This window comes from Elephas maximus, chromosome 15 (assembly GCF_024166365.1).
Source record: "Elephas maximus indicus isolate mEleMax1 chromosome 15, mEleMax1 primary haplotype, whole genome shotgun sequence".
In the NCBI taxonomy this organism is placed as follows: Eukaryota; Metazoa; Chordata; class Mammalia; order Proboscidea; family Elephantidae; genus Elephas; species Elephas maximus.
Genome location: NC_064833.1, coordinates 5,212,632 through 5,727,308, shown reverse-complemented (window position 1 = coordinate 5,727,308; position 514,677 = coordinate 5,212,632). Strand labels below are relative to the sequence as shown.

Here is a 514,677-nt window from a genome sequence, read left to right as displayed (position 1 = left end):
GACAGACTGACTTGATTTGTAAACTTTCACTTAAAGCACAATAAAAATCATTAAAAAAAAAAGAATGCCCTCACTGATGGCGTCTCCTGCCTGCGGGGGAGAAGAGAGGGTAGAGGGGGTTAGAAGCTGGCAAAATGGACACGAAAAGAGTGGAGGGAGAGAGCAGGCAGTCTCACTAGGAGGAGAGTAATTGGAAGTATGTAGCAAGGTGTATATAAGTTTTTGTGTGAGAGACTGACTTGATATGTAAACTTTCACTTAAAGCATGATAAAAATTATATATATATAAAAAAAAGAATGCTCTCACTATTCACTTCCCTTTAGTTTTCCTACTTTGTGGGAATTCCATGAAGGTTTCCAAATGCTTGTATTTCCTTTTATCTGTATCTCTCTTCTAAATGTTTTTTTTTTTTTTTTGGTTTGTTTGTTTCCAGGAGAACTAATCTTTCCCTTGACATTCATCTTAATTTTTCCATTAATTTCTTGTTCTTCTGGAAAATTAATATCCTTCCTCCTCTTCTCTCCAGAAATAATATCATGTATTTTGTGTATAATGATAAACTGTCAGAATAAAGGATGTTTTAAGACCTATACTTTGTGATAACTTAAAATCAACAGCAAAATTATAAAACAAAGGACAAAATTACATCTCAAAAGCCCTCACCCATTCTCTGAAGTCTAAAACTACAGACGTTTCAAGAGAATAAACTCAGAGATACTTCCAACAGAAAAAAAAAAAAAGAAAGAAATTGGTATTACCCAACAGATCCGATTGACACTATCAGCATTATATAATCAATATTGTAATCATTAAGTTGCTCTGTTAGTGAAGGGTCTTGCGATGCTGGAGCTAGAAACATGAAGTAATTCCACCTGTCCCAGTAATTATGACCAGTTGTGATCTGTTAAGAACCCCCCCTTTTTCTTTGGGCAGTGTTTTTTTTTAGCATCCAAAGCAGATTCAATGACATTTTTAGCCATGTTCAGTTATTGAAGCCATCTTATTTAAGTTATTAAGGCTTACCAGTTCGTTTTCATACTTCCATTCCATATCCAATTCAAGGTTACCCATCTCCCCACCCTACCACCCCACCACCTGTGCAGGCTAATAGGTCTTTAATTGGTGGCCCCAAGAAACATGGTGTGGAGAGCAGAGAAAGTGGTATTCCCATCTCACCTCCTTCTTCCCTGTCTTAGCTCCTTATTTTGGGAAAACGGTAGAGATAGGGGAGCTCCTTAAGTGGCCACCTGTGGTAAGGTTATTAAGATGAGTTTGAGGATGGCAGGTACCGGCTTCACTATGCCCACTTTGCAAGCCACTCGTTCCCAAGGAGTTCGCATCTGTTTGCTGACCTCCTGAGCCAGCAACATGATGCACCCCGTTCTCTGCTGCAAGCACCTCTTTGCTCCATTGTGGGGTCCTCAGCAAGCCTCAAATCCTCAACCTCACACACCATCATGGCCCCAGACTCTAGGACTTGTACATGGGTAGGGTCTATTTTCATTCCTATTGAGAGCGGAAACTTGAGGAGAATGGTCCTCACTCAGTTTTCTGCCTGAACTGGCTACAAGGCCAGCCTTCCCCAAAGTTCTGTTGCCTGATCCAGGGACATCAGCCACATCAGTAAGCCTAGTAGATGAGGGGCATCCAATTGGGGAACAGCATACTCTCCCCTCTTACAGCACCCCCAGCCTGGACACAGTTTTATGAGCGGCTCTTTGGGGGCCTTTGGTTTGGGTGAAGAGGAAACTACTATAGGGCCTCTGTCCAGTCTCCAACCCTTCTCCACCCCTTCCTAGAGCCAGGCCCTGTGCACTAGGATTTTGCACATCTCCCATCAAGTCCATTTGTCTACCCCTCATCTCCGGGCTGATCTGGCAACTTGTTTTGCCAATTGAATGGGGTAGAAATGGCATGTTTTTCTGAGTCTAGCTGTCAAGAAATCATGTGGGAAAAAAAGACCAGACTTACTGGACTGACAGAGACTAGAGGAACTCCCAAGACTATGACCCCCAGATGCCCTTTTAACTCAGAACTGAAGCCAGTCCCAAAGTTTACCCTTTAGCCAAAGATTAGACAGGTCTATAAAACAGCAACACACATGAGGAACGTGCTTCTTAGTTCACTCATGTATATGAGACCGAAAGGGCAACATCTGTCCAAAAGCAATGACAAGAGGGCAGGAAGGGACAGGAAAAATGGATGGATGGAAACGGGGAATTGGAGTGTGGAAGAGGAGAATGTTGACACATCACGGGGATTACAACCAATGTCACAAAATAATTTGTGTATAAATTGTTGAATGAGAAACTAATTTGCTCTGTAAAAAAAAAAAAGTTTCACCTAAACACCATAAAATAAATAAGAGATCACATGGACACCTATCTGCTTTCTTGGAATTCTCCCCAATACTTATTAACAGTTTGCATTTGTGTTGCTGTCTACAAAATTTCTTTAAAAATCTTTTCCCTACAATATACTGTAAATTTCTGGGAAGCAAGAAGCATGCCTATTTTGTTCTTCATGGTATACTCAGTTCTTAGTGCAATGTTTGGATTCAGTGCCACCCAAAAATATTTGTACTGGAGTAAGGATGAACCAAAGAGAACTTTCTGGAGGGAAGATGCTCATCAAAGATTATATCTTAGAATGAAAGTATCTACTGTGGGTCTTGGACTTGTTGATGACACACTGAGCAACGTGAGCCTTTCTTGTCATGACCACCAACCTCCCCACCCCAGCTCTTCAATAAAGTCAATTACTCTTATAAAGTTTACAGTGTGTCTGAGTTTTGTGCACTCCTTCCTTGAGAAGGCAGATGAAAGGATTGGAGTCCCATCTGAATCAATATGGTGGAAAACCAAAACCGAACACAGGAGGTAGAGCCCAAGCAGAAGGGGGGCCGAAGGAAATGAAACCATTTCCTAAGTTTATAAAAATCTGGGGGAGATTTTTGGACTCCCACAGGCTGTGGAATTTGGAACACCAAGACAACTTCACCTAGAAAGCTACAGGGATGCTCCCCCCAATATCCATTATGCAAAAGTGAATGACACATGGTCCCTGTCTTTGCAGCATTTATACTCTGGTCATCTCTGACCCTTGAGTGCACTCTGGGTTTCCATGGTCAAATATCTCCAAGAGTGAACTTCTCCAAAGGCTGTGTATATCCCTGGGGATGGCACGGGCACAGGGCTCCAAGTCCACTGAGCTCCAAGTCACAGTTCATGAATGACAATCCCAAATCTGGCCCAGGCAAGGGTCCTCATCTCTCTGGGGCTCAGTTCGTGCGAGTGAGTTGAGCAGATACACTGGGAATACCCACTCTGTCTTGGCTAAATGTGATGTCTTGAATGCAGTACAGACAGGATAGAGGGGTGATCTCTACTTTCCCACCTGATGTATTTATTCATTCTCCTCTCAGGGCCATTCAATGATCACCACAGGAAGCAGAATAAATAATCAATGCCGGAAGAGCCCACGTGACAGAGATGAAAGAGGCTCATTCCGAGGGAGATTTGCTAATCAATGATGGCTGCGGTGGAGGGATTTTGCTTCCCTAATTTAAAAAAAAAAAAAATTTTTTTTTTTTTTTTTTTTTTTTTAATGGAAGGTGGAAAGCAGGGTGGGTTGTGGATTTTGGTGACTGGGAAACATTTGGAAAATAAAAAGAAATGAAGAGAAATGTCAATGGTTGCTAGGCAGCCTGAAGACTTTGCAAAATAAATGCATTAAGGTCTGATGGCCAATCTTTCTCACTATTATTTCTTTCCATCCTGGCAGGGATGTGGGCTCCAGGGGATGGCAGGGCAGAGTTATCAGCAGTTATGAACTATGGTCATTTGGAAATTGACCATGAGCAGATTTTTAAATCCTGTGTCAAGATATTCCCCCTTATTAAACCATGTAAAAGCACCCTGACTCATTCCTAGCACACTCATCCAATCTGAGAACAGCTAGTGTTCGCAGACTACTGCATGCCAGGCCTGGGGCTGGACACTTTAACCTGGGTTCTCTTTATTTCGTGCTCACCCAAGCGCTCTGTGGTAGAGACTCACAGGACCCTTTACAGATGCTGCAACCGAGGGACAAGAAACAACAGCAAACCCATCGCCATCAAGTCAATTCCAACTATGGCGCCCCCGTGTGTTACAGAGTAGAACTGCTCCATAGGGTTTTTTTGGTTGTAATCTTTTATGGGGGAGTCCTGGTGGCGCAGTGAGTAAAGACCTCAGCAGCTAACCAAAAGGTCGCAGTCTGAACCCACTAGTGGCTCCGTGGGAGAAAGATGTGGCGGTCCACTTCCGTAAAGAATTACAGCCTTGAAAACCCTATGAGGCAGTTGTTCTTCTCTGTCCTGTAAGGTCACTTTAAGTCGGAACCGACTCAATAGAAGTGGGTTTTGTTTTGTTTTGTTTTGTTTTGGGTGGGGGGTAATCTTTACGGAAGCGGTCATAGTCAAGCACAAACTGTCTGAACCTCGCAGGAACCTCAAATGAGACCAGAGAAACCAATAGTCTTGCCTGAGGGCAGATGGAGTTGGTGCTAGAAGACCGTTTGCCTGAGTCCTTGTTCACTGTCCTGCATTTGTCAGCTATGTTCCTTCCTCTGTTCTTTGACAAACTCCGTGTCCCAAGACACAAGCCAAACAAAATATGCCGTCTTTAATCTTAATAATTATTATGCTCTTTTGGTTTTTACTCTGTGCCAGGCATAGTACTCAGTACTTTGTTGCATTATTTCACTCCGTCCTTGTCAAAACCATATGCAGCAGAGACTACTACAACCTCCTTTACAGGAGGTGAAACTGAGACTCTCAGGAGATGAAGTAAGTTGTACAGGATCACCCAGGGAGTGAGGGCAGAGCCAGGAAGATTTGAGCCCAGCTCTGCCTGACTCCTGCCTGCTCAACCAATTTGCCATAGAACTCCCTCTAGTCCTGAGTTTATACCCTAAGCCCACCTCCCTTTCTAAACCCAGAGTGCTGAGCTGTGTTAAATATTAAAACAGCACAAAAGCCCGTTGTTGTCGAGTCAATTATGATTCATGGCAACCCCACACGTTACAGAGTAGAACTGAGCTCCATAGGATTTTCTTGGCTGTGATCTTTACAGAAGCAGGTCACCCATCCTTTTTTCTCTGGCACTGCTGGGTAGATTCGAACTGCTGACCTTTTAGTTAGCAGCTGAGTGCAAACCAAGTACAAAGATTCCTTAAAAAAAAAAAAAAAAAAACCTTGGCTCTCCTCTGTCATTTACATCACACACAATTTAGCCCTTTCTCTCACTCCCCCATGCCCAATCCATCAACAAGTCCTGTTGGCTCACTGTCTTAGTCACCGAGTGCTGCTATAACAGAAATACCACAAGCGGATGGCTTTAACAAAGAGAAATTTATTCTCTCACAGTCTAGCAGGCTACAAGTCCAAATTCAGGGCGCTGGCCCCGGGAGAAAACTTTCTCTCTGTGTCAGCTCTAGAAGAAAGAAGGTCCTTGTCATCAGTCTTCCCTTGGTCTGGGAGCGTCTCAGCACAGGCACCTCAGGTCCAAAGGACACGCTCTGCTCCTGGCACTGCTTTCTTGGTAGTATGAAGTCCCCTTGTCTCTCTGCTCACTTCTCTCTTTTATGTCTCAAAAGAGATTGGCTTAAGACACTATCTAATCTTGTAGACTCATCAATATAACTGCTGCTAATCCATCTTGTTACATCATAGTGATAGGACTTACGACACATAGTGAAATCACATCGGATGATAAGATAGCAGACAACCATACAAGGGAATCATGACCTAGCCACACTGACAGACATTTTGGGGGGACATAATTCAATCCATGACACCCCCATCAAATTCTGCCAGTTCTTCCCTCATCCACTGTCACCTCCCTGAAATGAGCTAGCTCCTTTCTCAGCTGGGTTAGGACCAGGGCCTCCTGACCACAGCAACCACAGTGACTCCTTCAAAAATCACACCACAACACATCGCTTCCCCTGGTCCCTCACCTGCAAGAGCTTCTCATGTCATTGTAGCCACACCCAGATGCCATCTCATGGCCTCCAGGCCCTGCGTGCACAGGCCGCCTTCGCTGCCCCTCTGCCCTCCTGCTCTCAAACCACATGTGTCCCTGCATTGCTACAGCTGAAACTAACCAGGCGGTTCTCACCCCAGAGTCTCAGCACTGCTTCCTTTCTACTCCCAGAGTGCTCCTCCCTTGAGAGGCACCTGGCCTACATTTTCACTTCATTGGGGGCTCTGCTCATAGAAGTCTTGCTAAATCACTCTACCTAAATGTTAACCCTCATTCTCCTTACCTGCTTTGTTTGACTTTACAGAATATGTCACCACTTAACATCGTATTAAATATTTCTTTGTTTATGTCTTTCTCCGCTGTTAGAACATAAGTTCCACAAGGGCAGGGACTTTAGTTTTCTCACTGTTATATCCCTGTAACCTAAAACAGTGCCTGGCATTACCAGTTAAACCCAGTTGCCAGCAAGATGATTCCGACTCACGGCAACCCTATGTGTGTCAGAGTAGAGCTGTGCTCTATAGCGTTTCCAATGTCTGTTTTTTTGTTTGTTTGTTTTCAGAAGTAGATCACTAGGTCTTTCTTCTGAGGTGTCTCTGGATGGACTCCAACCTCTCACCTTCTGTTAGCTGAGCGTGTTAACCATTTGCGCCACTCAGGGACTCCTATCTAGCCCATTAAAAAAAAAAAAAAAACCATTGCCATCTAGTTGATTCCGACTCATAGCAACCTATAGGACAGAGGAGAACTGCCTCCATAAGGTTTCCAAGGAGTGGCTGGTGGATTCAATCTCCCAAACTTTGGGTTAGGAGCCGAGCACTCAACCAATAAATTTTTGATTAAATGAATAAAAACTAAGATTTATTTCACTTTTATTTTGAGCAATTCTGGAGAGTCATTTTGTCTTTATCACATTATAAGTTTTTCAAGAGCAATGACTCTATTCTTTGTGCTCCAATACCTAAGAGTCTCAAAAAAATTCACTAAGTGGAAGATAAGGAATGCTGATCTAAATAACCTATGTGGATAATAGCTATCTACCACCATCAACAAAACTAAGATTCTGTATCTTGAGAAACACAATAAACCATTCAACTGGCCTACTTTGAAACTAATTAATCAAAATGCTGCCAATATCAAAGAAATAGGTCACTCTCTATAGGATTTATTCTTTTGTGTCTATTTTGTGTCTTTGTGGTTTTGTCTTTTTTATATCTTTATCGTAATATTAGTGGAGCTTCTGGAGGGAACAGAAACAAACTCACATATTCAATCCTCAACAATCTTCACACGTGCAGTTTGGTGACAATAATTACATTCATCGTGATGTACAACCATCAAGCTTATCTGTTCCCAAATTTTTCCATCGCCCTTAACAGAAGCTCAGCATCGCCTAAGCGTTGAGTCCTCCTTTCTCGCCCAAATAAGTTTAAATAAACTCTTACAACTTAGCAACAGACAGATGACCCAATCAAAAATAGGCAAAGGTCTTGAATAGACATTTTACCAAAGAAGAAATGCAGATGGCCAACAAGCACATAAAATGCCCATGTTCTGGCTCAGGACATAGTGTCTGGCTAGAGGGTGACCAAGGGACTTAGTGGCTCAAAGTTTAAGCACTCAGCTGCCAACCAAAAGGATGATGGTTCAAACCCATCAGCAACTCCACTGGGGAAAAGAACTGGTGATCTGCTCCCCTAAAGATTACAGCCTAGGAAACCCTATGGGGCAGTTCGACTGTCATATAGAGTCCCTCTGAGTCCGAATCAACTCAGTGGCATACCATGACAACAGAGGGTGACCATCCCAGGCACCTAGTGAGCCCAACAGAAGTGGGTAGAAGCGACGTGTGCTGCTTGCTCTGCATGTCAGTTTGTAAACTCCTCTGCTCAAAATTCTCCAGTGTTGAATAGGACATTTAAAACAAATTCCAGAGCTTTACTCTGGCCTTTGTGGCCCCTCATAACCTCATCTTGCCTAGTTCCCTGACCTCACCTCCCGCCATCTTTCCAGCCACTCTCACCCCTCAGACATGCCAACCACACAGTTGCCTCAAGTCTTTCTCTCACTGTTCCTGCCGGCTCCAATCTCCCCATGTTCAGCTTTCTGCTCAGCTATTACCTTTTTGAAGTCACTTTCCTTGGCCCATCTTATTAAAATAGCAAGCAGCCTTTGACACACTTTATCCACCACTTGCTTTTTCTTCAGGAGGGCAAACATTTTCTGAAAAAGTCTTGTTTGTTTGTTGTCCCCTCTCCCCCCCGTGTAATGTAAACACTGAGCAGGCGGAGTCATGCTCTGTGTGTTGATCGTATGGTTGGTGCCTAGATCCACGTCTGAGACATTGGAAATACTCATGGGGGGAAGGAAGGGAGGAGGAAGAGAGGAAGGAGGGAGGACAGAAGGCTGGGAATGGTGCCTTTAACCTCTTTAATGTTTCATTTCTTCATTTTCAAAATGCCCTGCCTATAATTATCCCAGAAACATGTGAGATAATAGACATGCTTCATACAACCAAAACGACCACTGACACAGACACGATTCTGAAAGAGTTGCCTGGAGTCGGAGGAACACGGACTTTGAAATCTGCGTTCCCTGGGTTTAAAACCTGAGTCTACACACAGGCACTTCCATGACCTTGGGGAAGTCAGCTAGCCTTCCCTCCTCCATTTCCCAGCTGTAAAACCAACTCACTGCCAGGAGACAATGCAGCAAAGCATCAGGGACCTGGTAGGACCCAGAGAAATAAAAGCCATATATATATTTTTAACATGGAGTCTCAGGGTGTCACTCTTGAAACACGACTGGGCTCCATTTTTTAGTCTGGAGACTTGAACAGATAAAGAGGAGCAGCAGCTCTATTGCAGAAGAACATATATGCATGTGTATATGGGTATGTATATATGTACGAATGTATGTATATAGGTAAAGGAGGCCTGGTGGTGTGGTGGTTAAATGCTGGGCTGCTAACTAAAATTTCAGTGGTTAGAACCCACTGTGAGTCAGAATAGACTCAATGGCAGTGGGCTTGGTTTTTTATGTATATGTGTATATGGCACAGTGGTTAAGAGCTCGTCTGATAACCAAAAAGGTTGGCAGTTCGAACCCACCAGCTGCTCCTTGGAAATCCTATGCGGCAGTTCTAGTCTGTCATATAGGGTTGCTATGAGTTGGAATCAACTTGATGCAATGGGTTTGGTTTGGGTTTATAGGTATGCATCTATGTGTGTGCGGAGCCCTGGTGGCTCAGTGGTTAAGAGCTCCCCTGCTAACCAACAGGTCAGCAGTTCGAATCCACTAGCTGCTCCTTGGAAACCCTATGGGGCAGTTCTACTCTGTCCTATAGAGTTGCTATGAGTCAGAATCGACTCCACGGGAACAGACTTGGTTTTTCTGGTTTTGCATAGGTATATGTATATAATATGCATATATATACACACACATATTTGTCTTCTGGCAGCCCAAGTGATTTAGGCTTCACTTCAGTCAATTGTCAAACAAAAAAAAGTCTTTTCCAGGATTTCAGCTTTTACTTTTTTTTTTTTTCCCTTGGACTAAAATGATTTGTCAAGCTCTAGTTTTATATTTTTATGGGGGGGGGACTTGTAATTTCACATTGGTTTGTTACTGTTTGCTGCCCTCTGACACCTTTCACTGCTGGTTTGGAATTCTGAGTTTGTCATTGAGAGACGAGGTAAGGTGTTTTAGAGATGCTGCCGTTCTCAGCGAGCACAGGGGATGGCTCCAGCCTTAACACTCTGTCTCACCAGCTCTGCAGCCTGCAGCCATATCGAGCTCCAGCAACGTCTCACAGAGGCTTTGCTGTTGCCAACCTCCTCATACGTGCCATCCGCTCTGCCTCAGACACCCTCCCCACCTGTGTATCTTCTCTCACCTTCACCCTTCCTGCATGGCTTGCTTCCTGAATGTCGCTTTACCCAAACTGAGTTGGTCTCTCTTTCCTCAGTGCCAGCACCGGACATGACTTTCTCATCTTTCCTACGTTCATCCACAGACACTCACTGAATGTCTACCCTGTGCCAGATTCATTGCTAAACACTGGGAACACAAAAGGGTCCCTGGGTGGTACAAATTGTTAAGCGATCGACAACTAGCCAAAAGGTTGGTGGTTCAAACCTACCCAGAGGCACCTTGGAAGACAGGCCTGGTGGTCTGCTTCTGAAAGGTCACACAGCCTTGAAAACCCTATGGAGCAGCTCTACTCTGCACACACGGGGTCACCATGAATTGGAATCGACTCAACGGCAACTAACAACAAGGACATAAAAGTCAGTAAAACAGACAAGCACTCCCTCAAGTCGTGGAGCGTATCATGTGGTGGAGAAAACTGATAGATTTTTTTTTTATATAAGTGTGTTAATTGCCACAGAGGAGACAGTGGCCCATAATGGTTTTATCAGTCAGGATGGGTAGGTGGTGATATGGGCAGATGGCAATATGACCACCACTAATCATATATCAGGTTAACACAGCTGCATTAGTTTTCAGCTGCTTTGTAATCTGTCCCCACACACTTAGCAGCTGGAAACAACACACACGTGGCACCACTGTTTCCGTGGGCCAGGAGTCTGCGCATTTCCGCTGGGCCCTCTGCTCAGACTCCCACGCGGCTGGGCTGTGTCCTCACCCGGGGGATTGAGGAGGGAAAGACCCACTTCCGAGCTGCCTCAAGTTGTTGGCAGAATTTGTTTTTCTGCAGCCATATGACTGAGGTCCCCATTTTCTTGCAAGCTGTCAGTCAAGGACCTCTCTCAGCATCTAGAGGCCACTCACGGGTCCTTGACACACAGTACCTCCACAGCATGGCTGTGTGCTCACTCCAGGCCAGCAGGGGAATACCTGTTGCTGTGTGTCCTTTTTAAGGGCCCACCTGATTAGGTCAGGCCCACACAGGGTATGCTCCCTTTTTATTAACTCAAAGTCAACTGATTAGGGACCTTCATCACATCTTCAAAATCCCATTGCAGCATCACTGAGGTCAGTGTTTGAATAACTGGGAGAAGATGTGCCCAAGACAAGGCAGGTATCTCAGAGGCCATCATAGACCTCTGCTGGCCCCAACACAGAAGAGTATTTCTCTCTCATGCTGTAAGTCTGGCTCAGTGTGGGTCAGGGGTGTCCCCTGCACATCATAGTAAGCCAGGGGCCCAGGCTCTGAATACTTCTCCTTTACCAGTGGTTCCATCATTCCACAGTGGTGGGAAGCACAGGCAAACCCCACATGGCTCTGAAAGCTTTAGCCCAGGGGCAACACAGGTTACTTGTACTCACATTTCTTTGGCCAAAGCAAATCATATGGCAGTTTCAAGGCTTTTGGGGAAGTAAACCGGCTAAGAATATAGACTCTGGAATTGGGCTTCTTCACTCATTGTGTGATCTCGGGCAAGTTGCTTCACTTTTTGTGCCTTTGTTTATTCTCCAGCCTCAATAGTAAAAAAGCAGCGCCCAAGTTCTCAACAATCATTAGCACTGTCAGACAATGAAGACAACTCGCTTCTCTGTTGCGATACTTCCTGACTCACTGAGAGCTTCTTAGCCTGCAGAGAACCACTGAATTATGCTCCAGAAACTTTTATAGCTCCTGGAGATAGAGCAGATACAGCAGTAACGTAAACAAGCAAAGTTCTGCCCTCACAGAGCTTACATTCTAGAGCAGGGAAGCCAGGAAGAACATGCTTGCCAGATGCTGATAACAGCTACAGAGAAAAGTAAAGCAGGGTAAAAAGGAGCCTGAGGTCAGGGTGGAGGGCAATTTACATGCAGTTCTCAGAAGAAGCCACAGAGAGGCTGGCATTTGTGCAGAGACCCAAAGAAAGGGAGAGGGCCATCGGCTGTCTGAGAAGAGAGTCCCAGACAGAGAAGGCTGCAAGTGCAAATGCCCTGGGCACAGCTTTCCTTGTGTGTTTACCAAGGGCCGGTTAAAGAGTAAGCATGTATGTACCAGTCTGCATTGAGCAAGGTACGCATGGGCTTAATCATATTTACTTGCTTATCTGTGGTGAGCAATTTCACCTGGGTTTCACCACACCTTTGCTGTGGTGGGAACAGGTGGAATTTTGCATTACAGATTGGTCGGAAGGCATAAATGGGCCCATGTGTGCCTTGCTTATTGGGTAATCTGGCCCTGGTGTTCAGGATCCAGTGAAAAGCCAGTATGAGCCAGGGTTGGGTGGTGGGGCGGGGGGGGGGTAGTAACAGAAAAAGTCAAGGAGGCAGGCAGGAGCAAGGATGGGGTGGAGGTGGAGGATGGGGTAAAGTGGAGGGTGCGTTGTGTAGAAAACATAGAGCTCTATAGGTCATTGTGGCGCCCCAGTGGCACAGTGCTTAAGAGCTTGGCACTAACCAAAAGGTCAACAGTTTGAATCCACCAGCTGCTCTTTGGAAATGCTATGGGCAGTTCTACCCTGTCCTATAGGGTCACCCTGAGTCAGAATCAACTCAATGGCAACAGGCTTGGTTTTTTGGTGTAGGTCACTGTAAGGCATCAGGCTTTTAATTTGAATGAGATGGGAAGCCAGTGGGGGGGCTGGAATGAAGGAATAATATAACTTGATTTATATTTTTAAGAATCTCTTAGATTTCTTTGCAGAATCTAGCCTGCAAGCGTTGGAGCAAGGCGAGGACAGAAGCAAAGAAACCAGTCAGGGGGCTAGTACGCTATTCCAGGAAACAGTGGAGGGTGGTAGCATATAATATAAAACCCCATCAGGGCAGGGACTGTCAATTCCCCACTCACCCCAAATGCAGCTAACGCTCCAGGCAGCACAGGCACTTAGCTGATGATGCTCATTGAAGGCATGCTCAGTAGAGCCTTCTGCCTTAGCTCCCGTTCTTCCTGTCATTGGCTTTGCCCCTGCACTGATCTAAGGCTCTTGCTGCTCAGATCCGGGCATCTCTGAAGGCTGCCGCACAGGGTTCTGGTGTTCTATGAGCTTCTGCCCCTCAAGCTTTCCCCCCACCCTGACCCTGGTTCAGGGGTCCTACCACTGTTTCTAAACCAATAGCTCTGAATGGAAAGGTTGCCCAGAAATGTCTAGGAGCCTGCATGGTGCCATGGTTGAGCACTCACTTGACTGCTAACAGAAAGGTTGGTGGTTCAAACCTACCCAGTGGCTCCATGGGAGAACACCCTGGTGATCTGCTCCATAAAGGTCACAGCCTAAAAAACCATATGGGGAGATTCTACTGTGTCACATGGGGTCACTATGAGTTGAAAATTGACTCGATGGCAATTAACAAAACAACATCCTTTCCTTAAGGTCCCTGGATGACACAGTCTGCACTCACCTTCTAGCCTGAAGATTGGTGGTTTGAAACTAAAACTATTCCTGAAGCCAACTCTTCAGACAAAGATTAGACTGGCTATAAGACATAAAATGATACAGGTGAGGAGTGAGCTTCTTGGCTCAAGTAGACACATGAGACTAGGTAGGCAGGTCCTGTCTGGAGGGGAGATGAGAAGGCAGAGGGGGACAGGAGCTAGTTAAATGGACACGGGAAATACAGGGTAGAGAGGAGGAGTGTGCTGTCGCATTGTAGGGAGAGCAACTAGGGTCACATAACAATGTGTGTGTAAGTTTTTGTATGAGAAACTTACTTGAACTGTAAGCTTTCACTTAAAGCACAAAAAAAAAAAAAAAAAAGATTGTTGGTTTGAACCCACCCAGTGGCACTGCAGAAGAGAAGCCTGGCGATCTGCTCCCATAAAGATTACAGCTAAGAAAACCCTTATGCAGAAGTTCTACTCTGTAACACATGGGGTAACCATGAGTCAGAATCGACTTGACAGCAGTTGTGTGTGTGTGTGTGTGTGTTTTCTCCTCCTCTTTCTCTCCTTCCAATAGAGAATGTCCCCTCGGCTGGACCAAGGACAGCTCCAGGTCAAATTTCTCACCAAGAGATATAAAGACACTTAACCCGTCCCTCACATGGATGTGAAATATCACTTGTTCCTCACAACTGGGGCTAGCGTAGCAGATGATTGCATTTCTGAAGTGAGAGTCATAGGTTATAATGAGCCCTTGGAAAAAAAGAAGAGAATAAAGAAATATTAACCATGATTCATACCACAAATTGAAGGTAGGACAAGTAGTTCTTGAACATCCTGATTAGATTTTAATCTTGTTTTAGTAGCAGCAGCTCAAGTTAGTGTTTGCTCGGTACAATAATGTCACGTGGATTGACATAGGTAATTATGCTATTTATCTTCTTACAAAACTCTTTCAACTGGGGAACTGTGATTACTCGGTACTTGAGAAACCTGGGGACAAAAAGGTCACACTGGCAAGAGAGGAGAGCGAGGAGCTCTTGACTGACAGAGCTGGTGTGAGCCTGCAAGATGTCTGTTTTCAGCGGGTAATGTGGCTTGTTGCTCTGGGTTTGTAAGCCCAGCGCGTTCTTACTCGGCCTCTCCTACTCCCTGGGTGGCTACACCTCTCCACCGCAGTCTTGTCTTCCATCTCATTACTGCCAGCTGGCCTTGTTGCCTTTGAGTTGATGCTGACTCATGGAGACACCATGCGTGTCAGAGCAGAACTGTGCTCCGCAGGGTTTCCAGTAGATGAGCTTTTGGAAGTAGATCATGAGGTCTTTCTTCCATGGTACCTCTGGGTGGGCCCAAACATCCAACCTTTTGCTTTGAAGCATTAACCATTAGCACCCTCTCACTACTAAAGGCCCTCCCAATGGGCTTCTTGTCCCCTTCCCTCCCTTCAGTCTCCAAGTTGCGCTCAGAATGGCTGGCTCACTCTGTTTTTATTCTTGTTCCTCTTTTTCTATCTCTCTCAAAGTTTTCTTCCTTTTATTTTAGTTTATTTACTTTTTTTCTCTTAATCTCTATTCCTCTTATTTACTCTCAAGTTCACTTAGCGAGCATAGTTGTTTTCCTAAACATAGGCCAGATCACATCACTTACTTGCACAAATAACTTTTACTGGAGAAGAGATCCCATCATTGCCAAGGCATGGAGCACACCCATGCTATTCACACACAGATCCTCCATGCTAAAAACCCTCAAAGCATTACTGTAGCTCCATCTCCTTTCGAAACTCCAGATGTTGTTGTTAGGTGCCATTGAGTTGATTCTAACTCAGAGCGACCCTACATGCAGCAGAACAAAACACTCTCTGTTCCTCTGCCATCCTCAGAATTATTGCCATGTTTGAGCCCATTGTTGCATTCACTGTGTCAACCCATCTTGTTAAGGGTCTTCCTCTTTTTTGCTGACCCTCTGCTTTACCAACATGATGTCCTTCTCCAGGGACTGGTCCCTTCTGACGACATGTCAAGAGTATGCGAGATGAAGTCTCTCCGTTCTCCCTTCCAAGGGGCATTCTGGCTGTATTTCTCCCAAAACAGATTTGTTTGTTCTTCTGGAAGTCCATGGTGTATATTCAATATTCTTTGCCAACACCATAACTCAAAAGGCGTCAATTCTTGTTCGATCTTCCTTATTTATCGTCCAGCTTTCATATGCACACAAGGCAACTGAAAATACCATGGCTGGGGTCAGGCACACCTTAGCCATCAAAGTGACATCTTTGCTTTTTAACACTTTAAAGAGGTCTTTTTTTTTTTTTTTTTTTTGCAGCAGATAGGCCCAGTGCAATACGTTGCTTGATTTCTTCACTGCTGCTTCCATGGGCATTGATACATATATCCAACTGGATGTCCTAGCATGCCTATATTAGGATGACTTAAGGTATCACAAAATTAACATTTCTAAAGCAGAACTGTTGATTTCCCCACACAAACACTTCCCAACTTCTCCCACACTCAGGAATTCTTTATTTCAACCAGTGTCTCCATCGTCAGCCCAGTGCTCAGGCCAAACATATAAAAGGGCTCCTCTCTTTCCCCTACAACCTGTATCAGGAAGGACCTGCAGAGGTGCCTACAAAACATACCAAACCAAACCCATGCCATCAGGTTTATTCCAACTCATAGTGACCCTATGGGACAGAGTAGAACTGCCCCATAGCGTTTCCAAGGCTATAATCTTTATGGACATAGACTGCCACATCTTTCTCCCATGGAGTGGCCGATGGGTTCAAACTGCTTGTCTTCAGGTTAGCAGCTGAGCGCTTTAATCATTACACCACCAGGGCTCCTTCCTCCCAAACATACCCCTGATTTATTTCACCTGAGCCTGAGTTTGGCTCAACGTTACCTTGAGTTAAAGTGAGACATGGGACCATCTCCTTGGTGGGCTGAGACTGTTCTCCAATACCACCTCCCCTCTCCCATGCACAATCTGGCAGCTCTTCTCATTGCCTTTCACTCCCCAGCCCCCATCCTCTCTCCCCTCCAGGTTCCCTCTTCTCTTTGCCCTGAAGTAGGGAACCTGTCAGTACCTCACCACTTCACTGTTGGATGCAGGGAGGGCTAAAAGGGAGCTGCGGTTTCAGGCAAAGGGTGGAGTTAGGACCCTGGAGAGAGGTGCCCTTTGCAGGAAACAGCAGGGCACTCAGAGACCCAAGGTCCTTGAATATGGCTAGTGGGGAAGGACCTCAGGAAGATTGCCAGCAAGGCCGAGGCCAGGCGGTAAGGACCCACCATATCCCTCGGAGGAAACCAGATGGAACACAGCATGGAAGTGACTGGAAAGAGGAGCTGGGTGAGCAACAAGCCACCCTGAGGTCCAAATCAGGCATGGGCAATCTCGGAAAATGCTGGACTCCACAGTATATTTGCGGCAGAGGGCTCCTGGTCAGCCCCATCAGGAACACCCTCAGAGGAGGCTGGGACCACCTAGGGAAGGGGGAGAGTCCCATCTCCATTCCTCAGTCCCAAAGTGTGTGGAAGACTGTCACTAACACCATCAACATTCCAGGCACAGAGGCAGCACTGTTCATTACCAGGCCTACGAGGTTTCCTAACCAGAGGCCCTAAGACATGGAAACCAAATAGAGAGGCTTGGAAAAGCATGCGCTCAATCCCACAAAGCAGAGAGCCCTATCTTCACTGGGGTGCAAAGGAACTCTTACCTACTCTGCTAACCGATTAACTTAGGATGAAAACACACACACGCACACACACTAAGTGTGCAGTTGCAGGCTAGGTAAAAATGTGCTACTTATCTGAATACAGTCCAGCAATGAATGGCCTGAAGCCAGGCCAGGCAACTTGTTGTGTGTCCTTGAGTAGAACTGCCCCATAGGGTTTCTAGGCTGTCATCTTTATGGGAGCAGATCTCCAGGGCTTTTCTCCTGTGGAGCCACTGGTGAGCACATAATGGTCATGTCACCAGGGCCCCTCTAGGCCAAGCATGGGGCCCAGAAAACTCAGAGCTTCTCCCTCAGGCTGTGAAGGGCAAGGGTAGCTCTAAGGCTGGAAAGCCCTGTTGCCTGCTTAATCAAGTCCTGGGGCCCCTCTGTCAGGGCCCTGAGAATGAGTCTGGGCCAGGCTCACAACAGCAAGCACAGCCACAGAAGTTGGATGGTGGCTCTTTGAACCACCATCTTCTTTGAATCCAGCTTCTTTGGACCCTGTCACGTTGGACTGGTGTTGGAGGTATAGGTTTGAAGTCATGTTCTTGCTCATTGTCCTCCCAGGAGCTGAGTTCTATTCCTGAACCCTAAACCAGGACTCCCCAGAGGTGACACCGTTTCCCTAGCTTGACCCCAACCACCTGGTGTCCTGAACCCAACTGTGCAGTGCCAGGGCATCCTGGAAGGGCGGCCCACCTCTTCCTGGAGGCCTATCTTCAAGGACTTGGGCTCCCCAGGCAGTGCTCATTCTCCCACTGGAGCCTTGTGACAACTGCCACCTTCTGATGTTCCTCCTCAATTCCTCCCCTGAACTCTTGCTTTAATTATCTGAATTCAGCTATGAGGCCCCAGTACCCTCTTCTCCAGGTGAAGTATCACCAGTTCTTTTTATGTTGCTATCAGATGCCGTTGAGTCAGTTTCGACTCATAGCGACCTGATGTATAACGGAATGAAACACTGCCCAGTCTTCTGCCATCCTCACAATCATTGTTAGGCTTGAACCCATTGTTGCAGCCACTGTGTCAATCCACCTTGTTTAGGGTCTTCCTCTTTTTTGATGACTCTCTACCAAGCATGATGTCCTTCTCCAGGGACTGATCCCTCCTGATAATGTGTCCAAAGTATGTGAGGTGAAGTCTCATCATCCTTGCTTCTAAGGAGCATTCTGGCTGTACTTTTTCCAGGACAGATTTGTTTGTTCTTCTGGCAGTCCATGGTATATTCAATATTCTTCACCAACACCATAATTTAAAGGCATCAATTCTTCTTTAGTCTTCCTTATTGTTTGTCCAGCTTTCACATGCATATAAGGTGATTGAAAACACCATAGCTTGGGTCAGGTGCACCTTAGTCCTTAAAGTGACATCTTTGATTTTTAACACTTTAAAGAGGTCTTTTGCAGCAGATTTGCCCAATGCAATACATTGTTTGATCTCTTGACTGCTGCTTCTGTGGGTGTTGATTGCAGATCCAACTTCTTTGTATGTCATGTTTAAATCCTGATCAAGACTCTCTGCATGTGCCCCTGGGTCTGAACTCCCCCAAAGTGGCCCCTGGACCCTGGCTCTGGTACAATGGCAGGTGTAGAGTGGGGCTGTGCTTCCTGATCCCAGGCAGTTGGATTCCAAATTCCCTCAGTGAGCCTGTGCTGGGAAGAAGGTGATTCCCTATCCTGAAATGACTCATCTCAACAGGTTCCCTCCAAAAACAAGCTGCTCTTGTTCCCTGAAAACATGACTCAGACAAATGGAACCTCAGATCTTCAGTACAGGACCTCACAGGGGGAAAGCCCTCAACATTTGCTGAACAAGTGAGTGGAAATGAAGGGTGACCCAACCACTCAGCTGTGCCCCCATTTACGTTGTCTTAGTATCCTTTTTTTTTGTTTTCCCCTATTGTTTTTCTAGTTGCCGTCAACTGGACTCCAACTCATGGTGACTACGTTATGGCTGCCATAAAAAATACCATAAAGTGGGGGCTTTAAAGAACAGAAATGTATTTTTTCACAGTTCTGGAGGTGAGAAGTATGAGTGGGCAGGGCCATGACTCTTGGGTAAGAGCCTTTCTTCTGTCTTCAGCTTCTGGCAGCCCCAGACGTTGCTTGGCATTCCTTGGCTTGTAGACACATCCTCACTTACTGTTGTCCCCTTGTGTGACTATTTTCCCTGTCTGTCCTTCTCTTTTATAGGATGCCACTCAGAAGGGATTATGACCCACCCTACTCTGGTGTGACTTCATTAACTATTAGCATTTGCAAAGAAAAACCCTATTTCCCCAAACAAGGTCACAGGTGCAGGGATCAGGACTTCAACATGTCTTTAGGGGTAACATAATATCTGATTCCTTAGAATAGCTGGGTAGGAGATGCTGGCATTAGAGAGCCCAGGTTTTCTCTCAGGAGCTAGCTGTGTGACCTGAGACAGTCACTTTACCTCTCTAAGCCTCTGTACTGCCAACAAAAATGAGGCTAAAAATACTTTGGAGTCCTGGTAGAGCAAGTAGTTCGGGCTTGGCTGCTAAGTGAAAGGTCAGTGGTTTGAACTCAACAGCTGCTCCATAGGAGATTACATTTTACCTAAAGATTACAGCCTTGGAGCCTGTCTTGGCCATCTAGTGCTGCTATAACAGAAATACCAGAAGTGCATGGCTTTAACAAAGAGAAATTCATTCTCTCACAGTCTAGTAGGCTACAAGTCCAAATTCAGGACATCACCTCCAGGGGAAGGCTTTCTCTCTCTGTTGGCTCTGGAGGAAGGACTTTATCTTCAATCCACTCCTTGTCTAGGAGCTTCTCCACACAGGAATCCCAGGTCCAATGGACACACTCTGCTCCCAGAACTGCTTTCTTGGTGGTATGAAGTCTCCATGCCTCTCTACTGGCTTCTTTCTTTTATATCTCAAAAGAGATTGGCTTAAAATGAAATCTGTTCTTGTAGTTTGAGTCCTACCTCATTAACATAACTGCTATTAATCCCATCTCATTACCATCATAGAGACGATTTACAACACATGGGAAAATGACATCAGGTGACAAAATTGCAGACAGCCACACAATACTGGGAAAAATGGCCAAGTTGATACATATTTTGGGGGGACACAATTCAATCTGTGACAGAAAACCCTATGGGGCAGTTCTACTCTGTGCTATAGGGTGGCTATGAGTAGGAATTGACTCAATGGGAATGGGATCCCAGGACTGTTGTGAGATGATGTGTGGGAGAATCCAGGCACACAGTGGATACACCCACTGGCAGGTGTTATTATTTTCATTTTTATTCGTTAGAGTCTTCCACAGTATCTATAAATTGTACATTTAATAGCACAAATCAAATTAAATTGTATGGTTTCATTTCATGTGTGTCTGTTTTGCCATCTGTTGCCCAGAAACACTGTTTTGGAGTTAATTATAGGAGCCCTGGTGGCATGGTGGCTAAGAACTTAGCTGCTAACCAAAAGGCCAGCAGTTCAAATTCACCAGCCACTCCTTGGAAAGCCTATGGGGCAGCTCTACCCTGTCCTAATAGAGTTGCTACGAGTCAGGATCAACTCGACAGCAATGGGTTCGTAGGTAGGTAGGTAGGTAATCTCTCTTTCCTCAGAGTCCCTGTGCCTTAGGCTGGGTTCTCTAGAGAAGCCAAAACCAGTAATGTGTAGAAATATATAGAGAAAGGTTTATATTAAGGAAAAAGCTCACGCAATTGTAGGGGTTGGAACATCCCAAGTCCTTGGATCAGGATAGAGTCCTTTCCCAATTCAGAGCCACAGAAGCTAGTGAATCCAAGATGAACAGTTTGGAGAGCCGGGATCCCCCTCACAGGCTGTGACGGTCGAGGAATCCCCAAGGCTGGCAGGCAAGACCTCAAGGTTTCTCCTGAGTCAGCTGCAGGGGCTGGCGAACCCAAGATAGGCAGGTTGGGGAGCAGGACTCTTGCCCAGAGGCTGTGAAGATCGGCAGATTCCAAAATGGACAGGTAAGCTGCTAGCTCAAGTCCCAAGAACCAGAGGCCAGTAAGAGACGGACGCTGGATCCAGAACAAGCCAACCTTTGCAAGGCAAGCAGTAAAAAGGAAGTAGTCAGCAGAAGGCGGAGAGATGAAGGCTGAGGGGGCGGTGAGCCGCCGTAGGACCCACCCCCACTGGTACCACTCAGGAGATTCCATCATGGGGGCGATCACAACATTATCCAACTTCCAAAACACAGAAATCATGGCCCAGCGAAGCTGACACACAATCTTAACCATCACACCCTGGGTGGCACAAACCATTAAGCACTCTACCACTATCTTAAAGGTTGGCAGTTCAAACCCACCCAGAGGTGCCTTAGAAGACAAGCCTGGTGATCTGCTTCCAAATGGTCACAGCCTTGAAAACCCTACGGACCGGTTCTACTCATGGGGTCGTCATGAGTCACAATGGACTCTACAGCAACCACCAACAATCTCTCTCCCCTCTAAACTGAGAGTTTCTTGAGAATGGACCCACGCCCTGTTCTCCTCAGTGCCCCAGCATGGCACCGTGTGGGTCGAACTCACACCCACATCCACCTGAGAGTGAACACTTGCCTTCCAGCCTTGTCTCTGCCATGCCCCACCCCTTTTATCCCCACTGACTCAGACCATTAGGGAATACGGCTGCTCTGAGTGGCACCCACTTGGTCATTCCTGCCAAGTCCTTCACTCTCCTCTGACTTCATGGAACATTCCAGGACGGAACAAAGTGAGACTGGGCCAGAGGACCTCACAAACGTCTCCATGACAATAGCTTGGCGCATCCCACACAAAGGCTCTCGGTTAATTACAGGGCCAAGACGCCCGTTGTCAGGGTGAGCCCTCCACCTAGTGCAGCTCTTAGAACATGGCTGGAATCCCTCGTTTTCACTCCCTCTTTCCCAATCCTCAGGGCTACAGTCAATAACAGGAGGAAGATCATGGTGGAAAGGGGGCAGCAGTGCACTTGAGTTTGTGTCTGGGATTCTTAGTTGGATGTACCTGTTCAGGCCTCAAATGTTTGAGGACACACATACCTTAGCCCATGTCTTTTCCCTTCCCAAATGGAACTCCTAGACAGCCCCACGGTGTTAAATGGCTTTAGTATTTAGACCCATGCACAGTACACCCAGGACCCGGACTTCACGAAATCAGAGGAACCTGAAGGCAGATGCTCACCATGGAGAAGAATAGAAAAGCTAGAGGAAGAAAAGGATTGCCCTGAAATAGCACCTTTCAGCCACAACAAAGATGCAAGTAGAAACACCACCCCCATCTCGTAGTAATTTAACAAATGTCATCTTCCCTACCCACGGGAGTGTTTTAGAAAATGCACATTTGGAGTCTAGCCCTCTGCAGAGAGCCAGAAAGACCCAGTTATTCATGAGAAGCCACCGGTGGGGAACAGACAAAGGCAGTCCAGAACCAAGCTGCCATTGGCGGGCTCAGTGGATGCCTCTGCCAAGCCTCACAGCACAGGGTGATAGGGACATTCTCCAGGAAGCTGAGGGACATGAGCTGTGTACGTGACTTTGGGCAAGTTGGTGGTTCAACCTTCTGACACAGTTTCCTAATTAGTGTCCAGGTGAAGACCCCTGCCCCAGTTCCTCACATGTGTGTTGCAAGGGCTAAATGGTAAAACCAAGGCTTGAACTGTTCCGTCTGCTTTGAACCCCCGCTGAGAATTTGCATTTCCACCCCAGATATACTGAATTCGAATTTACATTTTAACAAGATCCTTATGTATACTAAATTTTGAGAGCCCCTGCTTTACTAGTAGTTCCCAGAATTGGGCCCTAAACAACAGCATTAGCTTCACCTGGGAACTTTCTAGAAATGTAAATTCTCAGGAGAGGCTCAAACCAGAACAAGCCAGTTCAAAGCCCTGGATGAAACCTAAGCGATGATGCTTTGAAAAAGACATAAAACAACAATTGGTTTAAAAGGAAGGGCTTCTCCACTTGGATTAAAATAAACAATTGAGCAAAGCTGACCCAACTGCCCGTTGTTGCTAAGTGCCATTGAGTCAGTTTCAACTCATAGTGACCCTATGCACAAGGGAATGAAACACTGCTCGGTTCTGTGCCCCCCTTACAATCATCGTCATGCTTGAGCTCATTGTTGTAGCTGCTGTGGCAATCCACCTTGCTGAGGGTCTTCCTCTTTTCCACCAACCCTGTACTTTGCAAAGCATTATATCCTTCTCCAGGGACTGATCCCTCCTGAAAACATGTCCAAAGTTACATGTAAGACGCAGTCTCGCCGTCCTTGCTTCTAAGGAGCATTCCAGTTGCTCTTCTTCCATGACAGATTTGTTTGTTTTTTTTTGGCAGTCCGGGGTATATTCCATATTCTTCACCAACACCACAGTTCAAAAGCATCGATTCTTCTTCGGTCTTCCTTATTCACTGTCTAGCTTTCACATGCGTATGACGTGACTGAAAATAACCAACTGCCCATAAGGATAACAAGACAGGCAATCATAAAGGACATTTTGGCTTACCCTTTATATCTCATTGGTTCCTTTTACGAGGGTTAATGACTCTAATCATTAAAATTGAATAACAATTGTTTTAATGTTTTAAATAATTTAATTCTTGCACAAATCCTGTGAAGTAAAAGTCAATTCTCTTTCACAGAGGAGAAAATGAGGTTCAGAGATGCTGACCCCCCAGGTTCACACAGCTGGAGCGTATGAGGCAGCAGGTGGGGCAGTTGGCTGATGGAAGGCTCACCTGAGCGACAGAATGCCCATTAATGTACTAGAACCAGTTGCTGTTGACTCTGACTCATGGGGACCCTATGTGTGTCACAGTAGAACTATGCTCCATTGGGTTGTCAATGACAGGTTTTTCAGAAGTAGATCCACTGGACTCCCTTCTGAGGAGCCCATGGCTAGACTTGAACCTCCAACCTTCAGGTTAGCAGTGAGTTTGTTAACTGTTTGCACCAGTCAGGGACACCTAGTGTCCTAGAGAGGGGCTTATTAGCAAAACTGAACAGGGGCGGCTCAGTCCTTCAACCTCTCTGAAGTCAGTCTGGGGAAGTTCTCGAAAATCCTGGTTCACAGAAGCAGCATGCTGGCTGCTGCTGATCAGGAAGACTCCCATCTGTCCTTCAACAAGAAACCACGGATGTGCCCTGAGCAGGGGACAAAGTGATCCCTGAGCCAGGCCAGTAGGGCAGCATTCCGCTCCTTTGTCATCCAGCTGGAAGAGGAGAGCAGGATCCACGTCACCAACATCACCAGAGGAAGCACCATGCAGAACCAGGTACCCCAGAACACACCTCAGTGGGCTTCAGGAAGCCCTGGTCTTAGCCATTGCTCATTGAGCATCTACTGCTCCAGGCACCAGCCCTCTGCTCCTGGGGCCCAGAATCAACTCCTCAGCAACTTCCCCAGGGCATTTCAGGAACGAACAGAAGGTTGTAGAACTGGGCCTCAGCTGTAGCGATTAGCAGGCTGTGAGCCCGTACTGTCGGCAAAATTTCAGAGACGCAGCAGGTGTGCACCCAGCTCCCCAGGCCAAGGTGTGTTTTATCTATCTACATCTCTCCAAGCAGATGAAGCACCTGCCAGATTCCCGGAATGATCAGAATGAGGTGCCTCTTCTTTGCAGGTCTTGAAATCTGTGGGATGTCTGAGTCTGGCCAAGTTCTGGGTTCGACTGAACACCGAGTTCCTGAGCTAGGGGTGAGGCAGATGTCACTCCAGGACACCAGGAGGTCACCAGGCTGCTCAGCCTGGGGGAAGCAGCAAAGAAGGGGTGTTGGTAGGGCAGAGACTTCCAAAGCCTACAGAACCCGAGATCTCCTGGGGAGAACTTTTATAATACAGATTCCTCAATACCAGCCCCGACACCCTGACTCAGTTGTTCTCAGGCACCACCCTAGTCAGCAGCATTTAAATCAGTTTCCTTTAAGCTCAGTGCCCCCTGAGCCTCTGTTAAGGGTGAAGGGGACATCTGGAAACAGATAATGGTGGTAGTTGTACAACATGATAAGCATAACTAACGTACACAGGAAGAATGCTGAAATGGCAAGTGATTAGTTACACATATATTTACCTCAGAAAAAATATTGATAAGAATTTTTTAGAATGTTTTTTTAAAATTTTCCCTGTAACAAATATTGTATAAGGCCACTATTATAAGGACTGGAGAAATAGTTCAAACAGAGAAGAAAAGATTTTTGATGGTTACGAGAGGGGGGAGGGTGGGAGCGAGGAAGAGGGGTTTTCACTAATTAGATAGTAGATAAGTATTATTTTAGGTGAAGGGAAAGACAACACACAATACAGGAAAGGTCAATACAACTGTACTAAACCAAGAGCAAAGAAGTATCTTGAATAAACTGAATGCTTTGAAGGCCAGTGTAGCAGTGGCGGGGGTTTGGGGACCATGGTTTCAGGGGACATCTAAGTCAATTGGCATAATAAAATCTATTGAGAAAACATTCTGCATGCCACTTTGGAGAGTGGCGTTGGGGTCTTAAACGCTAAAAAGTGGCCATCTAAGATGCATCGGTGGGTCTCAACCCACCTGGAGCAAAAGAGAATGAAGAACACCAAAGACACAAGGGTAATTATGAACCCAAGAGACATGAAGGACCACATAAACCAGAAACTACATCAGCCTGAGACCAGAAGAGCTAGATGGTGCCTGGCTACAACTGATGACTTCCCTAACAGGGAACACAACAGAGAACCCCTGAGGTAGCAGGAGAGCAGTGGGATGCAGACCTCAAATTCTCATATAAAGGCCAGTCTTAATGGTCTGACTGAGACTAGAAGGACCCTGGAGGTCATGGTCCCCAGACCTTCAGTTAGCCCAAGACAGGAACCATTCCCATAGCCAACTCTTCAGACAGGGATTGGACTGGACTATGGAAATGACCTCCTTGCATCAAGTAGACACATAAGACTATGTTGGCTTCTCCTTCCTGGGGGGGAGATGAGAGGGCAGAGGGGGCCAGAAGCTGACTGAATGGACTCGAAAATGGACAGTGGAGGGAAGGAGTGTGCTGTCTCACTGGGGAAAGAGCAATTAGGAGTATATAGCAAAGATATAGCAAGATGTATATAAATTTTTGTATGAGAGACTGACTTGATTTGCAAACTTTCATTTAAAGCACAATAAAAATTAAAAAAAAAATTTTTTCCTTGTAAATTTTGACCATGGTGAACATTGGGGACTCACTGCAGACGTAGGAAGAGCCCCTGTACCTAAATATCAGCCCCATCTTTCATGATCTTGGGAAAATCACCCAATTTTTCTGAGTCTGGTTTTCCCTGTTTTAAAAATCACTGGATTGGAGGATTTGTAAGGTCCCTGAGATTGCCTCTCCAAAAGGAAAAGATACGATAGTTACCCTGTCATGTCTTATAAGGTTCTGAGACTGAAATGGTACACGCAAAAACGGTCTGCAAGGAGGGCTTCTCATTCTGCTCTGGAGGGCACAGCGTCCCTCGGGACCCTGGCACCTGCAGACCCCAAAGTCAACACCAATCGATTGATCAAGAGGAGGCCTGGAACAGTAGTTCTTTTCCCACAAATAACCTTCTAACTATCCTCTTTGGATGTTTGTAATCTTGGTTCCTAATTCAACCATTACCACCTAGTACAAGGGTGATACAAAGGAGATACTTGAATTGGTTGGTCAGTGTTTTATTGGGTGAGTGAGCCAATGAATAAGTCAATCCATCAATCATTCAATCAAGACACAGATGAATGCAGAACAGGAGTAATTTTGCCAGGCTACTGGTAAATCATCTGGAAGCAGTGTTTGGCAGGATGAAACCATAAGCCCTGCTGAAAACAACTTTGCACCTTTCTTCCCTCGCTCTCACACAGACCCTGCATGCTGCTCTTGTTAGTTGCCTTTGAGTCAGCTCCAACTCATGGAGACCTTAAGTATGTGCCATCCTTAGGATCTTTGATATGCTCGCGTCCATTGTTGTGGCTACTGTGTCAATCCATCTGATCAAGGGTTTCTCTCTTTTTCATGACCCTCTGTTTATCAAACAACCCTGCATGAATCTTCCAGGATGCAAAATATAGTGTCATTTCAGGTAGGGTATAAGAATGAATCTCTCCCCCCTGGAACTAACTCAGCCACGCACATTCACTCACTCTTTCATTCATTCAGCATGTGGATGGACATGCGCACTCCATACTGGACCTCACAGCTGGAAAGGACACACCCCTGTGCCTGAGGGATCTACAGCCAGGTGGACACGAGGGATAAAAGAATCGGTAAGAGGAACTGAGGAGAAAGAAACTCAGGTTTATTGAGCACCTGCTGGTGCGGGCATGCCACAAACACACAACACTCCAATGCGGTTTGTTCAGAGATGGGATTCTAGAGGCTTTCCAGCTCCGGATGGTGGTCCGACCAGTTCCCATCCACTGGGAAAGAAGGGGGCGGCCACTGGACACCTTTTTTTTACAATTAACATGACTGAAACTGACAATGAGGAACTTGGAGAGTCCTATCCAGGGCTTAGAAGCCACATCAGTACTCAGGGGCTGCTCTGTCCGTATGGTTTCTCATCTTTGGCCCCGACACAGAGCCCACCAAGCTATTGGCAACCAACAAAGTTTTCCTTCTGCAAGCTTGAGAAATCAAGGGTGCTCAGTGTCCCTAGAGACCGATTTCTGGCTCTTCGTGCGCACTTCCCATCGGCAGGAGGGAATGTTCTTCACGTCTGTGAATTCTCTCCCTGCCCACTGCTTTTCCCTCTCCTGGGAAGCAGCGACATGGGGATAATTTCTCCCTGGTTGACCTCTGGCACAACTAAGAATACAAGCTCACAATGGTTCATTTTCTTAAAGTTTCCTTTGGAGGAAAGAGGCAAATTTGGCAAGTGTCTGATCAGGATTTCATAGCACCAAGAGTTTCCATAAAATTGGCAGCTAGAGTTCAGCTTGGGGCTGTCAGAAAAATGGTGAAAAAAATCCACTACCCTACACATCAAGTTTTCCCGAGTCCAGAGGAGTGAGGAAATATCTCACAAAGCATCAGCATAGGAAATAATAATAATATAATAATTCACAATAATAATATTAATAATAATCTGACCGACCAGCAGCATCTGTTGGCTTTAATAATTTTGAGGTCTCCCACAAAAGTAAAACAAAAACAAACGATAAAAGAAATTGAAAGACAAATGCACATGGCTGAAGTGTTCAAGACCTCTGGCTTCCCATTGGACGCTGAGTTCAAGTTTCAGGAAATCCACCGCAGTCTCCAGGCTCTCTGGAATCTTCTAGGGACCTTTCACATTACCTGGGCGGGCAGCGAGGCTGGCAAAGTAGGCACACTGGGAGGGGTCACACTGGCCAGGGGGGCCAGGCAGGCCTGGGGGACCAGGGTGTCCAGCCGGTCCTGTCTCCCCTTGAGGACCAGGGCTCCCAGGAAGACCATCTTTAGCATAGCCAGGTTCCCCAGGTAGACCTGGTGCAGGGATTGAAAAACAAACAGAAGTTCCACCTGGGACTGTTTTATGAGATTTGTAATTCACAGAATCCACTTCAAGGATTCACGGGGTCCACTACAGTTGTCTTAGTAAGAAGGCATGAAGCTGGCATTTTAGAATGATTTAATAAAACAAATCGTTTTCTGACTCCTCAAACAAGCCTGACTCTTCCCCACCCCCACCCGCCCCCACCCACCCATTCCTGGGTCCCTGTGGCTGATGGTGGGAGGGCTTCTGTGTGGTTCTCATCTCCATGGTAGATGCCCCCTCCCCAGACCAGGCCATTCCTACCTGGGATTCCAGGGGGCCCCATCTCGCCTCGAAGGCCAACTCCAGGTACTCCTGGGTCACCTTTGGCTCCTCGCTCACCTGGTGAGAAAAACGTGCACATCGGATGTGCAGACCCACAATGAGGGCAGACACAGAGATCCCCCAGCAGGAACTGCAGGTCCAACACTGCGCTGCCACAGAGCCCTACTCCGAACCACTCTGGCTCACACATGCTCGTCACATAGCACCCCAGCTGGAGCCACATCACGTGCCTCCTTCCCCAGGGTTGAGATCCTTCCTCTCTTTGTCTTTCACATCTTGCTGCCCGCAGAGAGTCTGCATTCTGACCTGCTTGCCTCTCTGTGGCAAGCTAAGTGGGATGCAGAGACTGCTGTTGTCCAGAGCTACCTGTATCCAGGTAAGCCACTCTAACTGAGAACTGACGTGTGGGCAGCCATTCTTAGCTGCACCTCTAAAGCCATTCTTTCCAATTACAAGGCTGACATGTAGTCTCCATTTTGCTGGAGATTAAATGTCTTATTTCTCGGTTAGTCTCAACTCAGAAGAGGAAGAAGAGGGTGGATTGTACTACCCCTCTGAGACTCTAGAACAGTGGAGAAGGAAAGCAAACACGAAGTAGGAGGCAACTGATTCAGTCTTCCTAGCAGAATTATCATTTGCAAAAATGTCAAGTATGAAAACTTCTTAAACACATGAAAAAATTACAGGAAGCCCAAATTCAGGGTGTTGCCAAGCTGCAGGGAAAAAGAAAAGCATGAATAATGCAGAACAGTGGGAAGCGAGTGCCCTGCTCACGGGTTCCTTCCCATAGTAAGAGAGGCGGATCTCCTCCAGGGGCTTCACTCACCTTTGGGACCGATTGGTCCAGAGGGTCCTTCCAGACCCCCCTGCCCTGGCCGGCCCGGCTCCCCCATGGGACCTGCCTGGCCTGGCAGCCCATCTTTTCCAGGAGGTCCGGGGGGCCCAGGTCTGCCTTGAGATGCCTTCGTGTGCACTGGGAACATCTGAGCCAGGAGGTAGGCAAGTTTGGCTATGGAGCAGGAAAAAAAGAGACATTTTAGGAAGGAGGGATAGAGGAGGAAGGATGAAAGGGCAACCCATGGCAAAGCTCTGAACTCGGGAGACAGTATCAACCACCAAGATAATGGAAACACCACCAGCAGGGCACTGCATGTGTGCCTGCACCTCCCAGCTGGGCCAACCACAAGGGTGCGTCAGCCACAGTGGTGACCATCACTGCCTCTCCCTGGCTGGGATCTCAGGGCAGCCAGGTGGCCTCGGTGTCCTCTTCTACAAAATGTGGATGAGATGATGACTACCTACAGGGTTGGTATGAAGATGGGGTAAATGAGATGCTGCATGTAAAAGAGTGCCTGGCTCATGCAATGTGCTCAGTGGGTGCTGGCTGCTGTGATAGTGCAGGCCTGACAGCAGGAATAATATCGGTGGTGGTGGTAAGAGTAGTACAGTCACCCCTTGGGATCTGCTGGGGTGGGTTCCAGGACCCCTGTGGATACCAAAATCTGCAGATGCTCAAGTCCGTTATACGAAATGGCATCGTATTTGCATACAACCTAGGCGCATCCTCCCATGTACTTTAAATCATCTCTAGGTTACTTACGGTACCTAATACAATGTAAATGCTACGTAAATAGTTGTTATGGAGTACTGTATTGTTTAGGGATAATGACAAGGCAGGAGGCCAACAATGCTCACACAATGAGTGCTAGAGAGAGACTGAGGATCTGTGAGATGACGGAAGGCTACAGCAGGGGACACTCCACATCACTTCATCCTCGGATTCAGTGTAGTGCTCAGCATGCGGCAAATTCAAGTTTGGCTTTCTGGAACTTTCTGTTTATTTTCCTGGATATTTTCAGTCTGCAGTTGGTTGAATCCACAGATGTGGAACTTGCAGATACAGAGGACTAACTGTAGTAGTTGTAGTAATTGTCAGATGGGGAAATTGAAGCTTACACAAAGCTACTTAGTGACTCTTCCTCTCTGAATATCAACTTCCTCTTCTGCGACCTGAAGGGCTGGGTATCCTGGTCATTAAAGATGTTTATAAGGAGCCCCAGTGGTGCAATGGTTAAGTGCTCGGCTGCCAACTGAAAGGTTAGTGGTTTGAACCCACCTAGTGGCTTCTTGGGAGAAAGACCTGGCAGTCTGCTCCCGTAAAGTTTACAGCCTAGGAAATCCTATGGGGCAGTTCTACTCTGTCGCTATGAGTAGGAATAGGCTCAATGGCACCTAACAATAGCAACAAAAACAAAGATCTTTATACATCTACAAGGTTAAGATTACAGAATTGGTTCGAATTCCAGGAGGTCCAGTTGCTAATCCTCCACGTCTTCCTGCAGTGCCACCTTTGTCTCTCATAATCACAGATAAGTAGGGCCACACCCCTTGTATTGTAGGTGGCATGATGGAGCCCAGACAGGCTGCCCAAGGCTTCCCAGCATTTTAGTAGTCAAACCAAGGCAGAGGCAGGGTCTGGTGGCTGTCTGGCTGATGTGTTTCCCCCAGCAGCCCCTTCCTTCCACTCAATGGGGTAGATGGGAGAATGTGTGGTCTCATTCTGGGATGCTCGCTAATTACTTCTCCAAGCCTTGCCTCTCTCATTTTCAATGTGGAGTCGATGCTAGCCCCTCAAAGGATTGTTTGGAAGAACTCAGCCCAGAAGAAGCTCCATCCAAACCAAGTTCACATCGGGTCTTGTCTCCCCACCCTCCGCCAAGGGAGAGGCCATTTTTTCACTGATAAACGCCCAGAAGATGTACTTGGAGATCATCACCCAGGAGACCTCAGGACACACCGTCTCATGGACCCCCCATTCCAGCCTTTGGTTTCCTTCCTTTCTTCACCCTCGCATCCACCCAACCCCAGCTCCTTGCTCCAGGTAATGGTCTTATGCCCCACTGTGTGTGGAGATGGACCAGGGCAAGGATGAGCGCCATCTTGCTCCCCACTTGTCCCATGCCCAGCACAGAGCCTGGTATGTGGCAGGTGCAAAATAACTGTCTGAGGTGTGACCACATGCACAGATGTGCCTACTCCTTTTACACCCGTGTCTGGGAAGCAATTACAGATTCCTCATCTTCCCGACACAGGGTTGGTAATGACTGTCTCCTATAGTTTCCATCACAGAGGGAAGTGAGAATGGCTATCATTCAAGAGAGTGTGGTGGTTAAGAGAGTGGATTCTGAAGCAGGCTGCCCAGGTGCACACCCAGCTCTGACACTTCCCAGCTCTTCAACCATAGGCAAGTTAATTTAGCACTTCCGTTCCTCGGTTCCTGACAACGCTTCTAAAACTGCACGTGCCTCAGGAGGTTGTTGGGAGATGTCCATGAGGTAGCTTGTGTAAGAGCTTAGAACCCACTGGGATATGTGCAGGCCCTACCTGCTGGCGTTATTACCATTACTACCCACCTTTCTCCCTCACTGAGCACCTGCTAAGTACCAGACTCATGATGGACTGCAGGGGTTGAACAATAAATCCAATACGGCAGGGCTAAAAGGACTCTAGTTCCTTGAATGCACTGTGTCTTCTTGCTCCCCTCAGGGTCTTTACACATGCTGTTCCAAAGGTCTGGAGTCTCATGCCATCTTTCCACTTGCAGTTCACATAGCTCTGCCCCCAGGAAGCTTCTCTTCAGTCTGCCCCACCCCCCAACCTATCTTAGGTGCTTTCACCTGTCCTCTTTCAATGCCCTCCATGATAAATCGCATCACAGAGCTTTCTTTATTGGACTGAAATCACCTTGTCTGTTTACTAACCTAAGGAGCTCTGGTGGCACGGTGGTTAAAGTACTTGGCTGCTAACTGAAAGGTCAGCGATTCAAACCCACCAGCTGCTCCATGGGAGAAAGATGCGGCAATCTGCTTCTGTAAGGATTTACAGCCTTGGTAACCCTATGGGGCAGTTTTACTCCATCCTATAGGGTCGCTATGAGTCGGAATCGACTCGACGGTAATGGATTTGGATTTCGGGTTACTTATCTATCTCCTCCCCTGGACTGTGAGCTCTCTGAGGCCCACAGCAGTCCCCACCATCATTACTTGTTGACTGGATAAATGACTGAAAGCACAGAATAAATGAATGATCACAGCATAGCTGATTTTATAGGTGATGAGCTCCCCCTCACTAAAGGTGATCAAGCTCTGAAAAGAGAGTCTACTGTGTCAAATAAGGGCTATACTTGAGCCACCAAGTCACTTCCCAATCCCGAAATTTTACATTTGAGTTGGTCTTAGTATGTTCCCCCGCTTCCCCAACCAGGCTGTAAATGTTCCAAAGGTAAAGTAAAGGAACTGCTCCCTGGAGTTGTCACAAGCCTCCATCTGGGCCCTTATCTGCATGGCTGTAATCAAGTCCAGCTACTCACTTTCCAGCTGCTTCCCGAGCTCTTCTTGAATAAGCCGGCGTAGGGTGTCCATGGATGGAGACTCCCCCTAGGAAGACGGAAGTGAGGTTATTTATCATCACAGCAAATTCTGCCGCCAAAGACCCCTGATGGCTCAGGAAGCGGACAGCAACATGGGCAAGACATACCCTGGGACGCACATTTTCCTAGTCCCGTCCTTTCACACCCTTTTTGCAGAGATACCTGCTGCCATCAAGTCGATTCCGGCTCATGCCAATCTTGTGTGTGTCAGAGTAGAACTGGACTTCATAAGGTTTTCAATGGCTGCTTTTTGAAAGTAGATGGCCAGGCCTTTCTTCTGAGGTACCTCTGAGTGGACTCAAACCTTCAACCTTTTGGTTAGCAGATGAGTACACTAACCGTTTCCGCCACCAGGGACTCCAGAACACAAAGAACGCATATACTGATTTACACCAACAGCACACTGTGGCTTCCATAGAGAATTTAGGGTTTGCAATCAGTCCTTTCACTTTGCCCTCATTAGGGGAGACATTTTTAATGATTACAGGCCAAGGATGAGAGTCCCACACAGCTTTCAGATTGAAGGACAGAGTTTAAAGCTTCTAGCATCCAGGTTCGGCCACCGCCCATTGGTCAGTGGAGGCTTGTGAGTTGCCATGATGCTGAACAGGTTTCAGCGGAACTTCCAGACTGAGATGGACTAGGAAGAAAGGCCTAGAGATCTACTTCCAAAAATCAGCCAATGAAAACCCAGTGGATCACAACAGTCCAAACCCATCATGCGTGGAGTTGCACTGAGCAGGGCCAACTTGAAGGCAGCTAATGACCACACAGTGTCCAGTTCAGGAAAGGGGTCTTTCTGAAATAGCAGTTTTGTAGACTCTCATCTTGGGTTATTAATTTTAAATCATAGTCTTTAAAACCCAATGAGGCTGGCAGAGCAAGATGTTCCTAAGCTGGCTCTCAGTTTTCAAGGTATTCCTGACGCCAAGACAGCCGAGTCTGGAGGACTCCTTCACACTGAGACAGAGGGCAGAAGGCAAGAGGTGCTCTTTTTTGTTATGTTTTGAGCTCCTCCTAAGCTAGGCACCTTCTCTCACTTCAATCATCATAACACAGCTGCTGGGAGGGGAGGTCCTCACCCTCTTGTGCAGACACAGAAGGCCCACTCAGGAAGGGAAGGAGCCAGACCAGGTCCCACTGAATCTGTCACCAGGCTCCTCTGGCTCCCCTCTCGGGCTGTGCACAGCCCCAAGTCCAGGCCACGCCAGCATCCTTACCCTCAGTCCTGGGAATCCTGGCTGGCCCGGAGGCCCTGGGGGTCCCGCCAGTCCATTCTCCCCTGGTGGTCCTTGGGGGCCCATCAGGCCAGTGTGGCCTTTGTGTCCGGGGATCCCAGGGTCCCCAGGCTGGCCCTTCCCGCCAGGAGGCCCTTTGTCCCCTTTGGTTCCAGGATTTCCCTAGAGCAGGAAAGAAGCATGTCAACAGGTGGAGGGCTCAGAGGTGCGCCCACTGCCGACTCACACCTCTGCAGCGCAGGAGGGGCTCCCTGCATCCTCCACTCCTGCAGCCTTGAAAAGGAGACCTGGGCCCTGGCCAGCCATGACTCGGGAGTCCATCCCGTCTGCTGGGCCTGACCACAAGGGTGAGGAGGCAGAGTCGCCTGCCATGTCACACAGGCAGTCTGTGGAGGAGAAGGTGAGAAACCCAACTCCCAAACCCTGACACTGTGTTCCACCCCAATAGAGAAGGCCAGCGCACCCTAGGCCGGTCTTGTTTTCCATCACCTGGAAGGACAGCGGTGCGCTTTATGTACAGGTTCTCATGCTCAGGTCATCTTCTACTCCCTTCTCCTAGCTCTCCCGTATTATCCAGCACCCTCAAAGAAGTCACTGAACGGGACTCTTTTCTCCTCATCTTCATCAAAGTTGGGAGTGCTGGATCCAAGCATTTGGGAACCATGGCAACCACAGGGCAGTTCCATGCTCTCAGCCCAGCAAGCCCCTGTGGTCACTGGGTCTGACAATATGGTGACTCCATTAACGGCCTCAGTGTGTAACATCCTACTCCATCGTTAGGATGCAGGAGAGAGGGGAGGAACGGGGATCGGTGGCAAGGAGAGGAAAAGGAAGAGAAACAAGATGGTAGCTGCAAAGATGACATGGATGTGACAATGACTTAGAGCTCCGGGCAGTAATGAAACCATCTCCAACATGTGTTCAAACTAAAGAGGCAAAACAGTGGCTAAGGCGCAATACTTTCTGAGGAGTTAGATAAAACACACACACACACGTATGTATATATATGTGGGGATGGACTCTAGGAAGGGGATGGGACCTGAGGCAGCAGGTGGATAAGGACATAATTTTTATCACTTTTGTGCTATTTGCGTTGTTTAACTATATTGCTTTTTCAACAACAACAAGAAGCAGTGGAATTTGAAAATAATGAATTTGGCCAGAACCAAAGAAGGTCACTTAAATTTTCCAGACATGATGCCTGTTCCTTAAATCTGAAATCAGGGTCTGTGAAAGTGCCGGTTCTTAGCAGCGTGGATTCACCAGTAAGCACGGTATGTACGCGCTTACAGTAAGCCCAGTAGGCACGGGCTTAGTTGTGCTTGCTCACCAACCTGTAGTGTGCAATTTCACCTGGTTGTAAAACTGTGCACTACAGATTAGTAAGCAAGCACATTTAAGCGCCTGTGCACCTTGCTTATTGGGTAACCCGTCCCTGGTTCTCAGTGCCCCTGAATGTCAAGGCCCTGTTGCATATGTTGAACAGCATTTCCTGTTCATTAAACATCTCAGTATCACTTTGTGGTGAGAGGATCTGTCCCATATTTCAAACATCCCCAGGAGTGTGAGGGAATGAGGGAACAGGTCTAACCGCCACCTGGCACCCCTCCGTGAAACCACTTAGCAGGGAGGAAAGGAGCTTTCTACCTCTTCAGGTATGAGAGAAGGGATTCGTGTTTGTGGTCTGAATTCCCAGGCTCCCAGCCAAAACTCATGTTCATACTGGGCAGGGATAGCTCCCATGCCACCTGACTCTCGCGTGGGGGGACCTCAAAGCCCCCCATCACCCTGGCTCCATCACTCAGGGCCAGCAGCTGAAAGGACAGAGGAGTGGGTGACCCAGGCAGGAGGAGGGATGGAGAACAAGAGGGAAAGAGAAATGAGTGACTTTTTCCCTCTCCTCCAGCCCGCAGGATAAGTCAGCTCCTCACTGTCCAACTTGCAAAGAAAGCCGCAATAAACTCTTCACAGGACCATGGAAAATAAGCTGGGGTGGGGGGACTAGGGGCGCTGACTTCCATGTGGTGAGACACAGTGACGCAGGCTGACCCAGCCAGGGACTGTGGGCAAAGTGGATGCTGGCTGCCCCTCAAAGCTGCAGCATTTGTCAGGGGTGTGAGAACACTCCCTTCCCCTCTAACTTTTCTGCAAAAATGCATCCCCTGCCCCCAGCCCCTGTTGATTTTTGGAGAAATGTAAAGAAAGCCTTTCTGAGTGCAGCGCCAAGACAACTCATTATGGGAAAATCTGTTCTCCTGTCACCTCCAGCAACAAGGCTGCTCTTGGTAAATTGGCACTTGGAGAGCCTGGAGCCATGGCCACATTGTCATGCAAGGGGCTTCCGCTCAGGGAGAGAGAATCTGTCACCATCCTGAACACTTGCCTTTGAATGTGTAATTGCAGTGATTTTATGCCTTAAAATAACAAGCAAAGGAAAAGAGAAGAGGAAAAGCCAGTAACAACAACGATGACAATAATATCGGGGAGAAAATGAACCCCCTCTGCGGACTGGGTGCAAGCCAGCACTCCACTGTGGACTAAGCCCAGCCTGTGTGTCCCTGAGCCACTGTGAGAAGGCCAGGTTCCTTGGGACAGCCCTGCCCCACTTACCCTTTCTCCTTTGGATCCCGGCTCTCCCGGCTTCCCAGCAGCACCCTGCAATGACATCCAAGGGGAGGGCGGTCACTCACCCTGGGCATGTATGTGGGTGTCTGTGCCTTGCTGGTTCTTCTACACTGTCCTGTGGGCTGGGAGCCAAGGACCCTAGAGGAACAGCATCCCCCAAGAGTATCTTAGGTTGTCTAGACACTTCCCTCCATTTCTCCAGCCACTGCCCTCTCCAGACCCCTTGGGCGGTGGCACCAGCCTGCTATCTGGTCCCCTGACCAATGGCCAGCCCCGTCCCGTTCCCCCTCCACCCCACTCACCATAATATCTAAGCTCCTTAACTTACCCAGGAGGCCCTGCCTGAGCAGACCTTGGACCAGCCCTCACCGCCCTGTGCCCTGGCCAACTATGCTACAGCTAAACCTAGTGACAGTGGCTCCCCAATGCTATGACCAGGCAGGGCTGCTGCCACCGTCCCTCTGCCCAACCACTCCCACCTGGCCTCCAGGCCCCCTCCAAGAAGCCCTCCCTGTCCCTCTGCCCAGACAACCAGCTCTCACCTGGTCTCCAGGACCCCTCTAGGAAGCCCTTCCTGACCACCTCATTCCTCTGCCCAGATAACAAGCTCCCACCTGGCCTCCAGGCCCCCTCCAGGAAGCCCTCCCTGACCACCGAGCACTTGGGGACAGGTCCTTTTCAGTGTCCCAGTGGTCCCAGACCCTTCCTGGAGAGCAGTCACTCTGGGGCATGTGGTCTCACTGCTGAGACCCTTCCCTCCCTGCTGATGTTGCTCTGTGGCTCTCTCCACCTGGGGTGTTTCTTTATTCCCTCTTTGTCTTTCTCCTCTGTCCCCTCCTCTCTGGCCAGGATCCATCCTCTTGCTTGGGTCACTTGGCAGTGGCTGACACCTAGCTTTCTTTCTACTTAGAGGTGGTAGCAGGCATGCATTTAGACCATAAGCATTTGCAAAGCAGGGGCTATGTTGAATTCACCTCTAGACTTCAGTCTTCTCACTCAGCCCTGCTCTGCACTTAAGGCGTTCAGAAAACACAGGCTGAAGGGCTTGAAATTTGGGGAGCAAATTCAGCAGCCCATGTCCCATCTTCTGCCCAGTGGAGCCCAAACTGATTCAAAAGAAGACATTCAAAAGAGCAAATACTCTCAAGCTGCTCTGAGCCCAGGCCGAATCCGTCACCGTGGTCCCAGCAACATTTAAAGCATCCTCTTTCATGCAAAGAGCCACAATGAGTCCTGTGATGTGTGCAGAGAAGGCTAAGACGCAGCCCTGGTTCCTAAGGAGTGAGTTCACAGCTTAGCTAAGAAGCAGATGTGGGCATGATGGATTCTCATACAAGATGAACCGAAATGATTTAAGTTGTAGACAGGCAAGTGTCTTAGGGGTCCTAGGAGGAAGAGCTTGAGTCTGTATATTGGGGGCACAGAACTTAGAAGGACAGATACAATCTAACAGGCAGAGAAGGTAAGGAAAGGCATTCAGGGTGGGTAGAAGAGTGAGGCCAAGCCGTGGAGATGGGGAAGATGGGGACACTGCATGCAGGGTAGCCAGGGACAAGAACCCACGTTAGGATGAGGGAGTGGGGCTGGATCAGGGAAGACCTGGATGCCGTCTTAGAGTCTGGACTGTGCCCCAATAGGCAATAGGAAGCCAGAGAGAGGGAGTGCAGGCAACAATCCAACTGCATGTGTTTGGAACCAGCGCACCCAGAAAACCCACTGCTGTCGAGTCTATTACGACTCATAGCAGTCCTATAGAACAGAGCAGAACTGCGCCATAGGATTTCCAAGCCTGTAATCTTTTCGGAAATAGACTGACATCAGAACGGCTGGTGAGTTTGAACCAATGACCTTTCGGTTAGCAGCCTAGCAGTTAATCACTGGATTCCCTTCTCTCCATTTGTTCATTCTTTTATTCATTCATTCACCTGATGTTTCCAAGCCTCCTCTGTACAGAGCTCCTGGGCTATGGCAGAAGAGAGCACAGCTAAGACAGAGCATAATGGGTGCCTGCTTTGTTCTGGGTGGTCAAGGAAGGCCTCTTTGCAAGGGTGACATCTCAGCAAAGACCTCAGGATGAGGAGCAGTGGGAATAGGGGTACAGGAGGAGCAGGGGCAAGGGCTTTCTGAAAAGAAGGCCCAGTGTGTGTGGAAGCAGTTGGGAAAGAATGTGAAAGTTGCAGGAATTGAAAGGCCAGAGTGACTGGAGCCCAGAAAATGAGGGGGAGAGTGGGCAGGGGCCCGAACATCCCAGATTATACTAAGAATGCAAGGGGAGGACAGAGCTGAGTCATGACCTGCCTAGTGACATGAACTCCCAAAGATCTCCCTGGCTCCTGGGTGGAGAAAGACCACAGAAGGCAAGACTAGAAACAAGGAAACCATTTAGAGGTCATAGGACTAGTCCAGGTGAGCATACTGGGGCAGAGGTGGAGAGAAATAGAACCGAAAGGTATTTTGGAGTAAGAGTCGACGGGACTTGCTGATGGGATGGATGTAAAAAGATAGATAAGCACAGGAGATGTACAAGATAGCTCCCCTGGAACAGCTACATAATCTGTAGGACCCTGTGAAAAATGAAAACATGGGTGCTTGTTCAAAAAGGGTGAAGGATTTCAAGATGGTGACAGCAGAGAATTAAAGCAAGTGAGGGGCCTTCTGAGCACAGGGCCCCGTGAAGACTCACAGTTCCCCCACCCACAGCCCATCCTGTGCTCCCCCAGGACTGGGTCAGCAAGGAGGAGAAGAGCCTTGCAATACTTGCCTCTTTGCCTGGAACTCCTTTCTCTCCCGGTTCTCCCTGTGAAATACAACAACAGATCAGCGGGTTGCAGCATCAGCATGTTGCAAATACCACAACGTCTTCAAAACACATTTGCACTCAAGTCATGTTTCTGTAAGACAGCAATCAATGGTCCAACTGACCAAGGGCATCCTAAACAGGGTTCTCTGGTCAGCCTTTCCAGAGCAAAGGGAAAAAACGTGCCCCAAGGTGGGGAGAGGAGCCTCCAGGGCTGGGCTCCTGGTCAATGGGATGGGGGTAACTCCAACAAGAGTGCCTCTGGGATTTCACTTTTATGAATTGTCTGGTTGAGGCAGGGCGGCCTCAGTGAGGTGCAGACTCACATTGGGAAATTAGACACCGGGTACTAGACTTAGACTGCCAGGGTCAAACCTTGGCTCCTCCGCTTACTGGTTTTATGGCTTGGCCAACCTCCTTACAACTCCCTAAAGCACTATGTGCCTCAGTTTCCCCATCTATAAAATGAGAACAGTACTTGTCCCTGCCTTATAGGATTGCCGTGAGCTTTAAATGTGTGGTTGTTGTTAGCTGGTGTTGAGTCGGTCCTTGACTCATGGCGACCCCATGCACAATGGAACAAAATGGTGCCCAGCCCGCACCATCCCCATGATCAATTGCAGTTCATAGGGTTTCCATCGGCTGATTTCTAAAAGCAGATCACCAGGCCTTTCTTCCTACTAAATGTGTTAGTACTTGTAAAGGACGCAGAACAGTGACAAGCCTGTAGTAAGGGTTCAACTAATAACCGCTGTTACTGTGATTGAGGAATTATCATTGCAATGGGTCGGGAAGAGCGGGTACCTGGAAGCTCAATGGCAGCCAGACTGTTATTAATAGAGGGCTGAGACGGAGGCTTTGGCCTTCAATGATGGCACTACTAAATGAACAGCCTCAGGTAAAAATAACTGGACAGAACGAGCAAATATACAGAAACCAAAGATTATCAGGGAGGGGGAAAGGTGAATTTTTTGATTAGGGGGCACTGAGTTTATTTTAATGGTGGGGGAATAATTTGAGACAGGACAGTGATAATGATTTCACGTGAAGAATGTGATCAATGTCACTGCATTGAACATGCAGAAATGGCTGAATTGGTGAATGGTTTGTAGTGTATACTTTCACCACAATTTAAAAAAAAAACAAGTGGACCCAGCCATCTGAGGGTCTGGGCTGCGGTGGTAGGAAAGGGTGAAAGGGGCGTTACCATCTGTCATGGATTGAATTATGTCCCCCCAAAAATGTGTGTATCAGTTTGGCTGGGCCATGCTTCCCAGGGTGTGATTTTCCTGTATGTTGTAAATCCTGCCTCTATGATGTTAACGAGGGAGGATGGGTGGCAGTTGTGTTAATGAGGCAGGACTCAACCTACAAGGTTGGATTGTGTCTTGGGGCAATCTCTTGAGATACAAAGAAGTGAGCAGAGAGACAGGGGACCTCATACCGCCAAGAAAGCAGTGCCCGGGGCAGAGTGCATCCTTTGAACTTGGGGTCCCTGCACAGAGATGTTCCTAGTCTGGGGGAAGATTGACGAGAAGGCCGACGGAGGCAGAAAGCCTTTCCTGGAGCTGACACCCCGAATTTGGACTTTTAACCTACTTTACTGTGAAGAAATAAATTTGTCTTTGCTAAAGCCATCCACTTGTGGTAGTTCTGTTACGGCAGCACTAGATGACTAAGACACCACCCATGTGAGCTGAGCTGGCTGTGGGGTGAGCTTCGCGGGACAGAAGTAAATTGGAGGAGACACAGACAGGAACATGGGGTAAGCCTTCTACCCTTGCATGTTACGTACAGCCCTTGTTTTTCAGTCAGCAGTCCAAGTCATGGATCACAACATGCAAAACACACCAGCGAGCTCAGTCTGGAAATGTTTGAACCCTTCAGCATGTCAGGGTGACCCTGCTACTGGTAGATCTCTGCCCAGAAACCCAGTAAAGACCACCCTGCAGCTCCCCTCTACCACTGAGCTGTGCACCAGCCGGGACACAGGCTTACTGCATGGCCTTGAATAAAGCGCCTATACCTTCTGACCCTGAAGCCCAAACCTGCTCGTCTTTAAAATGACTTCTGAAAGCCCATCAAGCTCCAGGGTCATCATCACGGCCACTATCCCACCACGACCATCACTACAGTGGTTCATTTACTGGGCCCTTGGGATGGGCCAGGCACCACTCCTGGTCCCTTTACATGAATCAGCTCATTTAATCCTCAGAGACAGGCGCTGTTGTCATCCCCACTAGAACAATGAGGGAGTAAGGCACCCAGAGGCCAGGAGACCATCCTAAGGTCCCACCACTAGGGGGTGGAGGGGCTGAGGATCCCACCCCTGGGTAGGACTCTGAGCTCAGGTGATGACCAGTGCACTCCAGATCATGATGCAGCTTTGACCAGATCACTCTGGCTGAGAAGATGACCTGAGTGAAGACACTGGTGGCTCAGTGGTAGAAAGCTCGCCTTCCATGCCGGAGACCCAGGTTCAATTCCCGGCCAACGCACCTCATGCTCGGCCATCACTCATCTGTCAGTGGGGACTTGTGTGTTGCCACAATGCTGAACAGGCTTCAGCAGAGCTCCCAAACTAAGACGGACGAGGAAGAAAGGCCTGGCGATCTCCTTACAATAATCAGCCAACCAAAATCCTATGGATCACAACGGTCTGATCCACAGCTAATCATGAGGATGGTGCAGGACCGGGCATGGAGTCTTGGTGAGCTGGGGCCAACTCAACGGCAGCTAACAACAATAGATGACCTGAGGACACAGGAGGTGTCTGGAGATGTCCTGAACGTGAACTCACAGCTGGAGCCAGGCATCCTAGTCCCACTTGGGATCCCAGCTTACCGGAGGCCCACGGGGACCCTGGAAGCCGGGAAGCCCTGGGCTGGCATTTTCTCCTTTGCTTCCTTTCTGGCCCTGCAGAGAGAAAGCAGGGAATTAACACTTCAAGACGAAGTGCAAACATGAGCCAGTTCAGAATCCTCCCAACCCCACTGCACACCGATAGGCCTGGAAAAAAAAAAAAAAAATTTTTTTTTTTTTTTTTGAGGCCTGAGGCATCGTCAAATAGAAGAAAGGCTTCTTTCCTGAGATGGTGGGGAGTGGCTTGGGAAGAGACACGGAGACTGGGATCCTAACAGAGCTGTCAGAAAGTGGGGAAAGCGCAACGAGACGTGCCCCCAAACACCCAATGGCCCAACCACACAATGAAACAAAACCTAAATGGAACAAATACTTAACAAAACACCCTGACATGTCAGTGGCCCCTCCAAGTAGCCGTCTAGTGAGATGTCACACTTCTTCCAAGGAGGCTACCCAGGCCCATGGTTTGTGGGATCATTCTTTGAGTATGGCCCGAGAGCCTTTGGGAATCTTTCTCCTTCAGCCTTCTGGGAAGCCACCATATGTGGGTTGGCTCTTCTGGGGGCACTCTGCAGGCAGTGGATTCAGCCACAAGTCCCCATCCCACCCCATCTTCTCTGTCTCACCTGGGCAACAAGCCCCACACCATGGCTCCTGAGGCACATCATTATACCTGGTAGGAATTCAGACTCCTTTAGTGCAGCTGTTCCCGGCCCAAAAGATGATGGGGTCTCCACTAGGATGACCAGCTGTCCTGGTTTGCTCAGGACTGGTGGGTGTTCTAAGGCATGGGACTCTCAGTGCTAAAACCAGGAAGTTCTTGGCAAACTGGGATGAGCTGGTCGCCCCCATCTCCATAGCGCCGGCAGTTAGCTGGTTAGGGCTGGTCTGCACCATTGCCCCATGCAATTATATTTTGACCCACCACCTGTGGATAGGCCTTCTATATACGGTTCCCAGTTCAGCAAATAAAAATACAAGAGGGCTGGGCTGGGAGGAGACTAGTGGACAGGCCTTGACTTATCCAACCTTACAGTTCATCCAAGAACCATCGTTCCTACCATGTCTCCCATCTTCTAGGCCTCATCCCCAAACCACAGGATCTTCTACCCAGGGACAGGGCTCTGAAGATTACTCATGTCACTCTCTTTCTTCTACCTACATATTTACTCTTCGTGCTGTCCCCAATCCCGCCTCCAAACCTGCAGGAAGAATGTCCTAAGCCAAGACTATTCTACCTCCATCTCCATGTTGCACACTTACCTGTCCTTTGGGAAGGTGAGCACTGGCCAACCTGACCCTGTCCTTTCATCCTCTAAGAATATCAAATGATGGCCGTGCAGCGTTATTATTTTTGAGTTTGTAAGTTTTGTCTCTTTGGATGCCTACAGTTGTAGATAACAGAGAGCCAAGCATATAATCATGTGGATTTTAAACTTTGAAATGGGCCCCTCCTGTAACCTCTCACCTTCAGCCAGTTTCTACCATCCAAACCCCATACCTCCCCAGTGATGCTTCTAGCGGTAGAAACCAGACAATCTGCAATGTGAACCACATGCCCCTTTCAAAGCTTGCCCCTGACTCCATCATTCAGCAGCAGAAGAGTACTCACTGGGTTTCCTGGAGGACCAGGGTCTCCTGGAGATCCAGGTGATCCATTCTTACCCTGGTGGAAGACAAAGAAGTGGTAATTCTGCCAAGATTCTCTGCAGGGCATCTCAGAGCAGGATGATGGAAGAGAGATTACTGAGCATGGAGGACTTGATTTCATACCTAGACTCTGTTACTTGAGCCAGTGTGGGTCTCAGTAAGTCATTTTATTACCCCGAAAACGTTTTTCAACTTGTACAGTGGGTTCAAACATACCAATGACTGTGAGGATGGCGCAAGACTGGGTAATGTTTTGTTCTGTTCTGCATGGGGTTGCCATGACTTGGAGGCAATCTGATGGCAACTAACAATGACAACAGAAGATCATAATATTTAATTCATCTCATTACTATGAAATTAAAGAATTTTGTGCACATGAAGACACTTAGCCCAGTAACTGGTGCCCAAGACGTGGACACAGTAAATGATCATAACCATATTCGTGCATTCAACCATAAACTCAGGTGCAGTGCTAAGGAACAAATAAACCATCCAACTTAACCCAACTTACAACTAACTGCTCCCATGGCTACAGCACCCCTCAGCTTAGAAAGCACACCACATGCTCATCTCATTTTACTCAGTACTAGGCATCATTACACAGCCATTTAAGAGATGAAGACACTGAGGCCCAGGGAAGAAAAATGGCTTTCACAGAGTCACACAGCTGGCAAAGGGAAGGTGCGTTCACTCCAGATTCAAGGACATGATCCTACTGTTCTCGAAGGTAATGAGTATTTTGTGCACTTTTGTATCTTTGATGCACTTAACCAATAAGATCTTTGGTACAGTAGAAATCAGAGAGCCCAGGAGTGCTCCAGCTTACGTGTTACTGTGATGCTGGAGAGTCACCCACGGTGGACAGATTGCAGCAGAGCTTCTGGACCAAGACAAACTAGGAAGAAAGGCCTGGCAATCTACTTCTGAAAATGAGACAATGAAAATCCTGTGGATCACAACAGAATATTGTCCAGTATAGTACTGGAAGATGAGCCCCCTAGGTTGGAAGACACTCAAAATATACAGCGGCTGCTCAATGGACTCAAAGATATCTACCACCATGAAGATGATGCAGGACTGGGCATTGTTTTGTTCTCTGTAAGGTTGCCATAAATCAGAGCCAACTTGAAGGCAACTAGCAACAACAACCCCCATTCTAGACCTGACAAACTTCTGTGAGCCCTAAAATTCAAGCTCAGCTCCCCCAGGATGAGTCGGCCACTTCCTTTACCACCTCCCTCCATTTCCACCTTGTTTCCTCCCTCTCAGGAACTGCCCACACTGGGGGGCATCATAGCATGGCTCTCCTTCCTATGCCCTGTCTCTCTGTCCCCAGCACCCAGCACGGTGTCAAATGCACAGGAGGCACTGGGCTAAATGAATAACTCAAGATCATCCCATAAAACCAGCAGGCAAACGCTGAGGTCTAAACACAGACCTTTGCCGCCATCGCCAGGATTTGCCAACCAAGCCCCACCTCATCCCTCCCAGCGAAAGCTGCTTGAGGCTGGCTCGTCCCAGCATCCCTCCACCCACCCACCCATCTGTGCCCCTCTAAAAATACGCGCCTTGGCTCATCCCTGCGCTAATTATATCTCTCCTCCTTCTCCCTCTGGTCTTTTCCGTTTGCAGGGAGGAGAGAAGGGCCAAGACACATTAGTGTGTAGGGCCAACACTGGCAGAGGTGGACAGAAGGCAGTGTACAGATGGCAGTGGCTCCGCGGGCCACCTGGTCTCCATGCAGCCACCTAGCCTCTGTGCACTTGATGCCTATTGGGCCTGGACTCCTCATGCCCCACCTGTCCTCGGGAGCCTCCTGGTCTCTGCAGCTCAGGAATGGAAGCTGCAGTAAAAAAAAAAAAACCACCCAAATGCTCTGAATGCCAAACTCCTCTTCTAAGCCCCCTCCCCTCTCCCAGGGTGCTCTTTCTGACAAGGAAATCTACACACAGGAGGTCCAGGTGAGTGCTGAAGCTGCATCTGCTGGTACCAGACTGCCTGGGCACCAAGCCTGGCCCTGCCATTCACTAGCTGTGTGATCTTGGGCAAGTTACTTGATTTCTCTGCGGCTCCAGCTCTCATCTGGAAATGGGGCCAGTAATGGAACCGCCTCGTAGGGCTTGGGGTGGACTCAGAGAGTTAATGTATGCAAATGCTAATGTAGCCCCTGCCTGAGCCCACTGGTGTTTCCTGGTGGCGGGGGCTCCAGTGCTACCTGTAGCAATGAGTCCATGGATATTCCTTCCCATGCCCCAGGAGAGATTTTAAAGAAAGCAAAATGGGAGTTTCCAGCCAGTGCCCACATTCATAGTCACTACAGTTATTAACCAGAGGCCCCCTGTCAATACGTAATCTCTAGTTCAAGGTCCAATGAGCTTCCTGGGGCTGCAACGACCTTCTCTTCCCTCAGGAAAGCATCTAAAGTCCAAGTGAGCAAGAATAAGGTTGTCAGAGGAACACCCTGGAAAAGGAGGGTGAGGGTCGCCGCACCACGCAGAGAATGTAGTCAGTGTCACTGCACTGCACACAGAGAAACTGCTGAGCTGGTGAGCTGGTGCCTGTGACCCTGTGTACATTCTCAACAACAACAAAATAAAATAAATTTAAAAAAAAAAAAAAAAGAGTAAGGTTCTTGGAGAAATAACCCAGGACCTGCTTGGATGTGTTTAAAAAAAAATACAAAGAAAAAGAAAATATTTGGTATGCATTAGCAGTTGATTGTGGTTAACAAAGTCCTTCCGCTGTTCCTCCAACTGATGTGAACGTACTAGAAAACTACAAACTCTGAGAACATGGAATCTTTAAGGTCAAGCCCTACCTCTCCCATAGGGCACAGGAGACAATTCATGGCTCCACCTCCAGGCCAGCGGCCACCTCTGTCTTCCTGCACTCCTGTCCCTGAGCACACACTGTCCACAAAATGTCATCCCATGTTCCCTCTCCGGTGCCTTGAACGCATTTGCTTTTTGTTTGTTCATGCATTCATCCAGGATGTATTGCGTGCTCCCCTTTGCAAGCCACGTTGTGGGAAGACAAAGCTAAAGGCCCACTCTTGCCTCCAGGAGGGGGCCCTTCTGAGCCTGGCTCTGTTTGATCGCTTCACAGGATTAATTTACTGGATTCTTACATTTGCACCCATTTTACAGATGAGAAAGCTGAGGCCCAGGAGAGGTGAAGAAACTCACTCAATTCACATGACGAGCCAGGAATCAAGCCCAGATGGTTTAACTCCCGAGATTGGCTGACCAAGCTAGGAGCGCCCTCAATCAGGTGCTGCTCACACCTCTGGGGGCTCTGAGGCAGTGCCTCTCAATATTTTGTCATTATCACCCCCAGGAGCCTTTCAGACATTTTTTTTCTTCCTAATCCCTCCATGAGATTTTAATTCCACAGATATATCGTATATCTGCTTATGTGTTTATGTGTTGTATGTATATCTGTGCTTGATACATAAAAAGAATAAGGTTTTTTTCCTCCCCGAGAGCCAATGTTTGCCTTATTGGGGGTGATAAGAGCCGTGTCGAGAATGCATGCTCCCAGAGCCTGGGCTTTGAGGACAGAAGAAAGGCCTGGCAATCTACTGTAAGATCACAGCCATTGAAAACCCTGCGGAGGGCAGTTCTACTCTGACACACATGCGGTCACCATGAGTTGGAGTCAACTCAACAGCAATGGTTAAACCCAGAACAAGGCCCCAGGAAAGGTCCTATAACACCACCTGCCATGCCAGGCAGTACCTACGTAGTCTGCAGATTGTGGAGAGAGAACCCAGAAAAGAGCCTAGTGTGTGGGAGGACATGAGGAGGTGCTTAGGGCAGTGGCCGTTTACCAACATTTCTTAACAACACACAGAGCTTCACCCTAATACCAGCCAGGAGAACAAACCCTGGTGAAACACAAAACGAATCAGTCTCAAAGCAAAACTCACCGGAGGGCCCCTCAGTCCTTGGGGACCCTGTGGCCCTGTGGGTCCAGCATCACCCTGGAATAAACAGAGAAGAGTCATGTTATCACAGAATCCCCGCAGGGAAACATGCAGGCCCAGCTTCCAGATGCGCACCAAACTTGGCCAAGTCACCCAAGAGAACCAGCCAACTTGTGTCCAAAAGGTGTGATCATTAATGGCCAATTATTCCAACTGTGGACAAACTCAGTTCACGTATTTTTTTTTTTTTTAAATAGATGAAAATATGCGTGTGTGCTTTCATTTCTCTACTTGTTTAGACATATTCCACCTGGTCCCACAAGAAATTCAGGTGGCTCCATCTTGACTTAAGCTCCCTTGAAATCCCTCAGCTGACTCACAGAGCAGTGGTTGTCTGAAACCACCTCGTCTTGGTCACTACACTAAGAAAAATGCCACCCATGTGTACAGTTCCAAACAGTTTGCAAAGTGGTGGTGGACTCCCAACCATCATCTTGCTTCAGCCACATGAGATGCCTATAGTTCTACCCGTGTTATAGATGGAAAAACAGAAGCTTGGACATGCCCGTGTGCATAGTAAAATGTAAAACACTCTAGGAAATGGATTTTTTTTTTTTTTTTTTTACAGTGTAAAGAGTCACATAACATCATCTGGCATGCTGGGCTCCAGCCCCAAATCCACCCTGACTTATTGGGTGACATCAGCCACGTTCCTGCCTGGGAAGCTCTTTTCCTCCGTTCTCATGGGTGGTACAAATGGTTAACACACTTGGGCTGCTAACTGAAAGGATGGAGGTTTGAGTCCCCCGTCCAGAAGTGCTTTGGAATAGAGTCCTGGTGATCTACTTCCAAAAAATCAGCTACTGAAGACCCTGTGGAACACAGTTCGACTCCGACACACGGGGGGTCGCCAGGAATTTGAATCGACTCAATGGCAACTGATTTGATTTTTTGGTTTTCTATAAATCGGAGTGTTCTGGAATTCCCATTCTTCGCAATATTATCCATAATTTGTTATGTGCCACTTGCCGAAAGTGAAGAGGACTTGAAGCACTTAACTGATGAAGATCAAAGACCACAGCCTTCAGTGTGGATTATACCTCAACATGCAGAAAACAAAAATCCTCACAACTGGAGAAATAAGCAACATCATGATAAACGGGGAAAAGACTGAAGTTGTCAAGGATTTCATTTTACTTGGAGCCACAATCAACACCCATGGAAGCAGCAGCCAAGAAATCAAAGAATGCATTGCACTGGGCAAATCTGCTGCAAAGGACCTCTTTAAAATGTTGAAAAGCAAAGATGTCACCTTCAAGACTCAGGTGTGCCTGACCCAAGCCATGGTATTTTCAATCACATTATATGCATGTGAAACCTAGACAAGGAATAAGGAAGATCGAAGAAGAATTGATGCCTTTGAATTGTGGTGTTGGTGAAGAACACTGAATATACCATGGACTTCCAAAAGGATGAACAAATCTGTCTTAGAAGAAGTACAACCAGAACACTCCTTAGAAGTAAGGATGGTGAGTCTGCGTCTTACGTACTTTGGACGTGCTGTCAAGAATGATCAGTCCCTGGAGAAGGATATCATGTTTGGTAAAGTAGAGGGTCAGCAAAAAAAGAGGAAGATCCTCAGCGAGATGGATTGACACAGTTGCAACAACAATGGCCTCTAGAATAACAACGATTGTGAGCATGGCGCATGACTGGGCAGTGTTTTGTTCTGTGCTACATAGGGTCGTTATGAGTCAGAACCGACTTGACAAAACCTAACAACAACATAAATCAAAGCAAGTGGGGTGAGCTGGACCAGAATTTTCAAACCTTGCCCTTCAGCACCCCCTGTAGGGGTGAGAGAAGCTGGCCCTGACACAATGCAGCTGCTCTGCTTTTAGTGTGTGCCCTGAGGTTGCCCACACCGATTTGTTTTGTAAAACGAGTCTACTGCTAACGAAGAACACATGGGCTAGGTTAGGTTTCCTCCTGCCCCGTCAGCTCAAGATCAGCTGGAAGCTCATGTCCGTTGTTGCTGTATGAGCTGCCAGGAAAGAAGGCAATCACCCATGTTTCAAGGCAAGGCCTGGAGGAGGAGGCAAAGAGATGGGCATGAGGCCACTTTAGGCCCCAGGACCCCGAGTCCACACTCCTGACTGAGCACCTGCTCTCCGAGGCCAAGCTGCATCTGCACCTGCTGACAGCCCTGCACACGGGTGCTCAGGTCAGGATAGGGCACACTATCCTATGGGGATGCAGACCTGGCAGACCCCAGCTCCAGACTGCCCTGCTGCCTGACCATAAGGAACCCCTTGACCTCTCTGGGGCTTGGTTTTTCCATCAGCACAACTTGGTAACGATACTATTTGCCGTGCCCAGCTCCCAAGTGAAAATGAGAGCAGTTTGGCCAGCCTGTAGTGAACACAAGCCAGGCAGGTAGAGGCGAAGGTGGGACTGACGAGCTCATGATCTCTCTGAGACTGCACAATGGTGCAGGTGGAGAAACAGCCTGCAAGGAGGTCTGAAATGCTGCTCAAGTCCATGGAGGAGCACACCCAGCTGGCCTGCTTGGTACCAAGAGGACCCAAATCACAATTGACACAGAGAGCCCCTCTCTGGCCATCCAGGTCCCAGGGCTTCCTAGAGGCCAGGAGGGCTCAGTGGGGCCCGTGGTGTCAGAGGTGAGACACGGACCTCTGGTGCTGCCCCTGCCTTGGCAATACCGTTTCTGGGTTTCTCTTTGGTCCCTCAATGATGCGTATTTCCTTATGGCCCTGCCTCCCATGGGCCCAGCCTGCCCCACAGGACACCCACACTTACGTCTTTTCCTGGAGACCCTTCCCGGCCAGGGGGGCCCATAGCACCGGGCTCTCCCTAGAAGGGGGAAGCAGAAACAAGAAGCCTACTGTTAGGGAGGGAGATGATGCATACCAGCTGCCTCAATTACAGGGGCTTCTGAGGGTCTAGAAGGGCAGATATCCAGAAAGACTCCCTACGAAGGGCACCCTGCTGGTCAGCCTCCCAGGCAGAGTCCTGGCCCAGCTGGGGTCTGACTCGCAGGGGCAGATTAACCAGTAAGCACTGTATGCACTGGCTTACAGGAAGCAAGGTACACACAGGCTTAACTGTGTTCACTTACTAATCTGTAGTACACAATTTCACATGGGTGTCACCACACTTTTGGAGCTCTGGTGGCGATGTGGTTAAAAGCTTGGCTGCTAACCAAAAAGGTCAGCAGTTTGAATCCACCAGCTGCTGCTTGGAAACACTATGGGGCACTTCTACTCTGTCCTATAGGATCACTATGAGTTAGAATCGACTCAATGGCAATAGGTTTGGGTTTTTTTGTTTTGTTTTGTTTTCATCACATCTTTAGTAAGTAAGCACAATCGAGCCTTGCGTACCTTACTTGTTGGCTAGTCCATCCCTGGGTCTGAGTGTGCCTGAGGGCTGGGCTGTGCTGTGCTCTCTGAGCCAGCAGCTGAGGGCCAGTGCTCCTCCTCTCACAACCTACGCGGCCCTTTCTACCCTCTGCTTGTTTTCTTATCAGTTATATAGAGCATGGCCAGGATCTAACTAACCAAGCTCAGAGGATCCTCCCACTTGGGGCATTCAGAAGCGACAGAGGAGGCTAAAGGATAAGAAGCCTGTCTCAGGAGTCTTCCCACTGGGATTAGTTGTGAGTGTCCACATATAAGCTCTGTGGCCTGGGGGAAACCATCCATCACTCTGGGCCTTGGTTTTCTCCTCCATAAAATAAGCTGGTTAACAGTTCTTAGCTCACAGGACTCAGAGTCACTCTGCCTAGCACAGCCAACGGGGACCATGCTTGACTCCGCACAGATTTGACCAAATTGGTTTTACATCAATGTCTGGCATCTAGAAGGTTATTCTAGAAGAACTAGACCAAGAAGGGGAATGATGCTCCAGCAAGCCCACTGTGCTGGAGGCTCACTCTCAGGTAACAAGGTGCTGCACTGGCCTGTCCAGGTAGGTGCTAGCTCAGTGTCACCTGGGGTGACTTCTAAAGTGAGGCATCCACTTACCCGGGGACCAGGTGCGCCAAAATCACCAGCGTGTCCCTTGAAGCCCTGGAAGAAAGAGAATGAAGCTACTCCACCAAAGAACAAGTAGTAAGGCACAATGGGCAGGTGCCAGGGATGATGGCCCAGTTAAGGCCTTACTCTATCTCCAGGGCTCGCCCTGAGTCCCCTCTTTAGCCACCAAGTGGCACCGTACTGAGGCCTCCTCTGTGCCAAGACCAATGCCAGGTGTGTGATGACTGAGTGACTCAGATCCTTCCTCCCAGTTCACTGTGTACTTGCGGGCAGGGCTGTGGGGCTGGACCCACAAGTACCAGAATGCTGGGGCACCGCCCCGGGTGTCTGCTCAGCTCCCTGCTCTTCCTGCTCTCTCTCGTCTCACACTTGCCTGGGAGCCCTTCTGCCTGACTCCTTTGGGGTAGACACCTGGGTTAGGTGGTTCCCTGTGGACAACATTGCCTTCACCTGGAGTGAGGTCTTCAAGCCACCTTCTTGTTCCTGTAGCCATGGCTGGTCCCACCCAGAACCCACAATTCAAGCCAGCTCTGGGAACCACAGTGGGCCACAGTGCTGGACTCTCCCTGCCCAGACAAGCAGTTTGGGGAGTTACTGCCTGAAATGCCACCATGCAGCTCCAAGCCCCTCCAGCATCCCAAAACCAGCCCGCCCAGAAGTAGGGACCCTCTTGTGCTCTGCTTCCATATAAGCATGACAAAAGTGCAAACTGAAGGAGCACACACAATGTGATAGATACCTGGCCTGGAATTTTACATAGTTTACCTCCTCCCTTAATCCTAATAACCACCCTAGAGAAGTGGGAGTGATTTGATCCCCATTTCACAGAAGAAGAAACAGAGGGTCAGAAAGGTGCCCTGTCAGAGGTCACAACATTAAAAAATGACAAATGAAAGCTGAACCCACGTTTGCCTAACTCAAAGCCCATGCTGTTCTTCAAAGTTTTTTCTGACCCACACCAGCCAGACGGAGCTGGGTCTTCTTTTGCTTGCTAGGTGTCTAACCTCAGCCCCTACACTGGGCAGGGCTCCTTATGACTCCCAGAAGAGAGATAGGTCTTGCCTCAAGGTGATTCCAGAAAATGGGGCTCCCTGTCTGAAAGGAGTCCCTCTTCCACCAATGAGTAGGACCCAACTTAAGAGAACTGATGGCTACATAACCCTGTGTTTTGATCCCCCACAGGGGACGGCATTCTCCCTGCTCAGGTTTCTTCTGGTGAAATCACAGGAAAAGCAAGGGGCCTTAGGAAAAAGGAAATTGATTTTTGCGCTTCATTTCCTTCTTATTGAATACTTGCCACATGATTTATTGATTTTTTTTTTTTTTAAAGAAAAACAACATTAAGGAAATAGAATTTGCATTTTGATCTGCTATTTCTTGCCAGATAATTGGATTTGGGATTTTCATTAAAGTCATATTTTTCCCAAAAACCGATTTAAGGAATTGTGTAAACAACTTTGAAATTATGAAGGAGTAATGCATTTAGCAAAAGAAAAAAATAAAACCCTAAAATGGATAGCTTGAGCTCATCTTTATGAGATAAAAAGTATCTGTGTATGTTTTTCTTTTTTGTGTGTATGTTTATAGGTATAGTAGCTACACACTAGATGGAGATTTAGATACACAGATGTGGGAATTTATGTACAGAGAAAAAGATCAGAAAAACTTTACTAGAACGTTAACAAAGCTTTACCTCTGCATTACAGAATTATGTATAACTTGATTTTCTTCTCCAAACTATTACTCTTCTTATCCTTTTTTCTTATTGTCCTTATCACTATTATGCAATGAGAACGGGTTGCTTTTATAATTGGAGAAAAACTCTCACTACGGAAAGAGTCCAAAACTAAAACTGAAACTCATTTTAGGTTCCATCATCCAGAGAAATCCCATTAAAATATAATAAATAGGATTAAAAAAGAAAACTGAGAAAAATAACATGGCAATAATGGTTGCAGTTTGAAAATAAATTCTATAGCCATGGTGTGGGAAATAACCAGATTACTACACAGGAACACCTCTGTCCTGGACAAGAGGGTGCTTCTGGGACCCCACCTATCAGTACTGGCAACACTACCCATCGGGGCATGAGCCACGCAGCTGACGGGTTTTATTCTGCCATCAAGCCCACATACACACACTCACACACACACAACACTCTCACATACATGTGTACACACATGCACACACTCACGTGCATGCACACACAGGTGCAGACACACAGGCACATGCACACACACTCCCTCGCACACACAACCACACACATGCATGCACTCGTGGACATGCACACACACTCCCATGTGTGTGAATACACACAGGCGCACACACACACACACCCCTCAGGCATGCACACTCACATACGTGTACACACACTCTCACACACACAGGCACACACATTCTCTCACACACACGTGTGCACGCACACGCGCACACACTCTTACACACCCCACACATGCATACACTCACACGTATGCACGCACACTGTCACACATGTGCACACACACGGACACATACACATGCATGCACTCACACACGCACACACTCGTGCACACACTGGCACACACACCTCACACATGCACACACTCACACACACGCATGTTCTCACATGCATGCACACACATGGGCACACACACGGGCACATGCACCCATACACGGCCACACGTGCTTGCACTCACATATGCACACACACATGCTTGCACTCACATACATTCATGCACACACATGGACACACATGCTCTCACACCCCACATGCACGCATGCACTGACATACATGCACACACATTTCTACATGTGCACACATGCTCAGACACACACACTCTCTCACACACACACCACACATGCATGCACTCATACACAGGTGCATACACACAGTCATACACACGCTCTCTCACACACCCCACACACGTGACGCACGCACACACACACGCTCATTCAGTGCTTACAGGTAGGCCTCGAGCCCCCTCCGGTCCTGGCAGACCCGGCTCTCCAGCTTTGCCCTGAGGGTAAAGAAGAGAGATTAAGGGCAACATATTTAGAATAGTTGCTGCCTGGGCTTCATATCATTCTATTTCTATAAGCCAGTCTCTGTCCATCCTGCCAACTCTTGCCCCTGGCAATTTGATGGATGTCAGTCCATGCAAATAACCACCATGTACTCAGGGCTTATTGTGTTCCTGGTGTTCTAGGGACAGTCCTAGTCACGTGCGTTTCATCTCTGCAGTAACTATTCGGAGTGTCCCTTTCACCCTCAGAAGGGTCCTGGTCTGGACGAGAAATTATAGGGACATCCTAGCTATAAATGACTTTACACCTGGGCCAAGCTACTTAACCCTTTGTTTTCTCATCTTGTTCAATAATGGTGCCCAAATTGCCGTAAGGTTTTCGTAGGGACAACATTGGGAAAAAAAGGAAGCTCCTGCTGCACATGGAATAGCCATCCCCCAGGGTGGTGATACCTGTCCTTCCCTCCCCCTTTCTGCATTTCCACCTGGCTAACAGCCACTGGAGCCCTGATTGTGCAGTGGTTAAGAGCTCGGCTGCTAACCAAAAGATCAGCAGTTTGAATCCACCAGTAGCTCCTTGGAAACCCTATGGGACAGTTCTGCTCTGTCTACTCTGTCTTGTAGGGTCACTATGAGTTGGAATTGACTGGACTGCAACAGGTTTGGTTGTTTGGTTACAGCCACCTGCCCCCAAGGGCAGATCTGCCTGGTGTGAGCCTTCAGAGCTTCGCAAGATCTTTCACTTTGCTTGGATACTGAAAGCTCTTTCTCTTCCTCTCAGCAGTGAACTTCAGTTCAGGGCTTCCAACTGATTCATTCAGGTTCAAACCCCTCCTGAGAATTTGCATTTCTAACAAGTTCCTAAACCAAAAAACAAAAACCAAACCTGTTGCCTTCAAGTCAATTCTGACTCACAGTGGCTCTATAGGACAGACTAGAGTATGCTAATGCTGCTGGTCGGGGACCTGTTCTGAGAACCACTAACAAGCAGAGCAGTGGCTCTCAAAATTTATTATACGTAAGAATCACCTGGGGATCTTGTTAAACCGTAGATTCTGGTTCAGCGTATCTGGGGTGGAAATGCAAATTCTCAGCAGGGGCTCGAGCCAGAACAAACTAGTTCAAAGCCCTGCTCTTGTGTCAGCTTCCAGCAACCAGTGTAAAATGATAAATACGGGCTACCGGCAAGTTGGATAAGATTCAGAATGAGTCATATTAGTTTATGACCAAACAAATTAAATGGAACATAAACCTCACTGTAGAAACTTTTATGTAATTCCACTGAGTGGTTCTAAAGGATCCGCAGTTCCAACGTCACCAGGAGTGAAAACTGGGGCAGCTGGAAAAAAGAACTCACTACAATAATTAACAGATTTAAAAAAAAAACAAACCATTGCCGTTGAGTCGATTCCGATCAGAGCGACCCTAAAGAACAGAGTAGAACCGCCCCATAGGGTTTCCAAGGAGTGTCTGGTAGATTCAAACTGCAGACATTTTGGTTAGCGGCCATAACTCTTAACCACTACACCAGGGTTTCTACTTAACAGGTTAGCCAGATGTATTTGACCAAATTTTCACCGTGCGTGATACCCTAGCAACTCTGGCAAGTTGGCACTATTATTCCTATTCTATTTAAAAGGGAACCAAGACTTGGAGATGCTTTTTGATGCACCTCAGGTCAATGGGCTTGTAAAGAGTGAAGCCAGCATCCAAGACCACTTTACCACTACTACTATTACAGGGAAACCCGTGAGAGCCAGAACTCGACAGGACTGCCTTGTATTTCTGGGCCTTGTGAGCCTTTGACCAGGGACAGTCTTACCACTTTTCTATCGCTGTGTGTTAAGAACCCTACCTCATAAACACCCAATGAGTTTTCCTTCTCTGGCAGGTTTCCACCTTACACAAGTTCCAGCTTTTGCAGGTTTTACTATATTAATTAGTTTGTATACAATATTTTTTAGTCATATTTTCCATTTAATTTCATAAGTCATGCATGCATGGCTCCAAAAATAAAAAAGATAATAACAAATTAAAATATTGTGGAGCACAAAGTTGCTTTCCTGTCTTTATAAAGCCCTATCTGCTCAAAACCATCCTCCCATGGGCAGTGACTACTTTTTCCTAGTGTTTTGTGGAGTAAATACTAGAAATAAAATATATATGTATGTATGTATGAAAAAAAAGATTTTTTTTTTTTAATGTACATATATGGAGCCCTGGTGGAGCAGTGGTTAAGAGCTCGGCTGCTAACCCAAAGGTCAGCAGTCTGAATCCACCAGCCACTCCTTGGAAACTCTATGGAGCAGTTCTTCTCTGTCCTATGGTTGCTGAGTCGGAACCAACTTGATGACATCTAACAACAACTACATATATATATATTTGTCCCATTTTTATACAAAATAGTGCAAACCCTACACTCTACTTTCACTTTTTTACTTAACAGGTTATCTTGGAGACGTGCCCTGTCAGTACCTGGAGAACATCCTCGGTCCCTGTCAGTACCTGGAGAACATATTCTATTGGGTGGATGGACTATCATTTAACCACGTAGTCTCCTACTGGTGGGCATTTGGAAAACCCAGGTCTCTGAACCTCAGAGACCAGGCTCTATCATCTCCTCGATGCTGTGACTATGAAAGGGATTAGAAAGAAGAAAAAAAAAGTTGCCATTGAGTCAATTCCGTCTCATGGCAACCTCTGTGTGCAGAGTAGAACTGGTCCATGGGAGTTTCAAAGCTGTGACCTTTCAGAAGTAGATCACCAGGCTTGTCTTCCTCTCAGCTAGTAGTTGAGGGCCAAACTGTTTGCACCACCCAGGGACTCTGTGAAAGCAGCTAGTGAAGGGAAAGCACTGCCAGGAACTGAAGAGTCCTTATCATTCCTGTGCCTAATCAAGAGGAACAGACCAACCTAAGTGTGGACAACTGTGAAGCCATAGGCAAGGGTCTGTAGAGACCCTGACACCTCCAACAAACAGCTACCCGGGAAGGCTCTGAGGCCACAGGGACCTCCTCACTGTGTGTCCCTGGGCACCCGACAGTAAAGAACAAAATTAAAAACTCTACGTCAGAGTTAAAAAAAAGGGCAAACTCATAACGCCTAGAGCTAGGAGGTGAAGGACAGGTTCTCAGTGGATACGACAGTCTTCAGGCGTGGTGGCATTGCTGGGTCAGCGGAAGGATTCTTGCCAGAGACCCAGGTTCCGTTGCCAGCTGATGAGCCTCAAGCACAGCCCCCAGCCGTCTGTCAGTGGAGGCTTGCGTGTTGCTGTGATGCTGAACATGTTTAAGCATAGCTTCCAGACCAAGATGGACTAGGAAGAAAGGCCTGGCAAGCTACCTCCAAAAATTAACCAGTGAAAACCCTATGGATCACAACGGTCCAACTGCAAATGATCATGGGGATGATGCAGAACGAGGCAACATTTCATTCCACTGTCCATGAGGCTGCCTGAGTCAGGGGCTGACTCGATGGCAGCTGACAACGATAGTCCTTCCAGATATGAGAGTCCACTCCACGCAGTGCTCATCTGTCTCAGCTTCCCCTCACACATCAATAGTACTGAGGCTGCATGGGACAGTTAAACAGAAAATGCAGAGCGAGAAACAGGAGATCTGGACTCAGGTTCCAACTCTGCCACCAGTCCATCATGTGGCTTTGGGCCCATCATTTCACTTCTTTGAGACTCAGTTTCCTCAGCTGCAAAATGGGGACAGTAATGTTTACCTTACAGGGTCACTGGGGGAAGTAAACAAACCAACAAATAAAAGATGATTTCATGTGCCCAGTTCACAGTACCACTCAACATGATGTTGTTAGGAAATGATTAATTTGATATAAAAATTGATAAGAGTCCCTTACTGGCTCTCCAGCGGGGCCTGGTTTTCCATCTCTGCCCTCTTTGCCTTCTTCTCCCTGTAAAAGAAACTCAACTTAGTTACCAGGTCAAGGATGACGGGAGGGAAGAGAATGGAATGCAGATTCAACATGTCTTTTTTCCTAGAACACTGCTACGCTCACAGTTAGCAGCTAAGAGGGCATTTCGACAGACAGAAGAATTGGTTTGATTTCCTGGTTTCTTCCAACTCCAGGATTCTAGCTGCGGACCTGTGATTATCAGTGCCCCGCACACACTGGGAACAAGATAAACGGCAGTAGCATTATTGTTAAGGCTACTGCTCTGAAGAAGCCCCTACTGGACACTCTCATGAAGCCAAGCTTAGCACAGCGGGGACTCAAGCCTGGGCCTTGTGGATTGAACAGGTGATGAGGAAGGAGCATGCGGGCTCTGATGAAGATGAGGGCATTATATAACATGCAGACCAGTACTTAGTGCAGCTCCTGGAACATGAGCGTGAGTAAGAGCAAGGACTATTCTTGGGCTACGTTGGGTTTACGTTTCCTTCCATGAAATCCAGCTATGACCCCTCTACCTGTTCCCCACCCTCTGCGAGCTGACATGTTGCTCTATAAGGGGACTATAACCCTCATGTGTATCTAAACCAAAAACCAAACCAAACCCATTGTCATTAAGTTGATTCCAACTCATAGCTACCCTATAGGACAGAGGGCTTCCAAGGAGCAGCTGATGGATTCAAACTGCCGACCTTTTGGTTAACAGCCTGAGCCTTAACCACTTTGCCACCAGGGCTCCAGAAAGTCTGAAGTTCCCATCCTGGACCAACCTGGCCTAGCTCTTGGGGAAATGGAGTCCAAGGAGTAAGGTTTGGATCCTGCCTGCCACATACTGGCCATGTGATCTTGGACAAGTTGTTTAACCTCCTGTAGCCTCGCTGCCTCATCTCCTACACAGAGATCATAAGCCTGCCCTGCAGAGTCGCTAGGTGGCTCAGAGTCGATGCTTCTGCTTGCAATGCTGAACAAAACAGACACCAATAAATGGCACCAGGGCTGTGGCTGCCCCGACTGCTGCGGCTGCTGATGAAATGGTGTTAGTGCCTTGTTAGCGCTTTCAACCTCAGTGCCCGGGCACTGGTGGATAAAAAAATAGAGATCTGAATTTATTGACCAGCCAGGATGCTGTCCCCATACTCAATGTGCTCCTGTAACTCTCTATGAATGCTACTCCAGGCATCACCATATGAACCCCCCAAAAAACAGCTGTGCTGTCTGTGAGGTCTGGCTGTATCGATCCTCTTTTCAATTAAAAGTTTAACTCCAGAAACCATTTCCCTGGAACAGGGAGGCAGCAGGGAGGAGGGGCAGGAGAGCCATGCAGAGAAAACAAAGCCCCGTGCAATAGATGAAACATCCAGGAGGAAGACCAGCAAACTCGGGGAGGCGGTGGGCAGGGGACCCTGTGGGGGACTCTGGTGCAGATGTTTGGGTCACCGGAAGGGCAGCGGCACCTTGCTGAGGGGAACTGGACACACGGGGCACCTACCAAATAACCTAAGAAATAGCTTTGAATTTCCGAGAAAGGCTGCCCCTTGCTAACTATATCACAGATCACTCTAACTTCCTGGAGCCTCACCTTTAAGAAACAGGGATGACCACAGCTACATTTCAGGGTGAGGATTTAGCATTGTAACATATAGTGTGCCTAGTTTACCGTAGATGGCCAACATGTTGTTGTTGTTATTAATAAATTAATTTATAATTGATATAAAATAATAAGAAATTTAGAGCCCCTGTGATGGTTAACGTTGTGTGTCAACTTGGCTGGGCCATGATTTTCAACGCTTTGGCAGTTACGATGTAGTTTGGCAGTCACATGATGATGTGGTCACGTCCATAATGAGATTTGATATAATGTGATCACCTTTATGATGGGATCTGCTGTGAGTAGCCAATCAGTTGAAACAGAGTTTCCTTGGGTGCATGGCCTGCATCCAATATAGATGGACTTTCCAGCAAGGCTCTCAGGCTTTTGGTCGATCTGGATCCTGTAGCTGGCTCCTGTTCTTCTGACCTCCAGTTCTTGAGACTTGAGCAGCTTACCTGCCGTCTTGCCTACCAATCTTGAGATCCGTTGGTCTTTGCAGCCTGTGAGCAAGAGCCCTGCTCTCTGACATGCTGATCTTGAGTTTCCCAGCCCCTATGACTTCGTGAATCAGGAGAAGCCTCCAGCCTGACCCACGGACTTGGGACATTCCAGCCTCTACAACTGTGTGAGCCATTTCCTTGATATAAACTTTCTCTGTATATATATTTATACACTAGTCTGGCCTAAGACAGTCCCTTGCTGGCTCTTCTGTTACATATAATGTGCTTTCTATATATCATATGTAACATAAAGGGTCTTCTTTGCATGGTGTCTACCACTGATCTAGCATTCAATAAATGGGAGCTTGATTGTTTTATTTCATGGGAATGAATGGTAGTGATCAACAAATGCTGGTGTACAGTCACTGGGTCTTGTATCCTCCACGGCACCTATCAGCAATGGAAGGAATTCTTATTTCTTATAGCCAGTCAATGTAAGTTAATACATCTTGCTTCCCCCAGTGAGCTCGGGTGCCCCTCTGGTCTGCTCAGGCATTGATCTCCGAGCTCACACAGCTCTTGTGTTTCCATCTATCACAGCATGCAACACACACCACATCAATGGTGTCTTGCTGTTTTGTTTGCCTTCTCCCTAAAACCACAGGCCCCCAAGGGCTGGAACCACAGCTTGGTCCATCTGTCCCTCGAGTGCTGACACAGGTCATAGGTGTGTTGCTCATTCATTTATCACTCATTCATTCGGCCATTCCTTCAGCCCAGATTTGCAAAGCAGCTACTCAGCATTGTGCTGATAAAAATACTATTTCAATAAGTAAATAACAAAAGTATGCATGGAAGAAGATTAAGACTGACTCCACCAAAATTTTAATCATAGTTCGCTTTGGCTGGTAAATAAGTTGGTCATTACTTCACTTCTAATTTCTATAAGACACAAAACTCCCCTATATGACCATGCTTTGCTTCAATAACAAAAAACATATACTCGTTTTTGTCATACAGAAATGAGATTTTAAAACATGCTACCTACTGGGATTCCTGGCAATCCAGATGGGCCCTGGGGGCCAGGAGGACCTTCTTTCCCCTAAAGATTCAAGACATAAAAACACCATTCAATCTTTCTGATTGGCATTTTTTTTTGCATTATCTCTGTGTGTGTGTGTGTGAAAATATACACAGTCATACACCATTTCAATAATCTCTACATGTACAATTCATTGACATTGATTATATTCTTCCAATTGTGCAAACAGTCTCACCATCCTTCTCTGAATTGTTCAAGCACCATTGACTTAGACTCATGCCCTCTAAGCTTCTCATCTAAACTTTCAGGTTGCTGCCGTCAATTTCATTTCACATAGATAATTCTTTAAAAGAGCACAATACTCAAAGTACACATACTTATAGAAGGGACCAGTTGCTGGAGAAGGACAAGATGTTTAGTAAAGTAGAGCATCAGTGAAAAAGAGGAAGACCCTCAACAAGATGGACTGACACAGTGGCTGCAACAATGGGCTCAGGCATAAGAACAACTGCAAGGATGGTGCAGGACCAGGCAGTGTTTTGTTATATTGTACACAGGGTCACTGTGTGTCAGAACTGACTTGATGGCACCCAACAACAATAATTTTTGGCTCAAAGAAGACTTCAGGAGACAGTTTTAAGGTTTAAAGTCTAAAGATTATTTCTGATGGGCTTTTCTGGAAGTAAATGATTGAGCACAGCATTGCCTTTGGTGGCTGGGGAGAGCCAGTCCATGGTTAGAAGGGAGGTACGCCTCTAGGTGTGCCTCTAGCGGCCCTACTGCTTCCCAGCCTTTGCTTCCTCCAGAGCTAGAGGTGCCCTGGGGCAGAGCATAGTTACCCTAGTTCATGGGTAGACCCCATTACATAGACTCAGGGGGAACTAGAGATTGGCAGACGTTGCAGAAAGAAGAGATTGGGGCTTTGGAGTCCAAAAATCGAGATCCAGGCCCAATTCAGTAATTTATCTCCAGGCTTCCTGAGACTGGATTCCCCACCCGCACAGCACAGACAACTGCACCTGGAGGTGTTGTTTGCACAGAAGCCAACGCAAGTGGAGAGCTGACCAGAGGACATGGAAAACAGATGGTTTTATCATTAACATCGACTTGTCCAGAGGTTCCCAAACTTTTTACCACCAATGATTGCTTCTAGTGTCTCTTTCCCCTGTGAAATAGACCCCTATTTTGAAAGACTGCATTAATGAATACTTAATTTCTCATTTTATTCCTCAATCACACACATAACTGTCAACCAAAGCTTTTAAGTCAGCGTGGGGTCATCAGTGTTACTGTTTCTATCACAAAGAGTGCTTCCGTGTTATTATATGTCTCTATTTAGAATTCCTACAACTTTATAATCTGCTAATAGTGTTTGCGTATATGTGTGGTAAAATACTGATGCCAGGTTTTACGTTTTAATCTGAATGCCACACAAAATTAGGTACTCTTGAGGGCTGTGATTGTGGCCTCCTAGAAGAAAACAAAAACAAAATTTGATCTTTATTTCAGGTTGGTATACATTTTATATGTTGTCATATAAAAATGATCTAATTAGGGAGCTAAAATACGACGAACACTCTCTTAACCAACCTTCCCTTAGCCACCCCGTGATAAACCAGCCCCTCCATCCTCTCCTAATGCCTATGCCTAGTAGCCACACTGCAGTACATCTCTGCCCCTCTGCTCCCACCAGGTGAGTTATGGGCTCACAAGGAGTCACTGTGTTTGCTCCTAAACCTATGTGTGCCTGTTATTATTTGCTATGGGTATTATACAATTTGATTATATATTAAAACCAAAAACCAAACCCGTTGCCATTGAATTGAATCTGACTCATAGCGACCCTATAGGAGAGAGTAGGACTTCCCCACGGGGTTTCCAGGGCTATAATCTTTACGGAAGCAAACCACCACATCTCTCTCCTGCAGAATGTGCTGGTGGGTTTGACCCACTGATCTTTTGGTTAACAGCCGAGTGCTTAACCACTGCACAATCAGAGCTCCCCAACAATGTATTAGGTACCCAATAAATTGTAAGTAGAAAACAAAAAAAAGGAATTGTGATTTTATAACAAATTAACTTATGGGTTTGAAAATATTTGATAAAGATGAGTCACTCACTGTCTAAATAGCTATAAGATAGCTATACAAGATGGGGGAAGGATTCCTAAAACTCCTAAGATTCTACATTCAGACTGCTCCGCAGGTACTTTTATATCCTCAAAGCTCTTTTTACAAAAGCCACAAATAGATAGATAGATGTTCTTTTTACAAGAATAATGGCATACGACTCAAAAAGCCAAAAGCCCATTGCCATTGAGTTGATTCCAACTCACAGTGGCCCTAAAGGACAGAGTAGAACTGCCCCATAGGGTTTTCGGGGAGTGCCTGGTGGACCTGAACTGCCAACCTTTTGGTTAGAAGCCATTGCTCTTAAACTCTGCATCACCAGGGTTTCCATGTGACTCAAAGTCAAACTTAAAACCTTCACCTTGAGCCTGTGTCAAAAGACTGGCAAACAGATGTGCATTTGTATGTTTTAATTCAAAATACAATGAAAAACGTTTGTATGTATTTTTTATTAGTATTATTATTCCCCATGTAATTTTTTTTTTTTTTTTTTGACTTACCAATCTTCACTGGGCTAGAAGACATTCACTATGCTTTGGTGTGAGGTTTACGGTGAAGTGTCGGAACCATGGACAGCGTCAAGCACCATCCTAACTTTCCAAGGGGCCCCATGGTGGAATGAAAGTCTTATTTAATATGGTTTAATTCTTAGGAATGTAATGATTTTGCATCTGGGCTCCACATTTATTTTCCTAGAGCTAACAGCCCATTAGTTTTTATCAGGGAAATCTTTCGCTGTCTGAAAATCAATAAAAAGCTGCCTCCAGTATGTTTTAGGTGGGCTACTTCAAAAAAATTGAGTGGGTGATGGTCATAAAAAGAACCACGTAGCTGTAATTTTTCAAGTTCAACATCCTTCGCTCCCCCAACCCCAGCCATCTCACACTGTGGGTCAGAGTGGAACAGCAGAAAGAACTCTAAAACACAAATTTTCAAATTGACTCAACTCCCAATCTGGATTTAATTTCCTGTAAGACCTAGTACTCAACCCCATTTGGCCTTGGCTGCCTTGTTCCAAGAAGAGGAAGTTGTACCAGGCAATCCGAAAATGACCTTGGCTCTGGAGTCCCAGGATGCCAGGACAGGGTGGAGCTTCTTGCTAGCTGGGCTTGGAACATAATGCTGAAATGCCCATAGACCAGGACTTGTGCCTGAACCTGACATGTCCTCACTGTGTGACCCCGAACTCATCATTGCACTTTTCTGGCCCCCACTTTTCTAATTTATAAAATGGGAATAGTACAAATACTAATTAGGTACTTATATGCATATACTCAGTTGCCATTCTTGATTTGGGCATTAGCAAAATGCCTGATGAATCGATGTTCACCTTTTGCTTTATGACATTGAAACCAGGAGCAGTTCTGGCAGCTTCCTGCAATGAAAGGAATTCTGGTTTCTGAGTTAAAAACTGTGGTCCAAATGCCAGCCCCACTATTTGTACTTGTGTGACCTTGGTAAGTGACTTCTCCTTTCTGAACTTCATGCCCCTCTTTTGAGCAGTAAGACTAACAGTGGCCACCTCCTGTCTAGCATGCTACCTGGCACATACCCTAAGCTCATGGTGGGTTGGCCCCAAACCTTTCGGCTCTCCAGTGTCTGCTCAGGATAGAATAGAGAGATGGGACTAAACCCAAAGACCTGTTGGCATTGGTGGTTGTAAGATGAATTCTGGAATACGTATCACCTGGTCATTTCATCCAAACATTTATTTTAGTGGTGAAGTAACCTGAGATTTCTGCCACCATCTCACTGCAAGACTAGCGTCAAATAGAACCTCAGAATGTGTGAGCCACAGGAGGCAGGGAAGGCCAGGGAAGGGCTGGAAAACAGTCAGGGTTCTGAGAAGACCTGAATGCTGAGTGAAGGCAGGTCCTGTGCCTTGAGGTACTTACCGGGGGTCCTTGGATTCCTGGTGGCCCAGCAGCTCCCGCGATTCCACCTGCTCCCTAAGAAGGACAAAGCAGGAAGTTGCTCAGCAGAGGTCATTAGTATCCTCCTCTTTGGCTCAATCGGTTAAGTGCTCAACTGCTAGCCGAAAGGTTGGTGGTTTGAACTCACCCAGAGGTGCCTCAGAAGAAAAGCCTGGCAATCTGCTTCCAAAAGGTGACAGCCTTAGAAACCCTATGGAACAGTTCTACTCTGCACACATGGGGTCACCATGAGTTGGAATCGACTCAAAAACAACTAACAACTTTGTAAATGGGATGATGCACCGATCTGGTCCTCTGCACACACCTCCCAGCTACCTGAACCATAAATCTTTCAAATGCACTTCTGCCTCCCCATCAGGTTGGTCTGTCCTCTCCGGCAGGACAAAGAAGTTGGAGGAATAGCGGCAGCATTTTAGAAAGGGACAAAGCAGCTAGCCAGTCATCCCTACAGCAACATACATGGCCTCACTTCAGAGCGGACGTGTCCAGCTACATACTAGGGGACATTTCTCAGCAGGAGGCAAGAAACTAACCCTTGGATTCATCTTCAGGGGAGATTAGGATAACATTTAAACCAACAGCCTAAGGTTCATGCTTCCCTGTAGGCAGCTACAGGGGAAAATTACATATCTAGTCCATAGCTAACAGGACAAGAGAGCGTCTACTTCAAGTGAGGATCTTCTACATAATTCTGGCAAAAGCTGCTAGCATCCTAGACACCTGGAACTAGCTAAATTGGAATCAAATTTCCTGTTGCAGACTGGGAACAGGGTAAGGGTTTTATCTGGAAAAAGGATGGCGACTGATCACCTGAAAACAAACCCTGGAAGAGATGAGCCCTGCTGGCTTGGTCCCTATGTCCCTGGTACCCTGGCCAGTGCCTAACTTATAATCAGTACTCAAAGAGCAATGCATAAATGACAGGAGGGACAAAGCCACCTACCTGTGGTATTTCTGTTACAGCAGCACTAAGAAACTAAGACGCCTGCCAGCACCACTCAGTCCCAATAGCCTTCTAGTTACACTGTCCACCAAGGCTCCCCAAGACCCTCTGCACTCTCCCCCAGGACCTGTACTTCTAGTTCATCCCTGGGCACTTTTCAGATTCCAGCCCATCTTATAAAATAAGAAGTAGGTCCAGTGTGATGCCATCTCCAATAAGTGTGGAAATGGGCTCAGATGTCAAGGTTAAAGAGGAGGAATTAAAAATCATTACTTACCGGTGGTCCAGGGTCCCCTGGGGGCCCCATAAAACCTGGAACTCCAGGATGACCCTAGGAAAAAGGGAGACAATGCTTGAAAGTGACACATAAAAAGTCTTTGTTGTTGTTATTCAAATACCAAAGTTTGAACAACTAGATTAGAGCAACCCAGAGTCTACCTTCCAGCCATGGACCATCAAGATTTGGTAAAGACACTAAGAACAAAAAGACCCCTTTTTAATATATTGTTGGTGCTTCAGTAGGCTGAGAAAGTACCTGACAGTATCTATAAAAATAAATATATCCAGAAAGTAGATGGATTTGTTTCAAAATAATGTGGGGGGGACTGTGTGGGGAGTATGAGGACGTAGATGAGGATATAGATGAAACAAGAGAGGCTATGATAGGTGATAGCTGTTGTGCAGGGTGAGGGTGCACAGGGTTCATTTTATTATACTCTCTACTTTTTATATATGTTTGAAGAGTTTCATAAGAAAAAGTTACAAACAATTAAATGCACACACACGTGTCCACAGTGGAAATTGCTGGGTTAACCAAATCATGGCATCAGTACTATGACAATATTCTTATTTTAAGAAAGAGAATCCTTTCTGCATGAGAAGGGGAGTCCACTGCATATTACAAAGTGAGCCAAACAAGCTGTAGCGCAAAGTGCATGGCATCTAATGTTTAGTTCTATACAATAATGTAAAAACCAACCAACCACCAAAAAACAAATGATTTCCCTGCCCTCTACCTCCACAACCTGCCACTGGGAAACACAACCTATAACACTCAGTGTAGAGCACATGGCCCTGGACAACACATTTTATTTTCCAAACACAGATGGAATTTTGGCTGAGCATCGTGTTCAGACTTTGAGTATAGCCCTGATCTTGCCGTCTACGGTTGACTTGTCCATGTGCCTCAATTCCCCCACTGAACTGAAAGCTACGTGAGCTTAGGGGCTTGCCCATCACTCATTCTGTGCCTCAGAGCTTGGCACAGTGCCTGGCATAGAGTAAATTTACAATGAGTATGATGGGGAGATGCAGAGGAGACAAAGAAGAAAACAGGGAGGGTGGGCAGGAGACAGAAGGAAAAAGAACTTTATAGTGACAGCAGAGAAGTACAACAGCCAGTTTTAAAGTGGCTGAAATACTGCTACAGGCCAGGGAGTTGAGACTGTGCAGAATCAGCAGGAAGCACCACGTACAAGATAATGGAGAGGCAGTTTTCAGTCCCATAGAAAAAGCAGTTGTCATCACTGGCATTATCCTATGCTGTGGATTAAATTGTGCCCTCCAAAATTATGTGTTGGAATCCTAACCCTTATACTTGTGTATGTAATGTAATGTATGTAATTACCTCACATGTAATATAATGTAATCATCTTCCATAGTGCAATCTAATGTAACCAATTAGTCAGTTGAGGTCATACCAGTGTAGGATGGATCCTAAACCTAATCACTTTTGAGTTATATAAAGAACATAGACACAGACACATATGGGAAGACCGAGGCCATGTAAGAATCATCTACAGCCAAGAAACCAAGGAATGCCTGGGACCGCCTACAAGGAAGGGGCCAATATAGCTTGAGTCCCCAATTTGGACTTTTAGCTTCCAGAACTGTGAGAAAATAAATTTCTGTTCCTTAAAGCCCCCCACCCACTTGTGGTATTTGTGTTACAGCAGCAAGAGGAAACTAAGACACCCTACAATGCATGGGGAGACATGGTCCAGCAGGAGCTGGTTGGACACTGATCAGAAAAGGTGGTATCTGTAAAGCATTTCACCTCGCTTTGTGAGAGTCACATAATAGGCACTCAAGAAATGATGGGAAGGAGGGAGGAAAGAAGGGACCATTTTGTAATGAATCACTGCCATTTCTGCCAACAAGATATACTCAAGGTAAAAGGGTCTAAAATTAAACAAAGAAAAGAAAAGGAAGACTACTCAGATGTAGGAGGATGGGGAAGGGATGACAATGGGTCAGGAGTAACAAAATGGAAACCACGAAAATGTGATCCTTTAAAAATCCCCACTGCAAGCAAAGAAACTACAAGGAATGACATCAGAAATGGCAGGATGAAAGCTACCTATAAGAAAAAAATACCTGTGCTTCTTCGGGGTGAATAGTTTATTATAAAGTAAGTTGTTTTTACCTGATCACCTTTCTGCCCAACTTCACCATCTACACCACACTCTCCTTTAGTTCCCTTGGAAGAAAACACAAAAGAAGAAAGAAAAATTTTACTAAAGTTACATTGCAAATGAAAGAGTTTTCACACATCTTTTACCCATTAATTTGTTCATTCTTCAACATTCTCTTACCAAGTTTCTGCTGTAGGCTAGGCATGGTGATATCAGATAGAAACAGCAAGGCCTGGCTGAGGAATTGCTGGTGGAGTGGCTTACCTGGTTTGTAGGGTGCTGGGGGTGCAACGAGAAATGGTGCTCGGGAGGCAGGCAGAGCCCAGTTGATTGAGCACCTTGTATGACAACTCCTGAATGAGGATTAATTGTAGGCACTGGAAACCATTAAAGGGGTAGCCCTAGGTTTTAGAAGGGCTCCTCTGACTGCAAGATAGATGAGCAAGAAGGCCCAGCCTGGAGAGGGAAGGATCAGTTGGGAGGAGATTGCAGTGTTGGAGGTGTGAGAGGGAAAGCAGTGTCATGAAGCATCCATGGGCCTAGCAGAACAGGTGTGGGGTGAGGAAGAGGAAAAACCTGGGATGTGGATGGACATAGGCAGCACTGTACAGTGAGTGAGGAGGAGACTGCTTCAGCACATGGGCTCCTTGCTCCCTCCCTTACTACCTGTGAGATCTTGGATGAGTCACTTAAACTTCAAGAGCTACTGTTTCTTTATCTATAAAACAGGGAAAATAATGATGTCTACCCCATGAAATGGGAGACTAGAACCAGGTAATACATGGAAAATAGCTAACATAAAGCTCAGCACACAATAAATTATAATTATGATTTATTATTTTGCATTTGAATTCCAGCTTTGCCATGTACTGTGTGTCCTGGAGCAAGATGCTTTGACTCTGTTTCCTAATTTCTAAAATTGGAATAATAGGGATAGTGCCTAAGTCATAGGGTTTTGTGAGGATTAAATGACCTAAAATGTACAAAATGCTTACACTAGTGACAAAAAAAAAGAATTAATCCTTAATAAACATTAGCTACCATCTTCATTATCATGACCATAGTCATCATCACCACCATTTTCATCACCATTATCATCATCATTGGATCAACATCATCATCATTGTCATGTCATCATCATCATTACCAACACCACCACCATCATCATCATCATCACCATCACCATCACCACCGCCACCATCATCATCATCACCACCATCAACATCATTGGATCAACATTACGATCATTGTCATGTCATCACCATCATCATCACCACCACCACCACCATCATCATTATCATCATCATCACCACATTGTCATCACCACCATCATCATCAATGGATCAACACCATCATCACTGTGCTGTCTTCATCATCATCATCATCATCACCATCACCACCACCACGACCACCACCACCATTATCATTATCATCACCACCATCATCATCATTGGATCAACATCATCACTGTCATGTCATCACCATCACGACCACTCCCACCATCATCACCATCACCACCACTACCACCATCATCATCATCATCACCATCATCATTGTCACTGGGTCAACATCGTCATCACCATCACCACCACTCCCACCGTAATTATCAGTCATCATCATCAACATTATGGCCATCATCAAAACACTCAAGATGTTCAATTTACCAAAATTATTTTTTACAGATGAGCCCTGAAAGTACATGCAAAGTTCCAACATCTTAACTGTCACCTATTTTAGTTCTGCATTTACTGTGTCAAAAATGTATTCCAGTAAAATGTTTTTAAACAAAAACATCTCTGCTCCTTCAAAAGAATGCAAAATGCAGTAAAATAAGCTCTTGGCAGTGAGCCAATCTTGGCTGTGGTTTCAGAACTGTCATTTCTTGTCTTTGCATCTTTGAGCAGGTCACGTGCCCCCTCAGCTTTCCGACTGTTAATCCCATAAATGAAGGATGGGGGCCGGTCAGCCTATGAGGGGCCTCCCAGCTCCAGAACCCCATACCTCTGTCACTGAAATGCCACGCCCAGCCCTCTTTAGCTCCGGGTTGTTCTACAGCACCTGCAGCTCAGCAATGACTACATAATCACACTCCCTCCCCACCTCCCTGTGGTACATCCTGAGGCTTTAGGTGAGCTCATACCTGCAAAGTGCCACATACCATTGTTTAGAGGAGAAACAAAAATGGATTCAGAGGAAAAGCATCTGTTCCAATGTTTTTGCGTGTAATTATTTCTACTGTCTCTAAATCTATAATACCAGCATGTTGTCTGCCAGCCGCTTTGTAATCTCTGTGAAAAGAAGTGACAGAATAGCCTGCTGCTTCCCTGACATTAAGGACAATTGCCTTAAAGCTAAATGGTTCCCTTCAAATTCCAGTCCTCAGTCTGGGTGTGGAGTGGTTTCAACCTTCATCTTACAACAATGAAAATGTCAGGAGCTCAAAGACCTCCACCACAGTCCCCTTCCAACTTCCCCACTGCAGCCAAGGATCAAAGCAAATGCAGCCACACCCAAGCCTGACTCACTTCCCTCCAGAGAAGTGGACTGGCATTGACAGATCCCCTACTCTGTGCTGGCACTCTACTGGAGCTTTCCCACATGAGATTCCATTCCATGCATTTCTCTGTCCATCTATATCCTGCCCTGATCCAGAAAGTATTTACTATGTCTATGTTATCTCATTTTAAGACAGGGAGCAAAGTCCCTGAGATCAGAGGGTGCCTGTTTGAGAAATAGTGAAGAGATTTTTGTGGTTAGAGGAGAAACAAGTAAAAGAGAAACAGACTATTCTATCAGGGAGATAATAGGGGGTTGAGTGTGGAACCCAGACACTTAGTAAGACAGAGAACAGAGGGGCCCCAAATCTGCAAACAAAATAACAAGAAATGGGCCAGGGAGCAGAAACAAAGCCATTCCCCCAAACAATGGGGCAGGGTATCTAAAAAGAGCCTGCAAACTTCTTTAAAGTTGCCTTTCAGAAGCAGTTGGAGAAGACCAGGCCCAGGGACATGCACAGAACAACCACCTGTGACCACTGTGTGACCTTCCACCAGGGGCAGTGAGGGTCTGCAGCCCCAGCCAGGGAATCGAACCTGGGAAGTGGGAGACTGCGCAGGTGCAACACCCCATAATAGGTCCTGCTACAAATCCCAGAGGCCCCCAGGACAGGGGCCATCTTGGAAAGCTGATACGTGGGCACCTTATTTAACATATCCTCACCTATGCCTATGAATAAATACAAATCTTTTTTCGCCCAAGAAGTTTTAAAAACTCAGGCCCGTCTTTTGTTCTGTGAGATGAGGGTATGCGTTGCTTTGGCCCTCCTCGTCTCCGCTTGCAAGCCTCTTCGATAAAGGTTTGCTCGTGTGGAAAACTACGTGCCTTACCTGCTCATTCTCGACCAGTGAGGCGAGAACCTTATTCCGGTAACAATTTCACTATCGAGACTACCTTAGAAGGTGGGCATTATTACCACAGTGTAAAGATAAGACTCCCAAAGATCAAAGAGGTTTAGCCACTCACCTGAGGTCACACAGCTAATAAAAATCAAGGTCTGGAATCCAACCCAGATCTGTCAGTCTGATTATCAAGTATCCGGTTATCTCTCCTGACCTAGTTACTTTCCTGGTTATCTTCCTAGACCATGATGCCTTGTCCCACTGGTTTTATAACATCAACGGCACTAGATTTATAGTCAGAAAGCCTGGGTTCATCCATGCGGACCATGTGCCAGGCCATATAACAATTCTACACACCAAGGATATAACAATCCACAAACAGGTCCAGGAGAGCCCACCTTAGTCCCCATTACCTGGTTGGTGAACAAGTGGGCAAGAAGGTGACAAAAGTGTTTTAATTTTCCTGGAATCCAGATTTCTGGTTTCATGGAATTGGGGTGACCCACCCAGGCCATTTGCTCTTAGGTATCCTCTTGAACCTTGAGCCTTTAAGAAACTGGTTCCATAAAGTCACCTTCAAGTCAAACAATAGCCTAGTAAGCAGCTTAGCGGGAACGGTTTACCTTAGGTTTATTGGGTTCTTTTGGAAAGTTATCTATGTGCAGCCAGCTTTGAGAAGCAGGAACTCCAGAGTCTAACTAGAGGCCGTGTTTTAGGATGTGTGATGTGTCCTTGGTGACTGTTTCTGTAACCCACTGGCCCTGTAACCCTGCACTGTGCCTTGTTGCTGTCTCCTGAGAAATCAACCTAACAATGAGCTACATAATCCACCTTCACTGTCCCCTCTTCGGAGTGCTTTCCCAAAACATACAGGCTGATGCTATCCAATTTGAATCCTATCAGCTCTCAATAAATATATTCTGCTACACTAATTTTTGGTGTTTCTCTAAGCGTTTAAGTTTCTGACAAAGGAAATAAAATGCTTTTCATGGGGGTAGGAATCAGCTGCATTTTCAACCTGGGAGAGGCTTTTAAATCTGAGTCTGCAGAATCCCATGCTCCAGGGTGATGGCTCTGATGACCATCTTGCTCCTTCTTCTTCCTCTTTGTGGATCATAATCATAATAGCAGCCACTATCTCCAGACCCTGACTCCTTAAGTCAGTGTTTTGTGCAGTTTGGAAGCCTGGAATGGAGCTCAGTAACTGACTGTGGCATTAACGTTCACACGCCCAGCTGGTCCAGGACAGCAGCTGCACATCTTCCAGATAAAGCTTGGGGAAACTGGTTCCTAGCTGCTCAGTGACATTTGCAAACAAACAAGCAAACCAGGCCTCTCAGCGATGCACAGGACCAATACACTCCCATGTCTTTGGTTTAGAAGTATGCTAGCAGCAATCCGAAGCACTCTGGCTGGAGAGGATTTTCAGTTTACAAATTCATCTTCGTGTCTACAGTTCTAGCAAAGATTCCATTTGAAAAATGTAGCTGAACAGAGATGAAACGGAACAGTTCTCCCCTCTGTGTTTTTGGCAGGGGGCCAAACCAGTTCATTCTGGTTCATACCCCTGCTGAGTGTTTGTATTTCCACCCAGATATACTGAATCTGAATCTAAATTTTAATAAGATCCTCAGATGATTCTTATGTATAATAAATTCTGAGGTCCACTGCTCTACTAGTGGTTCTCAGAACTGGTTCCTAACCAGCAGCATTAGCCTTGCCTGGGAACTTGTTAGAAATGCAAATTCTCAGCAGGGATTTGAACCAGAACGAACCAGTTTGAAGCCCTGCCTTTTGAAGAGTGGCATGGGATGAATGAAGACCACAGAGAGGGGCTTGGGCTTGAAACCAAGAGGCAAGACAGCTGTGTGAGTCCTCAGGTGACGTGTTTAACCTCATTGTGGCTTGTTTTCCCACAAATAAGTGGAGGCAAGGAGAAGCTACAAGGGGGGGGCCTTGCCAGAGACAGTGTACACAAAAGCATTGCTCCCTGTGCTACTAGGAATACAACACAATATTAACTAGAGGGAACCCTGGAGTTGGACTAGTAGGGATCAACCTCGCCTATACAACCTACTAGTTTCAGTGGCAGAATTCTCTCCATCAATGCAAGAGACCTGAATTCAATTCCTAGCTGATGCACCTCAAGCACAGCACGACCACCCATCTGTTAGCGGAGGCTTGCACGGTGCTATGATGCTGAACAGGTTTTCGCAGAGCTTCCAGACTAACACAGGCTAGGAAGAAAAAGGCCTGGCGATCTACTTCCAAAAATCAGCCAGTGAAAACCCTATGCATCACAACAGTCCAATCCCTTTGTGCATGGAGTCTCTATGAGTCAGGGACCTCTCAGTGGCAGCTAACAAGGAGATTTGTAATACTGACATTTAATCTTGCTAAATCTTGTTTTCCTCATCTCGAGGTGGGAAAACAGCTCTGCCTCCTAGGATTAAGCTGAGCTTCAAGCAGATGATACTGCAAAGTGCTTAACCCAGCCCTTGGCACTAGAACATTCAGTACATGAGCCCTGGGGGGCTTATTATGCAGAGTGGACCCTGAACCCCACGACTTCTCAAGGTCACCCAAGTGAAGGCTCCCAAGTGGGAGCCTTCTCTCACACACCATGCTTCCATTTGTTCTTTTTCTAGATGTAAGCTTTCTTCAACCTGCTCAGAATGTGTAAAGGAGCAAAGTCTCCCTTGGAGGGAATTAGAGAGGAACAAAAGCAGACATCTTATCCCAAGACAATCAGCACTTCACACAGGTTGGTCTGATAGAGAAAACAACCTGTGTTTAGTGGAGGAAACTCCTTATCTATTTAATTGATTTGCTTTTGTTTCCCTGAATAAAGGCCACTCCTCGCAGGGGCTAAGCCCAGGCAGCCAGCAAGTTGACAGCCAAGGTCACTTAAGCATCAGCTGAAATCACAGGCCTACAGAATCCACCAGACAAGGAGCTCAGCAACTTCCGATGACCCCAGAGAGGAAGGTTAATATGCAGTAAGTAGCACAGACATTGGGCTGCTGTGCTCAGAGTCGTGCTGCTCCTCCCTGGTGTCTCTCAAGCTAACACTGCTCTGGCAAAATCTCTCTTGTTCCATCTACCTGAGGGCCTGATATGTGTAGTTTCTGCAGCATGAGTCTCAGCTATGTCAAAACCCTAGAACCAGCTGCCGTCAAATTGCTGCAATTCATGGCGGCCCTATGTATGTCAGAGAGAGCTGAGTGAACTGGAACTGCCTACCTTTCGGTTAGCAGCCCAGCTCCTCAACCATCTGCAGGAATGTCTTAACTTGCCAACCAGGGCCTGAAAGACCTGCGTGCTTTCCATCCTGATACACCACAAGTGAGGAGCCCTGACAGCACAGTGGTTGGACACTCAGCTGCTAACCAAAAGGTCAGTGGTTTGAATCCACCACCCACTCCATGGGAGGAAGATACACCAGTCTGCTACTGTAAAGATTTACGGCCTTGGAAACCCGATGGGGCAGTTCTACACTATCCTACAGGGTTGCTGTGAGTCAGAATGACTCCAGGGCACACAATATACCAAAGGTCCTGGGCTTTGTTGTCACACCACGATGCTGTTGTTGGTTTGCTTGCCTGTTTGCTTTTTAATAGAATAATAATAATTTCAACACCATTTACCAGGGTAGAGATTAGGGCGCAGTGAATGAGACACTTGCCTTGGTGGATATTAAAAAAAAAAAAAAAAAACTTATTGCTGTTGAGTTTGTTCCGAATCATGGTGACCCAGTGTGTTACAGGGTAGAACTGGTCCATGGGGTTTCCTTGGTTATAATCTTAACAGAAGCAGATAGCCAGGTCTTTCTTTTGTGGTATGGCTGGGTGGATTTGAACAGCCAAATTTAAAGGGGTTTCAAAAAACTCAGTAACTATGATACATAATATATTTAATGTAATATTTTTTTAAAGTCAAACTATGCAAAAAAAAAAGTCCAAGATGAGCAAAATATCATATTTTGAAAACAAGTTCCAGTAAGTCCCAGATCAGGTTGAGGCGAGGGAGGGGGGTTGTGTAAGTAGGGCTGGGTCCTGCCCTCATTTAAAATTTTGATATCGTTGTTCCTTATGGGTTTATCGTACTTGGCATTAGTTTAAATTATTTTAAAGCATTGCATTAAAATATTACTTATCTTGGTTACTGAGATTTTGGTACCCCCCTTACATTCTGCTGACTCACAGTGACACTATAGGACAGAGTAGAACTGCCCTATAGGGTTTCCAAGCAGTGGCTGGTGGATTCAAACTGCTGACCTTTTGGTTAGCATCCAAGCTCTTTACCACTGTGCCCTATAAGTCAGAATTGACTCGACAGTAACAGGTTTGGTTTTGGGTTACATTTGGCCAGGACCCTCACCCTAATCCTGGCCTTGCCTCTTGTGGCACACCCCCCATCCCCCGCTAGAATTGAAAGAGCAGTAAGAACTAACATTGACTACTGCTTACAACGGACAGGGTGCAGCTGGCAATGCGCTGGATCATCACCTGATGAGCCTGTAAGGTGGCCACATTTGGAGTTCCTGGTTTATGGTTGGGACATGGATGGGCAAACAGGTTAAAAAACTATCCCAAGGTCCTAACTGAGATGGGATTCCAACCCCAAGCTCTAGCTCCAGAGCTCTGGCTCCTAACACCACTTTGAGCTGCCTCTCCTACAGATGAGCCGTGCTATGTCCCCACAGGGCCACAGAAGAATTGGCCCTGAGTTTTGGGGGACAGGGGTGCACAGCTGGCAGCAGCATGGAGGCCCCAGGGGGTCAGGGAGAGCCCAAGGCAACACCAGTGACAGGGAAGGGTGAGAAGGGAGTGAGGGTCTGCCCTCCCCCTCTGGCTGCCCCCACTCCAGCACCCATATGGTCTTCTCCTTAGAGCTAAACACTACCACTACCAACAGCCAAAATGGCCACAGCCCCAGGACACGCCCTCCTTCCCTCCCATGCCCATCTCCCCTGCTCTGTGAAACCACAGAGCTATCTTGCTAAGTTTAGATGGGTGCTTCATCGCTGCAGTGAAAGTGATAATACTGGCATTTGTTTACATCTTCTTAATGATATTTTTTAATTGAGTGGCAAGTTCTTTATATGCATTATATCATTCAATTCTAACACATTCCTGAGCCATTTTTACTCACCATTAGTGGGTGGTAATGTTGAGGCCAGGAGCCCTAATGATGCAGTGATTAAGAGCTCAGTTGCTAACCAAAAGGTCGGCAGTTCGAACCCACCAGCTGCTCTGAGGGAGAAGGATGTGGCAGTCTGCTTCCATAACGATTTACAGCCTTGGAAACCCTATAGGGCAGTTCCACCCTGTCCTATAGGGAGGCTATGAGTAGGAATCGATGACAATAGGAACATTGAAACCCAGAAAAGTCAAGGATTCTGCCCAAGGCCACACAGCTCGGAAGACTAAACTCAGGGCTGGGACTCAGAGTCAAAGCTGTCTGACCCCAAAGCTCATGTCTATCTGTTAAGTGCCACACATTCTAATTTCTTATTTCATACGTCCACCATGCAGGTATTTGCAGGTGAGAGCCTGAAGCTCAACAAGTTTTAGTGACTTGCCCAAGGTCACTGAGTTAGCCAGTGCCACAATTAGACCTAGAACGAGAGTTTTGTGATCTTGAAACTACTGTTCTTTTACACTGGACGTCACCCTTTCTCAAACTACATGAAGCAATGATGAGCAGAAAAGACACATACAGATGTTATGATGTCTCACCTACCTGTGGTCCAGTTATGCCTGGGGGCCCTGGGAGGCCTCTGGGCCCAGCATCCCCCTATAGCAGGGACAGATGAGAAAACCAAGAATAAGTGATTGGAGCCCATCCCCAGAGTTATTACCAAGCTGTCCGCTTTAACATCTATTCACTGACTTCCCACTGGGTTTCCCTGGGGCCCTAGCATGTTGAGCCAAGTGTGTGGGCAAGTGGCAGTACCCAGTGTGGTTGAACATTCATGGGCATAACCCACAACCAATATGGTTAGTTGGTGTGGTAGCCACCCTTCAAGATGGCCCCCAGTGACCCCTGCCTCCCAGTAGTCACACCCTCCTGTGGTGTCCTCCCATCTGTACCAGCGTTGGTCTGTGTGACCCACAGAATATGGCAGAAATGATGGAGTGTCAGGTACAAAAATCTTCCACCTTGGGAACACACTCTCCCTCTCTCAGACCGTCTGAGTTCTGAGGAAAACTAGCTACCATGTCTTGAGCTCACTCAGGCAGCCTTGTGGAGAGGCCCACATGGTGAAGAACTGAGGCCTCCAGCAAACAGCCACATGAGTGAACTTGGAAGGGAATCCTCTGCCAATTAAACTTTGAGATAGCCACAGTCCTGGCCAACAGTTGGTGGGCAACCTCATGAGAGACCCTGAGCCAGAACCACCCAGCTTAACCACTCCTGGGTTCCTACCCCTCAGAAACAGTGAGGTAATAAATGTTTGTTGTTTTAGCTGCTAAGTTTTGGGGCAATTTATAACACAGCGATTGATAAATAATATATCTGAGAAGAGAGGAAAGGGCTGTTGCAATAAGAAATGTGAATTATAGAGTGTTTTTTTTTTTATATATATATTTATACACATGCATATGTATAGGCACACACACACCCTGTACGTGTCCTGCCATTACCTTCATTGATTATAACCCCCTGAGTGTTAGCTATGAGTTGGTATTGACTCCATGGCATTGGGTTTGGTTTGAATGTCAGCACAGTGTTGGGGAGGGGTGGGGGGGCTGCCTGACCCTGAGGAGGAGCTGCCCCAGGTGGGAGAATGGGATTCCCAGCCACCTGCCAGGTCCTGCTAAAAACAATGGAACATTGGGTAGAAAGTCAAATTTAGTGAGTGGTTCTAAACATCAGAATTGTTTGAGCTCTTTTAAAAAATACACGTATTTGAGGATTCTCCCCAGTGATTTAATGTAAAGGGTCTGGGGCAAAGGCTCTTGGAAATGGTTTATCTAAAAATCTCCCTAAGTGACTTGGAGATGGCTCCCTGAGAACCATTCAACAGATGATGTCAACATGTTCTTATAATACTGAGAACTTCTTAGATTAAGCCTCCTGGAATCAAACCCAAAGACGTACCCACCTTAATTAATGAAGAAATCTTTTGACCTGTTCAAAAGCAGGCTAAAGTGGTGGGAGAGGGAGCTAACATGGATATAAAAAGATTCAAACACCCTGTTTACTGTCCCATATATTATGATGCAAGAAATGCAGCAAATCAAATAAATACCTATTTTTGATGACTTTCTCTCCCTGGCTTTCCTGGGAGTCCTTTGTCCCCTCATCAAGAGAATTGGGTTAAGTAGAAGTAGCCTCAGTCAAATCAGTTTTGCAATTGCCCTTTGTCCTCTCCTAAGTATCTGGAGTGCTATGGAGGAGTTGCAGGGATTATGGCCCACTGTGGGGTTGATGTTAAAATCACTTATATATCTGGGTCTATGGAAAGGGAAGGGGACCAGAAGATTAGGAGACCAGAAGAAAGGTCACATTTCAAAACTGCATTTGTCTGTCCTTTACCCACCCCCTCGAACTCCACCACAAGACCATAAACTCCACAAGAACAGAACTATGGTGCCTGACACACAGTATATACCTAATGTGCTGTCTTAGACAGGTGAATGACAAGGGAAATAATGGACAGGTGGATGGGTGGATGGATGGGTGGACAGATGGGTGGATGGGTGGACGGACAGATGGGCGGGTGGACGGACAGATGGGCGGGTGGGCGGGCGGGCGGACGGACGGACGGACGGATGGATGGGAGATGATTCTACAAAGTCTGATTGGCTCTTTTGGTATCCATCACATGATAGATGTTCAAAAGTTGAATGGAAAGAAAAAAGGAAGGAAGGAGTAATGGAGGGAGGGAAAAAAGGAAGGAAGGAAAAATGGCTACATGTTTTAGACAAGTACTGGAATGTCACAGTCAATATTTTCTTAAAATGATGAAGAACCACCAATGCCGTTTTTTACCATTTCCATAGCTGTGTCTCCTTAACCTAGCACTCTTTGGCTATCTTAGGTCCCTCAAAGCCTGAATGCTTTGGGAGGGAGGAGGGGCAGTGTTGGCATCTCTAGCACGACTCATCTCATTGCAATGATAAGGTTACGTGTCCCTCTTTTCCTTACCTTTTTCCCTTCTGTGCCTTCTCTCCCTGGCTTTCCTGGGAGTCCTTTGTCCCCTTTAAAACCTGGTAGACCAGGGAGGCCTGGGGGACCAGGAGGGCAGTCATTGCACACGTCCTGAGAGAGAGAGAGAATGTGCATAAATAATACTTTGGCTTATAAAGCAAAGATGGCCCATAGCTCCTGTCTCCCCATCTCTGGACGATGCCATCCAATGACGACAAAGTACACAGGTGGATCAAGTCATTACTCAGATACTTTTGTGTCAAATTTTGCATTTGCACTATCTTCATAGAAAGTTATATTTCAACCCTGACATATCTGGATTATTACCTCATCTCCCCCTACTTCTGGCCAGCCAGACTACTGGAGGTATAGCCCCCAAAAATGATGTCAAAAATATGTGTGCTGAAGTCTGTGAGCATCTAAAATATTCACGGGGCAGATTTCCTGCAAGCATTTAGTACTGCTAGAAATAGCGTGCTGTGTCCCCTAGGGCTAGTGACAAAACAAAGCTGGGACCTGAGTTCTTGACCCTTGGGTTGCCTAATTAAAGGGTGTTCTGAACAGAGAGGCAGAACAAAGGAAGGCACATGCCCTCAGGACATTCTTGCTGTGGCACACAGTCCAAGATCTGGCCATGCTACTGCTATTCTTTGCCCAGTAAGCATTCAATAAACATTTCCTGGAACTGAGCTCACTCTACTTCTTTCTGGCAGGTAAGTGCTGTCCTTGGAGTGAATTTAAAGTTCCCTCAGTCCAGGGAACAAGCTTTCTAATTTGTCTGTATCATCTCTAGATCTTATCACTCAGAGCACAGTGTACCAAGTAAAACTCACTGACTTGACTATACCCAGTGCTAAAAACCTGTCATTATTAGTTAGTTGCCATTGAGTTGGCTCTGACTTGTGGTGACCCCCATGTATAACAGAACAAAACGTTACCCATTCCTGCACTATCTTTACAATCAATGGTACACTTGAGTCCATCTTTGTAGTCCCTGTAGTTTGAGTGTCTTCCAACCTAAGGGGTTCATCTTCCTGTGCTCTTTTGGACTATAGTCTGTTGTAATCCATAGGGCTCTACTGGCTGATTTTTGGAAGTAGATCATCAAGCCTTTCTTCCTAGTCTGGCTTAGTCTGGAAGCTCTGCTGGAACCTGTTCTCTATAGATGACCCTGCTGGTATTTCAAATACTGTTGGCATAGCTTCCAGCATCATAGCAACCACAAAAAAAAAGAAAAAAAACAAAACACATTGCCATTGAGTCCATTCCAACTCGTAGTGACCCTATAGGACAGAATAGAATGGCCCTATAGGGTTTCCAAGGAATGGCTGGTGGATTCAAACTGCCAACGTTTTGGTTAGCAGCTGAGCTCTTAACCACTGCATCACCAGGGCTCTAAAACCACCACAGTAGGACAAAAAGACAAACAGGCAATGAGAACAAACTCATATACCCACTCTCTGGATTGCTTCCTCCATGCCTTTCTCTCCAATCCTTCCTCCTTCTTCCCCTCCCTCTTGTGATAAGCGTTAAATGGGATAATACGAATAAGGCACTTAGAATAGTGTCAAGATAAATAGATAACACTCAATACACTTACCTATTACTATAAACTCATTCATTCAGCCACTTGCTCACGGAAAGCATACTTGTAACAACCTATTCTTAGACACTGTGCTACACCTTAAGACCACAGTTGAGTATGCAGTTTCCAAAGCTCATGGCCATGTGGCATTGACTGACATAAAATAAACAGATGAACTACCATCTTTTGAGTGCTCCATGGAGAGATCCACAAAGGCAGGTGGAATCTGCACTGGTTCATACAGCAATGAGGTGAAGTTTTGGGTGATTTGGCATTATTCTTGGTCTCTAACTTCAGGATGGAAGAGTTTTTCTATCACAAGAGCAAGCTTCCTTTTACTTGCCCCGCTTTTAATCAGTCTTTGAAGAGTCCTTGTTGTTGTTAGATGCTGTTGAGTCAATTCCAACCCATAGCAACCTTAGGGTACAACAGAACGCAACACTGCCCAGTCCTGTGCCATCCTGACAATCGTTGCTATATTTTAGCCTACTGTTGCAGCCATTGCGTCAATCCATCTCTTTGAAGCTCTTGCTCTTTTTTGCTTCCCTCTACCAAGTATAATGTCCATCTCCAGGGACTTGACCCTCCTGATAATATGTCCAAAGTACGTGAGACGAAGTCTCGCCATCCTCACTTCTAAGGAGTATTCGGACTGTACTTCTTCCAAGACAGATTTGTTTATTCTTCTTGTGGTCTATGTGTATTCATTATTCTTCGCCAACACCATAATTCAAAGGCATCAATTCTTCTTTGGTCTTTCTTGTTCATTGTCCAGCTCTCACATGCATATGAGGTGATCGAAAATACCATGGCTTGGGTCAAGTGCACCTTACTCCTGAAAGTCACATCTTTGCTTTTTAACACTTTAAAGAGGTCTTTTGCAACAGGTTCGCCCAGTGCAATATGTCATTTGATTCTTTGACTGCTGCTTCCAAGGATGTTGATTGTGGACCAAATAAAATGAAATCCTTTACAACTTCAACTTTTTCTCCATTTATCATGATGTGGAAACCCTGGAGGCTTAGTGGTTAAATGCTACAGCTTCTAACCAAAGGGTCAGCAGTTTGAATCTACCAGGTGCTCTTTGGAAACTCTATGGGGCAGTTCTACTCCATCCTATAGGGTCGCTATGAGTCGGAATCGACTCGACGGCACTGGGTTTGGTTTTGGTTTTTGGTATCATGATGTTGCTTATTGGTCCGGTTATAAGGATTTTTATTTTCTTTATGTTAAGGTATAATTCATACTGAAGGCTGTACTCTTGATCTTCATCAGTAAGTGCTTCAAGTCCTCCTCACTCTCAGCAAGCAAGGTTGTGTCATCTGCATATCACAGATTGTTAATGAGTCTTCCTCCAATCCTGATGCCCAGTTCTTCATATAGTCCAGCTTCTCAGATTATTTACTCAGCATACAGACTGAATAAGTATGATGAAAGGACACAACCCTGGTGCACACCTTTCTGTTAGAACAACCACCTCTTGGTCTATGTACAGATTCAGCATGGGCACAATTAAGTTTTCTGGAATTCCCACTCTTCACAATGTTATCCATAAATTTGTTATGATTCACTCAGTTGAATGCCTTTACATAGTCAATAAAACACAGGTAACCATCTTTCTGGTATTCTCTGCTTTTAGCCAGGATCCATCTGACATCAGCAGTGATATCCCTTGTTCCATGTCCTCTTCTGAATCTGGCTTCAATTTCTGGCAGCTCCCTATTGATGCACTATTGCAACTATTTTTTAATTACCTTCAGCATAATTTTACTTGCATGTGATATTAATGATATTGTTTGACAATTTCTACATTCTGTTGGACCTCCTTTCTTTGGAATGGGCACAAATATGGATCTCTTCCAGTCAGTTGACCAGGTAGCTGTCTTCCAAATTTCTTGGCTTAGACAAGCGAGCATTTCCAGCGCTACATCTGTTTGTTGAAACAACTCAACTTGTTCTTCACCGACACCCTCAGTGCAGCTTGGACTTCTTCCTTCAGTACCATTGGTTCTTGATCACATGCTACCTCCTGAAATGGTTGAACATTGACCAGTTGTTTTTGATTCAGTTACTGTGTACCTTCTTTGTGTACCTACAGTGACTCTGTATCTTCTTTCAATACTTCCTGCATCTTCACTGTTTTGTCCATAGAACCCTTCGATGTTACAATTTGAGACAACTTTTTTCATCAGTTATTTCATCTTGAGAAATGCCAAGTGTGTTCTTCCCTTTTGGTTTTCTAACTCCAGGTCTTTGCTCGTATCATTATAATACTTTAGTTTGTCTTCTTGAGCCGCCCCTTGAAGCCTCCTTCTCAGTTTCTCTAGAAGTTTCCTACTCAAGAAGCCTTCCTGACTGCCTCAGACTAGGGATAGGCTCTGTGTTCCCATGGATCCTGGGGTTCCTGCTATTGAAGCACTTATCTCACTGTTAAAGGATCTGTTTATAACTCCATCCCCTTCCCCACCAGGCCCAAAGAAATTACGAATCCTCAGATGACAGAGATGGAGTTGGTTTACTTTTATACGTCCAATTAGTAGCAAATAGCCTAACAGAGAGCACACATTCAATAAATCAATGAACCAGACAACCCATCCAACCACCTGACCTCTGGTGTCTCGTGCCATCTTCTTTTAGTGGGTGGTTTGAGAAGCCGGTTGGATTTTGTGTGTGTGTGTGTGTGTGTGTGTGGGAAGAGGTGTTGGGAAGTGCTAAATGTTGGGGCATATGAAGCAAAACTGAATGAAATAAGCACAGGGATTTTTTATTTTTAATTTTGCTGTTGTTTATTTGGCAGAGTAACAGCTGGGAGGAACTCACCAAAGCCTAGACTTTTTCTTCTAGTTCTTTAAAATGTGATGCAATTGTGAAAAATGGTGACAATGGATGAATGGAAGATAGAGGTAGTCCAGTGGCGGCTGAAATTCTGGCCGCTGGTATGTTGTTTAACTTGGACAGGGTACTGGCACTGGAAATCTTTCTCTGCAGTGGGACCCACAGCACAGAGGGGTTGCATTTGAGTAGTAAACTGACAAAGTGACAGCCAAGTCACCAGTTTGTTATACTGTGGTGGTTTGTGAGAAATAAATGAGACCATGAATGCAAAAGGCAATATGCAGTGCCTGGCACATGGTAAAAGCATGGTGGACTTAAGCTTCTGCATGTACCGATATGGTTTGGGGTATTATTTTCTTCCCTGAATGGGTCGCCTTGCTTTATTTGTAGATCAAATGCCCTTGCCCATCAGTGTTGTTGTTGTTAGGTGCCGTCAAGTTGGCTCCAACTCGTAGTGGCCCCACATATAACAGAAGGAAACACTGCCCAGGCATTGCACCATCCTCACAATAGTAGGTATGGTTGAGCCCATTATTGCGGCAACTTTGTCAATCCATCTCATTGAGGGTCTTCCTCTTTTTCACTGACCCTCTACTTTACCAAGCATGATGTCCTTCTCCAGGCACTGGTCCCTCCTGATAACAAGCCCCAAGTACATGAGATAAAGTTTCACTTTCCTTGCTTCTAAGGAGCATTCTGGCTGTACTTCTGCCAAGACAGATTTGTTCATTCTTCTGGCAGTCCATGGTATATTCAATCTTCTTTGCCAACACCATAATTCAAATGCATCAATCCTTCTTCTGTCTTCCTTATTCATTGTCCAGCTTTCACATGCATATGAGGTGCTTGAAAACAACGTGGATTGGGTCAGATGAACCTTAGTCCTCAAAGTGACATCTTTGCTTTTTCACACTTTAAAAAGCTCTTTTGCAGCAGATTTGTGCAACGCAATACATCATCGTTCATCAATACCAGTTCCTAACTCCCCGGCTTATTTAACCCATTTGTATTTCTAAAAAGCTCCCAGGCTATGCTAATGCTGGTTAAGGACCAATTCTGAGAATCACTAGCAGAGCGCTGTGTTCTCAAATTTTATTATACAGAAGGATCACCTGGGGATCTTGTTACACTGTGGATTGGTGATTCAGTGTATCTGGTTTTGGGGGTGGAAATGCAAATTCTCAGCAGGGGTTCAAACCAGAACGAAGCAGTTTAAATCCCTATCTGTAGACAAGGATCATTCTCCTAACTTAGGGAAGTGCCATGAAGTACAAATGAAATCATGCGTGCAAAGCACCTAGCATGTTGCAGGAGCCCTTGTGTATGATCTGCAAATGTCGATTCCTGTATGGTCTCACCCCCGTCCTTTGGTCTGAGATATTTTCAGCAAACCCAGCTCACTGTGTCATATTCAGTGTGGTGCTTGGTTCCAAATAAGTGTTCAAAAGATGTCCACCACATAGAGGAATGCAGCAGCCTTTGCTACATGGAAGAAAAGCGACTGTTGCCCCTCAGGAGTAGAAACAGCCTCCATGCTGTCTCATCCAGCCCTGCACTATTAATCTGATGTCGTTAGTTGCTGTTGAGGGGATTCTAACTCATGGTGACCCCACAGGATTTTCAAAGCTGTGACTTTTTCGAAGCAGACAGGCAGACCTTTCTTCCATGGTGCCTCTGAGTAGATTCGAACTGCCAAACTTTCGACTAGTAGTTGAGTGCTTAATCTTTTGCACCACCCAGGGACCCCCCTTGCTGCATACTTGAGTCCTCACAACAAGATTCCTGCCCAAGAGGAGTGCAGCCTACATTTCAACACCTCTGGTGACTGGTAGGAACTTACCACCTGCCTGCACTCCCTCAGCAGCTGGCAGGACGTCATCTCATGCAAAATGAGGTCGGCTAGCAGAACGGTTAGGCACAAGGGCTTTGGAGTAGATCACACTGGGCACGTCTTGGCTCCCTCACCATCTAGTTCTGTGACCTTCAACAAGCCACTTAACCACCTGTGCCTGGATGTCCTCTTCTGTAAAGCTCAGACAGCAATAGAACCCACCCCACAGGGCTGTTTGTGAGGGTCCAGTGAAATTGTACTTGTGTACCAGAGTTACCTCCTGGAGACATCCTGAGGATAGCCTTCCTGGGCAAAAATCCAACTACAGGAGTTCATTTTACGGGGACTCCTGGAAGACCAACTTTCTCCTCAGGCAGTTTTCCAACTATCAGAATGAGCTATAGGAAGCTATATAACTCTATGGGGCAGAGGTAAAAGTCCTGTAATAAAACATGCCTTCTCAGCAGAGGAGGCACCTGCTGCCAGTACCTGGGCCTGACCAGCAGCCTTTCACCTGCAATTTCAAGGTGGCTGCAGCTGACTGCACAAAACAGGGACCTAAAGATAGTCCACGGCACACCTGGCCAAACCTACCTCCTCCAGGCTGCTGCCTACAAGGTTTACAGGCAAGGTGCATCTCGGTGGGGCCAGGAGACCTCCAGGGACTCCCCTCCTGAATACAGGCATTTACTTGCCCTCTGAGGTCCCCAGGTATTCGGATGAACACAGCTACATTCTTTAGCACAAAGGGAATATGGATTTAACTAAGTATCTGTCTCAATGCTATAGCCGAGACACCTGACTCTCAACCTTCTCAGCACTCACTATTGTTATTATTGGCAAAAAAAAAATCGGAATGTTTTGAGGTTGAAATCCTTTGGAGGGGGAGGTGATACAAACCCAGCTCCTTCCAGAGCTATGGGACTATGAAAAATGATGGCGGCTAACAAAACCCTGTAATAAATAAGGGATTGAATCAATAGATTTCTTGTCATGTCCTTGACCATGGAAAAATGCTCTCTTCCATCAATAAAAATCAGTAAAGATTGTACCACTACTCATTTTTTAATAAAATGTATAATTTTCCATCAAGGTATCTCAATGTGCAGTGAAATTAAAAGTCCCAGGTTTCTGGGAAAGTTCTCTTTTCTTCCCTGGCTCTCACACATGAGTTCAGCATTTTCTGACATCACTCAAGTGCTATTCTTAACAAACAAGAGCAGAGGGTGTGGTTAGTCCACAAAACCCAGTGTCAAGCTTCACCAACCTTATGACACAGGCTTAAAGTGTTGTTGTTGTGTGTCGTTGAGTCGATGCCGACTCACCGAGACCCCATGTGTGTCAGAGTAGAACTGTGCTTCATAGAGTTTTCAACAGGCTGATTTTTTGGAAGAAGATCACTAGGCCTTTCTTTTGAGGCACCTCTAGGTGGGTTCAAACCGACAACCTTTCAGTTGGCAGCTGAGTATATCGCCAGGGCTCCGTAAGGCTTAAAGCAGAAACAGCAAAAAGGTCTTCCACAATCATTGTGACAAGACTTTTTTTTTATTCTGTAACATACACCTTACCCAGGTCCCTCTCTTGCTCACAGCCTTTCCCAGCTCACCACCCTTTAAGATTCAAGGTCCCCTGCCAGGCGTCTAGGCATCTCCACATTTTAACTTCCAGGTATAATCCAGCCCTGCCCTCCCCTGTCCCAATCAAGGCATATCTAACCTCTCAGAGCCTTGGTCACTCACGGAGAAAGAGAACATGGTTCTGGAAACTAGAAAAGTCCGCACTCACATCCGGGCTCCTCCTAACCAAGGGGCCCAGCAGCTGGCTTGCCTCCTTGAACTTGTGCTCTCTCTGGTCCCTGGCACCACCAGCAGGACTCATGCCCAAGCTCTTGGCCTCTTTCCTGGGTTATGGTTAAAGGCACCTCTGGCATCAGTGAGGTCTGGATTCTAAGTTACCTACCCCTCATGATGCCTCAGTTCCCTTACGTACAAAACAAGAACTGAAACAGTACCAACATCACAGAGCCATTGTGCAAATTAAAGAAGCAATGCACACCAAGCCTCCAGCACAGCACTGCCCAGGAGAACTTGCTACAATGGGGGAAAAGCTCCATATCCACACTGTCCGAAAAGGTAACCACCAGCCATATCTGCCTATTAAGTATTTGAAATGTGGCTAATGTGACCAAGAACCTGAATTTTGAAAAACTAATTTATTTTTTTTGTTGTTGGTGGTGGTGTTAAAAGTATACACAGCAAAATGTACACCAATTCAACAATTTCTACACATACAATTTAGCGACATTAATTACATTCCTTGAGTTGTGTAACCATTCTCACCCTACTTTTCTGAGTTGGTCCACCCCTATTAGCATAAACTCACTGCCTCCTAAGCTTCCTAACTAATCTTTCAGGTTGTTGTTGTCAATTTGATCCCCTACAGTAGTTCTTTAAAAGAGTACAATGCTCAAGGCAGACATTTTTTACTAATTAAACTATTGTTTGGATTAAAGAAGGCCGCAGGGAATATTTTTGGTTTAATGTTTAAAGATGATCTCAGGGCAATAGTTTCAGGGGTTCATCCAGCCTCCATGGCTCCAGAAAGTCTGGATTCCATGAGAATCTGAAATTCTGTTCCTTGTGATTCCCCTCTGATCAGGATTCCTCTATAGAGTCTTTGATCAAAATGTTCAGTAATGGTAGCAAGGCTCCATCTGGTTCTTCTGGTCTTATGGCAAAAGAGGTAATTGTTCATGGATTCCATTTCCTCCAGGACCTGAATTTTGAATTGCATTTAATTTTAATCAGTTTAAATGGACACATGTGGCCAGTGGCTGCCATGCTGGACAGTGTGGATTTAGCCCGTTGCCAGTCACATCGTGAGTTCTCGAGGCCTGCTGCTGCTATTGTTATCATCATTAGAGATTGTTCAGACGAAGCACATTTTATTATTGAGATCTGCAATCCCCCATCACTAGTATCAAAACACATGCAAATTTATATTGTGCTTTTACCTTAACCAAGAGGTTTATGTCCCCTGGAGACAGGAGTGGAGAGGGACCCTGTCAAAGTAAAAATAAATAAATACATACATACATCCAGTATATCCCCAGCATCTTCAGAAAATGGGAGGCCCACAGAGTATAAGCCATAACTTGTAACATCTGTGTTGTGCATGGGATGCAAAAAGCCCCAATGATGTACCAGCCTGAGAGCCACAAAGACTGTGACAAGAGGCCTCAGCTGCACAGACTGCCAGTCCTAGCCGTGCTTGACTGATGTCAGGTCTTTCTGGTCCTCAGTTTTCCTCTACGGGCTCTTTCTCTTCTCCTGGTGGTCTCTTCTCTACCCAGACCCCCAAGATCTACACCTCATAGGGCATATGGGTACTGTACGAGGCAAAAAGGCAGATGTCTGTGATCTGGGCTGTCATGGATTCCTCAGATGGGTAACGGCTGTCGCTATCAGTCATTCACAGCCTAGTATGAATTTAAACCAATGTCTTCAGCTCTCCCAGGTGAAATTGCATTTTAAACCTTATCTGTCATTACAGTTTGAAAGCACTAATTTTGGAAAGGGGATTTCAGAAACCAAGAGTAATTACAAAGCCTCTGACAGTATCAGATGTCTGTAGGTCACTGAATTCACATTCAAGGCCACTATGAGTTGAAGCGTGGCCAGTAAGGATTTCAGACTGTCCACCATCTAAGATGGGCTGGAGGCCGGGATCAAACTGGGCTGCAAAGAACACAAGGCTAAGAAAGAAAATGAAAAGAAAAGGCAGACAGCTAAAGGGAAGATGGGGTCTTAGATATGAACTGGAAATTGGGGTGCCATTTTGGAAACTTGCAAATTTCACCGTGGAAAAGGAGTACCAGAGAGTTTAGAGGGGAAGGTGCTAGATTTTTCTCTAGAATACGGAACGTCTCTGGCCACAATTCAACTTGTCGTGGGTAATTTCATCTGATTGTGTCTGGGTTTATGAATTATGAATCCTTTCTGGTATCTCAAGGAGGCTTAAACCAAGACAATGTTTCCGCTATCCCCCTTTTCCTGGGAACTCTCCCCTTCTGGAAATGTGGTTTCCACCGCCTCCTGTGGCTAGTAAAAGCCACGTGAGTAGATAATGCAAGTTTGCATAGGAGAACCACCATAGAGACGGGGGTGTGTCTGTGTTAATTGCTCTGTTGACAATCTCAAGTATTTGATCAATTCTTTCGGCTACTGCAATTGAGACAGCAGCACAGGAGAGAGGTTGGGATTAGATTAACCCAGATTAGGGGGTGATGAAGAACAACTAGCTCTGCAGTGAGGATTCACTTAGGTTGCAGCTGCTACAGACAAGGCAAAGGCCCACCCTGGGCATTTGAGTCAGACCCTCCAGAGAAAGGCCAACCTTTGTCATACTAATTTATTAAACCTTTCATTTTAAGGGCAATGGTTTTAATCCCGAGGCCTTATATTTTTTCCTCGGGAAGTTACTAATAATAGGGTTTTCATATTGTTTAAACTGGGACATTGTTATACTACTGGCTTTGCGTTACTTGGGATTTTTCTATGCTGCCATTTGAGCTCTTTGTATAATTAGAGTGAGCTCTATCAGACAGCATCACTGGGTATGTTACAAAGGGACAGAAAACAAGGAGTGGATTTTCAGTCTTGGTAGAGCGTGGCCCTGCAGATAATTAGTGTCTTGTTCTGGCCCGTTTCTGTCTACCTTACCCATCTTAAGAAGATACACAAAGAACAGGTCTGTGTGGAGGTTAGTGGCCTCAGGAACATGGGCTTGGGGTGCATGGCAGACGATCATGTCCTCCTGTGAGGAGTTGTTCACACACGACAGATCATGCATTAGGCCCAACACGTTAACAAAACAAATGGTTGGAAGAGTTGGGGTTGTAGAGGACAGTCTGTGCCCTGCCTGGAAACTTGAAGGAGGCTACACCCTCCCCCTGGGGGCAGCCCACGGCCAATGACAGACCAAAATGGCCACGAGAAAGGGCTGTCCCTTCTGCTCCACTCACACTCCTGGCTTCCTGTGGGAGCAGGCCAGGCTACACTTCAGCTGAGTCCACATCTTTGCCTCGCTTTTTCCCTTGCCAGTCCCTGATCTCTCCAATTGCCTGCAGGTTTCACCTGAAAGTACCTGGCACCTGCACACGAATCCTCACCTCAGGCTCTGCTTCTAGGGGACATAACCTGAGATGGGGTGTGGGGGGATTCCTGGGAGAGGGAGTCTACATCCCCAGGTGACTGCAGCATGGGAGAAACTCTTCCTGCCCTTCTCTTTGCTCACTGAGCAACGACCGTGCATTAAAGGATGAACTCAGCAGCCCTGGGTTGTCCAAACCCTGTACATTCCACATCCCTTTCCTGGCCTCTGGGAGGTAATCTCTAAACCCTTGGAATAGCCTACCTCATAAGAGCATCTCTGTTTACCTGGGGGCTTGGGCCAGGCCAGATAGTTTATAACAATGTGATGTAGGGTAGGGGCCTTCAGGCTTTGGGGGTCAGTTTGACCACTGAAGAGGCTGGAGACAGAGTAACTAAGGTTACGGAGTTCTGTGCCTACGTGACTGACTCAGGTGAACTTCCCTGGTTTACAGTACTCCATGCATGTTGTCACACATCATTACTCAGAGAATTACATGCTGTCTGTAAAATCCCCCTGGTGGAGGATATTTGGAAGCCTGTTCCTGGTCTCTCCTGGACCCTGTTCTATGTGTCTTTTCACTGTAATAAACTGAACCATGAGTATAACATCTTTTCTGAGTTCTGTGAGTTGTCCAGTGAATCACTGAACCTCAAGGTAGTCTTGGGAACCCTCAGCACAAAGACTATCTGATTGTTGAGACTAGAAAGACCCCGATAGCCACTGGGACATATTTGGGGGCAATCTGGAAGGGTGTCCAGTGAACTTAAAGGTAGTCAAAAATAGAGTTATTTCATCTCTCTCTCTTTCCCTCAGTTGCACTCTGTTCTGCTGGTAACCAGCTGTACGGCAGCCAGCCATGACTATCCACGTTGTCCACTGAGCTCTACTGACTCAATTCTCTTTATTGGGAAGTATTAAGGTCTAGATTTGGCTGGAGTAATATGAACCCTCATTTGGCCTCTGGCCTGAACCCTGGTCTTCCACCCACCTCACCAGAGCCTTGTACTTTTGGCAATGGAGCTGATTTCTGAGCTCCTTTGGCAGCTATATAAGCTGAACCCATAGAGGAGGGGCAAATAGTCAAGTTGTCCCTGACTACCAGCAAAATTTTCCACTGATCCCACTGGAAAGTCTTCATTGAAGAGTTTCAGGACCCATCTAGACAGACTAGGTTCTCTGCCCAGGTCTCTGCAGTGCCCAGCACATGGGTAGGGGAGGGGTAGCCTCCCAAGCCCACAGGGTCTAAGTGTCTGGGGTCCTTGTCTGAGCTTGTCACAGGCCATGCTTGCAAGGGAGACTGGCAGCCTCTCATATCCATCTTGAGATGCAGCCTCTGCCCAGGTGAGCATCTTGGTTTCTGAAACCAGACTTACGGACTCACTTTTGAGGTCTGTGATTCCCCCGTTTTGATTGCCGCTATCTCTTCCATCTTAGGAACATCTTTAAATGAACTCACATCTCCTGTATTTGCACAGCCTGCCTTCCCACTCACCCAAACATGAAAGCAGATCCACTCATCTTCACTGGTCCTTCCCAGAGGTCCCCCCTCCCCATGGCCTGTTTACCTGGCTGCACCTTTTGGGCTTTCCTGGCATTGGCCTCCCACTCAGAGAATGTGGGCATGGGCAGGGAGCTGGGACCAGACTGGGGCCAAGTACCCAGGACCAAGCAAGCAGGCAGTACATCCCTGCTCATTGTTTCACAGCATCCACTGTGCTCACTGTGAGAGCAGGAAGACTTCAGCCACTGCACAAAGTGGGCAGTTGGGAGGTGTTGACATTACTGAGCAAAGGATCAGGACATGGCAGGTTGGAATTCACAGTGCTGCCATTCTGCATTTGCTCAACCCTCAGCTCCATGGTCTGTCCTTCTCTACTGGCTCCATGCCCAGGACCGTTGGGATGTATAACTGGCTCCTTGCCCACTGGCCTGGGGCTGAGATGGACCAAGGAGAGGCCCTGCTGGGAGATGGGCAGTGGAGCAGACACTGAGGTAGGCTATTGCTTGGCTGCTCCGCCCTGCCCAAGCCCAGATTTCTGGCAGTGGCTTGGAACTCACAATTATGACTGCTACCCAGCAGTTCTTACCCCGTCATTTCAGTTCCCCCTTGGTTCTGAAAATACTCTTTCCCTTGCTCCTTTAGGCCTATGGCAGTATCGGCTGCCCATTAGTCCATATCAAGGTGTCTCAGCCTCCCAGAATAGTTCCCTCTGCCCACACCTCTGCACAAAGCCCCTTCATAAAGTTTTCTGAACCATCTGAGTTGCATTTTATTTCTTGCCAGAGCCCTGTCTATAATCAACATTCATCGAGAAAAATAAGATGACGTACTGGTTTGCCAGGAGGCCCTCTTTCTCCTGGGTTTCCTGGTACACCCTACAAAAAGAAAGAGAATATTAACTTTGCCAGCATTTGATGGCGATCCAATCTACCCAACTTCTGCATCTTTCAGATGTAATTCAGGGGGAAAATCACCCAGCCACAAAGACTGGCACCAATAAAAACTCATGGTTTCCACTCTCAGCTGAATACCCAGGGCTTCCCAGGAAACATTCAACAGTGGCAAAGGGTTAGAAGAGTCATAACCAAAAACAACTCCTGCACATGGAGTGCATATGCACACACACACTCTCTCACACACTCTCACACTCATACTCACACACTCACACACACAACACACTCACATACACACTCACACACACTCACCTACACACACACACACATGCACACATACTCACACACACATTCATGCACACATACTCACACACACATTCATGCACACACACATACACAGCCACACCTGTTTTAAACTTGCACCGTCCTTTTCCAAACACAGTCAGAAGGACTGGCTTTGAAAAGGAGGAGGGTATTTCTATTGGACAGGCTGTAAGGATGTAACTTGAGAGCTGGGCAGATATTAAATGTATCTAGAGACAGGAATAGGAGAATAACTATGTTTTCTGAAATAAAATCCTAGGAGGGATGGGGAAGGTAATTTATCATTGATGCTTATACCAAAACCAAACCAAACCCGCTGCCGTTGAGTCGATTCTGACCCATAGTGACCCTGGAGGACAGAGTAGAACTGTGTTGTATGATTTCCAAGGCTATAAGTCTTCACAGAAGCAGACTGCCACATCTTTCTCCAGTGGAACAGCTGGTGGGTTTGAACCACTGGCCTTTCAGATAGCTGCTGAGTGCCTTAATCACTGCGCTACCACGGCTCCCTGATGCTGCTGATAAGGCACTGAAACGCTAGATGTGGAAAGAGGCATGTCTAAGCAGTGAATGCCACTGTTACTGGTGCCAGACATCTTTGATCTATAAGAACTCACAGTTGTCATTCATCCTTTTGATCAATAAGTATGTACTGAGTCCTTCTGTGCACCTGGCCTGCTGCTAGTCAACAGGGACCTACAGGTGCAAAAGACATGGTCTTCACCTTCTTGGCACTCAGCTCTACCTGAGCAAGGGTCAGATAATGTAGACTGGGGGTGATTAGCATTGCTGCAAAGTAGGAAATGATGCCTCCCCAGGAAGCCTCAGATAAGTTTGTGTAATCCCTTGGAAGGGAGAGAGCCTTCCAGCCAAGGGTCTGCAACAAGGTCATGGAGAAGGTGGTATCTGAAATGCACAGATCTGACTAGCCAGGTATGTAAAGAAATTGACATAAAATAGGAGACATTGTATGGGATACCCAGGAGCTCACGAGCCTCTAAAAGCATGACACGAAAGCCTAAGAAATGAAGCTGGACAATACAAAATTATAGGCCACAATCTACAGAACAGGTAGCCAGATACATACATAAATGAACAAATAGATGTTGACAGGGAAGAGTCAAGGATGAACGGAGCCCAGCAGCTCCTCCTGGGGTTTCCAGAGAGCTCTGGACTGAACTATGAAGCCAGCCACATGTTCAAGGGGTGTCTGGGGGTGGCTGGTCCCATCATGGGGTCGGGGGGAAGGCTCCAGGGGCAACCACAGTACCCCAGCTGAGCCCATGTGCTACTCTTTACTTACATCCCGGCCGGCTGGTCCCTGGGGCCCTGGGAATCCAGGTAAGCCTCGAGATCCCTGGTGAAAAAGAACAGAAGACAACCGCAAGTTTTAAGCAAATAAGGTGGACTTATTGGCTTTTGCTGTGGGAATGCCCTGCTGCTAGGAGGGATCTGATGAAATGGTGCCAAAGGGTGCCCTGCTCTGGTGTCACTCATCTCACTGCACCCTGCTCTGAGCTCACTCATCTCACCGTGCCCTGCACAAACTGACGGAAATGCACACGGAAAACACGCAACAATCCCACACTGCAAGCTCCTGTCTGGCCCTGAGCACAGTGGAAATAGACACCACCCACCCTCACCCGCAGTGAGACCAGCCTGGACTCAGATCCAGCTCACCCCTGCGATGTCCTATGGATAACCAGCCCCTGGGATTACTGAGATGCTCAAAACATTAACTTGTGTAAGGCCCCGGCACAGTGCTCGGCGTCACATACACAGCATTTACTGGGTTTTGTAAGAAAATCATTCCTATTCTGGTGAAAATGACATCAGAAAATGGCACAGGTGTCTTTCATTATGGATTTCCCTCCTGTAAGGCTTTTCCTTAAATAGATCTGCAGGTGAGAATCTGTTCTTTCTCCTGGCAGGTGCCAGAATGGTGCAACCTGGCCTTGTCTAGATCAAGGTGAAGGAAATCTTCCCTACACCCCGCTCCCTCCATTTAGAGTCTGACCTGCTTCAATGTGGCCAATAACTTTCTCTGACATCTCAGGCCTGTCAATCTTAACTGTTCCGAGCCTCAAATTCCCCTACGAGAATGGGTATAAAAATCCCTGTCCTCCTTAGTTCAGTGATCACATGAATGAGCAGAATTTGAAATAAGTACAGGATATGACATAAATGTATCACGATACCTAGTCACACACAGCTCCTCCTCCAATGGGGTGAGTTTATAGGAATCCACATTTTCCTGATAAATACACGCGCACATATCATCATCACTGGGCCTCTCACTGAGAGTGCTCCTGCTGTTTAACCTAACAGTTATTCCATCCACAATGGCCCTGAGTATCGCCATGCCCACTTTACAGGTCAATAGAAATCCCCTCATTTGCTCATGGCCACATACATGACTAGGGGCGAAGAAGTCAGGGATCAAAATAATTTCTTCTGGCAATTGTCTGATCACATTCATTTAACCAGGGCTGTCTTCTGTGATGGAGAGATGCCAAAAAGCAAAGCCAGTCTCAGATTGCCCAACTATAAAATGGGCACATTAAATAGCTGACCCCACTGTCCCCTTCCCACTCTATCATTCCATAAGTCAATTTTATATTTTGGAGAGTCCACAATGTTTCACGTTAGGAATTTTCAGAAACTATTTTTGGCTCCTCCCATTTAAAATCACTTTGATTAGAGCAGAATGCCTCCCCTAGACCCTTTATTTAAGTCATACTATACCGGTGGCCCCTTCTCTCCTGGCGGTCCAGCAGGGCCCTAAGAAAAAAACAAACAAGTAAGCAAAGTAGGAACGAACTGCTCATTTAGATGAGATGCCAGGTTTATGTTCAAGCCAGAACCTCACTTGCCCTGGAAGGAAGAGCTGAATTCCTCCCATCTTTAAGCCACAGTGTCACATCCTCTCTGTTAATGAATGGGCACGCTGTGTTCCAACAAACCTTTACAAACACTGAAGTTTAAATTTCATTTAGTTTTCACATGTTATAAAAGATTATTCTTAAGTTTGATTTTTTTCAGCCATTTAAAAACATGAACATTAGTAGGTGGGTTGCACAGAAATAGGCGTGCGGCCCTGTTTGACCTGTAGGATATAGTTTGCTGACCCTTGGGTTACAACCTCAGTTAAAGAATGGAAAATGAAAGATGTCAAGGAGACTCATCTGTCTTCACCTAGGATTAAAAAAAAAATTTCCATCAAGTCGACTCTGAATCATGGCGACCCCATGTGTGTCAGAGTGGAACCATGCTCCACAGGGTTTGCAATGACTGATTTTTCAGAAGTAGATTGACAGGGCTTTCTTCTGAGACGCCTCTGATACAGCTGCATAATGAAGAAAGGCCTCCTTTGAGAATTCATTCTCCAGGCCCTGTCCTCACATAGCTATTAGGGCTGTTAAATATAAACATAGTTACATATGAGCATAGTTTGAGCTCAAAGCCAAGACGTCCATACACAAATAGATCCCTGGGGCACCCAGCAAAACCAAATGCAGATCACCTCTCAGGGCAGCAGGCTACAGGATTCTCACCGATACATTCCCAAAGGACATGAATAAACAATCTCAAATTACAAAGCTAGTCACCACAAGAGTGTCAGTAGACAAAATAGCAGAATTAGACTTCTCAGGAACTTCAGATGGCAGGGTTGTCAGACACAAGTGATAAAAGAGATCTGTTCAAATGATTAAATGTATAAAAGAAATCAAACACAGTAGAAAAAAGCATGTGTAAAGAAGAAATTCATGAAGCCCCCTCGACTGAAGTAAAAACAACTACACCAGCCCAGGCCTCTGCTGCATTCAGCAGAATTAGATTGGACCTTTTAATATGCCGGAACCTTGGGTTCTTGATCTGGCCAGCAACCACCGGCAGCTAAGGAGATACTTCTCCTGTGGTCAAGTCAGAATGTGGAAGGAACGCATCCCAGGAGGTGAGTCTTGACGCAAATACACTTGTGTAAGATGGCCTCAAGAAACATTCTCTCCATGATAAGGATGTAGAAATGAAGTCTTAGGAAAAAGACTTTGGTGCCAACCCATTATCTGAATCTCCCAGCCGGCTAGAAAGATTTTGCTTTTCTAAGGAAGGGGTCTTGGTGCCAATGTTTATCACAACCCCATTATTATAAATCCTCAAGAAATGTTTTACATCAAGTAAAACATTTTTATGATCTATTCTGGAACGTATGCCTGGTAAGCATCTTGTGACTATGACCATAATCTCTGTGCCCGAATGAACTCTTGCAATTAACCTTTGTAACCAATCTTTGTAGCCCACCTATATATGTATGTATCCACTGGAAGCCTTCTCCCTGCTTCGCTCAACCCTCCCTCCACTGACCTCAGTGAATGTTTAACCAATCAATGATTTTTTACTGTAACTTCCCATTCTAACCCTATAGCCATGCCTGCCTGTCACCGGAACTCACTGGTTTTCACTTCTGTGAGCTGGTGATTCCCCCATTTGAATGGATCTTTAACGCTGAATAAATCCTCTGAATTTTCATTTTAAGGTCTGAGTAGTTTATCATGATGACAGATGACATTATCAAAAATGTCACTGTTGGCAGATACCAAAAAGAGCCAGAGAGAACCTTTAGAAATGAACAATAAAAGCACTGAAATGGAAATTTCAGTAAACAGTTTAAATGAGATTGAAACTAACACGAAATAGGAATTTCCGGGAAGAGCTGTTTTTTTAAGAATCACAGTGAATACTATTTCGTGAGAAGCCTGTGCAGCTGCTGAACTGAAAAAGGAGAGAAACTTAATTCATAGGTCACCTGATAACTCTGAAGATGAAGAGTCCCAAATCAGAGTAAATCTCTGGAATTATTCTTTTTCACCCTTTTTACCAAATGACCTGAAAAACCACCAGGCTATCATAGCACTTCTGTTTCAGTCCATTTCTCTTTCTCTCTCTGAATTAGGTTCCACTCCAGGAATGAACGAAACAGCTCTATAACATGGGCCTAAGGAGGAGGGCTGGCTAGGGAAATTCTCTGATGCACAAACCACAGGTGGTAATAAAGGAAGGGCATTTACAGCTATTGGTCTTTGAGCAGAAGCAGTACTATCTGCTTCACACGTGGAAAATTTCATTTTAATCCCTATGGGAAATCCACAACCTGGGGTTTCCACATCTCTTTGCTACTGATGGAGAAATTGAAGTTAAAAGCCATTAAGTAACTTATCCAAAGTCAGGCAGTTAAAATAACGAACTCAGAATCTCACCTTTGGACTCTTTGACTCAGAAGTTATTGTTTCCTCCACTGTAGCTCTGTCCAACTGTAAGTCAATGGACATGTGCATCTGAATTTTGTTCCTGTCAAAGTAGTATCCTATTGAGGCTGTATACTTATTTTAAAAGAAGGACCTCTCACGAGGAAAAGGCATAGGGATAGTGTATTACTGACATGGGAAATGCTGTCATGTCATTTTAGAGACACCATTTGCTTCCAATTAAATACCGTGATCTACCTCAATCACATAACTTGGTCAGTAGGCTAGGCTCCAAATTCATTTATTATGTCATTTAATAGGGCTGGAAGTTCGAATCAACCGGGCACTCCTTGGAAACTCTAAGGGGCAGTTCTACTCTGCCCCATAGGGTCACTATGAGTCGGAATCGACTCAACGGCACTGGGTTTATAATATAAAATCTGCCTGTGAGGATGGATTTAGTTATTAAAGGTGTTAAAAATATTCAAAACTCAATGAAATTGGAACACAGAGTTTATTCTGCGTAGTTATTCCATATGCATTTGGGTTTTTTTTAATAGGGAGACCATTTTGATTCCAGAAAAAGCAAATGGCTCAGAGAAGCTAGGGCCTCAAGCAGCTTTGCATCAGAATACTGTTTGCTTTGCCTGGCTTCTTCCCCCACAGCTTTGCATTACAATCTTGCTTTCTTTGCTTGGAAGTTATATGTAAACCCCATGATGCCTGGATAAAAAAAAAGTTGCTTCTGTAACTTATATGAGCTCCCTACTTGTAAGCCCCTTAAAAGCAACTTTCCCCCTTGCCCTCAGGGAGCAGTCTTGGCAGCAGCAGCTCTCACTGACTCCTTTCCTTGTGCAACGAAATAAAGGTGCCTTTCCAGCTCCCCCACCTCAGTCTCTCATTTATCGGCCAAATTTGAGTCATACCGGGCAGAGCCTGGGGTTTCCACCAGGTAACAGTACAATAAGGATTATAAAAGGAGAGGAGGGAGAAATACAGAAGATCAGCCATGGGCTAATTAACATTATCAATTGAACCCTGTCCTCCCCCTTTTACTGAGATATTTTTTCACAAGATGGTCTCTGGCCCTCTACTCAGCCTTATCATTTAAAATTCTAATTTAGCAAGCCTGGCTTCAAGTAGGAAAGAAAGGATTTGCAATTTCGGGTGAAAGAAAACCCACTGGTGGATTAATTTTGGTCAGGAATTTCTTTAAAGTGAATATTTGGTTTCATGGGTAGGAAACCCCCAAAATCAAAGTAATGTACCTGCTACCAATTTCTCTTTGACAAAAGCCTTCATTTCCACCTTAGCTTCAGCAGTTATTAGCTGTTTGACCTTGAGCAAGTTACATAGTCTCTTTGAGCTTCAGTTTCCTCAATCGCAACCTGAAGACAGAGGATCACTCTGAATTCTGTTGTGAGAAATAAAAGGAGGCGCTCTAGGTAGAGAACCAAGCCAGCGTCTGGCCCATAAAAGGCATTCTCACAGCTGTTTTGTTACTGCGTGTTTTGAGAAATATGGAAGTATATCAAAAAGGGGGGGTTGTAAAATGACTTCTGAATATCATTCTGTTTTTTTAGCAATTACAACCTTCTTTTCCAAGATGATCCAGTCTGATGTGTTTGTTCAAGAGTCATGTTATCTCAGCACTTGGATTCTGGTCTTCACATGCCAGTTTCCACTAAAAGGAAATGGGACTCCTTGGAGAAATGACTGATCTAAGTTCTGGGCAAGAGATATACATACTGTAACAAATTGTCATCCCAGAGAGCAAGAAAACTATGAATGACTGCTAGGCTTGTGTTAAAAATACTCAGGAGCCAACTAGATTAATGAAAATGGAATAACCGGAATGGAAATAATGAGAATGTTCACAAGTTGTAAAGAATGAAACCAATGTCACTGAACAATTTATGTAGAAATTGTTGAATGGGAACCTAAACTGCTGTGAAAACCTTCAAACTTTCACCAAAAATACAATAAAATATTATTTTTAAAAAAGGCGCTCAGGGACCAACTTCAATAGGCTACTATTGGCCAAAGACGGGATAATTTAAATCTCAAAAGGAAGCATAACTACAAAATATTGAAACATCGAATGTATTTCAACCTATGAGTAAAAAAAAAAATTATTCTTAAAAACAAGAAAAGAATTAATTGGTAATCTTTGCAGGATGCTAAGCAACCTCATCTTTATTTGAAAACAATAGAAAAAAATTGAGCATTTCTATTCTATATTCCATATGAATTGTGCCACTAGGTATCCAAGTAGTAAGTAAGGGAATGTTTCTCTATATAGAAGTATTCCAGCTAATAAGTAAAAAAGAGGGTGAGAGAACCATATCACCGATTTGCAATGCTTGATGTCCTAATTGGTCTAAGCACTGGACATCAAAGGGTGCTAACATCACCAACAGACGACCGGACATCATACGCCTTTTGATGAAACAACATGCCACCTAGGAAGTCGTCATCAAACCTGAATCTGATTAAGACTCTAGGTCCAATTACCAATTTATAGGAAATACAGGGGAGAGAAGAATGTGCTAAGCTATTAAATTAGCCGATTCCAGGCTGATTTAGCCCAGAAAGGAGAGTTCCCAATCAGAAGTGAAAGCAGAAACTAAGTTAAGACCTGTTTTTCCCATCAACAAAAGAATCTTCCCAGCATCCAAAGTTAGGCATCAGTACAAGTGATTCCAGAGACGGAGTGTTGGAGGTGCTCAGGAAAGGGAGAAGTCTTTCCAGGTTGGGAAGCCGAGAAAGATGTCCCAGGAAGAGGACTGTTATGGCATCATAAGGACAGAAGTAGGGTACCAGCGTTATCACCAACGTTCTCACATTGTAATCTGCCAATACACCTGAGGATGCTGCGGAAAATGTTGGCAAACGACCCAGGAGAAACTGATAGTCCAGGATGGAAGGAACAGATACCAGGTCACCCTGCTGTTAGTAGAAAACCTGTCTGTCCAAACCCCAAGCTCCAACTGCCAGTGAGGACTATTAGCACTTTGATCTCCCTCAGAGCCTGGGTGGATCATTTTTAAGCATTTTAAAATCTCACAGGAAGATTAGAGGCAACCTGAAGATTAAAGGGATTTTTTTTTGTTTGTTTTCTAATATCTTGCAGAGGGAAGCCGAAACCCCAAAAGATAGCCTCCTCTCCTTTCTCCTCCCCAGTCGAAGGTGCAGAGCTTGCAGAGAAAGCAGGGGGCTTCTCCTAGGGAGTCAGAGCTGCTCCTCGAACGCTAAGTCACAGGAGGAAGGAAATGGAAAATGACTTGTAATCCATTTAGCCTCAATGTGCCTTCTCTGAGAACTTAATGGAATGAATAAATCCTGCCATCCCAAGGACACCGCAAGCCAGTGATGCAGGAGAAGAGCTGGCTTTGTGGAGCAGGCTGAGAGTGTTTGGGAGCTGACTACCCAGAGAGCAGCCTTAAAACCGTGATGTACAGGAGCTGGTGCATAAATAGCCAGCTCATTGCCCCTTTGGCAGAGCAACTCTGAGACTGCCTACTCAATCTCCCAGAGGTCCTCCTGGAGATTGAGTCCCAGCTGCCATAGAGGTAACCTGCTTCTTTCCTTCCCAGTCTCACTTTGCCGCTCCCTAAGTGGTGCTTTCTTCCATCACCTCCCACATAAACTCCTGGCCCTTGAATCCTGTTCTCAGGGGCTGCTTCTGCAGGGTCTCTGCTGTAGCCAAATGCTAAACCAACTTTGAAAGGTCTAAGTGAGGTGGAGGAAGCGAAATGCTTCTAGACTTCGCAGGACCACAGACCCACTCAACAAATGGCTCTGCTCCTGTGAAGGGGCAGTCGCATGCTTAATGAACTTGACATCCTCTCCCCAGCTGCCCTCTTCTTTACCTCCTGCACACTCCTAGTCTCAGCATATTTCCAAACCCACCATACAGATTCCCAGGCCATCAGCAACCTGGGCTGCTGGCCAAAGGCAGGATTTATGAAAACTCGATAAGGTAACATCTATCACAGAAGCTTTTAATAAGTTGGAGTGGTGGAAAGACACTAAACAGTTATTTACAGCCTCTTGGCTGAAGCCAGCCCATTACTTTTCAGGTGGAATCACTTAGGCAGGACCATATTTCATGGGATGTTCTTGCTGGCTCTTAAGTGGGAGGTGGGGCGAATGGTGGCCACCTCTACTGGCTGGTATTCTAATTAACATCTTGATCCAGTGAATCCTTGGAAAGTTGACTGGAACATGTTAAAGGATGTTAACATGTTCAGTGAAGGAGGGTACCTCACCCAGGCTAAGATCCTACAGTTTCACTTACAGCCAGGCCTCTATTCTAAGGGGTAAGTTCTGCATGATTCAGAACCCTGACTCCAGCAGATTGGGCCCTATTAAAGAAAGATTCCAGAAATAAGAAACTCTGAACTATTGAGTTTCTTTACTGCATCCTGTGTCATACAGTGCCTTCCAGTTAACAACAGACAAAAAATACCCAAGGCCAAAAGGTAAAGGTAATGAAGTGGAGAGTTTTGTTCTGCAGAAATTCTACTTGAGAATTTCTTTTATGAAAAACAGACCAAAGCTAGACACTCCCAAGATGATTCTATGTACTTCCTTCCACAGTATCCAGGGACAACTGGGAAGATACAGAGCAATCTTGGCCTCCTAACACCACGGAAACAGCCCATATTGCCAGTAGGCAGAAGTTGAAGTGAGGCAGCCATTTCTGATGGTTATGCAGTGAGGCAAGCTTGGATGTGGGGGGCAGAGAACAGCTAGAGAGTTTCAGGGAGAGACTGAGACACTCGAGAGCAACTCTGGCTGAAAGAGAACTGCAGAGGGGAGGAAACGGATTTTCATTATAGAAGTGCTGTTGTGCGTTGTAAATTGGCTTTTCTGTCTTATTCTCTGAGACTCACGTGAAGAAAGGTATTGCTTAATTATTTTTGGTGTGGTCGGCTTTTCTTGAATGCAAAGCCAAGTAGAGGCTGAGCCATGTGGTACTTCGGAATATATTCAGGTTACATGCAATAGTGACAAAGTCAGATTGTGCTTCTGGGTTAAAATAATAACAATAACAATAACACAACAACAATGATAAGAATAATACATAGGTAGTTTGGCTATGACAAGTCTTAAAAGACAAGTTGCCATCGAGCTGATTCCAACTGATGGCAGCCCCATGTATGTCAGAGTACAACTGTGCTTCATAGGGTTTTCAATGCCTGATTGTTTTGAAGTAGATCACCAAGCCTTTCTTCCAAAGTGCCTCTGGGTGGACTTGAGTCTCCAACCTTTCTGTTAGTAGCTCAGCAGGTTAACTATTTGGCATTTTAAAAGTATTAGGTATTTGAGCATCTTTTAAATAACAGTAAGACATGGGTGTCAAGAAAAAAGTAAATTCAATTTTAAGATGTTTTAATGAGGTACGGTGTGTGTTATGGATTGAATTGTGTCCCCCCAAAATACGTGTATCAACTTGGCTAGGCCATGATTCCCAGTACTGTGTAATTGTCCACCATTTTGTCATCTGATATGACTTTCCTATGTGTTGTGAATCCTACCTCTATGACGTTAATAAGGTGGGATAGGCAGAAGTTTAACATAACGTATGAGGCAGGACTCAGTCTACAAGATTGGATTGTGCCTTGAGCCAATCTCTTTTGAGAAATAAGAGGGAGAAGTGAGCAGAGAGACACGGGGACCTCATACCACCAAGAAAACAGCACCAGGAGCAGAGCACGTCCTTTGGACCCCAGGTTCCTGTGCGGAGAAGCTCCTAGTCCAGGGGAAGATTGATGACAAGGACCTTCCTCCAGAACCAACAGAGACAGAAAGCCTTCTCCTGGAGCTGAGGCCCTGAATTTGGATTTCTAGCCTACTAGACTGTGAGAAAATAAATTTCTCTTTGTTAAAGCCATCCACTTGTGGTATTTCTGTTATAGCTGCACTAGATGACTAAGACAGTGTATAAAGGAGAAGTTCATGAAGCCTTTTTGACCAGGACTAAATGACTGGATTAAACTCAGTTTTTGGTGAATTGATCTTTTTACATGCCTGCTGGGGACTCTATTTGCCTAGCTGCTCTCAGCTGAGCCAACCCAGACTTTTCACAGGTGCCTGCAATTTGGCTCCTTAATTGCTAGTAGCCATTTTTTTTATGGAAACTGAGGGAGTTTCACTCTGTGGTCAAGCCAGGATGTAAAAGAAATACACTCCAAGGAAGGGAATCTTGATACAGGTGTCTTTTTGTGTAAAGTAGGCCTAAGAAATGTCTCCTTATGACAAGGATGTAATAAAATAAAATAAACAATTGTTAAGGGTCCTTGTGCTAGCCTTATCTAAAGTTTCCCAGACAACTTAAAAGGATTTTGTTTTAACAAACTGTTTCTGAGAAATGAGGTACTGGTACTGAATGGTTACAGCTGCTTAACATCAACCATTGGGTTTTTATGACCGTTCCTGAAGGATATGTGACTGTGATTGAAAACCTCTGTAATTAGTCCCTAAAATCAATCACTATAAGCCTCTGTACCTATTTATCCAGTAGAAGCCCATTCCCCACCTCCTAACCCACTCCTCTTGTGACCTCAACCAAAGACTTGCCATTCAAACAACTGTATTATAATTTCTTTGTTCCTTAGACTATATCCATTCCTGTTAGAGGCTCTCTTGGTGGAGTCATAAGTTCTCACTTATGTTAACTGGTGTCTCTCTGCATTTGAATGTACCTTTTCTTCCTTCCTTTTTTTTTTTTTTTAACTGAATAAATCCTCCTAAGCTTATTTCAAGGATTGAGTGGTTTCTTTCTCTACAACAGTATCTTTAGCAAAGAAAGGCAAGACAAAAGAAGACTGCCTTCAAATTCTGAAGATTATCATTCAGTAAAGGGGAAAGAAAAAAAAAAAAAGATGTGTTCTTTGTGGTACAAAGGGAAAAATTAGAAGAAGTGAGTGAAGAGTCCAGAAGATCATAATCCCATTCTCTATAAAAAGAAATTTCTATTCTCTATTGAGATAAATGTCTAAATTTCAAAGCCAGGCTTACTGGCTTTGAAAGAAGAGTGTCTTCTATTTCTAGAGGTATTCAAGTGGAGTCTGACTGAGGATATTGATAGCAGTCCTCAACTTGGATGAGGGCCTGGGCTTCACTGATCCTTATCATCTCTTATTTAACTCAAAGGTTTTAGGATTCTTCAAATTACCACCTCTAGGGAGTTTGCAAACTCTCACCTAATAGACTGATGTGAATTATTCATTAAAACAAACAGTTTAAGGACCACTTCATGGATTTTATTCTGTGGACTGTATTAAACCCTTTCTCAACTCCATTTATGTTCTCACCTGTACTAACTGGAGGAAGATGGGTAAAGAACTTTTTTTTTTTAGCCTGAAATGCATGAAAGCACATTCTTTCTCCCATATGACACCCCTCCCCAACCATCCCAATGTCACTGGCTATCACTCAGTTTCTGCAAAGTTTGACTGACAAGTCCCTTCCTCTTTCATTTTTAATTTTAGTGAGTTTTACTCTCTCACTACCCTTTGAATCAGACAAGTGAGTTTTGATCTCACAAAAGTCTTGCTCCCATAAGAAGTACACCAAGTTTCAGCATCAATGTCAGCAACTGTAGACAGGCCTGCCACCCAACAGACCCCAGGACCGGAGATCCACTGCCAGATCATCTGGAAAAGCAGAGTCCCCGAGGTGGGGCCATGTTGCATGGCCAAGAGCAAGGACTCACAGGAGAGCCAGCAATGCCAATGCCCGGATCGCCATGATTGCCAGGAGAGCCAGGGATCCCAGGTGCACCTCGGTCTCCCTGGAAAGAGAGAAAAATAATATCGAGAGGTCAATGCCATTAAGGAGAGGGCCAGAGGGCAAAAAGAACTATCCTCCTCCCACTGTCTTGAATGTAATCTCCATATAATACCACTCCCTCAACCTGGACTCCACTGGCCACTCTGAGAGACCACTTAGGGAGCCCAGCACCCCCCTCACCCAAAATTGCAAGGACCATGCCCACCCACAGTGATCATATATCTTTCAAGGTTGACCATGCCCCAACCCTCACCATGGCTCCAAATGTGATTGACCATAGTTCAAATATGATCCCTTCCCCACACATGTGACCACTGTTCCAAATCCCACCAAGCTTTCTCCAAAACTCATTATGCCCCAACCAGACCATAGTCTAGATCTGATCATGCACACATGTTTCAACCTGGATCCCAAATCACCAGTAAATTAATTCACCAAAAATTTACCAAGTACCTATAGTTTGTAACTCACTTTTCTAGGGACCTCGAGTGGCACAAATAGTTTGTGCTGGACTACTAACCTAAACATACCTACTATTGCAAGGATGGCACAGGACCAGACAATGTTTCGTTCTGTTGTACATAGGGTCACCATGAGTCAGAACTGACCCAACAGCACCTAACAATGACAATAACTAACTTAGGCTTTGGGGTTTAAAGACCACTCAGTAGGACCCTGCAAAAAAGACCTGGTGATCTACTCCCATGAAGATTACAGCCAAGAAAACTCTATGGAGCAGCTCTACTGTAACACAGGGGGCGCCATGGGTTGGACTCAGCTTGATGACAACGTGTTTGGTTCTTGGTTTTTCAGAAGAGGAGGACCAACAATCACTGAGACAAGACCCTTGTCTTCAAGCATAGTGGCTAACAGTGTGGACTTGGGTGCCAGATGCCTGGGTTTAAATTCTGGCTTCAACACTTATTAACTGCTCACTAGAGAAAGTGGCCAGCTTCCTGAGCTTCATTTTCTTCATCTGGAAGGAGGTAGGTAATAACAGGAGGTGCCATCTCAGCAGATGCTGTGGTCATTAAATGGGAGCATGCATATAAAGAGCTTAGCATAGTTTCTGGCTCACCACTCAACACTAGTTAGCTGCTGTGGTTGTTGTTATTATCATCCACCTGTCATTCTGGACTTTGATGGGAGAAGAGAAAAGGAGAAAGAAAGAGAAAAAGGGCAGAGGTTCCATTTGCCATGTAGACAGAAAGTGAGGCAGAGCCACACCTTCTTACCCACAATTCCCAAAACCTCAGCCTCTGAAGCCAACCAGTGTTTATCCTAACTCAGTTGACAGCAAAACCTGACTTGTACTGACACAAGGCTATTCACAGTCTTTAGTTATCCCATTTTGCCTGAATGTTCACACATTTTGTTACATACATATTAATGAGTTTGATTAGAGGTGCTGCCCTAGATGTTACTGTAAATGTATACTCTGGACTGTCAGAAGAACAAACAAATCAATCTTAGAGGAAATACAATCAGAATGCTCCTGAGAAGCAAGGATGGCGAGAGTTCAGCTCACTTACTTTGGACGCATCATTGCTAGAAAAGAACATTATGTTTGGTAAAGCAGACGGTTGATGAAAACGAGGGAAACCCTCAACGAGATGGATTGACACAATAGCCGCAACAATGGACTCAGACGTACGAACAATCATGAAGATGGCGCAGGGCCAGGCTTGGCAATATCTTGTTCTGTTTATACATAGGTTGCCTTGAATTGGAGCCGACTCAATGTCAACTAACATCAAAATTCCAAAATAAATCTGATCCTAAACACCCGATGATTTTGTGTCAAGGACTGTATTAGATCAGCTGGTTCACAGCCGAGGTTGAGGAAGAGATGGCAGGTGACCTTGTTCAAGCCACTTAACATGTCTGGGATGAGTTCACTTGTGTGGCAAATGGAAACAGTCTCAGAAAGTTGTTAGAAAATCCAATGATATCCAACTGATTTCAGGTAGTACCCAATATTGCTAGGCAACCCATTGCTTTACTAAGGTTTATGTCTGTAAGCATTAAAAAATTTCATTAGTAACCAGCCTGTCCTCTAACCGTCATGTCAATGAGACAACTCTGCATTCTAGATCTTAAAAAAAAAAAAGATGCTTCTAAGATTATTTGTTTTTCTTCTAATATGACTGTTGCTTAGATGAATATATAAGTTATATATTCATTTGACTAATATTTATTGTTTATTCACTGCAAGCAGGGATCTAAGCTCTAAGGTCGAAAGATGACTCAGCCATGAGTCCTGCCCCATGGGAACTCACATTTACAATAACCAGTTGCAGTTGAGTTGACTCAGACTCACGGTGACCCCATGTGTGTCAGAGTAAAATTCTACTTCATTAGGGTTTTCAACGGCTGATTTTATATTGCCAAGCCTTTTTTCTGAGGTGACTCTAGGTGGACTTGAACCTCCAACCTTTTGGTTAGCAGCCAAGCGTATTAACCATTTGCACCACTCAGAGACTCTATATTTGGTGCTAAGTTCTGAATACAAGTCTAGTTTATGGGCACTGGCAGGATTAGAGCTTGAGACATTCTCACTAAAGAGATGGGCCACAACCCAAGCCTCTCATTTGGTGGAAAGAATGAAAGACAGCTTAACCAGAAGGTACTGAATGAGCAAAGGCATCAGGACACGTGGGTGTGTGTGTTTGTTCTTCTCTGTTTATTCCCAGGTCCATTTTCTGCCCTGCTCTGTGCCCCAAGAACGCTGATTACTACAGACCAGCCTCACAGGTATGCCAAAGGGAAGAGCCAGCACAAGATCAGAGGGTGAAAAAAGAGAGAGGTCAGGAGACACATTCCCTAACTTCCACCTCCTTTAGCACCGTGACCTTGTGTGGGTTCCTCCATTACTTCAGGTTGTGTAGGGTGGCCCTTCTTCCATGGCCCCAGACTTCAACAGACTTGGTAACACCTCTTCCTCCTCTTATCCCTCCAGGGCCATGGATGGCTACGGCTTCCTGCTGTCACTTGTCCTGGGAGCCACAGCGTCCCATTTCTGCATTGTCACATCTGTCAACATTCCCCTCATCAAATTCACTTCAAAATTACCAATTGGCACATTCTGTCCCTTTAGAATAATATGGTATGGCTGGTTCTGGGAAGTACAAGATGCTTGAGATGGTTCGAAAAACCTAACTAGTATGGGAAGGTTGGGGCAGGGAGGAAGTCAAGAAATAAGAAAAATACAGAAAAAAGTGTAATGAACTAAGAATAAATATGTCCAGTGATTTGTCCCTAGCACCCTGTGACAGTGGAAGGGTCGGGTAGGAAGATTCCGAGCTAATAGTCAGGTGACTTCAGGTCTAGTTCCAGGATAACATCAGCTCCGTCCCATGACCTTTGGTAAATTTCACAACCTCTCTGTATCTTAGGACCCTTATCAATAAAAACAGAACATTCTACCAAATGCCCATGTGTCTCATGAAGACTCTCTTAAAAGGTAAAAATGTATTATACTTGCATTATTATAATTTTATCAGCAAAGTTAGAAGGCAGAGTATAAACTAAACATACACAAAAATGTCAGAGAAATCCATATCCTCTTATACCTTGATTTCTTTTTTACAAATTAATGAAGATTTTCCTGTTATTATTACTTTCTGTATTAGTTTGGATCCACCCACCTTCCCAGGGCCACCTTTCACGCACAGGAGCAAACTCTAAGGGCTGCAAGCTAAGCCAAGTCAGCAACCTAATTCATATTCATCCATACTACCTGCTACACCTAGGTTTCTTGGCACGTGCTGTTCCCTTTACCTGGGGTGCTCTTCCCTCCATGTTCAAGTCCCCAAACACCTACCCATCATTTAAGACTCAGCACAATCCTTCCATTCTCATAAAACCACCCCTGCCTGCCTTACTCTTCTGTCCTCTTGCAGATTATTTTATATATCATTACTCTTAATATTTTGTCCTCAATTTGTCCATTTGCCTGTCTGATCTTTTGACTCCTCTGTAAGCAAATTTAAAGTAAAAAATAAAAATAATAACTTTTGACTTCTCTGTAAGCAAATTTAAAGTAGAAGCTGTTTATCCAGACATTCACTCACCCATTCATTAATTCAAAAAATATTCATCAAGTACATAAAATGAGTTAGATCCTCTGTTGGGGATATTCTTGTTATAGATTGAATTGTGTCCCCCCAAAATATGTGTTATAAATATCCCTATACCTCAGGTTATAATTCCATTTGGAAATGAGTTTCCTTTGTTATGTTAATGGGCAATATTAGTGTAAGGTGTTTCTTAAATCAATCTCTTTTGAGATATAAAAGAGCAGATGAAGTAAGCAAGCAATTAGGGGAAGACAGATGCCACGCCACATGGAGATCTCCAAGGAACCCAGAAGCAGAAGCTGAAAAGAGACTAAGACCTTCCTCCAGAGCCGACAGAGCCAGCATCCTGAATTCAGACTTCTAGCCTCCTAAACTGTGAGAAAATAAAATCCTGTTCGTTAAAACCACCCACTTGTGGTATTCCTGTTATAAGAGTACTAGAGAAGTAAGGCAACTATTGATTCACCTCTGCACCCACAGTGCCCACCTAGGACCTGGGACCACTTTAATAGCCCTTTCCTGAATGTGGGAAAGAACAAATCCATCAACCCCTCACACTGTCTCAGGCACTGAATTCTGCCTTTGTCAGAACTGACTTTCCAGTCTCTGGAAGGCCTGCCCCATCCCTGCAGGGAGCTCTGAGTCACAGTTTCCTCCTGCACAGTGGCCAGGCCTGGCTCCATTTGCACATAGATGGCTTTATGGCCCATTGTGATGCTAACATTTTCCCCAGCAAACTACTTCACAGTTTAATGGACTGAAACTTTTAGAAATTGTTCTCAAGAAAAGAGCAAAAGCAAGAAGGCTCCTGGGCAAGACAAAAAGAGGCACTTGAGCAGGAATCTGTGATACAGGCTCCAGCCTCCGTTTAGGCTGCAGAGCGCTCTGGACCATTCGACTGTGACCAGGGAAGATGCATGAGGAAGTGAGGTCGTGGATGGGACTGGCATTTACTGAGCAAAAACAGCACGCCATAAGATCTGTCAAAGAAGAAAATCTTGTACTGTATTAGGAGTGAAAGAAAAGGAGTTTAATTGAGGAATAATACAGCTCGAGCTGGGTAACTAGCACTCCACTGTCTCTCAAGTTACAGGTTTTTATGGATAGAGAACAAAGGAAAGGTAGGGGGTTAATGACTCATTCAGCTTCAGCTTTGGAGCCCTTTGAAATGTAAAGGTTGGCCATTTGGCTAGTGGGGAGTGACTTTACCCCCTAGATGAGTGGTGCCAGCTGACTCTATTACACACATTCTTCCCACGGACAAATTGACTTTTTGCTCCCTGGGAATGCATGTCCATTCCACCACTCCTGCCCTGAGATGAGTGCCTCCATGTTTGGAAATTTCCATCTGCATACTGTTTCTCCTACCAGGAGCCCTTGTGGGGGTAGGTATTTGCTATGGATTGCACTGTGTCCCCCACTCCCCCCAAAAAATATGTGTTGTAAATCCTAACCCCAGTAGTGGTTATGTAAGGAGCCCTGGTGGTGCAGTGGTTAAAGCTCTTGGCTGGTAACCAATCGAAAGGTTGGCAGTTCAAAGCCACCAGCCACTCCACTGGAGAAAGATGTGGCAGTCTGCTTCCATAAAGACTGCAGCCTAGGAAACCCTATGGAGCAGTTCTACTCTGTACTGTAGGGTCACTATGAATCAGAATCCATTGGAGAGCAATGGATTAGGTTTCTTTCTTTCTTTTTTTTGTTTTTTGGTAGTGGTTATAATCCCATTTGGGAATGGGTTTTCTTCATTATGTTAACGAGGCAGTATTAGTGTAGGGTGTGTCTTAAGTCAATCTCTTTGTTTAAAAGATTAAACAAGCAAGCAAGAGAGCAGAGATGGGGGAGAGATAGATGCCACACCAGATGAAGATCACCAAGGGGCCAAGGAATAGAAGCTGAAGAGGCAAGGGTCTTCCCCCAGAGGCGACAGAGGAAGAAAACCTTCCCCTAGAGCCAGAGCCCTGAATTTGGACTTCTAGCCTCGTAAACTGTGAGAAAATAAATTTCTGTTTGTTGGAGCCTGCCACTTGTGGTGTTTCTGTTACAGCAGCATCGAATAACTAGGACAGTATTCTTTACTCCTTTATAGGAACAGGAAGTCTCAGAGAGTAAATCACAGGTTTCAGATCATCCAGCCTGTAGGCAGCTGAGCAGGGATTATAAGCCAGTTGGGTGTGAAGTCAGAGTCTAATCATTTTACTGAAACAACTGCCTCCCAGGACATCTTCAAGAGTCCTCCTGCAGTTCTAAGTAATTAGGAAAAGCTGAGGGGTGCCAATGAAAACCTTCTATAGCTACCTTCCTTAACTCCTTAAAGGGCTTTCAGTCAGCACCAGGGACAGCGCCAGAGCCTGCATACACAGGGTGGCTCCTCTGCTTCCCGTTTCCCCATCTTCCCTCCCTTCCCCCTTCCTCCTCCTGAGCTCCTCTTCAACGAAACACCTCCCTGGATTCCAACTTATCTTCCCAATACCAGTTGACTACAGAAAGCTTTATTTCTAAACCACATTCTAACTTATACATATATACAATATCAACATGGCCTGCCTGCCTAAACGTCTCACATTTCAAATAGGGGAAACCATTTGACCAAAGGGGCTGGCCAACTGGGCCCAAGTTCAAGGTCAAAGTCAAGGCTCTGCATTCCTCACCCACAGGCTCAGCCTGCCTCTTGTTCTCTTTAATGCTGCCTCTACCCACTTCACCTGGGGTTTCTTTCTCCAACAGTACGATGCAGAGATGAATAAGGTCTCCCTAGACCCCCACCTTCTTGCTGCAACCCTAAAGCAGATTTCACAGGGTGATCTAATAATGTTGCTTTAGGTACTGTAGAGTCAGACCCCATGCACAACAGAAGGAACTGTTGTCCAGTCCCGCACCACCACCATGAGCGGCTGCAGATCATACTGTTGTGATCCATAGGGCTTTCCTTGACTGATTTTCAGAAATAGACTGCCAGCCTTTCTTCCTGGTTCACCTTAGCCTGCACACTTCATTGGAACCTGTTCAGCATCATAGCAACATGCCAGCCTCCACTGAGAGATGGGCAGCAGCTGTGCACAACGTGCATTGGCCAAGAATTGGACCCGGGTCTCCTCATGGAAGGCGAGAATCCCACCACTGAACCACCACTGCCTCATGAGCTAATAATTAATTACCAGTTGCCATCAAGTCAGTTCTGACTTATGGTGCTCTCACGTATGGCAGAGTAGAGCTGCGCTTTATAGGGTTTTCAAGGTTGTGATCTTTTGGAAGCAGGTAGCCAGGCCTTTCTTCTGAGGCACCTTGAGTGAGTTCAAACCACAACTTTCTGGTTAGTGGATGAGCGCTTAACCATTTGTACCACCAAGGGACTCCTGATCTAGTAACTCCAAAAAAAAAAAAAAAACCATCACCAATGAGTCAATTCCAACTCATAGCAACTCTGTAGGACAGAGTAGAATTCCCCCACAGGGTTTTCAAGGAGTGGCTGGTGGATTCCAACTGCTAACCTTTTGGTTAGCAGCCGAGCTCTTAGTCACTATACCATCAGCACTCCACAGGAGTTAAAGCTACGGCTGCTACCAAAAGGTTGGCAGTTGGATTCTACCAGGTGCTCCCAGGAAACCCTATGGGGCAGTTCTACTCTGTCCTATGGGGTCTCCATGAGTTGGAATTGACTCGGCAGCAATGTTTCTTTGGAATGTTTATTGAACTTATACATGTGACAAGCACTACGCTAGGCAACTTTTGTATTTGCATTACATCATTTCATTTCCACCCAAGCCCTGCCTGGGAGATAGGTTTTATTAACCTCATAAATAATCATCACAGGGAAAGGACAGATGCCCTGAATCTCCCAAAAGTGCTAAGCCATTTTTTGCTCTACCCAGTGCTCTTGCCTTTCTCTCTTCTAAGGGGCTATCAGTGCCCCCTAGTTCCCAAAGGCCCTGCCTCTAAAGAAGAAAAAGTGAGAGCACATAAATCTAATCCGGATTTCTAGACTAATAGCTATGTTTGTTTGTTTTTTTTGAGAAAAACATGTCTCTCCTCAGACGTGAAACCATATGCCCCGAGGGGCCTTGACCAAGTGAACACCTGCACCCCTCAAAATACATATACTCAGGAAGAGTGCTGTCTGGGTGCTGTTGCCAACAAGATATTTTTGCAAGATAGACAAAGAAAGTACATGCAAGCATCTTGTGACCATGATCTAAGCTGTGAAACTCTCCGCAATCACTAACTACTCTACTAATAATCAGTGACCAGTCAGGATACGGCTATTACAGTATTCACTGATTTTCCTGTAACTGCCCTCCCTATGGTTCGGTTCCTCTTTTTACCCCATAAGAATACTCGTATAATGAAACTGCCCCAAGACTATCTGGTTCCATTTTCAGTGGGTAGTGGCTAAGAGCCTGGCTGCTAACCAAGAGCTCAGCAGTTCAAATCCACTAGCTGCTCCTTGGAGACCCTGTGGGGCAGTTCTACTCTGTGCTATAGGGTCACTAGGAGTTGGAATCGACTCAACAGCTACGTTTTTTTTTTTTTTTTAACGTAGTTCCTCAATTGCAATTGTTTTAAACCCTTAATAAACCTCTGTTTTAACCTGAAACAGCATCGAAGTTTTTCTCAGCAACAGCTCTATCACCCAGAGAACTCTCTCACTTTTTTTTTACTTTGATCAAGAAAAACACAATCACTATCGGGGGAAAGCACATTAGCCTACTGTGACCTCAATTAGTGATAGCTCTGGAGGCCCATGGAGGTCACTCCCTTCAATAGGAAAAAACAATCCTGAAGCAAAGACATTGAATGCAGGTACAGCAATTATTCCTGGGGCCTCGGATTTGATATGCCGCGTGTTAAGGTAAACAAGCCTTTTAACTATAATTTGGAAAGCAGTACAGTCCGTGGTTATGTCGTGGAGCTCACAAAGACAAAAGGAAGAAAGAAAGGTGCTCTCCTGATGTTAGGTGAATGAGTGTATGGGGCCTGGGGCAACACTTTCAATAACAGCATCACGCATGGATTCCAAAGGCCCATCTTAAATACTTCAGCTCTGCCGGATGGTGCTGTGTTTTGGAAAAGTTCTAGTTGACTCAGAAAATGGCTCTAGGGATGACAAAGACAATTAAATTAAAGGTGCATAAGATTTTTTTAAACATGTTTTTACTTAAACGTATGAAAGTGGGTCAAAAGGAATACAAGAGTTAAAAAACACATATGTGATTTTAAACACGTATGTTAAAAATCGAGCCCTGGTGGTGCAGTGGTTAAGCGTTTGGCTGCTAACCAAAAGGTCTCCAGTTCAAATCCACCAGCCGCTCCTTGGAAACTCTATGGGGCAGTTCCACTCTGTCCTACAGGGTCCCTATGAGTTGGAATTGACTCGATGACAATGGGTTTATGGTAAAAATAAAGCAAAAATACTAAGCACTCTTAATGTCAATAATTGCCTATTTCACCCACATTCTTAAAAGCATCTACAGATGAGTTGGTCAAATCATGTTTTACTGGACGTGGGCACATACACACTGCTTGCCCTTCTCTGAACACACTATTTCATGCCTCAGTGTCTTCCCCCACCCCAGCACCCAATCTAGAACTCCTTCCACACCTTCTTTCCCTTGCCAACTGCTAACAAACCCGCTACCATCGAGTGGCTTCTGACTCCTGGGGACCTCACATGTGCAAGAGTAGATCTGCTCCGTAGGGTTTTCATGGATGTGATCTTTTGGAAGGAGGTTGCCAGGCCTTTCTTCCAAGGTGCCTCTGGGTAGATTGGAACCACCAACCTTTCAGTTAGTAGTTAAGCACTTAACGATTTGCACCGTCCAGGGACTCCACCAATTGCTATATATACTTTAAAATCAGACAGACTTTGCCTCTTCCAAGAAGCCTTCCACAATCAAGCCAGGCCGGGTTAGGGACCCTCCTCTGAGCTCACTTGTCCCCTGAACCTCCCCCTAAGCTGGCACTTGTCTGTCCATGCCTGTGTATGTATCTGTTTCCCCCTCTGGGCTGCTGGAGGGTGGGGAACACATCATATTCATCACTGTCATCCCACTGACATGTGGCAGAAGCTCAGTGGACGTGCCGTGAATGAATGAACAAATGCATCAGTCACTGAATGCATAAATGAGTTAATGAATGAACAAGTCAGTGAAAGAGCAAGTTCAGGGAAGCTGCCCTGCTCTCAGGAAAGCTCTCGTAAGAATATTGCCTCATTCGATCTGCTCCCGTAAAGATTACAGCCTGGGACACCCTATGGGGCAGTTCTACTCTGTCCTGTAGGGTGGTTATGAGTCAGAATGGACTCCATGACACAAAAAACAGTAAGACAGGGCTCACAAGGTAGCTCCCACTGTCTCTGCCCTATTTCCTGAAGTTGTTTCCTTTGCTGAGACTTCCTTGAATTAGGTGACAAAAGAAACCAGCCAGAACTAGTTCCTGATGCCCTTCTAATATCTAAAGTGACCTTTGGCCCGATCTGGAAGAAGATGGAACATTTCTCAAAAAAACCCAGAAAGACAGCACAGTCCTAATTACCGAGCGAGAAGCCCCACCAGCACAAAACCACCTTCCCTCATCTGGTACATGTGCGCAGAGAATAAAAACTGACCTGCCCCTTTAAATCAAAATGTATAGAGCCCCAGTCCAAGAAACAGGCAGACATCCACTCCCTGCCCTTAACCCTGTGAAACCCCTCCCCTGAGGCCCCTTGGGGAGGCAGTCTTGGATGGCACACAGTCCTAACTGGCTCCTTGTTTGGCCAACCAATAAAGTTGCCTTTCCTTCTCCCCAACTCAGTCTCTGTCTTTTATCCCTGACAGAGTCACAGCCAGGACCCAGAGTTCCCAACAAGATGGTGAAGAGTGGTTGTCTTTAAATAGATACTTTTTTTTTTTCTTTTTACTTTCATGTAGCTTTCAAATTTTCTCAAATGAACATGTAATATTTTTAGGATGGTGAAAAATTTTATTACAAGTGGGAAGACATTAAAAAAAAAAGAATATGGCCTCATGGGCAAAGTCATCTTTTCTAAACTGTGGCTGCAAAAGACTCAAGGAAGAGACAGGTTTGTATTAACCTGAGTGTCTCCCTTTTCCTCCTGGGTGCCACCAGATGACTCACCCAAGTCTCCCCCATCATTAGTGCCAGTGGAAGCTGGTGGGAAAGAATTTCACTGCCTCCAGGCCTGGCCCATACCATCTTCCCAGCAGATCTTCCCCTCGCTTTTTCCCCATTTACTGCTGGATATCCAGGGTTTGGTAGAAGGCATTCAGGTCTCAGAAAATGGGGGGCCGGGGGGTGGACTGAAGGAACCTGAGCCTCTGGCTCTCGTTAGATTGGAATCTGAATGAGAAATCAACCTTTATTGCGTAAGCCACTGAAATCTGGAGGTCATCTATCATCACAATAAGGTTAATAATATAAGACTACTTAGATCTACTGCTCTACCAGTTGAAAACCAATGTCTTTTGAATCTTCATTTAATCACCAAGCATTCACTAAGCACCTACTGTGTGCCAAGCGCTTCACTATAACAGGTAAGAGCCATCAAGCCGTCAGTCAAGTGCACTGTGATAAACTGAGAGAGCTGGAAGTGGAGGGAAGTGACCAGGATGCTTACCACAAAATCGCCCAGGGCCCCTTTCTACACTCAAACCGTCACACTCAAGGTGTGCTTGGACAGTAACTTACCTTTGTTCCCAGGGGTCCAGGTAATCCAGGTGGTCCACGGAGTCCCTGGTAAAATGAATACAAGGATTGTAATGGGACCACGAGCGAGCATTTACCTATCCACCATGCACCAGGCTATTCTATGGAGGACATATTCCCATCATAACCCCAGTCTTGGATAAAGTAAATGGAAGCTTTATGAGGCACACAGGTTTTGGGTGTGAACCATGGCTCTGCCACCTCCCACCTCCATCTCTGCAGAGTCTGGCAGTAAGTCTTTTGTTGTTGTTAATTTTACTCTGTTTGCCACACGCATAGAAGCCCCGGGGTATCCCACTTACCGGATCTCCATCTTTCCCTTTTCCCGGTGGCCCGGGGAGCCCAGGAGCCCCAGGATCACCCCTGAGCCCAGCTGGCCCTGGGGTTCCTTCTTCACCAGCTGCTCCCTGGAACAAAAATTGTACAGTTTCCAGAATCAGTGCGTGCTGGGGGTTAAACTCTTCAACGGTGAACCAGCTGAGGTGGGTCAGTGTGTTCCCCAGTGCAGCCTTGTTTCAGAAAGCCCACCCCTTCTGAGGACACAGCAAGATGGGCCATGGAACGTGGGGCATGGAACTGGACAAGACCTTAGTGGCTACCCAGTCCAATCTTCTGCTCAGTGCAGAAAACCCAGCAGGTACATCTCTTACTGTGGTCTCAGTCTCTGCTTGAACTCCTCTGGGAGCGAAGAGCTCACCACTTCTCCAGGCTTTCATCCTGCACTGGGCAGCTCTACTACATAGTGTTTCTTTACATTTAGCCAAAAGGGCCCTTTCTGAAATCTTCCAGTCATTTGGTAATCTGTCCCCTGGAGCTCTGGAGACAAATGCTAATTCTTCCTCATAGGTTAGACTTTGAACAGCTTGGGGTTCCACAGGGGAGAGAGAATGAGAGCATGCCAAGCAGGCCTGCTGAGGGAGCCAGGCACTGCACTCATGGCCAGCAAACGCACACATGTCTGACCATGGAAACAGGAGACCGTGTGGCAGCCCTGGCTGCAGGTGTTGGCTGGACACACAGGAACTTCCTTTTTCAGACAGGCTTAAACTACAATCTGCTTGTCTCCACACAGCGTCCTCTGCAGAAGAGGTGTGGTCAGACAAACCAAGGATGGGCAAAGCAAAGGGATGGAATCTCTCCCCAAGCCTTTGGGCAGAATTGTCTGCCCCTAGCCCAGGCCAGCCCCTGAACACGGTGAGAGAGAGGAAGTGTGGCCAGGGCGTCAGGAATACCACTGCTGGAAGTTCCCATGCAACCATAGCCCTGGGCCTGGCCCTCCACCTGATGCTGCTGCTCAGCCAAGGAGAGGTGTTTGGCTCCCCCTGGAGGCTTCAATGTGCTAACAGCCCACTGATTTCCTGGCCTTTGAATGCTCAACTAGGTCTTCAAAACCCCTAACACTCCTGCTCACCCTCTTGTAGTTTGTCAATGTCCTGCTTACAGTGTGCCATCCAGAAAAAAAAAAAAAAAATCAAGCACAATTCTTCAGACACACTATAGTCAAGGCAAAGCAGAATGGGCCGGGACCCTCCTTCACATATTCAAGGTCTTCTATGCCTATCACTATAGTCTAAGATGGTGCTTTCTTTTTTTTTTTTTCCAAAAAAACTTTAGCACCTGCATCACGTAAGGGTTGGTACAAGCAGTCCTTGGCTTATGAACAAGATCAGTTCCTGAGTGTGCCTTTAAGCCAAATTTGTAGGTAGGTAGGAATCGCTGCATATGGTTATTTAGCCTTACTCGAGTATAAGAAAAGGCTCAAACCTTGCTTGCTGAAAGTAAAGAGGACTTGAAACACTTACTGATGAAGACCAAAGACCACAGCCTTCAGTATGGATTACACCTCAACATAAAACAAAAATTTTCACAACTAGATCAATAAGGAACATCATGATAAATGGAGAAAAGACTAAAGTTGTCAAGGATTTCATTTTACTTGGATCCACAATCAATGCCCATGGAAGCAGCAGTCAAGAAATCAAACAACACATTGCATTGGGCAAATCTGCTGCAAAAGACCTCTTTAAAGTGTTAAAGCAAAGGTGTCACTCTAAGGACTAAGGTGCTCCTGACCCAAGCCATGGTGTTTTCAATCACCGCATATACATATGAAAACTGGACAATGAATAAGGAAGACCAAAGAATTGATGTTTTTGAATGACGGTGTTGGCAAAGAATATTGAATATACCATAGACTGTCAAAAGAATGAGCAAATCTCTCTTGGAAGACATACAGCCACAATGCTCCTTAGAAGCAAGGATGGCAAGACTTTGTCTCACGTATTTTGGACATGTTATCAGGAGGGATCAGTCCCTAGAGAAGGACATCATGCTCGGTAAAGTAGACGGTCAGTGAAAAAGAGAAAGACCCTTGTCAGGATGGATTGACACAGTGGCTACAACGATCGGCTCAAGCATAACAACGATTGTAAGAATGGCGCAGGACTTGTCCGTGTTTTGTTCTGTAGTACATGGGTTGCTATGAGTTGAAACCAACTCAAACGACAAAGCTGGCCCTGTAGCTGGAGCTCCTCCATCCTGGCCTCACAAGACGTCTAGAATAGGTACTCGCATGCAGAGACTGACGCTGTGTCTTACCTTCTCACCGCGCTCCCCGTCTTTCCCAGGGGGGCCTCTGGTGCCAGGGGGGCCCTGAAGAAAAGAAAGTTATTGATACAGTGAATTTCAAGATTACCAGTGAAGGCTGAGGCCCACAGGGCAGGGTAACCAGGCCCCATTTTAGTCAATGACTATAGCTCTTCTCTACCACTTCCCATTAGATCCTAGCTTGTTAGAGATGAAGACAGATCCATTCTTCCCTGACTTCCATGCCTGAGGCCCCAGCCCCACCTACCAGCTTCTCTGGAGCTGGTCGCACACTTTACACCTTGGCACTCTTAACATACACGCCTGGCATGTTACCTACCCCCCTGAGTTTCAGGGAGAACATGGCTGGACACTGGGAGACCACAAATAATGTTGGTGTCCTTGTACTTCTCCGATTACTCACCACACCTCCTGGGGGGCCACTGGGACCTGGGGGACCTATGGATCCAGGAGCACCCTGTTCAGAGACAGAAGAAGTTTAGAAAGGCCAAATGCATTGATTACAAGAATAGATTCCCGCTTTCTCTCCAAACCTGCGTCCTACTAGATTCACCACAATTTGCTGGAATTTCTTCTAACCTGATACCCCCTCCACACATACCTAGAACCTTTTTCTGGGTGGCAGCTGTGGCACCCTGATAAGCCAAGTCTCAAATGAGCTCAAATTGTGGAGCAGAAGTGGAGGAAACAAGGGCATATCCGGAGAACTCTAGGGAGCTCCATCAGTCAGAGGTGCAGAGTTTGTGTGTGTGTACCAGTGAGGGAAGTGAGAAAGACTTGGCCAGAGAGGAAGGCCAGGCTGTGACCACGGCCAGGGTCTTAGGTGGTGTCATGGATTGAACTGTATCCCTCAAAAATATGTATCAGCTTGGCTAGGCCGTGATTCCCAGCATTGTGTAGTTGTCTGCCATTTTGTCATCTGAAATGACTTTCCTATGTGTTGTAAATCCTACCTCTATGATGTTAATGAGGCAGGATTAGAGGCAGTTATGTTAATGAGACAGGACTCAATCTACAGGATTAGATTGTATCTTGAGTCGATTTCTTTTGAGATGTAAAAGAGAGAAGCCAGCAGAGGAGGGGCGGGGATCTCATACCACCAAGAAAGTAGTGCCAGGAGCAAGATGAATTCTTTGGACCCGGGGTCCCTGCTCTGAGAACCTCCTTGACCAGGGAAGATTGATGACAAGGGCCTTCCTCTAGAGCTGACGCCCTGATTTTGGACTTGTAACCTACTAGACTGTGAGAGCATAAACTTCTCTTTCTTAAAGCTATCCACTTGTGGTATTTCTGTTATAGCAGTACTAGATGACTGAGACAGGTGGGGTTTGGCCTTTACCCTCAGTGCATGGGGAAAGAGAACATCAGAAATGGGTGAAAGGGTTTGGGTTTGAGTTAGAAAACACTATGGCCTAATGAAGAAGGTTACCTGGAAGGGTGTGGGCCATCCTTGGAGACCAGAGAGAGGATAAGGGTTGGGCAATGGCTGACCCTGGGCGGATAGAAAGGCATTCCTGGAGAACATGTAAAGAGGTTGGCCAGGCTTGGTGACCAGTTGCTGGTAGAGGGAGAGGAAATAGTCCCCGGGATGACCACAAGGTCTGACTGGAGCTTGGCAAAACCTTTTTGGTCTGGTTGACTCTGAAGATGCTGGTGCTATTTACAGGGAGAGAGCATACGGGAGGGGGAGCAGGAGTGTGTGTATGGTATGTGTATGTGTGTGCCTGTGAGGGTGTCTGAGCATGCCTGTCTTGGTGTGTGGTGTGGTGAGGGAAGTATGTGTGTGCATGTGTGTACATAAGAGTGTGTGAGAGGTGTGCGTATCTGAGTATGTCTCTGAGTGTATGGTGTGTGTGTGTGTGTGTGTGTCTGACCCTGTCTGTGTGGGTGTGTGGTGTGTGTAAGCGTATATGTGGTATATTTGTGGGATGTGTGTGCATGTGTGTGCATAAGAATGTATGAGAAAGTGTGTGTGTGCATGAGAGAGTGTGTGAGTGTGTGGTATGTGTACAAATGTGTGGTATGTGAGTGTATATATAAGTGTGTGTGTATGGTGTGTGGTGTGTGGGGGTGTATGTATGCACATGTGTGCATGAGAGTGCGTGTGGTGTGTCTAAGTGTGTGAGGGGTGTGGGTATGCATGTGTGTGCATGACAGAGAGTGTGTGCAGGGTATGTATATAAGTGTATGATGTGTATAAGTGCGTATGGTGTGTGTGTGTAGGCTGTGCGTATGTGTGTCCACGCATGATAGTGTGTGAGTGTGTGTTGACCTTGGAGGATCTGAGAGTGCTTCCGGAAGAAGTAGCTGTGACCTGGACCTGATGGTGGCCATGGTCCTTGGGAGGAGATGTGAGTGAGGACAGTCCAGTGGGCCAGCACCCTGGAGATGGGAAGCAGGGGCTCCCCCAGTCCTGAAGGCTGTTTGCCCATGTATTGCTCCCCACTTCCAGGGGAACTGTGCATTTCCAGGGTCAGACCCCCCTCGATCGCACCCCCAGCCTCCTTGCACTTGCCCTGCTTCCATCACCCGCTGGGCTGAGCTGGGTCCAGAGCTCTCTCCACCAGCAGGATGGAGCCTGTCATCTACCCCTTTCTGTGGTGGCAATACTGGACGCTCAGCCGCACACACGGACACCAAGTTCACAGGAGCCCTTTGCAGCGGGCGCACTGGCCCGTGTCCTGGGAGCACATGGGGGCCTGTCTGATGCTTCTCCTCTCAGCATGGCCTTCACACCCAGGGAACCCAATAAACCCAGACGCTGCGGGGAGTCAGCCCCATGGAGGAGCCTGAGCTCGGCAGCTCTGTGCTAAGACCGCTGGGGGACAAGGGCCAACCTGCAGGCATCAAACACTCCTCTGGATCCCGCAAAAGCCCCGAGTCCTGCCCAGGGGGAGGGTGCGGCAGGAATGGCTGCAGGAGAAGGTAGGGGCCTGTGTCTGTTCCCCTGACGGCACCCATGTGTCTGGGGTTTATATGTGTGAGTTCACCATAGTGTGCGTGCCAGGGGTTAGAACATGTGTCCTGGATATGCCTTTGGGCACACTTGTGAGTATCAAAGTGAACAGCATCTGTGAGTCCATGTAGGCATGTGGGCAAGCCCTGAATCCTGAAAGCTTCTTGGCAGAGAATGCTGCTACTCAAAAGGCCTCCAAAAACCAAAAACCCATTGCCATCAAGTCGATTCCAACTCATAGTGACCCTATAGGACAGAATAGAACTGCCCCCTAGGGTTTCCAAGGAGTGGCTGGTACATTTGAACTGCCAAATTTTTGGTTTGCAGCCAAGCTCTTCACCACTGTGCCACCAGGGCTCTGACAGGTCTCCAGCCCTGGCCAGTCACTAGCGTTGCCTGCATATTCTTAGCCCTTCCCTCCTGGTCAGCCTGGAGCTATGCGCTGGGCAGCCTGGCCCACCTCTATGGGGTCAGCAGGAGGCAGGCAGGCACAAGGACTCACCGGGTTTCCAGCTGCTCCAGGCACCCCGTGGGCTCCTTCTTGTCCTTTGGTACCCTGCACGGGAAGAAAAGCAGGGACACAAGAGATCGTGGGCCATGTGCCCTCACCTCCTGGCACACCATGCTCATCAGGTGAGCTGATTCAAACCAAAAGGATGGGAACAGAGACTAAAAGGTACAGAGAACCACGATGCCCCTGCTCTTCCACTGGTGCTTTGCATATTAATACTCTGGGTGTGGCAAACAGTTAAGCACTAGACTGCTAACCAAAAGATTGGCCATTCAAACACACCCAGAGGCACCTCGGAAGACAGACCTGGTGATCTGCTTCCAAAAGGTCACAGCCTTGAAAACCCTAAGAAGCAGCTCTACTCTGCACACACAGGGCTGACATGAGTTGTAACCGACTTGATGGCAAATAACGACAGCAATGTGTCATCCTCACAACCACCCCAGAAGGTGGGTATTAATGAGGTGACTGAGGCAACGAGAGGGCAGGACTCACACAGCCAGCAAGTGGCCACACGGGACTTGAACCCAGAGAAGCCACAACACTGTTCCTCCCAGGGGACTTTAATCATTGCCCAAGAGAGAGCCATAATGAGCTAAAACTGAGAAAATGGCAACAGAATCAGAACACTAACGCACATCAGGTGTCCTTTAAACCAGAGCTGCCGTCAAAGGGGAGCTTCCTGCATCTGAAAATCCTAACAGCTGCAGTATGGCTGGGCACCACAGACCAGGGAAGGGAGAGCAGGTGGGAGCCGGGAGCCAACCCTCTGGTGACGGAATAAGGACATCTGGGGTCTAGAGGCAGGGCCCAGCCGCCATGGCTGCGTTTAGAGGTGCCTTGTGAGGGCCTCTCCCCCTGGGGGCTTCAGGAAGCTCACAGGTCCTCAGGCTCTGTGTGGCAGCGCCCCCTGGTGGGCACTCCAGGAATGCCAGGTGAGAAGGGCCAGACAGTGGCTGGGGGAACAGACAGGGTGTGGGGCTTCAGTCCCAGAGCCAAACCAGAAGAAAAGGTTTCCTTACCGGTGGTCCAGGGAGTCCTCGAGGCCCTAGTTCTCCAGGACTGCCCTGTGGTCCCTGCAATGAAACGACCATCTATGAACAGGCTCACTGAGCTTTTCTGGGCAAATGGGGTGGGGCGTGGACAAGCACAGGGGGCGGGGGGGGGGGCCACGTCCTGAAGAAGGAGGAGGAAGGGGCCATATTCAGTTCACAGCTCCTGTGGATGGGCTGAGTGGTTGACACGTGCAGCTGGTGACCGTTGGATGCCCCCTGGAGAGGTGACCAGCTGTACGAGGTATAGACATGGTATTCAGGGTGCTGGGTGTGGGGTGCAGGGCACAGGCACTCACCGGCTCCCCAGGCACACCTGCATCGCCCTTCTCTCCTTTGGGCCCCTGCTCTCCCTGTTGGTGTAGAAGCACAGAGCATATCAGACAGGAACACAGCCCCCAGACACACACAGTGCAGGCTCCTGCCCCTGAGCTCCAGCCACACCCCCTCCCAGCCCTGCTGTGCGTCTACTCAGCGTGAGCCCCCAGAGACTGCCCCTCTGCCTGGGGCTCTTCCCTCCCCACCCCCTCAGGCCCTGACCATTCTCACTCATCCTCAGTTCTAAGGTGAGAACCACTTCTCCAGGGAAACTTACGTCCAGAGCGTTTTTTCCGCTACAACAGAATTGGCTCCTTTCCTTCCAAGGAAAGCCATTCTCTAAGTCTGGGTTGCTGTGTTCTGTTTCACACAGACATGGCCCAAGTTTGGAGACCTTGCTACAGTGGCTCCTGCTGCCCTCCCCTCCCAGGCCACCGAATGACCCCTGCGTGACTCTGGCCATCACCCATCCAGTGGAATCTGCACTGTTGACCTCACTGTGACACAGATGAAATGAGCTTTTGCAAAGTTCTTCAAGGTGCCTCACACAGAAGATGTTTTCAGCAGATGGGGGCTCAGTTCCTCTTCTAGGGTCTCCTTTTCCAACCAGCTCAGACAAAGGTATGTCTAGCCCCTGCTGATGGACTGAATTGAATTCAATTCAGAGAGACACCTTGAAGTCCTCACCCCTGCAATGGTGAATGTGACTTTATTTTGGGAATACGGTTTTTCTTTCCAGATGTTGTCAGGTAAATTAATAACGTCACAGCAGAGTAGGGTGGGTTCCAATCCCAATTCCTTTGAGTAGCATTTTTTTTAAAAAAATAGTAATTTATTTTATTTTTGTTGTTGTTGAAAATACCTGCAGCAGAACATACACCGCTTCCGCCCTTCCTAATGAACAGTGCCGTGACATGGGTTACATCCTTGCAGCTGTGCAACTATTCTCACCTTCCTTTTCTGAGTTGTTCATGCCCCCTAAGATTCCCATCTAATCTTTCGAGCTCCCCTTGTCAATGTGATCCTGTGTAGATAGATCTTGAAAGAGCACAGTGCTCAAGGCAGACACTCTTTACTAGTTAAGCTAAACTACTGGTTGGTTTAAAGAAGACTTCTGGGGATATTTTTGGTTTACGATTTAAGGATGCTCTCAGGGCAGTAGTTTCAGGGGTTCATCCAGCCTCCATGGCTCCAGGAAGTCTGAATTCCTTGGGAATCTGAAATTCTGTTCTGCTTGAGTGATGTCTTTTAAAAGGGACAGATGCGGAAATAGAGTCACATGCCTGGGGAAGACAGATGCCATGTGACAATGGAGACACATGCACCTAAAATCAGCAGAGGGATGCAAGGACTGCCGGCAGCCACCAGAAGCTGGGAGACAGGCATGGAGCTGTTCCTCTCTCAAAACCCCAGAAAGAGTCAACATGGCAAGACCCTGACTTGAATTTCTAGCCTCCAGAGCCTTGAGAAATCAATGTCTGTTCTTTAAAGCCACCCACTTTGTGGCATTTTCTCAGGGCAACAATGGAAACTAAGCCGCCCCACTCACCAGGAACAGTAATACCATTATTCCCACCAGGGTCCTTCTAGAAAATTTCCAGTGGTTGGGGTTTGCAAAATTCTTTGATGGGTCCTCAAGTGCTAAGGACAAAAGGGCTTATTCCAGGCCATGCACCAGGAGGGGGCTGCATGCTCCTTTTCTGCCAGTGTTGGGGGAGGGGCTTCAGGTGCCAGGGAGACAGTCTCAGGCCTCATGGGTGGTTGGGCTGGCCAGAGGAGGGATCCTGGGGACTCAAGGACATTCAAGACATCCCCGCACAGGCCTAGGCGTCAGGAGGCAGTGTCCCTCACCATAGTGGCTCCCAGTAGGCCCTCAGCCCCAGCCTGGGGACAGGAGGAGGTGCCCCTTACCACACTGGCACACAGCAGACCCTTGGCCCCAGTCTGGGAACAAGAGGCAGCACCTCTCACCACACTGGCACACAGTAGGCCCTCAGCCCCGGATTGGACATCAAGAGACAGCACTCCTTTCCACATTGGTACACAGTAGGCACTCAGCCCCAGCCTGGGGACATGAGGCACAGCCCCTCACTGCACTTCATACAGTAGGCCCTCAGCCCAAGCCTGGGGACAAGAGACAGAGTACCTCACTGTACTACACACAGTAGGCCCTCATCCCCACCCTGGGAACAGGAGGTGGCACACCTCACTGCACTGGCACACAGTAAGCCCTCAGCCCTGGACTGGCCATCAGGAGACAGAGCTCCTTTCCTCACTGGCACACAGTAGGCCCTCAGCCTTGGCCTGGAGTCAGTAGACAGTGCCCCTCACTGCACTGGCACACAGTAGGCCCTTGGTCAATAGTTGCTGGATGCATGAGCACCAGTGGCTTCATTCTCTGATCCCAACGGTGACATCAGACAAATCAAAAACCATCCCTGGAGCTCAATATCATCCTTGTAAACTGGGGGCCTGGGGTGGGGTGTCCTGGAAGACTCCGTTGCAGGTTGAGGCAGGAGTAGCGCTGGGCCGCTGCAGATGTCTTATTCTGAACCACATACTAATCCCCTATGACAAGCCCTTCTTAAGTTCAACCTGTGGCTTCTCCAAGCTTCAGGCTGCCTGCCCCTCCTTCCTCTAGCTAAGGGACGGGTTCCCTCTCTTATCTACTCTCTCCAGACCAGGAGATCTGCACACCACCTAGAGGTCCCTGCTCTCCATCACCACAGCTGCCTCATGTTCTCACCAAGGCTGCAGGCGCCGGCCATCTGCACAGTGTCCTCAGTCTTGGATATGGGAGGAGAAGGAACTTGGGTGTCCGTCCACTCCTCTTCCCCTTTCTATTCTCTTTCTTAATTATGCAGTCTACCTTAAAGCCCTCTAAATCTTTCTCTCGCCCACTTCTTTCTGAGCTGCAGTGGCTCAAAAGGCACTCACTGGGAAGAGCAGGGAGAAGTCAAACAGAATAACACTTCCCAAATCATCAATACAAACATGGTTGCCATAGCAATGGGAGCTAGGCCCAGAGAGAGTCAGCAAGAGTCCACAATGAATCTTTTTTTTTCTTCTGGTAGACACAATTTCCTCATTTTGTACCTGAAAGTGGCTTCTGGGTTCCCACAAAGAGAACCACAGGAAGGATGCCACCCTCCAGATTCAAAAGGGGAGGGTGGGTCAGGCCCCTAGGTGGACCCCGTACTCACATGACTGCCCAGTGGATGTTCTAGAAATGATCTTTGACAGAGAGGCTAGACAGGTTGGCATGTCTTCTTCAGCAAGTGGTTGCTTGAGGGGCTCTTGGTGGACACAAGGGACGGAGACCCAGACGATGCCAGGGCAAGAGGATGGGAAGCAGAGCAAGAGGTCCTGGGAGAGATGGGTGGGATGGTATGAAGGGGAGCCACCTCCAGCTGGGGAGGGATTGAGCCTTGAACCACAGCAACAGACAGGGACAACAGTCTGGCCACAGTGCTATGACTGACAGGCCAGGTCACAAGCCCTATCTCCAAGGTAGGGACTTTGCAAGTTCCTTAACTTCTCTGAGGCTCAGTGTTGTTTTGTTAGGTGCCACTGAGTCAGTTCTGACTCATAGTGACCCTATGTACAACAGAACAAAATGCTGCCCAGTCCTGAACCATCCTCACAGTCATCGCAGTGTTTGAGCCCGTTCTTGCAGCCGCTGTGTCGATCCATCTCATTGAGGGTCTTGCTCTTTTTCACTGACCCTCTGCTTTACCTTCTCGAGGGACTAGTCCCTCCTGATAACATGTCCAAAGTATGTGAGACAGAGTATTGCCATCCTGGCTTCTAAGGAGCATTCTGGCTGTACTTCCAAGACAGATTAGTTCATTCTTCTGACAGTCCATGGTATACTCACTATTCTTCACCAACACCGTAATTCAAATGCATCAATTCTTCAGTTTTCCTTGTTCATTGTCCAGCTTTTACATGCATATTAGGCAACTGAAAATACCATGGCTTGGCTCAGGCACAGCTTAGTCTTCAAAGTGACATCTTTCCTTTTAACACTTGAAAGAGGTCTTTTGCAGCAGATTTGCCCAATGCAATAGGTCCTTTGCTTCCATGGGCATTGATTGTAGATCCAAATAAAATGAAATCCTTGACAATTTCAATCTTTTCTCCATCTATCATGATGTTGCTTATTGGTCCAGTTATGAGGATTTTTGTTTTCTTTATGTTGAGGTGTAATCCATTCTAAAGGCTATGTAGTCTTTGATCTTCATCAGTAAGTACTTCGAGTTCTCTTTGCTTTCAGAAAGCAAGGTTGTGTCATCTGCATATCGCAAGTTGTTAATGAGACTTCCTCCAATCCTGATGTCAAGTTCTTCTTCATATAGTCCAGCTTCTCAGATTATTTGCTCAGCCTATATATTGAATAAATATGGTGAAAGGATACAACCCTGATGCACACCTTCCCGGATTTTACACCATGCAGTATCCCCTTGTTCTGTTCAAATGACTGCTTCATGATCTATGTACAGGTTCTGCATGAGCACAATTAAGTGTTCTGGAATTCCCATTCTTTGAGATGTTATCCATAATTTGTTTTGATCCACACAGTAGAATGCCTTCGCATAGTCAATAAAACAGAGATAAACATCTTTCTGGTGTTACCTGCTTTCAGCCAAGATCCATCTGACATCAGCAATGATATCCCTTGTTCCATGTCCTCTTCTGAATCCAGCTTGAACTTCTGGCAGTTCCCTGTCAATGTACTGCTGCAACTGTTTTGAATTATCTTCAGTGCTTGTGTGTGACATTAATGTTCAATCATTGTTTGATGACTTCCACATTCTGTTGGATCACCTTTGGAATGGGCACAAATATGGATCTCTTCCAGTCAGTTGGCCAGTTAGCTATCTTAGAAATTTTTTGGCATAGTTGAGTGAGCACTTCCAGAGCTGCATCCCGTTGTTGAAACATCTCAATTGGTATCCCATCAATTCCTGGAGCCTTGTTTTTCACCAATGCCTTCAGTGTAGCTTGGACTTCAATACCATGGGTTCTTGATCATATGCTATCTCCTGAAATGGCTGAATTAGCTTCAATATTATCACCTGTGAAATGGGCATGTGAGCAACTCCCTTAAGGATGATTGGAAAGTTGGATAAGACAAAGTAAGGAAGACACCTAGCATTGTGCCTGCCACAGTGGACACTCTCATGCCCTTTACCTAGGAGCTCTTCTTCAGAGGGTCCAGAAGAAGACAAGGGTGGGAAAACATAAAGAGAATGTTGATATAAATACTGTGTAGTGAACATCTACCTCTGTAGATGCTAACTCCTAAGTGTCTTGTGTAACACAAAAAAATTATTTGCATTAAATCCTGAAGTTGGTTTTATAATTGAGGAGCCTGGGGCTCAGAGAAGAAACTGGCCAGGAAATTTTCAGGGGGAGGAGAGGAAGTGATGGGGGAGGGCTGGGCATGGTCCCCATGGCCAACGCCTCCTCAGTCTCTGGCTAGGAGGACTTGACTTTGGTGTCTTCTCTCATTTGAGGGAGGAGTCACAGCTAGAGCCCCCAAACCTGTTCTTCCCCACGGACATCTCCCACCAACTTTCCCTGAAGCCTACATCTTTCCTCTGAGGCTCACCTCCAAAGCTCACTGATTCCAGCATCTGGCTCAATCTTTCTACCTGCTCCATTCTCTCCAATCTCATACATGATTTTTTTAAGCTTTTTAAATTTTATCCCTTTAATATTGAAAGCAGGGAGATGACAACTGCTGATGTTTAGGTCTCTTCATTCAAGCCTCTCTGCTGTTGCCCATGGTTGAGCAGCAGGTCAAGTCTTGAGAACAGAAGATTCTGATCCGTGAGAGCAGAAACCGAGGCACGTTTCCTGGCCTCGGTGCTGCCAATAACATAAAGAGTTCCTGAAAACACGCATTTTCAGAAGACCCATTCAGGAAAAACATACCTAAAGCTTACAGTGATGGGAAGCCTTTCTGTCAAACTTTCCAGACTTTATGAGAAGGCAGCTAAGCACTCGCTCCATCAGCCACACCTTCCCCACAGGCCACGCCCTCTCCAGCCCCCACCGCCTTCCACTGGCCACACCCTCCCACCATCCACACCTTCCCAATGGTCACACCTTCCCTGAAGACCACGCCCTCCCTGGCAGCCACGCCCTCCCCACTGGCCACGCCCTCCAGGGTAGGGATCCTGCTAGGTCCTGAACTCTCTCAGATAAGGGCCCCTCAAGGTCCCCCGTCTCTGGGTTCCCTTTGATCCCAGTGTCCGCTTGTGACTTCTCTCTCTCCCTCTGATTCTTTAATGCTCCACCGATCAACTAATTCCATCTCACAAGCACCAGCAACTCTCCCATCTCCAAATCCACAAACTATTTCTCAGTCCGGGTCCAAATCAGAGGGAGAGCAGGACTAGTAAGCTAGGCCCCGGGGAAAGTCACTGGGGCAGAGGGGCCACAGAGTTCAGGCCCTGCCCAAGGGAGAGGGCCTGGTGTGGGGGCAGGATCCTGCTCGGCCAGGCCAAGCTGAGGGGGAAGGGAGGCTGGGCAGGACCCAAGGCCGGGCAGGACCCAGGCCAGGAGGGACCCAGGGCAGGTGGGGACGAGGCCAGGTGGGGCGAGGCCTGGCGGGAGGGAGGCAGCTGAGGGGCTCGTGGGCCCCACAGGGAATCTAAACTTGGTCCTGGAGGCTGACACAGAGCCGTCTGCTCTGACCACCCTTCCAAGGTGACAAAAGTCAACTTTGTTTGGAGTGTGGCCGGCTTCAAGAGAAGAATCCTGATAGGTCTAAATCAATCCTTTGAACTAACCAGTTGCCATGGAGATGACCCCGACTGGTGGCAACCCCCTGTGTGTCAGAGTAGAACTGTGCTGCGTAGAGTTTCCACTGGCCGATTCGCCAGATCTTTCTTCCAAGGTGCCCCTGGGTAGACTTGAATCCCCAACTTTTCAGTTAGCAGCCAAGTGTGTTGCCCATTTGTCCAGAGATTCCTAATCATGGGACCCCTCACCTTTGGTCAGACACTTGCTTTCTCAACCTTCCTGACAACTCCAGGCGGTCTGGCCCATGAGATAAAAAAGGAGGACAGTGCTGGGGGAGTCTGAGAGAGATTTTATGTTCTGGGTCCTAGAGAGATTGCTTATTCCCACACAGACCCGACTCCTAGGGCTGCAGCAGCCCTCTTGTGGCCAGGAGGTGACAAGCATGATGGAAATCACCCTGCTGAAGAAGACAGTGGAGCAGAAGGAGAGAAAATCGGCCTGGAAGGCATTTCCGCACATCATGGCACCAGACCTGGGACCACCTGTCTCCCTGCAGCCTTCCTCAGTGAGATCGTTATTGCCCAAGTCACTGTTCACTGGGATTTCTGCCCCTGCAGCCGAGTGCACTCCTAATTTCTAAATGCTGAAGAAGTGGAGCCACTCAAGAAGTTCAAGCGTGCCACACAAAAACAGTTGTCGCTGAGTTAACCCAGGCTCAAGGCGACCCTGTGTGTGTCAGAGCAGAACTGTGCTTCATGGGGTTTTCAATGCCTGATTTTTCAGAAGTAGATCACCAGGCCCTTCTTCTGAGGTGCCTTTGGGTGGACTCAAACCGCTAGCCTTTTGGTTAGCCACCAAGTGCATTAGCCATTTATACCATGCAGGAACCGGTCAAGCATAAGAGTGCCAAGTTCAGCTAAGTCACCTGGGAGCAATGTGTGGAGAACATGGGGAGGAGAGAGACTAAAGGACAGGAGGGTCCTAGCAAGGCTGTCTGCCGCCCCCACCTAGGTCCTGGTTACAGCAGCCCCAGCTCAGTGCTGGCTGGTCCACACACAGGACTCAGGTCCTTGAAGAGCCCTCTCCCACCCATTGCCAGGGCACGGTCTGGACACCCAGATGCCTGGCAGTGACCATCAGATGGGCTGAGAGTCAGAAGATGCCCAGCACCCCCTCCCAGAACACAAGGGGCATCTGTTAGCTGAGGGGCAGGGGGCAGCTTCAAGGGGCTGCTGCCACTCACCGGCATTCTCGGGGGTGGTGTGAACAGGGATGTCTGAAAAGGAAACCACAGAAATTAAAAGATGTGCGACTATGCACCATAAGGTTTAATTAAAAACAGACAAACAAAAAGCACCTGCTGTGATGGTTAAGATTGTGTGTTGACTCGGCTGGGCCCTGATTCTCAGTGGTTTGGTAGTTACGATGTAGTTTGGCAGCTGTGTAATGATGTAATCACCTCCATAATGAGATCTGATATAAGGTAATCATCTCTATGATGAGATCTGCTGTGAGCAGCCAATCAGTTGAGAGGAGTTTCCTTGGGGATGTGACTTGCATCCAATATATGTGGACTTTCTGGCAAGGCTCTCAGACTTTTGCTGCCTCTGGATCCTGCACCTTACTCCTCATTCTGACTTTTGGTTCTTGGGACTTGAGCTAGCAGCTTACCTGCCAACCCTGGGATTTGTCAGCCTCTGCAGCCTGTGAGCCAGCGATCTGCCAGCTTACCTGCTGATCTTGGATTTGTCAGCTCCTGCAGCTACATGAGCCAGGAGAAGCCTCCAGCCTGACTCACAGACTTGGGACTTTTCAGCCCCTACAGCCACATGAGCCATTTCCTTGATAGAAATCTCTCTCTCTCTCTCTACACACACACACACACACACACACACACATACATGCTTCATTGGTTTTACTTCTCTAGTTCGAATCTACCAGATGCTCCTTGGAAACTCTAAGGGGCAGTTCTACTCTGTCCTATAGGGTCCTATGAGTCGGAATTGACTCGACAGCAGTGGGTTTTTTTTTGGTTTAGAGAGCCTAGCGTAAGACACCTGCCTTAGAGATTTCCCAAGTGAAAGAATACAGCCTCAAAATGTCTTTTAATGTTAGCAGTTTTAACAGTTAGAATCATGGAATATCTAGGCTACAGGGTAAATGGTGTTTGGTAAATCGATACTGCCAAGTAGCTTTTCAAATGGGCAATTACCAATTTGCCTTCCCACCAAAGGGCATGAGATTTCCCTGCATGCTCGCAGCACAAGATGTTATCCAGCTCAAACAAATATTTTAATACAACAAATTCTGACTCTAAAGTTCTGATTCTGAGGCTCTCCCAGCATCTCTGTGGGATGGCTGAGTGTCACATCAGAGGGCATGTTTGTGTGGGGAAGAGCAAGACATAGGGTGATGATGTGACTTGGATGAAAACAGAGGAAGGTTCTGTGTTCACGGTGAGTGGGGTTTGCAAGTGCCCCAGCTTTCCCCTCCTGGCATTCAGGCTTTGGCAGTTCCCTGCTCTGGGTAGTTACTGACTGATCCCTGACACACCTGCCAGGTCTGGGCCAGCACATGCAGCCATATGAGGCTTCCCTGAAGCTACCTCAAGGTTGGGAAGAAATATTGAAATGAAAATAAAAATCTAAAATACGCCCCCACTATCGCTATGAGTCGGAATCAACTCGACGGCACTGCGTTTTTTCGTTTGCGTATAGAATTTTGGGGGAGAAATATGAATAACAAGAAGGGTAGTTATTTTTAATTTAGTATTTATTATTTGCCAGGAACTGTGCTAAGTACTTGATATTACCTGTTATGGTCAAGTCAATCCTGACTCATAGTGACCCTGTGGGACAGAGTAGAATTGCCCTATGGGGTTTCCAAGGATGTATCTTTACAGAAGCAGACTACCGCATCTTTTTCCCATGGGGCAGCCAGTGGGTTTGAACCACTGACCTTTCAGTTAGCAGCCAAGGGCTTAACTACTGTACCACCAGGGCTCCTCCTATTTGATATTACTTCAGTTAATTTTTACCACAATTGTGCAAGATATCTGGGCATTATGTTTTTATTTTTATTTTTTTACATAGGAGAAAACGGGATCTTTTAGAAATTAAATAACATATTCAAGCACACAAGGCTGGTGAATGGTGACACTGAGATCCAGGCCCAGTTCCTTCTGACTCCACCCATGCTGTCACTCACAGTACCTGCCCCACTGCCTGTAATCCTGGCTGCGGATCCAGCCTGCTGTCCTACCTGGGACAAACCACTTCTCTGTGGGCCTCAGCTTTCCCATATGCAGCAGCAGAGGTGTACTCTCAGTACCTAGCACACGTTCTGATAAATAGCACCTGTGCTTGTTATATGAAATGAATGAACAAATAAAACACAGGGTGCTTCTTAAAGAAACTCATATTGTTGAGTTAGGCCATCTAGGAGTGGGTCAAGCTATTAGAAAACATTAGTAAAGAGGTGTTTATAACCAAGTGATGTGTGTGATAGGAGAGGGGGTGGAATAGCAATGCCTTGGAATTTAGAGAAAGATACAGAACTAGAAGCTGAGAAACTTACAGTTCCAGGTAATCCAGGGGGACCTGCTGGGCCAGCTTCACCCTGGATGAAGAAATGGAAAACAAGTGACCATTAGTTCTCCTGTGAGCTCTGCTTACCCTGTGACAGGCCTAATAATACCACCTTCCCCCAGACAACAGGATCACCCACCAGCATCAACCTCAATAGATCAGGTAGATGACAGACAGATGGACGGATAGATAGACAGATGATACATAGATGATAGATGATACACAAACAGATAGACACATACATAGAGTCCAAATTACAAAATATTTCACACATATGAAAACATGTCTTTAGAAGTATCTATGATGATATGTGTAGCTGTAGACCACTTATACTGCTGTATAAGATTCATTGTATCTATTCTAATAAGCTGGACTATATGAAGAAGAATGGGGCATCAGGATTGGATGAAGACTCATTAACAACCTCGTTATGCAGATAACACAGCCTTGCTTGCTGAAAGTGAAGAGAACTTGAAGCACTTACTAAAGAAGACCAAAGACCACAGCCTTCAGTATGGATTACACCTCAGCATAAAGAAAACAAAAATCCTCACAACTGGACCAATAAGCAATGTCATGATAAACCGAGAAAAGATTGAAGTTGTCAAGGATTTCATTTTACTTGGATCCACAATCAACACACATGGAAGCAGCAGTCAAGAAATCAAAAGATGCACTGCATTGGGCAAATCTGCTGCAAAGGACCTCTTTAAAGTGTTGAAAAGCAAAGATGTCACCTTAAAGAATAAGGTGTGCCTGACCCAAGCCATGGTGTTTTCAGTCACCTCATATGCATGTGAAAGCTGGACAATGAATAAGGAAGACCAAAGAAGAACTGACATATTTGAATTGTCGTGTTGGCAAAGAATATTGAATATACCATGGACTGCCAAAAGAATGAACAAATCTGTCTTGGAAGAAGTACAATCAGAATGCTCCTTAGATGCAAGGATGGCAAGACTGCATCTCACATACTTTGGACATGTTATCGGGAAGGATCCATTCCTGGAGAAGGACATCATGCTTGGTAAAGTGGAGGGTCAGTGGAAAAGAGGAAGACCCTCAACGAGATGGACTGACACAGTGGCTGCAACAATGGGCTTAAGCATAACAATTGTGAGGATGGCGCAGGACCGGGCAGTGTTTAGTTCTGTTGCACATAGGGTCATTATGAGTCAGAATCAACTCAATCGCACCTAACAACAACATCCTAGTAAAGTTATCCATTATCCATTTCCTGTTAATGTCATGTAGGTTGTTTTCCATTTACTATGATCACATCGTTGCATCAGACGTGAGCATATATATACCTCTGTGCTATACACACTGACTACCTTTGAAGTGCAGCTCCTCTGGAGACTCCAGTGAGCCATATCCCACCCCCTTTGAAAGAGCCAAGCTGTTCTTGGGGGCTGAGGGGCAGCACTGAATCCCTGTTACAGCGCAGGATGGGGAAGCAGAACACCTGGACTTGAACCCCAACCCCACCATTTGGTTTTAATAAGTCATTTTACTTCTTTCCGCACGTTTCCCTCATTGCAAAACAGGGGTGGCAACAGCACCTACAACTCCTAGCATCTTGTGGGGTCCCAAGTGGGGTCATCTTCCACAGGGGTTCAATAAGGAGGAAGCTATTATTACATTTGCCATGAGGAACAGAGGTCATTGAGCTGTTCTAGGCAAGAGGAGCCACAGCAAGCCAGCTGGTCACCAAAGCTGTCCCTTCACAGGTGACACCAGGGAACCAGGGACTGGATCTCTGTGCCCAGGTCTGTTCCTGGTCACCGACCCACAATCAGGTCTATAACAGGATTTCCGTGTGTGATTATTAAATGGGCAGATGGATGGATGAATACAGTTGGTCTAGAGAGGGACAAGGCTGCTGTAACTAAACAGCAATAAAACACGATAGTTAAAAAGTCACATTATGGGAGGGGGCCAAGATGGCTGACTAGGTAGACGCTACCTCAGATCCCTCTTGCAACAAAGACTCGGAAAAACAAGTGAATCAATCACATACATGACAACCTACAAACCCTGAACAACAAACACAGATTTAAAGAGTTGACCTGAGTGACAGAAACGGAGAACGAACAACTACGGGGAAGCAGTGACTGTTTTCAGAGCCTGGAGCCAGCGTCCCAGTCAGGTAACCTTGGCACCGGGCTTAGGACTGGGCACATGGGAGCTGAACGTGGCATCTGTGACAGTGCAAACACGGGGCAAAGCCCTAGCCCCCTGAACTGACCCCGGGAGGGGGCCCAGCTGGTCCGGGCGGGCGGCGTGGCAATGCGGCTGGTGGGAGGAGAAGTCCCTGGGAGGCAGTGACTGGTTTTGGAGCTGGGAGTGCAGCGTCCCAGCTGGGGAACCTTGGCACTGGGCTTTGGACTGGGCACACAGGAGCTGAACGCGGCATCCAGTCACGGCACAAACACGGGGTGCAGCTCTACTCCCCTGAAATAACCCTGGGAGGGGGCCCAGCCGGTCCGCGGAGGTGGCGCGTCGATGCGGCTGGCGGGACAAGAAGTCCCCGGGAGGCAGCGACTGATTTTGGAGCCGGGAATGCAGCGTCCCAGCAAGGGAACCTTGACGATGGGCTTTGGACTGGCAGCGGAGGATCTGACTGCGGCTTCAGCGGGCCAGACCCTCGGGGACAATCTCCACACAGCCAGCACACATAGGAGACACGCCCCTCGGGAATCTCAGATAAAATAGTCATCCCAAGCAAGATAAGCAACTTTGGCTATATTCCGGGGTGCTACTCTCTGCTGTTTTTCTGAACCCTCCCCTCCCCTTCCCAGGTGGCTTCATTAACATTGGAATTTCCTGAGCCAGAGGGAGAACGGCTCCAGCTCTGCGGCTTTGCTTTTCCCTCTTTTTTTTTTTTTTTTTTTTTTTGGTCTTTTCCTAACCCATTCTTCCGGCCTGAGAGAAGCAACCACAAAAAACCCAGGGACCAAAAATCCTTCCCTAATTGGACTAAAAACACAGAAACAGCTACAGCCAAGCACATATGATCCAAATCTTGGGCTTTCATCCTTACAGGGAACAAGGTGGCTGTTATAATGCAAAGGCAGTTCTGATAGGGATCTGACTGCATTTTTTTTAGCGGATTTACTGGAAAAACAAGTTCCCCAGGTCTGATATCTCTGCTTATTCAACAGAGCCCTAACTGACCCACAACAGGTAACTGAGGGCTGAAGCTCCCCCCAGACCACCTAGCCTCTTGCCTTAGGGGTCTAAGGAGGGTGACACCTACCAATCAGTAGAGGTACTTGCATTGGGGGCCTAAGGTACAGCTGCAGAGCCCTCCCACCAAGGTGCTATAGGAACAGAGACACACCTACCTCTACCTCACTGACACTTGGGGGAAGCCTGTCAGCATCCTGCCCCCCCTGGAGTGTGAACCCCAGCTGCTAATAGAATCTGGTGCACACAACTATCACCACTACTTCTCGAGGTGGATAGGTATTAGGGTGCAGCACACATCTGATGACCCAAAATCAGATTCTACTCAAGAATGATGAATAGACTCAGGCACACATATCTGGCAACAGCCCAAACCAGCTTGTAATAGGTCATAAGTAAGTCAAGGGCTACAACAAACAAGACAGCACAATCTAGTAGCCCATCCACATATATTGAACAGAAACAAAACAAGATAAGACTCAGTGAGCAAAGATAGAATAAATCACTACTTTTTTTTTTATATCTTAGTGATGGCTCGGAGACAGCAGTCTATATCAAACCACATAAAGAAGCAAACCATGACAGCAATCCTGGAACTATCAGATACAGAATATAAAAAACTAATTTACAGAATGCTTCAAGACATCAGGGATGACTTCAGAAATGAAATAAGGCAAACTGCAGAAAAAGCCAAGGAACACACTGATAAAACAGTTGAAGGACTCAAAAAGGTTATTCAAGAACATAGTGGAAAAATTAATAAGTTGCAAGAATCCATAGAGAGACAGCATGTAGAAATCCAAAAGATTAACAATAAAATTACAGAATTAGACAACGCAATAGGAAGTCAGAGGAGCAGACTCGAGCAATTAGAATGCAGAGTGGGAAATCTGGAGGACCAGGGAATTAACACCAACATAGATGAAAAAAAATCAGTTAAAAGAATTAAAAAAAATGAAGAAACCCTAAGAATCATGTGGGACTCTATCAAGAAGGATAACTTGCGTGTGATTGGAGTCCCAGAACAGGGCGGGAGGACAGAAAACACAGAGAAAATAGTTGAAAATCTGCTGACAGAAAACTTCCCTGACATCATGAAAGATGAAAGGATATCTATCCAAGATGCTCATCGAACCCCATTTAAGATTGATCCAAAAAGAAAAACACCAAGACATATTATCATCAAACTTGCCAAAACCAAAGATAAACAGAAAATTTTAAAAGCAGCCAGGGAGAAAAGAAAGGTCTCCTTCAAGGGAGAATCAATAAGAATAAGTTCAGACTACTCAGCAGAAACCACGCAGGCAAGAAGGCAGTGGGATGACATATACAGAGCACTGAAGGAGAAAAACTGCCAGCCAAGGATCATATATCCAGCAAAACTCTCTCTGAAATATGAAGGCGAAATTAAGGTATTTACAGATAAACAGAAGCTTAGAGAATTTGCAAAAACCAAACCAAAGCTACAAGAAATACTAAAGGAAATTGTTTGGTCAGAAAACCAATAATATCAGATACCAGATACCAGCACAACACAAGGTCACAGAAAAGAACATCCTGATATCAACTCAAATAGGGAAATCACAAAAACAAATTAAGATTAACTAAAAAAAAAAGGCTCAAAACAGGGAATCATTGAAGTCAATATGTAAAAGATCACAATAATCAAAAACAGGGACTAAATACAGGTGGCATAGAACTGCCATATAGAGAGGGATACAAGGTGATATAGGACAATACAAGTTACGTTTTTACTTACAAAAATAGGGGTAAATATTAAGGTAACCACAAAGAGGTATAACAACTCCATAACTCAAAATAAAAGCCAAGAAAAACGTAACGACTCAACAAACATAAAGTCAAATACTATGAAAATGAGGATCTCACAATTTACAAAGAAAAAGTCTCAGCACAAAAAAGTAAGTGGAAAAATGTAATTGTCAACAACACACATAAAAAGGCATAAAAATGACAACACTAAACACTTATCTATAATGATGCTGAATGTAAATGGACTAAATGCACCAATAAAGAGACAGAGAGTTTCGGACTGGATAAAGAAACACGATCCGTCTATATGCTGCCTACAAGAGACACACCTTAGACTTAGAGACACAAACAAACTAAAACTCAAAGGATGGAAGAAAATATGTCAAGCAAACAATAAGCAAAAAAGAAGAGGAGTAGCAATATTAATTTCTGACAAAATAGACTTTAAACTTAAATCCACCACAAAGAATAAAGAAGGACACTACATAATGATAAAAGGGACAATTGATCAGGAAGATATAACCATATTAAATATTTATGCACCCAATGACAGGGCTGCAAGATACATAAATCAAATTTTAACAGAACTGAAAACTGAGATAGACACCTCCACAATTATAGTCGGAGACTTCAACACACCACTTTCGGAGAAGGACAGGACATCCAGTAAGAAGCTCAATAGAGACACAGAAGACCTAATTACAACAATCAACCAACTTGACCTCATTGACTTATACAGAACTCTCCACCCAACTGCTGCAAAGTATAATTTTTTTTCTAGCGCACATGCAACATTCTCTAGAATAGACCACATATTAGGTCATAAAACAAACCTTTACAGAATCCAAAACATTGAAATATTACAAAGCACCTTCTCAGACCACAAGGCAATAAAACTAGAAATCAATAACAGTAAAACTAGGGAAAAGAAATCAAATACTTGGAAACTGAACAATACCCTCCTGAAAAAAGACTGGGTTATAGAAGACATTAAGGAGGGAATAAGGAAATTCATAGAGTGCAACGACATGAAAATACTTCCTATCAAAACCTCTGGGACACAGCAAAAGCAGTGCTCAGAGGCCAATTTATATCGATAAATGCACACATACAAAAAGAAGAAAGAGCCAAAATCAGAGAACTGTCCCTACAACTTGAACAAATAGAAAGTGAGCAACAAAAGAATCCATCAGGCACCAGAAGAAAACAAATAATAAAAATTAGAGCTGAACTAAATGCATTAGAGAACAGAAAAACAATTGAAAGAATTAACAAAGCCAAAAGCTGGTTCTTTGAAAAAATTAACAAAATCGATAAACCATTGGCTAGACTGACTAAAGAAATACAGGAAAGGAAACAAATAGCCCGAATAAGAAAGGAGAAGGGCCACATCACAACAGACCCAACTGAAATTAAAAGAATCATATCAGATTATTACGAAAAATTATACTCTAACAAATTTGCAAACCTAGAAGAAATGGATGAATTCCTGGAAAAACACTACTACCTAAACTAACACATTCAGAAGTAGAACAACTAAATAGACCCATAACAAAAAAAGAGATTGAAACGGTAATCAAAAAACTCCCAGCAAAAAAAAGCCCTGGCCCGGATGGCTATACTGCAGAGTTCTACCAAACTTTCAGAGAAGAGATAACACCACTACTACTAAAGGTATTTCAAAGCATAGAAAATGACAGAATACTACCCAACTCATTCTATGAAGCCACCATCTCCCTGATACCAAAACCAGGTAAAGACATTGCAAAAAAAGAAAATTACAGACCTATATCCCTCATGAACATAGATGCAAAAATCCTCAACAAAATTCTAGCCAATAGAATTCAACAACATATCAAAAAAATAATTCACCATGACCAAGTGGGATTTATACCAGGTATGCAAGGCTGGTTTAATATTAGAAAAACCATTAATGTAACTCACCATATAAATAAAACAAAAGACAAAAACCACATGATCTTATCAATTGATACAGAAAAGGCATTTGACAAAGTCCAACACCCATTTATGATAAAAACTCTCACCAAAATACGAATTGAAGGAAAATTCCTCAACATAATAAAGGGCATCTATGCAAAGCCAACAGCCAACATCACTCTAAATGGAGAGAGCCTGAAAGGATTTCCCTTGAGAACGGGAACCGGACAAGGATGCCCTTTATCACCGCTCTTATTCAACATTGTGCTAGAAGTCCTAGCCAGAGCAATTAGGCTAGACAAAGAAATAAAGGGCATCCAGATTGGCAAAGAGGAAGTAAAATTATCTCTATTTGCAGATGACATGATCTTATATGCAGAAAACCCCAAGGAATCCTCCAGAAAACTACTGAAACTAATAGAAGAGTTTGGCAGAGTCGCAGGTTATAAGATAAACATACAAAAATCACTTGGATTCCTCTACGTCAACAAAAAGAACATGGAAGAGGAAATAACCAAATCAATACCATTCACAGTAGCCACCAAGAAGATAAAATACTTAGGAATAAATCTTACTAAGGATGTAAAAGACCTATACAAAGAAAACTACAAAGCTCGACTGCAAGAAATTAAAAAGGACATACTTAAGTGGAAAAACATACCTTGCTCATGGATAGGAAGACTTAACATAGTAAAAATGTCTATTCTACTAAAAGCCATCTATACATACAATGCACTTCCGATCCAAATTCCAATGTCATTTTTTAAGGTGATAGAGAAACAAATCACCAACTTCATATGGAAGGGAAAGAAGCCTCAGATAAGTAAAGCATTACTGAAAAAGAAGAAGAAAGTGGGAGGTCTCACTCTACCTGATTTCAGAACCTATTATACAGCCACAGTAGTCCAAACAGCCTGGTACTGGTACAACAACAGACACATAGACCAGTGGAACAGAATTGAGAACCCAGATATAAATCCATCCATGTATGAGCAGCTGATATTTGACAAAGGACCAGTGTCAGTTAATTGGGGAAAAGATAGTCTTTTTAACAAATGGTGCTGGCATAACTGGATATCCATTTGCAAAAAAATGAAACAGGACCCATACCTCACACCATGCACAAAAACTAACTCCAAGTGGATCAAAGACCTAAACGTAAAGACTAAAACGATAAAGATCATAGAAGAAAAAATAGGGACAACCTTAGGAGCCCTAATACGAGGCATAAACAGAATACAAAACATTACCAAAAATGACGAAGAGAAACCAGATAACTGGGAGCTCCTAAAAATCAAACACCTAGGCTCATCTAAAGACTTCACCAAAAGAGTAAAAAAGACCACCTACAGATTGGGAAAGAATTTTCAGCTATGACATCTCCGACCAGCGCCTGATCTCTAAAATCTATATGATTCTGTCAAAACTCAACCACAAAAAGACAAACAACCCAATCAAGAAGTGGGCAAAGGATATGAACACACACTTCACTAAAGAAGATATTCAGGCAGCTAACAGATACATGAGAAAATGCTCTTGATCATTAGCCATTAGAGAAATGCAAATTAAAACTACGATGAGATTCCATCTCACTCCAACAAGGCTGGCATTAATCCAAAAAACACAAAATAATAAATGTTGGAGAGGCTGCGGAGAGATTGGAACTCTTATACACTGCTGGTGGGAATGTAAAATGGTACAACCACTTTGGAAATCTATCTGGCATTATCTTAAACAGTTAGAAATAGAACTACTATACAACCCAGAAATCCCACTCCTCGGAATATACCCTAGAGAAATAAGAGCCTTCACACAAACAGATATATGCACACCCATGTTTATTGCAGCTGTGTTTACAATAGCAAAAAGCTGGAAGCAACCAAGGTGTCCATCAACGGATGAATGGTTAAATAAATTGTGGTATATTCACACAATGGAATACTACGCATCGATAAAGAACAGTGACGAATCTCTGAAACATTTCATAACATGGAGGAACCTGGAAGGCATTACGCTGAGCGAAATTAGTCAGAGGCGAAAGGACAAATATTGTATAAGACCACTATTATAAGATCTTGAGAAATAGTATAAACTGAGAAGAACACATACTTTTGTGGTTACGAGGGGGGTAGGGAGGGAGGGTGGGAGAGGGTTTTTTACTGATTAATTAGTAGCTAAGAACTGCTTTAGGTGAAGGGAAGGACAATACTCAATACATGGAAGGTCAGCTTAATTGGACTGGACCAAAAGCAAAGAAGTTTCCGGGATAAACTGAGTGCTTCAAAGGTCAGCGGAGCAATGGCCGGGGTTTGGGGACCATGGTTTAAGGCGACTTCTAAGTCAATTGGCAAAATAACTCTATTATGAAAACATTCTGCATCCCACTTTGAAATGTGGCGTCTGGGGTCTTAAATGCTAACAAGAGGCCAACTAAGATGCAGCAATTGGTCTCAACCCACCTGGAGCAAAGGAGAATGAAAAACACCAAGGTCACACGATAACTATGAGCCCAAGAGACAGAAAGGGCCACATGAACCAGAGACCTACATCATACTGAGACCAGAAGAACTAGTTGGTGCCTGGCCACAATCGATGACTGCCCTGACAGGGAACACAGCAGAGAACCCCTGAGGGAGCAGGAGATCAGTGGGATGCAGACCCCAAATTCTCATAAAAAGACCGTACTTAATGGTCTGACTGAGACTAGAGGAATCCTGGCGGTCATGGTCCCCAAACCTTCTGTTGGCCCAGGACAGGAACCATTCCCGAAGACAACTCATCAGACATGAAAGGAACTGGACAGTGTGTAGGAGAGAGATGCTGATGAAGAGTGAGCTAATTATATCAGGTGGACACTTGAGACTGTGTTGGCATCTCCTGTCTGGAGGGGGGATGGGAGGATGGAGAGAGTTGGAAGCTGGCGAAATTGTCACGAGAGACTGGAAGGGCTGACTCATTAGGGGGAGAGCAAGTGGGAGTACGGAGTAAGGTGTATATAAACTTATATGTGACAGTCTGACTTGATTTGTAAACGTTCACTTGAAGCTCGATAAAAGTTAATAAAAAAAAAAAAGTCACATTATTTGTTATTACGGTAAAACCTGCAAAAGCCAGAAACTGTGTAAGGCAGAAACCTGTCGGAGAAGGAAAACTCAAGTGTTTTCCACTAATAGACAGCGATAGGAAAGTGGTAAGACTGCACCCTGTCAAAGAGGTGAGACTTGGAAAAACAAGGTGGTCCCGTTGAGTTCTAGCTCTCCCAGGTTTCACCATGTTATTATTTCTATTACTGTACAGGATTTATTCCAGGCACTGGTTCAGGTGGAGCCCTGGTGGGGTAGTGGTTAAGAGCTTGGCTGCTAACTAAAAGGTCAGCAGTTCAAATCTGCCAGCTGCAACTTGGAAAACCTATGGGGCAGTTCTACTCTGTCCTGTCGGGTCACTATGAGTTGGAATTGACTTGACAGCAATGGTTTTTTTTTTTTTTTTGGTTCAATCTTTTCACCTGTATTAACTCATTTAATCTTTGTAGAAATTAAGTCTTTGTAGAAAAGGCAGACACTTCAGTACCCCCATTTCAGAGATGAGGAAACTGAAGCATAACAACATCCACTAACCGGCCCAAAGTCACACCACCAGCAAACGGCTGAGCCTGGTTTTGAACTCACAATCCCATGTTCTCTGCTTTGTAGGCCTGACAGAAGTTCCACAAGCACTGGGAAGAAATATCACCTTCTCAGTGTTATTGCATTATCTAGTTTTACCCCTTCTTTTGCTGACTTTGTTTAACTCATGCCCCAGATCCAACCTCATCTCAATCAAGTCCCGATGCTCAGAGCTGAGTGTTCCCTCATCAAAGATATGCATGGATATAACCAAGAACAGGGCCCATGGAGAGATGTGTCTCCCACCTCGAGGACCTGAGAGCTGCCTTCTAGAAGGGTCTCCTGTCCTCAGAGGCTGAGTCAAGAGGAGGTACTTTGGGTGGGATGGTGTAGACTCCAAGTGACTCCCCTGACTCTGGCAAAGACACTCGGTTGAAGGAGGAGCTATGAGTTTGGGAGTTAATGTGACAGGCCTGGGGTCAAACCCCAGCTCCCTCACGAGTGGTTTAACCTCTCCGTAGCCCCTGGTGGGAAAGGAGCGCTATCATGCTTATTCCAAGAAGCTGCAGGTCCCTGGGCAGCATGAGCAGTTTGTGATTGGCTACTGGCCTAAAGGGTGGTGGTTTAAACCCACCCAACGCACTGCAGAAGAAAGGCCTGGCACTCTGCTTCCTCAACAATTACAGCCAAGAAAGCCTCCGGGGAAGTTCTACTCTGCACACACGGGTTACCTGAGTCGGCATCGACTCCACGGGAACAGGTCTGGTTTCGCTTTTGGGTGGGGCTACAACGAGCGTTGTGGGTGGTTGTGAGGGAGGAACGAATGGGAGAGCAGACGGAGGGATGAGCAAGGCGTAACCAGCAGGGGGCAATGTCGTTTCAATGTTATTGTGAATTTTTTAAATTTCATTTTTACTAAAACTGTCCATTATTGCATATTTCTCTGGAGGAAAGGAAAGGCAGAGCAGATGCTTTGGAAGCCCGAATGTGACTATGCTGTGGCCCTGGCAATTCTACCAAAGTAATAAAAGGGGCTTTATGGTCCCACTGAGACTTCATATTCTGGAAATGAGTTTCTCAACTGAAGATTGCATTTTCGAAAAGTCTGCGAGAGCAGCAACCCGAGTGGCTTACCCACGCCAAGCCCTTCCTTCCCATACCAGGCTCTCTATTTATAGATGGCAGGTCGGTGTAGAGAGAAGCCCTGGGTCTTGGTCAGAGGGAAGAGGGGTGGGAGGGACACGCTGCTGGCCTGGCCGAGAAAAGACAAGGGCACAACGGAAATTGGGGGAAAGAAAATACCTACAAAGTCGGCCAACTTGGGAGAATCAGGCGGCCTATACAGACAATTGTGCAGGGCAGAGCGCAATGCCGGGACTCTCTGGGTGTGTGTGTCACCATCCGCCGGGCACCCCTGAGCGGGGCATTACACTTTCAAGAGCCAGGACTCTGAACCTGGACAGTCAGGGTTCACATCTTGAGTCTTCTGTACACTAACCCTGCAACCCTGGGCCAACAACTTAACCTCCTGTGCCTCAGTGTCCTCATCCAGGAAATGGGGATGCCATTGATAATAGTGACCCCCTCACAGGGTTGTTGTAAGGACTAAGTCACTATTGGTACAGTGCTAAGAACAGCTCTGGCAGGTAGTGAGTTCACAATCAACCATTCTGCAGACAGGATGTCATAGACATTTACAAGAACCCTCAGGCGAGGTACTAAAACCAAAAAAAAAAAACCAAGCCCCTTGCTGTTGAGTTGATTCTGACTCATGGTGACCCTATAGGACAGAGTAGAACTGCCCCATAGAGTTTCTAAGAAGTACCTGGCGGACTCAAACCACGGACCTTTGGGTTAACAGCCACAGCATTTAACCACTAGGCCACTGGGGGGGAGGTACTAGCAAATCCATTTTCAGATTAGCACACAAAAGGCACTTGGAGGTCCCTTAAGATGCTCAGAACCACAGAGCAAGCAGGCAGAACCAAGGCTACAGTGCAGGCCCCTATTTTGACTCCAAGAACAGTGCTCTTTCCATTCATCTACAGGCCAGCACCATCACATAGAGGGGTTTGGGGGTATGTGTCTTTACAAAGTTGCTGTGGGACTAGAGGCGTATTTGGCCAGAGGCTGACCGTGAAGCAGCGTGAACAAGCACTTAGAACCTGTCCTGCTCATGACTTTTTGCATATGTGTCACTCCCTTTAGACTCTGAAGTTCCGGAGGCTAAGCCAGATCTTGTTCACTGTCATTTTATATTTGAAATGGCCTAACAGAAAGTGGGGTACTGGTGGTTCATCGATAGAGTCCTCACCTTCCATGCAGGAGACCCGGGTTCGATTCCTGGCCAATGCACTTTATACAGAACCACCACCCACCTGTTGGTGGAGGCTTGTGCGTTCATACTATACTGAACAGGCTTCAGAGGAAACTCCAGATTAAGATGGACTAGGGAGAAAGGCCTGGCTATCTACTTCCAAAATCCACCAGTGAAAATTCTATGAATCACAACAGTCCAATCTGCATCATGGGGATAGTGCAGGACGAGGCGGCATTTTGTCCCATTGTGCATGGGGTTGCCTTGAGTCAAGGGATAACTTGGCAGCAGCCAACAGCATAACAGAGAGAGGGTGTTCTTTTCCTCTTTGTTAAACAATGAGTGTCAGGGTGAATGGGTGTGTCTTTACTGGGCTGAAGGGGTTGGAGTTGGAATCCCACTGGAAGGGAGGAAGGAATCAAGGTTAAAAGCGCAAACTCTGGAGCAGACTGTCAGATCCACACTGCCCATTGATGCGTTTTAGTGCTGTAGGTTTGGGCGAGGTGCTGTACCTCTCTGTGCCGGGGTTCCTGTCTTCATCCGTAAAGAGGGGCTTAAGACAGACACTACTTCATGGTTCATCGTTACGAGGATTACAAGAGAAAGAAATGGAAAGCTAAAGAAACCACAACTTGAAAAACAGACAAATTACACAGAAACCAAGGCTTGCACTCAAGCTATTTAAGCTTAAATTGTTATAACAAAAACTCACTTAGACTTATGCGTTCCAGGAAGAAAAGACCAGAGAAACTGCTTATGCACACATGGTTTCAACAACATCTCACTCAGGTACTTATCGGCTGTTTCCTCGTTTAGCAATTCTCACCAAGCAAATCCCTGCTTGGACTCTGACATGTTGGTACAGCCTAAAGCTACCCCATGGCTGACTCCTTCCCAACAACTCCTTCTGGCACAGCAATGACACAGCAGGAACACTGTCAGACTCTAAGAATGCAAAGATGTTCCCTCCGTTTAGACAGAGCCTGCTCCGACCATCAAGCTGGCTCCAAGGTCAACCTCACAAGCAGTAACACGCGTGTTTCATTTATAACATGGAGTCTCTGGGTGGTGCAAACTGTTAACACGCTTGGCTGCCAACTGAATGGATGGCAATTCGCATCCACCCACAGGACCCTCAATGGGCCTGATGATCTGGTCCTGAAAAATCAGCCATGAAAAGCCCTATGGAGTACAGTTCCACTCTGACGCACGTGAGGTCACCAGGAGTTGGAGCTGACTCAATGTCAATCTTTTTTTGTTTGTTTGTTTTAATTTACAATGTAGGAGAAAGGACACGGGAGTCAGAGCACTGGGGATTTGACTCTCAGCAAGTTCTTTATGTTCTTTGGACCTCAACTGCTCATTGTTACACATAAATCAATAATATCTACCTTATGACGTTACACTAGTATTCAGAGAGATACTGGCCATAAACAAGCCTAACCTGGAAAATGACAGGTGCTCAATAAATTCTGAGTAAATTAACAAATATGGGGACAGAGGATGGCTGGATGGATGTGTGATCTGTGGCACCATTATCTTCTTAGGTTTACAACAACGGAGAGTAGGAAAATTTGAGGTTTATGTCAAATTCACTGTATCCTCAAAAAGGTGCTTCGAGTCATTCAATCTGAATGAATAAGATACAAATAAACATTCTGCAGAAAAACTCTTACTTTGGGAAAAAGTAATTAATGAGAATTGATGATTGGGATGAGAGCGAGTAGCTCCTACCTTTTCACCTTGGCTACCTTTCGGTCCTGGAAGTCCCAGTTCACCTTTTTCTCCCTGTAGCAAAAGATAAAGTTAGAACACGTTAGAACTCAAACTGAGTTTAATTCCTGCCTGTTCCAGGTAACAGCAATATGACCTTGGGTGAAATGCACGTCTTCCCCTCTCTGAACTGCCCTTGCCTTATAAAATGGTCACAGTAAAGCCTAACACAAGGGGTTGTCCTGATAGTTAAGGGTGAAGCACCCAGTTCTCTGCACCAGAAGACCTGGCAGGTGATGCCCCCCACACTCATGTTCCCATCAATTCCATCAGAAGATACTCTACCCTTTCAAAGGACGCTCAAAGCCTTTGTTTCAGCTGATGGGCTAAGACATCTGCTGCTCCTTCTGTTTCTGCTCCATGGACACTGGGATAATACCTCTTCACCCCAGCTAAAGCCACTGCCTCCCTGTGGGACTAAAACTCCAGAGGGGGCTATTTCCCATGGGCACAGGTGGGGTGGTTTTGGTGGGAAGAAGCTGTACCACTTACCTGGTCTCCTTTCTCTCCCCTCATGCCCGGGAATCCTGGAGCACCTGGGAGACCTGCCTCTCCCTGTGAAAACAAAATGGCAGCTTCCGTTCATTAAGAATGATTATGGATGGTCTCCTATGGGCCAGACCTGGAGCAGGTGCTTTTCCCAGTTCCCCTGGAATGTGGCTTAGCAGAAGCTATGTGGAAAGCAAAGCAATGGAGAAACGTGAATTCTAGAGAATGCGCTCATTGGGGCATGCCCTCAAAGCAATTGAAAAGATGAACTCTCAAGAATGTGCTCAAAGGTGTGCCACCTTTCCCACCTCAGCTCTTCCCTTCTCTGGGAACCTTTGTTTCCACCTCTTGATGTCTAACTCCTACTTGTCTCAGTCACGATGTCACCTTCTTACCACTTTTCCTGACATTCCCCAAATCTGAGTGAGGAGCCCTCTCCTACTCCCCCGCCCCCACCCGCATACTACCACTCACTGCACCTGTTCAATTGCTGTTCAATGACCAGTTCACCTTGGTTCATGGTTAAACCCCTAGTGCCCAACACAGCAGCTGATATACAGTAGACACTGCTGATCATTGACTGAGTAAATGAATGCAGGGAATGAATATGGTGAGTTCTCCCAGAAGACAACTGATGTAAGGCCTAGTTTATAATCATGAATGAACAAACTGAATGATTGAATGAAGTATGAAAAAACAGACCTTCTCTCCAGGTCGGCCTGCCAGGCCCTGTTCCCCAACTTCACCCTGGAAATAGAATAACGGACACGCCATTATTTCTCACTCATATCTGCAGGGATGGCTGTTGTTCCCCAGCCTACCCACGTATTCACGGCATGGTCACAGGCACGGGTCACAGGCTGTGAAAACCAAGGTGCTTCGAATTTCTGCAGAAGGGGTTGCACGCTCCCTCATATTGTCTTTTGATTCCGCCAAAGGAAACTGCTTCTGGAATGACCACGACTGCATTTAACTCAGGTAGAATTCATTTTTCCCAAATCAAAATGTTTATAATTCAAAACAATAAGAAGCCTGAATCTACGACTCCTAGACCCAGCCCAGCTCCCATCCTTGCTATACTTCTGGGGACGACAGACCCCATGCTGGTTCTAATGATGAAAGGGGAGGTTGCTACCGAACTTGTCCAAGCTGGCTGGTTCTTCCGGGGTTGGTCAAACTTTTTTGGTAAGCACAGGCAGCCTGCTGTGATTGGAGGCCAGTAAGGGCCTTATTTCCCCTTTCCCAGGTGGCTTGTTACGATAAAGGCAAGCCTTGGCTGAAAGTCTGTTAAACATCCACACTTACAGTGGAAAGTAAGCCCCCAAACATGCATGCACCGGCCCTCATAGCTTGGATGAAGTTTTGTGCTCAGCCATTAGGTTCCCGGACTAGCATTTGTGCTCAGGTTGAAGTACGGGGACACAGGACCAAAGAGGCTCATCCCCTCATCCCATTAAGCACTTGTGCTTACCAGGCCCTTATAAATCTGATACACAGAGGTGTGGGATGGTGGTGGGGAGGGGCTACAATTTCTAATCAACTGTGTGCCCTGGAAATCACTGACTTCTTTAATGACAGTTTACTTCTAACATCCATGATGCCATTTAGTGAAAACTGTGGTGTAGATTTCCATGAGGAAATGTGGTTTTCTGATGAGTGGATGGACTTATGAGTGAATGAGGGAACGAATGAGTGAGTGAAGGAAGGAAGGGTGGAAGGAAGGAAACAAGGAGCAGGTGGTACCCATGCACGTAGGGTTTTCCCCACAGCTATGCCGCACTCAAAGGGCAGTGAAGGCCAGTACCATCACCACCTCTCAGAGAAGAAGGCAAAGGACGTCTCCAAAGGTGCTGTTTAGCGTAAGCTCCCGTGTTACCCTGCGGCCCTGGCGTCACAGCGGGAACTGGCGTCTGGAGTCAGGATGTATTGAAATTCTAGACGCGCTCCACTGCTCCCATCAATTACCAATGTTTACAAGCACAATTAGTCAAAATTGCCCCAACCGGAATCCTGCGAATACTTGTCACTCAAATTGTCACTTAGAATCTTCTCAGATGGCAACAAATTTGCAGCGGGAATTGCCTCTTCCATGCTGAGAAAGGAGAAGGTACTGAGCTCACTTAGAGTGAGTGTGTCAAGGCCGCCTGACGCACACCCTGGGATCTGTGCAGTGAAGTCAAACGCCCAGTGAGGGGAGAACTCAGGTCTTCGTGAATTCTGAGGCATCCAGTCATTCTGCAGCCAGCTCTGTCCCCTAAGTGGATGCTCGTAAATCTGCCATCCGTGGCTGATCCATGTCCTCTTGGAAAACAATGCTTATCTTCACTTGGTGCTTTGATAAACTAAAGTAACATGGCTCCAAGCCAGGTCTTCTCTGGGGCCATGGAATATATTATAGAAGAACATCGTAACTGCAGAAATTGATATTTTTGAACTTTTCAGAGAGATGTTTTAAACATCAGCACTAAAATCATACAAAAGCATGTTACTGTGAGATGCAGCTATAGACTTCTCTGGCTGATTACTTCAGCCATTGGTGATTATCGGAAATTTTAAACACATATATAGAAACACTAGGGAAACCTCCTAGAGCTTCTAATTTCGTCCCAGTACTTCTCACGATCAGTCATCTTCATCTGCAGAACGGTGTACAGGAAACCCAGTGGAAATAGATTATTTCTGAAAGTTACTGAATAGAATCTTGAAATCTGTGCAGTATAATCCCAGCAGCATTTGCGAATTCTTGAATTTGAGAGAACACAACTATAAAGTATGGTTGACTCCATGAAACCCGTGGAGTCAAGCCTGGAAAAGAACAGCAAACGCATGCAAATGTGCTAAGACCTTTCCAGACACTGACAGAACTTCAACCAACCAATCAAATACTAAGTGTTTGGCTGGTTGCTTTTAAGACCACTGGATTCACCCACATACAACCACCACCTCAGGATACACATAGATAAAACTCAGCAAATTATGTATTACTACATTTTTTTTTTTTTTTGTATTACTACATTTCAGTGATTCGGGGTCATTATAAATATTTTTAAAAACACGCAAACATATGAAGAACTTTCTCTACTTGTAAGAGACAACTGGACTTAGTGCTGCATTGATGGAGAAGGTGAGGGCCTAGTTTTAGAATCTGAAATCCAGGAAATGGGAAGTTCCACAGTGACTCTTTTTCACAGTCCAAGACAAAATGCTTGGGAATGCTTTATTTCACAGGTAAGACCACTGGAGTTATCTCTGAGACAGACAGCTTGGGTGACACTTAATCTCTGCTTTTTCTGCCCCTTTCCTCACCTGGTCTTCTAAAGAATGATCGCTTTGTGAAAAAGTGAAGCACCAGGAAACATAAGGGCTCAAGGATTTTCCCATCTGCACTTTCACTGGTCAGCAAAGTGATTTCTCAGGGGTACCGTTCCAGAGGGGTCCGTATCCCCTAGACTTGGTTGAGTCCAGGCCACTCCTATGATCTTGCTGAGTTCGTTAATCCATTCCCATCCAGTAAGCCTTACTAAGTACCTACTAAGTACCTGACTCTGGGCTGTAGTGGAAGATGCTCAGATGGCTAAGACCTGGTCATTGCCCTCCAATAAAAACCCATTGCTGTTGAGTCAATTCCAACTCATAGCCACCCCATAAGGCAGAGTAGAGTTGACCCATAAGGTTTCCCTCAGATGCCCATAACCAAGTAGAGTGGGGAGCTCCACTGTGGGCAGAGGAAGGGAGGTGTGGTACCTGCCATGCCATGTTCCTTGTGGCCATAGTCTCCATAGGTGCACACACACACACACACACACTCGGCGCAGTCCTCTCTCTTCTGTGCTCACTGCATTCTGAACCCAGAGCCAAGTTGAGGCACTGAGCTGAAGGCCTCAAGGCAACATAAGACAGCACAGTCCACCAGGAAGGCCTTGCCATGGGGCAGCCATTCCTGGACCGGAGCTTGAGCACAGGGTGACAATTATCAAAACATAGCCCATGGGTGTCTCTACACTCACAGGAGTGTCCTGTCCAAACCCCCACTAAGTAGTCTCTGCCTTCCCCTTCAGACCTGCTTGTCACACTCTTCCACCCTCTCTGTGCCCAAGAAGGCTGATCCATACAGATGGCGTCAGCTGGGCTTCCTTGCCTTCCAGCCTCCTGCAGGGCTCAGCACTGGGGAGCATTGGAGAGGATCGATGCTCAGGAAGACAGCAGTGGATCTGTCCCCATTGTCCCCTGCCACCCTGGCCAAGAGTAGACAGTGGCTATCTTCTCCCCAAGGCCACAGCTGTTGTTGGGGGGCCCTCACCTCCAGCTACAGGTCTACTGGCTTCTAGGAACCTACTCCCTCCCCTTTGCTCTTCTCCCCTGGGGGTGGTCCTGGCTCTGTTGTTGCCATCCTTGTCAGGCATCCCCATGCCTGGTGGATTCCTGGAACCCTGCTCACACCCTTTTTGTGGTCCCATTTGTTTCCTGCCAGTCCTGCCTGATACAGACGCAGTGAGCTGAGGTGTACACACACAACCTCCAAACACACCGTCTGGGTCAACCAATGTAGTGGGGAAGGGAGCGAAGCCCATACCCGGAGGCCAGGTTTTCCAGGTAGACCATCTTCTCCTCTTTCTCCTAGTTCACCCTGTAAGGAGCACAAGGTAAAGTTAATAGGCTGGGTTTAACCATACTTAGCACTAGTTACAAAAGGAAGGTAACTACTTGCCCATAGGTGGATTTGAACTCCTTTAGTTCCATGCGATTGCTTAACCAGCTCATAAAACCAGTTGCCATCAGTCAGCTCTGACTCACGGCAATCCCACGTGTGTCAAGCAGAGCTGGGCTCCGTCGAGTTTTCTGTGGCTGGGATTTTTTGGAAGTAGATCGCCAGACCTTTCTCCCAAGGCACTTCTGGGAGGACTCGAACCTCCAACCTTCTGGTTAGCAGTCAAACACATTCATCAAACCAACACATACCACCACTTAAATCCCGTATTAGACAACTTTGCCTTTGTTTTTTTTTTTTTTTAAATAAAAGCATAAATGAGTATAAATGGTGCTATTCTCTTATTGAGAGGTTTGGAATAAAGGAGACGTTGCATTAAGTGTTTTGAGAAAACAAAATACTTGATCAGCCATTATCCTTGAGAGATAAGAAAGAAGGGTGGAGAATATTTGCACAAAACGTCTGTAAATTCATATGTATTCTGCATTTTGTCATCAAGAAAGTTGAGCTTCTAAGTCTGCTCATTGAAAAGGATATCGAGTTTTCCCATAATAGTCACAAGCTGCCTTTAAGAGTTGCCTTTGAAGGACTTTGACATGCATACTTGAGGCTACGTATGTTTACCATGAAAGAACACGCTTCATCTGTCAAAATATTTGTCATAGAGATTTATAATTGTTCATTTGAAGTTATAAGCTGTGCAGGTCAGAGGTTGAATTTGCTTCCCAGCTTTATGGTATTTAACCTCTTTTACCTTAGTGTCTCTACTGTAAGGAACCCCACCAGAATTTTTGTTTTTTAATTGGAAGTCTCTTATCAAGTTAGTAAGAGTATTTGAAAGTTTTCCCTTCTTGCTAATAAAATAAATGCATGTTCTCTAACGGATGCATTTTAAAGCCCAAGTCTTCTAAATTCTACGCCAGTTTTCTAAATGGAGATAAAGGCTCTCCCATGTCTGACCTTGTAAATCCAAATGTTTCAACCAAGTTCTGATCCAGGGCCCAGGAAGTCATATTAAAATAAAATTTAAAATGTATTTCAAAATTCACCAGCAATCAAGAATCTCTTTTGCATCTGTTCCAAATACAGGTCGACCCTGAGCCTACCCACCTTGGGTCCTGGCAGGCCTGGCACTCCGTTCAGCCCATCCTTTCCAGGTGGCCCCTGTGCCAATGGGAAAAAACAAACAAAAACAGAAGGCGCACTGAAGGAAGCATTGCATTAAACTGTTTCAAGTCAGGAGTTGCTTGTGCAGCTGGGACTGAGAGTCACAGACCTCCTCGCCTTTGTTGGATACGCTCTCTCCAGACAGGCCGTGGGCTCTGCAGACCATGACTTCCTTACACAGAAATAATGCCCCCCGGTCAGCGTCCTGTTTCCAGGGGCCTGGACACGTGTGGTGGGTGAGAGGGGGGTGCCGTCTGCTGAATCTGCTTCTAATGGCTCAATTTCTACCCCAGCTTTGGAGAGACCCCCAGAGAACACAATCCATGTCACTCTCGCTCTCTCCCTCCTTAACCTCTTTGTCGTTTTTTATTTCTTTTCTCACTGCTACCTCCTCATTTTCCTTGAAAAATGCAATTGGCATGTTTTGACATTATTCTATTCTGTCTTTAATTTCTACAGACAACAATGTTGTTGTCAATTCCGACTCATGACATCCCCAGGTGTGCAGAGCCCACTAGGGTTTTCAAAGCTATGACCTTTCTGAAGCAGGTCGCCAGGCCTGTCTTCTAAGGCATCTCTGGATGGGTTTGAACTGCCAACCCTTCAGCCAGTAGTCAGGCATTTAACTATCCGTGCCACCCAGGGGGAAACCCTGGTGGCATAGTGGTTAAGTGCTACGGCTGCTAACCAAAGGGTCAGCAGTTCAAATCCGCCAGGCACTCCTTGGAAACTCTATGGGGCAGTTCTACTCTGTCCTATAGGGTCTCTATGAGTCGGAACCGACTCGATGGCACTGGGTATGGTATGTATGCCACCCAGGGACCCCAAAGTCAACAATAAGGTGGTCCGTATCGTATTTCCCAATGCAGGGGGCTTCCTCCATCCCCACCCTTGTGAGGTGACAAGGACAGGAGCTAGTACAGCTGTTCTGTGGGGATGAGGCAATGGCTCTGAGGACTAAGTGACTTACTCAAGGCCACAGTGCCAGGAATGCAGACCCTCAAGGCTTAAACAAGGGCCCTGGCTCCATCCCCAGGGCTCCTCCACTACACGCATTTGCTTGACTGTGCAACTGACCAGGAGCTCCAGGCTTGTAGCAGCTCACCTGACAGTGTACATCTCAACACTGAATTTATATCAGCTGCCCTGGTGGTGCAGTGTTTAAGGGCTCAGCTGCGGCACAGTGTTTAGGGCTCAGCTGTTAAGCAAAAGGTTGGCAGTCTGAATCCACCAGCTGCTCCTTGGAAACTCTATGGGGCAATTCTACTCTGTCCTATAGGGTCGCTATGAGTCAGAATCAACTGGACTGCAATGGGTTTTTTTTTGTTGGTCTTTTTAGCCCTTTGGCATGGTTTCCCAGAGCTAAACAGAGCTCAGAACTCTGGAAATCCAGCAATCGCTGATCCCTGTCCCAAGTTCCTCTCCCTGCCACCACCACACGTGGTCCTCTGACAAGGGGGAGAACTGCTGTGTGCTGCACAACCTGCTTTCACCTGCCTTACTCTGCCTCCACTGCCAGAATCCCCTATCGGAGCTGGGGGTGGCTCAGGCACCCCCTAGTGGTGGCCTGCACAACCCAGGGCTGGTGTTATGGGACTGCCCTTGGGGGTCGACCTTCAGGTTGATTAGTTACTTGGGTCACTTGGTCCCAGAATGTGCATAGGTCACACCTGTTCCTCTGCCCTGAAGCAAAGCAGCAAAGGCATGCATCTGACCTTAACTGGGGGGCTGAGCTCCACCCTCAGGAGGTTTAAAAAAAAAAAGAAAAGAAAGCTCCCTGGACCCCCAGGGTCTTCTGAGTATGGGCACGAGGAAAGACCATCACGGCAGTAACAGGTAGGGCTTGCCGCATCCCGGGCCATTTCCCACATCTCCACGTCCATCCCATTTGTCACCCTGTGTGTCCCTTCAGAAAGCGAAGGACCTCAGTACGTAGGTACAACGGACTATTACTCAGCCGTAAAGAGAAATGAAGTCCTGATGTATGCTGCGCAATATGGATGAATCTTGAAAATATGCCGAATGAAATGAGTCAGTCACAAAAGGACAAACACCGTATGACCTCTCTTATGTGAGATAAGCAAATGTACACAGAAACCAAAGATTATTAGTGATTACCACGGGTGCCGGCTGGGGGTGGCGGTGGTGGGAGCGTTTCTGCTTAGGAGGCGCCGAGTTTACACTAACGGAGTGGAATAGCGAGGGAAAGACAAGGAGGGGCTGTGTGACCTGAAGAGTGGAATCAGTGTTACCGAGTTGTGCGTGTAGAAACTAGAGTTGGCCAATGTTTTGTTGTTTATATTTGCACCACAATTAAAAAAAAAAAAAGAAAATGGGAGAGGGAAAGACAACAGAAAATGGGAAAAGAAAAGCGGAGGACTTTGGGTAGTGAGAGCAGGGCAGAGGCCTGGGGACAGTGCCCCTTCTACACCTGGGCCAGGATTTGTGGAGGCCCTGGTGGCCAGCCGGAGGGCCCAGCCACTCCAGACACAGGTCTGGTGGCCAGCTGGAGGGCTTGGCCACTCCTGACACAGGTACAGGGCCAGAGGGAAGGGGTCACATAGAAGAGGCTCCAGGACACTCACCACTTGCCCTGGATGCCCAGGTTTTCCCGGGAAGCCGATCTCACCAGGTAAGCCCTGAAAAGGAAACCAACCGCAAGGGAAGCTTAGCGTGATCTCATGCAGAGTCAGATCTGCCCTCACAGCCCCTTTCCCAGATGGGTGCAGGTTGTGACAAGGGCACCCAGGTGTAGACCTTGGGACATTTAGCCATCCTCTGCAGCCACTGAGAGGTGGAGCTGTTGCCCCTCTAACGCTGGTCTGCTCTTCAGCCCTGCATCATCTGCATTAATTCCTACCTGGTAGGATCAGCTCACTCTGCCCTCTGCTGGGTCTTCCCCACCCACTGGGCAAGTGTGTCCCAGGACCCATCCCACTGGGCAGGCATGGTTTCTGGCCCCAGTCACTGTGCAGGTTTGGTCTCTAGCTCCATCCACTGAGTGGGCTTGGTCTCTGGCCCCACCAACTGGGCAGGTGTGGTTTCTGGCTCCAGCCACTATGCAGGTTTGCTCTCAAGCTCCATCCACTGGGCGGGCTTGGTCTCTGGACCCACTTACTGGACAGGTGTGGTCTCTGGCCCCGCCTACTGGGTAAGCATGATCTCTGGCCTCGCCCCACTGCCCCTGCATCCTGAGAGTGGAAGGAGGACATGTTGACAACACCCTGGTCCTCTGTTTTGCCTCCAAACCAAATCCCAAACTACTAAGAGCCACCCCAATGGGCAGCCCCAGGCCAGCCCCCAGCATGTCTCAGACACAGCCAGCCTGGGTGTCACACCAGTTCAACAATGTGTCTGATCTAAGGGGCTCAAAGGTCTGGAGCCCTGAAGGCTTGGGGTGGCTACAGGGGCGATCCTCCTTATGCATGCCTTAGCACAGATCTCGGACAAAGAACAAATAGGTGGCAGTACACGGAGTTGTCCCTGGCTCCCTCAGGCCATGAAACCACCACCTCCATGCCCTCATGAGAGAAAATCAACTCTTCTTACCGGGGGGCCTCCGGGCCCTGGGGGTCCTGGGACACCAGGCGGTCCTGGAGGACCCTGCAGAGAAAGGGTTTGGAGTGGGTTACCAAAATGCACAGGCCAGCCCCCTGGTGACAGCTGCCCTGTGGGGGGGTGGGGGTGGGGGTGGAGGGAAGGGGACACAACAAGGGGGTGGGACTTCAGCTTTATTCTCAATGCCTTATTTTTTAAGAACAAAAGCAAAAATTAAAAAAAAAAATCTGAAGTAAAAATTTCAAAATGTTAACGTTTGCTCTATTTGGATGATAGGTATAGCTGTCTGTTGTATTATCTAAAAATTTAAAATTTCTATGTATCTACCTGAAACCCTGGTGGCGCAGTAGTTAAGAGCTACAGCTGCTAACCAGAAGGTCAGCAGTTTGAATCCGCCAGGTGCTCCTTGGAAACAGTACAGGACAGCTCTTCTCTGTCCTATAGGTTCACTCTGAGTTGGAGTCAACTTGACGGCAGTGGGTGGGTTTATGTATGTACCTAAGGAGCCCTGGTGGCACAGTGGTTAAGCACCCAGCTGCTTAACCCACCAGCTGCTCCAAGGGAGAAAGATGTGGCAGTCTGCTTCCATAAAGATTACAGCCTTGGAAACCCTATGGGGCAGTCCTACTCTGCCCTATAGAATCACTGTGAGTTGGAATCAACTGCACACACACACACAAATCCAAATCCATTGCCATCGAGTCTATTCCAACTCATAGCAACCCTGCAGGTCAGAGCAGAACTGCCCCATAAGGTTTCCAAGGAGCAGCCAGGGGATTTGAATGGCCAAGCTTTTGGTTAGCAGACACAGCTCTTAACCACTGTGCCACTGGGATTGCACAGCAATTTCTTTTTTTTTTTTTTTAAATAATGTGTGTACATACTGATTCCCAGGTGGCACAAATGGTTTGTACTTGACTACTAACCTAAAGGTTGGTGGTTCAAACCCACCCAGTGGCACCACGGAAGAAAGGTCTGGCATTCTGCTTCCGTAAAGATTACAGCCAAGAAAACCCCATAGAGCAGTTCTACTCTGTAACACACAGTGGTTGCCATGAGTCAGAATCGACTCAACGGCAACAGGTCTGGATTTTTTTTTCAACGTGTATAAATACAGGTATACACACACACACACTCCCACACACACACACACACACACACACACACACGCAGTGGGCTGACCACAGACAAAGACCTACTACAGCAGTGGTCCCCAAACATGAGTCCTGGACCACAGCCTGCTGTGGGAGTCAGAACCACCTGGGGTGAATGACAGTAAGATTCCTGGGTGTCCAGTCCCAGAGCTTCTGACCCTGTAGGTCTGGAGTCAGCCAGGTATCTGTGCTGGAAAAAGCTCTCTGGACAATCCTTACAGAGACCAGTCTTGACCACCACTCACCAGGCGCAGATGCACACATCCCATCAATCACTCATTCCCTATGCCTTTATTATGGCCAGGAGCAGAAGTAGGTGCTGTGAGTGAACAGATACAGAGGAACGAGCTTCTAACTTCAAGGAGCCCTCTGTCTTGATTGAGGGTTGGGGTGGGGAAGAGACACACATATACAGATTATGATATCATAAAATGATAATCGCTCCAATAAACCCATCAGAAGGAACCCTGGTGGCACAATGGTTAAGTGCTCAGCTGCTAACTAAAAGGTTGGCAGTTCAAACCCACCAGCTGCTCTAAAGGCGAAAAGACCTGGAGATCTACTCCTATAAAGATTACAGCCAAGAAAACCCTGTGGGGCAGCTCTACTCTGTCACACGGGGTCACTATGAGTCAGAATCAACTCAACGGCACTCAACAACGGCAACAACCTATCAGCAGAGAATACCCTGTACCTGGAGAGAGGAGGGTGAAGGGGTCAGGAAGTCCCCTGAATCCGGCAGAGGGCAGTAAGACAGGTGGGACCATGTGCATAAAGGCCAGGGGTATCACAGGTATTATGTTTTGGGACAGGGCAGAAGCGGGGATGGCCAAGACCCCGGAGGGCTAGAGTGCCAGGGAAGGACATGGGGCTTTACTGTGAAGCTCTCGGGAGCAGCTCGAGGGGCCTAAGAAGACATATGCTGGTCACGTGCGTCTCAGAAAAGGCAGCAGCAGTCTGGAGGAAGACAGGAGGAGAGACGGGTGGACACTGGGTCACAAGTCCGGGGTCTGTTGCTGTCACACAACAGGACTAGGGAGAGAGGGAGAGACTTATCGTTCTCAATACTTATAGTTCCAATTAGTCCTCTGCCCAGGGATCTTCTCATCTTTACCCCACCTGGCTACCCCACAACTCAAGAACCTTCTGTGTCTATTCTACATTCTGCTCTGGTGAGTAGCATCTGGGTCTTAAAAGCTTGCGAGTAGTCATCTGAAATACTCCACTGGTCTCACCCCATTAGGAGCAAGGGAGAATGAAGAAAACTGAAGACACAAAGGAAAAACTAGTCCAGAGGACTAATGGACCATGACTGCCACAGCCTCCACCAGAATGAGTCCAATACAACTAGATGGTAGCCAGCTCCCACCACCGACTGCTCTGACAGGGATCACAATATAGGGTCCTGGACAGAGCTAAAGAAAAATGTAGAACAAGGTTCTAAATCACTAGGCTTACTGGCCTGACAGAGGCTGGAGAAACTCCAAGAGTATGGCCCCCAGACACCTTTTTAGCTCAGTAATGAAGTCACTCCTGAGGTTCGCCCTTCAGCCAAAGATTAGAAAGGCCCATAAAACAAAACGAGAGTAAAGGGGTGCACCAGCCCAGGGGCAAGGACGGGAAGGCAGGAGGGGACAGGAAAACTGGTAATAGGGAACCCAAAGTCGAGAAGGGAGATCATGGGGTTGGTAACCAATGTCATGAAACAATGTGTGTACTAATGGTTTAATAAAAAGCTAGTTTGTTCTGTAAACATTCATCTAAGGTACAAAAAAAAAAAAAAAAAAACTTCAGTGGCTCCCATTTTCTAATGGATAATGGTCTTTTTCCATCACGGCTTTTCACGTTCTTCCAGGCTCCCTACCACCCTCCCTCCACCTGTCTGTCAAGGGACGCACACAATTTCTAGGAGGCGAACCTCTGTACCTGTGCTGTCTCCGGTCAGTCCTGGATGTGCCCCCTCGGTGCCCCCCCACCCCCCACCCCTCCCAGTCACCACTGAAGAAATCAAAAGTCCCTGCCAATCTGGAATGTTCCTCCAGTTCCCCAGGTGGAATTGGTCACCGCCTCCTCTGTGTTCAAGCCCAGCGTACTGTGCCTCATCTGACCCATGTGCCCGTGAGGGAGAGGCCCTTCTTGTTCCCCTGGCATCTCGCACTGCGACTGACCAATACCAGGCTTGGCACAGAGCCCAAAAACCCAGTGCCAGCACTTAGAAAACACCAGAAGGTCCACCGAACTGAATGAAAGGAGCTGAGATTTGCATTTAGAGAGAACAAAGCCACATTGCCACTAGAGGGCGATATAGACTAAAAAATGATAGAGGTTGGAGCAGCAGTAAACTGTCCCCTTGGCTCCCACTGGAGGCACACACAAGTAAAGACACCCAGAAAGGGAACATAGAAAAAGTAGTGGTTTTTTAGTGGTTAAGAGCTATGGTTGCTAACCAGAAGGTTGGCAGTTCAAATCCACTAGGCTTTCCTTGGAAACTTTGGGGGAGTTCTACTCTGTCCTATAAGGTCGCTATGAGTCAGAATTGACCCTATATGGCAATGGGTTTGGTTTTTGTTTTTGGCACCTAGTTTCAAGGAGCCCTGGTGACCCAGTGGTTAAGTGCTTGGCTGTTAACCACAAGGCTGGCGATTCGAACCCACCAGCCACTCCATGGGAGAAAGATATGGCAGTCTGCTTCCCTGATGATTAACCCATTGCCGTCAAGTGGATTCCAACTCATAGCAACTCAACAGAACTACGTAGAACCACCCCATAGGGTTTCTAAGGAGTGACTGGTGCATTCGAACTGCCAACCTTTTGGTTAGTAGCTGTGGCTCTTAACCACTGTACCACCAGGTCCCCCCTAATAATTACAGCTTTGGAAACCCTATGGGGTGGTTCTACTGTATCCTATAGGGTCACTTTTAGTCAGGATCCACTGCAAAGGGTGTCGTTTTAGTTTAGTTTCCTTTGTAGCTTACTCCTGGTGAGTCTTGGGGATAGTGTCTACCCACGCTGGAGGTATTTGCTTGGAGCTGGAGCAGCTGAGGGACCAGGCAGAGCTATTGGAGGACAGGGCAGGTACTAACCCAGGGTCCTTCCAATGGATCATCCTTAAATATCAGGATGGGGGAGAGACAGTGATGGAAGTACAGCCTCACTCCATTGTTGCCTCTGCTCTGCTGCCTCCCCTCCCCCGCCCGCAGGCTGCAAACACCCTGGAGGTACCCTGACGGGACCCGCCATCTTCGAGGACCTCACACACCCCCAGCCTCCCAGAGCTTCTCCGAGGACCTCCCACCACATATAGCACTGTCTTTGATAACTACTGGGGAAAATTTCATTTCCTCTTGTCCTTCCAATTCCAGCTATGCTGATGGCCCCAGGAAAGTTCTGTGCTTGTCATAGTTGATTTGTGTCTCCCAAAAAGATGTGTTGAAGTCCTAGCCCTTATACCTGTGACTCTGACCTTCTTTTTTCAATCTTGGCAACTATTCTGAGAATTAAAAACAAAAAAGCTGTGCAAACCAAATCAAGCACATCCGTGGACAGCTGAGGTTTGTGGTCTGCTAATCTCTAAAACAGGCAGGTTCTCAGCAGGCGCGGCCAGGCAATGCCATTCAGAAGGCGACACTTGGGGAAGACAGGGAAGGGGCTCGTGGAACACTGTTCAGCTAGCTGGGTTTATGCCGGTGCAGTGGGAAGCCCCAGGTCCAATTCATCCAACCCCTGTGTAACGTTCCATGGCAAACATACCTTAGAGCTAGAAGGAGAGAGGAGACAGAGGGCTGGAGCAGGGCTTCAGGGGGGTAATGATGGTTTGGACTGGGGTTTTAGAAGTGAAGAGAGTGAGAGCTCGTCTGATTGTGGATATATTAGGAAGGAGAAGCTGGCAGGATTTAAGATTGGGTGTGTGGAGTGAAGGAAAGAAAAGGTCTCAGACGGCGTCTATGGTTGGCCCTGAACAACTGGAGACAGGATGTTGCCATTTACTGCGCCAGGAGACACAGGGAGGGGCCCACAGGGAGAGTGGGGTGGGGCAACGCGACATTTTTGGCAATGTTACACGTCTGATGCCTGTGAGGCCCCCACGTGGAGCTGAATCTGCTTTTACCATGAATCTGTGGTCATGCATCTGAGAGAAGTTGAGTCAGCATGTATTAGAGTTTCCTCCAGCAACATGCAGTGCCATCTTGGGCACAAGGCAGGTCTGTCTCCCAGAAGGGGAGGACTACAGTGTATAGAGGGAGAGACCACTGCAGCTTAGAGACCATGGAACACAGCCTTTTACCGCATAGACAAGAAGCTGAGCCCACGATGGGGAAATGAGGCCCAGACAGTGGAGCTGATCACATACATGGCCTTCCTTCCCCTGACTCCATTTCCAGTTCTTTCTACAGGAAACCAAACCATCTCAAATACCCAGTGTCAAACCCTGAATGGCATACACATGGACACTGTAGGATCCTACCAGAGCGTCAACTTCTTCCAGGACTGGAGGTGTGAATTCAAGGCTCGTGTGAGGGTCAGCTAATTTCTTCCAGAGATCCATGAGGGCAGGCACTATGGTTGCTTTGCACGTTGTGGAGCCCCCAGCCCTCAGCCCAGGGTCTGGCACATAGTCTGCCCTCAACAGGTGACTGTTGACTCCTAAAGCGTCACCTTAAGGAAGACCTGTCCCTTCATTTTCTCATGGACCAAGAAATGGGTGGGCAGGAGTTAATGCACCTTTGATCTTCAAAAGATTTCTGACAAGGAGTAAAATTTCCTATCCGCTATCCTAACATATCAAAGATTATAAACAGTTGTCGTTGTTAGATGCTGTCATGGATTGAATTATGGCCCCCCAAAAATGTGTATATCAACTTGGTTAGGCCACGATTCCCAGTATTGTATGGTTGTCCTCCATTTTGTGACTGTAATTCTATGTTGAGAGGATGAGTGGGATTTTAACACCACCCTCACTCAGGTCACCTCCCTGATCCAAGATAAAGAGAGTTTCCCTGGGTGTGGCCTGCACCTTTTATCTCTCAATAGATAAAAGGAATGGGAAGCAAGCAGAGAGTTGGGGGACCTCATACAACCAAGAAAGCAGCACCAGGAGCAGAGTACATCCTTTGGACCTGGGGTCCCTGCATCTGAGAAGCTCCTTGACTATGGGAAGATTGAGGACAAGGAACTTCCTCCAGAGCCAACAGAGAGAGAAAGCCTTCCCTTGGGGCTGATGCCTTGAATTTGGACTTGTAACCTACCAGACTTTGAGAAAATAAATTTCTCTTTGTTAAAGCCATCCATTTGTGGTATTTCTGTTATGGCAGCACTATATAACTAAGACAGATGCCATCAAGTTGGTTCCAACTCATAGTGACCCTATGCACTACAGAACAAAACACTGCCAGGTCCTGAGCCATGCTCACAATCGTCATTATGCTTGAGCCCATTGTTGTAGCCCTTTATCAATCCATCTCGCTGAGGGTCTTCCTCTTTTCCGCTGACCCTCTACTTTACCAAGCATGATGGCCTTCTCCAGGGACAGATCCCTCCTGACAACATGTCCAAAGTATGTAAGATGCAGTCTCGCCATTCTTGCTTCTAAGGAGCATTCTGGTTGTACCTCCAAGACAGATTTGTTCATTCTTTTGGCAGTCCATGGTATATTCAATATTCTTCACCAACACCGCAATTCAAAGGCATCAATTCTTCTTCAGTCTTCCTTATTCTTTGTCTAGCTTTCACATGCATATGATGCCGTTGAAAATACCACGGCTTGGGTCAGGCACATTTTAGTCTTCAAGGTGACATCTTTGCTTTTCAAAACTTTAAAGAGGTCCTTTGCAGCAGATTTGCCCAATGCAATGCGTCTTTTGATTTCTTCACTGCTGCTTCCCTGGGTGTTGATTGTGGACCCAAGTAAAATGAAATCCTTGACAACTTCAATCTTGTCTCCATTTATCAGGATATGGCTTATTGGTCCAGTTGTGAGGATTTTTGTTTTCTTTATGTTGAGGTGCAATCCATACTGAAGGATGTGGTCTATGATCTTCATTAGTAAGTGCTTCAAGTCCTCCTCACTTTCAGCAAGCAAGGTTGTGTCATCTGCATAATGCAGGTTGTTAATGAATCTTCCTCCAAACCTGATGCCCCCTTCTTTTTCATATAGTCCAGCTTCTCAGATTATTTGCTCAGCATACAGATTGAATAGGTATGGTGAAAGGATACAACCCTGACACACACCTTTCCTGACTTTAAACCAATCAGTATCCCCTTGTTCTGTCCGAACAACTGCCTCTTGATCTATGTAAAGGTTCCTCGTGAGCACAATTAAGTGTTCTGGAATTCCTATTCTTCACAATGTTATCCATAATTTGTTATGATCCACACAGTCAAATGCCTTTGCATAGTCAATAAAACACAGGTAAACATCCTTCTGGTATTCTCTGCTTTCAGCCAGGATCCATCTGACATCAGCAATGATATCCCTGGTTCCACGTCCTCTTGTGAATCACGCCAGAATTTCTGGCAGTTCCATTTCAATATACTGCTACAGCCACTTTTGAATGATCTTCAGCAGAATTTTGCTTATGTATGATATTATTTGACAATTTCCGCATTTGGTTGGATCATCTTTCTTGGGGATAGGCATAAATATGGATCTCTTCCTGTCAGTTGGCTAGGTGGCTGTCTTCCAAATTTCTTGGCGTAGACAAGTGAGCACTTCCAGCTCTGCATCCATTTGTTGAAACATCTCAGTTGATATTCCGTCAATTCCGGGAGCCTTGTTTTTCGCCAATCCCTTCAGTGCAGCTTGGACTTCTTCCTTCAGTACCATCATTAGCATCAGAATTGGAGGATGGTATGTTACCTCCTGAAATGGTTGAACGTTGACTAATTCTTTTTGGTACAGTGACTCTGTATATTCCTTCCATCTTGTTTTGATGCTTCCCATGTCATTTAATATTTTCCCCACAGAATCTTTCACTACTGCAGCTCAAGCCTTGAATTTCTTCTTCAGTTCTTTCAGCTTGAGAAATGTCGAGCATGTTCTTCCCTTTTGGTTTTCTATCTCCAGCTCTTTGCGCATGTCATCATAATACTTTACTTTGTCTTCCTGGGCTGCCCTTTGAAATTTCCTGTTCAGTTCTTTTTACTTCACCATTAGCTGCTCCACATTCAAGAGCAAGTTTCAGAGTCTCTTTTGACACCCTTTTTGGTCTTTCTTTCCTGTCCTGTTAACGACCTCTTGCTTTCTTCATGTATGATGTCCTTGATGTCATTCCACAACTCATCTGGTCTTTGGTCATTAGTGTTCAACGCATCAAAACTATCCTTGAGATGGTCTCTAAATTCAGGTGGGATATACCCAAGGTTGTACTTTGGCTCTCCTGGGCTTGTTCTAATTTTCTTCAGTTTCAACTTGAACTTGCATATAAGCAATTGATGGTCTGTTCACAGTCAGCCCTTGGCCTTGTTCTAACTGATGATATTGAGCTTTTCCATCATCTTTTTCCACCAATGTAGTCGATTTGATTCCTGGGTATTCCATCTGGTGAGGTCTATATGTATAGTTGCCATTTATGTTGGTGAAAATAGGTATTTGCAATGAAGAAGCCGTTGGTCTTACAAAATTCAGTCTCGCAATCTCCAGCATCATTTCTATCACCAAGGCCATATTTTCCAACCACTGATCCTTCTTCTTTGTTTCCAACTTTCACATTCTAATCAGCAGATATTATCAGTGCATCCTTGTTGCATGCTCGATCAGTTTCAGACTGCAGAAGCTGATGAAAATCTTCAATTTCTTTATCTTTGTCCTTAGTGGTTAGTGTGTAAATTTGAATACCAGTCATCTTAACTGGTTTTCCTTGTAGGCAAATGGATACCATTCTATCACTAACAGCACGGTACTTCAGGATAGATCTTAAAATGTTCTTTTTGATGGTGAGTGCAATGCCATTCCTCTTCAAGCTGTCATTCCCAGCATAGTAGGCCACATGATTATGTGATTCAAAATGGCCAATACCAGTCGACTTCAGCTCACTAATGCTTAGCAAATTGATGTTTATGCATTCCATTAATTTTTGAAGATTTCCAATTTTCCTGGATTCATACTTGGTACATTCCATGTTCTGATTACTAATGGATGTTTGCAGCTGTTTCTTCTCATTTTGAGTGGTACCACATCAGCAAATGAAGGTCCTGAAAGCTTGACTCCATCCACATCATTAAGGTCGACTCTACTTTGAGGAGGCAGCTCTTCCCCAGTCGTCTTTTGAGTGCCTTCCAACCTGGGGACTCATCTTCCAGCACTGTATCAGACAATGTTCCACTGCTATTCATAAGGTTTTCACTGGCTAATTCTTTTCAGAGGTAGACTGTGGGGTCCTTCTTCCTAGTCTGTCTTAGTCTGGGAGCTCAGATGAAGCCATCTGGCACGGGTGACTCTGCTGGTGTTTGAGTACCTGTGGCATAGCTTCCTGCATCAGAGCAACACATAAACCCCCATGGAGCAACAAACTGACAGATACATGTGGGGATTATAAACTAAAAAGCTATATTTTTAAACAAAATCTATTTTTGTATTGATATCTTTATTAGTGGTAGTAATGGTGGCATAAGGAGATTTAAAAAAAAAATAGGGCTTTGGTTTAGGATGTTTGGGCCAAACCCTGGAGTCCCCGGGTTGCATAAACATTAAGTGCTCAGCTTCTAACCATAAAATTAGAGCTTCCAGTCTACGCAGAGGCACCTAGGAAGACAGATCTAGTGATCTTCTGAAAAATCAACCACTGAAAACTTTATGGAGCACAGTTCTATTCTGACACACATGGAGTCGCCATGAGTTGGGGTCAATTCAATGGCAACTAGTTTGGTTTGGTTTTGGGGCTAAATCTTCAGTGGCCTCATACTACCTGGATTGACTTAGGCAAGCGACTTCACCTCTCATCACCTTTGTCTTGTCAACTGTAACAAAAGGGCTGGGGGCCCCCTCCCTCATTTCCTCATAGCATGGATTAAAGAAGGTGTGTGAGTTAGCCCAGTATGTAGGAGGTTTTCCCGAATGTTATTTCACTTTCTTCTCTTTCACCATTAGTAAAATTTTCTAAATAACAAATCAATCTAATTATTAATGAGAGTGACAAATTAGCCAGTAGATGTAAATGTTAACAAAATATATGCCTATTTTAATTATTACTAATGAAAACAACTAAGTAATGACTCTACTTATTAATTAACAAATTAGTCTAATTATTCTTAATGAAACGCCATTCAATCCCTCTAATAGCATGGTGACTAAGTAGTTTTTAACAGCCTTAGTAGTTACAATGATGATGCATAAATAACCAATTAATCCAATTATTGTTAATGAAGGGATGGTGGTGATTGTTCATAATAACCACCTAGTTCCAGTTGGAATGGCTTTATGAAGCTGGGTGGAATCAGGTGCAGAAGAGTTCCTGGTATCCATCAGCGCAGCACTCACGTGCTCTAGACCACTTGGAGGCATTTGCTGTTTTGGGATTTGTTCACCATCAGCAAGTCCTCTCCTGAGGTTGTGAATCTTTGGGGTTCACCATCATGACTACCCATCTCAGGGTGTCTCTGTGGAGAGGCCCTGGCCCCAAAGCCCACTCAGCCCTCTCTCTTGGCCAGCCCCTTCTCCTGGCCGTGGTCTCACCTCCTCCAAAGGACTTCTGTCCCCAAGCGTGCCACCACGTAGCCATGCCTTTGCATAAACACTTGGCCAGAACAGACACAGATTTCCACTTTTCTTGAAAATCCCCTGGGATAGAGAAACCACCATGCACTACATCATGGATGTGCATATTTGTTATAAAAACGTCTGGCAGAAAAGTAACCCGTCTTGAAGGAGGGCTGTCAAAAGCGTGGCATAGTGGGTATTGTACAGGCTCCCGACACTCTTAAGACTGCAATGCCAGCTTGTCCAATTACACACGACGCTAATTACACCCTCTGAGCATCAGTTTCCTGAGAGTTTAGATGGAGATAAGCAGACTTCCCTTCCACGGTGGTTATGAAGAATAAACACAATTATACATGAGCACTAATGACAGTATTTGACAAATGCAGAAACTAAAGCCACACATTTCCCTGATCCCTTCTCTCCACCTGCCCCATCAGGAGGGGCCAACGACTCAGGGACATTCTTTTCAATGCTCTGTAGGTAGACAGGTAGGAATCTGGTCATCAACATGAGACTTGCTACCTGATGGTTTATTTAATCACAGCAAGCAGTGTTGCTGTGGAAGAGACCATAAAGGTGGTCGTTACCTGCGGCCCCAGCAGCCCAGGAGTTCCAGGAGGGCCCGTCTCACCTTTCTTCCCCTGAGTGCAAAAGAAAAGCCATAATTAGCATGCAGACAGTCATCGCCCAGAGCCACTTTAATGAGGGTCTCCTGGAAAACATGGGTCTTTATCTCTCACACACCCTGATTAGCGGATCATCCCTCCAGAAGGCTATACAGAAGCAGTGTGAGTGGGGAAAGGGCTTGGACTGCATCCCAGCTCTCCACTTAGATGTTTTTGGCAACACTCAGCGTACAATTCAAAAGGTACAGAGAGGTCTACCTGAGAAAAATCTCCTTCTCATCCTGCCTTCAGCTCCTTTCCTAGGAGGCAATTAATCCTACCAGATGTTGGTTAATCTTTCCAGGGATGTTCTAGGCATAGGCAAACATTACACACACACACACACACACACGTGCACACACGCCAATACACATACATGCATGCACACACACACCACGTGCAAACACACCACACACATGCCTGAACATACACTATGCACACACGCACGTGCACACACCCATACCACCCATACACACATGCTGAACACACATGCAGGCACACACACCACGTGCACACACCCACACCACACACACGCACATATGTCTGAACACACACCACACACATATGTCTGAACACACACCACACACACATGCATACACATGCACACCACACACATATGCCCACATATGTACCACATGTGCACACACATGCAGGCACACACACCATGTGCACACACCCACACCACACACATACATACACATGCACACCACACACACATATGCACACATGTGTACCACATGTGCACACACCGCATGCACACACACACCGTGTGCACACACCCACATCACATACCACATACATCCATGTATGCACACCACACACATACACACATATGTACCACATGTGCACACACTGCATGCACACACACGCCATGTGCACACACCCACATCACACACACACACGCATGCACACACACCACTCACACTCTCTCCTGACCCTCCTTTATTTTTCTTTACAAACTATATAATACGATCAATCTTTTTGTCACTTAACAACTTATCTTGAATGAACCCTGTATCAGTACTTGGAGAGTTGCTCCGATCTGGTTCACAGCTACCTGCGTTTCCCCCACAAGGATGAACTGTCATTCATTAAATAGCCCCCAACTGATGGGCATGTCGGACGTTTCCACTCTCCCGCTGTTGGACTCTGTACTCAGTGGTAAGCCTGGGAGCCGTCTGCCTCATTTAACCTCTGAGTTTAGCTCCTTAAACAGAGATAGGGTAGGGCATGTGCTAGTTTCATATGTGCAATAAAAAACTCTTTGCCATTGAGTTGATTCTGACTTATAGCGACCCAATAGGACAGCGTAGAACTGCCCCATAGGGTTTCCAAAGAGCGGCTGGTGGATTGGAACTGCCGACCTTTGGTTAGCAGCCAAACTTTTAACCACTGTGCCACCAGCTCCATGTGTGCAACACATAGCACATATTATATAACAGGAGTTATCTGGATGGAAAGGTACAGGCCTCTTTTGTTTTCTTCTGTAAGTATTCTTGATTAACTAAAAGCACTGCAAACAGAATTAAAAGTAAAACAAGAATGTGAAGAGTATCCCATTCCTACAGTGCCTATGTGGTGGCACACCCTCTTCTGGGCTCTTCCCATGTTTTCTTTATTTCATTCACCCTACAGGTAAATTAAATAAACCAAGCATTCTCCATCCTGTTGGCAGGTGTGAACACCGAGCTCCAGAGTCATGTTAACATCTCCTATGCTGCACACCTAGCAAGTGGGAGCCAGGACAGGGCCCCAGGTCACCACGGCCCTGAACCCGACTTTGATGCTTACTTCTCAAGGCTCTGGAGATAAGTAAAAGGGATAAATTCTACAAATCCAAAATTTCTAAATTTTACAAGATAGCTCCAAAAGTGTCATTAGATTATAGAGATTCAACAATGTCAGCTCCCTGGCTCATTCAGCCAGCCTTTGCTCCTGGTTAACTCTTCTTGCCCGCATTGGCTCCCTTACTCCCACCTTACACCCACACACAAGACCATTTGCTTACCTTGGACTCCACCCCCCCCACTGTTTCCCTTGATCTTCATCTCCATCGCTCCCTTCCTCCCTTCCTTCCTCATTCATGAGCGCTTAATATATGCTGAGCCCAGAAAACAGTCTTTGTGTTCCCTCCTTTGCCAACTTGCTAAAAGTACCCCTTTCTGAGCCCATTGCTGTACTCTCCTGCCCCCATTTCAAGAAACCAGATTCACCTTCCACACATAACCCTCCAGGAGACTTTGCAGGATCTTGTGCGTGCTGCTTTATCAGGGGCAGATGGGCTTTAGGGCTACACAGCAGAGAAGTTTTGTTGAGCTCAGGGGGGAATGTTCTTTAAGGAACTTTAAGTCCTAAAACCCCAAGGATCTCACAAGCTAGACTTAGCCTGGTGAAGTCGAAAGCAGAAGTCAGAGCTCTGCCTTTCTCTTCTTATTCGTCCATCCACTCTACCTTGGGTTGAGTGAATTCATTCACTGCCTTGACCCTACTATGTGCCAGACACTAGGGATGATGTAGTGTCCCCCCAAAATGTGTGTCAACTTGGCTAGGCTATGATTCCCACTATTGTGTGGTTGTCCTCCATTTTGTGATCTGATGTGATTATCCCATAGTTGTAAGCCCTAAGATGTACGATATTAATGAGCTAGGATTAGAGGCAGATATGTTAATGAGGCAGGATTCATTCTACAGAATTGGGCTATATTTTGAGTCAATTTCTTTTGAGATATAAGAGAAGTGAGCAGAGAGGAGTGGGACCTCACACCACCAAGAAAGAAGTACTGGGAATAGAGCACATCCTTTGGGCCCAGTGTCCCTGTGCTGAGAAGGTCCTAGACCCAGGAGAAGACTGATGACAAGGACCTTCCCCAAGAGCTGACAGGCAGAGAAAGCCTTCCCCTGGAACTGACTCCCTGAATTTGAATTCCTAGCCTCCTGGGCTGTAAGAGGATAAATTTCTGTTTGTTAAAGCCATCTACTTGTGGCATTTCTGTTACAGCAGCCCTAGATAACTAAGACAAAGGATGCACTCTATTCCCAATACTTCTTTCTTGGTGGCATGAGGTCCCATTCCTCTCTGCTCACTTCTCTTATATCTCAAAAGAGATTGACTCAAAATATAGCCCAATTCTGTAGAATGAATCCTGCCTCATTAACATATCTGCCTGGTTGGTTGGTTTGGATCCACAAGGTTCTTATTAGTATTATTCCCCTCCTCCTAAGCTCTGGAGCACATCAGTCTGGAGTGTACAAAGAAGCTTCAGTCAGAATGAGTTTCCTGACACTTGCCAGGTACAATTCACAATGTGGTCTCAGATCCCATCTGCAGTGAGCCAAGTCTTAGAGGTTTTCGGTCTCTGCATCCACCCAATCCTGCTCTGAATAATACAAACACCAGGAGCTGATCATAAGAGAGGTAAGATGGCCAGCTAGTCTTCCTTGGGGAATGGAAATGAGACATCTTCAATTTTCTATCTAGACAGACACCTCTCCACTTGCTTCCAGGTTTTTTGGCAGAGAGTCACTGGTTATTTACAAGATGAATAATCTGTCGTCCCTCAAGGTCAGCGGGATGGCGTAGTGAATAATGATGAGAATCCAGACACAAAATTATCCAAAGAGCTTTGATAACAGTAGTCTGGAATGGGAGATCGGGACACTCTACGGCTGTTAGGAAAGGACCAGAGAGAAAAGGAGCCACACGGAGGTCTGGGCTGTGATTAAGCAGAATTGCTAATCACAGTGATAATGTGATTGGAGGAGGCAGCATCAGTCTCCCTCTCCCAGGTGTTCTGAGCACCTTTTGAGAGAGGCTGTGAGGTCTCAGTAGCTCCCTGTATCCTCTGCTGGCTTGGGATCTTATGTAATGATGTTCCTAATACTGGGGGACATGAGCACCTAAGATGGCAATGGAATTTATAAGAGCCACAGTGAGCTTCCACACCACCAGAGAGGTTCCATAAACTGATCTGGAATTGGAGATGTATGGGCAAGTGGGAGAGGTGGGATGGGAAAGAGAGAAATGCAAACAATTGTATCTATGGTTGCCCTGAGTCAATTTTGACTCATAGCAACTCTATAAGACAAAGTAGAACTGCCCCATAGCGTTCCAAGGCTGTACTCTTTATGGAAGCAGGTTGTCACATATTCCTCCCGTGGAGCGGCTGGTGAGTTCGAACTGCTGACCTTCTAGTTAACAGCCAAGTCTTAACCACTGCACCACCAGGGCTAGAGAAGGCAAACTCCTAAAGCATTAGGTTTCAGTGAAGAGGAAAAAAAGCAAGATGGTGGCAGGAGGCCAAAGAAGAAACACGTCACAAATTTGTGATCACAGTAGTGTCATAAGGCTGCTTCCCCCATTCAAAAAAAAAAAAAAAAGGCACAATATGCATGAATCATCCAGGAAGGAGCACCACTCAGAGAATATTAGGAAAACATCTCTCTAGTCAGCTCGAGTGTCTGCCTTCACATATTCCCCACCCCTGGCTTCCTAAGCTGCCCATGAGGCTTCTCAGAGCCTTCTTTCCTTCTTGAGGCCACCCCCACAGGGGCCCACCCTGCTCTGGTGCCCAGTCTCTTCCCTCCAGACCCTGCAGAGCTAAACTGTGCAGGCAGGTTACCCTTCCCAGAAGATCACAGGAGCTCTGCCCTCCTTCCTTTCCACCTCAAACATGGTCAGAGACTCCTCATTATCTCAAAGACATCATGTCTGGGTTGTGTGCTTGGAGATTGTCAGGCCCTGTGGTTCTAACCCACCTTTTCAGCTTAGTGCCAGTGTCTATCCTCCCATCCCCTCATCCAGTCCAGTGGGCTCCTGTACTTGACCCCAAACATCCCTTAGGGCGTCTGTCCTCTGAGACCGTCCTCATGGCTCCCTCGGTCTTTAACAGTCCTTCTCCATCTCAGCTTGTCAAAGTCACATCTTTCATGACACCCCAGCAATAAGAACAAAAACATAGCCCCAGTTTCAACCCAAGATCTAATGAGTCAGGATTTCCAGGGGTCAGGCACAAAAGCCTGAGTAAATGGTGACGAGAACTTGGCCACTCTGTGCAATTAGAGGGATTCTCTGTGTTCTTTCCCCAACCCCTTACCTCTACAACACTGTAAGGAAAAGAAAGAATTCTAAGTCTAAGGCAGATGGAGAAAGGCAAACCTTTTAACTTGCTGAGTCTTAGTTTCCGCATATGGAAAATGATAATCATCACAATTATCTCCAAAGGTAGTAGTGGGAGAAATATTTCAATATTTGAGGAAATGACTTAGAAAGCATAATAAAGCTCACTCAAATATTAATGAGAATGAGGAGGAAGATGACAAAATGAATAAAAAATGATAATATCAGCATTATGATTCCTCTGAGTCCCTGTAGTGGGTGATATACTATGTGCCAAACAGGTCTGGTTTCAAAACCACAAATCTGCTATTCAATAGCTCTGTGAATTTGTAAGTGACTTCATCTATTAAAAGCTAAAGGTAATAATAACCTCTACATAGCTCCCAGCAGTATCATGAAGATTAAATGAGATGTGATTCCCACGAAGTGCTTAGCACAGGATATGACATTAGGAAATGTGCAATAGTGGTGACGGTGGAGGTGATGGAGGTGATGGTGGTGATGGTGGTGGTGAGGATATGATGGTGGCAGAGGCGGTGGTGATGATAATGAGAATAGTGACAATTGTGATGATGATAATGGTTGTGGTGGTGGTGGTAATGGTGGAGGTGATAGTGGTGGCGATGGTGGTGGTGATAGTGGAGGTGATGGTGGTGGTGCAGGTGATGGTGGTAGTGGAGGTGATGGTGGTGGTGGTGGTAATGGTAGTGATGGTGGTGATGGAGGTGATGGTGGTGGAGATTGTGGTGGTGGAGGTGATGGTTGTGGTGGTGGTGATAATGGTGGAGATGATAATGGTGGTGATGGTGGTGGTGGTGATGGTAGCAGTGGCGGAGATGGTGGTGGAAATGGTGGTAATGGTGGTGGTGATGATGGTGGTAGTGGTAGTGGTGATGGTGGTGGTGTTGGTAATGGTGGAGGTGCATGGTGGAGGTGCATGGTGGAGGTGAAGGTGGTGGTGATAGTGGTGATGGTGGTAATGGTGGTGGAGACGGTGGTGGAGATGGTGGTAGGGGAGGTGATGGTGGTGGTGGTAGTAGTGGGAGCGGTGAGGTTAGTGATGGCAATAGTGATGATGATGATGGTAATGGCGGTGGTGATGGTGGTGGCGGTGTGGGTGGTGGTGATGGTGGTGGATACAGCAGCAACAATTACCTGACTTCTGAATTTTTACCCATAATTGGCTGTGGGAACTTGAAAACTGTTGGCGAAGGCAAGTTTTGCAGCAATAAAGAACTGTTTTATTAACAACAAACCTGTTTCTTGTCATTTTTATATCTTCTCTTTTAAATTGCTACCCAACACAATATCTGGATAAATGTTTGTAATTTATCATGGGGGCAGATTTTTCAAGCCATTCTGAATGCCAGGATGCTGAGCGGGACGGATGTTTCCAAGGCTGCCAGTTGGCCCACAGAGAAGAGAGAGGCTATAAATTCAGTACAGCGATTCCTTCCCAGCCCGGGTGAGCTGACACGGCCAATGGAGGGGCCGTTAGCAGATGAAAGGATTGCTTGTGCAAGAGAGTCTACTATGTGCCATATGGTCTTCTGCTCAGTGCCTGTTCTCCACGCCTCCAAACGTCAGACATGATTATCTTCTACTGGTTAGAGCTGAAGCCAGGTGCTCCATGAAAACCTGGGGTATCCTGACATACACCCTGGTTTCATGCCATGAAATGAATCGAACAGTAGCCTATCATATAAATGATGCTGTTACCATCTGGTGGAGCAGGAAAAGGCAGGCGAAAGGCTTTAAAAATTGAAAAGTAAAACAAATTTAGCCCAGGCTGCCACTGACAAAAGGCCTCCTGTGTTTCTTCCCTCAAACCTGCTAGAAACCAGAGCTGGTGGGCACAAGAGCTTTCAGCAATAATAAGACCCTCAGCCCCAAGGGAAACAGCCAGAGATGAAAGCAAGGTGTGTGCGCTGTGTCAAGTGAACGGGCACTGTGTGTACAAGAGGTCCTGCGTCTGGAGAGATGGATCCATGACAAGGACTCTAACTTCCTGTTTAGAATTCTGGTGTGGAACGAACACTCACATGCACACACACGTGTGCACAGCATCCGGAAGCAAAAACTGTGAAGGGTTTAGAACCAGGTGGACCTGAGTTCTAACCTATGCCCCACCACTTACAATCTAGGTGACATTGGGCAATTTGGTTTATACCTTTACCTTTTGGTTTCCTTTCATGTCTAATAGGATCCTGTGACAGTTACATGAGAAACATGAAAGCTAGAAAACTACAGCGCAAATGGCTTGCATTGGACTAATAATGTAAAGGTTGGCGCTTTGGACCCAACCTGCAGTGCCGCCAAATAAAGGCCCGGTGATCTGCTTTCATAAAGGTTACAGCAAAAAAACCCTATAAAGCAGTACTACTCTGTAACACATGGGGTAGCTATGAGTCAGACTCTACTTGATGGCAATGGTTTCTTTTTCTATATAACAACTATTCAATCAGTGTTAGTTCCTTTCTCCCTTATATTAATTCTGTCTATATAGATATATTCTGTTTTTAAAATGTGCTCTTAAATCAAATACATCATGAGACATATGGGACACCCCCATCCTTAGACCATCTCAAGAATAGATATGACGCACTGAACACTAGTGACCAAAGACCAGACGAGCTGTGGAATAATATCAAGGACATTATACATGAAGAAAGCAAGAGGCCATTGAAAAGACAGCAAAGAAAGAAAAGACCAAGATGGATGTCAGAAGAGACTCTGAAACTTGCTCATGAACATCGAGCAGCTAAAGCAAAAGGAAGAAATGATGAAGTAGAAGAACTGAATAGAAGATTTCAAAGGGCGGCTCGAGAAGACAAAGCAAAGTGTTATGATGACACATGCAGAGAGCTGGAGCTAGAAAACCAAAAGGGAAGAACATGCTGGGCATTTCTCAAGCTGAAAAAACTGAGGAAAAAATTCAAGGCTCGAGTTGCAATAGTGAAGGATTCTATGGGGAAAATATTAAACGACGCAGGGAGCATCAAAAGAAGATGGAAGGAATACACAGAGTCATTATACCAAAAAGAATTAGTCAATGTTCAACCATTTCAAGAGGTAGCATATGATCAGGAACTGACGGTACTGAAGGAAGAAGCCCAAGCTGCACTGAAGGCATTGGCAAAAAACAGGGCACCAGGAATCGATGGAATATCAATTGAGATGTTTCAACAAACAGATGCAGCGCTGGAGGTGCTCTCTGGTCTATGCCAAGAAATATGGAAGACAGCTTCCTGACCAACTGACTGGAAGAGATCCATATTTATGCCTATTTCCAAGAAAGGTGCTCCAACTGAATGCGGAAATTGTCAAATAATATAATTAATATCACATGTAAGCAAAATTTTGCTGAAGATCATTCAAAAACGGCTGCAACAGTATATCGACAGGGAACTGCCAGAAATTCAGGCTGGTTTCAGAAGAGGACATGGAACCAGGGATATCATTGCTGATGTCAGATAGATTCTGGCTGAAAGCAGAGAATACCAGAAGGATGTTTACCTGTGTTTTATTGACTATGCAAAGGCATTCGGCTGTGTGGATCATAGCAAATTATGGACAACATTGTGAAGAATGGGAATTCCAGAATACGTAATTGTACTCATGAGGAACCTTTACATAGATCAAGAGGCAGTTGTTCAGACAGAACAAGGGGATACCAATTGGTTTAAAGTCAGGAAAGGTGTGCGTCAGGGTTGTACCCTTTGACCATGACTATTCAATCTCTACGCTGAGCAAATAATCCAAGAAGCTGTACTATATGAAGAAGAATGAAGCATCAGGATTGGAGGAAGACTCATTAACAACCTGCATTATGCAGATGACACGACCTTCCTTGCTAAAAGTGAAGAGGACTTGAAGCACTTACTAATGAAGATCATAGACCACACCCTTCAGTATGGATTGCACCTCAACATAAAGAAAATAAAAATCCTCACAACTGGACCTATAAGCAACATCACGATAAATGGAGAAAAGACTGAAGTTGCCAAGGATTTCATTTTACTTAGATCTGCATTCAACAGCCATGGAAGCAGCAGTCAAGAAAATAAACGACGCATTGCATTGGGCAAATCAGATGCAAAAGACCTCTTTAAAGTGTTGAAAAGCAAAGATGTCACCTTGAAGACCGAGGTGTGCCTGACCCAAGCCATGGTATTTTCAATTGCATCATATGCATGTGAAAGCTGAACAATGAATAAGGAAGACCGAAGAATAATTGATGCCTTTTAATTGTGGTGTTGGTGAAGAATATTGAATATACCATGGACTGCCAAAAGAATGAACAAATCTGTCTTGGAGGAAGTGCAACCAGAATGCTCCTTAGAGGCAAGGATGGCGAGGCTACGTCTTACATACTTTGGACATGTTGTCAGGAGGGATCAGTCCCTGGAGAAGGACATCATGCTTGGCAAAGTACAGGGTCAGTGGAAAAGAGGAAGACCCTCAACGAGGTGGATTGACACAGTGGCTGCAACAATGAGCTCAGGCATAATAACAATTGTAAGGATGGTGCAGGACCGGGCAGTGTTTCGTTCTGTTGTGCATAGGTTTGCTATGAGTCGGAACAAACTCATTGGCACCTAACAACGACAACAACATCATCTTTAGAAAGAAGAGGTGCATCATAGTTGATAGGGTCACTTCTTCAGTTTGTACCTACTCATGAGAGAGAAACCAGAAAGGATTGAGAACGTGATCAAGAGAACCAAAGAGATTATCACCAGCTCATGGGAAGAGCAGGTCAGGGACCTGAGTGACCTTGGGCATGCCATCTAATCACGGACCCCTCCCATCATGATGAGCTCACAACCTACTCCTTCTGAAGTCTACGCTCCAAAAATCTACTTCCAAAAACCAGTCAATGGAAACCTGGTGGGTCACAAGAACAAAGCAGTCTTAGAAGAAACACAACCAAAACCCTTAGAAGCAAAGATGTGAAAACTTCAGCTTACTCACTTTGTACAGGTCATTGGGATAGACCAATCGTTAGACAAGAACACGACGTTTGGGAAAGTAGAGGGTTTCAATGACTGACAATGTACAATTTTTTTAAGCAAAGCCTTTTTTTCTTTTTTGTACAGAGGCATCTAAGCTATTTCAAGCAGCACTTAGTGCCACAAAGCAAGAAAAATGCACAGCAAGAGACCAAGTTCCCGTCTTTCACATGGGATGTTCTCTGTCCAAGGTTACAGCGCAGGTGACCAGGCATCCATTTATGGGCTCATCCTTCTCCTTGCACCACTGAATTCTGCCCGCTGCCCAGAGGAAAACACTCGTGAGTACCCTGACGGTATTAGATGTTTTTAATGTCACTATGGAGTTCCTGAATGGAGCAAACAGTTAAGTGCTTGGCTACTAACCAAAAGGTTAGAGCTCGATTCCACCCAGAGGCACCTCAGAAGAAAGACCTGGTGGCCTATTTCTGAAGGATCACAGCCACTGAGAACCCTGTGGAGCACAGCTCTACTCCAACACGTGGGTCGCCCTGAGTCAGAGTCAAGTCGACAGCAACTGGTGTAATGTCACTATACACTTACCTTCATTTCATATGCTTATATATCATGTTTATATATGTTTATATACACAGAAAATTATCTATGTTACAGGTACCAGGCACTCTTTTAAGTACTACAGATACAAAAGTAAAGAAGAAAAAGGCCTTGCCCTTGGGGACTTATATTCTCGTGGAGAAAACAAAGATAAGTTCTCCAATAAGAAAAATATGAAATAATTCTGCTGCAGGAAATTAAAACAGGGTAGTGTGAGTGGCATTTGGGATGGACGATTAGGGTCTGACAGAATTTTTAGGGTAAATCAATCTCCTAGAAATTTTTTAGCGTTCAAGGTGGCCTGAAGCTAGACTGGTTCTACTGCCTGAACATTCCAGGGTTCAGATGCCACCTGCAGCCTACCCTCTTGAGCCAAGTGACAGCACTTCCCCCCAGGTGCTCCCTGGTAGACCTGTCCTTAATGCTTAGCTCCCACCACCCCTCTGTCAGTGTGTTGTACTGTGTGGCTTCTGTGTTGCTGTGATGCTGGAAGCTATGCCACCGGTATTTCAAATACCAGCAGGGTCCCCCGTGGTGGACAGGTTTCAGCAGAGCTTCCAGACTAAGAAAGACTAGGAAGAAAGGCTTGGTGATCTACAGACTAAGAAAGACTAGGAAGAAAGGCCTGATAATCTACGTCCAAAAATCAGCCAATGAAAACCTTATGGATCACAAGGACAAATCAGTCTTAGAAGAAGCACAACTAGAATGCTTCTTAGATACGAGAATATTTGAGACTTTGGCTTCTTTACTTTGTACATGTCACCAGAAAAGACCAATCTCTAGACAAGAACATGATGTTTGGTAAAGAAGAGCGTTGTCAAAAACGAGGGAAACCCTCAGTGGGATGGGCTGACACAACAGCCACAAGAGTGGGCTCAAACATGCCAACGATCAGGAGGAAGACACAGGACCCGGCGAAGTTTCGTTCTGTTGTACATAAGGTTGCCACGAGTCCAAGTCAGCTGGACAACGAACGACAATTATGGCCAGCTCAGACATCCAGGCAGAAACTGAACTCTCAGAAGGAGAAATGCAGAAACCTCTCTTCCTCCCCACCTGGGAGGGGGGATTACCACCTAACCCCCTGCAGGTGGCTACGCGTCTCCCACAGCTGGGGGAGCTGGCATGGAGGGTGCTGACACCTAGGTTCTTCCCTTTCGCTATGTCATTGCGGAAAAACGCCAGCTTTGTCCAAATGAAGGTATCTGCTTTGCCAGGAATCATGCTGTCTGTTGCTAATCTCTAAAATAAAGGGCCTGGTTTCCTGTCCCCACCCTGTGTTTTTGTCTCTGCTTTGTGACTGTCATTGTTCCTCTCTTCCCTCTGAACAGCCTGTATGGGGTGACACTAACGTTGTCTTCTGGGTGAAGTCTCAGCGGCAGCTGATGAAGAGGAAAGGCCGGGTTCCGGCGAGGGAAGGAGGAAGAGCAGCTTTTGAATAAGCCATTCTGTCTCTGGCTTTCCTGACTCAGCCAGAGGCGTCTGTGCGGGAAGTTGCTGCCAAGCCCGCACTGACACCACAGTAGCTTCTGCTCTGTTTTTCATTCGGCGCAGCCACTGAGCCAGCAATATCCACGGAGGAAACACAGTCTGAATCATGGAGTCATCAGTGACTATCAGAGGCCCAAACAAAACGACCCAAATCCACTGTCACCGAGTCAATGCCAACTCATGGTGACCCATGTGTATCAGAGTAGGGCTGTGCTCCATAGGGTTTTCAGTGGTTGTGATTTTTAAGGAAGTAGTCCACCAGGCCCTTCCGTGGCGCCCATGGGTGCATTCGAACCTCCAGCTTTTCCATTAGTAGCTAAGCATGTTAGCCATTTGTGTCCCACAGAGACCTTCACAGAGGACCAAGGGCCCCCCAAAGACACATTGTTCATCATTTCCCATTTACTAGAGGACACAGGACAAGAAGGAGCCCCCCTCTGTGCCCCACTGCCCCCAACCCGTTATACTGTCATCACCCTGCCTGGTAACTCCTGGCTCACTCTCCTGCCTGCTCTGCTAGACACCTGGGCCTTCAGGGCCCCAGTTTTGTCTTTTCCTTGGTATCCCCACTGCCTGACATATGTTCTGCACCAGAATGGGTGCTGAGAAGCCCCTTGTTCCTCCCAGCCCCTCACCTGGGGTCTGAGCCACCAACTTTCTCATTGGAGCACTGGGTAGCCTCTCCACTCGGCCTCTCTCTCTCAACATGGCAGCCCCAGGTGCCTTTAGGATATAGACACACCATGCTGCCACTGCACCCAAACCCTTCAGAGAACAAACTGCAGCCAAAGTGCATGAGGCAGCTGGGGAATACTGAACTCCAGCTGAATACGAGATGAAACCTCAGGCATTATTTTTCAGTGACTTACGTGGGTTAATGGTGTTATGGTTCTGCTTCTTTTAGGGTTCCTTATGTTTTAGAGATACACACTAAACTATTTAGAGATGAAACGATGTGGTGACGTTTGGGATTCCTTCAAACTAACCCAGTAGTGGGTGGGAGTGGGTGCTGGTATAAATAAAACAAACTGTCCATCAGTTGACAAGGGTTGAAGCTGGCTGTTGAGTATATGGGGGTTTATTTCACTATTCTTTCTACTTTTGTATATGTTTTGTTTTCTTCATAATAAAAAGTTTTCTAAAATGCGCAACAGCTCCACATTTCACTCACAGTAACAGACTGTGTCCCTGCAATGCCCAAGAGATCTGACATGAACTCATTCCCTGGGTCTCTACTTCACTTCATCGCCTCCTACTGAATCGAGTCAATGGTACACAACTGCCCCTCTTCCTCTCCTCTAGTCACACAGGTCTCTGCTGAAAATGCACCTGCTTCAGGGTCATCACTCTGGTTGCTCCCTCTGCCCAGCATGCTCTTCCCTCTGCCCAGCATGCTGTTCTCTGTTCCCAGCATGCTCTTCCTTCTGCCCAGCATGCTCTTCTCTGTGCCCAGCATGCTCTTCCCTGTGCCCAGCATGCTCTTCTCTGTCTGTGTCCAGCACACTCTTCCCCCAGCTATCAGCTTGGACAACTCCCTCACCTTCTTAGACCAAGATAAACCCAATTTAGTTGATTTGATTGAGTTGATTACAACTCACAGTGACCCCGTGCGTGTCGGAATAGAACTATGCTCCAGAGGGTTGTTCCAGTGGCTGATTTTTCAGACATTCATGGCCAGACCTTTCTTCCAAGGTGTCCCCGGGTGGACTCGAACCACCAACCCTTCTGTTGGCAGCAAGAGCACTAATCATTTGCAGAGCCTATTCAAATGCAGTGGTCTCAAGAAGCCCTTCTCACATCACCGATCGAAATGGTACTTATCATGTTTTTTTCCCTTGCCTCCTAGGCTGTAAACATCGTGGGGCGCAGGGGTCCTTGTTCTGGTCGTTGAGCTACTCCACTCACCTAGAACAGTGACTGCCACCTGGTAGGTGCTTAATAGATATCTGTTGAATGGATGGAGATGTGGAAGGAAGGAGAGGGGAGAAGAGGAGGAGCAGGGATTGGCTAATCTGTGAACCACCCACTTCACTGAGCTATAGAATATCCAGTCTAAAGGAGATCATAATGATGACTGAGGCAGCCCCTGCCAGGTTCCAGGACCCCCACTTCCACCCACCTGGAGGTGGTCACTTGGCCTCTGAACAAAAACATCCAGAGGCAGTAAGCTGTCTACTCCCCAGAGCAGCCCATCCCATCCTTTGATGGTTATGGCTGTTGGACCATTGTCTACACGTACATGTCCTAGAAAAAGGGGCCCCAAGCTCCAGACTAAGAGAGACTAGGAAGAAAGGCCTAGCAATCTACATTCAAAAATCAGTCATTGAAAACCTTATGGATCACAAGGACAAATCAGTCTTACAAGGAACACAATCAGAATCCTTAGAAGTATAAGGGTTAGAGTTCATTCGGTTGCGTCCCTACTACGTGCCAGTTACCATGCTGGGAACTGGGGATACAGAGTTGAGTCTGGGTCCCAGCCCAGTTTGCTGTGGGGGCACCAAGGAGGGCACCTAACTCAGGTGTGCTCCTACATCCTTCTTTCTTAAAACATGTGGCATCGTGCCAGCAGTTGTGCTTATTGGTGAATCAAAACCATTTGGGGCATATCATCTAGGTAAGAAGACAGGTGCTGAATTAAAGTAAATTAATTAAATATGATGCCATGAGATATGATGATACCCCATAATAGTATGAATGTTTTGATTAAAGGACCTAACAGCATGGTAGAGATAGCAATCCTTTCCCTCATTTTCTCTTGCTCTCAGGACTTAGTTCAAGCACCACCTCCTTCAGGAAGCCCTGGCTGGCTCCCAGGCTGCATCATTTGCCCCAACTCTGTGTTTCCTCAGCACTGAGCTGCCTTCTGCTAAGGCTCTGACCAGACTGGGATGCAAGTATCTGAATTTATGACTCACACAGACAGCTGACTCATCTTAGCTCCCCAGCCCCCAGCTCAAGACCAAGCATATACTAAGCCATCAATCCATGTTTGACGAACTGAATCTAACCCTTCATCATGATGCCAGTATTCACCCCAAGCTCACGAGGCTGGTACCACCTCCTCTGACCGAGCATCTAAAATGGCGGCCAGGGGTGGGAGTAAGTTGGGGCATCTGGAAGAGAAGACAGTTTACTTACTCGAAGACCTGGCAAACCAGGAGGTCCATCCTTGCCTTGTGGGCCCATTAGACCCTTTACGAGGGGGAGAAAGGAAGAAAAAAGAGAGAGAGAAGACAATGATAAATGCAGGGTTCAACAGCACAGGTTATGTTTTGCCCACTGATTCCCACTGGGTGGAGAAATACCAACCCGTTTCAACAGGGAAACTGGAAGCTCAGGAGGGAAATAGCATCTTACCCTTTCAGATTTCTATAAACCTTTAAAACGTGTACAGCGATCTCATCTAGTTAAATACATTTAACAGCCAAGGCATAAGCAACATATTCACAATTTACAGATCAAATGGCTAGCATTAGCGGTCTGCATAAAGTACACGCCAAAGTACTGTCTGGACCCAAGTGCTTTAAGCCCTTCTCCCTTTCCCCTGCAGCTTCTGCTCTCAGAAAGGACTGCTTGGGTTACCTGGTGCTCAGTCAACAGTGATACACAGAACAATACAACAGTCTTGCACAAAGAAATGAAATGGTCTAAGGTTAGTTTCAATTAAACAAAGAAACATTGGCCCAGAGAGGAGTCAGCGAGTCCTGATGTAAACCTTGCTCCTTCACCCCACCGGGTATCTGCTGCATGACCTTAGGCAAGTCACTTGACATCGTCGGACTCCCACTGGGTCATCTATGAAGTGGGAGAAATACTCCTACCTAGTGAGTGGTTGTGAGGACCACACGAAGAATGGATACAGAAGCCCTGGCTGACGGTGCCCTGACTTATACCTGAAGAGGCATGAGTTGTGAGTGGACAACTGAAACCCTTGGCTCTAGCTCTGAATCACCAACTTTCTGGTTGAATTTTGGCTGGAAACTACCTCTCTGCACTTCAATTTTCTCATCTTCAATAACTGTTATTATCACACTAGTAGCTAGTATTGCCAAATTTTGCATAACTATTAAGTGAGCTGTATTTAGGACCCAAAGGAGGCCTGATAGAGAAATGGTTAGGTGCTTGGCTCCTAACTGGAAGGTCAGTGGTTTGAACCCATCAACTGCTCCATGGGAAAAATGACCTGGCAAACTGGTCCCATAAAGATCTTATCCTCGGCAACCGCATGGGGAAGTTCTCCTGCCATATAGGATCACTTCGGGTTGGAAGTGACTTGACGGCACCCAACAATAACCACATTTAAGACTCAGCTCTTTTGACTCTCCTACTGTCTTCAGTTACTGTTGAGCCGATTCTGACTCATGTGTTGCAGAGTAGAGCTCTGTGACCTTTCAGGGGGAGATAACTAGGCCTTTCTTTCAAGGTGCCTCTGGGTGGATTCAAACTGCCAACCTTTCCTTTAGTAGCTGAATGCAAACCATTTGTGCCACCCAGGAAACTTTTCACTTCATAAACCAAAAAAAAAAAAAAAAGCCCATTGCCATCAAGTCGACTCCAACTCATAGCAACCCTATAGGACAGGGTAGGACTGTCCCGTAGAGTTTCTAAGGAGCGGCTGGTGGATTCAAACTGCCAACCTTTTGGTTAGCAGCCATAGCTCTTAACCTCTGCGCCACCAGGGCTCCTTTCTCTTCACAGCACCCTGTAAATGAATGGGTGGAGAGATGAGCTGCAGTTGTTAGTGGTGCACACCTTCCCTCCTGACAAGGGCAGTTCGGTGGAGCTCAGGGCCAGAGCGAGGGCAGAGCCTACAGGAGTGAGCTCTCCGTAAGCATCAGGAGACTCCTGTACTTCACCCACCCAGTTGGACCGCCTTTATTCCACCCAAGCAGACATTCTGAAAGCACCGGAGCCTGTTTCCTTTTGGGGAAAGGAGAGACGCAGGCTTCCGGGGCTCTGCCAGCATTTGGATGCAGAGCGCGGCACACAGTTTCAGCTTAGAGAGAAGGGTACGTGCTCTTCTCTCTGGATTTGCTAAATACAAACTCCAAATTTTCCATTCTCAACAGGAGTCACTGGTGCCAGCTTCTCAATTCGATTCACTCTAATGAATATTTAAGGGAGCGAGGGCTCTGTGCAAGGCCCTGGGCTAGAAGCTGCTGGGGGCTCAGAAGAAATGACGATATCAGCGCTGGACTTAATAAGGCTTCATGGAGCCCTGTTTCCTACACTAATCCCTTTAATCCTCTTGACAAGTTTATGCAGAAGATATATTGTCGTGATTATATTATTATTTCCGGTTCCATTATCCATTTTCCAGGGATGAACCAAATGAGGAGGATCAGGGAGGTTGGGCAATGTCTCCAAAGACAGAAAGCTAGCTACTTGGTAGGAGAACTGAGACAGGAAACCAAAGCCTCTGGCTCTTAACCACAAGTACCTCCCACAGCCATGCCACTCTATAAGAGATGACGCTGCAGTCGGGTCCCACTTTGGGGACCCTCTTAAGTACCTGTCGTGGGGGCACCCCTGTGGAAGCATATGTCCCATTCCCACCCTGTAACAAGCACTGCAGATTTAAATGTAGGAATGGCCTTGAAAACCTTATAATCCCAGACCTCTCTTTTCCCCGCTTTTTAACCAGGTCTTTGGGTAGGCCATTTGCCTCTTGGATACAGGGAATTGCATCACCAAGACCCTGTGTTGGGCTGAATCTCATTCCACCAAGACTATCTAGCTTAGAGGGCATCTTCAGAACCCTGGACATCTGTTGGGTGGCATGTTTGAGGTGTTCTGGAGTTTGAATGCACAGAAGGTTCAAGGTCCTCTGCACGTCCAGTAGCGTGGGCCACAGAAAGGACACACGCGGGAATTCTCAATGATCACCTAGACACTGCCACGTTTACTTGCAATTATTGCCTTTACTTGCCTGTCACCTTCATTGGATTACGAGCTGGGTCTGTGTGTTATCCATCCCTATTTAGTATTTTGCTTGGTCTAAAGTTATTGTTGTTTGCCACTGAGTCAATTCCAACTCATGTAGACCTTATGTAAAATGTAGTTGTTAGGTTCTGTTGAGTCGATTTTGACTCATAGTGAGTCATGTGACAGAGTAGAACTGCCCCACAGGGTTTTCTAGGCTGTAATCTTTACGGAAGCTGATCGCCAAGTCTTTCTCCCACACAGCCTTTGGGTGGATTCGAACCACCAACATTTTAGTTAGCACCCAAGCGCATAACCAATTCTGCCACCAAGGCTCCTTATGTAAAGTAGGCGGCCACAATATTTAACGCTCATTCTCTCCCTGCCTCCCCCATTTATGATAAACTCTGCATGTGAGGGAGGGCTGCCATATAGTCTTAGCCCAGATACCAGGAAGAGAGGTCAAGAGCCTGTCTCATGATTAAGCAGGGCTGGGCATCTTTCGTTTCTTATTCCTTGGTGGGAGCCCAAAGTAAATTATTTCTCCTTTACACACCTTAGACTAAGTGTCTTTGCACTAGTGATGGAAAGAGCATGGGCTTCAGGGTCAGACAGATCTGGGTTTAAAGCCCATTCTGCGTCTTCGTAGTTGTGTGACTTTATGCAAACCACTCAACATCTCTACACCAATGCCTTCATCTGTAAAGGTGAAAAACAGCACCTTTACCCTTGCAGACACATGTATGTGCGTATGAAAATACACTATAGCATGCATGTTCAATACCTGCCAATTATGGTTCAGAGATATGCACGCATATGTGCACAGACTGAATATTGAGAACGCCCTGCATTATCTGCACTACCCAGCTTAAATCTCTCACAACAGTGGATGGCTCTGGAGATAGAGCCTGGGAGATGTTAAGCAACAAGACTGTTGCTGCTGTTAGATGCCATTGAGTCAGTTCTGACCCACAGGGACCCAATGAACAACAGAACAAAACACTGCCTGTTCCTGTGCCATCCTCCCAATTGTTGCTATGCTCAAGCCCACTATTGCAGCTGCTGTGCCCAATCCATCAGCAACAAGACTAAGGTTATAAAACAGAAAGTAATTTTTCTGATCTGAATGTTTTGGTATGAGGTTGTTGCAGTTATACTGGAATTACACATTTTCTAAGTTTCTCCTAGCTTTATCCTAGAAAAATCATACACACTTACCCTAATGAGGTAAGTGCTTGGATAACGTAATATGAATCTGATTCATGGGCATTTGAAAATAAGGGTTGTTTTATTTCTTTCTGCAAAATACCATTGTGAGAGAGCCAGGGGTGCACTGAAGAGGAGCAGGTAATGCGGCCCCCTATGGGTTTTAATGTACTCATATTGATTACCCTTCCTATCTGAATTCACTAGCAGCACAAATGATCCTGGGGTCCCTTTGAATGGCCTCTTCCCGAACGGTTATTTGTTGTTGCTGTCAAGTTGATTCCGACTCATAGTGACCCCATGTGACAGAGTAGAATTGCCCCACAGGGTTTTCCTGCCTGTAACCTTTACGGGAGCAGATTGCCAGGTCTTTCTCCTGCAGAGCCCCTGGGTGGGTTAGAACCGCCAACCTTTCAGTTAGCGACTGAGCACTTAACCACTGTGCCACCAGGGCTCCTCTGAAAGCAGGCTGCCTGGGTGTAATTCCAGTTCCACACCTGGTAACTGCATGCTCTGGCCAGGGATTTCACCTGGTTGGGCTCAGTTTCCTCCTCTGTGAAGATGGAGACACCGTATCTCCTCTGTGAAGAGGATGGTATGGTAAGCTCCTGGGATGGTGCAGTGCTCAGGTGTGGGATCGATTATTATTCTCCAGACCTAGAGATGTCCAGAGCCATTGTGGACTGAATTGTGTCCCCCTAAAAGATATGCTAAAGTCCTAACCCCTGTATCTGTGAACATGACCCTGTTTGGAAATAAGATCTTTGAAGATGTGATCAGTTACGCCAACACCAGGTCCTACTAGAGTAGGGTGGGTTCCAATCCCATCTGAGCACTGACCTTATAAAAGAGGAGGAGAGACACAGGGACACACAGAGGGATGATGGCCATGTGAAGCCCCATCTACAAACCCAGAATGCCAAGAAACCCCTGGGGCAGCCAGAAGCTGGAAGAGGCTAAGGAGAATCCTCCTCTAGAGTGGTCAGAGAGAGATGGCCCTGCTGACACCCTGAATTTGGGCTCCTCACCCCCAGAACTATGAGACAATAAATTTATGTTCTTATAAGCCACCCCCTTTGTGATATTTTGTTGCATCAGTTCCAAGAAGCTACTAGAAGAGCAGACACTGGGCTGGACAGAGATGACTCACCGGAGCTCCTGGTGGCCCAGGTGGGCCCTGGTGACCCCGTGGACCTGGTGCTCCCTAGGACACAAGCCAAACACATGTTATCCATGGCCCTCCCTCCGTATGACAAGGTCACCACCACCATGGTACCTTCCCAACTGAGAACTGACTTCCTGAGTTCCCAGTAGGTACCCGGAGGCACCTCGCGGGTATTTTCATTTGGCCAAATGTCAACTTGACACATCTCTGAAAGGCCCGATCTGAGCTCAGCGTGCAGTTTCAGCCCCAGGGATGTGGCCTGTCTATACCTGCTAACACCCAAAGCCCCATGGTTGGGAGGATCCCACAGCCACCTTACCTGCTCACCCTTCAGGCCCTCTTTCTGCACCTGAGAGACAAACCAGGCATCAGTGGAAAACAGAGGTTGGCAATTTCTGCCCAATGGTCAACCTCTCTCATCTCCACTAAGGGTGTTCACATGGCATGCGGCGATACAGCAATTTCTACTTTTCTCTGATTTCATCCCATTTTTAGTGTTGAAAACCTTTGATTCAACTCACTTTCTGCCCTAGTCTTACAAGTAAGGACTCTCCCAACATCCTGATTCCAAGAGTGGATGAGTCTGTGATCCCAACCACTGATGACTGTATGACTTACCACAGAGCCTGGTATGCCAGGGGGGCCAGCAGGTCCTACGTCACCCTGTGTAGAAATGACAAATATTTCAGCAGATGTACTCGTCACCACCTTCTGCTGTTCCCACGCTTTTGAATGCCAAGCAGGCTTCCAAGCCCTTGCTTTTTCTTGCAAATTCCAGAGACCAGTTCCTTCTCTGCACCCCACTACATATAACATCATGATGACTGTCTTGTTACAATAGTCTCAAATGTTCTGCACCTGATTCTTATGTCTGCATGATGATTACAAGCTTCTAGCCTTGTTTTATCTGTTGCATATGTTCACCACAGTGCTGAGATCTGGTTGGTGCTCCATAAATACCTACTGGAATCAACTTGACAGCAATGGGTTTTTGGGCTTTTTACAACCACTTCCTGCTTGAAAACAGCCCTTCTCCTGCTATTCAGTGAGTACCTGCTTGTACCAGGCACTGTGTTAGGCACATGGGGGGTAGGTATAGCTTATGACATGTCTATTCCTGTGCCATTTTCATCACATGGGATGATCCCCATCCATTTTCACAAGTCACTGTAAACAGAAGACCTGACTCGTGGCTTCTGCTCCCTTGACACCAGGTCACCTGGGCTATGATGGCTGTGACCGGACCAGATTTCCCACATGTGGGCTACATATGCTTATTTACAGAGTACCAACCAGATCTAGGCACGGGGTTCAGTACATATTAGTTAATGTAGCTACATATAGCTAACTTATGAATCTTTTGAGGGTCAGAACTAAGTCTTTCTCCTTTTATTTATACCAGGTCTATACCATTAGCTTTTACTCTTTTTACTTTTATATTTATTGCTGTTATTATTATACCATAAAAAAGTGAGTTTTCAATAATAGTTCTGAAATTAATTAATCACTTCAAGGGTTTTGATCATCTGTCTAGGTAATCCTACCCAATATGAGATAAAATATTCTGACATATTGAATCATTAGTGAGAAAAACTAAGATTGAAGTATTCATCCATAATAATGCTGAGTATATAGCTAATAGGCATTGGAGATTTTCTATTCCAGAACTTGTTCTAAGGACTTTAACCTGGATTGGCTCTTTTCCCTATGACACCATCTTTCCCAATTTAGAGACAAGGAAGCTAAGGTGCAGAGATGTCTAGTAACTTGTTCAAGGTCAAAAACTAGGAAATGATAGAACCAAAAGTCTTTACTTGAATCATTTTATTTATACTATTTGGGTCATAGCTCATAGTAACCCTATAGGACAGAGTAGAATTGCCCCATAGGGTTTCCAAGGAACGGCTGGTGGATTCAAACTGCCAACTTTTTGGTTAGCGGCTGTAACTCTTAACCACTGCATTACCAGGGCTCTATAGGGTCGCTGTGAGTCAGAATCGACTCAACAGCAATGGGTTTTTGATTTACATGGGTAGCACATTTGCAGTGATCAATTTTAGCCATTATGGTAGCTAGCCACCAAGATGGCCCCCATTGTGGGTTGAGTTGTGTTTCCCCAAAAGATGCGTTCAAGTTCTAACCTTGGGTACCTGTGAATGCGACCTTGTTTGGAAATAAGGTATTTGCAGATGTAATCAAGTTAAGATGAGGTCATATGGGGGGGGGCGGGGAGGTGATCCAATGGCTGTGTCCTTGTAAGGCGGGAGAGTTGGACAGAGACACAGCAGAGAGGCACACACAGAGGAAAGGGGCTATGTGAATACAGAGACAGAAATTGAAGTGATGTAGCTACAAGCCAAGCAATGTCAAGATTGCTGGCAACCACCAGAATCTTGGAAGAGGAAAGGAAGGATTCTTCCCCTAGAGCCTTCAGAGGGAGCACGGTCCTGTTGACACCTTGATTTCAGACTTCTAGCTAGCTTCTGGACAGTCAAGGTCACCCAGCATGGCACTTTGTTATGGCAGCACTGAGAGACTAACACAGCTCCCAAGGACCCTACGCACGTGGTGTTAGGTTAGTCTATGTGACCAGTAGCATACAGCGGAAAAGAAGGTATGTCACTTCCAAGATTAGGTGAAAAATGACTGTGGCTCCCATTTTGGTCACTCTTTCTTTCTCATTATGCACTCTGGGGGAAGCCAGTTTCCATGTTTGAGCAGCACTATGGAGAGGCCAATGTAATGAGGAAGTGAAGCCTCTGGCCAACAGCCAGCAAGAAGGCCTGCTAACGACCATGTGAGTGAGCTTAAAAGTGGATCTTCCATTCCATTTGAGCCCTGAGATGCCCAAAGCTCTGCCCGATAGCTTGATCACAACTTCACAAGAGACACTGAGCCAGCACCACCCAGCCCCGCTGTTCCCAGATATCTGGCCCTAGAAACTGTGAGAGAGAATAAATGATTGTTGTTTTAAGCCACTAAAGTTTGGGATAATTTATTATGCAGCAATGGGTAACTAATACATCCATAAAGCCGATTCAGTAAAACTCCTACTGTTGTTCTTGCTGGGTGCCTATGAGTCAATTCTGACTCATAGCAACCCCATGTGACAGAGTATAACTGCCTCACAGGGTTTCCTAGGCTGTAATCTTTGTGGACACAGACCACCGGGTCTTTCACCCTCAGAGCAGCTGGGTGGGTTTGAAATGCCAACATTTTTGTTAGCAGATAAGTGCTCAACCGTTGCACCACCAGGGTTCCTTATGGTAAAACCCTTGTTGTTGTTGTTGTTAGGTGCCGTCGAGTTGGTTCCAACGCATAGCGACCCTATGCACAACAGAACGAAACACTCCCCAGTCCTGCGCCATCCTCACAATCCTTGCTATACTTGAGCTCATTGTTACAGGCACTGTGTCAGTCCACCTCGTTGAGGGTCTTCCTCTTTTACGCTGACCCTGTACTTTGCCAAGCATGATGTCCTTCTCCAGGGACTGATCCCTCCTAACAACATGTCCAAAGTATGTAAGACGCCGTCTCGCCATCCTTGCTTCTAAGGAGCATTCTGGTTGCACTTCCTCCAAGACAGATTTGTTCATTCTTTTGGCAGTCCATGGTATATTCAATACTCTTCCCCAACACCACAATTCAAAGGCATCACTTATTCTTCGGTCTTCCTTATTCATTGCCCAGCTTTCACATGCATATGATGCGATTGAAAATACCATGGCCTGGGTCAGGCGCATCTTAGTCTTTAAGGTGACATCTTTGCTCTTCAACACTTTAGAGAGGTCCTTCGCAGCAGATTTACCCAATGCAATACGTCTTTTGATTTCTTGACTGCTGCTTCCACAGCTTTTGATTGTGGATACAAGTAAAATGTAATCCTTGACAACTTCAATCTTTTCTCCATTTACCGTGATGTTGCTCGTTGGTCCAGTTGTGAGGATATTTTTTTCTTTATGTTGAGGTGCAATCCATACTGAAGGCTGTGGTCTTTGATCTTTGATATCTCTTAAAGTAGTATAAATAGGACATCCACTGATATTTACATCTGTGGGTCAACATTGGATAGGTAAGTAAATAGCCAAGTTTTAGACTTTGGTTTATGTTATGGATTGAACTGTGCCCCACAAAAAATATGTGTCAACTTGGTTAGACCATGATTCTTAGTATTGTGTGGTTTTCCTCCATTTTGTGATTGATATAATTTTCCTGTATGTTGTAAATCCTAATCTCTGCCTATGGTTAAAGGGGCAAGATTGGACTATACTGAAGAGGATTAGGGTGGGATGTAACACCCTTGGTCAGGTCGCATCCCTAATCCAAAGTAAAAGGAGTTTCCCTGGGGTGTGGCCTGCACCACCTTTTATCTTACAAGAGACAAATGGAAAAGGAATTGAGCAGAGAGTTGGGGACCTCATACCACCAAGAAAGAAGCACTGGGAGCAGAGCATGTCCTTTGGACCCTGGGTTCCTGGACAGAGAAGATCCTAGTCCAGGTGAAGATGGATGACAAGGACCTTCCTCCACAGTTGGCAGAGAAAACCTTTCCCTGGAGGTGAAACCCTGAATTTGGACTTCTAGCCTACTAGACTGTGAGAGAATAAATTTCTCTTTGTTGAAGCTAACTACTTGTGATATTTCTGTTATAGCAGCACTAGATGACTAAAACAATTTAAAATCAAGTCCACTGTGGGGTCTTCCCCTACATTTCTGGGCCTCTGTTCTCTCACGGTAAAATGAGGGCGTTTAAAAGAATCAGTCTATGGTTCCAGTGACTTTCTCAAATTGTGTAACATCTAAGATTTGTCTCAATGATGTTCTTTCAGAATGAGTTGAGAGGCATCACACCACCTGAGCATTGCTGCTTTCTTGATTATTCCAATGAATGCCCCCAAATTATACTGTGACCCTTGACCCTACCCTCTAACCTCTCCTTTCGTCATGCTAAGCAATGAAAACTCATCTGCTTCCCAAATCTGAGGACAAAAAGCAATCTATAAATGAGATGAAAGTTTGAAATGTATAATGAATACACATGTGAACACACAATGAGTGGTAGCAGGAAGTAGTCTGACGTGAAACAAACCACTTATTTCAGAATTCAGCATCCGCTGTCAGAGAACTGCAAAGGTCTATTAAAATCCTGACGCCAGCCTGTGCAAGTATCATGAGTCTCCAAGTTTAAGAGCTATTTTAAAAAATAACAATATAAGTCTCAACTCTAAAAATACTTAGAAGGAGAGAGAATAATTAGCTCAGCTAGAGCTGAAGCCCAGTGAGAGTCTGGAAGGTATTAAGGCCCTCCCGTCCCCATTCCTAAACTGAGATTTTCCAGCATGCAGGGTCTATTTATTATTTATAATGTATACCTGTCTGCTTCTATGAAGAGTCAGCAGCAGCCTTTTCTTTTTCCTTTATTTTGAGCACAGGCTGCTAACCAGCCTGAGTCACACAGTGACCTTCACCTGAACACTCCAAGGAGACACCCCTCGTCCACGTGGTGCTTCTCTGGTCTCACCCATCTTACTTTAGCTGGATTCAGTCTTCTCGCAGCAACCTCCTCTCCCCACAGCTCTTCCCTAACCTGACATCTGATTTCTTTCCTGAAGGTCTGTCTAGCAACCTGAAAGAAAGTCACTCTGTGGTCCTCAGACGCAGGCTGTCTCACCCACCTTCCATCAAACCCGGAGCTCATCCTACCTCCTCGTTCCCTCTGCGTTACCTGAAAACCCAGGCTTCCCAGAGTGCTTAGGAAGGTTATTATGTTCACACGCATTTCCGTAGCACTCCACAATTTGCAAAGGATTTTCAAATACAGTTATTTTAGTTGAGATACAGAAATTCTAAGCAGCGTGTTTATTTATCTACACCTTGTTGGAAAATCTTCTAAAGTGGACGATGAGTATAAGACACAACTTTTATTTTATTTATTAAAGATCTAGTAATTTTTCAGGATTATTATTCTGATAAATAAGTAAAATGGCGTAGGGTTAAAAAGGAAGAAAAGAAAGGGAAGGAAAAGAAGTTGATAAGATAATATTTTGTATTTATCCATAGTCTTTCTTAGTCCAAAAAAGCATTTTAAGAAGCTTAAGATTTTTTAAAGTTCTGGATATTATCTAAACATTTTTTGTTTGTTTATTTTTTATGATTTTTACTACTAAAAGTAGAAATAATAAAAATGCAAGGAATACCAAAAATTTCCTAAGTTGATTTCCTGATGCCTGGTGATATTCCTGGCATCTAATTTGAGTTTCAGGAACTCCCAGGATCCAGCACTCTCCTGAGCCTCCTAGACTTTTTGTGTGTGTGCAGTGGAAACATACACACCAAAACATTCACCAATTCAACAATTTCTACATGTAAAATTTAGTGACATTGATTACATTCTTCATGTTGTGCAACCATTACCATTGCTCTTTCCAAGTCATTCCACCATCATTAGCCCTAAAGGTACCTAAGCAAAAACTCCACCTTCCCCCTCCTCCCACCCCCAGTATCCACTAATAATCTCTAGTTTCTACGTATGCGCTTATTTCATATAAGTGAGATCATACGGCATTTGTCCTTTAGTGACTTATTTCACTCAGTATGTTTTCAAGATTCATCCATGTTGTGGCACCCATCAGGACTTCATTTCTCTTGATGGCTGAGTAATACTCCATTGTACGGCAGACCACATTGTATTCCCCCATCCATCTATTGACAGACACCTTTTGGCTCTTGTGAAAAGTACTGCAATCAGCATCGTCATTATCCCCAGCAAGTTTTCACCCCAGCCCATGGACTGACCAGTCAATGACATAACAGGGAGACCCTTGTGCTGGGAATGTATGAACCCCAATTATGAATCAAGGTGTGGGCAATTCCAGGCCCATTTATTTATGAATATTCCACTGACACATTTAAAAACATGTAGATCACGGCAGTATATTTTTCCATTTTTTTTTCCTTAATAGGAACGTATTCATTTAAATCCACGCCCCCTCAAAAAAAAAAAAAAACCTGTGTCAACGAGTCGATTTCAACTCATAGTGACCCTATAGGGCAGAGTGGAACTTCCCCATAGGGTTTCCAAGGAGCGGCTCGTGGATTGGAACTTCCAACCTTTTTTGTTAGCAGCTAAGCTCCTGCTCTTAACCAGTGTGCCACCAGGGATCCTAAATCTACCTAATGGATTTAAGTCTGTACTGGATCCCAGAGCAGCTTCCTCCCCACACAAGGCTGGGTCCGTGGGCCCCCACACGAAGGCTTTGGGCTGAGCTTCTCTCCAGGCACATCTTCCCTGCAGCATCCTTATACTGCGTTTTGGCAGTCTCTGGCTTCCTCCCACTACCTCCTACCTTGTGCATAGATCCTATCTACCCCTGCTTGGCCTCCTCCTTGTGGCACCGAGGCAGGGGCCATCTGGTTGACCTAATTATTATAGGTTCTTTGAAAGCTATTGCATGGGTCTCCCTTAAGTCCACCCTCTGCGGGCAGTGGGTCAATCCCAACTCACCAGCTTTTGCACGTTGTTCCCAGAAATCCAGCCTGGGTCCCTCTCCCTGAGCCCTGGTTTGTTCAGGAGGGCAATTCACACACTTGCCCTTCCTGAGCCCAGACCCACCTACCACCTATCAGCTTACCTTCTCTCCTTGGGGCCCTGCCACACCGGGAGGCCCAGGTCTCCCCTAGAGGAAAGAAATGAACAGGGGGATAGTCAGTGGAGGCAACTGGAGAAGAAAGAGGTCAAGGAGTCAATGCAGCTATAGCCTGGCTTCCCCCGAAGGCACAGATCCCCTGGAACAGACTTTCCGGACTCTGCCTATTTCGTCTTCCTCGCACTAACCAAACTCCACCTCTCTGTCTTTTCCCTCTTTGGAGTCACACTGGTGCTTCTGTGTGGAAAAAGCAAATCTGAACCCAACTAAATGCCCCACAGCAGGAGAAGACCCCTCCATGATGCTTCTCAGGCCCTTGTGAGCTGCCTTCACACCATCAGTATTTTATCTATAGGATGGTTTATAGTTGTTTGCTTCTCTTTTGTGAAAAATGTAAGCACCATGTGGGAAGAGGCTTTGACTTTCCTGGTCACCACCCAGGGGGAGTTCCCAGTGAAGAGAGCCAGGCCTGGCACTGAAGTGGCACACTGTGGATATGTTTAAGCCGATTAATAAATGATGGTCCACTTACAGCATAGAATACAGAGCTGTCATTTGAGTTACATCGTTGGTGAATACCTAAAAAATGGTTACAGGTTTATGATGTAATGTTGAGGGGAGGGGCTCAAGATACTAGAAAAAGTATGCTTCCAGTTTGTGTGTATGCCTATCAGTAAGTGACAGTAAATACAAATCCAGATATCATTTCTGGGCGATGGTGTTAAGTGTGACCTTAGATTAGTATAGTATAATGAAATTAATATTTACATGTGATTAGCTTATATTGAATATAATTTGTGTTTAGATTCATTATTTTATGTATTAGTTAATTTATATTGCTACTTATATAAACATATTGATTAACATAGTCATATAAACCAAAAATCAAACCTGTCACTGTCGAGTCAACTCCAACTCCTAGCAATCCTATAGGACAGAGCAGAACTGCCCCATAGTATTCCCATAGAGCAGCTGGTGGAATCAAACTGCCAACCTTTTGGTTAGCAGCCTGGGCTGTTAACCATTGTGCAACCAGGTCTCCAACATATTCATATACCAAATTATATTGTGTAATATGGTATTGTCCTAATTGTTTTCATTGAAAATATATTAAGTTTTATTTAATCTTTATTTTTAAATATTTAAATTTCGTAATTTTCAAATAGATTATACATTCATATGGTTCAAAACGTAAAAGTTACCAAAGTTTCCTTCCCACTCCATCTCCCCGCCACTAAGAATCCTCTTCCAAGGACGCCAGAGTTATTCGTTTCTTGCTTATCCTTCTAAAGGAAGTCCATCCCTATATGAGGCACCATTCTACACTTAATTTTTCTTTTAACAATGTATCTTCTGGATCGTCCATGTCAGCAGACCAGGCATTTCTTCAGTATTTCTCACAGCTTCGCTTCACTTCATCTTGACTTATCCAACTGTTTTCTTATTGACAAGCATTTAGGTTGTTTCTAGTCTCTTACTATCATGGATAAGATGGCAATGAGTAACCTTGCACATTACATCATTTAGGTTGTCTCTAGTCTCTTACCATCACGGCTAAGATGGCAATGATCAACCTTTCACATTACATCATTTAGGTTGTCTCTTACTATCACAGATAAGATGGCGATGAGTAACCTTGCATGTTACATCATTTGGAACATGGGCGAGAGGTCCATGCCTTTACGTTCATACTAAAAATGTCACACTACTTAATGTAATGTGGCTGTAAAGCAGTGTGTTGCTGCACGGGCATTTTGGACTCAGGTGATCATATAGCTGGGGCCCTCACGTGGGCGGACTGGCCCTACAGAAGTCTGTGTCAGGACCCAGCTGCTCCTATCCTCCAGCAACACCCAGCCCACCAGCATTGATGCCACCTACCTGCAGTCCTGTCTCTCCTGGCTTCCCAGGGAATCCATCCAGGCCTCGCTCCCCCTGGCAAGAAGAAGAAATATGAAGAAATGAAGAACGGGCAAGTGATCCCAGGCAGCAGGCCGACTGGACACCCTGCAGCCACTGTCTGAAAAGGAAGGGTGAGCAAAGGCTCTTTGCTGAGCATGCTTACTGTCCACTCTGCCAGGTTCCTCTGGACACAGGAAAGTCAAAATATGTAATGTCCCTGGAGGGCACGGTGTGTTGGGGGTCAAAGAGCATAAGCCAAAGGCCAGAGAAATGCCCAGCTGGGTGTGCTGATGCTGGCACAGAATCTGGGTCTCCTGAGCCTTCTTCGGGTCCTTCTACTGCCCAGGGTCTGAGCAGTGGCCTGAGATCAGCACGGTGATCTGTCCCCTAGGTTCTTGGATGGCTGAGTTGCCCAGGATTTAGACCCCATGGACTCTAACCCCCTCATTTTACAGGTGAGGGAGCGACAACCTTTGAGTGTATACCTTGTTGAGGGTCCCACAGAAACCTGGACTACAACAAAGGGCTCCTGACTTCCAGGCCAGTGCCTTCTTCCTTGTTGCAGCAGGCTGCCCTGCTAAACATCACCCCAGTATTTGGCATTTCCACAGAGCTCAGTACAAAGGAAAAAGGGGTGACCAGGTGCCATTTGACAAGTTCTACCCTGAAGTAGAGGACTCTACCTGTTGTTTAAGCCCCCACTTTCTCCATCAGGATCAGGGGAGCCTGGAGCCAAGATATCTCCCAGCTGCAACCCAGGGCAGCTGCAGGATGGACAGTGGACTTAACTGGACGTTGTGTCAGCAATGTATAACACTAGTGAGTGCAGGGGAATGGGGCCAAGTGGGCACAGCTGGAGGCTGACATCTGTGCACTTTCCTTAGCAGGGAGAAGAAAGAGGAAGAGAGGGAGAAAGAGGGGGAGGGTGCAGGACAGAGAGAAAGAGACAGAGAGAGAGAAGCCAGCAGTGTTTCCAGAAGTATCTCAAGCTGAAACACATATGGGAGCCAGACTGTGACATGAGGTGGAGTGGAAGCAACAGGGAGGGAGACTTCTGGTGGCACACTGGTTAAGCACTCAGCTGCTAACCAAAAGGTCAGCAGTTTGAAGCCACCAGGCACTCTGCTGGAGAAAGATATGGCAGTCTGATCCCATAGAGATTACAGCCTTGGAAACCTTATGGGGCAGTTCTACTTGTCCTACAGGGTCACTATGACTTGTCAACGTGACAGCAACAGGTTTGAGTATGACACCAACCAAGAGAGAGCACGCCTACCTAAAGGCTTTGAATTTCGTTTCGTTGTGTTGGCATTGAGTTTTACCGCTGCACTGGCCATAGATGCACAATGAGATCAGGGTTTGGACCGCTGACCACTGGTTTGGTGTCTGGCCTATGAGTGTGAGCGGGGCTCCCCCAAGGTGCAGAGGTGCAAGGAGGGGTGGCCAACCTCAGCACTCAGGCTCGGATGCTGAGTCTCCCACTCCCAAGCCATGTGATTTAGCATCACTTAGCATCTGTGTGACTCAGTTTCCCATCTCTAAAATTGGGATAATAAGAATACGTATCTCATAGGCTTGCAGCGAGGGTGAACTGAGCTCATATATGCAAAACGCTTAGAACAATGCCTGGAACGTGGACGGTGAATATTAAAAGTTGGCTAAATGAAAGCACTCAGCTGACAACCAGAAGATCAGTGGTTCGAACCCAGCAGCTGCCCCGCAGGAGAATGATATGTTAGTCTATTTCCAAGAAGATCTACAGCCTTGGAAGCCCTGAGGGGCAGTTCTACTCTGTCCTACAGGGTCGCTCTGAGTCAGAATCGACTTGACTTCAAGGAATTTGTTTGTTTTTTAATGAAACAAAAAGGAGCCCTGGTGGCACAGTGGTTAAGCACTCAGCAGCTAATCGAAAGGTTGGCGATTTGAGTCCACTAACCACTCCACAGGAAAAAGACCTGGCAATCTGCTCCTGTAAATCCTATGGGACAGTTTCACTCTGTCCTATAGGGTCGCTGTGAGTTGGAATCAACTCGACAACAGTGGGTTTGGAAGCAAAATGAAGAGTGGATGTGCAGAACAGAACGGGGAAAGGAGAGGAAAAGAAGGCAGTTGAAAGAGAGAAGCAAGGGAGGAATGTTGTGGGAGGGGAGGGGTGAGTGGGGCAGGAACAGGAGGGACAAGAGAAGAGCGATGAGCTGGAGTCAGGAGACCTGGTTCTAATCCAGAGTCAGCCCATGACAGAAATAACGAAAGACAAGAGAAAAGGTAGGTGTATCCCCAAAATATCACAGCATCTTTAAAATCACTTCTGATGCTCACAGCCTTTAATTGATAGTGTGTGTATCGGTGCACGCGTGTGCTTGCATGTGTGTGCATGTGTGCTTGCATGTGTTGTGCATGTGTGCTTGCCTGTGTGTGCATGCACATGTGTGCATGTGTGTTTGTGCACATACATGTGCGTATGTGCATGTGCGTGCATGTGCAGGTGTGCATGTGTGCCTGTGTGTGTACACATGTGGGCTTATAGTAATTAAAGGGGAATACACCCTTTTTCTGAGTTACTTTTGTTCACTCTGTTTTTATTTGTTGGCTATTGGCAGTTTGTTCTAGCAAAAAGCCTAACAAACCAGTTGCCACCGAGATGACTCTGACTCATGGCCACCCCATGTGTGTCAGAGTAGAACCGTGCTCCATACCTGAGTACCTTCTGGACACTAGGTGCCAAACAAGGCACTATCTGATTGAAAAGCTACAACAATTGTTTCCATTTTTAGTAAAGAAAACGGAGTTTCAAAGAGTTGCTTAGATCATCCTGGTTCACACAGTTCAAGAGGAAGACCTGGTACTCACTGTCCCAGACCTGACTCCCGAGCCCTTGGTTGGAGGCTGTCTATCTGCTGCAGTCCTGAACTCTGACTGTAGAGGGCTCTCGCATACCACTAAAAGCAGAAACATGCCCCTTACCCTTTAATCTGGGCTGCACTTATCTAGTTGATTCTGAAACTGCGATGTCGATACGCACATTTAAGGCAGCAGGGGGACGTGTGGTGTGTTTCTTCCCCTCCCCTCACACAGAATAAACAAAAACCAAACCCCTTGCTGTCAAGTCGATTTCAACTCATAGAGACGCTATAGCACAGAGTAGAACTGCCCCGTAGGGTTTCCAAGGAGCACCTGGTGAGTTTGAACTGCCAGCCTTTTGGTTAGCATCCATAGCTCTTAGCCACTACGCCACCAGGGTTTCCAGAAAAAACAAACTTTTATTAAATTGGCAGAATATCTAACCATCACCAAGGCCGAAGAAACATTATTAAGTCAATGCCCCAGAAACTGGCTGTAGTCCCTCCTTTGTGCCATCCACGACCTTGGACAGCCTCTTTGGCCCTCTCAGCTTCTTCTGCGATGTCTCTGTCCCAGTCCTAGCCCAGCCTCATCCTGTCCTGCATAACCCCCCTGCAGCCTCCAACCTGCTCCCACTGCCCCACCTTTGCTCCAACCCGCTGCCCACCCCATTGCCAGATGGTCTCCCCATTATCCAGTTGGCATTCCTCCTGTTCCCAGTGTGTATTCAATAGGAGTAATTAAACTATTTTTCTCACCTTTCATTTGTTTGTTAGTTGTTCAGAATCTATGATATAATACAGGTAAAATGCCCGGTCTTTAGCAGAAGACAACCCATGGTAGGTATTACTACTACAACCCAACTCAAATGCTGCCTCCTCCATGAAGACTCCTATGATCTCCTGTCTCACCACTCCCATCCAGAAGTGATTTCTCCTTCTGGAATCCAGTTACCCTTCATCTCTCATGACATGCGTGCTTCCTCTGCCTAAACCCTCATGCCTCACCTCCTCTGTGCTGTGAGCCCTTACAGGCAGGCCCTCATCTGATTTCTCCTGCACCCAGGGCATTCTCATCCATGCTCATGGAATGGCCAAATGCATACATTGCACTCACTAGCTCCAATTCAATAATTCAATAGTTATTCCAGGAGCACAAACTGAGCACCTCCTGGGCTCCAGGCCACCTGACATGGCGCAGGAAAATGAAGATGAATTAAACCCGTTCTTTGCTCTCAGGGAGTTTATACCCACCCAGTTATGATACCGCAGTCACTTGCTGAAAACAGGAAATTAATAGAGAAAATCAATGAAACCAAAAGCTGATTCTTTGAAAAAAAAATCAGTAAAATTGACAAACTTCTACCCAGGCTAACCGGGGAAAAAAAGAGAGAAGACACGCATTACTATATTGAAACTGAAAAAGAGGCCGTCACGATTGATACCACGATCATTAAAAGGATATGGTTGGCAGTTCAAATCCGACAAGCGGTGCCATGAAAGAAAGGCCTGGTGACCTACTTCTGTAAGATACAGCCATTGAAAACCCTGTGGAGCGTGGTTCCACTCCGCAACACCATGAGTGGCCATGAGTCGGAACTGACTGGAATAATCCTAGCCCCCCAAACTTGATAACTTAGATGAAATGGACAAATTCCTTGTAAGGCAAAATCTACCAAAACTCACACAAAGAGGAACAGATCATCTGAACAGGCCTGTATCTATTGACAGAATTGGATCAACAGTTAGTAACCTTCCAAAACAGAAAGCACCAGGCCCAGAAGGTTTCCCTGGTGGATTCTACCAGACATTTAAAGAAAAAATGACAGCGATTCTCTACAGTCTCTCCCAGAATACAGAAGAGGAAACACTTCCAAACTCCTTCTATGAGGCCAGCATTACCTTGATACCAAACTCTCCCACAAGGCAAAATGTGCCCTCATGTGTGGTCTGAGGAGACCAGCCTCCTTGGAGGGGGTGAAGATGGGGGGAGTCTCAGGGGCTGTGAGTCACCCTGGCTGGCCGTTCCCTCTTGACACCTCCAGCCAATAATGTCTATGCCCAAGGAGCTCCACCCCATGGGCTGCCTCATCCTTCAAGTAGAGGCTTTAACTCTGTCCAATTCTAAGATCAGCTCATCCTGGACACATCACCAGGATGAGCATGCATCACCAGGATGAGCATCCGGGACCGTGGTGCCTGGGACGTCAAGGTGCTCTCAACCCCTAGATCCTCAGCATGGGAGCTCCCCAGCTGCCAGGATGGTCTGGGCCAGTGGTCACCTGCTCCATAAAAGTTTCTCAGTGAATGAGTGAATGTACCTCCATCCACCCAACACACAGTAGACAGTCAACACATACTATTATAGCAATGACAAGGGAAGACAGAAGAAGAGGTGATGTATTCAAATTGTGATGTTGGTGAAGAATATTGAATATACTGTGGACAGCCAGAAGAAACAAGTCAGTCTTAGAAGAAGTATAACCAGAATGCTCCTTAGAATCGAGGATGGGGAGACTTCAGCTCACTCACCTTGGATACATCATCAGGAAAGACCAAATGCTAGGAAAGGACATCATGTTTGGTAAAGTAGAGGGTCAGCTAAAATGAGGGAAACTCAATGAGACGGACTGACACAAGAGCCATAATAATGGACTCAATCATACCAATGATCGTGACTGGCAATGTTTTGTTCTGTTATACTCAAGGTCACAATGAATGAGAGCTAACTCAATGGCAACTAACAAAAACCTAGAGGAAAACTCTGCTGGCCCTTCAAGAACAACACTAATTGAGGATGACTCTTGTTGACGACTTATTATTATAAGGCAGAGCTGGAGGTCAAAATAGAAAAGCCCGGGTGCCCAGGAGGGCAGGATGGATTGGCGTTAAGCATTAGTGGAGTATCTCCAGGTGCCAGCTTTGTATTTGCTTTCATAACTCATCCGATTTGATCCCCATAGCCACTTCCTGAGATAGGTATTATCACCCCTAAATTTTAGATAAGGACCCAGAAGGTCAGAGAGGCTAAGGAGTTTGTCCGGGTCCCAGATCTAGTAATGGCAGAGCCAGATGACAATCTAGCTCTCCTGATCCCAAAGCTGGTGCTTTTACCATTTTACTAGGGCCACCTTGCCTGAGCTTCCATATTCCCAAGGCAAGGCAGACACCTGGAGAATCCTCCCAGGAGCCTCAGGACCTTTGAACATTCACAGTCACTCAAAGCTGTCAAGTGGACGGGGTTTTCTAGCTCAAGCTGGGGCCCACAGCATCCAATGTTTACACCATTAGTGATTCACCTGACAGTTTCCCAACCATCCCAGTGCAGTATCCTTGGACAGCCTGCTCAGGCATCACTGCCCCTCCACCACCAAGACCACCTCATGCCAACAGAGCTTCTGTCACCTTGCTGCTTCTGCGGTGGCATCTTCAGGAAAAACCTAAAGCTGGCGCTGTCTCCCCCTCACTGAGACCGCCCCTTTAGGAGGGCAGCGGCTCCCTCCTGGGGAGGCTCTGGAGTGCAGTCCCAGCTCCACACCAGCAAGGCCAGGCAGCTGTGTGGCCCGTCTTAGGGGGAGACAGAAACTCCATTCCTGCTGGCATAAGAGAACCAGCAGAGGTTCCCGACAAAATAAACCATTCTAAGTACCTACTGGATGGAAGAACTAGAAGAGACCCAAAGGATCAAACAGTGCAGGTGCCCCGTTTGACAGAGGGGGGACAGAGGGCAGAGAAGAGGCCAGCTCCCCCAGTGACCTCCACACTCACAGGGAGCGGAAATCATGCTGGAAGCTGTGCGGCAGCGTCCACGGGTCAGGCTTCCTTCTCTCTGTATCTTTCTCTGTCTCTGTCTCTCCCCATTCCTTATGATACACAGGGCCCAGCCTTTTCTAAGAGCTTTATGAATATGTTGTTATTAGGTGCCCCCAAGGCAGCTCCAACTCATGGTAACCTCACACATAACAGAAACGGTTGCCTGGCCCTGGGCCATCTTCATGATTGTTGGTATGTCAATCCAGCTCATGGAGGGTTTCTCTCACTTTCACTGGCCCTCCACTTTTCCAACCATGATGATGCCCCTCTCCAGTGATCTGTCCCTATTGATGATACGTCCAAAGTAAGCAAGTCAAGTGTCGAACGATTTTCTATCATCCATAGGATTTTCATTGGCTAATTTTCAGAAGTAGATTGCCAGGCCATTCTTTCCAGTCTGCCTTAGTCTGGAAGCTCTACTGAAACCTGCCCACCACGGGTGACCCTGCTGGTATTTGAAATACCACTGTCACAGCCTCCAGTATCACAGCAACATGCAAGCCACCACAGTATGACTGACAAAACGAGTTAAATAAAAACTAATTTAATCGTCATAGTAATCTCATATGATAGATAAAATTAGTCTACTCATTGAGGTAATCTGAGACTCAGCAGTGAAATAACTCTTCAAAGGTCACACCACTTTTAACTCAGTACTGAAGTCACTCTTGAGGTTCACCCTTCAGCCAAAGATTAGACAGGTCTATAGGGCCAACAATAACACACATGAGGGACATGCTTCCTGTATACAAGACTAATGGGCACACCAGCCCAAAAGCAAAGATGAGAAGGCAGGAAGGGACAGAGAAACTGGACGAACGGAAACAGGAAACCTGGGGTGGAGAAGGGGAGAGAGTTTTGACACGTTGTGGGGTTGGCAACCAATGTCACAAAAAAGTTTGTGTATTAACTATTTAATAAGAAACTAATTTGCTATGTAAACTTTCACTTAATCATGATTTAAAAGAAAAAAGGTCACACCACCAGCAAAACCCAGAGCTGGGATCAGACTCCACAGTCTGGCTCTCAGATCACTGCACAGCTTCTGCTCACCATGAGGATGTAGCTAAGGGCAGGTGGGAGTCCACAGCTAGGAGAGACTCAGAGGCCGATGGGGCCCCAGTTAATCTCCTCCCTGGACCCCACACCTGGAGGTGGCCCTCCACTTCCTGAGCTTCCCGGAAAGGTGGCACCTGATGAGGAATGGCTGAGGGCTGTTGGGAACCCAGGGACACATCTGACTTAACCACGTTTCTGACAGCACGTCAGACTTGGTGCACTGGGGAGGGGAAGCTCGGCCAGGACGAGGAGTTTGGAGCAGTTGCTCTCCTTGTAATGGGCCACAGGCATTGGGAAACACATTGCCTCTGGGCCTCGGTTTCCCCATCTGTACAATAAGGAGGGTTCTCCACTCCAGATTTGATAATTTAGGATTCCGATTGGAACATAATTTTTCTTGGCTGGACAAGAGTCTTAACACAAGACTCCAGAAGCTTGCTGGGGAAATTGTCCAACGCCACGTTGGAAAGGGCCGTTGCTTCAATACAGTGCTTTTTCAAGAAAAAACTGGATATGTACAGACTGCATTTGTCCTGGAACAGGAGTGGGGAAAGGAAATTGATGGTTGTGGATATGTCGGTTGTGCACTGGACACTTTGCTTCTGTTATTTTATCCCAGCTTCCAACAAGTCTTGGAGGAAGACATTACTCTTTCCATTCTGTAGATGAGGAAACTGAGGCTTTCGTAGTTCAAGGGTCCGTCCAAGTTTTTAAGCTTCAGAGCTGGCTCTCACAAGGGACACTGCAGCCATGGGCCCTTGTGTGGGGAGCCACCTTCCCAGAGAGACCAGAGCTTCTGGGAGTCAGGGCTGGCCCCTGAGGTACCAAATCGGTACTAGACCTGGGACTGATGACCAGGGTTCTGGGGAGTTTCCTGGGGACGTGGCACCCTCTCCAAATACAGTCTTCTCTTGTCTCAGTTGGCTTTCTCTCTGCATACTACAAGCTTATTTTGGTTCCTGTCGGTCAGAGTGCTTCAGAGAAAAAAAAAAGAAATACAGAACCAATAGTAATTGCTGTGTGCCGTTGAGTTAATTCCAACTCATAGAGACCTTATGTGACAGAGTAGAACGGCCCCACAGGATTTCCAAGGCCGTAATCTTTACAGAAGCAGACTGCCACATCTTTCTCCTGCAGAGCAGCTGCTGAGTTCCAACTGCCAACCTTTCAGTTAGCAGCCAAGGGCTTAACCATTGTACCACCAGGCCTCTTATACATTTGGCTCACACGATTGTCGGGGCTGGCCAGTCCAAAATCTGTAAGGCAGGCCAGTAAGCTGTAAACTTGGCAAGAGGTGACACTGTAGTCTTGAGGCAGAATTTCTCCTTCTTTGAGAAATCTCTGATTTTGCTTTTAAGGCTTTCCAACTGATTAGATAAGGCCCACCCCCATTATGAAGGGTAATCCGCTTTACCTAAAGTCAACTGATTGTAGGTGTTAACCACATCTACTAAATACATCACAGCAACACCGAGACTAGTGTTTGATTAAATAACTGGCCTGGCCACATTGACACATGAAACTAACATCACAGGTCCCACACCTTCGATTCTCCAGTTACCCTTCTTACAACAAAGACATCTTCTATTCATTCTTTATTAGGCAAATGCTTATGAGAGCCATCTACGTTCCTGGCTCTACATAAACACTGTACACCTCACACAGATACCTATATACACTGCAGAGCTGGGTGTCTAAACATCTGTCTGTCCACTAAGCTCCTGGGACCCTGAAGGCAGGGACCAAGCTTTAGACACCTCTGGGCCTATAGCATTTGGCACAGGGCCTGGCACACAGCAGGCATTCAGCAACAGCTTGGGGGAAGACCAAAATGCCTAAGAGCCTATTCTGAACATCAGACCATGAGATGAGCCTGTACCTCTGGCCAAACCCCTTAGGTGACTTAGTACCTGACCTCCACACTCCTAGGCCTTCTTCAGGAATCACTGCTGAGCTCATCACACTGTGGACGCTGAGCCTCAGCTCTCCTCTTGCTGTTCCACAGTCCAGGTCTGCAACGGGAGCAGGTCCCGAAGCCCTCCTGCTTCCTCTCAGGAGTTCAAATCAGAGCCTGACTCTGCCCACCATAGCAGCTCATGGTGTTGCCATCAAGCCCCTGCCTTGGGCCTGAGTCCTCAGTTACTCCAAAGGCCACTTCCAGGTCTCCACAATGCCAAGACTAGGAGCACAGGGCTCTTGAGATGAGACCTAAGTGGTAAACTCATATATGGAGCCATGTCCAAACTCTCCAAAGAACCAAGAAATGCTAGTCCTAACCACCCCGGGGTAAAGCCTGTTTGCTTATTAAAATTACAGTGATTAAAATTTAATATGCAAACAAACAATACCCATGCTTTGGAGCCTGGATTGGGATAAAACTCTAGCCTCTGCTTCCCTTAATTATAAGGAATCTTTTGGCAAGCAACATGGCAATATGCTTCCAGAGCCAGAGAAAGGCTCATTTTCTTGGACCAGTAATTTCACTTCTGGGAAACCAGCCTAAGGAAATAAACCTAAATCTGAAACAAAACAAAACTATAGGTTTAAAAATGTTCACTGAAGCATTATTTTTAATAGTGTGAATAACTGGAAACAGCCCTAAATAATCAAGAGCAGAGGGATGGGGACATAAATTATGGTTTATTCAGTCAGTGGAATGTTGTGCTGTCATTTTAAATAGGTTATAAAAACGCTATGGCAGCATGGAGAAAATGCTGGACCCCAGGAGAACAAACAGGGCACTGAACTGAATATACCCTGTGTGATGGCAAAAATAAATCAGATGCATCAGAGAAAGGCGGCTTTAGGGTGGTGGGGTTACAGGCTATTTTTCACTGTTTTCCAAGTACATAGAAACACAATTATATCACTCATTAATGAAAAAAATCCTCATAAAGCTAGAGAAATGTGTACTGGAGAAAGACAGAATGGGGTTGGCTCTGAGAAGTTGTCTGGAACATGGTTTAGAGCAGGAGGCTAAGTCCAGTTCTTGGAACACTTGACCTCGCACCTTAAGGAACTCAGTTAATGGGCCTGGGGAGGCAGACGTGGTGGGGTTTTCAGTCTTTGGTTCCCATGGAGTTGAGCTTTGAGCATTTTCTGCCATTGGCATCTGTGGAAGAATCTGAGCTGAGAACCAACTTGTTATAAACTGGTAACATAGTTGTGAAGGACCTTTGCCTACTCAAACACTCCAGCAGCCATGGCAATCCACAGTTAAGAACGTAAGCTTGGCCAGCGCACCACCCTTGGTAAACGAAGCTCAGCAGTAGCTCACAACGCCACAGGTAAGCGGACCCTCCTCTTGTTTGAGGGCAGGAAGTGTCTCCATGGAGCCCCTCTTGTTTGAGAGTCGGGGAAGCTGAGGAGCGGAGAGGTTATGGAACTTGCCCAAGTCAGATGCGAGTCCACAGTAGCAACTGGGATATTTTGAGTCCCAATCCAGGGGTCTTTCAAACCCTCTTCCTTTGGTCTGGAAACACTAAGCACTGCCCTGTGGAGAGGACTTCAGTATCCTTCAGGTAAGAGGCGACGGCCTTCCAGGCACAGAACTCACATTTAAGATGGGAAGCTAACATCCTGTCTGCACCAGTCCCCCCTGCCCATACATGCACATGCCTGCACACACACATACATACACCTGCACACATCTGTGCACACCTGCATGCACCTTGCACACATTCACACCTGAATATACCTGCACACCCTGTGCACACCTGTGCACACCTGCATGCACCTGGCACACATATACACCTACGTATACCTGCACACACACAAACACCTGCACACATACACCCATTTGCACACCTGCACACACACATCTGCATGTGCTTACACACATATGCACACACACCTGCACACACACAACACATACTTGCACCCACACCCACACAACATATGCCATATGTTTATGCCTCAAATAATACGCACCTACTTTTTTTTTTTTTTTACTACATCTGCTTGCCAACCATGCCCTCCCCCCACAACATATTTTTGTAGTGCGGTGATGCCAATTTTTTGTACACATTGCTATAAAAAATTAGCCTAGCGCATTTACAAAAATACCTTGTGGGAAGAGGACATGGTTGACAAAGGTAGAAGGAATGCGTTATTTGCATAAAAATACAGTACCTACCTGCGCAGGCACACCTGGACAAAAACATACCTGGACACACCTGTGCACACACTTTCACATGCACACCCACCTGCACACACCTGTGCACACACCTGCACACACCTGCGCACACCTGTGCACACACCTGCACACACACACACACACTCATGCACCTGTACCCACACAGCATGTACTGACTGAAAAAAAAAAAAAGCAGACTATAAATACCTTTTCTCCTCTGGCACCCTTTTCACCTAGTTCTCCTTGGAGACCCTGGGGAAAAAAGAAGAGCTGTGACAACATCCCAGCCAGGCCTTTCTGTTCTTACCATCCGAGGGCCCGTGGAGAGACTGCCTGGTCACCTCTAGCCCATGGCACGGGCCGGGTGGTGGGAAAGATCCCATGCCCCCATGCAGACAAACCACACAGCAGCCTGTGTTCCTCCCACTGCCACAGGCAGCTGAGCTAGGCTACTTCCCAGGTAAGGGCCGAGCTCTGAGGGCTGGTCCCCTGGCCTGGTTATCCAGGTCCCCAGAGCCACAGGCTGAGTCACGTCCTGGCTCCTGCACTCATCTGGCCACTTGCACGGCATGGCGGATTGGGCAGCACTGGCTAAAAAGGTCTTCCCCTGTGACGCTGGTTAAAAATGCAGGTTTATGGTGCCTCCCAGACCTGCTGCTTCATTCTCTGGGTATGGGCCCCAGGGCTGTGCATTTCAGACCTGTTCTCCAGGGGATTTTTGAGTGCTGTGGTGTTTAAAAATTTCTGGTTTCTTAAAGGAAGAGAGACTGACATTTCACTGTCATCATGTATGACAAGGGAATATCCCCGCACATGGCTGTGGGGCTTTTATAGGGCCTGGCTCTGATTCCCGGAGAAGGGACTACCCACCCCCTGCCGTCATACACACACAGGCGCTCTTACTTACAGGAGCTCCCACGTGTCCAGGGGGTCCGGGAAGTCCAGGGGGTCCTCCAGGCCCCTGCAGGAGTGTTCACAAAGAAATGATTTGGGAACAAAAAGAAAACTCAAGACCAGAGGGGGTGCTCAGTCAATGCCATGTTTGGGGATGAGATTTGCTGCCTCTTGCCCCACCAAGTGCTGGCCACGCTGTGTACACGGGGTTTTGCTGACATCTACTAAAAACATTTGGTATTCATTAATGTCAGGAGTCCCTGGGTGGTGCGAACAATTAAAACAGTAGGCTGCTAACTGAAAGTTTGAAGGTTCGAGTCCACCCAAAGGCACCTTAGAGGAAACGCCTGGTGATCTACTTCTGAAAAACCAATCACTGGAAACTCTGTGGATCACAGTTCTGCTCTGACACACAGGGGTCACCATGAGCTCCAGTCAATTTGACAGCAACTGGTACTGGTATTAGTTTGATGATATCTATTAACATTTACTAAAACAATTTAGAGATAGCTATTAACAGCTACTAAAATATTTTGGTGATATCAATCAGCATCTAAAATAATTGGATGATATCTATTAATGTCTATTAAAATAAAAATGTTTATTCCTTCAGACAAAAGTATCCCAGTTTTTGGGATCTATCCTATTAAAATAAAAATACAATACAAAAGGAAAAATCATACACACACACATGCATTTATTGCCTCATTGATTCTAACAAAAAACAATTGAAATTGAAACCACCCTCGAGGTCATAAATAGGGAAAAGAAATATACAAATTATCATGCATTCGTATCATGGGATACCAAGCATTTATTAAGAGAATGAGCTAAAACTTGTTGGCATTGAGTCAATCTCGACTCCTAGTGACCCTATAGGACAGGATAGAACTTCCCCACAGAGTTACCGGGGCTGAGGATCTTTATGGAAGCAGGCTGCCACATCTTTCTCCCACAGAGTGGCTGGTGGGTTTGAACCGCCAACCTATCGGTTAGCAGCTCAGCACTTAACCACTAGATTGCCAGGCTCCTCAGAAGATGAGCTGGATCTATCTGTATTGGTGTGCAAAGACACCTCTGGTCTCTCGTTAAATGAAAAGGACAAGTGGCAGACTATGATATGATCCCATTTTTGAAGGCAATTACAAAAGCCACATATGTGTACACACACAAGCGTGGGTCCAGTTGCATGGGAAGGTGGGGAGAGAACCCTCTGAGTGTCTTCTCACCCAGAAAACAGCTGCGTCCTGAACTGAGGCTTGTCTCTGAGACACTTACCCGCATGCCCACCTCGCCAGGCAGCCCCGGCTCTCCCGGCTCTCCCGGTTCCCCCTGCATGTAAAACGGGACATGGTCAAGACCGGGGACACAGACCCCGGCCCCAATCAGTTTCCTGGAACTCAGAACGCACCCCAGAAACAATGTGCCCGTGGGGTTAGGGCCCAGGCTGGCTGCAAATTCTTTTTCTACTAAGGAGCTACCTTTCCCTTGTATGGTCTGATCTCAGCTCCTATTTGCTTCTGCTGCTGGTGTCCACAGAATTCAATTCAGACTCAGCAGAGCAATGGAGTCACAAAGGCCCCAGTCTTCAGGAGAAGGAGTTTGGCTCCTGGGAGCGGGTGGGGAGGTAGCCCAGCTATTCTCTCCTGGTCTTGATCCCAGACCTCCCACCCCACGGTGATGCCCAGCTGTGGGGTTACAGGTGCCCACAACTCAAAGAGTGCCCCTCTGAGGCTGCTCACACATGGTTGAAGATGACACGGGGCAGAGAGGCAGAGAACCCAAAATGGACTCCTATTGAGGTTGCTGGTGGGGAGAGTATCCCTTCTTCCCCGGGGCAGACGGACACCAATTTGAGATCTTTTTGTGCCTTGGTTTCTGGAGTGTGTTCTAACTCAGAGCAGGTGGGAGGAAAAGGGGGAGTCTGAGGGGACCAGCAGGAGTGAGGCTGACAGGCCATGTAGGATGTGGGGTGCCACTGGGGTGACGGCCCAACTCCGCGAGCCACTAACTGGGCTCTGAGTCTACACAGTAGGATAACAATATGTCCCGTGCAGGGCTGCTTGTCAACTAAGTGAAAAGACAGCGCAAAGGACAGGCAGGTGAGGCCAAATGGCCAGAGCTGCTGCCACTGCTGTAATGATTAGGCTCAGCTCCAGGGGCCTTGGAGACCCTGGTATCAATGAGCGCGGCCACTGGTGGGAAAGGGAGACCCCAAGGTGGCTAGATCTGGGCCTGGCCCAGGCCCCCCATGCAAGGACACAGGCTCTGAGCAGCAGGTCCCTGCCCGGGGAGGGTGATCAAAAGGAAACGTACCCTCATGCCTTTGCTGCCGTCTCTCCCAGGGGGGCCAGGCGGGCCTGGGGAACCCTTGAACGGGAGAAAGAGAACAGTAATTAGTAATGAGTAATAACAGCGGTGGAGTCCCTGGGTGGTGCAAACAGCTAACATCCTCGGCTGCCAACTGAAAGGCTGGAGGTTCCGGTCCACCCAGGGCGCATTGGGAGAAAGCCTTGGTGAGCGATTTCAGAAAAATCGACCCTTGAAACTCTACGGAGTGCAGTTTTACTCAGTGGCAACTGGTTGGCAACTGGCAAGAACAATGCTGGGGACAGGCTCTCGGGTGCCGGCGTGAAGAAAGCACTCAGCAGGAAGGCATGGCCAAGACTCTGCCACTCAAAGGGCCAAGTGCAGTGCAGAGACCCAGCCCGGGCATCAGCTAGCGGGTAGCAGTGCAGATTCTCAGACCCCTACGTGGCCCTTGTGCACAGGATCCACGGGTGACCCCTCACCCTGCTCTCAGTCCAGACATGTAAAGTCAGGGTTGGGCTGGAGCAGGGTTCTCACCCTCGGCACTGTGGGCATTCTCTGTGGTGGGGGCTGCCCTGTGCTTTGTAGGACGTATAGCAGCATCCTTGGCCTCTACCTTCTAGATGCCAGTTGTGACAACTAGAATTGTCTCCAGACACCACCAAATGTCTCCTGGGGACTCAAAGTGCCCTGGTTGAGAACCACTTGGCTACAGCAGGGTTTTCTAGAATGTTCTGGGCAGAACAAATGTCATTCTAGTGAATTGCACTTAGAAACACACGACAAACTTGAGATTGGAGCAGCTGAGGAAGGGGTGGGGGCATCAGGACCATGCTTGCCATCCCCCTTTCTCCTCCACATACCTCCCCAGAGAGGGCTGGGGTGGGGGGGCGCGGACTTGAAAACAGTGAACTCTGGGAACTCTAAGCCCCCGTCCAGCTCTGACACTGTGATTCAGACCCAAGGGTTCCACCTAAGACCTTCGGGACAGCTCCCTCCTTCCCTGCCATGGATTAATTAATCCATTAATGAATGAAGGCATGCATCAGTGGGTGCTAGAAAGTACCACCTGTTAGACGTTGCTGTATGTTCTACCAATGTCATCTTATTTAGTCCTCATAACAACCTCGTAAGACAGGTATTACTATTTTCTCAAAGGCACCTCAGATTTTATATACTCAGACATTAGATACGCCTACTGGTTGGTGGGAGGCCTGGTTGCGCAGTGGTTAAGAGCTTGGCTGCTAACCAAAGGTCAGCAGCTTGGATCTACCAGCCACTCCTTGGAAACCCTATGGGGCAGTTCTACTCTATTCTATAGGGTCACTGTGAGTCAGAATTGACTCTACCGCAACAAGTTTGGGTTTTGTATTTTGACTGTTCTTTATTGGTAACTGAGCAGTAGAATTCTCATCTTCCACGCAGGAGACCTGGGTTCTGTTCCTAGACAACGCGCCTCATGTACAGTCAGTGGAGGCTTGCATGCTGCCATGATGCTGAACAGTTCTCAGCAGAGCTTCCAGACTAAGATGGACTAGGAAGAAAGGCCCAGGGATCTGCTTCCGAAAATCAGCCTATGAAAACCTTGTGGATCACAATGGTCCGATCCACAGCTGATCATGGGGATGGCGCAGGACCAGGCAGCACTTTGTTCCATCGTGCGCGGGGTCGCCTTGAGTGGAGCTAACTCCACGGCAGCTAACAACAACCAAGATGCACACAAACACACACACACACACACGATTTTGATGAAGTCCCTTCTCTGGCCTCAACATGCTGTGTAATGTAAGTCAGCATGGAGTCCAAGAGGAAAACCGACAGACAGACATCTCTGACCCTGATGCCAGACGGACCGTTCTAGCTGTGTGACCTTAAGCAGAGCCGCCTTTAAAGGGCTCAGTGTCTCACTGGCCTCACTCTCCGAAGTGCAGACGCCACCAGCGGCTGCAGGCTCACTGCAAGGACTAGGTGAGGCTGGCGGGCGTGACAGTACACACTGTGTTGTGGGGGTGTTCTCGGGCTCACGGGAGCCTCTTCTCCTGGCATGCCGCTTTCATGGCCACCCCACCTGTGATGATAGAGTGATGAGATGGGGTCACGCCCCATCAGGCTCACTGCAGCCAGGGAAACGACACCTTAGCTGGCTGTTCTGTGCATGATCAGATTCCTGGGACATCAAACAAGGTCCACTCTGTCGCTGCGTGGAGACTAGGGCCCAGAGAGGCTGAATGTTGTTGTTAGTTGCCGTCAAGGCAATTCTGACTCATGATGACCCTGTGCGTCACAGAATGGAACTGCTCCATAGGGTTTTCCTGGCTGTAGCCCTGGTGGTGCAACGATTAAGTGCTTGGCTGCTAACCGAAAGGTTGGCTGTTAGAACCCAGCCAGCGGCTCTGAGGGAGAAAGACCTGGCGACCTGCTTCTGTAAAGACCACAACCTAGAAAGCCCTATGGGGAAGCTCCACTCTGTCACATGGGGTTGCTCTGAGTTGGAATCAACTCCATGGCACCTAACAACAACAACAGCAACAACAATCTTTACAGAAGCAGATCACCAGGACTTTTCTTTTGCAGTACCTGGGTGTGTTTGAACCACCAACCTTTAGGGTAGCAGTCAAGCACGAGCAGCTTGAGCCATCCAGGCTCCCTTCTACAATTCAGGTGCCACATTGAAGATTTTCCACAAGGGGGAGAACCACAAAAGAATAAGGACTTTCTGTGAGGAAATGCCCGAGATGGTGTTTCCCTGGGAATCAAGCCTATGGGGGTGCTGGGCTCATTGAGAGGCTGGTTACCCACTTAAGGCAGCGGTCCTTGAAAGGCCGTCTGTCTTGTGGCTCCTTCAGGTCAAGGAGTCCTGCAGCAGAGGGCAGGATGAGGGGTGTCTTGATGGGTTCCTGCCTCAAGAATAAAGGAGATGGGGCACAGGGCATTGGAGCATCCAGGACCATCTAATAAAGGGAACCAAGAACAAAACCAGAGACAACGCCAGAGAGAACTCTGGAGAGTTGTAGAACCTCTCCCTTTTCCCATAGTTGCTGGTTCTTTGAAATAGATGTTCAACAAAACTCCATCTGTGTGAATCTGTCTAATCCACACAACAGTGGATCGTGAGATGGGGAAGTGAGACTTAACTACCTCCATATCACTAGGGCCTGGCTTGCACAAGGTCCCATAGGCACGTCAACTCTTTCTAACATCCCGTGTGCTTCCAAGGGGAGAGAGTGGGGAGGATCTCCTACTTGAAAATTAGTCTTGGGGGTGTAAAATCCCCAGAAAACAAAGTAGACATCCTGGTGTTGTAGAAACCCAGACACAGCTCCAAATCCTCCCTCCATCACTCAGTACCAATGGCCTTGGCCAAGTTAGCAAGAATCTCTGAGCCTCAGAGTCCTCACCTATAAATCAATATCATAAACCTAGTTTCAGAATTTGTGCTTCACAAGGAAATTGACAACTTGCTGATTGGTTTTAGATAACTGGTGTCATAGAGCCAGCCTCTTCTGCTTTTTCAAGGGAGTTGAGCTAGCCTTGCTTTGTATTCTAAGAAACTGACCAGTAGACTTTTTAGAGGTGAATATTTTCTGACTCAAAGAGGGTAATGACTCCCAAAGCCATCTCTTACTTTGATCTTATTTTATATAGTTAAGATAACCACACTGGCACTGTAGACAGACACATTCCGAGGAATTCCATTTTCAAATCATCATGAGAGCTAGGCAGTTTCATTAGATGGGTCGCTGCTTTTGTGAAAATCATGTCCCCAATAAAAAGTCAACCTGACCCAGATATTTCATGGTTTAGCATCACCTCATCTCAGCATACAGAACACACCACACCGACATTCCTTCCCACAGGCTCTACCTGGACTCACCATCCACTCCTGCAGTGACTTTAAAAAGAGAAAGTTATAGCCCTTGACTGCCCACCCATACCCCATTAGAAAAACCACTTAACCTCTCTGAGTCTTGAATTCATCATTTGTAAGATAGAAGCTAATACTTTCAGATGAGTAATTAACATGGACATAATTTGTAGACTATAAAATATTATTGAAATGCCAATTGTTTGTATGGTATCAAGAACTAAGAACGCAGCCTCGACCTATGGGGGCAGGTCTTGGAAAGGAGTGGGGAAGAGACTGGAGAGAGCCTAGAATCAGTAAGGTCAGCCTCAGGCACGGGGAGATTTCCAAAAGGAAAGGCTTGTAGCTAAGGAACCACAATAAAATGCAAAAAGAGGAAAGGAAAAGAAAATGAAGGGAAGGGAAGAGAAAGCAAGAGAACAGAAGAGAAGGAAAGGAGGTGAGAAAGAAAGAAAAAGAAGAAATGGAAGGAAGAAGGAAAGAAAGGGTGGAAGGGAAGGAGGGAGTGAGGAAGGATGGGAATGAAAGAAGGAAGGAAGGAAGGATGGGAAGGAGGGAGGGAGGGAAGAAAGGAAGGAGGGCACTATGTTGGAGGGAGAAGGTCAGAATTCCCATGAGGCCCCTGCCTCCTGTTAGCTGAGCTGAGCATATCACTTTCCTCTCCTCCCTGTGAAATGGGTGATGCAGGAGGAATAACACCTCTGGCCCAAGGTGGCTGGTAAGATGCCTTGAGACAATGCCTGGGAAACACCTTGTACACAGGGAAGTTCCAAACAAATATCAGGGACTATTATTTTGTTTTATTTTAGAGGACAGGAACCTCAACACTCAGGTTTCAAAGAGAATGGGACAAATAATGCACGTGAAATGCCTTACAGAAGAGAACTAAGGCTCAGAGAAGAAGGATCTTCCCCACATCCACACTGGCAGCTGTGACTCACAATCGTGCCTTTGATTCCCAAGTCTAGGCTGTGACACCTCAGCTGCCCCTAACCCTCAAATCCCTTTCTCAGCCTACACACACATGGCCTCATGACCCCACGTGGAGCCTCCTGGGAGGGCTCACATCCCAAGAGGAAACTACCTGCCCGCTGACACCCACGTGTCAGTAGACAACCCCTCATGAGGCGCAATGCAGAGAAAAGAGGCAACTGAGAGCTCCTTTGCTCTCTTGGTCAATTAGATGTCAGTGCTTACTTTTAAATGTTCACAGAGACCTTGCCAGAGGTGCCAGGTCAGCTGTGGTAAAAGACAGAGTGGGCCTTTGGGGTGGGGGGCTGTGGTTAGGAATACTCCGGGCAGTGGTTCTTCCAGTGTGGTCCCCAGGCCAGCCGCCCGAGCATCTCATTGGTCCTTATTAGAAATGCAAATTATAAACCTGCCCAATCAGACACCTGGGGGAGGGAGAAATCTGTTTAACCACAGGTGATTCTGATGCACGTCAAGTTGGGGAACCACCGCAGGTCGTGGTCAGAAGACCAGATGCTGTGGAACCAACTCCAGCTCATGGCCTCCCATAGAACTGGGCTCCGCAGGATTTTCAGCTGCTAATCTTTGGGAAGCAGGCCTCCAGGCCTTTCTTCTGAGGCACCTCTGGGTGGACTCCAACCTCCAATCCTCAGTTAGCAGCCAAGGGACTCCATGGTCAGAAAAGGTGAGTTCAAATCACTTATACCTGGTTGAATGCTTAATCAGCCTATACACAAGGTACAACAACAACAACAAAAAAACCTACCTCAAATTTTAAATTAAGTAGCATGTGCATAGCCCTTAAACCTCAAACCAAACCCATTGCCAGTTGAGTTAATTCTGACTCATGGCAACCCTACAGGATGGAGTAGAACTGCCCCATAGGTTTCCAAGGAGCAGCTGGTAGATTCAAAGTGCTGACCTTTTGTTTAGCAGCTGAGCTCTTAACCACTATGCCACTAGGTACTATTATTCTTAGACGCTTAGTGAATTGGGTGAACTGGAGAAAGGGAAGGACGTCCCATGCGTCTACATCAGCCCGCCTAGAAACTCACTTTCTAATAACGTGTTCCCAGCTACCTGGAGCCTGGGGGTTAGAGGAGCCCCTTCAGGGCGAGGCAAAGAGCTCTGACATTTCGCAGCTGTCGGGGCCCCTGGGGATAAGACCTCATTGATGCTCAGGGTGCAGAAGACATCATCTGGTATATAAAAATGCCAGAGTAATGGTAATTACAGCTAACACTTATGAGCACTTTTTATGAATCTAAGGCATTTATTTTCATTAGCTCATTTAATTCTTGCAGCAACCCTCCAACGCAAGTACTGTTAGAATCACTGATTTATAGATGAGGAAAGCATGGGTCATAGGATTAAGCCATTGACCTGGTGTCAAGTAGCTATAAGTGGCTAAGCAGAGGTCTTAACCCAGCCTGGATGTGTCTAGAGTCATGCCCTTAGGCTCCCCAGCCTTCCCAGTCCAGCAGCCCAGCATTTATCTATGCCATGAACGCTCACTCACTCCAAAACGAAGCCCTTGGTCCTGTGACTGGTCCATTAGACTTGGCAAGAGTCTGAGTGTCAGACAGAGCTGGAAGGAAAGCCACAGACTTTCCTAATCCAGCCACTGCCTTCCCTGGGGCAGTGAGATCCCATGAACTCAAATTTTCCCCAAGGTGTCCTTCAGCACCTTGGACAGGGCCCGTGGCACCCTTTTTTTTCTAACTCTCCGCATTCAACAGGGCTATTTGAGGGCACATATTTTTAAGCAGCTAACTTATTTTCCCCTAAACCCTTTAATTACTGTAAAAATAGAAGGCACTCAACCACAGTTATCCAACCTGATAACCATGAATAATGCACATTAACGCACGGGCTAAGAATAGAGATGGGGGTGCTGATTAAACCAGCCGTAAGCAGGGAGAAAGGGACCCAGAGCTAGAGGCAAACAGTATAAATACATCTGAGAAGTTTCACACACACAAACACACACATATAATTTATATTTTTCCCCTTAGAGACTCTATAACGCAGTCATTGCATAAAAGATGTAATGATTCCCATGTGGGCATGGTTTTTGAGGATCAGGAATTCCCAGACAGGAGCATGGCTTTCAGGAGCAGGGCAGGAAAGAGCAATGGTGATCACAGTGCAAGGGCTGATCATGGGGGAGTATAGAGTCAGACAGATGCAGCAGTGGTTCAGTGGTAGAAGTCCCACTTTCCATGCAGGAGATCTGGGTTCGATTCCCAGCCAACGTACCTCAAACACAGCCACCACCTATCTGTCAATAGAGGTTGGCATGCTGCTGTGGTGCTAAATGGGTTTCAGTGGAGCTTCCAGTCTCAGACAGACTAGGAAGAAAGGTCTGGCAATCTACTTCAGAAAATCAGCCAATGAAAACTGTATGGATCACAATGGTCTGATCCACAACCAATCATGGGGATGGCACAGGACCAGGAAGTATTTCATCCCATCAGGCATGGAGCTGTCCTGAGTCAAGGGCTGACTCAATGGCACTTAACAACAACAAGAGTCAGACATACCAGGCTCAGTCCTACCCATGCATCAGGTCAAGGCTCCTGGGCATGCCCTAGCCTCCTTAAAGAGGCCATAAGAGGCTTACGTCATCATCTGAATAACTGGAACATATTGAGAATTCAATGAAAGGTTGATGCTATGATTTTTTTCCACTACATGGTGCCTTCCTTTGAGATAAACTCACTCAATTTCAGAAAAAAAAAATCACCAAGTTATGGCTGAGGAATTCTGCATAGTGGGCTGTTGCCTATGCCCCATCCCCATCCTCTGCTTTCAGGAAGAATCAGTAAATACAGAAGTGTGTCCACTATCCCTTGCTGAGGCATGCATTTCACCTACAGCAAACCAAAAACCCGTTGCTGTTGAGACCGATTCCAACTCCCAGTGACTCTAAAGGACAGAGTAGAACTGCCCCATAGGGCTCCCAAGTCTGCAGAAGCAGTCTCCTGCAGAGGGGCTGGCGGGTTGAACAGCCGTCCTTTGGGCTAGCAGCTGAGTGCTTAACCACTGAGCCACCAGGACTCCTTCACCTGCACCAGCACCAGCACCCGCACCCCTGATATGCATAAGCACCTAATGTTTTCCAGAGGTCTTTCTGGGCCACTGCCCTGGAAGGGAGGCACCAGGAGAAAGGTCCCCATGTAGCAGGGCCCCTCCTCATCCCCTGTGCAGACACCCCCCACTCCCAGAAGCTTTCCTCTCACAGGTTCAAGTACAGCCTGCCTTTGAGAGACTCCAAAGGAAGAGCCTGGCTTGGGTAGGAAGGGCCATTCTCTTACGGTGTGGATGGCATAAGGTGTGTCTGTCATGTTGGGGTCAGAGACTGCTGCTATGAGGGCAGAGCTGGCTGTCACCTGCAGTAGCATCTGAGGCATCCAGGTGGCTGTTTGGTAGGTAGGTCCCTTGGTGAGATCAGGCCAGCGGCTGCCTCAAGGTCCCCATCTAGTCAGGAGCTCGGTGGTGTGAGAACATCTCTTCTAGCCACCAACTCTGCCCTATTAGCCATGCAGTGATCAAAGCAATTTTTCTGAAGCACAGTCCTGCTTAAAATCTGTTGAGTTTGCAAAATCAAGCGTAGGTTCTCAGGTTCACCTGTACAGTCTTCATCACCTCTCTGCAGCTGCAAAAGGTTGAGCTTATCACACTCCAGCGTGGACGTTCCTCAGACCATGTCTGCCCCAGTCCCCAGCACTGTGTCTACTCTAAGTAGCTGGTTGTTCTGAGTTCTCCCAGTCACTGAACAAGCTGGAGATTACTGTAAACAACTTTGTCACCCTACTACAGATTCTTAGAACAAACACATCAATGTGAGTGTTTCTCTGAGCCCCAGTGACCTTTTCCATGAAATGTGGATGATAATAACTTCCACCTGCAGTTGTTGGGAAGAATGAGTAAGTCAATGCACTTGGAAGAGCCTGATTCAATGCTTGGCTCATGGAAGGGCACTGGGTAGGGAGCATCCCTTGGACTCCAACAAGCAGAGGGGGAACGATGGATATGCAGGGAGAGGGGTCAGTGCCATAGAGGTGGACACATGCAGAGGGCCCAAGAAAGATGGAACCGAGACATGCAAGGAAGGGTCACTCAGGGTCACATCATGGCAGGTGAGAAGCATGTCCAAACACAGTGGACTGCATCCTCCGAGTACCCCAGAACTGCCAGGCATCCTTCAAGGGAAATGGTGTGACTACAGCAGCATTTCAAAATCAAATGCAAGTGCAAGAGCAGCTGCATGTTTCAAAGAGTACAGCGTGTTTAAGCCAAAGGAAGGTATTTGGAGCTGAGGCGTTCCGGGCACCCTGACCTGCTACGGGTGTAACTTTTTAGCAGGTGGATCCCCAGTGTCCCTCAGGTCAGCTGCCTTTCACAAAAGCCTGTCTGCTTAACGGTCCACAGCAAGAAGGAAGTACACTACTTTGTTCAATTTTAAAGGATCACTTTACGGCCAAATCATCGGCACACAGGAAGCTGTGGGCTCCTAGGGAGCAGGCTGGGCGTAAATGTAGGCAGAACCCTACTTTCTGAGGCCAAGCTACCTCAGCTCATTGCTATGATCCTGGCTTTCTAACAACCCTCCTTCATTCCATCCTGATTGATTGTTGATGGTTGCCATGCAACCATCATGCACAATAGAACGAGCCTCTGCAGGGTCCTGTACCATCGTCAAGATCATTAGCATGCTGGAGTCCATTGTTGCAGCCACTGTGTATTTGAATGCCTCCCATCCTAAGGGACTCATCTTCCAGCACAATATTGGGTGATATTCTGTTGTGATCCATAGGGTTTTCACTGGCTCATTTTCAAAGTAGACCATCAGGCCTTTCCTTTTAGGCTGTCTTAGTCTGGAAGCTTCAATGAAACCTGTCCACCATGGATGACCCTGCTGGGCACTTAAAATACCGGTGGCATGGCTTTCAGCATCATAGCAACACACAAGCCACCACAGCACCACAGACTGACAGACGGGTGGTGGTCCATTCTGGTGGCCTTGGGTTTTCTCTCATCAGTACTCTAATCCACACATTGTTTGTTTAGCCTCATAGTGGACCACCGTGCTGAGATTCCGCTATGTGCTGGTTCCAGACTTCACCCTGCTCTAGCCTCTGGCGTCGTCTTCAGAACACTCAGCAAAGCTACGAGATGCTGACATCCCTGGAAGACGGACCGGCCTCAGCTATTTGCTTGGCTCAGAGCTCCTAGATCACCATGCTCATTCCCTGGCAGCTTGACTGTCCCAGTCAAAATGGAAGAAAACCATACGACACAGCAGAGCGATGTTTGTGTGACCCAAAATTCTGTCTGCTGCTGAGTCAACAAACTCAACGAAATTCAGCTGAGTTTCTTGTATCTGCTTTTTCTTTTTTCCTGGAGCACCACACTGTGAAATCTGAACATAAAATCCATACAAAGTTTTATTTACTGCCATATGGATTTCTGTGAAAATGCTGAAGAATGACTTCATGGTTGTTGTTTTGTTTTGTTTTTCTTCTGCCAAATGCTAAATGCTTAGTTACGGACCCAAATATGGCTTTATGGGACACTTTGCCCCAATTTTATTTCCCGTAGGTCTCAGTGGTTCCTCACTTTCTATCAGATGCCGTCCACACTTGATCAGGGTCTGTAAAGCCTCCCCCTACTATGTCCCTGTAATGGTTAATTTTACGTGTCAATTTGGCTAGGCTATGGTTCCCAGTGATTTGGGCAATCACTAGTCTAGTTGCTGTTCCATAATGTAATGTACTACAATGCAATGTAATGTAATGTAAAGTAACGTAATGTAACGCAACGCAACATAATGCAATGCAATGTAATGTAACATAATGTAATGTAATGTAACATAACATGACGTAACGTAACGCAATGCAACATAATGCAATGCAATGTGGTGTAATGTAACATAATGTAATGTAATGTACCGTAATGTAATATAATCACCTTCCATAACATAATCCAATGTAATATAATGTAACTTAACATGATGTAATCACTTTCAATAATATAATCCAATGTAATGTGATCAGTTAGTTGAAAAGGGAGTTTCCTTAGGTGTGGTCTGCCTCAGACTATAAATAAATATTTGGGCAGAACTCTCTATCTCTTCCTTCAGTCTGCACTCTGTCACCTGACGTATGGATATTGGGACTCAAGCCTGTAGGAATCTCCAGCCTGTTGGCTGATCTATGGATTCTGGACCTGCCAGCCTCCACAACTGCGTAAGCCAAACCCTGGCAGTAAATAAATCTCTCTCTCTGGACTGGGCAGGGTTTCTTAACAGCATTATCACTCTCTTCATGTAGAAGCAAGCATGGGAGAATAAAGGTGGTACAATCTGACTTACTTAAAGGAGCGGAGATAAGAACCTTGCTTTAAAAGAACCATGTGGATGGACTTTGCTTGCATGTTTCTTTCATTTAATTGACTTATGAGACCCTGGAATGTGGGGTACAACCCAAGGTTTAGTACCTGGATTGGTACTAAATAGCCACTTAATAATAACAATAGATAGATACTTACTAGATACTAAATAGATACTTGGATAGTATCCACTGAAGGAAACGCTATGTCACTCCTTACTGAATTTTAGCAACAGCGTCTAGCAAAAATAGGAAACAGATACAGGCGTCTTCGTAATGATTACTGACCTCCTATAAGCCCAGAACAGCCCTAGGTAGGATATAGGTATCCATGGCCCCACTTTACAGATGGGAAGCTGAGTCTCCAGGGACACTAACCTAAGATCACCCAGCCAGCCACTGCAGAGCTGGAATCTAAACCCAGCCTGCCCAACCCCTCAAACCTGCTTTCTTTCCATCACCTGAACCCACGTTTGAGTACAAATCCAAGGTTCCCTTTTCCCTCTTCTCTCCCAGATGCCAGGTTCCCAAGGTAAAGAGAATTGCCCAGACAACGGCAAAGTCCCCAGCATCACACAGGGAGTCTGTACACAGGAAAACTGGAGCAACACTCAGGCGGCCAGGCACTAGATGGCGCTGTGGGTCCAGAAAAGGCGACCAAGTCAGGTTCCTCCACCGCAAAGCCCTTGGTTGGTCCCCCCAGAGCAGAAGGACCAATGGACGTTCATTGGAAAAGGCACACGTTTGCCTTGTTTGTGTTTTTCTAAATCTTTCTCTACCCATGGGATTCACAGTCCAGAAGATTCTCAGACCCCATCACCATAAACCACAGACTGACTCAGCGGACCACACAAAGGAAATCGTACACCGGCAGCACTCACACTGTGCTTACCGTTGTTCTCAAGCTGGAAGGGGCCATGGATCATCACCCCCCTCCCTGCCATCCCTGACTCCACTCTGATGGCTCCAAACCAGCCCAGAGCAGTGGCCATCTGCCATCATGCTGTCATCATCAAGGAAGTGCCAGGCACTATAATGACAGCGTAGCAAGAACATCACCACCAGGTATTGAATTCTTGTGCCCTGGGTCAAACCCTTGATGTGTATTGTCCCCTCTAATCCTCCCAGCCACTCATACAATAGGAACTGTTATTATCACCCTTTTACAGAAGAAGAAACTGAGGTTCAGAGTGGCCCAAAGACATGAGGCAGAGGCAGGATGGAAGCTGGTCTTTTCAACTCCAGCCTGTGTTCCTCTTACTGAACCCAGCAGCCACTCGGCCTGGAATGTATGCAGGTCCACAAACCATTCAGACACAACCAGTAAGTGTGGTTGTCTCCAGAATCACTCTCTCTCTCTCTTCCTCTCACACCACGCTCACACTCATACCTAGGATCGCATGGTTATATACGTTTTGCAATGTGTTTTAAAAATGAACAAAACACTGCATTTTCTAGTCATTAGTTTTTCTCCTAAGTGTGGTTTTGCTCTGGAGTGCCACCACGCTCTCTGGCTGCTCACTAACCCACTAAACCCTCTGCCTGCTGCCCAGCGCTGGGCCATCTCGAGTCCTGCTCATGAATTACACTGAACGAAGCGTGTGGGTACACACGCCTCCTTACAGCAAAGCTCTAGACATGAACATCCAGAAGCGAAGGGTCTGGGTGCTGCTTAAGCTTTTAGTACATTTGCCTCCGGGAAGAGAAGGACTGTCACGTGGAAGCTGCTTGCTCTGGAATCGAGCACTCGGTCTGCACAAGCAGTCCTAGGTAAGATGATGAGGTGAGCTCTGTGTGAGTGACAGACCCTCTCCTGGGGTGGACGGACAGCACGGTGGTCTCAGCCTACAGGTGCCTGGATCCCGAGGGCCTCATCCACATAATGCGCTCTTAGGAAGCCTCGTGGCTGCTACGCCTGGGAAACAGGCGGGTTTGCTTCATTTTGTTTTCAACAGCTGGTGTGAGCAGACAACGGCATTCTTACTCCTCCTCTGTTTTCTATTTCTCCTTGCAGGCTAACAGGTTAGCGGGTTTTCTTCCTCTGAAGGAACCCATATTTCCCAGGATCTGTCAAGCTCGTGCAGGTTATGATGGAGGTCAACGAAGGTGCAGGCCTCCAGGAGAGTTCCCTTCATCCCTCCACCTGCCCAGGCTGGCTGTCAGCCCGGCTCTGTCTCTTGTCACCTCCCTTTTAAATTCTTGTAATAATCTCTTTAAAAAAAAGAACAGTAATTTATTTCTCACAATTTGGAGGCTAGAAGTCTGAATTGAGGGCATCAGCCATGTTGGGTCCTCCTGAGTGCTCTGAGAGAGAACTGTTCGAAGTCTCTCTCCGGGTTTCTGGTGGCTGCCGGTGGCCATTGGCGTCCCTTGGCTGCTTGCAGATGGAGCCCCACACGCTGTCTTCCCCAGTGTGTGACTTCTTCTCCATGTCTGTTCTTCCCTTTTATAAGACATCACTCAGGAGGGATTAGGTGTCAGACCCACCCCACTCAGGGACAGCTTTGTTTAATTTAACTGATAAGGAAGAACCCTATTTTTAAACAAGGTCATGTTCACAGGTACAGAGGTTAGGATTTCAACGTATCTTTTGGGAGACAAAGGAGCCCTGGTGGGGCAGTGGTTAACGCAATCTCCTGCTAACCGAAAGATTGGCAGTTCGAGACCACAAGCGGCTCCAAGGAATAAAGATGTGGCGGTCTGCCTCTGTAGAGATTTACAGCCTCGGAAACCTTATGGGGGGGCTATAAGTCAGAATCAGCTTGACAGCAGTGAGTTCGGTTTGGTGGATTATGGGAGACACAGTTCAATCCAAAGCAGCATTACTTCGGACAGGCTGGTAATAACCTTGAACGTTGTTAGGTGCCTTTGAGTCAGCTCTGACTCATGGTGGCCTCAGGTACAACAGGATGAAACATCGCCCAGTCCTGCGTCATCCTCATGATCACTGGTGTCGCAGTAATAATCTCCCCTGGCCTCTCCCCTCTCAGACCTACCTGGCACCTGCTCTTCGAACAATCTGCAGAAGAACGTCCCCGGCATATCTAATGACGCACAGACCAACGCTTCCTGCCACTGCAGTGTGACGCTCAAACGTGTCCTGGGATTTAGTGCCCTTTGTTTTGGCTCCCAAACAAGGTCTCAGCTGAACCTCCCACTCCCTTCAGCTGTGGTTAAACAGCCTCTGCTGGGAATATTCTGACCCCCCCACATCCCAAGCACTCTCCTCCCCACCCCCCTCTGTATTCTGCTCACCTTTTTCTCCGAGCCTGGGAGGACCTGCCCCCAAAACTCTACTTCTCAGTAGAATGCCAGCTTCTCTATCAGAATATTCCCCGAGTCCCCTGAGACACGTGGTCCTGCTTCTCGATTCTCAGCCACCATTTCCTGTCTCCACCTCCTCTCTGCCTGCTGACCATGAAGCATGCTTCCAATACCCAAGTCGGGGTGGGGGGACACACAAGGCCCAGAACTCAGCCCAGAAGACCCCTCCTCCCCCAATTTGCACTTGTGCCAGGGGATACAGTGGTAGCACACGCCTCTCCCAAATCCAAGTCACCCTGTCCTGTTCCCCAGCCACCTCCACAGCCCTTGAAAGAATGTAAGAAAGGGGGTGCTTACCTTTTCTCCCTTTTCTCCTTGTACGAAAGGTCCTCTGCCCTAGAAGGAAAGAAAGCAGAAGGCAAAGGTTTCAAACTGAGCCTCTCCAAGGCATGGCATCACACACGCCTACACCACCCAGGGATTTGAAACAATCAGACTTTTTCCCATCACCTCCACCACAGAGCCCTTAAAAAAGATGAGAACTACTATTTATTGAGTGTGGACTGTCATGACTATTATGTCGTTTAACTTTTCCAACAACTCAACATTCTAGATACCACTCTTTTTCCATAATAGCTTTATTGAGATACAGTTCATATACTACACCATTCACCTACTCAAAGTGTACAGTTTGATGTATTTTTAGGACATCCACAGAATTGTGCCACCATCACCACAGTCAATTTCAGACAGTTTCCACAATGCCAGAAAGAAACGCTACACCCGCCCACATGTCATTCCTCCCCATCCCGCTGGCCTCAGCCCTAGGGGATCAGCACTCTACTTCCTGTCTGCCCAGGTTTGCCTGTTCCGGATATTCCATAGGAATGGATTACACAGTATGTGGTCTTTTACGGCTACGTCATTTCAGTTACGTAACATTTTCAAGGCTCGTCCATGTTGTAGCATATACCGTTGTCTACGTTCTTCCTACAGGAAAGAGGATCTGTCTTGTTGCTTGGGGTTTCCCCTCAGCACTGGGACCTGGAAGGCCCTAATTATAATCCAATATAAAGAACATCTCTAGTTCACCGGCCGTCTGCTCTGGGTCAGGCCTTTTCCATACACATTAGTTATTCTCCCCACCTTTCCCATGCGGTAACCGAGGCTCTCAGAAGATGCCCGCCCAAGGTCACACAGCTAATAAAGGCTGGAGCCAAGAGCATTTATTGAGGTCCATCTGACACCAAATTCCTATTACTGATACTACACAGTGCTGTGCTGGGGGGCAAGGGTTAGTGCCCCCACCATGGTGGGTAATGGTAACAGCAACAATAGAATTTACTACGTTTTTGGCACTGTTCTAAGCCACTTGTGTGTATTCATTTAATCCTCATGATACCACAGTGCAGGGTCCCTTATCACCCCCTTTATACAGATGAGGAAACTGAGGGCAGCAAGGCTAAGAAACTTGGCAGCACCAGGATTTGTTCACATCTGAGCCATTTGGCTCCTGAGGCCCCACTCTGAGCCATGTTTGTTCCTCTCTCCCACCACTGCGTCCATTCATTCATCACCTGATGGACTCATGGACACACTTCACGGTGTGCCATGTGTCAGGGATGCAGCGATGACAAACTGTAGTCCCAGCCATCAGGAAATCACTGTCTGATGTGGGAGGTAGACAGGGAAACAAAAAACACCACGGATCCTGGGCTGAGGAAGGCTGGGTGACCTGGAGCACAGAGGTGCTGCCTGACAAGATCTGGGGGGTGGGAATGACATCTTGGGGGACATATACAATTCGAGTCTGTGTTGAGAAAACATGGACCAGGCAAAAAGGGGTGGTGAAGGGCAAAGAGGGAGTGATGAGGAGTAAAATTACTCCTGGAAGAAAAAGAGCAAGTGCAATGTTGAGAGTGAGACAGGGAGTGACAGATGGCCAATTTGGGGGCTCACAACTGTGGCCCACTGAGGAGCACAGAACGCTGGGGTAGGGTGGTGAGGGGCAAGCCTGGAGAGTCCGGCTGGGGCCATGTCCCACAGGGCTTGTTGCCCATGCGAAGAGCTTGGGCTCATCCCAGGGTGGGCACTGCCCAGCCCTCAGTAGGTGGTCAGCCCATGCTGGCTGATTTGTGCACTTGGGGGAAGCCCTGGACCTTCCACACCAGCCATGCAGCAGAGCCACATGGCATGGCCACGCAGGATGGCCACATGGCACAGCCACACAGTGCGGACACACAGAGAGGTGACACTCTACTCACCGAGTCGCCTTTCTCTCCCTTGGGTCCAGGTGCTCCAACCAGCCCAGGGACCCCCACGTCTCCCTGAGAGATTGAAAGAGAAACACACGTCAGATTAGACCCTCTGACAGGACTCCTGCACACCGAGGCTGTCCACAGCCAACGTCATCCTGATTCCCTCAAGCAGCTGATTTTATCATCATCAACTGTGGGAGGGCTTAGGGACACTATTCTGTGGGAGGTCCTGTCTGAGCTGGGTCCAGGGAGATAAGTAGGTGCCACCCAGGACAAAGAAGGCAGGGAAAGGCATTACAGTCACAGGGAACAGCATAAGCAAAGTAGCTCTATGTTCTTAGCATGTAATGCGTGAGTCAGAAATGTGTGAGACACACAGTGAGGCCATGCTTCCCACCCCCAGGAAGACAGGAGCCATCTCAGCTCTTCCCCCAACACCACAATCCCTCATCCTCTGGGACCCAACTCAGGCAGGACCTCCCACAGAAGGGTATCCCTAAGCCGGCTTCCGGAATTGACTCGAGGGCGAAAGGTTTGATTTTTTGTTTGTTTTTTGTTTTGGTTAAGACCTCTCCCAAGTAGCTTAGAGGCCTCTCCTCTGGAACCACAGCCCAGACCCCAGGCTGCCCTCTGCCCTGGCCTCACCAGTGATCCCATGCCTCTCTTCCATGTCTGGCCTGTGAGTCCTGGGTGGGGGCAGGGCTCTCTGTTATTTACTGTGATATTCCCACATCCGGAACGGACCTCAGTCCCAGGAGAACACATGTAGATATTGCCTGCTGACACCGCCTGAGCTGTATCTAGGTAAACAGGGCCGTGGTGAGCCACACAGGTTTACTTAGAGGCTCGTCTACCGGTTGAGGCTGTTCAGCTGGTCATGCCATCAGGCTAGGGATTGCAAATCAGCCGGGCGCACTTCCAGGTGGCTGTACTTCCGGTGGCTGTAACCACTCTCGCTCCCTAGCATGCCTCTCCCTCCACACCTATCTCTTTTCCTAGTTCGAGGCTCTGCTGCCCACACCACCTGGGTCTGCTCAACCACTGCAGAAGCATAGTCATTACATAAACAACCACTGTTGCAGACAAAGGCTTTCTACTCACAGGCCCACAAAACCCCAGACATCACTGCTCTTTTCTTTCATCTGACAGCAAAGAAGCAACCAGGTCATAGCCCACAGAGTGCTCAGTGAGGCAGAAACGCCTGCCTGCCTCTCAGCCATGGCCCCTGGCCCCCTGGACTGCTCCCCGTGGTTCTCCATCAACACAGGAGGGGGTCAGGAGGGCTGAGGGGTGCAGCAGGTGGGGGGGGGTGTGCACACATGCATGTGTGTTCACACATATGTGTGCACATGTGTGCATGTGCATGACAGCAGCTGTATCCCAGCAGTGTAGGGGCAGAGTAGCGGAGGGCAGAGGAGGGAAGGGTGAGAAAAGAGGGAGATGAAAGCCATACCTGGGAGAGAGCTGCCAAGAGGAAGCGAGCAAGAAGATACAGGCAGGGAAAGGAGAGTGGACAAGGAGAAAGAAATTCTCGGGCAAGTCATCTGATCACCCTTGGCCTTTGGTTTCCTCCTCTGTAAAATGGGATGAATGCCTCTTCTCAGGCGGGGCTGATGTAAGGAACTGGCTATCATTCATTCAACAAGCGTGACTACCTACCACAAATAAAGCAAAGGTAACCCTTACACCTGTGCTGCATGCTGTCTGTGATGCAGGTAACAGGTGAGTTCATAGCCCAGAGCCCGGCACATGGCAGGTGCACAGTCATTATTGTTAGAATCCAGTGGAAAAGGGTGGACAATGGGAAAGAATCCCGTAGAAATAGAATCCATTTGCTCAGACCTTTGCCTGCCTCCCCAGACTCAGGGTACTTGAGGACAGGGACGCATCTTAACCATCCTGTAAGCTTAACATTAACCTTAGTGGGTACTCAGTAATTATGGCTGGGTGAACGAGAAACTAAGAAATGCAGAAGTGAGCGAGAGAGAGAGAGAGAGAGAGGAAGTAGGAGAAGGAGGAGGAGGAGGGAAAGAAGAGGAGAGGTGAGACCACGGCTTAGGGGAGTAGACATGGGAAAAGGGGCATAAGAAGGGGAGGTGAGTGTTCCAGGTGCTCCCATCGCCACATCAGGCCCTGTATCACACACCTGACCAGCCAGTGCCCACTGACCATCTGGCATGGGCGTTTCAGTTCACCTCCCTTGTCTGTTTTCTGAGTCTAAATGACAGTGAGGGCAGATGGCCCCTTCAAGCTCTGTAAAGATGTTATTGTTGTTAGGTGCCCTCGAGTCGATTTTCAACTCACCGCGACCCCATGTGACAGAGCAGAACTACCCCATAGAGTGTCCTGGTCCGTAATCTTTATGGGAACAGATTGCCGTGTCTCTCGGCCATGGAGCCTCTGGGTGGGTTCAAACCATGAACCTTTCAGTTAGCAGTCGAGCACTTAACATTGTGCCACCAGAGCTCCTTGTGAAGATCACGGACCTGGGGGTTCACCGACAGCGTGGAGCTGCTCCATGACCAAGGGTGGGGGCCACAACAGGGAACACCCAGCTTCTGTGCAATTGGTGAATTTGGAAAGTTTGTGTGAAACAAATTTCATGCAATTTAAACAGCTCTTAAGAGCCCAAGCCCTGAAAGTCTCCCAATATAGTGGCCTAAAGAGATGAATGCAGAATTAACCGACTACAGAGAGTTAAGCCTGTGGGGCGAAGAAGAACTGAGCAGGGCTTGGCGAAGCCAACTCTTCCTTCCTATTTCCAACCTGGAAATAGAAGTTCTGAGCAGTTAAGAGGTTCAGGGGTTTCGAATTGCATGCCATTTGTCCTTGCTTTCCTATCTCAACAGCCTCGGGGGTAAAATACTGGCAGGGCAGCAAATACCACACCTTTTCTTTTTTCCATTTTTTGTTTGTTTTTTGGACACAGAGAGCAAAACAAAGATTGACTCATGATTCTAAATTGCAACTCTGCCAGCGCAGGTACTGACCTTTGTTCCGGGAAGTCCCACTGGGCCATCAAAGCCCTTTTCACCCTAAAGGCAGAAAGACAAACAGAAATCAGTAAGATGCTGTCTTAATTTCCCCCTTCTCTCCTCACTTGTTGGTTATCCATCCACTATGCTCATCAGCTGGTCTCTGAATAAACCAAGAGCTGAGCTGGATAAGAGAAATGGTTTATGGGAGCCAAGAACCCCTGCTCTTGAACTGGAAATCAACCTGGGGAACTTAGACACACCCTCCAAATGCAGCCACGGTGGGTAAGAGATAGAAACAAACAAACACAAAATGGTATTCACGGACTATTTTCGTCTCAGTATGTCATCACTTAAATTAAAAGAATAAAGTTGCCTGCTGTTGGTTCACATAATGATTACTCACTGAAATACAAGACAGATACGTATATAGCCTGTTTCTAAATGTAAACCTTGTTTGGTTTTGAAATGTGTGCTTTTGAATGTGTAAAAGATCTTGTTAGTGGATTAAAAAATGTGACCTACGAGTTGTGAACACCTGCAGATATTGCCAAACGAAAAAAAAATGTATCACGATTCCTGTGGTTTTGTACGTGCAAATATCACCACATTATTGCAGAGAAACTTGACATTACATCGTTTACCTGTGTGTACCCATTACTGAAAAATGACCTACACTATTCACAGTGGTGCACTTAGCTACTTTGGAAACATACTTTTTTTTTTATGGAAATCATCCACAGATATCATTTATCCATACAAATGAAGGTAAACAGATTTCTTTGGTTTTGACTGCACACGGTGCCCTCCAGAAGGCTTGACACACACAGCTCATTCTCAACATGATGCTGAGTTAGAGATGGAAACATGGACCCAGAGCATCACTCTGATCCAGTTGAATAATCGAGATGTTTTGCAAACAGAATTGAGGATTTAAACCATTGTAGACAGAATCTTCCTGTGACCAGGGTCTAGCCTCCTGAAAGAAGTCCCAGGCTTCCCAGGCCCTGGGCTGCATCTTCTACAGAAGTGAAGACGGAACAGGTTGGGGCAAACACAGAAGTGAAGATGGAACAGGCGGGGCCAAACATCCATTTCACGAGGATGTTGTTGAAGCTCTTCCGATGGCCCTCTTCTTGGGGAGGGCTGGAAATACACAGAGTTGTTTTCCCACCCATCTGGGCTTGGAAAGTTCTGGAGGAGGCCTGATGGTACGATCCCTAGCCCTGAGCCAGGCCCCTGAGCTCCTCGGTTTCCCTAACCTGATAGTTGACACTGGGCTTTGTGAGGGCCAGGATCATGTTCTATTTGCCTTAAAACCTCAGTGTACAGCACAGTGCTCCACACATACCAAACCAAAACCAAGCCTGTTACTGTCAAGTCAGTTCTAACTCAGCGACCCTATAGGACAGAGTAGAACTGCCCCATAGGGTTTCCAAGGAGCAGCTAGTGGATTTGATCTGCAGATCTTTTGGTTAGCAGCCAAGCTCTTAACCACTATACCACCATGGCTTCGCTCCACACATCAACCCCACACATAAAAAACTAAAAACCACACATAGTGGATGTTAATGCTTATTATCAGAAATAAAGAATGACTGAGTGAATGAAGGGATGAATTGTTAGGTGATGCCACCCAGGGTGTTGGTCTGGGGACTCATAAATTGATTGATCATCCTGAACAGTGAGACCTTGTCCTGCCAGAGAAGAAGACAGGCATGTTTTTACCCCTCCCTCCCATCTGCCCACCCATCTCTCTGCCCATCCACTGATCCATTCATCCACCCACCATCCACCCACCCACCGACCTGCATGCATGCATCCATCCGTTCATCCATCTACTCATCCACCCACCCATGCATTCATCAATCCATCCATCTCTTCATGCCCTGGTTCAATTATCCACTAAGCCATCCATGATTTGATAGCTTTCTCTGTACCAGGCTATATATTAGTAGATGAAAATGTAGAAATGTAAAGATTCAGTCTCTGCCATCTGGAAGCTCATGATCTTATGGACGGGAAGACAAATAGGAATTTTCAATTCAATGTGATAATATTATGGTAGATAGAAACAAAGGGTTTGGTGAGAGAAAAAGGTCATATAGCTTGAAAATTGCAAGTGCTGAATTAAAAGAAACAGTTATTGAATGGAAGGTTGATGAATAATATAAGGAAAGAAGAAAGGAAGGGATGAAGGGAAGAAAGAAGGGAGGGAAGGAGGCAGGAGGAAGGAGGGGAAGATGAAAGGAGCAAGAAAGAAGGGAAATCATTTCGACAGTAATGGGCTCAGGAACACATTCCTTAGAGATGTCTTGAATGAAGAGTGGGTGAAAGAGTCAGGTAAAAGAGCTGGGGAAAGTCATTCTATGCAGGAGAAGCTGCTGTTGCAAATGCCAGGACCCAAGAGAGAGCAGGACCCCTCCTGTCCTCCTGGAAGAGGGAAAGTGGAGTTAGATGAGGCTGCAAAAGCAATTGAGGACCTATCCCTGGGTCATGCAGGCCTGGAAGGAGTGTGGTTGTTGTTGCTGTTAGGTGCTATTGAGTGGGTTCCAACTCATAGTGACCCTGTGTACAACAGAATGAAACACTGCCCGGTCCTCACAATCGCTGCTATGTTTGAGCCCATCGTTACAGTCATTTCGTTGAGGGTCTTCCTCTGTTTCACTGACTTTCTACGTTACCAAGCACGCACGTCCTTCTCCAGGAAAAGGTCCCTCCTGATAACATGTCCAAAGTACTTGAGGTAAGTCTTGCCATCTTCGCTTTTAAGGAGCATTCTGGCCATACTTCTCCAATACAAATTTGTCCCTTCTTCTGGCACTCTATGGTATATTCAATATTTTCGCCAATACCATAATTCAAAGGCATCAATTCTTCTTCAGTCTTCCTTATTCATTGTCCAGCTTTCGCATGCGTAAGAGGTGACTGAAAATACTATGGTTGGCTCAGGTGCACCTTAGTCCTCAAAGTGACATCTTTGCTTTTCAACACTTTAAAGAGGTCTTTTGCAGCAGATTTGCCTAATGCAATATGTCATTTGATTTCTTGACTGCTGCTCCCATGGGTTTTGATTTGTGGATCCAAGTAATATGAACTCTTTCCCAACTTCATTATTTTCTCTGTTTATCATGATGTTGCTCATTGGTCCAGCTGTGAGGAATTTGTTTTCTTTATGTTGAGGTACAATCCATACTGAAGGTTGTACTCCTGGATCTTCATCAGTAAGTGCTTCAAGTCCTCTTCACTTCAGCAAGAAAGGTTGTGTCATCTGCATGTCGCACTTCTTCCAATCCTGACACCCTGTTTTCTTCATATAGTCCAGCTTCTCGAATTATTTGCTCAACATACAGATTGAATAAGTATGGTGAAAGGATATAACCCTGATACACACCTTTTCTGATTTTAAACTACTCAGTATCCCCTTGTTCTGTTCAAATGATTACCTCTTGGTCTATGTACAGGTTCTGCATGAGCACAGTTAAGTGTTCTGGGATTTCCATTCTTCACATGTTATCGATAATTTGTTATGATCCATACAGTCAAATACTTCCGCATAGCCAGTAAAACACTGGTATTTTCTGCTTACAGCCAAGATCCCTCTGACATCAGCAGTGATATCCCTGATTCCACGTTGTCTTTTGAATCTGGCCTGAATCTCTGGCAGTTCCGCATTGATGTACTGCTGCAATTACTTATGAATGATCTTTGGCAAAATTTTGCTTGCATGTGATATTAATGATATTGTTCAATAATTTGCACATTCTTTGGATAACTTTTCTTTGGAATGGGCACAAATATGGATCTCTACCAGTTGGTTGGCCAGGTAGCTGTCTTTCAGATTTCTTGGCATAGATGAGTGAGTGTTTCTAGCATTGCATCCATTTGTTGAAACTTCTCAATCGGCATTCTGTCAATTCCTAGAGCCTTGTTTTTCACCAATGCCTTCAGTGAAGCTTGGACTTCATTCTTCAGAACTATTGATTCTTGATCGTAAGCTACCTTCTGAAATGACTGAAGATCAACCAATTCTTTTTGGTACAGTGACTCTGCGTTTTCCTCCCATCTTCTTTTGATGCTCTCCGCTTCACTCAGCGTTTTGCCCACAGAATCTTTCAATGTTGAAACTTGAGGCTTGAATTTTCTCTTCAGTTCTTTGAGCATTAGAAATGTCCAGTGTGTTCCTCCCTTTTGGTTTTGTAACTCCAGATCTTTGTACATGTCATTATAACACTTTGTCTTCTGGAGCCACCCTTTGAATTCTGTTCAGCTCTTTCACTTCATCATTTCTTCTATTCACTTTAGCTACTCGATGTTCAAGAGCAAATTTCAGAGTCTCTTCTGACATCCATTTTTGTCTTTTCTGTCTTTTTAATGACCTCTTGCTTTCCTTACGTATGATGTCCTTGATGCCATTGCACAACTTGTCTGGTCTTCACTCATCAGTGTTCAACGTGTCAAAACTATTCTTGAGATAGTCTCTAAATTCAAGTAGAATATACTCAAGGTCATACACCTGGCTCTTGTGGATTGGTTTTCATTTTCTTCAGCTTCATTATGAACTTGCATATGAGCAATTGATGGCCTGTTCTGCAGCCTGCCCCTGGCCTTGTTCTGACTGATGATACTGAGCTTTTCCATTGTCTCTTTCCAAAGGTGTAGTTGATTTGATTCCTGTGTATTCCATTTGGTGAGGTCTATGTTTATATTGTTGAGAAGGAGTATTCACCATGAAGAAGTCGTTGGTCTTGCAAAATTCTATCATGCGATCTCCAGCATCATTTCTACCACCAAGGCCATATTTTCCAACTACCAAACTTTCTCCTTTGTTTCCAACTTTCATGTTCCAATCTCCAGTAATTATCAATGCATCCTGATTGCATGTTTGATCAAGACTGCAGAAGTTGGTAAAAATCTTCAATTTCTTCATGTTTAACATTAGTGGTTGTATGTCAACTTGAATAACAGTCATATTTACTGGTCTTCTTTATAGGTGTATGGATATTATCCTATTACTGACAGCACTGTACTTCAAGATAAATCTTGAAATGTTCCTTTTGGTGATGAACATGATGAGATTCCTCTTCAGTTTTGTCATTTCCAGCATAGTAGGCCATATGATTGTCCCATTCAAAATGGCCAGTGCCAGTCCATTTCAGCTCATAAATGCCTAGAATATCAATTTTTATGCATTCCATTTCATTTTTGATGGCTTCCAATTTTCCTAGATTCATACTATGTACATTCCACATTCTGATTACTAATGGATGTTTGCAGCTGTTTCTTCTCATTTTGAGTAGTGTCACATCAGCAATGAAGGTCCAGAAAGCTTTATTCCATCCATGTCATTAAGGTCAACTCTACTTTGAGGAGGCAGCTCTTTCCCAGTCATATTTTGAGTAGCTTCCCAACTTGAGGGGCTCTTCTTCTAGCATTACATCAGATAATGTTCTGCTACTATTCACAAGGCTTTCACTGGCTAATTTTTTTTCAGAAGTAGTCTGAAGGCTGAAATCAAGGTGTTTGCAGGACCATGTTCTCTCTGAAGGCTCTGGAGGGAGATCCCTTCTTACCTCTTTCAGCTTCTGGTGGTTCCTGGCAATCCTCAGTGTTCCCTGGCTTCTAGAGGGTGCCAATCTCTGCCTCCATCTTCACATGGGCCATCTTCCCTCTCTGTGCCTCTGTGTCTCTTCTCCTCTTTTTATAAGGATACCAGTCATATTGGATTAGGATCCACCCTACTCCTGCATGATCTCACATTAACTAATGTCACCTTCAAAGATCCTATTTCCAAACAAATATCCTCTTTCAAAATAAGGTCATATTTGGGGACCAAGACAGCTGACTAGGTAGAAGCATTCACTGATCACTCTTGCAACAAGGACTTGAAAAAACAAGTGAATCGATTACATACATGACAATCTAAGAACCCTGACCATCAAACACAGAACTAAGGAGTTGACCTGAGTGGCATGAGAGCGAAAAGCTGCGTGCTGAAGCGGCGACCACTTCCAGAGCCAGCGTGCTGCACCGCAGCCTTGAGCCCTTGTGGTTCCCTGGAGCCTGAGTCGTGGGGCTGATTGCAGCTTACTGGGAGGGGGCAAGCACAGGATGCAGCCTTAACCCCCTGGAGTAACCTCGGTGGGGACCCAGCCAGTGCACGCAGGCTGCACACTGACATGGCTGACAGAAGAACGGGAAACCATGGGGAAGGAGTGACTGGTTTCAGATCCTGGAGTGCAGCGTCCCAGCCAGGAGACCTTGGCACTGGGCTTTGGACGAAACGCAGAGGGGCTGATCATGTCTTCATGAGACAGCTCAAGCGTGGTATGCAGTCCTAACCCTCTGGGGCAATCTCGACCCAGCCAGTGCACTCAAGCTACACACCCCTCTGGAATCTCAGATAAAACAGTCCTCACCAAACAAGATAAGTAACTTTGTCTATCTTGCCACTCTACTCTCTTCTATCTATCTGATCCCTCCCCTCCCTGCCCCAGCTGGCTTCATTAACATTGGAATTCTCTGGGCTAGGGAGTGAAGTGCTCTGTGGTTTTTTTGTTTTGTTTTTTTTTTCTTTTCTAACCCATTTTCCTGGCCTGAGAAAAGCAGCTATTAACAATGGGAGGAAAAATCCTTCCCTGACTTCCCTAAACTGGAATAATAATACAGAACCAGCTTCAGCCATGCATAAGAGATCCACAGTCTCTGGCTTTCATCCCTACAGGGAACCAGGTGGCTATTATAATGCAAAGGCAATTCTGATAGAGATCTGACCATAATTGTTTTAGCTGAGCAGTGGGAAAGGCAAGTTTTGGAGGTCTGATACCTCTCTACCTATTAAACAGATCCACAGCAGGGAACTGAGGCCTGAAGCTCCACCCACACCACCTAGCCATCTGCTAAAGGGGTCTGAGGATAGGACATCTACCAACCTTTAGAGGTACAAGCATTGGGTGCCTAAGGTGCAGCTGCAGAGCCCACCCACCAGAGTGCTCTAGAGACTAGAGACACTCCTACCTCACTGGCATGTGGGGAAAGGCTGTCAGCATTCTGCCCTTCTTGGAGTGTGACCCCCAGCCACTGTTAGAATCTGGTGCATACAACCATCACCACTACTCCTCTAAGTTAATAGGTGACAGCCTACACCACACACTATCAGGTGACCCACTATCAGGACACCTAAGCTAATTCTATTCAAGAATAGTGAATGGACTCATAGGCTCATATACCTGGTAACAGCTCAGACCAGCTGGTAACAGGACATAAGTGATTCAAAGGCTACAACAATCAAGACAGCACAATCTAGTAGCCCATTTGGGTGTATTGAAACAAAACAAAACAAGAAGATAAGACTCAGTGAGCAAATATAAAAGAAATCATTAAAATATCTTGTAGATGGCTTGGAGACAGCAGTCGATATCAAATCATAACGATTGCTTCTACAAACCCCCAAATCAAAGAATCAAAATCTTTCCCAGATAAAGATACATCCCTGGAATTGTCAGATGGAGAATATAAAAAACTAATACACAGAATGCTTCAAAACATCAGGGATGACCTCAGAAATAAGGCAATCTACAGAAAAAGCCAAGGAACACACTGATAAAGCAGTTGAAGAAATCAAGATTATTCAAGAACCTAGTGAAAAAATTAATAAGCTGCAAGAATCCATAGAGAGACAGCATTCAAAAATCCAAAAGATTAACAATAAAATTACAGAATTAGACAACACGATAGGAAGTCAGAGGAGCAGAAATGAGGAATTGGAATGCAGAGTTGAGGAGTTGGAGGATAAGGTGATTGACATCAATATAAAAAAGTTGAAGAAAAATCAGATAAAAGAATTAAAAAAAATGAAGAAACCCTAAAAATCATGTGGGACTCTATCAAGAAGAATAACTTGAGGGTGATTGGAGTTTCAGAACAGGGAGGGATAACAGAAAAATACAGAGAGAATAGTTGAAGATCTGTTGGCAGAAAACTTCCCTGACATTATGAAAGATGAAAGGATATCTATCCAAGATGCTCATCAAACCCCATATGAGATAGATTCCAAAAGAAAATCACCAAGACAAATTATCATCAAACTCGCCAAAACCAAAGATAAAGAGAAAATTTTAAAAGCAGCCAGGGATAAACGAAAAGTCACCTACAAAGGCGAATCAATAAGAACAAGTTCAGACTACTTGGCATAACCCATGCATGCAAGAAGGCAATGGGATGACATATATAGAGCACTGAAGGAGAAAAACTGCCAGCCAAGAATCATATATCCAGCAAAACTCTCTCTCAAATACGAAGGTGAAATTAAGACATTTACAGATAAACACAAGCTTAGAGAATCTGCAAAAACCAAACTGAAGCTACAAGAATTACCAAAGGAATTTCTTTGGTCAGAAAATCAATAATGTCAGACACCAAGACAACACAACGTCACAGAACAGAACATCCTGATATCAACTCAGATAGGGAAATCACAAAAATAAAATAATATTAATTTTAAAAAACATGATCAAAACAGGGAATCATTGATGTCATTATGTAAAAGATTACAATAATCAAAAAAGAGGCATTAATACAGGAGGCATAGATTTCCCATATGGAGAGGAAACCAAGGCGATATAGGGCAATGAAAGTTAAGTTTTTACTTAGAAAAATAGGGGTAAATATTAAGGTGACCACAAAGAGGTCTAACAATTCCATACGTCAAAATAAAAACCAACATAAACATAACGACTCAGCAAAAATAAATTCAACTACTATAAATGAGGAACAATTTACAAAGAAAAACTTCTCAGCACAAACAAGTGGAAAAATGAAATTGTCAACAACACACAAAAAAAGGCATCAAAATGACAGCACTAAACTCATACTTATCTATAATTACGCTGAATGTAAATGGACTAAGTGCACCAATAAGGAGACAGAGAGTGGCAGAATGGATTAAAAAACAAGATCCATCTATATGCTGCCTACAAGAGACACACCTTAGACTTAGAGACACAAATAAACTAAAACTCAAAAGATGGAAAAAATATATCAAGCAAACAACAATCAAAAAAGAGCAGGAGTGGCAATATTAATTTCTGACAAAATAGACTTTAAAGTTAAACCCACCAGAAAGGATAAAGAAGGACATTACATAATGATTAAAGGGACAATTTACCAGAAAGATATAACCATATTAAATATTTATTCATCCAATGACAGGGCTCCAAGATACATAAAACAAACTTTAACAGAATTGAAAAGTGAGATAGACACCTCCACAATTATACTAGGAGACTCCAACACACCACTTTTGGTGAAGGATAGGACATCCTATAAGAAGCTCAATAGAGACACGGAAGACCTAATTGCTACAATCAACCAACTTGACCTCACAGACTTATACAGAACACTCCACCCAACAGCTGCAAAGTATACTTTTTTCTCTAGTGCACATGGAACATTCTCTAGAATCGATCACATATTAAGTCATAAAACAAACCTTTGCAGAATCCAAAACATCAAAATATTATAAAGCATCTTCTCAGACCATAAGGCCATAAAAGTAGAAATTAATAACAGAAAAAGCAGGGAAGAGAAATCCAATACTTGGAAACTGAACAATACCCTGCTCAAAAAAGACTGGGTTATAGAAGACTTCAAGAAAAGAATAAGGAAATTCATAGAATGCAATGAGACTGAAAACACTTCCTATCAACACCTTTGTGGCACAGCGAAAGCAGTGCTCAGAGGTCAGTTTATATAAATAAATGCACACATACACAAAGAAGAAAGAGCCAAAATCAGAGAACTGTCCCTACAACTTGAACAAATAGAACGAGAGCAACAAAAGAATCCATCAGGCACCGGAAGAAAACAAAAAATAAAAATTAGAGCAGAATTAAATGAATTAGAGAACAGAAAAACAATGGAAAGAATTAACAAAGCCAAAAGCTGGTTCTTTGAAAAAATTAACGAAATTGATAACCCACTGGCTAGACTGACTAAAGAAATACAGGAAAGGAAACAAATAACACGAATAAGAAATGAGATGGGCCATATCACAACAAACCCAATTGAAATTAAAAGAATCGTATCAGATTACTACGAAAAACTGTGCTCTAACAAATTTGAAAACCTAGAAGAAATGGATGAATTCCTAGAAACACACTACCTACCTAAACTAACACAATCAGAAGTAGAACAACTAAACAGACCCATAACAAAAAAAGAGATTGAAAAGGTAATCAAAAAACTCCCTACAAAAAAAAGCCCTGGCCCTAACAGCTTAACTGCAGAGTTCTACCAAACTTTCAGAGAACAGTTAACACCACGACTACTAAAGGTATTTCAAAGCATAGAAGAGGATGGAATATTCCCTAACTCATTCTATGAAGCCACCATACCCCTGATACCAAAACCGGCTAAAGACACCACAAAAAAAGAAAATTAGAGACCTATATCCATCATTAACTTAGATGCAAAAATCCTCAACAAAATTCTAGCCAATAGAATTCAACAACATATCAAAAAAATAATTCACCATGACCAAGTGGGATTTACACCAGGTATGCAAGGCTGGTTTAATATTAGAAAAACAATTCATGTAATCCACCATAGAAATAAAACAAAAGACAAAAACCACATGATCTTATCGATTGATGCAGAAAAGGCATTTTACAAAGTCCAACACCCATTCATGATAAAAACTCTCAGCAAAATAGGAATAGAAGGAAAATTCCTCAGCATAATAAAGGGCATATATACAAAGCCAACAGCCAACATCATCCTAAATGGAGAGAGCCTGAAAGTATTTCCCTTGAGAATGGGAACCAGACGAGGATGCCCTTTATCACCACTCTTATTCAACATTGTGCTAGAGGTCCTAGCCAGAGCAATTAGGCTAGACAAAGAAATAAAGGGCATCCAGATTGGCAAGGAAGAAGTAAAATTATCTCTGTGTGCAGACGACATGATCTTATACACAGAAAACCCTAAGGAATCCTCCAGAAAACTACTGAGACTAATAGAAGAGTTCAGCAGGGTATCAGGATACAAGATAAACACACAAAAATCAGTTGGATTCCTCTACACCAACAAAAAGAACATTGAAGAGGAAATCACCAAATCAATACCATTCACAGTAGCCCCCAAGAAGATAAAATACTTAGGAATAAATCTTACCAAAATTGTAAAAGACCTGTACAAAGAAATTGATGAGGTACTACTGCAAGAAACCAAAAGGGACCTACATAAGTGGAAAAACATGCCTTGCTCATGGATAGGAAGAATTAACATTGTGAAAATATCTATTCTACCAAAAGCCATCTATATACACAATGCACTTCTGATCCAAATTCCAACAACATTTTTTAATGAGATGGAGAAACAAATCACCAACTTCATATGGAAGGGAAAGAAGCCCCACATAAGTAAAGCATTACTGAAAAAGAAGAACAAAGCAGGAGGCCTCATTTTACCTGATTTTAGAACCTATTATACAGCCACAGTAGTCAAAACAGCCTGGTATGAGTAAAACAACAGACACAGAACAATGGAACAGAATTGAGAATCCAGATATAAATCCATCCGCATATGAGCAGCTGATATTTGACAAAGGCCCAGTGTCAGTTAATTGGGGAAAAGATAGTCTTTTTAACAAATGGTGCTGGCATAACTGGATATCTATCTGCAAAAAAATGAAACAGGACCCATACCTCACACCATGTACAAAAACTAACTCCAAATGGATCAAAGACATAAACATAAAGTCTAAAATGATAAAGATCATGAATAAAAAATAGGGACAACCTTAGGAGCCCTAATGGAAGGCATAAACAGAATACAAAACATTACCAAAAATGCCAAAGAGAAACCAGATAACTGGGAGCTCCTAAAAATCAAACACCTATGCTCATCTAAAGACTTTACCAAAAGAGTAAGAAGACCACCTACAGACTGGGAAAAAAATTTCAGCTACGACATCTCTGACCAGCGCCTGATCTCTAAAATCTACATGATTCTGCTAAAAGTCAACCACAAAAAGACAAACAACCTAATTAAAAAATGAGCAAAGGATATGAACAGGCACTTCACTAAAGAAGACATTCAGGAGGAAATACTCTCGATCATTAGCCATTAGAGAAATGCAAATCAAAACTACAATGAGATTTCATCTCACTCCAACGAGGCTGGCATTAATCCAAAAAACACAAAAGAATAAATGTTGGAGAGGCTGTGGAGAGATTAGAACACTTATACACTGCTGGTAGAAATGTAAAATGGTACAACCACTTTGGAAATCGATTTAGCACTTCCTTAAAAAGCTAGAAATAGAACTACCATACGACCCAGCAATCCCACTTCTCAGAATATATCCTAGAGAAATAAGAGCCTTTACACGAACGGATATATGCACACCCATGTTTATTGCAGCACTGTTTACAATAGCAAAAAGCTGGAAGCAACCAAGGTGCCCATGAACGGATGAATGGATAAATTATGGTATATTCACACAATGGAATACTACGCATCGATAAAGAACAGTGATGAATCTGTGAAACATTTCATAACATGGAGGAATCTGGAAGGCATGCTGAATGAAATTAGTCAGTTGCAAAAGGACAAATATAGTATAAGACCACTATTATAAGATCTTGAGAAATAAACTGAGAAGAACACATTCTTTTGTGGTTATGAGGTAGGGAGGGAGGGAGGGTGGGAGAGGGGTATTTACTAATTAGATAGTAGATAAGAACTACTTTAGGTGAAGAAAAGGACAACACTCAATACAGGGGAGGTCAGCATAACTGGACTAAACCAAAAGCAAAGAAGTTCCCTGAATAAACTGAATGCTTCGAAGGTCAATGAAGCAGGGGAAGGCGTATGGGGACAATGGTTTCAGGGGACATCTAAGTCAATTGGCATAATAAAATCTGTTAAGAAAACATTCTGCATCCCACTTTGAAGAGTGGCGTCTGGGTTCTTAAACGCTAGCAAGCGGCAATTTAAGATGCATCAATGAGTCTCAACCCACCTGGATCAAAGGAGAATGAAGAACACCAAGGACACAAGGCAATTATGAGCCCAAGAGACAGAAAGGGCCACATGAACCAGCGACTACATCATCCTGAGACCAGAAGAACTAGATGGTGCCTGGCTACAACCGATGACTGCCCTGACAGGGAACACAACAGAGAAGCCCTGAGGAAGCAGGAGAGCAGTGGGATGCAGACCTCAAATTCTCATAAAAAGACCAGACTTAATGGTCTGACTAAGGCTAGAAGGATCCTGGTGGTCATGGCCCCCAGACCTTCTGTTGGCCCAGGACAGGGACCATTCCCGAAGCCAACTCTTCAGACATGGATTGGACTGGACAATGGGTTGGAGAGGGATGCTGGTGAGGAGTGAGCTACTTGGATCAGGTGGACACTTGAGACTATGTTGGCATCTCCTGCCTGGAGGGGAGATGGGAGGGTAGAGGGGGTTAGAAGTTGGCAAATGGACAGGAAAAGAGAGAGTGGAAGGAGGGAGCAGGCTGTCTCATTAGGGGGAGAGTAATTGGGAGTGTGTAGCAAGGTGTATATAAGTTTTTATGTGAGAGACTGACTTGATTTGTAAACTTTCACTTAAAGCACAATAAAAATTATTTTAAAAAATGGTCATATTCACAGGCACCATGGGTTAGAATTTCAACATATATATATTTTGGGGGACACAATTTCACCCCTCTCAGGGGCTATAAGTCCTGCAGAACTTCATGGGTATCTTCAGCAGCACAGTTCTGCTTTTGTCATCCCTGTGTATTTGTTTATCTTCCTTTGGCTCAAATAGTGGAGAACTTTTCCTTTTTTCTCTTATCAAGAGCTACTGCAGACAGAGAACAAATGAAGGCCTCAGGCACACAATAAGAAATTTAATCTAGGCTGATGTATGGTGGTACTGGTGTGAGCACAGAAATACACCACCTTTTTAAATTACAAAATGCATAAAACTGTACTCAGATATAGTTAGATTATAGAGGACAATGAATTAAGTGAGTCACAGAGGAGAGAGGGGTGGGGTGTGTTCCCACAGAGCATGTCCAGCCCCTCGTTCATGGACCCATGCTAAGCCTTATTCTGAAACCAAATCTAGGTTTAGTTGCACCTGAGTGGAGACAATACAAGTAGGAGGCAGGAAAACCTAGCTAAGGCACACTATTCACTTCAGGAAAACACTGATGAAAGCCAGCTCTGAGTCTGGCCCCTCCTAATGTGTGTACAAATCAATCAAGAGCCTTAAGAAGCAAGAATGGGCAAAGAAGTTTCCAGAATAAACTGAATGCTCCAAAGGCCAATGTATCAGGGGCAGGGGCTTGGGGACCATGGTTTCAGGGGACATCTAAGTCAACTGGCATAATAAAATCTATTAAGAAAACATTCTGCATCCCACTTTGAAGAGTGGCGTCTGGGGTCTTAAACGCTAGCAAGCAGCCATCTAAGATGCATCAATTGGTCTCAACCCACCTGGATCAAAGGAGAATGAAGAACACCAAGGACACAAGGTGATTACGAGCCCAAAAGACAGAAAGGGCCACATGAACCAGAGACTACATCATCCTGAGACCAGAAGATCTAGATGGCGCCCGGCTACGACTGATGACTGCCCTGACAGGGAACACAACAGAGAACCCCTGCGGGAGCAGGAGAGCAGTGGGATTCAGACCCCAAATTCTCTTAAAAAGACCAGGCTTAATGGTCTGACTGAGACTAGAAGAACCCAGTGGTCACGGCCCCCAGACACTCTGTTAGACCAGGACAGGAACCATTCCCGAAGCCAACTCTTTAGACATGGATTGGACTGGACAATGGTTTGGAGAGGGATGCTCGTGAGGAGTGAGCTTCTTGGATCAGGTGGACACTTGAGACTATGTTGGCATCTCCTGCCTGGAGGGGAGATGAGAGGGTAGAGGGGGTTAGAAGCTGGAGAAATGGACACAAAAAGAGAAAGTGGAGGGAGAGAGCGGGCTGTCTCATTAGGGGGAGAGTAATTAGGAGTGTGTAGCAAGGTGTATATGGGTTTTTGTGTGACAGACTGACTTGATCTGTAAACTTGCACTTAAAGCACAATAAAAATTATAAAAAAAAAAAAAAAAGAAAATCCCCCCCCCCCCAAAAAAAGAAGCAAGAACGGTGCTCTGATCCCAAAGTCATTGAGAGAGCCTTCTGCCACCCTGCCCTGGGAGGCCAGGTGCATGATTGGAAAATCTCACCATCATTACAGGACCAGAAGTGATCCTTTTGACCAGCCCTGCCCTGCTCAGCTCTGGGGCCCTAGGCTGGGAGCTCAGGGTAGACTTCGGAAGTACCTTTTCTCCGGCTGGGCAGGAGCAGTTGATGGTCTTCAAAAACCCAATCTGCTCACTTCCAGAGGTGGGAGGCCGCTGGGGTGGGGGTGGAGGTGGAGGCTCTGTCACGACGGTCACCTGGCACTAGAAAAAAGCCCAGTGGGTCAGAATGTGGCTTCACTCAGCAACCTCACTCCAGCAGGGGGCACACGTGGGCAGAAGGGAACCATGGCTGCCACTTGCTATGTGCCTGCATACTACAGCAGTCATGATACAGGCCACATGTATGGCGCGTTTACTGTGTCCTGGGTACAAGGCCAAGTATTTTACATGGATTTAATCCTTCAACTCTATGAAGAAGGCTCCATTACTGTCCCCATCTTTCAAGTAAGCTGTGGAGCTAGGGCTTGGTCAAGGAGGTTGGTGAGGGACAGACTACTGAAAGTAGCTAGATAGTGAGGACAAGGAGAAGCAGAAATTTGCGTGGGGGCAGGGGACAAAGGAGGCAAACCCCATGTCCTGACCACGTGCCGCCTTCTCCCATCTTGCTAGTGACCAGCCCAGAGCACCCCTCACCCCCCTTCTGCAATGCAGCACTAATGGTCCTGCCTCCAGGGCTCCCTAGAACTGGGCCTGTTTGCTCCCCGGCAGCTTCTGGGTCTCACTGACCCACAGGACCTGCCTGCCTCTCTGCAACACATGCCCTATTGGATCAGGAAGTGGATCCCTGGTGATGCTCACAGGCTTTACTCAGACCACATTCGGATGCTGCAGTCCCTCGGCCTGCACCCCACATTCCTACACCCTGACAGCCTTGCCAAGCCCACACACCCATTTCTCCCATTCCCTCGTAAATGCCTTTGCTCACCGGACCGGTGGGGATGTCACAGCAGGTCTCCAGCTCTGCGTGCCGCGAGTCGCAGTAAATCACAATGCGCTGCAAGTCGAACTGGGGAAAAAAGCCAGGCAGAGATTGAGTTTTAGGGACTTCGGGACCAGGAGCCTGCAGGCACAGGGGTCCGGCCCACTTCGTCCTTGGTACCTCCTGGTCTGACGCTATGACCACTGCCTTCTCTGAGCCCACTCCCCGAACTTTAGAGAGGCCTAAACATCATCCGCTTGTGCCCCCTTCTGCAGGCAAGGAGGCCGAGGGCAAAGGGGTCAGTGGCACACGTTCAAGTGCACGGCTGTATTCTCCTCCGTGTGTACTGCAGCCCTGAGTGCGCCACGTGCAGACGCCACCCTCTTCCCTCCGCTTTCTCTGTGACTGTGTTTATTTAGGGCCCTTCCAGAGCCGTGGTGGAATGGACGAGTGAATGAATGGCTACCTATCACAGAGAGGATGAGTAGAATCAATGGATGAAGGGATGATTCCTTTACGGGACACTGACCTCAGTGTCCCTGACCTTGTACCTCCCAACACCCTTCCCTGGCCTGTGTCTGACCCAGGAGTCCCTCAGCCCGACACACAAGGCAGCTGGCCAACTGTTTGACATCAGCCTCCTGATTTTATCAAACATCCCTCTAAGACTAACCCCTTGCCCCCTGACTTTGCTCAGCGGAAAGGACAATTCCACTTGTCGTCTGTTTTACTTCCTGTAGGGACAACAGGCCAGAAACTGGAGAAATGGCTGAAATGCAAAATCTGGACTTTGAACAAGGCCTATTTCACAGAGGCAGTCCTGCGTTCCTCATTAGCAGACACACACCCGAAGCAGCTGGCCCATTTGGCAGGGCTGCAGGGACAGTGGTGAAGAAGGAGGAGGCAGAGGCGTGGGGGACAGAACGGAACTGGCCTGGGAACTGGGTGGAGTGGGCAGAGGCTCTCCAAAATGAGGTGAGAAAGCCTGGGAGCTGGGGGGCCCCTTTCCCACAGCCTGAAACCCCACCATGCCCCCAGCCACCTTATTCTCCCTCTTCCTCCTCTTCCTCAGCCAAAAGCCAGAGGCTCTGGGATTCCCTGGTGTTTGGTACCAGGTAGACACTCAATTCATATTGGTGGGAAAAAGGAGGGGAGAGAGGGACCCAGCAGGGTCCTCAGACCCCACACCGCAGGTAAAAAGGGCCCAGTGAGCTGATGAGATGCACGAGTGGGGCAGGACGAAGCCCCAGCGTTTCGGCCTCTCAGCGAAGCTCAGAACTTAAAAACAGACTGTGAAGCCCGCGCTCCCACTTATAATTTTGCAACACTGAGCAGGTTATCTGATCTCTCTGGGCCTGAATATCCTTACTAAATGAGAACAATCAGGCTAAATGACCTCACAGGGCTGTAATGTGGCTTAAATGAGTGAACATACATAAACTACTTGGAACACAGTACATAGCACATTGAAAAACAAAAAAGCAGTAGCCATCAAGTCGACTCTGACTCGTGGCGACCCCAAGTGTATCAGAGTAGAACTCTGCTCCACAGAATTTTCGATGGCGGATTTTTTAGAAGTAGATTGCCAGACCTTTCTTCCAAGGTACCTCTGGATGGATTTGAACCGTCAACCTCAGCAGTGGAGCGTGTTAACCATTTGCTCTACCCAGGAACTCCACCCAGCACAGAGAAAGTGCTATTCTGGTGTCTGCTGTTATTACGCACATGCTCACTGCTCAGAGACTTCGAGGGGCTGGGCTCGCCCCACAAAACTAACGAGGTGGAGGAAAACAGCAGCCAGCCCCCCCTTTTTCCTGGTCGGAGCCCAGTGTCCTTGTCTCTCTGTGATGCCTCTTTACTGAAAAGCCTACATCGTGGCTTTGGGGCGAGCTGGGACAAGAGCGGCAAGGCAGGGAGCTGACATGATCCAGGACCCAGGCTGTCAGCTAGGAAGCCTGCTGTGAAGGAGGCTGCTCTGTGTGTGCTCTGCTAGGGCCAGGATAGGAGGTTAATTAACTGAAGGAGCTGGTGCAGGCTGTGGGGGCCCAGACTAGGACCAGCCAGGAGATGCCCCAGAGCTAGGGACTGATTCCCTCAGGGTCCCTGCAGGCGATGGCCTCTCAGCCCTGCAAACCCATTCTCTAGGATTTGGGGTTCAGAGGCCTGCATGGTTCAGGGTCGTTTGGGGTAAAGAAGCAGGAAATGGGGAGAGAAGGCTAAAGGGCTCGGGGGAAAGACAGAGTAGGGGGCCTCAGAACCTCAGGTCTGCCTCCCGGCAAGCTCCGGCTCTGAGCCCTGGCTGCCCAGGGCCTCTGCACCCACAAACACCCTCCACACCCCACGGGTTGGAGTCTCCTTCTGTCCCCAGGCTGCTCTCCTGCCCTTCCCACAGCTCAGCGACAGAGACCCATCGGTAGGTGCCCACTGAGTCACCTAAGGTCACCTGAGGCTTCCCTTGCATCCCTCTCCCACAGCAGTGAGCTATTCTCAGGTTCCTACTCCCCCACGTGGATGAAAACCACTATAAAATACCACAGGATGCCCATCAGGTTGGCAAAACAACAAAAAATTAAAACCTATCAATATGTTTGGAGCCCTAGGGGCGCAGTTGTTAAGAGCTTGGCTGTTAACCAAAAGGTCAGCAACTTGAATCCACCAGCCACTCCTTGGAAACCCTATGGGGCAGTTCTACTCTGTCCTCTAGGGTCACTGTGACGGAATTGACTTGAGGAAGTCGCATAACAACACCATCAATATGTTAAAAGCTGCAATGATGGGCTCAAACAGACCAATGATCATGAAGATGGTGCCAGGACTAGGCAATGTTTCCTTTTGTTATACAGGAGGTCTCCAAGAGTCAGAGCTCATCATTAAACCTAAGGGCACAGACCCCTGAGGAATGCTTGCAAGTTCTCTCCACCTCAGGCCCCAGGGCAGGTGTTACTCCTGTTGCCTCACGTTCAAAGCCTGAGGCTGTTCTGATTGTGACAGTGAGACATTGGAGACAATCTAAATGCCCATGACAGGAGAAGGAATACAGAAAACGAAGCTAAAAGAAGGAATAAAAGCTTAAACCCACAATTTTCAGTTAAAAAAAAAAGTCAAATTTAGCTATAGATACGGAACAATATCATTTACATAGATTTCAAAACTCGGCATACATCCAACAAGACTGTATTTGGTTGTGGGTGTGCACATATGGAAATAAAAATGTAAGAAATGGTTTTGGGATGAGCTATCCCCAAATCATGATTCCTGTTGTTTCTGGGGGGTGGGAGGCACCTGGGCATGGCAGAGAAGGGTGACTACAGTGTAATTTGTGTGTGTGTGATCACAATTACGGTTTATGTCTCTGTGTGTACAGCTATGTATTTCTAGAGGACAAGAAAGAAATAAGAGATAGAGAACAGAAGAAGTTGGGAGGAAAGAGAAAGAACAAAAAAAGAATACTGAAGGAACAGAGATGGAAGGACATTTTCAGAATTAGTAGTAGTTGTTATCATTGGTTGGTGCAATAAGGACATTTTTCATTAATTTTTCATATATTTCCCAAATTTCCTACAAACAGAAAAGAAGAGAAAAAAAAAAAAAACTATTGAAATGTACAGGAAATTTGATCTAACTATCTGTTAATGATCTATCTAGAGTCCCTGGTGACACAAACAGTTAAACTCTCGGCTACGACCCGAGGAGTCAGTGTTTCGAACCCACCAGAGATGCCTGGTGATCTTCTTCCAAAAGGTCGCAGCCTTGAAAACCCTACAGAGCAATTCTACTCTGCACACAAGGCGTTGCCATGAATCGAAATCGACTGTATGACAACTAAGAACAACTACCTGTCTATCTATCTAATCTATCTGTCTATCTACCTACCTACCTACCTATGTTCCTGTATATACATCACATTTCCAAGACTTGGGAGCTATCTTTCTCTAAAGTAATTTGAGAAGCCAGGACCATGTCAGTCTTGCTCTCCTTTGTGGGTGCTGTGTCCCCAGTGCTGAGCACATAGTAGGTGTTCAATATACACGCAGTGAATGACTGGATAATTAAATGAAAAATAAAAAGAAAGAAAGGAGGGAGGGAGGGAGGGAGAGAATGAGATCGAGAGAGGGAAAGGAAGGAAGGAGGAATTACTGAGTGAGTGGTGGTGTGTTTGGGTTTCGCCAAGGTAAGTTCTAAATTGTGACCCTCCCTTTTAAGACATCCCGAGGTGATACCTTGAAAAATGATGCAGGCAGATGTGGGGGCCAGGGGGGTGGCTAGCTCCTGAGGCAGAGGCGGATTAACTAGTAAGCAAGGTACCCATGGGCTTAATCGTGTTTACTTACTAATCTCTAGTGAACAATTTCACATGGGTTTCACCACATCGAAGATATGGACAGGTAAAATTGTGCACTACAGTCTAGTAAGTAGGCACAAGTAAGCCTGCGCGTGCCTTGCTTACTGAGTAACCTGTCCCTGTCCCGAGGTCTCTCCTGGTGGCCTCAGGAGGCTGCAGAAGGCCGGCTGGTACTCACATCAACGGGCACACTGTCGTAGAGGCGCTTGCCAATCACTGTCTTCCCCTGGATGTCGATGTTCTCCCTGGCCTCAATGGGCAGCGTCTGCACCAGTGCACAGTCAATGTAGAGGGTCACGTTCTGGCCTTGGATGCTGAGGGCCATCTTGTGCCAGTCACGGTCAAAGATGTCACTGACCCAGGGCCCTCGGAAGACCACCCTGACAGCGTCCTCCATGACGCCCACAGCATTGTACTCCACCGCCTTGTTCTCCCCGTCCAGCCGGATCGAGACCTGGGGGGGAGGGAGGACCAGAGACAGCTGAGCTTTTTGGGATGCGGGAAGAGGAGGTATGGGGGGTTATTCAGAGTTAGACAGACCCAAGTTCAGATCCTGCCTCTGACTCTTACCAAACACATGACCACTGAGCAAATTCCTACTCAGCTCTGAGCCTCAGTTTCCTCCTTGGCACAATGGTGGTTATAATATCTACCTTGTAGGTTGTTCTAAGCACGTTATTAAATGAACAATTGGACTTACATTGATCCGGGGGCCACAACCTCACCTCTCTGATGGCTAGGCAGTGGTGTCCAGGGGTTGGGTCAAACACTAGTCTAGAAGTTGCTGTGAAGGCATTTTGTAGATATGGTCAACATCTACAATCAGCTGACTTTAAGTAAAGGAGATGACCCTTGATGGTGTGGGTGAGTCTAGTGGGCAGCCTGCTGCCTGCCCACACCTGGACCAATAAATCACGTATGGGCTATGTGACCTTGGAAGTTTATTTAACCTCTCTGTGCTGTTTCCTCAATTATAAAATGTGGCCGATGGTAACACCTACCCCATAAAGTGGTTATGTGGATTCAGTGAGTTGATAAATATGTAAAACACTTAATATTACTTAATATGCGAGGCACTCTTCTGAATATTAGCCTATAATAAATTATGCAAGTAAATCCGAAAACTTGTCCTGACAAACACATACAATTAGATTCTGACCCAGCGATCCTCTCTCACATGGCAGACATGTTGGTTTAGTTTTTCGTAGCACTGCATCCAATCTGAAACGATGTCATTCATATCCTTTGCTCACTTGTTTGTTGTCAGCCCTGCCCCAGCCCATAGCATGTGCTTTGTCTCTCTTAACCTCGGTGACCAGGACACACACAGCATACAGCTGTACTCAGAAAAATGTTACCACATAAATGACTGAATGAATGAATGAGTGGATGAATGAATGAATGAATGAATGAGAGGCCCTGAGGTTGACGAAAGGCACCCACGGCCATGCAGGGAATCAACTACAGTGTTTATAACCCAACCCAGGTCTTCTGGCCTCTCTTTCTGGGCCATACAACAGGGGTGGGGGTGGGGGACTCAGGATTGTTTTTTTGTTTTTTAATTGCGTTGCCTACTGGTATGCTATGTATAAACCAAAAACACCAAACCCGTGGCCGTCAGGTCGATTCCGACTCATAGCGATCCTACAGAATAGAGTAGAACCTCCCCACATGGTTTCCAAGGAGAGGCTGGTGGATTCCGACCACTGATCTTTTGGTTAGCAGCCAAGCTCTTAACCACTCTGCCACCACGGCCCGATGTTATGCATAGGGTAAAAAAAAAAAAAAAAAGCAGAACCTATGAACCTCTGTCTTTCTTATGGTCTGTGATACAATCTAATATATCCATGATTAAACATGGTCTCCTATTTCTTGAAAAATGATTTTGCTGTGTTTCAGCTGTGTGCCCCAAATTGACTTGGGAGCTTCATGAAGACACCCCTTCCTTGTCAATGTCCCTACCCGTTCTATTTTCAGTGGTCCTACCTCTTCTAGCATGGTGCAGAGCAAGGCAAGGCAGCCCGCAGCACAGTCTGTCTCTGCCAACATTAGCTAGACTGCCGCGGGGAAGGCATGCCATAGCCCAGACCCTTCAGTCAGTTGTTTTGGTTCAATTTTCAAAATACATCCAGAATCTGATGATTTCCCCCAGTTTCACAATTGCTATGATGCACATTGCAAGGTAGTGCTGTTTGTTCTTAGGAACCACTGTATGTACCTCAAATTTTTAATACAATAGGCTTTACAAGGGTTGCTTTATAACTACGGGTTGTACTTAAGTGGGATGCTGGTAATTCAGGAACTGTCTATATAGCCACAGACATGTTGTTGTTGGGTGCTGTCGAGTCACTTCCGACTCCTAGAGACCCCATGTACAACAGAAGGAAATGTTGTTTGATCCTGCAACAATTGCTGCTGTTGCTGCAACAGGCTCAGACATAGCAACGATTGTGAGGAAGGCGCAGGACAAGGCACCCACACGCACAAGGGTAGGATTTACAATACATATTTTTAGGACAGAGTTCAGTCGATACACCTGAAGTCTCACCATTCTCCTCAACATACACACATACGCACTCTGTTCTGTCACACCAACTCCTTTTTGTTCCTTGATCATGTTGGGAAGGAGCGAATGCCCCTCAGTTTCCCCAAATGACAAATGGGGAATATGCCAACTTCAGAGAGTGGCTGCAAGTATCAAATGAAGTCATGGATCTGAAAAGGCTTTGTGATCTACAGTCACTGAGAGAGTGTGTGGGGATGTGATTGACCAAAATCTTGAAGATCCGTATCTACTTTTCTTGTGTCTAGATGGTATTCCCCCGAGGCATGGAAGTAGCCATTCACATCTCCAGTGAATAGCACTCAACCAAGGCTTGTTTGATGAAATTGAATTGCCAGCTGCCCCTTCGAAAATGAGTGTGATGTGTTGGAGGCTGACTCAACCACCACCCGGCTCTGTGGTATCCCAATCACTGCTCATTCCGGCAGAAGGAGGTGAGCAGGCAGACATGGAAGACGGGGAGTCGGCACAGCCCTGCACCACGAAAGAAGAGAACCCAGTCTGAGGGGGTGGTGCCACTCACCCCACAGGAATGTCATGGCAGGCTCCCAGTCCCACCAAACCAGACCCTGAGAAAGTGGAGATGAAGACCTGTGTAACCGGAGACGGAGGTGGATAAGTAACATGAGGAGCTGCCTGCTCTCCAGAAAGTGGACCCTGGAGAGAATCTGATCTCCTCCTGTCGGCCTCCCACACTTACGAAATCAGGACACCGGGCAGTCAGACCTGAAAATATGCTTCTCAGGCTGGCCAGGGATGCTACCGAAAAATCCATCAGCAGGACCACCTGATGGGCAGAAGGGGATTAAAAGCATGGACTCAGGAGCTTGACTGCCTTGATTCAAATTCCTACTCTCCCTTTGACCACTTATGTAATTAGGAAAATTTCTTAACCTCCCCATGGCTCAGTTTCCTCCTTCATAAGGAAACAGTAGAACCTGCTCATGAGGTTGCTCAGAGGACTAAAGGATTTGTAAAGCGCTGGGAGCAATTCCTAGCTCATACTACGTGATATAAGTGGTGATAATTAAATGCCTTCAGTACCAGGGTCTGGCTTTAACTGAAGAAGAGAGAGTTCAGTTTTGGAGGTGCTTGCTCTCTCAAATAGCCATCCATGAGTATGGGTGCTGGAGTCCAAAGGCATGAGCACATTTCTTATTTCATTTCAACCCCAGATGAAAACATCGTATCTTCCAGCTGAAGACAAGACAGGTCCTCACATAGCTCATTTTCCAGGAGGAGATAAAAGTCCATGGCAGACAAAGATGTGGTTGGTCCATGAACTCTGAGAACAAGGGGATTTAGATTTGGCAGAGAACAGAAAAAGTTGTGATGCTTTCAACTCAAACCAACAGACTGTGTTGACAGCTTTGATTTTCAGATTCAGCTGTGTGCTGTTGATGGTTGTTCACCTTCTTGGGAGCTAAAAGCCAGAGCACACCAGAGGTGGATGCAGGACAGGGTTCTGAGTTTCAGCCCAGGGAAAACTGAAGAGTTTCAGAAGAAGGAACTACTCTTGACAAAATCTTCATTGTATGTTTCAGTTACTTAGGGCTGCCATAACAGAAATAGCACAAGGCTTTAAAGAATGTAAATTTATTGTCTCACAGTTTTGGAGGCTAGAAGTTTGACTCCTGGGCATCGGCAGAGCCGTGCTCTCTCTGTGCCATCTCTAGGGGAAGAGTCTTCTCTCTACAGAAGATTCAGCTTCTGTAGCCCGGGCATGTCTTGGTGTTCTTGGCTTGTAGATGGATCCTCACATGGCATCTTTCTTTCCCATGTCTGTGTCTCTGTCTATCCTGCTCTTTTTATAAGACATCACTCAGAAGGGATTAGGTTTAGGACCCACCCTATTCTGGCATGGCATCATTAAGATAACAAAGAAAACCCCTGTTTCCAAACAGGGTCATATTTGCGAGTACAGGATTAGGACTTCTGCGTTTCTTTTGGGGGGGCACAATTCAACTCATGTGCCAGGCACTGCTCGAGATACTTCACAGACACCGCTGCAATGGATCCCTCCACCAACCATTGATGGCAGGCATTCTGTTTTCCATTTTACAGGTAAGGAAATCAAGACACAGAAAGATAAACCCACTTGTCTCAGGGCCCATAGCAAGAAAGGGGTACAGACAAGGTTTGAACCCAGGATAACCTGACTCTGAGCCAGTTATTCTACTACATAATGAAGCTGGGTCAATCACATTGCCGGTAGTGCTTGGGTCATAGGACAGCAGACCTGGATGCCACCTCCCTGGTGAGGCTGAGAGTCCCTGAGGAGGGACTAGGTCTTCTTCATTCCTCCCACAGTGCCTGGCATTTGATTAACTTTAGTAAAGAACCTGGGTCTCTCTTAGGGGTCACACACTGACCCCTAAGCTCTGGGCCCAGGGCAAAGGCTCATGCAGAAAACATGGTGAGTGATGCTGTCCCCTGTGAGAATAATGCTGTCCTCACCTGAGGAATGATTGCCTGGGGAATTTTCTCACCTGGGGAATGCTCACCTGGAGAATGCCCTCATGCGGGAAATGCCATCGCCTGGGAATGCCCTCATCTGGGGGATTCCCTCACCTGGGAATGCCCTCACCTGGGGAATTTGCTCACCTGGGGAATGCCATACTGGTCGATGACCTGCCAGATATACCAGTCTTCTTTCCGAGATGTTTTCCGGAACCGGAAAGTTGTGACAAAGGCGTACTCGTCAGGCAAGCCTTGTGGGAACACATCCCTGGAAGAAACCCGAGACAGACAACACCAGGCTAGGCAAGGAGAGCAGGGGGCTGGTGAAGTACCCTGCACATCCCACTGGCTGCAGAGCCCTGCAATCTCACTTCCTAATGTTTCTAAACTCCGCTTTGAGTCCCGGCCCTCACCACCTTTTCCTTCAACCAGGGTCTCAATAAGACCCTTTGAAGACCATTGCTGTGGACCCTTACTGTCCCCCTACCCTCAGCACCTTCCAATCTACCTCTGCGGTGGGCCAGACGGATTGTTCCCAGCTATCTTGCTTCTGCTCCCATCTCCATTCCTGACAAAATCAATGCTGAATGAGAGATTTCCACTCCCCAGGACCACGTCTAAGCCCTCTGCTGGGCCCAGGAGGCCCTCCGTCCTGGGTACACTGAGTATCCCAGCTATCACCTCTCCCTGCTCCACTCCTTCCCAGCACGGCCACACGGCCACATATCTTTCCCCGCTGGGTTCTCCGTCCCTCTCCCCACAGCACCCTCCACTTTCCACAAAGCCCTGGGTTCCCGCCAAGCGTATGAATCCAGCCCCTCACGTGGGCATTTCCTCAGCTCTCTGCCGCTCCACCCAGACAGGCTGTAACCATCTTTGTCCTTTCACATTCAGGAATGAAAGCTGTGTCCTCCTATGCAGGACTGGAGTCCCTACGTGGTGCAAACAGTTAAGTGCTCAGCTATGAGCCAAAAGGTTGATGGTTCATATCCATCCATAGGCACCTTGGAAGAAAGGCCTGGTGATCTCCTTTTGAAAGATCACAGTCATTGAAAACTCTATGGAGCGCAGCTCCACTCTGACACATGTGGGGTCACCGTGAGTTGAAATCAACTTGGCAACAAATTTGGTTATTCTGGTATACAGGCAATTTCTCCTCCAGGGACTAGGGTGGTGTCCCTCTCTAACTCCTCGGGGCACTCTCTGACGAGCTGTCTCTTTCATCTTCACCTGCATTGAGAACAGAGACACCTGAGCCTTCCTACCACGTTTCACATCAGCACGAACCAACCAGTTGACTGCAACTCATGGAGAACCCATGTGTGTCAGAGTAGGGCTTTTCAGTGGCTGATATGGGTAAAGTAGGTTGCCAGGCCTTTCTCAAACCTTTCATTTAGTGGTTGAGCTGTTAACCCTTTGCACTACCCAGGGAGTCTTCATCAGTAACACCACCATCTCCTCAAGAAAACCCTCCATCTACTCCTAAGTTTTAATATATTATCTCATTTCTTCCGCTCCAGAACTTCTGAACAAGGCATTCTTATCCTTGCGCCATAAATGAGAGCACTCAGGCTCTGAAGGTTAACTGGGTGCTGTATGGCTGGTAAGTGGGTGAGGGGAGGCTCTCAACAGGGGGCTCTTCTCTTAACCACCAGATGCAGGCACCTTAACTGCCTAGCCTGGCCATGGAGGAGCTGAGCCCTGCCCTGTTGGGGGCGGAGGGGTTGACTCAGGGACTGTACATGGCATCAACTTCAGCATTGGGGGAGATGGAATCTGTCTGGCCAGACAGCCAGGAAGGGAGTGGGAGGCGGCTGTATTTCTGGTTCTCAGAATCTCAGATCCTCGGGGACCCTTTGTCTGGCTGCAGAACCTGCGAGCGAAGCTTGGTCCTGTCTGATTCTCGGTTCACAGGCCCACGCTGGGAGAAGGCTCAGTGTCTGAGCTTGATCTCACCCAGGGCCACATTCAGGCACTAGGAACTCCATTGGCTAAAAACTCGAGACAATGTTGGAGGCTTCTATGCCTGCCACGAAAACCCTGGTGGCATGGTGGTTAAAAGCTACGGCTGCTAACCAAAAGGCTGACAGTTCAAATCCACCAGGCACTCCTTGAAAACCCTGTGGGGCAGTTCCACTCTGTCCTATACAGTCGCTATGAGTCAGAATTGACTCGATGGCAACAGGATTAATTTTTTTGGTTTACGCCTGCCATGTTCTGCAGAGACTGGTCCATAGTGGCTGCTACATACCACGAACTTTCATTATTCAATGAATTAATAGAGAAATGCCTGGATGCATGAGTGATTAATGCTAAGTCCGAACAGAGCGATGAGTGTAGTGGGACCAAACCCAACCCAAACCAGTTGCCATGGACTCATTTCTGACTCACGGCGGCCCCATGTGTTCCAGGGTGGAACTGTGCTCCATAGGGTTTTCAATGGCTGTAATCTTTACAGAAGTAGGTTGCCAGGCCTTTCTTTCGCAGCCCCACTGGGTAGATGTGAACTCCAACCTTTGGGTTAGTAGCTGAGCACAAACCATTTCACCACCCAGGAATCTGTATTAGGGCCAAGGACCCAATAAAGTCAGTAATAACAGATGGGCTAAGGAGCATGACCTCATTTCTTCCTTGAAAGAATTTATGGAGAGGGCTTCCTTATCCTCGTGCTATAAATGAGGGCACCCAGGCTCTGAGCGCTAGCTGGAAAGCAAAACGGTTATTTAGGGCATTTGTTTCCTGCAGCCACATTTTTGCAATTCATCTGGATTTTGCTTGCACTGAAGTCAGGCAGGTTTTACGTTTCATGACTTTAAAGAGAGGAACATCAGAGAGAAGAAAGCTGTTCTCACGTTATTGCATTCATTGAATTCCCAGGTCAACAGTTCAGCCGCTGCATCTGAAAGGACCTTACCAGGCGCCAGGTGAAAGCCCTACTCAGTGTTCAGTGAGCATACGTGGCCGAATGGCCCCTTTCCTGCCCTTTCCCAGGACATCCACGACAGGTGCAGAGTGAGAAGTGACCACTCACTCAGTCCTCTGCACCACGGGGAAGGATCCCATCCGGACATAGGAGCTGTGGGCGCCATTCTCTCTCCTTCCCAAGATTTCCTTCACACTGAACAAATCCATCAGGTCAAAACCTGTCCAAAGAGAAGAGCGGGGGGTGGTGAGTTTGGTATGGAAGACAAAGGAAAGGCATCCACCGTGTGTGCAAAGGTGTCCTGCCCCAGGGAGACTGGATGTGGGCTTAAGCAGAGGGAGCCTGTCCAAATACATATTTGGGGAGAAAATGCAAACAGCAAGCATGAGCCACACAGCTTTCATTTTAATTCCAGGAAAAGGGGCAGGAGAAACCCAGACGCTGGGCTTTCCAGAGAAATATGAGCAGCCTCGAAGTGCCTGGTCATAGTGAAGCATATGGCAAATAAAGGGAAGGTGTCACCTCTGGGGGACTGCTGCTGGGAGCCTCGGCGTCCCAGGCACCCAGGTGCATACACTTGGCTCACCTGGGCTGGCTCCACAAGCAAAATGACAACTTAGAGCTTTATTTCCTACAGCCACATTTTTGCAATTAATCTGGATTTGGCTTGGACCAGAGTTTGGCACATTTTATGCTGCATGATTTTAAAGAGAGAAACACCAGAGAGCAGCAAGCTGTTCTCAAGATATTGCATGAAGTGGAAGGCGATTTTGTTTTCTCTGATTTGCTTTGCTTTTACCCTGGGCGGACTTCACGTGCATCGGCAGCGCAGAGTAATGGGAAGGTCATGTGCTTCAGGTTCAGGTGAGGGTAGGGGCTTCAAAGCCAGCTCGGTTACATATTTGTATGGCACCATGGTTTGTTTGCGACCTATTAACCTAAAGGTTGGTGGTTCATACAGCAATGAGTCGGAATCAGTTTGACGGCAACGAGTTTTCTTTTCCTTTCTTTTTTTTTTTTTGGTGGGGGGAGTTACATAACCCATATGAGCCTGAGGATCTTGATCCAAGAAGGCGGGAAATAATACTTATCGCCTAGGGCTAAATACCCATCACTGGTAGAAGTCTTTGGGTATAAAATGGTTAACGTGCTCAGCTGCTAATTGAGAGGCTGGAAGTTTGAGTCCACCCAGAGATGCCTTGGAAGAAAGGACTGGCAATCTACTTCCCAAAAATTAGCTCCTGAAAACTCTATGGGGTGCAATTCTACTCTGACACACATGGGGTTCCCATGAGTCCTTATCGACTGGCTCTGTGACCTTGAGCAGATCGCCTGACCTCTGTGAGCAGCTCATCTTTAAAAGGGGGATTGTTTAGTGTGTGCCTCAAGGGGTTGTTACGAAGCTAAATGAGATGATGTAAAAATACTGTGCCTGGACATACAGTCAGCGAGCAACACGATCACTTTACACTTGTTACTCTCCCATTGTGGTCACAGCATCTTTTACCACTGAATTCTGCCCAAGGATTCGTTTGTTCTTTCAGCACACGTTCTTGGGAGCCGAGCGCTGTGAGATCACTGCAGATGCACCAGTGCAGGGGGCAAAATCCAGGCTCTCGGAACGAGGACCTTAGTGCCAATAAAGTAAAAATAAAAGTTGCCGTCGGGTAGACTCTGACTCATGGTGTCCCCACGTGTGTCAGAGTAGAACTGTGCTCCACAGGGTTTTCAGTGGCTGACTTTTCACAAGTAGATCTCCAGACCTTTCTTCTGAGGTGTCTCTGGGTAGCAGCCGAGCGCATTAACCATTGCACCACCCAGGGACTCCATAGGCAGCCTCTAACTAAACACATGCACAGTGCAGACACATGGGGCGCTTCTGGGCAACGCTGAGGACTGTGCAGAATAAGTGGGCAGGGCTCAGGTGGGGCTGACGCTGGCTGGGGAGGCAAGGGTGGCCTTGCTGGGGGGAGGCCACCCCACAGAGGTGCTGGATCAGGCCTGCGATGGTCCTGGAAGGGGCTCCATGCAGAGGGGGGCTGTGCTGGGACTGAGGCCCTCCCTGGTGACACTTTGGACTGGGCCCTGCCTGGACACTTGCCACCAAGAGCCTGTCTAATGCTCGGAAAAAGGCTAAGAGTCATCATTATGTCATTTCTAAATAGCTCTTCCTGTCTCACTCATTACAGAATGTGTGATATCACGTTAAATGGTGTTTGGTCCTTCAGACCCAAAACAGGCACCATAAGCGCCATTCTGGATGAAACATGTACCTAAAGACTTCTTTTTTTTTTTTTGGTGAAAATATATTCAGCAAAACATATACCAATTCAACAATTTCTACACATAAAGTTCAGTGACACTGACTATATCCTTCAGGGGGTACAACCAGTCTCACCCTCCTTTTCCAAATTGTTCCTTCACCACTGGCATAAGCTCACTGGCCCCCCCGCAAGCCTCTCATCCAGCTTTTCGAGTTGCTGTTGTCAGTTCGATCCCATTCCCACCCCCCACCGTCGAGTCTATTCCGACTCATAGCAACCCTATAGACAGAGTAGAACTGCCCCATAGAGCTTCCAAGGAGCACCTGACGGATTTGAACTGCCAACCTCTTGGTTAGCAGCACCTAACCACTATGCCACCAGTCATCCCATACAGATAGATCTTAAAAGAGCGCAATGCTCAAGGCAGACACCCTTAACTAATTAAGCTAAACTATCCTTTCGTTCTGTTGTGCATAGGGTTGCTATGAGTCGGAACCGACCCCATGGCACCTAACAACAACATCAAATTGTTTGGTTTGAAGAAGACTTCAGGGGACATTACAGGTTTAAGGTTTAAAGACTACCTCAGGGCACTAGTTTTGGAGGTTCATCCAGCCTCACCTGAAACCGTGCTTTTTAACTGACACTCAAGGAATGATTCACCTCCCGGAGATGCTGGGTTTCCCCCAGGGCCAGGCACCCATGTCGCCTGCACAGATGTCCACTGTGGTGGGCTCGCTCAGGGCCCACAGAGGCTGCAGCTGGGCACGGGCAGCGTAGGGCAGCCCCCCTTCACTGGCTTACGCTGCTTGGGGGCAGGGCCTGACCGCCAGGCTCACCATCCTGCCCCACCTGGCATCAGCACAGGCTGGGCACAGTACAGACTTGGTAAAATGAGCCTACAGCCTCACCCTAAGTTATAACATGCGCTTTTGGGCTTGAAGACTCTGTGCAAAGGAGGAAGCCCCCAGGGCTAGGGCCCAGATACTCACAGGTCAGGTCCCGGTGCTGCTACTTACTACCAGTGTGACTTTGAGTGTGAGCTTAACGTCCCTGAGCTCACTTCCTCTGCGTTTCTGTACAACTGGGATAATGATAGCGTCTGGGAGTGGAGGCAGCCAGGGGTGGTTCAGTGGTAGAATTCCAGCCTTACATGTGGGAGAAACGGGTTCAATTCTCAGGCAATGCACCTCACGTGCAGCCACTACCTGTCCTTTGTGGAAGTTCGGGGGTCGCTGTGATGGTGAACAGGTTTCAGTGGAGCTTCCAGACTGGGACTGGCTAGGAAGAAAAGCCTGCTGGTCTACTTTTGAAAATCAGCCAATGAAAACCCTATGGATCATAACAGGCCAATCCCATTGCATGGGGTTGCCATGAGTCAGGGGCCAATTCGATGGCAGCTAACAACAGTAACAAGGGTAGCAAAAGAGTGAGGGCTCTAGAATGAGAAATATTTGGGTTCAAATCTCTGCTCCCACACTCCTGGGCAGGTTACTCCACCTCTCCGAGTATCCATTTGTTCATCTGCCAAACGGGGACAATGAGAGTGTAGGCTCACGGGGTATGGGCAGATGAGCACGCAACACATTCTCCCTCTAATAATAAGTGCTAGTACCTAGCCCTGGTGGCCGTGGTTAAGAGCTTGGCTGCTAGCCAAAGCATCGGCAGTTCGAATCCACCAGCTCTCCTCGGAAACCCCATAGGGTTGCTAGAGTCGGAATCAGCTCAACAGCAATGGGTTTGGTTTTGGGGGTTTAGTACCTAGGAAGACCACTGTGGGTTTTAAATGAGAAAATACATTAGAACACGCCTGGCACGTGGTAGGTGCTCACCAAATGCCGGATGCTCTAACAGATCCCTCACCCTGAACAAGACCGTGATCCCTGCCCTAGCCCATAATAAGCTGTGAACTAACACGCAGGGATGGAGCCCTGGACAGGTCTCCCTGACACCCCCTCTCTGTGTGGCCTCAGCTGAGTCACCTTCCCTCTCTGGACATCTGTCCCCTCATGGATAAAAGGGAGGAGGCTATGAAATCGGATCATCCTTTACAGCTTTAGCACCAACAACATGGCCTAGAGGGAAGGGGAGCACAGGTGCAACCAGCCACACCTGGGTTCCCAGCACCGTTCTGCCTCATCACTTCTCCACCTTGGTGCAATTACCCCAGCCCCCTACAATTCCCTTCTCACCTGGGCAAGGGGGTTCAGGGAGCCACTTCTTAGGGCTGCCCAAGTGTTGGCATGGGTGTAGGGCACACAGGTGACCTCACAGGTCCCGCCAAGTGGTTCACTGGAGATGAGAGTGCACTGAGGCCACCCAAGAGCAAGTATAAAATCTGCACTGTACATGTCCAGTGCCTGCCCTGGGGGTGAGGGGCACTGAAAAGAGGACCTGGTCTGCCATTTCACAGCTTTGTCAACTGCCACTAGGAACTGCCACCCAGTGCTAGGTTCCCCCAAGCAGCTATATGTGAGAGAATATAAAAAAGTTTAGGAAAAAGCAAACATAAGCTATACTTTCTGGTTGTGGTTTTATTGGTTTCAGTGAGTGAAAAACAAAAAAAAGACTCAAAAACAAAAACCTCAAACAACAAGCAATTAACTCGGGGGCAGCGAAGGGCTCTGAGAGAAAAGATGACTTGCCTGAAAGACATTCGGGCTGGCAAGGAAAATGACAAATGTGTCAGCAATAAAAGGCCTGGGATGCAGGAATCGTGAGATAAAGGAACAATTGTCTAATGCAAGCTTCACAAGCTTAGAGCTCACAGAGATGACTATGCCACCTGCCTGTCGGGGGGATCAGTACCAAGTGTTCCTGGTAGCACCTGCCCTGGGCCGGCACCCACCATGTTCATCTCTCCCGGGCCTTCCAGGGTCTTTGTGGAGGGAGCCCTGCTGACCCCCCAGGAGGGCTGGTTACTCTGGATCATTGATGGGTCAGCAGAGGTACGCGTAGCTTCTCTGTCTCCTCCCCAGAGGGTGAGCTCTTGGAGGGAAGGGATCGGTCCTAGTCCATTTTTCTATCCCTGAAAAAGTAGGGTGCTTATGGAACAAATCTCAAATCCTTCAAAGAGGTCGGACTAACCAGACCAGCTGAGATCAGAGAGCTCCTTGGGGCTGTTGCCCTGAGACACTCTTTAAACCTAGGACTAAGCTTATCCTCTGAGGCCACTTTTTAGTGAAATAGCCATAGAGCAGCACGCAAAATAAAGGATGTTACCTGTGGGAATGGTGCTGTACTAAAAAACCACCTGTATGGGACCAAAGAAGGAAAAATCTGTCCCGGAAAAAGTACAGCCTAAATGCTCCTTAGAAGCAAGGATGGCAAGGATTCGTCTCACATACTTTGGACATGTTATCAGGAGGGACCAGTCCCTGGAGAAGGATGTCATGCTTGGTAAAGTAGAGGGTCAGCGAAAAAGAGGAAGACCCTCTACGAGATGGACTGACACAGTGGCTGCAACAATGGGCTCAAGCATAACAAGGATTGTGAGGAGGGCGCAGGACCGGGCAGTGTTTTGTTCCATTGTACACAGGGTTGCTGTGAGTTGGAACTGACTCCATAGTGCCTAGTAATAACGACAGTGAGACACAATTACTCAAAGCAAAGACGAGAAGGTAAGGGGGCAGGGAAACTAGACCACAGGAAATGGAACAACCAATACACAACTGAAGGGGCTGTTGACACATTGTGAAAAATGTAACTAATGTCACTGAATGATTGTGCAGAAATTATCAGATGGGAACCTAACTTGCTGTGTAAACGTTCACCAAAAACACAATATTATTAAAAATTAAAAAAGTAGGATGCTTTTGTTGTCTTTCTTGCTCAAAGCATTGTTTGTAGGAAAGGGGAAGAAGAGAAGGAAGGAATCCAGAAACAATCATTAAGGGCCTCCTCCGGTGGGTAAGAACTCAGCTGTTAACTGAAAGGTTGGTGATTCGAACCCACCCAGCAGCTCAGAGGCAGAAAGACCTGGCAATCTGCTCCTGTAACGATAACAGACCAGGAAACCCTATGGGGGAGTTCTAGCCTGTCATACAGAGTCACGGTGAGTCGGAATTGACTCGACGGCACACAAAAACCAAAAAAAAAAAACCAAACCCAGTGCCATTGAGTCGATTCCGACTCATAGTGACCCTATAGGACAGAGCAGAACTGCTCCATAGAGTTTCCAAGGAGTGCCTGGTGGATTTGAACTGCCAACCCTTTGGTTAGCAGCCATAGCACTTAACCACTACGCCACCAGGGTTTCTGGATGGCACACAACAACAGCATATTAGATGGGAGTAGTGGTGGCTCAGTGGTACAATTCTCGCCTTTGGTGCAGAAGACCGGGGTTCAATTCCCAGCCACTGGACCTCATGCACAGCCACCACCCATCTGTCTATGGAGGCTTTTGTGTTGCGATGATGCTGCCTAAGTTTCAGTGGTGCTCCCAGATTAAGAAGGACTAGGAAGAAAGGCCTGGTGATCTATTTCTGAAAATAAGCCAGTGAAAACCCTGTGGGTCACAGCAGTCTGATCCTCAGCCACTCACGGGGATGGTGCAGGACCAGGTAGCATTTTGCGCATGCATGGGGTCGCCATGCGCCAGGGTCTGACTCTGAAAGCAGGTAACAACAACAACAGCAACGTAATGGATGGTGAGCTGGCATCTAAGATTCCAGTAACAAACAGGGCAAAACCCCAGCCCTGAAGAAGTTCAGTGTCTAAAGCAGGGCTTCGAATTGGTTCATTCCGGTTCAAGCCCCTGCGGAGAACTTGCATTTGTATACCCAAGAATTTTAACAAGATCCCCAGGTGATTCTTATGTACTCTTCCTGTTAAAATGTAGAATCTGATTCAGTCTGTCTGGAGTGGAAATGCAAATTCTCAGCAGGGGGTTGAGACAGAATGAACCAGTTTGAAGCCCTAGTCTAAACGGAGGCAGACATGTGGATAAGTGGTTTAGTATCACGGAGAAAGGATAAGGAGCGGGAATGTCAGGAGTTTTATAGGAACATAAGGAATATTTCCCTAGCCTAACTGAGGGGCAGTCAAGGAGGGCTTCCCAGAGGAAACGAGACCTGACCTGAATTTGCAATGAATAAAACCAGGGAGGAATTGACTCGATGGCAATGGGTTTGGTTTTTTTCGGGGCGGGGGGTATAGGGTTGCTATGAGTCAGAATCAACTAGACAACAACGGGTTATAGGAAAAAGAAGGAGCCCTGGTGGCACAACAGTTAAGCGCTCAGCTGCTAACTGAAAAGTTTGCAGTTCAAACCCATCCAGCAGCCCCACAGAAGAAAGACTTGGTGATCTGCTCTGTATCAAGTCAATTCCAACTCCTAAGGGCACCACAGGACAGAGCAGAACTGCCCCACAGGGCTTCCAGGGTTATAATCCGTAGGGAAGCCGACCGTCGTAGCTTTCTCCCACTGAGTGGCTGAACCCCAGACCTTCCAGTACGCAGCCAAGGGCCTTAGCCACTACGCCACCAGGGCTCCTTTTGTAAAGACTACAGCCTAGGAAACCCTATTGGGCAGCTCTCCTCTGTCACATGGGGTTGCTGTGAGTCAGGGTCAACTCGACAGACACAAATGGCACCCAGTAACAGCAAAGGAAAACCAGAGAATCCCGAATGGAAAATGTGACCATTCTTCACCATTGGGTGGCCCATTGGTGACAGCTGCCACCTGCACCATTCCAGTCATTCCGTCAGGACTTTTGTGAAAGACAGGGGCAAGGACAAGCCCAGCAAGGCCACCCCCAAATCCAGTAAGACCGTGCTCAGGTTCACCAAACAGTGCCCCCAAGAAGGCCTTGCGGCAGGTGGCTCCCTCTTACCTGTGATTTCCTTGGTTCCCCCATTGGTGTGCTTAAAGCGATCTCCTTCTACGCGGACGCTGGGACAGAGCACGTCTGAAAAAAGAAGGAAAAAGGAGGGGCTGGTGAATAAGGTAACCCACAGTCACTGTGAGAAGTCTGGCATTGAAGAGGCCCCCTCCATCTGACAACATGGACAATGCTCAATGCCTGCAGACGCAGAGGCAGCTCCACACTGCTGGGCTTTTTCTGTCACTCATGTGCTCCTTAAGCACCTACTCTGTGCATACACCGTGTGTTCTGTTGTTGCTGTTAGTGACCATCAGGTCGTCCCCAGGATCAGTTGCAGATAGGACTGCTGTGATCCATAGGGTTTTCATTGGCTGAGTTTCAGAAGTAGATGGCCAGGGCTTTCTTCCTAGTCTTAGTCTGAAAGATCCACTGAAACCTGTTCAGCATCATAACAACAGGCAAACCTCCACTGACAGATGGGCGATCGCTGTGCACGAGGTGCATTACCTGGGAATCAAACCCAGGTCTCCTGCATGGAAAGTGAGAATTCTACCTCTGAACCCCCACTATGCTCTCTACCCTCTAAAAAAACCAAACCCACTGCCACTGAGTCGATTCTGACTCATAGCGACCCCACAGAACAGAGCGGAACTGTCCCATAGGGTTTCCAAGGCTGTAACCTTTACGGAAGTGGGCTGCCACGTCTTTCTCCCATGGAGTGGCTGGTGGGTTCAAACCACTAACCTTTTGGTTAGCAGCCAAGTGCTTAACCACTGCGCCACAAGGGCTTCTTTTCTACCCTCTCCCAGGGATGAAATTCCAACAAGACATTGTCCCTATGCACGGTGAGCTCACAGCCTGGTCCATCGGAGGGAGCCAGACAAGAAAATCAATGTCATCAACACAGTGTAATAAGTGACAGAAATGTGTCCTGGTTGCTGGGGACTTGGAGCACAGATGCAACACCTCACCCAGGTTGGGGAGGTCAGGGAAGCTTTCCTGGAAAGGTGACACTTTTTTTTTTTTTAAAGGAATGTTTATTCTTAAAGGGGCAGTAAGATTTAGCCAAACAGACAAAAGAAAAAAAGGTGATACTGGAAGAAGGAGCTTCTTGAAAACACAAGAGCGAATCCCAAGTTGGCTGAGTGTCAACCACACAGGAGCTGTGTGCTAGAGAAAGAACAGAACGGTGGCTCCTACGCCACCCTTAGGAGCCGCTGGTGCAGTTGCAGAACCCACAACGCAAACCATTTCAGACGTACAACAGCAATGGAGCCAGTCATGCGATAAGGAAATTGTCGATTACGATAAAAAGGCATAATATTTACATAAATGACTTATATCTTCAGCCTCGCTTTTCGAAAAACAGTTGGAAAGGAATAGAATTATTTCCATGGCCCCACACATTTCAGAGAGTGCACTGTTTGGATTTCAAAAAGTCTTAGGTCCAAGTGTTGGCTTCACCACGAGTTAGCTTGGTGGCCGTGACAGGTCTGGTAATCTCTACGTCTCAGTGGGAGCATCTGTGTCATACTGGGTCTTACACACACAGGACTGGTCAAGGTCACACCTATAACAGGACTGATTGTTGTTGCTCATTGCCATCAAGTCAATTCCAACTCATGGTGACTCCATGTGTGCAGAGTAGAACTGCTCCAGGGCGCTTTCAAGGTAGTGACCTTTTGGAAGAAGGTCACCAGCCCTGTCTTCCGAGGCATGTCTGGGTGGATTAGAACTGCCAACCTTTTGGTTAGTGGTTGAGTGCTTAACCATTTGCATAAACCAGGGACTCCAACCAGGGACTCCTAACAGGACTGGCATTAGGGTCAATTTTGCATCTGAGGTACCTTGCTGACCTGACCCCAGACCTGGGAGCAATCTGTTTACCATCCATGGTACACTATTAGAAGTTCACCACCCTAGCAGTTCTATGGGCAATGGTCTCTTTTAATTTTGGGGGCAGACGTGGTTCAGTGTGGGACCGGTTTGGGGACCCTTTACCTAACAGCAATGAGGGGAACGGAATCAGATATTTCCGCCTTTGGGAGAAGGTATTTTTACTGTGTATCCTACAAGGCACCACTAAGTCTGAGAAGGCTCATGGACTGGGGTTATTTCGGAAACAGCAGCGAGCTGCCTGTCTAGGGCCAGGCATACAGAGGATTCTGGCGCTGAGCAATATTTAGGCAGCTCCACCCCAGGCCTGGCAGCTGTGGGTGACAATCAACTGCTGTAACACTGAAAGCCTTCCAGAAACACGGGCTGGGAACTGCGCGTCATTTAAAATGAGTTGACTCAGGAGGTTCTATCCTTGATGATGAGCAAATCTCTGGAGCCTGGCGGCTGGGACCTCGGGGCACGCAGTGCCTCTGCAAATATCTCCAGGAGAACACCTGCCTCCTGATCTCAAACGGGCAAAGCCAATGCGAGGACCACGAACATCAAGAAGATGGAGATTCTCTTCAAGGACTTTAGAACTTGCCCAGACTGCTTTAAGGAATCAGCCCCTAAACAACATACATACTTCCTTCTGGACCTACCACTAAGCCACACAAGAGGCTGAAAGGGCAATTTATAGTTGACTTAGTTGAGTCAGGACAAACGTTTCCCAAAATATCCCCTCCAATCAGGTTTCCCAGTGATCCTGGGGCCCCTGGGATCTGGCTTCAAGAAGGCAGAGAGGTTGGATCAGCATCCAAAATCGCGATTAGTCTATGTGGTGTTAGTTGCCACTGCGTCAGCCCCCGACTCATGGAAATCCCATGCACGATGGTACAAAATGCTGCCCGGTCTTGTGCCGTCCCCAGGATCAGATGCGGACAGAACCATTGTGATCCACAGGGTTTTCACTGGCTGATTTTGGGAAGCAGATTACCAGGGCTATCTTCCTAGTCCATGTTTGTCTGAAAGCTCCGCTGAAATCTGTTCAGCATCATAGCAACATGCAAGCCTCCTCTGATGGACGGGTGGTAGCTGCACATAAGGGTCTTGGCAAGGAACTGAACCCCAGTAACCCACATAAAAGGCAGGATTCTGTCACTGAATCACCAACGCCCCCAGTTCAGCTTCCGTAGCCCTGGGTGTTTCTCGGCTTTTTTGTAGATGTATCTTTACATGGCGTCTGTCTTCCCCCTGCGTGGCTGGCTGTTCAGCTCTTTTCACAAGACACCACTCAGAAGGGACTCATCCTGTGCTAGCCTGACCTCATTAACATAACAAAAAGAAAACTCCTATTTCCTGTTCAGAAATTTACATGTTTACAGGTACAGGGGTTTAGACTTCAATACAGCCTTTGAGGGACACAGTTCAATCTATAACAGTCAGTGTTTCAAGACCTGAAATACAGTAAGGCAAAATAAGTCTGTTTAGCTTTAGAGGTTTTTGCCTATTTTTCTGAGCTGGCTAAAAATATGAGATGAGTAAAGATTAAAAAAATAATTTTGTAAATCCAGGTTCCATGAAGTTGTTGGGGAGGCTTCAGCTTGGTAGTACAGGTTTCAATTTGCACTCTTTCTTTTCTCTTCTTATCTTCCTGTTACAGGCCTTCAGTTAGCTGAACAGAAGTAGCCAGTGGTATCTGAGCCCAGAAGTAAACGCTGAACGGAGGGCACAGATCGGAGAACCTTCCAGGCGTGCAGTTCATCATACTTTCACGGGCCAGCGAGCAGGTTTCATGGACGCCTGGACCCCTGCTATAGAGGTGTGACACGCACCATTCATTGTCAGCCCAATACTCACTCTCTACTTCTTTTTTGCTGAAAAATGACACTTTTGTTCAGAATGGCAGAGTTTTCAGTCCCAGGAGAAAAGCCATGGTTTGTTGGTCTAAGCCAGTTATGGTTATTCTGTTCCCTAGTCTTCCAGCTTCCCTTGTGGCTAGGGGCAAACATGAGACCCAGTTCTGGCCAAGGGGTTTTCTGTGGTTGGAAGAGGAGTGATTATTGAAAAGCTTTTGCTTCTTCAGATGTAAGGGGATAGGTGGGTTAAGCAAGGTTACTTCCCCTCTGTCCCCCTTTGAAGGTGAGATATCATGACCAGGGGACTGTCCTGGAGAACTAAAAAAAATAGGGACTAAAAAATAAACTTCTACTTGTTTAAGCCATAGTTGGGCTTCCTTTACTTGTAGCCGAGTGCATTCCAAACTTGCATGTATTCCTTTCCTGTGAGTAGCACTTATCAGCCAGGGGAAAGGACTGGAAGGCTAGGTTCTCTTTCTGTATCTCTGAGGACAATTAATGAGGGTGGTGAGAACGAATGCATTATTTTCTTGGTAAGGAGCTGTCAGATTGTAGTACCTTCACTATTCCAATGAATATGGGCTTTATGTCAATCCTGAATGGCAGCCATTCAGGATTGACATAAGAAGCAGTTCTGGAATTAGAGACAAGGGTAAGTTCTCAGGAGCCAAGGTGTTTCTTTAATTAGTTCTTGGTTGGCTGGCTGGTTAATTTTCCTTTTTGAAAGCATGAGAGAAAATAAACAAAATGGCTGATTACAAAGACCCTGCCCCTCAGAGTTCATTTACTCCAGGGTCTGGGTGTTGCCTACCCATTTATTTCCATTCTCCCTCAGTCTTTGGGTAAGTAGAACATCCTAGACTTATGGAGAAGAACAATATATCTCTTCACATAGTATGGGTTCTATTTTCCAGAAGCTGTCAGCGGAGCTGGGTATTGGTTGATCAGGGATGCTGGTACAAGGGGAAACACCAGGAATTTGCTGTGATTTCCCTGGAAAGACAGGTCAACTGACTTGTCCTCAGTCTACCAAATGGCAAAGTAGGGGAATGTGTGTATTAGGGAAGGAGGAAGGTTTGCATAAGATGGTCTCTGAGGCCCTGGTGCTTCAGGTTGACACATGATTCTTTCTGCAGAACACACACCACCACCAGCCCCTGGCTCCCAGCCAAGTGTCCCTCCAGCTGAGAAAGGAGGGTGATGGCAATTATTGAGTGCCTACTGTGTGCCAGTGACCCGCTGGGGACTTTCCCCACAACAACTACCCCACTGTTGTTGTTAGGTGCCATTGAGTCAGTTACAACTCATAGCAACACTATGTACAACAGAACGAAACACTGCCCGGTCCTACACCATTCTCACCATTGTTGTTATGCTTGAGCCCATTGTTGCAGCCACTGTGTCAATCCATCTCCTTGAGGGTCTTCCTCTTCTTCGCTGACCCTCTACTTTCCCAAGTATCAAGTCCTTCTCCAGGGACAGGTCCCTCCTCGTAACATGTCCAAAGTGTGCGAGATGAAGTCTCACCATCCTTGCTTCTAAGGAGCATTCTGGTCCTACTTTTTCCAAGACAACCCATCCTAGGCAGTAGATTTTGTTCTCATTACACAGATATAGAGACTGAGGTTAAGAAAATCACCAGATAGAAGGGGGATCTGAATTTCAATAAAGGTCTACCTGACTCTAGAAACTAGGAGTAGAGATGGTAGCCCCAGACCAGGATATCTGGACCAGTAGAAGCAAGAGAGTGAGCCTGGATGGCCCTGATGGGTTCCAGGAGGAAGTGATCACTCACATCCATCACTCTCTGCGGCCGCTGCTGAGTGAGGCTGACCACAGATGAGATGTGTGACATTCCAAGTGGGCAGGGGACAAGGCAGAGGAGAGAAAGGATGAATCACAGTCATCAGACTCTCGGCATAGCACCTCCATGGCTCCACGGCCAGCCAGAGAATCGTCCATGCATCACCCACTTCTGAAGGCCAGGCAGATCCCAAGCCAGGCAAAAGGCCAGGGACAATATCAACAACAATAGCAATCCCTGAGTGTCCCCATGTCCAGATACTGTGCTGGGCACACTATGTGGATTATCTCTGAGCCTCATAACAGCCCTGGCGGGCTGATGTAATTACCTCTATGTCCAGAAGGGGCAAACTGAGGTTCAAAGTACAAAATAGCAGACACAAGTAGATGGCTTACTCTGCACCAGACACAGTTCCAAGCAAGTGGGAACCATTAATGCATTTAATTTATTCCTCACTGCAGCTTTATGAAGGAGCCCCGGTAGTGCAGTGGTTAAAGCATTCAGCTGCTAACTAAAGGTCGACAGTTCAAACCCACTAGCCACTCCACAGGAGAAAGATGTGGTAGTCTACTTCCATAAAGATTGCCCCCCGCCCCATTTCCACTGAGTCGATTCCGACTCATAGTGACCCTATAGGACAGAGCAGAACTGTCCCATAGGGTTTCCAAGGCTGTAAATCTTTATGGAAGCAGACTGCCACATCTATCTCCCGTGGAGCAGTTGGTTCGAACCACCAACCTTTCAATTAGCAGCCAAGCACTTTAACCACTCTGCCACCAGGGTTCCTGTCATGTATGACCAGTCTCTTTAAAGCCAAAAGTTATTTAAGCACCAGTAAAACACCACCATTAGCATTCTGAAGTTGCTAATTTTTCATTGTTTCTTTCAACACTGTTTAAAGGCTTCAACACATTAGACAAAGAAATCTTTAATAACATAAGTATTAATTTCTCTGGAGACAACCATCTAATCTTGGAAACCCTATTGGGCAGTTCTACTCTGTCTTATAGGATTGCTATGAGTCAGAATGACAACAGTGGGTTTGGTTTGGTTGGGCAGCTTTATGGGGTAGGTGGGATTGTTTACACATGTGGAAACTAAGGCATATAAAGTTGGTAAACTGCCCAAGGCCACGTAATTCACAAGGGGCAAAGTCAGCATTGTGGCTCCAGCATGTGGCTCTTGACTGCTGCACCATGCAGCTTCTCCAAGGGCCAGGTCACCTGCACAACATCGTCCAGCCAACAAGGACTCTAAAGCCTTCACCAAAGGACAGCTGGCTCCCCACAATCTCATGAAGCCCTTTCTGCCTTTGAATGGCCCTGACTTGTAGAAGGCTCTTCCTTGATTCGTGCTTATAGGCTTTGCTTTGTGTTCTCTCCGAAGAGCTCCCACGGGGTTTGGACATCCGGCTCTGTTATGGATTAAATTGTGCCCCCCAAAAATATGTGTTGTAAATCCTAACCCCTATACCTGTAGATCTAATGTAATGAACACTAATGACCAAAGACCAGACGAGTTGTGGAAGGACATCATACATGAAGAAAGGAAGAGGTCATTAAAAAGACAAAAGAGAAAGAAAAGACCTAAATGGATGACAGAAGAGCCTCTGAAACCTGCTCTTGAGCATCAAGTAGCTAAAGCAAAAGGAAAAAATGATGAAGTAAAAGAGCTGAACAGAAGATTTCAAAGGGTGGCTCGAAAAGACAAAGTAAAGTATTATAATGACATGTGAAAAGAGCTGGAGATAGAAAACCAAATGGGAAGAACACACTTGGCATTTCTCAAGCTGAAAGAACTGAGGAAAACATTCAAGCCTCGAGTTGTAATACTGCATGATTCTATGGGAAAAATATTAAACGACCCAGGAAGCATCAAAAGAAGATGGAAGGAATATACAGAGTCACTATACCAAAAAGAATTGGTCAACGTTCAACCATTTCAGGAGGTGACATATGATCAGGAACCAATGATACTGAAGGAAGAAGTCCAAACTCTACTGAAGGCATTGGCGAAAAACAAGGCCCCAGGAATTGACGGAATTTCAACTGAGATGTTTCAACAAACAGATACAGCGCTGGTAGTGCTCACCCATCTATGCCAAGAAATTCGGAAGAGAGCTACCTGGCCAACTGACTGGAAGAGATCCGTATTTATGCCTATTCCCAAGAAAGATGATCCAACCAAATGCGGAAATTATCAAACAATATCAATATCACATGTAAGCAAAATTTTGCTGAAGACCATTCAAAAGTGGCTGCAGCAGTATATTGACAGGGAACTTCCAGAAATTCAAGTCGGATTTAGAAAAGGTCATGGAACCAGGGATATCATTACTCATATCAGATGGATCCAGGCTAGAAGCAGAGAATACCAGAAAGATGATTACCTGTGTTTTATTGACTATGAAAAGGCATTTAACTGTGTGAATCATAACACATTATGGATAATGTTGCAGAGAATGGGAATTCCAGAACACTTAATTGTGCTCATGAGGAACCTGTACATAGATCAAGAGGCAGTGGTTGGAACAGAACAAGGGGATACCGCATGGTTTAAAGTCAGGAAAGGTGTGCATCAGGATTGTATCCTCTCACCATACTTATTCAATCTGTATGCTGAGCAAATAATCCCAGAAGCTGGACTATATGAAGAAGAAAGGGGCATCAGGATTGGAGGAAGACTCATTAACAACCTGCATTATGCAGATGACACAACCTTGCTTACTGAGAGTGAAGGGGGCTTGAAGCACTTACTGATGAAGATCGAAGACTACAGCCTTCAGTATGGATTACACCTCAACATAAAGAAAACAAAAATCCTCACAACTGGACCAATAAGCAACATCATGATAAATGGACAAAAAATTGAGGTTGTCAAGGATATCATCTTACTTACTTGGCTCCACAATCAACCCCCATGGAAGCAGCAGTCAAGAAATCAAAAGACACGTTGTATTGGCCAAATCTGCTGCAAAAGACCTCTGTAAAGTGTTGAAAAGCAAAGATGTCACCTTGAGGACTAAGGTGAGCCTGACTGAAACCGTGGTGTTTTCAATCACATTATATGCATGCAAAAGCTGGACAATGAATAAGGAAAATCAAAGAAGAATTGATCCCTTTGAATCGTGGTGTTGGTGAAGAATATTGAATATATCATTGGACTGCCAAAAGAACCAAAAAATCTGTCTTAGAAAAAGTACAACCAGAATGCTCCTTAGAAACAAGGATGGCGAGACTACAACTCACATACTTTGGACATGTTATCAGGAGGGATCAGTCCCTGGAAGATGACATCATGCTTGGTAAAGCTGAGTGACAGTGAAAAAAAGGAAGATCCTCAATGAGATGAACTGACACAGTGGCTGCAACAATGGGCTCAAGCATAACAACAATTGTGAGGATGGCGCAGGACCAGGCAGTGTTTTGTTCTGTTGTGCACAGGGTTGCTGTGAGTCGGAACCAACTCGATGGCACCTAACAACAACATATCTGTGGATATAATCCCATTTGGGAATAGAGTTTTCTGTGTTATGTTAATGAGGCCATATTAGCTTAGGTGCATCTTAAGCCAATCACTTTTGAGATATAAAAGATCAGATCAGGTACAGAAGCAAGGAAGCACAAATGGGGAAAGTCTGTGGAGGTCACCAAGGAACCGAGGAAGAGAAGCTGAAAGAGTCAAAGTTTTCCCTGCAGCCAAAAGAGAGAGTCTTCCACTAGGGCCAGTGCTCTGAATAAGGACTTTTAGCCTCCTAAACTGGGAGAAAATAACTTTCTGTTCTTTAAAGCCACCCACTTGTGGTAGTTCTGCTTTAGCAGCACTAGGAGGCTAAGACAGGTTCCAAGCTGGGCACTGGGGACTTGGGGGTGGACAGGATGACCAGGCCTTGCCCTCTGCTGGCATGGAACACAAAGCAGGTCTCCACTCTTGTTCTCTCATGAAAACCATTTGGATGTTTGAAGACGCTAAGTGAATGAATGAGAGAGTGGCCATTATTAGAGGCCAGGCACTGTGCCAAGGACTCCTTGTCATGCTCCCATTTAATCCTCGTGATGGGAAGACTGGAAGGGTGGGGTGGGCAACAGCATTTTTATCCCTATTTCCGAGTTAGGAAGCAGACATAGAAAGGACAACAGCTGGCAGAAGGGGGTACAGCCCGTCTCAGCCCACACCTGTTTGACCTCAGAGCTCTTCCCCATTAAGCCTGGAGGGTCTAGTTCTCAGCTCCCAGCAGGCTGGGCACCAGCTCAGACCAGCCCCCTCCTTTGGGCACGTGGAGAGGAGAAGAAAGTGCTGGAAGGCCTACTATGGGCCAGCTACCAGACCAGGCCGTTTCAGGCGGTGTACGTGCACTAACTTCACAGCAAACCCGCAATACAGCTCTGTTTGCAATGGGGAATCCAAGGCGGCTCAGAGAGGCTAAGCAATTTATCTAATGTCACACAGATGGCCAGTGAACCCAGGGCTCAGGCTCCAGCACCCAGCTCTGGACCAACCACCATACAACACTCTCACCCACTGAAAGCCACCTCGGGTTGACAGAATGACCAGCTACCTAGTGTACAGTGACATGGTACCAGGCTCTAGCCTTGCCGTAACACACATGATCTCAGCTAACCCCCATTATTCATACTTTACAAGTGAATCCGTATGTTATTAGCTGTATCCCAGACCTGTGACGTGGACTGAGTACAGTGACAAGAAGAGCCCCCAGCTCCAGAGTCGGGGTTTACAGTCTCTGTTCCCCTCTACTTCCTGTTCTAGAAACTTCCAGAGACTTCTGGCCTGCACCCTCTTCTAGACTGAAGTGTGTCAGGCACCAGCTACCTCCCCAGAGGCCCAGGTCCTCTCACTGGGGTGTGGTCAAGGCGCCAAACATTTTACAGCAAAGTTCACGTGAGTGTTTTAGAAGCAGCCTGGTGGTGGAAAGTGGCAAAATACTGCCAGAAAGAAAACCACAGAGACCAGCAGAGAGCTGCAAAACCCGGCCCCTGAGATCAGGCTGCCCTGCCCTGTCTCTCCTCTTTGTCTCTGTCTCCAGAGGAGCACCTACAAGGAAGTATGAGGCATGGGGGCTCCAGCACATTGGGGTGCTTCCTGGCATGGAACCGGGAGATGCCGTTGATCTTTGTTTGAGCACTGGAGGGTGGAGGGAAGCGTGACAAAGAGACCCCCACCAGGGCCACCTCTCCTCCCCACCCAAGCACATGCTCACTGGTGTGAGGTGAAGCTGAAGTAGGACCAGAGGGAGAGCTTGGCCCTCCAGGCTCAGTGGGGAAGGAGCTCTGGGGTCCTACAGGCATGAGCTGAGAGGCCGCACCCCTCCTGCCAGCTGTTGTCCCCTCTGTGTTGCTTCCTTACCCAGAAGTAGGGATAAAAGTGCTGTTATCCACCCCCATCTTCCCATCACGAGGATTAAAATGGAAGGTGACCAGAGGTCCTTGGCATGGTGCCTGGCATCTAATAAGTGCCCCTGAATCACTCATTCATTTGTTCACTCACTCACTCATTTGTTTACTCATTCATTCATTCAGTCCCCCATTCATTCACTCACTCATTCACCAGCACAGATCTACCAGGCGCAGCCACATTCCAGACTCTACAAGTGAGTGCAGAAGAGTGAACAAGGACAAGGTGGCCCCTGCCCCCTTGTACTCACATCCATTGGAGGAGACAGACAGCAGGTACAGGGACAGACACAGCACAACAGCCATGGTGGGTGAGCAGTGTGAGGAAGCACCTGTGTCAGGTAATGGACCAGCCTCGGAGTGAGGGGCGAGGATGGGCAGAGATCACCTGGTCTGGGCAGACCTCTCAGGTGAGGTAGCATCTGAGCGAAAGCTAAGAATGGGGACAAGCCAGCTGTGGGAAGAGCAGAGCTGGCAGAAGTTACCAGCAAGTACAAGCACTGGGGCAGGACAGGGCATGGCTGGCCGTGGGGATGGAGCAAGAGGTCGAGGAGCGAGCCAGGAAGACGGCAGGCAGGTAGAGTCTGGTAACCAAGGTGGTGTGAAATTCAGGGCAGGGAAACAGATCCCGCTGTCCAGGAGGGCAAGATGGAGGCAGGTGAAGACAGGTGGAAGGCCGCTTACTACCGGCAATGTTGAAGTGACACTACTGACAGGTTGGCGGTTCAAGTCTACCCTGAGGTACCTTGGAAGAAAGGCCTGGTGATCTACTTCCAGGAAATCATCCACTGAGAACTTCATGGAGCACAGTTCTGCTCTGACACACGTGGGTCGCCATGAGTCGGAATCCACTCGATAGCACCTGGTTTTTATTACATGAGTATTACCACCCCAGAAGGACCTGTGAGCACCTGCCCCATCACCTATGATGTTCCTCGGACCGTGTTTCCCTCCAGGGAAGGTCTCTTGCACCAAGCGCTAGTAGGTGTCACCAGAGGCTATGAGGACCTTTCTCGAGGTGGGGTGCTGGGTGCTGGGAGAGGAGGACACAGAGGGACTTTGGAGGGCTGCTGAGCCCTGACCAGCACCCAGGGGCCACAGGAGGCTCAGCCTCTGCTCCTGCTCAGCACAGTGCTGACTCCTAGCCCTTGTTGTGGGAGACACTCTACACCCAACCTTTTCTTCCTTCCACGTTACTGAGACCATACTGCCTGCCAGGGAGCCCTGGTGGGCAAGAGTTAAGAGTGCTCAGCTGCTAACCTGAAGGTCAGTGGTTCAACCCCACCCAGCAGTTCCATGGGAGAAAAGGCCTGGTGATCTGCTCCCGTACAGATCACAGCCTAGGAAACCCTGTGGGGCAGCTCTACTCTGTCACATGGGATCCCTAGCAACAACGTGACGTGCCAGGCACTGGGCTGTCCCTGAGTGCCCACCTCCACTGGGACAGGATCGCTGCCTGGATGCCAGGGCGGCTGCAGGGTATGGAAAGGACAAACGCCCCTGCCCTCTCGACATTCACATTCCAGTGCATTTTGTTTAATTCTCTCAATGGCCTCGTCGGGGATTTTATTATTCCCAGTTTGCAGATGAACAAAATGAGGCTCACAGAGTTTAAATGACCTGCCTGACAATGTCACTCTGCTATTAAGTGGCAGAGCAGGATTCAAACTCAGGTCTGACCAAAACACCGGGCTGGGGTTCCTGGATGTTGCAATGGTGGATGTGCTCCACTGCTAACTGAAAGGTAGAAGGTTCGAGTCCACCCAGAGTCACTTTGGAAGAAAGGCCTCGCAATCCACTTCTGAAAAAATCAGCCACTGAAAACCCTATGGGGCAGTTCTACTCTGATACACACTGGGTCACTGACCTAATGTCATTGACTCCATGACAACTTTTTTTTTTGAGGCCCAGTTTGCTCAAGTCTAGAACTGAAACCATCCTCTTGATACGTGCCACTCAGAGTCCTATACGGCTTAGATAAGGGACAGTGCCTAAGTACCAAGTTCAACAGCAAGGGCATAGGGATCCCAAACAGCAACAGGCCCTCCTCGACCCATGGATTCTCTCAGGGAACCCAGGGTGCCGTGTGGAACCCCCCCACCAGCCCCAGTTGCCAGTCCGTCACCCACAAGCCCTGAGCTCCTGCAGGAAGGGGGTACGTGGAAAGAGACAGGGAGGTGGAACTCCCCAAGGACCTTGTGATGCTGTGCTCTGTCCTAGGTGAGAGGATGGCTGAGCAGACCTACAAGGGAGGGGAAAACAAAGCCTCCCCTCTCCCTTACCAAGATTCTGAGTAGATGGAGAAATACAAAGACCAAGGAGAGGCCAGTTTTCACCCAAGTTGGCGGGGGGGCGGGGTTGACAAGGCCTTTGTCCCTAACTCACATGGAGGAGACAATGTGGGGAAGGATGGAGAGAAGGAACAGGACAGGTCACCAAGTTGGTCTCAGAGACCCACGTCCTGGTCAACTCTGACCCCAACTCATCAAGTGAGCCCACCCACCTCCACCCCACCCAACCGCCTCTAGCTCTGTGGTCTCAGGGAAGATGGACAAAGGAACTAAGCCTTTTTATTGTTTCTGCTCCAGCCGCATTCTCTCCATGAGCGTGTGGCCTGGGTCAGACTGTGTCCAGACTTGTGCATGTCCCAGGGTCAGAGCCCAGTGCATGTGGGGCCCCGCAGGTGTGAGAGCCAACCCTCCGGTGGTCCCTGTCACTGGCAAACATGGGCATGGCCAGCCCAAGCTCCTCCTACTTTCCTCCTGGGCTCTGTCCCCCGGGGTGGTGGGGGCATTCCTGGAATGGTTAGGGGCTGCATTCCTATGGAGATTTCAGTGCAGCCTGTGGGCACCTTCGCTGCCGGATGCCAGTGAGGTTCAGCTGGTGCAGGCGTCCCAGGGCAAAACCAGGCAGGGAAGGCAGAGCCGCGACCTGAGACAGGGCACAGCCCTGAGCGGGGACCAGGACAGCCTCCAGCGTGCACTTCTGAGGTGGGGCCCAGCCAGGAGTGCAGACTCTGAGCAACGCCTTTCCATTCAGGTGAGGGAGGGTAGTGAGCAAAACCGTACCTCTTGGGGGGGGGGGAGGGCTGCGCCCTGAGGATCCGCAGCTGGAGAGGCAAGCCTGCGTGTTCCTATGATGCTGAACTGGTTTCGCTGGAGCTTCCAGATGAAGACAGAATAGGAAGAAAGGCCTGGCAATCTACTTCTGAAAATCAGTCAGTGAAAGCCCTATGGATCACAATGATCTGATCCTGTTGTGCATGGGGTCATAACGAGTCAGGGGCCATCCCAATGGCGAGTAACAACAACCACCTTAATCTGGCCTAGGACCCCTCCTAGCCGCTCTCCTTGTTTCTGCTGTTTCTTTGTTTCAATTCATTTTCTACTTAACAACACAAATGAGCTTAAAGCATAAACAAAACAACAACCATCCTCTTGCTTAAATTCCTTCAGTGGGTTTCTAGGGTATGCTCAGCCTGTGAAAAACTCATCAAGCTGTTCACTTAAGATATGTGCACTTTCCAGGATGTTTCTTACAGTTCACAGAAAGTTTAAAATGAAACACAACAAAGCCTTCAGTGGCCACAAGACCCCCCTACCACGGCCCCGTCCTCACTCTGCTCCATCCTTCACCACCCTTGTGTTCACCAAGATGCCCAGCGGTGCTGGCCTCCTGGAGTTACTGATGACGTCAACCCCTTTCCTGTGCACAGAGCTTCCTCCACCTGGAGGGGTCTTCTCCCTGCTGTTCTGGGCACCCTAACTGTGTGACCTAAGGCAGAACCCCTCCTTTCTGCTTTATCTTAGCCTCCCTTGTTAATGCCCGACACAGTGCGTATTACAGCTTCCAGCTATAATTTTCATTCATACCTTTTCAACGTTAGTTTTTTTAATTGGTGGTTTGCTTCCCCCTAAGGTATAAGCTCTGGGTGGACAAGAACTGTGTTGATCTTATTAACTACTGTACTTCTGTGACCTACAGTCACAATGCACAATTTCTAGTTCATGGTAAGCATTTATTAGGAACTGAATGGTGTCTCCCTCCACCACCAAAAAAAAAGAAAAGAAAATGTATTGGAATCCTAAACTCTGTACCTGCAGATGTAATCCTGGTTGGAAAGAAGGTTTTCTTGTAGGGTATGCCCTAAACATAATCACTTCTGAGTGATAAAAAGAGCAGATTAGACAAAGAGAAGGAACACTGGTGGTGTCGTGGTTAAGCGCTTGGCTGCTGCTAACCAAAAGGTCGGTGGTTTGACTTGGAGCAAAGCAGAATGAAGAACAACAAAGACACAAGGTAATTATGAGCCCAAGTGACAGAAAGGGCCACACAAACCAGAGACTACATCAGCCTGAGACCAGAAGAACTAGATGGTGCCCGGCTACAACCGATAACTGCCCTGAGAGGGAACATAACAGATAATCCCTGAAGGAGCAGGAGAGCAGTGGTATGCAGACCTCAAATTCTCGTAAAAAGACCAGATTTAACAGTCTGACTGAGACTAGAAGGACCCCAGAGGTCATGGTCCCTGGGGTCTGTTCTGTTAGCCCAAGACTGGAACCATTCCCAAAGTCAACTCTTCAGACAGGGATTGGACTGGACTACAAGATAGAAAATAATACTGGTGAGGAGTGAGCTTCTTGGCTCAAGCAGACACATGAGACTATGTGGGCAGCTCCTGTCTGGAGGCGAGATGAAAAGGGAAAGTGGGACAGAAGCTGGTTGAATGGACATGGGGAATATAGGGTAGAGAGGAGGGGTGTGCTGTCTCATCAGGGGGAGAGCAGCTACAAGTACATAGCAAAGTGTATATACGTTTTTGTATGAGAGACTGACTTGATGTCTAAACTTTCACTTAAAGCACAATTAAAAAAAAAAAAAGAGGTCGGTGGTTCAAACCCACCAGCCTGTCTTTGGGAGAAAGATGTGGCAGGCGGTCTGCTCCTGTGAAGATTTACAGCCTTGGAAACCCTGTGGGGCAGTTCTACTCTGTCCGAGAGGGCTGCTGAGTCGAAATTGGCTTGATGGCAGTGGGGTTTTAGACACAGAGGCACACGCTGGGGAAGACAAGATGCCATATGAGGATCAGCAAGAGCCAAGGAACGCCTGACACTACCAGCAAAGAAGGAATCAGCGTGGCCGAGGCCCTGGTTTGGACTGTTAGCCTCCAGAACTGTGAGAAAATAAACGTCTGTCCTTTAAGGCCTCAGCATTTGGTGTCTGTGTTACAGCAGCACTCGCTCACTAAAACAGCATTTAACAGACAGACCCGCTGCATCAGAGAAGAAAACGCTTGTAGCGTGGCTAGGAGACGGGTGTTGATATCCCCACGTCTCAGAGGAGGAAACTGAGGGTCAGAGAGGTCATGTGGTTCCTCAAGGACACACGGGTAACGAGTAAGAGCAACAGCGGACGTGTGCTCAGCAGTCACTCCGTGCAAGGCACTGCTCTAAGCACCCTGCGAATGTAACGCACTCAGTCTTCACCCCGTGAGCACAAACTTCAGGTTAGTAAACCCACTGCCCTCAAGTAGATGCCAACTCACAGCGATCCTATAGGACAGAGTAGAACTGCCCCCTAAGGTTTCCATGGAGTCTTTTGGTTAGCTGCTGAGCTCTTAACCACTGCACCACCAGGGCTCTTCAGGTTAGTAAACCAAACTGAACCAAACCCATTGCCGTCAAGTTGATTCCAACTCATAGCGACACTACAGGACAGAGTAGAACCGCCCCACAGGATTTCCAAGAAACGCCTGGTGGATTTGAACTGCTGACCTTTTGGTTAGCAGCCATAGCTCTTAACCACTAGGCCACTGGAGTTTCCCTTAGGTTAGCAGTGGAGTGAAAATCATTTGCACTGCCATATGTATATGAGTTGACATGGCTGGATTCCAATAAAATTCCATTTCCAAAAATTGTCGGTTGGCCCGATTTGGCCCACAGGCGGGCCAAATCGCTATCCCCTTGCATTAGATCCAGGCGGGCCATCCCTTCCTGAATGGACCGATTTCCTTTACAAGGCTCATGATAGTTGAACTTCTGGCTTGATTGCTTCCTTTGACTAGGACCTCAGTTCCACTCCTGTTATTGTTGGGCACTTTATTTTTAGCATGTTCTCTTTATATAGGCCTGCCAAAAAGACACTAAATATGATGCCAACAGCAGCAATAATAGTAATAATGACAACTGCAATCTGTTATTCACCGGCTTGGTAATTATCACCTCCCTTCTGCAGGCAGGAAGCCAAGGCTTGGAGACACAGAGTCGCTGACTGAGGGATCCCCCTCAGCCCCCACCGGAAGGAGCAGAGCTGGGATTCCATGGGTCCCTCTGCCCTCAGACCAGAGGTCTCAGAGGTGATGCCCCGTGACAAGGGTCAACACATGATAGGTGCTAATGATGAGCATTTTACATCCACAGCTCCCTCTGCCCAAGAAAGTAGGTATTGCTATCATTGCCTTCATTTTACAGTGAAAACTAAGGTTTAAGGAACTTACATGATTTGTCAAAATCAAGAGAAAATCCTGGATTTAAACCCAGACAGTGTGACCTCAGCCACCTGCCTAACCCTGATGCTATATAGATCACAGCTACGGAGAGAGAGAAGGCAGGACGGAACACCGCCCCCATCCCTGAGTCCTCTTACTGTAATCTTCTCACGCATCCGAAGCCATGCGTTCTCAAACGGGGTGACATCACCGCCAACAGGCACCTCTATATGGGGCGGTGGTGGTGGTAAATCGTAGATACAATGTTCTGTGGCCCCCCAAAGCTCCACCCTACCAAACGGCATACAGGACATAAACATACATACAAACCAAAACCCACTGCCGTCAAGTTGATTCCGACTCATAACAACCCCATAGGGTTTCCAAGGCTGTAAATCTTTAGTGAAGCAGACTGCCACATCTTTCTCCCACTGAGTGGCTGGTGGGTTCGAAGCGCCAACCTTTTGGTTAGCAGCTAAGTGCTTTAAAAACATATATATAGTAAAACCGGTAACGAGTTGCTAAGTCGACCCCGACTCATGACGCCCCACGTGTGTCAAAGGAGAGCTCCTATGTACATACATATAGTAAGAGCAAACACGTGTGTGTCAGGGCCATGAACTTGCCTGCTAAGCGCTTCCCAGGTACTATCTCATTAGATCCTCACCATACTCTACAGGGTATGGAGTGTCACCATCATCCTCCTTTCACAGGTGAAGACACAGAAGCAGAAAGAGGCTGTGCGCCGGCCTCAGGTTTCAGGGAGAGTAAGGAGGCAGGGCTGGGGGCCACCCCCGGCACCCCAGCTCCAGTGCTGCAGTCTAACCAGGGCATTCCACTGCCGCTGCCTACGCTGCACGGACGGAATCACACACGCGCATAAGCTCTGGCTACGCAAACCCAGGAATCTACCTACAGGAAAACATCGACAGGTACACGGAGGCCAGTACGAGAAGTCCCTGTATTGCTTTGTTAACAGTAAGCCTGAATCTGGAAGCAAACGAAATGATCATCACCCCAGGGCTGACTGAAGAAATGATGGTCTGTCTTCACCGCTGAATAAGGTGTCTTTGTTAGAAAGAATAAGACAGAGCTAAACACCCTGATGGAAAATAAGAAAACTGCAGAACGTTGTGTGTTCTACAACTTCATTTTGTCTTTAATGCACAGATAGAAGTAAGGCAGGGAGCAAGTATCAAAGGGTCCCCCGGTCATCTCCAGGCTCGGTTCTGGCTGGGCACAGTGGGAGACTTATGTTTTTCTTCCCTGACTTACATAAATCAAGAATAAATGATGGGAGGTTTTTAGTTTTTCATCATTTTCAGTCATTTCCTAATAAAATTCCCCAGCATATAATCAGAAGGAATTAACCCGATGACTATTGCCAGCAGCTGGCATCTAGCATAACAAGCTTCCTCAAGAAGAACTCCCAGTGACCTTTAGGTAAAGGGTGAGGGCCCAGGACTGAATTTCTTCTTGAGGCTGACTGGGTCCCATGTGCCAAACCACAGACATCTACGTGGCTGATCCAAATGGCCTTCAGATCCACCCAGAAGGAATAGCTGGGTGGGTCGCCTTGTGGCCACAACTGCTCCCAGATGTGTGTGTGTGTGCGTGCGTGTGTGTGTGTGTGTGTGTGTCCTGAATTTACCACGAGTCTCTGGGCTCGGCAGAGGGAGGGATGTGGTATGAAAGCAAGAGTGTGGTCAGGAAGGCATGGTCCCTGGGGACAATACTACCAGAAGGGCTGTGCCCTCACTGATGGCTTTACAAGGTTCTCAGTGCAGAGGGAGATGCAGACCCAAAGAATTTCCCAGACCAGATATGGCACCCAGACATACTAACAACCAGCCTCACAGTCTTCACCCAGGGATCATGTGCTGGGTCTTCAAGGGGAAAGATTATATAGGGGTTGGAGGGTGACCCTGTGTTTGAACTGTGGTGTTGACAAAGACATTAAACACACTGTGGACTGCCAGAAGAATAAACACATCAGTCTTAGAAGAAATACAACCAAAATGCACCTTAGAATTGAGAATGGTGAGACTTAAGCTCACTTACTTTGGACATGTCATCAGGAAAGACCAATCACTAGGAAAGGACATCATGGTTGGTAAAGCAAAGGGTCAGCAAAAATGAGGGAAACCCTCCATGAGATGGACTGACATAACAACCACAACAATGGACTCAAACACACCAATGATCATGAAGATGGTACAAGACCAGGCAACGTTTTGATCTGTTGTATATAAGGTCGCCATGTATCACAGTCGACTAGACAGCAACTAACAATTGCTTCTTGTTGAGTGAAGACTTGTGGCTGACCCTTGGATCTGCCTCCTTCTAGTTGTGTGAACTTGGGGAGGTTAAGTCATATAACTGTGCCTCGATTTCTGCCTCCTGGAATTGGGGATAATGACACTTTCCCATACTCTGGCTCCATCACTGCCCTCCAGCCCCATTGCCTTTGTGCACACTCTGTGTACCTCAGGTCCTTGGCTTCAGCTGTGCCCTCTGCCTGGAACCCTTCATCCATAAAGCTGGCATGGGTGGTTCCTTCATGCAATTCTAAGCTCGACTCGCTTTTTCTCTCTCAAACAGGCCTTCACCTAATCTCCTTGCCTGAAACATGAAACCACGTCCTGCTTTATTTTCTTCAAGCAGTTATCACTGTTTGGAATTACCTTGCCCATTTACTTGATCATTTCAGTGTCTATCACCTTTCCTTTGTAGAAAGTAAGGGTCACCCTAAAAGTGGGGACATGTCTGTCTCATTTACTACTGTAACTCTGTGCCTCAGAACAAGTCCTGGGAGATAATATCCCAAAATCAAACCAGCTGCTGTCCAGCCAATTCTAACTCATGGAGACCCATGTGGGGCTCAGTAAGTGTGCACTGAAAACATATAATAACTCGATGAGATACATGAAGGGCCTTAGAAAAATCCACTGTTGTGAAATGGTGCCTACGGAGGCCTATTTCATCAATTTTCAAGTATATAAATAAGTTGTATTGTTTGCTGGAACACTTTTGCACTACAAAAATAAAAACTTACAAAAACTTTTCTCAAATAAATCTAATAATCAGCTCACTTACCTATGAGGTTAAGGGGCCCATCTGCCACCAACAATGAAAACAAGGGAGGCCCCTCAGTAAACATCAGCGTGCACCCCCAGCCTCAGCTCACTTATCTCGAAAACGAGCAAGCCTGTGAGGAGGTACAAATCCCACACCACAGGCAACTGGGACCCTGGAGAGTCTCTAAATTGATACATAAATTGCGCCGAGTCACACGCTTATTAAAACGCATAGCTGGAATTTACAGGTCGGCTTTTTCTAGTGAAAACTGTGTTGTTGGTGTTAGGTGTCATCGAATTCATTCTGACTTATAGTGACCCTATATGGCAGAGCAGAACTGCTCCATAGGGTTTTCTAGGCTGTGATTTTTACAGTAGCAGATTGCCAGGACTTTCTCCCATGGAGCTACTGGAGTGAAAGCTATAGGTGAAAAATAAAATTGATCTCACCCTCACGTAAAAAAAAAAATCAGTCTCGGTCCTCTCTCCTTTTCCTCCCTCTCTCTTACACTCTTTTTTCCTCTTTGTCTTTCTCCCTGTTGTATTGGCAAGCATCCCATCCAACAGTCAAAGCTTTCATTGGCACTGGAACTCAGCTAACCATGAACACACTGACAACAGAGAGAGAGAGAGAGAGAGAGGAGGGGTGCCATGTGTCTCCAGAGAGAAGGCACCACAGGAGCATGGGAGAGGCCCTCTTTTTGCCCTCATCCCCAATAACATCCCTGCCCAAGAGCCCAATTGCTCAAAGACAAGATCCAGAGCACCCTTCCTGTCCATGGGGGAGAAAGGACCACCAAAGTATCCCCCAAAATAGTAGTAGGTGGAGGCCCTCTCAGCTGTGGCCGGCTGGCATTCCACAGGCTCACTTACAGCGGTCCGATAAGCTATATAAAGGTTGTTTGGCGGCCACACAGAGCCAGGGCGGAGAAAGCTAATTACAGTCAAGGCTGTGGGCTGGTTCTCAGCTTCTGCCCCTTGAACTGCAGGAAGCTGGGAACCCCTATCAGGCACGGGCAGGCAGGAGTTTGCACTGTGGTACAGAGGTGCTTTCTGGGGGTGCCACGGTGGACCTCGGGGAGGGCACTGGGAGAGGCCAGAAGAGGCACGATGCCCACCCAGACTGTCCCCTGGGTAACAGTCTATGTAAAGGATGGGAGGAGGCTACTGGGGCTGAGAAGCACGTGCATCTCTCATGCCCTCGGCTCTTTTGACAGCGACCTTGCTGTTGCTCTTATTACACACAGGAGTTTGTAGACACTCTTTTTTGCCTATAAAATGGAGATGGATTCTCCCATTACTGTAAGGTTTATGCAGCCTACAGTCACTGGTCACCGTGTATGAGCCAGGCTCTGTGCTAGGCTCTGGCTACTGGCTTAATGATTAAATATTCAGTAGGGTACAGAAGGGAAGTGTGGAAGGCCTCACGCTCTCAGGGGATGGACAATGAACTGAATCAAGGGTTTAATGCCCTACTACTACCGACTGCTCTGATCAGGGCCACAGGAGAGAAATCCTCATAGAATGGGAGAAAAATCTGGAATAGAACCTCAAATTCTTAAAAATTTCAGACTTATTGGTCTGGTTCAGACTAGAAGCCTCTGAGAATATCTCCCTGAGAGACTTTAAACCTTGAACTGAAACTATCCCCTGAGGTCACCTTTTAGCTAAGTAACAGATCAGCTCTTAAAATAAGGACTATCACTGGGAGTAGAGCGTACCTTTAAAAAAAATCATCTGTATGAGACCAAGAGTCACCAATTACTCTAAAGCCAAGATGGAAGGGTAAGCGGACAGGGAAACCAGGTTACTGGAAACGGAACACCCAGAATGGTGTGAACGAGAATGTTGACGTATTGCAAAAAACATAACTGATGTCACTGAACAGTTTGTGTAGTAATTGTTAAATGGGGACCCAATTTGCTGTGTAAACTTTCAACGAAACACAATAAAATAGTGTTTTTTTAAGAAAAAAAAAAAGAGAGAGTTTAATACCATATTTCTCCTGCATCCTGGAGACACCAATGCACCCCTTCGTACCCCAGGGCCATTAGCAAGAAACAGGAAGAACACAAGAAAACTTATTCAGAGGATACCTCAGTCTGGATCAGCCACACTTCAAGTGCTCAAGAGCCACACATGACCAGTGGTCACTGCGTTGGACAGCAAAGGTTGAGAGCCTCAGCTTTCCCAGGCATAAAGTGTCGTTCGATACGAACCCCAAGGCAGGGTGAGGATGGAGTGAGAGAGGATAGTGGAAACCACTGTCCACAGCAGACCCCTTAGTTCTATTCACCTGCCCAACACAACCTCCAGGGGAGTCGGATCAGGGTCCCCTCCCCAGCACTGCCCCACCCCAGGAGGTAGATGATATTGATGGCCTGATTCAGCCTATCCCAGCCAACCTGACTTTTTTTTTTTTCTTATTCTAGATATTTCATATAAGTGGGATCATGCGACATTTGTCCTTTTGTGTCTGACTTAGTTCCCTCAACGTGTTTGCAAGGTTCATCCATGCCACAGCACGTATCAGAACTTCAGTTCTCTCTGCGACTGAACACCATTCCATTGCGTGTGAGCACTGTGGAGCCCCGGTAGCATAGTAGTTAAAGAGCTCGGCTGCTTGCCGAAAGGTCGGTAGTGTGAATCCACCAGCTGCTCCTCGGACACCCCATGGGGGAGTTCGACTCTGTCCTATAGGGTCGCTATGAGTCGGAATGAACCCGACAGCAATGGGCTTTGACAGGTACGCACCATGTTATGGACTGAATTATGTACCCCAAAATGTGTGTCAACTTAGCTAGGCCACGGTTCCCGGTATTGTGTGGTTGTCCACCATATTGTTATCTGATGTTACTATCCTACTCGCTGTAAATCCTACCTCTATGATGTTAATGAGGCAGGATTAGAGGCAGTTATGTTAATAACGCAGGACTCAATCTACAGGATTAGGTTGTATCTTGAGTCGATCTCTTTTGAGCTATAAAAGAGAGAATGGAGCAGAGAGGAGAGGGACCTCATATCACCAAGAAAGAAGAGCTGGGAGCAAGCATGTCCTTTGGACCTGGGGTTCCTGTCCTGTGCTGAGAAGCTCCTAGACCAGGGGAAGATTGATAACAAGGATCTTCCCCCAGAGCTGAAACAGACAGAGAAAGCCTTCAGAGCTGGCACCCTGAATTTTGACTTCTACAAGGGGATACTGATTGGTTTAAAGTCAGGAAAGGTGTGCAGCAGGTTTGTATTCTTTCACCACACCTATTTAATCTGTATGCTGAGCAAATAATCCCAGAAGCTGGACTATATGAAGAAGAACGGGGCATCAGGACTGGAGGAAGACTCATTAAGAACCTGCGTTATGCAGATGACACAACCTTGCTTGCTGAAAGTGAAGAGGACCTGAAGCACTTACTAACGAAGATCAAAGGCCACAGCCTTCAGTATGGATTACACCTCAACATAAAGAAAACAAAAATCCTCACAACTGGACCAATGAGCAACATCATGATAAACGGAGAAAAGATTGAAGTTGTCAAGGATTTCATTTTACTTGGATCCACAATCAACAGCCATGGAAGCAGCAGTCAAGAAATCAAGAGACGCATTGCATTGGGCAAATCTGCTGCAAAGGACCTCTTCAAAGTGTTGAAGAGCAAAGACGTCACCCTGAAGACTAAGGTGCGCCTGACCCAAGCCATGGTATTTTCAATCACATCATATGCATGTGAAAGCTGGACAATGAATAAGGAAGACCGAAGAAGAGCTGACACCTTTGAATTTTGGTGTTGGCAAAGAATATACCATGGACTGCCAAAAGAACGAACAAATCTGTCTTGGAAGAAGTGTGGCCAGAATGCTCCTCAGAGGCAAGGATGGCAAGACTGCGTCTTACACACTTTGGACATGTTGTCAGGAGGGATTAGTCCCTGGAAAAGGACATCATGCTTGGCAGAGTACAGGGTCAGCAGAAAAGAGGAAGACCCTCAACGAGGTGGACTGACACGGTGGCTGTAACAATGAGCTCAAGCATAACAACGATTATAAGGATGGCGCAGGACCGGGCAGTGTTTCGTTCTGTTGTGCACAGGGTCGCTATGAGTCGGAACCGACTTGACGGCACCTAACAACAACAACAACAACTCTCCTAAAGTGTGAGAGAATAAAATTCTCTTGGTTTAAGTCATCCGCTTGTGGTTTTTCTGTGATAGCACTAGACGATGAAGATATACCACATTGTGTTTATCCACTCATCTGCTGATGGACACTTGGTCTCTTTTTGCCTTTTGGCTATTCTCAACAGTGCTGCAATGAACACTGGTGTACACATATCTGTTTGAGTGCCTGATTTTAATTCATCTTGGTATATACCTAGGAGTGGAATTGCCAGCCTGTCTTTTTCAAACCCTCACCAAAAACCCAGAATCTATTTGTTTCTGCCCATCAAAATATGGAGGAGTTAAAAATCCCAGTGATTTCAGATCTGCTGTAGAGTTTTATTGTTTGCATGGGGTGGGGGGGGCAGGCACTGTGCACACATTTCTACCTGGCCCATCACAATGGCAAGCACAGAAATGCCAGACCCTGCCCTTGACCTCCTTTCAAAGACACGCAATGCAGGCAGCTCCGCTTACACGCCAGGCTCTGCTCTAGCATGGGCGGGGGGAGGGGGTTGACAAGGAACAGGGCTTTGCCCTCGTGGAGCTATGTTCTTGTGTAGGAAGCAGACACCAGGCAGATAAACTAATCCATACGGCAGGGGGTGGCCAGTGCATACTCTGTAGTGTAATTATCTGTCTCCTGCCAACCACCACAACTAGTATCAAGGCCAAAGAGTGTCAGCTTCATCACTGCATCCCTGGCACCTGCATGTGCCCAGGTAAAGAGGAATCACTGAGTGTGTGGATGTTGGACGGACCCCAAGTAACGGGACAGGACTGCCCCCTAGAGCTTTCTCGGCTGTAATCTTTATGGGAGAAGATTGCCAGGTCTTTCTCCCATGGAGCTGCTGGGTGAGTTCGAATTGCCAACCTATTGGTTGGCAGCCAAGCACTTAAGTGTTGCCCTATCAGGGCTCCTTCCAGCTTATCACTAAGAAGCCCCTATTCATAACTGCTCCTATTCAGGCTGTGAAGTCACCAGACGCATCGGCCATGTGCCGAGGGGTTTCTGGTTGTTTGGATTTGGGGACACTCCTTTACTGACTCTCACTACACGCTTCCCCTTATATTACTGCTGGCTATTTTATTTTCTTTCATTTTGTTTTACCCTGAAGGATGGTGAGGAGATGGTGTTTCGTTTGTCATCCGAATGGGCTAGGCCCTCATCATCTGTCTCACAGCTGTATTTACCAAAACCTACTGGCTTTAAACTTCCGAGAATTAACATCTATTTAGACGTTTGGAGGAGCTTAGACACAGAGATGGAGGCAGTGATGGTTCAGCGGTAGAACTCCTGCCTTGCATGCAGACCAGGCTCCTGGCCAATGTGTCCCGTGTGCAGCCACCAGGCGTCTGTCCGTGGAGGCTTGCATGTTGCTATGATGCTGAAGAGGTCTTGGCAGAGCTGCCAGACTAAGACTGGCTAGGAAGAAAGGCCTGGTGATCCGCTTCTGAAAATCAGCCAGTGAAAACGCTACAGGTCACAGCTTTCTGATTCAGAGACAGTCATGGGGACGGCTCAGGCCTGGGCACATTTTGTTCCATTGTGCATGTGTCGCCGTGAGTCGGGGCTGACTTAACGTCAGCTAACGACAACAGAAACAGAGAGACCATGAGTTTTTTCTTATCATGGCAGACGTGGTGTTCTGGGCTGACTGCATCCATTTCCCCTTCTCTTGGTAATAGCCCCCGATTTTCATTCCTGTATCTCACCCCTTTCCTTGAGGGTATGGGGTTGATAATTAATTCCATTGCCAAATCTTAGGGTCATTGGGTTTAAGCCCCAAACAGTCACCCTATTCTCACCCCTAGGCTACAGTGATTGGGCTAGGAATAGTCACATGGCCCGCACTGGGCCAATCAGGCTGACTGAACCCCGGGAGTGTTGGGTAATAGTCTCCTCCTCTCTGACTATGAAGGGAGGCTGGAGCTCCAAGGTTCACGGGGCACTTCTGGGGTGGCAATTCTGTTTGCCCTTCCACAGCCATTCCTACCCTTTCCTGGCCTGCTTTAGCCCCAGGAGGCCAACCTCTCTGACCTGCATCACCTGACTCCTGTGTGGGCTGGTGACAGGGTTTGGCTCGTGGGAGGCACCAGCCATGCAGGAGGAGAGAGAGCGGGCTTCCAGGACAACCCCAAGACTATCAACTCTCTGCCTGTTCCCCCTCCCCACGCCCTTCATCCCCAGCCACAGCCACCAGATTCCAGACAAGTAGGTTAGCGACTTCAGCTTATCTCAGAGGTCACTTGTCAGCAGCCTCTAGGATACACAACCCTGACCATCTCTAGAAGGGCTGAATCTGGGTTGCTGGCTACAGTTCACTAAGCCAGTTTGTAGCCTTTTTTCTTGCCTGGTCACCCCCACCATCACCACCCTGGGAGAAGGAAAAGGAATTGATATATTTTGCCCTACTATGTGCCTGGAAGGGAGCCCCGTTGGCGCACTGGTTAAAGTACTCAGCTGCTAACTGAAAGGTTGGTGGTTTGAACCCACCAGCTGCTTCAAGGGAGAAAGACGTGGCAGTCTGCTTCTGTAAAGATTTACAGCCTTGGAAACCCTATGGGGCAGCTCTACTCTGTCCTGCAGGGTCGCTATGAGTCCGAATCAATTCCACAGTGACCGGTTTGGTTTTTTGGTTTTGTTTTTGGTTTACGTGCCTGGCTCTGCTGGCACTATCTGAAACCTGGCAGCCTTTCTCAATTCAGAGATGAAGGTGAGGTTCAGAGATGCTTCACTAGCCTTCATGGATCTGAAACAGGTGGGCAGGTTAGAACACAACTGTCTGTGATTCCAAAATCCTTTCTGCCTCGGCCTCCGCCTCCACCTCTCCTGAGGGGAGGAAGATGAGAAACGTTTCTTGATAAGATGCACCTACTAAATGTTTTCACTAACCCCTCGGTGCTGCAAATGGCTAATGCGCTCAGCTGCTAACGGAAAGGCTGGTCATTCAAGTCTGCCCGGAGGTGCCTCAGGAGAAAGGCCTGGCAATTTACCTCCAAAAATCAGTCATTAAAACCCGATGGAGCACAGTTCTACTGTGACGCCCATGTAGTGGCCATGAGTCTGGGCTCACTCCAGGCAGTTGCTTAGTTGTTTTCACTAGGTTACTCATGTCACTGAACCTAGCTACGGTGGACTCCGCCCCACCTCGGCCAGCTCTAGTTGTGCAAGCCTGGGCCGTTTGAAGTGGCGACACTGTTCCCCTCTGCTCAGGGAACCCCTCCAGGCTGCCTGCTTCCCCCACTCACTTTCACACAGGCGGCGCCTCAGCTTGCCACGGATCTTGTCGATGGCGTTGAAGTCCGACACGTGGAAGACGTGGGCGGACTTGGGCTCCGAGGCCATCTCCTCCAGCTCCTCCTTCAGCGCCTCGCCCACGCCCACCGCGAAGACGCGGATGCCCGCCCGGTGCGCGGCGGTGGCGGCTTCCAGCACCAGGTCCTGGCTGCGGCCGTCGGTCAGCAGGATGGCCACCTGCTTGAAGGCGCGGTCGCCGGGCCGGCCGCCAGCCTGCTGGGAGAAGCTGCGGCTGGTGATGTAGCGCAGCGCGTCGCCCGTGTTGGTGTGGCCCCCGTGGTAGGCCAGCAGCCGCGCGGCCGCCTTGACCTCCTCCCGCGAGCCGAAGCGGCCCAGCTCGAAGGCCGTGCTGGGCCGGTCGCTGTAGCGCACGACACCCACGCGCGTGTGGTCGGGACCCACCTCAAAGGTGTCCACCAGGTTGGCCACCCACTGGCGCACCTTCTCAAAGTCCTCCTTGCCCACGCTGGAGGAGGTGTCCAGCAGGAAGACCAGGTCGTAGTGCACAGTTTTGCAACCTGCAGGGCAAGAGAAAGCATGACTTAAGCAAATAGGTCTGGAAACTGCACTGTCTGTCCTAGGAGCCTGCAGGCGAGGCCATTGGGGCCACACACACCTGAGGCAGGTACTGCTTTGCCTGTCACTAGCTGGGGGGCTTTGTCTGCTGTCCTAACTTCTGAGGTCTGTGCCCCAGCTGTCACATGGCAGTAACGACTGGCTTTCCCAAGGTTGCTGTGAGGTTCCATTGACAATACAGACATCACATCATGTTACAATAAAACCTGCAAAAGCCAGAACCTGTGGGAGGCAGAAACCTGTTAGAGAAGGAAAACACAAATATTTTCCACTAAAATGAGCGACAGAAAAGTGCTAAGACTGTACCCCGTCAAAGGAGGAAAAACAAGGCAGTCCCGTTGAGTCCCGGCTCTCACAGTTTTCACTGTATGTTTTAACATCACGTAATACCACCATATGTCAGTCACTTTAAACCCTTTTATTTTAGTTAAAGAGCTAGTTCATTATTTTTCTAACTTGCTAAAAGTAATGCATGCTCATTTCAGAAAAAAACCAAACCAAACCCATCGTAGTCAATTCTGACTCATAGTGACCCTATAGGACGGAGTAGAACTGCCCCATAGGGTTTCCAAGGAGCTGCTGGTGGATTCAAACTGCCGACATTTTGGTTAACAGCCGAGCTCTTAACCACATCGCCACCAGAGCTCCATCATTTCAGAAAAGAAAATCTAAAAATGTTTTCAATGCCAACATTCCCATCTACACAGGGATAACCACTGTTAAACTCTGGTGCATGCAACAACAACAAAAAAAAGGAAACAAACGAGTTGCCGTTGAGTCAATTCCAACTCGTGATGACTGACTCCGTATATGTCAGGGTAGAACTGTGCTCCATAATTTTTTTTTTTTTTTTGGCTTGTTTGTCCATTTGTTTGTTTGTTTAAAGATCTAATGAGTTTAATGGAGTCCTGTTGGCACAGTAGTTAAGAGTTCAGCTGCTGACCAAAAAGGTCAACAGTTCAAATCCACCAGCTGCTCCTTGGAAACTCTTTGAGGCAGTTCTACTCTGTCCTATACGATTGCTATGAGTCAGAATTGACTCGACAGCAGCAGGTTTGGTTTTGGGTTTTTTAATGACTTTAATGGCTCTCCACAGAGTTTTCAATGATGATTTTTTGGAAATGTATTGGCAGGCCTTTCTTCCAAAGTGCCTCTGGGTGGAATCAAACCTCCAGCCTTTTGGTTAGCAGCCAAGCATGTTAGCTGCATGTATTCTTGGTAATTTTCTATTTCCATGTAGTTTTTGATGGAAACAGGATTGTAGCACATATACAAACAGGTAAGCTGTTCTCCCTGCACTGAGTGACACACTGCACCCTGCCTGTGTCCACGGCTCAGCACATATACAAGCAATTCCACTGCACCAAGGAGCCTGATCTATTCAACCGCTGCTCTCCTGGTGGGTGTTTAAACACTTCACAGCATTTCACCTATTAGAAACGATGTGAAAGACATTGTATTCATATACTTTCAATACAAATGTATAGATATTCTATAATGCTTTATAAATATATTCTTATGTATTAATAAATATAAGTTTTATATATACTATGCAATGCTTTTGCTTAAGCAAAACAGGGAACTGTATAATTTTTTTCTGATTGTCACAGCAACTCTACTAGGGAGCCTACTCATCCTCATTTTATCATTAGATAAGACGAGGAAAAAGTGTTCTCTAAACTCAAAAGTGCTGTACAGATGGAGAAGAGCACTATTAAGAAGTGCCAGTCTTGACTCTTGTTATTGTTAGTTGTCAAGCCAATTCCAACACATGGCGACTCCAGGTGTGCAGAGTAGAACTACTCCAATAGGGTTTTCAAGGCTACAACCTGTCAGAAACAGATGGCCAGCCCTTTCTTCTGAGGGCCTCCAGGTGGGTTTGAAGCACCAGCCTTTCAGCTAGTAGCCAAGAGCTTATGTATTTATGAAGCTATCTGGCTGGCAAAGGTAAAACAAAAGACCAGTGGTGTCCAGCATACATGAGCATGTGGAAGACAGCGCTCACACACGGGATAAGTGGCCGTGGGTTCTGTCATACTCATCCTCAGGGGCTTCAAAGCCTTGTAAAGGGGGGTATCTTTTGATACAAAAATTACAAACTTAGTGATTTATCCTAAGAAATCACAAGTGAAAAAAAGAAAGAAAAAAGATGTAGAAGGCAATGCACTGCGGCATTTTGAGGCAAACTCCTGCAGACTACCAGCTCAGTGGCCCGTGTGGGCCTGTGTAGATAAAAAGTATGTAGACACTAAGAATCCATACAGCGGAATGCTAGGCCCCCGTTCAACGGTGGCTGTAGAGGGGCCCGTATTTACCAACGTGAATACATTTTGCCAATAAGCTGGGTGTAAAAAAAAAAACAGTAAAAAGCTCTATATAAAACATATGTGATAGATTTCTGGAAAGGTCACCTGTGTTTGTGTGTATGCAACTGTATTTAAATATTTAAATGTCTGCCTGGAAGAACCTACAGGCAGGAAAACATTGCTTACCTCTGGGCAAGCAGAACTGTGAGTAATGCTTAGGATTTTCTTTATAGCCCTTTACATTTTCTTATTTTATGTTTGCAAGGAATGAATTAATTTTAGAAAACAGAAAAAGCAGTAACGCTATTTGTAGTCACACACACACACACACTCACACACACACACACTCAAATACTTTTCAATCCCAGCCTGAGACAGTGCCACACCTGAATGTCCTGCACATACCTTTCCTGTCAGTGTCTAAGTCCCAGTTGTGATCTGCCTGTCAGGAGCTGAGTGAAAGCCCTGCCTCAACAGGACTGATCCTAACAGGATTCGAGTTTGTGGACTGCATTGGCCCAGATGTGTGGACTCAGAGATCTTCGTGGGGAGTTTTTCTCCTTCACACAAAAGCTCATCCTTTTGTTTTGGGGGCACTCCAGCGCCTGGCCGCTTCAGGGTAATTGCTGTGGAGGGCCAGACAGGGCCCGGCCTAGAGGCTGTAATCCAAGAGCAAATTTGTTTTAAGGCCCCAGAAGGTTCGTTTGTCCAGGAGGCCTGACAAAGGCAACTTTAGAGCTCTCACTACATTTTCTTCTGGAGGCCTGGAACAGACTGGACTGTGGACAAGTGAGAATGAAGTATTATGAGGTGGCAAGGGCTCTGACTGAACTTGGGGGCCGCCACCCTGGCTTCTGGCTCTGTTAGAGGGCCCTGTGAGACTTGACAGGTGACTGCTTCCCTCTAGGCCACCATTTTCCCCATCATCCCTATTTTTTCTTTTTCCTGCTTCCCTTCTGGCAGCTCCGAGCTCATGTGTTAAGTCAGCCGACTCTGTCTCTTTCTCTGTCTCTCTCTGTGTCCCCATACCCACACACACACACACACACATGCTCCTTCTGGACAACTGATGCACACGCGTTCGTGGAAGACAACTAACACACCCTCTTGGACAACTCCCTATGCACTCCCTAGCACACACTCACCAGATCATGCACGCATACACCCTATACTCACACACACATGACACACGGACATGCGAAGTGTGCGACGGGCCCACCTGCCCTCTGCGCCTGCCCATGGCTGCCTGCGCTCCACAGCAGCGGTATCCAGAGCAGGAAGGCTGTGGAGTTCCTTCGGAGGGTGCCCATGGCTCTCTCGTGCTTCGAGACGAGTGTTTCTTGGCCGAGAAGGGACACTATTAGGGTCTACAGGAGCATCACCTGGGCAGAGAAAGACACACCTTTAGAGAAAGAGGAAGACCAGAAGGAGCAATCCCTGAGTTTGTCCAGGAGGAATCTCCCTAGGCCCAGCCTCACTACCATCTTCCTGCTCAGACTCAACTCTTCAAACAGTCAAAAGCATGACCTTCTAAAGAGCGAAGCCAATTGTCACCCTTCCCTTCCTCAGTCTGCCCATCCATCCTGCCATCCACCTAATATGTGTATTGAGGGCCCTTACTCTGTCCATCCATCTCTCCATCCACCCAATTAACACACATATATTGAGAACCCTCAGTCCATCCATCCATCCCTCCATCCGCCCAATTAACACATGTGTATTGAGGACCCTCCAGGCCCTGTGGTTGGACTTGGGGCTGCAGAGAGGAGTAAAAGAGGGCCTCGGAGCTTGAGGATCTCACAGGCACACCCTGCCCAAGGTCTTGCCATGAACCTTCCTCATCCCCTACTGAACCCAGCACACATGACCTGCCATGGTCTTCCCACCCTGTCCCGCTGTATCCCTCACCTCTCCCCACTTCCCACCATCTGCACTGGTAACTATGAACCATTTGCCCGTTTCCCACCGATGCCAGATCTAGGACACCCGTTGTTTCTTTGGGAGTTTTCATCTGCCTGGAATCCTCACTCCTACCTGAACCCCCTGGCAGGACTCAGCTCACGTGTTCCTTTTCTAGAAAGTCTTTCCCAGATAGATGAGGACCAGACCTCAGCTCCTACAGTTCCCCAGGCTCCCCTTCTCCTAGCAATGGGCCATTACTTTGAGAATCCATTTGTGGTATCAGGCCCCTCACACGGTATGATCCATGCAGGCGGAGCCAAGCTGACTCAGCTCTATGCCCTCAGCATGGATGAGAGCCCCTCACACGCAGTTTTCAGTAACTATCTTTGAATGAAGAAATGAAGAATTCTTCAAGGGGTCCCAGAACCTCAGGTCCTGCAATGGTGGGGAAGTTATCTCAAGGGCAAAGGGCAAACCATCATCATGAGAATTATTCTGCTGCAAGGAACAGGTGCGTACATTTCCCCCCCAACTCTGGAATTTTAATAAACAGGAAAATATTAAGTGGGTGGTAAGGGAGAAGTTTAGGAGCCAATGCATTTAATCCATCATTGTGTTTCAAGCCCCTAAAGTGCTGCATATGTGTGCAGTGACAAATGGGAAGGCCACAGAGAATCATGGGGACATGCTCCACAGAACGGATGCCCGCTGCACCACAAGGGTCCTGGACCAGGGCTGGGAGGGGACTGGGAACATGAAAACCATGGGCCCGGGGCGGGGGAGCTCATGGGTACATGCAGGCGTGTGTGTACGTGGGTGTGCATGTTTTTCTTTTCACAACATTTTTTTCTGAATTGTGTTGATACTTCAGCTTTTCACCAATGGCAATTTAAAGCAATTGAAAGTGTGCCTGAGACTCAGAAGTTGTTGTTGGTTACTGTCAAGTCCAACTCATGGTGACTCCCTGTGTGCAGTTCAGAACCTCTCCACAGGGTTTTCAAGGATGTAAACTTTCAGAAGTAGATCACCAGGCCTGTTTTCCCAGGCGCCCCTGGGTGGATTCGAACTGCCAACCTTTCACTAGTAGTTGAGCCTGGATAAGCTACGAAGAAAATATATACAGAGCTGGGCCTGATGACAAACAGCTGAACCAGTCTCCAGGATGGTATCCCTTTCTCTCTCTCTCTCTCTCTCTCTCTCACACACACACACACACACACAAATATCAGGAGAAAAGGTCAAATGTACGTTTGAAATCTTGAGGACCACCAGCCCTCATCAGCCACATGAGCCCTACCCTCTGCCCCCCCTGCCCCCTGCAGTGTCTGCCCTCCATCCACATGGGATTCCTTGAGGCTCTCAGAGGCAAATGTTCTCACATCCATCCGGTGCACCATGCAGGCTGCTCCCTGATCCTGGAATGCCCTTCCCCAGCTTGGCCTCGTTGTTGTTCAGCTCAGTTTCAGTCAGTTCTTGCAACAGCCCTGTAGGCTGACCGTTATAAACTGATTTCTGCTGTGGGAAGTAACTTGCCCAGGTCGCACTCCTAGAAGCAGTTGAGCAGTGATCTGAAACCTCGTAATTCGCAAGCAGACATATTGTCCTGAGAAAATTCAGCTCTAAGTTCTTCCAAGCCTCTCAGTGTGTGGTACTTTGTTACAGCAGTCCTAGGAAACTAAGGGTGGTACAGTGGTTAAGGTTGGTGGTTCGAACCCAGCCAGCGGCTCTGAGGGAGAATGACCTGGCGATCTGCTTCTGTAAAGATTACAGCCTAGGAAATCCTACTGTATCACATGAGGTCGCTAGAAGTTGGAATCCAACAATAACAACAGGAAACTAATACAGCAGATAACTTCTGCAAAGCACGCGCCACTAGGAATAAGAGAGCTAGACTTGGACTTGGGTCTGTCTGACACCAAAGTCATGCTCTTTCTAGAACTAATCATTAGCACATACTATGTGCATGCTAAGAGCCAAGAACAGTTCTGAGGCTTTTATACATAATAACCCACTTAATCTTAACAAGAGGCATCACTGGCACCAGCTAACTGGGTGGGTAACTGAGGCACACAAGGCTTAAGTAGCCATGATTCCATACCGAGGAGCCAGGATTCAAACCCAGGCAGCCTGTGCAGGCTCATGGACATACCCACTTGGAAATATCACTTCTCTCTGGGTGTTTGGAATCAGGTTGGAGTAACACTTAGTTCTTAAGCACAGAAGCAGTGAGAGAAACAAGCAAAGGATGCAGCGAAAAATCAAGCTACTCATCACCCAGTTCACAGGAACAAGAGGACAAGGGCAGCAAAGGGGGAGGGGGGAGACTTGCTACAGAATGAACTTTCAGATAACACCCGAGAAGAAGGGCCTTCCACCCAGAACAAATGGGCTGAGTGAGGCAGGCCTGGTATGGAGCCCTGCCTTTGCCCCTTGTTGTTATTGTTGTTAGGTGCCATCGAGTCAGTTCTGACCCATAGCGACCCTATGCACAAGAGAATGAAACACTGCCCGGTCCTGTACCATCCTCATGATGGTTGTTATGCTTGAGCCCATTGTTGCAGCCACTGTGTCGATACATCTCGTTGAGCGCCTTCCTCTTTTTTGCTGACCCTCTGTTTTACCAAGCATGATGTCCTTCTCCAGGCACTGATCCCTTCTGAAAACACGTCCAAAGTTTGTCAGATGCAGTCTCACCATCCTTGCTTCCAAGGAGCACTCTGGTTGTACTTCTTCCAAGACAGATTTGTTCGCTCTTTTGCCCCTTAGTGATATGAATAAGCAGTTCTTAAACTCCGTTCTCTTACCCATGAAATGGAGACAGTTTCCATTCCATCAGAAGGATGTTGTGCGGGAGACATGAAACAAAATCTGTAAAGCAAGCAACACAGATCCTGGCACACTCAAAAACAAGCAAACAAACTCACTGCCATCAAGCCGATGACAGCTCATGGTGGCCCCGTCAGTTACAGAGTAGACCTGCTCCGTAAGGCTCTCTTGGCTGTAATCTTTACCAAAGCAGATAGCCAGGCCTTTGTTCTGAATTGTAGCTGGATGGGTTTAAACCACCAATCTTTAGGTTAGTAGTTGAGTACAAACCATTTGCACCTCCCAGGACTTTGGCATATACTAGGTGCTCAGGAAATGTGAGATGTTTTGGAGCCTAGACCCCCGACCTCTCAGCCCACCCCAGGTGCAGTCCCAGCAAGCAGGGGCACCCTCTCTCCATTCTTTCCCCCCAGGCCCTGAGCTGCTGCCAGGGACTGGCTGCAGAGCTGGCACGATACAGGCCACACCCCTGGCCTGGGAGGCAGAGCTCTGCCATTAGTCCCGCAAAGTCTAGCAATTAATTTACTGAGCTGGATTCCTTCCACAAGCCAGCCGATTGCCATGGTAACCAGCATTCACTATTCAAGGACCCAGAGGAAGGGAGAGGGAAAACAAGGCCCAGAAAGCAATCGAGAGAGAGAAAATGAGATGTGGAGCATTGCAGGGGCAGCCTGGGCAGAGGGTGAGCTGGGTCTGATCTAGGGGGTCAGGCAACTGCCCATCGTGGCTGGGGGCTGGGAGACGAGGCCCTGCCAGTGTGTTGCTGGGTAACGCAGGAATCTAGTTGGGACATGAAAGCTTGGCGTGGCTGTGTCCAGATAGCTGAGGGTGTCTTTCTGCCACAGGCCCAGCTCTGGGCTCTGCTGCTGCCCTGCTGAGCCATCTAGGACATGAACTGCATGTTCTGTGTTGGAGGAGCAGGGAGAAGGGGCAGGGAGGGGGGCCACATTCTCAACAAGGCTGTCCAAGAGCCAGTGGAGGTCACTGGAGAGCCTGGGTCCTGGATTCAAACCCCGGCTCTGTGCAATGTGCAGTAAGCCCTCTTAGTCCACAAACACACCTTGAGTTCACCTACATGCCAGATATTTGACTTTTCTTGGGGCAGCTAGCATGACTCAGCTTCTCAGTTGGAAGCCCCATGATCAAAGGCCAATTCTGCCAATTACTTGCTGTGCAAACCAGGGGACATTACTCAACCTCTCTGGGCCTCGGTCCTTTCATATGTGAAGTGGGGCTACTAATACCTAGGTCACAGGCTTGCTGGAAGAATTAAACAAGCTGCTGCATGTCAAAAGCTTAGAATGCACCTGGTCATAGTAGTGCTTAAGGTGTGTTATTTTTATTATTCTCCAATCCTTAGTTCCCTCACCTGTAAAATGGGAATAATACCCCTTACTTTCTACATCTGTGGAGGAGATTACATGAGATAATGGGTATGACAATTGCTTGTAATGCAAAATATTGCCGTTATTGCCATAATAGGATATCAGGTGAAGGTTTGTTAGTCTCAGCTCCTCAATGGATAGACTCAGTTGATGGTAACTCCATTTGGGTATTGGAGATGGTTCTTTGGTCACTATACACCCAAGTGCATAAATGGAGAAAATATAGAAGTGTCAAGGATTTCATTTTACTTGGATCCCTAATCAACACCCATGGAAGCAGCAGTCAAGAAATCAAAGGACACATTGCATTGGGCAAATCTGCTGCAAAAGACCTCTTTAAAGTGTTGAAAAGTGAAGATGTCACCTTGAGGACTACGGTGCGTCTGACCAAAGCCACGGTGTTTTCAATCGCCTCATATGCATGTGAAAGCTAGACAATGAATAAGGAAGACCATAGAAGAATCGACATCTTTGAATTATGGTGCTGGCAAAGAATATTGAATATACCATGGACCGCCAAAAGAACAAACAAATCTGTCTTGGAGGAAGTACAGCCAGAATGCTCCTTAGAAGCAAGGATGGCAAGACTGCGTCTTACATACTTTTGATATGTTATTGGGAGGGACCAGTCCCTGGAGAAGGGCATCATGCTTGGTAAAGTAGAGGGTCAGCAAAAAAGAGGAAAACCCCTAACGAGATGTATTGACACGGTGGCTGCAACAATGGGCTCAAGCATAACGATTCTGAGGATTGCGCAGGACCAGGCAATGTTTTGTTCTGTTGTACATGGGGTCGCTATGAGTTGGAACCGACTCAACAGCACCTAACAACAACAATAATGCACCCAAGTGCTACCTGATTGGTAAATTATTCCCCTGGGTATTTTGGCAATGTACGCACGCATGTGTGTAGGTGTGTGCATGTGTGTGTATACCAATCTTCCCTTTCTACTGGGTGATAAATGTCTTGATGAGCAAAAGTGGACTTAGTTTTCACTGATCCTTAACACACCATTTGCACAGAGTAGATGCTCAGAGAATTAATAAATAAAAATGGCAGCTCATCCAATGAACGGTGAGCAAACAATGACACAAATCATATAAACAGTAGCCAGGACTATGCTGGTTGCTTTACTTGCTTCATTTCTTTACAACAAGTGGGCAAAGTGGTTATTATAGTTTCGGAACCTCGAGTTCAGAAAAGTCAAGGAACATGCCTGAGGTCATACAGCCAGGAAGCAGTAGGACTGGGAATTTATCCCAGGCCACTCTAAATTCTAAATTCCGTTTTCTTTTTCCGCTTAGCCAGGGAGGACTGGTCTCCCGCACTTTCCAGAAAGGAAGTACTTGTAAAAGGGGAGGAAGGAGAAGACTTCAGCCCTTTAGGAGCCTCTGATCCTGCTAACAGCAACATCTATTCTGCTTTTATCTCCCCCGCCACCCATTCAGACACGCCAACTACTTCAACAGCATCAACTTGAGCCCTCGCCACCAAACTTCAGACGGAGTCATCTGATTGAAGGAGATGGAAGGTGAGAATAAAATGCCTTTTCCTAACCTCCTTCTTTGTGCAATCAGATTCAGAAAGGTTTCTTACAGGTTAGTTTTTCTCTTCACTGCTTCCCTAAGTAAAGCCCAGTTGCCAGCTGTTTCTCGCCCAGTTGTTAAAAACTGAGAGTGAAACTCAATACATAGCTGCCTGTTCTTGACACAATGAAGACTTCATCAATTAGGCTCCAAAGGATTGGGCTCCTTATCCTGAAAGCCTTCAACGACTGCACCACTCTGTGTGCCCTTCGGAGTCACTGAGTCATTGATTCAACAAGTGTCTTTGGAGTTCCCAACTGGGCACAGCGATGTCCCTGCCTAAGTGCAGGTTACTTTCCAAGGAAGGAGAGAGAAAGCAAGCAAATACACAAATAAATAAACAAGATGGCTTCTGAGACTGAGAATGATTTGGACGCCATGAAACAGGGTCATGCTGTACAAGGTGGGCTTGGGTAGGACAGTTCATACACATTGTAAAAAAGAAAGCCTTCTCTGAGTTGGGGCCATGTGAGCTGAGATCTGAAGAATGGAAAGGAGCCAGCCATTCCAAGTGGGGAGAGGGTGGGGAGGCTAGTGGAAAGCCTCCTTCAGTCCTTGGATCCCTGTAACCCCCGTCCCCGGCCTTTCTGCCCATTCTCACAATGGCCCGAAAAGCTGCTGAAGAAGCATGGGATGAACACTGTGGGAACCTTCCTGCCCTGGGATAAAGCTCAAGACCCCTCATCATAGACCTGCAGAGGCCAGCTTGTCTCTACCTCTCCAGCCTCACCTTCTGTCCCCACTCCCCCCTTGCATGTTTACTTGGAACTGTGTGAACAAAGGAGGTGGGGAGAGATGCCATGCGCTACAGGGGCGGGGCACTGTGGGGCATCCTGCATCCCCTGATTCAGTGGGGCAAGGATGAGCGAGTTTCCCATGAGTCACACGGGCACCACGAAGATAGGTGGGCTTGGGTCACTGGGCCAGAGCCCAGCCAGCATGTCAGTTTGCGCAACAAGGAGATTCCAGCTCTAAGAAGCCATGACCAGCACTGAGAGGGCAGAAGATGAAAGGGCTTTTTTCATCTTTGATGTTCTGGAGAGACCTAACCAGAAGAGATCTCCTAGGTTGGGGGAGTCTTAGGTGAGGATGCTCCAAGAGAGAACCAAGGCAATGAGGTATTAGCGACAAAGATAGCCAAGAAAGAGCTACTCCTGCAGCTGCTGAAAACTAGCTGCTGTTGAGTCGACTCTGGCTCGTGGCAACTCTACATGTTGGAGTAGAACTATGCTCCCTAGAGTTTTCAGTGGCTGTTTTTTTTTTTCCAGAAATAGATCTCCAGGCCTTCATTCTGAGGCACCTCTGGGTGGACTTGAACCTCCAATCTTTCTGTTAGCAGCTGAGTGTGTTAACCATTTGTACCACCCAGGGATTCCTGCAGCCATGGAAGCTGGGAGCTATTAACTCCTCACCTCCCCCTTCATCCCCACCCCAAGACCCCAGAGACGCTAGATCCACAGAGTAAGGGAGGGAGAGGGAAGGGATCAGTACACTGATCCTTACACCCTTGCCCAGTTTTGCCCAAAGTCCAGTGGTGCCCAGAGCTTTTGTGTTACATGAGGCAACCATCACCCTCCCTTTTTTAAAAAACTTAAGCCAGTTGCAGCTGGGCTTCTTTGACTTGCAAACCTCATAGTAGGCACTTGGTGCATGTGACAAGGCCCTATAATACTGCCACCTCATCTCTGGGGTCCATCTCACCCTCTCCCACATGGCTTCCCTGGTCCCTTAAACTCCTGGCTGGGCTCCATGTGTTGTCTCCTCTTCCTCTTCTTTCATCTTGGATTGACAACTCAGTTTAGCTACTCTTTCCCAGAATTACCCTGTTCAACCTCCCTCTCTTCCCCCACCCAAGAGGTGACTTCCCACGTCCATAGAGATGCCTCCTCCTTGCGCCACTGGAGTGGCAGCTCAGTTAGGAGGGCTGGCCCTCCCTCCAGCCAACCCTGCCCATCGGTGAAAGCAGACATCCACGGCCCTCTGGTGTTTAGTTAGTTTCTTCAAGCATCTTAGAGCTGTAATAACCCTGTTCTTACTCCTTCTCACATTTTCAGTGTTGAATCTTTCCCGATATTTTCTTTTTTTTCCCAAAATATACCATCTCAGTTCTTCATAAGAGAGGGTCTCAGGTTACAGGGTCCTGAGGACACAAAGATATTTCTGCTTAACTTATTTTGAGCAGTGTCTGGTCTGGTGAAGCAATTTATATAAATAGTGCCACACCATCCACACAGATTTTGAAGGTACTGTTCCATGCAGCTCCCCTTTTCTGGCAGAGAATAACAAGAAGCCACAGCAGAGCCCCTGTGAGATGTGAGGCAGCAAGGAGGGAGAGACAGGAAACTTGGACCCTGAGAGACCCCAGTTGGGTTCCTGTCTCCATCACTCACTAGCTGATCTCAGCTAAAGTCCCTTTCTATGCTTCAGTCCTACCACCTGTCTGCCGGTTTGTCAAACTGTGGTGGCTTGCCTGTTGCTGTGATTCTGGAAAGTATGCCATCGGTACGTCAAATACCAGTAGGGTCACCCATGGTGGATAGCCTCAGTGGAGCTTCCAGACTAAGGCAGACTAAAAAGAAAGGCTATCAACTACTGAATATTATCCAGGGAAAACCCTATGGATGGCAGGATAGTGTCCAAGACTTAAACTTGCTTACTTTGGATGCATCATCAAGAGGGACCAATCGCTGGAGAAGGACAACATGTTTGGTACAGTGGGGGGCTAGCAGCGGTGACGGAACCCTCCGTGAGACGGACGGACACAATAGCCACAACAATGAACTCAAACACGCCAACAGTCAAGGGGACGGCCCAGGACAGGGCAACGTTTTGTTCTGTTCTACATGGGGAGGCAGTGAGTCTGAGCTGACCCACAACAATGAACTCAAACACGCCAACAACCAAGGGGACGGCCCAGGACGGGGCAATGTTTTGTTCTGTTCTACACGGGGAGGCAGTGAGTCTGAGCTGACTAGATAGCAACTAACAACAACAAGTTGCCTCGTCTGTAAAACAGGACCGATTTTACCTACCTCATCGGTTGACTAAAGGGATAGAGTCCCGGGTACAGTGCGTGCTTGTAATCAACGGCAATGGCAACCATAAAGAAAACGCGAAGCACTCAAGAAACAGAAACTATTACCCTCAGCAAATCCCTCTCAGCGCTTAGTTCATGCTGCGATTCTGCACCGCCATCTAACCAACGTATGTAGAGAAATCTGAGAGAGTGGTCTACCCCAAAGCTCCCCATCGCCCCATCAGGCACTCAAATCCTCTCTGTCCCTCCTATGTCCTCATCCAAGCTTGGGCGTCTCCAATGAGTAGGTGCTCCAAGACTTTGACTTGTGGACTTGGGACGTGTCATCAGGAAGGACCAGCCGTTGGAGAAGGAAGTCATGGGGGGCCAGTGAGGGCAGGGGGACCCTCCATGAGATGGACTGACACAATGACAGCAACAACGGACTCAAACATACCAACAATCATAAAGATGGCCCAGGACAGACAACGTTTTGTTCTGTTGTACACAGGGTCACCGTAAGGTGCATCTTAGAACTCTAAAACATCAGAGCAGGGGGAGTTTCAGAGATGTCAGCTGTCTTCAGGGGAGGAGGCTGGAGGGAAGGCCAGTGGCCAAGCTCAGGCCCGGCCTAGGTCCCCCTTTCCCAGTCCAGTGTTCTGCTTCATACCAGGCAGCTCAGACAACTGTGGTGTCTGGATCCCTCCCTTAGAGTCCTTCCTGTGGCCCCTAATCCAAACTTCCAGCTCTGCCCCTTGAGGGCACACACTCCCCACAACCTTGCATGACAGCGTTCCTTCTAAGAGTGAGACTGCTACATCAACCAGAGCACACACCCCCTGCTTACCGTACTCTGTGTATCCCCAAAGGGCATTGCTCACGGGAAGCACAGGTAATACTTGCCGAGGCAGGTCTGCTCATGTTATTCCCCAGCTTAAAGCCTCCTCTGTCCTCTCCAAGACCTTCCCAGCCTCATTCCCTAGCCTCACCTCATGAACCTTATTCCCCAACCTCCAAGAACTTCCCTTTCTTCCTCCCATGCCCCAGCATTTTCTTTTCCTAACTCCTGGACATCGCCTCTGCTGTTACCACTGAGACAACTTCTTTTCCTTGCCAAGCAGACTCCTGCCCATCCTTCAGGGCCCAGCTTATGGGCCACCTCCTTGGGGAAGCTCTCTCTGATGCCTAGGTAGTGAGTGTGCTGCTGTCTTCCCACAGGCTTCTGATTTTTCGCATCCAGCAGTGGCATTAAAATTTATTTATTTATTAGCTTGTCTTCTCCACTGAGTTCCTCCGACTTAGGCGTTGTGTCTCTGGTCTCTCTCCTCAGTACCTGCAATAGTGACAGGCACAGAGAAGGTGCGCCTTACATGAATGGGGAATGAAGCAATGTACTGAGTGCCTGAATTACAAACCAGTTTAGATGGTAAGAGAGGTTTCTTACTTATACTTCTTCTATTTTTTTAAACCCTGTAGCTTCTACTTCCTAAGAGCAGAGCAAGCATGCACCTTGGCTCAGAGGTTCCTTTCTTTGCCTAGTCTCCAGGAATGTTTCTTTCTCCCCAGGAACCACCTCAGTTCCTACCAGGGCCCCCTCGTTCTGCAAACGTGAGCAGGCGAAGGTCAGGCCTGCACCTGGGAGAGCCAGGGTGGACCTGCCACAGCACACGCTTCTCCCCAGGGAACTGATTCACAACCAAGCCCAACACAGAGGGCAAGAGAGGCTTCCCAACCATCACAACACGGGATCTCCAGACCATTCCCTACGGAAGCCATGGCTCTGGCACAGCTCTGTTGGGATTCTCAGGCTCATGTCACCCTGTGCACAGGCTCCTAGACAAGGAGGCTCCCATATGTCTCCCCTGTGAGGGAAGCCCTGCCCGGACCTCTGTGTTCTGCAGTTCCTAGCACTGTCAGGCTTTGTAAACACAGCCTGAGAGCATATGAGTGGGAAAAGGCAACAGGAGGGGCAGAAGAAAAGCACCTTGAAAAGTTCCCTGTGAGGAGGGACCACCACAGTCCCATCCTCTTTTCCTTTCACTTGAAAAGTCACCCAAGTGGTCTGAGATAAACTTGTGACATTAATTCATTCATTAACTCATTCGCTTGTTCATTTACCTCTTCACTTTCTCCTTCGTTCTTTCATGATCTGCCCACATCCCCACCTCCCTGTGCACTCCTGCCTGTCTGCGCTCCCTCCCTTTCTCTCTGACCCCCCCCCCCCACTCACCCCCTGCCACCACACATCCCTTGTGCCCCCCAGGCCCAATGCCAGTACCCTAGAGGTAGAGATCAACAAGCCAGGGTTTCTGTCCCAACGACAGTACTTTGTAGGGGTACAGCCAGCCAGACGTCCGGCGCAAACAATTGCAAAACCATGAGGTGAGTTCTGTTCTTCTAAGACTCAGGAAGCCAGCCCTACAGGAAGCCGCTGGTGAGCCCCAGCCCTTGCAGCAACATCTGACACTGAGTAGAGAGTCCTCCTTGGCAGGTTGCTTTACCCCTGCTGGCCTCTTTTTTCTCATCAAGGGACGGTTTAATAAATACCTCTGGGCTTGCTGTAAAAATTATACAAGGGGAGGTGTGTGTGGACACTCGGCACCAGGCCTGTGTTCTAGTAAGCAGCATGGTGAGGGGCTGAGTAGGGGTGAGGTGCCTCTCCCCCTTCTCCAAAGCACAGAGTACTGGACCTCTGGCCTCCTCTTCACACGCTGTGGGTGCTGGGCATCAGGGTGGGGTTGTATTTGCTCCTTTGTTCTCTAAGCTCGCCTGGCACAGAGTAGCCATTCAGGGCGTATTGTTTTATTTACATAGGTTATGTTTATGTATATGGTGTACATCTACTAACTCCCTTTGGAAAGGGGGATTGACTGGGTTAGACACTTCCTCTCTTAGTGTGAGAACAGGCTAGAGTGGCTACAGGGGAGTCCTGGGGCTTGCAGGACCCTACAAAGGCCCTAATTCTACAGAAAATGGATCTACCAGGAGCCAAAGGTGTCCCTGTCTCTGAAAGGCCCCACACCTGCTTGCTGACCAGACACCAGGACCCTATGCCCTGAGGCCCACCTTGCTTTCTTAGCTCTTTCTTCAGGTTCCAGCCCAGAGATATACCAAAAGGTACTGGAGAAACAACACAGCCAGGAAATAGAAGAGCTGAATTCAGACCCAGGCCAGTCTTGTATCCTCCGCCACAGCCCAGTCCATGAATTCAGGTCCCATGGGCTCTTCTGGGGGCCTTGACAATGCCCTGGAGCACCAGAGCCATCATGTAATCAGACAGCACCCCCACCCGCCCCCCCCCAAGAGAGCTGTCAGGAGGAAAGGATGAGCGTCTCTGATGCAGGATGGTGTGTGGCCACTGTGCTAGGCCTGGAAGATACCATCGTAGTTATTTCAATTTCAGCATTCCATTCACTTATTTGTTACCAAACGCCTACTAAGTGCCAGGCTCTGTGCCAGGAGTTTTGCAGATGTTTCAACTCCTTGAAAAGCACTTGGTTATCACAGTTTTAAAATTTCATCATTCCACAGGGATACACTGAGTTCCTAATGTGTCCAGCATTGGGTAGACACTGGACATTCTGCAAAACTCATGAACTCCAAGAACTCGTAAGAGCTTACAGACAAGCCAATAGGTGATCACGACAGTGTGATAACATGGTGCTGCCAGCAGGCGTGGGGTGCTGGGGCAGGGCATGTCCAAGCTGACGGAGGGCTTGGTTAGATGTTTCTCCGGTGGCCTGGTAACATTCCGTCACTGGCCTCAATCTGTCCACAATCTCTGCTGAAGGCAATGGGACCACAGAACCACTACCTAGCAAGCTCAGGGCAAACACTAGAACAGGCAGAACAAAATACTTGCAACAATCCAACCTTCCCACTGCTTGCGGAGTACCTCCTATGAGCCATGAAAAAGCAGCCATTGAAAACCGTACAGAACACAGTTCTACTCTGACCCGCATGGGGTCACTGTGAGTCGGAGTTGATGCCATGGTGACTGGTACTGGTATCCGTTATATTATCTCCATTACACAGATGAGGAAATGGAGGTTCACCTGGCTCAGGGCAGCCAGATACAGCAGTAGAGTTAGGACTGGAGGCCCAGGCTAGCAGCAAAGCTCATGCCCATTGACCTGTACGGCACTGCACACAGTTGTACCTCTCAGCTGGCCTCTCAACAAAACAAGAGCCCTGTCATTTAGACCTTTCCTGGAACATGCTTTAAATTAACCCAGAAGAGTCTGAACGTATGGCCTGAAGCCAGGTGACTCTCGCAGGTGGGAGTTGGGCTCGCCTGCATGTTAACAGGGATAAATCAATCGTCAATGACAGACAGATAGGTGGTCTCTTTGGAGGCTGGAATGATCTGTGTAGAGCCAGAGGTGCCAAGTGCTGGTGTGGGATTCTGGAGGATGACAAGTGACAGCATGGGGTTTTGAGGCCCCTCCTGCAGGGGGCAGCCAGATAAGCATATCCCCCTGTCATCTCTGGAGTCTCCACTCGAGCAGGACACATTTTCCATCAAAGACAAACGTGGGACAGAGCAGCAAAAAGGACCAAACACCTCTCTGACCCGAAGCTGGGAGAGGAGAAAGAAAATGCTCACATAGGAAAGGCATCCTAATTTAGGACAAGAAGACAACATGCCTTGACAATAAATACAAAACAGAAGAGAGCAAGCCTCCCTCCTCCATTTTTTTTTTTTTAATTTCATTTTTTTCTCCTTTTTCTCCAGATTTCTTACTGGAAAGTTCAGAGAGACTGGTACATGTCAACAACTTTATAAATACTAAAAACAACAACAACCCAAACCTGTTGCTGCCCACCCCTGGGCTCACAGCGACCTTACAGGACAGAGCAGAACTGCCTCATAGGGCTTCCAAGAAGTGGCTGGTGGACTCAAACTGCCGGCCTTTTGGTCAGCAGCCTGAGCGTTTAACCACTGTACCACCAGGGCTACCACTTGAGAAATAAAGTCATTGCTGTCGAGGTGACTCCAACACATAGTGACCCTATAGGAAAGAGTAGAACTGCCCCACAGGGTTTCCAAGGAGCGTCTAGTAGATTCGAACTGTGGACCTTTTGACTAGCAGCCAAGCTCTTAACCACTATGCGAAATAGGCTCTGGCGCTGACACTCTGAGCCACCCCTGGGCTCCTGCCTTCTCCTGCTGCTCAGCCAGAGCCCACAGGTGGGTACCTTCTCCCTGACTTTGCCTGTCTTACTCTGAGGTTTAGGCAAAGCACACACAGGGTCAACTCAGGACCCTGCTCGCTCTCCATGAACTAACTGTGCTCAGGCTTGGGAGAGAAACGGATATGCATGTGGGGAGAACTCTCTCGCTGTCTCATCCCCCACGGCGAGTCCTGACATCGTCTTGGGGGAGATGGATGTAAGGGGGAAGCGTGTCCCCAGCCTGCAGCGGAGGAGGAAAGAACCAGGGCCTTACCTGGCAGGGCAGACGCGCAAAGGGGCGCCAGCTAGGGTTCCGTCCTGGGCCCAGGTCCCTGGAGAAGATACCAGCAGCAGGCAGCCTTCTCCTGGGGTCCCCTGCCAGAAAGCTCCCTCAAAAAAAAAAAGTTTAGCAAGTTCGGCCTCCAGAGGAGACTTTTAATTAGTCCAGGGGCATCGCCAGCTAGGGTCCCGAGAGAGAGCGTTACAACTGTACAAGTAACCCAGTAAGACAGTAAGAAGGTAAGGCTTGAAACTTGCAGAGCAGACTGGAAGCTGGATGAGAAACAAAAAAACAGGGGAACGGGAAAACCACAACCACTTCCCCCGAGAAATGCAGCAGCCGCCAGCCCTGCTGCTGCCCAGGAACAAAGCTGTCTCCAGTGTCCCCAGGGGCAAACTAGCGGCTGGGCGGTGGGATTCCCCGGCTCGGGAGGGAGGGCAGGGGAGGAGCCAGGAGGAGGGGTGGGGCTAAAGGGGGTGGGGGCGTGGCCGAGGAAGAGCCGGGAAAGGAGGTGCAACTGAGCAGCTAATCCGACCCCTGGGAGCTGGGAGTTGCTGAGGGGCGAGGGGGACCCCTGATGGAAGGGGGAAGGTGAACTTCCTCTGATGGGAGGGAGAAGGCGGGCGTCCCCTTAGAGGAGGGGGTAGGGAATGTCCCCTGATGGGAGCGGGGAGTAGGGGTCCTCTGGTGGGAGGGGGAAGGTGGGCAGGGATCTCTTGGGTGGGGCTGGGGAGCCTGGGTGGTGTTAGGTCCCAGGCACTGAGGAGGCAGCCCACAGAAGCCCAGGAGAGGAGCTAACAGCCCAGTCCAGTTGTAGACGTCGCTGAGTATTTCGGTATGTTTACGGCCGGGTCTGAAATAGCGCACCTACAGCTGCCGGCACTTTTGAACAGTTGGGAGACATCATAGGGGATAAAGGGGAGGGGGCTGCTCATTGTCCAGCACCCAGAGCCCCTCCCCAGTGGGAACACGGAAAGGAGAGGGGACCTCAGGGACCCATCTCCCCTTTGCCAGTGGCTTTTCCCACAGGTAGCCCGCGTTCACTGGCCCTCGCTACGCTCCCCCTCCCGTGGGGGTGGGGGTGGGGGCGCGATGGCCTCATTAGGGGCTGAAGACAGTGACTGCGCAGAGACAGCGTCACCTCCCAGCAGAGCAGGGTGCAAGCTCAGGGTTGTCCGAGGAACATTCTACTTTGGGATGGGTTTCCCAGCCCCCAAAGGAAGAAAGGAACAGGTGCTGGCCCAGGCACCCCTCTGCTTGTTCCCTCTGACCCTGGCGCCTAAAAACGGGCCCCAGAGTATTTTGAACTAGATGAGAGCATGCCTTAATCCGTTTGCCTCTCTCCCCCTCCCTGACTCCCAGTCAGGCTCCTAAACTCAGGGCGTCTTTATTTGCCTGCCTCCTGGTTAGCAAGGATGCAATAAACAGCGTGGGGCTCATTTTCCATCCCGAGTATGTTCAAGGATCGGCCCCTCCCATCCTCTCCTTCCCTGTTTTCAGGAACCATGCAGATACTAGCTAACTAGAGCCGAGCAGGTGTGCAGGAGCCCAGGAGCTGGGGTGGGCAGTCCTGCTAGGTGAGAGGGGAGCCCCTTTTACTGGAGTCCCCAGCTAGGATGGGGAGCTGAGGAGAGAGTGAGCAGCAAACTCGGACATGTCTGAGAAGGATGCATGGCCCGCGCACTGAACAAATCATCATCGGGTGCCTGGTGTGTGCAGGGAGCCCTGGTGGCACAGTGGTTTAGAACTCAGCTGTTAACCAAAAGGTCAGCAGTTTGAATCCACCAGCTGCTGCTTGGAAACCCTATGGGGCAGTTCTACTCTGTCCTCTAGGGTGGCTATGAGTCGGAATCTGCTCAATGGCAACAGGTTTGGTGTGTGCAGGGCTGTCCCAGGTGTGTGCAGGATAAAAAAGTGACCCCTCTGCACCAAGTGGTTGGGGGGCAGAACACAAGGAAGGAGACCACCACACTGAATCACTGACTACAGTGGGAGCAGAGAGAGAAGTAGGCTAGCTGAGAGTACCTGAGGGAAAGACCTTCAGAATCTTGCTGAGGAGCAGGCCCCAAGAAGCAGTGAGCTAAGAAAGAGAAGAAGCCCCCACGAGAAAAAACAGACCCTGGAGCTGGGATGTGAAGGGTGAGCAGCAGTTCACCGGGGGCTGGGGGATTCCAGGCAGAGACAGCACGAAGTTAATAGTTCTTTTCCTTCCTGTTTTTTTGGAGGGGGGGCTTTGTTGTTGTTGTTAGGTGCTGCAGAGTCAGTTCCGACTCATAGCGACCCCGTGTACAACAGAGCAAAACACTGTCCGCTCCTGCGCCATCCTCACAGTCGTTGTTAGGCTTGAGCCCGTTGTAGCAGCCACTGTGTCAGTCCATCTTGTTGAGGGTCTCCCTCTTTTTTGCTGACCCTCTACTTTACCAAGCATCATGCCCTTCTCCGGGGACTGAGCCCTCCTGACAGCGTGTCCAAAGCACTTGAGACGTAGTCTAACCATAGTCTAACCACCCTTGCTTTTATTTAACTTTCATCTCTGGGCGGGTGGTTCATCCACCTGCGTGTTCTCTGCTGCGTGCCCAAGCCTTGTGTGGTGCTTGGCACATAAAAAACTGAACCAAATCGGCTGCCGTGGAGTTGACTCTGACTCATGGCGACCCCACCTGTGTAAAGTAGAACTGCTCCATAGGGTGTTCAAGCCTGTGACCTTTTGGAAGCAGAAAACCAGGCCTTTCTTTCAAGGCACCTCGGGGTGAGGTTGCACCGGCAACCACTCAGTTAGCAGTCGAGTGCTCAACCATTTGCACCGCGCAGGGACTCCTGTTTGTTAAATGTATGAATAAATGAGTGAATGAATGAATGGGGGGAAGAAAGCTCCACTGCCGATGACTAGCACAATAAGGTCAGCCTATAGGTTTTAATCAGATATGATACTGAGATTTCAAGATGTACAGGACCGAAAGATTTAAAAAAATGAAAGCCACAGGACAACAATGAGACCAGAGGAAAGTGGAGTGAGGGGAGCCCACTCCCCAGGGAGGAGAGGGGTTCCAATGACAGACCCACACGAACTCCCTGCTTGGGGTGCTCTGTGGAGGGGAAGGGGGAGGGATCTGGAAGGCTCTGGGTAGGAATCGCCATCCTACCTTGAGTTAGCTGGAGGCCTTGGAAAAGTTTATTAACTTCTCTGAAATTCAGTTTCATCACCTTAAAGAGTGGACTATAACACCCCCACTCTCCGGGATGTGGTGCAGAGCAGAGATGATAATGATGATGATGGCCTCAGTCTGGACCCCATCCCCCATCCTCCATCTTTCCTTTCCCCATCCAGCCTTATCTTTTCATCTCTCAAGGCTTGAGCCCTCTCCGTTCATGCCCCATGATCAGCCCTGCCCTCTCTGATCTCTCTGTCTTTGGATGCAGGACGTTCTGACATGACCACATAAGAACAACTAGTGTCCCCCTTCTCCAAACCCCTCTAGCCCTTGTGTCTGCAACCTTTTAATGAGCCCCTCCTCTCTGCTCCATGCCTGGTGGGGAGTAAGCTCTCCTTAAAAGGGTGCAGTGTATTAGTGGTGACCAGAAACGGTGGGGGCAGGGGGGAAACTCATTGCTTAGGAGGCACTGAGCTTCTGGTAAAAATCTGGTAAGGGTGATGGAAAAATCTGGAAAAGGATAGTGGTAATGATTGTACAACATGATGACACAATTAATGTCACGGAATTGTACGTGTCAAGAATGGTGAGATGGCAAATGGTTTGTTGCTATGCATTTACCATGATTAAAAAAAAAAAAAGACGAGTTTGCCCTCTGGGTGTGCTAAGTGCTGGTAGACAGCCAGACAGACATTGCTTTCCTGTTCTCTGGGCTCTTATAATCTAGTAGGAGAAGGAAGACACAGAGCAGAAATGATAGAGGCACACAAGATTACATACAATTAGGGGCCTTTGGAAGTGGCTGGGTGTGCTCCTAAGAGTTTGCATTAAAAAACAAGGTGAAAGGACACAGGAAACCCAGGGCGGAAAAGGGGAGAATGCTGTCACATTGTGGGGATTGCAACTAATGTCACAAAACAGTATCTGTATAAGTTTTTGTATGAGAAATTAACTTGAGCTGTAAACTTTCACCTAAAGCACAATTGGGGAAAAAAAAAGAAAAGACTAAAACCCTGAAAAAAAAAAAAAGCAAGGTGAAGGGGAAAGAAGGGACTCTTGGTTTAGCTAGCACTGACTTTCTGTTTGTGGGTGTTGGTGGTGACCGCGTACTGTCATTGATGCAACCAGTAGCATTGTGTTGTACACGTGAAAAGTGTTGAATTGGCAAATGGTTATCTGCATTTTTACAACAATTTTTTTTAAAAAGGTGAAAATTGGCTCAACTGGTGGGGGAAGCTTCCTGGAAGTATAGGATTTTTTTATTTTAACTCAAAATGAAAACATATTCACTAAAAAAACAAATGCGAAAATAGTGAGAAGCAAAAATAAGACAAACACCCATAATCCTGTCATTGACAGCAAATCCCCGTTTACATTTGCTTTGCATTCTTCTAGGCTGTTTTCTAAGATAATGAATAACTAAGAAAAATGACGTAAGTCATGTTTCTCTTGAATGTTGCCCCCAACCCTCTCTCCTATATGTTTTGTTTTCCTTCAGATTAGTTAAAAAAGGAGCCCTGGTGGCTCGATGGTTAAGTGCTAGGCTGCTCACAGAAAGGTTGGCAGCTTGAACCCACTCAGCTGTTCCAAGAGGGAAAGACCTGGAAACTTGCTCTCCTCAAGCGTACGGTCCACAAGACCCTATGGGACAGTTCTACCCTGCCACACGTGGTCACTGTGATGAGTTGAAGTCACCTCGATGGTACATAACAAGAAGTTACAGTCAGTCCCTGGGTTACGAGCACCTGACTGACTTACAACCTGTAGTTACGAACCAACCCCCGTAAAACCTACTATATTAAAAATTGAGGTACATACAATGGTTGGTAATAACAAGTGGGCACTACTTTGCAACACCCATCAAAACGCTATTATTACTGTATAATTATGTTAGAGATGTTTTAGTATATCTGGAAGTGTCTGTTTTATGTTTTCATGCATAAAAAGGTCCACTATATACTAAGAAGAAACCGTGGTGGCGCAGTGGTTAAGTGCTACGGCTGCTAACTAAAAGGTCAGCAGTTCAAATTCATCAGGCGCTCCTTGGAAACCCTATGGGGCAGTTCTACTCTGTCCCATAGGGTCGCTAAGAGTCGGACGACTCGATGGCAACGGGTTCGGTTTGGTATACACTAAGACGAACATTTGTCTAACTGATGTTGGATCTGAACTGTACCTAACTGTTCCAGCTTACATACAAATTTGGCTTAAAGACAGATCTAGGAATGAAACTCATTCATAATCCAGGGACTGCGTGCACTAAAAAACAGTCTTCTGGAGCTGGCATATACTGTTTTAGCAATTCACACTAAGTAGGAAGGAGAGGAACTTTAAGATGAATTTAAGGGGCTGACAGAGTCCAGGGAAGGGACCTTAGGAAGAACAAGCTGTAAAGGGTTAGCAGAGAAGGAAGAGATTCTGACTGGAGGATTTTTGTGGAGAGGCTGCAAACTGACACATCCTACTGCACTGTTTGCCTGGGGTGGACCAAATGCAGACTTCTCATAGGAACCACAGACCAGACATCCTGACATGGAAGAAGGCTTACAAGTCCTTCCCTCATTTGATAGCTGAAGAACCTGGAATGCAGAGAGGGGATGGAAGTACTGACAACAGCACATCACGTTGGATGCTAACCTGGTCTTGGCAACAGAATCATTTACTCCAGGTGCCATTGTGTATCTCAGCAAACTCCACGGGGTAGGAAGAGCAGAGGGAGTTTGGATGGAGCCTCCATGTGGCTCCAACTCTCAGCTTTAGTTTGCCTTCACTAAGAGCTTCTGGGCTGGAGCCTCAGTCTGGACCCCACCCCCCATCCTCCATCCTTCCTTTCCCCATCCAGCCTTATTTTTTCATCTCTCAAGGCTTGAGCCCTCTCTGTTCATGCCCCACGATCAGCCCAGCCCTCTCTGATCTCTCTGTCTTTGGATGCAGGACGTTCTGACATGACCAAATAAGAACGACTAGTGTCACCCTCCTCCAACCCCTTCGGCCCCTGTGTCTGCTAGTCTGTGAGCTCCTAGAAGACGTGATCAGTGCCCTGACCTTCCTCCACCCAGCACAGAGCCTGGCACAGGCAAGTGCTCCGTAAGCGTTGTTACTGTTGTTGTTAGGTGCTATGTTAGTTATCTAGTGCTGCTATAACAGAAATACCACAAGTGGATGGCTTTAACAAACAGACTTTTATTCTCACACAGTCCAGTAGGCTAGAAGTCCAAATTGAGGGTGCCATCTCCAGGGGAAGGCTTTCTTTCTGTGTGTACTCTGGAGGAAGGTCCTTGTCATCAATCTTTCATGGTCTGGAAGCATCTCTGTGCAGGAACCTTGGGTCCAAAGGACTTGTTCTGCTCTCAGAGCTGCTATCTTGGTAGTATGAGGTCCCCCTTTCTCTCTGCTTGCTTCTCTTTTTTATATCTCAAAAGAGATTGGCTTAAGACACAATCTAATCCTGTAGATCTAATCAACAAAATGCTGCTAATCCATCTCATTAACATCTTAGTGATAGAATTTACAACATATGGGAAAATCTCATCAGATGACAAAATACTAGAAATCAAGCAATACTGGGAATCATGGCCTAGCCATACTGATAGACATATTTTTAGGGGACACAATTCAATCCATGACAGGTGCAGTCAAGTCGATTCTAACTCATAGCTACCCTCTCTATGTACAACAGAATAAAACACTGTCCGGTCTTGTGCCATCCTTACAATTGTTCCTATGTTTGAGCCCATTGTTGCAGCTACTGTGTCAATCCATCTCGTTAAGCGTCTTCCTCTGTTTCGCTGACCCTCTATTTTAGCAAGCATGATGTCCTTCTCCAGGGACTGGTCCCTCTTGATGACGTGTCCAAGTATGTGAGACGAAGTCTCGCCATCCTTCCTTCTAAGGAGCATTCTGGCTGTACTTCTTCCAAAACATATTTGTTCATTCTTCTGGCAGTCCATGGCATGTTCAATATTATTCGTCAACACCATAATTCAAAGGCATCAATTCTTCTTCGGCCTTCCTTATTTATTGTCCAGCTTTCACATGCATATGAGGTGATTAAAAACACCATGGCTTGGGTTAGCCTCTACAAAATGGGGCACTGCCTGTATCCATTACCCCAACCCTCAACTTGACCTAAGATCTAAGTTTCTTGCTTTGTTTACTGATAAATTACTAGAACCTAGAACAATGTTGATTGGTTGTTGTTGTTAACTGCAGTACAGAGTCAGTCCCTGACTCACGGTGACCCCATGCACAATGGAACAAAATGCTGTGCAATCCTGTGCCATCCCAATGATGGGTTGCAGATTGGGACCATGGTGATCCATAGAGTTTTCACTGGCTAATTTTTGGAAGTAGGTTGCCATGCCTTTCTTCCTAGTCCATCTTAGCCTGGAAGTTCCACTGACGCCTGTTCAACATTATAGCCGCATGTAAGCCTTCACTAATAGATGAGTGGTGGCTACCCATAAGGTGCGTTGGGCAGGAATTGAACCTGGGCCTCCAGAATGGAAGGCAAGGATACTATCACTGAACTACCACTGAATGCTTGGTAGACACGCCTATAAACATACATTGAATGAACGAATGAAAATGACTGTGAGCCTCTTTGACAATTCAGTGTATTGTAATTTCAGCAGTTTCTTTATGGGTTTGGATTTTGTCTCCCCCAGTTGGGTCAGATAAAATCAATATTTATATATGCTTTGTGGGTCTCCCACAACACCTAGCAAAATTGCCATGTGCACAGGAGGTGTTTAATAAATGCTAAAAATTGATCCGTTTTTGTCAATTCAAAGCGTTGGCTTTTAAGCTCCTCAGATACCAGTTAAAACCATCCCTTGCACCCATTTTTTAAAAAAAACAGAGGCAAAAACTTGAAGTTTCCCTAACAGGACAATTTTGTTTTCAAAATAATATTCATCTGACAGTGTTTTACCTGATAAAACTGGCTTCCATTGTGTTACATTTACTCCCTTCAAGAGAAGAGCAAATCACTCATTTCTATAAAATTATTATTTTTAAACCACATTAGTACTCAGCAAAAACATAAAGTAGGGTTTGCAGGGCTTCCTGGGATCTTGTAAGGGAGTCTTCTAAGTGTGAAGCAAATAATTACCGCTGTCCAGACATCCAGCCCCTTGCTCTGTACCTGGGCCCTGGACGGCACTGCCCCATGCCACTTGACCTCTGCCATGGCGCTAGGGAGTGCCCACATCAGGGTGGAAACGCCAGAGCTTTCAGATGATGGCCGGGCTATTCCTGCAAATTGGGTGAGGGCCTCTTCCCTAGGGAGCAGTGAGGCCATCCCTGTCTGCAGCCTTAGTTGCCTCAAAGGCCTCCCCCTCCAATTTGTTAGGGGCGTCAACGGAGTGTTTGGGTGAATCGGAACAGATGATCTACTCTAGATTCTGGTGGACCCCATTCCTCTTCCCCCATCTCCCCTGCCCCAGAAAATCCTCCCACCTACCATCAGATGCCAGAGGGATCCTCGAAATCCTAAATCAAATTGCTTCACCCTGTTGGGAATGCTTCCTCAGCTCCCCTCATGCTTAGAATTCAACGGAAACCCCAGCGCTGCAAGTTCCCTCGTGAACAGCCCAGGCCCTGCCCACCCCCCGAGGCCACCCTGGGCTCTCACTGTGGAGCTCCAGCAGCCTTCCTCAGGCCACTCAGCCCATTTCTGGCTCAAGACTTCCAGCTGCCATTCCCTCTGACCAGAACCCTCTTCAGATGACACGTTCTCTGCCTCCATAGAGGAAGCAGATCAAAGCCCCTGCTCAGAGAGGACTTTCCACCACCCTACCTAAACCAGCCCCATGTCTCTCTGCTCCCTACTGGCTTTGACAATGTGTTTTGTAATTACGTGTTTATTGTTTGTCTCCTAATCAGAAACGAGGTCCAACAGGGCTGGAACCTCTGTTCATGGGTGTATCCCCAGGGCCCAGAAGAGCACCAGGCTCGGAGCAGCCAAGACCTGTTGAATGGCTTAGTCTCTGACCTGCCGTTTCCTCCTAAGATGCCCTAAGTACCCTAAAGGAAAATGCAAAACAATGAGACTATCAGTAACCAAACCAAACAAAACCAAACCCTTTACTGTAGAGTTGATTCCGATTCATAACGACCCTATAGGACAGAGTAGAACTGCCCCATAGGGTTTCCAAGGAGAGGGCTAGTAGATTTGAGCTGCTGACCTTTTGGTTGGCAACTGAGCTCTTAATCACTGTGCCACCAGGGCTCCCTTCCCACTAAATACCTACTGGAGTCCCTGGGTGGAGCAAAGAGTTAACATGTTCGGCTGCTAACCGAAAGGTTGGTGGTTCAAGTCCACCGAAAGGCTCCTTAAAAGAAAGGGATGGCAACCTATTTCCAAAAAATCAACCATTGAAAACCCTATGGAACACAGTTCTACTCTGACACACATGGGGTCGCCTGGTGGAGTGGGGTGGCAGGAGCAGGGAGTACCTGCTGTTGGCCAGACACATTTCCATACATGTAGGAGTGGATGCTTGAGGTCGTTCATTAACTTGTCCAGAGTTGATGAGCTACGAGGGGCAGAATCTGACTTCAAATCTCTGTCTTCTTCCAGAGAACTGCACTTAATTGTATAGCCCAGTCTGTAAAAAAATGATTTAAAAACTTCCCTTCTCAATACTAAGCTCCTCTAATTTCCAAAAAGTTGGTTGCCACTGTCTGCTGAGAAATCAAATTCTGGTTTCCTGGCAACTCGGAACCTCCTTCCTACAAGATCTGTCCCCATTTTCCATTCAAAATAATTCAACCAGAGAGCCTGTGTCACTGCCTGACCGAGTGACCCTGCCAAAGCCACTTCAACAATCCCTGGCTCGGTTTCTTCCCCCACATATAGTCCCAGGCCCTGGACTCCACATTTCAGAGGTCGAAGCAGCTATGTCAGCATCAGATCCTTTGCTCTGCTGTGGCTCTCCTTCTAGGATTGCCAGGTATCCCAGGGGGATGGGACCATTCATGTCTGTGGGTCCACCCTACCCTCCCTCATCCTCTGAGTTGGCTGCACCAGGGCTCCACTCCCCTGGACCAGGTGTGAGATGGCTGCACTTGTACCTAGAGGCCAGTGAGGCTGGGCTGGGCTCCAGGCACACAGCAGGCCAGCCTGCTCTTGGGGGCTAGCTGAGTGGGAGATTCATGCCCCACCACACCCCCACGATGCTACTATGTATCTTTAGAAGTGAGAGAGTCCCCAGCTGTGTACACTCAGTCAGGAGAGCACCCCACAACTAGGTGGCCTTGGCTCGGGGCATTAGGGTTTTGTAAAGTGGCACTTGTGCCACTGAAGCCCCAGGTCAGAGTTGGATTTTGCAATAGCTGCAAAGCCATGCCTAGATCTACCTTCCCCAGGTCAGGTTCCTTCCTCCAATCTGGGACCTGTCTCTTACAGCCCAGGTGTTGCATCTTCCCCTGGACAACCCGGCTTCATTAATGTTCTTCCTCTGTTCTCAGCCCCAGTCAGACAGATACATCTGAAATCCCTTCGTTGACAAAATTCATGGCTCCTTGGTCCACGAGCAAGCCAGAATATTCAAATATATGCCATGAAAATACAGCAGTTGATTCTATGATCTGGCCAGAGGCATAGTCAGGTCCCATTGCTGCTAAGGTGGGGAAGAAGGAAGGCTAGCACCAGCTGCCTGCCTTCAAGAGTTTTTAAGAGGCTTTGTGAACATGATTTATAAACTGTAAACGCGTTAGTGTCTTTACTGTTACTGGGGACCTCAGCAGAGAGGAGGAGGTTGGGAAAACAGGCAAGGGAAGCCGGCAGTACAGAAAGGAGAGGGGAGCAAAAATGTGTAGAATCTTGCACTAGTTCCCTTAAGAACTGCATCCCAAACCTAAACCAAACCCATAGCCTTTAAGTCAATTCCAACTCATAGCGGCCCTATAGGATAGAGAAGAACTGCACCCCAAACCTAAACCAAACCCATTGCCTTTGAGTCAATTCCAACTCATAGCGGCCGTATAGGACAGAGTAGAACTGCCCCAAAGAGTTTTCAAGGAGCAGCTGATAGATTCGAACTGCTGACCTTTTGGTTAGCAGCTGAGCTGCCAAACACTGTGCCACCAGGACTCTAAGAACTCCACCCCAGACACTAAAAAAATAGCCAGTTGTGATGTGATGTTCATAAAGTCAATGATTCAACAGACTTCTGTGGAATTGAGTCATCTATTTATTCAATAAACATTCCCTGAGTGCCTCCTCTGCTCCAGGCCAGAGGACAGAGACAGACCCTGAACTCCAGGACCTCCAATTAATGATATAGACAGAGAAATCTAGGGTTCCTGTATATCATGCACTGTGATACAAGTCCATACAAGGGAGGGAGGTGGGGATTCCCACTGAAAGAAATCGGGAGGAATGCCCCAGAGGAAATGGGCTCAGGTCAGTTTTGAGAGAGGTATAGGGGTTTACCAGGCAGATGAGAGAACAGAGAGGAAATCCCAGGAAAAGGGAGGCAGGAGGTGACACTTTCAGACAATGTCCAGAAGCCTCAGAAAATACTGGTTGGTATGGGTACATTGTGGGTGAAAACAGAGTCTGGGAGAAGTTTTTTGCCATGGCCCAGGCTCCAAAGTCTATGGCAAGCTTGCTGAGCACAATGCCAACCCCTGGGGGGCCTTGTGAATTCAGGTAGAAGAAGGCCCCACCCTACACCATCAAAACAGGTAAACATCACCTGCAGGCTGCAGCCACCAGCCTCAGACTTATTCCAGTTCTCAAACCCACTATCATTCTGACATTTGCCCAGGTATGGGCAGTGAGGAACGGGAGGGGCCATGAGGTATCCCAGTGGGTATTGACGTGGGGGGTTCAGGAATCCACCCAGTTGTGGGCAAGGAGGAGTGAGAGGGTTCAGGGAAAAACCCAGGTTTTGGAACTGAGGAGGTAAGAAGAGCCAAGGGTGAGCCAGATATGGCTAGTGAGGAGGTGGGAGAGGTGAAGAGGATGCCCAGGAACGTAGGTAATGAGGAGAAGGAAGGGGTTTGGAGGAAGCCCTAGTGTGGGTAGATGAGGTGGGAGGTGTGAGGAGGATGCCCAGGCATGTAGCTAAAGAGGAGAAAGAAGAGGTTTGGAGGAAGCCCTGGTGTGGGTAAATGAGGAGGCGGAAGAGGTGAGGAAGATGCCGAGGTGTGAATAAGGAGGAGGTGGGAGGGGCCAGTGGTCAGCACAGGTGTAGAGTAGGAAGGTGGGAAGGGTCCATCAAAGGCAAAACTGCAACCAGTTAATGGGTTGGAAGGCGTAGAAGTTTGCCCTGAGGAGGTGGGTTGGTCCAGTAGAACACACAGGTGTGGGGCCTGAGGAGGTGGGCAGGGTCAGGAAGCAGCTCAGGGATAGGGCGTGAAAAGGGGGGACCTGCCTGGATATTGCCCAGGTATGGGTTGAAGACACGAGGGGAGTCACAAGAGAGGCTGAGAGAGGGTAATGAGGAGGTGGGAGGGTCAGGAGGAAGCCCAGGTGTGGGCAGTGGAGATGTGGGCAGGGCCAGGAGAGCACCCAGGTGTGGGTAATGAGTCAGTGGGCTGCATCAGGCCTCACAAGTGTGGGCAATATGGAGGTGGGTGGGTTCCAGAGGCAGCACAGGTGTTGGATGTGAGGAGATGGGAGGGACCAGGAGAAGAACCAGGTGTGTGTAATGAGGAGATTGGAGGGGTCAGAAGGCGGCCCGAAGAGGGTCATGAGGAGGTAGGTGGGATCAGAAGGATGCCTTGGGGTGGGGGCTTCCTAGAAGGGGCACCGGTGGTCAGAGGACATGCAAAGGTACATGTTGATAGATATACATCCTGTGGGTGTCTCAGATATCTAAGTGTCAGAGCACAGAGAAGAAATACGGACTTTATCCCATGCAGGGCAAAAGCCCTCATGGGCTTGGAAGACAAGAGGCTGGTGTAGGAACTGGTTTCTTAGGAAGGAAGGGCGAGCCAGGGAGCCGCCGTGTGTGGAGCACTTTCTGTGTGCCTGGGACGTTTCTCAGGTTGTCACGTTCAGCCCACACATCCACTGTGTATTTGCATACAGGACACATGGAAGGTGCTCCATAAACATTCCTGAAATGAATGCGGGATGTGTGGAAGGTTCTAGTATCCACTTTATGTGCTGAGGTGAGAATACTGAAGGGCTCTGCTCCTGCCCAGAGGCCAAACCATGTCCACAAGCAGGGCAACTGGAGGGTGAGGAGACCGGACCAGTGAGAATGGGCTTGTAGGGTTACCGTGCCATATGGACGCCTGTAGATCCCAGACTAGCAAAGCAGGACAGAGAAATAACAAGTGTCTGGGCTTCCAGAGACAGTCCTGGCTGCACGGAGGGGCCTTATCCGTCCCTCTTCTTCAAGAAAAATAAATCCACTCTTCTAAATTACATGCCTGTGTCTATATTATAGGGATGATACGTCCTGCCCATCTGCTCTTTGGCATCCATTGTCCCAGCCCCTGGCTGAGCAGCATCAATTATCGGGACAAACGTCGTGTCCTCACGTGCCCAGCCTGGCTTTGTGCTCACCTACCCTTGCGGGGGGCGGGGGGTAGCTTCCAACAAATATTTACAGAGTGAAAGTACAGGGGCAGTGTGGGAGGCTGCAAGCTCCGGATAGACCAGGCCCCAGGCTACCTGGACAGGGAGGAAGTGGAGGGGGCCTCACCGGGTTTCCAAGGGCTGGGGAGGGGCCCCTGTACACAGTCTCCGAGAGAAGTCAGAACACCATCCCTTTGGAAAGACACAGGATGGAGCGTGAAGAGACTTCTCGTGAAGCGAGTACTTGGCTGTGTCAGCATGCCCATCATCTCTGGCCAGTCCCCCCTTCCACCCCTGTAATGTGGGTTCATGGGTGTGTAGCCTACAGACAAGCTTCCCAAAGTAAACAGACACCTTATGTGAAATGAAGCGCAGTGCCTGGCCCTTTGTCAGTGCTCAGTACAGTTAGTTACGGCCCCCTGAGAGAGCCACAGCACCCTAGAAGAGTGTTCTGCCCGTGGGGTGCAGGAGAAGATACACCTGGACACACAGGGCAGACACCGCACGGCCCCCAGATAACACAAGACAGAGACGGACCAGCTGGGGATCGCTGTGCGCTGTGGGCCCAGCCTCTGCTCTCAAGCCGGGCACTGCCATCCTCGACCTCTCTGGAATCGGGCTTGGGTGCACTAGGAAATGACCGTCTGCCCCCTGGTGGCTCTGGCTTTCTCTCTTTATCAAGTCCATTTGTATACCATGTAAGTTCCACTATCGTTTTTTGTTTTTCGTGACATGTCATGCACTTAAAACATTGTTTTTTTCTTTAACGTTGCCTTCATTGTTGTTATTAGTTGCTTTCAAGTTGGCTCTGGCTCATGGCAACCCCATGTACAACAGAACAAAAGTTGCCAGTCCTGTGCCATCTTAACGCTTGTCAGTATGCTCGAGTCCATTGCTGCAGCCACTGTGTATTCTGAGCACCTTCCAGCCTAGGGGGCTCGTCTCCCAGCTCTGTATCAGACAGTGTTCTGTTGTGGTTCATACATAAGGTTTTCACTGGCTAATTTTTAGTAGATCTCCAGGCCTTTCTTCCTAGTCTCTTTAGTCTCGAAGCTATGCTGAAACCTGTCCACCATGGGCGACCCTGCTGGTATTCAAACGCCAGTAGCTCAGCTTCCAGCATCGCAGCAACATGCGAGCCATCACGGTACAACAGACAGACAGGTGGTAGAGCTTCACCTTCGCAAGACTCTGTGATCCACTTTTGGGGGGCCTCACTTATCTTGTTGTGGTAGATGTTTTTACTGTATTCTATGTTCTGTTTATAACAACTTTTAAAGTCTGCCTTTATGGGTGTGTTTTACGGTATACGTTATTCTCAGACACACCCACACACTGGCTTTCAGACTTCTGTTTAGACTCCACTTGGAGAAAAAACTGCACTAGTTCCTCCTTCTCCTTTATAAATGCAAATGGTGACACCAGAGAGGGACAGGGCCTCGCCCAATGTCACACAGCTAGGCAGTAGCACTGACCTGGGGCCAGGGCTTAGACTCCGGATTTGCAAAGTGAAAACCCAGAGCCCCCCTCTGGCGGCCCCTACCCCCACCTCACTGTCATCTGCCTTCTGGAATTTCCTCTTGGCTTACCCCTCCACGGCTCATAGAGGGTCAAATGGCTGTCGCTCCAGGGTAGCTATTATTTATAGAAGAAAAGCCTTCCTGAGACCCAAAGGCTTAAACATAAGGAGCCACATCCCCTCCCTGACCCTGGAGTCCCTGGGTGACGCAAACCATTAACAAGCTCACAGCTAACTGAAAGGCTGACGGTTCCAGTCCACCCAGAGGCACCTCAGAAGAAAAGCATGGTGATCTACTTCAAAAAAATCAGCCATGAAAATCCTACGGAGCACGGTTCTACTCTGATACACATGGGGTGGCCGCAAGTCGGAATCCACTCCACGGCGACTGGTTGTTCCTTTGACCAGGGACGGATTACCCAAAAAGCAATGTACTCACGAGCTTAATTGTGCTTACTTACTAATTTGTAGTGTACAATTTCACCTGATTTTTACCACATCTTTGTGAAATTGTTCACTACAGATTAATAAGTAAACACAATTAAGCCTGTGCGTACCTTGCTTACTGTAAGCCGGTGCACACCACGCTTACTGGTTAATTGGCCCCCGCCTCTGACCCTCCGATTTCTTTGCATTTATCTGTGGGTTGCTTCTATAGGTGCGTCCAGAATTTGTCTGATCTTCAGAACCACCTGGGACAATTTTAAAAGATTCCGAGCCTGCAGTCCTGGAAATTCCATTTTAGTAAGTCTGATTGCCTTAATGCTCACAGCAACCCTGAGGATTATGGGAAATTGGATGCTCAGGGAGGTTAGGCCACTTTCCCGAGTTCCCGCAGCCAGGAAGTGGCTGACTCAGAATTTGAGCCCAGATCTGAGTTCTTTCTGCAGATGAGGAGGCCAGCACACACACTGAGGAAGGGATTTCATTTAAAAATAAATAAAAGCAGAAAAAGAAATAACAACAACAAAAAAAGTGGCTGCAAGACACATATTGGAGGTCAGGCCCAGTGTCAGCTCTGGAGTAGCCTGTAAGATTGAACCTCAGCATTAGGGTCAGCGTTAGGGTGAGTCTGGGGCCAAAGCCTCTTCTGTCTCTAGGAACATCGCCCAGACCTGGGTGGGCTGAAGCCTCAGAAGGAGGTCAGGGCTGAGGGAATGTGCATTGTAGGCGCTGGGATGGTGGGGACCTATGGTCCTGGCCCAGTTGGGCAGGGGGTGGGTCAGATGTGGAGATGAAAGGAGGAAGGTGAGGGGGAAACTTTAAGGAGTGACCAGACAGATCGGATTAGGGTGGAACAAACAGAAACGCTTCAGATCTGGGAGAAAAAGGACTGCCGGGGGAAATCCTTCTAAAGGAAGGTCAGAAGTGCTGCCTTCTCTTTGAATCTGGGCCATTTGCAGCATTTCCCAGTCCCGCTGCCCCTCTCTGCCACCACCAGCCCTGCCCCCAAAGCCCAGCCCAATGCAGCTCAGCTTCCATACCCCTACTCCAGCCCCCTCCCCAATATAAGTGCCTTTCTTGTCCACTGATCCAAGACGCACTGAACAGGTTGACCTTGGAATTGACCTTCAGATTCAAAGCAACAGAATGTGGCCATGCTGGGGGGAGGAGCTGTGGGAAAGTAGAGGCCCCATGAACCCAAGGGTGGGCACCGTCTCCCATGCCACAGGCGGGGGTGAGCCCCCCTTTTCTCCACACTTAAAGGCACCTTCTTTCTAAGGTACAATGCAGAGAATGAGGCCAGGATTCCAGGCCAGGATCCAGGGCCTGGTGGGACATTCTTGCATTGTGTCAGGGCATAATGAGGGGTTTGCGGTGGGCCACGGGCCCCCCAGCATGGGGGTTTACAAGACTAAAGACACTTTGTTGGGGAGGAGGTAGGGGCTTCTGGGACTTTCTCAGAAAACAGTTAAACAGGCAGTCTGCCTGCAGAGCAGACCCCTCAGAAAATGCAGGGCTAGCGGGGGTCCGGGCCATGGCAGCTTCTGGGAAAAGCCCCTACGTGGGCAGGTTCTGAGCTCTGTGGAGCCTGAGGAGGGCCCACGTGGTCCAGGTGCCAGAGCAGGACAGAGCAGGAGACCTGAGCAATAGTCTGCCTTCTCACCAATTCCCTGCTCTGAGTGTCCATAAAGTGAGAAGCTTAGAGTAAAACCCGCCAAATTCCCGTGCAACTTTCATGTATTCTGTTTAGGACCAGCTAGGTCATTTGTATAGGTCACTGGGTAGTGCAAACAGCTTATACTCGACGAGTAACCTAAGGGAAACCCTGGTGATCTAGTGGTTAAGAGCTACAGCTGCTAAGTAAAAAATCGGCAGTTTGAATCCACCAGGTGCTCCTTGGAAACCCTACGGAGCAGTTCTACTCTGTCCTATAGGGTCACTGGGAGTCAGGATTGCCTCAATGGCAACTGGTTTGGTTTAGTTTTACTAACCTAAAGGTTGGTGGTTTGAAATCACCCAGTGGTGTTGTAGAAGACAGGCCTGGCGATCTGCTTCTATAAAAATTACAGCCAAGAAAACCCTATGGAGCCATTCTACTCAGTAGCGCATGGGGTCCTCATGAGTCAGAACCAACTCAAAGGCAACAAGTTTGTTCATTTTTTAAGTGTAATTTGTGGGGTCCAGTACAAGGTGAAAATGCAGGGCCTCTGTTCAAAAAGCCAGAAAAAGTGCTGTTAAAGGTACTGACATAGAAAGCTTTTTCTTTTCTTCCATGAGCTCTCCCCTTTCTTATCATCATTGTTTTTTGCTATTTAATGCCATTCTAAGTAAAGAAGAACTAAAATTTTAAGTCGCCAGCACAGATTTAACTGTCCATTTTTATACCATGCAATGCCAGTTTTAAAGTATCAGAGTTTTTAGTACGTATGTGGAATTATGTGGAATTACCAGAGTTACACAACCCATATTTCATAGCTTGTACATGCGTGTGTATTTTTATCTTTCCACACAGTGAAAATGTTGCACAAAGCTAACTCAACTGTTACGTCTTTTAAAAATTATTTTTGTATTGTGATAAATTATATATAACATAAAATTTACCACTTTAACTGTTTTAAAGTGTACAGGTCAGTGGTGTTAAGTATGTCCACAGTATTAACTCAACTGCTTTTATTTCACTCTTTGATATGCAAGCATTTTATGACAATCTGTACCTGCGGCTTGCTGAAGAGTAAGGGAGTAAGGAAGGGCTGGAAGGCGAAGGGACCAGGGTTGTCCTGTCTCTCCCTTTTCTTGTACATCACCACTTTCAGCCTGAGTGGTTGGCTGACACAGGGAAGTAACTCAGAAAGGATACCATGGGCTTCCTGGGTTCTTCACGGTTCGCTTCGTAGAATCCCATTGTCTTTTTTTTTTTTTTCCTTTTCCATGTTCCAGGCAAGTCGTGGTTCCAGTGGAAAGCGTGGCCCCCAGGAGTGTCAGCTCCCCCACTGACTCAGTCTTAGGCGTGACATGGTTACCTTGAGCTTGCTCTGAATCTCCTGAACCCCCACAGATCTGTGCCTGCTGGAATTCTGTGTTCTCGGGGGCTTTGGAAAGTGATATGCAAATGGAGCCTATCTTGTGTGCCCCTCTGCATGCTCTGTCTCCCCACCAGACTTACAAAACCCAAGTCAGAAAGAGAACTGTCGGCAGTTTCCGGACAGCGATAACAGAGCATTAAACCAGGCCTGAGGGCCTGGTGGTGCAGCCGTTAAGTGCTCGGCTGTTAACCAAAATGTTGGCTGTTCAAACCCACCAGCTGCTCCGTGGGAGAAAGATGTGGCAGCCTGCTCCCAAAAAGACTATAGCCTTGGAAACCGTATGGAGCAGTTCTAGACTGTCCTATAAGGTCACTCTGAGTTGGAATTGACTCAACGGCAACAGGTTTGGTATGGGATTTTTAAGGCCCTTCCGAGTGGGGCCTTGTGTGACTGCCCAGGACTCATGCCCATGAAGGTGGCCTGCTGGCTGCTCCCAGTGACCTCCTTTCTGGATGCTTTGCCTAGTTCTCTAGTACCATTCACAGAGGCAGATAAAGCCAGGACGCATAAGCCCGCCTTCCTCCGGATGACCTTGGGCAAGTGGCTTGAATACTCTGAGCCTTCTCTTCCTTCTCATCTGTGCAATGGGGATACGTAGGACTGTTGTAAAAATGACATGGGCAGGTGGCCAGACCTCTCTGACCCTCAGTTTCCTCATCTGGAAAAGAAAGCTAATACTGGAAAACATTCACGGTTATTATGAGGATTAATTTAAATAAAATTAAATAATATATGTAAACTAAACTGGCACGTGCTGTAGCTCTTATTTTAATAATTATAATGGGAGCACCAGTCAGCCTTAGGCTCTGCAGTCGGGCAGGGCAGAGTGTGGGTCCCCATACCTGTTTGGAGCAGATAAGGGAGTGTGAGGGAACACCTAGCCCACAGAATCCCAGGCAAGCACTCTGGACCCCAGGACTGGCTTCCAGCCCTAGAGAGAGAGGAGTTTAAGTACTAAACAGGAAACTGAGGTAGAAAGTCAGTTTCTCAACAAGATGGAGGTTGTGGGCCATGGATTCAGGAGATATGTAGATGTCTGAGGCTTCCCCTGCCCCCAGAGAACATCCAGATACTGGGAAGGAGGAGGCAGCCAGCTTCCAGCCCCTCTGCTTGTGGGAATGTGTTCATCCCTTGTCCCTGGTCCCTGCCAGGACTGGTACAGAGGAAGACTTCCAAACTTGTATTCTATGAGACCTAAGTAGATGTTTTATGAAAATAGGAGGCGGAAGAGATGGGAGAGGAGAAGGAGGAGAGGAAGAAGGAGGAGGGGGGAACTACTTAGTGGAAGAGCAATCAAAGCTCAGAATCCTAGTCTAGAACTTGCAAATGACTTGTAAGATGGCCGCCCATCTCTGAGCCTCAGGTTCCTTCTGTGGGAAGTGAGAGTGTGGGGGTCAGCACTCCCTCCCCCTGTGTAAGGAGCTAATGTGAAAAAGCAATGGACCGGTTCCATTTGTCGTGATCCCCAAGGGAGAGACCAGAACAATTCGTGGGATCCAAAGGGAATCAAAAAGGCACCCTGGTGGCACTGTGGTTAAAGCGCTTGGCTCCTAACCAAAAGGTAGACCATTCAAACCCACCAGCCGTTCTGAGAGAGGAAGATGTGGCAGTCTGCTTCCACCTTGGAAACCCCAGAGGGCAATTCTCTGTCCTATAGGGTCGCTATGAGTGGGGAATCGACTCCACGGCAGTGGGTTTGGCTTTGATTTTTTGGTTTAAATGGAATTAGGCTCCAGCTCAGAAGAAGAAAGCACTTTCTAATCCGGATGTGGTGGGAAGAGTCTGAGCTCAGATCCCACAGGGCTGGGTAGATATCCTGGATTTGGCGTCTGGCAAATCTTGATCTAAATCCTAGCTTTTTCACTTCCTTACCTGTACGACAAAGCCGATTGACTCCACAATTCTAACCTCAGATCCTTCATCTGTAAGGTGTAGATTACAGTCAATTGATTGACTTACTGGACCATCCATCCACCCATCATCATTAATGCAGAGCATGTGTTCCAAAGCAGACATGGGCACCATATGACAACGCAGCAGCGTGCGGGTTAAAGCTGTCCGGTGTCAAGTGTTTGGCACATGCCAGGCTCTGGTAAAAGCCAACCTTCATTCATTAATTTTCAAGTGAGCAGCTGTCTGTGATGCAATGATCTTCCCAGAGAAAGCCGGATGAGCACTGAGAATGGTCTGAGGTGACTCCAGCATCAGGCAGGGAACTGTTCCTGCTTAAGGGCCCCCCTGGACCCCTCTGGGATGGATGCCCATCTGGGCCAGTGACCCCAGCCTGGTCTCCTGGAGTGAGATCTTCCCATGGACCCTCACAGCAAGTCAATACAGAGCAGAGGAGACAGGTGACCAGAGAGAGGGTCAGCAGGAGGAAGACTCCTCCAAGAGGCAGCTGCAATGAGGATATGTCCAGGCGGAGGATGCAGTGTTCCAGCAACTTCTGTCAGGGACACCGGCAATTCCTGACGAGAGTGGGCCCTCTGGTGGGCTGCAGGAGCAATGGTCCCTGTTCTGAGCTATGGCCCCTTTCTGGGCCAGTCTGGGTAGGCCTAGACTACCCTCTGTGGTTGGCAAACACCCTTGGCCTAACACCAAAGCACATGCATTAGTACAAATAGCGGGGGAAGGTGCATTCAACCAGAGGTCATTGTAGAAGGGAAGGTCGTCAGTCTGTTGTATGTCGAAGACACCAGCACACTCCAATCTCAAGGCCTTTGGAGTCACTGTTGTCTATTCCCAGAAACCCACCTTCTGCTCATAGGTCTCCTCACCTCCTCCATTGCTCTGGACTCTGATGCGGGCCCTTGAGTGTCCAAGGGAAGCAGATCTGGTGAGTGGTCCACCATCTCTCGCATGACTGAGCAGGCACAACATTCCTGAAGTAATACACTTGGTTTTGGAAAGATGAGGTGACTGGTGCGTTCATACCTTGAGGAGTTAGCTGTTGTTTCTGAGCCTCCCCAGTATCACCCAGCTTTCATGGCAATCATTACTCTGTGTGCCTGCTTGCACTTGCCCCCTTCAGGGAATATTTCTGTTCTTGGTCTCTGCTGAGGAACTGCAATCCTCACGCCCTTCACCACCTGCCATGGCCATCACCCCAACTGTAGCTGCTTGTTCAGGGATGGACACCTGGATTGGGCCTGGCCACTCACACAGGACATAGGCCACCTCTATGGCTGTGTGACTTGGATCCATAATCAACGCCCATGGAAGCGGCAGTCGAGAAATCAAATGACACATTGTATTGGGCAAATCTGCTGCAAAATACCTCTTTAAAGTGTTAAAAGCAAAGATGTCACTTTGAGGACTAAGGTGTGCCTGATCCAAGCCATGGCATTTTTAATGTTTCGTATGTAAGTGAAAGCTGGACAATGAATGAGGAAGACTGAAGAAGAATCGATGCCTTTGAATAATAGTGTTGGTGAAGAATATTGAATATACCATGGACTGACAGAAGAATGAACAAATCTATCTTGGAAGAAGTACAGCCAGAATGTTCCTTAGAACTGAGGATGGTGAGACTTCATCTCATGTGCTTTGGGCATGTTACTTTGGACCAGCCACTGCTGAAGGACATCATGCTTGGTAAAGTAGAGGGTTAGTGAAAAAAGACGAAGACCCTCAATGAGATGGATTGACACAGTGGCTGCAACGATGGCTTTAAGCATAACGACAATCATGAGGATGGCACAGGACTGGGCAGTGTTTTGTTCTGTCGTACATAGGGTCGGAACCAACTGAATGGTGCTTAACAACAACAATGGTTTATGTGGTTGTCCTGTTAGACGCTGAGCCCACACTGAAGGGTCAGTAGAGACCGGAGGTACACATAAGGGGAGAGGGTGTGGGATGGAGGTGGTTGTATTTCAGGCTGATTATGTCTCTTCTGGAGGCACTGGTGGTTTAGTGGTAGAATTCTCACCTTCCTGTTAAATTCCTGTACAGAATAACATGTTATACAGGTGTTTTCTAGGATATAAATCATATTGCCGTATTACTAAGTTATTTTCCACTCACTGAACATTTTTTGTTGATTTCTTTTTTTGTTTGTTTGTTATTATGGAAAAATGTTTCAGAGTCATTGCATCATTTGATTGCCTTCTCCTGCAACTAAGGCTTGATCTATAGAAAAAGTGATTGCCTAAGGGGTCTGGGGAGGTAGGAGCTTACAGAACTCGTTCTGCAGCCTCATGGGGCTGTCTCGCCACTCTCTTAGCCTTTCTCTCAGCATTGCAAAATGAATTCTGCAGGCATATGCATCACAGTTCCCAAAGGCCCAGAGAGGGGGTAATATCTCCTAGTTCTTGATCTGTGTGCTCCAGAAGGGGGAGGGGAGGCCCGAGATAGAGGTGGGGGTGGAGGGAAGGTCCTTCTGGTTTTCTTTGAAGCAAGACGGGAAGAGAACATTGCTTGGTCTGCAAGATGCATCGGATGGCTGAACCCTTTGGTTTAGAAATCAGCCTTTCTAGCATTTCTGTAAGGAGTTCTGGTGGCATAGTGGTTAAGTGCTCATCTGCTAACCCAAAGGTTGGTGGTTCAAATCCACCAGCCGCTCTACAGGAGAGAGATGTAGCAGTTTGCTTCTGTAAAGATTACAGCCCTGGAAATCCAGTGGGGGCAGTTCTACTCTTACTTTAGGGTCACTGTAAGTCAGAATGACCTCATGGCATTGGGGTGACAAGGCTAGTGCTCCTGCAGGGGTCCCCAGGGGGGAAAAATGGTTAAACACTCAACTATTAGCCGAAAGGTTGACAGTTCTAACCTACCCAGAGACTCCTGGAAAGAAAGGCCTGGCAATCTGCTTCTAAAAGGTCACAGGCTTGAAAACCCTACAGAGCACAGTTCTATTCCGCACATGTGGGGTTGCCATGAGTGGGAGTCAACCTGACTGTAATGGAGCGATCGTGAAGGTTGGGTCTCAGCCTCTCTGGGGGTGACACAGAGAATGGGAAAAGGAAGTTTTTGGAGACAGATGGGCCGACAGGCCATCCTGAATCCAAATTCCAGGCTTGCGTCATAATGCTTCTGGGTTGGGGTAAAGCACCTGACCTCCGTGAGCTTCCCTTTCCGGTTTTTATGCACTTGTAGATTCTTGAGGACATGGGCAAGCTGCAACACTGCAGACTTCAGCCCTCCAAGGTCAGAGAGCTGCCTCCAGCGGAGAAATGACCTCTATGTCCTATCTGCTGTGTGCAGTGACACACTGTGCAAAATGTGATGCAAATCCAGCCATGGCCCTGTCCTTCCTCCTTCCTTCCTGGATTAATGGCTTTCCACACTGTGTTGGTTTGACCACGGTTTTGGTTACATTTAACTGCTTTCCCCAGTGGCAGCTGGAAGAGGTGGGATTAAATGACTTCAGCCCCAGACGAAGCTCCTGGCCTGGAAGACGAGGATGTCAACACCTAGGCCTCAAGGAGAGTGTGGAATGAATGAAGCAGGTGGCTGTGGCAAGAGTGTCAGTCTGCACCTTGTGTAGACCAAGGAGACGCACCTTCAGTCTCCACTGAACAGCTGCAGCGCTTCTGGTGTCTAAATAGAGCTGAGATTTCATATATGTACACATGTGTATGTGTATATGTATGCTCTCGAGAATATATGTGTGTGTGTGTATAATGTACATCTAGATTATAAATGCATCATGTTAGATACACAAATAAGTGTTGAATTAACATAAAACTGTGTTTATGTGTGTGCATAGGTCCCTAGGTGGCACAAACAGTTTGTTCTCAGCTGGTTACCTAAAGTTTGGCAGTTTGAACCAATGGTGCAAGGAAGGCCTGGTGACCTGTTTCCATAAAGATTACAGCCAAGAAAAACCTATGCAGCAGTTGTACTCTGTACACATGGGGTTGCCATGAATTGGAATCAACTCAATGGCAACTAACAACAACAAATGTGTGTATGTGTATGTATGTATGTACGTACACACATATATCTGTAGATGTTTGTAGACGCGTTCACGTGTATATCTACTCTAATAGGTGCACATACATATTTGCCTATCTAGTTCTTCATTCAACAAACTTTTTGTACATGTGCTGACATAAATCAGAATTCATGCTCATAAACACAATATATCACATAAATACCTGACACTGTGTCTGCTTTCTCTCTCTCTCCTTTTCTTCCTCTCTCTCCTTCTCTTCCCCTAAGATGCAATTGAGAAAGCAATGAATATAGAATCAAAGGACCCTAGTTACAATCCTAGTCTTCCATTTCTACCTGTGTGAGCTTCAGGCAAGTAATCGTACTCCTTAGCCTCAGTTTCCTCATCTGTAAAAGTGGAGTAGGGATTCAATCCTAGTGAAAGTGTTGTAAAGACAAGTGGAAGTAAAGTGGCCGAGTGCCTAACACAGAGCAGACACTGGGTGATTCCATCCCTCAGTATTTATGGAGCCCCAACTGTGAGCCTGTCAGGCTGTGGAGTGGCCCCAGATACACAGACTGAAAGGAGGATGCCCCTCCCCCGCCGAGGAGCTCATGTTCACTGGGGGAGAAGCGATGTGAAAACAGACTTGAGGTTGCAGCAATGTGTGCTGGGATGGGATAAAGACAGGTGCTGTGGAGTCCCAGATCAGGGGTAGGATGTCAGGGAGGGCTTCTGAGGAGAGATGCAGAATGGCACTCATCACGGAGAATGGGAAGGAGCTGTCTCAAAGCACGAGGGCGCAGTAGAGTGCCTCTGCGAGGACGAGCCTGAGCATGCTCATGCTGGGAGTGGCCAGAAGTTGGTGTACTGAATATCCTGAAACATTGTCCTATGGCGCTAGAGACTGGACTCCAAACCAACTTGCTGGGTTTCTTGGGAGGAAATAAAAATACCCCTCGAGGCCCTAGTCTCTGTAAAATGAAAGGATTGGCTAAAACCAGCTTCAGGACCCTGTTTGTTCAGTGAGGCTGTGCAGCTATAAATCCGATAATGTCACATGAAGGAGCCACTGACTCGGAGTCTGGATTCCTGATGGTGCCCTTTAAATGTCACCTCATCAAGATTGCCTTAGTCATTACTATAATAGTTCTCTTCCCTTCCTGCTCAATAAAAACGGACATGAAATCTAATTTCAAAGCCTCCAGTTAACCAAATCATTAAGCTGATTTGGGACAATGACTCAGCAGCATGAGTAAAACCCGAGCGCTGACACCCTTGATGTCTTCATCTTGCACTAAACTCCTGTAGGTACCAAACACCTATGATGTGGTGGGCACTCTTCTCAGGACTGGGGACACGTAGAAGAGACACGGTCTCTGTCTTCAAGGAGCTCATAGTTCAGAAGCGACAGAAGGTCATCAAGAGTAGAATGTTAAATGATTGGCTATGAAAGCATCTCCTGGTATGAAAACACAATGGAAACCCTCTTTGTCCAGGCTGGGAGCCCAGAGATAACTTCATGGAGAACCAAGATGCGCCTTTCACCGATGAGGTGGGGGTTTGGAGGGAGTTGGAAAGGTGCACCAGACAGAGGGGACACTACGTGCTCCTGGGATGGTTAATGTTATGCGTCGCCTTGGCTAGGCTGTGATTCTCAGTGCTTTGGCAGATGCTAGATTGGCTGCGCTTCCATAATGTAATATAATGTAATCACTTTGCATGATGTGATCTGATGTGATCAGCCAATTAGTTGAAAGGGGAGTTTCCTCGGAGGGTGTGACTTGCCTCCAGTATATAAACAGATGTTCTGGCAAAGCTCATTCTTTCTGACCCTGCATTCTTCTTGCCACCTGACCTCAGGTTCCTGGGACATAAGTCTGCAGAGGTCTCCAGCCTGCTGCCTGATCTGCAGATCTGGGACTTGCCAACCCCCACGATTGTGTGACCATTTCCTCTGAGTTAGTCTGTCTCTTGCCTCTAAATAAATAAATATATATATATACCAAAAACCAAACCCACTGCCATTGGATCGATTCCAAGTAGAACTGCCCCATACAGTTTCCAAGGAGAACCTGGTGGATTCGAATTGCCAAAGTTTTGGTTAGCAGCCGTTGCTCTTAATCACTATTCCACTGGGGTTTCCATATATATATGGAAGAAAAAATTCAAGCCTGGAGTTGCAATAGGGAAGGATTCCATGTGCGTCAGGGTTGTATTCTTTCACCTTACCTGTTTAATCTGTATGCTGAACAAATAATACGAGAAGCTGGACTATATGAAGAAGAATGGGGCATCAGGATTAGAGGAAGACTCATTAACAACCTGCGTTATGCAGATGACACAACCTTGCTTGCTGAAAGTGAAGAGGACTTGAAGCACTTACTAATGAAGATCAAAGACCACAGCCTTCACTATGGATTACGCCTCAACATAAAGAAAACAAAAATCCTCACAACTGGACCAATGAGCAACATTGTGATAAACAGAGAAAAGATTGAAGTTGTCAAGGATTTCATTTTACTTGAATCCACAATCAACAGCCATGGAAGCAGCAGTCAAGAAATCAAAAGATGCATTGCATTGGGCAAATCTGCTGCAAAGGACCTCTTCAAAGTGTTGAAGAGCAAAGATGTCACCCTGAAGACTAAGGTGCACCTGACCCAAGCCATGGTATTTTCAATCGCTTCATGTGCATGTGAAAGCTGGGCAATGAATAAGGAAGACCAAAGAAGAGTTGACGCCTTTGAATTGTGGTGTTGGCGAAGAATATTGAATATACCATGGACTGCCAAAAGAACGAACAAATCTGTCTTAGAAGAAGTACAGCCAGAATGCTCCTTAGAAGCAGGGATGGCAAGACTGCATCTTATATACTTTGGACATGTTGTCAGGAGGGATCAGTCCCTGGAGAAGGACATCGTGCTTGGCAGAGTACAGGGTCAGCGGAAAAGAGGAAGACCCAGAACGAGGCGGATTGACACAGTGGCTGCAACAATGAGCTCAAGCATAACAACAATTATAAGGATGGCGCAGGACCCGGCAGTGTTTCGTTGTGTTGTGCATAGGGTAGCTATGAGTCGGAAGCGACTCGATGGCACCTAACGACAACAACAAATATACACACATAGTGACCCTATAGAACTGTCGCAAAGGGTTTCTAAGCAGCAGCTGGTGGATTCCACCTGCTGACCTTTTGGTTAGCACCTGTAGCTCTTAACTATTGTTCCACCAGGGATCGCTCGCTCTCTCTCTCTCTCTTTATATATATATATGTCTCGCTGGTTTTGCTCCTCTGGGGAACCCAGACTAAGACAGCAAAGGTCTGCAGAGATTCACAATGACAGTAACTCAGGCTAACCCGGTGCTTAAGCTATAGGACAGGGTAGAAAGCCCTTTTGAGTAACACTAAGCCTTCATGGAGTGCACCGCACAGCTCCTTGAAGGCTGAGGGAGGGACTAAGGATCTCTACCCACAGAAGGCAGGACAGCAGGGCTGGAATATCCCCTGAAGTAATGCACGCCCCTCCTGAGTACATTACTTATAGGGCCCTCTGAAGGCTGAGGTCTGGGGGAGAGAAGGAGGAAGATCTGGGGTAGAAAAATCTAGACAGCAAAGGAAGAAAAGAACTCCCCAGAGAGACCCCAGAAGCTGTTAACTGACCAGAGCTGAAATAGAGAGAGACCACAGTCTAAAAGCTGGTAGCCAGGCTATAGAACGACAAGGCATCTCTGGAGAGTTTTTGATATTTAGATCCCAAGCCCTGTTGAAGAAAAAGTTTTCTTTTCTTTTTAAAAATAATTGAAGCCAGTTATGTGCCACAAACTGTTAGGTGCTCTACTATTAGCCACAAGGTTGGCGGTCCAATCCCACCCAGCGGCTCCACAGGAGACAGGCCTGGAGGTCTGCATCTGAAAGGTCATAGCCTTGAAAACCCTATGGAGCACAGCTGCATACACGGGGTCACCATGAGTCAGAGTCGACTTGACGTCCACTAACAATGAACTAAACCTAAATGAAAACACAGCAAACCCCAGTCTGAATGTAGCTTAGATGGACTCAGCACCCTTCCCCCATATGAGTAGACTGTGGAGAGAAGTATGCCATTACCTGGAGGTGAATATTCTTCAGTCTGTCTCTACTATTATTTTATACAGTCATCTTGGTCTTCTGCTAGGAAAAGGAAGAGGATTGGTGGAGAGATTTGCTCAAATTTTCAGGGGAGAAAGGGCCCAGGTAGGAACCCAGGGGCAAGACCCTGGGTCCTGGACTTTTGCTGGTATTCCATGTGTTATGGACTGAATTGTGTCCCCCAAAAATGTGTTTAAGCTTGGCTGGGCCATGATCCACAGTACTCTGTGGTTGTCCTCCATTTTGTGATTTGATGTGATTATCCTATGTGTTGTAAATCCTAACCTCTAAGATGTTAATAAGGCAGGATTAGAAGCAGTTATGTTAATGAACCAGGACTCAATCTACAGGATTAGGGTGTATTTTGAGTCAATCTCTTTTTAGATATAAAAGAGAGAATCAAGAGAAAGGAGAGGGGCCTCATAACCAAAAGAAAGTAGAGCCAGGAGAAGAGTATGTCCTTTGAACCCAGGGTCCCTGAGCTGAGAAGCTCTAGGCCAAGGATGATGACAAGAACCTCCCCCCAGAACTGACACAGAGAGAAAGGCTTCCCTGGGAGCTGGCATCCTGAATTCAGATTCTAGACTCCTAGACTGAGACAATAAATTTCTGTTTGTTAAAGCCATTCACTTGTTGTATTTCTATGATAGCAGCGCTAGATGACTAAGACAACATGCATCCTGGAGATTTTGGGAAGCTGGCAGGCCTAGAAGTGTAGTGGCCTGGGACTTCCATCACAGTGAGTGAAACAAGTGCTGGCACTTGGAGGCTATCATTTGCATACAAGAATAAGCTCATGAATAATGAAAAATCATTCACCACCCAACAACTGTATGATTTAAACTTTTCGAGGAATTGATAGTATAACCCAGGAGAGCTGTGGAAGAGAGGTTGGCCCTGCAGAATTCTATGAATCAACCACTTCTCCATCTGTGGTTTCATTAGCCCCATCTCACAAAAAAAGCAGACAGTTATAAATATGCAAAATGTATAAACCTGTTGTCATACAAAGAACTCAAGAGAAAATGTAAGCTCACAGTTATGAGATTTCTCTGACTTCTTTAGCCATTAACCCAGCTAAGTGGGCATGTTCAGGACTTCTCTTTCTCTCTTTTGCATCAACTCAAGTTCCTGTATGGCTAATTAAAAGCAATGATGTCCTCTCTCCTGTGACGGAACAATCCTATCTGTTATGGATTAAATTATGTTCCCGCCCCCCCAAATATGTGTTGTAAATCCTAACCTCTATGCCTGTGGTTGTAATCCCTTTTGAGCATGGGTTGTCTTTGTTTTGTTAATGTGTCAGGATTAGTATAGGGTGTTTCTTGAGTTAATTTTGGTGGTTAAGTGCTACGGCTGCTAACCAAAGATTTGGCAGTTTGAATCTGCCAGGCACTCCTTGGAAACTCTATGGGGCAGTTCTACTCTGTCCTATAGGGTTGCTATGAGTTGGAATCGACTTGACGGCACTGGGTTTGGTTTTGGTTTTTTAAGACATAAAAGAGGTTAAAAAAAGGAGCAGAGGAGAGATGAGGTACAATAGATGCCGAGGCACATGGAGCTCTCCAAGGAACCAGGAAGCAGAAGCTGAAGAGACAAGGACCTTCCTCCAGAGGAGACAGAAAGGCAAAGTCTTCCTCTAGAGCCGGCATTCTGAATTTGGACTTCTAGCCTCCTAGGCTGTAAGAAAGTAAATTTCTGTGTGTTAAAGTCATTCACTGTGGTATTTCTGTTATAGCAGTACTAGATAACTGAGGGAGCCTTGGTCAGCAGTTCAAATCCACCAGCTGCTCTTTGGAAACCCTATGGGGCAGTTCTATTCTGTCCCATACGGCCGCTAATCGACTTGAAGGCAATGGTTTTTTGTTTTTCAGATAAGACACAATCTCAACAATCCATCACACTATTTAGTAAGGGAACAAGCGCTTTGTCTATGTCCAATTTGTCAGTTCTAAAGCTAGTAGAATTTAGAGATAAGCCAAACAAAATAAACACACACAAATTTGTTCAGAAACAATGCTTTATGAATTTGAATGTGACATGAGTTTGACCAGCTATGGGTCCCTTCCTTGCATTATTATTGGTGCAAAAATAATAACTAATAACTTAATAATATTTATGTTAATGACTCGAGGGCAACAGGTTTGGTTTTTTGTTTTGGTTTATTTATGTTAAAAGTAACAACAACATGCAAAATAACAATAATGGTTGTTGTTAGTTGCCATCAAGTCGATTCAGACTCATGGCGAGCCCATGTGTGCAGGATGGAACTGTGCTCCACAGGGTTTTTAAGGCTGTGGCCTTTCGGAAGCAGGTCACCTCAACTGTCTCTCGTGAAGCCGCTGGGTGGGTTTGAACCGCCATCCTTTCAGCTAGTAGTCCAGGGCTTAACCATTTACACCACCCAGGGAGTCCCTGGATGGTGCAAATGGTTAACGCATTTGACTGCTAATTGAACGATTGGAGGTTTGAGCCCACCCAGAGGCTCCTGGAAAGAAAGGCATGGAGGTTGAATTCCAAAAAATCAGCCAATAAAAACGCTGCGGAGCCCAGTTCTCCTCTGACACACATGGGGTCACCATGAGTCAATCGATTCAACAGCAACTTTTTTTATTCTGTGCTGTGTCGTCATTTTCCCTGAATGTGTCCTAGAACACCAGCCCTGTTTTCTCTTGGATAGTGATTCCAGGGCATATTTTTGTGTGTTATTTTACTTTTAACCAGTTCATAACCTTGTATTAAAGTCTATTCTCATAAAGAGCATACAGTTCAATTTTGCGTTTTATATTTAGTCTGGCAAATTTGATTTTTAAGTGAACTGTTTAGTCTATCTGCATTTGATGTCATTACCGATTCGGTTGGTTTTAAATCTACCGTATTGCTGTTTGTTTTCTCTGTGCCCCATCTGTTCTGTCTTCCTCTACGCCCCCTCTTAGCCCTCATTTTTTTGTTTTTTATAATCAACTTTATTGAAGTACAATCTACACTCAAGAAACAGCCACCATTTAAAACATACAATTTGGAGAGCGTTGACAGTTTTATACACTCATGAAAACATGTAGCATAACCAGGACAGAGAACGTTTCAGTCATCCTCAAAAACTTCCCTGCGTCCCTCCGCAGTAGAGCCTTCCATCCATCCCGGCCCCAGGCTTTGGGGTGCCCTATGTTAGTCTGCATTTTCTAGGATTACATACAAACAGGGACACAGAGTGCATTCTTTTCTGTCTGCCTTACTCCCCAGCATAACGATTCTGAAATTCTTCTGTGTTACTGTTTCCATCAGTAGTTTGTTCAGGTTTTTTTTGCTGAGTAAGGAGCCCTGGTGGCGCTGTGGTTAAAGCTCTCCGCTGCTAACCAAAAAGTCGGCTGAACCGCTGGAGAACGATGTGGCAGTCTGCTCCTGTAAAGATTACAACCTTGGAAACCCTATGAGGCAATTCTACCCTGTCCCATAGGGTTGCTAAGAGTCAGAATCAACTTGATGGCAGCGAGTTTTGTTCTGTTTGTTTGCTTTGTTTTTTGGTATCGCTGAGTAGTATTTTATTTAGTGGGTATCTCGTATTCTGTTTATTCATTCAGGTGGGCTGTTTTGAGTTTTGCTTATTACAAATACAGCTGGTATGAACATCCATGTACAAATCTTTGTGTGGGCATACATTGTCATTTCTCGCAGTAGGTACATATCACTCTGGCTGGGTTCAAGCTCATTGTCTCAGCAGTGTGTGGCTACAGGATCCCACTCACCTCTCAGCCTGCCCGCAGCTGCTCTCTGCCAGGTTACTCAGCGCCCTTCCGCATCCTTGGCAGTGTGTGAGCAGGGCAAGGCCTGCGGGAATGGAGGTGTGTTCTCCCAGGGTTCCCTCTATGAGTCCCCCACCACCCGGCACCCTGCACTCCAAACCCCGGCCACCTTAGCCTCTCCTGGCTCTGAGGTCAGCCCGTAATTCCGTCCACTGAGACTGCCACTTGCAAGCCAGACTTTGCTTTCCTGAGCCAGGGCCAGAAAAACTCCCCAGGAAGAAAGCCTGGATGAATGAAGGTGAGGCTCTATGCTGCTGGTGTCAAATACTTGCAAATATTTGTTTTTACACATCTTACCCAGATTTTAGAGTCGTTAACGTGGAAGGGTAAGTCTGATACCAGCTAATCCCTCATGGCTGATGTGGTAGCCGGCCTCGGCCCGCTGACTGTAATGACTCTTACTTCACCAACCTTGTAGGTTATCCAATAGGAAAACAAAAATAATGCTTTCAGCTGTCAAATGCAACACCTGAAGCATAAAAAGTATTCAGTGATGAGAGTTTCCTTTAACATCTCTGTCCCACACCCTTAATAGAATCAAGAGAAAAAATACGCGTGTGTCATTGTGCTTGTGAGTTGTCATCAATTTGGCTCTGACTCATGGTGACTTTATGTGTAACAGAGTGAAACATTGCCTGGTCCTGCACCCTCTATATGATCATTGCTATGTTTGAGTCCCTTGTTGTGTCTGTTGTATGAATCCATCTCATTGAGAGTTTTACCGACCCTCTACAAAACACGTCCTTTTCTAGCTAATTGGTCTTTCCTGATGCCATGTCCAAAGTAAGCGAGGCGAAGGCTCACCATCCTCGCTTCTAAGGACCATTCCAGTTGTATTTCTTCCAAGACTGATTTGTTTGTTCTTCTTGAAGTGGACGCCTACGATACATTCAATATTCTTTGCCAGCACCACAATTCAAACGTGGTAGTTCTTCTTATGTCTTCCTTTTTCGTTGTCTATCTTCCACACGCACATGAGGCGATTGGAAAACCATGCTTGGGTCGAGTGCACCTTATGCGTCAAAGTGACAGCTTTGCTTTTTAAAACTTTAAAGGGTTTTGCATATATATTATGCAAACCACGAAAGCTGTGTAAGGCGTTTAGAAAAGGCATCACAAAGGATATGATATTTGATTGAAGTTTTTTCAAGAATTAGTAGGATTTCAGCAAGCAGGAGAAAGAGGGTGTACAAGACAGAATGGCTTATTAACACCCTACGTGCAACTAGCGACTCCTTTAAGCATTCCTCTGGGGAGTTTGCATCAAATGTCGGAGAAGCACGCAGCAAGGACTAATGGTATGAAACAACCGCAGCCTAAGCTTCCATTAGACACCGAGAGAGGCTACTTGGGAGAACAAAAATTACAAAATAGACTGTAGTTTACAAAATGGACCACAATTTGTCAAAGTATTTGAAAGAGCTCCCTAAATGTCTGAAATAACTAATAGTTCCAGAAGTTTTCCAAAGAATTTTCTTCTCAGTCCACTTGAAAGAAACACTACAGGGCCATAGACAAATACAAGCTATCTTTTCACTCACTCATTCATTCATCAATACAGCAGTTATTAAGTGACTCTTACACACCTGACACTATGCCCGGTGCTAGAGATGCAAAGATGATAAAACATGGCAAGTGAAAAGGACTATACATAGTAGCAAGGCTTCAAACCGCAGTCCACGTGGAGCTCTCAGGTTCTATGGTGGCTCCTCACCAGGTAAGAAGGAGGTTGAGTCATTGGGCCCCAGGGGCTCCACACCCACCTCAGTCAGAACAGCTCTGCTTTTGCTTTGTGAACTTTGTTTTTGAAGAAAATGTTTGCAGATCTGCTGTGTAAGACTTGATGGATTTTTACAGTTGAACGCACCCATGAAATGAACGCCAAGTTCAAGACATTGAAAATTGTCTACACTCTTAGAACCCCCTTCCATATCTCCTCCTAATCAAAACACCTCCAAAAGTAACCACCTTTCTGTCCTCTGTTCCCATGGATTAGTTTTCATGATTTTGTATTTCATGTGAATGGATTCATCCAATATACACACTCATTTTTTTTTTTTATGCTTATAAGATTTACTCATGTTTTCATGTGTGATTATTCCAGTTTGTATGGCTGCATAACAACTCATTCTAAGGCTCTGTGGCATAAAACAACCATTTGTTGTACTTCTGGGTTCAGGACCTTCAACAGGGCACAGTGTGAAGAGCTTGTTTTCACATTATGTGGGGCCTGAGCTCCCAAGAGAGCCCTGATGGTACAGTGGTTAAGCGCTAGCTGGCTAGCTAAAAGGTTGGTGGTTCCAACTCACCAGCTGCCCCGCAGGAGAAAGATGTAGCAGTCTGCTCCCATGAAGATTTACAACCTTGGAAACTGTAATGAATTGAATTGTGTCCCCGAAAATATCTGTCAACTTGGTTAGGCCATGAGTAGTTTGTCCTCCATTTTATGATTTTCCTATGTGTTATAAATCATAATCTCTGCCTGTGGTTTAAAGGATTACTCAGGCCACATTCCTGATCCAAAAGGGAGTTTCCCTGGGGTGTGGGCTGCACTACGTTTTATTTCTCAAGAGATGAAAGGGAACCAAGCAGAGACTTGGGGACCTCATACCACCAAGAAAGCAACACCAGGAGCAGAGCACTTCGTTTGGACACGGGGTCCTGCACCTGAGAAGCTCCTCAGCCAGGGGAAGATTGAGAACAAGGACCTTTCTCCAGAGCTGAGAGAGAGAAAGCCTTCCCCTGGAGCTGACGCCATGAATTTGGACTTGTAACCTACTAGACTGTGAGAAAATAAATTTCTCTTTGTTAAAGCCATCCACTTGTGGTATTTCTGTTATGGCAGCACTAGATGACTAAGACAGAAACCCTATAGGGCAGTTCTACTCTGTCCTACAGGGTCACTATGAATCCGAATCCACCTGATGGCAATGGGTTTTTTGGTGAGCTCCCAACACCCCCCCACCCCCATCCTCAAATATTCTCATTCTATAATTCTGGATTGGAATCTGGGAATTCTGATTAAAAAAAAAAAAAAAGCCTAACCAGGTATTTCAACATATTTAGGGGAACTGTCTGAGCCACTGGTAGCCCAGTGGTTAAGAGCAATGGCCAGCTATGGCAGCTAACCAAAAGGTTAACAGTTGGAATCCACCAGCAGCTCCTTGGAAACCCTAGAGGTGGTTCTGCTCTGTCCTATAGTGCTGCTATGAGTCAGAACCGACTTGAGGGCAATGGGTAGGTTTGTTGGTTGGTATGAGCCACTGGGAGCCACTGAAGGCTTTCCAGCAGAGAAGGATGAAGTTGGAGTATATGTCAGGAACAAGCCTTCAGGCAGCAGTATGGAGCATGGAGGAGGAGGGTGCTGGAGGCTGGAGGCAAGGAGACCAGTCAAGAGACAGCTGCAATAGACAAGCCAGCTGAGAGCTGGGAGGCCAACCCAGGGCAGCAACGGTGAACAGAGAGGAGGTGGATTCAGTCACAGTGGGACCGTTCAATGGTCAGGGTTGATGACAGCTGACAGAAGAGAGTGCGTCAAGGTGGACAGCTGGCTCTCGGCTTAGATGACAGGGTTCATGTCGGGGCTGTCAACTAGGATTAAGAATGACAAACAGGCACAAAAGAAACACAGTCTGCAAGGGGAACAAGAATTGCGTTATTACATGAAAACTAATGAATCCTGTTACAAAAGTTCATAGAAACTAATGGCAGACCAGGAGAAGATTCACAGAACTTCTGGAAATGACACGATTTATATCTGTAATATAAAACAAAACTCCTGAAAATAAAAATACAAGACACTCTAGAATAGAAATATGGGTCGAGGATATAAATAGCCTCCTGACAGTTGGGGAAGTCTAAATTACTAACAAGTTTATTTAAAATGCTCAAACAGTAATTAAAAATGCTAATTTAAACAATAAAAGTACAACATTATACCCAGACCAAAAAAAAAAAGAATACAAACAAGTTATAATCCAAAATATGGACGCACAAAAACAGACGTGCTCGTGAACAGCAGTGAAACAGCTGCCCTAGGAGGCACACTTGTATAATTAGTGTAACCACCAAGTGACACAGTGGTTAAGCACTTGGCTGCTGACCAAAAGTTTGAAGGTTCGAACCCACCAACCACTCCTTGGAAGAAAGATGCTTCCATAAAGATTACAGCCTTGGAAACCTATAGGGCAGTTCTTCTCTACTCTATGGAGCACTCTGAAACACATGGGGTCACCACGAGTCAGAATCGACTCAACAGCACACGACTGGTTTTGCCTTGAACCCGTAAGTAAGTTGTTATTTAATTATTCCCCTTATTTTGTCAAAGATGCTGTCTCTGGGACAGTATTTCTCATTTCATGAGTTGTTTCAATATTGTCTGCTGGAAAAAAAAACTTGGCAGCATTTCAGAACCCAAGAGAGGTCAAAGTGAATATTTTATCCCCCACAACAGTCTTGCTTATGTCAGATTTTGCACTTACAGTCACAGAATGCCAGAGCCCAAGGGCGTCTTTGAGACGTGGGGACTGAGGCTCGGAGAAAAGGACCTACCTAAGATGACACAGGATTAGTGGGAGGAGCAAGTCAGGAGCCCAGGTGTCCCAAACACCAGGGAACTGTGTTTTCGTCTCCTCTTGAAGTCTTCACGTCTTCATGACAGTGCCTATCATGTGTCCACTGCATCCTGCCCTGGGCTCTTCTGCTTCTTGGCCCCTCCAAGCAGGCCCTGCCCTCTGTCTGCTGAACGCCCCCACTCACCTTTCAGAACTCCTTCCAGGGACCAGCTACTCTGTGAAAGCTTCCTGATCCCCAGCAAACAAACCTGATTCATCCTCACCTTGTGCTCCTGGGTTACCCTAAACAAACGTCCTTCCGAACAAAATGAAACAAAAAAACCCATTGTTGTTGAGTCAATTACAACTCATGACAACCCCACGTGTTTCAGAGTACAACTGCGTTCCGTAGGGTTTTCAATGGCTGTGACCTTTCAGAAGTAGATTGCCAGGCCTTTCTTCTGCAGCATCTCTGGGTGGCTTTGAGCCACCGACCTTTCAGTTAGTAGCTGAGGGCAAACCATTTGCCCAACCCAGGGACCTTTCATAAAACTTGATAAAGCTTGTTCATATATAGTCTGAACTCCTTTCTCCACACTACTGCTGCTTAAGAGCAAGGACCCTTGGCTTATTCGTATTTCTGTCCTCATTGCCTAGCACAGGGCTTGGTACATCATAGAAACTCAGCGTTTGTGGGACACTTGAATAAGGAGGTGAATAATTAATGAACAAGCAAATTGAACAAACACTATCAGCATTTTAATTAGCGATTATCATCAAACAGGTGCTTAAATACTCCAATGCTGTTGAAAGAACCGTGTGTGATCTCTATGCGCTGATAAATGAAGATATTCAAGTCACTTTAACTGAAAAAAAAATGTAAGCGGCAGAACGTTATATATAGAAAAATCCCATTCTTCTAAAACAATAAGGGGTTGCACCTTTAATGAATAATTTCACATATGCACATATATATAATATCTAGTTGAGCATAAATGTACATTATATGTGTGTGTCTATATTGAACTACACCTTAAATTATGAATTAGACTCTGAAACCTATGCTTAAAACCTTCCAGTGACTTTGCACTGTACTTAACATAGTATTCAGGCTCAGCGAGGCTCTGCATGGCTTGGAACGTGCCTAACAATCCGCCCCTCTTCCTTCTGCCCTTCCCCGCTCCACACTCCAGCCACCCCCACCCCGCCCCCAGCTAGTCTTTCTGCTGTTTGAATGCGCTATGCTTTTTTCTTGTTTTTCCAGGGCCTAAGGTTTGAATGGGAGCCTTAGTGGTGTAGTGATTAAGCACTCACCTGCTAATCGAAAGGTCAGCAGTTCTAACTCACCAGCCATTCCACAGGAGAAAAATGTGGCAGTCTGCTTCCAGAAAGATTACAGCCTTGGAAACCCTATGGGGCAGTTCTGCTCTGTTCTACAGGGTCGCTTTGAGTCAAAATCGATTTGACAACAGGGGGTACTGGGTAAAATTTGAATCTAAAGTTTGGTGGTTCCAACATACCCAGCAGTGCCATGGAAGAAAAAGGCCTGGCGATCTGTTTCTATAAAGATTACAGCCAAGAAAACCCTATGGAGCAGTTCTGTTCTGTAACACATTGGGTCGCTGTAAGTTGGAATCGACTGGACAGCAAGGAATTTTTGTTTGAGTCTGTTTCCTAGTGCTTCTGTACAGAAATACCACATGTGGATGGCCTTAAAGAACAGAAATTGATTTTCTCACAGTTGTGGAGGCTAAAAGTCTCAATCGTGGTCTCGGCTATGTTGATTCCTTCCTTGTCAGTAGCCCAGGGTGTTGCTTGGTTAGTAGCGATCCTCATGTGGCCTCTCTCCTCCCCCGTATGTGCTCACTGGCCTCTGTGTTTAATCTGCTCCTTTCATAACTCAGAAGTGATTAGGTTTAGGATACAGCCTACACTGATATGGCCAGATGTCGCAGTGGTTAAAGAGCTCGGCTGCTAACTGAAAGCTTGGTGTTTCAAACCCACCAGCTGCTGTGGCTGTCTGCTTCCGTAAAGATTGCAGCCTTGGAAATCCCATGGGGCAGGTCTACCCTGTCCTATAGGGCCACTATGAGTCAGAATCACTCGATGGCAGCGGGTAACAAAACAAAGAACGTCCTCTATCCAAACAGGATCACATTCACGGGAATAGGTGTTAAGATTTCAACACATATTTTGGGGGACACAATTCAATTCATAACAGAGCCTTTGTATTTTCTCCCAAGCTCACTCTTATCTCCTGTGTTAAAATATCTGATTATTTTGCATTATTTAGTTCTCAAGTCAAATGCCAATTTCTGAGACAGCTATGTCCTAGCTACCTTCTAGAGAAGCCTTCTCCCCAGTCATTCTGTCATATCCGTGTGCAGGATACTATTGCTTAGCCATCTGTTTATTTCTTGTCTGTCCCCATCACTAGAATGTAAGGTGCATGAGAGCAGAGACTGCACCTGTCTTGTTTATTGCTGTACCCCAGTGTCTAGTGGGGGTATTCCAGTACATAGTAGGAAATCAATAAATACATATTGAAGTAATTAAACACATAGTGCCTGGTGGATTCGAACTGCCAGCTGGTAGCTCTTAACCACTATGCCACCTGGGTTTCCAGATATAATGTAGACACATAAAATTGTGAGAAACACACACCAAACCCTTTTCAGTAGTCATCTCAGGGAGTGGGTTAACAACAACAGGAAAAGCAGTGTTTTTATTTTATCTGACAATACTTAATCAACATTTTGCAGGAAACCTTGGTAGAATAGTAGTTAAGAGCTGCTGCTGCTAACCATAAAGATCAACAGTTCAAATCCGCCTGGTGCTCCTTAGAAACTCTATGGGGCTTCTACTCTGTCCTGTAGGTTCGCTATGAGTCAGAATTGTCTCAACAGCAATGGATTTTGCTTTTTTTTTTTTTAAATCAACATTTTAGGTGAACACATTTGGATTTTGTGAGAATAAGCAGGGATGTTTTGTTTCATTTTTTTCCTTTTAAATAATAGCTGTTGTTTTTGTTTTTCAATTGTGATGTAGACATGGCCTGACAAACCTTCAAGACTGAGTAGAAAAGGTCCTCCGATGACGTAACGCAAGGTCTGTCCTTGCTATCCCTGAAAGATTTATCAGGCACGATAAAATGGAAAGAATAGAAGCATGATGCTGGAAGGAACCTGTCTGTTTATCGAATCCAATGCCCTTATTTTATCAGTGAGGCAACCGAAGCTCCAAGAGGCAGGGACTTTAAAAAGTGGGAAAATGAATGTCTGCTAAGTCAGAGTTACTCTGTAATTCCCTGGGTGACCCTGGGCCAGTTTTCTACCCCCTCTGGGAGTCAGTCTCCTACATGGTAAAATATGGGGCTGGGGGAAGTCTTCCTGACCCCTAAGGGTCTGCTCAGCTGGACCAATCACTGTTGCTCTTGGTGACTCAAGAAAACAAGTCCATCAGGACAAATCCAGACTATCCTGTTCTAAGTGTCTAAAACGGTAACCGAGATGAATTTTCTGAGTTATTGGTTCGAGTCAGGGCTGCATTTTTCAGAGTTTAAGGAAAGGAAGTTGAGGATTTGACCATTCTGAGCACATCTTCCAGTTAGGATATAGAAAGTCCAAGAGACCATCCCTACCACCCTAAAAACAAGGAACAAACTACATAAGCTATATAACCATCTTTTTTTTCTTAATGCCAGCGATCTTAGTGACCAAAGAAACCAGAATAAAATAAAACAAAAGGTGAGCTCTTCCTAGGGGAGAAGGTTCCCATGCCTGGGTCCAGCAGGAGGAGTGATTCTGAGGAGAAGGGAGTAAGGAGAAACCAGCACCTGTGCTGATCAGGAGGCTGACCTCCGGCTATTGGCCTGGGTGCACTCATGTCCAGGTTTGACTGGTGGAGAAACCCTTCCAAGGACACTCACGTGTTTGCTGGCAGGAGGTCTCAGCCCCTCACTGCCAGGGCCTTTCCTTAGGCTGCCTGAGTGCCCTCGGGGCATGTCACCTCTTTTTCCTGAGCAATCTGAGGGAAGGAGAGTGCCCGAAATGGAAGCCACAGTCTTTTTATGACCTAATATCAGAAATTAGACTGCTGGGTCCTTCTTCCTAGTCTGTCTTAGTCTGGAAGCTCAGCTGAAACCTGTCCTCCGTGGGTGACCCTGCTGGTATCTGAATACTGGTGGCATAGCTTCCAGCATAACAGCAACACACAAGCCCCCACAGTATGACAAACTGACAGATACATGGGGGAACATTGTCTGATATAGTGCTGGAAGATGAGCCCCCCCAGGTTGGAAGGCACTCAAAAGATGACTGGGGAAGAGCTGCCTCCTCAAAGTAGAGTCGACCTTAATGATGTGGATGGAGTAAAGCTTTCGGGACCTTCATTTGCAATTGGAACCTGGAATGTACAAAGTATGAATCTAAGAAAATTGGAAATTGTCAAAAATGAAATGGAACACATAAACATGGATATCCTAGACATTAGTGAGCGGAAATGGACTGGTATTGGCCATTTTGAATCAGACAATCATATGGTCTACTATGCTGGAAATGACAACTCGAAGAGCAATGGTGTTGCATTCATCGTCAAAAAGAACGTTTCAAGATCTATCCTGAAGTACAATGCTGTCAGTGATAGGAAAATATCCAAACGCCTACAAGGAAGACCAGTTAATACGACTATTCTTCAAATTTACGCACCAACCACTAGTACCAAAGATGAAGAAATGGAAGACTTTTATCAGCTGCTGCAGTCTGAAATTGATCGAACATGCAATCGAGATGCATTGATAATTACTGGCAATTGTAATGCAAAAGTTGGAGACAAAGAAGGATCAGTAGTTGGAAAATATGGCCTTGGTGATAGAAACAATGCTGGAGATCGAATGATAGAATTTTGCAAGACCAACGACTTCTTCATTGCAAATACCTTCTTTCACCAACATAAACGGCCACTACATACGTGGACCTCGCCAGATGGAACACACAGAAATCAAATTGACTACATCTGTGGAAAGAGACAATGGAAAAGCTCAATATCATCAGTCAGAACAAGGCCAGGGGCCGACTGTGGAACAGACCATCAATTGCTCATAGGCAAGTTCAAGCTGAAACTGAAGAAAATCAGAGCAAGTCCACGAAAGCCAAAATATGACCTTGAATATATCCCACCTGAATTTAGAGACCATTTCAAGAATAGATTTGACGCATTGAACACTAGTGATTGCAGACCAGATGAGTTGTGGAATGACATCAAGGATATCATCCATGAAGAAAGCAAGAGGTCACTGAAAAGACAGGAAAGAAAAAAAAGACCAAGATGGATGTCAGAGGAGACTCTGAAACTTTCTCATGAGTGTCGAGCAGCTAAAGCAAAAGGAAAAATTGATGAAGAAAAAGAACTGAACAGAAGATTTCAAAGGGCCTCTTGAGAAGACAAAGTTAAGTATTATAATGACACGTGCAAAGAGCTGGAGATAAAAGGGAAGAACACGCTCGGCATTTCTCAAGCTAAAAGAACTGAAGAAAAATTCAAGCCTCGAGTTGCAATAGTGAAGGATTCCATGGGGAAAACATTAAATGACACAGGAAGCATCGAAAGAGGATGGAAGGAACACACAGAGTCTTTATACCAAAAAGAATTAGTCTATATTCAACCATTTCAAGAGGTGGCATATGATCAGGAACCGATGGTACTGAAGGAAGAAGTCCAAGCTGCTCTGAAGGCATTGGCGAAAAACAAGGCTCCAGGAATTGATGGAATATCAATTGAGATGTTTCAACAAACAGAAGCAGTGCTGGAGGTGCTCACTCATCTATGCCAAGAAACATGGAAGACAGCTTCCTGGCCAACCGACTGGAAGAGGTCCATATTTATGCCTATTCCCAAGAAAGATGATCCAACCGAATGTGGAAATTATAGAACAATATCACACGCAAGCAAAATTTTGCTGAAGATCATTCAAAAATGGCTACAGGAGTATATCGACAGGGAACTGCCAGAAATTCAGGCTGGTTTCAGAAGAGGACGTGGAACCAGGGATATCATTGCTGATGTCAGATGGGTCCTGGCTGAAAGCAGAGAACACCAGAAGGATGTCTACCTGTGTTTTATTGACTATGCAAAGGCATTCAACTGTGTGGATCATAAAAAACTATGCATAACACTGTGAAGAATGGGAATTCCAGAACACTTAATTGTGCTCATGAGGAACCTTTACATAGATCAAGAGACAGTTGTTCGGACAGAACAAGGGGATACTGATTGGTTTAAAGTCAGGGAAGGTGTGCGTCAGGGTTGTATTCTTTCACCATTTAATCTGTTTAATGTTTAGTCCAGATTAACGTTTAATCTGTATGCTGAGCAAATAACACAAGAAGCTGGACTATATGAAGAAGAACGGGGCATCAGGATTGGAGGAAGACTCATTAACAACCTGCGTTATGCAGATGACACAACCTTGCTTACTGAAAGTGAGGAGGACTTGAAGCACTTACTAATGAAGATCAAAGACCACAGCCTTCAGTATGGATTGCACCTCAACATAAAGAAAACAAAAATCCTCACAACTGGACCAATGAGCAACATCATGATAAACGGAGAAAAGATTGAAGTTGTCAAGGATTTCATTTTACTTGGATCCACAATCAACAGCCATGGAAGCAGCAGTCGAGAAATCAAAAGACGCATTGCATTGGGCAAATCTGCTGCAAAGGACCTCTTCAAAGTGTTGAAGAGCAAAGATGTCACCCTGAAGACTAAGGTGCGCCTGACCCAAGCCATGGTATTTTCAACTGCTTCATGTGCATGTGAAAGCTGGGCAATGAATAGGAAGACCAAAGAAGAGTTGATGCCTTTGAATTGTGGTGTTGGCAAAGAATATTGAGTGGGCCACGGACTGCCAAAAGAACGAACAAATCTGTCTTGGAAGAAGTGTGGCCAGAATGCTCCTTAGAGGAAGGATGGAGAGACTGCGTCTTACATACTTTGGACATGTTGTCAGGACGGATCAGCCCCTGGAGAGGGACATCATGCTTGACAGAGTACAGGGTCAGCAGAAAAGAGGAAGACCCTCAACGAGGTGGATTGACACAGTGGTTGCAACAATGAGCTCAAGCATAACAACGATTGTAAGGATGGCGCAGGACCGGGCAGTGTTTTGTTCTGTTGTGCATAGGGTCGCTGTGAGTCGGAACTAACTCCACGGCACCTAACAACAACAACAACAACAACAACAACAACAACGTCAGAAATGACACACCATAATTTCTACTGTTTCCTATTCATTAGAAGGAAGTCACTGGGTTCAGCTCATGAAGGTGCTGGGGTGGTTACAAGGTCATGAACACCAGGAGGTGGGAATCTAGGGACTGTTTTAGAGGGCAGCTATGACAATGTGTGTGTGATGTACATGTATGAATGTGTGCATACAGATGTATGCATGTAAGTATATGTGTACACAGATGTATGTATGTACGTGTGTATACAGATGTGTGTACAGATGTATGTATATGTGTATATGCACATGAATGCATACAGATGTTTGCACATACGTTTGTACACAGATGTATATATGCATGCATGCACAGAGATGTATGAATGTGTGTATACAAACATATGTATATATGTGTGCATACAGATTACATATGTGTATAGATGCATGTAAGTGTGTGTAATACAGATGTATGTATGCATGTGTGTATATAGATGTATTATCTGTGTATAGATACATGTATTATATATGCACAGTTGTGTGTGTACAGATGTATTGTGTATGTACGTGCAGTATGGATATATACATGTATGTGTGTACAGATGTGTGTGCAGATGCGTTATGTACATATGTATTTACGTAAACATGTGTAAAATATATATGCATTATATGTGTATACAGATATATGTATGCCCATATGTACACAGCAGAAACCCTGGTGGCATAGTAGTTAAGTGCTACATCTGTGAACCAAAAGGTCGGCAGTTCAAATCCGCCAAGCGCTCCTTGGAAACTCTATGGGGCAGTTCTACTCTGTTCTATAGGGTCGCTATGAGTCGGAATCGACTCAATGGCAGTGGGTTTTTTTGTATGTATACAGATGTATGTATGTACAAATGCATGAAATATGTACCAACGCATGTATGTAAACGTGTAGTATATTTGTATATATGTATGCATGTGTTCTAAAGATGCTTGTATGTGTAAAGATGTATGTGTGTGTGTATACAGATATACGTATGCATGTGGGTACACAGATGTATATATCTGGGTATACAGATGTATGTGTATACACACCCACACACACACATATACACATGGAGTCAAATAAACAGGTCCAGACTCGGGTTGAGTCGGAATCGACTCGACGGCACTGGTTTTTTGGGTTAGATCCAGGTAAGGATAGACTTTATTGGAAAGTATTACTGCGAGAAGGAATTGCAGGACTATTGCATTACGGGGCGGGGACCTGTTGCGATAGGGAAAACGCTCTGAACATAGATTCACAAGTGCCTTAAGAGTTAGGCAAAAGGGGGTTTTCTTTTACAGGAAGCAAACAAAGCTAGAAGGAACCAGGTGTGGGGCAGGGGATGAGAGGGCAGAGTCATCAGAGGTCAGCCTGTTCTCAGAAGGAGCTGTTAAGGAGGGCTGTGTACATCTCAGGCTGAGGGTAGGTCAAAGTTCAGGGGCCTGGGAAAGGGAGGGAAATTTGACCAGGGTTTCATTAATAAGCGTTTTGTCCAAATGGATTAGTGGAGACAAGCAGCTCATCTAATCATTTATGAGGCGAAGGATGAGAATTTGGGTCTTGTTTAAGTCGTACGTGGAAGGCCATTTCTTTGCAATGAGTCACTTCCTGGAGCAAAAAGAGTGGGGAGAGCTAACCATCAATGTCTTCCACGATCACAGGGGAATCCAACATTGTTGGTGGACAGAGCTGTAGTCTGCTCTTACAGCAAGCTAACAATTGAATTGGTTTGGGTCTTGGCAGATGGTTAGAATTTCAATAGATATAGAAAGCCTGAGGTTGATATAATTTTGAGTGTGCTCAGCTGCTAGTAATAGAAGATCCAATTAGCAGGAGCTTAAGGAAAAGGATGTTTAATTATCCTACCTAACAAGAAGTGCTGAGATATGAAACACTGGACTTATTTCAGCAGCTTGGCCATGCCAAGGCTCTGCATCTGCCTCTCTGACCTCCTGCAAAAGCTTCTCAAGAAGGAAAGAAGGGAATCATGCAGAAAATGGGGCTTCGTTGCTGATCTGGGAACCAATCCTTGAGAAGCACCGGTATAGCCCAAGGTTAGGGACATAAAGTCTATTTCAAACTTGGAGTTGTTGTTGCTCTTAGGTGCTCGTGAGCCGACTCCGACACAGCAGCCCCATATACAACAGAACGAAACACTGCCTGGTCCTGTGCCACCCCCACAATCACTGCTATGTTTGAGCCCATTATTGCAGCCACTGTGTCAATCCACTTCATTGAGGGTCTTCCTCTTTTTCACTGACCTTCTACTTTATCAAGCATGATGTCCTTCTCCAGGGACTGGTCCATCCTGTTAGCATGTCCAAAGTACATAAGTCGAAGTCTCACCATCCTCGCTTCTAAGGAGCATTCTGGCTGTACTTCTTTAAAGACAGATTTGTTGATTCTTCTGGCAGTCCATGGTGTATTCAGTATTCTTTGTGAACATCATAATTCAAATGTATCAATTCTTCTTCCGTCTTCCTTATTCATTGTCCAGTTTTTGCATGCATGTGAGGTGACTGAAAGAAGCATGGGTTGGGTCAGGCACACCTTAGTCCTCAAAATGACATCTTTGCTTTTCAACACTTTAAAGAGGTCTTTTGCAGCAGACTTGCCCAATGCGACACATCATTTGATTTCTTGACCGCTGCTTCCATAGGCATGGATTTGGAGCCACATAAAATGAAATCCTTGACAATTTCAGTCTTTTCTCTCTTCATCATGATGTTGCTCATTGATCCAGTTGTGAGGACTTTTGTTTTTTATATGTTGAGATGTGATCCATACTGAAAGCTGTGGTCTTTTTTTTTTTTTTCCACACTTAGCAAGCAAGATTGTGTCATCTGCATAACACAGGTTGTTAATGAGTCTTCCTACAGTCCTGATCCCCTGTTCTTCTTCATTATAGTCCAGCTTCTCAGATTATTTGCTCAGCATACAGATTGAATAAGCATGGTGAAAGGGTACAACCCTGACGCACCCCTTTCCTGACTTTAAACCACACGGTATCTCCTTGTTCTGTTCAAACAACTGCCTCTTGGTCTATGTACAGGTTCCTCATGAGCACAATTAAGTGCTCTGGAATTCCCATTCTTCACAATGTCGCTCATAATTTGTTATGATCCACTCAGTCAAATGCCTTTGCGTAGTCGATAAAACACACGTAACCATCTTTCTACCATCTTTCTGGTATTCTCTGTTTTCCGCCAAGATCTATCTGACGTCAGCAATGATATCCCTCATTCTACCTCCTCTTCTGAATCTGGCAGCTCCCTGTCGATGTACTACTGCAACCACTTCTGAATGATCTTCGGTAAAATTTTACTTGTGTGTGGTATTAAAGGTATTGTTCAATAATTTCCACATTCTCTTAGATCATCTTTCTTTGGAGTGGGCACAAATACAAATCTCTTCCAATCAGTTGGCCAGGTAGCTGTCTTCCAAATTTCTCGTCATAGACGAATGAGCCTTTCAGGATTGTATCTGTTTGTGGAAACATCTCAATTGGTCTTCTGTCAATTCCTGGAGCCTTGTTTTTAGCCAATGCCTTCAGTGCCTCTTGGACTTCTCCCCTCAGTACCATAGGTTCTTGATCATATGCTACCTCCTGAAATGGTTGAATGTTGACCAATTCTTTTTGGTATAGTGGCTCTGTGTATTCCTCAGGGCTTTGAACTGGAACAGAACTGAAAACTGAAACTGAAATTTTCACCATAGTGAAACCGAAACCCAAATCAATAAAAAATTTTTTTTCTGAACCTGAACCAAACTGAAAATCATAATTTTTTTCTGTCCGCTATTTTCAGTTCAATGATAATTTTTAAGTTGTAAGCAAGACCATTGGAGTATTTATGCTTGTTTTGCATCTGATACCCACGTGTGCCGAATACTTCTCTGGCACGTTGCTTCGGCAAGCGACATCCGAGGCCACAGCTATAGGTGACGACTGCCGTTAGGTGAGAAGACTCACGGGCTAGTCAGAGCTCACTGTTTCCAGTCTGTGCTTGACCTGTCTCACTGTAATGCAAGCTGCGCCTACTGCAGATGTGAGAAATGCTCGGAAATTGAGAACACTCATAGTCAGAAATCTGAAAAAAAAAAACAAAAAAGAGCAGGTTAAACTGCATCAATTTGATGTTAACGTTAACATCAAATTGATGTTAACAGAAATTTGTCAGGTGAGTCTAAACAGTTTAAAAATACGTTATTCACATTTCCCAAGTGTGATATTTAAATTCAAGAAATAGAAAATAGCATATAAAACCAAAGACAAAAGGACTAAGGGACCATGTGAGCCACAGGTCCACCAGCCTGAGCCCAGGAGCGCTAGATGTTGCCTGGCTACCACCACCAACTGCTCTGACAGAGATCACAATAGAGGGTCCCGATCAGAGTGGGAGAAAAATGTAGAACAAAATTCAAATTCACAAAAAAAGACCCAACTTGCTGGCCTGACAGAGAAAGGAGGTACTCCTGAGAATACGGCCCTCAGACACCCTGCTAACTCAGAACTAAAGCCATTCCTGAAGCCCACCTTTCAGCCAAAGATTAGACAGGTCTATAATATGAGTCAGAATTGATTTGATGGCAATGGGTTTTTATGGGTTATACAACAAAAAATAACACATGTGAGGAACACGCTTCTTAGTTCAATCAAGTATATGAGACCAAATGGGCACCATCTGCCTAAAAGCAAAGATGAGAATGCAGGAAAGGAGAGGACAACTGGACGAATGGACACAGGGAACCCGGGGTGGAAAAGGGGAGAGTGTGGGGATTGCAATCAATGTCACAAAACAATTTGTGTATTAATTTTTGAATGAGACACTAATTTGCACTGTAAACTTTCATCTGAAGCACAATAAAAAAAAATTGTTAAGAGTAAAAAAAAGAAAATAGCATATAATTTTTTGATGATTCCTTTCTTGTATTCGATCTTGATTTAAATGGACTATCACACATTGTTTGTACTTATATGTTTAAATTTTGATGTTTATCTCACAAATTGAAATGTTAACAGACATCAGCAACTAGCGGGAAGAAAATTAATGTTTCAATTGCAGTATGCCATTGGGTTTAATGCCTTTATTTCACTGCAAAAATTTTGATGGCAACACTATGAAGTGAGATTTTTCTTTGAAAGGTGCTGCATAAATGTATGAGAATGCTGTAAAGTGATATGTTGAATGGAAGAAATCAGCAAACGCTGTGAAAGTAAAATTGAAGTTATCCCAGTTTTTCTCATGTACTGACAATATATAGCTAGAAGCATTTTAATATGTACTGGCTATAATTCATTTCTACAAATGTATTTATGCATTCTATTCTCTTTGTGATATTGAATCTAAGACTCATTTTTACTGTAATGCAATTAAAAAAAAAACTGAAGAGGAATACAGGCTTGTGAGGCCAAACATGGCTGCTTTCATGCTTTCTGTTAGTCCACATTGTTTATGTTAGTTCACTGCTGTTTTCCAAGCCCCTGTGATGTCACCTTGCTGAGTTATGTAACTCTTTGGTGGGAGCCACCTTTGTCCTTGACCACTATAAAGCCTCCCCCCTCGCCCCCCCACTGCTGGGCGTGGAGATCTGCTTTGGCCCTCCTGCTGCCAGGGACCACTGCTTCATACTTAAGTCTCCCTAATAAAGGCTCCTTCATGACCACACTGGAATTGCACACCTCTTTCTTTGGTCTCTGGCACCTCCCAATTGTGAAGGCACATCTCAAATTACTGGTCCATGCCTAGACATAAACCCACTGCTGTTGAGTCAATTCTCACTCATAGTGACCCTGTAGGACAAAGAAGAACTGCCCCATAGGGTCTCTAAGTCTGTAAATCTCTATGGAAGCAAACTGCCATATCTTTCTCCCATGCACCAAGCTGCTGATAGGTTCAAACTGCCAACCTTTCGGTTAGCAGCTAAGCACTTAACTGCTGTACCACCAGAGCTCCAGTAATGTAATATGGTGACTATAAAATATGCCGTAATGTTAATATTATTTCTTATCCCTTCAATTCTAGTATGGGAAAAAGCTGAGAAAATCCATGTTGAGAATTTTTCAAGGATTAAAAGATTGAAGATAAAAGCACGTGTAAAGTCTGCAACACAGATGTGGCTGGAGACCAAGCAGTGAATTTAAAGGGACACCTGAAGGGTCAACATACAGATGAATACAATGCAGCAGCAAAGCAAGAAGACAAAGATGGAAGAAAGTGTCAGAAGTGTTCCAAGTAAGCAACAAAACACATTGTCAGGTCTGCCCTTCCAGAATGCCTTGGGGTGAAATTAGATGAGCAAGCAATTGTCAGGGCTTGTGTTGAATTGGTGACTGTTAACAGTTGTTCATTTGAATTAACTGAATATTCAAGATTCCGCAAAATTTTAGATCCACTTATTGCTTCAGTTGGTCAAAGTTTTTCAATCAGCTCAAGAATATTAGGGAAATGATACCTCACTTGTTCTTAAAACTTTGCTCTAAAATTAGTAGTAATCTAGAAAAAGGAATTTATTTTCTTTGAAAGTGGTTGTTGCCAGTAGATTGAGCCTGTCAATTCTAGGAATTAATGCTCAGTTCACAGAAGACGGTAAAATACATCTGTTGACACTGGAAATGAAAGAACGAAAACAAAGACACACAAGTCTGCACATTAAAAACACTGTGTTATCAAATTTTAGAGAAGTACCACATTGATTTACAACAGATTTATTCTGTAACCACGGATAATGGCTCTAATATTATTAAGTTTGTTGATTTGCTCAGATATAATAGTGAATTCAAACACAAAGGTCAGAGCAAAATGACAATTTTGAAGACTCTGACATAGAGCACTCTGACTTGCAGACATCAACCACCGCAAGGTGCCATGAAGTGACAAGGTTCACAAGAAGAGATGACTGGTATAAAGCATGCTGCAGACTCATGTCTGTTAGTTATTAAAGACAAAATAAAGGATGCCGAACTGGAAGAATTTTTAGGAGACTGTTGTGAACTCATTTCAATACTTAGTATTTGACATTGTCTACCAAATTTTAGGAAAATATTATACAGACACCTATGCTGGATGCCCATAAGATGGGACAGTATAGACACTGTGGTAAAAAACTTACTAGGATGTAAAAATCTCTGTGATTAGCTGAGAATAATATGAAATATTACTTTTCTAATGACAAGTGGACATATGTGAAATTAATTTTGGAAACTTTAAAACCTTAAAATTACGGTAAGATTGCAAAGTGAACAATTAACCAATGTTTTTGGTAAGTGCGTAGAAGCTAAGCTAAAATTAAGAACTCTTAATGATACATTTGGAAACAGATTGATTGAAAAAGTTATGTCAAAAAGTGATCATTGAAAATGATAGCATACTAGGAGCAGGTTATCTAGATCCTTGGTATCAAAATCTAATTAGTTGTGAACTTAGTTGAAGGCCATATTGCATTTAAAAAGCATTTGTGAAATGATAGAAAATCTGAAAAGAAGCAATACTGAAAGTGTAACAAAGGAAATCAATTTAGGAAATACTCCCGTTTCAAATAATGATGTCGATGAGATGAAATTATTTCTCAAAACGAAAGAAAAAAAGTTAAATTGAGATCAAATGGCTGTACTGTTAAAATCTGAATAATAGTCATATTAACTGGTCTTCCTTGTAGGCATATGGATATTATCCTGTCATTGATGGCTTTGTACTTCAGGATAGATCTTGAGATGTTCTTTTTAAGGGTGTATGTGACACCACTCCTCTTCAGTTTGTAATTCCCAGCATAGTAGATCATATGATTGTCCGATTCAAAATGGCCAATACCAGTCCATTTCAGCTCACTAATGCCTAGGATATTGATCTCCAGGCATTTCATTTAATTTTTGATGACTTCTGGTTTTCCTAGATTCAAACTTCATATGTTCCAAGTTTCGATTATTAATGACTGTTTGCAGCTGTTTGTTCTCATTTTGAGTTGTGCCACATCAGCAGAGGAAGATCTCAAAAGCTGGACTCCATCCACGTCATTAGGGTTGACTCTACTTTGAGGAGGCAGCTCTTCCCCAGTCATCTTTTGAGTGCCTGCCAACCTGGGGGGCTCATCTTCAGGCACTATATCAGACAGTGTTCCGCTGCTATTCATAAGGTTTTCACTGGCCAATTCTTTTTAGAAGTAGACTGCCAGGTCCTTCTTCCTGATCTGTCTTAGTCTGGAAGCTCAGCTGAAACCTGTCCTCCATGGGTGACCCTGCTGGTATCTGAATACCAGTGGCATAGCTTCCAGCATCACAGCAACACACCAGCCACCACAGTACGACAAATTGACAGATGAGAATGTATGTGTCTAGTAGCTACCTATTAAACAAAGAATTTATAGAGGCTTTCCTTGACCATCTAGTTTAGATACTGCACCCCTGTAAGCACAAGCCAGCCACCTCTACCACCCCAGGGATGAGAGACAGGAAGCCAGTAGGAAACCTTTGCAGAGGTTTGGGCCAGAGGCGCTGAAGCCTTGGGAGTAATAGGTGGTGGGCAGCTGAGAGTTGATTTCGTCGGATAAACTCAAACCATTTCTATTTAACCAGCAGGGAAGCTGGCTATCATTGACTCCATCCTGACTCTTTAGGACTGGTGGCTGCAAAGGGCATTGTTTGACTTCCTTCCTAGGCTTCCCTAATTTATAACCTGAGGCATAAACTGACTTGCTGGTCTGGTTATTGTTGATAGTTGCCTTTGAGTCAACCCCTGGGCGACCCCATGTTGTACAGAGTAGAACTGTTCCACGTAGTTTTTTTAAGTGCTCAGCTGCTAACCAGAAGGCCTACAGCTCAAACCCATCCTTCAGCTCCATGGAGAAAGTAGAAAGACCTGGTGACCTGATCCTGTAAAGATTATAGCCTAGGAAATCCTATGGGGCAGCTCTTACCTGTCCTATAGGGTCACTATGAGTCGGAATCAACTTGACGGCACACAACAACAACCTTAACAGGAGCAAATTACCAGGTCATTTCTTCTGCAGCACCGCTGGGTAGATTTGATTCACCAACTTTTAGGTTAGCGGCCGAGTGCCAACTGTGCGCATGACTTAAGGAGCTGGTCTGGTACTCAGCCCAAAATAAGAGCACAGTATTTCTTTGTTCCTTTGTTCAGTTTATCTTCCAGCATGAGGTGAATCTTAAGTTTCTTGTTTTGTTTCTTTTTTCCAACTAGAACATCAAGGCCTCACCTCACAACTGCTTTTGTGAGAAGACTCTCAATTCCATAAGAGCCAGAAGTTAGCTATAGGCCCATGGCAGCCCAAACCCACACAGAGAAAGTGACATTTCTCCAACAGAAGCAACAAAGTCTGCAGAAATTCTGCTAAATCTACATCCAACCAATTCCCATAACTAAGCGGATCACGTCCTGTCTGATTTGTCTGAGAGGACTCATTTGGGTTACTTTGCTGAATTAAGACGTGGAGATAAGAACACATTTACATGTGCGTTACTGTGTAGTGACTTTCCTAGAACAATGCTTAATCTGGCCTAAAAATGGCCAATCCCGTCCACTGTTGGAGAATAGGAATGACAGATAGCTTTTAGAGGAAGTTTTCTATGTTCATAATTTTAGAATTGAGTCCAATTTAGGGCGTCCTGTAACATTAACAACCTTAAAATGGTTTGGAAAAAAATAGCGTTTTTTATTATATTCGTGGGTGCTATATTCTGGATGCCTGGACTTGATTTGGGATTAAAAAAAAAAAGGTGCCGTCAAGTCAATTCCGACTTATATCCACCCTATAGGACAGAGTAGAATTGCCCCATAGAGTTTCCAAGGAGCAGCTGGTGCATTCGAACCGCCGACCTTTTGTCTAGCAGCCATAGCTCTTAACCACTGCGTGACCAGGATTTCCAACTTGGGGTAGGGGATCACATTATCACTCTAATAGCTGTTTGTAATTTACTGTGGCTGAGGTAGAGGGTGCTCTTACTTGGGCAGGGGTGAAAACCTGGGCCCCTGTGAAGAGACCCACACAGTGATTTATCTCCTGGTTATTTTCCCTCGTGCCTCATCTACTTGGGAGATAGGAGGGTTCTTGAGCAGACAGACTGGGTCTCATTCCCATATATGACCTAGTCGTGTACCTGGCACCATGGTTGATGTTCAACAAAAGGAAACAGAAAAGATAGGGAGGAAAGAGAACAAAAGATGAGAAGGAGAAGAATGAAAGAAAAAAAGGGAAAAAATGGAAATCAGTGGGAAAAGGAAGACAGAAGTGGTGGACACAGTGGGGTATGAGATAGGACCTCCAACGGTTGTTGTACAAATCTCCCACTACCCCATTTCAGAGATTGTCAGATCCCCTTAGTCAATTGTCATTCCTTTCTGTAATTTTAGGAACACAGCATGGCTTTGGTACAAAGACTATCTTAGTTTATTAGTTCTGCTGTAATGGAAATATGACAAGGGTGTAGCTTTAAAGAACAGAAATTTATTTTTTCTCAGTTCTGAAGGCTACAAGTCCAAATCAGAGTCTAGACCATGTCAGTTCCTTCCTTGGTGGTAACGCTGCATGTTCCTTGGTTCCTTGGCTTGTAGAAGGTCCTCACACGGTGCTGCTGTCTTTCCCCATCTGTCTCTGTGTCTATGTAATTCAAAAGTGATTAGGTTTAGGCTCCATCCTACATTGATACGTTGTTATTGTTGTTAGGTGCCTTGAAGTCTACTTCAATTCGTGGTGCCTCCCGTTGACAGAGTAGAACTGCCCCGATAAGGTCTTCTAGGCTGTAATCTCTATGGGAACAGATTGCTGGCCCTTTCTCCCATGAAGCCACTGGGTGGGTTTGAACCACCACCCTTTTGGTTACTAGCTGAGCTTAACCATTGTGCCACCAGGGCTCCTTACACTGATGTGGCCTCAACTAATTGATTGATTATATTACATTAGATTGCATTATGGAAGGTGATTACATTATACTGGATTAGATTACATCTAATCTATGTGGCAATGGCTTGGCACAGGACCAGGCAACATCTCTCCAGGTAAGCATCAGGTCACCATGGGTTGGAGCCCAACACAACGACAATGACAACTAGCAACAACAAAACAAGATCACATTCACAGGTATAAGGGTTAGGATTCCAGTATGTATTTTAGGGGGCACAACTCAGTCCATAACAAGGACTCTTTAGGAGTTGAAAAATTTTTTTAATTAACAGTTGAACCATTACTGAGGCTACACGCTCCTTAGCAGAGGAGGAAGACAATGCTTGAGGCCCAAGAAAGAAAGCTGAAGTTGTCTGAGCCAGCCTAAAAAGTTGCCAAGAGTTTTAAAAATGTTCACTTTATTATTTTGCTGTTTTTCAGATCAGGCTTCCTATTTTTCCTCTTTGCATGTGTAAAGAGGCTGGAACCGACATTAACTGACCATTGACCAACATTATCTTACTCAAACTCCACATTAACTTCCGAATTTATTAATCACATCTGTCAAATGAAGAGAAGTGCCCAGAGAGATAGCTCAACCGTGGTTACAGGCACGTGGTTTTCCTAAACTTGCCCGATCACAGAAGTCAACTGAGGTATTCATGAAAATTACAGAGCCTAAAGTCCCACCCCTAGAGATTCTGATTCAGTTTTGGAAAATATTACATTAAACTAAACCACCTCGAGTGAGCCCTGTGCAAAATAAAACCCACAGAAACCCTGAGCTGAAACCCCAAGGATCAGATTCTAAGTTTTCTCCCTTTGACCTCGAGGATCAATTCTGGGGGCCAGTAGGGGGCAGCAAAGAGCTTTCTTGTTGTCATCCCCCACAGGGTGGTAGCCATGAACGGGAGCTTCATGAGGGCACCATCTGGGAAAGGATTTCTGGGCATGAAGAGTCGGGCAAGGAGGAGATGGGGCATCAGTAGTAGGATCCGAGGCTGGTCAGGTAGGCAGGTCACAGGCCCTGAAGGATCACGCATGCCTTGCCCAGGAGAGGGGGTTGAACTACAGAAGATGTAGAGTTGCTAAATGGTTTTAACTAGGGAGATGACAGGAATCTCTGATGGTGCAAACGGCTAACACGCTCGACTACTAGCTGAAAGGCTGAGGTTCAAACCCACCCAGAGGCACCTTGGAAGAAAGGCCTGGTGACCTACTTCAGAAACATCAGCCATTGAAAACCCCATGGAGCACAGTTCTACTCTGACACATGGGGTCGCTATGAGTCAGCGTGGACTGGACAGTAACTGGTTAAAGGAAGCAATAGAACTCATGTGTTTCAGCAAGCTTGTTACCAGTGTGGATGCTGGCAGTGAAAACGGGGAGGGGGTACCTATTCCGAAGGGCCTTCGCCTCTCATTGGGTATGATGCAGAACTCAGCAAGCAGATCATACGCCCTAGGTCACGGTTTAATCTGTAAAATGGGGGCAATAATGGTACCTGTCCCTTCATGAACTCATGGTCAGAATCGACTCGACGGCAGTGGGTTTGGGTTTGGTATTGGTGATACCTTCCTTATAATTACATTATAATTACAGGACATGGTGACAGGTTGGATGTCAGGTGAGGAAGATGGTGGGCCATTTACAGAGGTCAGGTGTGGAAAGGGAAGAGAGCAGGCTTGTAGGGATGGGAGGAGGGGCCCAGGAGGCAGCTAGGCAAGTCTGGGCTCCACTGTCCAGGTGAGGATGGAGGTACAGGGAGCTGAGTGCCACCACCGAGTAGGAGGGAACTGTGGCTGTTTTAGGCTCTAGTGCTGCTGCAGCAGAAATACCACAAGTGGGTGGCTTCGAAGAACAGACAGTCCTTTTCTCACAGTTTAGGAGGCTAGAAGTCTGAACTCAGGGTGCCGGCTCTAGAGGAAGGCTCTCTCTGTCCACTCTGGGGGAAGTTCCTTGTCTCTTTCAGCCCCTCTTCCACAGGTCCCTGGTGATCTCCACGTGGTATCAGTCTTTCCTCATTTGTGGTTCCTCCCTTCTGTGCCTGATTGGCTCCTGTATATGTCAGAAGTGATGGGGTTTGGACACACCCTACCCTGATGTGGCCTCATTCACATGACAAAGAAAACCAGATTCCCAAATGGGATACATTCACAGGTATAAAACTCGTTGCCTTTGAGTCAGTTCCAACTCCTAGAGACACTACAGGGCAGAGTAGAACTGCACCATAGGGTTTCCAAGGAGCCCCTGGTGGATTCAAACTGCTGACCTTTGGGCTAGCAGCCGGACTTTTAACCACTGTGCCACCAGGGATCTATGTCCCAGGTATAGGGATTAGAATTTACAACTCATTTTGGGGGGGACACAAGGCCATCCATAACAGTAGCCATAGGGATGGAAGAGGTCACTCAAAGAGATGACCAGAGGACAAGTTAACAATGGGTTAGAACAAACTCAGGGGTGAGGTGAGAAATGAAATAGGAAAGCTCACTTCAGGGAGCTCTGGCATTTAAGCATGTCAGGGCAAAGTAAGAAGAGCAAGACAAGTATGAGAAGGACAGGTGAGGGAAGCAGCTCAGGGAGGCAGGTTTTCAAGAAGGAGCAAGTAGCCGGCAAAGTACAGCGCAGCCCAGATGTCAGGCAGGATGGGGCTAAGTAGGGAAATGAAGGCAGTTTCCCAGAACAGCCCTAGTGGAGCCCTAAGCTTGCCTGCAGTCAGCTGGAGAGCTGGTGGGAGGGGCAGTGGATGCAGTCAGGGGGACACAGGCAGGGAGACGCATGGTGGGAGGGGCAATGGATGCAGTCAGGGGGACACAGGCAGGGAGACGCATGGTGGGAAGGCAGCTGGGGCCATATTTTAAAAGATCTTAAATGCCAACCTATGGTGTGTTTATAAATAGACATTAACCCAACCAATCGTTGTTGAGTCAATTCTGACTCGGGGCAACCCCACATATGTCAGAGTGGGACGGTGCCCTGTATGGTTTTCAATGGCTGATTTTTTGGAAGGAGATCACCAAGACTTTCTTCCAAGGCACCTCTGAATGGACTCAAACCTCTAACCTTCTGCACCACCGAAAGACCAGGCAGACAGACAGACAGATAGATAGACATACATACTTACAAACAAACCCATTGCTGTCGAGTCAATTATGACTCATGGAGATCACATATATTACAGAGTAGAACAGCTCTATAGAGTTTTCTTGTCTATTATCTTTATGGAAGATCCCTGGTAACACATTGGGTAAGAGCTTGGCTACTAACAAAAAGTTGGCAGTTCAAATCCACCAGCCTCTTCTTGGAATCCCTACGAGGCAGTTCTAATCTGTCCTATAGGGTCGCTTTGAGTTGAAATCAAATTGACAGCAACGGATTTGGTTTTTTGATTTTTATTAGAAGAAGTCTCACCATCCTTGTTTCTAAGGAACATTCTGGCTGTACTTCTTCCAAGATAGATTTGTTTGTTCTTCTAGCACTCCATGGTATATTCAATATTCTTCACCAACACCATAATTTAAAGGCATCAATTCTTCTTTGGTCTTCATTATTCATTGTCCAGCTTTCCCATGCATATCAGGTGATTGAAAATGCCATGGCTTGGGTTTTTTTGGGTGAAGCACATCTTAGTCTTGTAGTAGATTGAATTGTGTCCCCCTAAAATATCTGTCAACTTGGCTAAGTCATGATTCCCACTATTGTGTGCTTGTCCTCTGTTTTGTGATTATAATTTTCCTGTGTGTTATAAATCCTAATCTCTGCCTGTGGCTAATGAGGCAAGATTAGATTACATTAAAGAGGGTTAGGGTGGAATTGTAACACCCTTACTAAGGTCACATCCCTGATCCAATGTAAAGGGAGTTTCCCTGGGGTGTGGCCTGTACCACCTTTATCTTACAAGAGATAAAAGGAAAGGGGAGCAGGCAGAGAGTAGGGGGCCTCATACCACGAAAAAAGCAGTGCCAGGAGCTAAGCATGTCCTTTGGACTCAGGGTTCCTGTGTGGAGAAGCTCCTAGTCCAGGGGAAGATTGATGACAAGGGCCTTCTTCCAGAGCTGACAGAGAGAGAAAGCCTTCTCCTGGAGCTGGTGTCCTGAATTTGGACTTGTAGCCGACTAGACTGAAAGAAAATAAACTTCTCTTTGTTAAAGCCATCCCCTTGTGGTATTTCTGTTACAGCAGCACTGGATACTAAGACAGTCCTCATGGTGACATCTTTGCTAATACTTTAAAGAGGTGTTTTAAAGCAGATTTGCCCAATGCAATAAGTCATTTGATTTCTTGACTGCTGCTACCTTGGGCGTTGATTATGGATCTGAGTAAAAGGAAATCCTTGAACAACTTCAATATTTTCTCCATTTATCATGATGTTGCTTATTGGTTCAGTTCTGAGGATTTTGGTTTTCTTTATGTTGAGATGCAATCCATACTAAAGGGCTATACTCTGACCTTAATCAGTAAGAGCTTCGAGGCCTCTTCACTTTTAGCAAGCAAGTGTCTTCCTTCAATCTTGATACTTCTTCATATAGTCCGTCTTATTCAATTATTTGCTCAGTGTACAGAATGAATAGGTATGGTGAATAGATACAACCCTGATGTACACTTTTCCAGATTTTAAATCACACAATATCCCCTTGTTCTGTTCAAACAACTGCCTCTTGGTCTATGTACGGGTTTCATGTGGGTACAATTAAGTGTTCTGGGATTCCCATTCTTTACAATATTATCCATAATTTGTTATGATCCATACAGTGAAATACATATTTTAATTATCTAGTTGTCCTAGGTATTCTTGGAATATCTGATACTTTATTTGTTCTGTCACAGTCAGAGGTGAAATATCATTGAACAAAAATTTGCCATATTGAATGGCATAGAGGAATACTATAATTGAGGTGTCGTGAATGACTGTCCACTGTATCCAATTAATCCAGTCCATTCGGTATAGACAGAGTGGGATAGACCATGCAAAACTGCATTACTGTAATGGTGGTCTTGCTATAACACCAGGGCTGATTGTTCTCAGATGTTTATGTGTGGTGGGTGACAACCCCTTGGATTCATTGAATTGCAGTTGTGCAAATATGTGTTCTATGCCTTGTTTTTTATTTCCAGTAATGAAAGGGGAACCTAAGGAAATCTATGCAGATGATATTGCAAATGAATTAAGTATCTTTTGTTAGATAATTATGCCCATTTTGAATGGACATGTTTACATTTTAGAAATATTATAGTCAAAACAAGGCAGGTCACATATGTTCTAGTTAAGCAAAACTTTCTACACCTTCTCTGATATTTGGATGCCTAGTTCAGCATAAGGAAGACCCTCCAATGTACCTCAAACAATTTGGAGACGTGTCACAAGTAATTTGAGACTAATAACCATTAACATGCCCATGTTTGCCAATGGTTTACTTTATAAATAGCTTAGAGCAAGTCAGGGTTACTTCTACAACATTCTTCTTGCTTGCATTTCGATGTTCCCTTAGCATCGTGTTCTATAACATTTCTTCTGTCTACCCCCCATGCACTGTCTGCCTTTTTCCACCTGGCTCTAAGCTCAAGGATGCTGACCTGAATCAAATGCATCCGCAGTCTCTCATGCCCTCTGCCCTCAGAAGAGATGTTTCCTAAACCAGATCGAAGGCAAGGGATCAGAGGGAAGGAAGATGGTAAAGTCAAGGTGTTTGTTCATCTGACTCTCCTGCTGGGTGTCTGCAGGTTGGCTCTGATCCTTGGTAGTCAATCCCAACTCCCCTTAGATGGTGCCCCCACACAGCTCATCCTTGTTCCACTGACTGTCTCCCCCACAACCCCCATGAGGCAAAGGTGCCAGAGCTCCCCACTATTTCTCCCTTCAGGACATAGACTTTCCCTCCTGGGCCTTTATATCTTGCACAAGGAGGAAAGGGTTCCTTTTACAAATTGTTCCTATGTAAAACCAAAAAAAAAAAAGGATAAACAATTGCCATCAAGTCAATTCTGGCTGATGGTGACTCCATGTGTGTCAGAGTAGAACTGCTCCATAGGGTTTTCAATGGCTGTGATCTTCCAGAAGCAGACCGCCATGCCTTTCTTCCAAGGTGTCCCTGAGTGGGTTCAAACCGCCAACTTTCAGTTGGTAGAAGCTTCACTGTTTGTATTAACCACAGATTGTTTGTGTGGAAACGTCCCTCAGCTATGGGTATGCCATCTCTTCCCTGACAGGACACTAGTAACAGTTGGCTGGTTTATTTCCTAGCATATTTTACTTAAAAGTTTGGGTTAACTCATGGGGTTGGGGCCTGAACTTGAATTTTTCCATCACACGCCTTATGAGAAGGAAAACATGTTCCCCCACCCTGGTCTAAATAATAACACTCAAGCTCTAAATTGGGCCCTGCACAGCCCTTCACAAGAAATAAGAAAATTATAATAATGTCATCTATCCATTATAACCCAAAACCCAGTGCCGGCGACCTATAGGGAACAGTAAATCCTGAATTTCTGGGTCTCCACACTGGAAAGAACCTTAGAGCTTGTCTGATTTCACCCCTTTTGTCTTTACTTGGGAAAACTGCGGTCCAGGAAGGGGGCATCACCCTTCCTGAGTCATAATTAGTGGGTCTAAATGGTACCATAGGGACAGAGGGCTGCACGTTGAATGGAAGGCATTGCGAATGAAGAGTAGAGAGATTCAGGGTTAGAGATTAGAGTTTAGTAGCAGTTACCAGGGGCGAGAGGGGCAAGGAAATGAGGGAGTTGTTGTTTAGCTAGCATAGGGTTTTTGTTTATGGGGACAGAAAATATGGCAATGGACGTTGGTAATGGCCGCACAACATGATTGATGTAGTTGGCATCATTGAATTGTATGTCTGAAAAATGTCAACTTGGTAGACGTTGTGTTCTTTATGTTTTTACAACAGTAAAAATAAATGAATTAGAAGTTTCTATTTCTACCGATTCACTCAATAAGCAAATACCAAGCACCAAATATGTGCCAGGCCCTTTTCCAGATATGAACAAGGCAGGTATTGTTCCTGCCCACATGCTCTACGGGGGGATAGGAAGTGAAAAGCTAACAAAGTGATTTGAAGTTGTCGTCAGACAGTGAATGGAACAAATAACACAGCAGAGCGGGAGACCTGCTTTAGGAAGCATGCAGGGATGCTAACCAGATATGGAGTTTCATTGTGCACCCAAACAACTCCTTTATTCAATCTAGATGAACTGTGGAGCTGTGTACCAGGCACTGTGTTGTATATTGGGACTCAATCTTGATATTGTAGTTCAGTAGAGAGAAAATCAATTCAAAGACTCCAAGCTATGAAATGACGGGGTTAGGCTGTTGACTGTGCAGTGAAAATCTATGAAGAAACACTCAGTGGAGTTAGACAGTTGAGGAAAGCTTCCTGAGAGAATGAGGCTCAAGCTAGGTAGCAACTGATGGAGAGAATGCGGGTGGAAAGAGCAGCCTAAGGCCCCAGAACAAACTAAAACAAAGTCAGAGAGCACAAATGTGAATAGGTCCAGCAGAAGACAGCACAGAGGCTTCAAAGATAGAAAGGTGAAGGGGTTTGTCATGGATTGAACTGTGTCCCCCCAAAATAGGTCAGCTTGGCTATGCCATGATTCCCAGTGTTGTGTGATTGTCCACCATTTTGTCATCTGATGTGATTTTCTACATGTTGCAAACCCTATCTCTATGATGTTAATGAGATAGGATTATCGGCAGTTACGTTAATGAGTCGGGACTCAATTGACAAGATTAGATTGTGTCTTAAATCAATCTCTTTTGAGATATTAAAGAGAGAAGGGATCAGAGAGACATGGGAACCTCATACCACCAAGAAACAAGAGCCAGAATAGCACATCCTTTGGACCCACAGTCTCTGAGCTGAGAAGCTCCTTGACCAGGGAAGATTGGTAACAAGCATCTTCCCCCAGAGCCAACAGAGAGAGAAAGCCTTCCCCTGGAGGTGGCACCCTGAATTCGGACCTTCTAGACTGTGAGAGAGTAAATTTCTCTGTGTTAAAGCCATCTACTGTGGTATTTCTGTTATAGCAGCACTAGGTGACTAAGACTAAGATGCTACAAGATGAGGTCAGAGAGAGGTGGGGAGCCAGATGACACAGGGCTGTGTAGGTATCATTAAGGGCTTCTGCTATATACTTAGAGCATCAGGAGGTCACTAAAGAGTGTGTGTATGTGTGTGTATGTGCATGTGTGTCTGTCTACACACCCAGGCACAAAAATAACTTTTCCTGTAGCATGGCTGTAGAGGAGCTAATCATGTGAAGAATTGGGGGAAAGCTGGCTAGGCAGTCAGAACTGCACATGCAAAGGCCCCGAGATCAGAAGAGCCCTGCACTTTTCGTTGAGCAACCAAAAGAAGACCAGTGTGGTGGAGCATAAAGATCGTGGGAAGAGGGTTACAAGATGAGGGATTAGGCAAGGGCCACACCATACCGGTCCTGTGGACTATTAGAAGAAGCCCTTCCACTGACCCTGGGAGTGGGTGTCCTAGGCAGCAGTGATGCCGTCTTGTGTCCATAACTTACTAGCTGTGTGACCTTGGGCAAGTCTCTGAAGTTCTTGGAGCCTCAGTATCCTCATCTGTCAAATGGGCCAAACACATCCCCTTTGTGGAGCTGCCCAGGAAAGCTAGATGAGGTTTGACTTACGTGAAAGGTGGTGCTGCTACTGTCGCAATTGGATCTCAGGCAAGTCTCCTTACTTCAGTTCTTCCATCTGTAAGATGCCAACATTGAATTAGGTCAGTGACTACCCTGGAATCATTCAAAATACAGACTCCTCCCAACAGTACCCTATCTAGAGGCAAACCTAAGTCTGTTGTTAGCTGCCATCAAGTTGGCCTCAACTCTTGGTGACCCCATATACAACAGAACGAAATGCTACCCAGCCCTGCCCCATCCCCACGATTGGTGACAGATCAGGCCATTGTGATCCATGGGGTTCTCAGTGGCTTATTTACAGAGGTAGGTCACCACATCTTTCTTCCTAGTCCATCTTAGTCTGGAAGTTCTGCTGAAACTTGTTCAGCATCATAGCGACCCTCAAGCCTCCAGTGATAGGTGGGTGGTAGTTATGCTTGAGGTGCATTGGCCTGGAATCAAACCTGGGTCTCCTGCATAGAAGTCAAGAAATCTACCGCTGAACCTCCAACAATCCCACAACCTAAGTCTGCTGACCTGGAATTTGCAGGGGAAAACCTGGGAATCTATATTTTCAAACAAACACATCAAGTGACCCTCATGCAACCAAGCGGTCCAAAGAGTCATTTTTGGGAGCCACTGGACAAGCCTCTTCAAAGGGCCCCTCTGAAGGCAGACACACCATGAATCGATGCCCCTGTGCTGGCTCTGTGGCCTGCATTAACGTGACCATCTGAGGTCACCTCTGCTGCCAGTTTACCTACTCAGACCCCTGGCAGAGCCTCTGCAGATTGCATTGGACGCCTCTTCTCCCTCCCCCTCTCCATTTCATAATCCAATTATCACAGCAACCAGATGTGACAGGCTCCCTCTCAAACCCAGTTAACCGTCTCCAAGGGCGCCCTTTAGGGCCCAGGCCTTTGATCATGTTCCAGGCCCAGACCCTGGAAGCCTGGAAGATCTTCTCATGCTAATTAGCAATAAAGTGTCCTTCTGCCAGAATAACCTGATTATTGGGCCCTGAAACATCTGGGGACTATCACACTCAAATCCATATCCAGACAGCATCTCACGGGAGGTTGGGGGTTTCTGGAATATTTTGCCTGCTTCCTACCACAACCTTGCTTCCAAACACTTCTGCATGTCTGCACCCCTCTCTAGGTTTTTGAAACTTCGATCAATGTCAAGATGTCTCTCCCCGGGAAAATAAGTGCATGCATGTACTCGATTTACACCTAGTTTTTAGAGCTAATAGGCCGCTTCAAGGACATTGGGGGACCACTGCCCCACTGTGTTTCCTCTGGTGGCTGACATCACCCCTTCCAGATCCTGTGTGATGGATTTTCAAATTGTGACCCCCCAAAAACATACATTAAAGCCCTAACCCCCTTGTTTGGAAACAGGGTCCTTGAAGACATTTTCAGTTAAAATGAGGGCTTTGGAATTGGGTGGGTTCTAATCCAACCTGCGCTCTGTCCTTATAAATGAGGAGAAGAGGCAGAGAGACACAGGTGACCATGTGAAAATTTGTCAAGGATCGCCAGCCGTCATCAGGAGCTGGAAGAGCTGCATGGAACAGATTCTGTCTCAGAGCCCTCGGAAGGAATCAACATGGCAGATGCCCTGATTTTGGATGTCATCTTCCAGAGCTGTGAGCCCATAAACTCCTGTTATTGTAAGCCTCCCAGTTTTGGGCACTTGGTTACCACAGCCTTGGACACAAGCACAAGCTGTTGCTCATTGTGTAGATGGCTGTGTTTCCTTCCAGGCCATTTCCTACGCTGTGCTTTTATTTCTAGATACATGAGATTACGCTATACACATCATTCCTCGTTAGAATAAATGGATAAGCATAGGAAAAGAGCCCAGAGTTTGAGATGAAAGATCTAAGCTCATATTCTAGCTCTACTTATCAATTATCTAAACTTGGAAATACGACTCTCTGTGTATCCCTGAAATAACCTGGGGGGATTTGACAGTATACCAGAAAGCTCATTGCCTCAAGTAAAATAAAAAACAAAACAAAACAACTTTGCAGTTGAGTCCACTCTAATGCACAGTGACCCCATGTGTGTCAGAGTAGAACTGTGCTCCATAGGGTTTTCAATTGCTGAGATCTTTTGAAAACAGACCACCCAAACTTTCTTCCGTGGCTCATCTGGATGCATTTGAATCACCAACCTTTCAATTAGTAGTTGAGTACGAACTGCACCAATCAGGGTCACCATGAGTCGGGATGGACTAGACAGAGACTGGTTTTGTTTTGTTTGTTTGTTTTGTTTGATCGATTGCTTGTAAGCGACAGATCTTAAATTTGAACCCAGGTTTTTCTGATGTCTATGACTGAATTATTCACACTTTTCTGTAGTACTGTTCCTAAGAAGCTATGGTGGTGCAGTGGTTAAGAGCTACTACTGCAAACCAAGAGGTCAAAAGTTCGAATCCACCAGCCACTCCTTGGAAACCCTATGGGGCAGTTCTACTCTGTCCTATACGGTCGCTATGAGTCAGAATCTACTCAACGGCAATGAGGTTTATTTTATTTTATTTTGTATTGTTTCTAAAGTGATCAACATTTTGATAATCCTATGAGATGGTAAAGAGCTGAATCAAAAGCTCGATGACAATCATAACCTCAGAGTCCCATGGTGGCTATCCCATTTTTTATTGCATACACTGTGTCCCAGGGAGCCGGCCAATTCAATTTTTAAAAAATTCTTTGGGATAAAAATTATTCCATAAAATAAAAGGAAATATTCACTCTCAATGCTTCAGTCTCTTAGTCCTAGGTAACTTTTACGGGTGGCAACAAAGAATAATTTTCCCCACATCACAAAAGTCTTTTCAAAGAGGGAGAAACCACAGCTGTGCTGATCCTTCTCTCCTCAAGGCAAAGCAACCACAAATCTGTGAAAGAATACGCATATGACCACAATTCCAAGTTCCTTTTCCAATGATTGCCTAGTCCAATGAGTGGCCAGGCTGAAAGAATGGACAAGTGTTATTTCAAATGAGTTTAACTTTGGTTTTTTAAAACCAATTTACAGGCAGAGGATATTAACTACCGACAATATGCTTTCCACTGAATCAGCGACATGTTGGGAAAGACCAGGAGCATGGACTTGGGCTGCTAAGTATGGGGCAATGGAGTGAAAACCACCATCTGGTAAGTGGAAATAGGAGCACTTAGAGGCACCTGGAAAAAGCACTCTATTTTCTCAGAAGGACAATGGTCTGGTTCTCATGCAATTAAGAGAAAAGACAAATCAAGCAGGGAAGTCTGTTCCTAGGAGAGACACCAGCCAGCCTATGGGAAAATGGCAGTGCCCAGCACAGTGATGGGATGCCTGGGGCTGTGGACACTGGTTGGCATGTCCAGCCAGGGAGGAAGGATATGAAGAATCATCACCACTGTTTTCATTTCCTGGCTGTGATCCCTTCACTGCCAAGGTCCCAGTCATCCTGAATCATTGTCAAAGATACTGCCAGGTCTCCTGCAGGGAACATAAGGAAAGGCTATGGCCAAGGACCAAGCGGGAGACAGAGGGGAACCAGTGACAGCAGTGGCTACAAAAAAGTCACTGACAGATGTCTAGAGGATTCAAAAGTGCTGGAAGGTGCAACGAGGACTACAGGACCTACTCTGAATGATTCAAGGGACCAAACAGAAGAAAAGGGATCGAACAATTGAAATGTTGGCATTTAAGGACAAGAGGGCTAATTGTGGCTATTTGACAATAGAGTCTAATAGAAGTTCTAGACTTTAAAATATTCTTAGAGATGTGAAATGTATTATTTTTCAAGTTTGTAAAAATAATACAAATAAATTGTGCTATTGGAAGAAGGCACACTATAGATAGAACCTCAAGAAGTAGCTTGAATGAAATCAGTTATATTGATTAACGTCTGCTTCTAATGTGTCTCAACTTCTGAGATAATTAAAACATTATTCTTCCACCTGAACAACAACAAAAACATGAAATACCTTGGGTAAACTTGAAGGAAATGCAAACCCACAATCTGAATACAAGTTAAACAATTTAAAAATAGGTGGAGAACTATACTGTGTTCCTGGAAACTTTTGTGGTGCAGTGGTTAAGGGCTACAGGTACTAACTAAGAGGTTGGCAGTTTGAATCCACCAGGCAGTCCTTGGAAACCGTATAGGGCGGTTCTACTCTGTCCTACAGGGTCCCCGTAGGTTGAAATCGACTCAATGGCAGTGGGCTTTACACTGTGTTCCTGGGGAGGCTCTTTCAATTTTGTGAGAATTATAATTTGTCTCATATTAATTTATAAGCTGAACACATTTCTAACTTAAAAAATGGGTTATTATACTATTTGGCAAAGTGACTCAAAAGTAAATCTGAAAAAAATGAACATAGGATAATATCCAAGACAGGTTTATAAAGGAAGGCCACAGATTTATAGTAAATGTGTCATTTAGCATGCTTACAATAAATCTAAGGCCTGCAGTTAATCTAATCTATGGAATAGATAGGAATAGGAATATATAGGGATAGATAGAAAATGTAATGGAAAGAGACAGATTTTATTACTTAACCTTTAATGTATGGAAGGGTAGAAGTTCAGATTGGAAGTTAAAGTGATTATTAAACAGTATTTTGAAATTTGGCTTAAAGAAAAATTAAGGTATGTACATATCTAACAATGCATGTAACATTAATTGCAGAGACAGTAAAGCCTTGAATATGAAAGGTGTAGTGATAAGACTACTACGAGAAAGTATAGAAATATAAAAAAATCTAGTTTGAGTAAAATTTATAAGAATAAGATGGATGTTTACAAATCACAAATAAAAAAATGAATGGATTTACTAAATGGAATGTTAGTTATATACCTGAATATGTGTATTTGTGTGTGTGTGTGTGTGTGTGAGAGAGAGAGAGAGAAAGAGTGAGTGAGAACATAAAGAATTAACAAAATACAGAGCTACTCGTATGGCACGAGGAAAACTCCTAAGTGGGGAAAAGCCAATTGCTGTTGCGTCAATTCCAACTCATGATGACCCCATGTGTTTCAAAGTAGAACCACTCCATTGTGTTTTTATGACTGTGAACTCCTGAAAACAATTCACTAGGCGTTTCTTCAAAGTCGCCTCTGGGTAGGCTCGAACTGTGAACCAGTGTGTCTTAATAGCGCAGCTTAGAATCTGCTCAGGGCCTCTTTGCCAGCTGTGGCATAGGGACCACCTGTGCTCCTCCAAGACTGCAGAGGGGCCTGCAGACACTTCTGTCTTTGTTTCAGGGCAGATAATATGACAAATTATATACCTGCAGTTGTTTGTAGGAGAATTAATAAGATATATGTTTACAGAACAGCTGAATTAGTTCTAAATTTGCATATAAAAAGTTGGGTGAATATAAACAAAGATCTTCAGTCGCTATCTAGGTGTGCTGGGATTTCCAGGAATATGACTGTCTCGTTCCTCTGTGGTGCTCTATGGAAGTACAAACCCCTTCTTAAGGCTGATGGATGGGAGCACAGAATCCACTTACAGGCTCCCCTCCCCTTCTGTGCCAGGATACAGGACAGACAGTAAGGAAAACTGAAAACCAGACCCGTTGCTCTCAAGTCCCTTCCAACTCATAGTGACCCTGTAGGACAGAGTACAACTGCCCCAAAGGGTTTCCAAAGCAGTAACCTTTGCAGAAGCAGACTGTCATATATTTCTCCCCTGGAGCAGCTGGTGAGTTCCAAATGCCAACCTTTAGGTTAGCAACTGAGTGTTTAACCACTGCACCACCAGGGCTCCTATAGTGAGCAAATGCCCTATAAATTTCAGGATGTACTAAGTGTGGACAGAGCTTAGAATATGGTGGCATATTTATTATGGTTGTCTTAGTTCTCTAGTGCTGTTGTAACAGAAATACCACAAGTGGGTGGATTTAAAGAACAGACATTTATTTTCTCATAGTTTAAGAGGCTAGAAGTTCTAACTCAGGGTGCCTGCTCTAGGGGAAGGCTCTCTCTGTGTACACTCTGGGGAAAATCCTCATCTCAGCTTCTCTGGTGTTCTCAGTGTTCCTTGAAGGTCTCCATGTGGCATCTATGTTTCCCCTGCTTGTGCTCGCTGGCTTCTGTGTCTAATCTGCTCTTTTTATAGCTCAGAAGTGATTAAATTTAGGACACACCCTCCACTGACATGGCCTCATTAACATAACAAAGAAAACCCTGTCCCCAATGGGATTATATCCACAGGTATGTTGTAGTTGGTTCCAATCCATGGCAATCCCATGTGTTAGAGTCAATCCTGACTCATGGCGACCGCATGTGTTACAGAGTAGGACTGCTCCATAGGGTTTTTTGGGCTGTAATTTTAACGGAAGCAGTTTGCCAGGTCTTAAGTGGCACCACTGGGTGATTTGGAACCGCCAACCATGAGGTTAGCAGTTGAGCACAAACCCTTTGCGCTACCTAGAGACCTCCACAGGTATAGGGGTTAGGAGTCCAACACAGATTTTTGGGGAACACAATTCAATCCATAACAATGGTTGTTGGTGCTGGCGGATGGTGTCCGTGAGCAGGAAGCAGTGTTCTCGGAGGTCAGTGAGAGTCAGCCTTGGTAGTCTGAATTCTTACACATGAAACAAGCCCTCCAGAGAAATGATTTGGGGGCAGCACTGTTGGTATCAGTGCCACGATGCAGGAGACCGGGGTCCTTCCATCAACAGTGAGGCAAATGAGGGCAAGAATAAGTACGTGAAATGACAGCTAGAATAACTGGATTTGCACCAACAACTTTTCAGGGTGCCTTTGTCAGCCAGCAGCCCTTGGTGGGGAGCACAGTGAAGATGGGGTGGTGCAGAGCCCCTCTCCCACCAATTTTGTGATCTGGGCCCTCAGTAGTCATTGTTGAGTCCCCTGGGGACCAGCAAGTCCAGCGTGCACCTGGTCAGCTAATGTAAGGACACATCAGGTGAGGTATGGTTTCCAGGTGAAATAAGATGGCCTTTTAGAGGCCAAAAGGGCTAGCAAAATTGGGGTGGCTAATGCGGTGTGGCCTTTCACCTCTCTTCATGGGAACAAACGTATGGATCACCTTAATAGGTGAGAAGTTCTAGATTTTCAATGGGAGCATCTCTTAGGTATGGACTTAAAAAAAAAAAATGAACTCACTGCTGTCAAGTTGATTCTGACTCATAGTGACCCCATAGGGTTTCCAAGGCTGTACATCTTTATGGCAGCAGACTGCCACATCCTTCTTCCATGGGATCGCCGATGGTTTCGAGCTGCTCACCCTTCCGTTAGCAGTAGATTTCTGTAATCAATGCACTACCAGGACTCCTCTCAGGTACAAATTCCAGGGTCATTGAACATGTGTTTAGATAGATCTTTGTGGTCATAGTGGATCTCCGGGTGGCCTATCCAATCCTGTGATGAAATGTCTGATAAGTTAAAACATAAGGCTATACTGTTTTCAAGATAGATTGTCACACACTTAATATTGCCTGATATGTATTTCAGTTTTTATATTTCTGAAAATTAAATCAATGCCTTAATAAAAGCAAATAAAAATGAAATACAGTTTAATTTTTTGATTAAAAAAAAAAGCCACAGGTCCATCAAGCTGTTTAATTACCAAAGGGAGATTACTAAATATGATGATCATATAACACTGAGTCAAATCCTATTAGCTTAAGACCAAGTCCATGAAGCAACTCTACCAATTAAGCTTTTTCTCTTGAAATGCAGAGGGAATCCTTTGTCCTGTTAACCCTTGGTCAGCACTCAAAGACTGGATCACTCTGTTTACCTGCTTGGTAAATGAGCCACAAAAATCCCAAATGGATTTTCTTATTTAAATAAGTTGCTGAGCTCTTTAGACCTGTTGTCTCTGCTCTCCTTTGCACCATGACCAACTTGTATCAAAGCAATGTCTTCTGAAATTCTGGAAGGCTGCGGCTTCCCCAGCAGGTAAACACCAGCAAAAAGCTCTAACACAGGTGGTGGTTGTTCGGAGAAGTTTGGGGAGGCGCGAGAGGGTACGTAAAGGGAAGGGCTGAGGCACCACCTCATTGGGGAGGGATGCAGGTACCATGGGTGTTCTCAACTGGTGGCTCCTGGAAGCTCTGGGGTGGAGCTGACTCTGGTTCAGGATTGTGTTAGCCCTGGGTGGGTTTCCTGGGAGATCACAGCTGGTGAGTTCTGATGGCTTTGCTTTCAGTCTGCAAAGCTGGCTCGCTCTCTTCCTAATCCTCTCCCTCTGTGTCCTTCCTGGGTTCATCTCACTAGCTGTCTCTCTCCTTCTCATATCTCACTAATACTGTGGGGCCTCTTTCCAGCCACTCTCAGAAGGAGCCTAGCTCTATAGGATCTGCAGCTGGCCTTCTCCTCATCGAGAGGGACCCCATTCCTATGAGACCCCTCTTGATATTTTGCCAAAGGCCACTGGGAGCTGCAGATCCCTAATTCAGTGAGCTAGGGTGAAGTATGGGGAACTTTGTTCGAAAGGATAGGGCAATGAGGTCTTGATCTCTCCTAACCTTTTGGGTAGGAACAGGTGAAGGTCAAGAGGCCTCAACTAACCACGGGATAAAAGACAGGTGGGGCAAACAAGATGGCCGCAGAGCACGTAAAACAGTTTTGGGTTGGCTGGGAGAGGAAGCTGTGGACAGAGGCGAGAGGTCCCAGTGGGAAGGGGTTTTCCTGATGCTCTTTGTGTTCAGTGAAGAAGCAGCAGAACTAGGCTGTCTCTAAAGGATCCACTGGGGTAAAGAGAAAGCAGTAAATGTGAACTCCTAACTGGAAGATTCCACAGCTATTAGTAAGATTTTCACTCCCCAATTTTTTTTTTTTTTTTCGGAAGTAGACTGCCAGGTCCTTCTTCCTAGTTGGAAGCTCAGCTGAAACCTGTCCACCATAGGTGACTCTGCTGGTATTTGAAATACTTGTGGCTTAGCTTCCAGCACCAAAGAAACATGCAAGCTAACATAGTACGACATAGTACATCACTCTGAGTTGGAACCAACTCAACAACACCTAACAACAATAATTGGAAGATTCAGTAGCCCAAGTACTGGTTGTTATCTTCAAGATGTTATTTGGCACCTGTAGTCATTCTTGCAGTTTAAATAGGTGATGGGTAGAGAAGCCTTCTCAAATGAAACCTTTACATCGACATGTGTTAATGAGGTCAGGTGAGCTGAACTGTCAGCCAATCAGCTCGGTGATCCATATGGTCTTGTAATGTGGCATATACCCTTAGAACTGTGACATATGGGACTGTTAGAGGATTTGTTCCCCTAAATCAAGATATGTTTCCTTTATTAAGCATCTTGTTAAAATAAGAACACATTATAGTTGGGGAACAAAGACTACAGGGACAGCTGTGGTCATGCAGGTGGCTGCTGGTGGCCTTTGCTATCCCCTCAGAAGCCTTTGTAACTACAATTCGCACAAGCTATTAGAGAGACAAAGTTGGCTCTCTCTGTCTCATGCCCTCCCTCTGGCTGTCTCCTCCCTGAGGCTGCTCTTATTAGCAATCTCTCCCGCACACTCATATCATGCCAAGACCTGCGGTGGAGAACCGTGGGGGCATCTCTCTGGCCCCTCAGGCTTCTGGCTCTGTAGGACCAGTGCAGGCGTCCTCTTCAGGGAGAGGGCTCCCTTTCTTTCAAGGCTTGCTCAGTCTTCGGAAAATGAACTTAGGAACTGTAGGTCCCTGATTCAGTGAGCCAGGGTGGAGTTTGGGGTACCTTGTTCAAAAGAAGGAAGAGAGGTCCTAATCTCTAACCTTTTAGGGCGTGACTGGGGAAGGTCCCAGGAGGCCTCCATTAACCATGGAAACAAGGGAGGGATGGGGTAAACAAGGCTGCTACAGAGTGTGCAAAACAGCATTCTGGGAAGTTCTGCAGCCTGGCTGTACTGTAGGGCTGTGTCAGATCTGGATAGGCTTCCAGGGAAGTCATGGCTGGTGGGTTCTGGTGGCTTCCTCATTCTGGCAAAACTGGCTCTCTTTTTAACTAATGCTCTCCCTCTGTCTCTTTCCTAAGCTACTCTCACAAGCAGCATCTCTTCCTCTAGTGTCTCACTAATATCTTCAGACAGGCAATAGATGTGGGAAAGGAAGCCACATGTAGAAGTGGAAGGCCCAAAAAGAAAGCTATTTCTGATGCTTTTTGCCTGTGTTCGGTGACAGAGCACACAGGGCCTGGCTGTCCCTAGAAGAATTGCTGTGTCCAAGGGAAAGGGAAAGCAGCAATAATGAGCCATTGATTGCATAACTCAGAGCAACATTTAACTTCATGCTCCCCTCATCCTCTACTTAATGGGGGTGATAGCTGCCACCCCAGTGCCAAGGAGCACCAGGTGTTTTCTCAACCTTATTTAACACCTCTTGTGGTTGCGATTTAAATGGGTGATGGGTAGAGAAGCCTTCTCAAACTAAACTTTTATATCAACAGGTATTAATGAAAGTGAGCATATCATTCAGCCTCCAATGTAATAATCAGCTGAGTGATCCATCCCATTTCAGTGTGTCAGATACCCTCTAGACCTGAGAAGGGTAGGCCTCTCAGCTTCTTATTAAAGTAAGAACACACTATGGTTGGGATCCCATTGCCATCGAGTCGATTCCAACTCACGGCAACCCTATAAGACAGAGTAGAACTGCCCCACAGGGTTTCCAAGGAGCAGCTGGTGGATTCAAACTGATGACTTTTGGTTAGCAGCCTGAGCTCTTAACCACTGTGCCAGCAGGGACAGCAACAGGGTGGTTGGGATATGAAGACTACAAAGGGTACCTGTGAGCATGCAGGTGGCTGTTAGTGGCTTTGTTCTGCCTTCGAAAACTCTTACAACTAAAAGCCCGCTCACTCATTAAGTAGTGACAGATTCCTTCTATCACTTAAATTCAGCCTGGGATTCAAACTGTTGCCGTCCAGATACCTAACTGTGCATCAGTATTCGATTTGGCAACTTCTTCTCATGCGATTTAGTAATGGTCATTATTACCCTGTTAAGACTGAGAATGACAAACTACTTTTGGGGAACTGGAATCTTCGGCCAAAAAAATAATTAATTTCCCTGATGCTTCCAATGCTTTATATTATAAATGGCCAGATGACCATGATCTCATTATTTACAAGGTATTTCTTAATAAAATGCTTCCATGTTTTATCCTCTCCACCATCTGAGTAAAACAGGATAGTGTTGTTCAAGAACAAAGGATGTAGTTTTGCTGCTTGTGATTTACTCAAAGCAATACAACTAACTTGAGGTAGGAGTTTTGACCCAGTTCTTTTGAGTCCATCTAGTTTCCTTAGTCACCTATTGCCTGTAGACAGAAGAGTGAAATCCAGTCCCAGCTTTACCATTCACTTTTATCCTTAGCTTGGGGTCCTAATACCAGATACTATTGTTGTTAGGTGCCACGAAGGAATTTCCAACTCCTAGAGACCCTATGCACAACAGGATACTAATCCCCTTCATCTGTAAATCCAGGCAAGGTGATGACTTCCAAGGCTCCTCTGGGGTCGGAAGAGTGAGTGAATACATTAAGGCAGGATAGCTGAGTGACTGTAAGTTCTGGCTCTAACATTCCCTTGGGACAGGCGTTCTAAGTGGACCACATGTGAACCAAGCTGAAACAGGCACCACTAGAAAAACCACCAGCTGATACGGACAGTAACGTGACCAGTGCTTACAACACAGAACTTGGTGTGCAGAGACATTCTATAATGTCCTGGAGATAAATGGCAGTACGCTGTGGAGGCCTTGCTAGCCATTTCTACACCTCTATTTTTATTTCAGGTAGCTGATAAGTCCATTACAATTGCTGCTATACCCTGAGTTCCCATGACAATAAAGAAAAGAATGCGGTTCAATGCCTCTCTCTTGTGCTGAACCAGGAGTCTATCAACCCCCCAACTTTCTGCTCCCTTCTTGGTGCCTGCGGAGGCTTGTCCACTCTCCTTGGCCCAAGCCAGAAGAGTGACACTCTTGGGACATTGGTTTTTCGTCACAACGGGGACTCCCAAACCCTAGTGAGGAGAGTTAAGCCAGTGCATGGATCTCTGTAGTACTCACTGAAATTGAGAATTAAGATACCACTTGTTAAATTTCCCTTCATTTTGTTGAGCATTAATACGTTCTTTCTCTTCTGAGGTGTTTCTAATGGAAAATTGCTTACTTTCTACTCATTAAAAGTGTATATATCCTTATGTTCCTGGATTGTCCTTTCATTAAATGGTTTTTATTTTTTAAATTATTCAGGGTGAGGTCAGGGCAGGAGGACCTCAGCAAATCAAACACTCTCTTCGTGACTTCAGCCCCAAGCCCTGATCTGCACCTGTGACTTATCATGGGGATATGATCCCTCCCTTGGGCTGTCTCTGGGGATGTAAACAGATTTTAAAGACTAGGGTCACAGGCCCAGAGACATTGACTTTAATGGTTTTCTAATATGAGACATGGCCCCTATTCCAGACATGCTCTCTTTGAGTCAGAGGGAACCCAGACCATGGAAGTAGAACTTGGTCATATACTTAGGCCACATCTAGAGGTCCATGGGGCCTATGAGGTACCTCCCAGAGGATCCTATCATGGCCTGACAACAAAGACGTTATAGGAGTAAGTAGGTCCACACTTCTTCAGCACCATAAATCTCACTCAGGTGTTGCTATATCAATCTTGTTCGCGTAACAGAAAATGTACGGAGTATTCTCACCAGTAGGAGCTAATCTTTCAAGTGAGAGAACTTTGTTCCAGAGGTCAAGGTTACTTATCAGGCGAGCTTCTCACCCAGAGAGATTAGCTCCTGTGTTTCTCTACTCAACACATTCCTCTGGAGGACTTCCAGGTGAAGGCATGACTTCATCACAGATACTTTCCACCAGGTAACAAGTGAGCACTGCCCTGGCTGCAGTGCACAGGGGGGAACTTTCTTCCCCTTCCCTGTCTCCGTGACTCTTTTTTTGAGGTTCTCAGTCTTATAACATTCATAGGCAGAGAACGCTGTTAATGACCTGGGCCCTGTGCTGCTCTGATGGTCCCAAGAATCCTGATCTGCTGGGAGGTTTGTGGGCTTCTTCCTTCCCAACCTCGTTCTCAAGAGCCCCTAGGCTCAAGGTGTTCTGGTGGGGGCTGCACAGCCCTGGCAGAAGAAGAAGAAGCAGTGGCTGAGTGTCACCCACTGTTCCTTCCGCTGTTGCTTCCACCAGTGGAAACCTAAATTCTGAGCCTCCTTCTTGTAGTGACCTGCAGCCTCTGTACGTAGAAGGTAACTCCAAAGAAAATCTCAGTGCCACCTCTTCTAAAGAAGGGAAGACTACTTCAACTCAAAAGAAGTTCACTTGTGTGTCAGTTTACGTTATTGTGTCTATATCATTAATTATAAAACTCCCTCCACTCCAACACATGTAAGTTCACCTAGGACTTTGTGAGACGGTCATGAGTACCTGCTTCAATTCAGCACTTGCCATAGTCTCCTGGTACTGCTGTAACAGAAATACCGTAAGTGGGTGGCTTTAATGAACAGAAATTTTTTTTTTTTTTTTTTTTTTTTTTGTCACAGTTTAGGAGGCTAGAAGTCCATATTCGGGGCACTGGCTCTAGAGGAAGACTCCCTCTGTCCGCTTTGGGGTAAATCCTTGTCTCCTTTTCTGTAGTATTCTTGGCACTCCTTGGAGATCTCCACATGGCATCTGTCTTTCCCCTATTTGTGCTTGCTTGCTTCTGTGCCTAATCTGCTCCTTTCATATCTAAAGAGTGATTGGCTTAAGATACACTTTAAACTGATATGGCCTTATTAACATAATAAAGAACTTCCTATTCCCAAATGAGATTACATCCATGGGTATAAACTAAACCAAACCCACTGTCATGGAGTCAATTCTAAATCACGGTGACCCTACAGGACAGAGTAGAACTGCCCCATAGGGTTTCCGAGGCTGTTGATCTTTATGGAAGAAGACTAACACACCTTTCTCCTGCAGAGCAGCTGGTGAATTCCAGCCACTGACTTTTTGGTTAGTAGCCAAGTGCTTTAACCACTGCACCGCCAGGGCTAACCATAGGCATAGAGGTTAGGATTTACAACGCATATTTAGGGGGGACATAATTCAATCCATAGCATTCTACCCTTTGGCCCTCCAAAATTCATGTCTTTGCCACATGCAAAACACAACCATCCCATCACAAAAGTCTTAAATCAACTCCAAGTCCAAAACCTCATCTTCTAAGTCATCTAAATCAAATATGAGTGAGACTTCAGGTGTATTCTATCCTAGGGCAAAAATCCTCTTCCTCTATGAACTTGGAAATCTCCTTCATGGTCATGGCCGTCTGGACCATGGAGGCCACAGCGTCCATGTGGAGGCCACGCACAGCCAGTTCACCCGGGCATTCTTCTTGCAAATGACACTCTCAGCTCACATTCATACGCACTCCACATTGGTCTGCTAAACGGCCTTCTTCACTTTGGCTTGCTCAGCCTTGGAGTCTTTTGCTGCCTTCTTCGCCAGCTCCTCCAGCTGCTTTGGCGTGAACTTCAACTGGAAGAGGGTATCGTCCACATCCAATGCTGGACAGTGGCACCCCTCCAAGAGGCAGGGGACCGCGGGGCTCGTGGAGGTGGAGTTCTGAGTGTCCATTACACCGACAGCTCTGCTCAATGGGGACTCCACAGGTATAGAGGTTAGGATTCTAACACTTACTTTCAGAAGACACAAAACAAACCATAGAGCACTGTTAGCCTTGTGGATTCTGGTGAGTTGATCTGAAATTTCCTGGTGGTTGTGCTGCTGTTGAGGGTGGTAGCAGGGAGACCAGGCATTTCCATAAAGACTCCCTCCTGACAGATAAGGGCGTAGTTGCTGACTCATGGCTACTTTCTACTTTTTAAATGAGCGACCTGTTTGATAAACAGGATGTTTCCAAGCAGAAATGCTTGAAACAAACTCTGAACTAACAATCAGTGAACAAGATACAGCTCACAAAATAACCTGAATTAATTAAAAGAATACAATTCTGGAGGTGGGAAAGTACCCCCCACCCACAGTGAGGGCACCACAAGGGTATGGATGTAGGCAGGGGCAGAAAATTGAGGCCAGGAATGCAATCTCTCAGAGGACTAGAGGTCAACTAAATAAGGCGATGCATTTAAAAAATAAAATGGTCAAATGAATTCTCTCTCAATCAGCATAAAGATTCAAATTCCTTTGAAAAGCAATCACAGCCAGTATACTTGCAAATTCTCAAGGTCATCAGAAGCAAGAAAAGTCTAAGAAACTTGTCACAGCCAAGAGGAGCTTAAGGAGACCTGACAACTAAATGTAATGTGGTGTCATGGATGGCATACTGGGACAGTAAATGACATTAAGCTAAAACCTAAGAAAAACTGAATAATGTATGAGTTTTAGTTAATAAAAAATACAATTCTGATCAAACTAAAGGAAAAACTTTGGAGCCTTACAGAAAGATGGGGGGCGGGACAGAGGAGCGTAAAGAAGCAGAGTGGCTGGACCTCAGTGGACTTTGGCACAGATATGGAGACTTACATTTCACTGTTATGAGTTTAAATTCTTATAAGCAGAGTGAGATTGCTGTAATTTTTTTTTATACAGCTTTTAGATAATTTGTTACCAATTGCCAATCTGACACAAAGGGTTCTTGTCTTTTCCAGAGTAAGAATACACGTGAAAGACTAACTTTATCTTCAGCAAGCTTTATTTTGCTTGAGTCAAGCAATAGGAGTCAGCGGGGATCTAAGCCTCTCCAAAAGACTGACTTGAAAAGGGAAGAAAGGCTAGAGCTTATATGGGTTCAGCGGGGACAACAGAGTAATGAATATTTAGTGGGCTTCTTTCAAGGGGCAGGTATTTCTCAGAATGGCGGTGCATGTTAATTAGGTTGTGCGTGCATCTGGAATCCAAGATGGAACCTGCTGATATTCAAGGTGGAGTCCTCTCGGCAGCCCTTGGCATCACTTATTATGGGATACAGCACAAGGGCACTCATCTTTGGCACTACATCACCATCTTCAGAAGGCTAAGGAAGGTTAAACAGGGGTCACACTTTGTTCTTCTGTGTATGCAGCAGCCTGTAAAGGGGGAACGGACTAGGAAAACACTAAGAAGGAGATAGTAATTCACCATCACTATTCACTAAGGTTGTTTCAGCCTTATCTCATGTTGACAGGGTGTGGTTCCTGTTTACCCAACTTCTAGATGGTAATCTTTTAACAGCTCTTTTGTTCCACCAGCACAGTTAGCCCTATCAGTCTCAAATTCACATACTAAAAATTCATCTATTTAAAGTATACAATTGAAAGATTTTAATGTATTTACAAATAATGCAAACATTACCATAGTCAGCTTTAGAACATTTTTGTCACCTAACTGACGGGTTTCCTGCCCAGGAAGTAGAATTACAGGTTGTAAGTAAGGAAGGGAGAAATCTGTTATACTGGGATACGGGAGAAGTTTATCACAAGAGGACAGTAGGACTGGGATGGGCTGAGGAGCATTGGACTGAGAAGGCTCAGCGTTCCTACTCGATGACATAAGGATACTCCAATGAGTCTCAGGAAGGTCAGGCTCATTGTCAGTGCTTAGCATTAAACAGGAATTGTTACAGCTAGGTACCATATGGCCAGGAGGATGGAATAAAGTTGAATTCAATATGAATACGGAATTATGGCTTAATCAAAATTCCACCACAAATGCTCTGTGAATCTCCAGAACTGCCAGGACACCTAGAGCAAAGAAAAGATCATTCAAACCAATCACGTGCTAGTTTCCAGACTGGGAGGGTAGAGAAACTGTCCACCTTATGATTAATCAAGCATGGTATGCAGGAAGAAGGTATAATTCTAGTACAAACCAAACCAAACCCACTGCCGTCGAGTCGATTCCGACTCATAGCGACCCTATAGAACAGAGTAGAACCGCCCCGTAGAGTTTCTAAGGAGCGCCTGGCAGATTCAAACTGCCAACCTTTTGGTTAGCGGCCACAACACTTACCCACTACGCCACCAGGGTTTCCAATTCTAGTACAGAGGCCTCCAAATTTCCTTCTGGCCAAGCTCTTGCTGAATCCTGATGCCCGTGCCCACAGCGAGGAGGACTGGGGGTTGATATTATTAGTACCCCTGGAAAGGGCAAAAACTAGGCAGAAGTCTATAAATATTTAGATACTTGAGTACACTTATTGCTTGGGAAATTGCTTCTGTTCCATTCTCCTCCTCCTTCTGAAACTCTACTTGCACGCTTGTTAGTCCTGTTGGCTGCACCCCGTATCTCCTATGCTATATCTGTATCTTCCCTTCTTCTCAGTGTGTTTCAGCCTGGATATTTTATTTTGAATTCTCCAACCTCACTACCACCATCTTCAGGTACCTATTCTGCTTTGAATCCATCTGTTGGGATAATTTACAAAATGGAAGGAAGGTCATGGATACTGGTAGCAACATTCTGTATCTTGTCTTTGAGGAGAAGGGTGATGCCAGGTCAAATAGATATGAGGTGTTGGGAATCTCTCAGGGTCCAAGATGTTAGGCCAGGTCCACACACACATACTCACCTTGGGTAGAGGGAGATAACACCTTCTCAAAAAAGTGCAACTGTTCTTGGGCAGATTCAAGTCCATGTGCAGCTAAACATTTGACGCTGCAAACTACAAGACTAACAGCCTAAAGAAGTAGTCACATTTGAAAGATGTATAGAGTAGGGATGGAGCTCAGCACAGAAGGGCTCATTAGTCTTCCTGGGAATTTAGAAAAGGGCAGAACGTAGTGTAGTTGTACCTGAAGGAAAGCTCAGGTCTATTTGGTGGTCAAAAGGTGTAACTCACAAACTCAGTAGGGATAGAACTACTGGGCATCTGCCAGTAATAAAGGTGTGGCACAAAGTTCTGCAGAGTATGGAGGATACTGGGGTCCTGACCTGAACTTGTTGCTAGGAGGAACTAATTAGGGGCCTCTGTTACAGAGCACAAGCACATAGAAAACATTGTTGGCCACACCATTGGGTAGAGAGGCAGTAAAGATGTGGCATTTGGGTGTTTGGTTTTGAGAGATTATATGTAGCCAGAATTAAAAAATGTTACTGAGAAGTCCCTTTACAACAACAGGCTGAACGTTGGGGCTAGCTGTGGCTAGAAAGCCTGGCTAATATGAGTCCCAAAAGGAGAGAGAGGTCCACTAGGGTTGGAGCATCTGCTTCCATATCAGGAATGAGTTTCCATGGAGAGAACACAAACCAAGTTACCATCTCTTGTGAGATGATCTTGCGCAAGGGATTTAAAGGAGAAATTCAGTTTGATGATAGATGATTGAGAGAAAAGAAACACTGATAATTGGTTTCCATACAGCATTCCTAATGACCTCAGTGGCTTTTCCAACTGAAATACCATAGTGTTGAAGAGCAATTGTTTTCATCCATTGGATTGTAACCACTAAGATAATCTTATGGTTTGTTATTGTTGTGTCCTGTTGAGTTGATTCTAACTCATAGTGACCCCACAGGACAGTGTAGAACTGCCCATGGGGTTTCCTAGGAGTGGCTGGTGGATTCAAACTGCCAACCTTTTGGTTAGCAGCCTGAGCTCTTAACCAGTTCACCACCAGGGCTCCAATCTTATGGGTAGTGAAATTAAAAAAAAAAAAATCTGAATTAGTTCTAAGGATAGTTTTGGAAAGATATTCTTTTTTTCAAGGATGTCTAAAATGAACTTTTTGACTCTGACTTGATCAACCTAGCCAGCTGGCTATGGGTTCCAGTATATAGTGGAAAAATAATGATTAAAAAAAAAACCTGTTGTAGTTGAGTTGATTCCAACTCATAACAACCCTATAGAACAGAGTAGAACTACCCCATAGGGTTTCCAAGGACTACCTGGTAGATTCGAACTTCCAACCTTTTGGTTAGCAGCCAAACTCTTAACCACTGCACCACCAGGGCCCAAGTGGACAAATAAAACCAAAAACCAAACCCACTGCCGTCGAGTCGATTCTGACTCATAGTGACCCTATAGGACAGAGTAGAACTGCCCGGTAGAGTTTCCAAGGTGCGCCTGGTGGGTTCAAACTGCCAACCTCTTGGTTAAGGGTGATAGAATTCTGAAGCTTTCTGAGACCTTAGTAATAGTAGCTTTTATAGACTATCCAGTGAATTGGGCAGCTTCTCATTGCACAGAATCATAGATCAATGTCTTGTACTACTGCTTATTCTAAACTCTTTGGTGAGGTTGGTGTTAGCTTCATAGACTGTCATAGTAGAAATATAAAGGAAATCTCAGATAGGTGTTTTGTTTTTAATTTCCTGCCCCAGCCTGGGCTCCATGATATAAAAGAGATGATAATGCCTTCCTGAACCTCAGACCTCATACACCCATATGTAGTGGGAACTGAACTTAGGGTTGCTAATATTGCCCATATTAGCCATGAGAGCACAACTCCTAACACGCACCCTAAAGAAACCACGCATTACTCAGGGCAGACATGTGAGGCTTGTTCACACCCTCAGGAATTACTCATAGACTAGGGTCTTGAATGTTTCAGACCTTGAAGAAACAAGAGTTAAACAAAATGAATTTACTTCAGTCAATTACATGGTAAGTATGAAACATCATTTTATAGAACCACGAGAGATGGGACATTTACCATGGGCACAGGAAAGTGATCTAGAGAATTTGTGGATGAGAAGAATCTTTCTAGGGTAAAAAGTTAGGAAACATAAAAGCCCAAGTTTGGAGTTGGAAGGTAGAAGTAGCAGAGCCAACACTTATATGAGAGACCTGGAAGGAGAGTGTAAAAATGGCGTGGGGATGGCACATGACCTCATCTAATTTCACAAGGGGGAGGAGAATCAAGATCAACATCCAAGGCTGATTCCTATGAGGCTGACGCCAAACATGCCTCCTGTTTGCCTTCTTTACCAATTCTGACACCAACCTTCCCTCTCATGGTGCTCTATACTTCTCTGCCGGCTTTGACAGTTCATTGCGATGGCCGCACAGAACTCACAGCCCATACTCACGATTATGAGGTTTATTAGGGAAGTAACAGGTTACAATTCAGGCTCAGGAACACTCAAGGATGCTGTTTTTCTATGGCAACAGCCTTCTCCCAGCCATGCTCACAGGCATGCCTCTCTCTGGCCCTCAGTCTCTGCCCAAAGACACTCAACTTTCTTGTGCCATGGGCTGGGAAGCCCACCACGCCATTTCCTGCTGCCAGGTCTTTGCTGCCAGATTTCTGCTGCTGCCTCTTCTTACCATCTTTAGGATTATAGCTGGTTCTCTCTCTCAGTCTCCTGCTTCCGGGAGCTTCTCAACACAAGGATCCCAGGTGCAATGGATGTGCTGGCTCCTGGCTGTTCTTCCTTGGTGGTAGTGGTATCTTCTCTTTCCTGCCTCTGGGAAGGTTTACCTCAAGCCCAGTGGTATGGAAAAACTGACCAATCCTCTTGGTGGGCTACAACTACCTGATCTGCAGAGTCCTCCCAATCACCTGGGTGGGAGTTACAAGATGATAGCAAGAAAGGTCACACAAAAGTGAACCATCATGTCACAGAGAGAAGAATCGTAGAGGCAGAGGGAAGCTGTGGGTTGAATGGAGCTTCCTAACATTTGGGGTCTAGGGTGATCTAGGGTGTCTTTTAGCTCAATCTTCCTTGAGGACGGAAAGGCCTATTGAGTATCATGGCCAGAGCAAGACTGGCAATGGATATGACTTCTATAAAACAAAGATTTTCTTGATCAGCCTGAATTCCTTTTTCTACTAATTATTAGTAAAATCTTAGAGCATTTGATAGTTTTTAACAGGATTTGAAGGGCTGCAAAAAGGGATAATGAAATGAACAATGTAGCCTGAGGCTGGGGTAAGACTTGTGGTTTTGGTATGAAAGAGACTTATTTTGATAACCACTCCCCTTTTGCCTTAAGGCCAAAAATCCCAAGGGAGTAGAAGTTCCCCAGCTGTCTCTTCCTTCTCCAGGTAAATCACGAAAGAATCTCTGCTACTATTGAAAGCCTATTAAATCACCTAAGGCATATGTGACAACACCTCCTTGAATATCTTTGAAAAAACCTCTTCATATCTCTAAAGTCAAAATAAATTTGGAGTGGTAAAGTTAGAGTGAGCAGGAAATGCCTAATTTGTATTTTGATAATGAAAGAAGCTTTGAATAGAGCAAGATAGCTTCTGGAAGGTAAAAAAAAAAAAAAAGTGCATTGCTATCGATGATGAAATTGATAATAGACACCAAGGGTGGGATGGAAGGATTGCCAGGTGTCTACCTGCCCTAGAGCTACTGACTTCCCAAGGTGGGACAGGTGCAGGTGAAAATTGGGAACAGAGCTTCTAAAGAGCATAGAAGTGCCAGTGACTCTCCTGATTCTTCTCCAGAAATGAACTCAAAGGTGGTGGCTGCATTTCCCAGACCACCCTGGAATTAAGGTAACTTTCTGACTCAAGTGGCTTGCTTGTTCATGTATCAGTCAGAATAAATTTTCTATGTGATTATTTGGGGGCTGAGAATGAAACGAGCCTGGATATTGCTGTCTAGATCCTTGTCTCCCCTCAAAAGACAAGTCAATCTAGATGCTACATGCTACAAAGGAGTTTTAGCTTTATTCTGGTCCCAGTGTCCTTGAAACTCCATATCAGGAGGTATTTGCAAAGGATCTGTTGTGATATCAGTAGGGAGTGATGAGTTATTGTGGTCTGCCTACATCAGAGCATCTCAGAGGCACAGATCTCTTAAGGCACATGTTCCAGAGGATGTTCTAGGTCATAAAATAAGCAGATTATCTGTTAGATCATGAGGAGGGACAACTGAGTGTGTTGTGAGAATAGCTGAAAATGTTAATCATGGTGAGATAGGGAAGAAACAGGGACTGAGCCCCTAGGCAAGGAGCCCTGCAACACCTGCAACTTACTTCCAATACTTTGCGCTTGGCTAATGCAGCTTGGCTAATGCAAAACCCCCATCCTGGAATGTGCAATAAGGAAAGAACTAACAAAATACTTTCTTGTAAGATGTTTTTCAGAAGGACCAACCGATCTGGTCCCTAGAGCATGCACAGACATCCTCATGGTGACTGACGGATGACTTCAGCCTGATGCAAGTACCTACGACAAGAATTGAACTGGCGCCACTGGGGGACTGTGCAGGCACCACACGCCATAATAAGCACTGCCACCCAGACCCAGGAGCCTTTACTACGGGTTCCATCTTAGATTCCAGATGCACACAACCCAGTTTAGTATGCACTGCCATTCTGAGAAGTACCGCCCCCCTGAAAGAAACCTACTAAATATTCATTATTATCCTCACCAAACCCACATAAGCCCCAGAAAAACCTTTGTTTGGGGGAACATAGGCTAGTGTTGCTTGGTCCCTGTCTGTTCCCTGCTTGTGAGCCTTCACTTTCTTTCTGCCGCTAATAAACCTTTGTTCTTGTGGAGCTTCTGAGCCTCTCCTGGTCATTCTTGGTGAGAAGAAGGCAAGAGCCTAGGCAGGGCTTGGTCCCAAGCTGGGCAGCCTTAGCCTGCAACAATGGGGTCACAATTAGAGAAGGAAGGGAAGAGGGTGGCTGGGTGAAATTGTTGAAACCAGAGCTAGAATTCTCATGGACTCAGTATAGATGAGCTTGGCAGGCTGGGTTGAATTGATACAGAAGGAGACAGACCCTGAGAATTTACCTTGAATGTAGGTACTTTGGCCCATGGAATTAGAGTAGGGAGAGGGGAATTTTGGACGTGGGAAAATCTCATCTACTTTCAGGCCTTACTAGGATATTGAGTTTAGTCTGGGAGCCTGTCCTGTGACTCTTTTGCAAGGAAGTTACTTGTTTCTGAAGCCAAAGCCAAAGAAAAAAATCAATCTAGATATTACCAGAACCTTCAGAAAGCATCAGAGATCTGTCCAGGTGCCTAGGGAAAACAGTGCAAAGGAGTCCATTTTCAAGGCTTTAGGACACAAGGCTGACACACAAACCTAGTTTCACCTAAGTTGTTTAAATTGTTTTTACATTTTGTTAAGATCTGCATGGTTGTAGGGAGAAGCAGATTCCCAGACCAAGTCTGGGATATGAGATGTTAGTTAGGGATAAACACCGATGAGGGGAAGGGTGAGGAAGGAGTGGGAAGAAAGAGGTGTTGAATTGTGATGCAGGACCAACAAATCCCAGCCACCCAGCACAGAGCTCTAGAGCAAGTGTTGTGTGTCACAATCACCTTGCAACACATAGGCTCTCCATCTCCCCTGGGACCACCATGCAACCTACATCCTCGAATAAGCCAGTGCATGCTCTTTGCCTGTACTGCACCTCAGTCTTCGTCCTGTGAGCGTTTTAGGAATGGTGATACTGCAGCATACTGGGGGTTATAATGACACTACTTACCTTGTAGGCAATCCCCAAATCCCATCCTGAGAGATGGGGTCCCAGGACAAAATCTGTTGGCCATCTGTCTCAAGTTCTGCTTTGGAAACCAAACTCAACACAAGGATTGGGATGTAAGTTTCTTTGGGAGGTGATTCCATCAAGTGTCTGTAGAGACGGTGAAAAGAGTGGGGAAGTAAGACATGGAAGGGAAGAAGCTAGAAAATTGTATGTGATTAAGCCAGTTACCATTCTCAGCACCTCGAGGTCAGTTCCACTGGGAAACTCTGGGAGACATTGGGAAACCTGCCTCAGAGTTATCAAGGGTGACTTACTTGGGTATTAACTGAGTTGCTGGTTAATTAACTAGCACTTTTGATCTGCACTGGGTATTGGATGCAGCTTAGGAAGTCCCCAGGACCCCTGAATAGCCAATGCTTGCAGTTAGAACATGTCATCTTTACTTTGTTTTCTCGGGCTGCCCTCTATTCAGCTCTTTTACTTCATCATTTCTTCCTTTCACTTTATCAGCTCAGTCTTGTTTGACCTGTAGAAATCTGCTTCCTGGGAGGCCTGACTTCCTGAATTTTGACAACAGTGTGGTCAACATTTCCATGTCTTATAGCTGAGGTCAGGAACAAACCAGTGTGGAATTCAAAGAAACCATAACAGAACAAATGTTCACAGGAACCAGAAGTAGATTGTTTAGCTTAAGGCAGGATATGTGATTTTTCTTTCTCATAATTTTACTCTTCCCCAATATATTCCAGGCTACAAAAAATTTCCACCCAAATTTTGGTTGTATGAAATCTTGAAAAACCTGAATCCATGATTGGAAAACACAAATCCCTGCAAATGCTGTGCTTTAGGTTCCTTCAGATTCTCCATGCCTCCCAGGTCAGTGAAATTCATGGTTGAGTTTTGGCTCTTTGTGTGGATTGGAGCTGGATGTGGTTGAAAAATCTGGAGGTCAGCCTCTCTGTTTGTATTAATGACCTGACCTAGGAGCTGTCTATTCTGAAATGAGTATCCAAGGAGCAGGATGTGTGTGTTGGGGGGCCTGACTTCCTGAATTTTGGCCATAGTGTGGTCAATACATTCATGTCTTATAGCTGAAGTTAGGAGCAAACTAGTACGGTCTTCTAAGAAAACAACACAGAACAAAGGTTCAGTGGAACTCAAAGCACCAGACCTGAGTAAAAGTTTCTTTCAACTTTTGCTTCCTGTAAGTCATTCTGCTTAATCAAGTGCATGGCATACAAAGAGTAATTGACCATGTTATGGTGTTACAGATTGAACTGTGTCTCCCAAAAATGTGTGTCAACTTGACTGGGCCATGATTCCCGGTACTGTGTGGTTGTCCACCATTTTATCCTATGTGATTATCCTATGTGTTGTAAATCTTAACCTCTGTGATGTTAATGAGGCAGGATTAGAGGCATTTATGTTAATAAGCCAAGACTGAATTTACAGGATTACATTGCACCTCGAGTTAATTTCTTTTGAGAGGTAAAAGGAAAAAGAAACAAGCACAGAGAGGGGGACCTTGTGTCACCAAGAAAGAAGTGCTGGGAGAAGAGCGGGTCCTTTGGACTCAGGGTCCCTGCACTGAGAACCTCTTAGATCAGGGGAAGGCTGATGACAAGGACCTCCCCCAGAACCGACGGAGAAAGAAAGTCTTCCCCTGGAGCTGATGTCCTGAATTCAGATTTCTAGCCTCCTAAACTGTGAAAGAATAAATTTCTATTTGTTAAAGCCATCCACTTGTGATATTTCTGTTATAGCAGCACTAGACAACTAAGACGTATGGAGACAGCCAAAGTCTGGTGGACAAGAGATGGGCACCTTCATTGCCAAAACCGGCCCACGAGTGCAGGCTGTCTAGGGTGCCCACTCAGACGAAAGGATATTACTACTTGCCAAGGATCACGAGCAAACACCCTTAGAAAAAAAAGGGAGAGGAAACTGCCGTGCCTACTAAGTAGTGACGCTCAGGGAGAGCCCGCTTCATACCCACCTTATCGCTGGAGAAAACTCATGAGGATAGTAGCATGTGAGTGTGCATGTTGTTCCTTGTGCTCTGGGGCAGTGTATAGCACTCTGACAGGACAAGCTGACTCCAGTTCTGGATGCTTGGGCTTTGAGAATTTTAAATTGCACGATTAGGGGAAATCTGGCCCCTCATTCATGTGCTCAAGGCCCGGGATTCAATAGCATAAAGCCGTGGAACCTTGGCTCCAAACTGTCCTGCTGGTGAAGCATTCATAGGCTGTAGCACCTTCAGGCTTTCCCGTAGTTATCAGTGTTGCGATAACAGAACTATCACAAGTGGATGGCATTAGCAAACAGAAATGTATTCTTTCTCAGTTTAGGAGGCTAGAAGTTCAAATTCAGGGTGCCAGCTCCAGGAAAGGGCTTTCTCTCTCTGGAGGAAGGTCCTCGTCATCAATCTTTCCCTGGTCTAGAAGTTTCTCAGCACAGGGACCATGGAACCAAAGGACACGCTCTTCTTCTGGCTCTTCTTTCTTGGTGGTATGAGGTCCCTCTCCTCTCTGCTCGATTCTCTTTTTTATATCTTAAAAGGGATTGACTCAAAATACAACCTAATCCTGTAGATTGAGTCCTGGCTCATTAACATAAAAAATAACTGCCTCTAATCCTAGCTCATTAACATCGTAGAAGTTAGGATTTACAATACATAGGATAATTGTATCAGATCACAAAATAGCAGACAGCCACACAATACTGGGAATCATGGCCCAGCCAAGCTGACACTGATTTTTGGGAGACACAGTTCAATTCATAACAGTGAGCAATGGGAGGTCATATGAGTGTCCAGCAGAATCTGCTACCTCAGTGTTCAGAGTTGAGAGCTAACAGCTGCTGCTCTTGTGTGATTGTGGGGGCTTGAGTGTAATACTTGCATTTTATCAGGATCGATTGCCTTGAGTTGAAATTTAGACAGTTTCCATGAAGGTTTGCAGGAGACCAATTCCTCTTCTGGGAGTCTGACTGCAGGGAATCAATCTCAGACAAGTAAACTTTTGCCTCTCACTTCCTCTGCAGAATATATTCAAGAAATGCCAGTTGATCACTTATGATTTATTTCTTCCAAAAGTGCAAAGTCAGTCTCCTGGGCTTCCTTCCAGGGATCATGCCTGTGGCTTGGGTTAGAATAAAACTTACATAAGAACTGGTGTATAGTAGATTGCCGTCTTTTAGAATGGACACAAAGATGTCCACTTTGGTTTCAGTTTCTGTGTTTGGGGTTGGCCCACTATTCTGTTTCCTTAATTTTGGGGACTTTCCACCCAATCACACATATTTCACCCTGAATTTCATTAGGAGGTTCATAGTTGTTTTCTGCTTGGCCTCGTGGGATGTCTTGGTAATTTTTCTGGTACAGGTGATGGCAGCATGGTCAGGTACTTCTCTGATAGAAAGAAGATCCTGAGAAGGAAGAGAAGCTTAGCAATTATGTGACCCCTCCTCCCTCATTATCAAGTCAGCTCTTGGTTATGAAGGTGGTGTTCTAGGACCTTATTCCCTCAACATCAAGAGTCCCAGTGGAAGTATGGTTAGAGGACAAGTCAGTTTAGAGGAGATTCAGGACTGGTTAAAGAAACACTGGACATGTTTAGGATTGAGAAAGGAAAAATAAGGTCACCAAGGTCCAGGATCCCTCTTGGAAAGAGGGGCTTCAGCTCCGGCTGAGAGATATCCTGCTCAAGTAGGAATAGCTAGCATTTCACAGACGTACACTTGACTATTTGTAAGAAGAGTTGTAGCCCCCATGCCTAGCCTCAGTACCCAGGAGCCTTGTCACTGTAGGAACTGGGAATCTGTCTAGGTGTTCAGAGAACCTAAGATGTCGGTGAAGTGCGCGAAGGCACTGAGCTGGAAGGTCTCCAAAAGCAAACAAAGAAATCTTGTGGGAGAAGAAATATGGGCAGCAGAAAAGGGGGCGGGAGAGATAAAGGTATTAATACAAGAACAAAGGAAAGATCCAGAGAAGCAAACATTATGGACCCCAGGTTTTCAGACTGGCCAAGAAATGGCAGGAAAAAGGGGAAAGAGAAGTTTGAAATGATTTGCAACACAATAAACAGGAGAGAAAAGATTCTCTTCTAATTTGTCCATGAAGCAGCCTCTCACAGAGAAGAGGGGCATCTGTCTGAACAGCTTGAGGGCCTGCATGCATTTATATTATCTGCACCCCACCCTGAGCCTCTCAAAGCCCTCACGTCAAAGCCCTCACCTCGCAGCCAACCAGCCACACACAGGAGCCAGCCCCGCTCTCCTGGCAGTTTCTTCTGCTCTCCTCCAACACGTTCACTTCACCTCCAGGCCCTCCTGAAACAACAGGTGCAGGTAGGCTATTTTTCCTCAAGTGTCGTAGTCACTCCCCTTCTCTAGCATCCTCAGTGGCTCCCTATTGTCTACAACACAGTGGCTAAGTTCCCTTTCCAGTCCTGTGCCCACTTTTACCATCCCCTTCAGATTGTTTCACTTCTCCCCAGCACCTCCTGAAGTTTCTAGTGCCTCTGACTTTGCCATTTCTCTTTCCTAAGCGGAATGCTACTTTTCTCCTGAAACCTCAGTAATCAAACCACGAACTCTAACTGCTGATGCCCAGGTGCCTCCTGGCTAAGTCAGAGCTGCCGAGGACCAGGCAAAAGAAGGTTCTACCTCACAGGGTTGCTGTGAAAGTTCAATGAGGAGATGACGCAGGCCAAGGGCTCAGAGCACTGTATAGATCTATAATGTTTAGATCTCCCCAGGGGATTATGACAGTAAGAGTGGAAAAATAGTGTCCAGTCTGGCATTTGGTAAGCCCTCGGGGTTTGCAGGTGTCTGGTATGCCTGCTTTGCAGGGTGGGCAGTAAAGGGTAGAGACTGAGTGGCTTGCCCAAGACCACCCGGTGAGTGTCGCAGCTGAGATTTGAACCCAGGTGTGCCTGACCTCAAGGTCTCTGTTCCTCCTTAAGCCCCAGGCTGTTTCTCCAGCAGGAAATGGCCTGTTTCATCAGAGTGCCACATCTTAAGTCTGTGTACTTGCTTCACAGCACCTGCCCACGGCTCCGCACAAGGTTATTCACTCACCTGCTGAGCTCCTGAAACGCAAGCGCTTGCCTGCCCGGTCTTGGCCCTCAATGAGAGTTCGCCCACAGTCTGGCACATTGCAGATGATCAGGACATGCTGCTGAGCTGAACCGATTGCTCAAAGTCAGCTTTCCTGAGGTCTTGCAGGGAGTTGCACTTAGATTGCCTTTCAGAAAAAAGTGAAAGAGAAAAAATATATAATTGTTAAAATTTGGTTGGTAATTTTTCAGAAAGATCTGGGTAAGTATTTATATGGTTATAGCATTTCACTGAAATCTAAGGAAAGATAGGGTTTTCTTTATTTTTTCCCCGTGTAGCATTATATGTAACAGAGATAAAGGCTTCCAAATTCAAGGCAGACATCATTCAGAACTGGGCGAGGGTGAGCAACTTCATCTTGCTGAGTCTTTGAATTATGGTAATTTTCCAGGTACAGGAACTAATTATCTAAAAGCATAACTGCAGAGGAAAAATGCTTACGAAAGCCATCTTTAAAGGATACTAAATAGTTTTACAAATAACCTGGACAATAATGAAGAGAAGGTGGATATTAACGACAGACAAGGAAGAGGGGATTGGAATTGTAGCACTTTGTCCCCTTGGGTCCCTGCATGCTAGAGCATAGACTTGGTGCCAGTCAGATCTGGCTTTGAAACCCAGGGCAACCACTGGTTATTTGTGTGAGTCTAGGCACGTATTTAAACTGCTCTAGGGCTGAGTTTCTTCATCAGTGAAATGGTAATGATAAAATGAGTTTCTATCTCATAGGGTTCTTGTGAGGATTCAACGAGAAGAAAAACCACACGAAGTGCTTAGCACAGTGCCCGTTGAGTAGGTAACAAAAAATGGTAAATACGGTAACAATAATATTGCTTGTAGAAGTCGTAATGACAATATCAGTGATGACGGAGTGTTCATATTTTGGTTGTCTTGAATCCCTGTAGTTGTGGTGACACGACAAGAGTTAGCCAAAGCAAGCTCTGAGGAAACAAAGAACTGTTTTGAGCTTGAGGAGTTTATTCCGCGCCATTTTCCTCCCCCTTTTCTCCCTGTTTAGCCGTAGCCGTATATATTCTAGGGCGGCATTTTAAAAGTTTGTGATTTCTGAGACCAGAAAAACCAGATGGTGCCTGGCTACCACTACCAGCCGTTCTGATCCCGACCACAAAGATGGATCCTGATAGAAAGGAAGAAAAATGTGGAACAGAACTCAAATGCTTATGAAGTCCAGACTCACCAGACCAGTTGAGACCAGAGGAATCTCCAAGACTATTGCCCCGAGATATTCTTTAAATCTTGAACCGAAGCTACTCCCCGAGGTCACCTCTTAGCTAAATAACAGATTGGCGCATAAAATAAATAACAGTGAGTATTGCTCACATTTTAAAAATCATCTACATGAGAACAAGTGGTCAATAATTACTCTAAAGCAAAGATGAAAGGGTAAGGGGGCAGGGAAACCAGATAACTAGAAACGAAACATCCAGAATGAAATCGATGAGAATATTGACATATCATGAAAATGTAGCCAATGTCACAGAACAAATTGTGTAGTAAATGTTAAATGGGAACCTGATTTGCTGTGCAAACTTTCACTGAAAACACAATAAAATATTCTTTTTAGAAAGTCTGTGATTTATGATGTGGGCATTTTTTATACCAGTCTGATTGCTAGCATGCTAATGGAGTAGAGAGTGTAAAGGCAGCCTGTCTGCCACCGAAAAAAATAAAAATAAACAAATTCGAAATAATTTCTCCCCAGCCAGTGAGGGTGACAGGGTTAAGCGTGAGGCTGTTATGAAATGAAAAGTCTGCTTGCACAAGAGGGTCTAACATGCCCCATGTATCTCACGCTTGGCTCCTCTTCTCCCTGCCTCCAGAGGTCAGGCAGCATTATGTTCTCCTGGTTAGAGCTGAAGTCAAGTACTCCGGAACACCTGGAGTGTCCTAACAGAAAGCCCTGCCCCATCACATGAAACGAATCAAACATCCCTGCTCATTCCGCGTGGTGCTGTTACCAACTGGCAGAGCAGGAGAAGGGAGCAGAAATACAATAGATGCAGAGCAGGCTGCCACGGACTGAAGATGCCTTGACTCTCCCTGGGTGCTGAAGTTCTCATTATTGCTGAGAGCTAACAGCCCCATTGGCTCTCATTTTTTATGCATTAAAGGGGAATGAACTAGAGACTGAGCCGTAGTGGACCTAACATATCAGGAAACGAGCCTTGCCAGTTATCAACAAGTCCTAGATCCCTCCGTAGTATCCACAGCAAGGACTGCTATCTTCTAATTAGAGTATAGGTGTGCTAGAAAACACAGGTACATATTCACATGTGTGCAGACATGTATGTGCATTCAGGTACCCATGTGGAGGCAGCATCCGATAGCAGAGGGAGGCTTTAGTGTCAAGCATAGCAGAGTTCTAATCTCGGGGCCTCCATTCACACAGTGCAGTGATATGGGCCACCATTTCCTTGAATCCATTTCCTCATCAGCAGCATGGAGATTAGTACTGTTCTTATCAGGAGGGACCAGTCCCTGGAGAAGAACATCATGCTTGGTAAGGCAGAGGGCCAGCGAAAGAGAGGAAGGCTCTCAAGGAGATGGACTGACACAGTGGCTGCACAATGGACTCAAACAAAGCAACGATTGTGAGGATGGCGCGGGACCGGGCAGGGTTTTGTTCTATTGTACATAGGGTCGCTGTGAGTCAGAGCTGACATGATGACACCTGACAACAACTTCTGGCAGTGTGACCTGGTTTCTTTAGTGTCCCAGCAGTGGGATGAGCATCAGGAGTCAGCTCTCGTTCTTGGCCCAGTGCTCCACTTCAACAGCATTCTGCTTTTGGCTACCACCATTCAACGAAAGCATCTCAGCAGGACCGCAAATAGGATGTGACAAGGGGACAAACTTCAATATCTGCTCTTCTTGGAATCTTAACTTCAAGATGGTCTTAAAGATGGTGGGAGTGACCTTAAAAACCAACAGTGCAGCTCACTGGGTGTAGGACAGGTAGGAGAACACTTTAACGGATGGATGACCAGCTGCTCGAATTTAGGACTGAGAATCTGAGCCATGATCAGATATTTGTCCTAACCTTTTCAGACAAAGATAGCCAGAGCAAAATACTTCTACATAATTCTTAATTAGATCTTCTGACATTGCTTAATAGTTATATAGATGCATGTCTGTCACCTCAGCTAATTTGCAGTTTTCTTATAGTACTAGTAGGGTGCTCAATCACCAATTACTGAACTGAATCAGGCCCTTGTCTTGCTTCCAAAGTATTCCCAGCTTCCTGAGGCTGTCACCATCCCCTCCTCTGAAATGAGGGCCCATGTGGGTGAGTCAGGGCATGGAGATGGGAAGACAGTCTACATACCTGAAGGCATTGCCAACCAGGAAGCCACCCCTGCCTTCTGGATCTGTTAGACACTGCAGAGAGGGAGAGAATGAAAAAGAAAAGCAATAATGGTGGATGCATTCATCAACCACATTTTATGCCTTATCTACAAGTCAACAATGACAATGAACTGATAAATACCACTCCCATATTTTTATGTACAAAGTGAGGGGACAAAGGGGGAGAAATGCCATTCAGTTCCTTTCTGTCTCTGAAACACTTAAGACATTTAAAAACATACCAGCCAGATCTAATTAAATCCCCTCAAATCCAAGATTCAGGACATTGTTGTCCCCAATTTACATATGAGTACACTGAGGATCAGGCTGATTGCACGGCTGTCTTGCACGAAGCTCACATAAAATTATCAGCTTAATTCTAGAAGCTTTAACTCTAAGCCTGATGTTCTTTCCCTGTGTCTTGCTGGCTCAGAAATAAATGGCTTGAATTTACTTGCCCTACAGTTTTTTTTTTTTTTTTTTTTTTTTATAGTTTGGCAAAGCAAAGACATCGCTTTGAGAATTAAAGCACACCTGACCCAAGCCATGGTATTTCAGTTGCCTTATACGCATGCAAAAACTGGACAATTAATAAGGACTGAAGAACTGATGCCTTTGAATTATGATCTTGGCAAAAAATACTGAATATACCATGGACTGCCAGAAGAACAAACAAAGACACCTTGGAAGAAGTACAGTCAGAATGCTCCTTAGAAACACGGATGAGACTTTGTCTCATGTACTTTGGATGTGTTATCAGGAGGGACCAGTCCCTGGAGAAGGATATCATGCTTGATGAAGTAGAAGGTCAGTGAAAAGGGAGAAGACCCTCAATAACATGGATCCACACAGTGGTTGCAACAATGGGCTCAAACATAGCAATGATCGTGAGGATGGCACAGGGTCAGGCAGTGTTTCCTTCTGTTGTACATAGGGTTGCTATACATTGGAACCAACTCAATGGCACCTAGCGACAACAACTACAGTTGGTGAAATGCAAGAAATTGCCTGAAGATCAACTTTAATTACAAAAGACCCAGGGGAAAAATAGCAGTACAGTTGCAGGTATGTGGGCTGGGACTCAGACCTAACTAAAATCTCCCACGACCGTGTAACCTCAGTTCTCTATCTGTAAGGTAGGGGATAATAATACACTCTGGATTGTTGTGAGGATGATATGAAAAATAAAGAGCCTTGAAATACAACCTGAACCTCCTTTTTGCTTAACTGCCATCAAGTTGGTCCCTGACTCATGGTGACTCCATATACAACAGATCAGATTGTTGTAATCCATAGGATTTATATCAGCTGATTTTGAGAAATAGATCACCAGGCCTTCCTTCCTAGCCTGTCTTAGTCTGGGAGCTCCACTGAACCCTGTTCAGCATCATAGCAACATGCAAGACTCCACTGACAGACAGGTTGTGGCTGCACACAAGGTATACTGGCTGGGAATCACACCCGGGTCTCTCACATGGAAAGTGAGAAGTCTACCACTGAACCACCACTGCCCTCTTATAGTAACCTGATTTAATAATCCAAATTATAGTGCCTAGAATAAGTCATGAAAATATGAGTAGACAACCAAAACCTGAAGCTCTAATTCTGGACTTCACCACTAATTTCCACCACTCATTTGTCAGCTTGTCACACTGTGGTGGCTTGCATGTTGCTGTGATGCTGGGAGCTATGATGCTGATATTTCAAATATCAGCAGGGTCACCCATGGTGGACAGGTTTTAGATGAGCTTTCGGACTAAGACAGACTAGGAAGGAGGACGTGGTGATCTGCTTCTGAAAAAAATTGGCCAACGAGAACCTTATGAATAGCAGTGAAACATTGTCTGGTGAAGTGTTGGAAGATGAGCCGCTAAGGTCGGAAAGCACTCAAAATATGACTGTGAAAGAGCTGCTTCCTCAAAGTAGAGTTGACCTTAAAGACATGGATGGAGTAAAGCTTTCAGGACCTTCATTTGCTGATGTGACACAACTCAAAATGAGAAGAAATGGTTGCAAACATCCACTAATAATCAGAACATGGAGTGTACAAAGTGTGAATCAAGGAAAATTGAAAGTTGTCAGAAACGAAATGGAATGCTTGAAGATCAATATCACAGGCATTACTGAGCTGAAATGGATTGATAATTGGCCATTTTGAACCAGACAACCATATGGTCTACTATGCCAGGAATGACAAATTGAAGACAGATGGTGTCGCATCCATCATCAAAAAGAACATTTCAAAATCCAGCCTGAAACACGAGGCTATCAGTGATAGGATAATATCAGGGATGTATTACCCAATAAGCAAGGTATGCCCATACCTTGCTTAATATAAGCCTGTGCATACCTTGCTTACAGGTTAATCCACCCCTGGATAATATTCATATGCCTACAAGGAAGACAAATTAATACGACTATTATTTAAATTTACACACCAACTACTAATGCCAAAAAGGAAGAAATTGAAGATTTTTAGCAACTTCTGCAGTCTGAAATTGATTAAACATGCAATCAAGATGGATTGATAATGATGGAATTTTTCAAGATCAATGACTTATTCATTGGAAATACCTTTTTTCAACAACATAAATGATGACAATATACATGGGCTTTGCCGGGTGGGATGCACAGGACAGGGGTGGATTTATCAGTAATTATGGTATTCACTAGTTCACAGTAAGCAAAGTTCACACTGGCTTGATTGGATTTACTTACTAATCTGTGCTGAACAATTTCATATGGGTTGAAGTGAAAACTCTTCATCAAAGATGTGGTGAAAAACTGGTGAAATTGTTCACTATGGACTAGTAAAAAAGAAAAAAAACTAGTAACCATAATTAAGCTCCTCTATACCTTCCTTATTGGGTAATCTGTCCCTGACCCAGGAATCAAATCAACTACATCTGTGGAAAAAGGCACTGGAGAAGCTCAATATCATCAGTCAGAACAAGGCCAGCGGCTGACTCTGGAACGAACCAGCAATTGCTCATATGCAAGTTCAAGTTGAAGAAAATTAAAACAAGTCCATAAGAGCCAAAGTACAACCTTGAGTATATCACACCTGAATTTAGAGGGCACCTCAAGAATAGATTTGGCGCATTGAACACTAATGACCAAAGACCAGGCAAGTTGCGGGATGACCTCAAGGGCATCATACATGAAGAGAGCAAAAAGTTCATTTAAAAAAACAGGAAAAAAAAAAGACCTAAATGGATGTCAGAAGAGACTCTGAAACTTGCTCTTCAACATCAAGTTGCTAAAGCAAACAGAGGAAATGATGAAGTAAGAGATCTGAACAGATTTCAAAGAGCGGCTCAAGAAGGCAAAGTAATGATAATGATGAAATGTACTAAGTCCTGGAGTTAGAAAACCAAAAGGGAAGAAAACATCTGTCATTTCTCAAGCTGAAAGAACTGAAGAAAAAATTCAAGCCTCGAATTGTAATCGCCCACGTGTCTGTCAGTTTGTCGTACTGTGGGGGCTTGTGTGTTGCTGTGATGCTGGAAGCTATGCCACAGGTATTCAGATACCAGCAGGGTCACTCATGGAGGACGGGTTTCAGCTGAGCTTCCAGACTGAGACAGACTAGGAAGAAGGACCCAGCAGTCTACTTCTGAAAAGTATTAGCCAGTGAAAACCTTATGAATAGCAGCGGAACATTGTCTGATATAGTGCTGGAAGATGAGCCCCCCAGGTTGGAAGGCACTCAAAAGATGACTGGGGAAGAGCTGTTTCCTCGAAGTAGAGTCGACCTTAATGACGTGGATGGAGTAAAGTTTCGGGACCTTCATTTGCTGATGTGGCATGACTCCAAATGAGAAGAAACAGCTGCAAACATCCATTAATATTCGGAACCTGGAATGTACGAAGTATGAATCTAGGAAAACTGGAAATCATCAAAAATGAAATGAAACCCATAAACATCGATATCTTAGGCATTGCTGAGCTGAAATGGACTGGTATTGGCCATTTTGAATTGGACAATCATAGGGTCTACTATGCTAGGAATGACAACTCGAAGAGGAATGGTGTTGCATTCATCGTCGGAAAGAACTTTTCAAGATGTATCCTGAAGTACAATGCTGTCAGTGATAGGATAATATCCATATGCCTACAAGGAAGACCAGTTAATACGACTATTATTCAAATTTACACACCAACCATGCACCAAATAGAAGATTTTTATCAGCTGCTGCAGTCTGAAATTGATCGAACATGCAATCAAGATGCATTGATAATTACTGGTGATTGGAATGCAAAAGTGGGAAAAAAAGAAGAAGGATCAGTAGTTGGAAAATATGGCCTTGGTGATAGAAACAATGCCGGAGATCAAATGATAGAATTTTGCAAGACCAACGACTTCTTCATTGCAAATACCTTCTTTCACTTACACATGGACCTGGCCAGATGGAGCACATAGAAATCAAATTGACTACATCTGTGGAAAGAGACAATGGAAAAGCTCAATATCATCAGTCAGAGCAAGGCCAGGGGCCGACTGTGGAACAGACCATCAATTGCTCATATGCAAGCTCAAGCTGAAACTGAAGAAAATCAGAGCAAGTCCACAAAAGCCAAAATGTGACCTTGAGTATACCCCACCTGAATTTAGAGACCATCTCAAGAATAGATTTGATGCATTGAACGCTAGTGACCGAAGACCAGACGAGTTGTGGAATGACATCAAGGATATCATCCATGAAGAAAGCAAGAGGTCACTGAAAAGACAGGAAAGAAAGAAAAGACCAAGATGGATGTCAGAGGAGACTCTGAAACTTGCGCTTGAGTGTCGACCAGCTAAAGCAAAAGGAAGAATTGATGAAGTAAAAGAACTGAACAGAAGATTTCAAAGGGCCTCTCGAGAAGACAAAGTGAAGTATTATAATGACATGTGCAAAGAGCTGGAGATGGAAAATCAAAAGGGAAGAACACACTTGGCGTTTCTCAAGCTGAAAGAACTGAAGAAAAAGTTCAAGCCTCGAGCTGCAATAATGAAGGATTCCATGGGGAAAATATTAAATGATGCTGGAAGTGTCAAAAGAAGATGGAAGGAATACACAGAGTCATTATACCAGAAAGAATTAGTTGATGTTCAACCACTTCGAGAGGTGGCATATGATCAGGAACTGATGGTACTGAAGGAAGAAGTCCAAGCTGCTCTGAAGGCTTTGGCAAAAGACGAGGGTCCAGGAATTGATGGAATATCAATTGAGATATTTCAACAAACAGATGCAGTGCTGGAGGTGTTCACTCGTCTATCCCAAGAAATATGGAAGACAGCTTCCTGGCCAACTGACTGGAAGAGACCCATATTTATGCCTATTCCAAAGAAAGGTGATCCAACCGAATGTGGAAATTATAGAACAATATCATTAATATCACATGTAAGCAAAATTTTGCTGAAGATCATTCAAAAACGGCTACAGCAGTATATCGACAGGGAACTGCCAGAAATTCAGGCTGGTTTCAGAAGAGGACGTGGAACCAGGGATATCATTGCTGATGTCAGATGGATCCTGGCTGAAAGCAGAATACCAGAAGGATGTTTACCTGTGTTTTATTGACTATGCAAAGGCATTTGACTGTGTGGATCATAACAAACTATGGATAACACTGCGAAGAATGGGAATTCCAGAACACTTAATTGTGCTCATGAGGAACCTTTACATAGATCAAGAGGCAGTTGGTCGGACAGAACAAGGGAATACTGATTGGTTTAAAGTCAGGAAAGGTGTGCGTAAGGGTTGTATTCTTTTTTTTTTTTTTAATAATTTTTATTGTGCTTTAAGTGAGTTCACAAATCAAGTCAGTCTCTCACATATAAACTTATATACACCTTACTACATACTCCCATTTACTCTCCCCCTAATGAGTCAGCTCACTCCCTCCTTCCAGTCTCTCCTTTAGTGACCATTTTGCCAGTTTCTAACCCTCTCTACCCTCCCATCTCCCCTCTAGACAGGAGATACCAACACAGTCTCAAGTGTCCACCTGATACAAGTAGCTCACTCCTCATCAGCATCTCCCTCCAACCCATTGTCCAGACCATCCCATGTCTGATGAGTTGTCTTTGGGAATGGTTCTTATCCTGGGCCAACAGAAGGTTTGGGGACCATGACCGCCGGGATTCCTCTAGTCTCAGTCAGACCATTAAGTCTGGTCTTTTTATGAGAATTTGGGGTCTGCATCCCACTGTTCTCCTGCTCCCTCAGGGGTTCTCTGCTGTGCGGTTGTATTCTTTCACCATACCTATCTGATCTGTATGCTGAACAAATAATACGAGAAGCTGGACTATATGAAGAAGAATGGGGCATCAGGATTGGAGGAAGACTCATTAACAACCTGCGTTATGCAGATGACACAACCTTGCTTGCCTTAAGTGAAGAGGACCTGAAGCACTTACTAATGAAGATGAAAGACCACAGCCTTCAGTATGGATTACACCTCAACATAAAGAAAACAAAAATCCTCACAACTGGACCAATGAGCAACATCATGATAAACGGAGAAAAGATTGAAGCTGTCAAGGATTTCATTTTACTTGGATCTACAATCAACAGCCATGGAAGCAGCAGTCAAGAAATCAAAAGATGCATTGCATTGGGCAAATTTGCTGCAAAGGACCTCTTCAAAGTGTTGAAGAGCAAAGATGTCACCCTGAAGACTAAGGTGCTCCTGATCCAAGCCATGGTATTTTCAATCGCATCATATGCATGTGAAAGCTGGACAATGAATAAGGAAGACCGAAGAACAGTTGACTCTTTTGAATTGTGGTGTTGGCGAAGAATTCTGAAAAGAACGAACAAATCTGTCTTGGAGGAATTGTGGCCAGAATGCTCCTTAGAGGCAAGGATGGCGAGACTGCATCTTACATACTTTGGACATGTTGTCAGGAGGGATCAGTCCCTGGAGAAGGACATCATGCTTGGCAGAGTACAGGGCCAGTGGAAAAAAGACCCTCAACGAGGTGGATTGACACAGTGGCTGCAACAATGAGCTCAAACATAACAACAATTGTAAGGATGGTGCAGGACCGGGCAGTGTTTCGCTCTGTTGTGCATAGGGTTGCTGTGAGTCGGAACCGGCTCGACGGCACCTAACAACAACAATGAGTTGTAATAGTGAAGAACTCTATGGGGGAAGTATTAAACGATACAGGAAGCATCAAAAGAAGATGGAAGGACTACACAGAGTCACTGTACCAAAAAGAATTTGTTGATGTTCAATCATTTCAGGAGGTAGCACACGATCAAGAACCAATGGTACTAGAGGATAAGCTAGATAACTGAGATCTGCTAAAAACTAAGCACTTATGCTCATCAAAAGACTTCACCAAAAGAGTAAAAAGAGAATTTACAGACAGGAAAAAAAAAAATTTGGCTATGACAAATTCGACAAAGGTCTAATCTCTAAAATCTACAGGAAAATCCAACACCTCGTGGCAAAAAGATAAATAATCCAATCAAAAATAAGCAAAGGAAATGAACAGGCCTTTCACCGAAGAAGACATTCAAGTGGCTAACAGAGACATGAGGAAATGATTACGATCACTAGCCATTAGAGAAATACAAATCAAAACCACAATGGGATGTCATTTCACCCCAACCATCACTGGCACACACACACACAAAAAAAAAAAAACAGAAAATAACAAATGTTGGAGAGGTTGTGGGAGATTGGAACTCTTGTGTGCTGCTCCTGGGAACACAAAATGGTACAACATTTTGGAAAATGATGTGGCGCTTCCTTAGAAAGCTAGAAATAGAAATACCATATGATCCAACAATCCCACTCCTATGGATAAAAAAAAAAAAAAAATACCTGTTGCTGTCGAGTTGATTCCGATCCATAGAGACCCTATAGGACAGAGTAGAACTGCCCCATAGAGTTTCCAGGGAGTGCCTGGTGGATTCAAACTGCCAACCTTTTGGTTAGCAACCATAGCACTTAACCACCATGCCACCAGGGTTTCCAAAAACCCATTACTGTGGAGTCAGTTCTGACTCATAGTCAACACTGGTCTGACAGAGACCGGAGAAACCCTGAGAGTATGGCCCCTGGACACCCCTTTAGCTCAGTAATGAAGTAACTTCTGAGGTTCATACTTCAACCTATAAAACAAAATGAGACTAAAGGGGTACACCAGCCCAGGGGCAAGGACTAGAAGATAGGAAGGGATAGGAAAGCTGGCAATAGGGAACCTGAGGTCAAGAAGGTGACAGTGTTGACATGTCATGGGGTTGGTAACCAATGTCACAAAACAATATGTGCACGAATTGTTTAATGAGAAGCTAGTTTGCTCTGTAAAACTTTATCTAAAGAACAATTAAAACAACAAAAAAAAAAGAACTGATGGTACTGAAGGAAGAAGTCCAAGCTGCACTGAAGACATTGGCAAAAAACAAAGCTCCAGGAATGGACAGAATACAAATTGAGATGTTTCAACAAACAGATGGAACACTGGAAGTGCTCTCTCATCTATGCCAAGAAATCTGGAAGACAGTTACCTGGCCAACCGACTGGAAGAGATTCATATTTATACCTATTCTGAAGAAACGTAATCCAACAGAATGCAGAAATTATCGGACAATATCATTATTATCAGAAACCCTGGTGGTGTAGTGGTTAAGTGCTACAGCTGCTAACCAAGAGGTCGGCAGTTTGAAACCGACTATGAGTGGGAATCGACTCAACGGCGGTGGGGTTTACGTATCGTTATTATCACATGCAAGCAAAGTTTTGCGAAGATCAGTCAAAAGCAATTGCAGCCATACGTCGATAGGGAACGTCAAGAAATTCAGGCCAGATTCAGACGAGGATGTGGATCAAGGGACATCACTGCTGATGGCAGATGGATCCTGGCTGAAAGCAGAGAACACCAGAAAGACGTTTACCTGTGTTTTATTGACTATGCAAAGGCATTCAACTGTGTGAATCATAACGAATTATGGATAACATTGTGAAGAATGGGAATTCCAGAACACTTAATTGTGCTCACGAGGAACCTTTATATAGATCAAGAGGCAAAAGTTTGAAAGGAACAAGGAGATACTGAGTGGTTTAAAGTCAGAAAAGGTGTACGTCAGGGTTGAATCCTTTCACCACACTTATTCAATCTGTATGCTGAGCAAATAATATGAGAGGCTGGGCTATATGAGGAAGAACACAGCATCAGGATTGGAGGAAGACTCATTAACAACCTGCAATATGCCAATGACAGGATCTTGCTTGCCAATAGTGAAGACTTGAAACACTTGCTGATGAACATCAGAGACTACAGCCTTCAGTATGGATCACATCTCAACATAAAGAGAACAAAAATCCTCACAACTGAACCAAAAAGCAACATCATGATAAACAGATAAAAGATTGAAGATGTCAAGAGTTTCATTTTACCTGAATACACAATCAACAGCCATGGAAGCAACAGTCAAGAAATCAAACAGATGTATTGCAGTGGGAAACTCTGCTGCAAAAGACCTCTTTAAAGTTTTGAAAAGCAAAGATGATGTCACCTCGAAGACTAAGATGCAGCTGACCCAAGCCATGGTGTTTTCAATTGCCTCATATATGCATGGGAAAGCTGGACAATGAATAAGGAAGGCCAAAGAAGAGTCGATGCCTTTGAGTTGCGGTGTTGGCGAAGAATATTGAATATACCATGAACTGCCAAAAGAACAAACAAATCTGTCTTGAAAGAAGTACAGCCAGAGTGCTCCTTAGAAACAAGGACGGCGAGACTTCATCTCACTTACTTTGGACTTGTTATCAGAAGGGACCAGTCCCTGGAGAAATGTGTCATGTGTAGTAAAGTAGAGGGTCATCAAATAGGAGGAAGACCCTCGACAAGACGGATTGACACAGTGGCTTCAATAATGGGCTCAAACATGTCAACAATAATGAGAATGGTGCAGGACCTGGCAGCAGTGTTTTGTTCTATTGTACATAGGGGTCTCTAAGAGTCAGAACCGATTTCACAGCACCTAACAACAATATATATACATACATACACACATATACATACAAGCGTGTGTGTGTGTGTGTGTGTGTATACATACACCTATTAGTGATTGAAAGCAAATGTGGCATGTGCCATTTTAGCGCAATGAGAAACTAGATCACAAAATTTTTAGCAGATGTAGGGTACTAAGATTTTTGTCATATACCACATTTTCTATGAAAAGAATATTCCACATATTCTACAACAAAGAAAATGAGTCAGTGAACTTAGTCATTTCAACAATCAACATAAAATTCTGTTGATCTCCCACAATGAAAATTTGACTTTTGCCAATTTTGCTTTAAATGGCTCATATTTCAATTTTGATGCTTATTTTGTAATAAATGCTACAATTACAAATGAAAAGGTGTCATAAAAGAAAATTTAATGATCAGAAAATAAATATTACAACAAATTATTTTATTTTTACATAGACCTTTTATCTCTAACATGTTATAATTAAGAATATTTCTTTCTTACCAGAAGTGAGGTTATACCTAATAGGCCTGAAAAGAAAAGGAAAATAAAATTGTAATTGTTTACAAAATTTATAAAATGTACATTTTATTTCTTTGTGGAATTCTTCAACTCTCATATTCAGAGATACCTACATAATTGATGCAACGATAGCGCCACTTGTTGACGAGCATGTTTGTTCTGCAAGTCGTAACAATGTCAATCAATTTCTTAAAAGAAAGTTAGTCTAAAGGGAAAAGGAAAATAAAATACGTTTATATAATTTTTGTTATCTAAATACTCATTTATTTCCTTGGGGAATTGTTCCATTTCCTAACACCAAGACACATAAATATTTTGATAAAATATAAATGTAATGTTCTGATAAACGCCCTTTATTGCTTTCTTTGAAGACAAATTTAGAAACACGCATTGTTGCAAAACAGAAACATATTTTGCATGATAAATAAATCCGGAATTTTGCATCCTCAGTGTGCCTAATACCTCGCTTATTGGCTTAGATAGAGTAATATCATGCACTGTGTCCCATGCAACAGACGACAAAAAAAGGAAACTTACTCGATACATACATTAAAACTTTTCATGTTAGATAAATATTAACATTTCCAGTATTTTTTCGACATTTGCTATGATAGTATTAAATTATTACTCATGTTACTATTATATTAATGTATGCTAGATTGCATCTGTGTATATGCCAAATATATTTTAAAGTTGAAAATATTGCAAATTTACAAAACTTAGGACATAGCTCTGTACATAAATCCTATACAGCTGAAAAGTAACTTGGTTTGATTCATTGCAAGGGTTGACTTATTCAAAAGTTCCCTTGCTTTGTGTGTCATGTGGGACTGGAGTTCCCAACGGTTGTTTACCAGGACATGCTCAAGAGCATATCCTTGTGTTTGTATCATGGCAAAGGCCACTGGTGCTCCTGGCTGTAGCCGCTGGATCAATAGATGTGGATGTTCAAGATGGCTCTCTCAAAATGGACCAGAAACCCATTAATTATTATAGTCTGTCTTTGCCCAGTAATCGCTTCAGGTTGGATCCAGTTAATATTGGGTGAATGTGGTAAGAGTTAGACTCAACAGCCCACCACCACCTCTTGTTTATTAGAAATAGTATACTCCCAGGAGACCCGCCAAGATAAGGAGTTCTAATGACATGGGATGGGACCTTAGGAGACAGATGTCAGTGAAGGCGTTGATGTGTTAAGGGATTCATAGCTTAAACAATCTTGTGCGTGGGTGTCCTCGTGACCCTGTATGAACTTTATTTCCAGCTGGCACATTCTCATACCCTGCAGCTGGTATCAACTTCATTTAATGCCTTGCCAGTTCCATTCCTCCAAGGTGCTTGTTTTTTATTGTGTCCTATTTTTTTATCTGCTTGGCGGTTATGGGTCTTTGCTCTAGACAACTGGTGCCCCTGTTTTGTTGATGCTCTAAACACATTTTTACTTGCCTATTGGGTAATCCATACCTGAGAAGAATAAACAAATCTGTCTTGGGAGAAGTACAGCCAGAATCCTTCTTAGAAGCCAGGATGGTGAGACTTTATCTTATCTACTTTGGAAGCGTTATCAGGAGGGACCAGTCCCTGGAGAAGGACATCATGCTTGGTAAAGTAAAGGATCATCAAATAAAAGGAAGACCCTCAACGAGATGAACTGAAACAGTGGCTTCAACAGTGGGCTGAAACACAGCAATGATAGTGAGGATGTCACAGGACTGGGCAGTGTTTCCTTCTGCTGTACATAGGGCCGCTATGAGTTGGAACTGACTCGATGGCACCTAACAACATTAATTTATGAGAGATTTTGATTTGCTACAATAATTGAAGATGATAAAATCAAAGTTCAGAGAGTTTGGTTTGGGCATAAATAATTGACACCTTGTATGTGCCAACGATCACGCTAGGTACTGCTCATACAACATTTATAATGCTGCTAACAAGAAGATGAATGGACAGTCAAATCAAAAACCAGTTGCCACTGACCCCATGATGACCCCATGTTTGCAGAGTAGAACTGTACTCCATAGGGTTTTCAAGGCTGTGAACTTCCAGAAGCAGATCTCCAGACCTTTCTTCTAAGCCGCCTCTATCTCTGGGTGTGTTTGACCCACCAGCCTTTATGGTTAGTACTCACATTTACTCATTTGCACCACCCAGAAGCCAATGAACGGACAGAAGGAAATCGTTAAAAATTAAGTGACAGAACTGAAATTAGAACAAGATGTTTTCTTTCCATAACGTGAAGAAATGAATTTCTGTTGTATAATAATAAGTGAAGCCCTTCATTCCCTCCTCTCCATGAAGACTGTGTTCTGAGCAGCTGTGGGTACACAGTGTGGGAAGAGCCTACATGAACAAGCTTCCCTTAAGCATCAGGAGACACCTCACACTGGATTACACAGCTTGCCCTCCTTTATTACACTCAGCCATCTGATGAAAGCCCCAGAGCTCCCTTGCCCATAATGGAGTGTTTCAATTTGCGTACAGAATGAAAGATGCAGGTTTCTTCTTCCCTTCCAGAATTTTGATGCAGACTGCTGCACAGAGGTTCCATTAACAGGATAGCTCACATTTTTCTTCTCTTTGGGTGTTTGGCGAATATGAGATCAAAGTTTTTCATTCTATGCAGAAGCTGCTAATGACAGCTTCTCGGTTCCATCTAACGACTATTTAGGGAGCATGTAGTTTTTTTTAAAGACTCTGAACTATGTGTTCCAGGATACTCAAAAGTAAATAATGATGGTAAAGTTTGTAGCAGTGCCCTGAGATCACCTTATGAAATCCTCACAATAATCCTCTGTAGTGAATACTCTCTTAATAGTGGTGGTGTTGAAAAGTTGAGAATGAGGGTAATGAAAATCAAAAAGACCAAGTAATGTGCTCAGAGACATAGTAGGCAGAACTTGTTCTTGAACATAGGGCTCTAACTCCTGACCCTGAGTACATTCTATTGTTCCAAGCACTTTTTAAAGTGCTCACATCTCAATTGTGTTTCTCTGGAATGCCACCAGGGAGTTCATTTTTGCATTATGGACCCCCAATCTACAAGCGTATGTTGAATTCTCACCATGCGATGGGTGCCAAGGATTTGGAGATAAATCATATACTACTCCTGCCCTCGAGGATCTTAGTTGTGTAACCTCTGATAGATGGTCTGCCTTTAGATCAAGGCTTTTTGAGTAGTGTGACAGTTTGACAATAAAGTTCCCTCGAGCAATATAATTCCCTTAGAAGTCTGTATATAAAATTGTATTCATATGTTGAATTCTACTCTGCAGTGAAGCTCTAGCCTGTGGTGCCCTTCAGAACCATGGACAACCCCATGGAGTTCAAGATCCAGGTGGCCTTCTGTTAAGGGCCTCTTATCATGACCTACACAATGGGCTGTACAGAAGGCATATATAGCATGTTTCAATTCCCATTGATCATCTTGAGATCAAGGACATTTTCATTCATTATTTAAGGGCACAGACTCCTGACTATAAGTTGAGACCATACCTTACTCAGTCACTCACTCCTGCACCTAGTTATCTCTCTATTCCAGCCCTTAACACCTGCCTGATATATTTCTAACTAATGTTTGATGTATGAATAAATGAGTGAGTGAATATCAGAAAATACTAACGTGATATTTCAAAAACAGGTTCTAAGCAACATAATCATGGTTCAGACATCAGCTGGAAGACCAAGTCCACATCTGGAAGCCAGTCTCAGGATACCCACCTTCTAATACAGGACTATAGATTATCTTCATGGGAATTATAGAAAGGCACTTTCCTCCTCCGTGGAAATTTTTTTTTTTTAAACATTGCCTGTCTGGGTGGATGAATCCAAAAAGGTACCTCCTTTTGGTGGTGACAAATGTACCTGCCTGATGGTGGGAAGGGAGCAGGGAGGTTCAGCTCCAGCTAGTATTCCACAAGATATGCAACCAAATTATACACTCATATGCCAAGGATCTGCTTTAATGGGGGCTACAAAGGAAGAGACTCTTTCACACAGCTACGGGGAAAGGGAAGGGCATCACCCCTCTCTAGGGTCTACAGGGGGAAATTCAAGTGTTAAAATCCTAGCTCTGTTCCCTACTATTTGTGTTGCTTTGGGCACATTGCTCAGATTCTCTGAGATTCTGGCCTCATTTGTTTGAGGTAGACAATAACACCTTTTATTTTGCACATTTTTGAAATGAGATGGCGTAAGTGAAATTGCTTGCAGCAGAACAGGTGTCAATATTTGTCATTTGCAGACCTGAGAAAGATATAGAAATATATATGTATGTCCATAGATAGATAAGTCTATGGATATGCAAAGCTATGTAATGAGAATTTATTGCTTTTCCAGCATTATCTAGCATACATTTCACAATCCAGAAGTCAGAGCAGGTAGAAAGTCTTCCTATAAAGAGGCAGTGTCAGGGAGGTTTAGTAGCTTTCTCTAGCAGATGTCCTTAGTGCCTTATGGTACACATGTGTGGGCCACCTCTGAATTCAGCACCTTGGACAGCACCTTGAGAGCTCAGATGCGCGCTGACAGTGCTGGCCATGAGCCTCTTTGCTGTCTGCCTTAGGCCTTTTCCCAGTTTCTAGGCCTGCAAACACACACAGCCTGAGGGTGCTTAAGGGCCAATATCCCCTTGGGAGACCCTCAAACAATGCTGGGCAGGAACCAATCAGTAAACTCCCAGCCTTTTGTCCTGGCAGACAATTCTGGGGAGAGCTTAAGTATGTTTCTTAGTGGCCACAGCAAAATCTAGCTCCATTGCCTGTGTCAGTGGTTTTGATACTACAAATTTGCATTTATTTCTTCCCCCCCTCACTGTTCCTGCTCCCTCACTCCTGCTTCCCAAGCTCACCTCCCAAATGAAGCACCTGTACTAGAGGGTTTGTCCCAAGCTTAGTTTTGGTGCGAACCTAAAATAAAAACAACATCCCATCTCTGCTCCAATGTGCGAAGAGTTTGGAAGGCACAACTTCCATCCTCGAAACCAGAAAAGTCTGGACAAACTGAAAATCAATTACTTATTTTGGAGCCACCAGATAACTCAGTTTTTAGGGACATTGCCCCTCCAAAATCTGGAAAGAAATTGAGTAAGTCACAGCCAAAATCTGCTTACCTGAAACAGAAGCTGCTGGAACCACAAGCCAATAGGAATCACCAGAAACAAGGTGGACATAATTGCTGTACTAGGCAGGAAGTCCACAATAGCACCCAGGGGGCCTTCACCCACAGGGATCCTTGATGGAGGCCAGCAGACCACAGCATTCACATGAGCAAGATAAATGGGCAGCCATCAAAGGGATTGTATGTATACATATAACACAAGCTAGATAGGCAGCCAAAAAAAGAAGTTGTATATGTATAGATGCGTGTGTATAAATACTTAATGCATGCATACCTTGAGAGAGACAGAGACAATGAGCAGCATGCTAATGAAAGGTCCTAATCCCTCTACCAATTTCCAGAACTGAACCAGTTCAGTCTCAAAACAGTGGTAAAGAAAGAGAGGTAGGTTCACTTTGAGGATGGAGCCAGCAATGCCATAATACCTGTATGAGGCGGTGATTTTCTCAGTCCTTACCCAAAGGATCCTATGGTCATTTATTCTAGTAATTGGTCAGTGAGGAAAAACATTTACTTATTTCTAGAAGTTTCAGATAGAAGGTCTTAGCTGACCTCGATTCCAGGGCCTCAAATCCCTACTGTGAAAGTAAGGACTTACAGAGTTCAAATGATGAGCGGAGGAGTTCTGACCCAGCTGTGACAAATAGACCCAAACAGTTCAGAGACTCACCTGTTGGTTATTTCCCCAGTCCCCAACTGCATAATCAGGAGGGAAAGAGCAGCAGGCAAAATGCTCACACTAGTTCTAATAATAACAACTATTATTGTAGGAAAGGTCCAATGAAGTCCATGAAATTGACCCCACTCCTAGCCAAGATGGTAATGAAACACAGGTTCCATTGTAGAATGAGAGATTAGTGTCTCTCTCAAAGATATAAAGGAGAGTTGTTGACCATGATAGCCCTACCTAATTCCCCAGGCTGACCCCTACAAAAGCTAGGTGGATCTTAGGGATGACAGCAGACTTTCTCAAAGTAAATGCCTTGGGCTACTAGAGCCACTCTGCCTATATCACATATCACTGAATGTACCTCGGAGTTACATCTCTCTAGGGTCAGAACCTCTTTAAAGCATTGAAAAGTAAAGGTGTCACTTTGAGGATGAATGTACGCCTGACCCAAGCCATGGTATTTTCACTCATATCATATGAATGCAAAAGTTGGACAATGAATAATGAAGACCAAAGAAGAATTGATGCCTTCGAATTGTGGTGTCAATGAAGGATGTTGAACATACCATCGACTGCCAAAAGAACGAACAAATCCGTCTTGGTAGAAGGACAGCCAGAGTGCTCCTTAGAAGTGAGGACGGAGAGACTATCTCATGTACTTTGAACATGTTATCAGGAGGGACCAGTCCCTGGAGAAGGACATCATGCTTGGTAGAGAGTCATTGAAAAAGAGTTAGACCCTCAGTAACATGGATTGACACAGTGACTGCAACAATGGGCTCAAATATAGCAAGGATTGTGAGGATGGAGTGGGGCTGGGCAGTGTTTCATCGTGTTGTACATAGGGTTGCTATGAGTTGGAACCAACTCAATGGCAGCTAACAACAACAAGATTTTTTCATTCTTTCTCAGGAGTTACAGAAAGTATTTCTAATCTTCATTATAATGACTATCCCAGGAAATAACAGTCCCATTTACCCCACACTCTCATCTCTGCCCATTCTTTGTGATGTATTTATTCATTTGCAGGAGCAACATGAAAGTCAATAAACTAGGGAAAGCAGTTCAAGATGGCATTAAGACACATATATGCACACACATGTGCTCAACACCAGTAATAAGGAATATAGTCACTTTGACGCATGATTGCAAGTGAAACTCTATCTTTGGATTTACCATCAGCATCCTCCCCCCCCACCCCCGGTCCATGAATGGATGGCATACATTAAAATCCTGACACACATTTGCAGACATATGGTAAGTCTCCAGGTTTAAGAGTTATTTAAAAAATGGTAATATGAAGCACTACACCAAAAATACCTACAAGGAAAGAGAATAGTTTTTCCCCCAGAGTTGAAATTGGACCATGGGAGATTGGAGGGATGTTAACAACCTTCAGGGCCATTCCTAAGCTGAGAGTTTTCACCCTGCACATACTAGTTATTTATAACGTATACTTTAGCTGTTTCCAGAAGGAGGCAGAAACAGCCTTTTTCCTTATGTTGGCAATAAGCTGGTAGCTAGTCTAAGTAGACAGTGGCCTTCACCTGAACTCTGCAGTGAGATAGTCCACGTAAAAGTAGTGCTTCTCTGTTCTCACACATCTTGGTTTAGCTGAATGCATCTTGCTATTAGCTCCCTCTGTCTTATAAACTATCCTCTAGCCCTATGATTCTGTGTCTTTCCTAAAGTGGCCTCCTATTGATGTGGAAAAAAATCACCCTCTTGTACTCAAACCCAGGTCCGTGTCTCATCGCCCACCCCAATTATAACACTGAACAAATAACGCACCTTCTGATTCTCCCTGTATTTTCCTGAGAAACTGAGATGACTTAGGAGTCCCAGAATACTTAGGGGTGCTCCTAAATGTTCTGTTTTCATTATTGTTAGTGCATTTACATAGTGCTTTACAATTTGCAAATAATTTTAACGTGCAATTATTTTACTTGAGGTTCATAACCTTTAAATCATTAATTCATTAATTTATCTCATACTGAAAATGTTCTAAACTACATGAGCAGTGTGATAGTCATTTTCTTTAGTTCACTAAGAATCCAGTGGGACTTTAGACTTCACGTTCTGATCATCATTCTGCAGAGACTGTGTAGGCTGACAGGAGGGAGGGAGGAAGCGGAGGAGGAGCAGGAGAGAGGAATGCCGGAGCCACAATTTCCTCATTTGTCACATAAGATTGAAAGGCAAAATCTTGCTTGCCTCTCTGGATTTTTGTATGGATCACAGGAAGTAACTCATGAGTCAGACTTACGATTCATAAAATTCTACGCAAACTAAAGGTTTATTATCAACTAATCGTCAGCCATTTACTCATACGTGCAAAAATCGGTTTCTTGGTTACACCCAGATGGGGCTGGTTTTCTATTGCAGCCTTCTCACTTACTAGCTGAACAAGTTACTTCACCTTTTATCAGTTCAGTTTCTTCATTTCTTCAGTGCGGATGATGTACCTGTCTCAGAAGCTACTTGTGAGAATATGTTATAACCTAACTACGTTAACACATATTGAGTGCCTAAGGATGCCCACAAGTTATAATTATGGGCACAAAATTCTACAAGCTCTGTTCTAGGGTGGTCACTCATGGGAAGACTTGCCATTCCAAGCTGGTGTCCTTCCATTCAGTGGGCTTCAAGTCCTGTGCATATTGAACAAAGGTGGTTTCAGGTTGGGCTCTCCATGAAGCTGACTCTCAGGTAGAGTTCAGTGTGCAGAATATTTAAATGAAGAGGTTCTGGGGAATGACATTTGTAGGAAAGAGAGGAAGGAAGCAGGAATAGATAGAAGGAGAAGTCAAGAAATTATTGAATGAATGAAAAATTCTACATAGGCAACTGTGAGTAGAGAAGAGGGGAGATGTACTTAAAGGAAGAAAAGGATGTAATATTTCTCATATAAATCATCTATTCCAGGTTTTGGGTGGGCCTGTCTTCATGGAGGGAACTTAGAAGAAAAAGGTTGCTGCCATCATTGCAGCTGATACTCAGTGTCTCTTCCTCTTCTATTCCTTGTAGATCCCCATCACTCTCGGCCAGTTCCTCTACTGATTTTAATGCCTTGCCTGGTGGGGTTACCAACTCTCATCTCAGCAATTTCTCATTTCACCATACCATTTTTTGGGCCAGGGTTTACTGCACGTGTCCATTTACCATCACAGTTGGGCAGAGGAGCACCAAGAGGTAGCTAAATGAATCACTTGGGTGCCAACCATATTTCTTCCTGCCCACTTTACATTACAGTAGCCCCATCTCCTCCTGACCATCACGATTAATTACTCTTACCAAGATGGTGGCTTTTCTTCTTGCCTGCTTGTCCCTGAACACAAGCAGCCTGAAGTTCCCAGATGAAAGCTATAGCTTACAGCGTCACCTGGTAGAATTATTCCCCCTTTCAGGATTAACACATCTAATCCTTCAAACCTCAAAATTACACTATCAAGAAACACAGATTTGCCACGTGGGTCATTAGGAGTGATGTTAAGTGAGGCCACACTGGCTTCCACCCCTTTTTCCCTGATGCATGTGGGGTCTTTTTCCTTTTGGGTACACAGCACCAGAATATCCTTGATTCGGTACATCTCCTGGATCCTGAAGGGGGTGCTGGATTCTCCTAAAGTATTGCCTCTTAAAGGGGGACTTAGCTCTGCTGCAGCTGGCTGCTTCATGCTTTGCCAGGGTGGCAGCATCTGGGGACCACAGTATGTAATCCAACTTATATCTCATGATCAAGGGCCTGCTCTCATACCTCTTATTACGTAAAGTGGGTACCCTGGTCTAACGAGATATTAGGAAGGATCCCAGGCTGGTGGATTAAACACTCAGTAAAATCTTGGGTAGGGATGCTGCCTAAGACCCTGTGAGTAGAAAAGGCAAACTCCTACCCAGAATGTATCTATTCCTGTCGTAATAAATCACTGTCCCCTATGGGGTGGAAGGAGCCCAGTGTAGTCAGTTTATCTCCAAGTTGATCTCCTGGAGTAATGGTGCCATTTCAGCTTTGGTGTCTGCTGCTGAATGTTTGGGAGGTTGAAGTTCAAAATAGTTAAATCAACCTTGGTAAATGGTAAATGGGAGCCCATGTTTGTCCAATGAATAACTCCCATCCTTGCCACCATGGTCACTTGGTTCATATCCTCTTCATGCCAGCACTAGAGTGGACAGCAACAGAGGCAGGCTGATGTCAATTGGCCAAGTCAGTTTGTCTACTTGGTTGTTTAGTGCCTCATCTGTTGCAGATAATTTCTGGTAGAGGTTAACAGATGATACCAAGATCTTCTTATTCTTACCACTCCCATATAACCAACCATGTGCCTCTATTCCAAAACTCCTTGCCTTCAATCTTCCAGTCTTTCTCCTATCATGTTTGTAGAAGCTGGTCAGGATATTTGCCTGTACACATGAGTCCTTATATATTCTACCCTTGAGTCACTGATCTGTGCACACAACAGTGGGTAACTAGGTGCGCCGTCTGAAGCTCTGCTCTTTGGGAAGACTTCTTCTACCCTGAGTAAAGTTGTAGTGGCGCAACTGTGCATTTTCACCTTTCACCCACATAAGAAGCTGATCCCTTTATAAGTCAAGCTTGGGCTTTTCCCTTCTCCTTTTGCTGAACATAAGAGATCCTGGGGTCAGAAGTGTGAGCTGAGAGGGCACTGGTGCTATAGTGATAGATACCATGGAGACTGCATGTACAACTCGTTTGTGCCCACTAGTTCTGCTCATGCTTGGTCCCTTAAGTGCCACTTCCATGTAATGATGAATTATTTCTGGGCCCACCTGAACATAAGGGTTGATGCATCTGATAGACCCCAACTCACGATGAGAAATTTCAGATAAATGGTCACTTAGAGTCCCATGACCAGGCAATTGATCTCTGTCAGCGCCCAGTGGCACACAGTTGTTCCTTTTTTGTTTGTTTGTTTTTGTTTCTCTCCTTCAATGGGAATGAAGTTTGAGGCCACTAGAAAGATAGCATGCCCCACCTAAAAGTATTCAAACTCCGGTATATATAAACACCCACAGTGTTGCCCAAAGGGCATAAGAACATCATGAAAGCCTGAATTATATCATATATGTGCAGCTCCAGTGCCACACATGGTGCCTGGCACACAGTAGGTGGCCACCAAATGTTAGTTAAATGACTGAATGAATAAGCTAGTGTAAAAATGTAGGAGATGGGAAGAGAGGGAGAAAGAATAGAGCTTAAAAGAGAAAAGCAAGAGAGTGATGTCATGTGAGGCAAGAGGTAGGGGGAAGAGAACAGAAGAGAATATGGTGTAGTAGAAAGAGCAACAACCTACACGTCAGGAGAGCTGGTGTAGCCGTGGTTTGGTCAGTAAATACCCCCCAGCAGAGCAGTCCCCCACTCCCTGGGCCCCAGGTTCCCCATTTCTTAAACAAGGAGGTTGGGTGACAAGATCGCTGTGGTGCCATTGATTTTAATATCCCATGATTGATGAAAGGAGCCCTGGTTAGCGCCTGGCTGCTAACTGGAAGGTCATAGGTTTTAACCCACCAGCTGCTGCGCAGGAGAAAGATGTGATAATCTGCCTCCGTGAAGATTTACAGTCTTGGAAACCCTGTGGAGCAATTCCACTTCGTCTTACAGGGCCGCTAGGAGTTGGAATCGACTCCACAGCTACAGGTTTGGGGTTTTTTTGGTTATGATTGATGGGAAACTGTGTGTATTATGCAGTAAATTAAAGGGAATGTACATACCTTGAGCATTTTCTAGGTGCTGGTTCCTAAAACCAGAAACATACATGCAGTATTTCATCTTATTTTTACAGTAATCTTATGCAAAATAATCCTCATATTATACACACACACACAAAGAGACTGCCCTAATTGGAGCACTCAGTCCTGCCTTTCACTAGCTATGTGGACTTGAAATAATCATCTAGCCCCTCTGCGCTTCAGATGCCAAGGCCACTCAGTGAGGGCTCTAGTTCCTTCCACCAGCTTGGTTTAGAAAGTCCACTTGCTGCCTCTCTGAACTCATCAGTAGGGGAACTCACAAACTGCTTGGGTTAGTAAATAATGAATGGACAAGTGAACAAATCTTTCTCCTCAGCACCTAGCTCATCACCCAGCCCCCAGCCCATCACCTAGCGAACAAAAAGTGTTTATTAATGTAATTGAATTAAGACTTATTTTGAGATTCCTGCCAAGGCTTAAAGAATGATGTTACTTGGATGTGACTGTTTTCCTGATGACATAAGACAGAGCTGAAATCAAAGGAAGAAAGATGAGAACGCTCCATCAGCAGGCTATATCCTGAGCCCCTTCAAAATCTCAGTTGCTTTTTGTTAAACCTTTAATGGGGCCTCTACCAGATAACAACTGCTGTGTTGTTTATTTTCACACTCATTTAATTTGATCCTCAGAGCAGCTCTCAGAGTTTAACATTATCCCTGATTCTGAGGGGGAACCAGTATTGTTAAGTATGCAGTCCAAGACAAAGTCTAGGAAAGGTAAGCCTATATTGGTAGGTCCAACATAGGAATCCAGTTGTTCTGACTCCAAAGCCAGTGCTCTTAGCACTTTTCCAGAACTTCCTCTGAGGGTCCCTGTTACCAAATTGGAGGCCAGACACCCGGAGAAATCTCTCAGGATTCGTAGTAACACTGACTATTTGCCAAACACCAAAGTTCTTAAAGACAGAATATATTTTCCTGGACAGAGCTGAGGCCTACAGCATCCAAATTTTAGGCCCACCTGTGTTCGATTCCCTTCCACTACACCCCAAGCATACCACCACCCATCCGTTAGTGGAGGCTTGCATGTTGCTATGATGCCAAACAAGCTTCAGCAGAGCTTCCAGACTGAGACTAGGAAGAAAGGTCTGTCAGTCTACTTCTAAAAATCAGCCAGTGAAAACCTATCAATCACAGTGGTCTGATCCTGTTGTACATGGGGTCACCAGAAAGGGAGTGGGCAGCCAATTGGAAGACAGCTAACAAGTGAGTGGATGCCTCAGTATTGTATCAGCCATTTTTGGAAATTCGCAAAGTTGGCTTCCATGCTCTCTCAGCTAATACAAAGCCTGTTGTTCCCTCAGCTATCTGCTCGTGCTGCCCAGTCTCTCAAAAGTCAGGGTCACCTTACCCAAAAAGGCCACTTCCCACCTGGCTGTGCTCAGAGCTGCATCTTTGCCAGAAGATTCACACGTGGCTGGGCTTTGCTTCCTTTGTAGCCAACATCCTGCAGTGTCACTGCTGGAATACAGACCTGGTGGTGGGTGTGCAGCCAGCTCTCTCTGCTGAGGTGACAAGGGGACATTGGCCCAACTCAGTGGCTTCCCAGCGGAAGATGGAACCCTTCATTCTTACTGACGCATGAGCAATCGGCATCATTTCTGAGGAAGTATATGCCCTGGCGGGTCAATCCTGGGAAGGGGCCTTGAAGAGTATGCAACTCAGGCCCCTGATTGACAGATGGGGAAATGAGGTGCAGAGAGGGGAATGGGTTCTTTCTCATCACACAGCACATTCATTGCAGAGCTGAGCATTGTGTTCTGGCTGAAACCCCTTCTTTGTACCACCAGGATGCATCCCTGCCTCCCTGGGTGCAGAATGAGACCATCCTAACAGGGAAACGCCCACATGCTGTTGGGGCTCCTGTGCCAAGCTTTCTGCAGACCTTGAGTGGGCATGGCTTTCCTACTGCACACCCTTTCCTGGGCATCTCCACCCCTGGGTCAACAGAGGAGTCCAGGGAGGCCAGTCTGACCAGGCCATAAACACCATTTGGGGCCAGTTTAAAGCCCAGTGGGAAATGTGGTCAATCAACCTTTCACAGCACTTGCTGGTCTGAGAGGCCACAGAAGGAAAAGCCCAGGGCTAGAGGCCAGGGACTTGGGTTTTGCAAACCCTAATTTTCTGTGAGCATCATTGCATGGCATTGAGCAACAACAATTGTCTGGGCATTAGTTCCTCTGTCTCTAAAATATGGGTTTACGTACGTTGTCTCTAACATCCCTATCATGCTTAGATTTGTGATTACGCCAGTATTTTGGCTATGCCAATTAACTGTATGCACATAGTAGATTCAATTCCTGCTAAAAGATAAAAAATGAATATTTATTGAACTGTCATAATGTTCTGGACACTTTGTGCTGGACACTGGGGATTGCTACCCAGATCTTCCCTCAGTAAGGAACATGTTGCCTCAGATCCTGGAAGAGCTGCCAGAAACAGCTCTCGTGTCCTACAGTGATTGCTGAAGCTGCCAAAACCTGCCTCACTTAAGATCGCAGCTCTTCCCAGGGTACCCCATGCCCAATGACTGATCATTGTAGGGTGTAAAGGCCCAGCCACCCTGATCCTACTTGGGACAACTCTAAACAGTCTACTTGTTCCAGAGCTCCAGCTAAGTCAGCTGAAGTTATCATTGAGCCTACCTTACCCTGCTCCTTCTACAAAGATCTGCGTTCTCTTTCCTTCACAGGTGCTGACCTCATGCGTCCTCCTTGACAAACATCCTCCTGCTCACTCTGGCTCTGAGTCTGCTGCCCTGGGAACCCAACTTGTTGCACACAGTGCTTCTATCATCTTAGAAATTCACACCGTAATGCTGAGGAAGAGGTCAGTAAATGATGAGGAGTATAGGTTCAGATGGATTCAGTGACCATCACAGCGAATGGGCTTCTGACCAAAGCCTGTCTGCTGCAAAGCCTCAGAGCCTTATCTATTTCTTTGGCATTAGGCTGGCCTGCCACTGCCTGTTATGAGGGAATGGGGAGACGTTCAGCGTGATTTCAGATTCTCTAGACTGCCAAGGAGTTCCTGGAGCAATCAGTTAAGCACTTGACAACTAACTGAAAGATTGGTGGTTCAAATCCACCAGAGGTGGCTCAGATGAAAGGGCTAGTGATCTTCTTCTGAAAGGTCACAGTCTTGGAAACCGTATGGTACACAGATCTACTACTCTGCTCACATGGGGTTGCCATGAGTTGTAATCAACTTGACGGCAACTGGTTTGGTTTTTTAGATAGCCACATCTCACCTTTCTTCAGAAACCTGGCTAAAGTCTTCCTGTAAGCTTCACAGACCATTCTTTAAAAGAATAACTTCTTGTTTTCTCCTTTGAACAAGAAGTCTTTCTAGATGGTCCCTAAGTAACATGTCATATGGACACAGGGCTTACTGTTCTTTCTCGTGCAGTAAAATCCAACACTACAACCTGCCTTTCAATCTGTCATCTCTCAGTGGCCCCTGACATCACCTGATCTTACTCAATTCCACTCAACACCTGTGTATTGAATGTGTAGTTTGTGCTAGAGACAAGCATCATGAATCCATTGATGAAGAAAATCATGTGACTCTCAGATAATAAATGGAATCTGGGCAAAAGCCTAGCTATCAGTGGGTTCACTTGTTCTAGTCATTTCCCTAAACCAAAAAACCAAACCCAGTGCCATCGAGTTGATTCCGACTCATAGCTACCCTGTAGGACAGAGTAGAACTTCCCCATAGAGTTTCCAAGGAGCGCCTGGTGGATTCAAACTGCCAACCCTTTGGTTAGCAACCACAGCACTTAACCACTACGCCACCAGGGACTCCATTTCCCTAGTCCCCCCAAAATATAATTCAAATTGGCATATTTGGCAGCTGGAGTAACCCACTCACTGGATCGTTGGCCCCTGGAGTAAGAGTTATCACAATGGGCAAAGCTAAGTGGAAGCCCTTGAAAATTCCCCCTTCCTCTGGGCCAAGAGAGTAAAATAAATAGATAAAATCCTATCCCAGGTTGGATGGTGGAAAATACCATAGCCTTCAAAGATCTGAAGTATCCCCAGTGGTGGTCCCTATTGTATCTGTATTTAATTTGCTTGTCAGGTTTTGGGAGAATGACCATCAACTACAGCAAGCTCCATCCAGTGGTAGCCCCAATCCCATCTGCTCCTGTAATATAGTTGCTGGAACAGATCAATATGGTCTTAGGTCCATAGCACACAGTTATTGATTGGGTAAGCACATTCTTTTATGTTCTTATCAAGAATTAGGATCAGAAAAAGTTGGAATGCACATAAAATGGCCATCAATAGTCAGTAAAGTTTCTCCTCAGGGCTATGTAAACATGACTTACTTCTGTCAAATATAGTCCAAAGTGACCTGAACCCTTTGGACATACCACAGGACATCATATTGGCCTATTACATTTGTGACATCACAGGGCTCAAACACAGAAAAGATTGTGGAGATGGTCCAGGACTGGGCAATATTTATTTTGGTTATACATAAGGTCACCATGAGCCAGAGCTAACTCAATGGCAAATAACAACAATGACTCTCTAAGCCAAAAAAACAGCTGCTGTCTAGTCAGTCCTGGCTTATGGCAAACCCCATGCACCATAGCCTGGGTTTTCAAAAGTAGATCACCACACCTTTCTTCTGAGCTATCTCTGAGTGAACTTGAACCTCCAACCTTTCACTTAGCTGTGAGCTGGTCTCTGCTTAGGGCCATCTGACTCCATTCTCCAAAACAAAGCCTTGGAGAAGCTCTGCCTGGAGCTGCTGCCCCAGATCTGAATACAGGAGATGCAAGGGCACATGTACTCCTCATCTGCCATGCCAAGGGCACATTGTGAGAGCTCTGAGATGCAGCCAGCACAGCCTGAGCCTGAAGTCACAGCTCATCCTGGGCAGATGCCCACAGGCCAGGCTGCCTGCAATAGCAGTCCTGCAGAGAGCTTCGAGCCTGACCTGCCCCCCATGGGGTCCTCACCCCCTCCTCCTTCTGTGGGGGCTATGGGATGTTATAGGGCCAGGACCTGCTCTGGCCTGCCTGTTGGCCACAGGAAATAATGCCTGTTTCTCCACGGGCTTCAAGTTCTTCCATCATTCTCAACTGCAATTCTGCTCCAGCTCAAATTCTTGTTTTAGGAGCCAGATGCTGCTCTTGGATCAGGAAGTTAAGGGGATTAACTCTTAGTGGGCCAATTCCCTGCATGAGACCCACTACCCCACACAGCATTTTATACACAACTGCACCACAGGTATTATTATCCCAGGGTTTAACACAGGATAAGGGAGCTCAAGAAGCCCTGGTGGCACAATGGTTAAGCACTCAGCTGCTAACCTAAAGGTCAGCGGTTTGTGCTCCATAGGAGAGAGACCTGGCAATCTGCTTCCGTAAAGATTAAAACCAAAACCAAGCCCATTGCCATCAAGTCAATTTTGACTCATAGCAACCCTATAGGACAGAGTAGAACTGCCCCATAAGGTTTCCAAAGAGCAGCTGGTGGATTTGAACCGCCAACCTTTTGGTTAGCAGCCATAGCTCTTAAGCACTGCAGCACCAGGGCTCCTAGGAAACCCTATGGGGCAGCTCTACTCTCTCACATGGGGTTGGTATGAGTTGGAATCAACTTGAAGGCACCCAACAACAAGGAGCTCAGAGAGAACAAGCATTCATTCATTCATTCAGTTAATCACTCAGCATGTACCATGTGCTGAGCACTGTGTGATGTGTTGTCAGTTGGGACATTTTTGCTCAACATCAGGCTTTGGAGGCGGACCTTTCTGCATTCCAGTCGAGGCCCAGCCCATCTCTTCCTAGCTGCATGGCTCTGTGGATGTTCCTTCATCTTTCTAAGTCTTGGTTGCTGCATCTGTTAATTGAAGACACTGACACATCTCTCAGACAAACACTGTGACGTTAAATGAGGCCAGGCTAACAAGTCATCACACGCGTGGCACGTATTAACTGTGCAATAAATGTTCCCCGTCCTTGGTTCTATTAGATTCATTTATTATTGGATGAGACTCACACAGCTTCACCGTGTAAATACTCTTCACATTTGTGGTTGGGGAATGTTGGATGATGTTGAAATTTGTGCTGAAGCTTGGTGGAGTTTTTATTAGGAATTATTCTTGGAAGAACAGCCTGCTTTGGAAAATGGATCATAGATCCAAAAGTAGGACATGGTCCAAGTCCACAAGAGGGAGATGAGAATGGTCTAGGATCAGAGCCCAGCCTCCAGAAAAAGGGACTGGGTAGGGCTGGGGAAGAGGAAGGAGTGTGCTGTCACAGAATCCCGAAGAGCAGAATTTGGTTGAGCAAATGCGTAAGTTGATCTGTTTATGCGGAGTGACCACCCCAGCAACTAGAGGCTCCAAACAGCAGTGACTTGTTCTTATTGCATTTTGTGTGGGTTGTCCTGCTGGCTCTTCAGCTGATCCTGCCTGACCTACTCACTCCTGCAGCTGGCAGGTCATCTGGGAGCTGGACAAGGCTACTGGGCCTCCCACTCCATGTACACTGTCATCTCGAGGTGTCTAATCAGGCTTCATTTTTGAGTATGTGCCTTTTGCTTATTGTGGTGAAAATATATACAACAAAACATTACTAATTCAACAATTTCTATAATTCAGTGACATTGATTATATCCCTCCAGTTGCATAACCGTTCTTGCTTTTTCCAAATATTCCACCACCATTAACATAAACTCAAGGCCCCCTAAGCAAAAACTTTTTCTTTCCCCCTTCCTCCCACACCTGATAACCACTATTAATCTTTGATTTCTACGTATTTGCTTATTTCATGTAAGTGAGAGCATACAGTATTTGTCCTTTTGAGACTGACTTATTTTGCTCGACATGATGCTTTCTAAGTTCATCCATGCTGTCACATGCATCAAGGCTTCATTTCTCTTTATGGCCAAGTAATATTCCATTGTATGGATAGACCACATTTGGGCATCCATTCATCTGTTGGACATTTCGTTTTTTTCCACATTTTGGCTCTTGTGAAATGTACGGTAATAAACATTGGTATGCAGAACCTCAGGCTTCTCAATATGGCAATGGCAATCCTCCGTGAAGCAAAGAGTGAAAATTGAAAGTCCTCCTGAGGTTGGGATTCAGAAGTTACATGGCCATATTCTAGGGTGGGAAAAGAGACTCTGCCCCTCAATGGGAGAGTTTACAGCTGTGTTCAATCTACCACAGACGCAACAGCTTATATGCCTTAAAGGAGGAATGAGTCAGGAGCACCACCCTGCTTGGGGTTTAATGGCCTTACAACCAAAGGTAGTGTTCGCATGCTAGTTTGTGAAGCCTCTAAATTAGCTCCTGAACAACTCGCCCACCTCATCTCCCACATCCCAATTCCATGCCATAGCTATTTTCAGCCAGGGCGGATTAGCTGTACTTCCCCCAACTCACCCTGATGCCTGGCCCGGCCTTTGCAGATGCTGTTCCTCCCACCTGGAGTGTGACCCACCCCCTTCCCACCACACTGGAATTGGCCAGCGTATTAGTTTCCTGTGGCTTCCGTAACAAATCACGACAAACTTGGTGGCTTAAAACAAAAGAAATTCATTCTCTTATAGTTCTGGAGGCCAGAAATTAAAACCAAGGTGTCAGCAGGTCTGTACTCCCTCCAGGATCTCTAGCGCAGAATCTGTTCCTTGCCTCTTGGAGCGTCTCATGGCTCCAGGTGTTCCTTTGATTGTGGCTGCGTCACTCCAGTCTCTGCCTCCATCTTCACATGGCCTTCTCTTCTGTCTAAAGGAGTCACCAAGGACTTGTCCCTGAGCCATAGTGGGGTAGATACAATGTTTCCCTCTTCTGCTTGCCCTGTGCCTGCCTCAGCCTTCCTATTAGTTGGGCTGGATGCATGGAATTATTACATTATTTTACTAGAATATGTTTCATCTGTTTGTAAAAAGACACAAAGTAGGCCATGTGGGTGATGATTTGTGAGAAGGGTGAGGTCCTCCACTTGGTAACTGCTGGGTAGCAAAGCATTAAAGCCCAGCATCAGCAGCAACAAAGATCTGGGTCATTTGGAGAGTTAACCTTGCCATTTGGAGAGTTAACCCTGCCATTTGGAGAGCTAATGATAATTGCCTAAAGTCACATTGTTACTAATCCCCAATTTGCTCATCTGTAGAATGAAGTGTCTGCCTCATAGAGTTGCCGCAAGGATTAAATTCATGATATGATATATGTATAACACCCAACAGATAGTAAGAGCTAAGAAAAAGAATCTCCTGTTAGATTTAAAGTAAATGATTGTGGAGGAAAGAGTATTAGACAAACGATGAACCAAAGAATGATAAGCTTCTAAAACAGTCCAGGTGGAACACATTTTCTTATACCATCCTCTGAGCCAGAGTGTCTCAAACTTAAATGTGTATACAAATCACCTGGGGATCTTGTGAAAATGCAAATTCTCAATGGACCGGGTTGGGCTGGGGCTTGGGATTCTGCATTTCTAACAATCTCCCAAGTGATGCCCATACTGCTGGTCCTTGGACCATACTTGAGTAATGAAGACATTTTAACAAGATACCCATGTGATTTGTATGCACACTAAAGTTTTTTTTTTTTTTGGCAGTGGGTAGGGAGTATTGTAAAAATATATATAACACAACATTTGCTAATTCAACATTTTTCAGCTATAGAATTTAGCAATATTAATTGCATAAATCATGTTGTGCTGACATCACCCCACGTTCAAGTTTGAGAAGCTCTGTGCTATTTCTCAGGAAGCTGTGGGTGTTTTAAAGAAGGCTCCTTCAGGATGACTGTGCATGAGCCAGGACAGTGTCAGCTGTGGCCAGCCTCTTGGAAGAGAAGCATTGACTCAGAGGGCATAGGGGATGCAGCTGAGCGTATAGAAAATTGAATACTGCTCTGGGCTAATGGGAAACACAGCTGACGTTCCTAGAGTATTCTCAAGGGTTGTGGCCCTTTGTACTACCTTATTTAATCCTCGTATTTATTCCTTGAGACCAAAACCAAACCATTGCTGCTGAGTCGATTCTGACTCACAGTGACCCTAGAGGACAGAGTAGAACTGCTACTCTTTAAGGTTTCCAAGGCTGTAGTCTTTAAGGAAGCAGACTGTTACATCTTTCTCCCATGGAGCTGCTGGTGGGTTTGAACCACAGATCTTTAGGTTAGCAACCAAGCCTTAACCGCTGTGCCACCAGAACTCCTTCTAATCAAGGTCTCTGAGGCAGGGACTATTATAATCACCATTTTACAGATGAGGAAACCGAGATTTACAGTGGCAAGCCATGGCCTCAACGATTATATATCTAGGTTTAAACAAACCTATTGCATTCAGAGTCCACAGCCTTAGGAGACCCCGCCCTCCTAATTCAGCATTCAGACAATCAGGACAGAAGCAGAAAGGTGTGCAGATGGGGTGTGATGGTCAATGACCTTGGGCTGGCTTTGGTCCAGGGTTTTATGGTCATCTCTCTTCCCTCTGCACTTCTTTTCCTTCCCTCTACTGGGTTTGAAATCCAACTGGGTGGCAGAAATGGTTTATGTTGGACTATTTACCTAAACGTTGGTGGTTCGAGCCCATTCAGCAGTGCTGCATGAGAAAGGCCAGGTGATCCTATTCCATAAAGATTACAGCCAAGAAAGCCCTATGGAGCAGTTCTACTGTCTAACAGATGGGTCACCATGAGTCAGAAGCAACTTGATGGCAATGAGTTTGGTTTTTGGGTTTATACTGGGTTTGAAGGTGAAGAACTAAACCCCACTGCCTCTTCGAGCATGAATCCAGTGCCCTTCCCCCTCCCCACCATGATCCATTAGAATTGGCAAGAGTCTGAGTGTCAGACGGAGCTGGAAGGAAAAGTGCAGACTTTCCTAATCCAGCCTCTGCCTTCCCCGGGGCAGTGAGATCCCTTGAACTCAAAACTTCCCTGAGGTGTCCTTCAGCACCTTGGACAGGGCCCGTGGCACCTTTATTCTAACTTTCAGCATCCAACAGGGCTATTTGAGGGCACATAAGCAGCTAAACTTATTTTCCCCTAAACCCTTTAATTACTATAAAAATAGAAGGCACTCAACCACAGTTATCCAACCTGATAACCATGAATAATGCACATTAATGCACAGGCTAAGAATAGGAGATGGGGTGCTGATTAAACCAGCCATGAGCAACCAGGGTCGGGGTAAACTATAAGTGGGGAGCTTCTAAGGGATATTTATCCAAACGCATGCGCGCGCGCACGCACACACACACACACACACACACACAGTCCATATCTTCAGACCCAGATGCCATACAATGTACCAAGTGGGCCGCTTAAAATCCCTGGACCAGTAGCATCAGCTTCACCTGGGAACTTGTTAGGAATGAAATCCGGGGGCAGGGCCCAGAAATCTGTATTTTAACATGTTCTCCAGGTGATTCTGATATTTTATTTAAGAACTATGACTTTATTTACTTATAGTGAATTTAAAGGTCATTAATCTCCCCAGATCTTGAAAATACCTCTCAAGGTAAGAGAAAGGAACAAGTAATGCCCAGTACAACACAATGGTGAAGAGAGGCGGTCTACTGTAATGGATTACCACAAACTAGGTGACTTAAAACCATATAAATTTATTCTCTCACAGTTCTGAAGAACTGGGAGGAGAGCACATCCTTTGACCTCCAGGTCCCTTCACTGAGAAGCTACTAGACTGTGGGAAGATTGGTGACAAGGACCTTTCCCCAGAGCAGGCAGAGAGAGGAAGTCTTCCCCTGGAGCTGACACCCTGAATTCAGGCTTCTAGCTTCTTAAACTGTGAGAGAGTAAATTTCTCTTTGCTAAAGCCATCCACTTGTGGTATTTCTGCTGTAGCAGCATGAGATGACTAAGACAGTTTGAAATGCAGAAATGTAGCAGGCATTTCTTTCTTGATTTGTCCATTCAAGCATTCTATTAGTTTCAGTAGTTTTCTGGAGGATTCCTTAGGGTTTTCTGTGTATAAGATCATACCATCTGCAAATAGAGATACTTTTACTTCTTCCTTGCCAATCTGGATGCGCTTCATTTCTTTATCTAGCCTAATTGCTCTGGCTAAGACCCCCAACACAATGTTGAATAAGAGCGGTGATAAAGGGCATCCTTCTCTGGTTCCCAATCTCAGTGGGAATGCTTTCAGGCTCTCTCCATTTAGGGTGATGTTGGTTGTTGGCTTTGTATAAATGCCCTTTATTATGTTGAGGAATTTTCCTTGTATTTCTGTTTTGCTGAGAGTTTTTTATCATGAATGGGTGTTGAACTTTGTCAAATGCCTTTTCTGCATCAATTGATAAAATCATGTGATTCTTGTCTTTCATTTTATTTATGTGGTGGATTACATTAATTGTTTTTCTAATGTCAAACCATCCCTGCGTACCTGGTATGAATTCCACTTGGTTATGGTGAATTATTTTTTTGATATGTTGTTGAATTCTATTGGCTAGGATTTTGTTGAGGATTTTTGCATCTACGTTCATGAGGGATATAGGTCTGTAATTTTCTTTTGGTGTCTTTACCTGGTTTTGGTATCAGGGATATGGTGGCTTCATAGAATGAGTTTGGTAGTATTCCGTCCTTTTCTATGCTCTGAAATACCTTTAGTGGTAGTGGTGTTAACTCTTCTCTGAAAGTTTGGTAGAGCTCTGCAGTGAAGCCCTCTAGACCAGGGCTTTTTTTTTGTTGGGAGTTTTTTAATTATCTTTTCAATGTCTTCTTTTGTTAAGGGTCTATTTAGTTGTTCTACCTCTGTTTGTGTTAGTTTAGGTAGGTAGTGTGTTTCTAGGAATTCATCCATTTCTTCTAGGTTTTCAAATTTGTTAGAGTACAATTTTTCATAGTAATCTGATATGATTCTTTTAATTTCTGTTGGGTCTGTTGTAATATTGCCCATCTCATTTCTTATTTGGGTTATTTGTTTCCTCTCCTGTTTTTCTCAGTTTGGCCAGTGGTTTATCAATTTTGTTGATTTTTTTTTTTAAAAAAAAAACCAGCTTTAGGTCTTGTTAATTCTTTCAGTTGTTTTTCTGTTTTCTATTTCATTTAATTCTGCTCTAATTTGTATTATTTGTTTTCTTCTGGTGCCTGAGGGTTTCTTTTGTTGCTCTCTTTTTAGTTGTTCAAGTTGTAGGGATAATTCTTTGATTTTGGCCCTTTCTTCTTTTTGGATGTGTGCATTTATTGATATAAATTGGCCTCTGAGCACCACTTTTGCTGTGTCCCAAAAGTTCTGATAGGAAGTGTTTTCATTCTCATTGGATTCTCTGAATTTCTTTATTCCCTCCTTAATGTCTTCTATAATCCAGTCTTTTTTGTGCAAGGTATTGTTCCGTTTCCAAGTGTTTGCTTTCTTTTCCCTGCTTTTCCTGTTATTGAGTTCCACTTTTATGGCCTTATGGTCAGAGAAGATGCTTTATAAAATTTCAGTATTTTGGATTCTGCTAAGGCTTGCTTTATGATCTAATACGTGGTCTATTCTAGACAATGTTCCATGTGCACTAGAAAAGAAAGTATACTTGGTTGCTGTTGGGTGGAGTGTTCTGTATATGTCTACGAGCTCAAGTTGGTTGATTGTGGCATTTAGATCTTCTGTGTCTTTATTGAGCTTCTTTCTGGATGTCCTGTCCTTCACCAGAAGTGGTGTGTTGAAGTCTCCTACTATTATTGTGGAGCTGTCTACCTCACTTTTCAATACTGATAGAGTTTGTTTTATGTATCTTGCAGCCCTGTCATTGGGTGCATAAATATTAAATATGGTTATATCTTCTTGGTGTATTGTCCCTTTAATTATTATATAGTGTCCTTCCTTATCCTTTGTGATGGATTTAACTTTAAAGTCTATTTTGTCAGAAATTAATATTGCCACTCCTGCTCTATTTTGATTGTTGTTTCCTTGATATATTTTTTTCCATCCTTTGAGTTTTAGTTTGTTTGTGTCTCTAAGTCTAAGGTGTGTCTCTTGTAGGCAGCATATAGACGGATTGCGTTTCTTTATCCAGTCTGAGACTCTCTGTCTCTTTATTGGTGCATTTAGTCCATTTACATTCAGGGTAATTATGGATAGGTGTGAATTTAGTGCTGTCATTTTGATGTCTTTTTTTTGTGTGTCATTGACAGTTTCTTTTTCCCACTTAACCTTATGTGCTGAGTAGATTATCTTTATATATTGTCCTTTCCTCATATTTGTTGTCGTTGATTTTGTTCCTGCTGAGTCTCTATCTTTTTCTTGTATTTTATTTTGATGAGTAGGATAGTTTGTCTCCTTTGTGGTTACCTTATTATTTACCCCTATTTTTTAGATTTAAACCAAACTTTTATTTCTTTGTATCGCCGTATCTTCCTCTCCATATGGAAGGTGTATGATTGCATTTCTTAGTCCCTCTTTATTATTTTAATGTTGTCTTCTTTTATATAATAACATTGCTGTTACCCTGTTTTGAGCTTTTTATATATATATGTATTTTTTATTTGTTTTTTTGGATTTCCCCATCTGGGTTGACTTCTGGTTGCTCTGCCCAGTATTCTAGTCTTGGGTTGATACCTGATATTATTGATTTTCTAACTAAAGAACTGCCTTTAGTATTCTTTGTAGTTTTGGCTTGGTTTTTACGAATTCCCTAAATTTGTGTTTATCTGGAAATGTCTTAATTTCACCTTCATATTTAAGAGACAGTTTTGCTGGATATATGATTCTTGGCAGGCAATTTTTTTCCTTAAATTTTTTAAATATATCATCCCATTGCCTTCTTACCTGCATGGTTTCTGCTGAGTAGTCCGAGCTTATTCTTACTGACTTTCCTTTGTAGGTGACTTTTCGTTTATCCCTTGCTGCTCTTATAATTCTCTCTTTATCTTTGGTTTTGGCAAGTTTGATTATAATATGTCCTGGTGACTTTCTTTTAACATTTACCTTATGTGGAGTTCGATGAGCATCTTGGATAGATATCTTCTCATCTTCCACGATATCAGGGAAGTTTTCTGCTCACAAATCTTCAACTATTCTCTCTGTATTTTCTGTTATTCCTCCCTATTCTGGTACTCCAATCACTCATAGGTTATTTCTCTTGATAGAGTCCCACGTGATTCTTAAGTTTTCTTCATTTTTTAAAAATTCTTTTATCTGATTTTTCTTCAAATATATTATTACCAAGTGATTTATTTTTGAGTTCAAAAATTCTAGCTCCTACTTGCTCAATTCTGCTCCTCTGACTCTCTATTGAGTTGTCTAATTCTGTAATTTTATTGTTAATCTTCTGAATTTCTGATTGCTGTCTGTCTATGGATTTTTCCAGCTTATTAAACTTTTCCTTATGTTCCTGAATAATCTTTCAAATTTCTTCAATTGCTTTATCTGTGTGTTCCTAGGCTTGTTCTGCATATTGCCTCATTTCCTTCCTGATGTCTTGAAGGGTTCTGTATATTAAACTTTTGTATTCTGGCTCTGGTAATTCCAGGAATGCACTTTCATCTAGAAGATCCCTGGATTCTTTGTTTTGAGAGCCTGTTGAGGTGATCATGATCTGTTTCTTTATGTGACTTGATATTGACTGTTGTCTCCGAGCCATCTATAAGTTATTGTATTAGTTTATGCTTGCTTACTGTGTTTTAGCTGCATGCCTTGTTTTGTTTTGGTATACCCCTGTGGGTTTCTTGAGTGAGCTAGCTTGATTATTTTCACCTTTGGAACTCTCGTGTCCTGTCCCCAGCTGGCTAGAGCTGTTATCAGGTATATCAATCTAGGAGTCCATTCAGTTTTCTTGTATGAATTCAGCTCAGGTTTTCAGGTAGCTGATCATCAAGTGTGTGGTACAGGCTTTGTCCTACAGTCTTAGAGGGGCAGGGGTGAATGCCGTATATACCAGTATCTGATTGCAGCAGGGGGTCACGCTCTGAACAAGGCAGGGGGCTGAGAACCGACCCCCAAGTGTCTCTGAGGAAAACGCGTCTCTGTTCCCTAGAGCATGCTGGTGGGTGGGTTCTGCAGAGCGACCATGGGCACCCAAAGTTTTTGGTTGTAAGGACTGGGAGGTACCAGTTATCTTTGGACCCCTGTCACAGGTGGCTGGGCGACTTGAGTGGAGCTACCAGTCCTTAGGTCCCTGATGTAGGTAGGTGAGGACCCTGTTTAATAGGCAAAGCAATGTCAAACATCAAACACCCATCTCTCCACTGCACAGCTGAAACAGTTGGAGTCTGCCAACAAGGGCCTATTCTCCTGAAATAAGCCCACACAGGTCCATGCAGAAGGGAAAGGTGCTCAAAGTCCATGGATGGTTTATGCCTGGACAGGAGCCGCTTCTGTCCTGAGCTCCCCCGGTTAGTGGAGCTAGCAAATTATCTTTTCCCCCAATTGCAAATTTTTTCTTTCCCCAAGGCCGGGAGGATGGCTCTAGGTGCTCATCAGGGCCTATCTCAGGCCCAGGGAATTCAGCCGCTGAAGCCAGCTTGGGGGTGGGGGGGTGTGGTAAAATATACGCAAGTACTTAGCATTTGCCGGGAGCACCATTCTCCTCAGGTTCCGGAGGTGTGAGTAGGCTGTGTGGCTGCTGCTTCTCCCTGAGGAAACTGCAGTTGAATGCTAGGACCAGCCCGCTGCCACCACCACCGCTCCAGGAATGGTGCCTGAGGGCTCTCCGTGATTCAGGTCTAGTAACTCCTCTCCGCTTATGAACCATTTCTTCCTCCCCCTGCCCCTCAGTTCATTTTCTAAGCTTACCTTTGAACCTCAGGGCTCAAATTTACTTGTTTCACTTGTTTTTTCGGGTCTTTGTTGTAAAGAGGGCTTGCCAGAAAAGTCTGTCTATTCTGCCATCTTGGCTCCGCCTCCACTTTGCTCTTTTATATATCAAAAGAGGTTGAGGAAAGATAAAACATAATCTTGTAGATTAAGTCCTGCCTCGTTAACATAACTGCCTCTAATCCTGCCTCGTTAACATCATTGAGGTAGGATTTACAACATATAGGAAAATCACGTCCAGTGAGAAAAAGGTAGAAGATCACACAATACTGGAAATCATGTCCTAGCCAAGTTGATACACAATTTTGGGGGACGCAATTCAGTCCATGACAGCTGGTTACTGTCTATTTCCCCTACTAGACTGGGAGTTCCTGCAGGTCCTGAATGTTGAGTTCATCATGCCATTTAATTAACACAACTTATTTCCCTTCCTCTATACAGCATCCAGCAAAGGTTTGGCACACAGTAGATTCTCATTAAACACTTGTCCAATCAATGATACATCTGAGGATTATAAAGCACCCTTGCCTTCTTGTTGTAACAACTTAGCATGAAAAATAAAGTCAGGCATGCCCTGGACCCACTGTGACAAGTGGGTTTTTGGCAGGGCTAAATGAGGTGGGTGCCCAGTGCCCTGAAGCCACCGTCTTTGATGTGTCTGCCAATGGCTGAGCTGGGGTTACCCATTCTGGGGAAGGTCATCTGCCTCAAGGTCCATAGCAGAGCGGGGTGGATCCGATATTGCCTTCAATTACTTGAAGATATGGAGGCCACTTTGAAATTCGACAAAGAAGTTGTAGAGGACTTTGGGGTGGGGGGAGGCCTGAATTTGGAACAAGTGTGCTTATAGCCATACTCTTTCTGAAGCCCTGGTGGTGGCCCCACATATCCTCAGTTGATATGCACTGAGTCTTGTGCAGCCTTCCTTAACTCGATGGACTTGAGTTTTCTTTCTCTATCGTATCTCTATCTAGTTGGGGTCCCTGGGAGTTGCACAATGGTTAATTCACTTGGCTGCTAAACAAAAACTTGGAGGTTCGAGTCCACCCAGAGGTGCCTTGGAAGAAAGGCCTGGTGATCTAATTCTGAAAAATCAGCCATTGAAAATCCTGTGGAGCACAGTTCTACTCTAATGCACATAGGGTCACCATTAGTCAGGAGTCAACTTGACAGCAACTGGTTGTTGTTGTTGTTGTTAATCATCTAATTAGTCCCTCCCCCACACATCTGTCAGTTTGTCATACTGTGGGGGTTTGTATGTTGTTGTGATGCTGGAAGCTATGTCACTGGTATTCAAATACCAGCAGGGTCACCTGTGGCAGACAGGTTTCAGCTGAGCTTCCAGACTAAGGCTGAATAGGAAGAAGGACCCAGCAGTCTGCTTCTGAAAAGAATTAGCCAGTGAAAACATTATGAACAGCAGTGGACATTGTCTGATACAGTGCCAGAAGATAAGCACCTGAGGATGGAAGGCACTCAAAAGTCAACTGGGGAAGAGCTGCCTCCTCAAAGTAGAGTCAACCTTAATGACATGGATGGTGTCAAGCTTTCAGAACCTTCATTTGCTGATGTGTAATGTCTCAAAATGAGAAGAAACAGCTGCAAACAACCATCAACAGTCAGAACATGGATGGTACAAATTATGAATCTGGGAAAATTGGAAATCATCAAAAATGAAATGGAACGCATAAACATCTATATCCTAGGCATTAGTGAGCTGAAATAGACTGGTATTTGTCATTTTGAGTCAGATAATCATATGATCTACTATGCTGGGAGTGACAACTTGAAGAGGAATGACAGTGCATTCATCTTCCAAAAGAACATTTCAAGATCTATACTGAAGTACAAAGCTGTCAGCGACAGGATAATATCCATATGCCTACAAGGAAGACCAGTTAATACAACTATTCAAATTTATGCACCAACCACTAAGGCCAAAGGTGAAGAAATTGAAGATTTTTACAACTTCTGCAGTCTGAAATTGATCGAACATGCAATCAGGATGCACTAAAAATTACTGGTAATTGGAATGTGAAAGCTGAAACAAAGAAGAAGGATCAGTAGTTGGAAAAATTGGCCTTGGTGATAGAAATGATGCTGGCGATACCATGATAGAATTTTGCAAGACCGATAACTTCTTCATTACAAATACTCCAATGACTTCATTACGAATACCCTTTTTCATCAACATAAGCAGCGACTATATACATGGACCCCACCAGATGGAATACACAGGAATCAGATTGACTACGTCTGTGGAAAGACATGATCAAAAAGCTCAATATCATCATTCAGAACAAAGCCAGGGGCCGACTTCAGCTCATAGCATCAATTATATATGCAAGTTCAAGCTGAAACTGAAGAAAATTAGAAAAAGTCCATGAGAGCCAAAGTACAGCCTTGAATACATCCCACCTGAGTTTAGAGACCATCTCAAGAATAGATTTGATGTGTTGAGCACTAATGACCAAAGACTAGACGAGTTGTGGAATGACATCAAATACATCATACATGAAGAAAGCAAGAGGCCATTTTAAAAAACAGGAGAGAAAGAAAAGACCTAAAAGGATGTCAGTAGAGACTCTGAATCTTGCTCTTGAAAGTCGAGTAGCAAAAGCAAAAGGAAAAAATGATGAAGTAAAAGAGCTGAATAGAACATTTCAAAGGGCGAATCAAGAAGACAAAGTGCAAAGATCTGGAGATAGAAAACCAAAGGGGAAGAACATGCTCAGCATCTTCTCAAGCTGAAAGAACTGAAGAAAAAAATCAAGCCTCAAAATGCAATATTGAAGGATTCTATAGGGAAAATATTAAACAACACAGGAAGCATCAAAAAAAGATGAAAGGAATACACAGAGTCATTATACCAAAAAGAATTGGTTGGCATTGAACCATTTCAGGTGGTAACATACGATCAGGAACCGATGGTACTGAAGGAAGAAGTACAAGCTGCACTGAAGGCATTGGCAAAACACAAGGCTCTGGGAATTGAGGGAATACCAATTGAGATGTTTTGACAAATGGATGCAGCTCTGGAAGTGCTCACTTGTCTATGCCAAGAAATTTGGAAGACAACTACCTGGCCAACCGACTTGAAGAGATCCATATTTATGCCTATCCCCAAGAAAGGTGATCCAACGGAATGAGGAAATTATTGAACAATATCATTAATGTCACATGCAAGCAAAATGTTGCTGAAAATCATTCAAAAGCACCTGTAGCAGTATATTGACAGGGAACTGCCAGAAATTTAAGCTGGATTTAGGAGAGAACCTGGAACCAGGGATATCATTGCTGATGTCAGATGGATCCTGGCTGAAAGCAGAGAATACCAGAAAGATGTTTACTAGTGTTTTATTGACTATGTTAAGGCATTCGACTGTGTGGATTATAACAAATTATGGATAATATTGCAGAGAAAGGGAATTCTGGAACACTTAATTGTCCTCATGAGGAATCTGTACATGAATCAAGAGGCAGAACAGAACAAGCAGAAACTGCATAGTTTAAAGTCAGGAAAGGTGTGCATCAGGGTTGTATCCTTTCATCATACCTATTCAATCTGTATGCTGAGCAGATAATCTGAGAAGTTGGACTACATAATGAAGAATGGGGCATCAAAATTGGAGGAAGATTCATTAACAACCTGCGTTATGCGGATGACACAATCTTGCTTGCTGAGAGTGAAGAGGACTTGAGGCACTTACTGTTGAAGATCAAAGACCACAGCCTTCAGTATAGATTAGACCTCAACATAAAGAAAACAAAAATCCTCACAACTGGACCAATAAGCAACATCATGATAAAGAGAGAAAATATTGAGGTTGTTGAGAATTTCATTTTACTTGGATCCACAATCAACACCCATGGAAGCAGAAGTTAAGAAATCAAAAGACACATTGCACTGGGCAAATCTGCTGCAAGAGATCTCTTCAAAGTGTTAAGAAGTAAAGTCACCTTGAGGACTAAGGTATACCTGACCTAAGCGATGGTGTTTTCAATCACCTCGTATGCATGCAAAACCTGGACAATGAGTAAGGAAGACAGAAAAAAGAATTGACGCCTTTGAATTGTAGTGTTGGCAAGGAAAATTGAATATACCATGGACTGCCAAAAGAATGAACAAATCTGTCTTGGAAGAAGTACAGTCAGAATGCTCCTTAGAAGCGAGGATGGTGAGACTTCGTCTCACATACTTTGGACATGTTATCAGGGGGGATCAGGCCCTGGAGGAGGACTTCATGCTTGGTGAAGTAGACAGCGAAAAAGAGGAAGACCCTCAACGAGATGGATTGACACAGTGGCTTCAACAATGGGCTCAAGCATAGCAACAATTATGAGGATGACACAGGACCAGGCAGTGTTCTGGTCTGTAGTGCATAGAGTCGCTGTGAGTCGGTACCAACTCAACAGCATCTAACAAAACAACAACAATTAGTCCCTTTCTGATTTGCTCGCCTTCGAGGTGAGCCACATCATTAAGCCTCCAGTGCTCTGCTGGGGAATGCTCCTGCACAATTCGTTGACGTTGTGTTTCCGAGTATTCAGAAAAACCATAAAAAAGCAATGCCTTCCAAGACATTGAACAGTTGCAGCTATTTTTTCAGCTCAAAACCTCCTCTTCTGCTATTCTCCTCTCTGTCAGGTTTATAGTCCTGTTAAATTTGAAAAGAACCATAAAAGACAATGAATTCATGTCTGTGCCATCCACAATTCTGTCTTCTGCTGAGTTAACGAACTCAATACAGTTCAGCTGGATTTCTTTTATTTCCTACCTGAACTTTTCTCATTGTCACATCCATGAAAGCTGAGCATAAAGTCCATATGAAGTTTTATTTATTGCCATATGCATTTCTGGGAAAATGTGGAAGAAAGGACTTTTTAGTAGTGCTGTCCCCCACCCACAATGAATAGTTTTGGTCGCTGACCCAAGCGTGTCTTTATGGGATGTGTTGTTGGTCTCCATGTCTTTCCTGTGGGTCTCAAAGGTGCCAATGGCATAAAATCCAGACTCCTTACCCCATAACACTGTATCTTACTTCCTATTCTAATGATATTGGGACCATTTGAGATCTGTTTTTAGGTGCTCTTGAGTCGGTTCCAACTCATAGTGTCCTGTGTACAACAGAATGAAACACTGCCTGTCCTGCTCCATCCACACAATCATTGCAATGTTTGAGCCCCTTGTTGCAGCCACTGTGTCAACCCTTCTTGTCGAGGGTCTTCTTTTTTTTGCTGACCCTCTACCTTACCAAGCATGATGACTGGTCCCTCCTGATAACATGTTCAAGGTATATGAGAAGAAGTCTTACCATCTTCTCTTCCAAGGAGCACTCTTGGCTGTACTCTTCTGAGAGGGACTTATTCGTTCTTCTGGCAGTCCATGGTATCTTCAATGCTCTTTGCCAACACCGACTCAAATGCATCAATTCTTCTTCAGTCTTCCTTATTCACTGTCCAGCTTTCCCATGTACATGAAGCAATTGAAAATATTATGGCTTGGGTGAGGCACACCTTAGTCCTTAAGGCGACATCTTTGCTTTTTAACATGTTAAAGAGATCTCTTGCAGTGGATTTGCCCAATGCAGTGAGTCTTTTGATTTCTTGACTGCTGCTTCCATGGGCATTGATTGTGGATCCAAGTAAAGTGAAATCCTTGACAACTTCAATCTTTTCTCCATTTATCATGATGTTGCTTATTGGTCCAGTTGTGAGGATTTTTGTTTTCTCTGTGTTGAGGTATAATCTATATTGATGGCTATAGTCTTTGATCTTCATCAGTAAGTGCTTCAAGTCCTCCTCACTTTCAGTAAGCAAGGTTGTGTCATCTGCATAACGCAGGTTGTTAATGAGTCTTCCTCCAAGCCTGATGCTGTGTTCTTCTTCACATAATCCAGCTTCTCGGATTATTTGCTCAGCATACAGATTGAATAAGTATGGTGAAATGATACAACCCTGATGCACACTTTCGCTGATTTTAAACCACATCTTATTCCCTTGTTGTGTTCAAACGACTGACTCTTGGTCTAAGTACAAGTATCTCATGAGTAAGATTAAGTGTTCTGGAATTCCCATTCTTCGCAATGTTATCCATAATTTGTTACGATCCACACGGTTGAATGCCTTAGTATAGTCAATAAACCACAGGTAAACATCTTTCTGGTATTCTCTGCTTTCAGCCAATATCCATCTAACATCACCAATGGTATCCCTCATTCCTCTTCCTCTTCTAAATATGGCTTGAATTTCTGGCAGTTGCCTGTCGATGTACTGCTGCAGCCACTTTTGGATGATCTGCAGCAAAATTTTACTTGCATGTGATATTAATGATATGGTTTGATATTTTGCACAATCTGTTGGATCACCTCTCTTTGGAACGGGTACAAATATGAATCCCTTCTAGTCAGTTGGCCAGGTAGCTGTCTTCCAAATTTCTTAGCATAAACGAGGAAGCATCTCCAGGGCTGCATTCATTTCTTGAAACATCTTCATTGGTATTCTGTCAATCCTTGGAGACTTGTTTTTTGCCAGTGCCTTCAGCACTTCATTTCTTCCTTCAGTACCATCGGTTCTCCATCATATGTTACCTCCTGAAATGACCAAATGCCGACCAATTCTTTTTGGCATAGTGACTCTGTATTCCTTCCATCTTCTTTTGATGCTTCTTGTGTCATTTAATATTTTCCCTGTAGAATCCTTCAATATTGCTACTCAAGGCTTGATTTTTTTCTTCAGTTCTTTCAGCTTGAGAAATTCTGAGTGTGTTCTTCCTTTTGATTTTCTAACTCCAGGTCTTTGGACATGTCATTATAATACTTTGCTTTGTCTTCTTGAGTCCCCCTTTGAAATCTTCTACTCAGCTCTTTTACTTCATCATTTCTTCCATTCACTTCAGTTGCTCCACATTGATCTTTTCTTTCTTTCACGTCTTTTTAATGACCTTTTGTTTTCTTCATGTATAATGTCCTTGATGTCATACCACAATTCATCTATCTGGTCTTTGGTCATTAGTGTTCTATGTGTTAATTTTCTTCTTGAGAAGATCTCCCAGTTCAGGTGGAATATATTCAAGGTGTGTATTTTGGCTCTCATGAACTTGTTTTCATTTTCTTCATCTTCAACTTGAACTTGCATATGAGCAATTGATGGCCACCATGTATCAGTAAGTTTGTTGTAGTGTGGTGGCCTGTGTGTCGCTGTGATGCTGGAAGCTGTGCCACTGGTATTTCAAACACTCAAGATCTAATACTGTCCTATTCTCGTGCCCTTGCCAGACTCTGCATGAACAATCTTCCTCTACATCTGAACCAAACTCTAACTGTGGTGATGGTGATGGTGATAAGAAATCGAGAAATGCTACCCCTATGTACTGTTCTAAACTCTTTCCACGTATTACAACAATTTCCATCCAGCTGACTCCAACTCATGAAGACCCCAGGTGGGTCAGCATAGAACTGTGCTCCATAGGGTTTTAAATGTCTAATTTTTTGGAAGTAAGTCTCCTTTCTTCTGAGGCATTTCTGCTTGGACTTGAACCTCTAACCTTTCAGTTAGGAGCCAATATTATTAGCCTTTTATACCACCCAGGGATTCTCTTTCATGGACTAACTAATGGACTTTTCATAAGAACCTTTTAAGGCAGGTTGATTTATTTTTCTAACATTACAAAGGATTTTAGTAACTTGTCCAAGGTCAAATAACAAGTGCAAATTCAAATCTAGGCATTTTGGTTCGAAAGCCTATGCTTCTAGCCCCTGGGCTTTTCTGTCTCCTGTGACTGCTAAGGCTTTCCTGCCTCTCATTATTCAACAAATATGTCACCAACTGATATCAGTACAAAGCACCCAACCTTGAAGAGCTCCCTCACCATCCTGAGTCATATCACTTTTTGTCTTCACTCTTGTACAATTAAGAATAAACAGTATTTTTAAACTATTTGTTTTTTATTAGGATTAAGACCTTTACATGCAAATGTACATAAAGTTTTATATAGAAATTTAAAGTTTCACTTAATTTTCTTATAATCTTAGCATAAGATATTGATATCCCAAACCGTAGAGCCTTAATATATTGGTTGCTGTCGTTATGCATACATCCTTTTTCAATATAAATATGTACAACTTTGTATGGTCCTATATTTGTGTCATAATTGCATATGTAGCTCCCACCTTTTAGGGTCTTCCTAGTTCTAATTTTAAATGTCTGCATGACAGTCCATCTGGCTGATGTAATACTGTTTACTATTAGGTTATTTCCATTTTTTGTGTCCTTCACAAAGCCCTGTTAATAACAACATCTTTGGCGTATCATTTCAATTTCTTTTTTTATTTTCATCTAAATTATTTGCTTAGAATAATTTCTTAGAGGGCACATGCTGGGTCAATGATTATGGTGCATTATATTTCATTTCCTAACTGTTCTTTTTGAGAACGAGTAGAATTCAAAGACTCCAGCGAACCCTAAGTTACTCAGTTCATATGACCATTGTTGCCACCTCCTTCCTTGATGTACCCTCATGGTCTGGGAATGGCTCTTAGAACCCAGTAACTCCTTTCCCATCTGCAAAACAAGGGTGGGATAACACTGAGAATACCACCTAACTAGCTTACCAAACCAAAAACCAAAACCATTGCCCTCAACTCGATTCTGACTCATAGCGACCCTGTAGGACAGAGTAGAACTGCCCCCATAAGGTTTCCAAAGAGAACCTGGTGGGTTTGAACTGCTGACCTTTTGGTCAGCAGCCGTATCTCTTAACCACTATGCCATCAGGCTTTGCCCTAACTAGCTTAACTAGCTTAGAGGAACATTAACATCAATTTTCATCAACAATCTTACAAACCATGTTATTTCTTGCATAATTACTTCTCTCAACTGAGTGTATGAGCACCTGGCACGTAGGATGTCAGGTTTAGGGCTCTGTCAACATCCACACCCAACCCACCACTCTTTAGCACTTGACTAATATCTGTTGAAAGAATAAAAGCCTCCCTTTTTTCCTGAAATTTAGCAATTTCTTCTAGCAGAGAGAGGAAAATATTGAAGGTGAGGTAATGAATTTTTAAAATATGAATTAGTTGAGAGCTAGAAAATGTTCAAGTTGCTTCTATATGCTTTACCTGTCCTCTTTAACTGCACAACCAAGCTACGAGGAAACAGACTCAGAGTCCAGGCAAATAATTGCAGATAATGCAGGGAGTTAGTGGCACAGCCCAGCTGAGATCCATCAGATGAGTCCAGGTTTGAACAGGAAGGGAGGGCTCCCCTTCTCCTCCTTCCCTCCTGGAATGCCAGGTCCCTAAGGGAAGCAGGACAACCCAGGAGATGGCAGAGCTCTCAGAAGGATCTCTTCTGCAGGAGTCCCTGGCAGAGAGAATCTGGAGCCGACACACTGGCTCCTAGCCACCAGGGGGCGCTGTGGGTCCAGGCAGAGTAGACAGTGTGGCGACCCAGCAGGTTCCTCCACCTCAAAGTCCTAACCGTGGTCTCCTCTAGATCAAGAGACTGTCTCAGGATTCACTGAAACGGAACTCAGTGGAAACAGCCCAGTTTAGAAATGACAACAAAACAAGCCCACGTCTTTTTCAACTCACAGATTGCATAGCCCAGTGGAATCAGCCTCCCACATCACCCTCAACCAGAGAGTGACTAAGCTGCCTGCCTAGAGGAAATCTTACACCAACGTCCACCTGCACTTATTATTGTGTTCAAGATCAAAGACTAAAGAGCTGGAAAGGGTCTCCTGAGGCTACTGCAGCCCCTGGCCTCTGACCCTGCTTCTTGGAGGGACTTAGCCAAATCAGCCCAGGACTGGGGACTAGATTTTGTCATTGTAGTCATCATTGTAACACTGAGAATCATCAGAACAGCATAACAACTAGCATTTATTGCGCACTTACTCTGTGTCAGGTATTGTCATTTTATTTTGAACATTTTTATTGTTGTTTAGGTGAAAGTTTACAGAGCAAATAAGTTTCCCATCCAACAACTTATGCATAGCTTGTTTCCTGACGTTGGTTGCAAACCTCTGAATGTGTCAGCACTCTCCCTTCTTCCTCCCTGGGTTCCCTGTGTCCATTTGCCCAGTTTTCCTGCCTCTACGGTCCTTCTAAACTTTACTTTTGGGCAAATGCTGCCCTTTAGGTCTTGTATAGTTGATTGTTCTGTTCATTCCTCTTGTGTTATTGTTCATTTTATAGGCCTATCTATTGTATGGCTGTAATGTGATCTCTGGGAGTGATTTCAGTTCCAAGCTTGAAGGGTGTCTAAGGGTCATGGTCTTGGGGGTTCCGCCAGTCTCTGAGACCAGTAAATCTGGTCTTACCTATGAGTTTGAATTCTGTTCTACATTTGTCTCCCGTTCTATCCATGACCTGCTATTGTGGACCCAGTCAGAGAGGTTGGTAGGGGTAGCTGGGCACCATCTAGTTCTTCTGGTCTCAGGCTAGTGGAGGTCATGGTTGATGTGGGCCATTAGTCCTTTGGATGTTCCCTTGAGTCTTCTGTTTTCTTCACTCTTCTTTGCTCTGAATGGGAAGAGACCAATTGTTGTATCTTAGATGGCTGCTCACAAGCTTTTAAGACCTCAGTCACTACTCACCCAGGTAGGATGTAGAACATTGTCTATATGGATTATGATATGCCAGTTGACCTAGATGTTCTCCAAAACTATAGTCCCTAGCCCTAAAGCCCAGTATCTCAGTCCCAGGAGGCGTATGGTTGTGGCTAAGAAGTGTTCATGACTATGTCCTCTGTGCACACTATCGCACACATGGGTATATTTGCAGCATGTACACATGTATATGTATGTGGGTGTACTTCCATACACCCTCCTACCCTGTTCAGCTTATGTATCTACCTGTGTATCTACTCGTACATTATTGTTTGTTACTCCTGTTGTTGTAGGATTGTATATGTATCAGTATTTACTATTGTTGCCTTTTACGCTTGAGTACCTCTCAGTGTCTTCCTTTAGCTTGGTTATGTTTTGCTGACGTCCCCCATATTGTGTATTATCTCTCCCTTCACCAAAGTTAGTTCGAGTTTATTATCTAGTTAGTGCTCTCCCTACCCCCATCCCTGGTGACCATCTAAGAATGTTTTGTTTCTGTGAAAACCTTTTCTGGACTTTTTATAACAGTGGTCATTTTCCCAGTGACCATAAAGTGGAAAATATTATTGCCATCTTTTAGAGGAGAGAAAACTGAGGCTCTGAATGGATAAGTCACTAATACTAGTCAAAGCCAGCACTTGAAGTCAAGTCTGCTGGGCTCAAGAGTCTGTGCTCTTCCTAGAGTCAAAATGTCTTCTGGTCCTCTGATAAACCTGAGTGCACTATCTTGATGCATGGAACTCAGTACTTTCATTCACTTGCCCATTCATTCAACAAATATTTATTAAGCACCTACTGTTTACTCACATGCTCTGTATAAAACTACAGTAAAATCTGACATGGGGCCTGACCTAACTATGGAAAATCTCATACCAGGGTTGTTCTCAGCACTCTATTCAGGGACTAAGAGGACAGAGAGTAACTTCCAAAGACAAGTGATAGGTAAAAGTGTTGTTGTTGTTGTTAGTTGCTGTCATGTCGATTCCAACTCATGGTGACTCCTTGTGTTACAGAGTAGAACTGTGCTCCATAGGGTTTTCAATGGCTGTAATCTTAACAGAAAGGGGCCTTGCTGGTGCAACAGTTAAGTGCTCAACTGCTAACTGAAACGTTGGAAGTTTGAACCCACCCAGTAGCTCTGCAGGAGAAAGACCTGGAGAGCTGCTCCCATAAAAACTATAGCCTAGAAAGCCTCATAGAGCAGTTCTACTCTGTCATATGGGGTTGCTGTGAGTTGAAAATTGACTCAATGGCACCTAACAACAACAACAATAATCTTAACAGAAGCAAATCACCAGGCCTTTCATCCGTGGTACTGCTGGTGGGTTCAAACCACTAACCTTTAGGTTAGCAGTTGAGCACAAACTGTTTGCACCACCTAGTTGTTGTTGTTGTTAGTTGCCATGGATTCAGCCCCTGACATCTGGCACCACCTAAGGACCTGGGTAAAATGGAAGGGACCCAAAACATCAGGATGTGAAAGAGCAAACAAAGGGAGAAAAACATAAGCTCGTTCACAAACACTGAGAAAAGCAGCCTTCCTCTCACCGCCTTGTCTCACGAAGGCAAAGGGATCCACCCCACCCTCTCTCTCCTTCTACACCGCTAGCTCAGGCTGCAGGTGGCTCTTTGGGGCATTCCCTGATCTTGTGTGTATTAAAACATTGACGTAAATTTGTCCCAGGAAGGCTTGGGACTATATTAGGTAATGCTTCGATTCACGGGTACCACTGGGCACCGGACAGGAGCCTAGTTCCTCAAATGACCAGACACCCAGCAGCGGTTCTGGAGAAATTGAAGAGGGATACCCAAAGAGGCAGGGTCTTGGACATGGAGGGGACCAGAGATCTGGGTCCTTGGACTGCTGCTGTTCAGCTGTGTTAACTCAGACTTCAACTCACCCTCTAAAGCTCAGAGGAAAATACTGGGATTTAATAAGCTTTCCAGCCTCCTCTTATTAGTAATGATCAAAAAAACCAAACACCAAACCTGTTGTCATCACATTGATTCTGACTTGTGGCGACCCCATGTGTGACAGAATAGGACTGTGCTCCATGGTGTTTTCTTGGTTATAATCTTTCTGGAAGCGGATGATCAGGACTTTCTTCCGTAGCTCCACTGGTGGGTGGGCTTGAACCACAAATACTTCAGTCAGTAACCACGTGTGAAACATTTGCACCATCCAGGACCTTAGGGCTTAGCAATTGCACTTACCAGCTGTGTGACATCGGTCAAGTTTTCTAATTGCCCAACTACAATGTCCTCATCCTTGAAGTGGGCATAGCATCCGTGGCCTTGAAGCGTTGATATAAGAACTAAAGTATTAGACCTTAATACTTCCTTTAGACTAGGGACCTGGACCTGGTGGTCCTGGCTCTAATTAGCAAAATGAAAGTTGATAGTAGACGACTGGGACCAGAGGTGTGCTTCCTCCCTGCACCATGCTCCATCCTGATGAACTCCCTGGCACTTGGCAGTTCAGCTAGACTCTCCAGCAACGGAGCCTGGTCTCAAGCCCCTCCCTGCACATGAGTCATCCACTGCCTCCACCCGCCTGAGATACTCTCTGCTGTGACTCGGAGCCCCCACTTCTCTGGAGGAGATGGAGTGACGGGGGCCAAGGTGGCTCAATGAGGCTGCTGAGTGATGGGGCTGGGGGCGGAGAGATTGCTCATCTGAAATAAGGAGGAGGTTGGACAAGATGATGCATAAAGGGCTCCCAGGTGGGGAGACTTGGCAGAGGCCCAGAGAGAGGAAGTGACTCAGCCCAGATCATCCAGCTGACACCAGACAGAGTTTAGATTCAGACACTGCTTAAAAAATAATAATAATGCCAATTGCAAGAGCGTGTCTGTGTGGACTGGGCTAGAAGTCATGGAGGCTTCTCCTGCCAGCACTTGAGGCCGAACTGAATATGGTTCACAGCTGGTGCCATGTTGTTTACCTTCCTTTCTTTTAAAATTATTTATTTATTTTTTGTTGAAAATATACACAGCAAAACATATATCAATTCAACAGTTTCTACATGTACAGTTTAGTGACATTGATTACAATCTTCAAGTTATGCAACCATTCTCACCCTCCTTTTCTGAGTTGCTTCTCCTCCAGTAACATAACCTCACTGCACCCTAAGCTTCCTTTCTAATCTTTCCAGTTGCTGTTCTCAAGTTGATCCCATATAGACAGTTCTTCAAAAGAGCACAATGCTCAAGGCAGACGTCTTTACTTGAAGAAGACCTCAGGGGATATTTTTAACGTGGTGGTAAAGCAGTGTTTGGAGGCATCGGGGACTTGTCCCCAGGAAGGAGAAGAGAAGATGTACAAGAATGGCGGGGAGCAGAGACCTCGCTCATCACGAGGAGAAGGATGACTGTCTACCACCTGACTGAGGTCATCAGCATCCACGAAGGGGGACTCGTAGAGCAGCAGAGAGCTCAGACCCCACAGAACAGAAAAAGGAAAGTCACAGAGGCAAATGTTGGCGATGCCCAGGTGCCAGACCCCAGGACACCCGCAGCCCCAGGCCCAGATGCCCAGAAAGTTCCCAGCCATCCAATCAGCATCCTTTGTTCTGACTAACGAAACCACATGAGCAGGAGCCGCTCAGAAAGGAAAGCGCCAATATTATTAACAACAATAAAATAGATCCTTTATTGAGCACCGATGATGTACCAGGTGCTTTATATTTTCTCCAGCAAAAATCATGCAAGGAAGTCTTCATCAATTCCCATTGCAAATGTAAGGAGCCTGAATTCAAATGAAAGGTAAACTGCCTTTGTTAGCCAAGATGCAGGAGCAAGAAATTGGCGGGGCCTGCATTTGACCCAGTCTGCCTGACTCCAAGGGATATTTTTTCGGTACACTCTGCTGTCTCAAACTCTTCGCATAGCCATTCATCATATTTGAATGTGGATTGTGTAAACATGCAGATTACAAAATATAACATGTAAATGGACATCATGTACAAAAATCTGTTCACTGTGAAATAAATGGAAAATTCAAATACAAGGAAAAAAATGAAAACCACTCATAGCACAAAGAATATTAAAAATCTGGGGTGCTTTTTCCCAGTCTCTCTTCCTCTCACCACACACACACACACGCACACACAGTGCAATGACGATATACACTTTTTCTGTCTGCTTTGTAAAGCGAACAGCATTTTGTCCACATTTAAATCATGCATGCTGGTCCATTATTTGGTTATATCATGTTTAATCAATTTTCCTACTTCAGGATATTTTGATTATCTCTAGTTTCACTCACAAATGACCATCTAAGAAACCTGTGTGCGTGTAAATATGTGTGTCTGTAAACAACAAATTGGCTCAAAAACATAAAGAATATCACCCGTAAGTACTGTGCTCCTTTAAACAACCACCTATATGAGACCAAACAGTCAACAATTACTTTAAAACAAAGATGAAAATATAAGGAGCCAGAGAAACTAGATTAATGGAAGCAGAACAACCAGAACAGAAATAATGAGAATGTGACCAATGTCACTGAACAACTTTATAGAAATTGTTGAACGGAAACCTGAACTGCTGTGTAAACCTTCACCGAAAAAACACAATAAAATATTATGTTTCAAAAAGTAAAGCATTCTTATTCCTTTTTAGATTTTGTTAATAATAAAAATTATCACAGTTAATTACCAAATATGTGTGTGTCTGTATGTGCCTACCTCTGGTTGTTTCCCTGAATTAGCAATTCTCCTATGGTTTTATTCGAAGGTTCCAGGCATCTTTACAGCTCGTGATAGGTCTGCCCGCCAAGTGGCAGTGGGACCAACACACCAACATCAGCCTGCCAGTGTGACAGCGTGACTTCTTGCTGTAATTTGATATAGTGGCATTGGGTTTTCTGATCCTCTCCTATGTGATTAACTAATGTGAGGGCCCCTTGGAGAAAGCATATGCCCTAGGGGCTGTTGGAATTGTCTTTCTGAATCTGCTAGTCCCTGGGTGCTGTGAATTAATCAAAGTGGATACGCCCCGGTGAGGCTGCCTGCCTGCCTGCATGAGTGGCTGGCTCTCCCAAGAAAAATGCACATTCACCAGGCAACTGCTTTCAGACTTCCACCATGATCCCAAAGGAATTGAGTGCCAATTGATCGGTACAAGGGCATGGAGGAGAAATGGCATTCTTAGTGAGCTTCTGTCTGTTATAAACTCTACGGGCACGACCCAGACAGCTCCTTCCTTCTCAGGAGGAGTTACATAGGCCCCAAAATCCGCAGGACTCATGAATGTTGTGATGATACAAAAGATGGTGCAATGTTAGCCTCAGGAAGAAGTTGGCAGGCGGCCCAAGGTCTCTTCCACTTTCCTCTTCCCATCTGTCCTGTGGCAAACTCCCTGCAAACCCATCATTACCAACACCTCCAACTCCTGTGTTAACCTCCTGATTGTTTTCGAAACTCCACTGATCTCACCATCAGAGGTCAGGAGTTAGGGAGCATGGATCCTGAGAGAAGGGAAAGACAGAGAGAGAAGCCCACAGTAGGAACTTGGCTTTTCCTCAGTGTATTTGCTGATTCATGCTTCAGAATGAGGGTATGAGAGCTCCACACACAGGAATGGGCAGAGGGCCACTACTAGGAGGCAGAGAAGCCAGGAGGACGTTGGTGACCACATAGGGCAGGAGAGATGAAAGGAAAAAATGGAGCTTGAGACTGCCAAGGCAGCCAGGACTTAGGGGCGAAGCTTTCTTTGAGAAGCCAAGCACAAGGCAGTGAGCCCAATGCTTGGTGGATTTCTCTACAGAGCATTGCTATCCTATTTTTTTTAATATTTTATTTTTGTTGTTGTTGAAAATATACGGCAAAATATATATACCCGATTCAACAATTTTTATGTGTACAATTCAGTGACAACAAATACATTCTTCAAGTCGTGCAACTATTCTCATTACCTTTTCTGAACTGTTCCCTCCCCCATTAAGAAAAAAAAAACCTCACTGCCCTTAAGCTTCCTATCTAGTGTTTTGAGTTGCTGTTGTCAGTTTGATTCCACATAGACAGTTCTTCGAAAAAGCGCAATGCTCAAGGCAAACATTCTTTACTAAATTAAGCTAAATTATGTTTTGGTTTAAAGAAGACTTCAGGGGATATTTTTGGTTTAAGATTTAAATGTTATCTCAGGCAATAGTTTTGGGGGTTCATCCAGCCTCCGTGGCTCCAGAAATTCTGGATTCTATGAGAATTTGAAATTCTGTTCTGAAAGCATTGCTATTCTTAAAGTCCGTAAGGGCAGGGGTTTAAAAATTTCACCAAAAAACCACTGGAAATTAGAATAATGTTAATCCCAAGCTTACGGTATTGAGAAGATAAAATCTTGTAGTTCACAACCCACCAAGGAGAATGGATCCTAGTGAAATCCCGGGTTTACCAGTTGATAGTGTGAAGTCCCCCCTGCATCCCCATGAGTGGGAATGAATCTAAGGTCAGAGTTGCCTTACAAATGTACCTCCTAAGAGGTCTAGGGATTGGACTTCACTCTGTCTACTGAGTAGAGGGCAACATTCTCAGGGTCTCTACAGCATTCCAGATGCAATTTCGGACATCTATTTTAAATTTTCACCAGGTATGTCAAGAAACAACACTAAAGAAAAGAGAAAGACAAAAAAACAAATCCAGATGATACAGTTACAGGAATCTTCATACAAGATCTTTAAAAGAGCTGCAATTATTATTTTTAAGAAAATGCCTGACGATATTCAGACTACTGGGCTGAATAAAAATAATCAACTTGAAATTTGGAAATTGAAAAATATGCAAAAGTTAACATTGAGAAATCAGTGGGCAGATTACCCACAGATTGAATACAGCAGGTAAATGGACTAGGTAGACCATTACGAGAAGAGAGAACAAAAAGGATGGAGAAAGAGTGTAAGAGACGTGGACACAGTGCAAAGGTCCAGCAGTTATAACTGGACTCAGAGAAGAAGAGGAAAAAATACTTATACCTACATGTGTACATGTAAAGAAGCCATGGTGGCCCAGTGATTAAGTGCTTGGCTGCTAACTAAAAGGTTGGTGGTTCAAACCCACTGCCAGGAGAAAGATGTGGCAATCTACTTCTATAAAGACTACAGCCTTGGAAACAGTTCTGTTCTGTCCTATGGCATTGCTATAAGTTGGAATTGACTCAAACACAATGGGCTTGAGTAGTTTTTTATTTGCTTTATCCATATACACATGTATATGTGTATATATATATACAGTAGTCCCAAGGTCCCTAGGTGGCAGCAAGCTGTTTGCACTTGCTCCTAACGTAAAGGTTGGCAGTTTGAACCTGCTAGGAAAGGAAGGCTTGGCAATCTGCTTGTGTAAAGGTTACAGCCTAGGAAACCCTCTAGGGCAGTTCTACTCTGTCCTATAGGGTCATTATGAGTTGAATCCCCTGGACGGCACACAACAACAGCATAACTAATGGTAGAAGTAGTCCCATTTTTATGGCGGTGGAACTAAGCTGTATGAGACCGTAGTGCTGGATACGTGACGCCATGTATTTGTCAAAACCAACAGAAATTTACAGCGCAGAAGAGTGAATCTTAACATGTGCAAATTAAAGACAAAATAAATCAACCGGGAATTCAGGGATCCTAGGATGGAAAGCAGGCTGGACAAGGAATGTAACTGTGTTACAAATGTAATGTGCACCCTTACTGGATGGGGTGTGGGGCGGGGGAGGAACTGACCTTTGGTGTTTAGGCTGCAAATTGTAAGACTAAAGACAAAACATTGGAAGGGAATTTGATGGGGTTGAAGTAGTCAGAAGACAGGGGAAAATGCAGTTCAGTTCTTCCTAAGCTTAGTGTTCCCCTCCGTTGTTGGGAAAATGGGGTATGAATTTAAGAAAATAGAATGCTGTTGTTGTTGTTTTTGTTGCTGGCTACTGCAGAGTCAGCTCCTGACTCATGGCCACCCCATGCACAACAGGATGGGACCATTGCGATTATGGGGTTTTCAGTGAATGATTTTCGAAAGTAGATAGCCAGGCCATTCTTCCTAGTCCGTCTTGTTTGGAAGCTCCGCTGAAACCTGTTCATCATCACAGCAACTCACAAGCCTCCACTGAGTGACGGGTGGTGGCTGTGTATGAGGGGCATTGGTTGGGAATCGAACCCATGTCTCCCACGTGGAAGGTGAGAATTCTACCTTGGAACCACCACTGCAGCCAAGAAAATACACAAATGTGTTCAAATACATATTCAGTGGGAAAAATAAACAACCCAGTAAGAAGACATGTAGCTTCTCTTTCTATTCGAGGAAGTCATGGGTGGGGGGTGGGGATAGGAATGCAGAAATGGAGCTTTCCAACACATTTTGAGCAGCCAAGGAGGTCACGGGTCAGCCAGGTGTTAGGCAAACAGAAGGCATCAAGGCCATGTGACTATGACAGGTGTCTCATGCTATCTGCACAAAACAGTTGACTATAGGTTATCTCCCCTGTGGCTATTTTCCTTTCCTTTTTTTTTTTTTTTTTAATTCATTAGAATTTTGCTCTTTTTACTGTTTGGCAGAGTTTAAGGGTCATTATTTTATATCAAACAGAGGAACACCAGAAAGAACTGTGCTCACAGTTCTGCTAAGTTGAAGGGTCATTTTTTTAAATTTTAATAGAGGACATGATGTGCACTGGGAAAGTGGAGCAACTGCAGAGTCACAAGCTTTGGAGAGCTTGGCAGAGAGTTTGAATGCAAGTGCTTCTCTTGCTGGCTGGGTGGTGTGTGGTCTAGTTATATAACATCTCAGAGCTCGAGTGCACCATTCCAACACAGAGAGGGAAATTCCTACCTCAGAGAGCTGTTGCAAGAACTAAATGAAATCAGGCACATAAAACCCTTAGCAGTATACAGCAGGTCAGTAAAACATGGCCCTTCTCCTTTTTCCCCTTCCTCTTCCTTCTCTTCCTCCCCTTCCTCCTTTCTCCGTCCTCCTCCTCTCCCCCTTCCTCCTCCTCTCCCTCTTCCTCCTCCTCTCCCTCTCCCTCCTCCCTTTCCTCCTCCTCTTCTTTCTCTTATTATTATTAGCATGTCATCACCATGATTTCTACTCAAATATGATGTCACTACAAGATTTTCCAAAACATCCTGGATCTCCCTAGAGCAGGGGTTGCCCAGGATACCTTGGGAAAACCAAAAGCTCATTTTACTTCGTCTCCTGAGTCTTCACACCTCGTAGCATACAGTTCCGTGAAGTTTGACCCCAGGACTCATTTGGTATTTCTCCAAAGCATGGAACTCAGGCAGGTGTAGAACATGGCAGGGAGCACCTGGTTTAGCATGGTGGTGAAGAGCTTGAGCACTGGACTCAGGCTTGGATTATATTCCTTTTCTACAGTTCCTAGCTGTGTTAACTTAGGCAAGTTCCCAGACATTTCTGAGCCTCAATTTCCCCATCTGTAAAAATGGGAATAGTAGTATTATGACCCTCATAGGATTGTCATGAAGCTTAAATCAGATGACCCACAAAATTCCCTTTATAAAAACCTGGAACTTAGTTAATAGGCAACCAATCATAGTTTTAAAATTATTCTTTTTTTTCTTATCATCGAGGTTAGTCTCATTTCCGTATGAGGACATATTAGCTAATACTAAATTCTGCCCAAGACATCCTCATTTCATTTTTTCACTCACCAACTATTTCTGAGTGCCTACCATGGATATAGAGGAGGTAGGAAGACCAAGTCCTTGCTCTCATGGAGTTTACAGAATTTATTTTGAGAGGGGACAAAAAATAAACAAAGTAAAAAAATGTGTATGTAACTTCAGGCAGTCGTAGTGCTGCAATGTATATTTCAGCAGGATAAGGGTGTTGAGATTGTCAAGGGAGGGTGGCCAGGGAGGATGTCCAGGTGAGAGGGCCCTGGACAGAGGCCTGGACCCGCTAAGGAGCAGGTCACGAGGTCAGCTAGGGACAAGTGTTGCAGGCAGAAGGAGGTCGTGGTGAGACTGAAGCAACTGGGTGAGGTTGTGGACTAGAGCCTGCCAAGGCCCTGGCCAGTCCAAGGTGATTGAATTTCCTAAAAATGATCACTTGAAAGAAAGAAAGGCTTGGCGATCTTCTTCCAAAATTCAGCTCATGAAAACCTTATGGATCACAACAGAATATCGTCCGATAGAGTGCTGGAAGATGAGCCTCCTAGGTTGGAAGGGACTCAAAATACACAGTGGCCATAACAATGGACTCGAGCATACCAATGATTGTGAAGATGGTGCAGGACTGGGCAACATTTTGTCCTGTTGTACGTGGGGCCATAGGATTTTCTGAAAATGACCACTTGCATGTGTTTTTTCTGTGTTGTTTCATTTCTAGATGGATTTCATCACATTATGTTAAATAACATTTGAATCTTCAAAATACAAAACAAGCCAAAGCAGGGACCAAGTTTAGTTCTCTCCTTTAGTGATTTTGAGGAATTTTGGAGCTGATCAAGAAAAAAGATATGACCGTAAGATGGTAGTGTTACAAAATAAGCTGTATATCGGGGCCATTGAGTTGACAGGCATTGCACTGGGGGAGGTGGGTCCCTCAGAGGAGGAGACCCTCCAAAGGGAAGAGGGCAAGAGAACTCCTGGGGAGGAGGGGGAAGCTGAGCAGGGAGGTAACAGCCCTGGGTGATAACCCCCAGTAAAAAGACGGGGAGTCGCTGAGCCAGAGAGTGTCACAGGGCAAGAACAGCTGGGGATCTTTATCACTGTGAGGTTTATCTTATCTGTGAGTAGCAGATGCTGGTGTACTTTCCAGGGCTTCAATCCAGTTCGAACGAGATCTTATGTATACATAAGAATCACCTGGGGATACATAAGAATCACCTGGGATCTTGTTAAAATGTAGATTTTGATTCGGTATACCTGGGGAAGAAATGCAAATTGTTAGCAAGGGGTTGAACCAGAACAAATCGATTCAAAGCCCTGGTAGTTCCATAGTGCATGCAAAGCAGGCAGGTTCTAACTGGCTAAAAATCTGCTTATTTGGCTATTTTTAAAGCAATTAGATGTGTGAAAATTTGAGTTTGGAATTGGTGGGTCTTTGGGGCTAAAGGACCCCAGGTTTCCATGAAGAAGAAAACCACCTGGGAGCAAATACACAGAGGTCGTCTCTGGCTGTTTTGTCTAACCCCTCCACACAGATCCTGCTGTGAGCGTGTCCCAAGCCCTGCCCTTTTGACAGCCAGAGGAGAGGGGCTCCTTACCTGCTCACTCCCTTTCACAGCTCCAGTAAATATCAGGAGAAATCCCCACCTTAGGCTAAGTTTCCCCTTAACATATTCATAAGTGAGAGGAAGAAAAAGTAATACATTTTTTAAAAAAAGACAAATGCTGTACTTCCTGGGTACTAAATATAAAAAGTAAACTTTAACATGAAAAAAACTTTGAACAACAAGCAATTAACTAGGTGGCAGCAAAGGGCACCAAGAGAAAAGATGAATTGCCTGAAATAAATAAGGGCTGGGAAGGAAAATGAAAAATGTCCCAGCAGTAAATGGGCTCTGTTGCAAGCACCGGGAGATAAAGAAGCAATTGTTTCATGCAGAAGCGGGGGGATGTCATCTCACTCAAGCTGCTAAGTCAGCCACACATGTGGTGCTAAGAAGGACAATCGGCCGTGTCCAGTTGCTTGTTTCCTGGGTTGTACCTGCTCTGTGCTGGCCTCTGCTATGTGCTTCTCAGCTTATCCCTGAGATGTCTGCCCTGGAAACAACTTTCCTGACTCCCCCAGGCAAGGCTAGTGATCCAGATCTTTAATGGCTTGGGGCAAGGTACGCCTGCTTATTTCTCCTCCTCTCACTAGCTCTGGGAGTCCCTGGCTGGCACGTAGGTTAACGTGCTACTAAACTAATGGTTACCCTGCTAACCAAAAAGGTTAGAGGTTCAAGTCCACCCAGAGGCTCCTGGGAAGAAAGGCCTAGCGATCTATTTCCAAAAAAAATCAGCCACTGAAAGCCCCATAGAGCATGGTTGTTCTCTGATGCACACGGGGTGCCCATGTTTATTTGTGGCACTAGTTATAAAGGAAGGAGCAGGCTCAATGCATTCTTTCATCTCTAAAACACGTCTGCACATTTTTCTTCTTGTGTGTTTGATTAAAGCACTTTTCGTTAGAAGAAAATTGGAGAGGGTGGTATTAGGTGGAGACAGAAGAAAGAAATTCAACCAATAATCGTTAGAGACCTTCTACTATTTGCTCCCATCACCTACCTGTCTGTCAGTCTGTTGTACCGTGGTGGCTTGCCTGTTGCTGTGATGCTGAATACTATGACACCAGTATGTCAAATACCAGCAGGGCCACCCATGGTGGACAGATTCAGCAGAGCTTCTAGACTAAGACAGACTAGGAAGAAAGGCCTGGAGACCTATGTCCAAAAAATAAGCTAAGGAAAGCCTTGTGACTCTAACAGAGTATTATCCAATATAGAGCTAGAAGATGAGCCCTCTGGGCTGGAGGGCACTCAAAATACACAGTGGCCACAAAAAGGGACTGAAGCATACCAACGATTGTGGAGATAGTGCAGGACTGAGCAACGTTTTGCTCTGTTTTCCGTGGGTCGCCGTGAGCCGGAGCTGACTTCACAGCGCCTAACAACAGCAACATTATCAGCTCAGATTCCAGTAACGAACAGAGAATCTCTGCTCTCCGCAAGCTCAGTATGTGCTTACCAGGACAATGGAAACACTGGGCTAAACTAACCCAACGTTGAATTTCACTCCTTGATATGCACGCAGTTTACAACTCTCTGTACCTGTGGCTTGCTGAAGAATAAGGAAGGGCTGGAAGGCGAAGGGACCAGGGTTGTCCTGTCTCTCCCTTTCCTTTAACGTCATCACTTTCAGCCTAAGTGGTTGGCTGACAAAGGGAAGTAACTCAAGTAAGAAAGGATACGATGGGCTTCCTGGGTGTTCCATGCTTCATGGAGTCCATTGCCTTCTTTTGGGGTTCCAGACAAGTTCTGGTTCCAGTGCAAAGCGTGGCCCCCAAGAGTGTCAGCACCCCCACTTAGTCGTAGGTGTAACCCACTTACCTGGAGCTATCTCTGAGTCTCCTGAGCCCCCACAGATCTGGGTCCACTGGAATTCTGTGTTTGTGGAGCACTGTGAACAGTACATGCCAGTGAGAGGTGGGTGCGGACAGGGGACACACATATTGAGGCATCTCCTCTGCTACACACTTCATTGTCCCATGGGACTTTACTTACAAAACACAAATTCAAAGAAAATAATTTCAATCCTGCCACAGCAGAGCATTAAGTCAACCACGGGCCTCCTGAGTACTGCACACATTGCATGCCCATGAGGCCAGCGCTTGCCGGTAGGGAAACTGAGGCTCGGAGTCTCATGTGATTAAACTGAGGCCAGGTCACACCACTGGTGAGCAGCAGCATGAACCATCTGAGGTCCATTTCTCCAAGTTCCAAGGCCTGGTCTTTTTCTCCTTCAGCAGGCAGACTCCCACCTTTAGGTTCCAGGCCAGATAAATACTAACAATAGCCTCAGCTGTTTACTGGGAGCAACTGAATGTGAACCCAAGAAGATTCTGACTAAGAGGCTCCCATTTCTACCAAATCACCAACTAGACACTTTATGGGGCCCCTCACAAACAGTAGTGTGTGTGCAGGATCTAAGAAAACAATGAAAGGAGTTCTGGATAGTCTGAAATGTGGAAATGTAGCAGACACATTTGTTTCTTGATTTGTCCACCCATCCATTTATCCATCCGTGCATTCTTTCATTCACTCAAGCGTACTCTCATTCCTATATTATTTCTTCAGTCATTCATCCATCTCCCCTTATATTCATTCTTGCATGCATTCAACAAACACAACAACAGCAACAAAGGAGCGTGAGCATGAGGTTATGAGTCCTCATCAGTTAGGAGAGGGATTTATTCTGGGTCAGGGTCAGGTTTTAGGAAAACGACTTTGGTGGCATGTCTGAAAGAATGAAGATTCGGAGGAGGATTGTTCTGGAGGTGGAGATGCTGGTCCAGATGTTCTTACAGTATTGAAGTTGAGAGATCCTGGTGGCAGATGAGACGGAGAGAATGTAGACTGGAGAGAACTTTACAAGATGAAGTTTGACTTGCCTCCTTCTACTCCCAAATGCAATCTGCCCTTAGTTCAGTGAGGGGCACCATAATGGACCCTGTTTTCTAAGCCAGAAGCCTCTTCTCCCGATAAATACATCACTCAGCTCAGCTGTTTCCGTTTCCTTCCTGCCTTTATGTGATTTTTCTAAAGAGCTCCTACTGCATAAATCATGTAGCCTTCAATCCCTCTCTCAGGCTCTGCTTCTGGAGAACCCAACCCAGGACTTCTTGTACCAAGAGTAGTCCCAGGGGGCAGAGTATGATGGGGTTCTGGAGCTGGCAATGAGGACCCATTGCTGCAGTAGCAGTGTGGTACTTGGCACGCTACAGCAGCTTAAATGCTGGATTTCCACCTGTGGTGAATAGGATGGCATGCAGGTGGAAGGGGATGCCCTCACTGGGGAAACAGTCATGATCAAAACCCGTTGCGACTGAGTGGATTCCGACTCATAGCCACCCTATAGGACAGAGTAGATCCACCCTACAGGGTTTCCAAGGAGTGGCTGGTAGATTCGAACTGCTGACCTTTTGGTTAGCAGGGAACCACTTAACCGTTGTGCCACCAGAGCTCCACAGTGGTGATGTTGTGTTGTTGTTAGGTGCTGTCCAGTCCGTTCTGACTCATAGAGACCCTACGCACAAAAGAATGAAACACTGCCAGGTCCTGCGCCGTCCTCACAATTGTTGCTGTGCTTGAGCCCATTGTTGCAGCTGCTGTGTCAATCCATCACGTTGAGGGCCTTCCTCTTTTTCACTGACGGCTTTGCCATGAATGATGTCCTTTTCCAGGGACTGATCCCTCCTGATAATACGTTCAAAGCATATGAGATGTAGTCTCACCGTCCTTGCTTCTAAGGAGCATTCTGGCTGCACTTCTTCCAAGACAGACTTGTTTGTTCTTGGCAATCCATGGTATACTCAATATTCTTTGCCAACACCACAATTCAAAGGCATCAATTCTTCTTCAGTCTTCCTTATTCGTCATCCAGCTTTTGCATGCATATGAGACAATTGAAAACAGCATGCCTTGGGTCAGGCACACCTTAGTCCTCAAGGTGACATCTTTGTATTGCAACACTTTAAAGAGGTCTTCTGCAGATATTTGTCCAATGCAATGCATCTTCTATCTTCTGATTTCTTGACTGCTGTTTCCATTGGTGTTGATTGTGGATCCAAGTAAAATGAAATCTTTGACAACTTCAATCTTTTCTCTGTTTATCATGATGCTGCTTATTTATCCAGTTGTGAGGATTTTTGTTTTCTTTGTGTTGAGGTATAATACATACTGAAGGCTGTGGTCTTTGATCTTCATCAGTAAGTGCTTCAAGTCCTCCTCACTTTCAGCAAGCAAGGTTCTGTCATCTGCCTAAAGAGGGTTGTTAATGAGTCTTCCTCCAATCCTGATGCTCTGTTCTTCTTCATACAGCCCAGCTTCTCAGATTATTTGCTCAGCATACAGATTGAATATGGTGAAAGGATACAACCCTGGCACACACCTTTCCTGACTTTAAACCATGCAGTATAACCTTGTTCTGTTTGAACGACTGCCTCTTGATCCACGTACAGATTCCTCAAGAGCACAATTAAATGTTCTGGAATTCCCACTCTCTGGAACATTATCCATAATTTGTTATGATCCATGCAGTCAATCGCCTTAGCATAGTTGATAAAACACAGGTAAACATCCTTCTGGTATTCTCTGCTTTCAGCCAGGATCCATCTGACATCAGCAATGACATCCCTGATTCCATGTCCTCGTCTAAATCTGGCTTGGATTTCTGGCAGTTCCCTGTTGATATACTGCTACAGCCACTTTTGAATGATCTTCAGCAAAGTTTTGTTTACATGTGATATTAATGATATTGTTTGATAATTTCTGGATTTGGTTGGATCACTTTTCTTGGGAATAGGCATAAATATGGATCTCTTCTAGTCAGTTGGCCAGGTAGCCGTGTTCCAAATTTTTTGGCATAGACAAGTGAGCGCTTCCAGCACTGCATCCATTTGTTGAAACATCTCAGTTGGTACTCCATCAATTCCCAGGGCCTTGTTTTTTGCTTTTTTTGCCAATGCCTTCAGTGCAGCTTGGACTTCTTCCTTCAGTACCATCAGTTCCTGATCATATGTTACCTCTTGAAATGGCTGAACATTGTCATTAGTGTTCAATGTTTCAAATCTATTCTTGAGATGGTCTCTAAACTCAGGTGGGATATACTCAAGGTAGTACTTTGGCTCTCGTGGACTTGTTCTAATTTTCTTCAGTTTCAACTTGAACTTGCATATGAGTAATTGATGTTCTGATCTACAATTGGCCCCGGCCTTGTTCTGACTGATGATATTGAGCTTTTCCATCATTTCTTTCCAGAGATGTAGTCAATTTGTTTCCTGTGTATTCCATCTGGCGAGATCCATGTGTATAGTCTCCGTTTATGTTGGTGAAAAAAGATATTTGCAATGAAGAAGTCGTTGGTCATGCAAAATTCAATCATAGGATCTCTGGCATCATTTCTATCACCAACGCCATATTTTCCAGCTACCAATCCTTCTTTTTTGTTTCCAACTTTTGCATTTCAATCACCAGCAATTATCAGTGCATCCTGACTGCATGTTTGATCAATTTCAGTCTGCAGAAGTTGGTAAAGATCTTCAATTTCTTCATCTTTGGCCTTAGTGGTTGGTGTGTAAATTTGAATAACATTCATATTAACTGGTCTTCCTTGTAGGCGTGTGGATATTATCCTATCACTGACAGCTTTGTACTTCAGTATAAATCTTGAAATATTCTTTTTGACGATGAATGCAGCACCATTCCTCTTCAAGTTGCCATTTCTGGCATAGTGGACCATATGAATGTCCACTTCAAAATGACTAATACCAGTCCATTTCAGCTCACTAATGCTTAGGATATCAATCTTTATGCATTCCCTTTCATTTTTGACAATTTCCAATTTTACTAGATTCATACTTTGGACATTCCAAGTTCTGATTATTAATGGATGCTTGCAGCTGTTTCTTCTCATTTTGAGTCATGCCACATCAGCAAATGAAGGTCCTGAAAGCTTGATTCCATCCACATCATTAAGGTCGGCTCTTCTTTGAGGAGGCAGCTCTTCCCCAGTCATCTTTTGAGTGCCTTCCAACCTGAGGGACTCATTTTCCTGCAGCATGTACAGGCACACTCATCATCTGAAGCTGGAGAGTGGGCCAAGCTGAGGATCAGAGCAGGACTGAATTGTAAGAGTGACAGGACTTCAGAGACACCTGAATGATCAGCCTGGACAATTGTCCCAGGACAAGTCAGGGTTCAGATGTGGAAGGAGTGGGCCCTGAGTTTGGGGTGGGGACACTGAAGAGATGCACTTGAGAGTCTTAGATCCCCAGGGCCTGGCACATGCTCTGGGCCTGCAGATGTGGCTCACCCCTCTTGTTTGAAGACTATGCTGAAGCCTCAAATAATGGAAAGCCCTTATTAGGAGACAATGTTAGCCTTCCTCAGGACCTGCCCCCCACCCCCCCGCTTCTGCCACGAGACCCACAGGTCTCTATACATCAGGAACAAAAGAGAATGAAGGAAACCAAAGACTCAAAGAAGAAGCTAGTTCACAAGACTAATAGCCCACATGAACCATGGCCTCATCTAGCCTGAGACTAGCACAACTCAACAGAGCCCACTCAGGGCCTGCTGATGGATGAAAAGGGCTAAACAGCAAAGGGGCTGGAGGACTTGGCTATCATATATCTGCAGGAACTGTAAAGGTATGCCTGGAAGTGCTGCATCAAGAAAGACCGATAATAGGGCTAGTTAAGAATTTATTGATAAGAGGGTATCCTCCTGGGACTCAGGATTTAACACCAGCAAGGACCATAGAATGTGGTTCTGATATGCTGCTGGAATGCCACTTGGAAGCTTGGGGAAAGGACAGCCCACTTTAAATGGAGCTGCCAAATGGCTGTGGCTGACTGAGGGAGAGGGGAGCAAAGTCCACAAGTGGGCATGCTGGAAGAAGTCGATTATATGAGACTTGGAAATCTAAAACCTGACAATATTCCTAAGAAAGAGTCAGGGACCAAATCATCTTCCAAAGAAGGGGGAATTATGCTGGTAAGGAAACACCAGCACAACTTAGAACTTTGGCAGCGCTGGCTGCTGTAGGTTGGGGTAAAAGTAGAAGATGTTGTTATAGAACCAGGCTCCCCACTGGCAGTAGATATGATAGGTCCCCCGACCAGCAGAGGCCAGGGTAACACATCACCTTCAGAAATCGGTGGGGTGCAATTGACATGAAGGGCAGCAAGGTTGGAGTGGCAAAAAGGCCCTGGCCTGCAGGAGTCTACAGGGGTCTACAGACCTGGCTAATAGAATATGGCCATCTTGGGGGCAAGAGAGATGGGCAGCTAGCAAAATTATTGCTTAATATATTTTATCATAAACAGATCAAGAATGAATGAGCATAAGATATATACATCAGGAACAAAAGAGAATGAAGGAAACCAAAGGCTCAAAGAAGAAATTAGTTCATAAGACTAATAGCCCACACAAACCATGGCCTCATCTAGCCTGAGACTAGAAGAACTAGATGGTGCCCAGCCACCACTGCCAGCCATTCTGACCAGGGACACAATAAAAGGTCTTGGATAGAATGAGAGAACTATGTAGAGCAAGATTCAAATTCCTAAAAAAGGCCAGACTTACTGGACTGATAGAGACTAGAGGAACCCCTGAGACTATTGACATAAGATACCTTTTGAACTTGGAACTAAGCCACTCCTGGAAGTCAACTTTCATCTGAATAATAGATTGGCTTATAAAATAAAAAATATCACCAGAGAGTACTGTGCTTTCGTAAATAATCAACTATATGAGAGCAAATGGTAAACAGTAACCGTAAAGCAATGATGAGAAGTTAAGGAGGGGCAGGGAAGCTAGATTAATGGGAACAGAACAAACAGAATGGAAATAATGAGATTGCTGCCACAATGTAAAAAATGTAACCAATGTCACAGAACAATTTGTACGAAAAATGTTAAATGGGAACCTAACTTGCTGTCTACACTTTTGCCTAAAACACAATAAAATATTGAAACAAAAAAGAATGAGTGAGCAGAAGACTGGGCTTAGCCACCCCAGTGGGAAGTCAAAATCCCTTGTCCAGTTTCCATGCAGGTTCCAGCATTTTTCAGACCTCAGACCTACCAACTGAAGGTAAGGCCAGGTCCCCAGGCAGAATGTTCCTGTAGTACCACTGGAGGTGGTTACGGTAGTGAGTCCCTCATCATTTCTCAAATTGCTTGATAACCATACACTTGCAGAAGAGAAATGCAGAGACCTTTCAAGGACTATTGGATACAGAATCCGAGTTGTCCCTAATACCCTGAGTCCCAAAGCACCATCATGGTTCCCTGTAGTATAGGGACTTGTAGGGGGTCCCACCTGCCTGTGGAATGCAGGGGCGTCTCCCTGGAGGAGATGACATTTGCAGCTCAACTTAAAGGGAGATTAAGTACCAGCCATAAGATAAATAGGAAGAAGATATTTCCGGCAAAGGTACAAAGAGAATTCTGACTAAACTGGAAGCTGTTACTGAGGCTGGAGCAGCAGCAAGCTGGATCGTGAGATTGCCTTGTGAGCCATGAGGAGGAGATTGTGAGTCTGCCTTGTGAGCCGTGAGGAGGAGTTGTGTGCACAGTTGTGAGAGCGTGGGTGAAGCTGGCCACCATCGTAAATCACGAGCACAATTAGGATTGATATCACAGTCCTTGGAAGAGCTGAGACCGCTTTATCCCTGGGGGTGCTCTGAGCACCCTCCATTATCCTCAGCGTAGTGGCAACTGTCTTCCCAAGGAAAAGTACTGTAGGCAAAAGTGACCCAAATTGATCCAGGTTTTTCATTACGTAAAATGTTTCAACCATTCATTATGCTCTTGCTTGAAAATTAATGACACATTTTGCAGACACAGGGCCACTTGTGACATTTTATTCCGTCAGCAATCCCATTCTTATGTCCTATGCAGCATAAACAGTTGCTCCGATTCTGACTCATAGCGACCCCGTGTGAGTCGGAGTAGAACTGTGCTCCACAGGGTTTTCGGAGGCTGATTTCTCCGAAGTAGATCACTAGGGCTTTCTTCTAGAAATTGTTCCTCCAGCTACTTGAAGTTAAAGGGCCTACCAAAACCTCTGGAAAGGAATTTGCAGGTCACCTTAGGACCGAGGGGACCTGCAAAGTTATAGTTGGCTTGGACAAGTTTCAGGGAGGTAAGTTAGCATCCAAGCCCCTCTCATTCTATAATTATGTGTTATTTCCATATATATTTTGGGCAAAACTTTGAGAGCAGAAACAGATAACAAAGCTTGGATCATGATCTCTTTATTTCCGTCTTAATTCATTTATTCAAATGTACAAAAAAAAAATTGGGCCCCAGATATATGCCAGCTACAGAGTCAAGGATGCAGGAATACAAGATAACCCCATAGCCATCGAGTAAATGCTGACTCTTAACAACCCCATGTGACAGAGTAGAACTGTCCCATAGTGTTTCCAAGGCTGTAATCTTTTTTTTTTTTTTACTGTATTTCAGATGAAGTTTTACAGAACAAACTAGCTTCTCATTAAACAGTTAGTATACACATTATTTTATGACATTGGTTAACAACCCCACGACATGCCAACACTCTCCCTTCTCAACCTTGGGTTCCCCATTACCAGCTTTCCTGTTCCTTCCTGCAAGGCTGTAATCTTTACAGAAGCAGATTGTCAGGTCTTTTCTTCCACAGAGCGGCTAGTGGGTTCAAACCACTGACCTTTCAGTTAATCACTGTGCCACCTGGGCTCCTTGATTACAAGATACAGGGATACATACCAGCCAGGGGCACAAAGGTGGACATTACACAAGTCACAGCCCCTGCCCTCAAGAAGCTCTTGGGCTGGTTGGAGAGACAGACCCAAGAATGTCAGGGCAGTGTAATTCTCCAGCTGTTGTGACATCCTCTCTACAGAGGGATAGAGGGTGCCTCAGCATAAGGCCCCTCCTCCTCCACCTTAGAGTAGCGTAACACATGAGGGGAGAACTTCAAAGATTATGTGAAGTAATTATTTCTACAGGGAAGGTTTTTACATAGCCCTCAACTCCTGCCACTTAAGTGTAACAGATATCATGAGTTTACGGCCAAATGTCCAGTTCCAACTTCTGGAATGTCACTGTGCCCACCCCAAGTGAGAAGTCATAGTTGATCTACATCCACACCAATCATGATAATCCCATTCCTCACTTTCCTGCTTCCCTTGCAGCTAAGAATGATCGTACAGCCTAGCTGTGGACAGCAAAGCATAAGCAGAGGCTTGTTGGAGTTTTACTAGAAAAGCTTAAATTTTTTGATGAAAGAAAATGAAAGTGGTTGAGCATGGTTCCCTTTTTCCTTTTTTGCCCTTAAATGTAGATGTGAACCCTAGAGCTACAGCAGCCATTTTGCCACCACAGGAAAAGGCCACATGAAAAAGATCAGGAAGGTTTGAGTCTTAACATCAGTTAACATCAGCATCCACCACTCATCCCTAGACTTTTTTGTTTTGTGAGAAAATATTCCCCTATTTGTTGTTGCAGTGGTTAAGCACTCGTCTGCTAACCAAAAGTTCAGTGGTTCAAACCCACCAGATGCTCCTCAGGAAAAAGATGTGGCAGTCTGCTTCTGTAAAGATTTACAGCCTTGGAAACCCTATGGGGAAGTTTTACAAGGTTGCTATGAGTCAGAATCGACTCAAAGGCAATAGGTTTATTTGTTTAAATCCCTGAACTTGAGATGCTGTTCCTTGCGGCTGAATGCATTTATAGCCTTGTGCCCATTGCCTTCCTCTGAATTCTACTTCCAAGGCAATTGAATGGATCTGGGTATCAGGTTTCTCCCAGATTTCTGAATCCAACCAATGAGAGACTGGTGAAGAGAAGTGCCTTGTTTTCCTAGCACAGGAGCTAACTGATTGGAGTACCTTCCACCTCATGAAGGGTCTTCCTTTTTTTTGATGACCTTCTGCTTTACCAAGCATGATGTCCTTCCTCAGGAACTGATGTCTTCCAATAACATGTCCAAAGTACATGAGACTAAGTCTCGCCAACCTCGCTTCTAAGGAGCATTCTGGCTGTACTTCTTCCAAGACAGATTTGTTCATTCTTCAAACTCTTTGCCAACACCATTCAAGCAGATGCCCAATATATATTGTTTATGGTGACTGCTCTGAGGAAAATTCTACCCTTTAAGTGTGAGATGTGACTATCCTACAGCATCCAGCACCAACCATGTGGCCCGTGACAAGTCATTTGAACCAATGGGGACTTGTTTTCCTCAGGTGTGAAGTGGGGGGTGTATGTTAGGAAGGTGGGGGGAGAAGGCAGCAAAGAAGTGTGCAGGGTTTCTCCAAAAAAAAAAAAAAAAAAACCAAACCCAGTGCCATTGAGTCGATTCCAGCTCATAGCAACCCTACAGGACAGAGAACTGTCCCATAGAGTTTCCAAGGTGCACCTGGTGGATTCGAACTGCCGACCCTTTGGCTAGCAGCTGTAGCACTTAACCACTACGCCACCATGGTTTCTCCAAGGGCCTTCTAAATTCGGTTACACTTCAACGTGCTTTCTGAGGAATAGACAACCATATTCAGTCTCTGGATTTTCCTTCATCCCCAGCCTCTGGTTCTTTCTTCGTTCCCATTTCTGAGTTGGCTGGATATTCCTCCAGGAGTCGGACAGCAGTGAAAGCAGGTGCCAACAGTGATAGAACACCCACTGGGCACCAGGCACTGGGTGGGTTCTTTCCAGACAACAGCCATCTTCCAAGCCAGGTTTATTTTCTCATTGTTCATAAGAGAAAGCAGATGCCACAGGTTAACTGGGAAGTAGATCTGGATTTTAAATAAATTCTGCCAAGTGGGCAGTCATGCTTTAAAATTCAGATGCATCAGCAGGTGTGGAAGAGGAAGCAAGAGAGTGGGCCTGGACAGCCCGCTGGTGCCTGGAGGAAGCAACCGCTCACAGCCGTCACTCTCTGCGGCCACTGCTGAGTGAGGCTGACCACAGATGAGATGTATGACATTCTGAGTGGGCAGGGGATGAGGCGGAGGAGGGAAGAGATGAATCACAGCCAGCAGACTCTCAGCACAGTGGTTCTGCAGCTCCACAGCCAGCTGGGGAATCGTCCATGGGTCGCCCACTTCTGAGGACCAGCAGAGCCCAAGCCAGGCAAAGGACCCAGGGGCAATCTTGGTAATGATAGCAGTCATAACAGGCCTGCCTGAGGCCACACAGCAGGCATGAGGCAGCACTTGAACACAGGTCGGCCTGCCTCCCTGTTTGCCCTGGAATAGCTCTGCCTTCTACAAAGATCTAGGAGGACTTGAGCTTGTCCTCACATTACTTTAATTTTTAAATCCAATTCTGCTGCCTTCGCCCCCAGTGTGAGAGCACCTTGAAGGCAAAGGCTTGCATCTCTCCATGGGTTTGTCAGTGATGCAGCTGACAATGTGGCTGACAGTCCCTGAGCCCTGTGATCCCAGAAACCAGTGAAAGTTAAAGAAATCCCCTCACCCCTGGTGTTACAGAAAACAGCTTAAAAACAGAACAAAACTGAAAACCCATTGCTATCAAGTCAATGGCAACTCATGGCAGCCTTATAGGACAGAGTAGAACTTCCCTTAGGGTTTCCAAGGCTGTCATCTTTATGGGAGCCGACTGCCACATCTTTCTCCCAAGGAGCAGGTGGTAGATTCCAACCACCAACCTTTCAGTTAGCAGCTGAAAGCTTAGCCACTGCACCAAATCCCCTTCCCACATGACTCAGATAAAACTCATGGATGCCACCTTGTTTACCTAGGACAAGGCCACACCCAGGCCAAAATCTCACTCTTGCCTCCTAAACGGCTAACTAAGCTGTTTGTCCCCACTGATCAATTGGAACCTAATGCTTATTAACCAACTTTGGTGACGCTTCTCTCCTTCCCCCAAGTCCCTTAACTGTGGCCACCCTAAGCCTGAGTCAGCATACAACTCCTCCTGGGAAGGGGCTGGCCTCCTCTTTCTCTGGTCTACTAGCTGGTCATACCACTGGTTCATCTTACTGCCCCACGCCTGGTTCTTTCTCTCCTTGCTTCTTCTTCTCCTTATGAAAGAAAAGCCCTTTTTTCTAACCCTTGAGATGCTCGTGGATGTTCTGATCAGAGCATTCTCCCTGTTACAATAGTCTTCCTAAATAAAGCCTCTCCCTATCTGAATGTACGAGCCTCTGGGTGGGGCAAACAGCTAGGCACTCAACCACTCACCCAAAAGTTGGCTGTCTGAACCCACTCAGAGGTTTCTCAGAAGGAAGACCTGGAGATCAGCTTCTGAAAGGTCAGAGCTTTGAAAACACTGTGGAGCACGATTCTATCTGCAACACATCGGGTTGCCATGAGTCACAAGGGACTCGAGAGCAGCTGGTTTGGTTTCTCGAAGTCTGGATTTGTTCTTCTTTGACACAACCCAGCACCAGGAACCATGGCCAGTACAGAGTAGACGCCCAACAAAGATGAGTGGAAGCCACGGGGGAATTGATGGAAGCACTTGGTCTGCCTTCACGTTCAAGATCAAGGTACCCGACTTCTGCTGCCTCTCCCCAGCAACCTCAGACCCTTCCTCTATCTGACCCACAGCAGCTAAACCCTTCACCTCTGTCTCTTTAGGCCAGAGGGAGGGTGTGTCCATGGCCAGGAGTATAACCTGGAGGTGCCAGGGGATTTTCATACGTGTTTTGGAGGTGGCCGGATGGAAGCGGGAGAATACTGCCGGTAGAGAAATCCCGCTGAATCCGCTGACAGCCATCCGTGCTAGGCCCACAGGGAAGGGTCAACTTGTCCCTGAGTCTACACAATGTCTTATCTTAGGAAGCAAATGTCCAGCAAGATGTGCGAGGGAGCTGGAGGGAGAGATTAAACCCTGTGTCTGCTGATATTAATGGGGGATGCTGTTGGTCTCTGTCAGGGTTCGGCTTTTCTCTGTCCTTGCTGGGTTCGAGGACACAGACTCCTGCCAGTGCATTTCCCAAGCTCGTACCTGCTGGGCCTGAGAGAGACTGAGCAGAACAGCCCCTGTCTCCACGTGTGGCCAGGAAGGAGCTGAGAGTCCCGCAGTCAGGAGTTCGAGCCCAGGGCTCCCCTCTTATTTGCTAAGTGACCTATCTACACACATTGGAAAACACTCCTTCCCATATAATGTCCTTGCAAAAGCTAATTAACATCTGGGACAACCTTGGCTCAGTGCCCTGTGCACACCAGAGCTTCATTCATTCCTATGACAAAAATATGCACTGGGCTTACTCAAAGCCCCCTGTGTAGGAGTAAAGTGAAAAGTGGGGGGCTTTGGGTTTGGGTGACCCCAGCCTGCCTGAGAGAGTGACCACCATCTTGTCTTACCACAGTGGTTTCATCCAGCTGCAGCTGTAATGAATGTGGACTGTGTGTGCTGTATTTGTCCCTGATCTACGGGATGCATCAGGACTGGGGGAGGGGGTGGAGCTGGCTGCAGCCCTCGGGCCAACACGACTTCTTGTTATTGCTAGTTGCCATCCAGTTGGCTTTGACTCAGGGGCCTTTTGTACGACAGAACCAAATATTGCCCAGCCCTGTGCCACCTTCATGATTGTTGGTATGTCTGAGACCTTTGTAATGACTGTTGGGGCAATCGATCTCATTGAAGGTTTCCCTTGTTTTAGCTGACCCTCTACTTTACCAGCCACAATGTTCTTTTGTAGCAACTCGTCTTGGTGATGATGTGTCCAGAGTAAGCAAGTCAAAGGCTAGCTGTCCTCACATCTAGGGAGCATTCTGGTTGACCAAAATGGCATAAAAAGTCCATGACAAAATGAGGCTGGAGCTGCTCTTGGCCAAGGTGACACCCTCGCTCCCAGCCTTGTTCCCACCTGCTGTAACCAGTAGACATGTCCATAAGGGTGAGGGGACAAAGGGAACCGTTTTGGGTGACTTCTGGGCCTTTCACAGCGGATGAAGACACTGCACATCCTTAAGGCCAAGTGAAGGTAATGTTCAAAGTCTGCTGTCTTGGAGTTTGCAAACCCATAATCAGTGCCATATGCTTCAGTGCAACAGACAGGTGGGCACCTGGAGCTCACATTCCAGTGGGAAAGACAGGCGTGAATGAAGAAGCCAACAAAGACATATGCTAATGACAGCTCCTGACTGGTCCTTGTCCCGAAGGAACTAAGCAGAGTGACGCCATGGGCGTGGCCTTGGGACAGAGGCTACACACCAGGTGCCTGTTGCTGTGGAGCTGATTCTGACTCACGGCCACCCCATGTGTGTCAGAATAGAACTGCGCCCCATCAGGTTTTCAATGGTTGTGATCTTAAAGAGGTAGATCACCAGGCCTTTCCACAATGCCGCTGGGTGGATCCTCCAACCTTTTGCTTAGTAGTTGAGGGCGAACCGTTTGTACTACCTAGGGGCCTCATACCAGATAAGGGCTCAGCAAGGCCTTTAAGCTGGGCAGTCTTTCACATGATTTCAAAAGCTTTTTCCAGCTGCTGAGCGCAGGGTGCCTTGTGCTAGTGGACGCGGGGAGCCTGGCAGGAGGCGATCAGATGCACTGGTGGCTTTGTGGTTGTCATTATCTAGAGCAGGAGGGTCTTACAAGCTCCAGCTCCCAATGCCCTGTGCCTCCCAGTGTCCAAAGGGTTCCTCCTCCCCGCAGACCAGGCACCAGTAGGTGTCGCCAGAGACTGAGTGAAATTTTTACCACTAGGGAAGATGGCGGAGAGGGTCTTGCAGAATTTCTACTGTATTCCAGGGATTTTCAGGTATCATTAGCTCCAGCAAATGTGCAAAGAAGGTTAAGTAGCTCCATTTTTCAAGTGAGAAAACTAAAGCTCACTAAGGTTTTGTGAGTCGCCCAGCAGTAGCCAAGCTCGTAACTGGTGGAGCCAGAATTCAAGCTGATGTTTGACTTATGCCAAAAGCCCCCATCTTACCACTACATCATGTTATTGTGCAGAGGAAAGCCTCAAAACAAAACTCCAGACCAGAGTGGATGAAAGGGGCTATCTCTTATGGGAGGTTAAAGTCAGAGGCAGCCTCTGGGGGCACCCAACGTACCTCTTTGATAAACAGAATTTGGAGGACTTTATCCAATAAGGAGCCCTAGTGGTGAAATAGTTAAAGCACTTAGCTGCTATCTGAAAGGTCAGTGGTTCGAACCCACCAGCCACTCCTCAGGAGAAAGATGTAGCAGTCTGCTTCCGTAAAGACTTACATCCCTGGAAACCTTATGGGGCAGTTCTACTCTGTCCTATAGGGTTGCTATGAGTGTAATCGGCTCGATGGAAGTGGGTTTGGTTTTTTGGTTTGGCAAACAATGGGCAGGGAGGCTGGTGACATGCAGGAATTAGAGACTGAGCCCCATCGGGGTTGTACAATGATAAATGAAGCCAAAATGCATATGTTTGGGGTCAGAGAACTGGGCTAAAACACCAGTGCTGCCTCCCCTTAGCCCGGTAACCTTGGGTCAATTACCTGCACTCCTGGAGCCTCAGCCGCCCCGTCAACATGAGGTGCGTGGGGAAGTGATGGCACTCACCCAGGGATGCTGAAAATGTCAAAAGCTGATAAGCACTTACTGGGTACATATCGTTGTTGGGTACTGTTGAATTCGATTCAGACTCCTAGCAACCCCAGTGACAGAGCAGACCTGCCCCCATAGGGTTTCCTAGGCTGAAATCTTTACGGGAGCAGATGGCCAGGCCTTTCCTCCCTCGGAGTGGGGCTGGTGAGTTTGAACCACCAACCTTTCAGTTAGCAGCCAAGCACTTAACTATTGTGCCACCAGGGTTTCTTGGGTACCTATTAAACCAAAAAAACCAAACCCATTGCCATCGAGTCAATCCCAACCCATAGCGACTCTATAGGACAAAGTAGAACTAACCCAATAGAGTTTCCAAGGAGGGTCTGGTAGAAACAAACTGCCAACTTTTTGGTTAGCAGCCATAGCTCTTAACCACTACGCCACCAGGGTTTCCTGGGTACCTATCAGACACGTTAAATAATTGTGGTGTTGGTTTTTGTTTGCTTCTTTCTTATTAGAAGCAACACATTGTCCATTACAGAAGACTTAGAAGAAATACACAAGATAAAAAGTCCACCTACCTATGCAGAAACATTCAGTGCTGATACAAATATTTTAAAATGCATTTCTATTTATGTATGATTATTTATAAAAATGGAATCCTACCACATGTACCTATTTATAACCACCTTTATTTCTCTGGGAACCCTGGTGGTGTAGTGGTTAAGTGCTACGGCTGCTAACCAAAGTGTCGGCAGTTTGAATCTGCCAGGCGCTCCTTTGAAACTCTATAGGGCAGTTCTGCTCTGTCCTATAGGGTCACTATGAGCCAGAATCGACTCGATGGCACTGGGTTTGGTTTTTGGGTTTGGTTATTTCTCTACTTAACAAGGTCACATGATGGTTTTTGCAGCTCAGTAAACTCCATCGTACGATGCCATCGTAACAACCACAGAGTTTTATTACATGGACAGTATCAGTTATTGAGCTAATTCCCTGTTGAGCACTTTAAGCAGTTTCTAATTTTCTGTTAGAGAGCTACATTCTAAACCAACTTTACCTTATTTCTAATACTCACACGACAACCCAGTGAGGTGTACCTTTCATGCTCAATAAATTAAACAATGTTGGAAAAGTGTGTTCTAAGCCATAAGCACCTAGAGATACAGTACAAAGAGTTGCTACAAAGAATCTCCAGTCTTATCTTTCAATGAGTCTTGAGATCGATGATAAAAAAAATCGATGATAGCCACAAAAAAAAAAAAAACCATTGCCATCGAGTCAATTCCTACCCATAGCGATCCTATAGGCATAGCAACTGAAAGTCTTTAGGAACACCTTCCAAAAGTTTGTTTACACACACACACACACACACACACACACACACACACACACACACGACAGAGGCACACACTAAAATAACATACGTAACATATTTAAAGATCGCCAAGTCGGATGATATTCGTTGTGTATCATGTATGCACAGTGAGAATGTGAGGAAATCGGTACTCATGTGCCCTGCCAGGGAGGGCGTGAGCCGGCATCATCCTTCTGGGAGACTGTAAAAGTCCTTACGAAAGGAGTGTATCCCCTTGGATTGAATATTCCCAGTCTTGTGATTTATCCCCAGGAAACAGTAAAATAAATGCAACAAGATGCAGGCCCACGTATATTCACTGCAGCACCGCTAAGGGAAAAAATTAAAAAAAAGGTGAAACAAGCTAAATGACCATTCACAAGAGAACAGTTACATAAACTACATACATTTTTACCTGGAGCCCTGGTGGCATTGTGGTTAAGGGCTTGGCTGCTAACCAAGAGGTCAGCAGTTTGAATCCACTGGCCACTCCTTAGAAACCCTGTGGGGCAGTTCTAGTCTGTCCTGTGGGGTCACTATGAGTCGGCAACTGGTTTACATTCAAACAATGGAGTTCCAGGCAGCTCTTATAATGTTGGCTGTACGTGGATTTGTATTTATCATCATGAGAAGATGCTTCCAAAATGTTGTTGCCTGAAAAGCAGGTTGAAAATAACATGATAATTTTTTTTAAAAAAAGAAAATGTACTTGCGTATCTGTATGACCACATGTGTGTTTATGCTTAGAAGAATATGCAGAAAGAAAATAGTGCTAATATGCACAAGGACACAATTGTGAGAAATATTTTTCTTTATACCCTTTGGCATTTTCTAAATATATTGTGCAAATAATTTAACTTATTTAAAAAAAAAAAAAAAAGCATGTATGTATGTAGGTAGTAGGTAGACACCAACTTACAATGTATCCGAGTTACCAGGAACCATACTTCTGACGGTTTTTTTTTTTTTTTGGTACATCTTATCTTTAGGAATATGTACTACGTGCGATCTTACAGCTCTTAATTTGCCATTGTTTTTTTTTTTTTTTATCATGTTCAGATGTGCACTCGCAGATGTTCAATGTTCTGATTTATAAAGATACTGATAAGGCAATAATAATTAAAACTAATAAAAAATGAGGTGCTTGACTTACGTCAGAGCTGAGTTACAATGGAGTCCTCTGAACTGTAAGTCGGGGACTACTCTATATGTACAGACTTTCCTATTTGTGCTTGGGCCAACTCCATCCTCATTCTCCCCCCATGCCTCTTCCTATTTTGCTTAAAATAATAATAATAACACATTTTTTGAGGTGTAATTTGCACTAGATGAAATTCACTAACTGTAATTGTATAGTTTGATGGGGTTGGATATAGAACATTTCCATCATCACAAAAAGTTCCCTCTGATCTGTTTTCTATTATTATGCATTTACAGTATGTATTGATTAAACAACAAAAAAAAAACAAACCCAGTGCCGTCGAGTTGGTTCTGACTCATAGTGACCCTATAGGACAGAGTAGAACTGCCCCATAGAGTTTCCAAGGAGCGCCTGGCAGATTCAAACTGCCGACCCTTTGGTTGGCAGCCGTAGCACTTAACCACTACGCCACCAGGGTTTCTATTAAAAAAAAAAATCTATCATCTTGCTTTTTTTTTTTTTTCTACTTATTTGATCTGTTCTTTATTCCTTTTCCCTCTCTGTTTGCCTTCTTTTGGATCAATTTTTTCTTTTAATTTCATGTTCTCTCTACTAATGCCTTAGCTATACCTCTCAGTTTTTTTTTTTTTTTAAGTGGATGTTCTAGGGTTTACAACATATATCTTTAACTTATATCATTTCACATATAACTTCAAAACTTTATGGCAGTATATCTCCATTTTACCTGTCCTGACCTTTATGCTATAGTTTTTGTGCATTTAACTTCTACATTAGTTTTAAAGCCTTCAATTGAAATTATCTTCCAAAAATATTAAAAATTGTTGTAAGGTGATTTCAATTCAAAGAGACCCTATGTACAACAGAACAAAACACTACCTGGTCCTGCACCATCCTCACAATTCTTGTTACGCTTGAGCCCATTGTTGCAGCTACTGTTTCTCTCCATCTCATTGAGGGTCTTCCTCTTTTTCTCTGACCCTCTACTTTACCAAGCAAGATGTCCTTTTCCAAGGACTGGTCCCTCCTGGTAACATGCCGTAAGTAAGTGAAAGGAAGTCTTGCTATCCTTGCTTCTAAGGAACATTCTAGCTGTTTGTTCTGTCTTCTGGCAGTCCACTATATATTCAGTATTTTTCACCAACACCTTAATTCAAAGGCATCAGCTCTTTTTCTTGGGTTTTCCTTATTCATTGTCCAGCTTTCACATGCATATCAGGCGATTGAAAACACCATGGTCTTCGTCAGGTGCACGTTAGTCCTTAAGATGACATCTTTGCTTTTTAACACTTTAAAGAGTTCTTTTGCAGCAGGTTTGCCCAGGGCAATGCATCATTTGATTTCTTGACTGCTGCTTCCATGGGCATTGATTGTGGATCTAAGTAAAATGAAATTCTGGGCAACTTCAATCTTTTCTCTGTTTATTGTGATGTTGCCTCTTGGTCCAGTTGTGAAGATTTTTGTTTTCTTTATGTTGAGGTGTAATTCCATACTGAAGTTTGTAGTCTTTGATATTTATCAGTAAGTGCTTCAAGTCCTCCTCAGTAAGCAAGGTTGTGTCATCTGCATATTGTAGGTAATCAAAAATTAGAACATATATTTTATATTTTCCCTCATATTTACACTCACAGTCCTTTTATTCCTTTGTGTAGATCCAGGTTTCCATTTGTTATTATCTTCTCTTTACCTGAAGAACTTCAACATCGATGGTAGTGCAATTCTTTTAGTGAGTGTCTGAAAAAAAACTTTATCTTACTTTCACTTTTGTAAGATAATTTTGCTAGCTATAGAATTCCTGGCTAGCAGTGTTTTCTTTTGATCCTTTCTTCTGTACTTCAAGATGTCACTCTATTGTTTCCTGAGTTTCATACTTTATGGTGGAACTCTGCTGTTTTTCTTATCTTTATCCCTTTATAAGACATGATAGGACTTTTACTCCTTAGGTGCCTTAAGATCTTTTACTTTATCATTGCTTTTCAGCAATTTAATTACCATATTTTCATGCAAACTATGTGCACCTCCTACATTTGTTTGCCAACCACGCCCTCCCCCTATGAGGTATTTTCATAAGCATGCTATGCTTTTTTTTTTTTTTTTTACCTGCAACATGTAAAAAAAGATTGGCATAGCAGTGCTTATAAAAACACCTCACAGAGGGAGGTCACAGTTGGCAAACAAACATAGAAGGTGTGTTTTATTTGTGTAAAAATATGGTACTATATTCCTTGGTGCTTTATTTATTTGTTTTCTTCCTTGGAATTAGGTTTGGGACTATGTTATGTTGGTTTGAAATTTTATTGGTTTGGAAAATTTCTTACTATTATTTCTTCAAATATTTTTTCTCTCCCCTCCCTGCTTGGACTCAAATTGCATACACGTTAAATAGATTGGTATAATGAAAAAGGCCTCTGATAATCTGTTTATTTATTTTCTTAATTTTTCCTCACTGATCTTCATTTTGAGTAGTTACTATTGCTAACCATTTAAGCTTAATGAATGTTTACTTTTCAGTGTCTATTCTGTGGTTAATTTCAACCAGTATTTTTCATTTCTAGAAGTTCCTTTTTCAGATCTTTTTTGTATCTTTCATTTTTCTTCTTATCATGTTTACATTATTCTCTACCTTCACTATGTGGCCCATATTTATAACAGCCGTTTAAATGGGCTCATCTGATAATCCCATCATCTCTGATTTCCCCGTGTTTGTGTCTGGAAATGCTGGTGGTGTGGTGGTTAAGTGCTACAGCTGCTAACCAAAAGGTCGGCAGTTCAAATCCACCAGGTGCTCCTTGGAAACTCTATGTGGGAGTTATACTCTGTCCTATAGGGTCCCTATGAGTCGGAATCGACTCAATGGCAGTGGGTGTGGTTTTGGGTTTTGGGTATCTGAGTTGTATTACCCTGCTTATTTCATACTTGGTAAGTTTTATGTAATTCCAGACGTTACTTGGGTGCTGCATTCTGTTGTATTCCTTAACTACTATTTGGCTCTGTTTTGGGATGCTGTTATTGAGATCAATTTGATCCTTTCAAGCCTTGGTTTTCAGATTTGTAAGGGCAGGTCCAAATCAGTCCTTATTCTAGAGCTAATTTAGCCACTCTACCAAAGCAACCTTTCTGAGAACTCTACCTAATGCTGCAGGTATTACGAAATCTTCCCACATGGGCTAGTGGAAACACAACCTATCCCCAGCACTGTTTCAGCCCCAGGCATTATCTACCCTTCTGCTTTATGACAGTTTTTTCACTGGTCTCAAGTGGTTCCTTCAATGCAGCTCAGATCAGTATCCAGCCAAAGGCTAATGGGGATATCCTCGCAGACCTCCAGAGCTCAGTCTCTCTCTGTCTTTGCAGCTTCCTGATGCCTCATTCTTTTTCATATAGTCCAGCTTCTTGGATTATTTCCTCAGCATACAGATTGAATAGGTATGGTGAAAGGGTACAACCCTGACGCACACCTTTCTGAACTTAAAACCGTGTAGTATCCCCTTGTTCTGTTCATACGACTGCCTCTTGATGTATGTACAGATTCCTCATGAGCACAATTAAGTCTTCTGAAATTCCCATTCTCTGAAATGTTATCCACAATTTGTTATGATCCACGCAGTCAAATGCCTTAGCATAGTCAATAAAACACAGGTAAATACCTTTCTGGTATTCTCTGCTTTCAGCCAGGATCCATCTGACTGCAGCAGTGGTATCCCTGGTTCCACGTTCTCTTTTGAATCCTGCTTGAGTTTCTGACACTTCTCTGTCAATATACTGCTACAGTCACTTCTGAATGATCTTCAGCAAAATTTTGCTTGCATGTGATATTAATGATATTGTTTGATAATTTCCACATTCAGTTGGATCACTTTCTTTGGAATAGGCATAAATATGGATCTCTTCCAGTCAGTTGGCCGGGTAGCTCTCTTCCAAATTTCTTGGCATAGATGAGCGAGAACTTCCAACACTGTATTTGTTTGTTGAAATATCTCAATTCATATTCCATCAATTCCTGAAACCTTGTTTTTCACTAATGCCTTCAGTGCATCTTGGACTTCTTCCTTCAGTACCATTGTTCCTGATCATATATTACCTCCTGAAATGGTTGGACGTTGACTAATTCTTTTTGGTACAGTGACTCTGTGTATTCCTTCCATCTTCTTTTGATGCTTCCTGAGTCATTTAATATTTTCCTGATAGAATCCTTCAGTATTGCTACTCAAAGCTTGAATTTTTTCTTCAGTTCTTTCAGCTTCAGAAATACTGAGCATGTTCTTCCCTTTTGGTTTTCTGTCACCAGGACTTTGCACATGTCATCAAAATACTTTACTTTATCTTCTCGAGCCACCCTTTGAAATCTTCTGTTCAGCCCTTTTGCTTCATTTTTTTCCTTTTTCTTTACCTACTCGACACTAAGAGCAAGTTTCAGAGTCTCTTCTGACATCCATTTAGGTCTTTTCTTTCTGTCCTGTCTTTTTAATGACCTCTTGCTTTCTTCATATATGATCTCCTTGATGTCATTCCACAACTCATCTGGTCTTTGATCATTAGTGTTCAACACGTCAAATCTATTCTTAAGATGGTCTCTAAATTCAGGTGGGTTATACTCAAGATCGTACTTTGGCTCTTGTGGACTTGTTCTAATTTTCTTCAGTTTCAACTTGAACTTGCATATGAGCAATTGATGGTCTGATCTGCACTCAATTCCTGGCATTTTTCTGATTGATGTTATTGAGCTTTTCCATAGCCTGTTTTAACAGGTGTAGCCAATTTGATTCCTGTGTAATTTCATCCCGTGAGGTTCATGTGTATAGTCGCCATTTATGTTGGTGAAAAATGTATTTGCAATGAAGAAGTTGTTAGTCTTGCAAAATTCTATCATGCAATCTTCAGCAAAGTTTCTCTTACCAAGGCCATACTTTCCAACTACCGATCCTTCTTTGTTTCCAACTTTTGCATTCCAATCGCCAGTAATTATCAGTGCATCCTGATTGCATGTCTGATCAATTTCAGACTGCAGACGCTGGTAAAAATCTTCCTCTTTGGCCTTAGTGGTTGGTGAATAAATTTGAATAGTTGTATTAATTGGTCTTCCTTGTAGGCATATAGATATTATCCTATCACTGACAGCTTTGTACTTCAGGATAGATCTTGAAATGTTCTTTTTGATGATGAATGCAACACCATTCCTCTTCAAGTTGTCATTCCCAGCATAGTAGACCATTTGATTGTCCAATTCAAAATGGTCAATATCAGTCCATTTCAGTTCACTAGTGCCTAGGATATCGATGTTTATACATTCCATTTCATTTTTGACAATTTCCAATTTTCCTAGATTCATACTTTGTATATTCCATGTTCCGATTATTAATGGATGTTTGCAGCTGTTTATTCTCATTTTGAGCCATGCCACGTCAGCAAATGAAGGTCCTGAAAGCTTAACACCATCCATGTCAGTAAGGTCGACTCTACTTTGAAGAGGCAGATTTCCCCAGTTGTCTTTTGAGTACCTTCCAAACTGGGGGGCTGATCTTCTGGCACTATATCAGACAATGTTCCACTGCTATTTATAAGGTTTTCACTCACTAATTCCTTTCAGTAGACTGCCGGGTCCTTCTTCCTAGGCTGTTTAGTCTTGAAGCTCAGCTGAAACCTGTCTGCCATGGGTGACCCTGCTAGTAAATACCGATGACATAGTTTCCAGCATCACAGCAACACACAAGCCCCCACAATATGACAAACTGACAAACGTGTGGGGGAACATATGTATATTCATATCAATATATATTCATTCTTCTAATTGTTTAAAATGGAAAGTAAACTTGGCCCCGTTCACTCCAACCAGGTGTAAGTGTCTCTTTTATATTTCAAATTCATGTTAAAATCTGTGTGCCGCTGAACTGACTGAAATCTCTATCTTAGCAGAGTTTATCACTAATGGAATTAGAGCATTTTCCCAGTAGTTGAGCTCAGGGATAATTCTTGGGAGCTTTTCTTCTTGACACAAAAGGTTGTCTTTTTGTTTGGGGGCAATAACATTTCTACTGCTTTCAGGATAATTGTGGCTAAGGGCCAGGCAGGGCTCAGTCTTGGGGACCGTAATCCTAGAGCAAATTTGTTTTAAGGCTGCAGAGGGTTTATGAGTTCAGAAGACCTCACCAAAGAGCCCTTTATGGCTTTTTTAGAATTGTCCCCTGGAGGACAAGGAATGGACTAAATTGTGAGTATGTGAGAATAACGTTGGATGTGGGAGAAACAGCCCGAAGAGGCCATGAGGCAAGCTGTTTCTGGCCCTGTGCTGCCTCTAAGGGCTGTGTAGTCTTGGACAACTCACCGTCCCCTTCTGTGCGAATAGAAGTTTGGATAAGACAATCTCTATGTCCCTTGTTGTTGTTATTGTTGTGTGCTGTTGAGTCAAATCTGATGCATAGCGATGCTATAAGACAGAGTAGAACTGCCCCATAGAGTTTCCAAGGCTGTGATCTTTATGGAAGAATGTTGGAAGAAGTACAACCAGAATACTCCTTAGAAGCAAAAATGGCTAAATTTCACCTCACATAGTTTGGACATGTTATTCAGGAGGGACCAGTCCCTGGAGAAGGGTACCATGCTACATAGACGGTCAGCGAAAAAGAGGAAGACCCTCTATGAGATGGATTGACACAACGGCTGCAACAATGGGCTCAAGCATAACAACGATTGTGAGGATAGTACAGGACTGGGCAGTGTTTCGTTCTGTCGTGCATAGGGTCGCTATGAGTCAAAACTGACTCAACGGCACATAACGACAACAACAATCTTTATAGAAGCAGACTGCTACATCTTTCTCCCTCAAAATGGTTTTTGTTGTTGTTGTTGTTAGGTGTCGTTGGGTCAGTTCCGACTCATAGCAACCCTATGCACAACAGAACAAAACACTGCCCTGTCCTACACCATCCTTACAATCATTGCTATGCTTGAGCTCATTGTTGCAGCCACTGTGTCAATCCACCTTGTTGAGGATCTTCCTCTTTTCTGCTGACCCTGTACTTTGCCAAGCATGATGTCTTTCTCCAAGGACTGATCCCTCCTGACAACATGTCCAAAGCATGTAAGACGCAGTCTCACCATCCTTGCTTCTAAGGAGCATTCCGTTTGCACTTCTTCCAAGACAGGTTTGTTTGTTCTTTTGGCAGTCCACGGTATATTCAATATTCTTTGCCAGCAGCACAATTCCAAGGCATCAATTCTTCTTTGGTCTTCCTTATTCATCATCTAGCTTTCACATGCATATGATGTGATTGAAAATACCACGGCTTGGGTCAGGGGTCAGGCATACCTTAGTCTTCAAGGTAACATCTTTGCTTTTCAACACTTTAAAGAGGTCCTTTGCAGCAGATTTACCCAATGCAATGTGTCATTTGATTTCTTGACTGCTGCTTCCATGGGTGCCGATTGTGGATCCAAGTAAAATGAAATCCTCAACAACGTCAATCTTTTCTCCATTTATCATGATGTTGCTCATTGGCCCAGTTGTGAGGATTGTTGTTTTCTTTATGTTGGGTTGCAATCCATTCCAAAGGCTGTGATCTCTGATCTTCATTAGTAAGTGCTTCAAGTCCTCTTCACATTCAGCAAGCAAGGTTGTGTCATCTGCATAAGGCAGGTTGTTAATGAGTCTTCCTCCAATCCTGATGCCCTGTTCTTCTTCCTATAGTCCAGCTCCTCAAAATGGCTGGTGGATTCTTACTGCCAACCTTTTGGTTGGCAGTTGAGCACTTAATCACTGCACCACCAGGGCTCCTTCTACGGCCTTTAACAATATTTAATACTATGCTCCTGTTTACTATCAATGCCCGTGGAAGCAGCAGTCAGAAAATCAAAGGATGTATTGAATTGGGCAAATCTGCTGCAAGAGACATCTTTAAAGTGTTGAAAAGCAAAAATGTCGCTTTGAGGACTAAGATACACATGACCCAATGCATGATATTTTCAATCACCTCATATTCATGCAAAAGCTGGGCAATAAATAAGGAAGACAGAAGAAGAATTGATACTTTTGAATTACGGTGTTGGTGAAGAAGATTTAATATACTGTGGACTGCCAGAAGAATGAAGCAGCCTGTCTTGGAAGAAATACAACCAGAGTACTCCTTGGAAGCAAGGATGATATGACTTCATCTCATTTACTTTGGACATGTTATCAGGAGGGACCAGTCCCTGGAGAAGGACATCATGATTGGTAAAGTAGAGGGTCAGTGGAAAGGAGGAAAGCCGTCAGCAAGATGGATTGACACAGTGACTGCAACAATGGGCTCAAACATAACAACAATTGTGAGGATAGCACAGAACCAGGCAGTGTTTCGTTCTGTCGCACATAGGATCACTATGAGTCGGAACTGAATCGATGGCACCTAACAACAACCACAACAACCTGTGCATCAAAGTGTGCAAACAGGTTCTCTCCATGGCCTTGTAAACTTGGGTACAAAGCCTCATTGTCCACACACGTTATTGAGAGATATCCATGATACAGCATAGATTTAACTAATCAGGCCTCTATGAGGCACAAACAATAACTCCTCATTATCACATCACCATCATCATCACCTACGAAGGGGTAACACAAAGGAAATGAAACAGGTCTGTATCCTGAGTGCAGTGGTGGTTACATAATCTACACATGTGACAAAATGATGTGAAACTATATGCACACATCATGTTGTTGTTGTTAGGTGCCACTGAGTCAGTTCAGACTCATAGCCACCCTGTGTTCCACAGAACACTGCAGGCCCTGTGACATCCTCACAATCATTGTTATGCTTGAGCCCATTGTTGGAGCCAGTGTTTCAAGTCATCTTGTTGATGGTCTTCCTCTTTTTCACTGACCCTCTACTTTACCAAGCATGATGTTCTTCTCCAGGGACTGATCCCTCCTGACAACATGTCCAAAGTATGTAAGAGGCAGTCTTGCCATCCTTGCTTCTAAGGAGCATTCTGGTTGTATTTCTTCTGAGACAGATTTGTTCATCCCTTTGGCAGTCCATGATATATTCAATATTCTTCGCCAACACCACAATTCAAAGGTGTCAGTTCTTCTTTGGTCTTCCTTATGCATTGTCCTGCTTTCGCATGCATATGATGCTACTGAAAATACCTTGGCTTGGGTCAGGTGCACAATAGTCTTCAAGGTGACAACTTTGCTTTTCAACACTTTACAGAGGTCTTTTGCAGCAGGTTTGACCAATGCAATGTGTCTTTTGATTTCTTGACTGCTGCTTCCCTGGGTGTTGATTGTGGATTCAAGTAAAACAAAATCCTTGACAACTTCAATCTTTTCCCCACTAATCATGATGTTGCTTATCGGTCCAGTTGTGAGGGTTTTTGTTTTCTTTATGTTGAGGTGCAATCCATACTGAAGGCTATGGTCTTTGATCTTCAACAGTTTAAGTGCTTCAAGTCCTCTTCACTTTCAGCAAGCAAGGTTGTGTCATCTGCATAACGCAGGTTGTTAATGATCCTTCCTCCAACCTTGATGCACCATTCTTCCTCATATAATCCAGCTTTTCAGATTATTTGCTCAGCCTACAGATTGAATACGTTTGGTGAAAGAATACAACCCTGATACACACCTTTTCTGACTTTAAATGACACGGGATCTCCTTGTTCTGTACGAACAACTGCCTCTTGATCTATGCACAGGTTCCTCATGAGTACAATTAAGTGTTCTGTAGTTCCCACTTTTTGCAATTTTGTCCATAATTTGTTATGATCCACACTGTTGATGCCTTTGCATAGTCAATGAAACACAGGTAAACATCTTTCTGCTGTTCTCTGCTTTCAGCCAGGACCCATCTGACATCAGCAATGATATCCCTAATTCCACATCTTCTTATGAATTCGGCCTGAACTTTTGGTAGTTCCCTGTCGATATACTGCTGCACCCACTTTTGAATGATCTTCAGCAAAATTTTACTTACGTGTGATATTAATGTAATTGTTTGATATTTTCCACATTCTGTTGGATCACCTTTCTTTGGAATAGGCATAAATATGGATTTCTTCCAGTCAGTTGGCCAGGTAGTTGTCTTTCAAATTTCTTGGCATAGACAAGTGAGCACTTTCAGCACTGCACAGTTTGTTGAAACATCTTAACTGATATTCCATCAATTCCTGGAGCCTTGTTTTTTGCCAATGCCTTCAGTGCAGCTTGGACTTCTTCCTTCAGTACCATCAATTCCTAATCATATACTACCTCTTGAAATGGTTGAACGTTGACCAATTCTTTTTGGTATAATGACTCTGTGTACTCCTTACATCTTCTTTTGATGCTTCCTGCATCGTTTAATATTTTCCGCATAGAATCCTTCACTATTGCAACTCAAGGCTTGAATTTTTCTTCAGTTCTTTCAGCCTGAGAATGCTGAGTGTGTTCTTCCCTTTTGGTTTTCTATCTTTGCACAAGTCATTGTAATACTTCACTTTGTTTTCTCAAGCCACCCTTTGAAATCTTCTGATCATTTCTTTTACTTCATCAGTTCTTCCTTTTGCTTTAGCTGCTCAACTTCAAGAGCAAGTTTCAGAGTTTCTTCTGACATCACTTTGGTCTTTTCTTTCCTGTGTTTTTAATGACCTCTTGCTTTCTTCATGTATGATATCCTTGATGTCATTCCACAAATCATCTGGTCTTTGGTCATAAGTGTTCAGTGCATCAAATCTATTCTTGAGATAGTCTTTAGATTCAGGTGGGATATACTTTGGCTCTTGTGGACTTGTTCTAATTTTCTTTAGTTTGAACTTGAACTTGCATATGAGCAATTGATGGTTTGTTCCACAGTTGGCCCCTAGCCTTGTTCTGACTGATGATATTGAGCTTTTCCATCTTTTTCCACAGACGTAGTCAATTTGATTCCTGTGTATTCCATCTGGTGAGGTCTATGTGTATAGTTGCCACTTACGTTGATGAAAAAAGGTATTTGCATTGAGGAAGTCGATGGTCTTGCAAAATTCCGTCACGCGATCTCTAGCATCTTTTCTATCACCAAGGCCGTGTTTTCCAACTACCTATCCTTCTTTGTTTCCAACTTTCACATTCCATTCACCAGTAATTATCAATGCAAACTGATTGTATGTTTGATCAATTTCAGCCTGCAGAAGTTGGTAAAAACGTTCAATTTCTTCATCTTTGACCTTAGTGGTTGGTGAGTAAATTTGAATAATAGTTGTATTAACTGGTCTTCCTTGTAGGCGTATGGATATTATCCTATCACTGACAGTATTGTACTTCAGGATAGGTCTTTAAATGTTCTTTTGGATGATGAATGCACCACCATTCCTCTTCAAGTTGTCATTCCCAGCATAGTAAACCATATGATTGTCCAATTCAAAATGGCCAATATTAGTCCATTTCAGCTCACTAATGCCTAGGATATTGATGTTTATGTGTTCCATTTCATTTTTGAAGATTTCTAATTTTCCTAGATTCATACTTTGTACATTCCAGGTTCTGATTATTAACAGATGTTTGCAATTGTTTCTTCTCATTTTGAGCCGTGCCACATCAGCAAATGAGTGTCCTGAAAGCTTGAATCCACTCACACCATTAAGGTCGACTCTACTTTGACTCAACGGCACTGGGTTTGGTTTTTTTTTTTGTTTTTGTTTTCTACTTTGAGGAGACAGCTCTTCCAACCTGGTGGGCTTATCTTCCAGCACTATATCAGACAATGTTCATGCACACACCATACCAACATCCAATGCCTGGTTTTGATATGTTGCTGCTGTTGTGTGCTGAAGAGTGACAGAATAGATCTACACCATAGGGTTTACCAGGCTATAATCTTTAGGGGAGCAGATTGCCAGGTCTTTTCTCCCATGGAGCCACTGGTGGGTTTGATCCACCCTTCCTTAAGTTAGCAGCCAAGCACTTTACTATTGCACCACCAGGGCCCCAGTTTTGATATAGTGCTATAATTATGTAAGATGGAGTCACTGAGAGAAAGCAGCTAAAGAGTGCTTTGGGCCTCTCTGCACTTTGTCGCTTCCTATGATTCTGTAATTATTTCAAAATAAAAAGTTAAAAAAAAAAAAGTTCATCATCTTAAGCAGCAGAGCAAACATGTTTTAAAAATCCTTTGTTTAACATTTTTATTAGATCTCTAGTACTTTACCATGTAGATTTAGCATCATTACCCTAATCATTCTCTTGTCCAACCCAAAAACACCCACCGCCGTCCATTCGATTCCAACTCTTAGCAACCCCATAGGGTTTCCGAGGCTGTAAATCTCTACAGAAGCAGACTGCCACATCTTTCTCCCACGGAGCAGCTGGTGGTTTCGAACAGCCTACCTTTCAGTTAGTGGTCAATAGCTTAATCCAGGGCTCCTTTTTCTTTCATCAATAGACATATAATTTGCCACCAATGTTTTCTCGTTTATAAAAACTATTGCAGAAGACACCTTAGTACCAATGTTTTTGCTGAAATTTTATTATGTCTTTGGTAGTTTTTAGAAGAGTAGTTATTGGGTCAAATGATAAGAGTTTTTCAAAGAACCTGATATGTGTTGCCAAGCTGCTTTCCAAAGACTGTTGTTTTGGTTTTCATGCCGCCGGCAGTGAGAGAAAAAGCCAACCTCACCACAGCTCCGTGAGCACAGATTGTGGTCTTTCCTTCCACTTCTGTCAATAAAAGAGGAGAAAACAATGTATTATTTGCTTGCATTCCTTTCATTAGTTACACCTGATAGCTACTGTTATTTCTTATTGTCTACATTTTTTATTTCATGGGAGTGACCATTTGAAAAAAATAATAAAGTATTTGTCATTTCCGAGGCCAAGTTCCAGGAGTGGGAAATAGTTTATATGTGTCGTTTTTGATCTGTTTGTTCAATAAACATTTACAGAAGACTCAGCATAAGCCAAGAGCTGCATCAAGTACTAAGGATGGAACGATTAATAAGACACAGACCCCACACTTTGTGGGTGTTCACTGTCCTGAGGGACCACCAACAGGTAGGAACACCTGGACAAGACAGTATAAACCAAGCACCAGTAGAGAGAACAAAGGAGACTTCATGGTCGATGGTTAAGTGCTCAGCTGCTAACAAAATGGGCAGTGGTTGGAACTCGCCAGCAGCTCTGCGAAGAAAAGACCTGGTGATCTGTTCCCGTAAAGACGACAGCCGAGGAAGCCCTAGGCGGGAGTTTCCCTCTGTCGCGTGGGTCACTGTAAGTTGGAACGGACTCAATGGCACATAGAAGGAGGTACAGGAAGAAATGGAGTTGACCAGAGGGCAGGCCAGCTTCCTCAAGGAGATGACGCTGAGCAGACAAACCATAAGCTGATAGTTCAGGCAGAGGGGACGGTACAGGCACGAGTTCCAAAGTGAGCAAGGATGTGGTGTATTGAGGAACGGTTTCCAGGCAGGTCAGACATGAGGAATTTTGTCAGGATAAATATCTAACTTCAATCCAGTAGGTCTTCCTACCTCTAGGGTGTCCCCATTCATCACAGGAGAGCACCAAAGGTCCTTCCATGGGCACAGTGTGCTGTGATGTAATTGGCAATACTTGGAAGGTGGCAGGAAGCAGCAAACAGGACTGCAATGCAATCAGTGGTTTCAGGTAAGGTCAGCCAGAGCCCCAAGGTCAAGGGCCAGAGGGCCTATGGGGTGAGGAGCAGAGCCTGGTCACATCACAGCTGTCTCCCAACAGCCCTCTTCTTTCAAAGCTTATGAAACTAGGGACTCTTGTCTTTCCACAGAGTAGATGCCCAATAAAAATGCATTGAAACAATGAATGCCCTCAAATTAACAGCCATGACAGGAAAAACAGGATTTTTAGCCATAAAAACCTGTCACCATTCTGAAAAATACAACCCAACTAGCAATGGGAACTGAGCTGGCTCAGATGTCTTTTTGGTGCGTGTGATGAACATCTTCTGAGAGGGTAAAGATAGCATCTTTACCAGGGTCTTCTCATACATCGCTGCCTTAACCCAGAAATAGCAACAACCCAACACCCCTCAGCCCTTCTAACAAGTGTGGAAATGAATCTATACTGGGAAACATCCAAGAGGGAAGCGAGTGGTCCTGAGGGGTTTTTATTTCATTTTAGAAAAAATATGCCTCTTCAGGACTGAGTGTGACAAGGGACGCTTGTCCCAAAAGCCCAGTAATTTCTTTTCAGAGGCTGTGGGATTAGGATGGGCGTTTTCAAGCAATGTTGCTGTACCAAACATGGGATACAAGAGATCCACAGGAAGGCAGGTAAACCTGGAGGGCTTCTTAGGTGGCTTCTTGGAAGAGGTAGACCGAGCCTGCCCCACATCTGCCCAGGGAATTCCAAGTCTCTCACAAAGTGCTCCCTCAGCATCGCTCCATGGTTTGGACGTTCTCGCCCTCATCGCTGTCTTCTCTCTGTAGATTCATCACTCCCTCGGTCGTGCTATTTCATATCTAAGGAAAGCACTGGTTTTGTAGTCAAAGACCCAGGTTCGGTCCCAGCGGCGCTGATGGTGTGTATTTCAGCTCTCTGAACCAATGCCATCCAATAGAAACAAGGCAAGTCACGTGTATTTTTAAATTTTCTAGAAGCGACAATTAAACCAGTTGCCTTCAAGTCAATTCCAACTCACAGTGACCCTATGCATGTCAGGGTAGAACTGGGCTCCCTAGGGTCTTCAGTGGCTGATTTTTTGGAAGTAGATCACCAGGCCTTTCGTCTGAGGTGCCTCTGGGTGGACTTAACCCTCCAACCTTTTGGTTAACAGCTGAGCCCATTAACCGTTTGCACCATGGGGACTCCAGAAGCTGCAACAGAAAACAAAACAACAACAAAAAACAGGTGAAATTAATTTTAGTAATATATTTTATTTAACCCAATATATTATCATGTTGACATGCAATTCGTGTAAATATTGTTAATAAGTTATTTTACACACTTTTTTGTGCTAAGCGTTTAGAATCTGGCATGTATTTCACCCTTAGAGCACATCTTAATTTGTACTGAAAACTCAAACCAAGCCTGTTGCTGTAGAGTTGATTCCAACTCATAGCAACCCTATAGGATAGAGAAGAACTGCCCCATAGAGTTTCCAACGCTGTGAATCTTTATGGAAGCAGACTGCCATATCTTTCTCCAGTGGAGAGACTGGTGGGTTCGAACCGCTGACCTTTTGGTTAGCAGCGGAGCACTTAACCACTGTGCTACCAGGCCTCCTTTAATTTGGACTAATCATATTTAAATGCCCAGTAACCCCATGATGGACACTTGTTCCTGTATCTGTGACATGAAAATAATGAAACTCCCCTCATGGAGACCAGAAGGCGTTTGGATTTTAGAGGAAGTCTTGAGTTAACAGTTTGCAAAGCAGCACGGCTGGGAATGAGACAGGGTGGTGAGTTAGGAGGAAATTGCAGCGGTCTGGGTGTGAAAGGCCTAGGAACTAGACTAAGACAGCAAGAGCTAAGGGGAGGAACATGGGTGAGGCTAAGGCAGTGAAGCCAGAGGACAGGGAATGGGGCTAAAGGAAGGAAGGAGGGAGGGAGAAGTCTAGGCTGGCCTGACCATCTCTGGACCAAGTGGCTGGGCCTGTGGTGAGCTAGAAAGACGGAGTAGGGTTCTGGGGAGATAGCAAGTCCAGCCTGGGATGGGGTGACAGCCAGAAGAAGAGAGAGCAGAAGAGGGTTCAGCTCTCCAGCAGGGGCGGAGCACCCAACAAGCAAGGTACATGTGGGCTTAATTGTGCTTACTTACTAATCTGTGGTGCACAATTTCACTTGTTTTGTGATGAAAAACAGATGAAATTGCACACTGCAGGTTAGTAAGTAAGCACAAGTAAGCCCATGCCTACCTCACTTACCTGTAAGCCTGTGCCTACCTCACTTTCCTGTAAGCCTGTGCCTACCTCACTTACCTCTAAGCCTGTGCCTACCCCACTTACCTGTAAGCCTGTGCCTACCTCACTTACCTGTAAGTGCATGCCTACCTCACTTACTGTAAGCCCATGCCTAACTCACGTACCTGTAAGCCCGTGCCTACCTTGCTTACTGTAAGCCCGTGCCTACCTCACTTACTGTAAGCCCATGCCTACCTCACTTACCTGTAAGCCCGTGCCTACCTTGCTTACTGTAAGCCCGTGCCTACCTCACTTACTGTAAGCCCATGCCTACCTCACTTACTGTAAGCCCATGCCTACCTCACTTACCTGTAAGCCCGTGCCTACCTTGCTTACTGTAAGCCCGTGCCTACCTCACTTACCTGTAAGTGCATGCCTACCTCACTTACTGTAGGCCCATGCCTAACTCACGTACCTGTAAGCCTGTGCCTACCTCACTTACCTGTAAGCCCGTGCCTACCTCCCTTACTGGTTAATCTGCCCCTGCTCTCCAGCCATACGTGGTCACACGGGTACAGATTTCCATGGAATCCCACCACCCTAAATGAGTGCAGACCCGTGCCAGAACTGGATGCAGAGCTGAGTGAAATAGGGTCTCAGCCCTAGAGTTACTTGCTCGCTAGTGGGGCAGACCAAACTATTGCTGCGTGTGGAGTTGATTCCAACTCACAGAGACACCGTAGGACAGAGTAGAGCTGCCCCCTAGGGTTTCCAAAGCTGAAATCTTTACAGGAACAGATTGTCAGGACTTTTCTCCTGCAGCTCTGCTAGTGGGTTCGAACTGCTGACCTTTTGTTTAGTAACCGAGCACTTAACCATTGTGCTACCATGGCTCCTTAACTATTCTCACCTGCAATTAAAACATCCGCTATTTCTCAGTCTGTGATTCGTAGACAGGTTAACGATGCAGTCTGTAGGACATTGAGCAGCCCTCCAGCCAGTACAGAAACCATCCTGCAGAAGCTGCCTCCCTACAGATACCCTGGGACCGAGGGCTTTCCTCTATGCCTGCAGTGTGATGTCAAGAGGGGCCAACCCAGGACTCTGCCAGGCCAGTCCCTGTGGTCTGGCTGAGCATCACTGCCAACTAGACAAGCCACCACCACTCCCACCTATGACAAGGCACAAAAGCTGCAATCCTGGCACCTGCCCTCAAGCCCACAGAACCAGGAGAGTTTAATAGTGACAACACCCACCACCCCCCATGGGACTCTCAGATGGGACCCCACAGCTGGGTGACTTGGGCCCCAGAGCATGACAGGTGACCAAAGCAGAATTCCCTGGGCACCCATGTGCCATGACAATGGATGGATCGGGGCAGGTTTTAGTGACATCCATTTGTTCTTCAATTTCACGCAAATTGGTGGGACTACCGAGTGCCAGACCCTGCTTTGTGCCCTGGAACCCAGCACTATTCCTTGGGATAGAAATAAGGTGTCTGACTCCATGGCACGGAGTGGTGACGTAGCTCATAAACGGATAAATGTCGTTGCTGTTGTCAGCTGCCATTGAGTTGGCCTACAGCTCATGGTGGCTGCAGGCACAATAGCATGGGACTGTTGTCACTCATAGGGTTTTCACTGGCTGATTTTCAGAAGCAGGTTGCCAGGCCTTTCTTCTTAGCCTATCTTGGTTTGGAAGTTCTGCCAAAACGTGTTCAGCAGCAGGACCACGCTCAAGCCTCCACTGACAGATAGTTGGTGGCTACACATGAATTGCGTTGGCTGGGAATTGAACCTACCACTGAACCACCATGCCAGCAAGTTGATAGTGCAGGTATGGGGCTGGAGAAGTACTGTGGAGGGGACTCCTCATAGGCTGGAGTGTAGTGAGGTCAGGAAATGCCCCTTTGGGGTGGAGGGGAAGGTCGAGCACCTATATAAAGGAGGAGAAGGAATTAGACATAGGGGAACTGGAAGAGGGTGACAGGCCA

At 45.8% G+C, this 514,677-nt stretch overlaps 1 protein-coding gene across 2 annotated transcripts; it reads right to left on the bottom strand.

Annotated features, from left to right (window-relative positions):
- Positions 1-27,329: 27,329 nt before the first annotated feature.
- COL22A1 (collagen type XXII alpha 1 chain) lies at positions 27,330-322,895 on the bottom strand. 2 transcript variants are annotated; one of them, XM_049854093.1, is made up of 64 exons: positions 322,498-322,895; positions 307,553-307,715; positions 303,403-303,969; positions 275,490-275,564; positions 267,500-267,611; positions 264,613-264,736; positions 259,624-259,899; positions 255,110-255,190; positions 254,263-254,385; positions 238,941-238,985; positions 235,957-236,019; positions 234,050-234,088; positions 219,209-219,262; positions 218,171-218,224; positions 216,906-216,959; positions 216,206-216,250; positions 204,131-204,184; positions 202,235-202,279; positions 195,222-195,266; positions 194,923-194,952; positions 194,589-194,642; positions 189,449-189,502; positions 174,053-174,106; positions 162,606-162,659; positions 161,642-161,695; positions 159,000-159,053; positions 157,755-157,808; positions 153,884-153,928; positions 153,185-153,247; positions 152,654-152,707; positions 138,090-138,131; positions 135,757-135,789; positions 127,742-127,795; positions 127,413-127,466; positions 126,382-126,435; positions 123,327-123,380; positions 122,915-122,968; positions 120,619-120,723; positions 120,299-120,343; positions 108,460-108,537; positions 98,236-98,271; positions 96,794-96,847; positions 95,104-95,148; positions 90,632-90,679; positions 81,365-81,478; positions 78,953-79,006; positions 69,821-69,874; positions 67,673-67,726; positions 66,414-66,467; positions 62,396-62,449; positions 59,263-59,316; positions 55,339-55,392; positions 52,385-52,429; positions 51,159-51,212; positions 48,342-48,395; positions 44,376-44,429; positions 42,746-42,817; positions 39,866-39,901; positions 37,090-37,134; positions 34,462-34,641; positions 33,182-33,248; positions 29,639-29,821; positions 28,792-28,869; positions 27,330-28,478 (listed from the first exon to the last, which is right to left on the bottom strand). In XM_049854093.1, the coding sequence occupies exons 2-64, from the start codon at positions 307,641-307,643 to the stop codon at positions 28,291-28,293; spliced, it is 4,821 nt and encodes a 1,606-aa protein (XP_049710050.1). In that variant the 5' UTR covers positions 307,644-307,715; positions 322,498-322,895; the 3' UTR covers positions 27,330-28,290. The 2 variants fall into 2 exon arrangements, with proteins under 2 accessions (XP_049710050.1, XP_049710051.1); XM_049854094.1 differs by lacking the exons at positions 307,553-307,715; positions 322,498-322,895 and having other exon boundaries at positions 303,854-303,892.
- Positions 322,896-514,677: the final 191,782 nt, after the last annotated feature.

What these genes read in the sequence shown, in the direction of transcription:
- COL22A1 (XM_049854093.1), bottom strand. Translation starts at nt 307,643, where the DNA reads ATGGGCACCCTCCGAAGGAACTCCACAGCCTTCCTGCTCTGGATACCG. An exon ending in AAGGGAAAGATGGAGATCCG is followed by an intron (nt 120,344 to 120,618) that starts GTAAGTGGGATA and finishes TCATTTTACCAG; the next exon opens with GGACTCCGTGGACCACCTGG. An exon ending in GAGGGCCTCCTGGCAAACCA is followed by an intron (nt 90,680 to 95,103) that starts GTACGTCATCTT and finishes TTACTTTGACAG; the next exon opens with GGTCCCTCTCCACTCCTGTC.